Below are 576716 nucleotides of genomic sequence, written 5' to 3'. Positions count from 1 at the left end.
ACTTACCATAAGGAGCGTCAGCAAAGCAGTATCCGCGCACTCAGCAAGAAAGACGCGAGAGACCCTGATACGGGATACAGCGATGCTGTCCGGTATATTAAACGAAATGCCTTTGCCCTAAGCGTCACTGATCACCAAGGCAAAGAACTCGCAACTGTCGCCATCCGAGCAAGAGCCGGCGAGACTGCAGAGAAAACGGCAATCGCTCAGGTAATAACAACTTGCCCTGAAGTAGCAGTAATCCTAACAGACTCCCAAACAGCAGCTCGCAACTATCAAAAAGGACGCATACCAGAAACCGAACTCAAAATACTTCGAAATCACATCGCACGCGCCCCGCTCCCCGACACCCACATCAACTGGGTTCCAGGCCGTCAGGGCATGATAAGAAATGAGGCGGCACAAGCTGCTGCCCTTCGACCATACCAGCCGGGATTTCCTGCCATCCCACACCAGGCCGGCCACCAACGTTGAAGACATCGCCCTAAAGTACTCCGAGCTTCTACAATTCCACCGACTCAGCAGAAGAACGTACCTTTCACCACAAAATAATCTGAGCCAAGAGGAAGAAGTCATCCTTCGCCGCCTACAGACGAACACCTACGTACACGGAATAATCATGCACCAACTATATCCTACGCCGTACTCGTACACATGCACCCATTGCGACGTCCCAGACACCCTGCCACACTTATTCCAGGATATTGTGACACATTCGCAGACCCCATCTCACAAGCTCCCCAAGACGACTCCAAAGAATGCAGCCCCATAGAAGCACACAAAGAGCGCTCCAACTCACCGCAGATCTATAACACAACTGATCGTGGGAGGCCAAGCTTTCTTCTGATGAGCTGGACGACCAACGCAGTCTCGTCGTCCGGGCCAAGGAAGCAGCCCAAGCCAGAGGGTTCTTGGAATAAGGAATCCTCCCACCTAGGGTGAACCGGGTCCTGACTTGGATTACCGTTTCAGAAAATAAAAGTTTAGTTCTCACTCTCTCAGACATTACCCGCAGTGCATTTGCTGACATCATTGTGGGGGTATAAAAATTCATAAAGTGAATCCGCAATCTCGCAGCCAACCAAATGTGGTGGTAGTAAATGCCATTCGGAAATCGTTTTGGGGAAAAAGGAATTTTTAAAAAGATCGGCCTTGGGGTGTATGGCCGAACTTTAACTTTGTGATCCAAACGGGAGAACTGATAATGCACTGGTTTTAGGTCATCTGAAGCATTTATTCCTGTTTGCTTGTTATAAATTGAATAAAGTAATTGAAGTCTAAGATGTCGTCTTCGCTCTTTTAAGGATTGCCACTTAAGGCCTCTCTTCATGTCTCGAGAACTTTCAGACTGATCATACTTCCCCAGAACAAACCTCGCTGCAGTAGACTGAGTACGCTCAAGTACGTCAATATGTACATTGTGGAACGGGTCCCACACAGGACAGACATGTTCAAGTATACGTCTGACATAGGCATGAGATGCGGTCCGTTTAACTTCTTTAGTCACATGCTTAAGGTTTCTTTGCAGAAAGCCAAGGGCTTTTCCTGCCTTGCTAACAACACTGTTGGTTTATTCAGACCATGCTCCTTCTTCGGAAAGCGTAAAGTCCTAATATTTGTATTTGTCCTCTTTCCTAAAAACTTGAGTGTTTAAACTGTGCTGATTCGTTAACCTATCGACACTTTTGGTAAAGCTGACGTGAACACACTTGTTGCTGTTTAGTACCATGTAATTATTTTTACTCCATATCTCAACTTCATCAAGATCTTCCTGAAGTTGTGTGGAATCCTCTTGGTCAGTCAAATTAGTATACCAAATGCTATCATTAGCAACCATTCTAATGTTACTGTTGATTACATCCGAAATATTTCCAAACAACACAAGGAAGAGAAGGGGGCCCTATACAGAAATCATGGTTTTGGCACATAAAACCCAAGAATTCAATTCTGTTATTTACGCGTTTACAGGTCTCTATATGTGGGACCCCTCTTAACATTTGTATCTTGTTGTTTCTTGCACGTATTTTAACAGTGCTGGTTTACAAACCATGATGTGTAATAGGGAGTTTTCTTGGTAGCCAATTATAGTATTCTTCTTCTTTAATTAGTGAGCGAAACCAGAACAACCTCTATTAAATAACCGTCACTCTCAACGAATCAGTACACGATGCTTTCCTTTACCATTTGAAGTTGCAGCAAACGCCCATACTCCGAGCATTATAAAAAAAAAAGGGGGGGGGGGGACGATGTCTGCACATGCACAGTGTCTCCAGTTACTATAAAGGGGAGGCTATGCTTGATTATTTCTGCCCCAGCTGCCCAAAGAATAAGATATGCTCTTCGGCTGCGCAGCGAGCTTCCACCTTAACGGTACTCAACATTTCCGTTCGTTGAAGCGCCAATTTTGGACAACACGAAAATCCGCAACAGGAAGCGGCAGCTGCGAGTCGACCTAAATATGAACTTTCTCCGGCTGCGCTGCTCCGGTGACCTCGCAACATGCTCTAGATATCCCATTTGTATATCGCCAAGTGTCTTTGTGGCGTTTAAACTCTGGCGGCTGCTACACGCAAGAATCCCTCCATGCAGGAAGAACTTTACTGTACAGGGCAACCAACTCTATCAGTTGATGACACCTGCTCAAGACAACTCGCGTAAGTAGGACGAAGTGTTTGCTGTTAAACCTTTCCTCTTCTTTTCTAAACCACATCGCATAAACTTTGGTGAATATTTTTCGAGGATATATATTTCACGTTCTGCGCAAAAACTTGGGCCTCCACAGTGGCTACCAAGTGTGCCATTAGCCGAAACGCGTCATGCGTGAGGCACGCACTGCAGCCGGGTTCCTCTTTCGCGCTTCCCTCTGGACATGGTGCGCCTTCTGGCGGCGCCGCCATGAAGCTCGCGCATACCTAGTGGCACATACACAGTTATCCAAGTTGGCTTCAGAGAGGTTCATTGAAGAACGGCACATACCCAGTGAGCACATACCCGCGCGAACAGCCCGCATTCTTTAAAATGCGTAAGCATTTGGAAACCCGTCCTTCCGTCTGTCTATTTCATAACATTGATAATGATACCGAGCTGCGTGGACATGAGGAAGTGGCACAATGCTTACGTATACTTAGAAAACTTCCAGAGGTGTTTCTGCGTGAATTTTTGTATATTGCACTACCTCCTTAAGAATCGGCCCACATTTTCGGTGAGATATGTGGATAGCTAGATCGCTAGATAACCGTAACTAAATCTGGTCCTAAAATACTAAAAATGCTTTTCGCATTAAAAACGAATTAGAAAAGCGCGCTCGGCATACGTCACCGATGTCCTATGGCAACGTCATTGTCAGCCCGGGGGAGCTTAACTCCGAGTGACCTCGGATCCGCGACTACGTTCTCAGCTGTACCACATCACCGAAACCAGTGAGCCACCGTGGCGGAAGAGTCAGGCTGGATTTGTGGCTCAATTTATAAAGCTTTTATTTCGTAAGACCTATTTGCCATTGCTCGGACGACTTCCCTCATGCATGATATGTCTAGCGTCAGGATTGGTTAAAAGCTGCTCTCACGCACAATTCTAGCGTAAGAGCTTTTTGTGAGTAAGCGCCCTGATATTTATGAGTGTGAGTTCGAAAGAAACCGGCAGCGCTTGACTGCTACTGATTCTGAGCCCGAGTGAGTGCGGATGGGCTCCATTTTGGCAAGTTTTGCATATTTTCCATCAATGTTTCCATCGCTGACTAATATAACTGATTGAAAAGTTACTTCACCAGCCCGCACCGTTGTATAACCGAAAGAGAAGCAATAATGCTGCGACACGTATCTTTTATGTCCATTTCTCACGTCGTTGAAGAACTATTCTGCCGTAGGGATCACTGAAGCCTGAAGTTATATATATAGTATCGTGTGTTTGCGCGTGTGCGCTCCCCAGTGGAAATTAAATTGTGCGGCTTAACGTCATGACTGACTGTGCCAGTCAGTCAAAGAGGGACGCGATAGTGGGGTACTCCGGATTAATTCTGACCACCTGAAGTTCTTTAATGGGGCACCCAAAGCACAGCACACAGCGTTCTCGCAGTCTGCCCCCACTGAAATACGGCTGCCGAGAACGGCATCAAACCCGCTACCTCGTGCTGCGTAGCGCAACGATATCACACCACGGAGGCGAGTAGTGTGGAAATGAAAGAAGCTTTAGGTTTAAAAAAAAACACAGATGAGCCGGCCGGCGCCAGCCCAGCTCCACCCACCACCTCCAGCCATGGCGAATTTCCGGAAGGGGTTGGGGCGAGTCCCCCCCTTTCGTAGTTGGCGCCCATAAACACAGGTGCCAGCACCTATGACTGAAACTGCATTAGAGCTTTTGCTGTGTAAACCGACCTGCATCGGCTACATAACGTGCGAGAAAATTTCAAATTTGAATATGGCCAACCAGCCTGCACAATCAAGAGGCACTGAAGCGTTACGCTTCTTTTCTGTCAACTAAGGTAAATTAAGGAGATCATTCGTCCTCGTAAACCCGTATACAACACGAACGGTCATGTCATATATTACAGTTTCCTTACATGTTCGTTTATTGCACCCATCCATCGTTTCCTCCAACAGCCACGGCATTGTAATGAGGGACGTTGTCCCCGGCCAATGACAAAATGTTAATTTTCTTCATATCTCTACTCGCATGTGTTCATATGTGAAGAAAATGTTTGTATTATCAATTGCTTTATTCATTATTTATGGGCATTCTTACACTTATGGGCCACTTATGGGCACGTGTGATCAGGAATAATAAAATACAAGTCTATAATGTTATAGTAGCGCGTCAGTAAATTGAGTCAACTGTACAAGAAGGTTCAGTCCATTTCTCCTACAGCATTCGTGCTCCAAAAGTATCCTTCAGCCACTCGTGGAGGAAAAACGGCGCAGCCATCTCCGGTTGAGTGTCCCCAGGCCATCTGGCAATGGGGGAGTGTCCTCGTTCTAGACGTATCGCCGAGCAAACAGTGCTTGTCGGAGCCGACGACGAGAACCGCTCCGGCGCTGCCAACTGCATCCGCGCAATCTCGGGCTGACGGGCCGAACACGCGCGTGCGTAGATCACCGGGGTATTCTGGCGTGACGTCGTGAGCGTGCTTCCGTAGGAGGGCCGATTTATTATCGGAAGCGTTCATCGCCCAGGCCGCAAACGAGAGTGATTGTCTTGCTGTAACTGACGGCTGGTGCTCTTATCTCTCGTACACGGCACTCTTACCGACTGCTGTCGTAGTGTATATCCCAGCGCACCTCAATCGAAGCCGTTGAAAGAACGGTGGAAATAGGGCGGACTTGAGCTCGAACAGGTGAGGTACACTTTCTGTCTCGCCTTCAGATATCCAATTCTTGGCACCAACGGATTTGAGGCCTGACCTGTGATGGGCGCATTGCTTGTTTAAGTTACTCTATGTGTATGTGTGTCGTATAAAACATTCACTGAAAGCACACTTTAACATGACCAATGTGATATTCTTGTGTTTGTAGAAATGTGTGAGTTATTGTTTGTGCTTATCCGACAACACATAGCATTCCCTAAAAATGTGGCAAGTTGGGCGGGTTGGTACAGTTGCATGATGACGGATAAACAGCGCAAAAACGATGTTGACTAAGAAAAGAAATGGGCGTAACAAATGGTGTAAAGTATTGCCGGTTTAATGCCCAATCCTACATGCTGTACAGTGGGCTAATCTTGTAATCAGCGAGGGTTCTTTATTAAGGTAACAGCGAAGAGGCCAAACAATCCTACACTAACGCGGTAAAGCCAGCAAAAGAAGATTATGGACCTTTGGAGACACGAGGGTACCAGTGTACACGTCGCAGCTAGAGCACGCAGGGCTGAACTGAAGTATTCGATAATTCTGCGCTTGCACCTGCATGCCATAGCCCTAATTTATCTTTATTTAAGGACGCTTGCATATCAAGCTACAAGGATTCTCGACGACTCCAGTAAACCGTATCTTCTATCCATCGATAGTATAGGTAGATCACTTGCACACACTGCGACAAAACAATCGCACAACCTTTTTTTTTTTTTTTTCTGGCTCGGCAGCTCTTTTTCCGCCACATCTGTCCTCTCATTTCACAGAGAATGTTCCCGAGTGCCTAATTCGCGTCTTATGCACGTGCGATCTGGTGAAGCGTGAAGGCTTCCGAGCAATGGTTGAGCACTGTGTGCCCCTCGTGGCAAGAGTTCACGTTCCATGCCAATTTTATGTTCTGGCGAGATGACATAGACCTCTGCCTCCTTCGTGCTGCATGTTGTACTGTATAGGCTTTCTCAATATCCGAGGCTGCGTCATTTGCTCGTGTTCGGCAGCCAACAAAAGAAGTAAGAGGAACTTCCACGTGTTGTAGTAGAGCTGTTTCAGGATTCGTTTCCATCTAAACGGAGGGTGCACGGTGCAGTCTGTCTGTATGAGCATTACATTATATATGCAGTGTGCTGCTCCGCCTGTATAGGTTCCTTGCCGTACTTACGATTAGGTAACCCTAGCTTTAACCAAACTTTTGGTATAACCATCCCCCTATAGTTTAGTTCCCGGCAGGATGGCTATGTCGCCATTGCATTCTACTGTTGAGCACGTGGTTGCGGATACGATTTCCGGCAGCGGTAGTCGCGGTGTTAGCTCTCCACTACGGCGTCTCTCCCCTACGAATTTCTGGAACCAATTTTTTGTAGTGGTTAACATATTCGCGCTGTTTACTTGATCAATAAGATTCAAACAATTACACATACTTAGCATCCTTCGTTTTCGAGTAAAACTCCATAATCCCCGATTTTCGCACCACGAACAAGTTTCATGAAAATAGGCTTAAACCCAATTTTTCAAGAAGTTTCGCTCTTTCCTAAAGGGCAAGATGCAATGCCGATGTCGAAAAGCCACGTCTCATCATTGTGCCACCATTCAGAGTTGAAAACAAGCGAAGGAATCTCACTCGACATATAATTAATTCCGACATATAATTGTGCGCCTCGCGCGTCTAGATGGGGGAAAGAAAACTCGTAAGAGGGAGCCAGCCTTGGCGAGGCAACCCCCTCTGACGCCATTGACTCTCCCAGTGCGCACATGGAGCTGAATCTACGACTGTTTCCAGACAATCCATGACGGTGTTTGGCTCGTAGCAGATTTTAGTACCACCGAAGTTGCCGCCGCTCACCGTCAATCGTAACTCGCGCCAAGCCGCTCGCTTTCTGCTGGGCACCAGTAGGACGTTGCAATGGGGCAGGACACTGAACAAAATGTCCAGGATAATGACGACATTAGGCTTAATGTATGATGGCACGGCACGCGGTTTTGGATCCTCATTGGAAAGCCCAGCTCAGAATCATTCATTCACTACGTATTTCTGCTGAACTACTGATGTGCATTCTGAAGGATGATAACGAAGCCCCGAGAACATCATTCATGTGCTGGCCTGGCAGGACGCCACCGCGCACTATACCCAAATCTAGAGAACGCGGCGCTGCTGACGTTGCTCTACGTTGCGAACGGTCGCCGTGACATGACCCAATTAAGGTACGTTCTAAGGCCCGACAGGCCTAGGATAGACAGAAATTCTCAAAATGAAATGATAATTTACGCCAGAAGGCTTGCGAGATAAATAAACGCGTCACATCTCGTGCGAAGCATGCCCGTGTGCACTACTATTCGCGTTTTTTTCCCCTCATTTGGCAAAAAAAAAAAAAGTACAGAGATCGAAGTATACAAAAGATCGCTTACCACGCCTCTATTTATTGTTTTTGCTTATGTGGTTTCTTTGAAAAGTGCAAATAATGCCTGCTTACGAGTATTTGTACAGATATGCGTTCATCACATGACTTGCGAGTAGCTCTCCTTGTCAATATATGTCCTTATGGGTGGTTTCGCTTGTTTAAATTGGGCACAAGACGTTGCCTGTGTTCGTCGTTTCTGAAAGCTAACAGGAAAACTCCGAACTTTGGGCTGCCGACACTGAAACCCTGACTTATCCCCGCACTCTTAAGCAAAGTTTCACCCTTTGGGACGTATCTTGCCACACAACGATCTGTCTTGTCGGCATTTTCTTTCCTTAACGCTGCGAGCCCGGTACTTCTAAGTTACGAACAGCATGCGCGTTATCAGCATGACAGAGCATTCTCGACAGGAAAGTAGCGGGCGCAGCGTTTTCAAGAAAGGAAACGCAAGCAAGGCAAATGGCGTTTATTGCTGTGTGACAAGATACGACCCAAAGGGCGTAATTTTGCTTGAGACTGCGGTTTTCATTTTTAAATATAATGACCGATTTGTAACCCCTGGATTTAAAGAAAATATTAAACCAGATATAAAGAATTACCCTATATATGCTGTATACCCAGAGTATAAAACGCAAGGAAAGGTCACTTGTGTTCGAGGCTCCTGCGTATACTTGAAATAGCGTATTTCAATTATTTCGGTTAGTATACTTTGTTAGGCATATAGTAACTGAGGTAATCGTAAAATTTAGCAGGTTATGTCAAAAACGTGCGTGAAGCAAACCCACCCTATCCATCTCAAGCGTGCCGCCACAGCTAAATTCTATCGTGGAAGGTCGCCTCTCTGCCATTTTTAACTCCCGTATTCTTCCGCCCTATACGTATGTGTTCCCTTTTGTCTCGAGTTCGAGCGTCTTTCGATGATTTTCGTGTGACGGCAGCTAGCTCAAGTAGCACTCCTGTAACCGGGACAAATTAACGGCATCCCTCCTCAACATAAGTTGTGCTTGGTCTCTTTCTGCGGAGCCTGCCCAAGGAAACTGTATGGTTAGTGTTTCGTGAAATGCACGGTAGAATGTTCACACGCCTGGCAGATAGATGGAGAGTGTACTAAAGCTGAAAACATGAACATACCACGCCAGTATCAGCATGTTTCTTTCCCTTTATGGTCGGTTTCCATGCGCTGATCTCTTGATTACCACCCAATGTTTTATCATGTCGGACTCAGTATATGTGCCGTTACACCTAGGCCCTGCTTTTACTTTGCGCTGCATGCCTCCAGTTACAGCAAGAACAACATGACTGACGGGCAAAACCAAAAGGGCTCCCAGCAAGCACCGCGTGGCCCGGCCGCAGTGATAGAGGACAATGTCGTGCGTTCCACTGCTCCAGAGCCTCCTATTCCCGACTGTGACTTCCCCACGTGCCTGCGGAACGCATGGAAGGAGTTTGCCGACCGAACTGCGCTGGTGAGTGCGCGCACCATCTGGGTATTCCATCGCCCAAAATTGCCGATTGAGTGCCCTGGAACGCTATGCACCACACCGCAGAGAGAGATAGAGAGAGAGCTAATGACAATACAGTGTAATACATGTATATGCTAGTACCACGCAGCAGCATCAAACTGAGCGTGCTCTCCACGGGTTCGATCCAGATTAGTGCAAAACAAGCAAAAATTAAGCAGTGATGAAGCAAAAAACTCACGCATTAACACTGACTTGTGCATGTGTTCAATGCATACCGTGTAATATACAGGTAATAGCATGTACACTTACTTTAAAAATAAACCTTCTGCTAATATATATGCGTAGTCTTGCGCGAAACCCACTCGATACTGTGCAAGTATTTGCTGAGGTCTGAACTCGTTGTGTTCAGACATGCTATCATAAATTGACAGTTCTATGTACTCTGCCATCCTGTGTGCTTTTTTTTCTGAGAACTTTCGCAATGAACTGTAGCAAAAGATTCCGCTATAGGAGCGCGTGTTAGTGGCGTAATCTCTGCGAGCACTCCTGCAAGCAGTGCATTGGCCCATACCCTACGGCGATTCACTCAGCTATATTCGTAACGTGCGCATAGAGAATCCGGAAACCCTGCACCGAACCACTAAAAGCTGTTTAGCTGTAAAAAGCGTCATTTTCACCGCACCGCCAAACTGATGCTTGAACATCACAGTGACGCTCCTTTTCAACGTCTGGCATGACCAAAACATGCCCCCTTTTCTTAACCTCTTAAATAATACAAGATTTTTCTTCTGACTGCCAAATTAATGCCCAAAAAGTGAATGCGCAATAAATGTGCCAATATTTCGCTTTGTAACTTCACACACTCGGGTTCTTCAGACGCTCGCGTTCTGTTCTTGTATCGCCACAATTCCAGCGGGTACTTATGTCAACGTCACCACCCTAAATTCAGCGCAGCAATCCCAGATTTACAATTTATGCGACACACTGAATCTCCACGGTTCCAACAATGTCGTTTGTTTGAATCGATATAGACTGCGTGCTATGAGATTGGCCTCAATAACAGCAAGACCGACATTTGCTCCATGTTACTCTTGCTCGCTTCGTTAGCCAACCGTTGCCAGAGCGCGTGTCATATTGCTCAAATTCTGCAACCAAAAAGAGAAAAAGGAACAACCCCGTATAGTAGACTTGCCTACATACTTACCAAAAATACTTGGCGGTGCTCTAAATTTTATTTTGGGTCATCCAGCCCTTAGCTGTTGTTGTTGTTGCTTTTTTAAAAGCACGTGTCTCGAATTTAGGCTCTCAGTATACATCCGCATGGTGTTCTCCACCTATTTCGTCATCATCCCCCATCTTGTTCCTTTTTTCTTCCCCTTCCCCCAGCGCAGGGTAGCTGGCTAGAGGAATATACCTCAAGCCGACATCGCTGCTCTTCTTATCATTAAACATTTTTATCTTTCTCTAGGTTCACGGGAAAGTAATTAATATAACTGAGTTTATTTTTCTGCAGCAGAGAACATTCTTAATCCCAGAAAGCCGAGACAGGACAAAATAAACCTTCTTTACAAACGATTTAGGTTGCGAAATAATGAAGGCATTCGATGCCAATGGTGTAGCGTTTAGTTAATTTTTTAACGTAAATATTATTTTTCTATCTTTCCTCTCGTGCAAGGCCGAAAGATGCTAGTCACGCAGTTGGTGTAAGAAAAAGAAAAGCACGGAAAGTTGCATGGTTTAACATCCAGGAATTGCGCGGTAGGTAATGAGGGACGCCGTGGCGAGCCACTTCAAACTATTGTTGACAATTTTAGGTTCTTTAATGTGCAATCAAAGCTGGGAACACGACTGCTCATTAATTCCGCTTCCATCGAAATGCGACCGCCGCGACTGGGAATCGAACGCACGACCTCAGGCTCAGTAGCAGAATGTCATATCCACGGAGCCATCGTGGCGGATACTAAGGGAACCAAGCCTTCATAAGTGAACTATTGTTGTCATTATGTTGTAATTATGGTGGCATCACGAAAAGCCGTAACGTTGGATTCAGGGCGATGACATTGATAATAGCGTAAGGCGGAACACACGAGCCTCCGCTTACAGTCATGCACTGAGACATTCCAGTGCAAGTTTTTCTAAACCGATTCGCCATTGTGACCCAGAACACTCTCAGTGCAATCCTCGGTGAGCTTGTTCAAAGAGAAACATTGGATATCGGCATTGATAACGGAAGCGAAGGACGTAGCGTTGCCCACGGCACGCTTCCTCTATTCCGTTATCGCTGAAAAGCAACCTGCAACAGCGTGTACTCTTATCACCATTACGGCCCCAGCGAAGATTCCTTTGTTTTTCAGAGTGCCGTTAGAATGTCGACTTTCGATTTCAGTATTCCCTGTGCGCCTGAAAACATTATATAAGCATCGAATGTAGATCCCGCTTAACGCAATGAATCGCACTATGCATTCAGGCAGTGCACCGAACATTGTATACATGCACACTGCTGGATATTATTGGACAGCGCGATACGAACATGAAATGCTTCGAAAGTGTCACTTCCATAGCGAATGTAAGTGTCAATACTTACGCAGTCCCCGTGCAGAAGTATTTAAATAGTATTAACATTGTAAGAAGCCTCATGCATTCTGGCCAGAATTTGTTGAGCGTTAAGATAACAAATTTAAACATTCAACATTTAATAAATTTAAACAATTTTACACCACCGTGGCATACTATCGAAACAAAAGAGTGGCGCTTAAATTTAGGTGCATCAGTGCAAGAATAAAATCGCACTGTCAACGAATACGTTACCCTACGTCAAGAAACAAGGAGGTCCTCCAGGGGAGCTAAGCACTCCCGCAAAAAGTTATCGGTGCCAAAATCAATGCGGACCTCTGCGTGACTCCTCCTACACTGTAGACCTTCGCTTCCAGAGAAAGTGGGTGAATTGGGCGAAGCGCCAGGGCTTATCAGCTGGTGCCCGCACGTATCTTTTGCTCGTTGTCTTTATTACGTCTCTCCTTATCTTTTATTATTTTGCCCCAACCACAGATCGAGAATCGCACGGACGAGAAGTGCACCTATGGAGAACTGGAAGAGCAGTGTTCCCGCGTGGCCGCCGGCCTGCGCTGCCTGGGCTTCGGACCGGGAGACATGGCGGGGTTCCACTGCGCCACCAGTTTGGACGCCATCGTCGCTTTCTACGGTGTTGTGCTCGCCGGAGGCCGCGTCGTGTTCGCAAAGCCCAACCTTTCGCAGCGTTAGTGAAGCACATTTGTTGGCAAGGTGTTACTAATATTATTCGATAGGAAAGCGAATATACTGTACAGCGGACGGACAGGGCAATGGCCAGGGAGCAGGCTGGCAACTGCATGCCACTGGAAGGGACACAACGCCTGCCAACTCTTTAGGAAAGAGGGGATATAAGTAGAAGTTGAAGATAGAAAGAATTGAGGTAGAGAGGAAGGAAAACGCAATATGAACAAGCACTGACACTGCAATGCTGCACAAACGCCTGCACAGAGGCCGATAAATAAGAGCACGAAATGGGAAATGCGCTCTTACTTCCGTCTTATTCGTTCTTCTTATTGCTTCTTTTCCTTCGCCATATATTACTTTCTTTTCTGTTACAGTACAAATGCAGCATTTTGCGTGATTATCACCTCGTTTAACTGAGCACCAGGCGACCTCTTGTTTTCAGCATTAGCTACGCGATCTCACATAGTGTTGTTCCGAGTGTGTTTCTTCCTTGGTGGTTGCTTACACATTGCGTTCGGCTTGTTGGTTTCACTTGATGCGATGCCAGTGCTAGGAAACAGGGACATGATATCAAAGCGATAAAACACGGCGCTGTTTTTCAAGAGGGCACCATTAACTTCTTTTTTCATCTTTGTTACCGCGCTAACGGGAAGTGGGGGAGGTGTCACGAGTGAGAAAGAGTTTTACGGGTTATAATAAAAAAAAAACGGACGACTCAGATGGTTTATGGGGACAAAGAGTTAGGCGAGCTACTTCCATCACTCATAATCCGCCACGAGGGCGATTGCATCCATTTATATCCTGCCTCCATCCAATGACGACAGGAAATAGTGTTGTTACCTGTCTCTTTTTCGAGAAGATATCTGCCTAATTCTTTTTCTTTTATTGTTACTGCTATTATTTATATATCTAAATCTTATTTTCCCGTCATGCGCTCTGGATTTACGAGCCCTGTAAGTAGTAAGGCTGACATTATGTTTCCAATATTTTCTACCGTTTGCCAACCCCAGGCTTTCGGCTTACGGGAAGTAGGTCCCAATAATTCACAGCGCATCTCTGGGCCATTCACCGCACTGCACCGCACATTTACACCGCGGTGGGGAATAAAAATATTGGCTTTACGTGGAATACCAATAGTCACTTATGCTAATGATTTTATGTACATCACCGGCTTCTGATTAATGCGGCAGATTTTCACACGTACAAGTTAAATGCATTGACTTCAACATGCGTGTTTCTATAGCACAATGGCGGCTGTGGGCAACTTCTCAAAACATGCACCGCTTCACTTCTTTCAGTCGTTGATGCCCTGGTAAAATGTGCCTATACATTTCGAGGAGTTTTAGATAATTTAATGTCTGAGGTTTCAAAACAACGCAATATATTTGACGCTTCGTTGGCTCAAAGCAGCACTCCCGCGCTCTCTGGGAATTTCGTGCCGGATAGGTAAAAATATGGGCGCTGGTAGACGTGCTTGCCTTTCTGTTTCAAGTAGGACGGGGAGCAGTGAGGGCGACAGGATGAATGGTCATGCTGCATGTGATAATCATAACAAGTGAGTAAGCATGGCTCCCATGCTATGGCAATGCGCGCGTGATTTCGGAGGCCATAGCATGACCCAAACACTCGATCTTGAAATACGATTTTCACTGAGCGAATGTGTTTCAGCATTGACGATGCGGCCTTATTTGTATCTTTTACTTTCTACGTGTTTTGCGACTTGTCTGCTTAGAAGGCCACCGTAGAATGCTTTAAATGCATCTTACAATGTCGTCGGTTATGTGCACGTTCAAAAGATTCGGCTGGGTTATGAGTGAAAGCACGTGGGTTGCCCCTGTCCCACACTGACCATCGCAAAAGGCGAACACGTTCGTTACACCAACGGCAGGAAACGCCAATGTGGCCTGACGAACACGAGGAGGGACTGCATGGCACAAGCGGGGAGGCGTCCAGCCCTCCCTTTCACAAATTTCTTTACATGCACTCTTTCTACATGCACGTTTACGTCCAACGAATAACAGTGAGCTAGCACTTAAAGAAGTCCGTTTTCACGTCAAATATTGATGTAGTTGATTCTGCGTTATTCAAAATGTAACAGCGCGGCTTTGGGCGGTGAGGACATAAAACGAAGAGAAGCGAACTAGACAAAGTCTGGTTGACTTCCCTGCCTTTCCTTCCTCCATTCTCTCTCTCTCGGTTTATATCCTGGTTCAAAGTCGCCAAAATGGCGCTGTTACATTATGTGTGTGTTTTTAGTTCTATAATTCGATCGAATCATTGGCGAAGAATCGTGCTATTCCTCTATTTAATCTATCCTGCGGCGTTGCTATGAGGAAAGTAAGGAAGACGCCGAATGGAGTGCCCAACACGCGGGATATCTCGATGCAATTTTGAACGCCGCGCTGGACGTGTGAAACTCACGCAGGCCTACTTTCATGCATCGTAAAGCGACCGTTGCAAGTCCACGTGTTTCTTCCTCTTCTCGTAGGCGAGTGCTGCTACCAGTTCCAAGATTCCAGCCCCAGCGTTGTGTTTTGTGACGAAGACAATGTGGACAAAGTTGTGGCTGCTCAGAAGGAAATTCCGTCCATCAAGGTACGTCACATTATTGTGTATTTCTCGTCTTGCAGCATTTTAATCACAGATTGCAGTTATCAGTATTCGACGAAGCTGATACAGGATACTTAAGATCACGACATCGTCAGCACCTCTTAATTCGCGTAGAGACTGTAAGATGACGTTTTCCGTTAGTATTTCTTATGCACGTGTTCACATTAGCAGTATGACAAAGCCAATTAATTACAAAGGGGAGCCTTTTTTTTTGCATGGTGCTTGGCACCACTATTAAAATTAACATACAGATGGCTCTTGCCAATAATCATCTCGAGCGTTGTCAAACAAATGCCCTTCAAAAAAGGAAACTTGATTGGAGATTGGAGGGGCTTTTATTTCTGGAAAACTGGGGCACTTGCTCAAAGCTATGCTTAGACACTAAGGTGACTGTTTGGGCATGTTGGTAGGACATGAATGCAGCTTTCTTGCGCACAAGACTAGAAGAGACTGCGCTCGTGTGTCTTAGCCTCTTCTCTGTCCTCGTCTTGTGCACAAAAAGCTGCATTTATGCTTAGTCGGCGAGTAAATAAATGTTTAAAAAAATATGAGCAATCATAACTCAGCCGCTTTTCTCGGCAGCTGCGTTGCGCTTGTTCAAATGCGCAGTTACCGTGCAAGCGTCTGGATCCGAGAACGCGATTTATATGCGTTGTAATTTGCGAGCCTGGACGTACACGACCTTGTTCTGAAAGATGCCGTAAGTGTGGCCTGCAGTGATCCCTCTAGTTCTGAAATACATATGACCACGTTACACCACTACTATTTTTAACAACCTGACTTGAACGATGCCACGGCGGTAGTTGCTTCAATTTTGAGCGTAGGATGATAATAAGACAGGGGGCTTCATGGGACAAAGGCGTTAGAAGAGTTGAAAGGCTATAGCGCGGGGAAAGATATAGTATTTAAGAAAATCAACTACGTGTGACCAGCATAGGGAAGCTTGGAAAATTCGTATATTCTTTCACAGCACTTTTTCGTCCGCCAACCCCCCGTACTCGATAAGCGCGCGGTGTACGGAAAGATGTCCGTTAGGAAACCATTCAAAGATTACAGACCATGTGACGTATTAAAACAACGGAACACAAACACGCAGATGATAATTCTGGTACTTCACCATGCGATTGGGCGTCCCATAGATGACTGATTTATGAATGTGACATCAATATATTCACTAGCATTGAGTCAGATGCATTATCTTTAGTAGATATTACATACAAGCTTTGTGCTCTGATTCAGCACTGGCACTTGTTCCTCGTAGCGGGTGGGAAAAAATTGACTTGATCTACATAGCAATTAGTACATCATATACAAGCGAGAAAAAAAACATTATGTGTTCTTAATCAAATTCCTATCTTAACGACACTCACGTCTTCCTTAGTGGTCCCAGCGAATGATAAAACTAATGATAACTTCGAAATTCAGCTTCATTGAAGAAATGCGTCACCAACGGAAGGTACCCCAGGAGTTGTCCAGAGAAATATCTGAACTCATCTCCAACCCTCGGCGCACGTCACTGCAGATTTTGTTGCGTTTTCATAGCAGCTTGATTTCGACCCCCCCCCCCCCTACGATGCTCCCAGTACCCAATTTCGCCGCCTTCGCCAGAGTTTTTCGTTGCCACTCCCATGCCATTGTTTCTTAAGAACAGCTGTGATGTGCTTCAGTCATTGTCTTCAGCAGGCGTTGAAGTGCAGCGCCATTAACCAGGCGTCGTTTTTCTAAAGCAATACTAATTGACGCGGAAAGCAGCAGTTTCTTTCCATTTGTCACTTGTTCATTTATGCACGATAGCTTTACGCTGCGCATTGTGCGAGTGCCATGCCTCGCACAATGTGGTTTTCACCACGCTTTCAGAACACTTCTGCGAAATTGCGGAGAGTGTATGCAATAAGATGTATTCTCCATGAACCCACAGAAAACATGTTGTAGCACATCAAACAACCAATGCATCTGTGACATCCCCTTCCCCCACCTAGCACAAAACACTCGTGTGGTATACTTGCCGAAGGAGACTCTGCTATTGTTCCTTGGTGGTCACAGCACGTGTAAGTCTCCTGTACTGAAGGAGGGAAGCTCGCAGTTCTGTCTAAAGCGTGACAGTGATAGCTATACCCTTATTATCCGGAGGATAAGATTTCCAGTTTTGCGTCGAGTATCACTTGCACTAGACATTCGTGGCGCCCACGAACACTCTGCGTGTCATTGTTTAGGTGATGTCGTGTTTTATACGTGGTTCGCCCGTACGGAGCGCGTCCTCTTCAAGCCTGAGATAGGGTTCTCAACCGTACAGATCTCTATCTCAAGCCTGAGATAGGGATCTCACCCTACCCGAGACAAAGGAGAGTCGAAAAGCCCAGAGTTTGGCAGGGGCCGGTCGCGGAGTTTCACAAGAGCCCAAGCCTGCAGAATGTTGTTCACTGTTGGAACACGTAAATAACACCGTGCACGGGCTCAGTATCTAAGGTGTCCCAGCTAACTTTAGCCAGAGTTTAAAAATATGCGAATGCCACGGAGCTGGACAGGACCAAGGTAATGTTTGCCGTCGCTTGGAGATACTCAAATTATTTTTTTATTCCGCCTAACTTTATATTTAGTATAATAAATAATCAGCTTCTCAAATATTATAATTGCATGAAAAGTGTCAACGGTAAAATTTTAGAGCGACATGAAAAACTCCCGATACTGGTTTCTATTGCTCAATACGTGCTACATAAAAGTGTTTTTCCGAGCGGGAAAGAAGCCTGCAAATGCACGCAAAATTGCCGCCCGAGTGGCCGCTCGAGGCACTTGGCGTGTGTTCGCGGGCTTCGAGAAAACAGTGTAGAGAAAACAACTGTAGAAAAATTTCACGTCGGCAATTTTCCCACTTCCCCTTTATCATTCTACATTCACTGGTCTGTCAGGGCATGACGTACTTCAGCTAGTCCGCTAGATGCCTTTGTTCCAATCTACAAAAACAGCTTTTTTTTAATTGCGTAGTGAAACGCTACCAGTGAAAACTTGGCTGCATAAACAGGAATTTTTGTATCTACTGCGATTTGTCGCTTTTATGATGTACCTGAAACTATAGAGCATTGCTTCATAAGTTAATATTGTTTTGGGGTGTGCTTCAAATGACTTTCATCAAAGACTTTATTTGGAATCTGCATAGCCATCCCAAACATGATTGCACCTCACAAAGACTTTGCCATTTGATATGTTTCTCCTAATTGTACTACATAGCTAATGGCAGACATGCATGTTACCCCGAAACGCTGAGCCCACTGTTTCGTCGAAATTTTTGTACGCTCAAATGATTGGCCACTTGAAGGACATGTATGACCTAACAGAGTTTCTGCCGAACTGGTACCACCTCTTGATGAGGGGCTTGCAGCCACCCTAAATGCAAAACTTGTAGTTTTTATTTGGTGCATGGTGTGCACATCGTGATTCATAGGTCCTTTCTGAGCCATTAATATGTGATGTATTGGCTAGTGCTTGCACGTTTCTGACATATAGTATTATTATACATGATGCAGCAAATACCATGTAAGGTTAAAAAAAATACATTGGGCTGGTGTGCTAGGGTCCGACGTTCGATCCCACCATTTGGTACATAATTTCTTCTTTTAAGTATGAGCTATTCGGCAAGGGAGCAGCCACGGTCAGGAAAGTCCGGGAGGGTTCACACAGAAAGCGTCGCTTTAAAAAAAATGCGGGGTTTTTAGCGTAGCGAAACTGCACAGTGGGGTAAGAAGGACGCCGTATAGCGGAGGGCTCCGGAATAATTTTCACCACTCGGGCTCCTTTACCCGTCATCGAAAGCACGGTGACGAACGTTTATTGCATTCTCCTCCCGCTAAAATGATGCCGGTCGGGCACCGAAGCCTTGTGCTCAGCAGCGCAACGCCCCAGAGCCCCCGCGGCGTGGAGTAACGCTTGCACATTGAGTGCGCCTTTCAGTTGTGCGTGCCGTCTGTGTCTTGGACCCAACACCGCAGACGCTGGTGGTGTTCGGCAGCCACGCCGGGGCGCATCCGTTCGCGTCGCTGCGGAAGACAGCGCTGTCGGAGCGCCAGGCGCCGCCGGCCGCTGCGGACCCCGGCAGTTTGCTGTTCGTCCTGTATTCGAGTGGCACCACTGGCAAGCCCAAGGGAGTCATGATCTCGCACAGCAACGTTGTCGCCCAATACATGTCGGCGGGGTAAGAACCACGGTGTCTGCTTTTACTTTACTGACGATAGATTGAACATCATAGTTGTGTGTGTGTGTGTGTGTGTGTGTGTGTGTGTGTGTGTGTGTGTGTGTGTGTGTGTGTGTGTGTGCGTGTGCGTGTGCGTGTGCGTGTGTGTGTGTGTGTGTGTGTGTGTGTGTGTGTGTGTGTGTGTGTGTGTGTGTGTGTGTGTGTGTGTGTGTGTGTGTTGTGGAATAAACTGCAATATGTGGGAGTGAGTATACCCTCATTGCTCACAATGGCAGTACACATTGATCGTGAAAATGGCGCTTGTTCATAGCAAACAACGTCATGATGTCAAATAACGACGACGTTTTTCTTTTGTTTTGTTTTTATTCGTTCCAAGTAGGGCAGGACCGAAAAACCCTCGCCCAGGTCGTCACATTGGCACGGCTCCTTTCTCTCACGCGTCAGGGATACTCATGTTGAACAGCGTCCTCAGTCGAGGAGACACCCTGGTCGTCTCAGACTGCCCAGATCCAGATGTGCTCATCCCTGCCATCGCTAAGCACAAGGTATGCGATTTATATATGGTGCGTCTACATCAAGAGCGTAACTGAAGAAAAGCAAATTTTCAAATATGTCTGCATGTCTATGACCGTTTTCGTATTGTGTTTGAGGGAAAATGAGAGCACTAAATGCAAGAAGAGCATCATCAAAATAGCTCATTAAACGCGCATTTTGCTTATTCATAAACTGGGGATTATTATGTCAGTGGTGTTGTGAACTTTATCTCTTTAGCTGCCGAAAATACGTCATTGCACAAATCGACTCTGCCCATTATAACTGCGGTTGTGAACATTCAGTATACAACACGGGACCTGCGTGCACCAAGTCTATACAGTTCTTCACAATACAAAGAATTATGGCAAAACAGGAGCCACCCCACAAGAGGTGCCACGAATACGCTTATAACCTATTTACTCCGAGAAAGCGAAAACCACATTTATGAGCTGTTAATTAAAACGCTTATTATAAGTTTACCGCGTTGCCGTTACCGTTACGACAGCTGTATGCCAGGTACCGTGTACTCATGAGCGAACACACGCGCGTCTGGCAACTACAGCGGTGACAGTAATGAGCGGTAACACTGCGTTGTAGCCTTGTAATAGGAAGCAGTTTGAGTACACCGACAGTCACTAGTGTTTAGGGTCCGTTACCAAGAAGCAGAATGGCCGTATACTGGGTGTCCCACGTAACTTCTGCGAAGAGCTACTGAAAGCTGTATCAGGAAGTTTCCAGGATGGTCTACAATTTTCTAATTAGTCATCCAGCCATTTGTTCGTCGGCGTGTATCCTTGCCAGCTACGAACAGAAGCCTGCAAAATGACTGAAAGGTGAGAAAGTGGGTGCAGATTCATCGCAATGTCTGGACAGCGCGACGTAACACAGGCTCCTCATTTGTCTGTGTTACGTCGCGATACCCAGGCCTATAGCTATGAAACAGAAGCCTGTTTTTATAATGGCCTACCCCGCGAGGAAGCACTCTCTCGTATTCTTAGAAGGCATGAGTTGTTCAGGATGTCTGGGCATCAATTAAGAGAAAGCTGGCAATCTCGACTATTTGATTCTCCTAACTCAGTTAAATTACGGTAAACAGCGGTGACGAGGCGTTTCACTCTCGGCTCCATCCTTTCCGATTCCGGTGCGCGTCTTTTCGCGCTGATGTCTATAACACATACCGCCTGCCTAGTGGTCTCAAAGAGCAAGCATCAGTTGCAACGTTTAGCCCCTTCGATAGCTCATAAATGCTGTCCGCAGTGAAACATTATTCGATTAATGGCCTGTTTCTTTTAATCGATTAAATAATTGTGCTTATTTACACGTACATCTACACGTACGATTACACATTTAGCACAACATAGATCCTCATAAAAAAAACTGGAGTTTAAATTGGCACAGCGCCGAAAAGGAAATTTACCGCTGCTTTCTGGTCACTATACTAGCACTTCAGGTTTGCAGTTTTAGCTTCGGGTTTGTGGTTTTCTGAGTCTACATTCAGAAATACAGCTGCAATCAATATTTCACTGCAATGGAAAGAGATATTGCAAGGTCAACGTAATGCGCAAATAAAGTTTTAGAAGAGACAGTCATGCCTGTCCCACAACAATAATTATCATCTGCCTTGCTTGTGTTTCCTTACTTGAAAACTCTGCGCTCGCTACTTTTCTGCCGAGAATGCTATCTGACGTTGATAACGCGCATGCCGTTCGCGACCTGGAAGTACCGGACTCGCAGCGTTAAAGAAAAGAAATGCGGACAAGACAGATGACGCATATTGTTAGGTGACAAGTGCCAAAGGGTGCAAACTTGTTTAGTAGTGCGTCATCTACCCGAGCGCTCGTCCATTGTTGTAAGTCACGTGATCAAGCGAGCGCTATGGGGTAGAAGAGCGGGCGTCTCTTCCTCTAGCCCGGCCGTGGCTGTACATGGCTGTCCGCGCGGCTGAGCGTATATGTGGCCCGCGCACGGAATCTTGGAAGTAATTGGCAGTGGGTGCAAAGGCTAAGGACAAGCCGAGATGTCTGGCAGACTTTATAAATGCTGTTTCCCCGCTCGCCTAGTTTTGGAGGTCATGTAATCTAAGTTTGGCACACGCGGTGAAGTCAGAGCAGCACGAAAGCATTCGCTTCTAGCGCTATTCATCGCCATATAGCGTTGTGATAGGGAGTGCTCGCAGTCATCTAGTGAGATCCGTTCGTGTTTCTCTGTGCGCGCGTGATACCATGCTTATTAATTTAATTATTAAGTGATGCTTACTGCAATTCGTACGGCCGATAAAAGCAATAACCTTACTTCGTGAAATTGTCTAATGCTTTGCTACCGCTATCAATGCTTCGCCTTTGGGAGAAACTGATATTTTTTTCTACCTTTTTTTTTTTGCAGGTTTCGTTCTTGCTTCAGTTTCCAACATACTTGAGAATAATGCTCAAAAGTCCACTGCTAGAGGAGTACGACTTGAGCAGCCTGATGATGGTTAGTTTAGCTGGAAGCACAGCGCCGCCAGACTTAGTAGCTGAGGCCCGGGCCAAGCTAAAGGTCTTTGCGGTCGGGCAAGGTAAGCACTTTGTGGACACGTAAATAATCTATGGAGGACATATGTTTCTGAAAGGGATACATCCTTCTAGAAAGCATTAAAATGAAAAGCTTACCTTCATCTGACGGAGTCTAGGCAGACACTGAGTGCAGGTATAGGCTACTGGACAGTGATACAATTACCAAGATGTGGCAGTTAACTTCGAATTAGCGATAATTCCCTATATTTATGTGTTTTAAACTAGCACGCGACAGTTATACAACATTGTACTCCGGCGCCAGTAGCAAAATGTTCGTGACAAGAACGATAAGTAATGTGATTGAGCAATAATTACGTAGTGGAAAATGTTAATACATCACAATATCCTCGAGGATGTCAATTACGTGAATGCGAACCACGTTTGTTGTCTTAGGTGACCGGCAGCTAAGCCTCTACTCCATTTGCGGTACATGGCGATAAAACATCGGAAAATGAAATTATTAGTACCACGTCCAACATCTACGTGCACGTCGACGCCATGGCGAGCAGTGAGCCAGGTTGCTTAGTTTGGAAAAATAAGCTTATAAATTCTGACAGCAGACATTGCGAAAAACGTGCAATTTGAGACAGCTTTGCTATCTGCACTAGTCTCGGGAGGTGAAGTCCTCCAGCTTTTCGATGAAAATATGTGTACTCTGACGTTTGTCAGGAGAAGCCATGTTTGCCACTTTCTTCGCCAATTTCTTTTCCGCGTAAACTGCCTGCAGTGAAGAGCTTGAGGAATTGCGTCAATCAACCATGAAAAAAGGAGAAAACCGACGAAAGGAAGAATGCAACGTGTCGGCCTCTGATACATAGCTCTGAAGAAACACTAACAACCCATTAAGCTTAACGAAGAGGGCACCAAATAATTGTATCAAGTACATCCTGCACAATTCCTTACAAAGGGTGAAAGGCGCACCACACCATCCATGCTTTACCCTCACTCTCACTAGACAGTGCTTAAGCTGATCTGCGTCACCGTATTGCGTTTCCTTTCGATTCCCAAATGCATAAGTGAACGACGGAGTCAATATCTAGTGCAGCTTTGACCGCACTGTATGTAAGTTAGTTTCATGACTGTTCATGCTATCGTTGGCATCATCCGTCTACTGCAAGCCACATATGGCGTTGTATAATAATTCGCGTCTACACAGGCTATGGGCTGACGGAGAGCTTCGGCGCTGGAACCTACTCTCTTGGAGTAAGCGTTGGCAGCGACTGCATCGGGGCGCCTAACTTCATGTCTAGCCTCAAAGTAAGTAAGCCGCTGTATTCCCAGCTTCACCTAATGTACCCGATATACATTTTGCTGATATGCAACCCACCGGCCGCTACAGCTGATGTTCTGCCGTTAACGTGATTCACGTGCAGGTCGTGGACATGATCACAGGAGAAAAACTTGGACCTGGTCAGCGTGGGGAAATTCGCATTAAGAGCCCGTGCTGCGCTATGGGATATCTGAACAACAGTCAAGCCACCGCGGAACTCTACGACGAGGAGGGATTTTTAAAAACAGGTGCGCAAAAGTGACTTTCCTCACAAAATTGCCACATCCCATGTACTCAGTTTATGAGCACCGCTGACAGGCATGCTACACCACACTTGCTTTACTAGCAGCTCGACTATAAGCATCCTGCAACTGAAGTATCTCTTCTAATAAACAATCTTGCGTTCCTACGGACAAGAAGCAGCGAACAATGACACGTATTCACATTGAAGCAAGTTCTCAAAAATTGATGTTGCCCTTAATTACTGTGATATGCCTAGGATTCAGCGCCCTTATTTAAGCGCAATTATCGTGTCTTGTTAAAATCTTATACTGTTGATGAAAATAGGAAGCTAACGTAACCTAACCGGACAAGCAGTATATGCAACAAGGCAGTGAAGAGTGTATGCCGGCTGTCTATCATGTGCAAGAGTGACGTAACTACAAGCTCTTTTCGCCAAGAGGTAATATGCACGAATATTCAGCGACAAGCATTAAATATACCTTGTTGCTGTGAGAGCGAAAATAGCACCGATATATAAGCTTTATTTTGTTTAGTTTCTTTTTCTTGACGTCAATGTCATGCCGAAGTTATGTCAATACATTTCTCGTTCGCACACGCTTATAGTGTGCGTAAAGGCTCGGGTATAGCGCTGCCAGTTTGCCAGCACTCGAAACGTTCTTACTCGCTTCGAGTGCTATTGTCTTTCATCGCAACCCAGGCCTCGTCAGAAATAACTGGCGAGTCAGCCAGTCCACCCAGAATCCACTCGTCAGGTACGTGTGATCGCTAGCCGGTCTCCACGATGACCGGACAGTAGACGGGTCACTGAGGTGAGGAGGAGTCGGTTTTAATACGTTAGCATTAGGAGTGTCAAAGAGAAAAAAAAATTGTATGTGTGATGTGTCGTAAATTGTATGTGAATGTGGCGAACACATTCAAAATTTAAAAAAAAATTGCCTGTGGCAGATAGATAGGACAATTGCAGTCCATGAGCTGGTCTACTCGAAGAGGCGGACATTACTTGGACAAAAAGTTAAAATCCATAATCAACTGATTCACAAAAATCACTAGTTAAATTTTTAAGTAATTACCTTATGGCACATATTGCGATTTACAAATTCTAGCCGAGGAATTCGCATATAGGTTCCACTTCCGCATCCGACAGCTTACGGCTGGCGTACGCGACAAGTTCCCTTCCATAGGGTCGCGCTGAACAAATACGGCTCCCAAGCCAACCTGGCTGACATCAGCATGAATCAGGGTAGCCCATTTTTCACTGAAGTGGCTCATCACTGGATAACGAGTAAGCTGATGTTTGAGGACTTGAAAAACGTTTTCCAGTGATGGGTCCCATTCAAACATCACTCCTTTTTTTAGTAGGTCCGTGAGAAGAGCCGCAGTTGCAAAATTTTCTACAAACTTTATCAAATACGAAGCGATACTAAATATGACTACACCTGCTTTAAAGAAGTTGGCATGGGGTAGTTGGCTACCGACAGCTGATATCCTCTCGGGTGTGGCTGGATACCGCGCTCTGAGATAGTGTAAGCGAGGTAAAAGATCGAGGCAGGATTAATTGACACTTCTCTCGGTTCAACCTGAATCGCACAGCGCACAACTTTGTCAAAACGTCATCCAACTTCTGAAGATGTTCTTCTTCACTTGTACCGACAACTAAAATATCGTCCAAGTACACGACGCAGGCTTTATCTTTGAGCGAGCCCAGTACAGTCTGCACGGAGCAGTACGCAATCCGAAAGGCATGCGGCTGAAGTCGTACAATCCCGAAGGAGTATGGAACGCAGTTTTAAACTTGTCTTCTTCGGCAACCTCGATTTGCCAATACTCCGCACGTAAATCAAGTGACGAAAATATGTTTGAATTCCGCACCATATCGATGGCGTCATCAATGCGGGGCAGTGAATACGAGCTGGGTATGGTATGCTTATTCAGCACACCGTTGTCAACGCAAAACTGCATGGTACCTTTTTCTTTTCTTTCTTTTTTTTTTGCGAGCAAGGATTACAGGTGCGGCCCACGGGCTAGGAGATGGTCGGATGACTCCAGCGGCTAGCATTTATTGCACTTGTTTGTCAATAACAGCACGCTCTCTTTCAGCATAGCGCCGCAACGGAACACATACGGGTGGGTGGTTGTCAGAAAAAAATATGGTGGATCAGCAACTGGGTTCGGTTCGGAGGCGCTAGGAAGGTTGCTGAATGCAGCTATGAAGGCGCCACTACAGCTGGTCCACATTAAGTGGCTGTGCCCTTCGTAGAGGTGCCACGCCCGAGCGGCTCCACGCAGATGTTCTTCGCGAATGCTTTTTGATGTCCGCTGGCCAAGCGTGGCTGGCGGCGAAAGTTCACTGCGCGAATCCAGATGTCCGGGTCGTCCTGGAATCCGTGGAACTCTGGAAGCAGGGTTGTTGCTTTCGTTGGACGGGCGGCACTTTCAGCTGATAAAACAACGCTATGTTCTACAGCTGCTTAACAAGCGCGTCGAAGACGTCGCTGAACACCGCCATGCTTTGAAGCTGCGGAGAAGGCCTGAACGGCGTCTTCAGACAGTGTCGTGGGGACTCGCGGAGAACCATTCTGTCCCGGTGGCCTGCTGGAGGCCAGGTCTTCGCAAATAGCTGTGTTAGACGACTGCGCTATTGTAAGAGAGAGACGCACAGGCTCCTAACCCCTAGAGCACCTTGTTCACTTCTACCTCCGTGTTCCTATCCATTTCAGTGTCCTGCTTCTTTCTTTAGACTTATATATATATATATATATATATATATATATATATATATATATATTCGATCGGGACGAAATCCACAAACGCCCGTGCACCGTGCATTGGATGCATGTTAAAGGACCCCAAGCGGTCAAAATTAATCCGGAGTCCACTCTATGGCGTTCCTCATAATCAGATTGTGGTTTTCGCATGTAAACAAGTAAAGTAATATATTATATTATTTATAATTTTCACAATATCTCCAATGCTATTCACTGCATGCTTGGAAGAAATAATCAAGCTATTAAACTGGGAAGGCTTAGGAATGAGGATCGACGGCGAATATTTCAGCAGCCTTCGGTTTGCAGATGACATTGTCCTGTTCAGCAACACTGGGTACGAGTTACAACAAATGATTGAGGACCTTAATAGAGAAAGTGTAAGAGTGAGGTTGAAGATTATTATGCAGAAGACAAGGATAATGTTCAATAGCATTGCAGGGAAACAAGAGTTCAGGATCGCCAGTAAGCCTCTGGAGCCAATAGAGGAGTACGTTTACCTAGGTTAATTACTCACAGGGGATCCTGATCATGAGAAGGAAATTTACAGAAGAATAAAAATGGGTTTTAGTGCATACGGCAGACATAGTCAGATCCTGACTGGGAGCTTACCACTATTATTAAGAAGAAACTTATACAATTAATGCAATCTACCTATGCTAACATATGGGGCACCAACTTGGAGGTTCACAAAGAAGCTCGAGAACAAGTTAAGGACCGCGCAAAGAGCGATGCAATGAAAAATGGTAGGCATAACGTTAGGAGAAAGGAAGAGAGCGGAGTGGATCAGAAAGCAAACGGGCATAGCAGATATTCTAATTGATATTAAGAGAAAAATGGAGCTGCGCAGCCCACGTAATGCTTAGGTTAGATAACCGGTGGACCGTTAGGGTTACAGAATGGGTGCCAAGAGAAGGAAAGCGCAGTCGAGGACGACGGAAGACTAGGTGGGTTGATGAAATTAGGAAATTCGCAGACACAAGTTGGAATCGGTTGGCGCAAGACAGAGTTAAGTGGAGATCGCAGGGAGAGGCCTTCGTCCGGCAGTGAACATAACCAACTGATCTGCGCTGGGGATAATATCCCTCATTCTCAGGGCGCGCATGGACGTGAAAAACGCTGCTGTCTGACTCACAAAGTCAGGTTCGTGTAAACACCACAGCTGGCGAGTCGGGATGACCTCGCCCGACCCGCCAGCTGGCTCGACCCACACCTTTCGCTTTCATGTATACTGTAGACCGTTTCATCGGGCGAGGAGGATAGGGCGCGCGGAGAGCCTTTCCTCCTCTCTGGCTTGGGCGATCCGGCGCGGCGCTGCTTGAAAGTATTGCTGTCGCGTGCTCCGGAACGATTTCGAGATGTTTTAGATCTTACTTTGTGAAATTTACGCCATATTCGTTCATATAAGGTCGTCAGGGAAGCCTTTCGGTGCATTGGTAACTACTGTAGGCAGAAATATATCTTGGGGGCGCAAAAATGTGACTCGCATGATCAGCCGCGGTGTACGCGCATTATCAGTCGCGGTGCGTGTATGTGTTGTTTACTATTTTGCTTATATCGATTTAATTCAACAAAAAAAACCAGCGTCTCTGTATTACCAGAATTAAATAGTAAATCAGCTCACTGCCTGATCAATTGGCGTAGGGAGTAAAACAAAACATAAGAGCGCATGCTCGTGCACGGCCAACCTAAGGCAACCACGAAACATATGAGCGGCAGGCGCTATCAAATATTTGTGATACACTGGCATCGTTCTCACGCATTTCAAGTCTAGTATTCTTGAAATTACCATATGTCTACGCTAGCCTTGCTGCATGAGGCCCATGGCGCTGCTCAACACAGCGATCACTGCGGTTGGTGAGCCAGCACGATACATATATAAGCTGTGTGCTTCGGCATTGCCTTTTTGGCCTGTATACAGCCATAATATATGAGAGGGTTCGCATAAAAAGAATGCGATGGCTATTTTTGAGCGCCAAATTTCCGTAATACGTGTGAGTGCGTCGTAGAGAACTGAACGAACACAACCGAAAAAAAATTTGGTTATCATCCTCTTTCTCTAAAAAGCAAGAGAAAACGGGCTAACGCCGCACAACGTTTATAAATATATAACCGCTGATGCCGTATGCTCGGACCATGCACTATATAGAACAAAGATATCTGTAATCCAGAACCTACTACTGCTTAGGACGCTCACGCAGTTCGTAAACGGTCGCTTTGCTGGACAAGCTTAACTCAGACTGTAAGGTATGCTACTATTACTAGCCAAAACTATTTTATTCATGGGTGGAAGCTTCATCCATCCAACCAAGTAGTCACGCAATGTAACCTGCAGCGAACAGTTTGAACGCTTGTCAAAGTATAACAGCACAGCTCCTATCGTAGCAGAACGGTACCCACGCTGTTACGATCGTCGCGTATGTTTCATGGCCCCTAAACCGCAGCTTAGAAGTAGAGGATACTACTGCAATAGGTCACATTAGTGATTGGAACATTCGGAAATACACAATTGCCCTCCGAGGCTGATTGTAGGCTCAAATATGCGTGCACCCCCTCCCCCCCCCCCCCCCCCCCATCGCGCTGCGTGTTCCGTCCACCTCAACACCAGCAGAAATTCTGGCCATGGCACCTTAAACCACTTCAGCAAGTCTCACAGAACTGTTTACCACGTAGAAGACGCACGTCATACTAAACAGACCGCACGACCGCGAAAACAAACGTCAGAACCTACCGCCGAGCGTATACCTGCCATGCCAAAGACCGCTTTCACCCAAGCCAGTATGGCGCTGCTCATAGGCGGCGCCACTGCGTTCACAATATGGCGGCGCCTACGAAAAAACGGTCTATAGGCACGCGACGAACGCTTGGTAGAGATGAAGACCGCGAATATGTTTCAAAACGCCCAGTTTCGCACTGTTCCGGAGTGAACACACCGGAAGTGTGTCAAATCGCGAGCACTCCTAATCTTCCAGTCGAACGTTCACGCGCAGGTGACGTGGGCTACTACGACGACCAAGGCCTATTCTACATCACGGACCGCATGAAGGACCTGATCAAGTGCATGGATCAGCAGGTGCCTCCCGCCGAGCTCGAAGGGCTATTGCGGCAGCACGGGGCTGTTCACGACGTTGCCGTGGTCGGTGTGCCACACGACGAATACGGCGAGGTGGCGAGAGCTTTCGTCGTGCTGAACGAAGGCCACGAGCCAAGCGAGACGCTCAAGGATGCCCTCTTGAATATTGTGGCTGGTACGCGTGCCGATTCTTTGTGCGAGCACTAATCTACGGCGGCCTTGTATAGCATCGAAACCCGCTACGAAGCGTGCCCTTTAATTTTCCCTTATTTTACTAAATACAATAAATGCAGTGGCGTTGAAATTTTTTTGTTACAGGTTAACGATGCCGTCTGGAGAAAACGGATGGTCAGATCTGGCAAACTGGCTATTCGCGAAGATTTCTCTTCGATCGTTTTATTTAAAGGCTCTCATCAACAATAAACGAATACTTACAATAGCATGCGGAAATTGGCTAAGCTGTCGCGCACAAATAGCCGTGCGGCTGCGCGGCGGCTCAGCCAAGCAAGTATCCTATTACAGCGAGTGCTGTAGGTTGTATGGTTGGCCAAGTACTCCTGTCGCCCTCACCTTCAGTTAACCACTTGTCTTTCTTTTCATTTCTTTTTTGCTTCTTTCTTTTTTAAACCGTAGACTGCCGCCATTTACAGAATATGCAGAAACTACTATACCATTTTACTAATCAGCAATGCGCCCCTACAGAAAAGTGAATTATGGCTACTTTGACCTTGCGCATGAAATTGAAGCGAATCAGCATACTGTATACGGCAACTCGAAATAATGATGGGACAACAAAATATGAACTTCACTGCAGATGCAACTATACTGTCATAAATTCCGTAGATGTGTTCAAGCTAGTTCTTTAATTTCCTGATCTTGACGTTGTGTACAATTTTGGAATTATCATTTACATGCTATTGATACAATGTAAAAAGAATAAGTCGCTTATCAAGCATGCTATGGTTCTTAAGCATGCCATTTCATAGTCTATCGTGACTGGTTCTGATGTAACAGTGTACATCTGGCAGATCTGCGCAAGTATGAAATCATAAGTAAATTGCGGTATATATACGGACAGACATTGCATTAACTATACCTATATTATATCAGGGTCATCGTCATCACTCCGTGAGAGAAGTCAATGCTGCAGCTTTTTGTCAGCGTCTGTCTCATTTATTTTAAATCGGAAATGAATATACTCCGTTCTGGATATCTGTGGATTATTTCCGTCACAGATCAGGCAAGCTACCAGAAGCATCTGCACGGTGGACTTGAATTTGTCAGCAGCATTCCGAAGTCCTTCACGGGCAAGCCACTACGTGCCGCTTTGCGGGACACCTACGCGAAACGCCTGCAGGCATCGCAGTAGGAAACTACGGCGCGGTCATCCAACGTTGTCCAACAGCTCGTGTATCAAGGTAGTGCACACTACTTCGCACCTTCTCTTCAAACGTACAGTCTTTGTTAAAGTCGTGTTCAAGAGACACTAAATAACCGGGATAAATCCGTGGAGAATGCAAGCAACTACTGCAAAAAGTTTCCATTCATCTGGTGGGAAATCGTAGATTATATTTGGAGAAAACGCCGGCTAAGCTTCCCCTTTTTGAATAACCTTGGAATCCTAAGCGTCGGTATACGTCGGCACAACGTTGTCACGTATTTGAAAGTACTTTCTCGTATTTCCGCGGTTCTGGCGCAAAAAAAAAAGAAAAACGATTCCCAAAACTTGCCAACTCTTTGATTGTTGTATAATCCGACGTAGTTCTTCTTTACCGACAAGTAATTCGACCACAGACGCAACTAGGCGCCGTCAAAATCCATCACGTCACGGCGAGGTGGTGTAGGAAGTTCAGCACACCGCCGGCGCCAGTTTTATATTTCTGACTCCTTTAAAACATACTTAAAACCCTTTTATGGTAAGAGCGGCCGTTTTGGCATTGCAGAAGCGTAATTTACTAATACGGCTTAACATTTAATTATATCTTTACGAGCTACAATATGGTGGACTTTTTTTTTTGAGGAACACTTAAAAGAAAATGTTAAGCTGTATTTGTAAATAACGCTTCCGGGATATACCAGAAACTATAGCCTTATCGTGAGCGCAGTCTCCATGAGCCAGAAAGGACGCAGGAAATGGAAGACTGGTTCGAAGTTCCCACAGTAGCCCTTCGTGACGTCATGAGATTTTGATAGGGCATGCTCGGGAATATGTAATAACATGTCGATAGACGAGGGCTCTAAACTGCATTCTAGAGAAGCTGCCAAGACTGGACAGCGAGTTTTGAGACGTTTTCCTGAACGAAAATACCTCGAAGTACGTGATGTTAGACGTACCGGCACTGCGGTTGAGACGCGAAATTCAAGAAGGGAAATGTTGCCGTTCATTTTATTAGCTGACCGTCAACCTTGTTCCGTCACACAACTGAGTGAATATCGAGTGTCGAAGAATATATTTTACCGGGCTGGTAGCAAAATTCTTCTGTGCGGTTTAGTAATGGTGTGGTGAATTTGAAATGCACGACAAATCACAATATTCTTTTGGCGGATAAAATTAAGCGCTAATTAACTTTTCATTGTCAACACTGAGTACATTAATTTACGTGTGCGAAGCAGGTCATTCTTAAAGGCGCTTCACTCTGTAAACACGTTGCCTTAGGTGATTCTAAGTCACGATAGGCGTCGCGAAAACTGTAGTCCATGAGTTGGAGCCTGACGCAACGATATGGGGCCCACTCGATTGCATCTGCACTTCATGAACTGGTTAAGGCCCGTTTGGTTCCCTCTTCCTGCTGTCCAGCGCTTCCTTCTCGAAACAGGCACGTATTTCGCCTCCGCCAACTTGCAAGAGATGCTATGAATTCCTTCGGCACAAAACTTGCACCGTGTGAAATGAATCGCGATTCGCAGATTCCACCGCACTGCACTTGTGAAAGAGACAATGAAATATTCAACAGATTGCTTGATTTTATGAGCATTTTACAAAAGTTGATCCATGTTGAACCGGTCTGGCAAAGGCAGTATCTTAGCCGCGAATCGATTTCTGAAGCGCTGCAGCAAAACAGATAGACGAGAAACTTCGCCAACCACTCGCTCTTGCATTTCTACCTCTCTCTTTCTGGACATGGCACGTACCCAAGGCCAAGAAACGATGTTAACATAGATGACACTTTACGTATTTGTTAAATTTAATATGTTTTTACGCAATTCCCGCGTTGAATGGAAAGCGCATGAAAGAAAAAAAAATAGGGAGTCCTGGGTTTCACTCTGAGAGGACTGACATCTGCAATGGCGAAGAGCCGTCAATGCCGGTTGATTTTTTGTGATTTATATGTGAACAGCACGTTTGCGACTCTCGCTCCCCAGGCCATTTGAGTGGCAGTCACATTCATTTCCTCACTCCTATTTGCCCTACACGTTTGCATTCCCCTTCTGCCTTCTACATATTTCGCTCCGCAACTTCCTTCCCTGTCACTTGCTCTACCACACATGAGTGACGCCGATATTAGAAATCTCAAACAGCGCACGAGCTGCTGCTTGAGTGTAACATCTGCTGTTGTTACTTCCTCAATACACGCGCAGACACCACCACTATCCAAGTTTGCGTCGCGCACGTTACAAAGCACGCGCCAAGTTTTGCGAGAGTTCAGTGATCCCGCCAAACCACGACTTACTGATGCAGTGTTGGCATTATTTATATGTATATATATATATATAAAATGCCAACACTATATATAAGTGTATGGGAAAACGGCGCCGCGGTAGCTCAAGTGGTAGAGCATCGCACGCGAAATGCGAAGGTTGTGGGTTCGGTTCCCCCCTGCGGCAAGTTGTTTCTTCATGCACTTTAATTTCCATTAATTTATCGTTTCTTTATTTCATTTATTAAGCACAAGTAATTTCCGCTATGTTGTCCTTGGTGTCAGTGTTTGTTGGCTTCTTATGATATACCCGCCGTGGTTGCTCAGTGGCTATGGTGTTGGGCTGCTGAGCACGAGGTCGCGGGATCGAATCCCGGCCACGGCGGCCGCATTTCGATGGGGGCGAAATGCGAAAACACCCGTGTGCTTAAATTTAGGTGCACGTTAAAGAACCTCAGGTGGCCTAAATTTCCGGAGTTCTCCACTACGGCGTGCCTCATAATCATAGAGTGGTTTTGGCACGTAAAACCCCATAATTATTTTTTCTTATGATATGACTAATAAAAATCGGGCCCCTCGGTCAACCCCCTTTCTTCTCGTTTATATATATATATATATATATATATATATATATATATATATATATATATATATATATATATAAATATATATATATATATATATATATATACAAACATGCTATTTCATTCACCTCCAGCCCGCTTCGGGCGGCGAGAAAAAATACGATGAGCGATTGCACAGTGCCAGTAACATAACCCCCTATTTTCTGCCACTCGAAGCCTGTCTCGCGTTACGGCGTCGAACGTAGAGTCTAGCGCAACGCCCGCAGGGCAGCTTAAGCGGCAAAAGGCCATAGGAAAGGGAGATCGACATGTGCCAGGCCGATTCTGCGAGGACGAGCAGCTAAGGTGAGAAGGCTGATGCCTTGACGCGCACTCTCTTTCCGCGCGCCGGAGGTCACGTGACCTGCTGAGCTTTAAAATTCCTCCATGTTTCGGAGGCACGGCTCAGTTATATGGTAGAAGGAGCGGTAGCACGGAACGTTCGCTTGCGAGGGGTGGCCGCGTGGCGTCATTCTGCCTCCTATAGTTTCCCTGACACCTCGCGTGTTTAGTTAGTAAGAGAATGTTCACTGCAATTTGCCCTGCCCGCAAAACTACCAGTCTTCGACTCGATGTAATACTCTGCTACCATTGTCAATCGTTCTAGTTATCCACTCCACCGTCATATCTCGTTGATATTTATGAAGCCAGATTGCACGAGATCAGCTATGCTTGATTGCTACGTCGCGGCCCGCACCAACGTGCCCGCTAGTGCATGTCCCGGCCACGCCACCACGCTTACCTACGTTCGTTTTGCGCAGTAAAGACGAGTCTTTGGGATAAAATTTCGCCACGGCGACAAGCTTTAGCATCCTCACTAGATTGCTCTCAAGCGTGTTGTGAACCAACGAACTTGACTGTGTTATCCAATGGCCTCATCAGCGCCACAATGATGACGGTGTGGTCTTGTTGGTGCTTCTTGACTAAAGGTGTTTGAGCGCAGGGAGGACAAAAGGAGGCACAGCTAGTAGACGCGTCGAGTGTGCCTTCTCTTGTCCTCTCTCTCTCTCTGGGCTGTCGATTATTTCGGCAGCAGCCATAGAGTTTCCTACAATACATTAGAGAGAACCATGGGAAGTACATGGATTTGTCTGGTCTTTGCGCTTGTGGATTCAGACGTCCTTGTGGATTCGTTTATTGCGCTTTGTATGCCTTCATTGTCGTACATTTCAGAGCAATCCATAATTTTCTAAGTGCGGAAGACACTGCGAACACGCGCAATCGCTACTAATTGTTACGGTTCAGCTTGTCGAAGTGGCCAAATCAAAACACGCCAAGTGTATCAACACGCTGGCTTGCGCGCGATAAATTCATAAGGGCGTTATATGTCGCTTGTCGATGCGTGCGTCCGTGGCGTCATTGCTCAAGTTCTGCCATCGGACAATTTTAACAATGTGTATTTAATTATTTGTTACGCACTACATTGTTGAAAATGACGAGTTGACAAAGTCACGATGCCGTGTGAAGTCGGAAGGACGAAGTTTAGGCAAACCCACGTAGTTCCCCATAATTGCCACGGTGGCTCAACCGCTCCCATTGCAGCTCCCATAGGCGCTAGCGCCAGAGTTCCCTCTACAGTAGCTGTTGTATGAAAGTCTGTGACGGCAGCGACATTCCGATCGGCCAACATTACTGCGCCACGGCTCCATGTCGGAAAAACGAGCGCGGCTGTGGCGATATTGATAAGGGAGCTATGAAAACGCTGCTATCAGGCCATTACGCAGTGACGCAGGCCAGCAGCGAAATTATTGCGGCCAAGTTGCTTCAACCAGGATGCCGGATAAGGCAGGGCATCGAGTTCGTTCGTATGCAGGGCGTTTGAGCTCGCCTTCTAATTCAACAGGGGGAAAATGGTTGAGGAAAAGTAGCGTGGTGGCGTACAGATTAATTCGATGTTTTCCACGACACCCTCGAACTTCATTATTTGAATATGTAGGAAAAAAAACATTTGGAAGATGAATGTATGACCTGAGCCATTTAATTAATTGACTGGAGCACCACTGTACGTCAGTTTTATCCGCGTATACGGCATCTGTATTGCCTAATAAACTTGGCTGAAGTTAGCAGGGACATCATCTGTATAGTAAACCACTAAAAAAGCAAGCCCTAGTGATTTACTAAAGCTTGCAGCGCACGAAACCTCATACCGCTATCACTTGTAGCTGTAGCTTCATTTATCTCTACCACTCCTTTTTATTCCACGTTGGCACAGCCCACTCTGATGCGACGATTTCATATGCCTTCCCAACAGACGCCACCTGCCAGTTCAGAGCCAGCAAGTGTAACGGCATGGACGCTCTCGGTGGCCTTCCAGCACTCGACGTCTGATCACCTCACCACAGAAACCTTTCGTCTACGAGCGCCTTCTTCACCAGATTCCGTCGGCTAAGATATCGTCGCAGGCCTTCCAGCATCTGTAATAAAACAACTGGCGTTACTGGAGACAAATATATAATCTTTGCCATTTAAATACGTCAACTCATTTTACTGGAAAAAAGAAAGATAAAAAAATTGTAGGACTACAAAATGTGATATGTGAACATAAGCTACTGCAGAAGCTGCGGTCGCTCAGCGCCATAGAAACAGTGGAACTACAGTGAACTCTCACTTGAGTGAACTTGAAGTGACCGAAAAAAATAGTTCACTTAACTGAAAGTTCACTAAACTGAATATCCACTAGACCAACATAAGACATGGCATACAGACTCAAAAGTTTGAAGTGCAATTCATGGAGTAAAAGACATGGTATCCATAGTGTTAAAAACGTGTGAAATGGAATTTGTACATACCAATGAAAAACACACCACGTGGGTCGTTTGTGTGCACACGCGGAACCGACGAGACTGGAAAGAAAGAGACGACGACCATGGCACGACTAGCCGGTCGGAAAAAAACGCACCATGTGGTTTGTGGTATGAGAGATCGCCGCTTTGCTTTGGCGGGGTTGTAAGCACCAGCGATGTTACATTGTTTATGGCCTCCGAGATAACATGCTTGCTCGTTTTGTGCGGGCAATCTCGGAGGCCATGTCTCGTTGCCGTTCGTTTTCCGCTTTGCCCCAGGGGCGCTGTAGCACCAGCGACGTTACATTGCCGGTGGAGCGGCGGTTTGATGAGGGCGGGCATCGGTTGCGCCTGCAGTGCAGTGCATGCAAGCCTTGGTCCTCTGAGAGAGTTCGTTAAACTGGAATATTGACTGATCCGAAATTCGTTTAAGTGAAGCATTTTTGCATAGAATCTATAAGAAAACTGCCGGGGATTTTTAAAAAGTTCGTTATTCTGAAATATTCGATAAACCGACGTTCGTACAACTGAGAGTTTACTGTATATAGTCGCGTATATATATATACGCGACTATATACAGTAAACTCTCAGTTGTACGAACGTCGGTTTATCGAATATTTCAGAATATATATATATATATATATATATATATATATATATATATATATATATATATATATATATATATATATATATATATATGTGTGTGTGTGTGTGTGTGTGTGTGTGTGTGTGTGTGTGTGTGTGTGTGTGTGTGTGTGTGTGTGTGTGTGTGGAGAGAGAGAGGAACAGAGAACAACCTTCTTAGAGTGGAAAATATTATAAGGAGGGGTGGTCGGAGTCCCTCAGTCCAGGACCCCACTGGCCTCTACCGCCCGCCTGACCTGGCTGATTAGGGACTTTTGTCTTGCCAGGTCGGAGCAGGCGAGCTGTGCCTCTCACTGCTCCATAGTATTACTGTTATTTGACCTACGAAAGTGCTTACTGCACTCCGGGGTTACATGTATTAGGGTGGGTATGCCACCGCACCAAGGACAGTTGGCCCTATAGCGAGTGGAATACATGACGTTTAGCAATTTTCAATGGGGAAATAACCAGTCCGTACATTGCACCAATCGGCAGCCTCTTCCCCGCTAAGTTGTAGGTGAGGCTGCGGGTATTTTCTGCGGACTCCGCGCTGATGAGCAAGGACGTCTTTGGAATTTAAATTGATGGGATTTTAAAAGGGATAGTGGGAGTGGTTTCGGTTAGAAAAGGACGCTGTCGCTCGGTTAGTAGACCCTCGAGCTACCGCGTTAACCTGTTCGTTCCCCTGAACCTACGCATGACCCAGGCACCAAAGTAGGCAAAGACTTTTGTTGAAGGATTTGGGGATTATCGCGAGGCTAGCCGCTGTCTCGTGCCTCTTGAGAAACATGTGACATGTCTTCCGGAACTCCGTGACCACGACCGAGTCCACTCGCAAACGCTCTGCGTGAGCGAATGCGATCTCCACTGCTGACACTTCGGCTGAGGTGGAAGATCCCGCCGTGTGCGACGCGGTTATTTGCTGCTGGCAGATCACGTTCACGGCTGCCAGGGTGTACGTCTATTGGTATAGCGCTGCCCAGTCACCTCTGCATACGTAGCTGCGTCCGTGTAGTGCGTACGTACGTATTATACCTACGGTTGTTGGAGTACGTCGTTTGAATGTATTGTGCGCATGCGTTGCGTCTTTCCTTGTACTCAGGATGTATGTTTTTGGAAATTGGAGCTACAGTAATTTTGGATCTCATAGAAGGAGGGAGAGGTATGCCCAGTTCGGTGATATAAATGGGGTATGCTGGGATATTTAGTCGAGTCAATATTGCCCTACCAGTTTTTGTGAAGCTGGGGCATTCCCCTTTTGGCATCAGAGTGGCCTGCCTCAGTTCGTCGTAAGTATTGTGTACTCCAAAAGCTAGTATGCGCTCTGTGGAGGTACTTTAGGCATGCCGGGAGCCGCCTTGAAAGCGTTTCGGATTATCGTGTTATGCTGCCTTTCCTCCTCCCTGTTCAGAATTTGGTAAGGTAAGTCATACGTGATTCGACTAACCACTAAAGCATGTACGAGCCTTAGGGTATCGTCTTCTCGCATTCCCACCTTTCGATACGTCACTCGACGTATCATTTGGGCTGTGTCGTGCGTTGCGAATTTGAAGGCTTTGAGCATCTGTACTGTTTTCCCATCGCTCTGAAGCCACAAAACTAGGACTCGCATCGTGGTTACCTCTCGGACCGGTTGGCCCTCAACCACGACGTCAATTGACCCTCTGGTATTGTTTGCTTTCGCGTGTATCCGGATGACCTAGGATTTTTCGGGCGCGCACTTCAGCCTGATCCATCGGGAAAATTTCTCCACCGCTGATACTGCGCTTTGGAGCGTATATTCGTTATCCCGTAGGGAATCTCTGCTCGCCCACAGCGTGATGTCGTCCGCGTAGAGCGTGTAACCTAGATCTGGTATCGGATCCAGATCGCGCGCGAGGCGACACATTGCCATGCCGAAGAGCAGAGGAGATATTATCGCTCTTTGAGGCGTCACTTTGTTACGCATTTTAAATATCTCCGATGTGAGTTGGCCAATACTGGTGCTCACCTCGCGGTTGGAAATAAACATCTTTACCTAATTGAATGTGCGCTCACCACATCCCCTGGGTTCGAGTTCCTCGAGTATTGTATTGCGGCGTGAGAGACGATGTCGAATGCTCCTTTGAGGCCTAGTGCTAGGACTATAGTCTCTCGTCACCGTACGGTATATTAGTTAGAATTTCATCCCTAAGTAAGAGGAACGCGTCTTGACACGATCAACCCGCGCGAAATCCTACCATGGAGTGCGGGAACCAGCTCCGCTCTTCCAGATAGCGCTGCAATGTGCTATTGATCACCCCATCATAGCGCTTACCCAGTATTCCGAATGGCGTGTAACAACCCGGGCAAAAAGGATGCTCAAAAGACCATGCCTAATCGAAACGGAGGATGGATCCCTAATTTGCTATGGTTGTCTCGAGTGGTTGCCGGTCTGGCGGGCGCCCCACAGTGATTACAGGCCCCTTTGTGCGTGTGCGTGAGAAGGGGAGAACCCTTTTCACAAACTGTGCGACTCTAGGGGAGCACCCTTTCCGCGAACTGTCCGACTCTAGGGGAGACCCTTTCGGCGAACCAAACAGGACCCGCGGGTTGGCGCCAGAGAGGCAAGCACGTGCAACGTCGCCTAGGAGAAAGGATCAGCCGCCCATCCCCGAACAGACTCAGTGCATGCCAAGTGAGGTTGACGTGAGCAAGATCCCGCCTACGATTTTAGCGGGCCTATTAAAGCGGCCCCGCAATGTATTTTTCAATCATTCATTCATTCTCTTATTCTATATCCTTGACCAACCATTGAATAAACAGTGCAAGTTTCGCACTAGAAATCGTCTCGTCCCTGCCTGGTCGCCATGGTCTACCGGACGCCTGCAGCCTGCCGACAACGCCACGCTATCCAATAGTAACCCCGGTCGAAGTTCGAGAAACCGGAGTCGCAACACCAGCCACGACGTGAGTGATACCGACCGGAGTGTATCGATCGAGGGATTATTTTGTGGTTTGGGGATCATGATTATTTTAGCCAATTCTCATTCTTGGGACAAGTCTTCCTTGGCCCAGCACTCGCTATTGAAAATCTTTGTTATTTTCGCTAGGGCCGCCGAATGCATGTTTAGAATTATTGAACGGTCGAGTCTGGACCCGGTGCCGAGGTTTTAACTGCGGCTTGTGGCGCCTCGTTCACCTGCGCATAAGTTATTTCTTCATCTAATTTAGGATTGGCCTCCCCTGCGTATTGTCTCATCGCGTAGGGCGATCGCGTCGCGGGTGAGAGTCCTATGCACTTATTCTCAAGAGCGTAGACTAGTTGTTCTGTACCCTCGAAGTTATCTGCTATAATTTTGGAGCTTCTTGTTATTTTCAGTACGTGCGCTCATCGGGTCTAGCATGCTTCGTAGTACTCGCCACGTACTGGTCGTTCCCAGAGTCCCTGATAGGGTTCCACAGAACATCGCCCACTCGCTTTTAGCTAGCTCGTTGGTGTGTCCTTGGGCTATTTGCAACTACACCTGAGACAACGCATCGCTTTCTTGGTAGCCGCAAATTGCTTGTCAAGAACAGTGCTGAGCGATTGAAACCGCGATGCGCGGAGCGCGTGGCCACCGGCACTTTTTGCGCCACTAATGGGAGCTAGGGACACCGAGCTCGTCTAAGGAATTAGTAAGGACAGTGGCCGAGCTTGGAGATGAGAGGGAAAGGAGAGCAGAACTGGAAAGCGGCTCGATGCGCTTGAGACGCGGGCAGCGGAGAATGATGGGTCGGGACACCAAGCCGGTGGCAAAAGCACAGAAAGAAAAGTAGTGTAGACCTTACAGGCGAGGTGGGAAGCAGGCAGCAGAGCAAGCGGTCGTCGGCTCGCCGCCGGTGAATCGGCATAGTTATAGTGAAGCAGCGCAACACGCCCCGAGTGAGGCAACGCTGCAGCCACAGGGGCGCCAGCGGGCGCGAAGAGAGGAGGGGAAAAAGCTAACCCCAAGGAATGAGGTCATAGGCAATGATAAGAGGCAGCATAATCTGGAAGTTAGGACGGAGGAAGGGAATGCCCTAGTACTTATCGGTAGTGACTCTAATATGAGGTGCAAAAGAACTATAATGGAGCGTGCAAAGGGTGATAAACGGGTAGCAGTAGGGACGTTCCCAGGCAGGACAATGGACGCAGTACTGAGAGAAACAAAAAGCGAGCTTTCTGAGAATGTTGCAGAGCGCAATTTGGTAGTGGTAGCGGCGGGGTTAAACGATGTCTTGAATGATGAAGCCGCAAAAGTAGAGGAAAGATTAGCGGAGGGAGTGGACGATTTAAGGGCAATAGCACAGCAAGTCCAGATCGTGGTATGCACGGTGCCGGAGCTGCAAGGACGGAACGGAGAAATTACCAAGGACGTTGTGGCTGTTAATCGTTACATAAGAAAGCTAAGCCAGGAGAAAGGATTTGAAGTGGCAGACATACACAGAGAAGTGCATAGAGCAGGCTCTGGGGGAGGCTTTACACGAAATGGCATCCACTTTAATGGAAGGCTAGGAGCTGTTACGTTTCGCCTACAACGCGCGGTAATGCCGGCGCGGATGCAACGGACGCCGGGGCTTCGTTCAAAGCGGCGGACATTTTGGCCCGTTCGACGCCGCCGCAACGCCTCCCCGCCAAGCGTGTCCAGGCGTGTTTCTGTGCCACGTGTCTTCGTGTGTGCGTGTGTGTGTGTGTGCCCACGCTTGTCAAAGCGCGGCAGCCGGGGAGCGGAGCTCCCCAAGTGAGGAGCCAGCAGGTCTGTCCGTCGGCGGGTTGGCGATGCGTCACTACACTCGGTTCAGCAGGTCTCTCGGCTCGACCGTGCGCGCCGTCGTGGGCTCATGCTCCGCCGTGTCGTGGGCTCATCCCGTGACCTTCCTTCTGGCCCGCGACGCCGAGAGTATAAGAGCAGCTGCCCCCGGACGCCAGGAGAGAGGCTCCGATTTGTACTGTTGAGTTACGTGCTCTCCCGTTTCTCCACTTCGGTCGAACTGACCGGCCGCTCTTTTGCTATGTTAGAATAAACAAGTTGTTCTGTTACCAGTCTTCTCTTGCTTTGCCGGGACCTTCGGATGCTTCCAGTGCCCCAGGCCGCCAGGCCAACGCTACCCTTGGGGCTTGCGACCCATTGGCAATAACGGGCGTCAGCACCGAGACCCCAACAACTGGTTGCCAGCGGTGAGATCGCGACAACGGAGGCCAGCAGCGAAGAGATGCGGTTGAATGTATGCTGAGCAGCACAACGACCATCCGGGAGCAGTGCAACGAGCCCTGTGTGATGACTGGTTGCCTGCAGCGGAACGACTGCGCGGAATTCTTGGCTGCGAGGTTTGGTGAGTGCGGGACTTTCTTCTTCTGAGTTTTGCCAGGCTTTTGTTAGTGTCAGAAACAGAGCTGGTAATTGTGGTTGTCGTTGCTGCCGGGTTAGTTTGCGGCAAGACAATAGTAGACAGTAGAGAAAGCAGCATTCAGAGCAGCCATGGATTTGAAGTCGTTGCGCAAACCGATATTGCTGGAGCTTGCAAGAGAGTTGGGTCTGGATGTCTCAGACAAACTCAGAAAACCAGAACTGCTAAGGGCTATTCTTGAGTTAGAAGCTGAGGATGACGAGCTGTCGGATTGCCTTGAGACCATTGAGGAGCGGGCAAAAAGACAGGAGCGCGAACTTAAAGAACAAAAAGAGAAAGAAAAAGAAGAGCGCGACCGTCAACACGCTTTGGAAATGAAGCGTCTCGAGTTAGAGATGGAACGCGCTCGTAATGGAAGTCAGGCACACGGTGCAGGAGAACGAGTATTGTTCAAAATGACTGACCTGATGCGGCCGTTTAAGCTTGGAGAGGACATTGGTTTGTTCCTGGTTAACTTTGAGCGAACGTGCGAGAAGCAGGGGTTCTCTCGGGAAACGTGGCCACAGCGCTTGCTCACTTTGCTACCCGGCGAGGCGGCCGACGTAGTCGCTCGCTTGGAGAGAGAGGAGGCAGAGGATTTCGACAAAGTGAAATCGAGTCTGCTAAAAAAGTACCGGCTGTCAGCGGAGGCGTTCCGTCGGAAGTTTCGGGAAAATGAGAAAGGCAAAAGTGAGTCATATACAGAGTTTGCGTACAGGCTTATGTCAAACATGCAGGAGTGGCTCAAAGAAGAGAAAGCGTTTGGTAACCACGAGAAAGTTCTGCAGTGTTTCGGGCTAGAACAGTTTTATAGTCGGTTACCTGAGAACGTGCGGTACTGGGTCTTGGATAGGCCAGACGTTAGTACGGTGGCTCGAGCCGCTGAGCTAGCCGAGGAGTTTGTGACGCGTCGGGCTCGCGGAGCTAAGGACGGTCAAAAGGGTGAATTTGGCTCCAAGTTTGAGAGGCCGAAGTTCACACCCATGAGAGCAAAGGGGGATACACGTAGTGCGGATGCGAGTGAAAGCATCCGACCGAACGTACAGAGACGGCGGCAACCGAAGCCGAACGCAGAAAGCGGTTCGAGACGAGGCAAGCGCGCGTTTGTTATACGTGCCAGAAGCCGGGTCACTTTTCGGCGCAGTGTCCAGAAACAAAAACAAAAGTCGTGTTTTTGTCTTTATGCAGCACTGACGAGAACATGAAGCTTCTCGAACCTTACATGCGAGACCTCCTCGTGAACGGGAAAGAGTGCCGAGTGCTTCGCGATTCCGCAGCTACAATGGATGTAGTTCACCCCTCTTACGTAGAACCCGATATGTTCACGGGCGAGTGCGCATGGATCAAGCAAGCAGTGGAAGCTCATAGCGTGTGTCTGCCGGTAGCAAAAGTGCTTATTGAAGGACCTTTCGGAGCACTTGAGACGGAGGCCGCAGTGTCATCTATGCTGCCCCCCCAGTACCCGTACTTATTTTCGAACAGGTCCGATCACCTCCTGCGCGAGAAGGGGCTTTTGTTTGGTGAGGCTAGCGTTCAGGCCTTAACCAGATCGAAGGTTCGGGAGCTCGCTGCAAAGGCGGTAGTTGCGGGGCCGACGTTGTTGAACGATGAAAAAGGGTCAGAGGCGCAGCAAGCTGGTATTCAGCGCACGCCCGAACGGGATAAAATTGAGCCTGTAGCGTTAAAGGCACCAGATACTGGAGAGGAAATTCCCGATGCGGGAAAGTTAGAAGAGCTTCCGGTCGAGCTTCCGGGACTAGGCTCAGTGACGAACAGGAAAGACGCCGATCAAGTCATTAGTGACTTAATAAGTAAAGCATCGCTGTCGCCTGAGCAGAAAACCGAACTACACCAGCTCTTACAAGAATTTCAAGGTCTGTTCTCTGAGAGGCCTGGTAGGACTTCTGTCCTTACTCATGACATAGAACTTACCTCCCCAGAGCCAGTACGATCCAAGGCGTACCGGGTGTCACCCCGCCAGAGCGATATTATGGAGGCTGAGGTAAAGAAAATGCTACAGCTCGGTGTTATTGAAGCAGGTGTGAGTGATTATACCTCCCCTTTGATTTTAGTTGAGGTACCGGGCAAGGAACCTCGTCCTTGCGTCGACTACCGCAGGCTTAATTCCATCACTAAGGATCAAATTTATCCGATCCCTAACATCGAGGAGCGCCTTGAGAGAGTGAGTAGCGCTCAGTTTATTTCCACCCTAGATCTTGTCAGGGGTTATTGGCAGGTTCCACTTACAGAAGAGGCTAGTAGGTATGCGGCGTTCATTTCACCAATGGGGACATTCCGCCCTAAAGTTTTGAGTTTTGGTTTGAAGAACGCGCCATACTGCTTTTCAAGCCTCATGGATAAAGTGTTGCGGGGACAGCAAGAATTCGCTTTACCGTATCTAGACGACGTAGCGATATTCTCCGCATCCTGGCCTGAGCATATGGCCCACTTGCGGGCAGTGCTAACCCGCCTGCGCGATGCGGGCTTGACAGTCAAGGCTCCCAAGTGCCAGTTAGCACAGGCCGAGGTTGTCTACCTCGGACACGTGATTGGTCGGGGTCGTCGCCGCCCCTCTGAAATAAAGGTGGCCGCTGTGCGAGACTTCCCGCAACCGCGCACGAAGACCGATATTCGGTCGTTCTTAGGTGTCGCCGGCTACTATCAGAGGTACACCCCCAGGTACTCTGATATCGCGGCTCCCTTGACGGATGCTCTAAGAAAGACAGAGCCGCAAACAGTCGTCTGGGATGAGACAAAGGAAAGAGCTTTTAGCGCCCTAAAGAGCGCCCTAACAAGCCAGCCTGTGCTACGATCGCCCGACTACTCAAAAGGGTTCGTTGTTCAGTGTGATGCTAGTGAGCGAGGCATGGGCCTTGTACTGTGCCAACGGGAAAATGGAGAAGTAGAACACCCCGTCCTGTATGCTAGTCGTAAGCTGACGAGTCGTGAGCAGGCGTATAGCGCCACCGAGAAAGAGTGTGCGTGTATCGTGTGGGCCGTTCAGAAATTGTCATGTTACCTAGCTGGCTCGAGGTTTATCATTGAGACGGATCACTGCCCTCTCCAATGGCTGCAGACCATCTCTCCCAAAAATGGCCGCCTCCTGCGCTGGAGCCTCGCTTTGCAACAATATTCCTTTGAGGTGCGTTACAAAAAGGGGAGTCTCAACGGTAACGCCGATGGCTTAAGTCGAAGCCCCTAACGTGGGAATCAGCCTCAAAATTGCTTGTTACTGATGTTTTTCTTCCTGAGGCAGGATTTTTAACCTATTGCTTTCGTGTAGTGTTTCAAAGTGATGATGTGCTTTCTAGTGCAATTTTCCGATTTGTGGACGCGTTCTGAGTGCTGCTAAACTACTGTAAGGAACTAGGCAGCAGTATAAAAGGGGAAAGAGCCTGGCAGGGCTTAGTGAGGGTTGTGCCGTGCTTGCTGACTGAGCGGTTGACTTTCGGCGTAGTTCTAACGCTTGCCGGAAACAAAACAAAAATGTCAACTCTCCCGAAGTCACTTTGCAGTGTCCTGTGTGCACCTGAACGTGAGAACGAGGCCTTCTCTGTGCGCTGCGCTCAAGAAACGCCAAAGGACGCCCGACTTCGGTTATGAGCATCATCGAGCGACATCCCTCCGGACAGCGGATGCAGTCCCCTGACCATCGGGATCTCCTTCCCCCGGCGGGGCGGTCTGTTACGTTTCGCCTACAACGCGCGGTAATGCCGGCGCGGATGCAACGGACGCCGGGGCTTCGTTCAAAGAGGCGGACATTTTGGCCCGTTCGACGCCGCCGCAACGCCTCCCCGCCAAGCGTGTCCAGGCGTGTTTCTGTGCCACGTGTCTTCGTGTGTGCGTGTGTGTGTGTGTGCCCACGCTTGTCAAAGCGCGGCAGCCGGGGAGCGGAGCTCCCCAAGTGAGGAGCCAGCAGGTCTGTCCGTCGGCGGGTTGGCGATGCGTCACTACACTCGGTTCAGCAGGTCTCTCGGCTCGACCGTGCGCGCCGTCGTGGGCTCATGCTCCGCCGTGTCGTGGGCTCATCCCGTGACCTTCCTTCTGGCCCGCGACGCCGAGAGTATAAGAGCAGCTGCCCCCGGACGCCAGGAGAGAGGCTCCGATTTGTACTGTTGAGTTACGTGCTCTCCCGTCTCTCCACTTCGGTCGAACTGACCGGCCGCTCTTTTGCTATGTTAGAATAAACAAGTTGTTCTGTTACCAGTCTTCTCTTGCTTTGCCGGGACCTTCGGATGCTTCCAGTGCCCCAGGCCGCCAGGCCAACGCTACCCTTGGGGCTTGCGACCCATTGGCAATAACGGGCGTCAGCACCGAGACCCCAACAGAGCCGAGATCGGCTGGCGCCTGGCAGGTCGGGCAGTAGCTTTTTTAGGGGGTCCACTGCGCCTCAGGGCGTAGGGGTAGGTGGAAACAATGTAGAAAGTGCAACAATAGAGGCTGACGCCAATAAAATGGCCACTACGAGGCCCAGGAAGAAAACTACAAAAAAGAAATTTAATACCAGGATCAGGTACATAAACATGCAAGGCGGTAGAAAGAGAGCGAAATGGTTAGAAATAGGACAGCAGTTAAAGGACGAAGACGTGGGTGTATACGCGCTATGCGAAACACATCTCAAGGATCTAGAAGACCCACCGTTTATTGAAGGCTACAGCTGGGAAGGGAGCAATAGAACAACAACGGAGAGGAAGGGAGGAGGAGTAGGTATGCTGATACATCAAGGAACAAATTGGCAAAGAATAAAGTTAACTTGCAAAGAACATGTCTGCGTATCAGGTACAATTGCCGGTAAAAATACATGACTAGGAGTAGTTTATTTAGGGAGGGGACAAATGCAGGCAAGAGAACAAGGATTTAGTGAAGTGTCTCGATGACGATATAAAGCAGTTTGGAGAAGGTGCCGATATTTGTCTGCTGGGTGACATGAATGGCCACATCGGGGATCTGGATGGATACACAGATTGTAATGGGAAGCTGATGCTAGACTTCTGTGAGCGACACAATTTAGTTGTAGTAAATAGAGAAACTAAGTGTGAGGGACAAATCACGTGGGAGTCCCGTAACAGACAAACGACCATTGACTACTGCTTAATGTCGCAGGGGTTGTATAGCAAGCTCGCAATAATGGAAATAGACGAAGAGGGGAAGTACAGCCTCGGAAGTGATCATAAGCGTATTAGTCTACAGTTGGGAGCCCTGCTCAAAAGAGAAATGCAGGGAAGTCAAAAAGAGAACGCAAAATTAAATGACGAACAAATAGCGCAAATAGCGGCCGGCATAGAGGAAGCAATAGAGAGAAATCCCATGGAAAGGTGGGATTATAATCAGTTAGAACTACTCATTAGTACAAAAATAAAATAAGTAAGAGGAGTAAACCGCTGGAGAGGAAAGAGGAAGCCACGAAGTTGGTGGAATAAGGAAATTAGAGAGGCCATCGAACCACGACAGTTGGCATCAGGGGAACACAGAGAAGCAAAGAGGGCGCAGTTATCTGAAGAGGAAATAGGCCAAAAATGGGAATCTTATCGACAAAAAAAAAAACAAGTGCAGGTCCTCGTCCAGGCTAAAATAAAGCAGTCCTCTGATTGTTGGCTGGCTGAAGTTCGCGATGCAACTAAAGTGGGGTCAAGAAAATTCTGTAACCATATAAGCTGGCTGGGTAAAGCGAATCACACAAAGCAGGAACAGATTCACGATGCCGAAGGAAATTGTTTAGAGGGAGATGACGCTGTGAACTACATTGGTTTAGTTATAGCAGAGTCATTTAGGAAAGACGATAGGGTAATCGCCCAAAATGTGGGAGCAACACAGGATAGCATAATAGAAAACAGCTTAGAACTGACAAATCTTAACTGGAAAAAGGCGGAAGCAAATGTTCCAAAATGCACATCCGCGGGGATAGACGAAATTCCAATCAAGTTAATTAATGAAATTGGCCCAAGAAGCAAGGAAACACTGATAAAAGCATTGGAAGCAGTCATAACAAATAAGCAAATTCCGCACAGCTGGAAACAGAGTAAAATGAATTTGATTTATAAAGGGAAAGGTGATAAGAAGAACATAAAATCCTTCCGACCAATTACGATAAAATCAGTTATATATAGGCTGGCGATGCAGGCTGTGAAATTAAAAATGCGGTCATGGATAGAAGGTAATAGAATACTCGGAGAACTTCAGAACGGGTTCAGAAGTGGTAGGCGCTTAGGTGATAGCCTGTTCGTGCTTAACTAGTGCATAGAAATAGCTAAGGCGGAAAATAGGCCTCTGTATTTAGCCTTCCTGGACATAAACGGTGCATACGACAACGTGAACAGTGAACTCCTGTGGAACATATTAAAAGATGAAGGTATCGGTCATGAGGTAATTGATTTTCTACAGGAAATATATCGAGAAAATAATGTTGAAATAACATGGGAAGGAATTAAGAGTACGACAACTGTCGAGGTACACAAAGGCTTAAGGCAAGGTTGTCCTCTATCACCGCTGCTGTTCATGCTTTATATGATAAGTATGGAAAGAAGGCTACAAGGAAGCAATCTAGGGTATAATCTGTCGTACAGATTAAGCGGAAAGATTGTTGAGCAACGACTACCGGGTTTAATGCATGCGGACGATATTGTACTGTTAGCAGATAGCCAGGAAGATTTGGTTAATTACTGTGGAGACGAAGGAGACAGTTTAGGTTTCAGTTTTAGTGCAGCTAAGTCCGGTGGGATGTTTTTCAACGATACAACTGATCAGGAGCTTACAATACAAGGCCACGAAATACTCCGAGTGGCCGAATACAAATATCTCGGGGTATGGATAAACAAAGGGCAGATGTGCACGGAAAAGCACGAACAGTCTCTCATAGCAAAAGGGCGAAGAGATGCCGGGATAATGAAACATAGGGCATTGTGGGAGTACAACAGGTATGAGGTACTGAGAGGTATTTGGAAGGGAGTAATGGTGCCGGGGCATACTTTCGGGAATGCGGTCCTGTGCTTAAGGGCAGAGGTTCAGTCGAGACTAGAAGTAACTCAGAGAGCTGTTGGAAGATTAGCTCTAGGTGCCCACGGGAAAACCACAAACGAAGCAGTACAGGGGGATATGGGCTGGGCATCGTTCGAAACACGGGAAGCTCAGAGTAAAATCCTATACGAAAAACGTCTGAGGAAATTGGACGATAACAGGTGGGCAGCTAAGGTATTTAAATACCTATACAGAAAGAGTGTTGACTCACAATGGCGATAAAGAACTAGGAAGCTAACCAGTAAGTATGCCAGACACGAGGACGGAGAAAGACAGAACATTAAACGACAGGTTAAAAACGCGGAAGGTAAAAATTAGATAAATTCAATGGAAAAGAAGCATAGTGTGGAACTATATCGATACTGGAAACAGCAGACCAGGAAGGAAGCGTTTTATAACTCAAGAGGCAGTGCCCTACTCTTTGAAGCTAGGTCAGGATGTCTTAGAACGCGCAGCTATAAAAAGAAATTTAACGAAGAAGAAGACAGATGTACTGTGTGTGGTAAATATGTAGAAACAATGGAACACCTCATACTAAAATGTGATGGTATCAATCCCGATGTCGATGCAGCCACAGTCACGCTTCCTGAGGCCCTAGGGTTCAGAGATAACAATAGTCATGTAAATAAATATGCGGTGGAAATTAGCAAAAAGCGATTGGAGGATTGGTGGCTCAAAAGCAGAGAGGTGACATAAGGTTAAATGTGTAGGGAGACGAATTTAAAGAAAATGGCGAATTTTAATAACCTTTAATTAAAAGCTGAGCATAGTGGCAACTGCCATCACCCCGTTTCAAAGGGGACGCTCCATCCATCCATCGTGCATTTCTGTATCACATGAAAGCGAGAACCTTTCTGCGATGCATGGTGACTGCACTCGGCTATTACCCGGCGCTCACGAGTGGCGCAAAAAGCGCCGGCCGCCATGGGCATGGTCCGAGTATCGCGTTTCAATCGCTGGGCAACGTACTTGACATTGGAATGTGTTTTGCCCATGGAAGCAGAGTAAGTTTCTAGAGCATGGACTAACAGGCAAGAAAAGATTTAGCGGCGGCAAAAGCGCCACACAACGCCACCACCGACGACAGCTAAACCTTGAGACAAAATTCTCGCGGCAGAACACGTGCACCTCGAAAAGCGATTTGGCGGTCGGCGACGAAAACTGGCGGAAAAAAAAAAACACAGAAAGTTCTCCACTTTAAGCCGAATAAGCCAAAGGAATCAATTCGGTTTATTAAAGGAATGACGCGGGCTTTGTTGCGGTGAGGAGATTTAGGTAGCGTTTGCTGTTTCGTTGTGTAGAGAACAGACCCGACAAATAGCATAGATGCAGGAGCAGTACAGATGGCTATGCGCATATATGCCAAATCGATGTATATGTGCTGTCCCGTGTTGAGTTATGTCGGGCGATGACGCAATTTTCCTGAGACAGAAGCCAGCGGGGACCCGTCCCTCGAGAAAAGCCGCTTCTGCGATAAATAAGAAACTGCACAGCCTCGATTGCAAACACCAAATATACCCAAATACGACAGCATATAGCGGTTTCAATACCACAGAAACAGGAGCCACGTAAGGCTTTTTTACTATGCGTGCGTGCGTGCGTGCATGCGTGCGTGCGTGCGTGCGTGCGTGCGTGCGTGCGTGGAAAAATTACTCCAGCTGTATTAGTAAATTACCCTTCGACAATACCAAATAAAAAGCTTTACTTTAACGGCGCCACAACGGCCTAATAGACCCTTTCGCTGTTTACGAGCATTGGCCCTGGACGGCTTCCGGCTTTACTCACTGACGTAGCCCGCTAAATGTAGCAAGCAAGAAGGCATTGGCGGCGATACTGAGTAGCAGGAGTGCGTTAAAGTCTAAGCCCGCAGATTTTCAACACTTTTCCTCTGTGCATAACGACAATTTTACACGTCAAGGTCGCCGCAAGTTATACCAGAAAAATGTATGTATTAGTCTTGAGAGGTAATGTGCATGTATTTTATTTCAAAATTTAAAAATAGACTTTCCGCACAGCAAAACAACTTAAAAAATTCACAAGCCATTCCACTCAGTGAAGATGAACGACCAGCGAAACTATTTAGCGCACGACACAGAGGTGACAAAGAATTTCGAAGAAAGGCACGAACCTATTTATTGTCCTGATCTGTGGTCAGGCACGTACGCAATTTTTTTTTTTTTTTTTTTTTTTTTGGGGGGGGTGCATTTCAAGGTAACTGTGAGATACGCCTGTGAGATACACCTGTTCTTTACTTGGCAATCAAAGAACCCCATCACATGGACTCGCGCATAAAAGATTCGCAGGAAGAACCTTGCCAAGAACAAGTTAACCAGCGAAAGTGCATAATAAAGATTTATAGTAGCATTTTTTTAATTAGCTATGGAAGAATTATAGAGAAATGTATATTTGCAGAACAATCACAGTTCTTTTGGATCCCTTCTTTACTGCTCTACCAAGTGCCAAAACCGACTCGTGTTGTTATTTGGGAAGTTGCGTAACGATGCGTGGTCACCAGTCCCGTACAACCGCGCAAAGCGCAGGACGCTGCGGTTCTAGACGTACTGCGCCCACCGCGGAACGTTAGAAAAACACCCCATTAGCACATCAGGGAAGTGGCTACGTCAGGCGGCTCGATCGACAACTGTAGAAGAGTCATTCAAAACACACGCAATTATTGTCCACTTCCGGCGGCGTTTTCTCTACTTCCTTTTTTAAATCAAAAGATGTTGATCTACAAATATTTTCACAAACAATTTTCGCTTTTCATCCCTCTTTGGCTGTTGCCTTGGCTTTCTCCCTTAGTAGATCGCTTAATTTCTCATCCCCTTGCGACTCTTGTTTCCAGTTGCCAATTTTGGACGGAAAGTGCTGTACAATTAGAAAAAAACCAGACGAGGTAAGGGGTGACAGTCATATTGCTTATGGGTTGAACGGTTATTGCAGGGTCTGATGATGCACGCTGTATCGCAATATCTTATTTTCCACCTTATCTAAACAAACAGCAAACAAGCAAACAGATCTCTTGACTACATTCGCAGGAATTTTTCTAAAGCCCCACCCCATTTGAAGTTACTGCTCTACAAAACACTAATTAGATCGAAGCTAGAGTATGCGTCATCTGTCTGGGGTGCTGGTCAAAAAACATTAGCAGATACCATTGAGTTAGTTGAGAACAGGTCAGCACGTTTCATCCTTTCAAATTATTCCCGCACAGGTAGCGTTTATTTAATGAAGTCAAATCTTGGCCTTATTAATTTGCAGCTTCGAAGAAAAATTTCCCGTCTCGGTCTTTTTCAAAAAATCTTTTACCAAAATAACTCACTTAAACAAGACTCCATTTCAGAGCCTTCGTACATGTAGTCGCGTCTTGGCCACCGGTTTAAAGTGTTCATTCCTTTGTGTCGCACAAATGTTTTCTCTGGTTCATTTCTGCCAAAAACGAATGCCGAGTGGAACCGCCTTCCCCCTCCATCGCCTGCATCGAGGAGGCATCATATTTCAAGATTGCAATAACTGATTATGTTTTGAGTTTATCATCTAAATACTAATAATTCTTTGAACGTGTTGCATTTTTTTTAATTATTGTACCCACCCCCTCTGTAACGCCCTTGCGGGCCCTGAGGGCACTGTAAATAAATAAATAAATAAATAAATATCACGGATATATGGTTCCGGGGATCTGCCAGCGTCGCGGCGAGCCGTCACTCGAGGAAATAATGAAGCAAAAGGAAAAATTAAATACAACTGGCGTTTTCTCCGGCCACAACACGTTCCACGAGCATACAGACAAGCTGACTATGAACCGAGTCCCTTTCCTGGTCCCTGGATCAGTCTAAACAAAGAAGGTTGAACTAGCGAAGCAGCAGCGATGCGCGTGATCATTGAACAGATGGTGACATAAAAATTTGAGCAGTATGAATCGAATAAAATATTATAATTAAAACAATAAACTACACCCTGCCTGCTGCAATAGATGGTGACAACTGAATTCATTTTGAGTTAATCGCGTGGGCACTGAATCGATGAGAAAACTGACCTCCACACCCCCGGAGATGCCGATAACTACCGCCATCCAAAAGGAGTGAAAAGCTTGACAACCATTCCACTCTGTGAAGATGGAATGGCAGCGAAAGCTGACGACATTCAAAGCTCTCAAACGAAAAGCAAAGTGTTTCACCTCCGCTGAGGGTCGGCCTGAAGATACTGTAACGCCGGGCCGACCCGCGGTGAAGGTGAAGCAGACATTAAGCGCTTCCCATACGAGGATTCATCCCGAAGGTAGTGCAATACCGGGCCCACCAACGGTGGAGGTGAAGCAGGCGTTAAGCACTCCCCATACGTGGCTCCATCCCGAAGGTAGTGCAATGCCGGGCCGACCCGCCGTGAAGGTGAAGCAGGCGTTAAGCGCTGCCACACGTGGGTCCATACCGAAGGTAGTGCAATGCCAGGCCGACCCGCGGTGAAGGGGAAGCAGGCGTTAAGCACTCCCCATACGTGGGCCCATTCGGGAGATTCCGAATGGCATGTTATAGGTTCCCGAGTCCACAGGGGTATGTGTCATTGATATAGGACCCTTTTTGCACTATCACCAGGATTGGCCCACATGGTTATTTTTTCTGTTAACGGACGCCGAAAAAGACTACGGAAGTTAGTCATACACTGCTTTCGCTGTAAAAGGCAGCAAAATGTTGACCGCCGAGTGTATTGATTTGTCGGCTCTTTAGGGATTTTTGTGTGTGAGGAGTGGTGGCGTGGGCGAAAGGGGGGGGGGGGGGGTATGCCGCTTAATTTCGGGGGGGGGCGGCCCCCCCCCCTGGGTACGTGCCTGTCTGTGGTCATCGTGACGATATAGGGTCCTATAACGTAAAACTATTCTAATATGTTTTTATTCCAATCTCCTTACGTCAAATTTGCGTAACCGCCGACGCAAGCATCGGGTGGTTACCTGTATGGTTGTCTGAACAGACCAATCAAACGCTCTGCTCGTTTGTAGGAGGTCACTTTTGTTCGCTTGAAAAACGAATAACATTGCCTACACTGAGCGGCTTGTCTTATCTAATTGGCTCACAAGAGGCGAGGAGCACGCTCAAGTGGAGAGGGATTCGATGGGGCCGAGCCGTTGCACTAAAAATCGATAACCGGATGAAGAGGGTGGTGCCGGCGTCTGCGATTGGTCCGCTTTCCCTTACTTAACTTGCTGTGGCTGGTCGAAAATCGCGGCGGCATGCAACGGAAGCTTAAGAATGACGCTGAAACGAATCCTCAGCAGAGAAGAGTTCGCAGAACGAGGTCGTAAACGTGCCGAAAGTGCTCGAAAACGTTACACGGCCACGCAAAAGGTTTTATATACGCAAATAAACCCATGCTATCCGGCAGGTGCGAGTAGCCAGTGCCTGAGCGATCGGCGGCAGTCATCTTTTATTCCTTTTGGAACGGGGCAGCTTGCGGCTATTCAGAAGAAAATTCAGTTTTGTTCGGCATATTAATGCATCTTTAACGCGTACACGTCACTTTGATGCGGTGAGTTTTTGCGGTTTGTGACGTCGAGTGACAGACCGAAGTGGGTGCAGCCCTAAAACTTTTGACCAATAGCCGAGGGCTAATAGCGAAAAGGCGTCGAATCAGAAATAACTATTTTTCTTTTGTTCGGTCAAATCATGCAAATCAGTGTGTGCAAGTGATATCAGATGGGGAGCTATCGCGGTTTTCGTGACGTCGCGTGACAGACAGGTGAAGTGGGAGTGGTCCAAAAAAGCTTTTGACCAATCGCAGAGGGCTTATTGCAGAATTGGAATAGAAAAGTTTGGAATAGTTTTACATTATAGCGCCCATAGTTACGCACACACATTAGCGTATCACATCTGTTATTAAATGTGTCTGTCACGTAAGACGACGACTGGCTCGTATACACCCCTAAGCAATGGTTCATACCCCCGTAAACGCGTCCTCTCCATTACGACCCCAGAAGAGAAGTGAAATTGTAAGCTGCAATGATGAGCAGCAACGGAGCCAGCTGTGGAAGAAGACGACGACGATTGAGCCATTGCTAATGATGATAGTTTGGGTCCCAGATGTGACAAGGGTAGTTCAAGGGCGCGTTACAGGTCCCCGAGCCCACATGGATATGGACGATTGAGGTTGGACCTTTTCTGCACTATCACCAGGAACGGCCCACATGATGACAGTTTCTGCACACAGATGCCACGAAGCTCCTGATATTATCCCTGTACAGCTTCGCTGTAAAACGCTATATGTGTTCCGACACAATAGACTGATAAGGCCCGTGACCGGAGGTTTCTTGGGGCCGCACTCTCGCTGCTGTTATCGCGCGAGCGAAACCGTTTATAGGAAGGGATACTTTGAAATCCATGAAATTAAACTGATGCACCTACGCTAGGGGTTTCGGCACCAAATTGAAAAAAAAAATGGAATCTTTTACCTTAATTTTATCTGCTTGTAAACAACCCATTACTGTAAAATTAACAAAAATAGAGTTTCCAACAAATACTTTATCAGTGTACCCTGATTTTGTGTTTCTTTTTAGTTTACGTTTACCGCACGCGCGAACTCACTTTGATCACAGAGGCAAAGGAGCATTTTTGTCAGGGAACCTGTAAGTATGCCTATCATATTGTCATTGTGAAGTACTACAACATCGTCATGGTTCACATCGTAGCACATTGCAGCTTCGCTCACACAAGCGCAAAATTTAGTATACATCGATTTATGCTTTACTACAACGTATACCGTTACTCCGATTACATTTATTGCGAACAGTGCAGCTCGTCATCGAAAACAGTGGCAATGCAGTTTTATACACTGATGGTCAGTGAGCAAACAATTTCGCCAGGAAGCTGCCCTCCAGTACCGTATCACAGCACATATGTGCTTCACCAGTGTATACAGAAGCGGCGAGCGGAGACACAAACGTGGCGTACGGATAGAAAGAATACCTGTTGGGACCCGCTGCAATTTATTATTTCGTCACAGAGCTTTCAGTACGTGAATAGGGCGACAAGACAGAGAGCTGTTACTACTGGAACCTCGTTTTTGCCTGAAATGGTGCATCTTTACTTACAGCGGGAACAAACCAACAAGGACAAAGAAGAAAGACGTTACACGAGCGAACGGATGATGTATCAGCGACACACGATGCAAGCGCCACACAAGTTCCATAACATTTGGTCTGATGTGTAGCCCTTGTCTAAGCATTTCTTCGGGGCTAGCAACCACCGCGGGGCGGGGAAAGCACAAAAGCAACGCTTTTTTTGTACATTGCTTACTACATTTTATACGGTAAATAAATAATAATAATGGGTATTCTCGCCCAATATATATTAAGATGCCACCTCTGATAAAGTGATGAGGGGAGTGCACCGGCGCATGATCTCAACGCCAGGACGGAGATCCCAATCATCGCCGACGAAAAGAAGCAAGACCAGACACGCGGCGCAAACTTTCGATTACTAAAGCATCAGTCGGCGAGCACAAACTGCGTTCGAACCAGTCGGGCCGCCAAAGCCCACACGCCAGGTGCGTTATGCGCTACGTGTGATGACTTTGGCCGCAACTGCACTCGCTGCAATGTGCAGAGACGATCGGTCGCGTCTGCGCTATCTCGCTTTGAACAGACCATCACCAGAGCAAAGAATTTTGGAATACTGACCGCAAGCCATCGCAAAAGAGAACGGCGAAGGCACGGCTACAGTTTTTAAGGATGGTGGTGGTGGTGGGGGGTGGTGGTGAATTGTAGCAACAGGCGGATTTAGCCTGGCGATCAAGGCCGGCAATTGCTCCGTCCGAGCGTCTCGCACAGTACCGCTGAAGGGTTTCACCATATGTTCATCAAACCAGTCTCTCTTAGGAATTCTATGAGGAGACGTGAAGTTTCTTTGCGGGCTATAACTGACCCCTCGGGAAATATAAGGCGTTGCAGGCGCGCATGCGGAAGGTCCTTTTTTTTTTGTTGTTGTTTTTGCAGATTCTGCAGGAGAACGTCCCTTTCATCTTGGAATTTCTGGCAGGACCACAAAAAAGTGCTCAATGTCTCCTGTCTCGTTGCATGCCGTACAGTTCGGAGAATTGATTCGCCCCGTCTTAAATAACCAGGCCGGTGCATTAGCAGATCCTGTCCTTATTGTTATGTTACCTTTTTAAGGACAACATACCTGCACAAGCAGTTTCAGCCTGAATAGGGCTTCATTGTGCAGCACGTGACCATGTGCGGCGATAGTGTGTGGTGATAGTGACTGAATGTGATCGTGGCAGTGCTCATTGTCTCTCTTTTTATATCGAAATGAAAGTAAACGAAATAGATTTATGCCCCTGACACACGAGCGAACTAAAGTCCTTTAAAGTAAACCCCCTTCCCTTAAGTTGGCGAATCCCCTTATCTAAAGAAGCTTCAGCGCTGACACACGGTAGGTATATTTCCAGTAAGCAATGCAGCGAATCCCATGAAACTCATTCGTTAAACTGAAACTTACAAAAGGTTGAAAAAATACTGCATGTCGTCAAACCGCGTCACTGATAACTATAGAATCCTTTTTACAGGCACTAAAATTATTATTAGAACACCCTTTTCTTTTTTCTCGTGATTTCTGTGGTTCAAGAGATGCGAACGGTGTTATCTTTTTAGGCCCGCAAAGGAGTTGGGCTCTCTTCAATTCCGCAAGAGACCCCTACCAAAAATGATATATCCCTCTGCCGTTGATATTCCTCAGCCCAGAGGCCTTTGGAGTACCGTGTGGCTACTCCTTTTCACATAATAGTAGTTTTCGTCTTTTCTTTCTGCGTGCTTTTTTCCCCAGTGTAGGGTAGCAGATTAAATTTTCCGTTCTGGTTAAACTCCCTGCCTTTCTCTTTTTTTTTCTTCTGTTTCTTTCTCACCTAAGAAAGCACGGATGAGCGCTTTAGCTTTTAACTGGTCCCTTGACAGCTTACCTTGTCCACAACGTACGTGAGCGTCGCAGCCAGGATGAAGTCACTCGAAGCAAAATCGACAACGCAAAACATTAGCAGATCCCAGAGAATGAGCGTGAACTCGTGGCCATGATAGATCACAGCGTCGAAAGAATGACCATTATCTGCAAAACAAAACACAGTTGTGAAAAAACAAAACTTAACATCCATTTTTCCCGACAATACACACATGCAGTAATTATTATTATTTATTAATTTATTATTTCTTTTGAAAACATATACACACTTGACAGATAAGGGAAGGCGAGGAGCTGGCTAAAAACTGCCACCGGAAGAGGCACAACGCTTGCCTACTCTTCAGAAAGGAGGATACACGATGATGATGATTGGAGTTTAATGGCGTAAGGTACAGAAGTTGCCAAAGAGCGCCAAGGCAAGGAGGACACAGAAAGATATAAATGGAAGATAGGAAGGAGGGGAGGAAAGGAAGAGCAAGATGACAAATCTCAAAGAATAAAGTAGAACACACAGAACAGGTCACACACAGTAGGGCCGGTCACTGCAGGTCACGCTACTAAAGAATGTTAAATAGAAGAGATAGAAGAAAACGTGAACGTAAGTTAGTTCACTCTATAAAAGTAAGTAGAGCGCTATGAGCCTGATCGCGTCAAGACGCACAACCATTGGTGTACAAACATTCGTCAAGTGTCGTACACCGCAGGCCAAGGAGATGGTAGTCCCTCACTAGAGGCATGCGCTGCGCACTGAAAGCGGGATACTCCAATACCAGGAGCTGAAATGTTTCACAGCAGCCGCAAGACGTACACGATGGACTGGCCACACGTCCTAGCCTGTATAAACGTTCGCACACGTTCACGCAGTCAGCCCTCAGTTTGAGTAGTTGCGCTATATCACGACCACGCAAGCCTCGACCGCGAACACGGGGTGGGAACGTTCCATTTGCGACGCGCTGGTCTGGATGCTGCTTGAGTAGGTGGCGACGAATCAGCAGACGAGCGTCATCAAGCTTGCACAAAATTTCAGAGCAAACACAGTTGCTATGAGCGTGAGTTGAAGCCAGTCGATCAGCCTCATTTCCGCGGTCACCCTGTGTGGAGGTATCCACTAAACAACGAGAGATACCCCCCGTGATGAAATTTTGTTTGCAGAGTAATGCTGCGCACAACTGGCCAATCAATCTGACTGCGATGTAATCTGCTAAGGCAGCGCGGGAGTCCGTAAAGATGGCAATCTTCGATGCGGTTAACTCCTCTTGCACGTATTCCAATGCAACATTATTCGCTGCTAGCTCCGTAGTTGCTGACGAGGCTGGATGCGTTATATGAAATATACGTCGTACTTGAGTTGAAGGGCACAAAGAAGCTGCAGAGGCGCCTTGACCATCACTGTGTAAGGATTCATCTGTGAATACTTGAGGATAATCTGGAAATATTTCGAACATGAGCGACGGAGCTAATTGGAATATTGCCGAAACAGGCATATCAGACTTTTTGTATACGTCAGGCATTGCGACGTAAATGGGAAATCCTTGTTTGGTAATATCTTTCGCAGGCGGAGGCGTAACTGAAGCAGCATGTTCATAAATACTGGCACCATTTTTCCCATGCGAGAAAACTGGTGGTGAATCAGACGATCAAGGAGCGATTGCCCATTCGATACGCGGTGCAAACGCTCAATATAGAGCTCTCTTGTCTGCTTGCAGCCTCAGGGGTAACTGATGCGCTTCAGTGAGTAATGCAACAGATAGCGTCTCACGAGGTAATCCAAGCATTCGTCGAAGGGCAATGCGATGATCTCGTTCCAGTTGGGTCATCAAACTAGGTGGTGCGTACAGGACTGGTAACGCATACATCATACCTGGGAGTACAAATGACTGGTACACCTGCAGAACCGTTGTTTGGTCGCAGCCAGCTTTTCTAGCAGTCAAGGCGCCAAACTTAAGGAGGGATTGCGACTTCACGCAATTTAACGGCAGGACGGCAAGAGTTGCGATCATCCACAATTAAGCCCAAATAACGGTGTTATCGCACCCAGCTTATCGGCGTTTCGTCAAGGTACAGTCGGCTCAGTGTTCGATGAGCACGCTGTTTAGGGCGATATGCTATTGCAGCCGACTTAGCAGGTGATATCTGCATACCAACTTCACCTAAGTACTCCGAAGTCGCGTTCAGAGCTCTTTGCAGGCTTGCACGAAGCCGCGGACCAAGGTGCGAAGGGACGCTTGTCCACGGAGCAATGTCATCTGCATAAATAGCTATGCTCACAGGGAAGTTACTGTCCCGAGGCAAGCGACTTGGAAACGCGGCGAGTATGGCGTTAAACAGAAGCGGCGATAAAAATTTGCCCTATTGGCAAAGCACCACACTTCACAGTGCGGGATTCACTTGTTATTCTTCCGACACGCACTTTCACTCGGCAATCTAATAGAAAATTGTGCACAAAGCGGAGCAGGCGTCCCGAAATTCCCGCGGTTGCAAGAACGAAAATAATCGCCTTATGCGGAACCGAGTAGAAAGTTTGCTGTATGTCTAGGAAGAGCATGTAGATGTAATGCTTGTTTCCTCTAGCAAATTCGAGCACTGTGACAAGGTCTGGAATGCTGTCCAGAGCTGAACGGCGACGACGAAAGCCACTCGTGACACCAGGGAAAAAATTCCGCTTCTCTAGTATGATATATAGGCGAAACAGGACCATTTGCTCTATTAACTTGATGACATTTGAAGTTAGGGATATTGGAACAGTATGACTTGAGGTGTATTGGAGGGCGCCTGGTCTTTAAAATTGGTATTACCACGGACGATTTCCATTCAGCAGGGATTACACCCGTTCTCCGTTCTTCATTATACTCGCCCAATATGTTGTCATGAAAACGCTCATCAATGTTCCTCAATGCTTGATACATCACACCGTCTTCACCTAGGGCAGAGCAGCGTTTGGAGAGGCTGAGCGCGTGCCGCATCACCTCAAGAGTGAAGTCTGCCCCGTCCATATGGCAGGCTGGACCGTAGGAAGCGGTTATGGTAATCTGACTTGTCAAAGAAGGAAGGTCGCCGTTTGTGGTGTCACTGGGTGCAGGAGAGACGAAAAGGTCTGCGAATGCCTCCGCTAAAACTTTTGACTGGCTAGTAGCTATGCACAATGCAGCCGTAGGATTCTTAAAGATTTCGGGAGTGCGGAGAACCTTGAGTATGCGCCATACACTTCCAAACCCACTTCCAGAAGGCAGCGAACTGCATAAGGCTGCCCAGCTCTTGCGACGAAGCTGTTTTGTATGCCGTCGTACGGCTGCATCAATGCGATTATACATAGCCCAGTCGGTGTGTCGTTTAGAGCGCTGTGCGCGCCTATAAGCACGGCGTCGACATGCGTGGAGCGGCAAAAGTTTAAATCGGAGTTTGATTTGCCGACACTCCGTCGTCGTTGTACTGCCGCTGCTCGTAAACACTCACTCATCAGTTTGAACAGACTGTCTTGAGGTGGTGCCTCTGAGATCAGCAGACGAAACTTTTCCCACGTTGTCGCTGTATAGACGGCAGTCTGGCGCCCCGCAGTATGGGTTGGCATTAACCAAATGAGTAGGTGATCTCGGGACGATTTCGCAAAGCTTTTCGTTCTTAAGTGCTGTTTTTCATTGGGTGATCGCCTTCGCTAATAATATGTCTTACATCACTATTGGCTGGCACGAGCGCATTTAGCGTAAGAACGTTTTGTGAATACGGGCCCCGAGGCCCGCGGGTCAGCTTCGCATATGACCAGGCTATAAGCACGCATCTGTCGTCGTTATCGCAAGGTTGGTGGAATGCTGCTTTACCTATACATGTAGGTGAACCGTCATTCAGTATCTGCAGATAATTTTTCATAATAGGCTCGTTAATCTCTGTCCCACGATTGTCTTGGGGACGGGAATACCACCGCAGATGGTGGGCATTAAAATATCCGCATAACACAAACGATGCACCACACCGTGACATTAAGCACTCAAGTAGTGATGAACGGGCATGCTTAGAAGTAAAAAGAATACACTCCGGAAACAGCGTAAAACTTGAGACGTGGACGAGCCAGAATATCAGACAAGCGGTTGTGTTATCTTCTCATTAATCTCTTTTAAGCTGTTTTCAGCATGGAGCCTAACCAACCAGCGCAAGCCGATTTTACTGACCAAATTAATCGCATCGTAGCGGGACTCAAGGCCGCCGTACTCGGCTATAATAACCTGAAATGGAAATATCGTCATCCACTTGAGAGTAGCACGCATCAAATTCTGAGAAACACAGAAAACACCTAAGTTGAGGAAAATTTCGCCCTGTCCCGGAGCGAGCTAGGGTGGCGATGCGGTTCTGTAGGTCCGCCGTATTCGATTGCGATGAAGTGTAGCGCAACACCAGGACATGTACTCAAAGTGCTGATTGGCTGGTGGCGCGGTGGCGCCTGCCTCCTTTCCCACGCGTACCCCAGCCCAGCCAACCAGAACTTCAGCAGCAGACAAAGTGGACATGTCCTTTAAGTGGACACTTACACAATACCCCCCCCCCCCCCGCCCATTATGGCACATGTCTCGAACACCAATGTGTCTGTCGTTCATTCTTACGTGTCCATGTCCTGATTTACCATGGCTATGCCCAGCTCGAGCACGCAGAGACTACTGTTTCCGGGACGTTTGCGCAGAACGCTTCGAGCTTCTTGTGGACTGATCGACGCGGGCGTCGACCAGTCCCACAACGACAGTTCCCTAGCACATAGTATATTGTCAATGGTGGCGAACCCTCCACTATTTCGGCTTTGTTTCCAGCGGGCAATCTGTGACGCGAGGTGTTGCGACAAGCCCGCTGAGAACAGTCAAGGCGACAGCATATTTAACTTCATTTCACCCACTGTACCATCCTAAACGTATGATCCAGTGAGTGCGATAGGCCCTATGCCCGGTATTAGCACTTGGATACCTGCGCCCTTATTAGCGTTATCTGTTACCAACACATCTCGAATCACAAGTGCGCATATATAGCAGTCATATTTCTTCGTGCATGTTGGAGGACAGGCTAAAGCTGTTACAACTAATTGTTTGGATTTGTTTATCAGTTATCAACTTGCTCGACACAGATTGGCCGCCAGTTCACGAGGCGCATTTACTTTCACTGCAATGCATCGACAGAATACTTACCATTGTAAAAGAAGCCACGGTCGACAATATCATTCAACTCAATATCAAGAAGCTTTTCAAGAACTGTTCGGTCTTTCACCGTGTAATCAACATCCTTTAATGACTGGAATGAATAAAAAAGTCAATTATGTAGAAAGTACGCATTATCTAAAGAGTTAGATGCACAAAACTATGCGACACTGCTACAGAAAATGCAGCGCCGGAGCACGTTTTAGCTGAAAGAAAACATTTCATATTACTTTGGAAAGGTACACAACGCGTGCTGTGTGAAGTATAACGCATGAATACAATTAGTAGAGAAATGATCCCACTCACATGATCAAGGAACGCACACAAAAATTTTGTTACGACATTGTAAGTGTTCACTACGGTGTCGATGTTGACCCTTGAAAGTTGACCGTCCCCTGAAAAATATAACGTATATTAGTAAGGATGTTTCCTTTGTTGCCGAAAACTGCAAAAGCGCGAGTGTAAACCTTGTCGAGTTATATATAATATACTACAGATGTTTTTCTTTTTTTTTAGCTGCACAACATTTTTAAAAATTGCCTGCGCCAGATAGCGCTATTCTAACCCACGAGCTAAATTACTCGACGAGGCGGCCAATACTTCTACGAGAAATCAAAATGCTTATTTGAAGAATTAGTACAATTACACTAATTAACGTTTTACTAATTACTTTACGGCGCATATTTCAATTTACGAATTGTAGCCGATGAGTTCGCAAGGCGTATCCACTTGGAACGAATTCTCAGGCCTACACCAGTTTCGAGATATTAATTTTAATGTGTCCGACGAAATGCGTTGGTGTTCCACACTGCAGCTACTTTTCTGCTTCATTGCATAAAACAGCATTTTCTAAAAATAAAAAAAAAAGTGCAACAGTCCACTTTTACTGCAAGTTTACCGCAAGCCGGTGCTATCCTCAGAATTCGTTCTAAGTGGACAGGTCTGGCAAACTCACTAGCTACAATTCGTAGCTGTAAATACGTGCCCTAAAGTAATTAATTAAAATGTAACTGGCGTGACTATGTTAATCATGCAATTAAGCATTTTGATTTTTCGTAGAAGTCATGACCGCCTCATCGAATAACTTAACTCGAGGGTTAGAATTGCGCTATCTGCTACATGTAGTTTTTTAAAACTTTGGTGCAGCTAAAGAAAACACCCTATATATGAAATTGAATACAGGCTATAAAACAGAATATATATCGATACTCACCATTCTGCATTCTGTCTGGTGCTTGTGCATACTAAATAAAAAAGAAACAGTGAGCAATGAGTTCTCCCAATACGAAGAATCAAACAGCGAGAAAAAGTGACAGCTAATGTTACCACCAATATTTTAATTCTTCCTGTACAAGTGCAGTCAGAATCAAGCTGGGCACCGCAGTAGTAAAACGTCATGGATTGCCGTGCCATTTGTAGTGCGCGCCGAGAAAGTGCTTCCGGAATTGACTTTCTGATTACAGCCTCGCACAAGCTGTTGAGGATGAGAGAACAGACCGAAGGATTATGGCCGCGGGGGCCGGCCTCCGTTTCAACCGATGATGCTAAGTTGCGCTCCAAGTCAGTAAGGCGTATGGCAAGGCCCAGATTTATTGTATATGGAAGCATATACAACAACTCTAGTGAAGCCACAGTGCGCCTGGTCCTTGTACTTCGTACTGTGCCTGTACATCCGGGATTAAAGAGCTGACCTGACAGAGAACAATTTGTTACGTACTGTAGAAAGAGGTCTCCTCATACGGCAGTACTGTTCGTAAATATGAACTGGAAGTGTCATCTGAAAAGTTTGTTGTTCCGTGTCAGGCAGCAGTCCTCTATGGCCGCAGAGGTCCTCCTGGAAGTTAAAATACAGGTATTTACAGTGCCAGAAACACTAAATAATTACATTTTTTGTATAAGCGACCAACAGCTGGCACCGCATGTCGAGCTTCTCTCGATATGCGGTGGCGACATGCCCGCATCCCGCGTTCAATTATTTGTGGTGACCGATTCGCACCCAAGCACCACTGCTGTGGTCGCATAGGCTCCGAGTTGTATACGTGTCCCTATTCTCGCGCGAAATATCTGCTCCATGATGTTTTCTACACTTACCTCTTCTCTGCGCAGCAGTTCGTGCATCTCTTTCATCGAAACGTCGGCATGGCCCTGAGCTGACCTTCCGTGAATGTAGTACCCAAACTTCGGCTGGACAAATATGACCACACTGATCTGCACATGGCGACAAACAGTACGATTAGGCACACGTTCATAATAATCTGGGCACAGTTATTGACTGGCATGGAAGTATGAGGCGAGAGAAAGGGTTAGCGTGACCAGCACCCTCTTTTTTAATGCCACCTTCTATAGCGATCTCCCGTCCCCTATATATACTCTTGTATCACTTCCGACCCCATGCGACAATAGACACGGGCTGACATTAAGGAATAATTATATTCTTCTTTAGGCAGTAGTTAATATATAGACCGTTTACAGCACCACTGAATGGGCGCTGCCATATTTGAACACGTGACCCCGCCGCGATTGAGCGCCTTATGGCGTCTCCTTCCCGATAGCGGACGACGTTAGCCACCCTAACGACGTGATGAGTCCACGCAGAAACGACCTGCTTTCACTTTCTGGATGAATTAGAATTATTCGCCAGAAATGCAACGGCTTCCGTCGGAAAGCGCCAATAGAACGTTAGCGCTGGTGATTATTTACATGCAGCCTAATTTTACACTGACCGCGGTGGGCGAATACTCGACGTCAGCGCGTGTGCGTTCTCCAATGAAGCGATACACGATTGAGCGTACTTATTTTACAGCGAAGCTGTACATGACTAGAATCCCGCGATTTATTCGCCTCCGCAGTCTAAAACTCAACCAATCAAAGCGGGAGGCGCGCGCCGCGTGCGCCGCTGAGTTCCTTGAAACAGCACCAGATGGCGCTCGCATCCTCACCTCCTCCATGTGCTTGCTGCGGTAAAGCTAGGGAGACTATGCAGCATGTTTCATTAGAATGTGAAGACGTCTACCCAGTGGTCGAGTTAGGCACCACTGGCCTCCTTGAAGCCCTTGGGTTCAGCGAGAGCAGTGGAAAAGTAAACATGCCCGCAGTAGAGATTAGTAAAAGGCGATTGGACGATTGGTGGAAGAAAAGTAGGGAAACGACAAAAAACAGAGACGTGCAAAAGCACAGTTCGAAATAGGGGATCAGAAAATTTGGGTGTGGTAGTTCAGTGTCTCTTTTTTTTATTGTTTAACCTAGGTAGGACATTAGGCAGTATAATAGCAAGAGCTTGGTGGCGCAACCCACCGCCCCGTTCCAAAGGGGACGCTCATAACATACATCCATCCATCCTCACGACAGAAGTACCGAAAGAAAAGCAACGTGCTCGTTGGAAAGGAAAAAAGAAACCGAAAAGCTGGCGGAACATGCAGATACGAGAAGCGATCGCCGAACGACAGAACGCCTCCAGAGAGCACAGGCAGGCAAAAAAATGCGCAGTTCCCAAAGAATGAAGTAGCCAGAAAATGGGAAATATACCGGCAGAAAGAAATAGATGGTTCAAATACTGGTGCAAGCAAAATAAAAGGTGAAAGTGAACGTTGGTTGTCAGAAATACGTGAGAAAGAGAAGGCCGCACCTAGAACATTTTGGAACCATATAAACTTATTAGGCAAGAAGTCTGAAACAATACAATAGCATATATTAGATGAAGATGGAAACAAACTGTAAGGGGACGCGGTATTAAATTAGATCCGAAAAATAACAGCCGAATCTTTCCAAGGCAACGACGAGGTTGTACTTGAAGGAAAAAAAAGAGCATGAAAGAGAACCAGACGGAAAAGAAGCTGGTGCTGACAAATTTCAACTGGAAGAAAGCTGCAGAGAAAATTCCGAAGCCCACAGCCACAGGGCTAGACGAGGTTTCCGTTGGGCTGATTAATAAACTAGGTCCAAAAAGTAAGGAAGCTGTGTTGAAAGCAGCAGAAAAACGTTTAAATTTAAACGTTTTTCGCCTATCTTTAAAGATAGGCAAATACCAGACAGTTGGCGACAAAGTAGAATGAATTTAATTTATAAACGTAAGAGGGAGAAAGATAGAATTCACTCATACAGACCGTTGACCATTACATCCGTAATATACAGGTTAGCAATGCAGGCAAATAAATTAAAGCTGCAAGCAAGGGCAGAGAATGATGGCATTTTGGGAGAACTTCAGAATGGCTGCAGAATATGTAGGCGTCTGGATGATAACTTGTTTGTCCTTACTCAGTGTACTGAAATATCGAAAGTAGAAAGGAGACCGTTATATGTGGCCTTTTGAGACATGATACGAGCGTATGACAACGTAGACCGCAACGTTTTGTGAGATATTCTTGAAGGGCAAGGCTCGGGCGACGATTGTACACAGCTTTTGAGAGAGATTTACCTAGAGAATACAGTTAGCGTTGAATGCGAAGGGATGAGGAGCGAGGAGAAAGTTCATATCAACAAGGGACTGAGGCAGGGGTGCCCTTTATCCCCGCTGCTGTTTACGATGTACATGGTGAGGATGGAAAGGGCGCTAGAGGAAAGTAATATCGGGTTTAATCTCTCATACAAACAAGCAGTACAGTAGTAGAGCAGCAGTTTCCAGGTTTGTTTTATGCGAACGACATTGTGTTGCTAGCTAACAAGCAAAGCGATCTGCAACGTCTGGCTGATGTCTGTGGACAGGAAGGCGAGCATTTAGGTCTGAAATTTAGTGTTAGAAAATCAGGTGTTATGGTATTAAATGAAAACAGTGAACAGACAGTGGAGATACAGGGCCAGGAAATACCTAGGGTAACAGAATATAAATACTTTGGTATATGGATAAACGAGGGCAGTAGATATATGGAAACACAGGAAAAAACTATAACAGTGAAGGGGAAGAGAAATACGAACCATAATGAAGCACAGAGCGCCATGGGGATACAATAGGTACGCCTCGCATTGGGTGCTCAAGGGAAGACTACAAATGAGTCTGTGCAAGGTGAAATGGGCTGGACAAGCTTTGAAGTGAGAGAAGATCACAGTAAAATTGATTATGAAGAGCGACTGGGGAATATGCAAGAAAGTAAATGTGCTGGTAGAGTTTTCAGGTAGTTGTACAGGAAAAACTTTGATTCACAGTGGAGGAAAAAAACTAGGAAGCTTACCAGCAAGTATGCGACCTCTAGGATGAGCAACACAGCAACAAAGAACGTCGAGCGGAAAGTCAGAGAGGCTGAAATAATCTCATGGGTGGCAGAAATGGAAAAGAAAGCTGCCATGACTGACTACTTAAGAGGAAAAAACTAAATCAGGAAAGAAACAATTTATGATAACTCAAAGGGAAGCTCATTACTTTTCGAAGCGAGATCGGGATGCCTTAGAACACGCACCTATAAAGCGAGATATAAGAAGGAAGAAGAAGTATGTGCTTGCTGCTGTAAAGCTAGGAAAACGATCGAACATGTTTTATTAGAATGTGAAGATATCTGCTCAGCGGTCGATTTCGGCATTTCTGGCCTCCTTGAAGCCCTTGGGTTCAGCGAAAGCAGGGAAAAAGTAAGCATGTCCGCAGTAGAGATTAGTAAGCGGCGATTGGAAGATTGGTGGAAGAAAAGTAGAGAAACGACAAAGAACGAAGGCGTGCAAAAACAAAGTTCACAACAGAGGTTCAGAAAGCTTGATTATGGGTATCCATCGTGGGTTTTCTTTTCTTTCCTCTTTTCTTTTTTTTTCTTTTTTTCTTCGTTAACATAGGTAGGACATTAGGCAATATAATAACGAGGGCTTGGTAGCGCAACCCACCAGCCCGTTCCAGAGGGGACGCTCACAGCATTCATCCATCCATCGTAGGCGTTCGCGGCAGCGGCGGCGCCGGCCGTGCGGGCAAAGGGAAAAAAATAACCCAGAAAGCTCGCCTTCGCGCATAGTGTTCGCGGCAAGCGTTTCCCCGTAAAGATTACGGTTGCATAAGCTGCAGTTGCCGGGAAGCGGCAACTGTAGCATACGTAGCACGCAGTGACGTAACTACACCTTCATATGTGAAAGAAGAATCCGCCTACCAAGTGATTTCATTTGTGTTCTGATAGCACTATTGAAAGGTCACGCATATCTAGGACTCCTGAAGAGCAGCATGAACACACTGAGCAGGGATGGGAAGAGCAACGTCAATATGCACAACGGCGTCGTGCTCAGGCTAGGCAGGACGCAGCGGTTTTTCTTTTGTTTTCTTGCAACAGCAGATAGCTATACCCACCGTACTGTGTAATCCGTCGTGACGGTGATTAAGTGCGAGCAGTCTGCCGATAATGTTGTTTTCAGTGTCATTAAAAACGTATACCTGTTGTTTCCATTGCCTCTCGCAACCATAGGTTCTTCTGAACATGATTGATGATCGCCAGAAATGCATAAGTAGCGAGAATTAACAGTCAGAAGTATATATACATATATATATATATATATATATATATATATATATATATATATATATATATATATATATATATATATATATATATATAAAATGCCAAAAGGCGTCATATATATGTGTGTGTGTACATACACGAATGACTGCCTACTAAGTTACGCTATTATAACCCGAAAGCCTGGTATGCCCCTTGAAGCGCAAAACTTAGCGAGCGACCGGCGTTAACATCGGATGGCAAGGAAGCCCACGTGACCAAGTGATGACGTCACGTTCCCGGTGCTGGACCTGCTGCAGCTCGCACGGCGAAATCCCACGGTGAACAGCCACGGCGTCGGACAGACTCCCAAATAGACGCCCACTCCCGAAATTAGATTAAGGTGAACTAAAGTGGATTGAAGTGGATTAATGTGGATTAAGGCGGAGTTTTAATTTAAGGTGATAACTTAGATAAGTCCCAATGCTTTCGCATTCAGATCACGTAAGGATACTTAAGTGACTGCAAATTTTAGGTTAGCATATCGGTCACCGAATTAGACATTCGGATAACGAAAATGATAGAAGTAATTAAACTATGGCGTCCAAAGTTGCCTTGGTGTATTGCGCTTGAACGAAACAGCAGTAGGTTAAGGACATTTCGTTAGTTTTTTACGAGCTCAAAACAATATTTGCAGCGAAACAACACCTTTTTAATTCGTGTACTTGCCACAACACAAGAAGATATGTTTACACTGGAAACTTTCTCGGTTTATTATCATGATTGCATGCGCAGTCCTCTGCCATTACGAGTACGTACGAGCCCTGACTAGTTGTCTGCACTTGTTAATAAAATGCCCATTACCGAACGCGAAATGTTCGTTGAAAGCATGACAGTGCAGCGATATCAAAAGTTTGCGAGAGGACAGTTCCTAGTTCCCTAACGCTCGTAACTGTTCCTATTACATTCATAACGGAGCTGCAGATCTTTTTTTACAAAGTTGAATAGCCTATAATCTGTAAAAACACTCATTCATATATGACAGATAACCATTTATTTATTAAATTAGGCCACTGTCTACACAACCTGAGAAATCACGTTTCCTATTGTTGGCACTGCAAGGTACGCTGATATGGCATAGTGTTGGAGGATACATTTATCAGGCCTACCATGTTACCCTTTGCTTCATATGTGCAATATATTGTACTATGCATTTAAGAGTGTTATCACAAGCCCATTCCCCTTCTGCCGCTATTCTGGCGTTCGGTTGCACTCAAAAGGCGTCATATGGCGTCGGAGCCGGTAACGCCACCTATTTGCGCTCCGTAAGCTAACCGCTGTAAACGGTCTGTAAGCTTTCGGCACAATGCCCAATTTACAACCCAACCGCCGCGGTAAACCAGTGGCTATGGCGATGCGCTGCTTAGCTCGAGGTCGCGTGTACGATCCCTGCCGCATTCCGATGGAGACGGAATACAAAAAACGCTCGTCTGCCATGCGTTGGGTGCCCGTCAAATAAACCGAAGTAGTTGAGGTTAATCCGGAGCCCCCCCCCCCCCCTTTCCCGCCACTGCGACGTGCTTCATAAATATATCGTGGTTTCGGCACATAAGATCCCATAAACTAATGAATTTAACAATATACAACCTATTTAAAATAGACATTGCAGACGCGGCCGTCCGTGCATGTTTGCGTCTTGAAAACTAAGGCCTGTTAAAAAGAAAGTCTGTGCTCACTCATGGGCGACAGTGACAGGCTGCAGATGTTGTGGAGAAGACGGCGACATATTTGTTGCCAACACATTTCAAATAAATAAAACGCGTCCATGCGACATCAAACAAAAGTTGGACATTGTTTTGCAGTTTATATACTGGCCGTATTAATGTGAATTGTTTATTCTCGACATAGTGAGAGTGAGCAGGGCCGACATTTTTGTAGCGATGCCTTCTCCCGATGCTAGCCTTTCGGCGCTTTACGTGTTCGTGAGTGGCCGCTTTCAATGCTCCGCCTGGGGCGGAGCATCGTTTGACCATTTACGAACGCGAAAAGCACAGAAAGGCATTAGCACCGCGGGAAGAGGCAGCGCTACAATATTGCGGCCCAGAACCAGTAAAAGTGCTCCAATCCGTAGCTTAAAAATTAAATTATGGGGTTTTACGTGTCAAAACCACCGTCTGATTATGAGGCACACCGTAGTCGGGGGCTCCGGAAATTTGGACCACCTGGGGCTCTTTAAGGTGTACCTCAATTTAAGTACACGGGTGTTTTCGCCCCCCATCATCGAAATGCGGCCGCCGAGGCCGGGATTCGATCCCGCGACCTCGTGCTTAGCAGCCCAACACCATAGCCATTAACCAACCACGGCGGGTTAGTCTGTAGCTTCCGTCGTCCTCATCTTACTATTTAGAGGACCTTGAACAATTGAATCTCATTTTAAAGAAACGCAATCTTCCGCAACACGAAACACACTTGTATAATGTTTAATTTCAACAACGTGTGACTGAATCACGAAAAGAAAAAAAAAAACTAGCGACATAGCATAACATACGCAAAGAAAGTATACTTCCGTGTGCGTACATTGCTGACGGAGCAGAGGTCAATAAAGTGTTGAAGCTTGTCTTCATAAAATCGTTCGTAGATGAACTTCTGCAAAACAACCTGAAAAAATAAGGCGCAACGTTCAGCAAAACACTATCGCCTAACTTGAGGTACACGAGAACTGTTTTTAGGGCACATGCAGTTGGCGTCGCGTGAGGCGCGCTATGTGCACGGGATAGATTGTGGACTGCAAGCTTTAGTTCCCGTTCAAAAACTTCAGTAGTTAGAAATATCAGAAAGTTTAGAAAAACACTACATTAGCGGCAAGATAATATAGGCAAGGTTTCCAGAGACACATAGAGGTGCAACAGCAGAATTCTCAATGTTAAGAAGAATGCGTGAATCCCTTTCAGTGAGACTTCCGGCCCTGTATCGCGATAAACTCCAGGAATATTATCTGAAATGGATAATGCACACGCAATATGGCATCCTCGCGGATGCCGCAGTGCGTTATTATTATTATTATTATTATTATTATTATTATTATTATTATTATTATTATTATTATTATTATTATTACACCCAAACAATAACAATCGCACTGCATGCGGCACGCGCGCAACTGTGGCGCGCTTACGTTAGCGCGTAGACGAGATGAACGAAATACGAAGCGCCTTGGTAGCGAATAACGTCATCCGGTAATTCCGGCATTATATCAACGGCACAAATTATTCAACGCCAAACTGTCCTTCAAGGCGACGTGCCTTTTGCGAATTTTGTTCATGAAAGAGGACGGTTAACCGTGGACTGAGTTCAGTTGGCTATACTCTGAACTTAGCAAAAGAATAGAAGAGCCCCCCCCCAAGAAAAAAAGAATGATTAAGAGGAGGACAGAGAGTTCATGCGCTAATGAGCGCACACACGGGTGCTCTCCACTTAGTGAGATTCTCCAACCTGCTGACTTCTGATACGGCATGGAGCGCTCTTTTGCATTAAATTATCGCAGACGTATACGACGCAATGATCCTTAAAATAATACACGCTCAAGCGGCTGACCACCACTATCGGAAATTCTCAGTGCATGCGCCTCCAAACTTGCCAGTAGTATACTGCTGGCTTCTACTACGCATATTGCTTAGAAAGGTGTGAATGCGAGCAGTATGGCACGTGGATATTCTAGTGAACAGCATCAAGATGTGGCTTTGACGTTGTGATCAAGCCCGATCGAGTTCGCGGCATCAAACCTCCGCCACGTCTGCGGCCGCATTTCGATGGGGGTGAAATGCAATAACAACCGTGTACCGTGCGTTCGGTGCGAGTCCTGGTGGTCAAAATTAATCTGTTATTAGACGAAGGAAAGCGCCTTGCTATTTGAGGCTCGAGCTGGTTGCCTATAAGGATAGAGACATACCACAGCAAATATTCGCGTCTTGATGAGACAAGTGTATGCGGCAGCGAAAATCCGGAGACCAGTCAGCACACCTAATGCAATGCGAAAGTATTCGCCCAGTGAGACCCGTAAGGTAGCGTAAACTTTCAAGAAGCGCTTGGATTTAAAGTGAACGGAAGCATCAACCGGTCAGCAGTCTAGATAAGCAAGAGACGTTTAGAGTACTAGTGGAAAAAAAGCAGGGAAGGGACTGATAAGACTCGATCCATTACCGGCATAGGTAGCGGTACAAGGTAGATAGAGAAGTTTTGAGGAAGAGAAAAAAGATTAAAAGATGCCCACAAAAATGCTAGAATGAAAAGCATGTATAGCATGCCTCAGTAACTCAATCGGGCTAGGTTACAATTTGTCACGGCCCCGTTTCAAAGGGCATGCCAATAAATAGTTATAATAATAATAATCATCATCATCAGTACCATCGCGGCAGCAGCTTGCATTTCCATAAAAAAGAAAATATTGCATTGAAAAAACAAAAAACCACGGGCGATTAACTGTGCCATGTCTATACTGAACGATGTAGGATCCAAAATGTCACCTTTCTGCAGTGAAGCGGTAAGCGCAAAATCTTTTTTCGAACATCATAAGTGAAATATGCACTTCCCTGCTCTACTTGGTAGCTCGGAAAGAGCTACTAAATTGTCAAGAAGAGTTGAGAAATGAGCCGAGTACTAAGGAATAGCCTCGGCTTCATAACATCCTACCTGGAACAAAGCAATGAGCAGGTACAGGGACGCAGAAAGAGCAAAACGGCAGGCGGCGCTGAACGGGATGTCGGCGTTCTTCACAGTCCTCGAATAGTAGCTCTCGGGGCTAGCAAGAGCCACATATTCCAGTCCCAGGCCCTACACCATAGGAACGCGCAAAGAAGCATATTGTAATTGGATAATAATTAAAGTGATAAGAGGCGTGTAGGTATAGCCTTTGTTTGGGAACTTGTGTGCGGACACACAAACACATTCCAACAACGCGAATCAAGCCCGGGCCTCGCGCGTGAGGGCCACAATTTCCAACCTTTCGACAAAGCCGGACATGGTCTACCTGGCGCACAGCTCCAGTTTATTGCACGAAACACATCAAAAGTGTACACTAGCGCACCCTGAGTTGACACCTATGATGAATGACTGTAGGCGTGTGATGATGCGAGCTAAGTGGTTTTGTGGTGTCAAGATGATTAGGGCATTCGTTTCCCCCGGGAACATTATCACACATTCCTGGAGTTTGGAAGCGATAGCGGTTTAAGCGTTCCCTCTGTACCCCAACTCTTCCGCTAATACACATTATCCGCTGCCTTCTTTCCCCTTCTGCGAAAAGGGACATGACGACTTGCCTACCGCCATTCCTGGTGTCTGTTTTGACAGCACCGAAATCCATCTATCAAGGGGCAAGTAACGCGCCAGTGATAGAAATATATGACTGGCCGAGGAACAGCTGTGCGAATAAGAAGAAACATACTACACTGTTGCTTCACCGTGCTAGCTTAACTAGTAGGCTGGTCAAGCAAGAAATTGAAACACACACACACACTTTGGCCTAAAAAGGTTGTTAATTGAACAAGATTTGCGAGTAGTTAGAGTTAGGCATGGATCGCACAGAAATATACAAATGCATTATTTTACGCTAAAGGTGCACGTCTTTCAAAAGTCAGCCTTGTTTATGCTGAAATACTGGCGCTAGAAACTTGAGATATCGAATATATCGGTGATCGTGGCACTTACATCATCATCCTTGACCCCTAACACCTCCTACCACCTTTTGTTTTTTACAACGTCAGCTGACCCTTTCTTTTTCTGTTTCTTTTTTTTTTTTTTCAGAACAAACGCTACATGCACACAGCTGCGCGGACGACAGCCTGTGTCCGCTCGCATCAACAATTCTCGCCTTGAGGAGCAGCAGCAGCGTGAGGAGCTGCAGAGAGAGTGAAACCCTGCGATGGCACTGCAGTTCGCACCACTCGTTGGCTACGAAGTACGAGCGCCAGATGCTGACCGCCGTCGCCGATTCACCGCCCTTGTGGTCGGCGACCACCACGCTGGAGCTGTTGCTGCTCGCGTCGCCGAGTCCAGCGGCCTGCGAATGCACCAGCATGAAATCGTTCCCCAAAAGACTTTCGTATGCTTGGCAGTTGCCTTTTTTTTTCCTATTCTTTTTGCTTTTTCTTTTTTTCCTGCGACCAAGGCGGCGAGTAGTGCGGTATGCGCTTGAATAAATACAAGGCACAGGACTTCGTCCAACTGTGCGGAGGAGGAGGCGGAGGAGATAAAGAAAAGGTAGGGAGGTCAACCATATGCGTTTCCCGTTTGCTACCCTACTACTCAGGGGCAAGCGGTAAAGGGATCAAAAGAAAGAAAGAATGGAAAGGGAGGCAGAAAAGCACTGGCTTCCCATCACGCCTACACAATGGGTCATTAAGGCTAGCCGATTTCATAAACTACAGTAATGTCCGCATTGCTTTGCAAGCCTACAACACATATGGGGTCATAGCCCAGGAATCTGTCTCGAAAAATGGTCTACGATCTAGCCGAATTAACACAAATACGCGGCATGCGAAAGCGACCGTTTCTCCTGAGCCTCTCGATGGCACCCATCGTCGCCAGGCTAGAGCCAGAGCCCTTCAGAAGCGTTAAGGCACACTGCCAGATACCCTGTGCACTGACGCTGCCACCGGCCAGCGGTCAGCGTGATGGACGTCAACTTCCAACGTGATCGACGTCGATCCACCGTGATCCACGTCGACTGCCTGCCGCAACTTTCTTGGGTGCGAAAGAGTGCGTGTTTCACATGACGTGCAATGACGTGTCTGTGACACGTGTGGGCAAAGCTATAAGAAGCTGTGTTTCTTTCAGATAAATGCTGTTGAAAATCAGCGCTTGTGGTGCAGTCTTGTCGTCTCGTGTCCCGTCTACGTTTTGCGCTGTTAACACCAGCAAGAAGTGGTGTCGGCCTCCTTCACCTATATACACAAGCATCACCGAAACAGAGGAAGCGGTCGTCGCCCTCGCCTTCGTATGCCGCCACATCATCATCAGCAGCAGCAGCCTGGTTACGCCGACTGCAGGGCAAAGGCCTCTCCCATACTTCTCCAACTACCCCGGTCATGTACTAATTGTGGCCATGTTGTTCCTGCAAACTTACTAATCTCATCCGCCCACCTAACTTTCTGCCGCCCCCTGCTACACTTCCCTTCCCTTGGAATCCAGTCCGTAACCCTTAATGATCATCGGTTATCTTCCCTCCTCATTACATGTCCTGCCCATGCCCATTTCTTTTTTCTTGATTTCAACTAAGATGTCATTAACTCGCGTTTGTTTCCTCACCCAATCTGCTGTTTTCTTATCCCTTAACGTTACACCCATCATTCTTCTTTCCATAGCTCGTTGCGTAACCCTTTTCGTAAGCCTCCAGGTTTCTGCCCCGTACGTGAGTACTGGTAAGACACAGCTGTTATAAACTTTTCTTTTGGGGGATAATGGCAACCTGTTGTTCATGATCTGAGAATGCCTGCCAAACGCACCCCAGCCCATTCTAATTCTTCTGATTACTTCAGTCTCATGATCCGGATCCGCGGTCACTACCTGCCCTAAGTAAATGTATTCCCTCACCACTTCCAGTGCCTCGCTACCTATCGTAAACTGCTGTTCTCTTCCGAGACTGTTAAACATTACTTTAGTTTTCTGCAGATTATTTTTTTAGACCCTCCCTTATGCTTTGCCTCTCCAGGTCAGTGAGCATGCATTGCAATTGGTCCCCTGAGTTACTAAGCAACGCGAATCAGCGAATCGCAAGTTACTAAGGTATTCTCCATTAACTCTTATCCCCAATTCTTCCCAATCCAGGTCTCTGAATACCTCCTGTAAGCACGCTGTGAATAGCATTGGAGAGATCGTATCTCCCTGCCTGACGCCTTTCTTTATTGGGATTTTGTTGCTTTCTTTATGGAGGAATACGGTGGCTGTGGAGCCGCTATAGATATCTTTCAGTATTTTTACATACGGCTCGTCTACACCCTGATTCCGTAATGCCTCCATGACTGCTGAGGTTTCGACTGAATCGAACGATTTCTTGTAATCAATGAAAGCTATATATAAGGGTTGGTTATATTTCGCACATTTCTCTATCACCTTATTGATAGTGTGAATATGGTCTATTGTTGAGTAGCCTTTACGGAATCCTGCCTGGTCCTTTGGTTGACATAAGTGTAAGGTGTTCCTCATTCTATTTCCGATTACCTTAGTAAATACTTTGCAGGCAACGGACAGTAAGCTGACAGTATGCCGACACGCACATGGGTAAATCACAGTCATCACGAAATCTCAAGCTGCCTGCCGCAACTTTGCGTAAGGACGGATCAAGGCTGCAGCCCACCGTATCCATGACGCTTCCCCATCTTTTCCCCTCGAGGTAGAAATTGTATGGACCCCTGGCCACGAAAGTCTTCGCCCAAACCAGCAAGCCCACGCTGTCGCCCGATCATACGCCACCCAGGTTCCGCACCATGAAGACCGTGACTTACAGGTGGACCGTATACCTACGCAGCGCAACACCATCCTCCAACGCTACCGTCTCTCCCGCCGCATCTATCCCCCGCGAAGACGCTGTCACCTGGCGTCAACTTCAGACTAACCTTTTCCCACACACAACTTTTCAGCAGCTGAAGTCAACGTCTTCTGTTTGGAACACGTGCAATTCCAAACTAATTAATGATCGCGATAATCGCCATCTCTTGTTTATCGGCATTCCCATCGAATCGCAGTGAAACGCGTGGGGCTTTGGAAACACCGTGGCATCGCAGCGCCACCTGAGCTTATACAACGCTATTCACCCCACCCTCTATGCATATAAATGCCCCCACTGAGAGGCGCACGCGTCACTGTACCACACAGTCGGAGGCCGTGCTGTCCAGTTCGTACCCGCGCGAACAGCAACAGTTGGTGTGGCGAGCCCGGCAGGCAGCACTGAAATGAAATATTCTCCCCGCGGGTGCAGGCTACAAGACGGAAGAAACAAGCAAGCCTGTATCTTTTATTCATTTTGCTTGAATAAATGTGTACTCCTCCTCCTCCTCGATGACGCTAGTGCGCGCGCAATTCAGGTCAAGAAACAGGAAGAGACGACATGAAGTAGCTTCAAACACTGCCGAGGTATCACCCGGCTTGTGGCCTGACCTGCGAGCCATCTCCAGCCAGGGAGAGTCGTGGAGCTTCCCTGCGACCCGGGCGCGGAATTCGTGACGTAGCGTGTGGTCTCTCCCAATCTAAGAAGAAAATGTCCGCGCTGCTCTGAAGAAACACGACGTGGAGCAGGTACAACGTCTGGTCAGAAAGATGAAACGACACGCTCTGTCTGTAGTTCCAATATAGCGCTGTTTTCGTGTTATAAAATATCTTTGCAAGCATAAAATATGGCAACGCAGAATCCGCACTGTCGCGAAAAAAAAAGAAAGAGATTATGCAGGATGAAATATGGTACGCCATAACATACCTACGTCTCAACTAAAATTCCGTGCACTAAACATCGTCGAGCTATGCCGCACGGATTGTCGTCTTCCAATATATGATACAATACGCAAACGAGGATTAAAAGCTGAAATGGAATGTTCTTAACGCTCTGCAGATAAAGGCAGGAGCTAGTCAAGCTTGTCCTTTAGCTGTTTCTTTATTATTATTATTATTATTATTAAAGACTAAGTGATCAACTTACCTTCATGACAAATGCAAAGATGATGTACAGTTCGATGCTGTTCTCCTGATGCGGACTCGGAAGAAGTATATGAACAACATCCTGCAGCTACAATAGACAACGCAATAAAAAAAGGGCACCGTCACGCAATGAGAACCCGCGGAAATGCAACAAACCATACAACGCGAGAATACTTGGTGGGGAACTGCCTGACAGGTAAAATGGGTTATCGCATAAATAAAAACGGCAGTGTCATGTATGACGCCGACTCCATGGACGGTGCAATGAGAAAGTTTAACATACCAGAAATCTCACTTGATTTAATTACAGGAAAAGGACGACACAAACGGGGAGTGTTTAGGTGCGAACTATCAACCAAGGAAAAATATCTGCTATAGAAGCAGACAAGATAAAGTTTTCGCACGAAGATTTAAGAGGTTTACAGATGAGTGAACAAGGGAAGCCTCAGCACCCGCCGCGGTGACTTAGCGGCTGCTAAGTGTTGCGCTGCTAAGCACGAGGTCACGGGATCAAATCTCGGCCGCATATCAATGAAAGCGAAATGTAAAAAAAAAAAAAAAAAAAAACCGCTCGTATTCCCTGCATTGAGGGTACATTAAATATCCCCTGGTTGTCAGAATTAATCCGGAGTACCCTATTATGGCGTCCCTCGTAATCAAATCGTGGTTTGTGCACGCAAAACCCCAGAATTCAAGGGAAGCTTCAGCGCGGAGCCAACATTCCGACGAGGTCCCCGAGAGTTGTATAACAACAAGGGAAGAAGTCCCTTTGTGGAAACGTTGGCTCCAGCATAGGGCCGCTATTATTCGCCCCTCGTTAATTGCTATAAAAGGAACAGCAGACAACTTGATTGATGTACATCTCGTTGATGCTTCCTGCATCAGATGCGACGCCCATGTGGATAGCGTCGAGGTGCCACGGAGAGGCAAGTGCCGTAAAATCGACAGTGGGAGTAGCCCTAGTAAGCTGTCAGCAAGAACTGTTTGGCGAGACCGAGAGTTCGATTTCCAGCGATCGAGTGATATGAAAGTTCAGCAAGCCGCACGTTTTGCCTGTGACTTCACCCATGCAAACCACGGAGCTCAGAGTCTATATCCATTTATCAGCACACTGCAACTCGTTATCAGAGTTGCCTACATGATAGGGTTCGGCTATAAATGCTGAGTAATATTGCCGTTAATGACCCACGGACGCATTAGTGCAGTAAGTTCTTCCTCAAATTTCATCGAGCGCAAACCTCGAAGAAAATAATACAGCTCTGTGTTTAAAAAAAAAACTGCTTACCTTATACATCAAAAGCCAGTTAAGGCATGTACAAAGAACCACCACAAGGAAAACACTGGACAGGCTGGAACAAGTGTATATGATGAGCTTGACGAGAGTCTGCAGACAAACAGAACAAGCATAAACAATACGACAATCTTTCGTAAATTTCCTTTCCTTAACAACGTCGCTCTTTATATTTCGTGGAGCACTTGACCTTCAAGTAGCAGTCTTCGATTCTAACACACCACTCCCTCATTTTCAGACGTTGCTCACAGAATTCCGAGCATGTTAGTACAGCCACAGTCTAGCTACAACACCGGCGCAAAAACAGCTGGTTCAATTAATGTTCACTGTAAGGCTGTCAACGTGCCTCTGTGGGTTTCATAGCTATCCACAGCACACGCGTACGCTGCGTGTGCAGGCATTGCGGTAAGCAATAATTGCAGCAGTAAGACATCAATCTGAATCATGTGTAACTCCGGGCGAAAGCACTGACAAATATTCGAAAGTTCTGCAACCAATGTGCCTAGATTAAAGTACTACAGCATTGTGAGCATCATATATTGGCTGAACTAGTACACCATAGACGTCATGTCCACACAGTACGCACCACAATGTTAATGGAGACCTTCCCTGATCTTCGGGTCCAGCTCCAGGTCTGGATGCAGGCCCACAGAATTGCAAAGGCACTCAGGACACCTAATGCAATCTGCAAAGATCACCAAAGTGCTGACATAAGCAAATCGCCCTTGAACCTATATTCTTTCGGTGCGGCGTGATTACAAAGTGCGACTCTTGACTTTCTCACAAAGTGTTTCAAAAAACAAATCAGCGATGTAAAGCTCCGATACTTAAAGCAAAATCGAAAAGCCTACAACTCAAAAGTAAAAAAATATTGCGCGAAAGTACACAGAAGTCTACTAGTTTATAGGAAACAAATCGATGTGTGCCGACGTTGCTTTAAAGCAGGGTGTCGCAACTAAAAAAATACCGGTTAGATTGGGGTTCGGGTTTAGAGCGCTCCGCTTTCGTCCCGGTTCAGAGAAATAGGAACATATAACGGTTCGCGAAGCGGTTTAGCACAGTAAACGTTACCCTGCCTTATATGGCGAAATGCTGCAGAATGGTACACCGACTTGTCCGCATGGCGAATGCGTAGGCTTTGTCAGGAAGTGGAAGAAATTAGCTTTCTCACACATGGGAGAAAAAAATCGAAGTCTTTCAAAATATCAATGAAGTTTAATGTTGTACAACTACAGAAGCCATACGGTCGTCTTATGCATTGCCGTCGCAATGGTGTGCGGCACGCAGTGCGGTGCCTCAACGCGTCCTCCCACCTTCCCACGTTTCCTTTTATCGTCGTCCGTACTGATAACACAAGCAAAATAATAGAAACTGATAGGGTTGTTCGAATACAAAAATTTTCTAAGCAAATCGCGAACATGCGTATTTGAGAAAAATCAAAGTCCAATATCGAATAGAAAATAGAGTATTTCCAATTTCTGAAAAGTGAAATGAAAAATTTCGCGGAGCCTGTTCAGCAACAAATTTACATTATTTGATACATGTACACCGTGATACAGTATGGTGCACGATGGCATTGAAAGTAATATACAAAAAAATTCACCGATGATTACGATACTCCCTAATGCGAAATTTGAGCGCAGCTCTATACGTGTTTTCATTTCGCGATATATTGAGGCAAAGAATTTGAGAGAGGTATGTAGCATAGTCGGTAATCGTCGAAAATCTGATCTGCGGGTCAACGCGTCGGCTTTTATACATGACTCGTCGAAGGTTCCAGTGTAATCACTGGTGCCGCGTGGCTTCCAGAGAGCACTACACAATTCGCGTCGCGCACACAATCAGATTACAAAACAATCGCAAACCATGAGAATTGAAACAAGTGCGAGCGAGAGCTGACGCGAGCAGACGATAGTACGAAAGGAGCGCTTCGGCGGAGACTAGATACGAGTGCGGATTGAGCAGTCGGGCGGGTCCGCATGACACCAGTTTCCCGCGCGCACGTCACTGAAGGGGCTGTTCTCATTGGTCTCCGCAATTCGCGGCTAGCGTCTTTTATCTCCCGCTCCGCGTTCGCTCTTTCATTTTTCGCTGTGCTCGTTCGCTCAGTTACGCCGCCGACGCCGACGCTCACTGCAAAAACGGGCGCCTTAGTCAAACTGGCGCCATTAGTCGATTATGCATTTCACTTTTTTCGCAAGTAATATCTGCCTCTTTGAGTATACCAGCTCATGGACTAGAATTGCTCTATCTGCCACAGGCCATTTAAAAAAAAATGAAAGTGTTCGCTGAAACACCTAGTATATAGAAACAAAGCGCTGCCATGAGCGGAGGTATGTGTGCGGGGGCTGCTGTGAATCGCGCTCACGCGTCACCCACGTGTTGCCTCTCGTAATCTCCAGGTTGGCGAGGCAGTCGCGCCACACTTCGCTCCGTTTCTAATGTGCCGCACGAGACAGATAATCCGCACCAGCCAATATATCGCGAAACGAAAACACCTATAGAGCTACGCTCAAATTTCGCATTAGGGAGTATCGAAATCGTCGGTGAATTGTTTAACTGCCTTTTCACTAAAGCATATGTTTTAGCTGTCTTCAGTACCAGCGAAAAACTACAGGTTGCACGCGTGCAGTGTTAGTCAAGATTAAAATGTAGTTTTTGTAAATTATTTCAAGCTAATGTTCCTTTCATCTTAAGACCGAAATACCAGATGTGTGTTGGCACTAAGAACACATGCATCTGGTACTTGGTTGAAAATCGGGGTGAACCAATTGCTCCGAATTCATGCAAAGCCCTCAAGTTTTACATGTGTAGTGCCTGCCGTTATAGAATGAGGGATAAAAATAAAGATGGGTGTATTCGTAACGCGATGTTGTGGTGAATGTTCTCCCTTGTACTGTTGTTTGCTCTGTGTATGTGATGTGATGTGAGCTGGCGCAGTGGACGACTTGGCGCAACAAGCCTCGAATGGCAAATGTTGACTTTTTTTCCACCGAAAAGTTGGCCCTGTCAAATGTATAGAAGGCGCTGCCAAGCCTCCACAAGCAACTAAGTGTAGTAACGACATAAATACGGAAAGAGAAACAACGTGCTCGTTGCAAAGGAAAAAAGAAACCTAAAAGCTGGTAGAACAGGGAGATACGAGAAGCGAGCGCCGAACGACTGAAAGCATCCCGAGAGCACCAGCAGGCAAAAAAAGCGCAGTTACCACAAGATAAAGTAGCCAGAAAATGGGAAATATACCGGGAGAAAGAAATATATGGTTCCAATACTTGTTCAAGCAAAGATAGAGGTGAAAGTGAACTTGGTTGTCAGAAATACGTGGGAAAAAGAAAGCCGCACCTAGAATATATTGGAACAACATAAACTTATTGGGCAGGAAGTCTGGAACAATACAACAAATCCCAGACGAAGATGGAAACAAACTGCAAGGGGACGCGGCATTAAATTACCTCCGAAATATAACAGCCTAATCTTTCCACGGCACTGACGAGGTTGTGCTTGAGCAAAAAAAAAAAAAAAAAAAAGAGCATGAAAAAGAACCAGATGGAAAATGAGCTGGTGCTGACGAATTTCAACTGGAAGAAAGCCGAAGAGAAAATTCCTAAGCGCACAGCCACAGGGCTAGACAATGTTCCCGTCAGGCTGATTAATGAATTAGGTCCAAAAAGTAAGGAAGCTGTGTTGAAAGCAGTAGAAACAAGTTTAAAAGATAGACGAATACCACACAGTTGACGACAAAGTTGAATAAATTTAATGTATAAAGGTTAGGGGAAGGAAGATGGAACTAACTCATATAGACCGTTGACATGGGTAATTACATCGGTGATATACAGGTTAGCAATGCAGGCAATTAAATTAAAGCTGCAAGCATGGGCAGAGAATAATGGCATTTTGGGAGAACTTCAGAATGGCTGCAGAATATGTAGGCGTCTGGATGATAACTTGTTTGTCCTTACTCAGTGTACTGAAATATCGAAAGTAGAAAGGAGACCGTTATATGTGGCCTTTTTAGACATGATACGAGCGTATGACAACGTAGACCGCAACGTTTTGTGAGATATTCTAGAAGGGCAAGGCTTGGGCGACGATTGTACACAGCTTTTGAGGGAGATTTACCTAAAAAATACCGTTTGCGTTGAACGGGAAGGGTTGAAGAGCGACGAGAAAGTTGATATCAACAAGGGACTGAGGCAGGGGTGCCCTTTATCCCCACTGCTCTTTATGATGTACATGGTGAGGATGGAAAGGGCGCTAGAGAAAGTAATATCGGGTTTAATCTCTCATACAAACAAGCAGTACAGTAGTAGAGCAGCAGTTTCCAGGTTTGTTTTATGCGAACGACACTGTGTTGCTAGCTAACAAGCAAAGCGATCAGCAACGTCTGGCTGATGTCTGTGGACAGGAAGGCGAGCATTTAGGTCTGAAATTTAGCGTTAGAATATCAGGTGTTATGGTATTCAATGAAAACAGCCAACAGACAGTGTCAATTCAGGGCCACGAAATACCTTGGGTAAGACAATAGAATTGCCTTGGTATATGGGTAAACGAAGGCAGCAGATATATGGTAACACAGGAAAAAACAATAACAGCAAAGGGGAAGAGAAATTCGTACCATAATGATACACAGAGAGCTATGGGGATACAATAGGCACGAGGTGCTCCGAGGTATGTGGAAAGGTGTAATGGTTCCAGGACTTACTTATGGAAATGCGGTTGTTTGCTTTAAATCAGGGGTACAATCAGGACTCGATGGGAGCCAAAGGGCAGTGGGTCGCCTCGCATTGGGTGCTCAAGGGAAGACTACAAATGAGTCTGTGCAGGGTGATATGGGCTGGGTAAGCTTTGACGTGAGAGAAGCTCACATTAAAATTGATTAAGAAGAGCGATCGAGGAATACGGAAGAAAGTAAATGGGCTGGGAGAGTGTTGAAGTTTTTGTACAGTCAAAACATTGATTCATAGTGGAGGAAAAGAATTCGGAAGATTACCAGCAAGTATGCGACCTGTATGGGCTGGGCAAGCTTTGAGGTGAGAGCTCACATTAAAATTGATTACGAAGAGCGACCGAGAAATATGGAATAAAGTAAATGGGCTGGGAGAGTGTTGAAGTATTTGTACAGAAAAAAACATTGAATCATAGTGGAGGAAAAAAATTAGGAAGATTACCAGCAAGTATGCCACCTGTATGGAGAGCAACATGGCAACAAAGAACGTCAAGCGGAAAGTCAGTGAGGCTGAGATAATCTAATGGGTGGCGGCAATGGAAAAGAAACCTATTATGGGTAGCTACTTAAGAGCAAAAAACGAAATCAGGAGAGAAACAATTTATGATAATTCAAAGGGAGGCTCATTACTTTTCGGAGCGAGATCAAGATGCCTTAGAACAAGCACATATAAAGCAAGATATAAGGAGGAAGACGCATGTGCTTGCTGCGGTAGGGAAACAATGGAGCATGTTTTATTAGAATGTGAAGATATCTGCCCAGCGGTTGATTTAGGCATCTATGGCCTTCTTGAAGCCTTTGGATTCAGCGAGAGCAGGGGGAAAGTAAACATGTCCGCAGTAGAGATTAATAAGCGGCGATCGGAAGATTGGTGGAACTAGGGAAACGACAAACAACGGAGGCGCAAAAAGGAAGTTCACAATAGGGGTTCATAAAGTTTGGTTATATAAATTCATCGTGTTTTTTTTTTCTTTCCTTTTCTTTTTTTTCCTTTTAACATAGGTAGCGCATTAGGCAATGTATTAACAAGAGCTTGGTGGGGCAAGTCACCACTCCGTTACAAAGGGGACGCTCATAGCATCCATTCATCCACCCAAGCCGCCATTGCAGGACGTATGGGCCTATAGTGTGCCTATACAGCCCTCGTTATAGAACCCGCCTTCTTATTAGATACGTGCATCTTTTTAAATATTCTTTTCCTCTCACTACCCCTCGTCTTCGTTCATTCCGTCATCCTCCCATTCCTGTGGCAGTAGACGAACATGAGTGTGGAAGGTAATGGAGATGACAGCAGAAACACAGCAAAACTTACCGGCATATCTTGCGCCGCCTGGCTGAAGTCTGACGAATAGGTGATTGAGAACGACAGCTAATAGAAAGGAGAAATAGTGTGAATGTATCCGACGCCATCTCATTACACACCAGTGATAATAGGAACGAAAAAGAAACCATCTGAAAAAAAAAAACTGTTGACACGCAGACTACCGCTCAACATTCAATTTTCGCATCACTTATGGTCTACAACTGTCACATGTTCGGAAATAGCAGTATCTTGGTACATTTGAGCTAAATTAGGTTCTGCTATATGAAAACCGATTAAACAGCATACGGGAGAATTCTTTATAAGAGACAGTTTAAAAGTAGCAACTATAGCTTTGCATCATTATAAAGCGTATCATTACTGACAAGAGGACTTAAGCCCTATTTCTTTTTTTCTCTCTCTCTCTTTTCTCCCGTCTATATAACGTTATTTTTCTAGATTTCAAGAAAGCGTTTGTATTTGTTTCACATGCAAAACTAATATGTAAGCTTGAAACTACTGGGCTTCCTTCTTTCATAATTAACTGAGTGTCTGCTTACCTTTCTAACCACGCACAGTTCGTCAGTACTGATTCTCGTTGTTCCAGCTACCTCCCAGTGACTTCTGGCGTACCGCAGAGAAGTGTGCTGGGACCATTAATCGTTTTGATATACATAAATGAAACTGTTGATATGATTACCCGCCGTGGTTGCTCAGTGGCTATGGTGTTGGGCTGCTGAGCACGAGGTCGCGGGATCGAATCCCGGCCACGGCGGCCGCATTTCGATGGGGGCGAAATGCGAAAACACCCGTGTACTTAGATTTAGGTGCACGTTAAAGAACCCCGGGTGGTCGAAATTTCCGGAGTCCTCCACTACGGCGTGCCTCATAATCAGAAAGTGGTTTTGGCACGTAAAACCCTATAATTTAATTTTTTTTTGTTGATATGATTAGTTAACCAGTGCAGATTAAGCTTTTTGCCGACGATTGTGTATTGTTCAATGATATTAGGTCTTCTGAAGATCAAGTCATTCTTAATTCTAACATTCATTCCTGGTTCAATCAATCGGACATGAAGCTTAACAATGACAAAACAGCCTTCATGAAAGTTACCAATAAAAAGAGTAGCCTACCATTTTCATATAACCTTCCATCTCACCCACTCGAGGAAGTTAATGAATACACATACCTAGGTGTTACTATAACCAATAATCTTAGTTGGAATAAAAATATATCAAACATATGCACGTCAGCTTTTAAGAAACTCTGCTTCCTCAGACACACATTAAAAGCTGCCCCTACTAGAGCAAAGCTCTCAGTCTACACCTCAATCATCAGACCTAAACTCGAGTACGCATGCACCGTCTGGGACCCTTACACAAAGCATAACATTGAGGCGCTGGGAAGGACCCAGCAAAAATCTGTTAGATTTATCTTTAACAAATACCGCTCTGCTGACTTTCCCACCACTCTCATGGCGCAACATAACATGCAGACACTGGAAATGCGAAGAAAAACTCTAAGATTGAAGTTACTTTTCTTGATCAAAAATAGCAAACTGTCCATCCATTTATTAAGTCCACCACAACACGCCTAACAAGAAATTATCACGCGGAATCCCTAACGCCGTACAACGCTAGAGTCAATATTTTTAAATACTGTTTCTTTCCGCGCACATTAACTCAATGAAATTTACTCCCGACTTATCTACTAACCAGTATTGATGCCTTTGACAAAATTGCTTATTGACAGTTGCACATTGATTGCTTCCTGTTCCTGCTATGTGTCATTCTTTACATATTCTCTTCACTGCAATGTAATTTGCTGTGCTTTTTGTTGTTATTATTGTTGTTGTCTTTTTTTATTTTGCCACTCCTGCCAGGATCCATTTAATATCTGCAGTGTGCTGTAAATAATAAAATAAAGAAACAACAAAATATACCCACTAAATGTGATCCATTGGTAAAGTTTGTTGACGCTGTTGTAATCAGAACGCAGACTAGTGTGTCACTGAGTCCGACAACACCATATGCGTGTCTCTTAAAAAAGGGAGCGTGGAGCGCGTTCACGACCCCCTAGGCGATAAAGGTGACGTCATAGGAGCACCATTACTGGTCTTACATAGCAGGCACTGAACATGCGGTACCACGCGCCCGCCGACTGTACCATATGTCCCAATTAACGCACTCGCGGACGGGTCGGAGGGGGAAAGCCGCACATACAGAAAGAAACCGATGCTTTCACAAGAGGCATGCCGAGCTCCAATTGTGTGCAGTTCCTTCTATGTTTGTCGTCGTCCGCAATGGGCTATACGTATTACTGCTCTCTCAGCGAGAGCCCTTTGAAAGCAATTCTGAGTGTTCCTGTTCACTTATTGGAAAGCTCCGTAAGTTAATTCGGGAAGCTTGCCCCGGCGTGGTCATCCATGCATGAGGATCTCGCCTCCGACACTCACCGGCAATTTGGCGTTCTGCTCGTAGGCATCCCTCGAAGCTTCGGCGTAACCGATGGTAATAAGAGGCGGGTGTATGGAGCCGGGCTTTCCTTTCTTGTGGAGTGTGATGCTGCGCAATAATAATAATAATAATAATAATAATAATAATAATAATAATAATAATAATAATAATAATAATAATAATAATAATAATGATGATGATGATGATAATAATAATGATGATAATAATAAAGTAGGAAAAATACGCGTCGCCCTTTAAAGGCATGATCCCACGTGGTCCCTAGCATACAGGCAGCGCATTAGCCCCTTAACACATTTGTGCAAGGCTGCCAAACAGTGACTAAAACGTTTCTGACTGAAATATCGTTTCTCTAAGCCGGCCCATCAACGCAAAAAATACCAAGCGGGACAGTGGCAAAGGCAAGCGACGAGTAGCGGTATGGCGCTGCGACACCATTGCGCAGCACATCTTGTGGATACTTTATTTGCGCAAACTGCCCCGGAGCACTGCGTGCGTTGCACCAGGAATATTGACAACGTTTCTTTAGTTATTAAAAACTGTGGGGATTTGGGGAATTCGACGCGCCATGGTTCGCGGCGAGGGCGGGGCTAAGACGTCACGAGGGGCCACTGGCGGCTACTCTCGTGGCGGTAGAGTTGGTTCTTTATTCTATGGCAGTAGCGTGTCTCTTCTTCCTTGGGACTGCGCCGGGTACGTGCATGCTTCCTCTCGTCCGCCGACACCTTTGTGACTAGGACTGTGCTCACGCACAGTGCCTTTGCCCGTGCGGGGAGCGCGTACCTCGTGTTGATCCTGTCCGGACGCTAAGCCGAAGAACGAGTGCCTAGTGCTCGCGCAAGGTCGTTCCACGCCGAGCCGCCCTTATCGGAGGCCCAAGCCGAAGGAGATTGCCCGAGCTCTCGCGAGTTGGCCCATTGGTTATCGCGAGTGCAAGTACCATAGCCGCCGGGACTTTTCCTAGCGGCGTGTCCCAGCTTGAGCCTGTGCTCTCGCAGCGACGTGCTACAGGCGGCCCTGACTATATTTCTCGCCCTTGGTGCGGGACCCCTTTGATTCCCCACCGCCCTAGGACCGGGCGTTTGTGCAGTGTCGGGTGCCTCCGGATACAGTAAACGGTTTCCGTCAACTCAGGGCAATACTGTGTTCTTGCGTGCGTCGGTCGGTAGCCCCTTGTGGCCTGAGCTCGCGCGCGGCGCTAGAGATTGATGGCTGACGCGGCCCTGTGGCTCGCTAAGCTCGAACCCGCGGTGGTCGGTACTCTTGTGAGACCCGAAGTTCCCACAAAACCCAGAATTGAGATGCTCGTCCTCTTCGTGTAACATCGCCTGTATACTCACTGCAAGTTTATTTTCTCGGCATAGCGTAAAAATTTGGCCTTGGGATGTCCGCTTCGGGAGGCGCTGTCGCTGTCCTTCCCAGTGATGGGATCAACCAAGAAAAATCTTCTGACCAGCTGCCAAGATAATGCTCCGTCCTCTGAAAACACACAAATCATGACGTGCAAAGTCATAAGGTCAACCATGAAAGAAGGCAACATTACATGGCTGCTTGTGCGTCGCGCATTGGAAACTAACGCTACACGCTTTTGTGTATACATATATTTTCTTGCGTGTGACGATGGGATCCACCCGTCGTGTTCGCTTAGCAGCGATGGCATTGCGCTGTCACGCTGTCAAGCACGAGGCCACGGAATCAAATCCCGGCCGCGGCGGCCGCATCTTGACGGGGGCGAAATGCAAGAATGTTCGTGTTCCGTCCATTGTGCGTACGTTAAAGAACCCCAGGTGGTTAAAATTTAATCCGGAGTCCCCCCCTACGGTGTGCCTCATAATCAGATCCTGGTTTTAGCACGCAAAACCCTAGAATTTTTCATAATGGGATCCAGAATTTTCCCGGAGGCGACAAGTGCATTCTTTTCTGATCAGCAATGCAATAACAGCACAGCACACAAACGACACAGCCACTGCATGGCCCGTCTCACTTTGCCCGCCTTCTGCACTGTCGAGAAAATTAGCCCAACTTCATGCACTTGTGCTCTTGTGACTTACCACTGTTTCTTCTTGAGTTCTTTTCAAAGTTCTCAATCTTCACCGGGACTGGATAAATTTTCTTCACACCATTATGGCTGCCCTCTAAGACTAACAAAAGAAAATTATTCCTCCCATCGTGAACACCTTGTCAATATGAGATTAAAGTAAGAGGTAAGTAAGTTGAAAAAACCTGGAATTACAATACTCACAAATGTCATAGAACACGAGGAACGATTCATCCCACAGGTCTCTAGTTGGCTTTTGGCACTAAAGTAAACGTAAAATAGCACCCTATTATCCCTTTTTCTTAAGTTCGCCAAACCGAAACAAGAAGTTAGTAAGTCATGCGTAGAATTCTCCCGGAACCCCTGAGAAAAAATAATAATGAAATGCAAACGAAAAGTTTTTCGTTGTTCCGATTCATTGCATAAATATAAGCGCAGCAGCGACTCGTAATACTGTCAGCAATGTTATCGCCTGATAAAAATAATGCTTTAACACATAATAGCAAACGCCTGTTACCTTTTCGAGTTCCATAATAGGCCTCAAAGCAAAAAAAAAAAAAAATAGAGAGAGAGAGAGAGAGAGAGAGAAAAAGGTACCTCGCTCACCTCTTCAGCAAACGTGGTTCCAAATCGAAGTGCATCCTTATTCGCCAGAGACGTACCGCATAGCTAGGGACAAGATGAACAGCTCTCAATCTTACGGCAGTCGTAGATAATGATAATGCAACAAAATATGGCCCCTACATTATTATTACCCCCTACAGTCTCTACTGGGATCCCAAAATGCGCAAGCAAGCACTCACGCTGAGCTCCCTTATCTTCAGTGGCCCTATGGTAGTAAGCTTTCCTTCAAGGCTGTACTTGGCAACGATAAAGTGGAGGTAAGAAGACTGAAAGCAGAGAGGACGGAACAGGTATGCGTCTTCATTAGGCAGTATGTGCTGCATGAAATACACCGGAGCGCCAAGAAGTAGCTTACGTTCTTCCAATGCTTTATAGTGAACTGGTTTGGAACGTCCGTCCTTGAAATAACGAGGCTGGCATCGTCATCCAAATAAAACAGCCACGGCAAGCCCCGCTGGTTGCTGCGCATATGAATAGCAGGCATAGGTGAACATTTTATGGTTGCCAACACCTAAGCCGCGAGCTCTGTGAACACTGGTGCTATGATTCGCGATACACTCGGCCTCTGTATATACAAAAAGGGCGTTCAGAGTTGTAGGCGCTCAGATGCAGCCATATCAAAGGGGCTGACCTAACGAGGTTTTTGTTCGAATACAACTCGTGACTGACAGGCATGATTTGGACGTGCTTGCCTGATGCCATCGCAACAGATTTCAAAGTGCTGAACCGAGTTCCATCGAGAGAAAATGCACACCCAGCGCTTTTGCAGCGATTCTGTTCTTATGAGTGGATCCCGGCTGTTTGTCGGTACGCTCTCTGAGTAAATTTCACCTACGTAAAATTACAACCGAGCAAATCGAGTCAAAATAAGGAGTGCGCTACTTTCCATTGCGCAACCAAGAATACAACGGGGAACAGAGAAGGCTAACACAATCCATAGCTCTTTCACCTTTTTAAAGTATTCACGCGTATATACGAGCTGATATGCGACAGACAAAGTTCCAACTGTGGCATGTTGCATAACAGCTCCTGTATCAGGCGCTGTCAGAACGGAGACACTATAGAAGCTCTTCGGGGTTTCGTAGCGGGTTCGGGGATACCTTAAAGGGACTAACAACTGGCCAGAATGTGTTGTGAGACGTTGAGGGAAATGAAATGACCATGATTTATAGTGATAGAATACAGCACACTGTTCACGATTTAAGTAGGATTTATCATTTTAAATATGGAAGTCTGAAAAACCAGTAAGTGGGGAGGCCTGGCGGTGAAATATTCGTACTTCGGATGTAGTCTACACGTAAGTCGGCTGTTATTAAATACAACATAATTATTGCTCAAAATTACGGTTGCTATGTTATTAGACACTCGCGCTTTATTCTATGCTTCGGAAATCAAAAGCGCACGCATGACTGCGGCAACACGCTGAACTGTGTATCACGTGTAAAAGCGTCGTTTCGTTTTCTATCCGATTGGTTTCGTTTTGACTGGTTAAATACCAAAACAATTGGACAGTAAACCATGAAAACACGTAGCTATTATCGCAGAAATACTTTAACACTTTGGAAAACATGAATCGCAGGAACATCGGCTTGATAAGCAAAATAATACTTTCTCACAGTCACGGCCGCACTTGTCGTCTGCCTCTCACTAATGCCGGCGTATAATCGCTATCACGCTCACCTATCACCATCTTCATCATGTTTCCAGTGAACGACTACATCCTCACTGCAGATCAAAAAATTTCGATAAAAAATGTTCCACGGCGTTTTCCGCGTTACCACATCATGATTACACACTCTGATCGTCAAGCTTTCCATTGCATTAAAAAAAAATAGGTGCCATGAAAACTGGTAGTCAGTCCCTTTAACCGTGTCTCCCTTTGAGCCCTTTGAGCAATGAGACGCCTATTGTTCGCTTATTTCCGGTCTCTGCCCCGTCACCCTTGGCTACTTCCGCGGTCAACTGGATAGCCCAAAATTACAGCGATTAGTCATCTTCCACCGTTTTCCCCAAAATAGAAAATGATACCAAAAACAAAAAAGTAGGCCACGTCTCCCGAGGAGCGCCATCTCATAATTTTACGGTATGCCTAGGCGCTTCCTAGTCACAAAAATTTTTGGGCATCCGAATGATGCTGAATGACACTCATCGCACCTTAAATGGCTTGTGCAAGCGTTAATTAAGGCGCTAAGGACAAGAGTCGGTCAGACACAATAAACTTTGTTACTGGAAGAAACCAATAGCGTCTTCGTGAAAAGAAACTTTATTGCTTGGTGAAACATAAGGTCAAGTAGTGCAAGAACAAAAATGACATTTGGAACAGCCCAAATGAAGAAAATAAATTTGAACGATGTTAATGAAAAGAATAGGAGAAGCACGTTATTGTGTAATACAGGGAACATGTCATGGAACCATGTCATTCAAGAGCCCTGTCATGCAAGTATATGATAATAATAGCAATAACTTGAGAGCTCCATAACTAAGATACTAAACATCTACCATAAAACAAGATGGACACGCTTAACAATCAGTTCAACATTCCACCTTTGTTTTTTGAGTCCCGAAGACGGTTCGCTCAGTGCAAGAAATTTGTCACAGATGGCGCTTTCCGAGCTTCGATGATACAAGGTGAGGACACAGAGGTTGGCAAGAGCCTCACATGCACTTTCGTTGCCGTGTTCCTGAAACAGTTAAGAATATTCAAAATGGCAATCAGTCCATTTCTGCGTTGGGCTGCGAGACCTATCGCTGGCAGCCGTCGTGCTACGTTCGCCGCAAGGATTACACGCATGACTCATGCCCTCAACTGAGATGACATGCTTACCTTGCAGTTGTAGAGTGAAGGCAAAAGGAGGCTCCGAAGTGCTTCTGATGAAATGCTACCACCCTAATAATGAAAACAATGTAATTATCTTCATTTTTTTTTTTACTAGACACGAGTGGAGCAGAATGGACCTATGGAAGCGTGCGGTGCTATAGCATAATAGCATCATCATTTATCATTTATTTACCCTTAAAGGCCCTTGGCTTAGGGCATTACATAAGGGGGGAGCAGTCGTTACATATACAATGGTCGGTAACAACAAAAAAGCAATACAAAGTGCAGGGTTCATGTTCAACATTAACATCATCAGAAGCATCAACACTAAGATACACACAGCGGCTCAAGAACAACTTGGAAACAAAACAAAACACGCATACACATTCAAAAACACGGCAAAATAACTCAGCCCTTGAAATGTGCTGTTAATAAGTGCCTGAATTTATTAGGTTCTATTTCAGTAACTATGGAATCGGGTAAGTCATTCCACAATGTAATGGAGCTAGGTAAAAAAGATTTATTAAATGAGTTACATTAATAAATGAGTTAAATATTAAAACGTGTGGTGCCTTCTGAGGCGTGCAGGCGAGAAACAACTTTCATGCTGATACAGCCGCCAGCAGTTGTAAGCACGATACCCGAATACTTCATCATCATCATCAGTGTATTTTATGTCCACTGCAGGACGAAGGCAACTCCCTGCGCCAACCGATTCCAACTAGCGCCTGCGAATTTCTTAATTTTATCACCTCACCTAGTCTTCTACCGTCCTCGACTGCGCTTCCCTTCCCTTGGCACCCATTCTGTAACCCTAATGGTCCACCGGTTATCTAACCTACGCATTACATGACCTGCCCAGCTACAGTTCTTTCTCTTAATGAAAAAAAAATGGAGCTGGGCAGGTCCCGTAATGCGTAGGTTAGATTACCGGGGGACCCGAATGCTTATACGTATAATAATAACATTGTTCTACTGTACCTGATATTTGACACTGTACAATGAATCAATGTTGGCGTCCACCTTTTCCGCAGGAATGCAGCTTCCAGCAACGTGAATATACTGAAATAAAAAAATATTCCAATTCGTTGCGCAGTTTGCGCCACGCAATTCAAATTATAGGACACGTTCTAGCTCTGTGTAATGGACGCTACGACCCACGATATATTCCGCTGCAGATAATGGGATCAGGGCAAGAATGATGAACTTCCGTCGTTACGTATCCAGAGTCTCCAAAGCAGCGGATCTTGAAAACGCTGAATTGTCTGTCGGAACATGGGTATGAAGAAAAAAACACTTTCGCAGGAACCACCGAAGGTGATTGTCAATGTCAGCGATAGCTTTCATGCGTGGCCCGCTCTATATCTCAATGTCATCCGTGAATCACGAAACCTTATGGGCACGTCCGCAGACACGCGAAGTTGCAATCTCATGGCCAACCACAGCACCAAATAGTACCACGGCATAGAATATTTTGCCTAAGTCGCAACACCGCCGTGGAAGCTGCGTAGCAATGCCCACTATATCCCTCCTGGCTGCAACATCGTTGCTCATCAAGCGGCCGCGCTCGAGGCGGAGCTAGGTGTCTGTTGCAGATGGGGTGCTACCGATTTAATATATTTCAGGCTACATACCCCTTGCGACCCCTTGGGACATCCATTCTGGCCAAGAATGGGCACATACCGACGTCACATACGCAGTGCCCCTGTTCGGGCACCCACCCAGTGGCCAATGTTTGCTTGGCAAGATAGCAGCCAGCGCATACCTAGGGGCCCCAGTTGACTCTGCTCCTATAAGTGGTCAGAAACGCACAAACCGCAAAGTGACCAAAGCCAAAGAAAGCTGCCGCTCGAAGATAGCTTCCACGGCTTTAGAGATTTATCTATCCGGCGGTATTCTGTGAAGCACATATACACACAACTGTATTGGTATGTGCATAAAGGTAGTCGGGGCCTCGTCAGGCACACATTGGTCTTCGCCACGAGCTCCTCGTGGACGCGGTCTAAGGAAAATAAACGAATGAACTTAAAAACATACACGGTGCTTCACTTAACCTGAGCCAAACTTGAAAAATATGCAAATGCTACGCAGCTGGACAGAACCAAGGTAGTGTTGTTTGCCGTCGCTTCGAGATACTCAGATTATCTTTTTGCCTTCCGCCTAATCATATAATTTGTCTTAATGAATCAATCAACTTCTCAATTATTCTAATTAGATGAAAAGTGTAAATGAAAAAATTATAGAGCAACATGTGGAACTCCCGATACAGCTTCCTGTTGCTCAATACGCGCTACATAAAAGTATTTTTTTTTTCCAAGCACGAAAGAAGCCCGCAAATGCACGCAAAGTGCCTCGAGCGGCCAGTCGAGCTGCAATCTTTCACGCTCGGAAAAGCCCTTTTATGTAGCACGTAATGAGCAACAGAAAGCTCTATCGGAAGTTTTTTCATGTTGCTCTACAATTTTCTCATTGACAATTTTCATCTAATTATGATTGAGAAGTTTATTAAATAATTAAGACTAATTATACGATAAGGCGGTATTCAAAAAATAATAATATTAGTATCTCCAAGCGACGGCAACCAACATTAGCTTCGTTCGGTCCAGCTATGTGCATTCGCATAATTTTAAACTTTGACTGAAGTTACGTGAAACACCCTGTACACACATGAAAAGGTTGCAGAGTTCACACAAATATTCATTCAGATGCCTGCATCAAAGAGGCACTCGAAAACGGGAAATCCTAACATTTCAAAAGGAAGAATTTATTTGCCGCTGAATGTTAGCCTCGAAGTAAAGATTGACCCCTGCTCTCAATACAAGAGTGTGAGCAAATGTTGTGCATCATTGCGCTAAACACACCCGTACAAACCCAGAGGCGCCTGTACGACTCTTCTGCCCGGCGTTAAGATAGGCGGCAATGTGATATCGAGATTCAATGTGACTTTTAACACGCAAGCGCGTAACCTTGAGCGCTTAGCATTCCCAGAAGTGTGAGTGCATAAAGGGAGCGCTCTTTCCGCAGTAACCAGGGTGCCTACCAAGTTGACATTTCCAAATACCCCGAGTTTTCCCTGTCTTCCCTGAGTGCCCTTGCAAAATTCCCTGAGTGACACAGAACTTCGTTTTTTTGTGAAGACGGGCTGACACCATGTCGCCCTATGGTGTTACTCTTTAATAAGCATGTTAAAAAATAAAAAAAACTACTTAATCCAGTTTGAATAGTAAGCAGTAGTGTTTATTTTATTCAAAAAGAAAACAGAAGGGAGGGATTAGTAAAATGCACAGCCAAAAAAATATATTCGAAAAAGATAAAACCCATTATCAAACATTCCCAAATACGAATAAAAAGGAGATGCATGCAGAAGCAAATATTTTCGAAGATGAACTACTTCTATTAACCGATAGCAAGCTCATTGGTGTGAGACCCGAACTTTGTCAGAAGTGAGATTCTCTCTCAACAGCTGGTAACCGCAACTGTCCTGACATACTCTCAGCCTGCGCACAACGCCTCACTGTTGCGTTTCACTGCTTTAAAGAAGTTATTTTGGTTTGTATTAGGGACTCCTGCATCTCGGCATCAGCCAACACTTAGTTTTTTTTTTTTTTTTGAGCCCAAGCTCCTTCAAAGAAGCAGCGGCATGCTTCCTTTCCCGACAAATCCTTTCTGTTCTCGCAATCCTTCCGCAGCGCGTTCACTTCACGGGCCATTTGAAGCATCCTTTTGGTCAGTTGTACAGTCAAGGTCCAATTTTACGACTCCCTCGTGGCCGCGAAAATGTCCGAAAATTCAAGCAGTCGGAAAAAAATGAATGCACGTCTTTTACTGCCCTTAAGGGCTAAACTCGCCGCAGGCACATCCGAAAAAGTCCTGAAGGCCTGGCAGTACACTTTAGGCATATCGGTGCTCATACTGTGACAGGAGACGGCGGGTGCACGCGTGTATAATTAACGAATACATACTGCTTCCCGTGACAATTGCCTCTTCCCACGCTTGTTAAGCTTCACCGCAATACTTTCGCGTATGCTTCACCGCGTATTACAGCTATACTGAGGCGAAGCTCACTTTCGGAAACCGGAATTATGCAACGCGCCGTGCTTTTCGAGCTTCGAAGTTTCCGAGTTTTCCCTGAGTATTTCCAGACTATTACAAATCCCTGAGAATTCCCAGTTTCCCCGGTTTTCCCGGTTGATAGACACCCTGGTACTAATATTAATAAAAGTATGCAATATAACATTTAAAGGTAGCAGCTGTAGTGTTACAAAAAATAATGGTACAATTCCGCTGATTATGATGTTTAGGTTATTTATCGTCAGGCCAAAAGGCAATATCGATCGGAGTAAAATTTATAGCTTTTATAAGAACATTCACGGAAAAAGCTTTTTTGATGGATTGTGTTCCTCGCAGTTTAAATTTCTTAGCTATGCTTAAGTATTTACAGAAGCATCCTTCTAAACCTTCCATTCTTTCAAACTACAGCACCTTGTCAGCTGGGCATGAACAGACGCTGCCATTGGCAACCAAAAATTCTTCTGGGCAGGTCACACACCTGTGCAGAAGAAAATAAAATTGTATTCAAGTGTCATACGCAAATGTGCTAGAAAGAGCACAACTGTAACTACGCGCCTTACTTTTGGCTGTCTGTATTAGGCCATGTCCCTGCATTGCACAGGCTGCATGCCAGCCTTCTGACGCCATCGCTTCCAGTCACTTCCTCTGAAATATGAGAGGAAACTAAATGTGCACTGGTACAGAAATGTTTGATCATAGCTAGCTCTGTATGTAAAGTGGTTCTCAAGGTAAAACTGACAGAGCTGATTGTGTTCTTACAGCAGTGAGCGTTTGCCAAAGGGATCATACCGTATACTCCGTTCATGCAAGGGCTGCAACTTTCGGTGGTCGGCTGGAAAGGTGAGTTCTCTGCACATGGAACACAGTCCCAGCCATCTAGTGACGTTACCTGAAAGGAAATTACGCATAAACATTCAGGACGGACGCATGATCATGGATCCGTTAGTTCATGCATACATAAATGGAACCGATGCACATCGGCAGCGTGACAAAACAGCGAGGCGTGGCCTGTTTCGGGACATCACGAAAGCGACAAGCGAAAAAAAAATAAGAAAGAAAAACGGCGCAGCACTCAAAGACGCGCAGGGCAGACCGGCATATAACGACTTTCTAGCTAATTCCATAAACTATAAGTTCCCTTAAGTCATTTGTTCCGAGATTCAGAGCATTTCTGACACGTGACAGCAAATGTACCTATAGGAGGGTTGACACTGCATGGTTTCGGTGAAAACAACGTCATCCTACATTCTCCCCAAGAGTATGTTGCTCTGAGTGTTGCGCTATACGCGTGGCCACCAAGATTACGCGGAAACGGAGAGTAGACCAGGAGTCTACCACCGTTATAGTAATTCGAGAATATACGCAAGACATCGTGCGGCGCACTCGAAACGTCTGCTAAGGTGACAATGTTATTACAGTACTGTGCATAACGTCGACGAACACTTTCAAAATCGTGCAGACGGCAACGCCGTTTGAGGCACTGTAGCATACCCTGTCAACTTATTTGCCGCCTTCTCGCAACGTCGTTCTGAGAGCTAGTTCGGATGATGCAGTAACCATATGCACACGAAGGACCTGAACGGGGGGGAAAACCACTTAACAAAAACAATATCGCAGCGAGCTACAGAAAGTGCAGCCACAAAGGGCGGGTCACCTCGTTTGTTTAGAAACTACTTGTACTTCACCGTTGACAGACGATATTTATGGGAGCCGGGGAGCGGGTATTTCTGCGCCAGATAGCGGCGAGGCGCACAGATCGAGTGGCACAAGAAAAAGTGTATGTTGAGAATACCAACGTTGACGTCACATCGACTACGGCACTGCCCGCAGCTATAGAATGGTGGCTGTCGCTGTGCCCTTGCAGACTTCACATAATCTGGTCGACTACCACCTCAGTATCCGGAATGAAACTACAAACTTACGCCGCTACACGAACACGGGCTGTACGAATGTGTCTGTATTCCTTTCTTGTCCTGTTATCTGTGCCGTTTCCAATCTAAATACCATGTGCCAACCGGCCCAACAGCAAACTCTTTTGAATTAGTGGCTGGCGTCATACGTCCGTCACTTGAGGCCCCACCTATCGGGCACTGCTGAAGCCCCACTTAGTATATAGCGTTACCAGAATCCCAGCTGTCACTACACTGGACAGAAAATGGGATGCTTTTACAATAGAACCTTGTCAGTTACGCATGAACCAAATGCAATAATTAAGATTGACTAATTCACGGGGTTTAACGTCGCAAGACAACACTGGTGCAATGAGAGACGCTGCAGTGGAGGGCTCCGGATCAATTTTGACCGCCTGGGGTTCTTTAACATGAAGTTGAATCTAATGCCATCTTCGGCTGGTCGTTTCTGAGCGTTCTGGAGCGCTCTCGCGAGCGGCGTTGTCTTCGACTGGTTGAAAGAGGGTGCGCGCCCTGGGTTCGGCTCGTTCTTCTCGATTGCTCTCCTCCATCTTCTGAGGTGCTCCGAGCCCTGTCGTCGGAGCAGTTGTCGAGATTGAAACGTCATCCCAGCGCCGCGTCGCTGCTGCTAGCGACGGCCCACCGTAACCTAGACCACCTAGGCCACTGCATGCTGGCGTCTCGACGAACGCTCGTCCCGCCGGCGCGTCCGCCGGTTTTCCCGGCAGCGCCGGGAGCTTTGGATAGGCGAAACATCGGACGTTGGCAGCAGTCACGTGGTTTCGCATCTGCCATTTCCTCCTCCGAGAGCGAGTCTCACGTTCGGCTTGCGCGCTTGTCCTCGACCTCTGAGCTCGGGGAACGCCGGATCTGCCCGACTCTGCTTCGGGGGATGGAGGCGACCAGTCGAAGATACCATAAGTATGCGAGCGTATTTGCATTTGGCCAACATTAAAGTAGGGCCGTCGCGGCTGGGAGTCGAACCCGCGACCTCGTGCTCAGCAGCAGAACGCCACAGCCACTCAGTAATGAACGTTTGACAAGTCTCAGGCAGCCAATGAGTTTGCGCAGCTTGCTACGCACAAAAAAAAAAAAAAATTTGGAGGACGCTTAAGCTTCGCCTTCAAGAGTGGAACGCGACAGCGTTCCCGTCGACCCGCCAAGGAGTGTAAGACAATGGGCTACGGCGCAGCGACTACGCGCCCCGCATCGGACGCGGTGAGCGTCGAGCAACGCAGCGTTCGGCGCGGCAACGAAATGTGCGCCTGAGCAAGCGACGCACGCCTGAGCCTTAGAAACAGCTCGTTTCTAAGGCAACACCGCATTCACTAGAGGCGCTTTTGTACCGCTTTGAAGCATCGAACTCGTGGCTCAGTGGTAGCGTCTCCGTCTCACACTCCGGAGACCCTGGTTCGATTCCCACCCGGCCCATCTTACAAGTTGTTTTTTATTCATGAAGTGCCTGCTGGGATTTATCGCTCACGGCAAACGCCGACGACACCGGCTTTTCTGCGACACGAGCTCCTTAACGCTGTCGCGTTAAAAAACATTGAGAGGGTTCAAAGTGTTACATGTAGGTGCTACATAAATGTGCTACTTAAAGGCCTTTTTTCGAGCGTAAAAGAAGGCCACGAATACACGCAATATTGCCGCGCTATTGGCCGCTCGAGGCACTTTGCGTGTGTTCGAGGGCTTCTTTCACGCTCGGAAAAACACTTTTATGTAGCACGTATTGAGCAACAGAAAGCTGTATCGGGAATATTCGCATTGCTCAACAATTTTCTCATTAACACTTTTCATCTAATTATAATATTTGAGAAGTTTATTGATTCATTAAGTCTAATTATCTAATTACATGCAATGAAAAAATAATCTGAGTATCTCCAAGCGACGACAAACAACATTACCTCGGTTCTGTCCATCAACGTGACATTTGTATATCTTTAAATCTTGGGGCCGTATAACGTAAAACTATTCCAATATGTTTTTATTCCAATCTCCTGACGTCAAATTTGCGTAACCACCGACGCAAGCATCGGGCAGTCACCCCCAGGGTTGTCTGAACAAACAAATCAAATGCTCCCCTCGTTCATAGGAGGTCACTTTTGTTTGCTTGAAAAACGAATAACATTGCCAGCACTGAGCGGCTTGCCCTATCTAATTGGCTCACAAGAGGCGAGGAGCATGCTCAAGTGGAGAGGGATTCGATGGGGCCGAGCCACTGCACTGAATACCGATAATCGGATGAAGAGGGTGGTGCCGGCGTCTGCGATTGGTCCGCCTTCTCTTCCTTAGCTTGCGGTGGCTCGTCGACAATCCCGGCGGCATGCAACGGAAGCTTAAGAATGACGTAATAATGGATCCTCAGCAAAGAAGAGTTGGCAGAACGAGGTCGTAAACGTGCCGAAAGTTATCGAAAACGTTACACGGCCACGCAAAAGGTTTTATTATACGTAAATAAAGCCATGCTCTCCGGCAGGGGCGAATAGCCAGTGCTGGAGCGATCGGCGGCAGCCATATTTTATTCCTTTCGGAACGAGGCAGCCTGCGGCTATTAAGAAGAAAATTCAGTTTTCTTTTTCGGTATATTAATGCATCTTTAACGCGTACGCGTCACTTTGACGCGGTAAGTTTTTGCGGTTTTGTGACGTCGCGTGAGAGGCAGGTGAAGTGGGTGTAGCCCGAAAACTTTTGACCAATAGCTGAGGGCTAATGACAAAAAGGAGTCGAATCAGAAATAACTATTTTTGCTTTGTTCGGTCAAATTATCCATAATCAGTGTGTGCACGTCATATCAGATGGGGAGCTATCGCGGTTTTCGTGACGTCGCGCGACAGACAGGTGAAGTGGGGTTGGTCCAAAATGTTTTTGACCAATCGCAGTGGGCTGATTGCAGAATTGGAATAGAAAAGTTTGGAATAGTTTTACGTTATAGCGCCCTTGATGCTTGATAGTTGGGACACCCTGTATATACGACAGCTAGGACGGATCACTGCTTACAGCTCTGGTCCGACTCTGAGTCGGGAAGCACTCGTGACCGGTGTTGCCAACTAAATATGAGAAAACGCGTAAGCTTAGCCGTGATAAACAGCTAACACCAGCAGTGCTAGGCTCCCGAGACTACCCGCTGAATGCACGCTACGATCGGGAATATATTCCGTATGTAAATTTTACTGCACCTGCACAGCGTACAACGGAAGCAAGGACACCGAAAAAAAAAGGCAGCATTCTTTTGCAAGCAATAAACGATAGATATTAAATCTTAATACACGTTCTTTCTTTTTTGTACAACTAGCGAACAAGGGTTACATATTACCTCGTGCCTTGCCATAGCGCCACTTCGCTCGCTTTCTGTCCTTGGGCGCTTGAAGCAACGTGTTCTCGAGTGTACTGCTGTCGCATTATTTTCCCGAATTTTGCGTGCATTTCACTGGGGTCACTACTCAAGGTAATATTCTCCAAGAGTGTGCCCTAAGTCAACAGGCCGTCCTACTCTCAACTATCTGAAATGTAGAAACTGCTGGAGCTCTCATTCAGTGAATGCAGGCATCATATAATGTGAAACAGGATATCAAACAACGATTACGATAATATCCCCTTGTCTCAAGAAAGGCGCGGTGAACCAGTTTGTTTGCGACGTCTGTAGCACTTAAGATCAGCGAAAAAAAAAAAAAAATAGACCACTCCCCGACGACATAACATTTCTTCCCTATAGACCTCAGACTCTGCCCAGGCGGCGCTGCGGAAAAACCCGTCACCAGCGCCCTCATCGGAGCCTTGGCGCGAACTGAGTAGTGCAAGGAGAGCTGTCCGCAAGCGAAGGTGCATAGGCCACAACGGACCCTTCTCTTTTGTTTGTGTTGAGGCACGGTTTCCTAAAAATCAAGGACCTGGAAAGCTTCTTCCGCCCATCCACGCTTCGGAAAGGAAGCTTAGCAGGGCGAAGTACGTGTACAATATAAAATAAAGTCTAAAGTGTTATTTCGGCCTGCTGCATCTCGCAAGTACAGAGAGAATCAGGTTTGTCTATAGGCAATCAGCATAAAATCTAAGCATTTCAAATTGTTTCATATTGAATATGTCCTGAACACAAGACTTATTAAGTATCTCCTATATTTTTTATGTATTTTATCATAATGTTCTGTCTTGCATTATTTACAGAGTAAATCCTTTCATAGCATTTTCCAGGGCAGCAAACAGAAAACGTTTTCCAAGGCAGCAAATAGCGTGCGATCATAACGAAAGTAAGCTTCCTACAGTGCCTACGCGCTGCATCTTTCTTTCTCGCAGGAGCTACAGCATCGCTCAGTACCTTAATTTGAACTTTTTGCAGACGCTTCGAGCAACAAGCGCGCACAAATATATGTAAATAAATGCGACATTTTTTTCTTTACACATGTGCGTTATTTCGCAATTACTCATCCAGTGCTCCTACAGCAACTTTATTGCTCACATTTGAAGAACGCAGTCGAGCAGGCTCAGCACATTGCGATGCGTGCTTGTTGTATCGGCGCAGGACATACAAAATATCGAAAGTAGAAATGAGCTCGCGATGCAACGATGCTCTAGAATAGGGTTTTGAATTCATAAACGAACCAAAATGTTTGGTTAAGCTGACCTGCCAGATCTCTCCGTTCCACTTGTTGAGTCAAGCGGAGACGGACGTCTGTTAAAAGGCGGAGATATCAATGGCACATAAGCAAGATGGTTCCCAACGTTGTTTTTTTTTCTTTTACCAACGAAGTGGCGGCTGCAGATTTTTGAGTTTTCGCTTAGTTACCACGGTCCTCCGTCAGGGCTACGCAACACAATTACAGAAGAACAAAATTGTCGCACTTTCTCATGCGAGCCGCTGTGTTGTGGGGAATGCAAGTAATCCGATTACCCAACAGGTTGAACGGCCCGTATCCAGCGCTCTCACTTTTCCCCTTCATACGATCGCGATGGAAATCGGTAAAACTGAACGTTGTTATTCCGTCCTTCACGTTCATGGCAATTTACAACACAACAGTAGCGTCGATTGCGGCGTTTCTTTGTAGCGCGCGGACCTATCGCGGTTGCCGTCGTTTCCGCCATCAGTCTGACGAATGAGCCAGCAAGCGCTTGATGGCAGTTCGGAGGCGCGTCCGACTAGCGTAGAAATTCATAGCTCTCTGTCTGGGTGTTAAATGCGCAAAACGCTCGCCATATGGACCAAAATCTAGTTAAATCGTTGTTTCGCAGTCGCTAGCTGCGTAGGCAACTTAGCAAGGGAGTCGGGCTTCGCACTACTCTATTACTGCCTCTTCGCACCGGCAGGTGACGCTACGCGTCTTGCAAAACTCCAGAGTCTGACGTCCATAAGCGCCAAAACGAAGAAAAAGAAAAATATGCTAAATTTAGCAAATCGCTAAGCTGGCATCGCTGCTCATGACCAAATGTGTACGAGCACTGTACCAATTCAATAATGAACAACTGCGCAAAGAAAAATATAAATACAGAAACTAAATGAATGGCTTCGGAATAAACGGTCATCGAGCACGCCAACACAGAAAGGCTATTGCATACTAAGCTGTCACACAATGTGCATGTCATGATTTGTGACAGCAATGGTGAAAGCTCTCAACAAGAAGGATACTTGCATGTTCAGGAGGGCATGAAGCACACGACAGTTTTGTGGCACTTTCATGAGAAATGATCTTATGCTGGTGAATACATTGGCACGACGAACCTGTAAGCAATGATAAAAGTAATATCAGTCTGACTTTATAGAAGGCTTTAAGAATTTAGGTAGCAGTAATGACATATGTTATGCCCATTTTTAAATGACATGGCGACACACTATCACAGTAAGCCCCAACAATGCAATAGACGGTTTTCATATCAGAAACTGCTATGACTCAATAAATTTTGCAACCCGATTGCCCCTTCTTATCGCTTGGTTTCTTTACTCTGTGAAATCAAAGATAAAATTGCACAACATATTCAGAATTTTCGTCGGCACCAAATTTTGTTTACGAGGGTAGGTAATTGGGCAAGGACAGGACGAAGACAGAGGGCCGACCCACAGAACTGTGTGTCGTCCCCACTGCCTTCGCCCTGTCCTTTCTGCGCTGTACAGTGATATTTTAACGCGATAACGTTAAGGGTCCTGTGTCGCAAGAAATGCTGCGTCGACGTCCAGCGCCGGGCGTCGCTTGAGCAAAAAGAATGTCGAACCACGCACACCCAACCAAGCAGGCCCTCCATGTAGCGCAAGGAAATTACCGAACTAATTGAATTTTTCAAGGTAAAATAGGTAGAAAAATCGTAAAGTATGACTTACACACAACCTACAGACATGATAGCGTCGGATTGTAATTTTAATATACGAGAGAACATAATTCTGTTACGTGGAAACTCAAACACAAAATGGCAGCCTCCCCGGAAAATCTACGGGCGCGGTGGTCGGCCGCGCTGCTCAGCTCAGAACTCCAAGACTAACTTTGGGCCGAGTAGCGAGCCATGGAGACCATACGGGAGCAAGCAGCTCCAGTGGTCATCTAGGCGGCCCCAGGCCTGGGTCTCCCAATCACCGGATTCCAAATAAAGTTATCTCGCTCGCTCGCTCGCTCACAGCTTGGCTGCTCCATCATCAGACCAGCTCATCGAAGTTCCTGTTGCACAAGTCACTCCAAAACTGTTTACCTCACAGCACACGCATTTCTGCGCATGTATCTCCGATCCCTTTTTGTACAAACAGCAAAGAACTGGAACGAGCTGTCTCCCCACGTCGTGCTGCACTCCCATTCTGCCACTTTCAAAAATTGTATTGAAAGTATTAATTCGCAAAATTGACCCACACCTCATGTAATACCCCTTAACTAGGGGCCTTTGAGGTAACAAACAAAAAAATTTACGCGAGGCTTGTTTGAGTTATTGAGGTAGCAGCAGTAGCAGACAACACACGCACATAACCGGTAGCTGTTAGCTGTCTACATCACGAGGGTGAAGGCGATGTATGATGCTTGTCGAGGGAAGAATGTCGATGAAAGGTGCATATAGCACAGAGAAGTATGACACATATCAAAATACATTTAAGGCTTCATACCCTTTGTGTCGCAGCGGCACATCCATTCTGAGAGATTGGCCAAGAATGGGCATATATCCGGCGATTCACAATCTCTGCTAGGCCAGACAGCAGCCAGAAAAAAAAAAAGAACTGTATGTGTGTCTATGTTGTGTGTGTATATATATATATATATATATATATATATATATATGCGTGTGTGTGTGTGTGTGTGTGTGTGTGTGTGTGTGTGTGTGTGTGTGTGTGTGTGTGTGTGTTTATTATGGGGTTTAACGTGAAAAAAAGAACACGATCTGGTTGTGAGGCACGCGCCGTAGTGGTGGGGGACTCCGGAATAATTTAGACCCCCTGGGGTTCTTTAAAGTGCACCTAAATCTAAGTACACGATTGTTTTCGCCCCCCATAAAAATGCGGCCGCCGTGGCCGGCATTCGATCCCGCGACCTCGTGCTTAGCAGCCCAACACGATAACCACCAAGCAACCACGGTGGGTAGCAGCCAGCACATACTCAGTGACCCAGGTTGTCTACTATGACAGACAGCGGCAAGCTGTCTATTCGGGCACATATTCAGTGGCCCAAAGCTATCTATATATACCCACAAATATATGCGACGAGGAAACGAAGACTTACGCCGAACCACTGGAAAGAGGCAAAGAAAGATTCGCTTTAATATATGCATGTGTGCGACAGAGCTTGTTTAAAGCTACCAATATGAAATTTATGCCATTAGCTGTTCCTTTAATTGTATGCAGCTTTCTAACAAAGTTATGTCGTGTCTTGAGCGGTTTTTAATTTAATCCAGAGTTAATCATTCAATCTTGATTCTTGACCAGATAGTCTAGGAATGACGGTACCCATACCTCCACGGTCTGGTCTGGCTACCACCGCTGCGTTAGCATTGTCACGCACACATGCCTCCGCCTCATTTTCCTTCTAACGTTCAGTGAAGAACTAAGCAGCCCAGTCTGTCATTCGGGCCCGTCGAAGTGGTCATTGCCATTTGTTGCTGAGCACGAGGTCGCGAGTTTGACTTCCTGCCATGTCGGCCGCCATGGGAGGGACGCAAAATGCGCAAATGCAATTACGTGCGCGTTAAAGATCCCTAGGGGGTCCAAATACATACCGTATTTACTCGATTCTAAGCACCCCCTTTTTTTCACGATCGCGATGCCCAAAGTGAGGGGGAGTGCTTAGATTCGAAAAATCTAGAATTACCCCCCCCCCTCCCTCTTTTCGCTGCGACATCACGACGAGACGGGTGCGAGAAATAAGATTTTACTTTGCAAACATTTAAAAGAAAAATTGGTGCAGAGTGTGAACCCACCGCTTGTGTCGGATGCTCAGTCACTATCACTGCCACTCGAGTTCGTCGCACTGCTTGAACCGCCGCTCTCGGTATCCCACAGGAGGTCGCTTTCCGTTCCGTCGAAGTGGTTTGTGATCGAGCACTTCTTAAATGATTTGACCACAACGTCCACTTGGACCCGCTTCCAAGCGTCCGAAATCCACTTTGCGATGGTTGATAGGTACGCTTTCTGCAGCTTTCGCCGTACAGCCGTACAGTCCGGCTGTACGGCGTACTCGCGCCGCGGCCGCCGTGCTACCTCGGGACTCCGTCGGCTCCGGCTCGATGACAGAGTGAGCAAGCGCGCTTGGCGCCCTTGGCTACGCGCTCTTCCTAACAAATAGGGGGGTGCTTAGATTCGCTTTCAAACTTTTTTCCCAATTTTCTCGCGAAAATAGAGGTGGGGGGGGGGGGTGATTAGAATCGCCAAAATACGGTATATTGAGCCCACACCACTGCGGCTTCCCTAATGGCCGAGTGTACAGCTCTGAAGCTTCAAACACCGTCAATCAATCAGCTTGTCATCCTGGCCAGTCTAAGTATAGATAAGAAAAGAAGGGTCGGTGAGAGGAATAAGACCCAACTATAAATCTCTCTTGTAAAGCTTTCATGTTGAACTGAAGAACTGGCAAATAGCGTTAAACGTGAAGGACTGCAACTGGCGAACAGCGTTAAACGCAACATTTCCCTTCCCAGCCGCCATGGCAGACAATTTCAGGACGAGGTATGAACTAGATCTTGTGAGAAGCCTCACGACCTATGACCATATTCACTTACAAGCGTTAACACGAACCATTCGGAAGGCGTGTAGCAGCCCACAGAATGTTACAAGTACTTGTAATAATTGTGGCAACCACATCACCATGTGCACGAATAAAAAATAAACATTAGAACAAAGAGAACGGCCGACCACAGATATTTTCACAGGCACATGAAGCGGTCGAGACCGAACAAAGAAGTGGAAAGCTTAGCAACGAAAGTACTCAGATAATTCGAGCTGCTGCGAACAATGACATTCACTTTCATGATTGCAAATGCCTGCTATGACGGAAAAACACAGAACGGCGCTCAAAAACGCGAGTGCTAGTGATGCGGCGCTCTTCGCAGAGCAGGGTGCCTTCCTGCAAAACTAGTATGCAGGGTGTCATGCGACTGCTCTTTGCTAGCCCGCTCACAGCATTCCTAAACAGGTACAAAAACTAAGGAAACAGTTGCAGAGAGCCAAGAGCTCTACAAACCATCTTTCGACGCTACTTGCATGTGTTCCTGTCCCCTGTTGGCGCCACATTTGACACACGAAAGAGCGACAATGTCGAAATAGCTCGAGTTGTCGCACTCGCTAGGCGTGTGGTAAGTGCTCAGGTACCGTGAGTCGATGACAGCTATGAAGGTCCACATAGGAATTATGAACAGCATCTCCTCAAGACGCAATTAGTGCATTTCCAACTTAAAAGACGAAGCATTTCGTGAACGCCGCCATCCACGGCTCCCAAGCATGCTTTTGTTGACTGTTAACCATTCCATTAGCAACCGTTGCTATGCACATGGTGGCCAAGCATTGGCCAAGTGACCGAAGTGGCCATGACGTCACCGGTTCTCTTGAAGCGGGCCAAACGGGTACAGTGACGTCATACCACAATATTTCATAAACTATCAGCTATAAACCACAATGTATAAGGGCTTCTTTAAATATTAAGTAATAAAATTTTATCATAGATATGTCCACGTTGTGCTTCAATAAAAATGTCCACCAGTGAAAACTAGCCAATACTAGCCAAGCAAGCGCGAAGACAGCATCTATGACAGCACTAGGGTGGCTAGAAGGGGAGGTGTGAATACCGGCGGCGCTTTCCTTCGGGCGCGCGTGACCCCCTTGCGCACCGATGCCACCAGGGGGAACGTGGCGCTGCTGCTCGCGACGTGGTATTACCGTATTACGGCGTGGTACTTCCGCGCTGGCCTGCGCCCTCCGCTGTCAGTAGGTCTCGTCGCCTGTTTTGGAGTGTTCCTCCCGACATTCCGTCATTCGAGGGCGAGATGCTGTGGACCACCAAAGTTATGTTGAGCACCGCAGCGACGCACGGCTAGTTTATTACATTGCAGGTTATGTGGCGATCGAGAAGGCGTGTTTTGCCCACACATTGTGAAGACTGCGAAACACCATAAAGGCAATATCCCCAGAGTACAGTGGCTGTACCCAGAGCCACTGTACCCAGAGAGCTTCCACCAGAGGCATCCAAAGAGCGGGACCTTGAGGGCCTTTTATATCCCTCAGAATCGTTCTATAAGCTGGACAATTCCCTTGAAAACAAACTCACTCGTTTATTCAGTGTGACACCCGCCGTGGGTAATTGCTCAGTGGCAACACCCGTGTACTTAGATCTAGGTGCACGTTAAAGAACCCCAGGTGGTCAAAATTTCCGGAGCCCTCCACGACGGCGTGCCTCATAATCAGAAAGTAGCTTTGGCACGTAGAACCCCGTAATTTTTAATTCAGTGTAACACGCCAGCATGCCAAAGCTGTGGCCGAGATTTTGAAGTCAGTTGGTTAAATGTCAAAGATTGGTTGCTTTAGACCATTCTGCTGCCCTGACAGCCTCAGTTATACGTTTTTATTGCCTCACAAGGATTCACTTTTTGCTTAAAGGTGTCAATCAGCAGAGCAGTGAGAAGAAACGGAAAACACTGAAACCTAAGCTTGTGTGTTGTACATTTTTTTCCTCACTTGTAAATAAACGATTTCATGACCAGATCTGTTGCTTCACTGTCTGCAATCATATTAGATTGCTTATATGAGCGTCAAAATGACATGCTACAGGTCTGCAAGAGCAGACAAAAAGTGGTTTGTAAATACGTCCAGATTTTATCAGGTAATGTCTGCAGTTTACAGGTCTTACGTCGGTACGCATAGGGTGATTGACTGCTAATCTCGAGGACGACGGTCGCATTTTCAGGGAGGCGATATGCAAGGCCCCCGTGTGCCGTATGATGTCAGTGCGCGTTAAAGAACCCGAAGTGGTCGAAATTATTCCGAAGCCCCCCACTAGCCCCTAACACCCAAAGCCAGCTCACGAAATGCGCACAGACAAAACGCGTTTGAATCTCGATACAGTGCGAACTGGGCCCGTAAAATTTCACAGGAGTAATGATGTGGGCTGACATAACATTGTTTTCATGCTAAAGATTCATTCTTTGACGCTCGCAGAAAGCGCGCGATAACCGAAACGGGCTCACTTTCACTTCGGTGGTGGAGATGCAGCCGACACGAGGCTGGCGAGGCGCTCATTTCGGCTGCGTGCTTACCCCGCCTTTTACCCCGCCTTGGTCAACAGCGCCGCCCCGCGGCATCGGTGCGCTGTGGGGTCACGTTTGCGCCGCCGGTATTCACACCTCCCCTTCTAGCCACCCTAACAGCACACAGCATTTTCGAGCGTGGCGGGGTGGCGGCGTCGTGCCACTACTGCAAGTAGAGTGTACTAGAGCGAAGTAAACCGCGAAGCGGTGCTGGAGTGTAGCAGTGCGAAGAATACAAAGTTGACTGATTGTTAATCGTTGCAGAAGTCAGCATGACTGTAGCGATCGGCTTCGAAGGGAGCGCGAACAAGTTGGGAGTTGGTATAATACGCGATGGCGAGGTTCTGTCAAATCCCCGAGTAACTTACATTACTCCACCAGGTGAAGGTATGTTGTTGATTATTTCTAAATAATTTCTTTTCTAGTGAAACGGCGTGTCATTTGTGCCAGTTATTGCCATGTTCAAATACATTCGATAATTTGGCGTGCACTATTAGTGAACCGCGAATGACATTACTCGGGTGAATCCTAAAATTCATGGATGTGAAGAGCTTGCTTATCCCGAATCCCAAACTCGCTGCTCTGGTTCTTTCTGTTGAGTAACCTTTCCGCTGTTTTAGGGTTTCAGCCGAAAGACACAGCTCTGCACCACCGAGCACACGTTTTAGACGTTCTTGAGAAAGCACTCCAAGAAGCAAACGTCACGCCAAATGAAATCGACGTTGTATGCTACACTAAAGGCAAGTTAACTGCCGCACATACATTTGAATCTTCTCCCTCAGTGACAAAAAAAAAAAAAAAAAAAAAGCGGAAAGCTATCATCTGTCTGCTACAGCTACTTGTCCTTTTTTTTTTTTTTCAAGGACCCGGTATGGGAGCTCCTCTGGTATCTGTTGCCGTGGTTGCAAGAACAGTTGCACAGCTATGGAACAAGCCAATTATAGGTGTCAACCACTGCATTGGTCGTATCCTTGCTGCGTTGTTCAAAGGATGCTGATCAGTGTTTCATTCCACAGCAATTCGTTCCTTGGAAGGTTAAAGAATATAAACTAATTACCACCTCCTTTGCCATGCAGTCTCCTTCTTCAAGTCCCGTCATTTCCTTCCTTGTTGATTATAACGGGAGTGCAAATGGGACGGTGACATACAGAAGGGAAGCACACAGGACAAGCACTTGTCCTGTGTGCTTCCATTCTGTGTGTTGCCGTCTCATTTGCGCTACCGTTAAAATGAAATCAATCAGTGCGCCCAGTTTTAAACATTTTGCTTCCTTGACGCGCTGCATTCAAGACATCGAAATGGGGCGCCTAATTACTGGAGCTTCTAACCCAGCTGTACTATACGTGAGCGGTGGCAACACTCAGGTGAACGACCTCAACAGTTCTGTCAGCATGTGCATAAATGTGCTAGTTCGCGCACATTGTGTAGAAAACAATGCAAAAGACCAGAAGAAGACACTAAGATGGGATGACCCCAGCTTGTCTAATCTTTTCTCGACTGCTCTGCAACTTGCAAAAAGAAAAAAAAGAAAACGAATTATGCTGCTGTTGATTTTTTCTTTTTTCTTTTTTGCCAACACGTCCAAAACTGCAGAAATAAAAGTAATGTAACAGGAAAATATTGTGTTTTCCTTTCTTTATTCAATTATTCAAAAAGTTTTCTAGAGTAGCTCATGCCAGATCCTTGGCAGATTTTTTCTTTCATTTTTTTTTCATAGTCACAGTTTACCACTTTATTTGCTTTTTCTGCTGACAGCTTCATCATTTATCTATTGGCATAAGCAAGAACAAGATTTTTCTAGGTAGCTTTGTCTTTATTTAAGTTATAGCGCCAATTCTAATTTTATTTCCTACGCCAGGATTAGCATTGCAGTAATTTCTTTAAGTAGACCCTGTGTCCTCGTTCAGTCTTTGTAGATTCAGCCATTGTGAATTAACTATAGAAGTTTTATTTAGAATAAAACAGTTGCAGCTGCAAGTATTCCTCCAAATTGATAATGTTTACGGCATGAAAAGAAAGTAGATGTATGACACAATACTGAAGTTTTAAAAGATGCGGTGCAGAATTAAAAATTACAACTATTGAACTCCATGTTTATGGAATGCATTTATTAAAACCTAACCTCTTGAAGAATGAAACTGAAACTGACTGTGGAAAAGCTATTATATTAAATTATTTAGGGCACTCTGAGGCTTGTAAATAATTTTTTGGGGGCTTAGAGGTCTCAAATTTTCATTTAACACAGAAATTAAGAGTCGAAAGTGCCCGTCAGTACTCCTTTAATATAGACCCTCTCTGCATGATTGCACTAGTGTCATAATTTTGATCCTTGGAAGTATCCATTAAGGGCACTTCACTTCCTTCAGTACATGCAGTGCTAGCTTCCTGGTCTCATTTACTGATAAATCTTCTTACTTCGAGCATTGTGTTCTGTTTGGGGGATAAACAATTTGGTAATGCTAATGAACGAGAAAAAAGAGGGTTTACCGAGGGGCCCGTTTTTTATTAATCATAAGAAGCCAAGAAACAATGACACCAAGGACAACACAAGTGAAATTACTTGTACTTAATAATTGAATTAAAGAAATTATAAATGAATGAAAATAACAACTTGCCGCAGGTGGGGAACGAGCCCACGTCTTCGCATTACGCATGCTTTGCTCTAACCAATTGAGCTACCTCGGTGCCGTTATTCATGTTTTTACTACTAGAACTAACCTTGGGAGTGTTAGCCAGCACCACCACTCGCACGCCATGGTGGCGGATGTGGAACATCCTTTCTGCCGCAGGTGTCACGAGTATGTGATCTTCTTGGGTGAAGGCAACTGCTCAATGAACCCACACATGCTACCTGAAGGCATCAACGTTGCCGGATTCGACACCCTCGTTATGTAATGAACGAAAAGAAAGGGGGTTAACCGAAGGGCCTGATCTTTATTAATCATAAGAAGCCAACAAACAGTGACACCAAGGACAACACAGGGGAAATTACTTGTACTTACTAATGCTACTTGGCAATGCTAAGTGAGGTGTGCAAGGTAGTGAGGAATAACAGCCACATTCATTGAAACCAAGATGCTACAAGCAAGTAGGCAGCATACATAATTGCCATAGTTTTTTCACAGTTCTAGATTTGTTGCCTAAAATCAGGTGGATGTCCTGAATGTGAAAGCAAGGATTTTATGATGGCTGTCAGTCACGCTAACTTTTTAACAAAATCTTTTTACGGTTATGCCATTGATCCCATTAAAAGTCTGCCTGGAGGGTTCACCATTGTGATTGTCAGTACATGTTTTGCAGTATTCAGAGTGCTTTAAGAACCCATATGGTTTGAGCATGACCACTTATGCCCTTCTTAAATTCTTGGTTTCAAAAGTGGTTTGGTCTCTCATTTAATGCCTGTGTTAGCAGTGTGTTGTGTTGTGAAATGGTTCTATTGACAGCATACTGGTGGTGTCAGGTCTCAGAAGTTTCGGGGGTCTTTTTCTTTTTTAGATAATAGCATACAGTGAGAAGTGCTATAGGATTTTTGGAGAGACCATTGACATTGCTGTTGGAAATTGCCTGGACAGGTTTGCAAGAGTCCTGAAAGTAAGTCAGAGAAGTGACTCACTAGCTTTCCATGCATACATTATGGAACATTTTATGTCATCTTGTGTTTGACCTGACACGACTTATAAACATGAACAGGGCTGACCTGTTGCTTCCTTCGCCAGCTGAAATTATTTTAAGAGGCGTTTAAGCTATGGCTGAGTTCACGCTTGGATCTCTTTCTCAACCTGTGAGATTTGTTCTAGTTTTGGTCTCTTATGTATTATGTAGCAGCCAAAGTGATACCACTATAAAGTCACTTCATTTCTTGCAAACAGCACTTCAATATAAGCAACAGAATACAGGATTAATCACCTGCCATCTGCTGCTAACTTGTTATTTACAATGGTTAATTCAGCCTTCCTTGTGATTTAGCTCTATTCAAATGTTACAACAAGTTGTGCCTATGCTGCCTGAGAAATTCTGTTAATTCTAACCGATTTTGCTTGTGCCACTAAGGTCAAATTAACAAAAGTCAGCTTTATAATAATTTTGTGACAATAGTTGCAGAAAAAAAGAAACAGATGGAGAACACGAAACTTAGGTATTTTACTGTGTAGTAATATTTACTGGCACTAGCACACTAACTGTTATCTTATTTGTTTATAAAGAAAGTTAGAAGTACTGAACCATAGGTATAAATTGAGGGTATTTTCTTTTGCTCAGGCACTTCGTGTCTGAGCCTGATAATTTTTTTCCCTCTAGCTCTCATATTATGTTTGTAGCATGATCCTGAATATAGCATAAAGCATGTTTCTAGGCAAAAAAAATTTCACAAATATTGTATGCTTAAGAATATGTTTATTATGCATTAAAGGGGCCCTGAAATGGTTCGGACAAATTTTGTAGACGTGTAGGGTACAGCTTAAGTAGAACATTCGCACCACAATCTAAGTGAAGCGTTACGTATTAATGGAGCTACAAGCGATTGCAAGTTACCCTCCTCCCTAGCCATGCTTTTCCTCCTCAACTCGTTCGCCGAGCCATCACGGCTAACCTCCGCCTTCACTGGTTCTGCGTCACGATGCGACATCACATCGTCCACTTCCGGTTGTTTTGGAGCCCGCCCCCGCCTGCGCAAAACCTCTCTGCTAGCCGCTTGGCCGTCGACCGCAAGCGAGAGCTATCGAAGCAGCGTGCATTGCGAGCATTCTGTCGCAGCGCCGAACGTTTCTGGTATTCCGTTAACACACTAGCGGAACGTTTCGACTGAACGGTGGAAGCATAAACTCAAGCTGATGAAGGAACTTTAGCGTAGACGTACGTGTGCTGCCTGATCGGTCTCCACAGTCCAGCCACCCGTTGTCGCAGACCTTAATCAGCCAAAGAAAGAGCTAATATTGCTCTAACCAAATGTAAAACATTTTAAACATTAACAAAGACATGTTAATGATTACATTCCTGCGAAAAATGTACACCAGCAGCAAAGAACAATAGATTTTGTTACTGCTACTGTCTTGTTGAGCTCTATGCCACCAGGTGGCTGCACCGTGCAGACCATTCACATTTGCGCTTCTGTTCATCCCATGAAACGACACGCAAGGAGACACGGCCAGGCCCTGTCCCCTTTTCGCTTGCGTTTACCCTAATACCGGACTCTCGAAACGCTATTGCATTAGTAATCTGCCGGTGTAAAGTGACAGCCGCAATCGCGCAAATCCTGGCACCGATCGGATAGCGGCAGTCCAATGCACTGCAGCCAGTCCGCTCGTCTACTGTCTTGCAGAGGGACATGATGTCACAGCTTGACATATTGCCAGTCACTACGTTTGCAGTCCACAACGCAAAAGAAGTCGAATCATAGCGCTCGCGAAAAGACAGACCGACACTGGTGGCGGAGCTCTCGTCAAAGACGGAGCACGTTGTAACACAAGCAGACGACACTTGCTGTGTGCCGGAAGTGCTTAAGTGTACTGAAAAAGTGTTCTTGTGCATTCCCTTTATGTTACTTTCTTTTTATAAAAACAAATTAACTAACATTCCAACTATTACGAGCATCATTTGTTTACCATAAAGTTGGAAAAATTATCGATCACGCGCCCTGGTCAGCCAATCGGATAGCTCGCCCCACTGACGTCATATAGGTGATTTGCGTCATATGGGTAGGGGCGGCGTAAAATTCCACCGCGCAGTGTGCTGCGATCGGCAGCGATGTGCATTTTTAAAACCTTATAATAAATTACACGCTTTACGCGGAGCACTTCGATGCGTCAATTAATGATCAGAAGGACCTACTCTAACGACTCAGTACGTTTGTAGAAAATCGTCAAAATCGTTTCAGGGTCCCTTTAACTAATATGACTAACATTGGACCATACACCTATGTTTAAGAATTTTCTTTATTAAAACAAAAAATAATACAGAGGAGTGTTAAGAGCAGTACCTTCAGTTTATGCTGTCTCAGAAGACTTGAGGTGCCAAGCCGATTAATAAAATATTATTAAATAATTACTGTTGTTCACAGAAGTAACTAAATCTTTATATATGCAGTAAAAATTTCCCACTTTTGTGACTGTTATGTAAAAGGTATTGTTACGGTATGTGTGATCACATCTGCGGAAGTGAAAAAAGAAAATAATTGAAGTGTTGGAACAAGACAAGGACACCTACTGAACAGACACCGTTTCTTTCATGACACTACAATATCATGCTTTTGGCTTGCTGTGTAAGAAAGCAACGTTTGCTATGAAGGAATTGAAGGGGTTGTGATGTTATTAATCTTTCCTGTCTGTAAAGGGGCAATGCAAAAGGTAAGTAAGCAGCTGAGTAGGGTGTGTTTAAATATGGGCTGCTATATTTCTTAACCTGGCAGCATATGGAGCACTTAATTAGGTGGATTGGCTGCAGATAGTTACTTTACAGCACATTACCTTGCCAAGCATATTGAGGAACAAAAGAAATGCAGGACTAGGTTCAATTTTCTGTGCGCCTAGGCCCACAGTGGGGATGTTCACATGTGTGTACAATCAAATGAAATCCTTTGCAACATTAAAGATATGGCAGGCATCATACTATGGACAGCCTAGCCCTGATGTGTGAATGAACTAATGCAAGCAAGTGCAGTGAAGCTTACAAGTGAGTGAGCAAGCGTGCGTGCTTGTATTTGGTAGGGGGGGGGGGGGGGTACATACTGTTTGTCATCATTCAGCTTGCTCGTTGCACGATCTGCTGCCTTTTCATGTGTGCATTCTAGCAGTGCAGCAGGTTCTTTGTCTGCCATGTAAAAAGTGTTTGTTATTGAGCTTAGTAAAATTATTTAAGATTCTTCGAAGTGGTGTAAAATGAGGCCCAGTACTTTACACATTCATATGAGGTGAATGTTTTCACAGATTTCCATGCACTTTAGGTATTATTGGTCAGTTCTTGCTAGCACTCTGCGATTGTGTAACTTTTAGGGCTATTTTGGCACTTGTAGGCACCAAACATGCATAGAATTTCACTTTTACCTTGTTTATTTCTGTCAGCTGACTTTGCGGAGAAAAGTAATACGAATTGCTACTGCAAGCGGCACGTTATACTTGTTTGGTTGCTGGTTGCAGTAAGTTTTCTGTGTCTATGTAACCTGTCCTCAACATTTTTAACCATTTTTGCAGCTCTCGAATGATCCAAGTCCTGGCTACAACATAGAGCAAATGGCAAAAAAGTAAGGCACAAGATGCATGGCTGCCTTGGGTCTAGGAATATGAACATTTGTTTTTGGCTTATCGTAGGGGCACCAAACTGGTTCCACTCCCGTATGTTGTCAAAGGCATGGACGTCTCATTTTCAGGATTGCTCTCCTTCATTGAGGTTTGCCAACCATGGTCCCTGTTTTACCATCCTGCAATTTACACAGTTTTCCAATGTCAAGTTTGTACGCCATGAGAAAATCCAAACTGTGCATACTGCATTTCAGGAGAAAGCGGAGTCTCTTTTAAGTGAGGGTCAGTGCACAGCTGAAGACCTGTGTTTTTCTTTACAAGAGACCGTCTTTGCAATGCTTGTTGAAACTACAGGTAAATGCGATCAGTAAAGCCAACATTATTTTGAGGCATATTTTTTAGGTGGTTTTTGAATGCACATTGATTTTTTCCTTCCTTCATTTTCTAGAAAGGGCCATGGCTCACACTGGTTCTGATGAAGTACTCATTGTTGGTGGAGTTGGCTGTAAGTAAGAAGCTGTGAACTTACCACATTGTGCGAGGTAGGAAAGACTGACAACAACAAAGTGCGAGGATGCGTGGTCAGACATCAGAAACCTTACGTCACTTGTGTTGAAGGTGTCGTGTACCAAGTTCCCTTGTCATGCGGGAACCACTATATCGGACAAACTGATGGGTGCCTTATGGAACATTTTCATAATGTCAGGTATAGGCGAGGAGCACTTGCTGATCGAAAAATGTGCAAGCCGTTGCTTGATAAATGTGTTGTCATAGGAAGGAGCAAAGACAGTGTAACTCAAGAAATCATTAAAGCTGAAAAGATAAATAGAGCAGGACGCACATGTGTGAGCACACCTTCTATTTTCCTCTGCAACAAAGAGAACAAAGAGCTGGCATTTCTGAGACACTGATAACGGTTGTATAAGCAATATGTCCTTCTTCGGGCTTATAAAAGTAATGTATGTGGAAAATAACATTTGTTGGAAGTTAGCACTTGTACTGTTTGTGTGTATGCGAATTTTACTGTCTCATCCTCTGCACACTATTCATTTATATTTAAGTCATGCACCAACAAGCCCAAAAAGCTATGCTCCCAAAGTACACTTGTGTTGCATGCATGTGCTATTCATTTACGGTAGCTATACATTTTCTTTTGCATGCCTTTTGTCAGCACTACAATAAACTCTCAAAAAGGCAGAACAAAGAGAGACTGAATGTTCACCAACATCTCTTTCACTGTTCAAGTATGGTTCTATATTTTTGTGCTGCTATTAAGCTGTTGACTATCTTTCATTCTTGGAAGTCTTCACTTTCAAAGGGTCTGCACAATATTCCTCAAACATAAATTGCACTTGCTTTAGAGCTACAGGACTTCTTGCATGTGTAATGTGTGCACTGAAAAAAAAAATGCAAATTAACATTTGTGCAATATTTTTTTTTCTCTGCTCCTAGGTAATAAGAGACTACAGGAAATGATGGGAATCATGGCTCAAGAACGCAATGCCAAATTATTTGCCACGGATGAGAGGTATACCTTGCATCTGTGGGCTCTGCCAATGTACAGGGTCCATTATGAAAGTAATGTGCATTTTCTGGGAAAAATAGATTTACTGACTGGACCTGTACAAATGGTTGAAATTCTTCAATATACTCTCCCCCTCCATCAATACACTTGCGCAGACGTGTCTGCCACGCCTGGAAGGCACCCTGAAAGTCCTCGACGGGAACGTCTCTCAGGAACGCTGTAACATGCTTTTGGATGTTTTCCACGGTCTCCCAATGCTTTCCTTTCAGCGCTCTCTTCAGTTGGGGAAACAAAAAGAAGTCGCACAAGCCAAGTCGGGGCTGCAAGGGGGATGAGGGACTACCGGGGTGTTGCTCCGGGCCAGGAAGTTGGTAATGATGAACGACGTTTGGCTGGGGGCATTGTCATGATGGAGCTTGACTGTGTCTTGGATGTCAGCCCTCACATGCGTGACCTGGCGTTTCAATCTCTTGAGCACCTCCAGGTAAAAGGCTGAGTTTGCAGTTTCTCCCTCCGGTACAAACTCAAAATGGACGATTCGTCGGGCGGCAAAAAAGACAATGCGCATCGTTTTTATGCGAGACTTGCTCATTTGCGCTTTCTTGGGGTGGGGGGATGATATTGTGTGCCACTCGCTGCTCTGCCTTTTCGATTCTGGGTCGTACTCGAACATCCAGGATTCGTCTCCTGTTACGACAGAGTTAAGAAAGTCCGCCTCATCTTGAATCAAATTTAACAATTCTTGACAGTGCAAAACTTGAAGTTCTTTCTGATCTTCCGTCAACACTTTCGGCACAAGCTTTGTGCAGACCTTGCGAATTTGCAGGTCCTCGGTCACTATCCCATGTAAGGAAAATGTGGACATGTGTAGGGTGTCAGCAAAGCAATTTGCTGGATGCTCAATCGACACTCGGAACGCAAAACTTCGTGCACACGATCCATGTTTTCGTCGGTTCTGGTCGTTGTTGGGCGTCCAGAACAGCGTTTGTCAGCGACCTCTTCCCGGCCCTCCTTGAACGTCTTGTGCCACCTCCCGGACTGTGACCTTGAAATAGTCGTCCTTGAAGGCCTCTTAAAGCATCTGGAATGTTTCAGTTGCATTCTTCCCAACCTTCATGCAAAACTTGATAGCGTACCGCTGTTCAAGTGAACGCTACATTGCCGTGTTAATCGCTCACACTGCTCGGAGTAAACTGGCGACCGGCTGCATTGGCAGGGCAGAACCCTCGCTATATTTCCCAAGCAGTTTTACCGTGCTGCCATGGATAGTCGCGTCATAATAAAATAAAGCGCATTACTTTCATAATGGACCCTGTATTACTATCAACTATGCGATACCAGCCCTAAAATTCGACATGTTGCTTACAGTCCCCTGCTTCCAGCAGTTCAGGGTCCACATTCTTAATAACCGTTTCTAGTAGTGCTTATCTACATTTTTATGTGATGCACAATGCTTCACATATAGCAATGCACATTTGTTCATGCTGTGATGCTTCCACCGTTTAAATTATTAATACACTCAACAACTATGGATTATGAAAAAAAAATCAACACTAGTAAGTGTGCTCCCACAGATTTTCCCACATCCACTTTCACTGGTCAATACCCTGTCAGTGTTCAACAGATACAGCTGTACACATACCGGTAAAGAAAGGATGCATGTGTCATACCGTTCAGCTAAAACAGAATGAAAACTCACTGTACAGCATTTTGGCATTTCATTATGTGAAGCACTATTAGTTTGGCCATGAATGAAGGCAGCACAAAAAATTGCTGTAGCTTTGCAGCGCTGGCTGCCCAGCATCACAGTGTACAGCAGTGACCTAACAACCAGCAGGGCGTTTGCAATAATGAGGCCAGTCAGTTCATCCAATTTACTGATAACTTAGTGGCCACTTTCATTTTGGGTCACAAATCGTAGGTCAGCCCTTTGGTTAGAGCATTTCTACAGGGAAAGAAAATGATGCTGACAAATGTACATTTAGTGAACACAGTGTAGTGTTTAGGAGTGTCTGCAGCATCAATTTTATGGCATACTATCAGCCCCAACTTAAAGTTGAATTCATTATAGAATGTGTAAGCATGACTGAATGGGGAGGTAGAAAGAAATACACACACACACAGGGGACAGCGCTGCTTTCAACTATAGATTTTTATTCTTGCACGACCGATAAATATACACTGAACAAGTGGAAACAAAAGAGACAAAAAAACATTCAGTAGTGCATATACAAAAACTGCATGTGTCGAAGGCATGATGAAAACATACACTGCAATAGTTACAGCGATAAACCAACAAATTGTATCTCGTTCAGATAACGACACTGAAGGCTTGCTTACTCACCTTTCCTCTCATTTCACAATTTCTTATGCCTCTACGATTTCCCTTGTCAACCTACTATGAGCGTTATACAAAAGAGAAGTACTTTCAAACATCAGATTGCAGCCACAATTTGGGAAATGAATGCCCAAATGGCCCAAGATTACTTTGGTGTTGTATTGATGCTCCTTCAGTCTCTGATTTGATGCATCTGCCAGTTTGACCAACATACTTTTTCATGCATACAACTCTCTGGTTAAAATTTGTAAATTGCAATATGTGCCATAAGGTGATTAGGTAAACTTAATGAGTTTTTGTTTAGTTGATTATGCATTTCAATTTTTTGTGCAAGTAATGTCCGCCTCCAACTAGACCAGCTCATGGACTAGAATTGTGCTACCTGCCACAGGCAATTTTCTTTTTAATTTGAAAGTGTTCGCTGAAACACCTGGTATATTATAAACTGCAAATGCGAAAGAAAAAAATGTCTTGTTCATACAATATGTTCAGGTAACAGCCGCAAGCTGTGTTCTTAAATATTTTTGTCGAAGTGTTTCGTTCATGAAAAACTGGCCTGTTCATCTCGTAACAGACGCACAAATTTTGTGCAGATTTTGCATCGATAATGGAGCAATGATTGCTCAAGCTGGTTGGGAAATGTTTCGATCGGGCCAAGTAACCCCCTTTGAAGAAACGACCTGCACACAACGGTAACTTATACATCATTATTTCTGACCTGTACTTGCTGGTTGCTCTGCTTAGACAGTAGTAAAAACTAAATGCGGTTTGATTATTCCACACAAGTTACAGTTTAGTGAAATTTCCAGCACTCTTGTTAGGCGGTAATGCATATAGAATAGGGGTGTGCGAGTACTTATTTTTGAGACTGAATCGAACATGAATTGAGTAGTGCCAAAGGCGAATCGAATCAAATATAGAATACTTTTTAAATTATGAATAGCTGTTATCATAATTAATATAAGGCGATGTGCACATCCCAGTAATCTGAATGTTAGCAAGTTTCTGTCGTTACATAGGTTGTTATGTGGTGTTGTTTATTATAAGCTAAAATGGAGCATTAGAAGCAAACAAGCAGTTTCTTCGCATGCACAGAGCTCTTCAGAGAGTGTGAATGATTGCTATACTTATAAAGCATGGCTACCTAAGAAACATAGCCTGCCCCACTACGCTAGTTCTCATGTTTTGTGTGTATACTGTGCCCGTGGGGGTGAAAATTTACCGCACTGTTCGTCCGACTTTGTTTATTTGGGTGCAGTTGACGTTTTGAAATATTAAGAGTATTTTAAAAAATATTCGCATTTCCAAATAGTGACTATTCGATTCAAAGACCAAATCGAATATGACACTATTCAATTTGTTATTCGAAATTTTGAAATATTCACACACCCTTAATATGGGATGAATGATGTATGCCAAGGTGGGAGCTTGGGCAAGTTGGCAATTCACAAATTTGAATAAGAACAGCATACACACAGACAACACACAACTAGAATGTGTTGCATCTGTGTGCACCATTTTTATTTGAAGAGAACATCTTTTGATGCCTGGTTGAAATAAGTTATGTTGCTGCATCAGTATCAAACCTTGCTCATCAAGTGATTTCCGGGGTTGGCATATTCAAGCAGTCGTGCGAGACAATAGCGAAACGTCACCGAGCATAAACAGGCTTCATTGGTGATCACGAAACCCAATTGGGTCCTCTTATTCTCGTAATAAAGCTTTAAATACCTTTTGTCACACCCTTGGTGGCATTGTTTGTGAACCATTGAACTTGTTATTCACCTTATTTACTTTCATAATTCTCGCACTTCCATAAAATTATCTTTTTCTTTCCTCGAGTGTAGATCACATGCTCGAAAATCGCTGCAGCAACTGTCGGTGCATGCAACCACAATCCAATCGAAACCTCAAGTTTCCGTAATTTAGTGAAGTTCCAAGTGGACAGGTAATGCCGGCGTTGTTTGTCTGTGTCACTTTGGCATAGGGCAATATAGAAGCTACATGGCTCGTTTCAAGCTGAAGTCTGGCGTCAGTGTCGATAGTGGCGATGCGGCTAGTGACGAAACAATAAGTAACGTTGGTGGCGACACAGACCCTGAATATGGCGGCCCAGAATCGCATTGTTAGTTTAGCGACTGCAGCTTCAGCTACTGTCCACTAATAAAGCGCCTTTGTAATTCCTGCTAGTGCAGACCCTCTGCTCTCGCTACAAAAGTAAGTTGCTGGGTTGTAATGTCTTTAGCTTACAGTGGCCGATGTGAGAACAGCACTTTACAGCCACTTCATTTGCCATTTTTCTGCTTAGCACCTAGAACCTTTCCTCGGAAAATTTTCCCCATGCACTTATTGCACCACCCCAACTTCGGATAAGGTTTCTGTGAAAGAAGTGCGAGAATTATGCAAGTAAATAGAGTACCAGATGTATTACTAGTGCTAGCAGCAGTACATAGGTGGCATCTTTGCTAGTATTTGCTAGAAATTTCTTCAATTGTGTACCCCAACTCAGTGGCATAAAGCTACACATTGGTATGTTAATTCAACCAAACTGTTACCTTATGCATTTTTCATGTCTCTTTCAGGTATCGAACTGATGAAGTTGAGGTGTCATGGAGAGACTGAGTTTATCTTGTATGATAGGTACTTTGAAAGCCTTGTTTTAATAAACACAAACTGTTTACTACAGAAGTTAAACTATTACAGTATGTTTGCCTGCACAAAAGCACCATTTTAAGTGTGGCAGGATAGGATCTGGATAGAGATTATTTCCATGAAGCTCAACTATGAATTCAGAAAAGAGATGTAAAGAGAAAATAATACCACAACAAACAGTATTCCCAGGTTTTATTCATGGCCTTCTAAAGAGAAGAAAGTGCACAAGTTACAGAAACACTCTGCTACAGCTGCACAGCAGAGTACATGCCGAAAGGAAAAAAATCCATATCGGCTGGAGAGCTGGTCAAGAATTCACAGAAAATTAACACAGTTGCTGTAATCGTCACCGACACAATATGAGCTGCCAGCCCATTTTAAAAGGCTCCAATCAGCCTAAAATTTTTCGTGTTTCTGTCACACTGCTGTGCAATACGTAATCAGGAACACGTCTGACGATGCTTGACAGCAACTGCTTAAAATTAGATACACCCGGTTACATTTGAGGTGGTAGCCATAACTACCACCGGCTGATTGCAACATGGCAGTTTTACAGTGGATTCTGTTGACTGTTGCTACGTTGGCAACAATTGTGTGTCACTGTCACAGCAGCTTGAAGACTTCCAGTTTGTTGGCAACACAATCCGATGAATACTCCCAAACAGTGCATGCAGCAATGTACAAAGATACGCTCATGCACAGACTGTTAGCTAAAAGGACGTCAATATGTGTGCAGATCAAACAAGCTTGTCGCATCACACAGTCTAGACATTAAGCTGATTGGTACCAGCTGGCTATGGGTGCTTGCAGCAAGGCAGTGATTTACTGCACTTGAAAGGCCACTACTTAGGGCAGTGCAGTCATCAGAAATGACACTGTCTTTGACAAGTACGCACTAGTACAAACCGCAGCACAACTACTGCCTTATGTAACCAGCCCAAAAGTACCACCAGCAAGATGCCAAAAAGGACCCACACTATGCCTGCAGATGAATATTTGTTTCTGGCCTTTATGAACTTGGTGGTTAAAACTTGTTGGCACCAACCAGGATGGCATCTCAAGAAGCTTTGGCTAGACCTGGTGATACTTCAAACACCCAAACTGGAATGCTGCTAACATGCTCAGACTAATTGTCACTAGGCTCATCTTTTGGTAGCATAGGCATAACGATGTCATCGCAGACATATATGCCACAAAAAATAATTGTATATGTGTTCAACATTTTCATCAAATAGTGTGCCCTTCCTACGGTGTTTCTTTTCTGCGAACAGACGGGGAAAAACATCACTCGGATGAAGAAATTTTTTCCCTTGCAACAAAAGCAAAAAACAATTTGCCCAAGAACAATGTATCTGAAAACAAAAAAAACATTCTGGTTTCTATTTGGCAGCCTTTCACAATCCTGGGCATGTCTGTCTGGTGGAATGATGAAGTTTCTTATTTTAAAATATAATGCTTACGACTGCCGCACTAGACATCAAAATGCAGCATAAACACAACAAAACAAGGTTTATATCTATAACACTACAGAGCATGCAGCTTATCTGCTGTTTGGCTATATTTATACATTTTACACAGAAAAGAAATGCTGGCAAAAAAACGCCAGGAGGATTGAAAAAAGAAAGAGGGTTATTCAGGCCAGCACATACCGGGGAAACAGTCATCCTAAATTATGGAGAGCCACACTTTGTGGTAAAAGATTTCAGCAGTAAACCCATCTAACTCTATACAGCTGTCAAGAGACAGGTCAACAAGGTGCAGTGTTCACAACATTCTGCATCTCTTACAATGGTCCCACTGAGGACAAGACACTTCACAGCTCCAACATTCTCAAAGAATTGAAGCTTAGTGAAGCAAACAAGCAATAACTTGTCACCCACACAGTTCTCCGTAGAAGTATGTTCAGAGTTGCAATTAAAATTGACCTACAGCGTACAACTCTACATTTAGTCAACATGAGTAAGATAATGGCTGGCTAGCTAGTAGTGCCGACTGTACACAATAGATGAAAGGACCAGTTAAAACACTACTACTAAACACATTCATGGAAAATATGCGGCAGCATAGGGTACATGTGTGTATTTTTGAAGCTCAAACCAGCCCCTACATATCATGTGCGTTAAAGCGAAGCACTTAGCTCTGAAATGCCCACTGAAGTGCCATTTGAAGCAAAAATGACCCATTCATTACTTTAAAATTAAAAAAGAATTTGCCACCGAAGTACAAACTTTGTGCGTTCAATTATGCTAGTGTTAGGTTATTGTTCTTTAGCTGTCACATGTTTAATAATTTTCCTATGTCAGAAATGCCCCAGCTTCGTCATCATCTGAAACAAGACTGAAGGGCACAAAGGCTCTGAACAAGCCATACTCTTTAGTGCCTCTTATACCTGTCCTGAAACACAGCTGCTCACTGACTTCAAAGGTCTCAATAATCAATAATCAATAATCTTTCACAGTGCAGACAAGATTTACTCTTATTTAAAAGAAAATGTTCTAACTACTTTAGAAATGGAGTTCCAAAGCAGAAAATTAATGTTTGAGATACACTAGGATTACTACAAATGCTACATCCCCAACTTGCACGATTAATGAACACTGGCATCGGCCTGAACAAGCTAGTACCCGCAACAGAGGAAGCCATCCACTATAATGTTTGCCACACACAATTTCATCAATCAACACTGTACAGGCTATTCTCTTCCAATCACACAGTGTACGTCATCTAGAGCACTGGGCAGTTAACGTGAAACTTTGTATACTGCAGCACCATACATGTATTGGCAATCTGTCTATAAACAAAGGAGTCTGAAAGGGGCACGAAAGAGAACTATTAAAAGTTGCACTTCTGTAATGGTAAGTATGTCAGACTTACTATAATTTAATGCTTGCATAGCAAGCCAGGAAATATGTACAGACACACACAAAAAAAATGTTTATGTGTGTAACAACACTAGCTTGAAGTTCCTGTTCCCATGATGTCAAATTATGACAGTGGCTGCTGGGTGATAGTCAATTACCCACATTGGAGGATTAAACTGCATTCCAATGCAATCAAAACTCGCGAGCTGTAGCTGTTGGGAACTCTTCCTATATGAATGCATAAAAATGGTAAACATCCATGAAAATGCCACGAGATACATGACATCACATTGGCATCACAATTTGAGTACAATATTCAAAAAGTAAAAGCTTGAATTTTTTTTCACTCTACCTATCAATACAAAGTTTCAAAACAAAACTAGCTTAAATCTTTATATAGTGTTAGACGAGTTTGTTAATTTGCTCTTGCCAAGTGCATTATGGATAGAGGCTACTGTTTAGAATGGCAACGTCTAGAAAACCAAGGTAAAATGGGTTATACATATTGCAGATTGGTAGAAATATTTATGTGCAGTGTAGTGAGGACTTGTCATGTGGCATAAGCATGTGGACCAGAGAAAGTGCAACAGCCCCATTTTTCTTTTCTACATACTTGTATATGAAACAAGATGCTGCATTTACACTATAAAGTAGAACCTCATTACTACACTTCTTAGAGGAGCACGTAAACAAATATTGAATGGTTTCAGGAATATGTAACATCCAAGAACATTTGTGGCAATTGTACAAATGAGGCAAAAAGTTACTCTTACACAGAACTTTACTTTAAGTTTGGTAGAAAGCAAATTAACTATTGCAAACCCATTACGTAAAGCTTGCTTTTGCTACTTGGCAGTTAGATTTAACATTTTCGGAGCAGTTGTAGCAATGAATTGCACTAAATGAAGCTTACGATTTCCATCTTGCATGTGTGTCAAAGAACAATAACAGCCTCTTTTTAAGCACACAGTTCTTTCTTCAGTTTCCGCACAGCTGTGTATATCAAAGTAGCTGCGCAAGGTATCGAAGGTCACAATAGTGACGGTTAATGCAAGCACCACTGATTGATTATGCCATGTCAGTGGCATAATCACGTTTTTGGACATAACCGGGAAGCTAATATGCATTACCCTATGGTAACTAAATGGAACCAGCATTTTCAGAGCGTAAGAGCAGGGAATACATAACATACCGGAATGTATCAACGAGGTTCTACTTGCATTCCGATTGGAAGCCAAACAGAGAATGTCTCGAGATAATCTCAGTACTTCTGTTCAGGCGCGATGTCATTAGCTGCATATGCATTAATAAACCCCCATGTAAAGAAAAAATGGTGGTGGCCATGTCAACAACATGCCGTAATGCAAAGTGAAAAGTCATTGTGACACCTTGTCTGAACTGTGAATTCATCTACGTGCAACAGGACCAAAGTAGTTCCACTGCCTACTTTGACAGAAAAAGCCTTTTCATTGTAAAACATACCATATTAAATGCATTTTCGCTGCTGTACAAAACAAATTCACTTTCCAGTCACTTGTAAAGCTGCAACAACCACTTGAACTTTAACATCAAGCTTGGCAACAAGACAGTGTTTAACCAATTCCTTTGCAATAAAACAGCTGTAAAGGCCACAGGCAAGACTGCAGCAGCATTATATTACTTTTATGGAATGGTTCACTAGTCGAAGGTAGTGTTGGTACCTACAGGATGCAGAACCTGTGAAATCCACAAAATTTGCAGTCCCAATTTCATTTTCACTCTGCTCTAGTATGTGCAACCAACACTCTTTTACAGGCTGTGTGCCCAAGCTGTGGTAAAGTTCACTTCTTTCATAGAAAATGTCCTAATAATTTTTTGGTGCTGTTAGTTTGTTTAAACTTTCGATATGTGGAAAGTTCAGATGCCTGCTATATAATCTTATTATAAGGTACAGTGTAAAGAAAAGCTTCACTCTAATGCAGACATGATTTCCAAAAACAATCGCACACTACTGCTGGCAAAAAACTTAACCACTCACTATGGCTTGAATATACCGCATATATGTCCCTTTGAGCATCTCCGGTACAAATCCACTCGTTGTAAAAATGTGCTGGTACAAGGAGCACACAATGAACTGAAGCAAAAATAAATTGTCCATTGGCACATTTACCTGTCCTTTGGACTTAATTCACTGAATGTCCTTTACGTTTTGTTTACATGAAAGCCCATCACAAAATGCCAAAAAATTTGGACAGTGGCTTTCATCGTATTAGGCTGCCTGGAATTACAACAACCTCTAGAAGGAAAAGTATAAGCATTTTTCTGGACAACACGTCGTGTATCATATATTGGCACATGCGCACCTGGGGTAACCTATCACTAGCCTCTCTATCTAACCGGAACCATTACCCACCATGAAGCTCACTGCGGTCGCGAGCACAAGCACTGTGTTTCGCGTCATCGCAACGTCGAAAATGTTGAGGAGTGCAAATGCTTTTGCAAGTGCATTGTTTGAAAACCCAAAGGTAAATATCTTTTTTTTTTTCCTTTTTTTTTTCTTTTCTTCGTTGTCCTTTTGGCATCATCACATGAGGGCACAACAGTCCTTACGGTGCGGCTCACCCACTATCTCTGAAGGATCGCTACGAAAACGCCGAAGGGACGTCGATGGTGATGGAGGAGCTTCATAGCTCGGTTTTCGAACAGTGGCACTGAAATGGTGCTGGTGTCCATTCTGTCCAAGTGCTGTGGCAGATGCTGCCATTTTGCCGACTATTTCCTGTTGCTGTGAGGCAGACAGTGTGAGGGAGCCACGACTGTTTCGAAGGTCGGCCCTGTGTTTCTTCAAGTCTGAGAGCGTTCCATTCTGAGGCGAGAAGCCTACAGATGCTTGTTGAGTGTTCACGGTCACGTGGATTTCCACCTGCATTGCAAAATGGCATTCTAATGCTTTAGCTACCTTCATCGGACAGCTATGGATTAAATGCACAAATTTTGGTTTTTCACAGACAGTCAACATATACGAAAGTTGCACATTCAATGGACACTAAAGGCAAACAATAAGCAAGCTAGACTACTAAGATACTCCCATGGAACAGCAAATGGCATTTTCCAAGGAGGGAGCTCAGATAAACAAAGGCGATGGAAAAATGAAGCAAAAGAAGGGTAGCTACGGCACCTTTGAATTCTCATGGTAGCCAACATCAGAGGCTCTGATGTACCATGTACAGAGCGAAGGACGAGGACTAAGATGGCACATACTATGCTGTGTGTATTGTCTCTCTTAGTCCTTGTCCTTTGTACTGCACATAGTTTTAATTATGAATAACCAACCTGCTCAAGCCTTCGACCCTTGTTAGCTTCATTTCTGGTCAGAACCAGTTAATTGACGATTCAGAACAAATTAAATACCACTTCAAGATAAAAGGAAAGGCAGCTCAGTGACATCTGTAAACCCCAATTTCTCAAGTGAATATTCAACTCTATGCTCTTCCTTTACTCCACCGAGTTGAGCACACTGCCACCCCTTGACCAAAAGTGAAACTGTGCTTCTCAAGAATTTCCGTGGAGTGTTAACGAAGAGCAGTGACCACTTCTGTCAAGGAGAGGGGCTGCTATCTACTTCCCTCGAGTTGAGGTGGAGTGTTGAGTGGAGGAACATTCTAGAGTACAGAGTAAGCTTCTCACACAGAAAAAGCACTTGCAGATATGCAAGGTATATAAAATTTTATGGCACTACATGCATTTTTTCTAATGCAGCCACAGTGAGAAGCTGGAAATGGTCCGTCAGTCATTTCCGTTACACTGATGACAATGGCAGAGTCGTCGCCATCGTCAAATCATTGTCATTATCATGTCATTCTCAGGCCACCTCCTCATCCTCTGCTGCACCCTTGCCATAGGGTGAATAAAAAGAGAACTTTGGCCACCACTCAATTGCTCATCCGGCAGACATTCCAAACCCCAGCTAATCTGCGGCTGCTCCAAGAATTTGCACTTATTGATAAAGCAGGCTACGAAGTAGTAGCAGGCCAAGTAGTACTAGTATAGTATATTATTTACCACAGCTGTAGTAACATCACTTCCTTTTGGCAATGGCTCACGTACCCAATGCTTAAGAATAGCATCAGGAGTGCAAGCTCAAACTCAGCATGCCTACAAGCAATGTAAATACACACCTTGACTGCCTCCGCAGCGCCCCCCTGGTGCCTTGCCGGCATTGGCGAGACCTCAGAATACGACGGCGGGGGCATCGGGGCTAGTGACCCCAATGACCCTGGGTCAGCCACTCCTTCCAAGCCACAACGATTCGGGGAACTTGCTGCCCCTGCCACTTCCACAGCAGTGGTTGGAGGGGCCAATGACAGTGGCACAGATGAGACTGTGTTGGCCGGTCGCTCGCTATCGCTGCCAGGGCTTGTCAGTGAGCCAGAGTCACCATTCATGACATCACCTTCAGACTTCCTCCTCACCGCTTCTTCATCCTGTCCCAGAGAGACAAAGAAAGAAATACACTTGACCCGGTTCAAGGCCAAAGTGGAGATATGTCATGGCTACAGGAGCACTGGACTGCTTTTACAGAAGGTCCAAAGTATAGAACTTTGCTTCATCGGTAATTTTAGCAGCAAAAGAGTGGCGCATAATGAATTATGAACTGCATGGCGGGCCTAGCAATATACTTTACACTACATGAAGTAAACTGAGTCAACTGCGCACCATTATGAATTTTTAAAATAAAATATTGTTCTTGCATAACTTTTCCAAGTGATCACAATGTTAGTTTATGAGTCAAATTACAAGTATTTACCTTTCACTTAAGTAAAGACTATGGTACGTGTTGCCTTGATTCAATGGTACCATGTTAGTAGCCTCCCTTGGCAACACAGCATTAATCTGTTTAGCATATGCTATTGCATCATTACCTAGTCGGTCATCATTCCTTATGAACTTCATTATAGGGAGAAATTATTTCGAAGCAACTTGGTTATAAATTATAGATTTGTTCAAGTTTTACAGTTAACTCCCTCTGGCCACACTTGGTGCTGATCCTGTCCGCTCCTTCCCTACAGCCACTACTTAGTTTCTAGGCACCTTAAAGAGCACTCAAACAAAATTATTGCCTTGTTTTAGTTCTTTAATGGATAGCCACCAACCCAGTAATAGCATAAAGTTCTAGTACCTCAAGATTGCAACAAATACAGTAAACCCTCATTAACTCGAAACTCTGGTAGCTTGAAACATCGGTTAAGCAGAAATTTTTTTTTTCGCCTGTGGTTTCAGCCCATGTGTTCATCACCTCTCATCTCAAAAAGCTTTCGCGCCGGACTCCGGATATCTCGATTTTGAAAATATCAGGAAAAAGGCAACGGGGCAACGTCGCTTGCAGTCGTTTTTGACCCGGTGGCATCGCTAACTGCCAGACACCGCGCTGAGCTGCGCTCCCAGCTTATCATTCCCTCTTTGTTGTCTATCACCACTCGCGTGCACTTGCTTGCTGCCACTTTGTTGTGGCCTCACACAGCAGCTGTGAACTGGGAGTTCATGTTTTCCTTTTTCTCTAGGCTGCCTTCCTGTTCTCCTCGCTCGCTGTAAAGCAAGTAGAACATCGAGGCACCCCATTTCCCCCCCTCTCATATAGGACGCTGTCAGTAACAATCAACATGGTCACTGCAATACCTTGGGCCAGATGATGGGCACTTTTGAGCAGGCGCGATCAGCGCATGATCGAGAGATGCCAGCATGCGAGTCCACTGCATTTCAGCGAGATTGCCGCTTGATAAAGACACTTGCTTCATGCTTGCGCGACAGTGAGGTGTAAATTCCACGTCACTCGCGGGCGTCTGCTAATTGCGTGACAACATTTTGCACCCTCTGGTTGTTTTGGGTTTCGAAGTAAAATCGTCTGGAATTCATTACTATGCAGAAAGTAGCAGCATCAGCTTTCTACATGTCTGAAAATGGTTATGCTAGGACAAATGGCTTCAAATATTGGATTAGGATCAATCGCCATGACTCTTTGCCAAGCATTCTGTCTTAGCACAGTGCTAGTACCCTATTCTCCTTCATGCCCACTACCCCAACCAGACGACCAGTTCCTGTCCTCCTGTAAGCTTTACGGGAAACCGGGAGACTTTCTTCACGTCCTCCTCACATGGCCCTACCTTCACACAAGCTCCAGCTCCAACCACACGGAATCATACTTGGAGACTCTTCTAGCCAGCTCGGTTGCTACAGACCAGCGTCGGATCATCGCCAATGCCCTGAAGCGGATAGCCCTCCAAGGGCTCTCCTTTGCTCTATAAGGATGGCCCTCTAAGGGCTGCCTCATGCCATATAAGGGGTCTTTTGCACCCCCCCCCCCTTGCACTTGTTTGGCAATACCTGTTTTCGCTACCACCACCAGTGCCCCTAGACAGCAATGTCTCTGGTCCCGATGCACACAGAAGTGACCGAAAAAATATTACCCTACTCGCGGACAACGTTCTGTGGCAATAAAAGGAACGCTACGGAGCCAACGCGCACACAAACAAGACCGCTTCTGAAGTAAGTCCCATATTTTCAACCACATTAGTTTAAGCTACAGAAGAGAAATCATAAACATCTTATTTAGAAAAGCAAAATAAGACCAAATACACCACTGTATGTTGACTTATTTTGCGGCTTCTACATTCTGCATTTGACAGCAACAGCGAAACCGTCACACGTGGAAGCTGCGTCGATTCAGCATCTGTTCCGAGAAACTAAAAGCACCGCCAAACACTGCCGGACTACTTGGCGCGCGTATCATAGGTGCAGAAACTCCACCCCTGTAGCTTTCCTTTCATTGCCACAGAAAGTTGGCCGCGAGTATAGCGGTATTTTGTAAAGGCTGCATGTTGTCTATGCGCAATCAGTGGGATTCTATTTTCATGGTTTTGCTTAACTCAAAACCCCACTTATCTCAGGAAGTTTTCCAGGTCTTTACAGCTTCGAGTTAACGCGGGTTTAGTGTAATTAATGTCATTACCCTTTAATGTGCCCAGTCCAGAACACATGCCGAGTGTAGCGTGGCTCAGACATCAAGCAGGAGGCTGCTTACATCAGGGAAACCGCAGGTGGTGGTGGTGGTCGCACAGTACCATGCACGACTGATGTGTGCACCTACACAGTGACTGTGCTGAAAGCTGCACGGTCACTGTGTAGTATCTCACTGAGCATTCAATGAGATAAGAGGTGAAAGGGACCCCTGAATTTGTGGGATAGTGACAACAGAGGGCCACACTTATCCAATGCCGAATTTGGAGTAGTCTGCAGTATGAAGATGAATGAAAATGCCGATTTGGTGGTGCAGCTTTTGGCAACACAAACAGTCCTTCAACCACTGCACCAGGCTGACCGATGCATGCTTGAGTTATTTACAACACCACGTGGCTACCACCTCCAAATTTCTTTGGTTTATCTAGTCTTCTACCTCATGTTCAAAGCCATGCTGCACTTGGTGCACATATTGAAATAGTCGCATTAAAAAGTGCTGTAATTTATATGTTGTGCTTTCGAGGAATTGATGTTTCTTATGGTAGCTATGGACCTAAAAAAGAAAAACCAAAGATTTTTGCGGCAACACACCTTCAATATCAACAAACCAGTGGACACGCTGCTTCCTTTGACCTCTAGAATCAAGTCACGCTGCATAGTTATAACAACATGGAGGGACTAGCAAGGAAACAAACATGCACCAAATTTAGCATAAATTACCCAGTTGAATGTTCTATTTTCTCTGTGTAGGCATAGTACATCTGGGATCCCGCGACAAGCGATATAGACAGAAGAAACAAAAAACAAGCCTGGACAAAAAGCTGGAAACTTGGCCTAGTAAATCAAGACATGGAATAATACCTACATCCCACCATAAAATTACACTACATCCATAAGTACTGTATCCGTTTTTTTTTTTTTCGGAATTTTTCGGCAGTGCATTTTATGGAACAGTGCGACTTATTTACATTTTTTTTTTTTTTTTCGGAAGAAAACTCCCGTCAAAATCAGATTGGATGCTATGGCCACACGAAGCGCACTGGCTTCAACTCCTCTGGCAGTTGCTATGGGTTGTGTGCGCACTATGGAGGTACCAGGTTCCTCTCGTGATCGAGTTGCCGAGCACCGTTGCGAGAAGACTTAGCAGCAACATAAGCGGCGGCAGGCCGACCACAAGTCGACTGACTCTGAAGTTGTCACATCTGCAGATCGCTTTCAAGATACGGCGTGCACCACTGCGCAAACTACGCAGTTGCTACCAGAGTACAAGCCACCCCTTCCCCCCTCCCCTCCCTCCCGAGCTGCCTTCCCGCTTTCCTCCCTAGTGCACGATTCGGCTCACCGTCATACGCTGCTCCTTGTACATACAGCATACGGTGCGCGGGGATGATTTATAGAGTGAGTTCTTTGCAGAATATATCGGAGCAGTTACAAAGATGTGAGAAAATTGGTAGAGGGGTCACAAGAAATGATCGAAGACTAATTGAAGTGCACCACAGAGGCAATGGAGAAACTAAACCAATAGCCATATGAAAAAAAAAAAAGTTTTGAAGTTGATTAGGACCAGAATGTTCAAGAGGACATGCTAAGATGTAGTATGTGGTGAAAATTTCAAGTCCCAAAGGGAGATGTACAAGACATTAAAGTGTTACGGGGGCTACTAAGATGCTTTGTAAAACAGCGAAAATGCTAACATTGTTCCAATGTACACACGGTGCTTTTAGTATGAAAGAATGCACAAGTGTGCAGCCTATGATCTGCAGCAGTCGCTATGGTGCCACCACTGGGTGACTGCAAGAAGCTTTACAGATGCTAGCAGCAACTCGAGGTGCCGCTTTGAACTTTTTTTAACTGGACTGTAGCAATGGCTTGTCATTTGCAGTTCTGGCTGCTGATTGCTGGTGCTAGAAGCTGTTGAGCCTATCTTAGTCGCCTGTTGCCTGCTGGTGAGTCGACAAGGAGTGCAAGTCACATAACTGTGCGTTCCCTTTCATAAAGGCTCTGTGTACATACACGGGAAGAAAGATTTGAAGCTGAAACTTTGCACAAGTATCTCTATGAGCCAACATGCACACTGAGAATGGAAAAAATTTGGAATATTTAGTAAGCACGTTATTCAGAGCAGGGTGTACTCAGCAGCAGCAGCAGAGGATAGAACACATGAGCAGTACATATTGCAAGAAAGAAATCCAAAGGGTGCTGTGTGGCGCAGTGGCGTGATCCTCTTTAGTAAGACATGTGAAAGCTTCCCTGCTCTCTCACAAATGATTCTGCCAAGTACCATAAGTTTGCTAGGAGTGCTCATTACTGCAGTTTGCAGTTAATTAGGTTAAGGGAACCAAACAGTCACTGGTGTCTATGAGGTCCTTTTTTCACTCAGTTGTCTCACTTCAGCTGTTCAGTACATGGGAAGAAGGCGAAAAGCTTGACAGTGAGCAATTTATCACAGATATTCCAGCAAATCTGCCTACACATCTCTGCACTGCCTTGCCACTTGAAGTAATGCACTCACCTCATCCTTGCCCAGTGGTGCCTGCTGCTCTTGGCGGATGCGGGCTTCCTCACGAGCCTCTCGGCGGGAAATCATGCCTTTCTCACGGATGCTTGTTCGACGCACCGATTGGCTGCAGATGTAGTCATTGGTAAATAGGATGGCATGGTAAGATAACGTCCCTAGTCAACATCAACACATTACAGTGACTACATCCCCAGCCTTCAAAAATCACCTAAACAGTATTACTGATAGCCATGCAAGAGAATGTCTCAGCAGAAAGATAAAACAAGGCCCTAATGCAGATAGCGTTACATTTGCTTCACAGCAATGCAGATACAGGAACTGCAATAAGGTCCTTCATTCCTTGAAGTTCCCTACAGCAACAAACAGTAAGCTTTCTAGGAGCTCTTCATGTTCGCCATTGCAGCCAGCAAGACATATCAAATCAAACTTTTTAAGCGAGCTGACATTTAAAAAAAAAAAAAAATTGGCTAAGAAGCAGAAAAGCTTAAGCCTACTGCAGCACAAGATACAACAAACTTTCAGATTCATTTTCAAGGAACACTTACCTGCGAGTATTCTGGCTTTGTGAACGCCGCAGTTTGTTTGGCTGCATGGCCCTTTTTGTTTCCATTTCACTTCGTAGTTGCACAATTCTCTCCTTCAGGTCAGGATCTTCACAGATGTCTGCAGCAACCAGCAGCAATCAATATTATATGTCTAGGGGCCTTCATTCACATATTACATATCTGAATTTTATAGGCCAAGGACTGGGCCTAATAAGACAAACAAGCTAACATCAGCAGTAGCAGGTGTTTCTCACAAAACATAATACAAGCTCGACACAGTGTTCGTAAGACTAATTTAAAATGCCCAAGGCTTTTCCTTCCCAACATAAGAAAGGACTTGACAAGAGCATTCTTTGAATCTACTGTCACAGAACTGTTCATTAACCCCTTAAGCATTTTGGACCAGCCTAGCTCGTGAATGCTTACTGGTGAACATGGCTTTGGACAAACGAAGCACGGCCACTCAAATTTTGTTCCACTACATGGATGGCAGCACCATGTCAGCACATGAACTCCACGTTTATTGTGCTCTTCTGGCCCTTTCTGGTAGGAGATATTGAAATATGACGTCTCCCATTGACAGCTTGCACGTGAGTCGCGCATGCAAAAGAAAGTCGCTGTTTGACTAAAAGCGGGAGTGACAGTGAAAGCAGCAAAGTGAAGCTTTGCTCTTCAAGCAAAGAGGATGATGGCATCGTTATCAGCGATTCTTCTACTGAAAGTGATGATTTTGAACCACTGCAAAATAAAGCATTTTCCTTTTTTTCTTTAACTATTATTTTGGCAATGACCAATGCCTATGACAATGACCATATTAAAGGAACTTGTAGCTGGGCTAGTTTGTAATCCATTTTGGTAACAGCTTCAGAGCACAAGAAAACACACTCAAATACATGCACACACTCACACAGACAAATGCCCAAGGGGGGTCCTTTCTTGGTGTTTGTGTGTGTGAATGTTTTTTTGCACGCTGAAGTTGCTATTAAGACGTATATATATCCCTTACTGAAGTGGTAAAATGAGGTTTGCGTGTGTAAAGTAATTTAGTTTAAGACACTTGAGAAGTAATTTATAATCAGAGAAGCCTGAATATATGCAATTAAAAAAAGCTAAATAAGATTTTAAGCAGTCACATTGCTCTAGTTCGTCCATTGCAGGCAACCTTGAATCACCTTATACAAGGAACTCTTGGTACTACAGAGATTCTTATGATCACATTCCCATGTTTGCACAGTGACAAGAAAAAAGAACTGAGCTATGCAAATTATCTACCTTATTAATCACGTGGAGTTGCATCTTAAGCACAGAAAATCTAGTGAAAAGTGAAAAAAAAAAAAAAAAAACGCTATTATAGAGGTAAGCAAATCTTTACCATATGGTGTCTCGCCATTCTTGGTGCGTGCATTCAGATCAGCACCAGCCTGTACCAGCATTTCCAACACGTCCGGCTGCGGTCAAGAAGGAAATATATAATACATTGACTATATTTTGTAATCACATTTATGCAGACTTTTCTGAGTATAACAATGTATTAGATACAGTTAAAATTCAATATAACGAAATCAGTAAATCGGCACTTCGTTATCTTGAAATTCTACCTTTTATGCAAATAAGTACAATCACTGACAAATTTTTCTTGCATGGAAGAGGCTTAAAATGTTTTGAATTATTGGGCAATTGGAAAGAACAAGTTTAGATGAGAAAAAAGAAGGGTCATTTCATTGAATTTGAGTCCGAGACCAAAGATATGGTTTCATGCCATGTCAACATATCTTCACATCAGCAGTGTGAAGGAAGCCTGCGAAGGTTTCGCATCCACTGTGTCACAGCAGCTGATCGTAGTGGGACGAAGTTATCATGAAAAGCACAGGCGCAGGAGAGTGAATGCTTCATCTGCCTTTTGTTTCACTGCGTCTCCGAAACACGAGATTACACGACCTCCAGAACTAAACACGCTGGAAGACAGCGCACATGTAGTCACAGCCGTCTCGGCTCGTCCATTCTTTGCACCCCCCCTCCCCCCCGCCTCAGATTACTTTCAAGCTGTATATCAGCTCAGCCGCGCGGACAGCCATGCGCAGCTGCGGCCAGGCTGGAGACATGCACTCCCTTGGTCCTTTCCATTTGGTCATCTCAACTTACTGCTATTCTGGGTGGGCCATCTCTGAAATTTTTCTGGTATGCCATCGCAAAAGTAGAAAAAAAGAGGAAGAAGAAAAAGGTGAAAGCAAAGAAGAAGCATCACTCACATGACCCCAGCAAGCCGCTGCATGAATCGGCTGCCATTGGTCATTGTCGCATACATCTGTTGACACATGCTGATCCAGGAGGAACTCGACCACAGACACGTACCCATTGGCTGCTGCAATGTGCAACTGGAAACGGAAACGAGGACAATGAGGTAACAAGTAGATAAGGCCACTTCATCTACATGTAGCACACATTTACACACAACATACGAGCATTGAATACTTACAGGTGTGGCACCTTGCTCATCCCTGAATTCCAAGTCACCGCCCGCGTCACTCAGGCCCTTCAAGTCACTTAGCATCATTACTTCATTGGCTGCCCTGGTTTCATCAATCATTTCCTGGGTGATGCCTGGAGATTGGGAGGGAGGGGAGGTGATAGGATATGTTGACAGCATTAGCAAACCGAGCAGCAGAACTACAAATAACCTCTGTTCATTTGGAGCTATGAAGACTGCAAGCACAAATCGAGTCCCAGGAACAGTTAAACTGGGAAAAAATAAAACTGCACCACTGCTGACTCAAGTGGCCAAGCAAAAGCTGAACAACATTAAGTGGTGGCAGTCACTCAGTCTGGAATATCCATGTATAAATTCCAATGAATGTGTGTTAAGGCTACAAAAAAGCAATGTGTTTAACGATGCTGTCATAAGAACTTATTTATGGACACTATGCAACAACAAAGGCTGATGGCAAGAGATGACATGTTCAGGCATGTTCTGTAGGGTAAAATTATCAATATGCGCGGACCTTCCAATGCAAATAAATGACTGAGATGTCGGACTAGCAACTCTTTCTTTACCCCATAATAAGAAATCAATCAATTCGGACAACGGTATTTCTTACATGCTGCCAAACATAAATTACACAGTGTTTCGACAAGCAAACGCATCCCCTGAACAGCACGGAGACTACCCTTTGAGTTTATGTTGCAACTGTTCTTCCCTATGATTTTGGGAAGTCTTGAATAAAACTTACACTAGAGGTGCCATCAGTCATTCAAGTGCGTGTTGCAAATTGTCCAAAAATAATGACACAAAATGCGCACTTCAGCGAATTTGACTGCAGTAATCCGAAATGACAGCACCAGTAAAAACTGTGCTGGATATGTATTACCCAATTTTCAGTAATGGCTGCTATGCTTTATAATTCGGGCCTTTTCATGCACACTCAAGGCTGAGCATTATTTTGGCTTTTATGCTTTAGCTAGTACTATCAAGTGCAATTTCATTCGTGCTTGTGTGAATTGCTTTCATTCATCAAGACCTTAACAATATATGTTAACACAATATAGAATAAATAAATAAATAAATAGGTACAAGGTGTTGGACCAAATCTTCCTCATTTACAATGAGTTCCCTCTGACATGAGCATAGCATAAATCTCAGCCTGGCCCTTGCATAACTTGCACAATGATCTGGTAATTTAGTGCTATACAGCTATACAGCCAACATAAGCACCCGTTTTTGTTGTTAAGATTAGCTGTGCACATGATGCAGAGGCCTCTGAGCTAGTTCAAAGTCCCTAGCTTGGCCAGCTTGCTTTGACAGATAAGATGGTCAAGCAGAAAACTAAAGGCCGTGGTCAATGTTCCCCTCGCTGATCATCATTGCTTTTGAATTCAAATACAGAACAAAAGGAACTGGAAGCTGTGCCATGAGAAGGTGACAATGAAGTCGAGGAAACACCTTATGCACTGTTAGTTTACAGATACTTACTTTTACGAAGCTATTACTACTCCATATGGCACAGGCGTTACTACAGCTATCTTTGATCCCCAGCAAGTTTAACTTGTAGAAAGTGAAACCAGGCTATGGTGTGCATCTTTTCTTTTTATCTCGGATTTCCTTCATTCCCAGCACCTCTCATTAAAATAACAAATTATTCTTTTCTTCTGTGCACTTCATTTTTTTTTCAGCACTTTCCGAAATTTGAAACAAAGCATTGGATGATGGTGATGATGATAAATGATGTTTTGTGGCACAAGGGCAAAATATGGCCAAAGAGCGCGAGGTCAGCATTAATTATTTGGCAATGAAGCGATGAATTATGAGAGGTAGATGTGACATGGCTGTAAAGGAGGCTAAAAACAGTCGCTATAAACTGTGTAAAATATATATGTAGTAAAATAATGACAATGACTTGCGAGATGTAATATGAACATACAACATGTACTCTTAAAAGACGACATACTAATATAAATTACAATAGCACTGTTGCCTCATCAAGGCCCTTGAACTCAAGGGCCTCGAGACACGTCCTATACTAGATGTTGCTAACGCAGCAGCAGCATCTGGTAGAGGCTGTACTACGTAACTTTTAGACTGATAATGTAGTGTAAGAATGTCATTTAAAAAATCTAAAACAGATTTTTTGTCGAATAGTGCATTTGTGCCAAGAAACTCTGCCAATATGCTAAAGCGAAGTGCTTTTTCGTCTCTATTTCTGCTTCCCGACACTCCACAAGCGCATGGATGACAGTCAGCCTTTCACCACATATACCACATGTAGGAGGCTCATCACCAGTCAGCAAGTTGTGTGTATCGTATGTGTGCCCTATTCCAAGTCGACAGAACAGGATATCCATTTGTCGCGACTATATTATTGATGGGGAAATGCTTAACTGTGGCTTAATTAGATAACGTTTATTTGAGGTTTGGGTGCTCCACAAGCATTGCCAATAGTCTCTTAATTTTTTCTGAATGAAAGGTCTCAAATCTATGGCAGGGAGAGCCATGGAAGAGTTGAGATCTTTTGATGCTGTGGATGTGGCGATTTCATCGGCTAGCATATTTGCCTCAATGCCTCTGTGCCCAGGCACTCAGCACATTATGACATGTTGATTACACTCATAAACAGTGCACAAGAATGTATAAAGGTCAATAATTACAGTATTTTAATGCGTTTGTAGTGACACTAAAGCCTTGACAATTCTTATAGAGTCTGTAAATATAATTGCCTTTTGTAGTTTTTATTGTTTGAGGTGTTTCACAGCCAATAATAGTGCATATGCTTCAGCCATAAAGATACTTGTTTGTGCATGCAGAATGCCGAAACCCGAAAAGGACGAACCGACTGCTGCATAAGACACACCGGCATGCGACTTCTATGCATCGGTGTAAAACTCCGGGCAGCAATACTTCGACCAGAGTTCAAGGAAATGCATTCGAATGTGCATCTCAGGAACACGCTTACTGACTTCAAGAAACGACATGTCACATTCCACAAGCTGCCACTGCCATGGCAATGAAAGCTTCACTGGAAGCATTAGATGGTGCTCTACAAGTGGGACACACATTTCTTCACCGAGATTCCTCACATGCAGTCAGAAGGGCTCCCTTGCTGCGGGCCGATTATTGAGAAGTATGGCACAGGACATATAGTTTACAGTTGTGAAACAAGGATGTTCAGGATTTGAATTTACTTATAGATAATATATGAAGCTGGAATATGACCTCTGTAGACGGAGTGAGGACTCGTTTGATTCTACGTAGAGACTTTCTACAGGACTTGTCCTGAAGGCACCAGTCGAGAGGCGCATACCTAAATGATGAACTAGGTCTAGGATTTTTAATGTGCCCGGTGTTGCGGAGCGATAGGTTATAGCACCACAGTCATGGCAAGGGCGGACAAGGCTCTTGTACAAGTTCAGGAGAAACTTTTGATCACTTGACAGAAGCTTTAAGAGGTTCATTATTTTCATATATCCCAGATATTTATGACCTAAATATGTGATTTCTCAGAAGAGTACCCAGTTCAGAGGAAATGTAACAACAGTTTTGTAATTATTCACCAAGACCAATGAAACTTCTAAAGCACAACTAAACTAGTCAACATTTGTTCTGCTGACAACAAAGTATAAACGTACAGATCAAACTTACCCCTTTTTGCCATCTCAGATTCAATGTAGTCTAGCGTCGGCTCATCTTCACATATATCATATGGCATGTTGCCGTCGGCATTGACAGCTAAGAGGTCAGCACCTCTGCAAGAGAATAATGCAAGCCCCATGATTAAACCTTTTTTATGTGACACACAAACAATATAGCAGACAGACCGAACATCCCCGATGATTTTACTTACTTCGACATCAGTTTTCTCAATTTTCTACCACAATGGGCATGTCTGTACAGATGCACGTATCTGCATTACCGTCCTTAATGTTTTCGTATCACCAACATATGTGTATGCCATCAATACAACTTTTAATATACTGAGTATTAATTACTCCGGCCTTGCATTGCTTTCAAAAAAGTCTATGTGGCAATCGTCCGAAAGAGCAATTCCACAGCGGCAAATAAGGGTCTATATAGAATAAAGGTAAACTGAGCATGCTGGTACGTATTCATGATGAAATTTCAGTGTGAAAAATAAACAAGGATGAAAGGGAGACCACACGACACGAGCAAACACTTGTGCTGAGCACTAGTTTTTTAGTAGAAGGGCGTATGCTGTCTTACAAAGGTATAAACGCATAATGAGCAGTTTTTGCTGAAACGAAAATTTAAAAACAAATAACAAGGGAATGACCATGTAATCTTTCTCAATTAGAAAGGATATATCTTTGTCATGCAGAGATACGGAAGGCTGGCTCACACATCTCATCCCGTTCTTACTAATTTACTTCTTTATTTTATTTATTCATTCATTCATTCATCACAGCGACCAATTTATTTAGTGGTTGCCATGAGTGGACAATACAAAAGTGTGAGAGCACAGCTGCAGTAGCAGTATTTCCAAGTGGGATGAACGGATTGGTCATTTGAGATAATATGTAACATGTTTCAGCAATGGCTGTTTCTATTAGAAATAGTGGGCTGAAGACGCCATAGTATCTTTTGCAGGACAAGATCTGCGACAAGGACGGACAAAGAAAAACTCCCTCGTGGGCCATTTATTAGCCTAATTAATTAATATTTTTTAACTTCTTTTTAATTGCCAGCATTAGGCTTCCAATGTTAATTGGAAATTCGTAGCTATTGGCAAGCTCACAGCAACTTTCCTTTTTAAATGGATGAAAAACCACCATTTAAAGCATGTTGGTGTGAAAAGTTCCAAATCATTTTCAGCGCAAAACTGAGACCAACTGTGTCAGGAGAGCGCATAGCCATGCCTTAATGTTGCATCACATGAAACGCCCACCGAGGTAAGTATATGTGGTAGCAAAGCTTCCACAGAAGCCCATACATTCAAAACATGGCGGTTCATGGATGGTTCATTGGGCTTAGTGCCATCTGTGTGACAAGAGAGCACTTCAGGCAGAACAAAAAATAGAATGACGCCATATCCATTAAAAAAAGAAGTGACGTCATTTTAGTTTCCAAGGCGTAAAATTTATTATGGTGACCTGTCATTAGGGCAGTACTTTCACATGTCCTGCAATTTGGCACAATTGGCACAATGGTGGTTGCGAACTTTTAGGGCGCTTTCGGTGTTCAATGCTTGTCGCATCATTGGACACCAAGCCTGTCGGCCAGTGCAGCCACATGAAGGCAGCTCAGTGAGAAATAATATGGCGGTCATAACTCACTACTTCTGACTGGACGTGTTACCCATGATGAGACACACCTCACAAGCACAACGCGACCACAACTCAAACAAACGTTGAGATAGAAAACAACAAAATGTGTGAAGGGGGCATATAGTAGCAGGCGAACTTTATGAGCACATCTTTCTGGTTACTGCAAGAGCTGCATTTCACTGCAACTGAGAGCAGTATGAATACCCCCCCCCCCCCCCCTTTTTTTTTGCAGGCACTAAAGAACAGGTATTAATGTCTAATTTTAGACTGAAAGAATCCTTTTCTTTCCTGGCCTGATGGATATAAAATTAATTTGAAGATTCATTTCTTTCAATATACAATGGAACCTCGTTCATACGTACTGGAAAATAAAAAACGCAAGAAAAACATACTAACAGGGAAAATGTACAATCCGAATTAAGTAAAAGTTTGACAGGCTCCACTATTGTTGACAACACGTAATGCAAAGCGTCGCGCAGATCGTTGCGGCACGAGACACAGACACGCGTCGAACTGGTGCTCCGGCAACCGGAGACACATTTTGTTGTTTTCCTATTGTGTGGCATTTTAAGAGGGCGATGGGAAACCGAAACGAAATCAAGCTGGCGGGTGACATCGCATGCCGCCGAAGTGAAACGTGTTGCCCACGTGATGCAGCAGGGAACAGCGGTGCGTTTGGATTATCACCTTAAAAGCGCCCAGTACGCTACCAATGGCACTACGCGCCAGGCGCTGTGAAACAGGTAGGTGCAGAAGCTTATCACAATAGACAAGAACAGCACCGCGAGCAGAGTTGCTGCGCCAGCTTTGAGAGCGCCACATGCGGGGCAAAATTCAACTAGCGGGTGGTCACCTCTCCCATCTCTTGTTCGCACCGCCTTGATTGCCTCTTGCACTGCGCATGTTTGGGCATGTTTCGCACCGCGCAGTGTGTGCCTACGTGTGTGTGCGTGGACATTATATTAGAAAGATGGCGTACACGCTTCTATTTGCCTTTAAGAAGATCGCTACGCTTGACGATTATTTTTATAGCTGCTATGCGGCAAAAGGGCAGCGTCTACTTAGCCATGTAAGTGACGCTAAGCAGGTAATTGGAAACAACATCGTATGTGCTGCCGGAAAAATCATCGGCATATATGATGCGTGTTACCTAAAGTCATTTTTGCAGTTTTCCACTAAATGTTTGCTTCAAATCCGTGTTGCCTCTGATGGCGACAACGGACTTCCATCAACACTGTGTGGAAATAAACAAACTATATCGCCGCATAGCACAAGTACGACATGCACACACAACTTTAACTAGTACATCCCCTACAATATAAAATAGAGGCAGCAATGTAAATAGCTTGGCCATTTTCTTTAACAGTGCTCAAGAGACGGAAGTTGAAAGTATTAGTAATCATTTCTGCTTCAGCAATGCCGGCGTGACCAAGACGTGGGCGTGTATCATCCAGCAACTCGATCGATCAGTGCAGTGGTGATGCAGGAACGAACTCCAGTCATGTACAATGCATCGTGCACATATTCAATTTATAGGGGAATATGCTACGAATAGGGGAATATGCTTGTCGCGATAGGATTGGCGGCGATAGCTGTGAATGCCGTGTGCGATGACCCCGGAGAAGATTTTCTGGTACCGAAGTGAGAACCCGAGTGCGTGCCGGCGTTATCACGTGAGACGGGCGGGCGAGTATTGCGGCGAAGCTGCCGCACAGGAAGCTATATACTGTTCTCGATCGTGTGCACCTTGCACATTTTCTTGTTTACATGGGATCCAGCGACTGGAAAACGTATGACACGATCGCAGCTTGGCGACATACTGAACGCTGGTGCCGAAAATTTCTGTGTTCCAGGAACGTATGAACCAGTAAAAGATAAGCATAACTATTGTTTCATTTTTTTTTTCTCGATTGCAAACATTGGCACCAGGAAAACGTACGTAATGGGAACGTATCAATGAGGTTGTACTGTATTCAAGTTGTGTCTGGTCTTAAATTAAATAGGTGTTTTTCTTTAACAATGTTTGTTCCCTCCTCACCTAGTCGCGCTTCAATCCCTGCTCTCATGACCGCCCTTGCTCGTGTCGGTTATGAAAGGTGAGGCGTTGATTTGCAAAAGCTCGTGGGACACGTCGTCTGCTCGGCGCTTCCGGTTCAGCAGATGATGGTTCCGACGCACGATTCTCCGTTCGCGGGGGCTGGCCGCGCTTGCTCGCTATGCACTTTCATCGCAAAGTATCGCCCATGCTGCTAATTTCTAGAGCCTGTGGTGGTTGCATCAATGACTGACCACGAAATTTGAGCATAGGCAGTGATTTAAAATAATATTTTTTGGCCGAATCGATTGAACATGTGAATTAGCTATGCGTGCTGTCGCATTTTCGTGCTTATCTTGAATGACGAGTCGCACTTCCTTGTTCTCAAGTGAATTCTATTCGTGCCAACGACAATTTTTTTCACTTATTTCACCTCAATTTCACTAGGCTGATTCAAACCTGCATGGTTTAAATTAGTATAATGGAGGCACTATAGGCGGGCGAGCGGTTCCAATCCAAGCTTTTTCTTGGCACGAATGTCTTGCGACACCATTTAGGCGAGCTAAGGTACCTTACATGGTACAGCGACCCCAATTTGGTGTTCGATGCAAGATAAGCTAGGTGTACTGGGAGGATTGAAAAGACGTAGACCCTAATTTTTCTCGTATGTTTCGTGAAAGGTGCACGAGGCGAGAAACACTTGCTTAATGATCACAAGGCTGTAGTATTGTCCTTATAAAGAGACGTCGAAAGCATATTAAGGCAAATTAAAGCGTGTGGGGAAGCCAAATGCAGTCGACGAACACTTCTAGCATGGCTCACATTCCATATCTCACACAAAAATCACAAAGTGTGCCAAACACAAGGGGTATACTGCAGCTTTGAACACTAAAGACTTTTATAACAAATGTTGGATGAAGCTGAAAAAAGAGATACTACATTAAAACATGGTTAAACCATGCCGACCGCGTAGTTAACTTTTTGTTATTACACAATGTTCTAGGAAATATCAGTAACGTGGACAGCAAGTTATGTTGCAAGACGACACTTACGTGATTCATATGTAAACGTTGCAAAATGTATATATTAAATATATATATATGCCTGTGCTCAGATTTCGAGGTCAGTCATCGACACGACCATCACAGGCTCTAGAAATTAGCAGCGCGGGCCAGTACTTTGCTTGCTCTCTCTGCTTGCTCTCTCTGCGCCTTGCGATGAAGGCGCAGAGAGAGCAAGCGTGACCGGCCCTGCAAACAGAGAATCGTGTGCCGAAACCGGCATCTGTTTAACCGGAAGCGCCGAGCAGCGGACACGTCCCATGAGCCTTTACGAGTTTGCGCCTCACCTATTGCTTCTGGACCATTTTTCGCCCAAAGCTTCACAACCCATTTGAATCAGCCACTGTAAAATGATATAAAATTCAAAATATGTCGTACCAACTTGCCCAAGCATCTACTTTAGCAGTGATTTAAAAGTTCGAAAAGCCAAATGTGTAGATGATATTTTTCTTAGGGAAAGTCAAGGTTCTTAGCAGCTGTGCGCACTTAAGCAACGCGGTTTATCAATGGCTGCGACAGGTGAACACATTAGTGTATACGACAGGCTCTTGCACAAATCTGATATTCACGACTGAAACGTTACAAAATCACTCATGTTCTCAACCCAAACAGAACTGATGTGAGAACAAGTGTGACTCGTCATCCAAGACAAGCACGAAACTGTCATAGCACACATAGCTAATTCACGTATTCGATCGATCGGCTAAAAAAATATATATTGTTGATATGTATATTAAATATATATATATATGCCTGTGCTCAGATTTTGAGGTCAGTCATCGACACGACCATCATCACAGGCTCTAGAAATTAGCAGCGCAGGCGATACCTTGCGATGAAGGTGCAGAGAGAGCAAGCGTGACTGGCCCTGCAAACAGAGAATCGTGTGCCGAAACCGGCATCTGTCTAACCAGAAGCGCTGAGCAGCGAACAGGTCTCATGAGCCTTTACGAGTTTGCGCCTCACCTATTGCTTCTGGACCGTTTTTTGCCCAAAGCTTCACAACCCATTTGAATCGGCCTTGCAGCCACACCATAAAACAAAAGAAAACCTTGCCATGACTAACTGCCATTGGCTGAAAGAACTGGCCCTCGATGATCAGTCATGTGAACCCGCTGTCGACTAGTGCCAATGACTTCGCTTCCTTTTTCGGGTGACAAGCGCGGACCTTATAAGCCAAGACCGTCTCTAGTAGGTAAGCTTGGTATTCTGGCCACTCTGGCCGGCGCGCCACGGGATGTAACATGCCTAGTTGCGTCACCACTTGACAGGGCGTGGTTAAGCGCGCTCCGACGCACTTGGGGCACGATCGGAGATCTTTGTTCAATACACATTCTGTTCGGTTGCTGCAACGTCACAAAGTGGCAGTATGCAAAATTTCTGAGAACGGGGCGGAGAGAGCAGCCAATCGGCGAGCAGTGAACTCCCCGAAAGTTTACTTCCCTCGTTTGTTGTCTGCTTGCAGACAGTATACTACAAATCGAAATGTTTCTTGTCTTCCAATGAATGAAATCTTTATCCAAAATATATATTTTTTTCTTCTCAAGCTCAAACACGTTTTCAAATAGTAGTACATTTGACTACTGCAAATTATGATTATTAGTTTCTCTGTGTCATTCCTAATGGTGTCGCACACAGTAAGAAGAAAAAGGAAAAAAAAAGAAAGGATGGGAACAGTGGCACACTTTTCGAGAAGCAGCAACAACATTCCAGTGGCTCGCTGGCACCGATGATGGGGCTGATTTCGCTGTACAACCAACGCACTATTTATTTCGAGAAACAAAAGCGACGCCGGAGTTCGCTTTCTGCCATTTCTTCAAACGCGTTTCGCACCGCCACCCGCTCTCCTTTCTCCTCGAGCAACGCCAGCGCAACAACCTAAGTAGGGTGGCTAGAAGGGGAGGTGTGAATACCGGCGGCGCAAACGTGACCCCACAGCGCACCGATGCCGCGGGGCGGCGCTGTTGACCAAGGCGGGGTAAGCACACAGCCGAAATGAGCGCCTCGCCAGCCTCGCGTCGGCTGCATCTCTATCACCGAAGTGAAAGTGAGCCCGTTTCGGGTATCGCGCGCTTTCTGCGAGCGTCAAAGAATGAATCTTTATCATGAAAACAATGTTATGTCAGCCCGCATCATTACTCCTGTGAAATTTTACGGGCCCAGTTCGCACTGTATCGAGATTCAAACGCGTTTTGTCTGTGCGCATTTCGTGAGCTGGCTTGGGGTGTTAGGGGCTAGTGGGGGGCTTCGAAAGAATTTCGACCACTTCGTGTTCTTTAACGCGCACTGACATCATACGGCACACGGGCGCCTTGCATATCGCCTCCCTGAAAATGCGACCGTCGTCCTCGAGATCAGCAGTCAATCACCCTATGCGTACCGTAAGACCTGTAAACTGCAGACATTACCTGATAAAGTCTGGACGTATTTACAAACCACTTTTTGTCTGCTCTTGCAGACCTGTAGCATGTCATTTTGACGCTCATATAAGCAATTTAGTATGATTGCAGACAGTGAAGCAACATATCTGGTCATGAAACCGTTTATTTACAAGTGAGGAAAAAAATTTACAACACACAAGGTTTCAGTGTTTTCCATTTCTTCTCACTGCTCTGCTGATTGACACCTTTAAGCAAAAAGTGAATTCTTGTGAGGCAATAAAAACGTATAACTGAGGCTGTCAGGGTAGCAGAATGGTCTAAAGCAACCAATCTTTGACATTTAACCAATTGACTGCAAAATCTCGGCCACAGCTTTGGCATGCTAGCGTGTTACACTGAATTAAAAATTATGGGGTTCTACGTGCCAAAACCACTTCCTTATTATGAGGCACGCCGTAGTGGAGGGCTCCAGAAATTTTGACCACCTGGGGTTCTTTAACGTGCACTTAAGTACACGGGTGTTTTCACATTTCGCCCCCATCGAAATGCGGCCGCCGTGGCCGGGATTCGATCCCACGACCTCGTGCTCAGCAGCCCAACACCATAGCCACTGAGCAACCACGGCGGGTGTCACACTGAATGAACGAGTGAGTTTGTTTTCGATGGCATTGTCCAGCTTATAGAACGATTCTGAGGGATATAAAAGGCCCTCAAGGTCCCACTCTTTGGATGCCTCTGGTGGAAGCTCTCTGGGTACAGGGGCTCTGGGTACAGCCACTGTACTCTGGGGATATTGCCTTTATGGTGCTTCGCAGTCTTCACAATGTGTGGGCAAAACACGCCTTCTCGCCACATAACCTGCAATGTAATAAACTAGCCGTGCGTCGCTGCGGTGCTCAACATAACATTGGTGGTCCACAGCATCTCGCCCTCGAATGACGGTATGTCGGGAGGAACACTCCAAAACAGGCGACGAGACCAACTGACAGCGGAGGGCGCAGGCCAGCGCGGAAGTACCACGCCGTAATACGGTAATACCACGCCGCGAGCAGCAGCGCCACGTTCCCCCTGGTGGCAACGGTGCGCAAGGGGGTCACGCGCGCCCGAAGGAAAGCGCCGCCGGTATTCACACCTCCCCTTCTAGCCACCCTAACCTAAGTTCCCAACGCAAGCGCCATTTTTCTCGAATTAAACTATGGATCGGATCCGAACGTGCTATTCAGCCGCCGTTTGGATCCAATCCAATCCACCAGACGCGCCATTCGAAGCCGTTCTTCTAACGAGGGATGATCGCTCCAAACTTGCCAACTCCCGTCGCGTTCGGCGCCTAGCAGACGACGTGCTCAGTTGCGCGATGATTGACAGGAGCGTGTCGTCATTTCGACGTCACCAAAAACGTGACAGCGCCCCGCGGCTGGCAACGTCGGCGCAGAGTAGGCCAATCGCACGCGCCGAACAACGATCTCCGATCGCACCCTTGGTTTCGGTTTCACGCTGAAAATTACGAACTCTTCGCGGCAGCGTGCTTAGGATTTCAAAGTCGATTTGTTAGGAGCTCGCGATTAGCTACAAGCGCCGCCGGAGTTTTCTCTTGTCGGCTCTTGTTGCGAACCTTGTCCTGCAAGAAGTATTATTGCATCTCGAATCCCATATTTCTAATAATTAAGAGATAGTCGTCGCAACAACACACGGTGCGCGCGCGAGCGTGTGTGCTTGTGCACTTGAAAAACCTTGCACCGGCAATCTGTCCTTTTGTTTACGTTAACTTATCAGGTCAGCCATAACAGGAACGTACAAAACACAGACCGGTCTTGTGCCGCGACTGCTAACAACGCAAGCGTGGCCACACGCCGGCGACAGACAGACCTGGAGATGAGGTAGCGGACGAGGTGAATATGACCGCAAGTGGCGGCCGCGTGCAGGGGCGTCCACTGCTCGCTGTCCTTCGCGTTCACGTTGGCGTCGAAGTCGATAAGCAGCTTCATCATCTCCTCGCTGTCATCGATGCAGCACTGCGCAGACACGATCACGTACCATGTTTTACGCCAAAGCGACGGTCCAGTGTAGTAAACACTAGCGATGCGGAAGGGAAAAGGTCAGCCGCACTTCCCGCACCTCCCGTATGACAGAGGGCCTGCGCCCTTTGAGCCGTGACACGCGAAGGCAAACACACAATGCATTTCAATTGGGGACACGGTCAACGCGTTTAGCATGTTCCTTGAATAAGCGTCTGCATTCACGTGTGGGGCACACGACTCAAATCGTGCAGGTTTTCTGCACTGAGTGGACACGAAGACGACATATACGGGAGATGGTGTACGTCGGCCGTCGCAGAGAACGTTACGATACGTCATTCGGCTAAGCTCGGCGCACGCCTGTGTGTTGCGGCAGCGTACGCAGTTGGCGATTTAATCCCTTGAGGTCCCTCCGACTGGCCAAAGCTGCCACACCAGCGCCGCAACGGACGGGGAAAAAGTGAGAGGACATACGCGTAGGTATTACGTATACATGATGGTCGCAAGCCCTGGATGCCCTGGCGATTGCAGAATTCTCTGCAGCACCTAGCAACTCTCGTATGCCTACACTGCCGTGCTAAAAACAGAGCGCGACTGCTGTTCACGGATGCACGGTTGCACGTCACGGAAGCAACAGCCGCACGTTCCGTTTAAACTTCGTACAAAGTGCGTCTATACACATCCGACAGTGCATGTGGAAACCGCGTCAGTATACGTACTGCCCTGGAAACAAAGAAGCCACCATCGCTGCTACCCACAACACTAACGCTGCAGTAAGTTGCTAGACTGAGCCCGCACCATAGAAACGGAGGCCTCTGCATCATGCTGGCTATGCTATTACTGCCGTTCGAATAACGGCAAACCGACAACGAAAAGGGGATACATACACTAACTCGCAGGGGAGGAAGGGCATAGGAGGGCTTCGTCCTTTCGCTCCCTCCGCAGAAATCCGTAATGGTTGCTGCCCCTCTAGTAGCCAAAAGAGCTTGCGCAACTCGACAGACCTCATTGCCTCCGAGGAACAAAATCTCAGCCGTGTTTTTGCATCATCATCGTATAGGAGGAGACGTGACCCGGTAGCGAAATGCTTTGGAGGCGCTAATCTACGCTTGCCAAACTAGATCATCTAAGCAAATAAATGCAGCTACAAGCAAGAAAATCGCGAGCATAGCTATATTTGCCCGCAACTTGGTGAGTTGGCGTAAAGAACGCGGGCCGTTTTCCTGCAGGAACCATGCGCTTTCTCATGGCGATATCGAAAAGACATTTTCGCAGGGCACTGAAAGCATAGCCAGACAATTTAAGCATAAGGCAACAGCTTGGCATTTACGCACGTGTGAGGCTGTTCAAATTTCGCAGTCGTACCACATACTGCTCTCCGACAAAAGTTTAAATTAAAAAGAAAACGAAAAAAATAGTTACCGGGGGTCGGCGTGGGGGCTTGACGTAGAAGAACGAAAGGAAAATCGCTCTGCGCAAGACCGCCGAAAGTGCTTTGAAACAGCCCAAAGTTAAACAACGTATTATGAAGAGAGCCCAGAGGAAACTACCAGAAAGTGTGTCGTAACCATTTGCGCACAATACCTGGTGCAATGCCGTGAGCCCGTCCTCGTTGGTAGAATCGGGACTCACTCCCAGCATCAGCAAGCGCCGGACTGAAAAGAACAAAAAGGGGCGAGCGACAAGTTCAGACGAGTAAATGGCTGCGGTATGTTTCGATGCCTGTGCCCAACACCAACAGTTCAAGAAAGTGCACAACACAAGCAGCGAGCATACATCCATTCAGACAGTCGTGTAGCCATTGATAAAGATTACGAAAGAACAAATCATGACACTTAAAAACGAGCAGCTTACCAGACCAGAGTAAAGATAAAGCGCCAGGGAAGGAATAAAACACTGCATTCGGTAATGACAGTTCTTAAGCGATCAAAATACATCTCAACGCGATAAAAACAATACTAAGAACGTCTGACCGTATCATTTCCGACGAATTAATGAATGAAAAACTTTATTTAGTGAGCGTCTTCATTTAGCGCATCACAAGAATCCGTATGCTGCTCTCGCCACCTGACCGCTGGTTACGAGGCGCGCAGCTGATATTCCAGGACGGGGTTGGAGAGAGAGAGAGAGTAAAACATCTTTATTAATAATATTTGAATGGCGAGAGCAGTGTGGGAGGAACCCTCAGTCCTGGGTCCCTAAGATGATTCCGGCGATGTTTCGAGCCCGTTGTATCACAGCTCGGAGGACCTCGGGAGGTCCGTCGCGGAGGGCATTGTCCCACAGCTCTTTGTTGCGTAGGGGGTAAAGGAGAGTTGGCAAGGGAGGAAAGAGGTTTGCAGTGCACTCAATCGTGACGTGGAAGATTGTGGGCGAGCGGCCACAGCCAGGGCAACAATCTGCACAACAGTGTGGGTAGAATTTAATGAGAGAGACAAGATTTGGAAAAGTTGCGGTTTAAAAATGTCGTAATGCCACTGCCTCCTCCCGCGAGAAGGACGGCGGTGGTGCGGGGTAGGTACGACGAATGCGTGTTTAATGACGGAGTATGTCTTTGTAACGGAGCTAGGGATCCCCCCACTCTGAACTAGTCGCCTCACCACGCCGAGTGGCCCGGAGGGAAATTTCTCGGGCAACCGCATGTGCGCGTTCGTTACCCGGCAGCGAGGTATGACCAGGGGTCCAGAGTAAGTGGATGCGGGGAGGTGTGGTTGGTGTATTTTGCGGGATCTGTTTGAGAATTTGGTGCGCCGCTCTCGGGATGCCATGTCCTGATAGGAACGCTCGGCATGCCTGTTGCGAATCCGTCAATATATACAGTTAAGCAAGACCTCCCATCGCTCTCTAAGGGGTGGGATGGGTCGGGAGCTCATGTTGAAGTTGGGGTTAGTGAGGAGTGGTGGCTGTTCTTGGCTAAAACCGCATTCCCCTATCATGTGTTGGAATGTTCCTGGCTCCCGACACACGGGGCACTCCTACCCGTACTGGCTCGGGTACGTGCGGTTTTGTATGCGGGGGTGCGGGTGCGACTCTAACCCCCGTATTCTGAAATGCAACTTAAGTCGAAGCCCATGCTTGACTTGATTTAGATGACGCCTGGCGTTAACGTGCCCAAAGACGCTCCCTGCGTTTCCTTCGGCGCATTCACGATAGGCGTCACTTAGATCAAGTCAAGCATGGGCTTCAACTTAAGTTGCATTTCTGAATACGGGGGTAAATCTGCCTATATGCTGTCTGCTGCTCCCTCGTCAACTTGGGGTGGCGCTCGGGGAAGCTGTTTCTCGTCTCTGTAATTTTCCACTATGTCTACGTACGTGACCAGTGGCTGGCTCTTTGCGTTCTCTTCCTCCCTCTCCGCGGCTGTGGCCCGGTGTGACAGCGCTCGGGCCCTGCTGGTGGACAAACTCGTTGCCCTCCACTGCGCAGTGAGCCGGAACCCAGATTAATTCTATCGCTTCCCCTTTCGGAGGTTCTTTGCCTTTGAGTTCCCGAAGCACCAACCGGGTTACCCAGCCCGACTGGAAGCTTCTATACGCTTGTTGTGAGTCTGTGACCACTCTAGTCTTGCCCGGTACGGTGAGGGCCAGAGCAATTGCCACTTCTACCGCTTCTTCGACGTTGTTTGTTTTTGCCGCCGCGCACGTTAACAGCTTTTCCTTGGTTGTCACCGTTGCGGTCGCCCAACTTTTTCCTCTGTCTTCGGAGGCGTCGGTCAAGTTTACCCCCTTCTGACCAGCCAGCAGCCTGTTGTCTTTGCTCTGGCCTCCCGTCTGCCGCTGTGGCGTGCTGGGCTCACGTTCTTGACGAGTTGTTTCACCTTGATAGCTTCGAGCCAGTAGTCTGACAGTTGTCCTCGCTCTGTTTGTCTCGTCTCCCCTCAGCCGATCTTCTTAAGGGCACTTCTGCCGGCCTTCGTTTGACTTAGGCGACGCTTCTGGCGGGAACGGTGGTCCCATATCAGTTCGTCCGCCGTGTTACGCAAGCCCAACCTCACAAGTCTATCCGTGGAGGCACTCATCGGAACTCCAACGGCATGTTTGATTGCTTTTGTGATTATCACGTCGATCTGCTTCATTTGGACCGCGCTCAGCAGGAGATACGGTACCACGTACGTAATTCAGAACACCACGAAGGCCTGTACGAGCCTCGGGGTGTCGCTCTCTTTAATTCTTCTGCGTATCGTCGCCAATCTGCGGGGCATGTGGAGTATTTGCTCTGTCATATGCCTTAGCTTTTAACAGACGCTTCCGCCTTGTTGTTCGCTTGTATCACTAGTCCTAGGATCTTGACACTGGGGCCCAGCACAATGTCTTCTCCATCTAGCACCACTCTGATGTCTTCCTTGAGTCTTTTAGATGGCGCCCGCTGCCGGACTATATATATATATATATATATATATATATATATATATATATATATATATATTTGTCCACCACTTCCGCCGCCATCTGCAGTGTGTCTTGCATCCATCCGCGAGATGTCGTCGGCGCAGAACGCGTGCCCCAAGCCTTCAATCGCTTCGACCGCCTAGGGCAGGCTCAGGAGTACCATGTTGAACAGGGCGAGAGGACCGAGCCTTGATTGAGGCTCGGTCCCCCTACTGCCCAGCTCGATGAGCGGGGATACTTTCTCCCCCACTGTGATTCTCGCTTTCCGATCCGTTGAAAGCCCCGCACGTAAATGAAGACCCATTCTCCGCAGACAGTGCCCTGGAGGTTGGTCAGGATGTTGGTCAGGACGCGTCAAACGCCCCCTTAAGGTCAAGTGCCAGGATGGCGCGTGGCGAGTGCCTCGTGGCCTGTTTCATGATCTCTTCTTTGACTTGTATGAACACGTCCTGCGCGGTCAGGTGCTTTCGGAAACCAAACATGGTGTCCGGCATTTGACTGGTGACGTCCAAGTGTCTCTGTAGTCTGCTTAACACCACCCTTTCCATCACCTTGCCCCCGCAGGACGTGAGGGAGATGGGTCTCAGATTGCTGATGTTCGGGCTTTCCTGGTTTTGGAATGAACCTAACTTTTGCTTCCTTACATCTCCTTGGCAGTTTGCCGCTCTCCCGGACACCATTCATGTGCCTGAGGAGCTCTTCTCTCGCTCTGTCGCCCAAGTTGTTCAGTAATCGGTACATGATGGTGTCCGGCCCCGAAGCGCTTTTCTGGTTGCTCTCTGCTATGGAAATTCTTAGCTCCGGGCCCGTAAAGGATTCATACAATTCCTCGTTGGGCCCGCATCGGTACGGTCCCAGCCGATTCTTGCTCTTTTCCGTCTTGATGTATTTCTCAAGTCTTCCATTAATTTCTCCACGTCCCCGTCGTAATTGTTCAAGGTTCGCGCCATACTCCTGTTTGTCTCGCTGTTGCTTGTCATCGGCTCGATGAGGCGCTTGAGGAGGTATCACGCTTTCAGAGTGGATATAGGGTTCCTTGCAGGCCGTCGCACAGATCGAGCCAGCTTCCTTTACGTAATTCCGCCGCGTACTCTGCCGCCTTGTTTATTTCCCTTATCCTCTTGCGTATATTATATATATATATATATATATATATATATATATATATATATATATATATATATATATATATATATATATATATATATATATATATAAACTTTATTTGACAGGAAAAGATCTTAAGGAGGGGTGGGCGGAGCCTCTCAGTCCAGGGCTCCATTGGCTTCTGCCGCCTGCCTGACCTGGCTAATTCAAGATGTTTGTCCTGCCAAGTCGGAACGGGCGAGCTGTGCCTCCCATTGCTCCATTGTGCCATTGCTATTTGGCCTATGAGGACACTTAAAGCACTCCCACGTTACACGTATTAGGGTGGGTATGCCGCCGCACCAAGGGCAGTTGGCCCTATAGCGAGTGGGATACATGGAGTTTAGCAATTTTAGAATGGGTAACTTCTAGTTGTGTCTCTGCCTTTTCCAGCGTTAGGTTAGTTTGACATGCTGGCAGTCTCTCGCTTCCCACAGGTGCGCCAGTCTGGCGACTACCCGGGTGGCATGGTGAGTGGTCGCGATCTTTTGCGTGTTTTTCTTCGATGGCGAGATGCTGTTTTTCCCAGGTCTCGTATGTCTGCCTTACTGTCCCTTCTTCCCCATCCGGTCCTTCTTGCTCATTTCTTAGCTTATCCCAATTGGTAATCCTCGCCCGTACCCATCTTCAACTTGACGGTAGGGCTCTGATTGTCATCCTGATTATGTCGTTGTCCGACACCATATTCGTTCCCACGTTTTGCCATGAGGCGTCCAGAGTTCCCATCAGCAGCGAGAGGTCCGGCGTGGTGTCCCTGGCCGTGCTCGTCCCCGTGCGGATGGGGGTGTCGGGCTCGTTGAGTATAGGGCCAAGTTTTACTGTTCTATGAAATGTGCTAGTTCTCTCTCTCTATTCGAACAGAACCGGTATCCCCACGTCGTGTGAGAGGCGTTGAAATCCTCCAGTACGAGCCTACCTCACTCACTGCATCCTGTATCGTTCCCGCCATGTGTATTCCATTCTTGGTCTGCCTACATGTTCAGTATACACACGTTCTCCGTGTTTCCTATGCCTCGACTGTGCAGCTCCACGAAGGTGTGTTCGCATCCCCGCTGTGCAGGTGTGGGTCGCCGCTATACAATTGCGTCCCAATGCTGCCGTCCCTTTCCCCATCGGATCCACATACGCTACATACCCAGGGAATCTGGGTCGTTGGTTTATCTCTTGCAATACTATCGCGTCTGGTTTGTTCTCGAATGAACGTACGTGTTGTTGCAGCTCACCCACCTTGTTCCTGAAGCCACGACAATTCCAGTGGAGAATCGTCGTGGCTTCCTTCCACCTAATCTTAATTCGCTACGCCATCTACGGTCAGGGCCAGGCTGCTGCCTGTATACGGTGCATTTCAGTCCCTGGCTTGCTGTACGGGACATTCTTCCTGCTTTTCTTTGCAAGCGTGAGTTTGTTGACGTTGGCTTCCAGTTTGCTGCTCTTCGTGCTGGTCTTTGCCATCTCTGAGCAAACTTGTTCCACTTGCGCTGCTAGCCGCGCCATTTCGCATGCGAGTTGCGCCACCGCGTTACTGGCCTCTTGTGGGGGTCGGAACCACGTTGGTTCTCCCTCCGCCTCTTGTAGGCTCTGTGTCTCGGACTGAGTGTCCCGCTTAGCTAGTTTGCGCTTTACGTTAGTTTCCGCCTGCAGTTTCGATTTTGGCTAGCAGTAACATAGTCATCTCGTACTGCATATTAAATTGTTCCGTCAGTTTCGCTATCTGTTTGTTTTCGTTGTCTATTTGCGAGCTGTCTCTCTATCATCCTTTACAGTTATTCACATTTATCGTACTGATATTTTTCAATCTTGCCGTAACTGGAGGAATTGGCTCTTATCTGCGATGGACGGTCTCCCGGCCCAACCCATCTGTTTGTCCACGTTGTTCCTCGACAGGGTCGGGGTCCTGGCTCTCGAGCTTGATCGTTTCTTCCTAGTGCAGCACCCGCTTTGCACCAGTGGATCCGACCCATGTTAATCATTCTTCAGCTAGATCAAGATAGTGAAGTGGGGGCTAGGCTATACGCAACATGCCTGCTTCGTTCGTTTTTGCATCAGTCACACACAAGGCACGCACTGCTAAACCCGCCACTGATGAGATCCTCGCGATTAACAAGCACACGCCTCATCGTACGTGTACGTGGGTCGAACATAAGCAAAGGGTAGCTTTTTTCCCCTCCCTCGCATGCAATAAGCCCGTGGCACGCGTTTTCTGAAACAGCTTCTTGCTCGGACCGAGCAGACACTCCTACCGTACCACCGTTTTTTTTTTTTCGTTGAAAAGAATTCGTTTAAAGGGAAAAAAAATCCTTATTGAAGGCGAAAAGTGCATTCTTTCCATGGCTTATAGTGAAATGAGCGACAGCCCCATTCCCTTCCCCTAAAAAAAAAAAAAAAAGATAAAAGCAAGGAATACGACTTCTAGAATAATGTCAGTGGTTCTAACGCATTAGAAGACACTCATGGCTAACGAAATGACAAACACCTCGTACTAGACAAAGTAGTAGTACTGCAAAACATGCAAAATCCCTCAAGTTAATTTAATTATGGCGTTTTACGTGCCAAAACCACGATCTGATTATGAAGCTCGCAGTAGCGGGGGACTCCAGAAATTTGGGCCACCTGGGGTTCTTTAACGTGCACCTAAATATAAGTACGCAGGTGTTTTCGCATTTCGCCCCCATCGAAATGCGGCTGCCGTGGCTGGAATTCGATACCGCGACCTCGTGCTTAGCAGCCCCAACACCATATCCACTAAGCAACTACGGCGGATGAAATCATTTAAGTTCTCCGAAGCACCGCTATCAGTGCGAATAACCGTTCTACCGGTTCTCATTTTCAGTCGACCCCAAAGAATTAAGTGTCACTCAGAGGCAACGTATAAGAAAACGAAGCTTATTTACTGCACAACGGCAGCAGATAAATAAATTGTAATACAAAATTTGGGCTGGTAATATTTCTTTTTGTCATTATTGGGAAAGGAAACATATGACGTGTCTCTTTTCTGAGTAATAAATTCGATATGCAAAAGCGCTCATCTACTTAGATTTAGATGCACGTTAAAGAACCCCAAGTGGTTAAAATTATTCCGGAGCGCTTCACTAGGGCATCACTCGTAGCCCAAATGTTGCTTTGGGACGTTAAGTCCAGCCAATCAATCAATCAATCAATCAATCAATCAATCAATCAATCAATCAATCAATCAATCAATCAATCAATCCTTTAAAACAGAAGTGAAGACTCTCAAAGAAATGTATATTCCTATTCACCGTATATCTATGTGTAAACAAGCTCCCTGGTTTAATGCATCTTTGAGCCGTCCACCAATTTAAAAAAAAAAAAAAAACATTTTTCATCGTTGTAAGGCTTCCAAAACACTTAACGCGTAGTTATCTGTCCGTCACTTCAGACTACAAAAATGCTCGTGGCCGCACTAAGCATACTTTCATTAACACTACTCTTCCTACCTTGTTAGCCACTAAACCACTCAAATCTGGAGTGTGATAAACACACAAAGCAGTAAAGATAATACCTTAAAATATGAAAGCGGGCTTACAGTTCGTCGTGAGCAATGCTGTCACGTACTGAAACATTTTCGTCGCATTTTGCCGATTCATCACCGCATACGCTTCCCGAGATTCCTGCTTCAACCTTTCCACGTATGGAACCAGTTTTAATAAACTGTGCAATATTAAGCATTTCAGGAAAGCCAAATTGACTTCGTCGGGTATTGACGAAATTAATTAGAAGTTTTTTTAAAGGGTACTGAAACCTTTTCAGGTATTATATTGTAGCATATTTTCTCGTCGTCTTTAAAGGATGCCTCACTACCTGACGACTGGAAGGCGGGAAAGGTGATCGCAGTACATAAATCTGGTGATATTCACAATCCCAGTAACTAAAGACCCATTTCGCTCACCTCCATTCCACGCAAACTGTCAGAGCACGTAATCTGTTCCTGTCTTGCATATTTTTTAGAATAAGTTTCTTTTTCTACAGCTAACCAGCACGGTTCTCGTAAACATCACTCTAGCGAGAGTCAGCTGTTAGCACTTACTAATGATGTACATGCTACCTAGGATCGTTCAGCTCTTATAGACTGCATATTTATTATTTTGTTGAAGCATTCGACACTCCCTCACCAGCTGTTTTTCAAGCTTAATTAACTAAACCTACATGTCAATACAGTTTAATGGATCGAGTTTTTTTTTCCTAAGCAACCGGACACAGTACTTAACAACTAACGAGCATGACTCCTGCCTCGTACAGTTAAATCAGGTGTTCCTCAGGGATCTGTGCTAGGACCTCGTCTCTTATCTACATTAACGACTTTCTAAACTTGGTTAATTCTTGCATGAAGCTTTTTGCGGGTGATTTCATTATATACAGAGAAATGTCTAACACCACCGATGCATCTACCCTTCAGTCCGACCTTGATAACATTTGCAGCTGATGCAATACTCAAATTAAACGAAACATTAACAAATGCAAAGCAATGCGAATTACACGCATGACTAAACCACCTGAACCATATAGTTATTCTCTTAATGGCAGCGCCTTGAACCTCGTTGGCACGTAGAAATATCTCGGTGTACATATTACTGACAAACTTTACTGGCAGACACATATTGATCACATTATAAACATAGCTAACAGAACACTTGGCTTTCTTCGTCGTAACTTTTACCTTGCTCGTATGTCACAAAAGCTATTACTTTACAAGACTTTCGTGCACCCTAAACTAGAGCACGCGTCAAGTGTCTAGGACCAGCACAGCACACTAACCCTCTTATGTCATTGTTAGAGTCGGTCCAGAATCGCTCTTCTAGGTTTATCGCAGCGAATTACTCCCGGACTGCATGCGTTTCATAAATGAAAAAGCATTACACCTCCCTGACCTGTCTCTCCACCATCAAATCTCGTCTATGTGTATATCACGAAATATATTAAACTAATTAAAATCATGAGCCATTCCACTCTGTGAAGGTGGTTGACCAGCGAAGCTGTCAGCACACGACACGGAGAAGACACATAATTTTGAACAAAGGTACGAACTTATTGTCTTGATGGGTGGTCATCGTGACGAAAGGTACGCACACTTATTTATTGTCTTGGTGCGTGATCATTATTTCACTCGCAACTGCAATCACATTATTTTATAATGTCAAATCGATGCACGTACGCCTCTGGGTGGTCGGTTGGGCCGGATCGGTGTGGCATCGCAAGGGATATGTCTGCTACACGGAACGCGTAAACCGTTCCCTTTTCGGTACCGACACATCCACATTGAAATCACCGACGGCAGCAGGGGTAGTGTCATCGCAGCTAATTCACCTAAAGTGAGTAGCCATGAACCTCACCGGACTATGAGTCATTGAGTAAACCGCTCCCTTTTCGGTACCGACAACGACAACAGGGGTAGTGTCATCGCAGCTAATTCACGCAAAGTGAGTAGCCATGAACCTTACGGGTCTACGAGTCATTTCATTTTTTGCTTGCTTACGGGGGTATGAGCCACTGCTCACAGGGGTATGAGCCACTGCTCACAGGGGTATGAGCCACTGATGAGGACAGTCTTCGACATGCTGATCTGTTTGCTGTATGCGTGATTAGAGCACTGTTCGCTTCACTTTGCTGAGTGCTTGTAGCATCTGCCTTACGGGGCTATGAGCCATTGCATTTTTTGCTTGCTTACGGGAGTATGAATGCTTACGGGGGTATGCCATCGATGATGATAGCTTTGTTCCCGGAGAACAAAAATGCACCGGAACCCTAGCCATATACAACTTCTCTGTAAATCTTAAACAATTGCTAATCACACCTAAATACGCGGCGCGGCGCATTGACCACAGTCACAAAGTCGGTGTTCCAGTATCAAGAACTAACCTGTATTATAATCGTTTGCTCCCAGTATTAGCAGGAACTGGAATCACCTTCCCACCTCCATCGTCTCAATACAAGATCCAACAATGTTCAAATGTGCAATCTGTAATCACCTATATACTAAACAACTTGTTTATTTTCACTATTTATTTTTTCGTTGTCATCCACTTCTTTCTGTAACGCCTGAACGGACCTGATACTAAATAAATGAAATGTCTTAAAGCGTTTTTTACCTGCAGATATGTATGTAAGAGGGCGAATCAGGAAGTCTTTGCCCCGCCCCCTAAATTACGGCTGTAAATGCGAAGTCAACATATTCGTTTTCAGCGGTCGAGCTTTCTTGGACCGGCCCGGCCTTACCTGCCGGTAGCTCCGCTGCACGGCGCTGTTGTCAGTTGTTCAAGATGCCGGTTGTGCTTCACACGTCCACGGCGTACGAGCAACGAAGTGTGATTCGTTTTCTATGGTTCAAGGGACGAACGCCCATCAAAACCCACAGGGAAATGCAGCCCACGTATGGGGAAAGGTGTTTCCCCTTGAGAAGTGTGAGGTGGTGGTGTTGTGAGTTCGCAAAAGGCCGCGAAGACTTGCATGACAATGAGCGTTCCGGGAGACCGCGTGCGCCGCTGACTTAGCACAAGGTCATCTCTAATTTAGTGCTGCGATAGGACAAATGTCTGAACCGGACTATGTAGAAAATTAGTGTAGGGTACGCAGAATATTACGTATATTTGTGATTACCTATATGTGCCTTATTTTGGCTAATAAAAAAATAGGGACAAAGACTTTTTGATTCGCCCTCGTATTAGCAGCTAACGTGTGCACTTTGTTGATTTTCATACTTCACATGAAATAGAAACGTGTACGCTAGTAACTGTTGCGTATACTCAAGATTACATTGGATTCTGCGACACCAATTAATCATCGCTGGAAATAAAAATTGTTGCTTAATGTCGCCATGGGATCACACCCACAAAAGACCGAGGGGAAGTCAACAGCGGTTGACATAGAAGAAAATTAACGTCTTGGGTGCATTAGGACTACACTAACTCCAGGATCGGCTTACATTTTACGTTGAGTAAAAGCCACGCTTCCGGTTCGGGGTTTCAGCGCGCGCACTTTGAACGAGCGCATCTGGGTTTCATTGTGGCCTTTTTGCCCTCATTACGCACCGCTACTGCTCCGTACATAGCTGTACGCTCATGTGGTGGGTCTTTTTCGTTCCAAGCTTCCTTTTGACGCCTTTTTCGTTGTCCTGCATGCACTAGAAGGAATCACCTAATTTGACGAGACGGAAGTGGCCAGATACCCATATCCCACGAACTCCAAATTGATCTGAAGTTTCCAAAGACGACCTTGTCTTCAAAATATTTTTGTAACAAAAATAGAGTCTCGTACTGCAAAATAGGTGGTTCATGCAATGAGCGAGTATACTGTAGGAAAGTGCAGAAAAGCGGCTGCTTTGGAATCATGCACCAACTGTTTCTCAAGCGGTGGCTCGCGAGCGCCAGAGAAATCGCTACAGGCTAAGCCAGGGTTAGCGAAGCGGCAGAGGGGCTCGTTAAAAGGGGGAAGAATTGAGCTGACGCGCTGCAGTTCGGTCATCTGCATCGCATATAGTATCCGTTCCTCAGTACAAGGGCCGGAACTAATGCCAGACTTGTCTCGCATATACGGAGTAACCGTTCGACAGCACAAAGCCCGGCATCAGTGCCGTCCTCCTGGTCACAGAGTCGCCACGGTATATCTATAATATACATGTGCAGTTGGGGATTCGTCACAGTGTTACTGGATTAAACCGACAAAGGCAAAATACTAGCGACGTGATGACAGTGGCACGCAAGCCGCACATGACAGGTATAGTCCTTTCATATATATCTTGGTTTACATCGTTTCCATGAGAGGTCGCGCTACCGGTGCTGCGACCAATAAAGCGTGAACGCAAGTCGCTCCCCACTCTTACTGCACGTTTTGCAATGACCGACTGCGCGATCCAAGCCAGGTGCAAATACACACCTGTACAAACCCATTTGCACTCTCTCAGCTCTAAGAAACCGAATCTGATCCAGCAAAGCTTTACGACTCTGACCACCTGCTTATACGCGAGCGCATTTTCATGCATGCCGTCAGATTCACGATCGGCAACAGCCAGTTCTATTAAGGCATCCCAGCCAGCTCCCAACCCTGCACCGAGTATTCCTGAGCATAATAAATCTTTGAAAGAAAGAACAGGCCAGTTCCCGCTGCGGCTCAATTTGCAGAGACTGGGGATCCGTTAGAAGAGAGCGAAGAATGGTGAGCTGCTGCTGCGTCGGCCTTCCTTCAATATATCCCGCTCTCTAAAAATCTCAATTCTACGCAGATATAGGCCGCACTGTCCTTTTAAAACGGGTGCTATAACCTCTTCCGTTCACTTCCTCGAGCCATCGGCTCTCGCACAGTAGCATGTTGCACCTTCACCTAACACCGCTAAGCCAGAGCCCGGGGAAAATTCCAGTCACTAAACACAGGAAACTCGCACTAAACATAATACAACACACGCGCGCTATGGAGCCAGGATGTCACGCGAGAGGAAAATAAAACAACGCGTGTATATACAACATGGTCCATTATAAGCGCACAGCGAAGTCCCGCCACGGCGGCTCAAGTATTCGACGGCGCATCGTTTCAGAAATGAAGGAAGGGAGAAAGAGGAAAGAAGACAAGAACACAGCAGTAACGCTGCGTTACAGGCAACCACGCTCAAGCGAAAGCGAACAAAAACGGCGGACGCAGATCAATCACTTGTTCGCGAAGCTCAGCGCTTACAACGGGGAGAAATATAAGCTGTGCGCGGCAGCGACCATATCAAAAACAAAGAACACGAGAAATGTCACGACACAGTGGCAGCAGACGAATGAAACATTTTTGGAAGGGAGCGAAAAGAAAATGTAACTAAAACGCGTGTCAGTTTGCGCTCTTGCAGACGTCCGTGTCGCAGCCTATAAATGTCAGCCAGCGTCAACTGCACGGGGTGGATCGCTGCGTTGCTCGTGCCAGTTCGAAAGTGCGGCGATGTTACACGAGAGACAGCGGAGAGGCGGGACAAAGACGTCGGAGGAGCGACCACCCCCCTCCTTCCGGATGTCAGCTTTGTATAGCCATCTGTCATTCATTCCAACGCCCCACGAAACTGCTGCATCTCGTCGATCCGCCGGACGTGCAGATGCACGGATCACCGAGGTGGCGCAGCCTGCACGCGAAAACGGAAACTGGCGCTGCAGAGCCATCTGGGTGCACAGCCGGGAAGACAACGGCGTCTGCAAGCGGTGCAGGGCGGAAGGGCGCAGCACAACCGCGAGTGTGCCGAGCCCCAGGCAGACCGAGTCCAACGCGAGAGCACGAAAGGGTTCCCACCATGAAAGGTGCATGGTAAAAAGAGAGCGGCATAACGCAGCGCGTGATTGTGACTAATTATGTCACTAAGCGGAATGCAAAAATATTCTATCTCCAAGCGACGGCGAACAACATTACCTTTGTTCGGTCCATCTACATGGCATTTGAATTTCTTTAAAGTTTGGCTCAAGTTACGTGAAATACCCTGTATGTGCGGATGGTACGTTGACCTGCACTCTACATAAAAGTACGTTGACCTGCACTCTTGGAATCGCTCATAAAATGCATGTCGCGTAGTAACTCTTGTCTGTATGTGTGTGCTCGTTTATCGTTCGTCCATTCGCTGCTACGCACGCTCGACTTTCCGCTGATTGCAATTTAGGTGGCACTGACGGAAACGAGTCGGCGCCGTATGACTTTCAATACATAATTCGCCAAAGTCGTTGTACCATAGTGTTGTCTCTGGTAAACACGACTAATAGGCGCCAATAATAAATGAGTAATGAATATGATAGAAAAAAATGCTGCTCTCCTTTCTCTCTCTCTTTCTTTCTTTCGCACTATTATGCTTTTACATGAGCATATGTCACAAGAAGTGGCGCTTCTAAACCAAACAGACCACATAATATTGCTGGTAATTATCATGCAGCTAGTTGCGTTAGCATCGATTACTTCGCTTCGGAGTTGGCAAATGAGCCCCACAAGGAACGGTTACTATTTGTAGTCAGTAAAGTCACTACCACTGCCGTTACTAAATGCACGTTACTACCTAGTTAGTAAATATTGTGACACACTACTGCCTAGGTAGTGAATATTGTGACAAACAGTTTCTAACTTTAACTCAGTAACTCCAATTACTTTTTTTCTGAGTGTAGACTTCCCATCAGACAGCAAGTCTCGTGAAACACTTCTATTCGACGTAGACTCGGAGGTTTCTCTGCCCTCTATATAAAGATGACTGGAGAGCTCATTCGGTATAGTCACACGACGAAATGGGTGCCGTAGGCTATATTACAATGTTCTATAACTTACAAAGGCTGATCTGCGGACCGGGTAGAAGGATCGCTTGTATGCAGGCGCTACCGCGCGAGCACGCATAAGCAACGCGTGTGCGTGTCTAAGACGAGTTCAGGTGCAGCATTTTGCGAAGGAGGCATAATACGAGAGTGTGACATATGGAGGAAGCGCTTACAAGGATAACTGCCGTCGCTTTGTGGTAAAAGAACGTGCCCAATGTACGCGAGTGAAACACTGACTCGGCCACCCACATTCTGCTGATGAACAAACCCAGAACTCCATGTTCACCTGGCCAAACACAAATACCGACGTATTCTCCCTAATCCTGTACGATATAGTTATTGTACTTCATTCTGTAAATTGGACTCAATGTTTTTTTTTCTTTAGTTCAACAGCGAAGTACACACAACTAAAGCGAACTAACGCAACCGCAGAAAAGGAAAGTGAACATGCAACTATAGTTGTTGCGCCACAATGTGTGCCTATCATCGAGCAACGGGCGCTCCCCCCCCCCCCCTCCCCCTCGTTCTTCTGAAGTGGTTGCCCTTGTGCTGGGCTTCAAACATCCGCTGAAGGCCTTCAATGTTCCAAGGAATTCCCAACCATTCTCCGTGAATCGAACGGAGGAGTCCGGGGGCACAGAGCACCCCGACGAATACAGTGACAGCCTCCAGAATTTTCTTTGTGATGATCAGGGTCCCCTGTGAGTAAATGACCTAGATAAACGTACACTTGTACAGACTCTAGAGGCTGACTGGCTATCCTGAATTCTTGTTCCCTTGCTAGGCTATTGAAAGTTATATTTGTCTTCTGCATATTAATCTTCAACGCAACTCTTATACTTTCTGGAATTAATTAGTTCTGGGGTTTTAATTACCAAAACCACGATTTGATTAAGAGCCACGCCGTAGTGGGGGACTCGGAATTGAGCTTGAACACGAGGGGACCTTTCCGGTGCCACCAAGGCACGGGACCACGGGTGTTTTTGCATTTCGCCCCTATTGAAATGCGGGCGTTGCGGCCGGGATTTGATCTTGCGACCTCGCGCTCAGCAGTACAACAGCTTAGCCCCTAAGCCATAGACTTTCTCGGTTAAGGTCCTCCATCATTCGTTCTAATTCGACACCAGTGTTGCTGAACAGGACAATGTCACCTGCAAACCGAAGGTTGCTGAAATATTCACCGCTGATCCTCACTCCTAAGCCTTGCCAGTCTAATAGCTTGAATACATCTAAGCATCCAGTGAATAGCATTGGAGAGATTGTGTTTCCTTGGTTGACCCCATTCTTGATAGGTAATTTCCTATAGATTTTCTTGTAAAGAACCAAAGTAGCTGTGGAATCTTTGTAGATATTTTCTCTACTGAATCAAATGCCTTTTCACAGTCTATGAAAGCCATATCAGGAGATCGATTGTACTCCGCAGATTTCTCGATTACCTGACTGATGACATGGACGAGATCCATTGTAGAATATTCCTTCCTGAAGCCACCAAAGCTGAAGTACATTAAATATACGGGCACCAAAGAAACGAACACAGCGCGGCAGCGCGAGCGTTCAGCCGTAACAGACAAGCGCAAGTCGTGTGAGCGCTAGCGCGCAATGAACGCACAGTTAAAGACGTTACTGCCTTCGCTTGGAAGTGGGACGACCCAAATAACGACGCCTCCTCACTCGCCTTCCCGTATTCGACGATCACGCCCAATGTGTCGGCGCCGACGTAATGAGTCCGACGAACCGCGCGCTGCTGCACCCGTCGCCGTCGGCAATGCGGTCGCAGTCAGTGCACCAGAAAATTGAGGAACCTCCCCTCCCTCCCCCAGCTTTCCGCCTCTTCAACTTTCTTCAACATCGAGGGCCGCACGCCGTCGGCTGGTGTCTTCCCTCCGTCCCCGGCACCGCCAAACAGTGCCGCGTCTCGAGCCCGTAAAGTGTTTTGTCATGCGTTGGAAGCGCCAGGCGGTGTGTGTATAGCCCCCTGTCGGGAAATTGATGGCGCAATGTCGCCATACGAAAACGCCCCTTCCCCCCCCCCCCCCCCCCCAAGGACCCCTATCAAAGTACAGAAAACAATGCGGCCAGCGACCACGGTGCACAGCTGGAAACTAGAGCGCCGCCGAGGAACAAAATGCACAAAAAAAAAAAAAAAAAGAGAGAGAGAGAGAGAGAGAGAGAGAGAGAGAGAGAGAGAGAGAGAGAGAGAGAGAGAGAGAGAGAGAGAGAGAGAGAGCCAAGCGGGGATTCACTGGCGCAGAGTGCTGCTGGGCTCGGCGCATCACGCTGCACTATACCGACCCTCCGAAAGCCTGCGCAAATTGTTGCTATTTGCGTTTTCCGTGGAGTTCCTGTGTTATCACAGTACAACTTGCTTCTTCCAAAAGGCAGGTTAACGCGCTTATGAACAACAAGGGGAACACGCCTCCACTAATACGCATTGCGAAATCCTATATTATATATACAGGGTGCTTCACGTAACTTGAACCAAGGGTTTAAAAGAAGCGTTTAAGCGCGACTGCATGAAACCAACGACAAATGGTTTGCCCTCAAGTGGCGCTCCTTAGATTTTTTACAATGCGCTTAATTAGTTCATTAACTAAGATCAACTATGCAAACATTTTAACGTTCCCTTTAGGACCAAGTTCGTTTCGTTACATTGTAAAGGGCATTTCAAAACGACCGATCCAATTTTTTTGCGGCAACGTACATGCTGCGTGGTGATTTTTTCCGGCATTTAAAGAAAGCCCGCGAAATACGAAATAAAACTACGTGACTGCGCTCGTGCGCTATCGTACTGCAGCGCGCTCAACCGTGCTTGAGCCGATCGCTTATCAGGGACAACGGTGCTTCCTTTCCGTGTGCCCCCGTCAAAGATACTGACGAAGTGTGACGCCGATGCCTAGAGCAGCGGCCTCTCACTTCGCCACGGTCCGCGCGCACGGCAAAAAAGAAGCTGTGATGGAAATTATTTGGTTCTTCATAATCGTCCCAACGAAGAGGGCGGTTGTGAAATTTTTACTTTCATTATTCTCTACTAGGGCGGGCACAAAAAGGCGCAGAGAATAGCGCAGGCCCAGAGACGGCTTGGATGTCAGAACCAAGCGAGCAACGGCACCGCTGGCGAATAGTAGATCCGTCAACGCGGCGCGAAGAATCCGAACGCCAACGTTTCACTAAACGCTCTGGTCGTACACAGGCAAAAGGTAAAGGTCGTAGCTGATGGTAATTGATGAGGTTTATTGGCGCAAAAGTACCTCAGGCAAAATAGCCCTAGAGCAACTATGGAATGGTCCGCACGGATAGCAAGCTTGGACTGTGGTACGCATTTTTGTTGGAGAAGCGTGTCCTGTCCTGTGGCGAGGAGCGTTCTTCTCCGGCGGCTGCTTTCGTGCCTCGATGTCCTCCTCGCCCGCCGTTCCGCGTACAAAGTGGAGACAACCGCGGCGTCTACTACGGCGTTGGCCACGCGAATCGCGGACGCCGTATAGGGACGCATTGCCGGCGCACTAAAGCGATCCGCGACGTGGCGAAAGTGCGCGCCCGCGCAGGCCTCATCTTCAAAACGATCTGCGATGTTTGCAGAGTGCGCGTAGAGCCGGTAGCTTCGCATGCGCTGTGCTTTCGACGTTTCGTTCGCATTGAAGCGATAGATGCACGGAGGTCAATTTGCTCGTGGCTGCTGCCGCGATTCCTAACTCAAGCGTGTTCACAGAGTTTCCGCGGTCATCGAGCGAGATGTGTTCATATTTACCTGTGCGCGCGTGACACCGCGCTGGTTAATTTACTTAAAACACGTTGACGAGCTAGTTGGTTTGAATCCATGATAGAATGTGTAAGCAAGACTGAACAAGGACGTAGAAAGAAGCAGACACACAAAGACAGCGCTATCTCTGTGTGTCTGTTTCTATTTCTACGTCCTCGTTGAGTCACGCTTACACATTCTATCATTCTTAATTTAGCTAGTAAGCGAATGTTTACAAGTTTATACAGCCGATAAAACTATCCTTACTTCTTACAGCTATTTACTAATTTGCTATCGCAATCGGTGCCTCGCCTTTCGGGCGGAACTGCGTAATTTTTTTCTAACGGTGTGTAACCCCTTACAGACTCCCCGAGCCGGGCTGCGCCCTCGTCCCGACAGCGCCGTTTACTCACACTTAAGGCTATTTATTTACGCCAGGCAGCGTGCCATGTTTCCCAGATCCACCGGCGCGCCAATATATCGGCCGTTCGGTCTGACAGGAGCATCAACCCGGCCACGAGCTAGCGGGCGATCTGTTCGAGTTACGATAAAGCCTCCGGCGCGAGTGCGCCCAATATTGGACGCTTCGCGCGAGAGACCAGAGTCGTGGGTGGTAGCGAGAGGGATGAGACATCCGCCGGACGAGATTCACTAGCCGTCGACACGTCACCCGACCAATTTGTGCAATATATATACACAACGATCGCACGCAACGGACAGCAAATAATCGTAAAGAACGCCAAGAAGCTTCGATAACGCCCTGCTGAGTCGCTTCCTCTCAAGGATAAGAAGACGATGCCTGCTGGCATCCCGCGTTTTGCTCGGCACGCCGAAATAGTACCACGACCCCACTGCGAGGTCAGAAAAGCTAGCATCAGCAATCCTGCCGACGTACAACGGGCTTACGGGACCGAAACGTGAGGACAATATCCGTATCTTGCGCGGCCCAGGCTCATCTGGGCCGCGCAAAATAAAGCGAAGTGAATCAACAGCAAAACCTTGCAGGTCGCACAGATCCCTCTCCTCTACTTGGTTGTCGGAGCCGCGGAAAACGTAGGATGGTACAGGTATAGCAGCGCCTTAGTGTTGATAACGTTGCCCTATAAGGCGCGAAATGGCAGCATGCATGCTCGCTATGCGTAGTCCACCTAACGAAAAACAGGTGCGAAAGTATGAACCGAAGCGCTGCAAGTAACTGATCGTACTTTAAAACACGCGTCTTGCCGCGGCAGGCACACACTGTTCCAGGCACACCGTGCCTACTACCACATTAGAGGCATCGCATCAAAGGCATCCACTGCCAGCGCATTGCATCGGTACGCAGCGGGCGTCTGCGCCATTGAAAGACAGTCCTGTTCTCTCTACTGCACGTAATCTGCCGCTGATGCGGTGGAAGAGGGAGAGGTCATTGGCTGCTGGCGCATCTAGCTTTTCGAGACTTACAGGCAATCGCTCACCCTGAGCGCTGCCTACGATGATATAGCAGTAACGCTAAACCTATAGGCAAGTCGTCTGAAGCATCATTTAGAAGCGCAGCCAAAGAGGGGGTCCAGAATTACTACTAAGTTCTAGGTGTTCCTGTTCAATTCTGGTAGCTCCACTGGGGCACTGGTGAGCAGAAAAGAAGATATGTTAGCGACTGAGTGAACACACCCACACACACAAAAAAATAATAATAAAAAAGACAGAGAAATAACATCGAACTTTCTTGACACGCATGCCACGCTTGTGTGTCGTGTTCTCTGCGCGGTGACTGCTTTTCACGCCGTTAAATATGTCACAGTTTCGCCCGGAAGTCGAACCACCGATTGCGATAGCAAATTATGAGACAGCTATACAAGACAGCTGTACTCGGTGACCGCGGGCAGTCGCTGTCAGAATGCTGGCGCCAGGAGGAGCGGCAGCAGTAGTAAGTGAATTGCCCTTCGTGCTGCATCTCGCTTGAACACCAACTAAGCGGCGAGAATACAACGCACACGAAGCCATCAGTCCTCGGCGTGCCTACTCCGTATCCACCGCAGATTGCTTTCAAGATAGGGCTCGCGCGGCCGCGCTCAGCTGCGCCATATAGGCAGCCGGGGCCGGAGTAATATCTCGGATAGCAATACACCTTCGAACTCCGAAGCAAGAAGATTAAAAATTTATTATCCTAGAGCAAACATTTATGATTAGTTTCCTTTAAAAAATATATATGAACCCGTTACTGAGTGACAATGAGCGTCATTCAACGGACGCACTTTTCAACCACAAACTCCGACCCCTTAGACGCGACCAAGAAAGTACTGCAAATCCGTTTTTCCCGCAAGTCAAGCAATACAACGGAAAAGACTGGCCCACAGGAGCGTTCTTCTGGGGGAACGACGCACGGTTGCCGAATCGCCGAACATTTCACCGGATGCGCATCTGGGCGCGACTTGACAGCCGCATTTCTACAGGCTTCCAGCAGCAGCACTTTGTGCGCGCATCGAATGAAAACAAAATAGACGAACCTCAAGTCAGTGGTGCTGCATCGAATAGAGTGGATCAAGAGCGCAGCTGAACATGGAACCTTCGAAATTGGAAAGCCTCGCCAAAACAGTGTTATTCAATCCGCTTTGAGATTCTATCAACCGATTTCACTGTTTTCTGTTTGAGGCCTCGCTCAGAGACAGCAGTAGCAGAAAATTGAAGCGAAAGAAAGAAAAACAAAAAACAAATATGGTTGAAGGGAGCAGAAAAATACATCGAGAGAAAATGAAAAGGCGCAGTGCCTAATTTTGGGAGCCACAATACATCCCTAAAAGATGAAAAGGTCTAGACCCAGACTCACGAAAGGGGAAGAAAGAAAGCAGACAGAGAAAGAAATTAAGAACAGAGAAGCAAGAGGAACAAAATGAAAGAAAACGCAGTGACGACAATAGTGAGAATCCCTATGGCAAGTGGTTCCTTGTAACTTATTTGCAGACCTGCACACTTATATATTCAGTTTCCTCCTTTGCCCTTGTTCGCGAAACATAATCGCGACCAAAACAACAGAAGCCGGCTTGGCTGTACGTCGTCCCCCATTGTCCCTTCGTTACTTGCCGCAGTCTACGTGCCTCAAGCAGGACGTAACTCTGCTAACCCAACACCTAATGACGGGGTAGGTAACAATTTTCTTCCACGTTTTTCTTATAGCAAATCTCTGACCGGCCTCCACAACCTCTTCCATTCCCTGATGTTCCATAAGGACCAGGAGAGGAGAAACGAAAGTTCAGAACTTGAGGACTAGAGACAAAATTCAACCGCCTGGTTTGACGGAAGCTACCCTGGCGCGACAGTACCGTCAAGCCCCGAATACCGGGTGTTTCAGCGAACACTCGCAATTTTTTTTAATTGCCTATGGCAGGTAGAACAATTCTAGTCCATGAGCTAGTTTACTCGAAAAGGCGGACATTAATTGTACAAAAAATTGAAATGCATGATCTACTACCTAGCAAAAAATCACTAATTAAGGTTTTACCTAATTATCTTATAGCGCATATTGCAATTTCCAAATTCTAGCCGGGGAGTTCGCAAGGCAGACCCACTTAGAACGAATTCTCAGGATGACAACAGTTTCGAGATAATTCCCGAACTTTGCGGATATATGCACTGGCGTTCCAGTTACTTTTGTGCTTGAGTGCATAAAACGTCGTTTTCTTGAAAAAGTAACTGGAACGCCAATGCATTTCTCCGCAAAGTTCGGGAATAAATATCTCGAAACTCGTGTCATCCTGAGAATTCGTTCCAAGTATATCGGTCTTGCGAACTCCCCGACTAGAATTTGCAAATTTCAATTTGCGTCATAAGGTAATTAGGTAAAAGCTTAATTAGTTAATTTTTGCTAGGTAGTAGATCATGCATTTCAATTGTTTGTGCAAGTGATGTGCGCCTATTCAAGTAGACGAGCTCATGGACTAGAATTGTGCTACCTGCCACAGGAAATTGAAAAAAGGAATAAATAAAATGAAAGTGTTCGCTGACAACAACAACAACAACCTGACAATGCTGCTGGCGTAGCTTCCCCCTCCCCCTTTTTTCCCCTCTCTCTCTCCTGCGCTTGCCTCACCGTGCACTCGGGCGTGTTTACCGCGCCCTAGTGCACGGTTCTGTTCAGTGACTCGACGACGCCGCTCTCAGTGGAGTCGGCCGCATCAGTGCCTCGCAGCAATAACGCCGGCGAAGAGCGGTCACTCGAAGCCAGTCCCCACGACACCGACTGCGACAGGAGTGGCGGCGCGGCTCGCGTCCCTCGAGGGCCCATGGCGACCTGATCCCGTTTATATGCTAATGCGTTCCCAGACGGGCCCAAGAACCTTTTGTGCCCCCAGTAGGGTTGAGAGGAAAGGCTGTCCCGCCGTGATCCGCAGCAGGCTAGAAGTGCCGTTCGATTTGTGCGCACAGATGGGACCAGCGCTCGGCCGCTGAAGCGAAACCGCAGGAGCGATCTCCAAGAAAGCAACCCTCTGCGCAAACGAGATTGGGGTGCACACAGTGCGTGGGAGAATAACGAAAGCACGAGCGCGCAGTGGCGACGGCCGTTCCTTTCACGACGGGAACAATCCGGACGCGCTCATCCAAGAAAGCCGCAATTTCTCTTTTTGCCAAACATGCAGGACGCAACTCGGCAGGCCGCTGTCTGCTGGTCGGTTAAGAGCGACTAATCCGGCAGAGATATTATCGTGCCGAAAGCGTGCTTGTCGAAGGCGTTTCGTCACACAGTGATCGATCGCAGACGAGAAGAGTACGCGCCCATTCATAATCTGGCCGAGCGCGCTGAGTGAAGGAAAAAAAAAAGAAAACGGTTCCTGGCTACATCTTCGTCGAATGCTACCGGCCCCTTTTGCAAGGCAGGCTGAATCAGGATGTGTGTTTGTGAAAACTTTAATGAGGCCAAGGCGGGCCGCTGCCACGTTGGCACTGTCAGGCCAAGCCTTTCAGCGACATCATGGGCCCTCTGGACTGCCCTTAGTTGGTCCTGAAACAATGGGCTTTGAATCCTTTTCTCCCACTGCAGTTGGACGATTGTGGAGTGCCCCTATTTCCCAAATTCTTAGCTTCTGATTTAAGCTCACCCAGCATGAGTTGTGCAGTTCTATTTCTAAGAAAGTCCTTAATCATGTGAAAAAGTCTCTTACCTAAACCCATCTCCGAGAGAACGTCAAGTATTTCCTTATGCTTTATACGATCAAAAGCTTTTTCCACATTCAATCCCAAAAGAGCTTTCGTATGCGCTAGGCTGGCCTGTATAAGTTGATGTTTGATCAGCAGCATAGCATCCTGAGTTGACAGCCCGGGACGAAAGCCGATCAAGTTGTATGGGAGGATGTCGTTCTGCTCAACGTATTTCGTGAGTCGATTTAGGATGACATGTTCCATAGCTTTGCCTAGATATGACGTTAAGGAAATAGGACGGAGGCTGTCTAGAGTGAGTTGTTTGCCTGGCTTTGATATGAGGATAGTATTGGCGACCCTCCATTCCTTTGAGTATACCCCTTTTCTCCAACATTCAATGAAGTGTTCAGTTAGACTGATTCATCATCTAGATTTCTTAATATCTTGTTAGTTATTCCGTCAGGTCCAGCCGCCGATCTACCATTAAGACTGTGAAGAGCCGCCCTCACTTCACTCTCAGTGAAGTCCCGGTCAAGTTCTTCACATATGCCTCCCGTATATTCGGGGCTCTCGTCTCCTTCGTTTGGTTGTTTAAGTGGGAGATATTTGGCTGCGAGACTATCCATGATATCCCTCTCTGTTTTATCTTGGCTTTCCTGATGAACCAACTTAGCTATAGCTGTTCTCTTGCTTGTCCTTGTTTCATTCTCGTTGAGCAAGTGCTTGAAGAGGTTCTAGCTACCTCCATGTTTGAGTCTACCATCAGCCGAATTACAGATCTCATCCCACTGTCGCTTCACGAGGGTCTTCGAATGATCAGTTTCTCTGTTTAATTGCCCTATTTTTTTCTTAGCCTTCTCTTAAGTCTCTGCGTTTTCCACCTCTGTAATATAGCCTGTTCGGCCTCAATCAGATGCGCCAGCCTGCTGTCCATAGCTTCAATATTTTCCTCTGTCCTGATTTCTTTAGTGGCCTCCTTGACGTCCTCTTTGAGCTGGATGACCCACGTCTGAACGGGCTCCTGCTCGCCATCTAGAGGCCCCACTTTCCTTCTGTTCGCCCTGATTTTTCTGAACTGCTCCCAATCAGTGAACTTGAAGATTCTAGTTTCCTGTCTCAGTACGCGTATGGTTATGTGTATGATGTTAATGATCGCTTCCGAGATCCAAGTTTGAATGTTACCAATTGGCTCCTCTTGAATTGTTTACAAAAGTAAGATCTGGCGTGGAGTCCCTGCTTGTGGACGTGCCACAACGGGTGGGATACGCCGGATCAGTAATCAAGCATAACCCCAGATCCATGGCAAGACTCCATAGCTCCTCTCCCTTCTATGTATTCCAAGTGTATCCCCATGTGTGATAGGGAGCATTAAAGTCCCCTCCAATAATGAGCGGGGAGTTTTTGGCAACCGAAATCACCTTGTTGAAGAGTGCTCTAAACATCTGTCTCATGTCGTTAGGACTGCTGTAAATATTCAAGCAGAAAATGCTGTGCGTCTTACCTCTGCTCCTTTTAAGTATTATCTCAACTAGAATAAATTCAAACCTGGAATGTCTAAGGTGAATATCATGCTCAATGTATGGCAACATTTTGTGAATGAGGGTCGCCAACCCCCTCCCCATTTTTTTGTCTCTACATATAACTTTGTACCCAGTGAGCATAATTTCGTCCGCTAAGGTTTCCTGCAGCATAATTACCTTCGGCCTGGCCTCAGATGACCTGATCACCTGTTGCAGTGCAGCTTTTTTGTGTTGGAACCCACGACAATTCCATTGCCACACGTTAAATCCATGATTACTGTCCATTGTTATTAGGTGAGGCTGCCTTTCTATTACCTGCTATTTTCCTCTTTGTGATGGCCCCCGACAATCCAGGAATGGACTTTACACTATCCGCCTGCCCAAGATTATTAAAATAAAGGCGCGGCAAAATTTGTACCGCGCAACTCGCAAACGTCAACGAACATATGCTTCCCTCGTCTCTCATGCATGGAAAAAACAACAAAGCTATTGGAAGCGTTTTAACGCCCTCCGTGTTGATATTGGTACTGTTAAGAACGACCAGCTGCAGTGCAAGTTTTGCCAACCAGTTGCGACCGCGGGCGTCATCTTTTCCTGGAACGCCGCCGCCAACCTCTAGCCACGGCGTGACTAAGTCGACTTTGTGTCGGGAACAATACGCGCGTCCTCAACTCTCCGTTGCTTCAGCTAGGTTGCGTTTGACGAAGCAGGCTTTGTGCTGAAACCGCCACCGTTACGCTCTAGCCTCGTCGCCGTTGTGACTGAATGAGTTCGGCGGGCGAACTATTGTTACCGAACTCCCCAACGGGGACCTGATCTGCTATGAGTGGGGGAGTTGCCGCGGGAACGTCGTCGGACACCCCTTCCCACGCGCCGACCAAGACGCAAGACAAAGGCTATCCGGACGCACTGCGCGGGGCTCAGGGTTCTACGAAATTCGTGTGATGTCGGTTTCGGACCGAGAACCTGTGTGTGTGTGTGTGTGTGTGTGTGTGTGTGTGTGTGTGTGCGTGTGCGTGTGCGTAAACCGTCCCACGGAGAGGCGGCGGGTTTACGATGACTGGACGAACGTTTCCGCCACCTTGGAATCGGGGGAGGACCGAGTGTTTATAAACGGCTGTTGTGCGCATGCTCGATACACTTTCTTAAGCAGTCATGTTAGACTGATGAACTGCATGTAGATACTGTAAATAAACCCTTATTCCTCGTTCTCGATGAGAAGCAGTCCTTCCCTTCATCAACGTCCTCAGTGTGGTAAGTTGGACGACGGCATGGGCCAGCTACCTTCGAATTCATGCCGGACTCCAATCTTGACAACGGGTTACGAGCGATGGGATTGAGCCCCCAATCCTGACAGTACACGCCGCCCACTAAAGATTAAGCAGGCGAAATATGTACCTGATCTGGGCTAAAGGATGTGTCCTACCGCTCTTGAGTCCGTCGCTACGCAGTGGTGATAAGTTGTTAGGATTGCCTGAACAAATCATGCCAGGTTCCTGTTTATTGCACAGAGTTCGTTCCAAGCCTCCCACTTTCTAACAATGTCCAATTTGGCTTAGGCAACTGCGGAGCCATTTGCGGGCGGCTAGCAACACACTCCACTGGACGAATCCACATATTTTCGGATATAACAGCCTATGCTCTTCACTTGGTTCAGTCTTCCCATAATATCGCCGAGTCAAATCCCGCTTTAAACAGACTTGCCTATAGCTACACAGAGGAAACTTTGGGGCAATTTCTATGTCTACGCGAGTTGCATACAACACCATTGATTCAGCGATGTGTGCGCGCGGCAGTGCACTGCATCTTCTGCGGCCACTCGGAAACGTGCACGGCAGGCTTGCCGCAACGGCGTACCGCGCGACGCTCCGTCGGCACTTTTCGGGACGAGCTGCCTAGCGGCTCGAAGCCGCAGTCGGCTCCGTGCAACGCCACGTTGCTCTGCGCCATCTTTAGGCTCGCTTTGCTTCGAAGCAACAGCGGAAAGGTGCTTCGAAAAACAAACAGCCGACGCTCGCGAAGTGTACAGCTTTGAATACAATTCACCTTCTCATCGCATTCATTTGCAGAAAATTGACGATACGAGCCTATTCCTGACGAGGCCAGGCTGCGGAGCACGTGACACGGTCGAGCCGCCTCGCGGTGCACCGGCGGCTGCAGGCGCTGGCTCGACAGTTTGCCCGTGTCGCAGCTCTCGTTTGACAGTGGCCACCACTTGCCGCAAAAATGCAACGTAGACATCACTCGGGTATAGCTGTCCTTATTTTTGCGTAAAAAGGAATTTATGTTTGCGTAGGCAGCGGCTACGAGCTCGGGCCGGCCGATACGATGGGTGCTCGCCGCAACGACCGCGTGGCGTCAGCGTCCGAGTTACTGAGAGAGAGGACTGACAGCGCGCTTCACTGTTCGCCGCTAATCTTGTCGTGATCCCTTTCTCTAGCGTCGCGCAGCTAAGAAGAAACGAGCACATTGAGCGCAAAGGAAGGATTAACAAAAATGCATGGCATGGAACTGGTCTGGCGGCGTACGTTTTCCTACGGCAGTTGTGCAAGAGGCTTGAAATATTTTTCGGCTATACTATGTCAACCGCGCTACCATTCTATATAATCTGTGCCTTCTGTATTTCCCTGCGCTCTATGCAAATATATTCAAACCTTGCAATTTTATTCCCTTTTGCCGGTGCCAAAGCACCCAAAGTTTTCAAATATTTGTAAAATTGCCTATTTTGGCGGTCACACCACGGCGCTATCTTGTTATATATATATATACACACCATCTGAATATCTGAATCACACAACATGCCTTCGAAAAAGAAAATGTTGATTGGTGCTTTCTAGCTCAGGTGGGCAAGAACATTAAATTTTTGCCAAAACGCTAGAAAATTTTCGGCAAGAAAGAAACGTGCAGAATGAGTTTTTAACTTCAACAAACATGTGTCAATTTTTATAGCGAAGCTATACATGGCTAGGGTTCCATGTATTTTTCGCGTCTGTGCGTCAGTCAGGTCGGCGACGATAACGAGGAGCATCCTATCCTCTATGCCAGCCGTAAACTAAATGTAAGAGAGGAAGCCTACAGCTCTTCAGAGAAGGAATGCGCTTGTTTAGTTTGGGCCGCCCAGAAGTTGTCGTGTTACTTGTACGGAGCGAAGTTAATCTTCGAGACCGACCACTGTCCTCTGACGTGGCTCAATCAGATGTCACACAAAAATGGTCGCTTGCTCCGATGGGGCCTCACTCTCCTAAAGTACAACTTCTCCGTTAGATATATGAAGGGAAAGTTGCATAGCAATGCGGATGGTTTGAGCAGGCTAATTTGAATTCTGCGTTTGAGGGTCCCACCTAAATTTTAGGGTTACTAGTGTTAATTTTGTTAAGTCAAGAAAATCCCCTCTCATTTAGCAGGATTCCCTCCATGATTCCTGAATTTGTCAGCACGAAATTGCTTCAGAAATTGGCATAGCGAAATGCAGCATTTTCTTTTTGTTTCTGCACTTATGTGTTTTATTTTTTTGAAGCATAGCGGGTCTAAAGTGAGAGCCAAGGTACGTCATCTCGGCGCAGAGCCGTGTTGTGCGGTTCATTTTGCAGTTGCCTGTCCTTGTTGGATGTTTTGGGGCGGTGACATGATTACGCATGTGGTCGCTTCGAGCCAAGGCATCAATCACCCCCTGGCCACCAGCCGTTATCTTCCTGCCCAGCGGTTGTCAGCGCTAGACAGTCGAGATTTTCCGGGCCATGGAGGCGCTGTTAAGAACGGCCAGCTGCAGTGCAAAGTTTTGCCAGCCCGTTGCGACTGTGGAAGCAACATCTCGGGAGCATCGCCGCCAACCTCTAGCCTCATCGCCGTTGTGACAGAATGAGTTCGGCGGGCCAACTATTGTTCCCAAACTCCCCAAAGCGGACCTGATCTGCTACGGGTGCGCGAGTTGCCGCGGGAACGCCGTTTTGCGCTGCTTCCCACGCACCGACCAAGACGCAAGACAACGCGCTACCCGGAACGGCTCCGAGTTCTGCGGGGCCCCTCTGACGTCGGCTCCGGACCTTCGCACCTGTGTGTATGCGTGTGTGCGTGTATGTGTGTAGACCGTCCTGCGGGGAGGTGGCTAGTTTGCGATGACTAAACGAACGTTCGCATCACCTTGTATCGGGAGAGGACCGAGTGTTTAAAAACCGCTGTTGTGCGGCTGCTCAGGTCACTCTCTCTCAAGCAGTCATGTTAGACTGATGTACTTTCTCAAACAGTCATGTTAGACTGATATAAATACTGTAAATAAACCCATATTTTTCGTTCTCGGTGAGAAGCAGTCCTTCTCTTCATCAACGTCCTCAGCGTGGATAAGTTGGACGACGGCATGGGCCAGCTACCTTCGAATTCATGCCGGACTCCAATCTTGACAACGGATCACGAGCGATGGGATTGAGCCCCCAATCGTAACAGTGCACATTTCAAAACCAGACAATAAATGCTTCACTCAGTTTGCGCTACAAGAGTTTGGTTTGAAGTTAGTGCCACATCAATACAAGTCACCCAACTACTCAACAACGGTTGTGCATAAATTTAACTTTGGCCAAGATTCTGTCTAAGGTTGTAACCGAACCAATCAGTGTATATCACAGTAATCAGAAAGATATCGTGACTGCCATTACCAAATGATAAAAATAAATACATGTACCCTTGTCTAACCCTGTGTGAAGTGCTGCAGCTTCACTGATCATCCAACTTCACAGAGTGGAATGGCTCCTCAATTGTATTTCAACTATATCTGTGACGGTTGGTTCATTTGGCGTGGAATTACTTATATGCGTTCCTTTGGTGCACGGGTCGGTATACGCGCACTAGCACACCACTGTGAGGCCTGTTCTTCGCCCCTATACCAGTGCTATGTACTTGGAGCCACACAAGTTCACCGGCGACGCCACTCGCCCCACCTCTCGCTTTCGTCGATGCCCGTCTTTCGGCGGTCCCTCGAAATCAACACGTTCTCGATAGTGCAAGCGTGTGCAGTGCCGCGCATCCGGCCGCGGCGGCTCCCGTGCCGAACGCAGGGCGGAAGCTGTCAGCGCGGGACAAAACGCTTTCCGCGTCCAGCCAGAGGCGACAGCACAGCGGCTCCAAAGGGGACTGCGAGACACGTGCTTTCCGGGGCGTCAGCAGCCGGACTCGGCTGCGGAGCCTTGGGGATGGAGCGGCCAGTTTCGGGACACCGCCGCCCGGAAGCTGACCGGCGAGCGTTGGGCCAAGAGATGGATGGCGCCACAGACGCCGCATCAATGGCGGCTGTCCGGATACGTCCCCTGGGCCTAGCGCCCTGATCGATGCCCTCCCGCAGCGTGCATGGGCAGCGAAGACAACCGGCTGGCCAGCAGCTGGTAACTCTCCCGTCGTGCGCTGGCGGTTCCAGAATTGTTTTCCTCTGACGACGCCCGCTTTCGATTTCTCGTCAAAGCACGGACGCCACCCACACCACGGGCGGCTGAGGGTCGGAAGAAGAGAAAATTGCCCCGGCGAGAAAACGGGACAAAATGCCCGAGGAGACACAACAGAGTTGTTCGAACCGTGTAAGCTACAGGAATTCCAGCTGTGGCATATACGAACGCAGTACGCGCGGCCCGATACGAATCGGCGCGATGAAGGCGCACAGGGGCCCGGTCGATACGACCGCCCACACTGAGTACCGCTTCCCGATCGGTGGCTGAGCACTGCCGAGAAGGGCTCGGTGCCACGTCACCAGACGGGGAGGCTTCTTGCAGACAGGCGACAGCAGTGACCGAACTGCTTCCTTTACATGCTATACCGCTTACCGTGAATGAGATTCAGATCTGAAAGATAGTTACGAGAAGCCCTCCAATAACGCGGCACAACTTTCTTGACGCAAAATGGTCGCACGTGCTCAGTGCTGCAATGTGTTAGCGTCTTCTAGATGACGCTCGGCGCTACAGCATTTAGCAACAAAAAAAGTCAAACTGTGGGGTTTAGCGTCCGGGAACTACACAGCAGATTACGAGGGACGTCATAGTGTAGGGCTCCGGATTAATTCTGACTGCCTGGGGTTCTTGAACGCGTACGTGCACCTAATTCGCGCCCCGTCGGCATTTGGCTGCCGTGGCCGGTGATCAAACCAGCAACCTCGTGCTCAGCAGCAGAACGCCACAGCCACTGAGGCACCCCAGCGGGTTCACCGCATTTCGCCACGATCCGAAAACCGACAAGGTGTACTGCAGCTTCCCTCATAACGCCCGCACTTGACAGGAGGAACACTTAGGTAGACAAACGCCAAACGACAGTCAACAGAGTGCGCGAAGTACGAACACTATAGAGGCAACGGTCCGAAGGTTCAAATAAGAGGGGACCATCATTTTTCAGCATAGACTTCAAAAGAACTGTGGTTAATTCTTTTTTTAAGTAGGTGGGTCGAAAATCACGGCGGCAGAGGCAAAAATCCCTGCGCTTCTGACATATTAGACGCGCGAATAAGCCGGTTTCAATACCGCGGATAATGGTGCCGTACTACGCGTACTAACAAGTAAACTTTTATCGAGATCATATTCTCTGGTTCTATAGTCTGACACTCAACTCATTCCTTAGGCTGCTCGAGAGATTCTCCGGAGAGCTTTTTCTGGATGCTACCTTCCTCTACAAGCAGCGGTTTCCGTACACCGTCGAAACAAAAATTTGCTGGAACGTTAAGACGTGGGTACCTCCTGAAAGTGCTAGAAGAGCGGGGAGCACGTCTTCTTTTCTTAAAGGGACACTAAAGCGAAACAATAAATCAGTTTAGACTAACGCAGCATTGTTTGAGAACCATGCAGGCAGTCATTTCAAAAAGATAGTTTGATTATTAGATGAGAAAATGAGGTTCCAAGTATCAGTATTTGAATTCCGCGCCGAAACCCCGGCGCCGGTACGTCAGCGTGACGTCAGGAATACTAAAGTATGTTTTCGCATTTGGGCCGCGTTGGCTGAATAAAGGTTCCCGAAACTTGCCATGTTTATTATTTGGTTCCTTTAGAACACAATGTAGTCAATCTGTACCGCTATATATAATTTGTAGGCCCTAGAAGATTCCATCAAAATCCAAGACGTCACAGCCCCCAGGTGCGGGAACTTAAGTAGGCGTTGCCACCCGTATTTCGTTTTTGCGCTTTTTCTGGCTTACCAAACGTCTTCTCGTTGTAAGAGTGGTGTGATTCGTGTTGTAGAACGGTAATTTACTGATGCAGAAGAAATCATTTTTCACTTTAGTGTCCCTTTAAGACGTGCGTGGTAGTACGATGAACGTCGATTAAGCGACCGAATCCTGGAGTTCGTCCGGTCAACCGCTTCGTTGAAAAACTTCATTCACAGACCGCGAGGACCTGGCGGAAAGAGACTCGCGCGAAAGTCCCACAGTCATATCCTAATATACCGTACCGGGGACGCCCGACTCTCCCCCGTCGCCTGATCAATTTCCCGCATGGCTCGCGTCTCCTGGCATGCGGCTTCACCGCACAGCACGGACGCGGCGGAGTGAGTTGTATTTGCGCGGTACAAGTATTCTGATGTTATCACATCAACGATTAATCACGACAAACAGGACGCGGGGTAATCTTCCCGAGATATACACCCGCACGCTGCGCCACCTCCCCCACAAATAGCCGCGCGCCCATGCTTCATTGTGATCAAGGGACCCGTACGGAGCCCGAAACGTCTGTTCTTTGTTTTTTCTTTTATTCTTGGCGATTGCACGTTGTCTTGGCACCAATATGTTTCCTCGCCAGACGAGTTTTCGTCGAACACTTGGCTATACTGTGGAAAGAGCAAAACAGCAGCCGCTCGCAACACGCGCGCACGTCTCTGTTTGATGCGCGCGAGTTCACGTGAGCGCCCGCTTTGTTTCGCTCCAACAGCTGTGCACGTACTGTTTCCACTAAACGATAAAATAAATACCTCCGTGCCGCACAGAGAAAGAAAAACTAAAATTCGTTAGCACAGAGCAGAGATGACTGCCGCGTCATTCTCTCCCTTCTCTTTCTACTCCTTTCTGTCCGATTGCCGTTGTCCCGGAACATAGCTCGACGACTTTTCTCCAGGCTCGAGTTCCCGTTTTATTTAATTCGGACAGCCCTCACACGTGGCATACGCGTGAATGCTCGAAAAAGGAAAGATAGAGAGAGAAAAGGCGCAAGAAGTGAGTTTGCCAGCCAGCTACGACGCCAACGACAGCCTCGGCTAGCAAATCCGCTCAATACAAGTGGCGGCGTCATTACGAGCCGAGAATCGCGCGAGCGTGCTAAGAACATCCGATTCTTCCGCATGCAATTAATCACGCAGAGCGATCACACGTGGCAGCCTATACTGTCGGAGTCTAAGAAGGGCGGGAAGAAAAAATAACGTGGATTTCGTCGCCGAAATTAAACTTGCATGCAAAGTCAGACGATCCTACAAGGCGCGTACATATAAGCGCGACAAGGCGTGCAACAAAACAGTCGAGAGAGAAAGAATTGCACGCGTTCGTGCCCTAAATTGTTTCAAGTCACCATGAACGAGTGATCAAACACGTGGGAAGATCTACGGGCGTGCGGGCTCGAATATTGGCAAAGCAACAGTCAGCAAGTAGCGCTCCATGGAAGGCCTCCCTCCAGATTTATTACGACGCGCGTACCGTAAGAAAAGGAAGAGATAAGATGCGCTTGTGTGACCAAGAAGACAAAAAGGAGGCAATCGTCGCGGAGTACCAGGATTTCGCGAAGGATCACGAACCGGGGCGAAGAAGTCCGCCGCGGAAGAGAAAAATAAAACTGCCTCGCGCACAGTCTCGGCGGAGTCACAGCGGCGCAAGGATTGAGATCGCGTACACTCGCGGGAGCGGTGCTCTTTAAAGGCGTCACAATGACGCGAGCCAAAAGAAGAAACTGAACAAATTTTTTTTTAAGAAAAAGAACGAAAGCCCTAAAGGCAAGTGATTACCGTCTCCAATGCTCACAGAGAGCATGTCGAGCATAGCAGCAAGCCAACACGCGAGGGATAGAGGTATGGGAATGTCGGAGAGCTTAGGAGTGGCCGGAGGAAAAGATGTTCTAACAGACAAACGCGATAGGAATCAACGACGCAAGGGCGAGCAGCGGAAAACAAATTTGCACGGGCCCTTAGTCGACGGTGCCTACTTACCCGGAAAAGTTAAGAAAAGCAGCATGACAAAAAAAAATGAAACAGGGTTAAGTGAAGCTGTCGGCAAGCTCGAAGAAGGGCCGCGCGATGAGCTACCAAGTGGGAACAGTAGACCGAGGAGGGCACAATGGGGGGTTCTTACATAAAAGAGGTGCCCAACGGCAAGCCGGAGAAAGAGGGCGCGGTGCCAACGGCGGAGCACGACAAAGACGGATCTCGCTCGTCGAGACACATCGCTTCTCCGGCCGGCGCCCAAAGTCAACGGACGCCTGTCGAACAGCGAGGGGCGTCACGCACCACCAGTTGGGCGCGAGCAGCGTCAACGCGACCTGCTTCGATAGCTGCTGCCCCCACACATGGGCGCCCTTTCAAGTTGCTTTTGTACTCGAATGCACGAAAGAGCGTTTTGTTTGAAAAAGTAGGGGAACACCAGTGCGTTTCTGCGTCAAGTTCGATCTCCAAACTTGCGTCACTCTGGAAATTCATTCCAAGTGGATACGCCTTGCAAGCTCACCGGCTACAATTCGTAAATTGGTATGTGTGCCGGAAAGTAATTCATTCAAAAGATAGTGAATTTTCGTTAATTAGTTTAATATTGGTTTCGCTTTCTCGTGCAAGTAATGTCCGTCTCTCCGAATATTTCAGTTTTCGGACTAGAATTATGTTATCCGCAACAGGCTCTGCTTAAGTATCCCATAAAACTTGAGAATTATCACCATGTATATGTACAGTATGTATGTATACCGATTGGCTGCAGCTCCCTAGGTCCTCGTGTTCTTGTCAATATATTGTTACTAATACTTCAGGCTGCATTTTTCTAGATCTCGTCCATAGGGCCCGCCAAATTTTCATTTTGCACTCGCGAACTTTTAAATCAATGTTTTCGTACTCATGATTCTCTGAAATTTTCCGTCTTCCGTATTCGTAACCCTTACGCAGGCTTACCTTATATTTCCTTCTTTCAACCCGTTGTGTATTCACTGATAAATTGTACTTTTGATTGACGGGCTTACCGAGCTTTACATTGTCTGCATTTGCCGTTCTCCCGCGTTTCCCGCTTGTTGCCTACTTCGATGCATTGTCGCCCACCTCTCGTATAAAACCCATGTAACAGCGGTGCTTCTGGTACCTTAAATAAATAAATAAACAAATGAATAAAACAAATTAATTAAAATATCAGCTCCAAGCCTACGGAGGCACCCTAGAATGCCATTCGATCATACGTCAAACGCACAAAACAAGTAAAATCAAAACAAACACAAAAGCCGCAGTTTCGCCCGAAAAGCGAAGCATCGATGCGATAGCAAATCAGCAGACAGCTGCACGAAGTAAGGATAGTAGTTTTATTGGCTGTATAAACTTCTAGACATTCGCTTACTAACTCAATTAACAAGCATGGTGTAGCGCGCACAGGCAACACTCGATGACCGCGGACGATCGATGTCAAAACGCTGGCGTGAGGAAGAGCGGTACAGCAGCAAACGAATTACCTTCGTGCTGCATATCGCTTCTACGCAAACTGAGCGGCGAAAACGCAGCGCACACGAAGCTATGAGCCGTCGGCCCGTCCAGACCGTCCCCATCGCTCATCGCTTTCAAGACCCGCTCGGCCCCGCCATACGCAGCTCCCGCGGGAGTAGAGCGCCCCCCACCTCCCTCCCTACCCCCGGCGCCCTGCGCGCGCGAGATTGAGTCACTATCGTCGGCTCACACTCGCACGCTTTCACTAGCACATACAGCATACGGTGCGCGACGGCGATGTTATCGCCCTCGGACTTTATACGGAACATCACGGCGACGGTAGAAATGCGCCTGAAGGGTACATATAAATTAAATTATGGGGTTTTACGTGCCAAAACCACTTTCTGATTATGAGGCACGCCGTAGTGGAGGACTCCGGAAATTTCGACCGCCTGGGGTTCTTTAGAGGGTACATATAGTTCCTATCGCAATAAAACATACGTTTGCCGCAGATTTACTCCTTTCGAACTTACAAGTGAGCACACTCCCGTCGACACTGATGGCGGGTACGCGCTAGCATCGGGCGGCCCGTAATGTTTTTTTTTTTTTTTTTCTTTTTCTAAGCCAGTAACGTGTGTTCTTTTTTTGAAGCTGAAGTGCCTTCAAGGTGTTAGTCGGCGTTGATGAATCAAGAGGCAGGTTGGAGATGAGAAACTTGCGAGATATACTGAAGCAAAAACTATTTACAAAATCAAATGCGGGGCTTGCCGAACAACACAGACGATAAACAAGTAGACAGCGCCTTACTGTTGCCCCTACATAAGACAAACCGAGTCTCACTGTTCGACCACCAAGCGGTTACGGTCTATACAAGCGACACAACGTACGGAGACTTACTGATCTATCAGTTTATATATTACATCATAGCAGGCAAAAACAACAACGGCGCTCGCTTGAAAGGGTTCGCGAAGGCGCCGGTAGGCGATGACTGCGACACAGAGCATCAAAAAGTGTAATTCTCACTCCAAAGAGCCCGTTCACATCGCGAAGAACTTGAGCGCGCCGTAAACAACGCCCGGGAATGCAACATTGGCAATGCTGAATATCGCTAATTAAAACCAAGGCGCCGCACTGCACGCTCGGCTCGCGGCATATACTGCGCGGGGGGGGGCCGACAAGTGATGGCAGGCGCTGACGGCGTAAGAGGAGCCCGCGTTCGCTCGCTCGCTCGCTCAGCTCAGCACGCGCATTTACGGCCCCATATATCAGACGGGTCACTCCAGCACCCGAGATTTTTACAGCACCGATTGCAATGCCAAGCGCCGCCGCCAGCAGCTCCGTATCGCGCACGACGGAGAAAAAGAAAAAAAAAGACAACAATAATAAAGAGAGAGAGAGAGAGAGAGAGAGGGAAAGGCGGCTGTGGGACTTCGGCATGACGGGGCAGCAGCGACCGCGAGCGTCGCGCGCTCCGGGACGGCTGCGCGCTTCCGTCTCATTAGCCCCATCGACCGCGGCGTCGACTGCACCGCCTCTCGAGAATCCCGGCCAGGATATTGCGAGTGCACTCATCTATCACCTCACGCGGCGGCAGAGGAGGGCGGAATCGGGCAGGAATAGCAGGACCTATACGGCTCTGCCTCTCGCGTGTTTGCAGCGCCCGATTCTCATTCCGTGCCAGTCGCCGAGGCCACAAAGGCACCGGACAACAGTCGCTTCGAATCGTGTTCCAAAAGTAAGGAGCAGATGCCGCTATAGCACAGCTCTCAAAAGGCCGGCACTAAAGCGCGATCACCGCATATTTGCACGTCGCATACAAGTCCGGGATACAAAATGGTGCCCCACTTAACAAGAGAGCAGAAAGACATGTTGGTGGTCTATAGTTGGCCCTTCACAGCACTAGGGGTCTGGCTTTGCCACTGCCCGAAACCGATCCAATATGTTGCAAGCGCTGCCCTATATCCAGTGCATTTCACTCGCCGTACGAGAGCCATTTCCAACGCTTCGATACATCCCAGCTGGGTACATTTATAGCATTCGCAATCCATAACCAATGATTGTTCCTGTATTCTGCACCGAGTCTATACCAATGCCGGCTGCGCGTTCCGCTGGCCTGGTCATACGGCCGCTTCGGCTGCGATGCAAGCTACTGGCCTTGCGGGATGCTTTTAACGATTCATAACCGACGCCGGCGTCCCGCGGCGCCTCCTCACCGATGCCCTGTCACACGGCCGGGGCTCGACAGTCGGGCAGCGCGAATTGGCCCCCGGAGCACGACGCGGCGCACCTGGCAAGATTGGGTCGCCGCGTGCAAGAGCACAGCACTGTGCACGCGCTGGCGTCGCGCGTTTTAACAGCGGTACATACGATGATCCGACAGCCAAAAAGCAACAACCGAAATTACCGCACCCTTAGGTGCACTTGTATACTGTTCTAAGAAGGGTATAAAAAGAGCCGCAAGATGTACACAGCGGCATGTCAATGCGTAACAGTGTCATCGAGCGTGAAAATATTTTGACTAGGAACGCGGACGGCATTCGCCGCAAGTGCAAACACCCCGTCCACAACGTGGGCGCCGAGATCGATGTTTGCGCTAAGTGCACACACCTTGTTGTTGAAGGCCGCATTGCATCGTGTCTTTCGTAGCGCATCCGCGAACCGCTTATTATTTTCTTTTTTTCGTTGCATTTTGAAAAAAATGAAGCCTGGATCCTGCAGCTGAAACCGGGCACATAATACTGCTATTATATAGAGACGGGGATAGTCAGCGGGTGCTTGCATTGGGTGCACATTCAAGAACGCTTTCACAGAGAACGCACAATGTAAACACGGAACTGTTTTTTCTCGAGACAAGAGCGGGGAGTGCCGCGGCACCGGGTTCGCCGGGCCAGCTTATACTGCGTGTGCGCGGCGACGGACGATGGCGTGACCAGAGTACGCGCGTCCTGAAAGGAGAATATTTCACACAAAAGTTTGACGACGATGCGTTTACGTTTCTCTCTCGCACACACACTTTCACCAAGTGGAAGGCCCCTCACACGACGGGTCCACGAAACGGAAGAAGAAAAAGAAAAGCCGATACGCAAACGACAGGCTCGTAATAACCACTCGGAAATTCCTTCCGCGAGTGCGACGGTGCAGTGCAATCAGAGCGTGCACGTACACACAGACGCGCGCGTGCGAGCGAGCGCGCACGCAAAGCGCAGGCGCACGCTCCAACGGCGGCACACGCTCGGCTACTATAATGCAAGGGCCTCTCCTGATTGAAAGCAGCGCTGGCCCCGAGATCCCTGTCCCATTAGGGTTTTTTTTTTCTGGGGGGAAAGCAAAGACATTCACGGGATAAGGGTGGGATCGGGAGGACCGGTGGTCACGAAAACGAAGACTGCTCTTCGGTCATTAACGAAGCGCGGAACCCCCTTTTGAGGGGCGTCCGCGGATCCGCAATACTATACAGACTTCAGCAAGGAAATATCGGTAGCGCCAGAGCGCTGCGCCACCGCACATTTGTTCTATTTCCTGCGGCTCCGAGATCACCACGAGACGAGAATCACGCGGAACGCTCTTAAAAAAGTTGGCACGCTTTGGGGCTTATCTTGACGCACAATGATAATCGTCATCTACCTTGCTTACGTTTCCTTTCTCGAAAACTCTGCGCTGGCTACTTTCCTGTCGAGAATGCTATGTCACGCTGACAACGCGCATGCCGTTCCTGACCTGGAAGTACCGAGCTCGAAGCTTCAAAGAAAGGAAATACGGGCCAGACGATTATTGTTGGGGGCACGATACGCCAAGATGGGTGCAAACTTCTATAAAGAGCCCCTCACCAGGCCCCATAGCAAATTTCGGTTATACGCTGAAAGTTGTTACGTGTCCTCTATGGAGCGTTCTGTGGCAAAAATTTTTCAGATGGGCTCATTAGTAGCCAAGATAGAAATATTTCAGTGCCGCGAACCCATGATTTCAGGAGGCAAGCTCCACTGCCAAGCGAGACACTCCCTCCACTCGCCCCGTCTAGCCCCCGCAAGCGAAATTCCTTCCCTGCATTCTCCCATACCGGACCTCGAGGATCGCATGAGGCATACGTCACGGGCGCCGCCTTCATTTTTTTTTTCTCCTGGCTTCTTTCAGTTCTTTTTTATTTCAGCGCTGCGCATTTTTACTGACGGCGTTATACACGAGCTGTTGTGATTGTCTTGTTTCGGGCAGCGCACGATTTTGCACGCTGTGCAGAAGGACACATGACCAGCGGTATAATTCAGTGCGACACGAATACTGAGGAAGAACAAGCGGGTCGCAGAGCATGATCACGGCGCTGGAACGCGGTAGAAAATGGCATAGGTTCGGTACCTGCGCACGTGACTGCACGACCGTGGGAACAAGCAGACGAAGCGGAAGTACATCTCTCTTGCTTCGGTGCGAAGTAAAACAAAACAAAAACACACGCAGACAGTGTGTTTTTAATTATTTCTCTAAACTTCAATTCGTCAATTCAAGCAACAGAACGCACAGATAACAGATGTCATGAATAATTCTCGAAGTCACGTGTCACCACGAGCGACGTCACACTGCGGACACGATTACGTAGGCGCAGGAGCACGAGGACGTCACCGTCCGCCTTGGAGCGCGGTCGCCGCGAGGGAAAGGGAAAAAGGGCATTCGGGTTGAAATTTCAGACCGTTCCGCGGCGCGGAGCGATGTGATTACTTCCAAATACAATCGTTAGCGCGCATTGTATGCTCTGCGCTTGTCAGCTCAATATGGCCAGACCTGGTGAGGGGCACTTTAAGAGTGAAAGTTCAAGCACGCATACCATTTTAAGGTTGTTGCGAGATCGCATGCGCCCTCTCGATTGCGATCAGTTCGTTCGGGCAAATACCAGCAAAAACTAGTATTGTCTATAGAATCTCGTATTTTTATAATCAGAGGCAAAAACACGCAGCTTACCCATAAAAGAAAAGACGCGAAATAAACGGTTTGTGCCATGTGGCAATATCCTTAAAAGTGTACAGCAACTCCTCGAGTTTCCAGACACTCAAAGTCTGGTTTCGGAAGAACCACTTCCACGGCAAGAATTTTTGTCGAAATAAGCACACATTTTCAATACCACGGTCACGCCTTTGTGCATTTTGTGGATACTTCATTTTGGCATGAAATTTATCATTCAATTAACACGGTGCACAATACAACGGGAAGCTCGATCAGGCGGCATTTACGCGCGCCCATGCTCATCGCATCCGCGTTCCTTGGACGTTTTTCGTGACAACCGCCCAGAGGCATTTCCCCACAAGCGTATACGCGCGAAATAACCGTTCAATAAATTACGCGTTCGATGGGAGTAGTCGTTAAACGTAGTGCCGGTATCGTCAAATACGGCCTCGGCAGGGTAGGCGAGACAAGCAGGCAGCGTACCACGCGACGAAAGCCTGCGTGACGCATCGCCAGCCGCGAGGTGCTTCGACGAGAAAAAACGCGCAGTTCCTGGTTCCTACCGACGAGAATTCGCCCAACCCGGTTCCTACCGACGAGGGGTCGCCGAAGGAATTTAAGGGAGAACCGGCCCATTGTGGGGACAGAGTTGCCACCAGCCGCCCCGTCGGTCTGGTGCACTCTTCGGCTCAGCTACTTTATGCTACCACCTGATATTACCTGGTATTACCTGCTATGCTGTACATACTGTATAAAGCTTTTCGTTTCCTCCTCGTCAGCTACAAAATTCCGTCTGTCGTCTACGTGCGCGAGTCGCAATACTTATATACAGGGTGTCAAACATAACTTGAGCCAGGAATTTAAAAATGAAAGGCGCGTCGGAAGCGAATCGAACCGAACGCATACTATTCGCAATAGCCTATAGTAACTCAACACTTTTTTGCTTTCCCCATAACTCACTAAATAAGTTTAATTACCCAACATCTTTAATTATTGGCTGAAGACCCCAATGTATGATACGTAGATTTGTAAAGCACCTTCAGAAACCACCGATCAAGTTGTTCCCTTTACGATACGTCTCACGTAGTCCTTTTTTTCCGGATTGCAAAGAACCCCGTGAAATATGAAAGAAAGCCGCGTGACGGAGCGCTTGCGCAGTGGTATCGTGCTGCTCTCAAGCGTGCGTTCGGTGAAAAAGGTCGGCTCCCGTCGGATGACAGCGAAAATGCATGCTGCTGGCCGAGCGCTGCTGATTAGATTAAGAACGCCCTGCCGCTTCCCCCGTCGCCAGTCACGATGCAACCGACCTTGCGCTACATTGCGCTATACGACGATACACTTGGAGGTGACTTAGTATAATCGTGCGCTCGCTGCATGTTTTTAGGCAACATCATCGAGAAACTTGAATGCTCGGGCGCAGCTCTAACTCGGAATGCGCGGCTCATTTGGGACGCTCAGGAAAGGTTCGCCGCCATCCACATGGACATGTTGATGATAAAGAGTTAGTTCGAAACCTCAATCTGCCTCTGACGAAAACGCCGGGTTTTAGGTAATCAAATAGTTGTCAAAGGTTCTGAGCGGCGAACATTCTGCAACTCCAGAGGGCCCTGGATCATCGAATGTTCAAGCATGTGCCGTTAATGTCGGTGGATGTTGAGCGCTCTTCTGTATACCACCTACCAAATGAAAAAAAGAAAGACACAACATGAAAGCCGAAAATCTTGAGGTGGTACTTGTTTGCGACTGATTTCACAACTTTTCCCGTGGTGTCTAGTCACACTAGATTTCAGATAAATGTTGTAACTTGTGCAACTTGATTCATTCCGTTTCATCGATACAATAAAACGAATTTCAAAAAAAAAAAAAAAACAGAGGTTTAGTGGGCTGTGTTCCTTAGAAAATCAGTTTATCATCGGATGTACAGCGGAAGTTCCAATGATTTGAACCTATACATGCCTAAGGGCGGAGGATTTGGCACCTATAAATACCTTAAATTAGAACTGAAGTCGCTGCTATGGGCACCTAAGACAGCATTTATTTAGCGCCTAAATATCCGGCCTGAAGTCATAATGTGGTCGAGCTGACGCTAAGTGCCCAGTATGGTATATGCCTCCAATACAGACACTACATCACTGCAGCAAGTTCCGTCACAGGAGGAATAAACGCATACATTTGCAGGAAAATTCCAAACGCGATCAAGCCAGAATAAACGCGAAAGCGAGCGCGTTTCCTTTTCTCGAGTTCGTGAATGCGTACGTGCGCGTCTATGCATGTGCGACATACTATATTGACATAATTCAAGCAATAAGTTTCGGAGCTACTAACGTTCAGCGACAGCCTACGCAGCCAAAGCGTAATCTGTGCGACAGCGTAACTGGCATCACTTCCTTTTTCTTCGTTAATCTTTCAATTTATTTCGTAATACATTTGCGTGATACTAATTCTCATTAACTTCATTTACTAAAGCGGGAAAGACTATTACGTAGTACATCACCGCATAAGCGCAATTAAAGTGCAATGCAAGTGACCAATCCCTGCGGGGTGAGAGTTCTTCCTCGACCGTACTCCTCGACCTAGAGAGCGAAATAAAAAAATAGAAAGAAAGTGCACAAAAGCATTTTCACTTCGTTAGAGAACCTATTAGAGGAACTCCCTGTAGGTCCCACAGCGACTTCAGCGTTTGTGACAGTTCAATCAGCGACATCGAAAAGAACCCTGTCAGTTTAAATTTTGACCGCCGAAACCTTTTGTGTTTCAGTCGAAATGGCCAGTAGAGCTTGGAGGATTTCCGAGCTAGAAACTGGTCGCAAGGAGAAGGAGGAGACGGAGTGAGTGGCGAAGTCGATCTAAGCAACGCCAAAGGGAGGGGAGTTGCGGGAAAAGGTCAATAAAGGCGCTTCAACGGGGATACATCACACAGTAGAAGACCGCAGATGTGCCTCCATCGTAACGCTGACCCATAATCATCTCGCACACATCCCCCCTTTCGGCCTCAAATGGGAGAGAAGGGGAAGGGGGAGAGGGACGTCCAAGGAGCAGAATGCCAGAAGGACGTTATTTTCCCTTCCTCCCACTTTCTGCGGTGTGTCCCAATTTCTCGATACCGCCTGCCCCGTCAGTATTTTTTTCCCCAAGCTATAGCCGCCATCCTAGTCTAGTACACAGGCTGGGAGCAGAAAGACGAAAGTGTGCTCGGAACTTGGGCGACACACCACCATAGTGAGACGAAAATGACCATGCTAGCGAAAAACACTCCCTAAACAAAAATGAAACCTTTCTCAGCCCCCCTCCCCCCTTCACTGCCCAAGCGAGTAAAAAAATATATCAAAAGATGGGGGTAAGAGGGCTGACGAACACACCACAGGCCCCGAAAAAGGAAGAGCCTCGCGAAAAAGCAACAGCACAGACAAAGAAGCGCGCCGGGGACAGCATTCATCTTTCTCGTCCCACGCCGCGACCTTATCCAGGGGTCACCGCGGACCGTCGGTCGACGCAGGCCAGTCCATGGTTCCCGGTTACACACACGAGCTTCAAAAATCGAAAACGTATAAATATGTGGACAAGAACAATGGAAGTTCGCGCGGAGTGCTTTCCGTGATCCATTTCACAAAGGACTCCGCAAAGACGGTCAACCAAAAAAAGAAAAAAAACATTTCGAGGTAGTTCAACATAAAAGGAATCATGGTGCCGTTTTGCTGTTGAAATTTTTTTCCCCGGTGATTATAGGCAAGAAATGACCGCCGCGCTCTTTGGCAAATTGCACGGCACTTACAGAAACACAACTGATATTGTGTCGAAAATGACAGTATGCAGTTATGTTTGATGAGACGGGCAGAAGCATAACAGAAAGAAAGAGGGCGGGGGGGGGGACAAATATAAGGAAGTGTTGCCTAGAGGGCTACGACATCAGATCGACATGTACTACTGTTGAACAGACAGATGGAAAGAAACCACGAGGAGTAACTAGTCCCACTGACATGCATACACGATATGTGCATTACAGAACAAAACAAAACCAAAAACATACACCTTCCACAGAAGGAACACTTCGCATGCACAAAGAGGAGATGCGTAGCGACGCAGACTTGCCAGGACATATCGAAACAGGACGCGGTCTGCATCCTCCTACAAAGGAACAGGGAACGGAATAACGGACAGCAATCTTAACCGTCCTCCTCTCCAAAGGCGCGTGCGGGGCAGCGGACGAGAAATGCGAAAGGTTCGGTGGCCCGGCGCGCCGTGGCAGAGCAGAGGCCCTCACGCGCGCAAATAGCACTGAAAACACCTCACTAAGAAAGAAATATATTTGGCCAGGTGCGTATAAGCTACGAACAGGCAAAGCTGATTTATTGGATTTCTCCCGCGCTGACTCTAGCTCACGTCCTTTCCTTTCTTTCCCCCATCTCTCTCCGCCACTCTTTCTCACTCAAGAGCCTTCCTTCGCCAGATTACTTTTCTTATCTCTCTCTCTCTCTCCACACACACACACACACACACACACACACACACACACACACACACACACACACACACACACACACACACACACACACACACACACACACACACACACACACACACACACACACACACAAAAAAAGAAAACATGAATACCACTCGCTTTCGACCCCTTTCGGACGCTCGCCTAATCCTAGCACGCCGGGGGCGCCTCGGGAAGATCAGGGCACACTCGGCCGTACATGAAAACAGATGAGGTGGGGGAGAGGGATTTCGCGAGGACCTTCGAACCGCTAAAGCTTTCTCTGGGCTCTGGGCTACAGCTTTGGATGAAAGAAGGAAGCCTGCGGCTCGAGGATCGGAGGTCGCGGGAAGAAGGCGGTCACACATACAAATGTGAGTTATGCGGCCCCAAAGAAAAGAACAATAAGGGCTGACGCTCGAGGTTAAGTGGAAGAAAGGCAAGTGGAAGGCCTGAGGAGTACACTGATGCGTGATAGATTTTATAACCTGAAAAAAGAAAACTGGGAAGCATATACACAAGATCCTGCTATTTCTGATATCACTATTCATAAACTCTGGATGCGATCGAAAAAAAGAAAAGGAACAGAGGGGAGGATTAAAGCTTCCTACGCCGACATGCACATTGACGTAGTAAAAGCATGTGAATATACATTGAGCAAAACTGACGGGCACTGTATGCGCAGCGTGCAACCCCTCGAAAAAAGTTAAACACAAGACCTGCGCACGAGAAGGCGGCGAGCAAGCGCTGAAATGTCGCGGCTACAGAACTTTCTAGTAGACATGCAACGTCCTTGTGCGACACTCGGGAGCCAATATAAAAGGGGAATAATTATTCATGATTGTAGTGTGATAAACACGACTTGCGACGCTAAATTCAACTTCGTCGTTTTTTAGAGAGCCAGTACTGCAGAAAATTCGTTCACAGGCTTTTGCTCAGTGTTGTGCTCTATTAATATAAAATTTACTCGAAATTTAAGAATGGTCGAGGTCACGCGCGCATCGCGGGTCATCGAGAAGTGCAGGTATACCGTACACACAGTCTTCCCTCCGCGACACTGTCACTTTAAGCTGCGCTGCGCAATATTAGTGTGGAGCTCTACCGGCTACGATATGCCCACGGCGCGGGCTTTCGGCGTTCCGTCCAGTACGTAAGCGCAAGCACGAACTTGGCGTTCGCGGCGCGCGCCCAAACTCCGCTTCATGCACGCGGCCGTCAGTCACGCCCGCGCATGTAATCTCACGCCCGATCGCCGACGGGGCCTACAAGTTAAAAAAAAAAGGGAAAAAATTAAGGTTGAACTTCTCGCAACGGCTTGCTGCCCTCACCGCACCGCCCTCCACACCCGTCGCCCGGGCGTAACCAGCGCCACCGCGCCGCTCCGTATTCGCGTCTGCGACGAAGGCTGCGGTTTGGTCCCGAGTGCGGGATACGGTGATAACTCTGATAATGCCATAGTCGCCAAGGGTATACACGACTCTGCGTCGCAAGGGGCAGTGGGGCCATTTAATAGCGGCGCAAGTTCCAGTCCAGTGAGCGCAAATTCCGTGCCGCTTCACGCGTATGCCTCCTCGCCAAGAAAACTCTCTCAGCGAACAGGTGCGTGTCACTGGCGACTGAGAAAAAGCGGGAAAGAGCTACGTCATCGGTACGTCGCTCTTCGGATTATGCAGCCCGAAGATAGTGCAGTATAAAAATGTGGACCAGAACGGCATTGGACATTTGCTCTGAGGCCATTGGGTATGTGCCCAAGGGGCCACTAGGTAAACTAGGCAAATACACAGTGACACATACCCAATGGTCCCATTGGCACCAAGAACATTGGATCCCTACCCCTGGGACCACTGGGTATGTGCGACTGCATGGGTATGTGAACACTGGGTACATACAAAGTGGCCCCAGGGGCTGATATTAAATGCCTTTCGGGATCGGCATGGGACCACTAGGTATGTGCCCAGTGTACCCAGTGGCCCCTGGGGCACACATGCATGCAGTGGCACACACCCAGTGGTCCCAGGGGCAGGTACTCGATGTCCTTTGGGGTCGGCGCACGTTTTTAGACTGCACTATCTTCGGGATCGGCCCATGAAAAGGGCTGGATAGTCGTTAGAGAAAACTGGGTTGAACTCGCCAAGGATGCTTCGCGTTAACAGAGTAATACCTCTGTCACGCGGCACGTGTAATGTCATTCACAGTAAATCTACACTTATACCGAATGTCATTGCGGTCTTGAGTTCCCTGTCTATACGGGTATACAAAATGGCATTCGCAATTTATGGCGATGTTTATCGGCGCGCAGGCAGTCCGCAATCGACATGTATAATTTCAGGTTACGCTTCGCCCTGCGCAAATCGGTGGTCTTCCCCCCCTTTCGGCAGCGCGCGAGTCTCGTCGTCGGTTCCCTGCGCTTTTCGCTTCTCATTCTCCGCTGACGAAGCTGCAGGGTTGCTTTCCGTGGTTGGTGGATAGGCTTTGGCGAGACACCACTTGGAAAACATTAAGCAGAAATGGAAAAAAAAAAAAACAGATGAGCGTTTCTAAACATGGCCGACAAGAGGTGCTAGCGTCCAGTCGAAGACTGGGAACAAGAACACAGCAGCACAAACTACTACAACTATCGTGCTGTACGTCAAAAAATATTTGAATGTTCGTAACAGCAATTATGACAACCTTCACTCCGATTACATTTCGTTTCAACTTATTTCGTAATTTTTTGCCAAGCCCCTGTCGAGATTACGTAAACCACACTTGCACGAGTTCGGGAAACTCATTCAATGGGCGAATGCCATTGGCTGTGAATGTCATTCGCTATGCCCGTGTAGATCAACAAAAATGGCATTAAGACGTAATCTCATTCGCTGCGAATGACATTACACGTGCCGTGTGACAGGGGTATAAGATGACGCGCACGCTGCGTGCGGTAAAGCAAAGGCGGCAACACTGTATCAGAACAGCGAGAGAAAGAGCGAACGCACATACAGACGTGGCACAAACGACACGGCGCGCGTTCCGCCACAACGGGACACGGCCCGCCGAGCTAGTGGCCGATACGCGCGGAACACACCGAGATGGAGGCACGCGGAGCGAGCTCGGATAGGCCCCGAAACAAAACGGCGGATTTGGGCTCGCACGTTTACGCGGCGCCAAGAAGCGGGCCATCATCACATCCGGCGCTACGCAATTCGCAACCCGAGGGCTCCCGTCCAAAAGGCGGCCCCGCGCGTCTCGAAATCGCATTTCAAATAAAGCACGCCTCGGCAAACGGCGGGCTCCCTCTTGACGCCGCTCGGCGCGGAAGCCATCGCATCTCGAGGTGCGTCGCGCACGCGGAGGCGACAAGCGGAGAGAGATCTCGGCGCCGCGATCTCTTTCGGCGCAACGCCAATTGCAGCCCGGCAGATGCGCCGATTGCAGCGGTTAATGTGCGCGCTCGAAAAAGAGGTTCGCGCCATCCATCAACTGGGATCAAAAGATATCACGCGATGCTGCCAGACAAAAAAAAAAAAAAAAAGGAAAGACGGAGATTTAAGGCTATCAACATGGGCCGCGTGTCGAGATGCAAGGGGAGGACCCGGTTCAGCGATGAAATGTTTTTGCGATAGTGTATGAATGCAGAATATAGAATTACACATAAAATAGAATTGTAAGGAAAATAATTACATAAGAAAGAATTATAATGAAAATAATTACATAAAATAGAACTATAATGAAAATAATTGGCCCTACTTCTCAAGCTTTCCAGGGTACGGAGCTGTATGCACGCGCACACACCACTATACGCGCACTTCACTTATGTCTACGGGTCGGTCAATTATTCTCCGTTTTAAATTCTTGTAGAAGGAGACATCCGCACCATTGTCACCTTCAAGGCAACTCACAAGGTGCTCGTCGTCTGGAAAACAAGAACAGCCGTCGAAAGTAAAGCTCCACTCGACTAACGCACACGTTAGTCGAGTCAGTTAGGCACTGTACAATTACTAGAAAAGCCTATATCGAGCGTACACCCCAGAGGTGGCTCTGCATACATGCCAAGAGACTTGTCACGAACACGGAGCTAGAAATAATGACAGTGAGTAGACATCCAGTACGTTGCTACAACATAGCCATGGAAATACAATTTGGCATTCGATTAGATACCTTGGACTACATTCCGCGGCAAGCATCACTATAGTTCGCTTCCAAAGCATAACTACACGGTCAACGGAGTGACGTATATAAGGAGCTGCGCTGTTCGTAGACATTTTGTCAATGGGAAAGCGTTGCCAACTACGGAATAGTTGAATGTAGAGTCACGTGCAATATGACCTGCAACACCGGTGCCCGTGGTCGAAGGGGCCCAAAGACCACGGCTGCGCAGACACAGGGTAAGTTCCAGACCTAAACACACCTTCATTTAGTGGTATTTATTAAACCGCTATTTCGCATGTCAGAGCCGCCGCGCAGCCCTGGAGTCCCTTCGACCACGAACAAGGGAGTTGCAAGTCATATTGCGCGCGACTGTACAGAAGCCAGGTGTAGGAGCGCTCTGTCTTTCGTTCTCTTCCCACGCCCTTGAGCTATTAAATATCTTTGGCCAAGCGTGGCAAATTCAAGAGATCCGTTTCCGAGCGAACGGCTTTGTGTTTTATCTCCGCATGATGCGTACGAACCGTTACCATAAGAGTGAATACATTCGCCTGACTGCCCCTCCTAACAGGGGCAGTTGAAGGCGCATGTGAATGAGCCGCTGTATAGAAAGCGACAAAAGGAATAATAAAAACACACAAAATAACTGTTTACAACAGCGCTTGGCCCTGCACTACAAAGCGCAACATCAAGCATTCACACATACACCAATCAGTCAGGATCTAGCGCGCGCACGACCTATTTCCGGACAGCGCAAGTGTGTGTACGTCTACCAATGCGTATGATATCGGCGGCGCCACCTATACAGGAAGTTCACGGGGAACGTCGCCCGCAAAATAAATCAAGTTCTTCAGCGAGACAGCTAAACTGGGTCAGGTACCAAATTCGCACCCGCGGCCCCTTGGCGTAACTTTCTTTAAACGAACTTTTTAACTGCACTGCGTTATCAACAACATTTCGGGGTGCATGTACCCGTAGTAGCGAAAGTAAATAATATCGCTCCCGCCACGAACGACTGCGTCAGAAACTGCGCTTTATCGAACACGCGCGGTCCACACAGCTCCTCCTCGTGGACCACGGAAGAAAACGGAAAGAATGAAGGAAGCAACGAGCGCAGCGCAGCGTTTGGCCAGACGCCAAGAACAGATTCGCACTGCGCCGTCTCCTTGCTTCACACCCTTCGGCCCCGTCCGCCGAGCTTTCCCGCACACGTTGCGGGCAATACTCTCGGTATACACAGCCAGTGGGCGCACGAGCGGAATATCCATGGGTGGCCATAGAATGCGCTTCAGCTGCCTCGACACAAATAAGAAGGCACGACGGACTAATACGAGAAACGAGCCCGAAAAAAGCCCCATAGCGGGCGGGAAAGAACAGCGACGTCACCCAGCAGCAGCCTGAAGTCAATGAGTGCTGTTATCGAACTATGGGGCCGACTCCAAAGGGGCATTTATCCTGACAAACCTGCGAGCAGAATCAGGGAAGCACGATTAGTGGTAGCTTTACGACGGCCAATAGATAATAAAGTCGGGTAAGGAGAAATTAAGGTGGTTTTTACAATGTACAGAATGCATATTATCTACGTTTGTGTACCTTAATATATACAATCAATTAAGAACGATGGTTAGGTTCGCGATACACTTCACAGTCTCGTTAAACGAAACGGAAAATGAAAGTAGAAGAAAAAGATAGGTTGCCGCCAGTGGGAACATAACCCACAGACTAACAATTGAGCTATTGCGACGACATTCCCTCCGTCCACTTTCTTGAATGTTTTTGTGTTCATGGATTTATATTCTTGTCCCGACGATGATGGTATGAGCACCGCCTTTGTAACAGAGAGTGGCAGATGGCACCTAGTTCGTTTTCAAAATCTTACCGGTATATCTAAATATTAAGCTTATACATTCAGCTACATTATTCGAAACAAATTTTCTTTCCTTTAAAGGGAAGGAAATTCACTTGTACCCACCAATCTTCCATCCTTCCCTTACTGATCTGCACCGCCAATTTTAGGTACGTTTCCCTGACTGCCTCTAAAAGCCGAGGTCTTGGGTAGGGTAACAACGTCCTAATTTACATATGGATAGATAAATTCTAAAGGGTCATGCTCAATGGTCCCTGCCCCATTTTCACAGGAATCGTTTTCATCTGAAAATTTCCTACAACTCCGCGTTCTCAAACACCCTCGATTCGAACAGTGTTGAGCGATGCCATTTTTGCTACAGCTACCTTAATCTCTACGTACGCCTATCCGTGCACTATTTCGGCATCTCTAACACCCTCCGCTCTGCCGCTGTCCACGACGTTAACGTAATGCTTACTACTAGTTAGGCTCAGGATACCCTCTCGCTCTGTTTCTCTCCTCCCCCCCCCCCCTTGTTTTTTTCATTCTGGGTCAACGTTTTTCCAGTACAGGTACATAAATAAGCTAGCCGTCCACCTATTGTCGCTCTTATTGGCTTGGTCCATGCTCTTTGATTATCTTGGTTTCTTCGATCGCTCTTCCTTTTGATAGCACCTTGATTTCATTTTGCAGATAATTATTACAAGTCAGTATGCTGAATTTAGTGATGCGCTGTCGTTCAGCAGCAAGCGAAAGAAAAAAGCGCGCAAGTGGGCGTGAGCTAGCTAATACACGTGGTTAGTGTCGCGTGTAATCAGTTCACTATAGTGTTGGCGAAGCCCGCGAACAATTAACTAGATGCTTGACACGAACGCACGCTCGAAAGCCCAACTCAAAGGTGCAGAGCTCGGCGGTGGTTGCCTGAACGTTTCACCGCAGGTGCACAGCTGTGTGGCTGCAAAACATTTGACAGTTTTAGCAGCGTGCTCGAGATGTGCTCGATGAACTTCAAGCTCGGAGAGGGCGCCCTCACGTACTGCATGCATGTCCGCTCTGCTATCGTCCATGGCTGGGTAGCGCAACGCAGCACCGTACTATTGCGGCTTAGGGTGGCGTTCGGGCAAGGAATCCACCAAGCCCGTCGACGGCTACGTCAGGTTGGTAGAATGAAGGAAAAAGGGTTTATTGGCTTTACACGGCTCCAGCTACGGAATCCCACTCCATGTCAGGGCAGGTTAAACGTCCGAGTTCGCATCAGGACCCTCTGTCCCACTGCTCAAAAAGTATCCGCTTTTAACCCTTCAGTGTCGGGTTCTTTCGAAGGGAACGCACCCTCCAGCGTCGTTTTTTTTTTCTTTCTTATTCAGAAGGGGAAGAAAAATGAGACGGATTAATGGCAAGTGCACTCTCAGTATGGTTCTCAATAGAGAGTGGAGATCGTACGGGTACGTTGGTGACATGGGGGGACAAAAACGCAGAAACGTACCGGTACGCCAGTGATACCGAAAGGGTTAATACCTTCGTCTTCCCTAGGCGCGCGTCGACTAGGGAATCTGAAGACTGTCCTGCAGCAAATCACAATCATCGAATCCGCTGCGATACCGCGCTCATGCTCGCAACATTCCGCACTAAACCTGCCTCCGAAGCCCGATGGTATGGAATATGCGGCAGGATAGCAACCAAGGTCGCGGTCGTTCTTCGGTAGCATTGGATGGGGCCCCCATTTCATCCTATAGTTCAGGCTGTCAGGTCATGGTGGGGTGGTGGCCTTTTGTGGAACTGTCAAGAGTCGGTGTACATGCTGCGTTGACGTCTGGATAGGCGCTGATGGATGGGTGGGTGTTTGCATTGTGGCAAATGTCTAATTAACGACATTTTGGTGTTGAGACGTAATAGTACGGATATGTGCTCGGCCAGATTCAGAAGTATGCTGCGCAGTAGAGCCGCGTCCTTAATAAATAAAAACTCAATAACTGACGTCCTGCAAGTATTTCACGTAATGAATTTTCAAGCGCTAAATTTAGTTACATAAGCGAACACAATTAAGATTGTTTTTCTTTGTCGGAGTAATTTTATTTATCACCCCTATATGCCACCGCAAACCAAGGGATTTTTGTCCGTTTAACAAAACCCTTTTCATTAAATTCTGATGTTTTACGTGCCCAAACTACTATATGACTGTGAGGCACGCCGTAACGATGGATTACGAATTAATTTACGGATTACAGAGTACACGGGCGTCTTTTTTTTTTTTTTTTTTTTTTGGCCCCCATCGTCATACGGTCGCCGTGGTCGCGATTTGATCCTGCCATCTCGTGCTTAGCAGCGCAACGCCATTAGGCCACCACCTCGTGTCCTCCGCTCAACAGCGATGTCAGCTAAAACGTGTTCAGCCAATTCGAAAGGCTGAGCTGTTAAAGTTGCCTGAAAACGATCTGCTAAAGCTCTCTAATCTTGAATGAATTCGTCGAGAGGCGCGATTGTTAGTTTATCTCCCACGCCTCGAAAACCGCACTGAAATTCAATCATATGCCTTCGAACGACACCCATTCCCGGGGAGCCAAAAAAAAAAAAAAGAGCAAAGGCGGCGCAGGTACGTGTCAGCTGTTGAAAAAGGGCGCGAAACAAGCGTGCGTAAAACACACGGCCGATCAAGTAGATGCGCAGAACCCCCGGGCACGTATGTTGCCCCTATGCTCCCAGCGCAGACACACGACGTATGGAAACATCCCGGCAGAGTTTTGTGCATGCCACGTTGACACAAGGGGGGGGGGGGGGGGGGGGGGACGCAACGGTGGAGACCGCGAGCGGAGCGAAACGTAAACCCGCTGAGCTAAAAAGCCTCTAATATCAATGTTGCTGGCAAAAAACACGGGACTTTCAGCCACTTTCGGTAGTTTGCGACTACCAACATAAGCATTGCTTTGTCCCTGCCTCTCAAATCTTTATTTTATAAATACATATCCTGCGCTTAGCAATTCGTTGAAAAGTTCTCTTGGCATATTGCCCGTACCACGTATAGCAAGTAAATAAACATCGTCCTATGCGCAGGCTTTCCCGCACTAGTCCTCCACTGGTCACGTGTCGAAGCGGGCCGTTCGGAAGCGGTGCTGCCGCTCTGCCGCTGCGATGAAATTCCAACTTGTTCGAACCTCGCCGCTCCCACCGCTAGTGCCGCCGCTCGAAACAGATTTCTGCGGCGCGGCGGCAGGATTCGCGAGCATTTTTCGCTTGCATGTGAAACAGGCTGTACGCTCGCTCCCCCAGATGTGCTCCGCTGGGGTAGAGGGAGAGGAGGTGTCGCCTCGCGGTGGGTTTATATATATGCGCTTCGCCTCAGTGTATTTAGTCGTTATGGAGAGCGGGAAAGAGACGCAACGACAGAACGAAGCGAGGAAGACACAATGCGCTCAAGAGACGCCAGAAGAAGCGTAGCCATGCAGCTCTTGCTTTCGCAATTCAACTAGGGTTAACCAGAGCTAAACCACAGGCAATTTTTCTGCCTCGCAACACCCATGCCAACAAGAGGCGCGATCAAGGCGAAACCAACACAACACGCACGTGTTTATCGTGCTTTTTTTTTTCTCTCTGGCAGGCTGTGGTACAGTATGTGATATAATGCAAGCAGCATTAAACAGTAGGGTCTGGACAAATATGCCAAGATATCCCTAGCTACAAAGTTAAGGCGGCGTGCGAATCATCCAAATTCCCAAGAACAAACGAATAGTTCCCTATACCTCAACAATTCGTGTTCAACTCGATAATTTGAATATTCAGTATATTCAAGTACTCGTTGATGTTCGGAAATACTGGATTGTTGAAAGCTTCCGTAGAACGCACTCCGACGCAAATGTCTTGGGAGATAATTTCATGTTCGAAGCTAAGTTCTTACTTTTTTTTTTAATATAAGCAGAACTTCTTAAAATACTTGTTTGTAAGCTGTGGCAGACCGCACAATTATACTCCTTGCGCTTAATTACTCCCTGGAAGAGGTCTACGCCCCTTAAACAAACAAAAATGAAACGCGCAATTTACTAATTCATAGAATTGCTACTAGTTGACTTTTTACCTAGTTATTCGTAGTAGTACATTACAGACTGTAGCCTAGGTAGGACTACGGATCCGATATGTCCGATGAAACTCAATAAACATCCGACGGTAAAATCGTACTTTATTATCGCCATTCGAGCCCACTCATCCTCTCCGTAAAGTTCTGCTGCTGTATTATTACACGAACTTTGAATCGTGGTACCGGTAAGCTCTAAAGCGAGCATCGGAATATGCCATTCCGGCATATCCCCATGCAGGCACTGTGGCTACGACGTTCTGCTGCGGAGACCGAGCTCCCGGCTGCATTCCATGGCAGTCTAGTCTAGCGTACCAACCCTAGCCAGGCTCGCCACATAAAGCTGCACCACGCCATACCTGCCGACACATCTGCCCTTCATTGTCACATCTAACAACGAACGCCACAGCAGTGAGACGCGTTCCACCCTACACGGCTGCTGGTCTCCCTCGTGAGGACCAATTATTATTATTATTATTATTATTATTATTATTATTATTATTATTATTATTATTACTATTATTATTATTATTATTATTATTATTATTATTATTATTATATGCTTCGTGCCCTTACGCCACACATTTATTGAATAATTGTGCACAAATATGAGCCCGTCAAATAAATGCAGTGTCGTTCGGACTAGCGGTTCGAACGCTAGCGCCATTTCGCAGGAGCGAGGCACGCAATACATAAAGACCACCGCGCCGGCATTGTTTCAAACTGGCCCAGAAAAGGGCGGAGAGGCGAAGGAGGCGAGCGAAGCGCCCGAGGGAGGTCGTGCGTGGGACGATGAGAAATATGGCCCGCGTAAAGAAATCGGGGTCACGGCGCGCAGAGATAGCCGTCCCCTTCCGTGTCATCCACCCGAACAGAAGTCTGCTCTTAGCGCGGCTTCAGAGAACGGAGGAATGCGGGACTGACAAGAAAGAAACTGCAGCTAGGCCCGGACGAAAATTAGGGAAGCGGCCGAGAGCGCAAACAAACCGGCCAAGACCCAAACGGGAAAGTCGGCGAGCGGCCAGGGAGCCAGAAAAAAAGAAAACAAGTGCGCACCCGGGCCTTCTTTGGTCTCGATCGCATTCGCGCAGATACGCGGGAGGCGCTCCCTTGCCTCGTAACGGGACGCAAGACCAGGGGCACTGGTGCCGGCCAAGCCACCCATTTACATATTCCGATCGCATAATCTACTCGGCCGATAGCCTTCGACTCGACAAAGGCCAAAGCGTGCTGAGCCGACCGAGAATCGCGAAGCTCGCTCATTGAGAACAGGAGCGCCTCGCGGATAAGCAGCAGGTGCACACAAGATCAAGAGAAGGCGCGCGCGCGGAACCTCCGCACCATGCAAATAAGAGATCGGGGCGGTGCTTCAAAGGTTCCCCACTTGTGCGGCAGGAACGCCGCGCGAACGAAAACGCCGAGGAGGGAGGGTGGCGAAGAGCGCCGATAACGGCGAGCGGACGCTACGCCCGCGCTGTGCTGACGCAATGCCAACGCGCCCTCCAAGCACTGCATGCGCGAATTACTGGACAGCATTGCATCCCCGCTGCGCAGCGGGGATGCAATGCTATGATATGATATCGTCCGTGAAAACTGTTAGGTTAAATACGCGCCCCACTTCATTAAACCGCGTCGGTATGAGTATTACTGACGTTGTAGCAGCAACGATCAAATTCTTTAACGGGACTCTGGAAAAAACCCCTCACCGACGCAGCTTCAAGGTGTCCACAGACTGCCACGCCCTCATGCGTCATGGGCAACCATATATGCACGGTGTCGCCAGGACTTTTCAGAACGTAGCATCAAAACTGAGGAAGGCCTTAATTAGCGGCGACGTTTCAGCAGGACGCATGCCTTCGTCCCTATACGAGCGCCAGCCGAGGCGCCCTCACTGCGGCTTCACAAATGCCCCTTCAAAACCTCCACTTACTAATTCAATTGATTTAGTCAAGAGACATCACAGCTGGCGCTAAAACGACGACGAATTTTCATCTGCAAGTAATTTTCTGGTTAACTAAGACGACAAAAATCCCTTCCAAGCCAGCGTCTCCCTTCCCATCTCCAATGATCCGCATACCCTCCAAGCCAGCGCTTAAATATAGTTTGTTTGAAACATTTGGTCACATCGGAGTGCGTCATTTTTGTTCCTTCCGACTTAGACGTTGATTAAAGCCTCTTCCTGAACAGTTTTATTACATAGAAGGAAAAAGATGTGCTATACCCGCACACATGTTCAACGCGTGCAAGCAAGTGAGCGGCAGCAGCGGCAGTGCGAGCGTTTTCTTGCATCGGTCGAAAAGCATGCGCCATGATTCGCCGTTGTCAGAATCAAACAGTGAGTAACGAATGTAAGAGCCACCCTCGACGCTTTTTTTGTCAACTACATGAAAACAGGCACGAACACAAAACAACACGTGGCGACTTTGAAGAGGAGAGTGCTCCTTGCAGACTGTCAAGCTTGCTGCCCACGTCATCACCGACGATTATAGATGGTCCTCGATGGCATGAAACCAAAGGCGTTTATTGCGCTATTTTAAACGACACGAATGCAGGCCGTACAAACATGTAAACATTCGCTTACTAACTACATTAACAAGCACAGTGTAACGCGCGCACAGGCAACACTCGATGACCGCGGACGATCGCTGCCAAAACGCTGGCGTGAGGAAGCGCGGCAGCAGCAGCGAGCGAATCGACCTTCGTGCTGCCTATCTCTTCAGCGAAAATTGAGCAGCGAGAACACAGCGCACACGAAGCTAGGAGCTGTCGGCCCACGTACTAGACTGTGTCCCCATCGCAGATCGCTTTCAAGCTACGGCCCGCACGGCCGCGCCATACGCTGTTGCCACAGGAGCAGCACGCGCTCCACCTCACTTCCTTCCCCTCGGTGCCTTGCGCGCGCGAGACTGAGCCACCATCGTCGGCTCACAGTCGCACACTTTCACTCGCACATAGCGGCGCGCGGCGACGATGTTATCGCACTCGGACTTGATACGGCACATCACGGCGACGGCAGAAATGCGCGTTCAGTGTCAATATAATTGCTAGCGAAATAAAATATGAATAAACGAAAGTCCAAGTCTAAGAATAAGCTAACCTAGATGTCCAGAAAGGAGCGCGCGGAAACGAATCCCAATAAGAGCGAAGGAGGCAGTAGCCTCTCCGAAAGTGGCGGTTTCAATAAGAGCACTTTCCTGTTATCCCCAATGCGTACGGTTTTTGCCACCTTTCCTTTGATTAAACACCCACCGCGATAGAACAAGACGGGGTCTCCGTCACTACACGTGTCACAATCATTGTTTCGACCGCTTTGTTCAGCCAATCCCCGCGCGGCTCCCGACGGCCGGAAAGAGCTTGCGGTTTGAACGGCGCCCGGCCCTGCCAGAAATATATACTGCCGGCGACAGCTATATAGCATGCCTCGCTCCACGGGGTGCTGCAGGTGTCTCCAAGCGCGACGCAATCTCGATTCGGCCGCAGTTCCCCTTGCAGCGCTTCCCCGCCTCTGCCCCGTTGTCTTTGCCACTTATTTCCCCTGTTTCGAGTGACAGCCTTCCGCTGAACTGAACGACTCAAACAGCAAAAGCGCCCTTTTTCCGCCATTCCGGTCAGGCTTCTGCCGGAAAAAGGCAGGCGTCTGTACATGGAAGTGTAGGAGATTCAAGCCGAATAAGAACACGATAGAATAAGGAAATAAATGAGTACCCTCCCGATAATGCGCAAGGCGGTGTTCGCATCGTGTCTGATTAAAGACAAGCTGCATGTTGGTATAAAAAAAGCGACAGTACAGACAAGTTCACGCGATACGCCGATATTTTTTTTCTTCTTCGCTCTTGGTCGCTTTAAACAATAATCTTTAGCCAATGTAATGACTGATAACTCGACCATGTGTATTATTATTCTGGTGACCGGAGAAAATTCACACTATTCTAGTGCCTTTCGAAATTTGTTTCCTGCTCGCACGGAATGTGATGGAGGCGCCGCTTCACCCTCGCGACTGCACACACTGCAGCTCGTCCGTGTTTGGCAGGCGGCCATCGCCACAGAGGTCCACTGGTGAAACGACGGCACTGCCTCGGCAGAAAATAACGCTGGGCCCGTCACCTCCACTAGCGTCAGCAATTTTATTGCGATAGCAATTATACGGACACTCCAAGAGTATTTCCGCTGTCGGCGTCAGCGTCGCCGTCACCGTGAAGTGCCTTATGAAGTCCAAGGGTCGACGCGCGGCCTACGCTGTATGTGTGAGTGAAGGTACGCGAGGGGGGCCGACGATCGAAGCTAAATCTCGCCCGCGCGAAAGAAAAGAAAGCGGGGAGGATGCGCGCCGTCTTCCGTCATGCACCCAACGTTGCGAGGCGCCGGGGGGGGGGGGGGGGGGGGGTGGAGAAGGAAGGACGCGTGGTTGTACTACGGCTGCAACTGCGCGTGTGGCGGCTGCGCGCGGACTATATCTTGAGAGCGATCTGCGTTGGGGGCAGAGGCTAGGTGCGTCGGGGACTCGTAGCTTTGTGCGTGGAGTGTGTTTTCGGTGCTCACTTTGCATTGAAGCGATAGACAGCACAAATGCCGCTTCGCTCGTTGCTGCTGCCTGTTTCCTCACGCCAGCGTTTCGACAGCGAGTTTCCGTGGTCATCGACTCACACATGCACGTGTCGATGTTTTGTCGTGCGTACCTAACACCATGCTTGTTAATTTAGTTAGTGTGCCTATGTTTACAAGACTATACGGCCGATAAAACTGCTATCCTTACTTCGTATAGCTGTGCATTAATTTGCTATCGCAATAGATGTTTCGACTTTCGGGCAAAACTGCAACTTTCTCTCTCTCTCACCGCTGCTTATGGCAGCAGTCCGTGTTCAACATTACAGTAAGATCAGAAAGAAGGAAATTAAGAGTTCCACGTCTTAACATATAGTGCCAGCTTCGAGCATTCTACCGGAAGCATACTCATTTGCAAAGCTTTGGTGGCATCGTTACATCTCAATACCATCGATGACGAAACTCGCAGTTTCGCCCGAAAGGCGAAGCATCGATTGCGATATCAAATCAGTGGACCGCTATACGAAGTAAGGATACTAGTTTTATCGGGAGTATAAACTTGGAAACATTCGCTTACTAACTGAATTAGCAAGCATGGTGTCGGCGCGCACAAGCAAACACAAACACACCATATTCGATGAGTGCGGACACTCGCTGTCGAAACGCTGTGTGAGCAAGCGCGGCAGCAGCAGCGAGCGAAGTGACCTACGTGTGGTCTATCACTTCAACACAAGAACGGCGAGAACACAGCGGGCACAAAGGTATAAGCCGCCTGCAGATCCATTTCAAGATACGGCGCCAGCTGAAGCCGCAATCGTCGGCTTCCCTAACGTGCTTTCACTCGCACATACATCATACGATGAGTGGTGACGGTTATCGCCCTCGGATGTTATAAGGAACATCACGGCGACGGCAACAGCACGAATGCGCCTGGAGTGTCCCTATAATTGCTATCGCAAGAAAAAGTGGCGCCAGCGGTCCGTGCAGCGTAAGCGCGTCAGTGCGAAGGGAGGGGAAAAGCGCACTTCTTACTTCACGGACATTTACTCAATATGTGTGCACATGACGCGCGCTCAAAAGGCCTGCACGTTGGGGAAATAGTATCAGTGTTAAAACAATGCTAAGTGCCATGTCCGCATCCAAACTGCTGCAGGATCACCGGGCACCAGATTGCGAAGGGAAGTGGAATTCCAACGCCGTTAAACGAGGACACTCGAAGCTCGCCCACTTCGGCGAAATGGATAAATATCGAGGAAATCACCGAGCTATAACCTGAGCTGAGCGAGAAGGGGTCACCCGGATTATGGTCAATTTTAGACTCAGTAGCATCCTCAATCGAAGTGACTGCAGTAACCACTTTCCGCTTCCTCACTGTTTTGCATATCGTTTCCCTTTCAGTAATTTTAATTTCAGTTTCCTTGCAGGGTAACGGTGGACGAAGGAAACGAAAGTGGAATACAATATACTACCTGTATGCGGTATATTGTATTCCAAGACGTCAGCACCAACTACGAGGTATGTCACATAGCACTTTCACGCGAAAGACGCACCAAGGGCGCGCGCGTCAAGTACTCTCACCAGACTGCCGCCGGCGTATTCGGGGTTACTACATAACGAGCCCCGGCTGCTCGCGCCCGGCATATGTACTACGAGAAATGCTCTCCGCATGTGGGGACGGCATCGGCCGCCGAACCAGTGCCCGTCCGTCAGCGAGCCAGTATGCCTCCCCTCTCTCCATTAGAACATCAAAGATTCGAGACCGATATAAGGGGTACTGACCTTCGTCAACGTCGTTCCGTGCTGCGGCCTCGAGGAGCATGACGCTGGGGACGAAGTGCACCTTGTACTCTGTGGGCGGCGGCGCGACGGCCGGCGACGAGGCCTTGCCCTTCTTGGACTTCTGCAGCTCGCGCTCGTGCTGGCTCCACTTCTTCAGCTGCTGCTGGCGCCGCTTCTTGGCGTGCTTCAGCCGCTCCTGGGTGCTCATCTTCTCCACAACGCTCATCTCTGTCACCAGCTCACTGTGGTCCGCCATCTTGTAGCCGTCTGAAAAACGACGCACCTGCGCAAAACAGAAAGGCACGTCATATACTCGGGTACACCTGCACCGGATTTAGCCCTTCTCGATAGGGGCACGTCACTGCGGACGCTGTTCCTCCGCGGTGTGAACGTTTGCGTGATTTATACTCGCCTCCCTCGACCGCGCCAGGAGGAGGTGTAGCGGGGGCGGGCGCCTCCTCGAGGTTCAATAACGATGATGATGATGACTTTGATGTGTTTGGCGCAGACCCACTCACGGGGATTGGCCAAGAGTCCGGCAGATTCTACCTATGTGTTAAGGTAATAAATATAAAATCTATAATATTGATCAATAAATTACAGCGAGGAAAGTTCAAAACGATTCAGTAGACAGTCATTAAAAAAAGTGTATATGAAATAAATGAGGCATTAAAGGAAGAATAAAATGAATAACACAGTCAGCAATGAAATCGGTTCGATTCAATAATGAATTTTTCTATGGCTATGCATACATTCCTGTGTGAGTGCCCAGGCCCAGACGCTCCGAAAGACAGCAGTACCGGAGTGCTCAATGGCAGGCATAGATGTCGCACTATTTTCCAATGACATTTTTCTCAGGGAGGAGAAACGTCGGCATTCCAGTAAATAGTGTTCAATCGTTGCTAATGAAAAAAATTGTGCAGTTTTACGTGCCAAAACCACTTTCTGATTATGAGGGACGCCGTAGTGGAGGACTCCGGAAATTTCGAGTATACCTGGGGTTCTTTAACGTGCACCTAAATCTAAGTACACGGGTGTTTTCGCATATTCACCCCCATCGAAATGCGGTCGCCGTGGCCTCGTTGCTAATGAGTTGCAAAAAATGGCACGAAGGGGGAATTGCCAGACCACTGCCTGACCCACTATACGGCAGTAAGTGAATTAAAGCATAAAAGGCGAGAAAGATGATGCGGAGGGGACTAAGTTCGATTCTATTTACTAGGACGTCAAAGTGCCCAGGTACCTGGAACTAAAGCAAATGAGTACGCCTCATAGGGCACTGGGTCCCTCTGGCACAATGACTAGCTACGTGTTACGTAACACAATGCAAAGATACAGCACCACGAGCGCACAGCAGCCGATAATAAGAAAAAAGAAGTATATTCGCCACCTTCATTCAGGAAAACCAGAAAAGCGGTAAAAGCGCAAATGGCCCCCGAATGCGCACACCGAACTCTTCGGCAATAACTAAATAGACACGTAAAAATTACCGACGAAACTTATTTTGGCAGAAATGATTACATACAGGACAGCAACGCAACTTTAAGAAATTTCAAAACAATCTGATCTTATTTCTTGCGACAACGCAACCAAGCAAAGTGTTACGTCAGTGTTACAACAAGATGCAATAACTCAGTAGGTCACGTAGTGCGGGCGTGCGTGCGTCGTCTTTAACGTCGAAACTACGAAATATGCTGATGGTATGGTTTGGCGGCGTTGCTTCGTACGGAGGGAATGCGAAAGTTCCAACTCCGTCTTGAATAGTTTTTAGCCCGAGAAAACGGGGTATGAGGCAGGCGTTCCATCCGTCAATGGCGATTAAATTCGCCTCGGGCTGAATGCGGATGCGGTATATTGGGATTGAGTGCCTACGATAGCCAGTACACCATCCTGCAGCGCTCCGTGAGGTATTTTCGACACGGCGAAACGCTCCGCAGGTCGGAGGAGGACCGTATGGCATGTGCGAGTCACAGGTGGCGGAAAAGTATTCAAACTTGACCTCTGAATTTTGGTGCGTTTTCGTTGCTGCTGCCATGGGTTGGAAGTGTGGCGTGATTGTCGGGGCAGAATTGCTGTCACTTATGTGGTTGTTGCTGGGGTTGAGTACGTCGAATGGGTTGGGAGAACAAAATCGAATGACCAATGTGCCGTGTGTGACATGACTGGCCATTGATTCGAAGGCAGTAGGTTGTAGCGGTGACTGGGCGCTTGTTATTGGCGAGGCCGTAATGTCCATCATTACCTGTGCGGTCATGAGTTCGGGAGAATTCGATGTTGGCACCGACTGGTTGTTCGTCTATGTAGTGTCCATTCTCACTTGGGTTGGCTGGATTGTCGAGTTAGCGGTCTGGTCCGGGATGCAAGGAATGGTTGGCTCCATGACATCGCAGTTGATATTCCGGTTCAGAAGAAACTGCTGCTGGCGGCATGCATGCGGCTCGGCAGGCGGCAGAGGATGGTTCGGGAGCAGACGATAGCGAGCGGGGCACCGGAACCGGAAGGCGCGCTGCGGAGCCGGCGGAGCTCCGTTCGCCGTTGATCTCCACGATCGCCGCCGCAGTTTTCGGCTGATGAGGAAGCTTTAGCTCGGACCCAACACCGACGCGGCCTATTCAAGTACATGTAAAGCGCAAAAACGCTTTTCTCAGATAACCACTCGACCGATGTTAATGAAATTTGCTGCATTTGAGAGAGAAAGTTAAATTCTAGTGACTGTTGGAAACGGGATTTCGATTTAGGGCCTGAATTTCACGAAAAGAATTTTCAAAAATTCTAAAGTTTGAAAATATAGACACACGAAGTTAATAAATTAATAGCTCTGCATCAAGAAGAGATATCACGGTTCCGTAAACGGCATCCTTTAGAGCATTCAAAGCGGACAAATGCGATATGTCAATTTATATCTTACGTGAATTTGTTACGTTGAGTACAAGGGTTCTGCAAAGGCTGTATATCGATATTACAAAAAAAATTTTATCAATTTCGTCCGCTTTAGATGTACTACCATATGCAATTCGCCAGAATTGTGATATAATTTTTACTTGCTGAGTTAGAGTTGTGAACATCATAGTTTCGTTTTATGAAAATGTTCGATATTTGCTAATTTTTTAATAAGAAGTTGATCTAAATCAAAAATTGTAAATCAAAAGTCCCTAGATTTTAAGTGTTTCTTTTAAATGCAACAAATTTCGTCAAATTTGCAGTGGTTGCCGTGAAAAACGAATTCTCCTTCAGCATGTATCTAGACAGGAGCACCGGAGCTAAAGCTTCCACTTATCGCCGAAACGGCAGGTATACGCTTGCCTCTCGGTGCCTGTCAGTGCCGAGCTGGAGGCAAAAGCTCTGCCGAAAAGTTGTACAGGAACGCCGGAGGGAGGGTGAAGTATACTGGTCGGTCGAGGAGCCGCGTTTTGAAAGCGTTTTCGGGAAATTGGGAAGAATTGGCGGAGCACTGCGAATATGCGACTACGCTCGCTTGCGCGCTCGCAGCGCCCCGCCAATTTTTTATTTATGATTATGACTATACATATGTAATGGGTACTGAAGAGGTACCTGAAGTAATTAAGGTTAATAAAAGCATAATAAGATTAGTTACGATGAAATTAAACCTAAATTGGGCTCATTAAGACTAATGGATGGTAGGGAAGCCTAACGGAGATTTACAATGCAATTACATAAAAGGAATGGCGATTAATTGATGGTAATTGAAATAGTGAGGCTAATTAGTTCGGCAAAATTATTAGCCAGTCAATAGAAATTAGGCTATAATGATTAAATACCAAAATTCATTAAGGCTATTTATGAATGAGTAACCCTAATTTTCAATGATTAATATTAGATTGTGGCTAATCAGGATTAATTAAGGGTATCTAAGGCGACATAAATCTAATTAATATGAATTATTGCATTACTTAAGCCCCATCAAGATAAAGGACAATTATAAAATACGTGTGCAAGATGAGCGATGAGAATGAATGCTTACGCACCACGTGACAAGTTCCACTAGGGTGTTCCTGCAGTAACTTCTTTTTTTTTTTTTGAAGAAGCCCTATAACACAAGACGGGAAGGGATCGCGCCACCGCAAAGTTTCTGGTAAGAGGCAAAGAATGCCTCGCGTTAACAGTTCTGTAACAGAATGAAGCGCTTTAGCATCACGGCATCTTGTAATGCTATGGTAATATATCGGGAATATCTCAAACTAGACGAAATGGCTCAAACGTGTGAAGGTGTACATGCGCTTGATCGTAAAAAAATTAATTGAATTAAGAAAATTATTTCCGCCCTAAGAAAATATGCGAATTAATGTTCGGTGCTAACTACAGTCGAACTAAATATTGCACGAATTACCTCTGTAGCATTCACGAAGTATCAAAACTACGTCACGAAGTTGGAAGTCACAAAACTACAATACTGTGGTCTGGACTCTACATTCCTACGATACATTAACATTTATCGCAGAGATGGCAAATGTTCGTGTTTAATGACGGGACGACCTTAAATAATTTGATAAAGAAATCTAAGATCTTAGCGAAGTATATGCGCATGCCAGCCTAACTTTTCACAAAATAAAGCAAATTTTTGGTGCTACGCATTCTGGCCGCCGGTTGTCGCACACTAAAGCAAAACTCGTAATTTGACACAAGCTGTGGAAAAGGAAGAAAGAAAAGAAGAACAGACAAGCGATAAAACTACATTTCAAAACGGCGAGTTGTTGAGGCCGGTAAGCAGAGATCCAGTTACATAGGTACGGTGGTCAGTGGTTACATATACGTCTTCATATCGCGGATGGCAGGGGTTGGGGAAGAGTATTTAAAGTGTTTGTGCGTGCGTGAGCGGGGGAAGGGGGGATATCGGTGTTTCTTTGGCCAACGCATACACGTTTGTTTGTTATTATACGGTTCGCAACCATTTATGCGCAACCTTTTCCTTCTTTTCCTTCCCCATTCGTCATTGGCTCGCACGAAGCCGCACCTCCGCTATCGCTGGGATCGGCCACTCGTAGGGACATGGGATAAAAAATAGCATAGCACGAGGAAAATAATCCTTGCAAAATACGGGCCCGTTATTGCTGTCGCTCTCGTCATAGCAATTATTACAATCCTATGCGGAGTTACGCGCAAACGAGAAATGTTTATCGGTTGTCAGCTTCCTCTGCGGAACTAATACGCGACATGGCCTTTTCTAACACTTCAGTGTTATCACCAGGACGGTGACAAACAGCACGGAAAGTAGGAGCTCCGAGAGAGGTTAAAAAAAAAAAAAAGCACGACACGCGCTGCCAACAACAGAGTGACAGTGGGAGAAAACGATCCGCGCTCGTGTTGCATCGATTCCCGACGGTCCCGCTTCCTTGTGCGCCCTGTCGTGCTTGACGATTTAACAGAGGAGGACAGGAACTATGAACGCCCGGTGACAGGAGAACCCGACCAGCGCACAAGTCCCTATAGCTTCGGCTCGCTCCACGTGTCAAAGTTACTGTGCCAACTTGAAAAACGAAAGAAAAAGAAACGCATTCTGAAACACGACGGGCAGTTTTAAGAACGTCGACTCGCTACTTGGATTGACGTCTCGATCTCTCATCAGCCATTCCGAGTTCCGCGAGCTGGGCCACTGAAGGTTAAAGGCAAATGACGCGTGGCTATCTCTTTAGGGTGTTAAAATAATAAGAACGATATCCATTGTGTTAATTCAGCTACAAAACTGCAAGAAATACGGGCCTATAATATTCTTGTTGTTTCTTTTTTGTTTTGTTTTTTAAATCTCTCGGTTTCGAGCCCCTGGGCTACTAGCATCGACAGCTCCCGGTACTGGTGCACCGCACTAAGTGCGTACAACGCAGGCGAAGTGGCCTGGAAGATTATATTAGACAGAGAGAGAGCAGAGAAATGCGAAGTGCGAACTGAGGAACAGAGATATCGGCAGCGGAAGTCATACCAGAAAGAAGAGAGAAAAGAAAAAGTCGCGCTGGGGAGGGAGGGGGGGTCGGTCGAAGGCGGCTGGTTTCGAGATATCCAGAGACGGCTCGGTGTACGCGCACCGGAAATGTACCGGGATGTCGTAGGCACGCGCCGAAATTTCGTGCGCGCCTGAGCCAACATCGAGCCGAAGGACGCCGGCTGCTCTTTCCTCTCCGAGCAGGCGTCGGCCGTCCCCCATCGGTCGGCTTTCACTCGTCTGCGTCGGGCCAGCGATACCGACCGATCCGCTTGGGCGGCGACGGCAGAGTTGGAAAAGCGCGCCAAGACCCGGCCGGCGCAAACATTCGGGGACCAAGCAAGCGCGGCGGCTTGCAGCAGTGCAAACGTCCGCCGTATAAAACAATGTCAAAAGTGCTCGCACGGCCCCCGGACACGACAGCGGCTCCTCGGCCCGCGCTGATGTGGCGCCACGCTGCCTCCAGCGTCTCGCTATACGCGAGAGCACCGAGGGAGCAGCAAGACCGGCAGGGAAAACAAGAAAGCGCGCCACGACGATGAAAACCGCGCATCTTTTTTTTTTTTTTTTGTTTTTTTCTTTTTGCCTTGCGGCGCTCACACAAAGTGCCTCTTCCTTTCCTTCTATATTTTTTTTTTCCTTTCGACAAAGGAAGAAAATACTCCCGTTCGGATATCAGCTTTCACGGTAGGTGCATCAGCAAGCATACGCGCGCACACATAAAATGGGGTACTCAAAAGCAGAAAAAAAAAGAAGGAGAAAAACTAGGGGGTTGCAGGAAACGCGACGAAACAGTAGCGAAATTCCCGATCACGTCATTCAGTCATGTTGACGAGCTCAAGCGGAAGCCCTGGAGCGCCTACGCACACGAACTTGAGATCAGACATGCAGGAAGCGATAAACTTGATTCCCAAGTGCTTCCGAAGGGCTGAGTATAACATCCGGCACGCAGTGTCGGGGCGAATGCAATGCCAAGTGCGGGAACAGGGTTCAGAACCGTGAGGCCGCGCAGGATGGAAAGGCTGTAGCACACTCTTCGTCCGGAAGAGCTTCGGCCAAACGAAGCCGACGAGCAGCGTTTGTAGGTTCACTTTCCGTGAACTACAGCGTATATTAAACAGACGCAGTAAATTACTCCGGCAACAGGTACTACAAGGTCACCTTCTAAACGGGATACAATCAACGAGATAAGCGCAGTCGACATCAAAAGTTTGCGGGGAACGAGCGTGTATCGCGAAAAAAAAATATAGTTTTGCGCTCGCTCAGCTTGTGCGCCCGGCTACGGAAATATTCAGATCACTCCCGAGATCTCGCGCCCCCATACACTTCTCACGCCGGCTGTACGTATTACATAGAGATGAAGGCGCAAGCAGATAAGAAAATATGCAGAAAACAAAGCCAATAAAATTGAACAAAAGGGAGAAGATAATTCACTGAGAAAAAGCAGGGAGGTTGACCTATAAGGTTAATTTCCCGTAGCCTGCTACTCTTATCAGAAGGCATGATGAGAAAAAGAGGTGCACGAGGAGTGATTATGAGGATAGGCATATAGTAAGTAGGGTGCGAACACGCGAGAATCCCCGATCGCCTTCAAAGAGGTTCGTTCACGGTCTTGAATATAGGCCTGTGTTAATTGAACAAAAGTTGCACAGAACTATTATGCACAAAACTAATGCTCACGGCGATGCACCGTGAACAATGTTTGACGAAGCCTAAAACACAGTACATCTACTGCAATGAAATTACAGCGCATACCAAGTCAAGAGTGAAAGCTACAAGTTATTATTCCGAGTTGGAAATAAATAGGCAGAGGTACCGTTTTAAGCTAAGAGTCAGATGTGGAGGTCTTAACAGAACATTCCAAACTCAAATTAACGAAAAACTTACAAACGGGCAACGGCTGTTGCCATTAGTACAACGTAAGCAAATACACCAACATTAGTATAAGAGATCGCGTGTTCGAAGTATGTTTCGAAAATCGGCACAGTGGTGCAGACACTAGAGTACGTATCGCGGTGACTTAAAGTGATGGCCCTGATGGCTCGATTTAGTATGTGTAGAAACGATGAAACGCGTGAACAGTACGTAGGTCTCCCATCATGAAATAACGCCTAGCTCAAACAGCCATATCACGGCGAGGTATAAGGTGATTAATAGCCATGCACAAAGATTAAAGTGAGCGTCTAAATCACCTTTGTACCATGGATGTCTTTCTATGCAAATAATTACCACGTAAATGGAGCTAAGTGGTTATCGATTAGGTCCACCAATAGAGAGCAATGATCACTGAGCAAGAGATCACAAGAATTAAGATATGCGGGTGACGTAAGCGAAACTGAAGCTGGTTCCGAGCTCACGGCCCTGAATAAGCTTAAACTTCGCAAACCGTCATTATTACGTCAGAAAGGTCGCGCTTCAAATCGAAACAGATCCCGACATTATTATGAGAGCTTAGTAGAACGATAACTTAGCTTACTTTTAAGAATAACTTGGGGTTGTGTGCGTTAATTTTCATAATCATCTTTGCTCTGTGCTCTATGACATGCTGAGAATAGATCCAGAGCAAATTCTGGGTGTTTTACATAACATGAACCAACGTTTTTAAAAAGTATGACTGTGAGCGTGAACGGCAGGAATTGACCTCTTCTGCAGCGCTAATTAACATAACGCCGTTCAATGAAAAAGTGTTATGGGCCTTCGACCGGGCATATCAATGAGGCAAGCCACCAAGGCTCGCTTAAAATCGTTAACACAGGCCTATATTCAAGGCGGCCTTTTCTCAAGCGGCTGCCCGTCCTTATTAGTGCCCCTCAGTGCCTTATTTTTTCACCTATTCATTTTCCACTTGAGCAGAGTAGCACACGATGGAGCACTCCCTGCGTTTGCTCAATATGTTATCTGCTCTCTCTCTCTAACCCTGTACAAAGGCTCGCTTCATATAGATTCCGGCAATGGTGTTGGTTCTGCACAATTATTTTATGACTACGCGCCACCTGAAGAACAAACAGGCGTAATTCAGTGTAGCTTATCAGTAGCGTCGAGTTGTACAAAATACGTTTGTGTTCTTTTCCTGCAATTACTGTTCGATTGTGCAAATGATACTGAACCGCGGTTCGAACTGGTTTGAACCGTCTTTTTTTTTTTTCGCTGCGAAGTTAAACCGGAACTCAACCACTTTCGGTAAACCGAAAGGGAAACAGGAACAAAAAGAAGTTTGGGTTCGACACTCTGGCTGTCGCGCACCAGTGCTACGCAATGGGACGCACGCGGCGATCACCTCAAAGAGGTAGTTGGCGCTGGCGCGATGTAAGTATACCACGCGCGACGGTGATCGAACTGCTGAGCTGGCAGAACGAGGTTCGATCCCACCATCGGGCACGCAATTCAAGTTTTAAGTGTGAGCTGTCAAAAAATTAAAACTCTGGCGCTTTACGCGCCAAAACCATGGTATGACTATGAGGCACACCGTAGTGGCGGACGCCTGATTAATTTTAAGCACCTGGGGTTCTTGAACGTGCGCCCGATGCACGGTACACGGGGTGTTTTTTTTGTATTTCGCCCCCGTCGAAAACGTGGCCGGTATTAAACCCCGCTCCCTCGAGCTCGGCAGCGCTATACGGCATAGCCACTATACGCCACCGCGGCGGGTGTGCGTGCTTACGAGGGTTCCATGTTACGCTGGACGTCGTCGTGGTCGATGGCTCTGTTAACGACGGGCGGGCACGTGCACTTCGCGCCTCGAAAATGTGCCGAAGTGAGAGCCCCGCAATCCAGATACAGAGGTGCCCTGGAAACGTCACTTTAAAACGAGCCTCCCAAGGCACTCCTTAAGTGAGCCAGACAATGGACGACAAGCTCGCGAGCTTCAATAAAACGGAGACTAGACGCGCTTGAGGTTTACGGCTACACTACGTAAAAGCAAGGCAGAAGTAGCTGTGCGATGGTCTACCGTCTGTTGTACCGAACAACCGCCACATCGTTGTCATGGGCGAAGAGGCAGGCAGCAACACAGCCACGCTTTGGCCGATACGAGTTCCGAACGCTTTCAGGCTCTCGCTGCTGCGAGTTGGCGCGACGGCCAGACAATGGCTGCACTATTTCGTCGAATATCATGTTCCCCTAAATACGGGGAAGAAGCTTCGTCTAAAATACGAAACAGTGACAGCGGTAGTTTTCCAACTCCTTAATTCCCTTCCCCTCCACCCACTTTTCTTTTCTGCACATCGAACCTCAACAACGTCATCTTTTTCGTCATCTCTACATGTGTCACTGCGTTTGCGAGACTGCAGTACCGTCAGCAAGCCTCAACGCTCTGCTCTCGCCGGCATTCACCTGCAGCCAGACTGAGCTTCAGCCTCAACCTTGTGGTGAACGTATACGCCGGGCATCGCAGATGTGCGACGTCCAAGAGCTGGTTGGCTCCGGCGAGGAGAGCGGTGCACCTTTGAGACTAATTGTACTAAAATACGTGTTATTCCGTTCGCGAGCCATTTAAATTGCAGAATGGGAGCGCCTGATTTAACTACAATTTCCTCTGCTGATGAAGTCCCGCTTGTTAGAGAAATAAAAGAAATTCCAGAAGAGCAACATGCCGGTTTGAATAGTGGCGTAGAATCATTCGCTACTTCGCCTCCGGCTGTGTGCATGTGCGCATCCATGCGCGCGGAAAATGTTGCACAAAATGAAGTTTTCGCATCGCCCGATGAGTGATCCTCCACGAGTGACGAGGCGCGCGTGCGTTGGGGCAATCGCGAGAACGACACCGAGCGGTACTGCATATGCTTGAATGAGGAGCATTAGTGGTGTCGCTGAAAACTTGGTTATTTCTATCTGACCCGATATCTGCATATGCAGATAGACAAAGCTAGCGAAGCATGACGTTGTTGAGTAATTATTGAACAATGGGCATGTTCGGCGCGAATATGGAAGTACACAGTAATAGAAACACATAAAACAACACAGGTACGCTCCTGCTGTCTTATGTCAACAAGCTATTAACAACTCTTTGTCGACAAGCACACCTGCTGTCATGTTTGTTTCTCTCAGTGCATTCGTCCTATATTTTGCTCAACATGTCCTCCGTTCAAGACTATATACGACAAACTAGGTCAATTTGACGTCCGTCTGTGCAGCAAGAGTTGGCCTGAATTCGGCAAAACGCTTAATTCGTTTAGCGTGTTTCTGCATGTCTATACCGGATACAGCGCAGGTTCCCTGGGGAGAAACCTCTGGAACGCATTTGCCCAACTCATTTACGTCGCTGGGGAAGCGAATTAGATTACCTGATGATGCTTTGCTGGCGTGTGCGCTTCGTAGACGCCTATCGTCCACGCATTCCCTTACACTGGGCCATCAACTCACTGCTCCCGCACGTGGGCAACAAGCCCAATCGGCAACAATACAGATTATTCATAAAGAAGCTATGGCCGTGAGATACCTGTCATCCCTGCAGACGAGCTCAACGGTGAGCCAGAAATACTCTGCCGCTGCTTAAATTACTCTGAAAAGACTAACTAACAAACATTTGGTAACTAACGTTCTTATTCACTTGAGGGTAGTTGTTTATATGGAAAACTTGTAGAGCGTCACAATTTATGAAATACCCATTTTTTTAGAAATAAAAAAAATCGCACGTAATTTGAGATATTCACCATGGAAATTTAGGCTAAATCCAGTCAATATCGAGTCTGAGCGCGTCCCGCTGCGCGTCAGACGACAACGCCTCATGAAAAAAAGTGCGGAGCGAAGGGCGCATTACGACAGCATGCCGCAGCAAATCCTGACCCCACACACAACGGCACATGCTTGCCAGGCAAAGCGTACCGTATCAGTAGGTGACGCGGCAGGCCGAGATGTTCAGTTTAAACAGAGTTACAGCTCAGCAGGTTTACGGGCCAACCGGCCCAGCGTGTGTTTACAGAGCGGGCCGCCCGCTCGCTGGTCTCGTCTCCCCAGCAGAGCGCGCGCAGCGGACCGGCGTTTTTGCGAAACAAACATGGCGACCACCCGCAAGAACAGCGGAATGTCGCCAGCGTCGTCTTCAAACGCGGCGTTGGCTCGCCTGCAGGCGAAAAGGCCTTAGCGGTGTTTCACCACTGAAGAAGACTTCTGCATCCTGCGAGAGGTTTCAGCAACGAGACCGTCTCATGACGATTTGAGGTGGATGACCGCGATCGAGTACCTGAAGCGAGCGTACTGATCTTTTCACAAAAAGTCCAACATTGTTCGACAGATGGCACAGCAAAGCGCTGCGCTTTACTCCGCTTGAATGCGCTCGACGGAGCCAGGAATCGCTGAGCGACAACGCTTCGCGCGGCGCTCCGCTGCCGTCTCCGCTCGCCCGCTGGGCCCGTAAACCCGCTGTTATAACTACTCGATAGTTATAGCTCAGCGAGCCAGCGTAGACGCCACTGCGCATGCTGTATCGTGCATGCGCACTGGCGTCTACGCTGGCCCGCTGAGCTACAACTCTCTATTATACCTCGCGCTTGTGGTCACCGGGCGTTTCGCTCTGCAACCATAGCGGGGCCACCTTCCCTGCGCAGCCGCGGCGCTCGGTTTCGATATTGCCTGGATTTACCGTTGAAATTCGATGATAAATTTGCGATTTTCCAGATCTTTAAAAAACGAGCGCGCATTTAAATGTGACTGCCTTCAAGTTCGCCATTTAAACAACTGCCCCTAAGGCACTAATAGTAGTAAGTGAAGTGTGCTTTGTTTCTACAAAACAATATATAGTATTACCGAAGGAAAGTAGGGAAAGAAAGCTGTGCTCGTGGCAGCTCGACCAGCTACAAGTATCAGTAAAAGAAAAGGAGCAGCAGAGCTGATATACGGTTTTTCTACTTGCTTGCAATTCAAGCACCACAACATACCATGCATAAACATCACAGATGAGAAAAAACAAAGCGAGATATGCAAAAAAAGAAAACAAGCACAACATTTCAATGCACTTTCTATAAAATCTCGATGAAAGTTCATAAACACTGTCAATAAAGATGTAATTAATAAATTATTGTTAATTAGCACTTTCACAGTAACTTAAGCAGCGGCGAAGTATTTCGGCGTCGCCGTAGAGGTCGTACGCGAGGATGACACACGCCTCACGGCCATAGCGTATTTATAAAAAAAAAAATGGCTTGTGTAAAAAGAAAAAAGAGCCTGTATAAGTAAATGTTGTGGATGTGTCACGCTCGTTGCAGTGCAACATGCAGGACGTTGCAGTCCAGACAAACACGACAAGCGAAATCTAGATTGAAAGCTCAATCAGAAAAAAAAAAATCCGCGTTTCCGCATCCAATGTGCAGTCGAACACGCAACGCCAGTTCCGGCATGTGGGATAATCAACAGCGTATAGCGCTTCATGAAGCGTCGGGATGGTGCGTCGAACAATGCTTATCGCAGCCAGAACTGGGGACGTATTCTGAAACGTTCGCCGCGGCGAAAGTTTCGCACTGGCCACGCCTCCGCCGTTGCGGCGCGCTCTGAACGGCTGCTTTGACAAAACCGGAAATTCAGGTGGCGCAAGTGAATTTCCGGTTTTGTCAAAGCAGCCATTCAGCGCGCGCCGCAACGGCGGAGGCGTGGCCAGTGCGAAACTTTCGCCGCGGCGAACGTTTCAGAATACGTCCCCTGGTTCCACGCGCGAGAAGCGCAACACTCACCGAAAACGACAGCAGCGGCCTCAAATCAGACGACGTGGCGGCGGGAGGCTCGGGCCCCGCAGGATGCGATCGCCAGGGAGTGGGCTCATTTTGGACGTCCGGCGCTCACACCTGCAAGAGGAAGCGTCTCATCAGCCCCACAGTGCGGCACGTTCCCCGAGCGCGAGCGTAACCCAAGAACAGATCACGTAAAACGAAACACGCTTGCATGTGCACAGCAAAACTATGAGCAGGCAAGCTCGGCGAACCGAGGTAAGCGTAGAATGAGCAGCACGGCCGTTTGATACACGAGCGAACAATCGAAGTAACAATGTGCGAGGACCGGACACATTCTTCACTTTCTAACTTATAGTCACGTACACAGTATACGGAAGTGATTGCTTTATTTATGAGAGAAAAAAGCAAGGAAAGGAAATTACTGCTAACCACACTGAAACTTCATAACTTTCATGACTAGACACATGATCGACTGGCAGTCAGCGGTGGGGGTAGGGGTGGCAAAGGCTTGGGAGAAATAATAGAGTGAAAGAATGAAGCTATATACATGTGAATAACGCAACTACATCAGAGTGTATCCATAGTGCACTGGTAATGTCCCTTCGTCGAAAGTGTTTGTCAACCGGACCCGCACACCGGAACCGTTTAGTACACGCGTTGACGTAGAGCAACCGGGTTGCGAGGCCCCAATTGCTTGCGATTATCACAAAGTTAATGGAAAAGGGCTCGCGAACGTAACGAGCATGTCTGTCATGAACTCTTGTGCATGCCTACGGCACGGCAACGTCTCCTGAACGTGATGCAAAGTGTCTGCAAGGCGTCCGCAGCAGCGTGCCAGATATTGACGGTTCCGAACGAGATCGCTGATTGGGCACGACACCGCGCTTCAGTTTCCCCACAGTGATTCCCATTCAGGTGTGCCCCGAGTGTGTCTATAGTGTTCACATAACCCACCCGTACGAGACCACTCCTATATGTTCCGTGTGCGCGAAGGGCGCGCTCTGCTACCGACAGCGAAATATGCACCCAAGTTTGCTGCGATGACAGCAGCAAACTTAAGCAAAAGCATCGGCGGTAAAGTATAAACAGAAAGGCAGCAACGCCCATGCTGGAACAATCTCTTAATGAACGGTTGAAGAAGGACGTTGGGTAAGAACAGCGTTCTAAGTAACACGCGCTGCCACATGAAACAGTTTGCTCTACGCATTGCAGGATGTAACCCTTTGCGCAGAGGCACGCGAAAGACGTCGCAAGAGAACTCCGCGGCGAAGCGGAAATGTCTAGCGCTGTAAGATGTATTACGTGTTCTGTATAGGAGAGATAGCGACCGCACTGTCTAATAGCCAGAAACGTCAACAGTCTCGAGGAAGTCACTAATATTTTCGTGCAGATTAATTCGGCCAACAAGCAGGAGACGGCGCTCCGGCAAAACCACCAATCGCATGTTACGAAAGTTCAGATGTAACTTGGCCTGCGGATACACTTGAAAACAGGGATAAGTCGAAACAAAAGAATGTGGTCATCGCATTAGCTATTTTGCTTGACTTCTGCCTTCAAATATGTCGAAAGTACCAAACGCTACGGCGGTTATGCTCTGCTAAGTGTCTTACGCCCTAGTTACTGCCGGCTGCAGATCACCTAGTACCATTTGCATCATAAAATACAAAGTCAAAATTTGATCTACGTACCATCTGTACTTTGTTTATTCAGGGGTTGTTTTTCAATATATAAATACATTTCCTATAGCGCATGCGCCCCGTTTTCCGCCATCTGAGGCGCGGGCTGAAAAGTACGAAGCCCCCTGACAAAAACCGAAAAAAAAAAAAAAAATCATCTCCACCCCATGCAATCACTTCTTTTCAACCATGCGAAACCCTACCCGCACAAGATACGGCGGCCCTTTCACTGCGAGTCCTGCTCTGCGGATAGCGATAGTGCGAAATGGAGCTGGGCCCCAAAAGAAGAGCGGCAGGGCGCCCGGAGCTAGACTCTCCTCTGTCAAAGCGGCGAGTGCGACCGAGTGATCGCTATTACCATAATAAAATATCAACAACGAAGGAGACAAGGGAGAGAGGGCACCAAGTTAACGAATGCGCCCACACGGAAAGAAAGAGGGAAACTTCCGCGAGTTCGTCGGCAGTCTGAACTCTCGACGACAGAACGTGTAATCGGAGATGACACGGCATGCAATCACGACAGCAAAGGCAGGAGATAGCCAGCAACATCCAAGCACTGCCCTCTGTAAAGGGGCTCCAGAACTGGGAAGGAGGGACGGCGTGAAAGTTAGAAGTGAACAAGACGAAGTGAAGAGAGCGCCGGGCGCACGGCGGTAACAAGGGAAAATTTGTAGCAGCGAAGCAGCGCCGCCATCCCCCCCTTCATCTCCCTTTTTTATCCCTCTCTTTATTTCAGAGCAGAATTGTTGGAGCGAGCAGCCCAGCAAAAGGGACTAACTTCTGGCGGGTCGTAATTAATGCGAGGCTGGCAATCAACGGGGCAGGGAGCCAGCAAAGGGCCAGTCCGCAGGACGACAAATGGGATGGCCCGTTCCCAAAGAAAGTTTAAAAATTTCAGAAAGCAAAGCTGAAAACGGCGAGTCCGAACCTCGTTAAGTAGTGCGGCGCGGTGCACTGGAACACAGCAGCGAAGAGCAGAAACGACGCCATGTGACGAAGAGCGGTGCAGCGAGCACAGTTGAACTGCCACCCATGGCAGAGCCAACGCTGGGCACAGGCGGCGGCGGTGCCCGTAAACGCCCGCCCACCAGCGTTGCTATTTTGGACACTATCAAATTCCGCCATGTTGGAGTTCTGAGCCAATCAGAGAGACCGTACGTAGCAACGCTGTCAGCCAATCAGAGCTGACAAGATATCGAATTTGACAATATCGCGCAATTTGACAATGTCCAGAACAGTATACCCCGGAGAACGGGTGGAGGGACGCGAAAGTCATATATCGAGACAATCGTCACTGCGGCACATCCTCTGCAGTGCTTGCAAAAACACACGTCACTACATGGGCCCTTCCATGTCAACAAGTGATCAGATCCGAATCCCTGGATCTCGTTCTCAAATATTTGCATTTCGCCGCCGCTCCACGGAGCAATCGCCAGATCGGCGCGACGCACGATAGCGCAGTTACGGAAAATAATTCTTACACAGCTTCACCCTATACTCTTACAACGTCACATCCATGTGCAACATCGCCGATATACCGGGTGTTTCAGCGAACACTTCCAACATTTTTATTGTGGTGGCAATTATATGGACACTCAAAGCACATTTCTGCCATCGTTGTCGCCGTGATGTTCCGTATAAAGTCCAAACACGATAACATAGTCGCCGCGCGCCGTATACGTGCAAGTGAAAGCTTGCTAGGGTCAGCCTACGATCGCGGCTCTATCTGGCGCGCGCGAGGGAGGAAGGCGGGGTGGAAGCGCACCGTCCTCTTTTGCGTGCGAAGCACAGGGGGGGGTCTATTCCGGCGGCGGTAGGCGGCACGGCGCGACCACGCGGCAGCCGTATCTTCACGAAGATCTGCGCTGTAGACAAAGTGCGGGCCCGCGCGGGTCTCATCTTCAAAACGATCTGCGATGTGGACATGTATATATTGGGGGCGAGCTCCACCACTGGAAAAGCTGGCGTCGCCGTCGGCGTGACGTGGCATAAGGAATCACGTGGACACCGCGGCCGCGTCGGCTGCTTCGGAAGAAGCCGGTTCGGGAGACTCCATCGCAGCGACCGCACGCAGTGGCGTTGACTGTACACATTCGGTAAAGAGATAGCGTCTGTAAACGATTCTGCGCTTCAGTTTGCCCAAGATTATTATATCGACAGTCAAAAACTTCCCTCGTTTTGAGAGTACTTACATGAATGTCCAGGAGGGCTGCCGTGTGATGTGTTTATTGAACGCCCAAAGTGAAATCTATGAGGAGCGCACTGCGTGATCCCTCGTACTACGCAAGGGGGGCGCTTCCGACAGATGGCGACTCCGTAAGTGCTCGCCCCCAATAGTGCATGCCCGAGTGCCTGTAGTTTCGTATGCGCTGTGCATTCGACGCTCAGTTCGCGTTGAAGCGAGAGACACGAAGGCGAATTCGCTCGCGATAGCACTAATTAAGTTAAAACTTAATTAACGAATACTTGTTATTAGTCAATTATGCATTAAAATTTTTTGTGCGAGTTATGTCGGCCTCTTCGAGTAGACCAGCTCATGGACTAAAATTGTGCTATCAGCCACAGGCAATTTTAAAAAAAGTTTGGAAGTGTTCGCTGGAACCCCCAGTATAACGGAATACTCATGTAGCTGCAGCGGCAACGAGCGGTTCGCGAGAAAAAGAGGCGCTTTATTTTGCGGAACAACCGAATAGAGCTCGTCTATGAGAACGTCGAAAATGCACAGATACGAGGAAAGTTCACTGTCAAGTAAATGCCGCTTCTTAATGCCAAGTGAACAAGCCTGCTCAGCTACGTTCCAAAAACAAAACTGAGTGGCTTATCATAGTACCTGAGTCTTTTGGCGTGCGTGTACGCCAATATGCGTTTTCGTTACACCAAATCTCTCCAGTTTGTGTATAGTGGAGCGGCTGGAGACGCGCCAGCGTAGCCCTATAAGTGGTTGCTAGAATGTGTAGATAAGAGCGCCGACGAGTTGTAGCGACACCTTGCAACAGTACGTTTAATCAAAGAACGCAAAACGTTCATTACTACGAGGGCGAATCAGAAAGTCATTGCCCATATTTTTTTATTAGCAAGAATAAGGTATATACAAGTAATTAGAGATATACGTACTATTCTACGTACCTTAAACTTTTTCCACATAGTCCCCACACCAGTTCAGACATGTGTCCAATCGCAGCACTAAATTTGTCCCATCGCAGTCGTCAAACAGCAACGCACGCGGCCTCCCCGAACGCACATTGCCATGCAAGTGTTCACGGCCTTTTGCGAACTCAACACCCCCACCTCACACTTCTCAAAGCGAGACACCTTTCCCCATACGTGGGCTGCACTTCCCTGTGGATTTCGATGGGCGTTCGTCCCTTGCACCATAGAATCGCACTTCGTTGCTCGTATGCCGAGGACGTGTGAAGCACAACCGCCACCATCGGATGCGTTGGATGGACGTCCCCTTTGGAACGGGGCGGTGGATTGCGCCACCGAGCTCTTGCTATTATACTGCCTAGCGCCGTGCCGCGGAGCTACCAGCAGATAAGGCCAGGCCGGTCCAAGAAAAGTCCACCGCTGGGAATGGATCATTTACAGTTGTAATTTGGCTAAAAAAACAAAAAAGGGGCATAGACTTTCTGATTCGCCTTCTTATAATCAATTGCGCTCCGCTTAGCTGCTGGCGTAGACGGAAGCAAAGAGAAACAGAGCAGATGAGGTATTTGCTACCTAGATCCATGCGCAGCAACCCATACATTCAGAGAACGGAATAAAAGAATCGTACAACACAAGAATGTATCTAGAGCGTTCCAGTTGATTACACCGTCGCAGAATGTCACCATAAGCGCTGCTGTCATATATATGTCCCTCGGTACTCTGGCATTGATGGTATTCTGGCGCATAAGTACGTCTCTGCTACGCTAAAGGTCTGTAACAAGCCATTTCTCTTTTTCCACGTATCACCGCAAGTGGCTCCGACATGAAGTGAATGCCTGTTGACCGCCAGTATGCCAGATAATTATCATGGCAACTGCATACTTACTACACTGTGTCGCTTGTTGACCACTAATAAAATGGACATGCCATATAGCATCTGCCATCAACGACTGCGACTGTATGCGGTGCTGAAACAGCGGCTCCGCAGGCCTGGACTCTTGCGCAAGAAAACAAAGGCGCGATGCATCGAAGGCAAGAAAAGGAGGAGGGGTCAATAGCTAAGGACATTGGCCGCTGAAAAAATATGTTGAAACGAAGGATGTGCAATTTCGATACTGCCCAGCTATAGGGCCCGCATAACCAGTCAGTTCGCTGAAATCGCGGCCACTGTGCAACGGAGCGGCGAGTCCCTGAAATGCCTTTATCATTCGAAGAGCTTTTTTCTTTTTCGTTTTCGCCATAGATCTGATGATTACGAAACCAACTTTCGTAATGCTGTCAGCTGCCTACGACGTTAACGATACTATCGCAATTCGGTTAAGAACTACAAAAGCTCCGGCGCACTCTAGCCGCCGGAAACAGCCCGAAGAATGCAAGAACGTTTATACGACTTAAAGGCCAAAAACAAACGTAACACTCCTGAGATCGAAGGAAGACTTCCGCAGCTGCATTTCAAAGGACATTATATTTCGACGAGAAAATAAGAAGTGGCTGCGACTACGTATGCGGACACGTCAGTTTGTTTCACAGCTTGATATACATTATACCGGGTGTTTCTACGGAGACGAAGTAATATTTGAAAATAGCCGCTTTGAAATAATAGGACGGTTCCTTCGGATACATGCTGTCAGGGTTGGCTAGCATGGGCTGACGGGTGATACGTGGTAATTAGTTGCTAATTAACAAACATTTATTAATTAACTTTTAAAATTTTATTTCAGCGGGCTCATCGTAAGAGGTAAATTGACGCGAGCTCTCCGTATAAGCCATATCAACTTTTGGATCTAGAAAATTGCAATTACCCGCGGAGCTGTGACACGACGAAATTAGGCTATGAGAGCGCGCGAAACCGAAACTGGGAAGCCGCAGCGAGCGCAAAGCCGCGCCCCACGAGCAGAGCGTCGACGCTCTGCTTACGTCACCCAGCAATTGGGCCGTAAGCGCGCTGACGGCCCGATCTGATTGAATATGTGCGTCGTCGGTCTGGCAAGTGGACTCGCAGCAATGCACACATCTACTCTGTTGTCTTCAACACATTATGTATACGTTCGTCGTCGCCGCATAGTGCTCTGCGCGGGCAATACGACACTTGTAGTAATGCGTAAAAACCGCACCCGTCGTTGTATGCACATCCAACGAACTTCACGAGACTGAACATCGACTTCTGTGAACCTGAACAGAGGCCAGAATGTACCCACACTGAAAGCTGCAACAACGTTTTTCCGAGTGTACCCACGTTGAGCAATGACTACTAATGGTTTATACATGTTTAAAAAACGCTTGCTGGTTCTCTGCGCGGTAAACGTCACAGAATCGACGAATAACTGTCACAGCTGCGAAAAACTACCCGCACACAGTTGTGTCTGACTAAACGCTGCGAGTTTCGCATGCACTGACAAATCGAAGTTCCTGATTGGATAGCACCTCGAAAACTGGCTCAATAACAACGGAAAGACTTAAGTTCAAATCGGGAAAAAAGAAAAAGATAACCCGGCCAATGTTTATTTCACAAATAGAACGAATAGTACTACAATTATGAATGTACTGTTTTAGCAAGCAAAAGCAGAGTAACGCTATGCTATAAAACTTGGAAAGGTTTCAAAGGGTAATATTTTGGCGGCAGCGTGGCGCAACCAGCGGTAGTTTTATTTTCTGAGCAGCGCTAGGTCGACGAGTTAGTTAACCGTCGATTATCCCATAGCCAAACCAGCTGCCTAACGGAGACTCACCTAGCCGCCAAATGTTTTATACGCAATATTGCAAATACACGCACGCACACGCGGACACACACGTACAGTCAGGATCATACCCTAACCCCACCTCCCTAGGCCATAGAGCCATCCTGCGCAATAAAGTTTTACTCACTCGCACAGTCAGGAATTAGAAGGTGCCATGTCATCATACGCGCTTGTGACTCTGATGCGCATCCACGTGAACATGACACACCTATCAAATTTGCCGAGGCTTTGCTACAGGACTCTTTATTAACAGGGGTATATTCCGCTTGCTTTTGGTGCACCGTGTACTAAGAAAAAAATTAGGTCAGGCATGTCCTCCGAGAAAGTCAAGATTTCTTGGAAACACATATAAAAACACTGATCGCAGTGCACATCGTTGTAGGTGTTTGTGTCGTTTTTTCGAGAGGGGGATTGTGAAGCGGAAAAAGGCGCTATTTTCTGCAACCTTTAAGGGAGCAGGGTTCAGCGTCTGAGTGTGTTTTAACTAACTGTATGCGCGCGCCCACTGCCCCACACATACAGATAGACAAAGCTCACCGAAGAGGGAGCCTACGTGCAGCTGAATAAACAATAACAAAAAAATGTGCACATTGAACTACAGGCACACACACAAAATATGAACTTGCAGAATTGTCAGCCGTCCTCCAGGCAGGACTCGGTGCAGGCTGCGTTGCATTGGCGAACGAGTGACGCGCAAAGCAGGTGTACGCTGCCGGTTCTCAGCGCCGAGCGCGAGTCAAAGGAAGCAGAGCAGCTGCGAAAACCCACAAAGGCCGCGTCTTGGACACAGGGCACTGTCGAAAAAAAAAACCATCAATCCGGAAATGAGCCGAACGAGGGAGATGGCGCAATGGCCACTGCGTATACGGCGCGCACGCACATGATTGCAGATCGAAGCTTCGAGCAGAGGAATGGTGGCAAAAGCTCGCAGTCATGGCGCCGTGCGGCACGCATTAGCGCCGACGTTATGCGTATCGAACACCTTGGCCGCGCGCTCGCCTTTGCGGCTCGACACATGTGCACATACACACGCCTGGGATGGGTGGCGCCATCGGCCACGCCCGAGAACCCGGTCCGGAAAGAAAGAACACCCTCCGAGTCGTGAATCGTCACCTACTAGCTAGACTTGCAAATGACGCGCCGCATTTGCAAGTCCGGCCAGCCCTATATGAACGCACAGCATTTTGAGATACACTGACTGGGCCGAGAGAACAAAGAAACCGAGACCAATTGAGCGCGCTTCGAGAGGTAGCACAAGTAAGCCCAACTTCACTCCTTTGGCGCGCTAGCTTACTTACGCGCGCGGCCTATGCATACCGCTCGCAGGCGTTAGCGCTAGCGAGCAGCGAATTTCCTCGAAGCACCACGTGTTCTGAACAGCGCCACCATCGCTAGTGAAGCATTCTGTGTGCAAAACTGGGCAATCGGAGCGCGTCGCCTGCTGCCAATTCAAAGTCCGTTCTTCCGACTCGTCTGAATCACGATGACCAGCACAGCGTTATATCCCCTAGTGCTTCATGGAACTGAATTCTTGATTTTTACGTGCTAAAACCACCATCTGATTACGAGGCGCCGCACGCAGTAGTAGGGGCTTCCGGATTATTTTGTTAACCTGGGGCACTTCGACGTGCACCTAAATCAAAGTACACGAACGTTCTTGCATATCGCCCACATCGATATATGCGGCCGCCGCGGCCGGGATTGAACACGCGTGCTGCAGCTTAGCAGGGCAACGCCACAGCCATATGGGCTACAGCGTCCGGTCTAGTATTTCATTGCTTACTGCGCTGTGTAAGCAAAAAAGTTAAAGTGCACGCGCCAATCTTTCGCGCGTGCATAAAGCTTCGGTCAGTTTAATATCAATGGGATTAACCAGCGTCTACAAAGGAGGCGAAGCACATATATTTAGATGAAAAGGCAGGAAATACAAGACGAAAAATATAAAGGGCGGGGGGACAAGGGACTGACTTTAGTAAAAACAAAGCATAGAAATGAAAAGAATCAGGTTCATTCATCCTTATACATGAGGATTAAAACAGTCTACCCAGCCTACAGCTAAGGCGTCAAAGACGGGCACAAAGGACGACGGCTAGCGCGAAATGGCTGCTCGCGAAAGACTGCCTCGCGCAAGATGGTTTAAAAAGAAAAATAAACAGGAAACCCTCCTTTCACACATCCGATTTGCATGTGGACACGGGCTGTCTCAATGCTTTATATCAGCGTGAACTCGGCAGCTGACAGCATGAAAACGGTGCAGAGTAAATTGTCACTATGATACAGAAAGCGCTGTATTGCGGCTGACCGAAACTGCAGGCGCCTGCGAGTCGCGGACCCGTGCTGAGCGCCCGGCGCCGGCAGCCATCAAGCCGGCCAACATGCCCGCCGGTTCCGGAAACCATAGACCGGCCGGAGCGTGCTCTCGCAACCTGATGTGGACGTGCGCACACAATATCCCGCCGGTGTCGACAAGTGTCGACGCCGCAAGCCCCAAGGCAGCCGCGGTGGAACAGCTCCTCCGAACTCGAAAACTATTGTTTCCACACGACGATCCAAAGAAGCGTCGTCCTCCACGGACAAGTCTTCGTGCTAACAGCCAAAAGCGACAATCGTGGCCAGTATAATGCCGAGCGGAAATCACACGAACGGACGTGGGGAGGAGGAAGGGGCGGGTCCGCTATATATCCAGTCGGCAAGGAGAAAACGGAAGAGCCGCAGGAGTCGTTATAAGGTGCGGACAAACGGAAGGTAACTTCTGGCACGTGACTCTACTGTCGTCCGAACAAGGAGACCGCACAGCGGGCCCTCAACAACAAACGTCTAGTGCGGCGGGGCGCTGCCCACATACTTGCTCAGAGCAGAGCCAATCAAGTGTACGTGCTCGTAGAATGCCAATCACGGGCCGGCGTGACGCCGCGCACACAACCAGCGGGACCATCGCAGCGGCTACGCGCTTACTAAGCAGCTCGGGGCCTGCGGGCGCTGCAGCACATGCGAGAGGCACGAGAACCTCGGAGAGCGCGCACAAACACGTACGCACACAAAAAGAGAAGCGCCACGTAAGTCGGGAAAATTTCGTCGCTCACGAACTCTGCGCCCCCATAGTCGTCTCTTCTTACCCCGCAGAAACACCGATTTTCAATCAGTGATAAAACAATTCAAGACGTGTGCAGAAGAGTTTTATAACGACGCCATAGCTAATAGCGGACAACATTGCTTTTTCAAGGGTCTATAGCGGCATGCGGCCAAACGTATTCAAAACTTACAGAAACATCCGATGCACACGTCACCTACTATACAGAGGCTGCAGCACGCGAATTAAGACGTTCGTGTTAATGCGCGACCGTCGCTCCGCGATGTAGGCAACTAGCTCCCCCGCACGCACAAGTGCGCCGGGGCGAAGAATGCTTGAGGGGACTGCAGGGGACCGTTCCCAGTTGGCAATGCTCTGCTACGCAACGATGGCGCGAAGGAAGGCCGCCAAAGCGTTCGCGAAAGAATATCCGACCAATGCTCAAATGGGTCCACCCCGAACGGCCTCGCGTCGCAAAGAAGTTCGCGCAGGTTTTGACGATCCATGTCGAGCCAGCCTCCTCAATAGTTTGGCAGGGCTTCGTCCCTCCCAACATAGAGCCATTGTAACTTTTAGTGCGGCAAGTACCGATGCTAACCCAACCTGCTTCTTAGCCCAGCAATACCGTCTATACACACGTCGCATCGTTTCACGACACAACATGAACGTGCCAAGTTCTACGAAGAGCGCAGGTCCTTCGCGAATGCACTTTTGAGATGTCTGGTTTTTGCAAAATTCTCAGTGGTCGTCAAACGTCAATACAGGACAGCAGTGAACGTCATAAGTGATGGGGGATAGATGCCACAGGCGTAGCAAGCGCATACTGGGCGTACACGCCACGGCTCGCTTCGTTAAAAAATAAGGAACCTAAAATAAAGTGGTAATTTTTGCCAACACGGTTTCGTAGCAGTAAACAACAGAATGTATGCGGTGATCCCTACCTACTATCATTAATAAACCAACATTAACTTTTACTTATGCGACATGTCGTTAATTGCAGAATTGGAGTCAACCCGTAGGCAAAGCCTAACCATCTACTAGAGGCTGTGTGTGTGTGTGTGCGTGTGTGTGTAATATGTATATTATATATATATAGCACTAGTTTAGGGAAAAAATATGGACACTCAACATGTGCGTCGAAATACATTGCTGCTCCGCTTAACTTGTTTCCGCACTGCGAAAGAAAGAGGTGTCCAGCGAATAATTATGTTTTACGTACTTCAAGCCTGCACATGCCCACTAAAGTTATACATTAAAGGTTTATCCAATGACATTATTGACGATTATTAACGTACGATCAGACAGCAAAGAATTCTCTTCCTTCGAATTCCCTACTTTTAAGAACTTGTAGACAGCTTCGTTGAAACAATGAGCCTATTTCGTTCCCCCGGTTTATCAGTAAGTGATAAGATAGCTTCAACGTAACATTTTATTGTCTTTGCTCGTAGAGAAAGCGCATTTTCGGCCATGTCGGCGCGGTGTTTCCTTTCTCCTTCCGTAGTTCTCGGTGTCCATGCAGAGGTGGCCACGATATGAGCACATAATTTAGAGTGTTGGAGTAGTCGAGCGAACGTTCTCACTAAAGTTAAACGTGCAGGTAATTTTCAGATGTCATTAAAACTGCATTTTCTTGACTTTCTCCTACGTTTATTACATTCATCACGTGCTTTTCTGGTGCATTTTCCTTTACTTGTAGTTATGCCGTTTGCATCTTGACGGTTCTTTGTATTGTATTCCTTCCTTTGATGTAACGTGCTTATTCTTGTTTAGTATACGTGTGCTTGTGCTACTGTATTGTTTTGCTTCCTCTACATAGTTTTATCATGGATCGCAGCTAGTCTCGAGCTAGGGATCCAAATGCATTTCTTCAAGTTGTATACTCTCTACTGTATGCAATAAATGAACTTCAATATATCCGCAGGAGCTGACCAGGAAACATTTTTTTATGTAAATCTTGGAGGCATTGTAACCGTTGGAATGCGATTACGAAGTAAAATTTCCGAACTGAAGGAGCAGCGCCGGAAGCTAGGGAGAGCTGAATAAGAAACAGAAAAAAATATCGACGAAAGGATACTAAACGATACTATGTGCGAAAAACGTCGACTCATTATGCAGGAGACACGGAGCTCATCTGCTAGGCCATGTATTAGAGGGAAATGGAAAACCGTACAACTTACGGCTGCGTTTTGACAGGCGCCAAGCGCGAACTGTGGAAAATATAAGTGAATTTCCAGAGACACAGAGGGGCCGGACTTGAAAAAACACGCGGCGCGACAGAGAACAAAGCTGAACCGAGCTTGTCGAATGAGAAAGCCATCAACGATGTTTGAACGGACGCGGGAAACTGAAAAGAAAGAAAAAAAAAACGCACCGTTTTCTGCCCAGAGGTATTAGATTTGGAGCGGCTTTCCTTCATCACGTTGTTTCTCAGCATTCGCACTCCCCCCCACCCCCTATCCTTTTCTGCATGAGCACCGTCGCCAAGGCTCTGGCTCATTTTGAAACGTCGTCGTCCATAAAGCGATACTTCTCACGCGAACGTGAATTGAGTCTCCCTGGTAAACGAAGTGCTACGCACCATTTTTCCCATTCGAAACAAATTAGACGAATTAAGAAAGAAAAAAAAACAATGAACGATGTCTTCACCTACAAGCGACCCACCATATAAACAACGGGAGGAAAAAAATACAAAGCGGGACGCAAAATAGTGATAAATTGAAGACGGTAGCCTAAAGACCTCGCGCACACAGACGCACAGCTCCCTGAGGGGATTGCTGCCTCCGCGCTTGTAAAACAAAAAAAATTAAAAAAAAACGAAAAAAAAAACGTGCAGCAGAGCTTAAAGAGTCGACCGCACTCGACGAAAGGGAGGGAACCAGCGCCCGACGCTCGCGCCGCGGCAAAGAACAAACGCTCCTCGTCGTTTCATAAAGGCACGACACTCAGAGCGACCGTCGCTACCCGGGCACTAGGCTAAGACGATCTCAATGGTTCGTTCTCCAGCAGGACGTGCGCCGAAGAAACATTCAGGTAAAAATAGAGAAGCCCGAGTACGCGTGGCGCTGGCAAAGACGGCAGCTGTTCTGAACGGCCGGGGAGTATCGGCAAAGCACGACCGCCCAGACAATAGAACGGCGCGGGAGAGGGGACGCGCACCGGAACTGCCCAAACGGCGCCAGCAGATGCTGTTGCCCCCCCCCCCCCTCCAGCACAGGCGCACAGGCGCACGCACGCACGCACGCGCACACACGCGCACGCGCGTGCGCACACACACACACACACACACACACACACACACACACACACACACACACACACACACACACACGCACGCACGCACGCACGCACGCACGCACGCACGCACGCACGCACGCACGCACGCACGCACGCACGCACGCACGCACGCACGCACGCACGCACGCACGCACGCACGCACGCACGCACACGCACACACATCATTCTCAAAATGACGCATATACGATTTCAGCGGCGGCTATACATTACCCAAGGGGACTCACCCCTGACATGACTTGAAGGAGTACCAGGGGTGAGTAAATTCGAGCGTTTCAGCTTTACCCCCAAATTTCTTACTGTTTGCGGTTTACCGGGAGAGTCGTAAGGCAGCAACTGGTAGCGACATCTTGTGAAGCAGATATTAATGAGAGCCCTCAAAGCTGCAGAGGCACACCATATTGTATACGTAACTGCTAGTGTCCGACGAAAGCACCGGCGTCCCAGTTACATTAATAACGAAAACGCTGTTTTATGCAACGAAGCACATCGAAGCACAAGCACACAACTGGAACACCAATGCATTTCGTCGAGAAACTTGAAAATTAATATCTCGAAACTGGTGCAGTTTAGAAAATTCGTTCCAAAGTGGATCCTCCTTGCGAACTTAATAGGTCCAATTCGAAGATTAAAATATGTGCCATAAAATGATTAATTAAAAGTTAATTAGCGCAATTATGCGAATTATTTCATTAAGAATTTCGGATTTCACGTAGAAGCAATGGCCGCCTCATCGAGTAATTTAGATCAAGGGCTAGAATTTCGGTATTTGTCGCAGGCAATATTGAAAAATTTTATGCAAAGAAAAAATGAACACTGTAGCACGTATACACAAACCCCTCCCCCCCTTCCCTTCAGCGAGTTGTCTTTTTCCACTGCTTTTGTTTCCCTTTTCAACACCTTATAGCTTCAAGAACAGTTCATTTCCCCTCTGCTTTCCCCGATTTCATTGCATTCATGTGGTCGTAACCAAAAATTTTAAATAAAAATAAAAATAAGAGCCCCTTGGTTGCCATGATTCCTCTCGCTTCCTCGTCTGTATACTAGGTGTATTTGTTTTATGAATGAACAAACTCAAACTGAAACGAGCCAAGCCGCAACAGGGCGAAAGGATGGGAGCAAGTGAGGGCCCACAGTGGAATCTGGCGGCATCGCGACAACTTCCACCTCCAGCCATGGTACGTCATACGGTGGAACTCTACGTACGGTCGCCGAACAGTACACGGTCTTCCCAATTGCGACTCGAACCTTCTACACAGCATCCGCAATGTTTGGCATTTGCCTGGCCGCACGGCACTGTAAGTGAGTGTGTGGCGTTCGGTAAAGAAATGAAGCGAGAAATGCAGCCGTTAGCGTGTGCATTAGTTCGAACAACCCGTGACAACAGAGAAGGAAATCGCGCAACCCCTCGCCTACTTCGCATCGCACAACCACTAATTAGGGAAGCGTTCGAATACAAATGCGGAGTCAGAAATCATTTGCACGCCCAGTTTTGCTCCCAATGTAACATCCAAGCAGGACAGAGCTTAGCAGGAAGATGGAGACATGAATGACCAACGGTGGCGAAAAAAAAAAAAAAAAAAGCCCTTCGGAGCCAACGTTTGAACAAGAGGACTCGTCCTGACGAACACAAGTCCCCGTGTCGAAACATTGGCTTCAGAGACGTCCCTCGTTCGACCACTACCGATCATTCAAATAGTTGTCTTATGGGAGGAGGAGGAGAAGGAGGAGGAGGGGTGGCATTGTTAAAAGAAACAGATTCAGAGAAATGAATGGTGGTACTGCTTGAATGTGCTTTGCACTGCGAAGGAAGCGTATATTTCTTTTTCTTTCAATTTGTGTCAAACTATGATAAAGCACTCGCCTGCATGTATCTCCTCAATAAGAACAGCAGTGAAGCGCGCAATGCATCGACCGAACAAGGTTGGACGCACCGCGGCCCATATTTCTTTCGTCGGCGAAGTCTCCTATCCGCCTGCCAAAAGCGCGTTGGTTATTCCTCCATCTTCCCGTTCGTCGTTCGAGTGCGAAGATGTGGCCACCGCTGCATAGTGCAAGACCATAACGGCGGCAGAAGCAGGGGGCGGAGGGCGATACCCCCGAGCCCGTTGCTATCCACGAAGCCATACGCGAAGACTTTCACGAGCAAGATCGCCAACGAGCCGACCCAGAACCGCAGATTTCCCTCACACTCTCGCAAAAACCGCCGCCTTCGCGCTAGACGCACGATTATCACCCACCCGTCTTGATTTAGTTTTGGCCGGGTCTCGTCGGTCGGTATAGAGCGCCACAGCATGCACGCATCTGCGCCACTTTAACGCTTCCACGTAGACGCATTTCGGACCCAAGTATCCTGATTCATCTGCGTCAAGCACCGATTGTACAGCCACGGGTTTTGCTGGATCAATGCGAAGGATACTTGTATATTATTTCTAATTATTTCAGGCAGAATACTACCGTTTGTAGAGGATCGTTCGTGCATTTACGTCTCGGCAGACACTCGCGGGGAAAAAAATTCCCCAAGATTTGTGCACGTCTTACATGGTGCTCCAGTCAAACATGTACACCGAACGCCAATCCGGGAGGTAAGAAATACTCCTCCCCCCATACCCCTAAAACGAGAAGTTCATCAATAAGCTATTAAAAGAGCGAAAATCGTAGTCACACAACCTTTAGGCATATTACACTCTAATGACCTTGGACGGACTGACTAAGCGGGTTGAGCGGCGTGGACAAGCCTTTCATTGACGCTTAGGAGTTAGTCTGGATAAGTATCCTAAATCATGTGGCCTGACGTGTATAGCATAGAAATATTACGTATTCACTATAAAAATATATATATGCGGTGATTATTGGCTAATAACGCCTAAGGCTTCCGTAAACGTATTACACTGCTCACGAAAAGAAGTTCCCCAATATTCGTTGTTTCTTCGGCGACGACTTTTTCCATTAGATATATGAGATTCTAACACAAATCAAAAGTTCTGCTGGATTAACGCGGATACCAAAAGGTGTGCGACAATCGTAAATGCGTGCTTTATTTCACCAGATAAGGTTTAATTATATTATCGCACCCATTGACACTCAGAAATTGCAGATTGTCGTTGTATGAAGAAGGACCACACTTAGTAGGTATGCATTGGGGTTATACTTCATTATCATCGTCAGCCTATATTTACGTCTACTGCATGATTTAGGTCGGTCCCAGCGATCTCCCTTACCGCTGTCTTGCGCTAGCCGATTTCAACATGCGCCTGCGAAATTTCCTAATTTCATCACCCACCTTATTCTCTGCCGTTCTCGACTGCGCTTCCTTTCCCTTGGCACCCATTCTGCAACTATAATGATCCAACGGCTATCTGCCCGACGCATTACATGGCCTACCCAGCTCCATTTCCTCCCCTTGTTGGAACCTCAGTGCTGACGCCCGTTGTTGCAAATGGGTCGCAAGCCCCAAGGGTAGCGTTGGCCTGGCGGCCTGGGGCACAACTGGAAGCATCCGAAGGTCCCGGCAAAGCACGAGTCGACTGGTAACAGAACAACTTGTTTATTTTAACATCGCAAAAGAGCGGGCGGTCAGGTCGACCGAAGTGGAGAGACGGGAGAGCACGTAACTCAACGGAAGAAATCGGAGCCTCTCTCGGCGTCCGGGGGCAGCTGCTTTTATAGTCTCGGAGTCGAGGGCAAGAGGGAACGCCTGATAGAGGCCCACGTGACGCGCGGCACGGACAGGCTGAGAGACACGTTGGGACGAGTGTAGTGACGCATCCGCCGGCCGGGCGCCGGTCAGACCTCCTCGCTTCACACTTGGGGAGCTCCTCTCCCCGGCTGCCGCGCTTTGACAAGCGTGGGCACACACACACACGCACACACACGAAGACACGTGGCACTGAAACACGCCTGGACGCGCTTGGCGGGGAGGCTTTGCGGCAGCTCCGAACGGGCCAAAATGTCCGCCGCTTTGAACGAAGCCCCGGCGTCCGTTGCATCCGCGCTGGCTATACCGCGCGTCGTAGGCGAAACGTAACACCCTTAATATCAACTAGAATATCAGCCACCCCCGGCGTTTTCTCCCTTAATCCCCATCGCCCTATTGCTGTCTCTTAGCGTTGCCCCTCACATTTTTCGTTCCATCGCTCGTTGCGCTGTCCTCAACTTCTTCTCAAGCTTCTTTGTTAACCTCAAAGTTTCTACCCCGTATGTTAGTACCGGTAGAATGCAATGATAGCACACTTCTTTTCAAGGATAGCGGTAAGCTCCCGGTGATGAGTTAGTAATACCTGCTGCATGCGGCAACCCCTTTTTATTCTGCTGTACATTTCGTTCTCATGATCAGGGTCCCCTGTGAGTAATGAGCCTAGATAAACATATTCCTGCAGATTCTAGAGGCTGACTGCCGATCATGAATTCTTGTTCTCTTGCCTCACTATTCGAGATTAGCTTTTGTCTTCTGCATATTAATCTTCAACCCAACTCTTACACTTTCTCGGTTGAGATTCTCAATCATCTATCGCAATTCGTCCCAAGTGTTGCTGAACAGGGCAATGTCATCTGCAAACCGAAGGCTGCTGAGATATTCGCCACTGATCCTCACTCCTAAGCTTTCTCAGTCTAATAGCTTGAATACTTCTAAGCATGCAGTGAAAAACATTGGAGCGATTGTGTCTCCTTGCCTGATCCCTTTCTTGATAGGTATTCCACTTTTCTTGTGGAGAATTAATGTAGCAGTGTGTAGTCTGTGGATATTTCCCAAAATATTCACGTATGGTTCATGTACTGCTTGATTACGCAAAGCCTCCATCAATGCTGGCATCCTACTAAATAAAATGTCCTTTCATAATTTATTGAAGCCATATATAGAGGTTGGTTGTATTCCGCAGATTTCTCATTTAACTGATTGATGACCATATAGTTATACTTATTTCCCAACATAGCAATCCTTAGGCAATGCGGCACAAAGCTACCTGTCTTACTTAGTATAGGCATACCTCGGCGCCTGACCGGACTCATCTCCGGAACTTGGAAATGTGCGCTCAACTTAATCATTAAAAAGTTACTTCACGAAATGTTCTTGATTAAAAGTTTTATCGCTGATTATCGCACAGTATTTAATGCCCGGTACGCTTGGCTCACCCGAAGATATAATCATCTATATAGACGGCTCCCAACCGTGTTTGCACGCTCCTTTTCTTCATCCCCAAACACTTTCCCCCCACGCCCAAGCTGACGTGTCTGAAGCCCACCGCTCGAAACCTTTGGGGACATAAGTATATTAACCTAGCAGAAGGACGCTCTCGCGACACATTAATGGGTCGAAGTAAACCGAGGCCTAAAATCAGTGTAGCTGTCCGCCGGTTCTCAGGCGAGCGTGAACTCCCTTCGGCAGGCACTTAATAGAGTAACCACAGCTGACACTGCGGACCACGCACGGCGCGCAACGTTGACTATACTGGATCTCCACAACAGGGCGTAAGCTCCTGCTGCTGCCGCCGCCAACGGCCCCGCATCAGCTCCCCGCTCCTCTGCGCACTCTTCGCAGCTCGAGCAGCGTCGTACACCCGAGCCGTCGATAATTCTCTTCGTGTTTTCATTTCCTCTTTGTCACCCCTACCTTCGGCTGTCGTTCGCACCACTTCGCTGAATATCGACGCGGCATGAGGAACATGGCGCTCCACGGTGACGGCGTGCGCGTACCCTTGGCAAACGGCGCGGATGGCAGGGCACGGGCGCCTTGAATACTGCAGCAGCCACATGCCCCAGCAAACCGCCGCAGCCTGGCAGCAGCGAGTTCTTCTGCGCCGATGCTCGGTGTATAGCAGCACGCCTGTACACGCTGCCTCCGCACTACCGAAGCGTCGTGGAAGAAACGAGGAATGGCTGCTCAACAAAATGTGCGCACGTCAAACGACTTGGAAATCTCTACGAAGAGAGTTTTAAAGGAAAAGAAGAGAGGTCGAGCCACCATCGTGCAGCGTAACTACGGACTTTAAGCCAAGAGGAGGTCGGAATAAAGCAAAAGCTAAACGAGACGAGAAGAACCCGGTTATGCAGAACAAGGCGCCAACAAGAGCTCACGATGATGTACACCTCCGCACCGAGACAAAACCTAAACCGAAGCGCATTACAACAAAGCGGACGAATACCAGAAAGGGGGAGGGAACTTAATGACCACGACGACGAAAAGAAGCGTGGCTAGCCTAAATTTGACTGCTCTGCTCTCAATGTCGAGCTGAATGAGAAGTCGTGTGTGAAATGATACACCCAAGACGCTCTCTGTCTTCCCTTCCCCGGCGTTAAAAAGTCGCACAACCAATAACGAACGCTGCGCTACGCTCAACCGCAACCGTGCATTGATCCAACGGGTGCGCGCCCCATTGTTCTCGGCGCCTCAGCGGGGAAAGCGCACAGGAGCTCGCTTCACTCTTTCAGCCCCGTGGCCGCCGACGACGAACAGCGCGTTTTTCCAGCACCGTAGGAAAACGCCGTCCCGGCAACAAGAGCAAGAGCGGGTAAAGCGAGCACTAAACCTGCAATGAGCTCTCTCACCGCACCACGTCACTGTTTTCCATCGCTCTGGGGCTAACGCTCCCGACCCCTTAATTTTCTGTCACGGCTACTCATCCTCGCGTCCATTACCCGACATATACTGAAAAGAATACGCACAGACTCTCGATAAGTAGCCAAAAATCGTGGCGTACGAGCCGAAAACAGATGGAACAGCTCCGGGAAGAGCCAGTCCATTTTCGGCCACAGTGTTCCACGTCCGCGAACAAAGGGTCTCCACCTCCGAGCAAATGGAAGGCTTCCTAATGAAAGACGACGGTCGTGGCTCTCTACGCACGCACACGGCACGGCGCGCCAGAGACGAAAGCTGCGGGCTAGCGCGCGTTCTTCGCCAAGAACGTGACCGGTCAACCGAGATCGGCTGCTCAAGTTAGGCATCTGTGTATGTCTCCTTGTTCTCCCTTTCTGGCACGCCCGTGAAGCTCGGATGTGAAGAGTGGGCTGCGCCTCGCTAGGTTATTCGGCCGCAGGAAGGCATTCAACAAAAGCGCAATTCTTGGTGCTACACAATAGTGTCGCACCCAAGCCGCGAATTCTAACGTGTTCCGTCTGTGACTGCTTCGATGTCAGATGAATAAAGGTCAACGGGCTATCACTGTGCTGTGTTCGGCTGCGAAAAGGAACTATCGGAAGCGAATGCGAAGTGCATCTTCCGCCGCGGCGACTCCGTGGACTCCGCCGCTGCGGTTGCAGACAAGCGTCGGCTTTGAATTGCCAGCATAAACATAAAGTCCTTGACGTCATCAGCTGTGTCGCGTTTATGTTCAAAAGATTCTGATTTCAGTAGCGCAGGGCGACGAACTCAGCACCCGTGCTCAAACTCGAAAATATGAATGAAAGGAGCGTATTCGAGTCGATCAACTAGTGCGAATGAAAGAACTCAACTATTTCTTCATGCACGCACATTAAAGTTATTCTGTTCAAATGTGTTCTAAGATTATTGTGCTTCGCAACCAACGTTCTAGTGGAAGTTGAGCGAGGCCGAACATATTATGTAAACGCTACGTGCCAACCGAGAAAATAAATGTGTGTTAGTTTTCGTTCTGTAAACAAAGCCATGCCCCTACTGTGTGCCGGCTGCCCTAGCTGGTTCGGATGGGCTCTCCCCGTGAAGCCGAATCTCGCCGGCAAGCTGCCTGGCCGACGCCGCGCACCACGTGCTCTTTATTACTTCAGAAAATAAAGTTGCTGGTGCAGAGAGTAGTAGTCCGTATTTGAGCTCTCTCGTGTAGGCGAGGTGCCCTTGCACAGGCACCACGCGAGACTTAAATGCGCATACTTTTTCAACGCACCGCGTGCGTCTGGTTGGTCGCGGCATATTCGCGGCCACTGTCACAAGGTCGTTCTATCCAGTACCGCACGTTCACAGCCCTTCCGGTAGAGTTATTTTAGAGTTCTTTATTTTGTAAAGCTTGATGCCCGGGTGCACGGTAAACAAAGCTTAGAAAATTGTGCAGCGAAAATTTTACGAGCACGAAAGGCAGCAAAACGTGTCTCCTCGGAGCTTCGCTATAGTTACCTGGATTGGAATGTACTATCGTGAGCATAATGAGCGGTAACACGCGAACGCGTGGCAAATAGCCTCGAAACTGAATTAGAGCGTACGCGGATGGCGCTGTCGAACACAGAGGGGAGAGGAGGACGCTCTTCCGCTGACTGTTGGCACTCCCACCGCACCTGTGTTTGTCGAAAACGGCAACTTACGGCACTTCACTGGCCGCCGATAGCCGATAAGACGGTTACGTGCGCAGTTACAGCGAGTCAGTGTTTTTTTTTTTTTCAGACATGCTTTTTTTCACTGTTTTTCTTTTTTCTTAGGAGAGCGCAGCTCTTAGGCGCCCGTTCCTGCGTTTAGTGTAAGGTATTTTCATATATACCCCCATAGGACCTCATCCAATGGTGTATTCTATGCCTTCGATGTCTTTGAGTCTTCTGGCTCAAAGACATCGGCTCATGGATATATTGAAAAGAGTGGGCGAGATGACCGCTCCTTGGTGTGTGCCTCGGTTACCTAGCTTCATCGTATCCAGCCCAGCCTTGAGCGTGGCCATCCTTCTAATGAGAAAGGCTTCCACATATTGATGAAAGTGACTACCCAGACCGAGGTTCGAAATTGTTTTGAGTATAAAAGTATGGAGGATATTATCAAAGGCTTTTTCCGTGTCTAGTCCCAGTAATGCTCTCATGTCCGTAGTATTGTGGCTGATTATTTGATTCTTGAGTAGGAGCATGGCATCTTACGCAGATAGAACAGGTCTGAAGCCGATCACGGTGTGAGGGGGTAAACATCGTGCTCTTCCAGGTACCGAGATAATCGATTCAGTATTGCATGTTCAGCAACCTTTCCCACGCACGATGTGAGTGAGATGGGTCGCAGATTCTCGAGGCCAGGGGACTTGCCCGGTTTTAGGATTAAAATGGTGTGGGCAGTCTTCCATTCCCCATCAACGTCACCGCTCCTCCAGATGTTATTAATTAGTTGTGTCAAGTACTCTATGGAGTCGTCATCCAAATTGCGGAGCATCTTGTTTGTTATCCTGTCGGGACCAGGGGCAGATGTTCCGCTGAGGTCGTCTAAAGCCGCCCTGACCTCTCCTACTGTGAATCCAGCATATAATGTTGGGTTGCTTGTTCCCGTATATTCCAATCGAGGAGGGGGTGGCTGTTGCGTGTCCTCAATGGATAGGTACCTATTCACTAGCTGTGTAATAACTTCTGACTTGGTTGAGTCATTCTGTGCCACGTGCATAATTTTACTTAACGTGTTGCGTTGATTCGATTTTGTTTTGCTGTCGTCTAGTAGGTGCTTCAGTAGATTCCAGGTTCCTCCTTTTCTCATTCGGCCATCTATAGAGTTGCAAACCTCATCCCACTGTCGCTTAGAGATGGTTTTGCAGTGCTCTTCGATCGCTCGATTGGTTTCGGCAATTTTCTTTCTCAGCCTACGGTTGAGTATCTGAGCCTTCCATCGGTTCGTAGGGATTGTTCAGCTTCTATAAGGTGCGTCTTTTATTGATGGCTAGCAAATTTAACGAAAAACCTGTGCGTTACACTTGGGCTACACTTAAAAAGATCACGTTGCTGATGAAATCTTGTTGCAGCGTCGGTCCTGACTTGCTGGTGGTGGCAGCGCGTGCCTGACTTCACGTACACGTTTAAGGCACGGCAACAATGGGCCGATACGAGACCGACAAGACGCACACGTCACCGATTGACCAACTGTTCAGTACAGTGCGTCACTGAAAGCATTTTTATCATACCAGGCCGACAACAACGCAACCGACGACCGCGAGTTGTCGCACTGCGGCGTGCTTTCTTCTCGACGGCATCGACAAAACCAGTGAGCCGACCATGGTTCGGCTGAACCCTGCGCGATCGTACATCGAAGTGACAACGCGATAGCCACAGCGCCTTCACTTGTATATATAATTAATCGCGCTCAGAGTGAGTCAGAACATGCCTACGAAGTTGAAACGCACACGCGTCTACCCTCTGTAGCCGTGCATATGAAATTTAAGCCGATGTTGATCCTGTTTAGGGAAAGTTAAGTCTGGCGCCGTCGTGTTCGTGCAGCCGGTACCGGCCGACTTGAACTGAAATGTAAACAGACAGGACGAAGGAAACTGCTTTTAGAGCAAAGTTCTGTCTTCGGCGATTTCAAATCAACTACACAAGCCTTCGCGCGGTGCGTACACAATAAGCGGCAAGCGGCGACACAGCGCTGCGCCAACATCTAATCTGTACGTCACCGTACCGGTAGGCTGCCGGTCGCATTCGCTACGTAGATGGGTGGGTCTGTACGTGTTGTTATGCTGACACATCTCTCAATTCCAGAGGTGTACTGTTTACCTCTGCGTCAAACAGGAAACAAGAGACGGTGCATTCGGTATACAGCAGCATAAAAAACCGTCTCGCTCAGTTACACTAACGGTATCAGTGATGGTATACGCGTTTTCGCGAAACAACACGGCCTACAAATGAGCACTTAATTTATGCCAGCACAGTTTTCTCTAATAATGTTTTATGGTACGCGCAAACTGTAACTGCCCGTAATATGCTATCTGGGTCGCAGTTACCGCTGTTTAAGTGGTTCGGTAGCTCATATTGACTCGTCTCAGGGTGGAACAAAACGGCACATATGCGGATATGTCTGTTTTGCAAAGTTTTGACATTATTTTATATCAGCGATGCACCATTCCCGGAATGTTTGACGCTAACAATGGTCTGTGCCTGTAGATGTCGATGTAAACAAGTGCACCGCTTTGATAAATCCGGCGCGGAAGGTGGCGCTCAAAGACTTCTTAATTATGCGAAATGTCTAAATGCTTAAAAAGAGTACAAAAAGCGAGCTCCAGGTGCAGAAATCAGCGCCAACAAACTCCAAGACAGCCGTGTCAGCAAAGGGAACTCGGCGTGCCTTTATCGGCCGCACTGTTTGCACAATAGTGCACTCAGGCCTGCTCACCCAGTAGTCATTGAGTACTTCATGCCTTCCAGGAACGACATTCTGCACCGGAGAAGCCATTAATAATGATTCACGATCCACGAAATGCACAACTGACACGCACTCAACGTGCGCGCAGGTACACAAATCAAGCGGCGAAAGCCTCGGCACCCTTCCAAAACGTTTCCAGCGGCGTGCGGCAGAGGGTAGCACAGGAAAATGAAAAGGGCAGATTGCGGTCCGTGCAGGCACCAGCCTTTCAAAACTGTGCAAATGAGCGAACAAGCATTACATTCATCGTCGCAGCGGCAGCATCGCTCGGAACAGCTGCAACTTGACTACGTTCGTTGGGCCGACCGCTTACCGTATATACTCGTGTAATGGCCCCACCCGTGTAAATGCCGCACGCAGAACTCCTTAAAATCCTCCCCCCCCCCAATATATATATATATATATATATATTGTAAGGAAGAAGAAGTGCGCCGTGCCGAGCTCCGCAGCCGGATCGCCAGCGCTACTGAAGTGGGGCTCGGGCTAGACGCTGTTCCTGGTGTGACTGGCTAAGCCTACGCTGCTGCGTCTTCTTGTCCGCGTTCTTCGTGTCGTCCACAGCCGTGTCGGACTTCTTTGCCATAATTGGTGGAGGTTTGCTGGGTCTCCTGCAATCCTGGAATTGCGCAGCCGGACTCTCCCTGCCATCATGACCACCGAAAGCGCCACGAGCTTACCACCACCTGCTCCCCAGTCTACCGTATGCCCCGGCACGTTCCGCCAGCGGGACCCTCCTATCTTCAGCGGCACTGACGACCATGACGTTGATGACTGGCTCTCATCATACGAACGCGTCAGTCGGAACAACAAATGGGATGACATCACTAAATTGACCACCGTCCCTTTCTACCTCACCGGAATTGCCCACTTGTGGTTTCGGAACCACGAAAGTGAAGTCCCAAGCTGGACGATATTTAAGACAAAGTTCAGCGAGGTCTTCGGCCGCCCTGCTGTTCAAAAGCTTCGTGCCGAACAGCGTCTGCAGTCGCGCTCTCAGCAGCCTGGTGAGAACTTTACCAGCTACATCGAAGATGTCATCGATCTCTGTAAACGCGTCGATGCATCCATGACTGAGTGCAATAAAATCAAGCATATTATGAAGGGTATAGACGAGGACGCGTTTCAGATGCTCATCTCAAAGAGCCCCTCTACTGTTGCCCAAGTTATTGAACTGTGCCAAAGCTATGACGAGCTCCGCCGTCAACGCCTCCTCACCCGCCGTCCTGTTCCCCATCAGGAATCGTTGTCCGGCTTGACCTCTCCTTTTCCGGATGCCACCCTCCTCTCGCAAATAAAGGCTTTCGTCCGGGAAGAAGTTGCTCGCCAGCTCTCCCTCATCTCCAATCCACCGGAGTCAAGTTCGTCCCTTAGTCCGACCCTACGACACGTTATAGAAGAACAAGTGTCCGAGGCCCTTCCTCTGGAACGGGCGCCTCAACTCACCGCCCCATTGACTTACGCCGACGCCGTCGCACGACCACGACCACCGACCTTCCGGGCTCCGCCTCCAATGCCTAGCCCTGTTTTTACCCCCACGCCGCCACGACCTCCAGTCCATCGAGTAATGAATCCCTGGCGTACAGCGGACAATCGGCCCATCTGCTATTCGTGCGGTATTCCCGGTCACGTTGCACGCCTGTGCCGCCGCCGTCCACTTCATCCACGTGACGACCCACGCACAGCCGCGTACGACCATCCGTTGCCTTACGCACCTGACCGCGATTTACCCCTTCCCCGCCAAAGCCTTCGTCAAGTTTCTGACCGCCGTTCTCCTTCTCCTCGTCGTCGCTCGCCCTCCCCGATGCGTCGACGTCCCTCTCCTGCTGACACGGAAAACTAAGTGGCGCAGTTCCTGAGGCAAGAACTGCGTCACCGCCGCAACGCTTAAGCCCTCTTCTTTCGCCGCCTAACGTTATTGATGTCGCTGTTGAAGGTGTCTCTGTGCTTGCCCTCATTGACACAGGTGCCGCCATATCTGTAATTTCCGACAAACTTTGCCGCTCAATACGAAAAGTCACGACGCCTTTCTTCGGTCCTTTACTCCGCACGGCCACAGCACAGCACGTCCAGCCGGTGGCTGCGTGTACCGCCAGACTTGAAATTCAAGGTGTGCTCTACACAGTCGAGTTCGTCGTTCTTTCCCACTGTTCCCACGATATTATTTTAGGTTGGGACTTTCTCTCACGTCACCAAGCTGTTATTGATTGCTCCCGTGCAGAAGTCGCCTTCTCATCGCTTGGCAATGCCATATTTGATGACGTTTCGCTTTCCTGCACCAAGTTGTCCCTCACTGACGACATCCTAATACCTCCACACGCATCCGTTCTGGCATCTGTATCCTGTTCCGTTGCCTCCGACGCCACCGTACTCTTTATACCTTCGACTGCTTTCGTTCATCGCCACCTCTCACCACTCCCAACTGCGCTGCTTGGCCTTCAAGCTGGCGCGACTCACCTTCCTGTATACAATTACTTCCCGTTCCCGATTACGTTGCTCCGCGGTGAATCTCTCGGCACTGTGGAGCCTTACGATACCATTACCACGTTACAACTTCCTATTGGATCGTCAGAAGTCAGCACCCTCTACTGTAGTCCCGTGACTGCCACATCGCCTGAAGACGTTTTCAACCATGTCATCGACAATGCCTTAAACCCCAAGCAACGCCATGACCTTCTTCGTCTCCTCGAGAAATTTCGTCCTGCTTTTGACAGCCATACCACTTCTCTGGGCCGAACGACGACTGTATGTCACCGGATTGACACCGGTTCTCACTCACCGCTACGGCAGCGACCATACCGCGTATCGTCGACCGAACGGCGCGTCATTGACGAGCAAGTAGGTGACATGCTAAAGCGTGGTGTCATTGAACCATCCGACAGCCCATGGGCATCGCCAGTAGTTTTAGTTAAAAAGAAAGATGGCTCGATCCGCTTTTGTGTAGATTACCGTCGCCTAAACAAAATAACCCGAAAGGATGTTTATCCATTGCCGCGGATCGACGACGCCCTAGACTGCTTACAAGGCGCAGAGTTCTTTTCCTCCCTCGATCTGCGCTCTGGTTATTGGCAGGTGCCTATGGCTGCAGACGATAAGCCTAAAACTGCTTTCATCACACCAGATGGCCTATACGAATTTCGTGTGATGCCATTCGGACTTTGCAACGCGCCCGCGACTTTTGAGCGGATGATGGACACTATTCTCCGAGGCCTCAAATGGAACACGTGCCTGTGTTATTTGGATGATGTAGTAGTGTTTGCACCCGATTTTCCTACTCACCTTCATCGCTTGGAGCAGGTTTTACGCTGTCTCAGTGACGCTGGCCTCCAACTAAACCTGAAGAAATGTCACTTTGGTGCACGCAAGCTGACGATTCTCGGACATGTCGTGTCGAAGGACGGCGTTCTCCCTGATGCCGCTAAGCTCCGTGCTGTTACAGAATTCCCGAGGCCAACGTCACTAAAGGACTTGCGCAGTTTCATTGGCCTCTGCTCGTATTTCCGCCGCTTTATTCGAAATTTCGCTTCGATTATGGCACCACTGACAGAGCTTCTTCGAGGAGACCCCAATCTTTCCTCATGGTCCCCGGCTTGCGATCATGCCTTTGCGACGCTACGTCGCCTCCTCACAACACCACCGATACTACGCCATTTCGATCCAACTGCTCCCACAGAAATCCATACGGATGCTAGCGGTGTTGGTCTTGGCGCTGTGCTCGCCCAGCGAAAGCCCGGCTGCCAAGAATATGTTGTTGCTTACGCGAGCCGCACTCTGACGAAAGCTGAAGCCAACTATTCCGTCACGGAAAAAGAATGTCTCGCGATCATCTGGGCCATCACAAAATTTCGCCCATACCTGTACGGCCGGTCCTTCGATGTCGTTACCGATCACCACGCACTTTGCTGGTTGTCGTCTCTCAAGGATCCCTGCGGCCGCCTAGCCCGGTGGGCACTGAGGCTCCAAGAGTACGATATCCGGGTTGTCTACCGCTCAGGCAAGAAGCACGCCGATGCCGATGCTCTTTCGCGCTCGCCTGTCCACGCCGACATTGTCAGTGTGTCCGTCCTAGACGACCCACTTCTCCAATTCGCTTCTGTCGACATGGCTTTGGAGCAGCGCAAGGACTCCTGGATTTCATCTTTGATTGATTACATCTCTGATTCACCTACACGCCCACCATCCCGAGCGTTACGCCGACAAGCTTCGCACTTCGCCATCCGCGACGGAATTGTCTATCGCCGTAACTACAGTTCCGACGGCCGCAAATGGCTGCTTGTAATACCTCGGCAGCTCCGCACTGATGTTTGCGCCGCTTTCCACGCCGACCCTCAGTGCGCACACGCTGGTCTCTTCAAGACCTACACCAGATTACGTCATAGGTTTTATTGGCGTGGTATGTACACATTTGTGCAAAAGTACATTCGCTCTTGCACAGAATGTCAACGCCGGAAGCCTGATCCTTGCCGCCCTTCTGGACCAATGCAACCTTTGCCGTGCCCTTCGCGACCCTTTGACCGGGTTGGGATAGACCTCTACGGGCCTCTGCCATACACAGCTGCTGGCAATCGCTGGGTCATTGTAGCTGTAGACCATCTCACGAGGTATGCAGAAACGGCCGCTCTGCCAGCCGCGACGGCTCGTGACGTTGCCTCCTTTCTCCTTCAACGCTTCGTTCTACGTCACGGCGCTCCCCGCGAACTCCTGAGCGACCGTGGCCGCGTCTTTCTCGCCGATGTCATTCAAGAACTTCTCGCTGAATGCCGCATTATTCATCGCTGTACCACCGCATATCACCCGCAAACAAACGGATTGACAGAGCGCTTTAACCGAACTCTTGGCGACATGCTTTCGATGTATGTCGCCTCCAACCACACCAACTGGGACCTCATCCTTCCCTATGTCACGTACGCCTACAACACGGCACCCCAGTCAACGACGGGCTTTTCTCCCTTCTTTCTTCTATATGGCCGCGAACCATCATTTCCCATTGACACTATTCTCCCTTACCGTCCCGACTTATCAGAAGGTACACCGGTTTCCGAAGCCGCCCGGTATGCAGAAGAATGTCGGCAACTAGCTCGCTCCCTTACAACGCAAGAACAAGCGCTACAGAAATTTCGTCATGACGACGGGCGCCCCCACCACCAGTTTTCCCCTGACGCTCTTGTTTGGTTGTGGGTGCCTCCTACTTCGACACAAGGTGTCTCTTCCAAGTTTGTATCCCGATACCATGGACCTTACCGGGTTCTACGCCAAACTTCTCCGGTGAACTACGTTATCGAACCTCTGACGCCCCCTACGGACCTGCGTCGCCGAGGCCGTGAAATTGTGCACGCAGATCGGCTCAAGCCGTATCATGAGCCCTTCGTCCTCACGACGCCTTAGGCCTCCTGTGCAGCTCCGTCTTCAGCGAGGGGGGAAGTTGTAAGGAAGAAGAAGTGCGCCGTGCCGAGCTCCGCAGCCGGATCGCCAGCGCTACTGAAGTGGGGCTCGGGCTAGACGCTGTTCCTGGTGTGACTGGCTAAGCCTACGCTGCTGCGTCTTCTTGTCCGCGTTCTTCGTGTCGTCCACAGCCGTGTCGGACTTCTTTGCCATAATATATATATATATATATATATATATATATATATATATATATATATATATATATATATATATATATTACAAAATCACCCGTGCATGAGTTGCACCCTTGAAATTTTGAGAAGGTTCGCAATGTTATCTGTCGTGTGATGCGAGTATTCGGAAGTTTTTTTTAATCGGTGGCAAAACAAGGCGGCCGTGCCGACTTGTCGGCGCCTCCAGATAGCAAGAGCACAGCCTCCGAGATTTAGCAGCTGCTTCCGAGACGCTGCCGTTGGTGGTGTGTGGGCGTCACCATTATTTCAGAAAATTGAAATTAAAATATGGGGTTTTACATGCCAAAACCAAGATCTGATTATGAGGCACGCCGAAATAGTGACTCTGGAAATTCGGACGTGCACCTGAATATAAGTACATGGGTCTTTTTGGATTTCGCCCCCATCGAAATTCGGCCGCCGTGGCCAGGATTCGATCCCACGACCTTGTGCTTAGCAGCGCAACACCAACGCCACTAAGCAACCACGGTGGGTCACCATTTATGCCAGAGGGCAGGTGACGCGCTACGGGAATAGCCAACCATAGCCAGAGCCAATAGAAACAAGTACTGTAGTTCAATAAAGGTATCTAGTGAGCTATATTCTAGCGCACTCTAATAAAGGCAAGTACCACCGATAATATTTAGAAAAAAATAATGTGTGTATCTCCATGTAATGAGCGCACCACCGATTTTCACCCCAAATCCCGCAAAAACACCTGCGGCCATTACACGAGTATAGACGCTATTTCGGACGCAACGACCACAGCAATCCAGGCGTTAGTACCACAATCTGCGCAATGGATAGACGCAGATTATGCAGCGACAACAGGTAACACAGGAACATGCTAACAAAACTCGTCGAGAGGTTTGTGTACTACCCGTCTTTATGCGATGAAATTTTCTACCGATTCACAAAACTGAATTGCAATGAACGATAACAGCTATTGACCCTTTTCCCGGCGATCGCGTGGGCGCTGCCATGTTTGATCACGTGGTGAAGCGCCCATTGCTTCCCTCAACTGCCTCCGTTGCCTCCGCGTTTACAATGGGTGAGTATCACGCCGGTGCGGATGAGCAAACTTCTGTTTCGGGAGAGATCTAAACGGTGACTAGGAGGACAACATGAAGCTTTGGCCACAGTTTCAGAGAACAATGCAAAAGCTCTTTGGAAGCAACGGCGCGAGCAGCGTATATATGGTCCTTGTTTTAAAAGCGAGGCTAAATATGTATATTCCAAGCTATCCAAACTTTCTGCTGATGAATTCAATCAGGATTAGCGTGATTCCTCGGACGGTGTTCTAACTACACGGGGGTGTTACATGTGTTACATGTTACAACATTGCATTTGAAGGGTCGAATACCTTTTCCGAAATTCAAATCTCCCGCCACCCAACCGGGGGAGTGGTGACGTTGCATACGCCATCACCGCTCTTTGCTGCCGTCGGTGTGTAAAACGGCGTCTGTCGGGCTTTTCATACAGGAAAACGGATATAATGATGGGACAATCAAAAATCTAGAGGGATTTGCCACGCAAGCACTTGGCATATTTAGAAGCGTCGCGCTGAAAGGACGAGGCCTGAAGGAAAGAAGCTTGCTTAAACTTACCCAAGCATACGTAATAAGCCGCGTGTGCTATGCCACGCCTTTTTTAAACATCAGGTCAGAGGAGAGGAGGAAACTCGACTCGCTCATTCGACGGTGCATAAAGAGGGCCTTAGGCTTACCAATTACCACCTCCACAGAGAAGCTCCTCTCTATGGGAGTGCACAATACGTGAGACGAAATAGCGGAGGCTGTCAGAATTTCGCAGCTTCAAAGATTAAGCCGAACGACCACGGGCAGAGCTATCCTCGAAATGGTAGGCCTGCAAACAGATAGGGGACTACGAGGCAAGACAAACATCCCGCTGGACTGCCGAGAAAATATAATCATTGCCCCCTCCCTCGTAACATGCATCCCATATTCAACATGGAGAGGAGGGAAAAGAGAGCAGAAGCACTAATCGAACGCTTTGATTCAATGGACAGCAAGTCGGTTGCGTACGTGGACGCGGCAAGTGGCAAGTCGGGTGCGGCGGTCGCCTCGGTGGTCGACGGCCGAGGTGCCCCCGTATCGGCCGCGCCCATTAGAAGCCGCAACTCGGAAACGGCTGAAGAAGTTGCGATAGCGTTCGCTTGGGTGGGAACGGAAGCAAATTTCATAATTAGCGATAGCAAAACGGCCATCTGGAATTTTGGAAAGGGTAGGATCTCGCCGGAAGCGGCAAGGGTTCTGGCCAGTAGACGGCTGAACAGAAAAATTAGCCTAATTTGGACCCCTGCACACACGTCCGTTCCTGGCAACGAGGCGGCCCACGAGTTAGCCCGAGCTCTCTACTTCCGGGTGGCTGTGGAACCGCCCGACTGCCGGAACATGGACGAACGTCTGCAAAATTATACGGAGATTGTCGAAAATTATCGGCTACGCAGGAGACTGGTGCCACCACCGGATAAAAGTCTAAACAATAGAGAGGCAGTCGCATGGCGGCGCCTGCAAGCTGGGAACTTTGTAAACCCGGTCTGGGCATACCATGTTATGCATGATAGAGAAAACGATGAGTGCAAACACTGTGGGGCGAGAGGGACCCTCGATTACATAATCTGGGAATGCGCTAGCTCACCAGGGGCTAAAGCAAACATAAATTGTAGAGAGGTCTGGGAAGCCCTGCTGCGGAGCGGACCCTACTCCACAGCAACACGCCATCCGCCTGGCGGAAGAAGCCGCGAAGAGTCAAGACCTCTTTGTTTGCTTCTAATCGTGGAGGTTCCGGCCCCCGTCCCCAAGGCCTGTGTGCCGGGGACGGGGAGTAGGGGCCTCCTTATCCGGCGGTACAATAAAGTTGCTATCATCATCATCTTGAATGTCCCGGGGGAGTTTCTAATCATGTTCTGCATTTACCTCGATTTCTCGATTATTAAGGCTCTGTTCGCGATAATATTGACGCCTTACAGATTTTCGAGCACTAATCTATCACTTTAGCTTGACTTTGTATTTGCCTTTAGTGTCCCTTTAAAGATGAACGGGAAAAGTGGGCGAGCTGGAAGATCGGGTGGAGTCGATATCGGCGCGGGCGGCGCGTAATCCCGGTTCGGAGCAGTGTCAGGTGGGGGGCGAGGCAGCGCGGAGCCTCTGGCAGAGACATTTAATGATAACGAAGAGACAGGCAGGAAGGGACACCTAGAGGCCGTAGAAATGCAGCTGCCGCCAGCACGGGGGCTCCGCAACGCTACAGCGATGTAGCGCAGCAGGCTTCGGGTGGGGCGGGACGAGAGGTAGCGGGAGTGGACTCGTTGCCGCGCGACAGTGGCTTACGGCTGGTGGAGGGCCAGCTAGCGCCAACCGGAGAACAACAATCGCAGGCTGGAGGCGAACGATTTGACGCTAATCGTGCCATTAGGGGCCTGAGTTGACGACTTGTGTACGGCGTAATGGAGGTAAACTGGGGACATGTACGAGCCCTGCTCCCAGGCCTTTTGCACAGGATGGCATTCACTACAGTAGTGCAACGGGCAAGAGGGCAGATAATAGGATGGGCCACAAAGCAACGGCTTTTTGGGAGGGAACCCTGAGCCCTGAGGCCACCGGTGTAAACAAAGACGCACCAGGAGAGGCACCAAGGCTCTAGAAACGTAGAGCCTGAAGGAGAAGAAATAGACATAAGCACCAGTGCCAAGTTAATTCAGACATATAGGTATATTAACACGCAAGCTGGTAGGAATGGGCTGAAGTGGGAGGAAATAGAAGAGCAGCTAAGGCAGGAGGAACTGATGGTATACGGGTTTATGGAGACACATCTTAGGAACATGGAGCAACCACCCTGTAATCCTGACTATGCATGTTAATATTGCAATAGAACAGAGGGGAGCAGAAAGGGGGGTGGCAGTGGGGCATTCATTCATAAAGTTACGAATTGGCAAAGGGTAAAACAGGTATGCAAGGAACATTTATGGCTAAAAGGGAAAGTGGCAGGGGAGCAGACGCTCCTTGGCTTTGTGTACCTGTGGACAGGAACAAATGTCAAAGAAAAAAATGGTAGAATGCATAGCAAATGACATTAATGAGCTAGGAGGTGGGTGCGAGATAATTATACTAGGAGACATGAATGCGCACATTTAATATATGGAAAGGTACAAAGATTCAACAGGCAACATGCTGCTAGGTATGTGTGAAAGGCATGACTTAGTTGTATGTAACAGTACTGAGAAGTGTGAAGGGCGCATAACATGGGATGTAGGGAGCCTTCAGTCGACGAGAGATTATGCACTAATGTCACATAGGATGTATGATAGGCTAGTGATCACAAACTTATCAAGCTGACCTTAGAAGAAAAACGAAAACAAGAAGGAGGCAAGATGAACAACCAGGTGGGATTTTTTACTCAGAAAAGCAACTCGAAATAGCAACCCAACGAATTGAGGAAGTAATTTCTGAGGATACTAAAACAGAATGAGCATACGCAAATATAACATGGCTATTTCAGCTAGAGCTTGCTGAGGTACAAGTTGGGCCCAAAGGGAAACCCAAGAGTTGGTAGGATGAGGAAGTTAGGAAGGCCATAGAGAAACGTCAGGAAGCCTCCAGGGAACACAAATATTCTAAGCAGAGGGGTGAACAAGAAACTGATGTAGACAGTAAATGGGATAACTTCTTAAACTGTAGAAAGGAAGCATCCGATTTGATCAATGAGAAGATTAGACGATGATGATGTGTAGTGCTTAATGGTGCAAGGGCCAGCTACGGCCAAAGAGTGCTATGACATATGGTGATGGGTTATCGATGTATTAGGAATGGCATGAACAGTCAATTGCAAATAGTAGATATGTGGCTGTAAAGAGACCTAAGACAAGTTGCTGTAAATTGCATAAAATAGATGATTATCAAAATAATGACAGTGACTCATGATGTGGGCTATGAATAGAAATGTTCAGTTATGAAGAGATGATATAATAGAAAGCATGCAAAAGCACTAGTGCCTCAAGAGGGTCCTTGAGGTCGAGGGCTGAGAGGCACGTGCTGTGAAAATGTTTGCACTGCAGCTGCACTACGGATAGCCTGGCCAGAAAACTTTTATGGTGCTTACGTCTGCTAAAAACTTTAAGAGTGTTCTAAAATCAGAGAATGCTGAAAGAATGCTGGGTGAAGAGGTATGTGCTCCCGATATGCTGGATAAAAATACTTTTTACACTGTGCTTCTATTTCAGCACATTTCATAAAAACATGGAGGACTGTAAGAATGTCACCACACCTATCATGTAGCGAAGGATCACTTTCTGTAAGGAGGTAAGACTGCGTTCCATAAGTATGTCCAATCCTTAACCTGCAAAGAAGCACTTCCTTGTGTCTTGTTGTTTTCTGAGATATCCATTTCCCAATTCTTGGTTTGATCATATGTAGCCTATTTGACACTTCATTATCCCACTGCCTCTGCCAAGATTTCCACAACTCATGGTGTAAGAAAGGCTTTAGGTCTTTGGGAAGGATGGCTATGTTTGTGTTTGTACGTTCAAAAGCTACTGACGTGGCACTTTCATCTGCAGCTATGTTGCCTTTAATGCTTCTATGGCCAGGTACCCAGCATACTATGACAACTTGGTGGTCCCTGTAAGCTGAGCATAGCAAGCTGTACAGTTCATTATAAATTAAGTTCTTGTGCTTTTGCAGACTCACTAGAGCTCTAGCGACGCTCAGTGAGCCTGTGAACACGACTGTTCTTGTAATGTTCATTTGCTTTACGAGTTTAACTGCCGAGAGGATTGCATATGCTTCCACTGTAAAAATACATGCATGCGGATTTAGTGCACTACACATTGAAAAATAGAGTCCCAGAGCGGCGTAAGCAACACCAGTAAACGATTTGGAAGCGTCCGCATAAAATTCAATACAGGAATACTTCTCCCAAAGTTCAAGAAAATGTGACTGTATATGTGCCTCAGGTGCCCGTTTTGATATTTCTACGAAAGAGATGTCATACTGGATGGTCTTCCATTCCCAAGACAGTGGAAGCCTAGTAGGTGCCACTAGGACATTCTGTAGAATGGGGATGCCTATTTCTTCTGACAGTGCTTCCAATCGGTAGGGACAGAGGAGGCCTAGTGGCTGGGAAGTTACAAAACAGCCTGGCCATGGACAAGTTATGAATATTTGAATGACATGGATGATTTACAGCTGATTTTACTTGCAAGGCATAGGAAAAGCTTAAATATGTCTTTTGGGAGTACAGAGACTATTAGTTAGATTCGACGCATAGGCTTTGCACAGGACTAGTCCTGAAGGTGCCTGTAGCAAGGCGGATGCCTAAGTGGTGGATAGGATCTAACATTTTCAAAGCACTACAATTTGCAGAATTATAGACTATTGCTCCATAGACAAGACCTCATATTAAATCTTTTGTGCAAGCTTATAAGGCATCTTTTGTCGCTTCCCCAGGATGTGCGTGACAAGAGCTGCAGCAGATTCATAGCCTTGAGGCGCTTTGCTTTAAGATAGTACTTCAGTTGCGGGACAAAAGTTAACTTGCAGTCTAAAATGATACCTAAAAATTTGTGTTCACGGCTCACATATAGTCGTTCTCCATTAAAATCTATTACAGGGTCCAGCAGAATACCTCTTGTCAGAGAAGAGGATGCACATATTTTTCGAGGTTTTAGTTAAAACCGTCCTCGTCCGCCCACTTAGGCAATTTATTTAAGCCAAGCTGTACGTATCGCTCACAGATACTTAGATTAGATGATTTGTAACATATCTGATTGCCATCCGCATATACAGAATAAAACATACTACATGGTATGACAGTGTGCAGAGAGTTCATTTTGACAATAAAAAGAGTGCAGCTCAGTACGCTACCTAGTGGAACACCTGCATAAAAGGTCAAGACAGAATGTTACAACCTCTAACATGAAACAAGTAATAGGAGATGTAACTCTGAATCACATTCAGTAAGTTGTCTCGAACTTCCACTCCAGACAGATCACAAAGGATTCCAAAGTGCCAAATTGTGTCGTATGCTTTCTCTCATATCTAAACATACTGACAAGAAAAGCTGTTTGTGCACAAAGGCATCGCGGATATTTGTAGCGATGCAGACAAGGTGATCCGTTGTGGATCTACCTTCCCTAAAACCGCACTGCAAGGGATAGAGTATTTTGTTGCGTTCAAGAAAACGGATGAGGCACCGGTTAATCATTTTCTCAAAGTTTTCATAGACAACTTGTCAGAGCTATTGGCCTATAACTACTGGGTGAGGAAGGGTCCTTGACCTCTTTGAGAATAGGAATTATGATTGTTTCTTCCCAGGCAGATGGAATGTATCCAGCAGAAAACATGGAGTTAAAGAGTGGCAGTAGGGGTCTGTGTGTTGCAGGGTGTAAGGGTTTGATAATTTCATACATTATTCTGTCACTTCCTGGAGTGGACTTGTTACAGCAATTCAGTGAGGCCTGGAACACCGCCATGCTAAATGGACGATTGTATACTACAATGGATGTGCCTTTTTGATCCAGAGGCAGTCTCCCTGCTTGTTCCTGGTATTTCACAAATGTATCTGTGTAATGGGATGTACTGGAGGTGTACTCGAAATGTGCTCCTAGACAATCAGCCTGGTCCTCAAGCGTGTCTGCTTGTGTATTCACTAATGGTAGAGGATGAGTTTCGCGGCCTTTTATTTCGTTCACCATGTTCCAGGCTTTTCATTTGTCCGTATGATAATTGATGCTGCTTATGTATCTTTCCCAACTTTCCAGTTTAGTACAGCGGCATGTTCATCTGCCTTGTGACTTAATCACCTTGAAGTTAATTAGGCTGTCTGTGGTTGGAGGTAAATGAGAAGATTAGAAGAAAGGGGACCCAATGATTGTCACAAGTAAACAAAAAAGGATAGAAAAGCAGCTAACACATTTTCAAAGCATATCAATGCCTTGAGTAATAAGACTAGCCTATAACTAGAGCAGAGGCTTATAGTTACAGCTGAAGGTGTTTGGCTAGGGGTGAGGCAACAAAACACATAAGAAATATGATGACAGAAAAATTTAAAGAATAAATAAAATTGCACAAACAGGCCTGGAGTGCGGCCTGATCCCGGGGACCAGAACCGGTAACGCACTCTCTCACCAGAGCAGGATTGGCCACCCTGGTGCAGTACCTGGCTACAACCTCCTATATGAACACAACAATCAAACCCCGGCCCTCAGTCCCCAGCAGCTGCGAAGCAACTGACCACGGCGGCGGTCAGACCTGCGACGCTGCAGAGGGTGCTAAGAATGCCTGGCTCCGGACAGGCCGCCATTGGAATATGAACCTGGCAACGTTTAACGCTAGAACGTTATCTAGTGAGGCGAGTCTAGCAGTGCTATTGGAGGAATTAGAGGGCAGTAAATGGGATATAATAGGGCTCAGTGAAGTTAGGAGGCCAAAAGAAGCATATACAGTACTAAAAAGCGGGAACGTCTTGTGCTACCGGGGCTTAGCAGAGAGACGAGAACTAGGAGTCGGATTCCTGATTAATAAGAACATAGCTGGTAACATACAGGAATTCTATAGCATTAACGAGAGGGTGGCATGTCTTGTTGTGAAACTTAATAAGAGGTACAAAATGAAGGTTATACAGGTCTACGCCCCTACATCTAGTCATGATGACCAGGAAGTCGAAAGCTTCTATGAAGACGTGGAATCGGCGATGGGTAAAGTCAAAACAAAATACAGTATACTGATGGGCGATTTCAATGCCAGGGTAGGCAAGAAGCAGGCCGGAGACAAGTCAGTGGGGGAATATGGCATAGGCTCTAGGAATAGCAGAGGAGAGTTATTAGTACAGTTTGCAGAACAGAATAATATGCGGATAATGAATACCTTTTTCCGCAAGCGGGTTAGCCGAAAGTGGACATGGAGGAGCCCGAATGGTGAGACTAGAAATGAAATCGACTTTATACTCTGCGCGAACCCTGGCATCATACAAGATGTAGACGTGCTCGACAAGGTGCGCTGCAGTGACCATAGGATGGTAAGAACTCGAATTAGCCTTGACTTGAGGAGGGAATGGAAGAAACTGGTACATAAGAAACCAATCAATGAGTTAGCGGTAAGAGGGAAACTAGAGGAATTCCGGATCAAGCTACAGAACAGGTATTCGGCTTTAACCCAGGAAGAGGACCATAGTGTTGAAGCAATGAACGACAATCTTATGGGCATCATTAAGGAGTGCGCAATAGAAGTCGGTGGTAACGCCGTTAAACAGGAAACCAGTAAGCTATCGCAGGAGACGAAAGATCTGATCAAGAAACGCCAATGTATGAAAGAATCTAACCCTACAGCTAGAATAGAACTGGCAGAACTTTCTAAGTTAATCAACAAGCGTAAGACAGCGGACATAAGGAAGTATAATGTGGATAGAATTGAACAGGCTCTCAGGAACGGAGGAAGCCTAAAAGCAGTACAGAAGAAACTAGGAATAGGCAAGAATCAGATGTGTGCATTAAGAGACAAAGCCGGCAATATCGTTACTAATATGGATGAGATAGTTCAAGTGGCTGAAGAGTTTTATAGAGATTTATACAGTACCAGTAACACCCACGACGATAAGGTGAGAGAGAATAGTCTAGAGGAACTTGAAATCCCACAAGTAACACCGGAAGAGGTAAAGAACGCCTTGGGAGCTATGCAAAGGGGGAAGGCAGCTGGGGAGGATCAGGTAACAGCAGATTTGTTGAAGGATGGTGGGAACACTGTCCTAGAAAGGTTGGCCGCCCTATATACACAATGCCTCATGACCTCGAACGTACCGGAATCTTGGAAGAACGCTAACATAATCCTAATCCATAAGAAAGGGGACGCCAGACTTGAAAAATTATAGACCGATCAGCTTACTGTCCGTTGCCTACAAAGTATTTACTAAGGTAATCGCAAATAGAATCAGGAATACCTTAGACTTCTGTCAACCAAAGGACCAGGCAGGATTCCGTAAAGGATACTCAACAATAGACCATATTCACACTATCAATCAGGTGATAGATGAATGTGCGGAATATAACCAACCCTTATATATAGCCTTCATTGATTACGAAAAAGCATTTGATTCAGTCGAAACCTCAGCAGTCATGGAGGCACTACGGAATCAGGGTGTAGATGAACCATATGTAAAGATACTGGAAGCTATCTATAGCGGTTCCACAGCCACCGTAATCCTCCACAAAGAAAGCAACAAAATCCCAATAAAGAAAGGCGTCAGACAGGGAGATACGATATCTCCAATGCTATTCACAGCGTGTTTACAGGAGGTATTCAGAGACCTGGAGTGGGAAGAATTGGGGATAAAAGTTGATGGAGAATACCTTAGCAACTTGCGATTCGCTGATGATATTGCCTTGCTTAGTAACTCAGGAGACCAATTGCAATGCATGCTCACTGACCTGGAGAGGCAAAGCAGAAGGGTGGGTCTGAAAATTAATCTACAGAAAACTAAAGTAATGTTTAACAGTCTCGGAAGAGAACAGCAGTTTACGATAGGTAGCGAGGCACTGGAAGTGGTAAGGGAATACATCTACTTAGGGCAGGTAGTGACCACGGATCCGGATCATGAGACTGAAATAACCAGAAGAATAAGAATGGGCTGGGGGGCGTTTGGCAGGCATTCTCAAGTCATGAACAGCAGGTTGCCACTATCCCTCAAGAGGAAAGTGTATAACAGCTGTGTCTTACCAGTACTCACCTACGGGGCAGAAACCTGGAGGCTTACGAAAAGGGTTCTGCTGAAATTGAGGACGACGCAACGAGCCATGGAAAGAAGAATGATAGGTGTAACGTTAAGGGATAAGAAAAGAGCAGATTGGGTGAGGGAACAAACGCGGGTAAATGACATCTTAGTTGAAATCAAGAAAAAGAAATGGGCATGGGCCGGACATGTAATGAGGAGGGAAGATAACCGATGGTCATTAAGGGTTAGGGAGTGGATTCCAAGGGAAGGAAAGCGTAGTAGGGGGCGGCAGAAAGTTAGGTGGGCGGATGACATTAAGACGTTTGCAGGGACAACATGGCCACAATTAGAACATGACCGGGGTAGTTGGAGAAGTATGGGAGAGGCCTTTGCCCTGCAGTGGGCGTAACTAGGCTGATGATGATGATGATGATGAAATGTTGCATGTATTTCTTTAAGATGAAGATAGACCAATTAGTGCAGTGGCTCCACTTGAACAACGACAGTGGGAAAGGGCAGAGAAGAGGGTTCCTCGTAGCACATCAACAGGTCCTGATGGCATCTCAATTACGTTAATATAGACATTGGGCCCAAAATCTAAGCAAACAAGAAGAGAGGTAGTGAAAAAAACGATGACGGACGGTGAAGCCCCCAAAGGGTGGAGACTAAGCAGGATGAGCATTATATGTAAGGAAAAGGGGGACAAAGCAGACATAAACAACTACCGTCCCATAACAGCGATTCCAGTGGTTTACAGGGTGGTGATGCAGATTATAAAGGACAGACTGCAGGCATGGGTGGAGAGTGAGGAAGTGCTAGGGGGAACTAGAAAATGGGTCCCGGAAACGAGGTTAGAGGCCACTCTACTCTGATTGACACAATGTATTGAAGTAGCAGCAATGGAAAACAGGCCCCTATGGCTGGAATTTCTGGTTATAAAAGGAGCTTATGACAGTGTAATCCAAGAGGATTTGTGGGACATACTGGGCACATTAGATGTGGAAGATGGAGTAATTCATCTTTTAAATGATATCTAGAAAAGTTACAAGGTGCTTATAAAATGGGGAAAATAGGTATCTGAGCCTATAGCGATACAGAAGGGGCTTAGGCAAGGGTGCCCTCTGTCACCTTTGTGGTTCATGTTGTATAAACAAGGATTACAGACCAAATGAGAGAGGAACGGACTCGACTTCAACCTTTCTTTTTCAAGGAAGGAGATGGGATTGAACAGTTATAACCAGAACTGATGTAGGCGATAGATATAGTACTTACGGCTGACAACAAGGAAGATTTACAGGGCTTGACGGACATCTGCGGTAAAGATGCATATAAATTAGGTTTTAAGTCTGGTAACAAAAAATTGGCAGTCATAATTTTTAATGATAATTGGGGTGGCGAGCATGGGATGCAGGAGGTTACGCTAGAGGTAGTGGATAAGTACAAATACTTTGGCATGTGGATAAACAATAGGGCAGAGTACCTAACGGAACATGAAGAATATGTCACAACTAAAGGTAGCAGGAACGCAGCTGTGATGAAAAATAGGGCACTGTGGAATTACAATAGGTATGAAGTGGCAAGATGGATTTGGAAAGGAGAGTCAAGAATCATCACTTAAGGAAAAGGCTAAAGAAACAGAGGGGTCTGTGCAAAATAGGGATGCAGATGAAATCAGCACTTGGAACACACAGAACTTTCAAGCAGGACATTGCCAAAGAATATATCTACAACAATGCTAGGGGAAGCTCTTTGTTATTTAAAACCAGAACGGGAATATTGAAGACTAAGATGTACAGTCAAGTACGAAGGGACAGACAAGTGGTGCATGTGGAGAGGAGGAGGAAATGGCTGAACACCTGATATTTTTCTGTAAAGGGCTTCACCCTGCAGTTGAAAGCAACGGGGCCAATTTTTTCGAAGCATTGGGGTTTAGAGACAGTGAAGGAAATGTAGTCTTTAAACGGGTAGAAATAACCAAACAGAGTTTATCTGATTGGTGGCGAAAATCAAGGCAAGAGTCAAATTTCACCCTCCACTCAGTACAAAACACACTGCTAGTCATGGCTAGATGCCATGTTCCACGGCCCAATTTAAAAGGTTCAGCCTTATCCATCCATCCATCCAGCACTGTCTTGGCAGCAGCTTGCATCCTGATAAATGAAGGCAATTTCACTTTTTTTTTTTTTTTTTAAAAAAGCAGGCCATTAACTCTGCCAAGTGTTATACTCAATGACGTAGAATCCAAAATCTGATCCTTCTGCAAAATTTTAGCAAGAGCAGAGTTGCAGTAAGCGCAACACTTCTCAAACATTTTACTCTAAATATGAACATCCCTGTATGTGTTATGTATGCGGTTCGTTGCCACGAAGTGGTGAACGCCAAACAACTTTCAGAAGTGACAATTCAATCAGCAGTACATAAAATTTAATGACTCACTATCACTGTCATTTGCCATGTGCTACAGCGTGAAACCTGTATGGCTGGCTGCACTGTACCGTGGTGGCTGCGACATCCAAGTATCTTGTGTTCGTGCTGTTACGAAGTGTGTACAGAAGATACAAATCATGATATATATATATATATATATATATGCGATATGTCACGCGGTGCTATGCATGAAAGTGCTCGTTTTATGTGATGTGCATGTGCTCAGAAGTGAACCATGCATAAGCGTTGTGGATCGTGTTTTCTTATGTACACCGATAGAGAAGCCCTGTCAAACTGGCCTTCTTTTTTTCTTCATACATGTATTGTTTGTTCCAAAAGTTGTTACTGCACTTTTAAAGATACTGCTATCGGTGAGAAGAATCTAGGGTACATCTTAAGGGTTACATGTATTAAGCCATACAGTGCTCTCATGAAATGTGGAAGCACCTGAGAGTACTAATGTAGTTAATGCTAATATCAGGTGGCCTTCACTTTTATCATGTGGGAATTGGTGTGAAGATCAGGAACTTCCAGATTGCACGAAGTAAATACCTCCATATCTTGAGATGTAAGTGGCTTGCATATCCAAGAACCCAAACTCCTTGGTTTTTGCAGGTGCCCAAGCACAGGCTGTTTCTGCAGACACCAGTATGGTATGGCAGATGAACATATTATGGATCAGAACTGGATGCTTCCTTTTGATTCTGTACAAATCTGCGTTTCCTGATGGAACCAATATACATGTAAAAATAGACAAGTGAGACTGACCAAAGATAAGGTCGATATAGGATATTCTGCTGGCAGCCAGCAGGATCACATGAAAGAAGTTCTGCCAACAGTTACAAACTGGCTAGGTATAGTGTTACTAATGGAGGCAGAGTCAGCCAAAGAAAATTTTGCTGTCACTTTGTAGATCCACCAGAGTTCATTCTCTGGTTCACATCATTAGTTTCATTCACAAGCCTTCAGTTTAATATGAACAAAATTTATTACTGGTACCAGCATAATCTGTCTGGGAAGTGCGTTAGGTTCTATCCTCTGAGTTTGCCGACAGTCAGGGCTGAATAATGTACCTTAAACTGACTTATGCCTGAAAAGTATGGCCATGAAGTATTTTGCCAGTGCTCTTTCGTGGCTGCTGGATGCTTAAAGTGGCTATCCCATTTATCTTTACTTTTGCACAGACCACAGTTCCACTAAAAAAAAAACATCCACTTTCAGCTGCGCTGCCAGATTATAGAAAGTGTTGCCTCACATATTCTCATTCATTGGCATGCCCATGGCCATGGTGCTATGCACCTGAGAATTTGACTGCTATACCACTATTAAGGGTGCCTATTCGCTGTAATTACAATACTCTGAACACAAGTTCTCATAATTACGTCAGCCTTAGTAATGTGATCGAAAGCTAGCCAATGAGGATGAATTGACATTTTTTAGCGACTCTGCCGGCAGAATATCTGCTCCGTAGGTTATATTAGCCGCACGGTTTTGGTCAATGTGCTACTTTTTTTTTACGCAAGTTTACCGCCCAGCTAGAGGAGATATTGTCAAACCATAAATTTTAGAGACATACACATGGGCACATTTTTTTTAATTTTGTCGTATTATAAACAGGAAATGACACATCAACCCAGCTTAGAATAACAACATTAACTTAACTTATGCACACAGTTAACTTGCAACATGTGAGAAAAAGATGTTGCACAACCAATAAGAATCAGTCCTGTAAAAAATATAATACATATTTATGTCTTGACTGTATAAGTTCGGCTGTTCATTTGACACACACAGGAACACGTAAACACAAAATGTATGTGTATGTAATCAGAACAGTACAACTTACCCCATCAAAACATGCCATACGAACTCGCCCCCATCGAAGATGTAATACAGTATTCTGCTGGCCTCATTTAAATTTTATCCACATGGTGTAGTTACAATATTTTATACCTGTACGTAAACCAGTTTATGAACTGTATCCCCTGTATGTGAAAAGACCAATGATAGTGTCTGAGGGAGCAGTTTTTTTTTTTAATTTAACCTTTTACATTGCTTATTAAAGTGGTCAAATGCTGTTGTTGACTATGTCACCTACACAACTCATCTTGTGTTTAGTATACCAGCAGTGAAATACTGAACGCAGCTACGCTACTTTGTGCACTAGTGAGATGAATTTCACTGCTCATCATTCTGTCACGTGTTGCTCTTCAATCATACATGGCGACTGCATTTAGTGTCATGATTTGTAGGGCTCATTTTCACTTGGACCTTTCATGAAGTCAAGTGAGCAAGTAAAATCTCTCTGTTGGACAACCAATTTGGTGGAAGACCACCATTGAACCAATAGCTCGAGAATATTTCTTGCCCACTGTTGATCAAGCATAATGTATGTGGAATACATCACTCTAGGTACATCACTAATCCCACAGCTCAACACATACATGAGTAGCTGACAGACACAGAGAAAGATGTTGCACGTATGCAACTTTCACACATCCCTTGAAACGTGAATTACCCAAACCTTCAAGAGCAAATCACTCACAACCGTGCAAGTGGGAACTAAGCTTTAGAGTAGTTGCAACATCTAAGCTGGTTCATCACGGTGCTGCTGTCTGCAGGCTTCTTGTCTACATATAATAGGCTTTCTATTTCATGCATTCGCAGCTTCCATAACATTTACTGCATTATTGAAGGCACAGTACACATAGCTCCACCGAAGGTGTTATCTGTACATGTAGAGCACGAAGAACTTATGGAAATGTTAAAACATATGAAGGTAAAAATACACGGAAAAATGTTTTTTATCCTTAAAACATACACAAGTGCCAATACATGCATATTCACAACCTGTATACAGTAGTACCATGTGCGGAAAATGGAGATGTGTGAAGCAGAAAACCTTTCAAATGCCGATTTCTTTTGAATATTGACATAAATATTCCAGTCTGGATTTTGTCATCTGAGTCAGAGGGTAGAATATCAAAGGAGGGCTGCAAAACGGATGTTGTATGTAGTAGTAGTCCATTATGAATGTGCTAAACCAGTTGCACCAAACATAGCCATCAGGGAGCAAAGCACTGGACCAGTAAACAAGTTACATATATGAATGCACCTGACACATTCAAAATCTTTTGCACTGATCATTTTGAGTTCTACTGTTTCATATTCATACTGTTTGCATACAAATAGTCCACACACACACACACACACACACACACATTAAAATTATGGGGTTTTACATGCCAAAACCACGATCTGATTATGAGGCAAGCTGTAGAGGGGGTCTCCTGATTAATTTTGACCACATGGGGTTCTTTAACATGCACTTGTATGCACTTAACATGCATTTGTACACGGGTGTGTTTGCATTTCGCCCATATCGAAATGGGACCGCTATGGCCGGTATCTGATCCCGCGACCTCGTGCTTAGCAGCGCAACATCAATGCCAGTAAACAACCATTCCCTCTCTCTCTCTCTGTGTGTGTGTGTGCGCGTGTGCGTGTGTGCGCGTGTGTGTGCGCGCGTGCGCGTGTGTGTGCGCGTGTGTGTGCGCGCGTGCGCGTGTGTGTGCGCGTGTGTGTGCGCGCGTGCGCGTGTGTGTGCGCGTGTGTGTGCGCGCGTGCGCGCGTGCGTGTGTGTGTGCGCGTGTGTGTGCGCGTGTGCGCGCGCGTGTGTGTGCGCGTGTGTGTGCGCGTGTGTGTGCGCGTGTGCGTGCGCGTGCGCGTGTGCGTGCGTGCGCGTGCGTGCGTGCGTGCGCGTGGCCTGCAGCAAAAAGAGCTGATGTAATCAAAAAAGTGTGTGTCTGAGTACTGTGTTGCTTTTCATGGTCTCTCAGTTTACTTAAAGTAGTTCACACTTTATGGACTTCCTTGCATGTTTATGGCTGAAAACCACAGATATGGTTGCCTATTCAAAACTAATCCAAAAAGAGTATGACATCAATATTAATACAAAACTTAAGTAGTGGATACAGGTGTATTTAAGTAACAGGAAGCAATTTGTGGAAATAGTGGCTAAGCGGTCCCCTTCCCTTCCTGTGTTGTCAGGAGTGCCGCAGCGATCAGTATTAGGACCGCTGTTCTTTCTACTGCATATAAATGATATTGTACATGACTTATACCCCTCAGCAGTAGGGTTAGTAATATGGATAGATGATTGCGGCCGCCGTGGCAGGGATTATTAGATCTCCCGACCTTGTGCTCAGCAGCCCAACACCATCGCCACTGAGCAACCATGGCGGGTCAAACTTGGCTCCACCTCTTGAACATTAAACTAGGGTCCTACAAAAGTAGATGAACGTTTCAACCTTTTTAAAAGTGCTCGGCAAAAATTTCGGTTAATCAATTAGAGGCTAAAATGATGAATGAATAATTGTTAATCAAATGAAAAAATTAATAGACCATCCCTACTCAGCAGATGTGTGATTGTTCGCGCAAGATTGTTTTCTGTTTTGTCATGTGAAGCGAATGACCAAATGACCCTTAATGATTCCTTGCAAGCAATTTCTTCTTGGTGCGATAAGTCGGATACTCAAATAAATTTTGATGAATCAGTTTTATGAGTGTTTCCAACAAAGAGAATTCGTAAATTTTTCCATATGCGGCAAGTAACAAAATCAGAAAACGCTGTAATAAAAGCAAGTATCTAGGTGTGACGATTAGAGAGAGAGAGAGGAAGAAGGAAAGGCGGGGAGGTTAACCAGACTGAGTCCAGTTTGCTACACTACATGTGGGGAGGGGAGTGACGATTACAGGTAACCTTAATTCAAATGACCACACTGAAAACATCTGGATCAGCACAGCAAAAACTTGGCCTTTTAAGGTGGTAATTGAAAGCTGCCCCTTACAATGCAAAACGAAACGTATATAAAACACTCATGTGACTCATGTTGGTAGATGCGACTGTAGCTGTTAGATTTATTTCCAGTGTGTGTATAATCGATTCCAGTCCGTGACCACCTTGCATATCAGGGCTGGTCTTCCAACATTGCCTGCTCAAAGTAAAATAGCCAGACAAACTTTATCAACTATACCCCAATAAGCTAACTTGAATTATGCAGTTTACTTGAGACCACCAGGTCAGACATCATCACCACAGACTAATCATAAATATATTGTTTTGCCTTATGTACCACAAATTGATGTGTTTAAATAAGCATTTTTACCAAGAACCATTGTTAATTGGATCAACCTTGACTCAGTCGCTTTTGCTGATACCACAGTGCACTGCTATAAAGAGAAACTTGACGTAGAAGTTCTTTGTAGCAATTGCTACGAACGGGTGGATGTCCGATTTTCCCTTTATTAAAGAGAAACTTGAGTTGCTGTTTTTGTGATGTACTGTGTAAATGATTGCAGACTGTAGAGTGAATATTGTGCCGTATGCAAATCATAATGTGTTTATTCCCCTCCTGCAACAGCCTGTTTAGGCTTACAGTATTGAAAATTAAAATAACACAGAAAAACCACAGAAAGCTACCTGCATTGTGATTGGGAGCTTGCAATGCAAGTACTGTGCCCTTCCTGCCCCTCTCTGTGGTCTTGCACTATAAATGTAAAGTGTCTCACATGCAAGGCTGAGCTTTTAGGCATGTGCTGACAGCAAATGTGCACCACTGTTATTTCAGAGTGATAGAAAGGGATGCTTGTGCATAGCCATGCTGTTCTAGCATGCATTCAGGAACACAGAAGTACCAAGGGCCCTATATAGTTCAGGTGTAATAGATTGAACCAGTAGTGAAGAAAGCAGCTGAAACTAAGCTGACCCACATCTAGGAGCATATTATCTAAGCCACATGCAAAGTTGCTTTCAATGTACTGAATTACCACAGCTTTGATTTGTCAGGTTATTTTACTCCACACACACAGTGCTGCAATAAAGTCTGTAGAATGGTGAGCAATGCAGGAAGGAATGAAAGATTACCTGTGATGAGTTGACTTGAATGGCACGTGTGAATGTTTTCTTGTGGCACAATTTTAGGTTTGCCACAGAGGCTGCGCCACTGTAGCCTCTTGACTGCACATTTCTTTGCTATCTTTCAGTGTTCATGGGGGTACAATTTGTTTGGTTAATTGTGTAGTCACTAGATGATAATATAACGCACAAATGTTGCAAATTTACACACAACACATTGTGCACTGGCCAAAAAGTGGCACCCAGGGCACTATCCATTGATTTGTTACGAAAATAAAAAGTGATAACAAATGTTGCCTCACTTTCTTGTGCTACCCTGCCTTGCACCATTTGGGCCTGCAACTTATTTTATTGTAATGTGCCTGTTAAAGCAGCTACTAATTAGCAAAGGCAATCACCAAACTACTCATTTAATCAACACTTTCACAAACAGGGGACCCTGTACTCAAAGTGAAGCTTAATCGACCTTGGTTTGCTTTTGATAAAGGTACTGGCCACCTGTTTATGTTATGCTACACATATTTTTTTTATGTGGCTCTGTATTTTAGGCTGTTACACTAGCCAGCCCATGCCCAACTCAAATAACTTGAGCTGAGCTTACAATAGTTCACTGATCTTTGTGCATACTGTGCAAGCTTGCTTTTCATATAGGGGATAAGAATGAAAAGAGAATGCATATTGGATGATGCTGACTGCATTAAACGGTCTCAAGTTGATAATCCTTGATTGTCTCCATGGCTGAGAAAGGAAGCATGCCTGTCATGGTGCTGCTTAATTTTTGGGCACTTTGGTAATGTGCTTTACATCGTTTAAGTGATGAACAAGGTGTGGCTAAGTAGTTAACGGGCAGCAGAGTGGCCAGCCAGGCCAGCAAGAAAGAACGTAATTATGTGGTTTCACTGAAAACATGTTGTCTTGTCAGCAATACAAGCTAACATTTGCTTTCATATAAGTATTCTCCTCTTGACAACATCTCACGAGTACCTCTCCATAAGGTGGCCATAATATGTGCATATTGCTTTTGTGCCAGTCATAATGAATTGTACATTCACATTGAATAACCTTCACTTCCTTGTGACATCAAGTTAACCTATTATGCAACACATTTTTACACATTGTAAGAACTTCATCCATGGCTGAGTGTATCTTTTATTTTTCTCCTTCAGTTAAGGCTCTATTTTGTTTGGAAAGACTACAATAAGGCAAGCTTTAAATTCCTAAAAGGCCTATTTTATGCCTCACTTCCTCTATGGCAGTTTACTAAACGAAAACAAAAAAAAGGCGTTCCATGCATCAAAGTATTTTAAGCACACTCTTACAAATGAGAGTAAAAAAAGAATAATCAAATGCAAGCAATAACATGCTAACTTGGCCTGCTTGGTGCATGTTTGAAGAAAACAAGTAACAGCGCTGAACAACGGGACGTGACGGACTAAGCGTCTGTCTCAGTTACGTCCCGTTATTCAGTGCTATTACTCGTTTTTTTTTTTTTCCACAAATGCAAGCAAATCGGCAAACTGTACGCATAGCATGACACACGTACTCAGCGATAAAAAGGGGTGACTTGTCGACCTACGCAGCTGTCGGGCGTCCTTCCTACAACAAGCAAACACAATTCTGCAGACACGGTAACTTCGTTTACATAAACTCGATGTGAACCGAGATGGCCCAAACCAATCCTCTTGCTTTTAGATGTGCACATTTTGCAAAAAGGAAAAGGACCAGTAAACCAATCCCTCAAAACCGGGATGCCACGAATCCGTCCTGACGCGCCCCTTGGCCCTTTTCTATTAGCGTGCCTTCACATGAACCTGGTAAACGGATTTCGGACAGACAAGCAGATTCCACCCAATTTTGTCAGGTTCATGCAAACGCAGGCGGTGGCGCGGTTGCTCACTGTAACGGAGAGAAGTCATGAAGTCAGTGGGTGCAGGCACAGAGCGAGCCTGAAATGAATACATCAAAACGAGGGACGCCATGCGGCGCAGGAAGAGGGGCCGCCAGGGAGCAATGGGGCAACTCTCGGTACCGCGGGGTGCCAGCCGCAATATCAGCTCCAGCACTTCCTGATCGCCTTATTCCCCAAATGGCCGTCCGCTGCGAGAACAAAGCGCGCCGCATCAGTGCCAGGGGAACAGAAACGCGAAAAGAGGAACTGCGAGGGAGTCATGCGCATGGCCTTTCCTTCAGTTTGAGCACCCTGGCTGCGCGCCGATTTTCTTCTCTGAGCCGTCCATTTCGCCCGAGCCCGCTCCCGACGGGGGCTCGAAAACGACCGCGACGCCCACAAGAAGAAAACGAAACAGGGGCCACACACTGTTCGCTCCATCTTCTCAAAATGCGGCACGAGATCGTAACTGGAAAGAGAGAGGAGGTTCCCGAAGCGAAACGGGCGGCTCGGCCGACGCGCGCAAAGCTCCTTCCAATCGCGCAGTAGAGAGTGTGGGTCCGAACAACACGCACGCACCCTCCACACACACACACTGAATCGAACCTTTAGCCGCCAAAGCCTGCGCGCAGTTCAGCAGGGTGTAGGTAAAAACGTGATGTCCCCGAATATTTTAGGAGCGCTGCGCGCCTGTAGGCGCAGCTGACGACGGTATCACTGCGTTCGCGGGAACCTTCGGCGAAGCGGCGTCCGTGAAAACAGCAGAACCCCTCCTGGTTGCTTCCCAGGAAGCGCTTCGCGAAGGCCCATAACTACACGCTGCACAGGAAAACCCGTAACAGTGTTTGACATGTCCAAGAACGTTTATTTTAAAAAAAATGCAGAAGAAAGAAAGAAAAAGACACATACAAGCGAAAACAGAAGCAGCAGAAGCTTGATGTGGGCGAGTTGGTTTAACATGAAGCGCCTGTCCGTCGTGCATGTTGTTTTAGTCCGCGTCTTTGTAGCGGTGTATTTTCTTAAAGCGAAAAAGCACACCTCGCGCTTGCCAACAAGGCTTTCAGCACCCAACGCTATACAATAGTCGATACTACAGTATACGGAATCAAAAGAAAACTAAGAACGTTACCTCAGAAACAAATTTCCGGTGCTCCGAAAACCAAGACTGGGGAGAAAAGAACAAATGTTTTCTCATATACACCCTAACTCAACGTTTACGTTTTGTCTTTTTCCCCGCTCTATTCCACTACGCGTTGGTACTGCATCAAACACGAGAATGAGTACAAAACGCGTATACTCTCCTGACTATATACACAAAAGTTCGCAGAAAGCGTAAAACAGAAAACTCTAGCACGCGAAATAGCAAGACGACATAGACGGCAAAGTATTTAGGTTGAGAGGATCAATAAAAAAAAAAAAAAAAATTCAAGGCCATTCCACCCTGCGAAGGTGGATGACCAGCGGAGCTGGAAGTGTCGCGGTAAGAAAACTTGCTGTAAAGACATTAGTGCATCACTCATTGTCATAGTAACGACGGCCACAATGGCTTTGTGGTCGCTATGATACACACTGATCGGCATACTCGCAACTGCACACATTATCTGCGAACACACAAAGTTGGTAATTGCAGCGGTTAAGCCTGTCAAGGTGGCCAAATCCAAACGCGCCAAGTGTCTCGACGTCGTCGCCCGCGCGTCCGTGGCGTGACGGTTTCAATGTCAAGCTTCTCTGCTAGAGGTACTGTGTTCGAATCCTGCCATCGGACAGTTTTAATAATGTTTGTTTATTACACAGTACTTCGATGGAAATGACGAATTGCAAAATCACGAAGCCGCTTGCAGCCAGAAGGACGAAGTTTAGGCCATGTATTTCCCATAATTTCCATGATGGCTGAACCGCACCGAATGCAGCTGCCGTAGACACTAGCGCCAGAGTAGAGTTCCCAATAGTAATTATTGTATGAAACTGTGATATTGGGTGGTCTCTTCGCCTGCTACGCCAGGTGTCAGCCCCATACCCTACAGGTTTAAGGTCCCTCAAAACTATTGAGGGACTTCATACTAGTTTGTTTAGCCTCCTCCTAAAGGGCGCGGGAGCTTTGAGGCAAGGATATCGCAAAATTTATGGGAGGGTAGAGATATACAGCTCCACTGTAAAAACACGAAAGAAACAAGCTTGCAACAAGTCAAAATGCAAGTCAAGATGCTCCCTTGCACTTGTAGCAGGGCGCAGAGCACAGTACGCCCGTCGTAGCTGGCGATGGATTGAGAACTTGAAAATTAAAGTGCCCCCTTTCGCGGAGAAACCGCCTACTTCGCCAGAAACGCATTCGGGTGCCAAAAGCGAACAACGTTCGCATACGACGGCGGGCACCAGAAAACAGGGAAGCAAGCTTGAAGCGGGAAGTAATTTTGAGGCGCATCTAAACCACGCGAGCCGGACAAACATGGATGGCTCCGCCCTGGAATGCGCAGAACGAGCTCAGCGACCATTCGTCCCAAACGGCCGACCATCACCCGTCGGCAGGGAGACTGTTCCGGCGCTGCAAGCCACGCATCTCCTCGACGCCAGATACCGACACAACGACAGCGCCCAAGGATTGCTTCCAAAAGACTAAAGCATCGGACATGCGCTAGAGCGGCCACGGCACTTCTATTTAACCAAAGGCCTCCGAAGGAAAACCTAGTAATAAGAGGCAGTACGACATGAGCAGAAGGGGAAAAGAAAAAAAAGACTAGTGCTTTATTCACTTTGTAAGGGGAGCTCGCTTACAAGTGCTGCGGAAAAACTGCCAGATGTGCCACACGAGCGCGTAAGGACATTCTCCTCGACGCCTCAGAAGTCGCTGTCAGTGTCCAAGTCGTAGAAGTCCGTAAACGCAGAGCTGGCTCCAGCAAGTGGAGGAGGCGCCGACCTAGCCTGTACGTCATCCTCAAGGCCGGTAGCGAAACGCACCCTCTTGGGCGCCGGCGAATTCTTGCGAGCTGCTTTTTTCATGGTCCGAAGGCCCCTGGCCGCCTTCTTGGCCTTGTTCGGCGCATTGAAGCCTTTCTTGGCATCGGCTGCCCTTTCACGCTGCGAACCCGTCGATGTACTTGGAAACTGATGGTCCACAAGAGAAGAAGCCGCTGTCGGTCTGTTAGGATGCGAATAAGCAGCAGTCGGCGTGTCGTCGTCATCACCATTCGAGCACCACGGACAGTCATTGTGCTGATGCGGGTCATGATCGAACCAGCAGTGAATCATCTTGCCAAGCCTGGACTTGCTGACGGCCGGTTTGTTTTGGGCAGTAGTGGCAGTACGCCTACTCTGAGGGGGCGTGGCCGCCACCGGTCGGCCGCTGTCGTCGGAAGCACGTTCATTAGCGACGCGAGGGTGCTTGCCACCGCCTGTGGCCACCTTCCAGAATCCACGGCGTGCTCCGATGTTAGGCACCGCAGACGAGGCAGAAGTCGACGGCTTGGATTCCGTGTTCCTGGACGACGTCTCTCCGGGGTGCCCACTGGAGGCGTCATTCGGTTCGTCGGAGTCGTCGCTTTCAAGCAGGTCTGCAAAGAATGCGTCCAGGTCTACTACGCTGGTGTTTTCGAATGACGCGTGTCGCAGAGCAGCCACCTGAGCCTTCGCATCATCCCTCTCCTCGAACAGGGCGTCCCTGCGCTCGCGAGTCAAACTCCGCAACGGCATCTCCAGCAGGTAGTCATACAGGGTGAGACCATCCAGGTCCGCTTCCACAGCCGTTTCGCCATCTTCGTCCTGAGGCTCGGCCTGGCCCCGTCGGAGGAGGGCAATGTTCTCCTTCTCCCACACTAAAATTGGGTCTGGATCGTATCCAAGCTCCCGAAGAGTCTCCATCAACTCCATCTCTGGGCAGTTCTCGATCTGGATGTCGCCACTGATCTTTTCCGTGATGAAGCGCGCCTGATTCTCGAGCCGCTTCGCCTCGGCCGCTAGAAGCCCGGTAAGGAGGCTCTTTTTCTTGCCGCTGTCGATCGTACGCGAAGCGTAATTCCTCAGCGGACTAAAAGATCGGCGACCAGCCTTGGATGAAGAGGAGCTGTGAAAGGACGACAACTTCAACGAGGCGCGCAACTTGAATTCCTTGCGGACACCGCCTTCGACATTGAGCTCATCCTCCGTTACAGTGACCTTGAACCGAGATGCACATTCTGAGCCACGGGCGTCCGTGAAGAACGACGTTACTTCATTGGCGGTACGAATCATGATCAGTCTCTGGCAAGAACTCAGGCCGCGTTCGCACTAGCGTTCCGCTCAACGACAGCCGAGCTCAGCTGAACCACTCACGAACTGTTGCGCCGTCCTCGTATCCGCAAGAGATCTGGAGCTAGGCCTACCGAGGGCTAGCGGTCTGCCGCTGGTTAGAACACCGTGGCCGGAGAACGCAGTGCACGCGCGAAGTGCTCGAGCGCAGGTCTTGCGCCCTGTCTGATGATGATGATCGCGACTATGGAAAATACCCAAACCTGGGAATGGCCTACAAGCGGGCGGTAAAAAAAGATAAATATGAATAAATAAAAGACGATAAACGAGATAAAACAAAAATTGAATAATGTAAGATTGCTTGAAAATTAATGAAATATAACTCGGAATTCGCAATGAGAATGTCAAAGAAAAAATATTCGGGTGCTGCAAAGCATGGAGTTTCCTATAATATCAATAGAGCTCTGGACCAGGGGCTCCACCGACACGCTTTCTACACTTTTTCTTCCTTTTTTAACAAACGTTTTGATATATATTATATATATATAATCCTACAACCATAGAGTTTCATACAATTAATTACCAGAGGGAACTCTGGCGTTAGTGTCTACGGGAGCTGCAATGAGAGCGGTTGTAGCGGTATGGGAATTATGGGAAGTACATGGAGTTGCCTAAACTTCGTCCTTTTGGCTTCAAACGGCTTTGTGACTTTGTAAACTCGTCATTTTCAACAATGTACTGCGTAATAAGTAAATGAACATCATTAAAACTGTCCAGCGGCAGGATTCCAACACAGGAACTCTAGCACAGAAGCCTGATATTGAAACCATTAAGTCACGGACGTATGCATCGACAATCGAACGAAACGCGCTTATGAATTTATCGCGGGCATGCCAGTGCCTTGAGACGCTTCGCGCGTTTCGATTTGGCCACCTGGACAAGCTCAATCGTTGCAATTAATAGCAACTGTGCGTGTTCGCGGCATCTTCTGCACTTCGAAGAGTACAGACTGCGCTGAAACTTACGCCAATAAGATTTATATCATAGAGTTTCTTACAACAATAATTATTGTATGAAACTATGATTTATACTAGAAGCCAAGCCTTGTCATAGATAGGAGCTGTGTCGTTATCGACTCTCAGAGGCAGAAAGTGCGGCTGAAAGTGCATTAGTGCGCGTTCAACGTGAGCAACGACGCAGTGAGACGGGCGTTCGCAGAGTACGGGGACGTGAAGGTCACTGGAGACAAGTGGAAGACGGGCGGCTTCGACAACGCCGAATCGACAACGCGTGTTGTGCGGCTTATTCTCTGTGATGGGGTAAAGGCCCAACCGCTGGCACGCGTCTCAAGCTTCGGCAGGCGCCAATGCGTCAAAAACGTCGCTCGGGAACAGGGCGTTGCGTGACGACGCGCAGAGGTTTTGTCAGCTGCCGATGCTAGAAGTTCGCCGACGGGATGGCCGACGGGCTTTAGCTGACGCGTGGCGACCAATCAGAGACTGCGATGCGTCGCCGGCGTCAACCAATCGACGGCTGCGAGGCCTCCGGCTGCTATGCCTATGATGGCCGCCAATGCGAAGACGCCGACACCAACAATCGTTCGAGGTGAAGCTTCGAGTGTTGTAATAGTAGACCGACAACGACACGACCGCCGACCGTGGGTTGTGGCAGTGCGACGTGGATCCGAACCGATATCGAACGACGCAGAGAAATCCAACCTGCCCACTGGATTCCGCCGGTCTCAGTGCGATCGTGTGCTAAAACATCCAACAAAATCATGATCGCCGCAACGTCTGTGCTTGGTGTATGTGTATTTTGTCGTGATCGAAATGAATGGAAACACGCCTCCAAACTCCCCAGAGTCTGGATAATCAGCACTCGTCTACCGCCGATGTTGTTTACATTACGCGCAGGCCTAGCGCGTCCATCGAATTCGTAACCGGCGAGTGTCGTGTCGAAATGAGTGTCGTTCCAGCTTATATTGTCAATTTCTCAATATCTTCAGTAATTTTTCCAGATGCGCTAAAACCCACTCGCATAACACCAATCCATAAAGGTGGTGCGAAAGATCAAGTCTCAAATTACAGACCAATTTCTGTCTTAAATATATTTTCAAAGTTTTTCGAAAGCGTCGTGGTTGACAGGCTGTGGTCTTTCTTGACTAAACACAATGTAATCTCAAAGTACCAATATGGTTTCCGAAAGAATAAGTCAGCAGAGCAAGCCCTTCTAGATATCAAGGATAAAATAATTGAGAACATCGAAAAACAGAAGGTTACACTTGGCCTTTTTCTAGATTTGCGGAAGGCTTTCGACTCGATCGATCATTAAATATTATTCCATAAACTAGAAATCTAGGGAATACGCGGTGTCGCTAATGATTTAATAAGAAGTTACCTAACGAATCGAAGCCAATTTGTACAGATAAATTATATTACCTCTGACATTTTGCCTATAAAACAGGGTGTACCTCAGGGCTCAAAACTTGGCCCACTATTGTTCTTAATTTATGTAAATTATATTGTACGAATACCCGACTCACCTGACTTGGCAATGTATGCCGACGATACCAACGTGTTTTTTACATCCAATGACACTTCTGAACTTTCTGTTGGTGTTAATGCGTATCTAAATCGCTTATCAGTTTGGTTGAGTGCAAAGAGCCTTGAATTAAATACTGCAAAAACAACATACATTTTATTCAGGGCTCGTAACAAGAACATAACTAATGGCATTAACATTAATTACAATGGTACAGCAATTAACCATGTCCAAGAACAAAAATTCTTAGACGTTTGGTTTGACGAACATTTATCTTGGAGTTCGCATATAAGGATGCTATGCAATGACCTTTCTAAATCTGTCGGTATTATTAACAGGATAACCCAGCTGATTCCGCTTTGGCTCAAACAACAGTTATACAATACTCTCCTTTACTCTAAACTCTGCTACGGGGACCTGGTTTGGGGTACAACTTCAAAAACAAACTACAACAAGTTAATTCTTTTGCAGAAACGAATCCTTCGTATATACTGCAATTACCATGGTCGTTTTGTAGACCTTGAAACAGCTCCATTATTTCAACGCTACTCCCTTCTTCGAGCAGACAGAATATATTATAAGAAACTTCTGATCACCATACACAAACAAAAATTATTCACCAAAATAGACAACGATGCAATACCTCGTTATTCACTGCGCCGGAATACCAGACACTTACTGAAAACAAGAACAAATTTATGGTAACCAAACATTCATATACCAGTCGACAGAAATAGTAAACAAGGTAGGAGAACTGTTAAACTTTAGTGCTTCAGAAAGCTCCTACAGAAGACAGCTTAATGCATTATTACTCGCCGATGACATTTGCTTTCACCAATTATTAACATTTTCATTTTATTGCATCTGTATGTAGACATGTATGACCTAACAAAGAGTGCATACTGATAGAATTTGTGCTAGTGTTTATGCGGCTTACTGGTTCTAACGAACAAATATTGTAATCATTTTTGTTACTGAAATTATGATCTCTTGTGCGAAATGTATGTACGTTATGTGTATTCATTTGTACTGATTTTATCCGCTGTTGTGACCGTGGGATCTGGGACCTCTGTCAGGCTTCGTGCCTTTAGTCCCAGTCTCCCCTCGCTCGGACGAGAAATAAAGTACATATGATGATGATGATGATGATGATGATGATGAGTGAACGAGCCCAGCTGAAAAACTCTGTCAAAGGAAATGAATTAGTTCCGTCTGGCGCTGCAGCGATTTAGGGGATATGGCACTCCTGACTTCATGTGGTGTGTGATGTGGTAAATGAACCGTGTGGAACTTCGGGTGGTGAACCGCAGCGTGTTTCGTGTGGTCTCAGGGGACTCAACTTTTACGGGCGAGCTCCGCGCTTTTTCCAGAGGCAAAGATAACTTTCGAAAGCGAAAGACACTAGTAGCCGAATAATGGGAAGTACGTACGTCATCAGCCACGCGGTCCGTTTCAGCTGACGGTGTGCTATTCTATTCCGCATGTGAATCCAGTTCAGTACATGTTCACAGTACTCCTTCACTCACTTTTTTGAAGTGCATGGGCTAGTGGGGGATAAATCGCTCGTGCAGCACTCAAGAACGCTGACGCACTGAAGGAAACATGACACCGCGCAATCATGTTTGAGTCAGTGTGTCCTTATACTTGGTCACGCAAAAAGAAATATGTTTGCAATACGTGCACCGTGTGCAGTGCATAGGAGGACCAGCATAAATGCAAGACATATGCATGCAGCCGCGTATACCAGGATTGCTTCGATAACTGCTTGAGAAGCAGCACATTCTGAGTCAATGGAACTGTACTTGGCTTTTGATCTCCTTTTTTTTTTCTGGAGAGAGCAGATTGTACGAGTGCATTGCGGGGAAAGTGAAAAAGTGTCATTAGTGCTTTGTGCAGTCGGTATGCTTAAACTGACCAAATCTCTTCAGCTTTCACTAAAATGTTTCTCGCTGCAATACTATAAACTGTAGTCAGGAAAAGGATCAACTCAAAACCAAGTTGCTAATGCATCTTCGCAGAATGTGTTTGATTTACAAGTTAACACTTCCACTGCAACATCATGCCAGTGTACAGCATACGCGCATGAAATAAATACATTCTGTAAAGATGAATGACTGGGCCTACAATAAGAAACTTTGTAGTAGCACTGCAAAAAGTGCAGCCATGAGTATCAGCCATTACAGAACTGATGTGTGTCCAACCTACTTCCTCGGAGGCAGCGCTCCTATAAAGATTGTTCGGGCCCTTCCCATTCTGGGTGTAACATTCAGCCCTTCTCTCAACTTTTCTGAATATGTCACCAGGTACTGTATCTAAGGGTCGTCACATTTTTGGGTTTGTGTCTCGTGTCTCCCTTCCCTGTGGACCTGAGGTTTTCCAAGCACTCTACACTTCTACCATTCTTCTACAGCTTGACTACTGCTCACCAGTATAGTCCCTGCACCAAAGTCACATCACTGACAAACTTGATTTTGTTCAGCCCTCAAGTGGCACACCCTGCAGTACCACATTGCACAAGTCTGTCTATTCTGCAGGGTGCTTGACGGCTCTCTGGACAGCACTCACCTTTCTCCTTCAGTTCGTCTGAACAAGCGGTCAGCACAGCCTGAGCCCCATCATGTCTGTACGGCCTGACACCACAACTCCATGCTTATATCTGGCATACAGAGCTTTCGCTAACCCCCCCCCCCCCCCTCCCCCGGCCATTCGGGCTCCCCTTCCTTGCGACCGGACTGAATTGGTACTCCTGCATGTTGTGCACCCGTCGACGGTGTGTGTGTGTGTGTGTCTGCACGTGGAGGGGGGCGGGGGGGTCTTCTGCACCCTGCAAATTCCTGCTCTGGATGGCTGGCTTTCAGACACTCTACAGGCATCAGCCTTTTTTTTTTAGCCTTCCGAGCTGTTTAGAGTGCCGTATCACCACTACGGTTGTTGTTGTTATTATTATTATTATTATTATTATTATTATTATTATTATTATTATTGGAATCATCACTATGACCACATTGAATGTGTTGAAAGCCAGCATGGCACGTAATTCAAAATATTTCTGGAGCTTCGTGGGCCCTCACTCTTCCAAAGAGCGCCAATGATATATGCCTTCTTGATGAAAATTATGATGTCTAGAACACTGCTGATGGATTTGCAGAACATTTATGTTCTGTATATGGTGTAAAAGATCCTTCAAGTAACCTTCCTTCTGTCTGGCACGATGTGTATGCTATCAGTCACAGAAGACCTTGTTTTTAAATGTATGAAGCACCTCAGACCTTCCCTTTCTCGCGCCGGTAAGTTAAAAGCGCAAGTGAGGACTTAAAGGTCTATAGTGAATAAAGTTCTACATGCAGTTTCAGCTCTTGAGAGAGATTGATTATTGCACGGCACTCAATAGAAAGGAAAGTCGTGATTCTCATACGATGTCCTAGCTCACAACGGCCAGCTCCAACTAATGAAGGAGCACAGCAGAAACAATCACGAACCTCAGCAACGAAACCCAGGTTGCCAAAACAACATTTATTACACATTGTATTCAGAAAATAGGACTCCTCAACCCAAATCACAGAGAAAGTGCTAAAAGCTGCCCGCATCGCACTACGGAGACCAGCACCACCTACTCAAGACATGAATCAGAGGAGTGGCGCTCGCAGTCCGTTTGCGTCACCTAACAACTTCTAGCCACCATAGTCGTGTGTTCCAGGGGCGGGCAACATGCGGGAGCCAGCCCTGAAATGCTGCTTTCTGCAGCTGCCACAGGCGACGACAGGATTATGCTTGCACCATCGTGGCAGCAGCTCGGGTCTCCATAAATGCAGGAAAATTTGCACTTTTTTTCTTCAAGAACAGGCAATTAACTGTGCCAAGTGTTACACTAAACGACGTAGACTACAAGATGCTATCTTTCTGCACAGTTTTAGCAAGAACAGTGCAGCGGTGAGCGCAAAACCTTTTTTAAAATGTATTTGGCGAAATAGGCAGGTACGATGTGTTGCAGTGGTACTGGGCGTAAAAGTTCTAGTTTCATGCGATGTGTGCATTCTCAGAAGTGAACTGCGCATAAGTGTTGCCGATAGAGTTTTCTTATTTTAGTACCCCTATAGAGAAAGCCCTATCACATCGGCCTTTTTAGCTTTGTACATGCATCGTTTGTTTCAAAAGTTGTTACTACGCTTTTGAAGATGCTTATATCGGTGAGGCGGATTTAAAGAACATCTTAAAAGTTACATACTTCAAGACATACAGCGCTGTCGTGAAATGTGGCACTCTGTGGCGCTCTGAGAGCACTAAAGTCATGAATGATAATTTCGGGCAGCCTTCATTTTTATCATGTGGAAATCGATGTGAACAGCAGGAATTTCTAGATTGCACTAAACAGCTTTATATTTCGTGATGCAAGCAGTTGCATACCCAAGAATCGTAACTGCTTAGTTTTAGCTGGTGATCATGCACAAAGTCTATTTGTGCAGACACCAGTAGCATGGTAGATGAACATATTACAGGTAAGAACTGGATGCTTCCTTCCGATTTCGTACAAATTTACGTTTTATGACAAAAAATATATGCATGTAAAAATAAACACGACTGAACAAAGGTATAGTGATATACGACATTCTGCTAGCAGCCAGCAGAATCGCATGAAAGAAATTTTGCTGACAGTTCTTCCCGACTGGCTAGCCATGGTCACGTTAATAATGCAGGCAGATCATAAGAAGCCAACAAACACTGACACCAAGGACAACATAGGCGAAATTACTTGTGCTTAATAAATTAAATAAAGAAACGATAAATTAATGGAAATGAAAGTGGATGAAAAAACAACTTGCCGCAGGTGGTGAACGATCCCACAACCTTTGCACAACCTTCGTGGGATCGTTCCCCACCTGCAGCAAGTTTTTTCATCCACTTTCATTTCCATTAATTTATCCTTTCTTTAATTCAGTTAGTAAGTACAAGTAATTTCCACTATGTTGTCCTTGGTGTCAGTGTTTGCTGGCTTCTTATGATATGACTAATAAAAATCGGGCCCCTCGGTTAACCCCCTTTTTCTTGTTTAATGCAGCCACAGTAAGCCAGAGGAAAGTTTGTCGTTGCTTTGTAGATCCACCCTATTTCATTATGTCGTTCGTGTCACCCATTTTGTCACGAGCCTTCAGTTTAACGGAAACAAAATTTATTACTAGTACCAGCATAACCTGCCTGGGAGGTTCTAGCTTTAGGTTCTATCCTCTTGGTGATTCCACCAACAGTCAGCGTCGAATAATAAGCCTTAAACTGATTGTGCCAGCAAAATATGCCTGCTATGCGTTTTTCCAGTACTCTTTCATCTAGCTGTAAGCATAACACCACCAATCATTCCTGGGTGTAGAATACTGGATGCTTTAAGGGGCCATTTCATCGACCTTCATTGAACTGGCCACAGTTCCACTCATCAACTAAACCATTTTCAGCTATGCTGCCAGATTATGGAAAGAGGCATCTCATCTCTTCTCATTCTTCAGCATGTTCATGGCCACAGTGCATTGCGCTTGAGAATTCAGCTGCTATCACAACATAAAGGTGCCTATTGGCTGTCATGAGAATGTTCTGAAGACAAATTCTCACAAATATGTCAGCATTAGTTATGTGATCGAAGCCACCCAATGAGGACAAACTGCTGGCAAAATTTTCAGTTGACTCAGCTGGCAGAACATCTGCTCCCTATATTAGCCATACTGTCTTGGTCAGTGTGCCACATTTTTATTTTGGCATAAATTTACTACCCAGTCAGATAAGATGTTGTCAAAGATCCAGTTTAGAACCATACATATGGACACTTCTTTATTTTATCATATTCTGGAAACAATACCCATGTCCAGCTTAGATTAACATGAGCTTACGTGGGCAGTTGACTTGCTGCATGTGAAAAAAATTAATTGTGTAACTAATAGGAATGAGTCCTGTACAATATATAATACATACTTATGTCTTGATTGTATAAGTTGTGCTGGTCATCTGAAGCCCACAGTAATGTGTAAATACAATATGAATGCAGACTTTGCATTTACATGCATGTGTGTGTAAATAAAACAGCACTTCTATCAAGACATGTTGCAACAATTAGACCCCATCAAAAATATTCTATAGAGTATTCAGCTGGTCTTATTTAAATTTTATCATGTGGGCTAGTTACAACAGTATGCAAAGAATTTATGGACTGTATCCGCTGCATGTGAGAATGCATATTTTAGACCAATGACAGCATCCGAGGCAGCAGCTTTTTATTTAGCCCTCGTCATCACTTATTAGAGTGGTCTTGTTGATTATGCCATCTAAATAGCTCAAAATTTTGTGTTTAGGATACCAGCATTGAAATGCTGAATGAAGCTACACACTTTGTATACTAGTGAGATTAATTCCACTGCTCATCGTTCTGCCACGTGTTGTTCTTCAGTCATACATGGTGAATGCATTTGGTCTCACGAGTTCTAGGCTCACTTTCACGTGGGCTTTTTGATCAAGTGAAATCTCCCTCAACAGTCAATTTAGTGGAAAACCACCACTGAACCGATAGTTCCAAGACTGATTCTTGCACGCTGTTGGCCAATCAGATTATGTGCGGAAGCTGTGTGTGATACATCACTTCAGCTACACCAATAATCACACAGCTTAACCCGCTGCATGTACTTAAGTCACTGACAGAGGCAGATGAAGATGTTTCACTTATGCAACCGTCACTCATTACTTGAAATGTAAATGACCCAAGCCTTCGTGAGCATATCAGTCACAACCATGCGACAGTACAAGGGGAACTAAGCTTTAGAATCCTGGTTTGTCGTGGTGCTCTCGCCTGCATGTTTCTTGTCTTTCTATTTCATGAATTCACAGCATTCACAACATTTACTGCACTAATGAAGGCACAGAACACATGCCACTACTGAAGGAGGTATCTGTACATGTAGAGCAGAGAGAACTTATGGGTAAGTTAAAAATATACAGGTAAAAATGTGTTGAACAAAGTATTTTCACATAAGAAGATACACCACTGGCAATATATGTACATTCAGAACATGCCATGAGTACCATGTGTAGAAAATGGAGACGTGTGGTGCCAAAAACCTGCTTGCCTTTTGATTAAATATTCCAGTCCGGACTTTTGTCTTCTGTGTCAGAGGGTAGGACATCGAAGGAAAGGTACAAAATAGATGTACCTAGTAGTCCATTATTAATGTGCTACTCAAGTTGCAACAAGCATAGCTATCAGTATGTAAAGCGCTGGACTAGTAACCATTAGACCACTAACTATATGTATGCCTGGCACTTTAGAAATCTTTGGCACTGATCATTCCAAGGTATAAATGAGAAAAACATGCTGTTTTCAGCTATAAATTGTGCATACATATATTTGAGCTGCAGCACAAAGACCTGATGTGACAAAAAAATAGGTACACTTGAGTGTTATGTTGCTTTTCATGGTGTCCCTGTTTACTTAATATAGTTTCGAATTTACTGATTTCTGCACATGTTTATAGCTAAAAACCACATAGGAAACCATAGAATATTACCCGCATTACAACAACTGGGAGGTCGCAGCACAAGCATTTGTGTTGAGTCCTTCCTATCCATCGATGTGGTCTTGCACTATAAATGTAAAATGTCACACCAGCAAAGCCGAGCACCAACCCTTACATTCCAAAGACTTTTTTGAATGCTAAGCAGTTATGCTTATAAGCATATTCTGACAGCAAATGTGCACCACCTTCATTTTATAGTGATGGAAAGAGATGTTTGTGCATAGCCAAGCTGTTCTAGCATGCCTGCAGGAGTACAGCAGTGCCTCGTGGCACCATATAGTTCAGGTGTAACAGTGAACGAGTAGTAAAGAAAGTGGCTGATACCTGGGTGACCCATATGTGTAGGAGGATTACATAATCTAAGCCGCATGCAAAGTTAATTTCAATGTACTGAATTACCACACTCTTGATTTGTCAGGTTATATTACTGTGTGTGTGGGTTACATACCCACACACACAGTGCTGCAATAAAGTCGGTACAATTGTGATCAATGCGGGAAGGAATTAGATATTTGTGATGTGCGGATTTGAACAGTAAATGTGAATGCGTACCCAATTTACCACAATGCATGTTTTCTTGTGGAACAATTTTACCTTTGGCACAGAGGCTCAGCCACTGTAGCCTCTTCATTGCAAATTTCTGTGTTCTCTTTCACAGTGTTCATGGGGGTACCATTTATTTGACTACTTGAGTAGTGACTAGATAATAGAGCACACCAATTTCGTGGATTTACGCAGAACACATTGCACATTAGTCACCAGTAAGTGTCTGTTCATCTCCTTCACACATAAATGCAATGCATACCTGTTTGATTATACATTAGATACTGTACAGCTATCATGAGTAAGTGAATATAGGTATCTTGGGGTTTATTTTTCATCCGACCTAACTTGGACTAAGCAGCTTGAATACATAACAGTGAGAGTTTGCGAAATGCTGAGCTTAGTCAAACGTAACTGCACAGACAGCGGCTCCCACAATTAGAGAACTACTTTACTAATGTAAGATCCATATTAGAGTGTGCCTGTCCGGTATGGAACCCGCAAACTAAAATCCTTTCCAGTATGCTTGAACTCGTACAAAACTGCACAGCTCAGTTTCTAATAATCATAACTTATAGTGTTACTACACTTAAGGATGGGCTAGGATGGCAATTCTTAAGCCGGCACAGAAAAAAAACATGCGATTAGAGATGCTTTTCAAGATTTATTGTAGCGTGGTTAAACTAGACAGGGAAACATACCTTTTGTCCCCTCATTTTACATCTTGAAGACATGATCATCAGTGGAAAATAGGAGAAATTAATTGTAGAATGAATATCTTTCATGGCTCATTTTTTCCATACACCATCAGTCAATAGAATCAACTGCCACAACAAAATATTGAATGTGAAACTGAAGTGTTGTTTTGAGCTTTGTTGTTGGATGTATAACGGCATGCGCGGTTTCTGATAAAATACAGGTACTGCCAGCTGTTTATGTTATGCTATGCATTTTTTCATTTTCTTCAAATATAGCTGTGCATTAGCTAGCTAGGTTGTTACTACATAACATGCAACGCATGCCCAATTTGCTCAAATAACCTGAGTAGAGCTTACAATAGTTCACTGATCCTGTGCGACCTTATTTTTATATAGAGAAGAAAAAGAATCAAAATAGAACATGCATGTATGATGCTGACAGCATCAAACAGTCCCAAGTCGATCATCCTTGTTTGCTGTCATGGCTGAGAGAAGGAGCATGCCTGTTATGATACTGATTGATTTTTGTGCACTTTGGTAATGTGTCATACATTGTTTAAATGCTCAATTAGGTAAGTCTAAGTAGTAAAAAGGCAACAGTTTGGCCATCCAGGCAGGCGAGAAAGAATAATTATTTGATTTCACTCGAAATAAGGTTTCTTATCAGCAATATAAATTGTTATTTTCTCTCATATAAATATTCTCCTTCAAAAGATTTGATGAGTATATATCTGCATAATTCAACCATAACACATGCATACTGCTTTTATGGCAGTCATAATGAATTGTACGCTCACTGCTTAACTTTCACTTTCTTGCTTATGTTACCACTTATGCACAACATATTTACACACGGTAAGAACTTCAATCATGTTTGAGCACATCTTTTATTTTTTGCTTCAGTTAAGGTTCTCTTTTGTTTAGAAAGTTTACAAGCAGTAAGCTCTCAATTTCAAAAAGGCTTGTTTTAAGTCATGCTTCATCGTTGATAGTTTTATATATGCAAAAAAAAAAAAGGAAAAGACATTGGGAGAGTAAAAGAAAAAGCATGAACAAGCAAATACAGGAAAATCAGAAAGCTGTGCTCGAAGCCACACACACGTGCTCAGTCATGCGTGTGCTGCATGTTCTTGCAAGCTGTCACTAGCACAACTACAGAAACTGCACCATCGTGCCGAACACAACCGAGTATAGATAGCAATATATGGCGATTCTCGGACAAATGACTTTTGGCGATACTATCACTTTTGTCTGACGTAGAACACGGCACGTTAGATGATGCAATAGGTTTTGCTTAACCAGCCAATGCAGCGTGCACTGAAAGTGGTCGTCTGAGGATATGTCCCATGTTGTGACATGATGCGACTAGAATATATTTTTAAAAGGTGGCACAGATAACATGACTGTGCAGTGTTTCGAACAAGGATGACAGTGACAACGCAACATATGCGGCTGCAGAACAAAATGCAACAGCCTAGAGTTGCATTTTCACCACGACGTGGAAACTTGAACTCACATCTACAAAAATATGCCAGTGTCATCTGCTGTGAAAGGTGTTTGCCAACCTTGAACACCTTTTGTTCAGCTGAATGGTTGCCAGCTGCCAACACACCGTGTCGCCCAATCAGAGTGCGAGTGCTATTCGCTCGTACGGATTCAGCTACAGTACACTGTAATTCAGCGTACACCAAATTTTGCGACGAGAACTGCCCTGCAGGCGTCCGCCCCAGTCCGCACGCAGGCGGGCGGTTTAAGAATGTTTCGGCCATTAAATGTGTAGGGACTGTGATGTATTGCGCAGGCACCACTATGCAACCAGTAAAGAGTGGCGCCAGTGAAATAAAACTAATAAACTAAATAAATAAAGTAAAAGAAACTAGCAAGAAACGAGACATGGCGCTTAGCCTCGCCGTCCAACGAATCCATCTTTCACAATATGTTTCTTCTTTTTCTTTTTTTAAAGCTGGGTATTATGCCGTACGTGCTCCGTCATGAAAATGTGGAAGTGCATGTGTGGCTGCACGCACACACGATACGCTTTGTTCCGAAGCTCCAGTTCAAAAATAATAATAAAATAAATGCTGCCAAAAGTAATTATTAGGTTACGTTGTTTCTTAAACAGGCAGCCTATAAATTACTTTCCTCGCACCGCCCTTTAGCACGTAAATGGGGGAATTTGACTAAGTGTTTTCGTCAATCTACAGTAAGCCCGTCAGCATGGGGAAAGTTGCTTAGAAGTGGCCCAACGCAAGCTTGAGGGTTTCCTAGACCAACGCACGCCCCTCTGCCATCAAGAGTGTAAAAACGACTCCGCTTTCTTAGTGGAGACAGTAAATTTATAAGGACGTTCAATGTAAATGCTGCGTCTTTGCTGCTGTAAAGTGGTTTAATTAAAGAACACTTAGTCAACGTGCAGCTGCCTTTGAAATGAAGTCGCGAACCGAATTTAACCATTGTTCAAATTTTAACCTGTGAAGAATGCGGTTTTGCTCTGCCTGACACGTGAACAAAAATAGCGACACATCGGTGACTTGCGCTCGGCTTCCGATTTTAGAAATCGGTCGTTTCCAACGGCCAAGTGAAGAGCGCATCTTAATTGACGGCTGAATGTGCTGTTACTCTTGGTGAAAATGCAAAAACGTGTCGCCTGCCGATTTGTGATGTCTTGGCACAAAAACTTGGGTTTCCGCACCAACTCGCTATGCAAATATAGTTTAGACAATCGCGGGTAATGTGAACAGAATGTGACGATATATGCTTCTACGCAAGCATGACTAGAAGGCAAACACGCTCAGAAAGCGCGTGTCTGAGGTGTTCGCAAGCGGTGACAAGACAGCCGCCTTTCCTTTTTGCTCTCGATCGCCAATGCCGTCCAATTTTTCCGCTGTCAACCACGCTGCGAGTGCACGTAGGTGCTGATGGTTAAATAGACAACAAACTGCAAGCCGGAGCTGGAAACTGCAAATGCGGAGCTCGGAGGTGCGGAACACGGCGAAATGCCCCGTCGCCCCGCAGGCTGGCACCTTTGGCAGCACAGAAGCGACAAGAGAGCGGGCTCAGCTGAGAGAGAAGCCAACGAGCGCACCCCGTGGAAAATTTCATTTTTGCGTCATCACGAAACAATTTGTAACTGGTCGCGACAACAGGCTCCGTTCGCTTTTTGGGTGTACCTTTGTGCACGCGCAGATCGCCCTTCCACGGGCTATGAACTACTACTTCGGGAGGCCGAAAGTGTCTCCGCTCATAAAGAGCCGAGGAAGGCCACTTGATTTATTATTAACGGCGGTCGATAAAGGCACCCAAGCCGGGAGCAATTGGGTAACCTCGGTCTCGCTCTCCTCCCACGCAGGCACACACCGCGGGCGCCGAGCATTCTTCCGCAAACGTTCGAAATCCAATTAGGCGCGAAAGAAGGCGCCCGCGGCGCGTAACAGCGGGCGTCGCGCCTCCGGAGGCGCGCGCTTCCACGCCACGGAACCACAACGCGTACACTACGGTTCCTTGACTGGCCGCCCCTCATCGACGTCGAGCGGCGCTTCTTCCTCGGGCGACTGCGTCCGCCTGAGCACACCGCGCTAGCGTCGCCAGCGTGACGCGCTCGAGAGATCACACGCATTGACGGAGGCCTTGCGCCCATTTATTGGAGCGGACAGTGGTGCCGGCGGGCCTGCACTCCCGACGGCGGCCGCACTGACGTGGGAACCGGGCCGGCTCAGCTTCGAGCAGAGCTGCAGATTAGCGGACGCAAGGGGCGTGCGTTACGCTTGCGTACGCAAGCCGCTTGAGTCCCTTAATCTAAAGCTCTTTAAGAACGTCCGACCGCGCCCCTATCGAGCGAAGTTTAGTCCGCGATCCTGGGTCAAAAGTCCGAAAAATCGAACAGGGTAAGCCAGTGACATGCGGAATGCATGCTTCCGCAAAGTGGAAGCGAAAGACAGCTGGGTATACCACCTATGGCGAGCTTGAAGGCCTGCCTATAAGGCGTTTCAGCGAACACTCAAAATTTTTTAGAGGTTGGCTGTGGCAGATAGCTCAATTCTCGTTTATGAGCCAGTCTAATTGAAGCGGCGAACACTACTTGCACAAAAAATTGAAATGCAAAATCAGCTAATTAACAAGAATTTACTAATTAGTTTGATAGCTAATTACTTATTACCCATATTGCAATTCACAAATTCTAGCAGTGGACTTCGCAAGGCGGATCCACTCGGACGAATTCTCAGGACGACACCAGTTTCGATATATAAATTCCCGAACTTTGCGGAGAAATGCATTAGCGTTCCAGTTACTTGTGTGCTACAGTGCACGAAACGAAGTTTTGTTAACAAACAAACTGGAACGCCAAATCCATTTCTCCGCAAAGTTCGGGAATTTATATCTATAAACTGGTGCCATCTTGAAAATTCGTTCCAAGTGGATCCGCCTTGCGAACTCCAGGGCTAGAATTTGTAAATTGCAATATGGGCCATAGTATAACTAGTTAAAAATTTAATTCGTGAATTTTTATTAATTAGTCGATTTTGGATCTACATTTTTTGTGTAAGTATTGTCCGCCGCTTCGAGTAGACCAGCTCATGAAGTAGAATTGTGATATCTGCCACAGGCAACCTTTAACTACTTTTGAAAGTGTTCGCTGAAACACCCTGTATACACACTTCGCTACTCTCTGTACACTGACAACTTGTAGGTCATACTAATGCAAATGGTACACTGTTGCGTTATTAAAATTACATATAGTTCATGCACCCCTTACAGTTCCCGTGACGGATTATCCGTTACTGTCAGCGCGTTTTGTTCCGTGACTATTCCCACACTATAGTGGCAACCAAAAGAAAATAGGTAACGTCCGCACTTACCAAGTTGTTCTAACGAGTCCCCAAGCTGTTCATGCCCTGTCTCATTATACTTGTAGGATTAGGAAACATCTTTTTTTTTTTTTCTCGTGGGCACGATGACATACGTTATGCATAATGTTACGCGTAAACACTTTAAAGTAACACACGTAAAACTAACACGACTACACGAAGGCATATTTCGCTTCCACATGTGAGAAACCAGATGACCTTACGCATCGGATCCGCGCATTCCAAGCGTTGACGACACTTACAAGCGAATACCAGCACAACATAGAAATCCAGCGTGGCATGTTCTCGCGTTACCACTCTCCGAAAGAAATATGCGTAGAGCTGAAGCACTCTTACGGCCACGGCAGCGTTCCTCGGCCCATCGCGTCTAAAAATGCGGGCAGTTTGTGGCGAACGCCCAGAATAACACCGAAGTAAACTGCGAACGACTCAAGGAGTGTCCAACCCTTGCGAAGCAAATTAATAAACGCAACGCGTAACGACTGGGACGGGCCATTACGTTTGAGGAGCAAGCATAGCAGCACCGCGGGTTTTGTTCTCCCACACTCCAAGTGAGCCAGACAGCGATGGCTAGACTACCGCGGCATCCAAAACACTGGAACGGAACACCGCTCTGGAAGCGAGTTTAATCTATCTCGTGCCACTGCAGGCAAACGCCGAGGTGCACAGCTGCCGCGGGGCCGGCTGTTTATGTAACATGTGACCGCGACGCGCGCCTCCGTGGGCCGCAACAATATTTCTGCAAGCCGCCGGCGCGCGCTGGGAGCGGCGCTAATGGGCGAGGAACGAACAGGGGTGGAGCAAGAGGGAAGAGGGGCAACAATCTTGGCACAGCGCCCGCCTCCCGGGTGCGCGCCCACGACGCAGCCGGCCATCCGGGCCTGTTTTCCGGCAGCGCGGGTTTCGGCACGGCGGCCGCAGACGGCCCGAACCGGGCGGGGAAAGCGGTGTACGCGGGTGTGGCGCAGTAACCGAGATGAGAAAACGCTTTCGTGTATACTGTGTATACGACACTGGGTTCCCAGACAGGCGAAACGCGCACGCGAGTGCCAGAACAAAGGCTGCAAGCGCGCGCGCACAATACTCGGACCAGCGCGATCAAGCCGTCGTCCCCACAATCTCCTGCATCTGGTGCGCATCTCTGCATTCCCGCCGTGACCGACAGCTCCGCACAACTACATGATTACTACAGTCTAGGAAACCGTCCACAAATGCTAGCAATGAGTAAAGCAACACCGGATACGTCGCGATTTTAATGGTGACTCAATACGTGTACTTGACGCATTCGTCGCAACCACTACATTGAAAATAAGAGAGATTACACGTTGCCGCTCTGCAACTTCTGTTCCCGTTCACAATAAATTACGCGCCAGCAAAGCATAATCCGGCTCTTACATGTACCTGACATTTATTTTTATTTTATGCGTAGTCAAGAAGACGATTACACAAGACGATCCGGGTCCTTAGATTGGTAGTTTATACAGCAATAAAGCGAATGAAAAACGAAGAACTATCTCGATCCTATGGAACAATGGCAAGCATGGAATACACGAGAGAGAGAGAAAGGCACGTTATGTGGCCTTTTGCGAATATTTACGCGTAACAAGAAACTACAAATAAACGGAGAGAAAATATACCCATCCCGCTTTACAAGACGAAGCGCGCCTTTCAGTAGAGCGATATGGCAGAAGGCAGTGCCAAGGCATTCAGGTTGCCTGGAAGACACCGTGAAATTACGTATCAAACTGCACCAAAGTATGGCAAGGCTTTCTCGTTCAGGAACAACGCAAACACACAGATACGGAGAGTAGCGCACTTCCCGTCGATGTGTCCCTTTAGCACATACGAGCCCCCGCTTGTCCTGACGGTGTAATCGTATCTGAGCGCGCCTCAATTGCCTCAACACCGATGTGATCCGCTTCACACGTACATACGTACGTGCGTACGTGCGTGCGTATGTATTTAATTGCCACTAGCAGCTGACATCAACACTTTTTCGTCTACGCGCATAAATACCCCGAATAAGCAGGCTATACCACTGGTAGAGTTCCTTGCAATATTGAGGGAAATATATGGTGCCACCGTCTATGTCATTGCTAGTTTCCTATACGCGTGGCACTGTGCCACATTGGGAGTGCCGGCATGTGGGTGTATGATGTTTTGCATTGTCATGGATGATTAATTAAAGGCACCTTCAAATCTTCATAGAATGTTTTTTCATTCACCCGCCACTACATCTTTAAATAGAGCTTACTGCCTTACAGTGCATAAGCCAACAAGGGGGGGGGGGGGGGGAAAGAAAGGAATGTCCGACGATTATACGATACTCCCAAATGCGAAATTTGAGCGCTGCCCGATACGTGTTTTCATTTCGAGATATGTTGAGGCACAGGATTTGAGACCGAAATCACCGAACCTACTGGCAGTGGGCCACTGCCGTCAGTGCCTTCGCAGAGGGAGGGGCGCTATATGGGAACGCTGGCATGATGAGCGGCATCGGTGCCAGCTGTGGAAGACGACGAGCGCGATTGCGCCGAGGGACGCCGGTCGACGCTCAACCCAGGAACGAGCGCCCAAGAGCTGCATTCCAAATACTACAGACGACAAACTGCCGTATAGCGAGCACAGACCTTGTCGTGTCCTCCAGCTTTAGCCGCCCGGCAGGACTTCTTACGTTTCATATATAATTGCACACCCAAGCACTAGTCTTCGTGATTAAAGAAAATGCTTTTGTGTAATGTGCACCGTCCAAACTGTCCTAGTGGTTGAAATGATGCTAAAACGTATACGTTTTAGCATCATTTCAACCGCTAGGACAGTTTGGACGTCACCTTTCATTATCAATTTCATTTCACGCGTAGTGAGAAAGAAGGACAGTTCACTCAAGAAACGTGCGTACATTGCAGCGAAAGGTTCAAGAAAGAATGCAGTGATAGCTTGGCCACGTAATGAGAAGTGATATAAGTACAGCAACAACAAGACAAAGAAGATTGACTTTAGTAGCATGAAGGCAGGCGAGGTTGACAAAACAAACACGTAAAATTTCGCAAAAGGCTCGGGAAACACCCAAGCCGAGAGGGCAATGAAGGACTAAGTGGGAGACAGACCGTGGCTGCGATTTTTCTTTTTAATCATTACGTGTTTGCTTATACGACTACCTTTCCCCTTTCTCAATTTTTATCTGTGACACTGAACAGATGGTATGACTTACCAGGCTATAGGCTAACCACTCCAGTCATCGTCTTCCTTAAAAGCAACTGTCCCATGCGGAACGGAACCCAAGACGACGAAATTAGGTTAACAAAAAAATTGCAGCTCCATTGATAATAAAGAAATAGAGATTTGGTTGCCCTACTTGAGAATGGATGTACTGGCGACAACCGGGTAACATTTTATGCATTTCTTTTCCAGGCCCCGCCCTGAGAACGTTCTGTCGAAACCACAGACGTTCACACATATATAGGTCGCTTTGCCAGGAACAGCCGTACAACTCGGTATTTAATTGTTACTTCAACGAACACTTGCTTAAATAGTTCAAAGGTATTTTTTTTCCTTTTGTAGTTATATACTGTCAGCATTAATTCAAACGTGAACAAGTCTACAGCGACTAGCATACGTTATTGCGTGTCCGCCTGCGTTCGTAATTGACTTTTGTTCAGGCTCCAAAACGCACATTCGAGAATACAAAGCACTTATTAAAAGGCTACGGATCAATTGCCGATTGCACTCCCATGTAATTACGCCTAGCAGGTCTTCCGATTAGTTCTTTCCGGTTCGCGTTTCAATTTGCGATGATGGAACATTGTATAAACCATACAGCGTGACTTGTAGCGGGCAACTGCAAATTCAATGCGCTTGTAGTATACGTGTAATAGCTGAACTCGACACGAATACGACAGACGCCTTCCAAGTGATCAGGGGGAGTCATTATTGCACGTTATCAAATACCGCGGATAGCCTACCGACACTGTGACAAGACGCATGAAGCAGGAACGCCGCTCACGTTCCTGCTTCATGCGAGTCACGTTCAAGACAAGCCGTACCCCGGCATTCCCACTGCGGCACATGCAATAGGAGACTCGCCACAGATGGTGGCTCCAGAATTCCCTCTATAGGTACTATTATACGAAACTCGATGGTACTGCACAAACCTACTCAAGGGCACAAAAATGAAGTGCAGTGTCTAGCGAGGTATAGTGTATTTCTAAAGACCGAAGAAACCACATCACTTGGTGTATATGGCGAGGAGGCTGACTTAGAGCTCCGCCACTAAAGAGGCCGGGACAGATGTCGGCGTGAATTTCTCGGTGTGTATGTGGTCACGCGCCGACGGCAGGACGCGTCCCTCGCAGTGAATGCAAGCGGGAAACGGATGACTTGTTGCAACTGTGCTGCTACCGTGTTTGCCTTCCTTGACGTCGCTAATTACGGCTGATTTGTCTGCTCAGACATTCGTACGAGTGCGCCAGCAAAGAGAAATCTGTCTACAAACGTGTTCCAGCCGGTGTTCCTACAGCCGGTGTTCCACAAACACTAAAAGGGTACTGCAATAAGGCTATTCGAAACAATAATAACTACGCACTACCGCATGATCAAATTCTTCAACGAGGAATATTTCGCGTACAAATTAGAGGTTAATGAACGTGTGAACAAGGAACATCGAATAGGTTGCGCGTTAGCCTCACCACCCATTACGCGTCTAACTAAAGCTTACTTACGAAGGCTACTACATTTTAGCCAAAGCAGGTAAATGGACTAATTCACAACCTACTACAGAGCCTTCCAGCGCGACCCATCAATTGACATGAGTCCATTGCCTCTCTGCGGCTCCAAGCAGCAGACAACTCGTGGATGGTTCTTTCGGCTCCCGAACGCAAGATAGGCGACATCCATGGGTGATAGCAAAAAGCACAGCAACGCAGATGCCAAGAAATAACGACGCAGCGTATGCACTGCACACACATATTTATGTAATGCGGCATCGAGTCAGGCAATGGTTGGGCAATATCTCACAAATGACGGAAAACAGCGTCCCCCAGCTTCATCAAATCGAGCACATCCATGGCGCTCCGCTCCGTTGCCCCACTCAGCAACGGCGCTGCGGGTGAGTGAGCCGTCATGTGCAATGTAGTGCAAGAACTCCCATGCGTCTCAAAAAACTACGTCCGTGAGTGACGAAACAGCGCACGGAGGCCAAACACCGGCATCTTGCTTACAGTAGCCCCCTTCGAAGGAGCGCAGGCGCAACGGGTGCCTAATTCGAGGACATACTTTCAAGATCACTGCTATGGACCGTTCACCGCTCTCTTCGGTGACTGTGCTGTTATGCCGAAAAAGCTGGTCGCGGGACGGACCCCTCACCAGGTCTAGCCATTTTGAACTGACAAGCGCCGTGCAAACAATGCGCGCTAACGATCGTGTCTGCTAAGTATCGTGTCTGCCGCGGAAAGAGCTGAAATTTCAAACCGAACGCCGTTTGCCCTTCTCCTTGCGGGCGCCGCGCTCCAAGCCGGAGAGATGACGTATACGTGCTAGTGCGCCTACGTACAGGCCCCGACAGAAGTGGTATACTCCACGCTGCGGGAGCTGGAGCAACGGCAAACTAGAGTCACGGCAAACTAAAGCCCCTTGATAATTTTAAAGTAGCGACACTCTTTGAACTCTGCCGCCACCGCGTGACCTCCTCGCCTCCTCCTCGCCCCTTGCGCGTTCCCCCGCGGCAACCAGTTTTGCCCCCGTTTTTCTGCACGACGATTGGTCTCCCTGCCGTTGCCCTTGGAAACGCGCGGATCTTGAGTTTTGCTTGTGTTTTTCTTTTTCGTTCGCGCCATTTTTCTCCTGAGCACGGCTGGCTCGGCGCTTTAGCTCGGCGTAGCGAACGTTGTACGCTGTGTTTCTGGTCTATGTGCTAGCGCTATGCCGGGCTGTTGCGCATATAACTGCAGCAAGAAGCCTGAAGATGGTTATGCCGTTTTTATGATACCACAATGAAAGCGTGACGGCTTGCGTAGGAAGCAGTGGCTGCATGACATTGGCCGAAAGAACTTTGTTCCTACAAAGAACAGCGTTGTTTGCGAGCTGATGAGTCTTTCTTATAGCTCGTAGCAAAGCATCCCGTAATGCGGCATTATTTTTTCATTCTTCCGGCCTGCTCACCAGCGTTTTTGTTGCGGTTGTCCTCAGTATGCTTAATATTCTGGGGCGGCTCCATCACTTCGCACGTCGCTAAATGTTGTTATTCAGTCCGAAGTGCAGTATTATTGATTCTGCTTTGCGCCCTGAAAAAATTAGTGGCAAGTATGCCCGTCGTATTGCAGGTGATGAGCGTTAACTAGTCAAAATGGAGCTTTTTTTTAAGTTTTAAGGCGAAAGCCTTTAGATCTTTATGTTTCAAGGTCGCATTGTAAACGAAGTATCACGTGACCCAAGGAAGGCCAGAGGGGACCCAAAGCATGTCCACCCCTGTATAAGAGAATGATTACCCAAGTTAATTAATGAATCATTAGTGGTTGACATAAGGTGGATTAGGGAGGATTAAGGTTGATTAGAGTGTATTAAAGAAGATTAAGGTGGATTACAGTGCATTACGAAGGATTAAGATGCATGAATAAAGGTTAAGGTGCGTGGAGGAGGATTAAGTCGGATAATGGTGGGTTAAGGTGAAGTGTTGATGAAAGGGTATTAAAACCGATTGGGTTGGATTAGGGTGCATGAACAAGGATTAGGGAGGATTAAGGTGAATAAAGGAAGATTAAGGTGAATTGGGGTTGATAAAGGAGGATTAAGACCGATTTCGATGGACTAGGGTAGATTAATGTGGATTAGGGACCATGTAGCTGGATTAGGCTTGATAGAGGCAGATTAGGGTGTATTATGGTAGATTGGGACCATTAAGCAGGATTGAGTGGGATTAAAGTGCGTGAATAAGGATTAAGGTGGGTGAAGGAGGATTAAGGCGGATTATGATGGATAGCGGTTGATAAAGGAGGATTAAGACCGCATAGGGTAGGCTAAGTTGCACTGGGGGCGATGTAGGTTGATTAAGGTGGATTGGGAGTATTAAGGTGGATGAAGGAGCATTAAGGTGGACTAAGGTGAATTGGGGTTCATTGAGTACTAAGACCGCTTAGTCTACCCCAATCCTCCTAATGCACATTCATCGACCTCAATCCTCCTTCATTCACTTTAATCCACCGTAATCCATGAAATTCCTCCTTAATGCACCCTAATCCACCTTCATCGACCTTAATCAACTCTAACCCTCCTTAAAGGGACCCTGAAACGATTTTGGCGATTTTCTACAAACGTACTGAGTCGTTAGAGTAGGTCCTTCTGATCATTAATTGACACATCTAAGTGCTCTGCGTAAAGCGTGTAATTTATTATAAGGTTTTAAAAATGCACATCGCTGTCGATCGCAGCGCACTGCTCGGCGGAATTTTAAGCCGCCCCTACCCATATGATGCAAATAACCCATATGACGTCACATGGGCGAGCTATCTGATTGGCTGACCAGGGCGCGTAGTCGATAATTTTTCCAACTTTATGGTGAACAAATGATGCTCGTAATAGTTGGAATGTTAGTTACTTTGTTTTTGTAAAAAGAAAATAACTTAAAGAGAATACACAAGAATAGTTTTTTAGTACACTTGAGCACTTCCGGCACACAGCAAGTGTCGTCTGCTTGTGTTACAACGTGCGCAGTCTTTGACGAGAGCTCCGCCGTCAGTGTCGATCAGTCTTTTCGTGAGCACGATGAATCACTTTTGTTGCGTTGTGGGCTGCAGACGTAGCGAGTGGAAAGATGTGAAGTTGCGAAATCGTGTCCCTCTGCAAGGCAGCATACGAGCGAACTGGCTGCTGCGCATCGGACTGCGGATATCCGATAGGCGCCAGGGTTTGCGCGTTTGTGGCCGTCACTTTACAGCGGAAGATTACTAACGCAATAGCGTTTCGCAAGTCCGGTATTAGGGCAAACACAAGCGCAAGGGGACAGGGTCTGGCCGCTTGACTGTGCCGGGATGAGCCATGAGATGAGCAGAAAGGTAAATGTGAATGGTCTGCACGGTGCAGCCACCTGGTGGCACAGAGCTCAACCATACACAGTAGCAGCAACGAAGAGCATTCTTCTTTGCTGCTGGTGTGTATTTTTCACAGGAGTGTAATCATCAACACGTTGTTCTTATAAATGTTTAAAATGTTTTACACTTGGTTAGAGCAATATTAGCGCTTCGTTTGACTGGTTAAGCGCTGCGCCAACAAGTGTCTGGACCGTGCAGACCGATCAGGCTGCTCACGTACGTCTACTCTGAAGTTCCTTCATCAGCTTGAGTTTATGCCTCCAGTCATTTGCCGAAATGACCAGCTTGCCTGTGGTTACCGGAATACCGGCCACCTTCGGCGCTACGACAGAATGCTCGCAACGTACGCTGCTTCGATGGCTCTCGGTCGACGGCCAAGCGGCCAGCGGAGAGGTCTCGCGCGGGAGGAGGCGTGCTCCAACAACCGGAAGTGGAGGATGTGACGTTGCATCGTGACGCAGGACCAGTGAAGGCGGAGCTTAGCGCCGCTCGCTCGGCGAGCGAGTTGAGGAGGAAAGGCATGGCTAGGGAGGAGGGTAACTTGTAATCGCTTGTAACTCTATTAATACGTAACGCTTCACTTAAATTGTGGTGCGAATGTTCTACTTAAGCTGTACCCTATGCGCCTACAAAATTTGTCCGAACCGTTTCAGGGGCCCTTTAATGCACTTTAATCCTTCTTGATCAACCGTAATGCTTCCTCATTAACTTTGATACACCATAGCCCACCATAATCCTCTTTAATACACCTTAATTCCTCTTAATCCACCCTTATCCTTCTTTATGCACTTTAATCCACCATAATCCACTACGATCGTCCTCAATGCACATCAACGCACCTTCATCCATCCTAATTAATCTCATCGACCTTAATCCAACCTAGTCCTCCTTTATGCACCTTAATCCACCTTCATTCACCCTAATGCACCTTGTTAAGAATGGCGAGCTGCAATGTAGGATTGCCACCCAATTTCGACTGAGGGACAAGACGCGCATCCCCCACTCTCCGTCGCTTCAGCTAGGATACGTTCGAGGAAGCGGGCTTTGTGCTGACACCGCCGCAAATCCTCCAGCCCCATCGCCGTTGTGACGGAACTAGTTCGGAGGGCGAACTATTGTGCCAGAGCTCTCCAGCACGAACCTGATCTGCTACGCGTGAGCGAGCTGCCGCGGGAAAGCTGTCTTTTCGTGCTTCTCACACGACGAAGATGAGCACGACAACGAGCTACCCAGAATGTCTCCGAGGTACCCGGAACAGCGCCCCTCTGACGTCGGCTCCAGACCTTCGCACCTGTGTGTTTGCGTGTGTGTGGGCGTAAACTGTTCTGCGGAACGGCGCCCCTCTGTCGCCGGCGCCGGGCATCAGAATGTGTGTGCCGATGTGTACGTAAACTGTTCTGCGGGGCGGCGGCAAGTTGACAATGAGTAAACGAACGTTCGCGCCGCCTTGTATCGCCGGCGGACCGAGTGTATAAAAACCGCTGTTGTGCGGATGCTCGATTCACTTCTCTCGTGCAGTCAGGTTGGACTGACACACTTCTCTCGTGCAGTCAGGTTGGACTGACACACTTTCTCTTGAGCAGTCATGTTGGACTGACACTCTTTTTCTTAAGCAGTCATGTTAGACTGATTTAAATACTGTAAATAAACCCATTTTCCTCGTTCTCGATGAGAAGCAGTTCTTCCCTTCATCAACGTCCTCAGCGTGTTTAAGTTGGACGACGGCATGGGCCAGCTACCTTCGAATTCATGCCGGACTCCAATCTTGGCAACGGATCTCGAGCGATGGGATTGAGCCCCCAATCCTGACAACCTTCATCGACTTTAATCCACCTTAATCATCCTTAATACACGCGAATTCATCTTAATCCAATCAATAATCAATCATTACTTTGCTAATCATTAATCATCTCTTATACGCGGCTGCATATGCTTCGGTTCGCTTCCCGCCTTCCTTCGGTCACGTGATATTTTATGTAGCTCACAACGGGACCTTGAAACAGAGGTCTAAGGCTTTCGCTTAATAAGCCACACACAAAGGGATGTGTCACAAGCAATACTAGATCAGACGCACGAAGTAAAGCGTCTGATCGTATGGCAGAAAAATTGTCTGGAGTATAGAACTCGCCTCAAAACTCCCTTTAAACCAGTATACCCCGCTCATACGGCTTTAAGAAAAAACCAACCTCCTCATAAACGTTGCCTCCAGCATTATCGATGCTGTTATTAGCATTTCTCAAAATTTTCAACCCCACTGGGGCGCGCAACTGGCCCAAAATAACACACCTCCATAGAATCCTGCGGCCCGTCCGCGGGAGCCGAGGAGGAATAGCGTGCCGTGCGCAGCCGGCGGGCGAGGAGAATCGAGGAGGAAAGCGCCGTGAGGAGGAGAGTGTCGCTACTTTCAAATTATCAAGGGGCTTTACGGCAAACTGCATCGCAACGCCATCTACAGGCAGCATCTGCGATCGAGACAACCAATGGGTGCCCTTTATTATCTGCAAGCATGTCGCTTGACTCGTGTCAATGTTTCGTGCTTCAGCTCGCCAAAATGCCGAGCGACGCCGCTGCAGTAGCAATCTGCGTGGAGTATGCTACTTTTGTCGGCGCCTGTACATGTGTCTTTGCTGTGACGTCGCTCTTAGTGACTCGCGACTTCGAGAATTATTCAAGGCAACATCTGTTATTTGTGTAATCTGTTTCATCGATAGACGAATTAAGGTTTAGAGAAATAAAAGACACAAACGGGATGTCTGCGTGTTCTTGTTTTACTTCGTACCGTAGATAGATAGATGTACTTCCATTTCGTCTGCTTGTCCCTACGTCGCGCAGTCGTGCGCGCAGACATCGAAACTATGCCATCTTCTACCGTGTTCCAGCGCGCGATCATACTCTGTGATCCGCTTGCGTCTGCCTCAGTGTTCGTGTGGCACTGGCTTATACCGCTAGTCGGATGTTCTCGTGCACAGCGCGCAAAATCGTGTGCTGCGCGAAACGAGACAATCACAACAGCTCGCGCGCGACGCCGTCAGCGGAAGTGCGCCGCGCCGCAAAAAGGCGAGGGGGCGGGGGGTGGGATGAAAGCGGGGCCCGTGGCGTATGCGTCACGCGATCCTCGAGGTCCGGTATACGAGAGAACGCAGGGAAGGAACTTCGCTTGCGGAAGCTAGACGGGGCAAGTGGAGAGCGTCTCTTTTGGCAGGGGCGCTCGCCTCCTGAAATCATGGGTTCGCAGCACTAAAATGTTTATATTTCGGCTATTAATGAACCAATTTGAAAAATCCCTCCTGCTTAGCGCTCCTTAGAGGGCACGTAACAACTTCCAGCGTATAACCAAAATTTGCTATGGGGCCTGGTGAGGGGGTCCTTAAAGTCAAAATATTTTCATGCGATTCGTCACATGCAGCCATCCTTTTCAAGGAACCTCCAAGATTCTGCGACATTCTTCAGGAGCACAGCGAAAGAGAGAGAGAGAGAGAGATAAGAAAAAACAATGCGCTTCGTCGTGTATGCGCAAACGTGTCATATAAATGGTCGACTCGATAAATATAAGGGCAGCACCATTGGGACTAATGTGCGACGTGATTTTCGGTTCGCTTTCGTCCATCAAAACCGACGACAGATTCAGAGGTATTTGCGGTAATTCATCGCCCTATGTGTCGAGCGGCATTACTAACAGGTTAATAGCACATTGCTCCTTTTTCTCACGTACGGCGGGTCCTCCAACTAAAGTTTTCAAGTTTGAAAACTACATACCTTTGAAGCCACACACTGACATCAACTTGACAATGTAAGAACCAGCCCCAAGAAAGAAAAAGGCAACTGACTGCCGTTCCCTCCTTTAAGCGAGCTCCTCGCGGTGAAAACATCGTGACAACAATTCGTCCTCGGTACAAGGAGCCCGATCACCAGGCAAATTCCGATCGAAGATAGGCTGCACAAGAAATAATCGGGTTCTCTCTTTTCGTTTTCTTTTCATATTCTAGAAGAGCCAAGATAAAACTAAACTAAGGTCATCAAGGAGGCTTTCACTCCAGATGAGGAGGAGGGGGATAGATGGGGGGGGGTATATTTAACGAGGCTTCGATCCATCCGAACGGAATGACACAGAAATAGCTGTAGTGGCCGCGTACATCAGAAACAAAAGCCTCCTCTTCCTTCGAGCCCTTCACATACACCGCCACGGAGATAACGAGATCTGCCGAGGTTCCGGCAAGCATTACGTAAAAAGGACGAACCCGATGGAGGACGCAGCACCCGTAGCGATGAGCCATCGCCAGCGGCCCTGACGGAACAATGCGATCTCTCAGAGACTTGGTGTTTCAATGTAGTTAAGTACGCGGCAGCGAAAGACGGCTCGGGCTTGCGCGCGCGAACACACGTCCTACTGCAAAGTTGGACTGCAGTCGAGCGCGCATAACAGCTAGTGCTCCGTCCGCTTCCATTTTTATTGCGCCGGCCTCAAATTAGGTAGGAGAAAACCAAGCCTCCGCATAAGAGAAACAGCAACGCAACAAAGCACCCAAGCACAGAATGTCACCTCTGCGCGGAGGTACCCCCACCCCCTCCCCCAAGAAAGAAAGCGGAAGAAAAACCGGACCAGAAGCTGGCCTACATGAGCGCCCAGCGAGACATTATGGATGACGCCAAGAAGAGGGGACAAAAGGGACAAATCACCCATCCCCTCCCTCCTTCGCTAAAAGCAATTAGCCGCATAAAAAAAAGGGGGCGCCTTCCCCATCCTCTTGGGAATGTCGTTTGCTCTCTGCACTCCCGATAATGGCCTGCAGAACCACGCCGTTGCGAAAAACTATCGTCCCAGCTAGAAAGATGGTGGCCGAAGCCTGCTGGCCCGGAAGACACGGTACAGAATAAAGCAACACAGCAATCGCCAGCGACGCTATGCCTTTGGCGCAAAACCTCTGCGTGGGCTGAACACTTACGTGCGCTGCGCATGCCCTGCGCGCCGGCAACGAATTTACATTTTATATATATATATATATATATATATATATATATATATAATGTTTGCGAAGCGTTCGCTGCCAAACATCCAGGCTTCAACCACTGTCCAGTACGCTCAACATTTTCTTCCTATCCCGGCAGTTACTTTCTGGCAACTCCGACTATAGTGCATGGTGCAACCCAGAGCACTTGACGTCGATGTTACCAAAGGTAACAATGAGGCATATGATGAGCTAAATAATCATGACTGATCAAAAAACGCGAAGGTGACTGCAGTAGAAAACACTAATTAACCCTGAAATGTGCGCGGCAAGTTGTTGGCTGGACTAAGAGAACGTGTCAGTACGCTCCGTGAGCCAGTGACGACTTGCCGACGCATAAGCGCGAACAGCGCTTAATGCGGGTGATATGGCCAACTAGAATGTAGTTTCCCTTTCGCTAAATTCATTATGAATGAGTAGTACACGCAATTGAGGCAATCTTTTCACAACTCCAGGCATGGTTGTTTATTTTCTTATTAGCAGCCTTTAAACAGCACCTAAGCTGAAGACGCGGGCACTTGTTGGCTATATATAGCGTAAATCCTTGAACGGCACTTCCAAAATTTCTGAACGCGCCGCCACCTCCCTTCCCGCTTCCTCACCATCAGTGTGGACTAAAGTTGTACAATCAGTTTTACTTTTGCGTCCAGGCTTCGGTTATTAGTTCGAGATTTACTTATACAAGCTAGGCCGCAGACACCAAGGAAATTTTCACGGGCACCCGTATTTAACTCGAGCACACAATTCGGGATTGTAGTTTCAGTTTTCTGTAGCAGCTGTAGAAAGCCGGAGTAACGTTTCGAAGAAAATGCGTTCTTGTGTACAGACTTCATGGAAATGTAGACGGTAAAGGATATTTAACAACGGCCTTCCCTTGCTATCCCCCTCTATACTGCTCGGCCCGGAACGGCACATCAAGTTTTCAGGTCAGATTATCAGCAAGTCTGTGCCGAGAAAAATGCAGGTATATATTCCATAACAAAGGTGTGCCTTAGCGAGGCGCAATTACGAAACGTGTACGAGTAAGTACATGTGCAAATCCAATCGGCGACATGTGTGCTACGAATGCTGTCGTATAGGGTCCGTTGGCGACACGGCACGAGGTCAGCAGTGATGGGTCAACAAAGAACCCTAATGTCAGCTTCACTCAGAAAGACCAGAGCAAACAGCCACAAGTTAGGAAAAAAATATATTAAAACCAGCCCCACAATGTGGATCTCGAATGAACCTTATTAAGCACGTACTTGGCGTTGACCTCTCCTGAGTAGCAATCCAAAGATGCCCGACTCGCAAAACCTTGGCGGAAACAATGTGGCTGAGTTAAAGGAATGAGAAGGGCGAGAAATACGAGAAAGAAAACGGACAGGAATTCGCACCCCAAAACTACAAAACAGAAGCCAAAAGGAAGAGACAGATGCGCCACGGGCGATAATCGATCCATTATACGCACGCTTTCTGCTCCGACGCTGGCGCCGAGTTGGTGAACCTTCGTCGACTAACGCGGCTGCATCTTGGTTCCCGATGTCTCGGCACAACGTCGATGCCTCGGGCTTGCTTCTCACGGCCTGCGAATGAAGAAACGGAGAGAGATAATTAGCGCGCGTGATGCAAACAATATGTTAAACGCCGGCGGTGATCGAGTAGCATCTGCAAGAACATCTGCAACGATATCCTAGTGTGTTAACGAGAAGCTGCTTATAAGAGCTCGGGCATGACATTTACCAACGACGGAATAAGCCTCGTTGGGGAAAGAAACTCGTGAGGCGGGAGCCATTGAAATGTAAAAAAGCTTCGTGTAGAGAGTCGGTAAAACTTGTTAGAAGCGGCGCAATTACCCGTTATATAACGGGAACAGAAAATCACAGCACTGAAGTAATGAAATGCGTACAAAACAAACAACCACGATTGTCCATTCAATACTGACTTATTCTATCGTACGGACTTCGATATCCTCACGAGAGCGACATTTACGCTACGTCCAGAGCCGAAGAGCCCGCTCAGGACTAATCGCAGATTAAGAAGCGCTGTAAGCGGTGCACCGGGCGCTTAAGACCGAGGGAGGGGGGGAGAGGGGAGCACATAATTTGTGGGAATCTCTGGCATAAAACTACTTGCGACAACACCCGCCGAAATTATTCAAGATTCCTGTATACTAGCACGTCTATCGCACACCAGATATGCCTCGAGACGTTAGGTCCCGTCAAACGTCAGTTTTATACCTTTATCCAAGACCGCAAACGAGCGGCGACTGAAACTTTAAATGTGAAACGCAGGCAATGCAAGTGACCGGCAAGTTCGGTTCAGAGGCTGACTTATAAACGGAGCGTTTATAAGCAGCTGTTTGTCGCTGCTACAGTGTGCTCGTCGTCGTGCTCTGTGCTCGTGTTCGTACTCGTGAGCTGTATGCTTCGTCTTGCGTGCTCCATTTGGGAGCCACGCTAGACTGTGTAAATGTATCCCATGTTTAAAATGTAAATACTGTAAGTAAACCCTGTACGCCTAGTTCCTCCCAAGTTCCTCTCTACGACCTACAACCCCTTCAACTGGTGGCAGCGGCGAGATCGTCTGACAACTCCTACAATGCATACAATAAGGTTTCGTCGGTGCGGTTTATAGTCCGTCAGAATTGCGCTGTGTCAACAACCCGCAGGTACAGCACTCGACACAACGAGTCTCCTCCAAAACAAGGTGCTCGGTTCAGCCTGTTCTCCTGCGCGTACGCTAAGTCCTCGGCCTCGCGGAAAGTGTACACCCGTGCAATTCTTACAGGACAATTTCTCGCCCTCTAACACTCGTGGCCAGAAGAGCTCCTCGCGAAAGGCGAAGGGAGATTATCACATTATCGTGCTCCAAAATCGACAGAAGGGACTACAACTATAAACTCTGGCCGAAACTACAGCCTTCGTCACTCGGAAGTCAACACGGCCATGCAGCACCGTCGCTGCAAGTACTGTTTCACAACGAGGCACAGTGATTGTCAAAGGTCAGCGGGCCGTAAATTAGCCTAATTATTATTATTATTATTTATTACTTGCTTTAAAAACATATACATTTGACAGGAAAGGGAAAGCAAAGAGTAGGCTGGCATCTGCCTCCGGAAGGGGCACAACGCCTGCCTACTCTTCAGAAAGGACGGGAGAGAAACGTAGAAATGGAAGATAGGAAGGAGGGGAGGAAAGAGCAAGATGACAAATTTCAAATGAGAGAGAGAGAGAAAATGATAAATGAAAGGTAGGGAGGTTAACCAGGACTGAGCCCGGTTGGCTACCCTACACTGGGGAAAGGGGGACGGAAAGATTAAAAGAAGAGAAAGTCCACTGGAGATATCAGTCGGTCACTCAGTCCGGATCACAGACGCTGACTCAATCCGGTCGCTTTCAAATATCGCAGCAGCGCTTTTGTGGCCTTTTGTAGCTGTGATATGCGAGGCCATGATCCCAAGATCTTGTTCAAGGTGAACGGCCTTCCATCTAGTTGATTGAGAGCTGTGCAGAGGTCTTGCCTTTCATTTTCAAAAGATGGGCAGTAGCACAGTAGGTGTTCTATGGTTTCCTCGACACCGCAGACATTGCACTCGGTGCTATCAGCCATTCCAATCAGAAATGCACAAGCATTTGTGAATGCGATGCCCAAACGTAAGCGGCACAGCACTGTTTCCTCATTTCGCGGCAGACCTGGTAACAGCCGCAGTTAAATTTCAAATGAAGTAGAACACCAAGTATACAGGTCACACACAGTAGGGCCGGTAAACTGCAGGGGTCCCGCTACTACAGAATGTCGAAATAAAAGAAATAGTGTGAGCGTTTTCGGAACACCTGGACTATGGGGCGCGTAAAAGTGGACGAACTGCAAACGCGGGGCGAAAGCGCGACGCGATGGAATCCTGTGCATTCTGCAGTCATTATAAACACGTCCGGCCCGCTCTATACGACAGTGATCAAGTTCTGCGTAATGCGCACAAGCTCGCAAGGCGAAGGCTGAACATGCGCTTATTAAATGTTCCTCTGCGCGTGCTTCAGCTACCACTCGACGCTCGGCGGCCTAGGCCGGTGTGAGCTTTTAGGTGGCACAACGATTAAAACACCGATGGCGGCTAGCGTACTACGACCACCGCCTCGACACATGGCCACTATGTGCGTTAATGACCATTGAAGTGGCCCCGTCAACACGCAAGAAAAGCCCAAACATCGGCCGGGCCGCGTAGTATACTGAAAACCTAGCAGGCCTAAGCAACGGCAGTTGAACGCGATTGGCTGAAACAGCGACGCTCTGACGTCACACCGTGAGGATCATTGCCTTTTCGTGTCGCCAACGGTATGTTAGGTTGGTCAGGTTAGCGTAAAAGGCGTTAGGCGGCGCGGCGTACTCTCACAGCGGTTCGTAAGGGCGTCGAGCGTCGCCAGTGGCGTTTCAGCCAATCGCGTTCAACCGCGGCTGCTAAAGCGCTCTGCCCTCTAGATATTCAATATAGATCCCCATGAGCAGTTACGTTCCAGAGTTTCAAATAACGCATCGCATGTAGGTGCTGTTCGCAAATTCGGATACTTTTCGAATGCTTCATATCCTGAGATGCCCAGTAATCGAAACAAGCCACAGTGGCTTGTTTCGATAGGTTAGGTTACGTAAGTAGAACATGGCAAGTCATTTCTGCGGAAGCCCGCAAGGGGGAGGAAGGCTCACGAAAGGGAAAATCGTCATCCACCCTTGGTAGCTTCAGGCCGCAATCAGGCGGATGAAAAGTCACGTGACTAGAGCCCGCGTCGCCTATAGGGCGCCAGACTTTTCCTGCTAACATATATGTGGTCGACTTTCGCTCGGACGCGCCATTCGGGACATAATGGATTTGGTTAAAACTATTTATGCGCGCTGCTCATACGTTCACTTCGGAATAAATAAGACACAGCGGCTCAGCGTTATAGTGTACGTAACAGTGGCGCCGTATCTGTAGCGGCTATTCCATTTAGAGAAAAATATGTTTTTTGTCGTTGCGCCTCTGCTGCAGATGACGCGTATTTCCAGTTTACCCTTGACAGTATACACGCACAGCTGCCATCTGGCCTACAAAGCTGCATTGCTTTAGTTTATTTTGCTAATGCACGACCACGCATGCTACGTAAGTCCTCTCCGTCTGCGAGCAAACTGCTTTGTGTGCGTTCTTATAAGGCTGTGTGTAGTGTAGTATAATCGCAATAACCTGGTGACGTTATGAATACCAGGATAACATACCTCACTATTATTTTTTTTTAAATGTAATCGTTATTCAAAAACTATTCAAAATTCTACTCGCTTCCATGCAGCAGTATTAGATTCGCCTTCGGTTTCGAAAATGCCAGACGGTCCGACAAATACCAGGGGGGACCCGAAACTCCGGACTGGCTTCATGAAGTTCTTCGAAACTGCAACCGGCTGGGTGGAGGTAGGTGGACACTTCACAAGTCAGTAGCCAAGCCGACGCCACCGTAGAATAACATAAGGCGGGTTTGTGCTGACAGTTGTCCCATCTGTCGCCAAGCTACTCTTGCGAAATCGTGAAGTCTGTTCGTAAAGGGCAATGAATCTCTTCGAGATTGATTCTTCCTTAAAAAGAAAACAAGCACAGAAACATTTCAAAAGACGTTTATGGAGGAACTATTCTGATGTACAGAAGTTTTTAAGCGCTCTCAACCTTCACCCAGTCATACCTAAGAGGTTGTCTAAATGGTTTGACAAAAAAAAAACGGGAGTCGCCGCTACACAACTGACAAGATTTAGGAAGCTGATGGCATGAGTTGGAATTCTTGCGCGTAAAGTTTGAGGGTGGACTTGGGCATGGGAAACGTTGCCACGAAGCCCCCTGCGCCCCGCGTGCACACTGAGACTGATGTAAAGGCGAGAGAGAGAGAGAGAGAGAGAGAGAGAGAGAGAGAGAGAGAGAGAGAGAGAGAGAGCAGATGTTTGATTTTGTGCCAGGATTTGAAAAATCCCATCCAAACTTCGAAAGTGACCTAAACCTTCTTCCGAAAATCGCAGGTGGCAAAAGCTGGTGTTGCGGGTATGACTCCGAAATCGAAGAAAATTCGAGGCAACTGAGGACGCGCCTTCTTCGCCAAGAGAAACGTTGTTGGCGTTTCATTGTGGAATTGTGCAGCGGGAATTAATTCCACATGAGCAGAGTGTCAATCAGCATTTTTACTTAGAGGTATTGAGGCTATTGGGAGAGCATGTGCAAGGGAAACACGCAAAATTGTCGAATTCGGGTGACTGGTTTCTCCACCACGGCAGCGCCCGGGCTCGCAATGCTTTGTCTACGACTTGATAGCTTCTCAAAGGTTGGTCTCCGCTCCCCACACACTCCTTTCATCGTACCTAGCTCCCTGTAATTTTTATTATCTTTAAAGAAAAAATCTAATAAATGAATGAGATTCGCCATAGTGCACGAGGTGAAGACAACTTTGCAGGGGTCACTCAACAGCATTAAGAATGAGTTACGGAGTTGCTTCGAACAGTGGGAGAAAAGGTTGGACAAGTGTACCGATTCAGATGTAGATTATGTTGCGAGGAACAAGATTCTTTTTTTTTTCTACATTTTCTAATTATTTTTTTTTACTAAATGAAAAGTATTTTGTTTCTTTGGGGGCGAGGGGGGGTCTTTGTAACCGAATTTCAGCGAGTTATGTGCAAATAGGCTGCAGAACAATCGGCCGAGCAAGCGCTTCTGGGAAATGTGGGTGCGCCACAGAGACGGTCCTTCGCGCTTTTGGTTTCCTCCTGCTCCGTACGAGCACCTGCAAGCAGTAATAACCGAAAATTGGGCATAATAAACAATGTGCAGATTGAATACTTAACCCAGGAGCAGGTTTCACAGCTGCAGAGGCAACTGTCAGGTAGACTTGTTTAATGTTGCGTTTTCTACAAGTGAACATTATCTGACTTTTCAATTCGAGGTGGAAGGAGTCCGCTTCACAGTTTCTCGCACGATGCACTTTCTTTTTTTTAAACTTTTTTTAGACCTTAGATCAATTCATTTCGTTGTGTTTATTGTGCGGTGATGTAAAGCGCATAGTCTCATAAATGTCTAGCGTCACGTCTGAGAGCGAAATATGAAATTTTTTAATGGGATCCGCGATGTTGCGCAATTGTTCTGACGAAGCATATCGCTTACATGCGATAGTTGATTTAATCTTTGCATCATGACTGCGTATAGCGCGTACGTCCTTATATATGTAAGGAAAACACGCTATTAACTTTTTTATGTAGTGCAGGTGGTATGATAAAATTTCAAAGAGATTGCCACCGCGAAGCAGCGACCTACTTCACTTGTGACCAATGCGCTCAAATGAAAACGCGATTGCAAGCTACTACCTTGATTCGGTGGATCGCGGCAAACAGACGCAATAATGGGAGTGCCCGGGCAATAAATTCGACCGTAGCACAATGTTTGCTCAAAATTACGAGCAAATCCGTGAACAATCTGGCCGTTGGTAAAACCTTACAACGTATATGCGCTTCTCCTAGACTCCCATGGCAGCAGAAGAGTCAGCACCACCTTTTCTTTGAGGAAGCCACGGCCTGTTTACGTGCCGGATGTAGGCGATATGTTTACGGCGGTGCAGCTCTTCCCGAAATGGCAGTAGCTCGGTGATTACCGCACAGACTGGGTCATTTCTTTCCCATTCCTTGCCTAGAGATACAAACGCTGATGCTTGCGGGCATGTGTTCGGCAAGGTGTTACTATATCATGCTCACGTTGCGTACACGTGACTGCTAACAGGCATTTTCATTCGCGCAATGCTTCTCGTAATTCTTTAGATCGCCAGTACTAGCAGCCGTGTCATCCTATACGTGCGATCACGACGGGTACAGCACTGACCACACAGACCTCTGGAACTGCGCCATGAAGCCGCCGAAAACCACCCGCGCGGTTGTCTGTCGCGCCGCTTCCTCGGCGGTGGTCACGCGCACGTACTGATACATCACACTGGCATAACACGGCGCTTTGCAAGCCACCAACAGGCACTGAACTTGGACGCAACAAGTACGACCACGCACAATAGGGCTTTTTCACGACATGCGGCCCTGACAAACAGGACGGCCCCGCCATCGAGGCAACACGCTTTCGTCACCTTCAACGATCAGAGTCGCACGCTACGGCTATCTCATTCAAGCGTATACAGTGAAGCAAATAGTTGTCCCCATGTTTCACACCACGAATCCCTGGAAATCTTCAACGTACCTTTCACTTATTTCCCGCGAATCGAACAACCAGTGAAGAACTCGGACAAAGCTGTCTCCTTGCTCGTTTTCAAGAAAAAACCTCTCAAAGCTTCGAAAAGGGTCTCATCTCTTCACACAAGCAGAGCGAGTGCACGGTGACGGCAGCCACAAGCACGGAGCAGCTGGCAGCGCATTCCCGCGCACCGCGTGGGGCGGCGAGAGCACCGCCAGCTACGGAATTCACACGCCTTCTCTGTACGCGCAATCTGTTTGCGCCGAGGAGCGACCTTGACCCCCTGTGCGAAGACTCATTCAACCGCGGGCCCGCACAAACCGAGGGAAGTCGATTTCGAAAGGCAACTTCGCACTTACATGTGGAGAGGTGGGCCGGTCGAAAAATCCGACTGGTGGGTATCGAAATGAATCCGCGAGTCCCCCGGCGACGGGCGTATGACGGCGGCGGCTTCGGCGAGCAGGGCGCCGCGAGAAACGGGGTCCCGAGGAGGCACCGCGACTGACGACACATCGCGTCGGCCAGGCGGAGACGACGACGACGAGCGGAACAAAGGTCAACCGTGCGAAGAAAAAAAGAAAAAAACCGGGCCGACCGGCAGAAGACAACGCCAGTGGCGACAACCAGGCATGGAGAATAGGAGAGAAAAAAAGAGAAACGCGGGGGGGGGGGGGGGGGGGGCGAAAAAAAGAAAACGACGAAGGAGAAAATGAAAATAAAATAGGGTACCGGCGGCATGGAAGGCTCACCGCTCGGCGGCGGACGAAAGAGGTGGCGGACACCATGCTGCAGCGGAGGGAGAGAGAGAAACAAAAACAAAGAAAGGTAACACGATAAGAGGGAAACCAGAGCGCATATCCATCCCCTTGATAAAGCTCCGCAAGAGGAAAAAAATAAACGTGGGGGGGGGGGGGGGGGGGGGGGGGGGGCAGAAAAGAAATAAGGTCTCCATATATCCACACGAAGAATCAAGGTCACCCCTTTTCAGACATCCGCCGAAACAGTGCAAGGTAAAACGGACACACAATTTGCTATATTATACGCGCGGGACGTGCCTTGTGTTTTTTAACTCTTTTTTTTTTCCTAAGGTCGGCAGTATACACTACACATGGCGTAGGAAAGAGCGCTCCGACTGAACTGATACTGTTCAATTCGTGGTCACGCTAACGTTAGTCAAACGGGGGCACGAACGGAGCGCGTCTGGGTCAACCCCTGTGGCTACATTTCTACAAAGAGACATCTTCCAAAATCGTGGTCGAGTTATCGAGAATATCCCCATTCGCCGTCCTGGGAAGGAAGGAGCTGACGTTCTGATATTGTGCTGCAATTCGACCTTGCAGGCATGGAGATGTCTAAACGTTACACGAGCACAAGCTGTCTACGCGGCGCGCGCATACTGCACGGGGTGTCCCAGTTAACTTGGACCAAGATGTTAAAGAAACCAAGAGCTATAGAGAAATCGTACCGACCGCATAGTAGCGGCAGTCGTGTGTACTTACAGCCAGCATTTATTTTTTCATCATGAAGTATTAATTAATTGCTTTTAATTAGTGAACTTATTTATTGCTTTAATCGCGAACACGTCAATTACAAAGTTGTAGGGCACCTTAAATAACCTCCGAATCAAGCATTTATTTCATGCTGAAGTGTGCCTGGTTGTTCTTCCGTAGAAGAAACAAAAGTCCGCGAAATATGAAATAGATGCGAGCTCGCGCGCCGCTACTGCAGCGCCTCCAAGCAACCTTTGAAAAATATACGGCCGCATTCGTTTATCGCCGCATCGCACAAGGCTCCGTCATGTAGGATGGCTCAAGAGGTCTCGCGACCTGACTAGCGTGGTGCGATAAGCGTCAGCATCTGCGGACACAAGAATGTTGTGCTCGATCATGAGGCACTCGGGATAGATTTAACCATCACGTATCGTGAAACAAAGCGACAAAAGAAATTCAACCAATGATAAAAAAAGCAGTGCGCAAAAGAGCGCAAGAGAAAATAAAAAAACGCCGCTCTCGAAAGAAAAGAGCTGCTCAGGAGTTTATTTCAATGAAAAATAAAACAAAAGCACGCAAGGCGTCTCAGCCGCCCACAAAGAAACATCCAAAGGTGCAACTGGTTTAGCCATTTATCCTTTGTCTCTTGAACTACGGAAAAGAGGCAAAACAAAGAACTTTTTTACTCATTTCTATCGTCGTCGCAGGCTTTTTTTATATAAGGATAGGGTGACATCATAAAGGTGCGTTAAACAGTCACGTTACTCACCAGTTTTGTGCGGTTATTTTCCACTGCCACATGTAACACGTACTCAAACAGGTCACCGTCTGAAGCCAATTCAGTACTTGCTTCTTTCCAATACTTGTGCTGTTGCAGCTTTGACAACGACGTTGGAATCTCGTGGCAGACTCTGCTTATTTTTGCCTTTAGGGTATCCGGTGTGGTAGTTTCGCTGCTACACGCGATCTTTCACGCAGCCCCACAAGTGCAGCGCTGTCATGTCCGGCGACCTTGTAGGCCAGGGTACAGATCTGTGCCGGTCAATCCACTGTCCAGGAAAAAGCTCGAAGCATGCTCGAGACTGACTACTACTATGCGCAGGAGCACCATCACGTTGAAACCTGATGTTCCGAAGGTGCGCAAGTTAAACGTTGCAAAAGACGTCGTTCACGAGGCCCTCGAGGATGTCGTTGACGTAGCGTTGCGTCGTTTGTGTGTTGTCAAAAAAGATGGATCCGATGATGTTGCCATCAAAAATACCGCACCACATATTAAACGACCACTGGCATTGGTGTCGTGCTTGTGCCAGCCAGTAGGGATTCCTATCAATCCAGTAGTGCGCGTTGTGAAGATTAAATTGCGAGTTTCTGGAGAAATTAGCCTCATTCGTCCAAAGCACGCGAGTGAGTAAGTCCGGTTCTTCTTCACATTTCATGAAAATCCAATTGGCAAAGTCAAGTCAGTTTTCAAAATCTCAATCTTCAAGTTTTTTGATGAAGATGTACATGGTACGTGTGCATATGACCTTTCTTTAAAATCATCCACACTGACGACCTTGAGGTTCCGGCGTCTGCACTGGCGTCGCGCATACTACCGGGAGGATTCGCCGCAAAGAATGCCAAAACATCCGTTTCCGCTTCTTTAACTACCGTCGCAGTCCTGTGTCGCTTTTCTTGTGAAGCTAACCGTCTCGCAAAGGACTTCGTATGTTCTAAGTATTGTTGACGGACTAGGGCGTCCTCCACAATGCCACATCCGGAATAGCTTGGCTGCCTTCCTCTTGTCGCCGTGTGCCGCCCCAAGAGCCAGGATCATTTTATGATCATTCGTGAAGGACATGACTCTTCTTGAAGAGCAGGTCACTGGCGCGGTACCATTGCGATCTCTCGTTATTACCTATGCACTGACACGTCAAGCACAAATAATTTACGTAATCGACTACAGCACTTGCTGGCCTTAAAGATCTGCCAAAACGCATTCGATGGACATAGCCTGGGCAATGTTTGTTGCTATTGCTAAAGGGAACAAAAGGAACCTCCGTTCCGGGCGCGCCTATCTACAGAACGAGTGCGCAAAATTACAGCCCCAAGTGCGCCGTCACGGTTTCCCGGCTTTCAAATCCCCCTCCCCCCTACGGCTCCGCTACGCTTATCAGTCACTCTTACGCTCTTACACTCTAAAAACAGTTGCACCCTTTGGGGTGTATATTTGTCCCACAACGATAATCGTCATCTGTCTTACCCGCGTTTCCTTTCTTTAACGCTGAGAGCCCGGTACTTCCCAGTCACGAACGGCATGCACGTTATTAGTGTGACGCAGCATTCTCGACAGGAAAGTAGCGAGCGCAGAGTTTTCAAGAAAGGAAACGCAAGCAAGGCAGATGACGATTATTGTTGTGGGACAAATATACACCCCAAAGGGTGCAAACTGTTTTTAGAGTGTAGGCAAAGTTACACCCTTTGGGGTGTATCTCTACCACACAATAATCGTCATCTGCCTTGCTTGCGTTCCCTTTCTTGATAACGCCACGCCCGCTACTTTCCTGTCGGGAACGCTATGTCATGCTGATAACGCGCATGCCGTTCGTTACTGGAAAGTACCGGGCTCGCAGCGTTAAAGAAAGGAAATGCGGACAAGAGAGATGACATTTATTGTTGTTTGGCAAGACAACCCAAAGGGTGTAATTTTGTTTTAGAGTGATGTGTTAGCGGCGTGTTCTCAGGTTGCCGCGACCATCACATAGCGTGGAGCCCTGTATCGACCTGCCGCCGCTAGTAAAGCCGTGTATCCGTGGCTATTCGTTCGGGAGCGCTCGAGTAGCGGCGCGCGAGCGCGTATCTATTTCGTATTTTGGATGTATCGCGCTTTTTTTTTTTTTTCGGGAAAACCAACGAGACAAAGCTGAGCACGAAAGAAATGCTTGATTCGGAGGTTATTTGAGTCGCCCTACAACTTTGTAATCGATATGTTTGCGATTCAAGCAATAATTAAAAAGTTCATTAATTAAAAGCAATTAATACTTCGTGATGGAAAGAATACTGGCTGTAAGTACACACGACTACGCCTACTATGAAGGTCTTGGTTTTTACAAACAAAAAATCTTGGTCCAAGTTAACTGGGACACCCGCTATACACGCAGCACAGTAGTTTTATACTGGCCGCTTTTTCTCTTACGTTCTTTATTAAAGACTTTCCAGCTTTCAACTGGCTAGCGCCGACAGCGCAATTTCGTCTCTTCAAACCGGGTATGCTGGAAGAGGCGGACACTGCTTGCCTGACCAATCACACGATAACTGTTTCAGCAATTGTTTTTATGTATACTATACCGCCAGAAGATAACACCTTCTTGACGATTAGAATGACAAACGGTCGCCCTGGTTGCCGTGCATCAGCGTTAAATAGAACCGCTGCTGGCAAAATTCGATACTGATACATTTTAAGTGCAAGACCAAGAAAAACACGACTAATATTCGACGCACGCTTCCACGGCGAGAATGCGTCACGCAAATATGAACTACCTATAGGACCACAATGAACGCAATGAAGCTCCCATCCACCTCTGTTCAACTTGAACACTGACGCTGACAGCTCAGCTGAAACCTTCGCTGAAAGAAAAAAATGTTGCCGGTACCCAGGATGAAAGAGTTAAGAGATGGGAGCTGTGAGAACTCCTCCGGCTCATACCTTGACTCGCGTGGTTCGCGGACGAACGCGGTTTTGCCCGAGGCTTCTCGTCATCGACTGCTCTCACGATGCCCCAAGATACCCGGCTAACGCAACACCAGCGCCCGCGGTGTTGTTCTCCGAGGTACTCGAAGCATAACTCTCGTGCCGCGGATGCTAAAGCCGCCGTGCACCTGAAGTAAAAAGGAAGTGGGATCGTGAGAGCCGCTGGCTCACACAGGATACAGCGCTGCTTCTTCACGGGACCTCGGGTCCAATACAGACGCTCATTCGTCACCGACGTTGTCACCTGTCAGCGCACGCAAGGAGCGAGGGGAAGTTCGCGCTGCCTTTTGACGCGGCTCACCTTGAAGATGGGGAAGAAGCGCGACAATAAAAACACTCGAGCGCGTTTTCCATCATTGCAGGTTTCCACTGGAGGCACGCTGAATAACTTGCAGCGGCAAATTGGATGGGCAACATTCAACAGCTCCGCAGGTGACGAAAATTATGCTTCCCCATCGAGACATATGGCGACGAGCAACGTCTCGTTAGCTCTGTTCCCGCACAACGACCCAGTTCCTTTTCAAGCTTGGTCCCACTTGCGCGCGAAACCACGCACTGTCTGGTGGAGAAATCTCGCGCGTCGCGCTGTGTACCCGCGAACAAAGCGAAGCTAGCCGCCAAGAGACGCGGTACCGAGGTCCCCGACATCGCGCGCCGTGAACAGCGCTACAAGTGGAGCCAGAAAGGAGCGGCGCTTCAAGCCCCGAAACAGCCGGCGCGGGACGTTCCCCAGTGGAGGCTGCAATTCGGCTATCATATCCATTTAGCTGAGCTCAACTGTGCTTCTCCGCTATATAAATTCAGCGCCGCGCCCTTCGCGTTTTGACGGGCTGCAAGACGAGTCGCGCATTCAGCATTTCTAACTAATGAAGAGACTGAATCAAAAAGACGCAAGAGCGCATGAGCGAAGCCGTGCGTTTCATCAATGGCCGGCAAATAGACCTGTACACAAGATGGCGAAGACTGTAAACGAAAGTTTACACATCACCACACCGTGTATGAGGGACGAAGCGCATCTCTTTAAAGGACCCCTCACCAGGCCCCATAGCAAATTTTGGTTATACGCTGGAAGTTGTTACGTGTCCTCTAGGGAGCATTCTGCCGCAAAACATTTTCGAATCAGCTCATTAATAGCCGACATAGAAATATTTCAGTGCCGCGAACCCATGATTTCAGGAGGCGAGCTCCACTGCCAAGCGAGACACTCTCCACTTGACCCGTCTAGCCTCCGCAAGCGAAATTCCTTCCCTGCGTTCTCCCATAACGGACCTCGAAGATCCAGGGACGCATACGTCACGGGCCCCGCCTTCATTTTTTTTTTCTCCTCGCTTTTTTTTTTTTTTGCAGCGCGGCGCACTTCCTCTGACGGCGTCGCGCGCGAGCTGTTGCGATTGTCTCGTTTCGCGCAGCACACGATTTAGCGCGCCGTGCACGAGGCCACCTGACTATCAGTATGAGTCAGTGCGACACGAATACTGAGCCAGACAAAAGCGGATCACAGAGCATGATCCCGCGCTGGAACACGGTAGAAAAATGACAGTTTCGGTGTCCGCGCGCGCGACTGCACGACGTGGGATCAAGCAGACGAAATGGAAGTACATCTCTCTCTCTACGGTACGAATTAAAACAAGAACACGCAGACATCTCGTTTGTGTCTTTTATTTCTCTAAACCTTAATTCGTCTATTTAAGCAACATGTTACACAATCAACAGATGTTGCCTTGAATAATTCTCGAAGTCACGTGTCACCACGAGCGACGTCACAGTGCAAACAATGTGCATAGGCGCACTATGCACGTGTATGTCATCCTCCGGCTCGCAGCGCGGTGGCGGCGAAAAGAAAGGAAAACGACGCTCGGTTTGAAATTTGAGGTCTTACCGCGACAGCTAGCGATGTAATACTCTGCAGACGCGATCGTTATAGCGCAATGTATGCTCTGATCTTGTCAGCTCAAAATGGCCAGACCTGGTGAGGAGCCCTTTAAGCTAATCCGTTCACAACTGAGAGGATTGAAGAAAGACGCAAGATTGCCACTAAACGAGAAGAGCTGGAACCCAGGAGCAAAATTTTTTATTAGTGACGATTGTGCCGTCAAGAGACAATGGAGCGAGGGAAAGCTTAGTACAAATAACTTTCATTCTTAATTGAAATATGCAAGTGATGAAAACGGAAATCAAAGTGAAAAGATATTGGTATTTGCAGGAATAACCTATTTTTTCCCCAAATTTCTGGCTCAGCTGGAAAGCGCCTCGCGTTATATTCGTGTTCGTGACACGGATATGCCTCGGGATTATTCCCCCCCCCCTTCCCCCCTTTATTTGCTCGAACGCTTCAAACTGCAGTGAGCTAAACAGCGCAATCCATGAAGGCTTTGGAAGGCTGCTTTGCCGTGTTCGTGTTGCGAGCATTTTTGAAGTGCTGGCTGTCCAATAACTTTGGTGGGTGTCACGGAGGACGACGGCGTTCTCACCGACAACGACAAAGACACTCGCCCTGTCACTTTATTTTGCGACGGCAGTTCCCAGGAACAATACATAAAACCATGCGGGCATCCGCTTTTGTGCACCGTTTCCTGTTGCTGTGCGGTAAAAAGTGGCCATTTTCGTCATATTCGTTTATCGCATTATTTACATGCAAATATCGTAACTTGTCACAGGTGGACGCCGAACCCACATCCTCCAGCGCGCACATCGCGCGAGTTCTCAGTGTCGCTGCGATGGAGCACAGCAAGAAACCGAGGGAAAATAACCGGCGGACATATTCAAAAGAAACAATGTGTAATGAAGGCAAGCAACTTCTGTCATGGGCTGCAGCGTACGCACTAATACAGCCAGGCAAGCTGGTTCTTTATTAAAAGTTGGGAGGAAAAGGAACTTAAAAGTATTACCTTTTTGTAATTTCATTATTTCCGTGGTTCAGTTATTGGTCCCTGTAATCAATTACATTCTTCAACGAAGTAATTGTAATCGGTTACCTTTTTTTTTAGTAACGTGTAAATCTCGAGCCACTTTTATTTCTCTTTTATTATTTCTACATTTCAACTAAACCCACAATTAATTTGTTCTGCACCTTCCTCTGCTGGCTACATGTGGTTGCAAGTACGATTGTCATCAGTGCCAGGCTCAAACAGTCAGGGCACACAGCTTTGGAAGCTTTTGCGGCTACTCACCGGCTAGAATGAGTAAATCGCAATATATGGCGTAATGTAATTAATTAGTAAGTTACCTAGTGATTTAATAATCAGTTGAATCTGCGTTTCGATTTCTCGTGCGAGTAACGCCCGCCTCTCTGAATAATCCAGCTCAAGGACTCGAATTATGTTATCTGCAACCGGCGACTTTTAAAACTTCCGCAAAGCTCAAAAACGATCACCCATGACCCGGCAACGTTTTCCGGTCCCCACTCGGCACAGCCCGGCGCGGAGATCACAGTGGCCTGGCGGGCGCGACCTACTGCCACAAAAGCAGCGTCGCTTATCTCAACTTCCTCAAGGTTGCGCACCCTTGCCACGCACGCCGCTGCCGGCGTGCGTGCCCAAGGGTTCCGATATTTACGCGCCACAGAATCTTATTTTGTTCGGATGTTGCAAAGAGCGAGCGATATTGACTAGAACTAGAGATGGCAACATGATTATTGAGCGCGCGCTGCTATACACGGTAGAGACAGAAGGTGAAACATACGGGGCTGTCACTACTGCACCAGTGAACACCGGAGCACAAGCTTGCTGCACCACACGCACGCAGACTTGACGATCTGGCGTGTTGCTGGTGCGTTTCTGATCGTTGTGACGCTGCCATACTCTGGAAGACTTGCTAGGTTGAAGCCTTTCGCTACCGCGCCGATAAACGACTCACTACACACTCGAGCAGGCTGTGCCATAAACCATGACGTCACTGTGAAAGCGGCTGCTTTGATATTGCAGAGGCGTTATTCGCTATTCAATTCGACATTACACTCTAGTGACCCTTTAATGCGCTGTCACCCGCGCCCCACCCCTATTGCAGTTAACTCAAGCACTGCACGAGACGATGCCCGTCTTGCTAATAATATTGCCACGACGTGAAAGGCACAGTCTTTCCGCCCCACGCATTGAGGGTGTGGGCAAGAAACAGAGAGAATCCGCTTCACTAGGTGGTGAGAAGGAAGCGCCATATAAGTAAATAAGTAAATAAACAAATAAATTAATCAACTAAAATTATCTCAAATTCTTTTTCCGCCTTTAAGAACGGAACTACCGGCCCGATTGCCACATCACGTTAAAAAGTGAGCACATCTCGCGGTGGTATGGACAACTGAATGAGCAGAGGGTAGCAATATCGGCCGAGCGCTTTTTTTTTTTTTTACCCAACAGAATGCAATATGCTTTAATTTCCTCTGCAGTGTAAGTGGTCCACCGTATGATCCGTTTAAGGGACCGGTAGTAGGCAATCTCTCTCTGCTGAGAGCTTGCACTTCAAGACTGCATTCTGAGTAATTGGCAAAGCTAGACACAGCGTAAATATATTCCTTTATAGTATTTTGGCTTGCTCATATAGAGTTGTTTGGGTGCCTGGGCTTGAGAGTGAAGGGATCGTATGTGGAGTAGTCTCCCCTTTAGCAGGTACGTTCTTAAAACATCGGGAACAGTTCCGACGCTCTTTGTGTACGGCCGAAGTTAATTGAAGATATGTACTTGTACCAAGACGATTTATCCGACTTTTCTGCGGACTTCTCGCGCTTTAGCTCAGGCTCGTTCGAAGTTTCAAAGTTTGGTAGATACGCAGGATAACGCAAGCTTAATCTCCGGGGTCTTTTCCCTCCTCCAAGCGTTCACTTGCTCACCAAGGAGTAACAATATTTGCACAGATACCAACTGTGTCATTTAATTTCATCTACACTTAGTTGTGCCAGGCAATTTCGGTAAATAGCAGCCGCTCTGCCAGTTGCAGTTTTCAACGGCTGGGTTTACAAGCTTTTGTAGGTAGACGTAAGGCAAGATGCTCATGCCGCGTCAGGGCTAGCCATGATTTCGGTAAAAACAACAAAAAACTCAAATTGGGCAGCCAAACTTAGATGAGCGCGGTGACAGATATGTTACTACGGCTCAGCTTAAAAGGCGAAATATTTTTTTGACGATGTAGAAACTACCGCTTGCACTGTTTGATCAAGTCTTCTAAACGTGACCTCCGTAAGTGAAGATACGGTGAGAGTTTTAAACGATAGAAACAGTGATCGCAACGGCTTCAAGGAAGAGGGTGGATACAATTTAACTCCGGGGTAGCAGAGCCGCTTTGAAGAATAATGGCCGCACCACCTTACAGCCGGCTAGAATGCGTGCGGTCCCGACGATGACAGGTGTAACATCTAAAAAACTGGCCGTCTCCCCATCCCCATTTTCTTTCTTTTCCAGAAGGGTGGAGGGGTTGGCGCTGGACTGGTTGATCGAAGATATACGGCTACTGGCGAAAAAGTTACAAAGCGAAAGAGACCAAACTTTATTTCAATAAATTCCAGCAGGACCCACCCTACGATGAATGTCGACGTTAATGCGATTAGCGTTGAAGCAATGTAGCGACCCACCGCATCGCCAACGCCCAAACGTGTCACGCATGAGCCGCGTACGCGAGTTGGGCTCCACTATCGCTTTTCTCTGGAAAGACTTGAGCCCTCTAGCGGCGCCAGCACGAACTCCGCAAGCGGCGAGTGTCGTAATATACAGGGTGGCCAAAATTAAGTTTTACGGTTTTCTTAAAATTAGGCGCTGGGAGGTGCGCAAAGTTATCCTATGCGAATAAGTTATGAGGGCAGGGACCACAAAGTGAGATGACCGTTATCGCTGACAGCCAGCCTAAAGAAAAAAAAAAAAAACTAAAATTGAATAATTAATTTTTAGTGACTGCAGTAAGCGGGTATGTTTGTACTGAAAAGTTAGAAGCAGTCGCGTTTCTACACAGTTCCACTTGGCACAATTCTTCTAGCATGCTCGTGTTCCGAGATATACGGCTACAAAATTTTAATTTCTCTTCGCAAGATTACGCATGCATGACAGTGAAGATCGGCACAAAGCTCCTCCCTGATGTGACGCGGCTGTTGCGTGCGGTGTTTAGTCTGACAACGGGGTGGAGGCACAGGCAAAATTAACTGTGGGACGCTGTAAGGATTGGGAGGTCAGTCCCACGGTTCGTAACCAGTTGTCAAGATTGGATTTGGGCATGAATTAGATGGTAGCTGGCCCATGCCGTCATCCAACTTATCCACGCTGAGGACGTTGTTGAAGGGAAGGACTGCTTCTCATCGAGAACGAGGAATATGGGTTTACTTACAGTATCTACATAAGGACGTTGCAGTTCATCAGTCTAGCATGCGAGAGAAAGTACCCTGAGCAGCCGCACAACAGCGGTTTATAAACACTCGGCCCTCCCTCGATCCCTAGGTGGGGAAACGTTCGATCAGTAGACGTAGAAGAGCGACCTCTGTGCGGGAGGACTTACACACACACACTTCCGCACAGGTTCACGGTCCCCAACCGAGGTCAGACGGTCTTCGCAGAACTCGGGACGAACGTCAGGAACCGTGCGTGGGAAGGGGCCGCCAACTACGTTCCCTCGGACACTCCCTTGCTCACAGCAGACCGGGTCGGCGGTGGCGTGATCCGTCACAAAGCCTGCATGAATGCTTTGTTTAGCGCAAAACGACAGAGACAAGAAAGACGACAGTCGTTTGTCTCTCTCTGTCGTTTTGCGCTAAACAAAGTATTCATGGATTCGCACCAACTAGCCCACCAACGCATTGTGCTGAAAGCCTGCATGGTTTGTCGAACTCATCTCGGCAATCCCGCGACGCAGAGTGGCGGACGTGGCGCATTGTCCCCCGCACAGAGTAAACTAAGTGACACCGTTTGGCTAAAAGATGACGGTGGCTTTCCAGGAAAAGTTGACGCCGCTGTCGCAACTGGCTGGCAAAACTTGCACCTCAGCCGGCCGTTCTCAGCCGCACCTCAGCCGGTGACGGATAATTACACTTGTCAAGAGGCTTGTGTGGCGACGTCCAGGGAGCTCCAGAGCATATTGTGCACATTCCACGTCGTGCAAAGGCCCAAGCGAGTTTCTCTCGTGGCCTTACCTCTCTGACGGCGCTCTTGTCATGTATACACACGCGCTGAACCGCCTCGCGGTGTGCCAGACAGCAGCCACAACAGCAGCACCACCAGCAGTGGGAAAGTCCAAGGAAGAACCAAAGAAAGCTGCGCTTTAAAACCGCGTTGTGACTCACTAGTGCTGACATGACTTCTTGCACGGGAACGAGGTATTCTACCGAATATATATATATATATACACACACACACGTGGTACCTTCAGACGAATGGCAACGCCTCATTAGCGATACGGCTGTACGCAGCTCGCCGCCAACACCATCCACTTCCAACCAAGCCAACCTTCAAAAAACATGTTTCGGTGCTTTCGCACAACAGGCCCAATCCACCATCAAAGACCGACCAAGAAGGTAATTGTCGATGAAGGCTTCGAAATAGACGTTCTCCCGTACGTAACGTTGATGCCAGGAATCACGATCCGACAGATTGCCGATGAGTGCGGACACAGCTTCGGAACAGTCGTAAATCTGCTAAGGAAGCATGGGTTACATCCGTATGAAACATCGGGCTGGTACCCTAAAGTACCCACGTTTGAACCCCCCACATTTTTTAATAGCTTGGAAGCGTCAACCCAGCGAGAACCCAACCAACAACCGACCCCTGAGCGAAACCACAGAACAGTGAGCCGCTTCGCTTCAAAAAAATAGCGGAGAAATAAAAATCACATAAATCAAGCATGTTTCACGTACTGGTTGGTCAGAGAGCGCGAAATATCTGAAACACGTGAGCGTCTAATCGCAGCGCACATTACCAGAACATCCGTACACTCACTAAATAAAGTACTGCACACAATACAAAACACTGCAAATACAATATATAAGTCAGTGACAATACTTAACTAAAACACTGATTCGCCATCCCGGGCCTGCGAGAGTGGATGTCCAGCGGAGCTGTTGAAAACTACCACTGCAACTGCTGTGGGGGGTATGCAATGCGTTACTGCTCAATTACTCCTCCGGCGCATTATTCAGCAACAGGAGAATGCGGACGTGGGGACTTTGCCTGTGCTGGAATTCCACGACAATACGACCAGCATCAGCACGCCGCCCCTGGTCGTATTGCCGCTCCTTTTCCCTTGGCCGCTCGCCGTTGTTAAGAACGGCCCAGCTGAGGTGCAAGTGTTGCCAGCCAGTTGCGACAACGGGCGTCAACGCTTCCTGGAGCGCCACCGCAAACCTCTAGCCACGGCGTCACTAAGTCGCCATTGTGACTGAATGCGTTCGGCGGGCCAACTATTGTTAACGAACCCACCAACGCTGCCCTGTTCTGCTATGAGTGGGGGAGGTGCCGCGGGAACGTCGACGAAGGCCCCTTCCCACGCGCCGACCAAGACGCAGGACAATGGCTACCCGGGCACACTACTAGGGTCAGCTCCGAGTTCTACGAAGCCCCTCTGACGTCGGCGCCGGACCGTGCACCTGTGTGTGTGTGTGCGTGTGTGCGTGCGTGCGTGCGTGTGCGTGTGTGTGTGTGTGTGTAAGCCGTCCCGGGGAGAGGCGGCGTGTTTACAATGACTGGACGAACGTTTCCGTCCTCTTGGAATCAAGGGGCGACCGAGTGCTTATAAGCCGCTGTTGTGCGGATGCTCGACACACTTTTCTTAAGCAGTCGTGTTAGACTGACGTCCTTTCTCTCGTAGTCATGCTAGACTGATGAACTGCATGTAAATACTGTAAATAAACCCGTATTCCTCGTTCTCGATGAGAAGCGGTCCTTCCCTTCATTAACGTCCTCAGCGTGGATAAGTTGGACGACGGCATGGGCCACCTACCTTCGAATTCATGCCGGACTCCAATCTTCACAACGGGTTACGAGCGATGGGATTGAGCCCCCAATCATAACACCGTATTCACGCTGCTCCTCGGGAGTCCTAACTATGCGTTGTCTACACAGAGCGATGCTGCAACAACAATAAAATCAATTGTTAGTTTGGTTCTTTTTATACAGGGTGTCCCCACTACCACGCAACAAGACTTAAATATATGCGAATGCCACGTAGCTGGAGAGAGCCAAGGTAATGTTGTTTGCCCTCGCTTGGAGTATCTTCTTCTTGATTCCGTCTAATTACATAATTAGTCATAATCAACTTCTCAAATATTACAAGTAGATGAAAAGTAAAAGAGAAAATTGTAGAGCAACATGAAAAACGCCCGATACAGCTTTCTGTTGCTCAATACGTCTTGCATAAAAGTTTTTGCGAGCGTGAAAGAAGCCCGCGAATACACGAAAAGGGCCTCGGGTGGCCAGTGCATTCGCGGGCTTCTTTCACGCTAGGAAAAACACTCTAAGTGTCCATGTGTAATTAAAATATTTGTTGCTTTACAACACGCGGGTGATGGCAATGGCACCGTTTCTCGATTTCTAACAACGCGGTCAAATGATAGTCACGTGCCAGTTAGAGACCATAAACATTAGATAACAACCCAAAAGAAGAAACGAAACACGTTTTCTCGAAGTAGACCTGTTGCTAGCGTTATATCAAGATACAAGATTGTCTCGTATGTATGTATGTTAAGAGGCATTTAACCTTTCATCTGAGAATAAACTTGAGAGGGTAAGATTCGGAGTCGGGCTTGTAGGACGATCGGAGGAACTTGCGGCGACAGGACTAGGCGAGCAGGGTTTATTTCCGTTATTTACAGTTAAAACAAGACATACATCGACAGTCTAGCGTGGCTCCCAAATGGAGCCCGCAAGACGAATCATACAGCAAACGAGCACACAGCTCACGAGTACATTGACGAGCACGACAACGAGCACACTCTAGCAGCCGACAATCCCTGCTTATAAGCACTCCGTTCGACGTCATCGCAGACTACACGCCTTTTTGGAGGAGGAGGGCTCACACACGTGCCGCACAGGTTTCAGTGCTCTCTCGAGGGCCGACGACCTTTGCAGCGCAGTCGTGGTATCCATTGTCCTGCGTCCCCGTAGTCAGCTGGTCACGCCCGACCCCAGCCGGCGCCGCTAAATTCCAGAGCTGCCTTTTTCCCGTAGTCGCCACGTGTGTCAGCAGACTGTGACGAATCCTGGGGTCCCCGTACCGCAAAGTACCCTTTTGCCAGGGCGGCTCCCCCTGCCGCAGAGAGACCATGACGACCCGGCAAATTCACCAACCATGCACGGGGCGCCAAACGTGGCCAGCCCTGCTGTCGTCACCGATCCTCCAAACGAGGCGCATGGTCCCTTAGCGCTGTCCTCGCTGGTTCCCTTCGGGGAAGATCGCAACGCTCGCAGCTGCAGCTGGCTGAGAAAACCTGCAGGTCCGCAACTCGGCAGGCCATTCCTAACAAGAGCCGCTCGTGAAAAACCTGTAACGGGCAAAATATTTGCCATCTTGACCGATCACCATGACCGTCGTGATCCCAGTGGCTGCTCCGAGGCAATTTTAGCCCCGGGCCCCAAAATTTCTTAATCACGCAATGGTTACGTGCATACGTGACCTGTAGTAAGGTACGGTACCCGGAAACAAACACTAATGGTTGGAAGTTAACGCCGTGTCTGTCTCTCTCGTGTGCCTTTTTTGCGTCCTTGTTTGCATGCCCTACAATCCTACTCCAAGGTGCCACACCAACAAGCCCGCACTGCGGCAGCACTAAGGCGACCTCGAGCCCACCAGTGCAACGTAATAAACACTGAGCTATTGCGACGCGTCACTACAAAAATAGAGCGGTCAAAAAAAAAAAGACAACGACGAGCTGCAGTTGTGCTGCAGAACAGAACCCTGCCAATTTTCTACAGCTCTTATCTGCAGGTGATCCTATTAGAAACAATTTAACCATAAATTACACGGAAAAGTATATCTGGCCGTTGGGCACGATAAGGTAATCCGATAACGTATAAAGGGGCATCTTCTGTGCGTTAAGCTAATTTGAAAAGTGTTTTTCTCTCTCTCCTTTTTCTGGCATAATAGATCGATAGGGCACGGGACCGGAAGTTCCTTGGGGGTGGCAGTCTTACTGGTGCCAAGGCTCTGCAAGATCGTCTGCTCAATTAATGCTGTTTTCAGCGCCTCATAAACCCAAGTTGGATAGGAGCACCTCTATCATAGTACAACAACGCCTGAACAGATGATCTATCGTACGAAATATAATTAAAGCAGATCTGAATCCCATTTTGACAGTCCAATTCGGAATTCTGGCTGCAAGGTGCATCTCGCAGACATACAGCCTCGTAAGAGGTTCCTCCACATGCATGATGTCTTGAGACATACATATGGAACTAAACAGAAACGGGAAAGAATTTTTGCACACCATGAGCCCCATTCAACGGCGGATAAGTGTGCACAAAAAGGAAAAGAAAATTGTGTGCGTGCGTGGGGAGGGAATGAAGAATGTACAGATGTAAAAAAATAAATAGAGGCTAGGTAAAGCAAAACAGAGCCTGAACTTTCTGAAAAACAAGGTCGCTTCTTTTTCGATCTGTTTTCGCTCGGCTCTGTCTATTGAACGATTCCGTGGCTGTTTATACTGCCACTTCGGCCACTTACGAATGCAAAACAGCGTTTCCCATGAAGTTTTGCTCCCTTCGCGCCACTCCAGCGCTCAGCCCGCGAAGGCGGCTTCGCGTACAAGCAGGGTCACCCTGGGTAAACGCAAGCCCTCGCTCCGCTGCGCGCGCCGGCTCGGGTTGAAATGGAGACGGCGGCCCAAGGAAGAGCAACGCATACATGGGAGCCCTCGCGTAGTCTCCTCAAAGCAGGGGCTAGGGGATTCTGAAGGAGTGGCGTGGCGCGGACGTCCCGGGAGGAATCAACTAACGGGAGCCTCCACGCCGACCCAGGATCCGCACACTCCATTATCTTCCTCGGCCGCGCAAGATGAACTCTGGCGAGCAAAGACCGCGGCCAAAATGGCCTACACAACCCGGAGGCTGCGACAGACAGGCAAAATAGGAACGAGAGGGGCGACAGAGGTGCAAGGGAGACGAGGACAACAGACAGACGAGGAGGAAAATGCGATGTTCTGTATGGCGAAGGAGCACCGCAGCCAGCAGCAAATAAACGAGTGTCTAACCCCCGCCCCCTTCCCACCGACTTCTGCGGTAAAAATACGCTAAAGCCGGCCCCGTCTTCGATCGCCGGGAAACAATGACAAACCACGGACACACCATCGTCCGCGCCGCCGGCACGAGAGCGGGGCACGGAAGCAGACCGGTGTGCACGCCTCTTCCTCTCTGAGACGAGGCGCAGGCCGGCGAGCGAGAGGCGCGATCAGCTGTGGCACCAGCGCGCGCGCACACACAGCGGCTCCAGCCTTGGGGCGTAATCCCACGGTCAGAGAGAGTGCTTGAAAACGAATGGAGGAGCGAGTGCTTTCCGTCTGCGGGCTGCGCACGCTGCGAATCGGGAAGGGGGAGAGCATAGCCAGGAAAAGGCTTCGGCCCCTGAACATAATAAGGCAGCGCGACACAGTCGATGCTAAGGCACCAACGCTAACAGATGTAGGTGTGCTATAGCTCTGCAACGCATCAAACCTACTTCGCGCATTTCGGTACCAATGTGCGCCCGCCTCCCAAAGTAGATGTCGTATGCGAACTACGACAAAGTTGGGTAAAAGGGTTAAAAGCAATGAAGCGTCTTGTCAAACTCATTCAAACTAATCAACGCGTAACTCGCATCTTATAAGGGTCAAACGCATCGTAAAAACTGCGAACGAAGTCGTACCTTCGGGTTACCGGTCGGTATCTAGACGTGCCACACGGACATGCACGTGCATTGTTTTCTAGTAGAAGGCCCGGTTTCGGCAACGCAGATAAAAGCAGCGGAAAGCGGTAAGATTTGGCGAGTGCGGGGTGCAGTAAATGGCCACGACGCCCGAATAAATGTGTGCCATGAAGAGATAATCATATAGCCAGCTGGCCGAGTCAGTGTAGAACTGGGGAAGGAATGACAACTCTCTAATCAGCGCTATCTGAGCGTCGTATTATTCTCGAACACAAGGACATTGTAATGACTGCTTCAAAGGTGCCGCCCAGACTGACGCGAGTCCCGCCTACAGCCCTTGACGAGTACAGCTCTAAATGCTCCACGTTCGGCCACCGGAACAAGTCGAATGGAAAGCCACTGAACCTTGACTGCTGCACAGACTGATTGCGACGCGAAATGAGCGGAAATGCGAAAAACGTCTCAACGTTTCCAAGCAGAATTTGTCGATCTGCGAACTTTTCCAAAAGTCAGCGGCCACACCGATAACTCAGAGGAATGGCAAAGCAGCGCGCAGAAATTGAGCGAGTGCCGCTTTCATAGAAAGACGAGTAATGGTCCTTTAATATGCCACCGCTCTCCAAAAATGTCTGCTAATGTGACGTGTTTCTGCAGAAGGTAATCATTTAACAGTAAAGATGTCAAACGCTTTCCAGCCTTCAGCAGAACAGGGCAAACTTTCAGTATAGGCATACGTCAAGATTAGCGTCAGCTGATCGATAATGAACTAAGACTGCCCTTGAAAGAATGTTGAAGTGCAGATGGTGGAGCCTTCAGAGAGCTCACTCGAGTTTGAAATAATGTACACAAAGACTGTTAGATGTTATGATCACTCTCCGTCGGCTACCGCGCCACCTGCCCGCTCTACCACGGTTCGTTGCAATTCGTGTAAATACTTGTGGCCTTAAGAATATTACCGCACACTCTTCAAGACAGCAATATACTCTACCCGGTTCCCGCGAAGTTCGTCCCCACACTCAGGAGACGTGGCAGACCCAGAGTACGGACGCGGTAAAGCGTAGATGAGCTCTTAACAGCCTACGCCGTCAAATTAAATTGTTTTTTAAGGGTAAAATCATGTTCGTCCCATCATTTCGAGGCAATAATATCAGGTCATGTCTCGGACGGTAGACGATCCCTGCAGGTCAGTGGCGTACCCCGGTTCCGTGAATAGCATCCGTTATACTTAACCCTAGTAGTAGTAACATGCCTTACGCAGCTCTTCCGTTTCTCCTGCGGACGTTGCTGGAGCTTTCTGGTTGCCGTGTGCTATGAAACTGTTAGCGGAATGCTTCCAAGGCCTCCGATCCTTGATTCTTGCAGCTTGCGTTTGTCAGAATTAAGATGGTAGGTATGCGCCGCGACTGTTCGGGTTAAGTCTCACGGCGACTGTACCCTACAGCTCCCCGCCAACTCATGCCAGTAGCCGACTCCGCTGGTTAGGGTGCTAGGTGGTAAGGGTACCCAACCGAGCTCATACAAATTCCTGTTTTTGTCCTCCCCTGAAAGCAGGCTTCGCAGCATGCGCACAATGTCAACGGGAGAAGAGCGCTGTCCGGTGCGATATACCCATCCAGTCACGAATTAGGAGTCTCATTAAAGGGCCCCTCGCCAGGCCACATAGAAAATTTCACATTCAGTGCTATGCTCAAGATTTTTATCTTATCGTCACTAGCCACAACGTTCACAAGTAAGTTGCGCTTCCATATGAAGACAACATGACTGAAAAGGCATACCACCGCATCAACCTGCCATGTTTGCCAAGAAAGGCACACTGAAATATCTCTTCCTTTCAAAACTTCCGTTCTTTTTCGACCCTTTGGATCGAGAAAAAGAAAGAAAAAAAAAACCTACAGCATGAAAACAAAAATTGCAGGGTCTGGACCCGAAAGTGCAGAGAGGGCTAGGGGTGGGTGGGTGGAGGGTATATTATAATTATTACATTATTGCACCACAAAAGTCACAGCAGAGCTTCCGGGTTCAAAATCTAGGCACGATTTGACATCAAAGCGTCAAGAACGGCATTTGTATCAATCTGTGTCCGATTCATTTCCGATTGACGCGTCAACGCTTCGCTGTGCCGCGGACGAAGCCTTCCGGACATTGAGGTTCGAGTGCACGTACACAAGTATTTGCGCGCGATACCGTGCGGGCCTGTTGTGTAGCTTGGTGTGCACATTTCAAAACTCGGACCAGTTTCTTTCACATGTCGCAGAAGAAGGGGGAATCTGCAGTGCGCGACAGGAGATGGGGCTGAAGGGTTGGTTGAAGCAGAGTCCTTGCCACCACGTGGGTGGATCCAGGTGCTTCGCAGACTCCCAATAGAGTTGGCCATGTCGATGAATGATCAATCGATTAACCGGTTAAATGTATCCCGCACAACGATTAATCTTCATTTAATCGGCTTAATCGAATAGACTTGTTCGATTAATCGTTTTCTAGAATTTGACAGGAGCGGCGCGAAAATTTCGAAATTTCACTGGAATGGCGGCGCACGAGCAGTGACTGTGCGACTGTTTTCCTGAGCGATGGCGAGCCAGGCGCTTCCCCTCCCACACACGCCACCACACCGCCCGAAGCCGGAGGCTTGAAATGTCCTCGCAATTCAAGGCATGCTATAGCATCCTAGTCGTAGACCGTCGTGTCACTGCCAGTCCACTGAAGACGTGGCACAGCATTCGCGCCGGTCTGAAACATGTCCTTGACATAGCGATGCAGTTCATGTCGCTTACAGCAAATCCGTAGCTTCCGAGTGTCTATTCTCACGTGCTGGTTGGGTGGCCATTCAAAGAAGCTGTCGGTTTCGCCCAAAGATTGCAGCCAATTGACATTCCTTAGCTCTGTAGAAAAGAGAATGCGGCTTAAAATCTTAAGCCAGTGTGTTCCGGACTTGCGTTTGCAACTTGGTTCCACCTCTCAAACATTAAAATATGGTCCTAGTAGGTAACTGTGTTTCAACCTTTTTAAAAGCGCCCGGCAAAAATTTCGTATAATCAACTAATTGACCGAAAACCTTGCATCGAAAGTGATCAATCGATTAGATGATAGAATGATGAACGATTAATCGTTAATCGAATAAAATATTCGACCATCCATAACTCTCAGACTCCTTCTTTTGACCAAGCCTTCAGATATGCCGAAAGGAGTCGCATCAGAACAGAATAATTCTGCGGGGAAGCTTTTTTTTCTTTCTTTCCAATTTTATCATCATAAAAAAAAGAAAACGAAGAAAACCAGATTTTTCCGAAATTTTCTATCTTCCTTTTTTTCAAGCCCTTAGATCTCTACTACTCACACGTAATAAATAAAAGGCTGAATTAGTCTGCGCGTTAGTGAACCAACTATATCTGTTCCTGTACTCGTCTCCCGCGCAAACTGAGCGCCTCTCTCTCTCCATGTGCACAAGTTAAAAATTTAATTATGGGGTCTTACGTGCCAAAACCACGATCTGATGATGAGGCACGCCGTAGTGGGGGACTCCGCAATAATTTGGACCATCTGGGGTTCCTTAACGTACACCTAAATCTAAGTGCACGGGTGTTTTCGCATTTCGGCCCCATCGAAATGCGGCCGCCGTGGCCGGGATTCGATCACGCGACCACGCGCTTAGCATCCCAACACACGTGCTCAAGAAATCGTAAGCTTTTGAAGATGCGTGTAACTTGCAGTAGTAGTTTTTGACACGCGTACAATTTCAGACATATTTTCTTTAATTACGACGCATTTATTGGCGAACGTGTCCGTCCGTCCGTCCGTCTGTCCGTCTGTCCGTGTCTTGGTGCTCTCATGGTCACTTCGTTAACCTGGTGTGTACCAAAATTGGCATAGTAAGACAAGAGTGTGTGACGAACATAAACGATAGGCCATGACAGGAATGTCTTGACATGCGTCTCATGTAGGTCACGAAACAGCCGCCTACGTCTTGGTGCTTTCATGGTCGTTTCGTTAACTTCGTAGGCTCTGCGCACATTGCTTCGCATAACATCGACTGGCACAGGGAGGGGGATCTGCCGACTTTTCTTCAGCCCTGCAACTGCATGCCACCATTGGCGAAAGCAGCGTTTGTCTCCGAAATACACATACGGACTGAGTCAGCGTCGCAAACGCTATACAAATCCCGCATGAACTGCCATGCGCGCGGATGTCGAGTGAGAGCTATGCGGTCGGCGTGTCCGCCCACTAGCTGCACATGGCCGCAGGGACACGAGTTAGCCCCTTTAGAGACGGTGTCAAGCGATTTCATTTCATTATTGTATTCGCAAGATGGTGAAGCTGAGGTGGCGGCGAAACGGCGGCGGAACAGGACTGACGGACTCCCGTTTCAAGGCTCTTGACTGCCTGTCGCAGCAAAAATAAAGAACCACACTACTGCTGCGTCAGCAAGATATTACAAGTCCAAGTGCACATACCAGCGAAGGTTAAAAAGAAAAATACGGGAAACAGCCTTCGAGAAGCGAACAGCAGCAATGAGTACGAATGACAAACGCGGGCGAACAATGTAGCAAAGCCCGTATTTCTCCACTTGGGGTACTACATGGCCGAAACAAAAACGACGGTCGTTATAAGTCGTTTGGTTTCAGTAACTGCAAGCTGCCAACGGAAGCACTGCATCTGACAGCTGCGCGCAGTGGCGACAGGCGAGCGCTAAACGCGCCTGCACGACTCTTCCAGCCTCGGCAGTGCGCTTTGTGCACGGTACGGAGTAGCCTAACTACTTCCGTATCAACAGCACCGAATGACAGCGTTTCTTCGCTTCTGGAAAAACAGTGAGTGCCCAACAAAAACAATTAAAAAAGAAGAAGCGCTGCACCGTGGCCGGACCAGCATTACAGATTATGTCAAAGCGTTGCGCATACATTTTTCATCCGCGACTCGGCACGCTTACGCATTCAACAATGCGCAGGGCACGGCCGGTAGAATAGAGAAGGAACGCGCCCCCGCCGCCACGACCGAGGACGAAAGCGTGGCCGCATGCAACGAGAGCGGAACGGCCGCCGCGTGCGCCGCCGCCGGCAAGGCGGAAGACGCTCGTCACGGCGCGAGCTCTTTACGCGCCGCCCGCAGCGAGAGGAACTGCGACACCGCGGGGCTCAATCCAACGCTGCCGGCGGCCAACAGGGACGCGAGTCAAAGGACGGCCTTGCCCAGCCAGACCGCGGAGACGACCACACGGCCCCGAGAAATAACGTTGCAGGGGGAGGTACGCAAGCAAGGGGAGAGAGAGTCACGGCAAGGAAACGACCTTCGAGTACCCGCGCACAGTCTCACGCCGGACGTTACGCCAGCCTTCCTTCCATTTACTTTCTCTTTCCTCCTCTCTTTCTTTCACCACAACAAAGCTTCACACAACAAGGGTTTTCGGTAAAGAAAAAGCGTGAGTGTATGTCCCGACGAAAGAGTGGACCCACTTAGAACATCTCAGCCCACGTTACCTCTGCGCAGCTACCTATTACCTCTATTAACGTCACCGACACACGCGCACATACTCCAGCACTGGGTAGGGGAGGAGGAGAGGGGGAGGATAAACGGTACCAATACATGCAGCAGTAGTATAACGCGCCAACATTTTGCCCACTCTTACTGTCTCAGCAACGCTGGAGTGTTAAAAATGGGGTCAGAAGTGTCTAGCTCAGGCGTGAGAAAGATAAATAAAAATATCTGCATGTGCGCGCATATACAGTCGACTCCCATTAGTTTGACCTCGGTTAATTAGACTTTTCGTTTAATTCGAACGCACTGCAATGTTCCTGCGATAAACCATACGGTGCTTTGGCACGAACATTCGTTTAATTCGAACACGAAAGCATGTCATTTCGGTTTATTCGATTCCCCACCCTCCGCAAGCGCGCTGCAGTTACTGAAAGCTTGAAAACAAGAAATTCAGCAGATGGCGCTACTAGTTCCTTGGCAGACGACAGTGACGGTAATAATCTGTCCTGCTGTGATGACGAAGATAAGCTGTGCCTTAGGCGATGTCTCTTCTGACGATTTTGTCAGCACCGAGAAAAGCGCTTAGGTTTCCGAGCCACTCACCTACGACGGCGTGTGTACTTATTGTAATACTGTACTCAACTAGTCTGTCAGTGACGACAGACTACATCAAGGAATAAAAATCGTTTGAATTCCTTCATTTCTCTGCTGTTTCGTTAATTCGACCTTTCGGATAATTTGGGAAGAACTAGCGTTCCGGCAAGGGCCGAAAAGAGTCGACTGTGTATGTACGCAAGCGCATGCAAGTACACAAACCGAAAGAAGTCTATTTAGCAATGATGGCGCAATACGAAAACGGTACTGAAGAAAAAAAACTGCACGTTCAATTGCACGTTTTTTTTTTTTTTTTTTTTTGTAAGCAATACTGCTGAAAGTTTGATTTGACTGCTAGCCTAAAATATCAAGGTTTTATGGTGCCACACGGCATTCCCTTGACAGTATTATGGAAACGAAACCGAAACAAAGCTTCGCAGGAATTAGTGCTCGGTATCCGAGTTGTCTCAGCTAGTTTTCAAGGCCGGAATTTAGATGAACAAACGTGAGTGAAAGCAGTCCTTGGGCGCTCTTGTCCCTGTGCGGGTGGTTTCAATGTGAATGCATAAAAAGATATCACCGAATTCTTCAAATCCGAGAAATGACAAACTTAAATAATGGGGTTTTACGTGCCAAAACCCCAATCTGATTATGAGGCACGCTGAAGTGGGCGACTCCGGAAATTTGGAGCGCCTGGGGTTCTTTAACGTGCACCTACATCTAAGTACACTGGTGTTTTCGCATTTACATACGGCTCGTCTAACACCCCGATTCCGTAATGCCTCCTTGACTGCTGAGGTTTCGACAGAATCAAACGCTTTCTCGTAATCAATGAAAGCTATATATAAGGGTTGGTTATATTCCGCACATTTCTCTATCACCCGATTGTTAGTGTGAATATGGTCTACTGTTGAGTAGCCTTTACGGAATCCTGCCTGGTCATTTGCTTGACAGAAGTCTAAGGTGTTCCTGATTCTATTTGCGATTACCTTAGTAAATAGTTTGTAGGCAACTGACAGTAAGCTGATCGGTCTATAATTTTTCAAGTCTTTGGCGTCCCCTTTCTTATGGATTAGGATTACGTTAGCGTTCTTCCAAGATTCCGGTACGCTCGAGGTCATGAGGCATTGTGTATACAGGGTGGCCAGTTTTTCTAGAACAATGTGCCCACCATCCTTCAACAAATCTGCTGTTACCTGATCCTCCCCAGCTGCCTTCCCCCTTTTGCATAGCTCCCAAGGCTTTCTTTACTTCTTCCGGCGTTACCTGTGGGATGTTGAATTCCTCTAGACTATTCTCTCTTCCAGTATCGTCGTGGGTGCCACTGGTACTGCGTAAATCTCTATAAAACTCCTCAGCCACTTGAACTATCTCATCTATATTAGTAATGATATTGCCGGCTTTGTCTCTTAACGCATACATCTGATTCTTGCCAATTCCTAGTTTTTTCTTCACTGATTTTAGGCTTCCTGCGTTCCTGAGAGCATGTTCAATTCTATCCATATTATACTTCCTTATGTCAGCTGTCTTACGCTGGTTGATTAACTTCGACAATATGTCGAGTGACAAATTAAAGTGCCCCTCCTCTGCCACTCTAAGAGGTTACTATGCGGTAACTTACTGTCACTTGCGGGACGCCGCCTTACCGGGCAAATAAAATTCACAAGTATATAGAAGCATATGTTAGCTACATCTGTGGAATACGGATTCGAGGCAGTAAGTGCGAGCCTTCAGGCTTGAAAATACTGCGCGAAAACAGGGCCAGGACGACAAAGGAGAAAACGGGATGACGCCCATACCAGTACCCTATTTCGTCGCGCAGATCCGTTTTCACGCTGTATTTCCAAGCATCAACTATTTCAAAATAGTCCAGCTGTCCAACTTGCTTACACGTCTTCAGCTTTGCGCAAATTACCGCACCGTGCGTTAATGCCGCACACATATACGCAAGCGCATAGGCGACACAATGCTACAGTGTATCAACACTACCTGACCCAGTTGGCGATTACGAGGAGCATATGAGCCAACAAGTGCAGCTGAAAAGGGCGGCGCGAAATCGACGTATCACGACGTAAACAAAATATTAAGAGTCATTAAAATTTTAATTGACCATATTTTGCGGGGTTTACTTGTCGAAACCACGCTCTAATTATGAGTCACGCCGTAGTGGGGGACTCCAGATTACTTTTAACCACCTGCGGTGCTTCAGCGTGCACCTAAATCAAGCCCACGCATATTTTTTTTTTTTTTTTTCATTTCGCTCCATCGAAATGCGGCAGAGTTGAGCCCGCGACCTCGTGCTCAGCAGCGTAACACCAAAGCCACTAATTAGCAACCACGGCTGGTCGCAATGTCACAGCCACTAAGCTACCATGGCGGTAACAACGAGTCGTTTGTCCACAAAGCTTTTTCTTACACGCAAATCTTCGAATTACGCACAGCAAAAATCTGGGTAGCGGCCAGAGGTCGGAAAAATTGTTGATGAAGCAATACTCAGAGCCCCGTGCGAGTGAGTCCCCGTAGGCGTGAGTGTGAGTCTGAGTGGGTGGCATTGAATCTGAGCTTGTGCGAGCCGGGGTGAATTCAAGCAATCCTGAAAGATCGCAAACGAGTCTAAACATGATCCGAAGTAATTATGCCTGTAAATTCACGAACTGGGTCATACTGAACTAGTAACGCTGAGTGCAGACACGTCATTCGTGGCACACCTGCCAACCGTAAAATGTAAAAAAAACTACCGTCGAAGCCAAAAGAAATGCGAAAATTTGGTGCAAAATACTAAAATCGTTTTCTACGCAAGACGCAGACTTTATAATTGTTTGTTTTTTAATCAGCTGACTTTGTCCTGTAGAGACACTGTGAAAGCGTACGTTGCATATTCGCAGCAGAATCAGTCTGCCTTTAGAACCAAAAAAATTTCAAAGGTACTTTTTAGTGAAATATTGATGTAACGGCGGCCAAAATTTTTATCATCGCGGCTAATAGTAGGTCAAAATAAACGAGCGGGTCCGAAAATTCAGACTCCGAAAAACCTGTTCGACGACTACATTGGTATTCATTAGATATCAGTTTTAATAAAATTTCTTGGGCAAGTTGGTGCGATTTATAAACAATTTTAGGGCGCTAAAGAAACACGCGCAAGGAAAAAACGCACAGAGCGACTCGTGACCGACAGATACACGGTGCGTTCTGCGTGTTTCTCAGTCGCGTGTGTCTCCATGTACAGCCTAGAATCATGCTTTGAGATCACGTCTGCCTTATAGATGGGTTCAGAATGCAAAATCGGTAAGGTTACTGGCGTGAATACGACAATCGTAAGCAACCTCTTGAAATCAGTAATCTTACGATAAAATCGCGAAAGTTGGCCAGGTATGTAAAAGGCTCGCATTCATTGATGAAAATTTCGCACACGAAAGTTGTCAGGTTTAACCAGCAAATTCAGCAGGTATTTCAGCGTGAAAAGCCCGTCGGAGCGAGCAAGGTATAGCAGCAGTAGCATCTAGCACTGCTAGCACGGCCTCATCCGCCGAAGCTGTTAAGTGCGCATGACGAGCAGGAAGGCGATGCTTGTGGAGGGGGGGCATGTCGACGAGGTGTGCATGGCACAGAGAGAAGTGCGACACATGTCTAAACACACTGGAAGCGTTTGCACCACTTGTGTCGCAGCGGCATTGCGGGGGATTGACCAAGAATGGGCACTGGCATATGGTACCCTTGTGCATGCACAAACGGCACGTATACAGCCAACAGCCGCACAGCGGGGGATAGCAGCAGCTTCGCAGTAAAAATGATAAGACTGTTTTGTACAAAGCGGGCTCAGGTATACTGCGCACAAAATATTCCGCTTTCTTGTGGCGGATTTTTACGACAGCTTCAGTATATTTCCGCCTAGAAGTGATTAGCCCTAAGTGATTTTAAACGAGCGCTCACAGTATTTACTCAAGTGCGACGCACAGAAACGTAGCCTGAACGGCAGTATTTTTTAAAAAAAAAGGAAAGAAGAAGAACGGTCAACGCGGATACAAGATCGTGCGGACAAATAGAGCGTGCAAAACGGCACAAATTACGCCACGGAGAAACAAAGGCCTAAACCAAGAGGGGAAATAAAAAGCACAGCGTAACACGCCGCCAAATCGCGGAGGCGAGAAGGCGTCTGAGCCGGCTCAAAGGCCCGAGCAGGACCACGCCGGAGAGAGACTATACCCACAGGAAAGGCACGCGGGCCGAAATGGAGCGCGAAAAAACGGGAGGCAACCAGCCAAAGGAGCGGGCGTACGCGTCCGGCCTGCGACGCGCCGAGACACCCTGGTCACGCGCCCGCCGCGACCAGCACCACCAGCAGCACCGCTACGAGGGCCCTGCTTACGCAGCGGCAGCAAGGTGGGAGGGCGTTAGACGTTTACGACGGGTCATTGGCTCGGATTCGTCGGCTCCGCATTTTTGCCGATTCTGCGCTACATCTCACTTCCTCCTCGGCGACGAAGATACCGCGCTTAGCGCTCGTCTCCCTCTCCAGCGCGGGCCGAGCTGGGTGCCCATTCCGCTGAACAAAACCGCTCCTTGCATCGTCTCCCGAAGATCAGCGTATACAGGAAGAAGTTGCCAGTGCGGCGCCCCACGGACATCGACGGAGCAGGATGTGCCGCAGCAACAAGCAAGGTCGAACGATCCACTTACGCGATTAGCCACGCCGCTCGAGCAGCAGGACCGCATGTCGAGAAATACGCGTACACTGTTGGAATCGTACCGCTGGCACGAGTTGTTGTGGTCTCGGTGCTGACGCCCGTTATTGCCAATGGGTCGCAAGCCCCAAGGGTAGCGTTGGCCTGGCGGCCTGGGGCACTGGAAGCATCCGAAGGTCCCGGCAAAGCATGAGAAGACTGGTAACAGAACAACTTGTTTATTCTAACATAGCAAAAGAGCGGCCGGTCAGGTCGACCGAATTGGAGAGACGGGAGAGCACGTAACTCAACAGTACAAATCGGAGCCTCTCTCCTGGCGTCCGGGGGCAGCTGCTCTTATACCCTCGGCGTCGCGGTCCAAAAGAGAAGGTCACGGGATGAAGGTCACGGGATGAAGGTCACGGGACGGCGGAGCATGACCCCACGACGGCGCGAACTGTCGGGCCGAGAGACCTGCTGAACCGAGTGTAGTGACGCATCGCCAACCGCCCACACGACGGCGCGAACGGTTGAGCCGAGAGACCTCCAGGCTCCTCATTCGGGGAACTCCGCTCCCCGGCTGCCGCGCTTTGACAAGCGAGGGCACACACACACACACGCACACACGAAGACACGTGGCACTGAAACACGCCTGGACACGCTTGGCGGGTAGGCGTTGCGGCGGCGTCGAACAGGCCAAAATGTCCGCCGTTTTGAACAAAGCCCCGGCGTCCGTTGCATCCGCGCCGGCATTACCGCGCGTTGTAGGCGAAACGTAACAGACCGCCCCGCCGGGGGAAGGAGATCCCGATGGTCAGGGGACTGCATCCGCTGTCCGGAGGGATGTCGCTCGATGATGCTCATAACCGAAGTTGGGCGTCCTTGGGCGTTTCTTGAGCGCAGCGCACAGAGAAGGCCTCGTTCTCACGTTCAGGTGCACACAGGACACTGCAAAGTGACTTCGGGAGAGTTGACATTTTTGTTCTCGTTTCCGGCAAGCGTTAGAACCACGCCAAAAGTCAACCGCTCAGTCAGCAAGCACGGCACAACCCTCACTAAGCCCTGCCAGGCTCTTTCCCCTTTTATACTGCTGCCTAGTTCCTTACAGTAGTTTAGCAGCACTCAGAACGCGTCCACAAATCGGAAAATTTCACTAGAAAGCACATCATCACTTTGAAACACTACACAAAAGCAATAAGTTAAAAAAAATCCTGCCTCAGGAAGAAAAACATCAGTAACAAGCAATTTTGAGGCTGATTCCCACGTTAGGGGCTTCGACTTAAGCCATCGGCGTTACCGTTGAGACTCCCCTTTTTGTAACGCACCTCATAGGAATATTGTTGCAAAGCGAGGCTCCAGCGCAGGAGGCGGCCATTTTTGGGAGAGATGGTCTGCAGCCATTGGAGAGGGCAGTGATCCGTTTCAATGATAAACCTCGAGCCAGCTAGGTAACATGACAATTTCTGAACGGCCCACACGATACACGCACACTCTTTCTCGGTGGCGCTATACGCCTGCTCACGACTGGTCAGCTTACGACTAGCATACAGGACGGGGTGTTCTACTTCTCCATTTTCCCGTTGGCACAGTACAACGCCCATGCCTCGCTCACTAGTATCACACTGAACAACGAACCCTTTTGTGTAGTCGGGCGATCGTAGCACAGGCTGGCTTGTTAGGGCGCTCTTTAGGGCGCTAAAAGCTCTTTCCTTCGTCTCATCCCAGACGACTGTTTGCGGCTCTGTCTTTCTTAGAGCATCCGTCAAGGGAGCCGCGATATCCGAGTACCTGGGGATGTACCTCTGATAGTAGCCGGCGACACCTAAGAACGACCGAATATCGGTCTTCGTGCGCGGTTGCGGGAAGTCTCGCACAGCGGCCACCTTTATTTCAGAGGGGCGGCGACGACCCCGACCAATCACGTGTCCGAGGTAGACAACCTCGGCCTGTGCTAACTGGCACTTGGGAGCCTTGACTGTCAAGCCCGCATCGCGCAGGCGGGTTAGCACTGCCCGCAAGTGCGCCATATGTTCCGGCCAGGATGCGGAGAATATCGCTACGTCGTCTAGATACGGTAAAGCGAATTCTTGCTGTCCCCGCAACACTTTATCCATGAGGCTTGAAAAGCAGTATGGCGCGTTCTTCAAACCAAAACTCAAAACTTTAGGACGGAATGTCCCCATTGGTGAAATAAATGCCGCATACCTACTAGCCTCTTCTGTAAGTGGAACCTGCCAATAACCCCTGACAAGATCTAGGGTGGAAATAAACTGAGCGCTACTCACTCTCTCAAGGCGCTCCTCGATGTTAGGGATCGGATAAATTTGAACCTTAGTGATGGAATTAAGCCTGCGGTAGTCGACGCAAGGACGAGGTTCCTTGCCCGGTACCTCAACTAAAATCAAAGGGGAGGTATAATCACTCTCACCCGCTTCAATAACACCGAGCTGTAGCATTTTCTTTACCTCAGCCTCCATAATATCGCTCTGGCGGGGTGACACCCGGTACGCCTTGGATCGTACTGGCTCTGGGGAGGTAAGTTCTATGTCATGAGTAAGGACAGAAGTCCTACCAGGCCTCTCAGAGAACAGACCTTGAAACTCTTGTAAGAGCTGGTGTAGTTCGGTTTTCTGCTCAGGCGACAGCGATGCTTTACTTATTAAGTCACTAATGACTTGATCGGTGTCTTTCCTGTTTGTCACTGAGCCTAGTCCCGGAAGCTCGACCGGAAGCTCTTCTAACTTTCCCGCATCGGGAATTTCCTCTCCAGTATCTGGTGCCTTTAACGCTACAGGCTCAATTTTATCCCGTTCGGGCGTGCTCTGAATACCAGCTTGCTGCGCCTCTGACCCTTTTTCATCGTTCAACAACGTCGGTCCCGCAACTACCGCCTTTGCAGCGAGCTCCCGAACCTTCGATCTGGTTAAGGCCTGAACGCTAGCCTCACCAAACAAAAGCCCCTTCTCGCGCAGGAGGTGATCGGACCTGTTCGAAAATAGGTACGGGTACTGGGGGGGCAGCATAGATGACACTGCGGCCTCCGTCTCAAGTGCTCCGAAAGGTCCTTCAATAAGCACTTTTGCTACCGGCAGACACACGCTATGAGCTTCCACTGCTTGCTTGATCCATGCGCACTCGCCTGTGAACATATCGGGTTCTACGTAAGAGGGGTGAACTACATCCATCGTAGCTGCGGTATCGCGAAGCACTCGGCACTCTTTCCCGTTCACGAGGAGGTCTCGCATGTAAGGCTCGAGAAGCTTGATGTTCTCGTCAGTGCTGCCTAATGAAAAAAACACGACTTTTGGTTTTGTTTCTGGGCACTGCGCCGAAAAGTGACCCGGCTTCTGGCACGTATAACACAGGCGCGCTTGCCTCGCCTCGAACCGCTTTCTGCGTTCGGCTTCGGCTGCCGCCGTCTCCTTACGTTCGGTCGGACTGCTTTCACTCGCATCCGAACTACGTGTGTCCCCCTTTGCTCTCATGGGCGTGAACTTTGGCCTCTCAAACTTGGAGCCAAATTCACCCTTTTGACCGTCCTTAGCTCCACGAGCCCGACGCGTCACAAACTCCTCGGCTAACTCAGCGGCTCTAGCCACCGTACTAACGTCTGGCCTATCCAAGACCCAGTACCGCACGTTCTCAGGTAACAGACTATAAAACTGTTCTAGCCCGAAACACTGCAGAACTTTCTCGTGGTCACCAAACGCTTTCTCTTCTTTGAGCCACTCCTGCATGTTTGACATAAGCCTGTACGCAAACTCTGTATATGACTCACTTCTGCCTTTCTCATTTTCCCGAAACTTCCGACGGAACGCCTCCGCTGACAGCCGGTACTTTTTTAGCAGACTTGATTTCACTTTGTCGAAATCCTCTGCCTCCTCTCTCTCCAAGCGAGCGACTACGTCGGCCGCCTCGCCGGGTAGCAAAGTGAGCAAGCGCTGTGGCCACGTTTCCCGAGAGAACCCCTGCTTCTCGCACGTTCGCTCAAAGTTAACCAGGAACAAACCAATGTCCTCTCCAAGCTTAAACGGCCGCATCAGGTCAGTCATTTTGAACAATACTCGTTCTCCTGCACCGTGTGCCTGACTTCCATTACGAGCGCGTTCCATCTCTAACTCGAGACGCTTCATTTCCAAAGCGTGTTGACGGTCGCGCTCTTCTTTTTCTTTCTCTTTTTGTTCTTTACGTTCGCGCTCATCTTTCTCTTTCTGTTCTTTAAGTTCGCGCTCCTGTTTCTCTTTTTGCTCCTCCCTCTCCTCAATTGTCTCAAGGCATTCCGACAGCTCGTCATCCTCAGCTTCTAACTCAAGAATAGCCCTTAGCAGTTCTGGTTTTCTGAGTTTGTCTGAGACATCCAGACCCAACTCTCTTGCAAGCTCCAGCAATTTCGGTTTGCGCAACGACTTCAAATCCATGGCTGCTCTGAATGCTGCTTTCTCTACTGCCTACTATTGTCTTGCCGCAAACTAACCCGGTAGCAACGACAACCACAATTACCAGCTCTGTTTCTAACACTAACAAAAGCCTGGCAAAACTCAGAAGAAGAAAGTCCCGCACTCACCAAACCTCGCAGCCAAGACTTCAGCGCAGTCGTTCCGCTGCAGGCAACCAGTCATCACACAGGGCTCGTTGCGCTGCTCCCGGATGGTCGTTGTGCTGCTCAGCATACAGTCAACCGCATCTCTTCGCTGCTGGCCTCCGTTGTCGCGATCTCACCGCTGGCAACCAGATGTTGGAATCGTACCGCTGGCACGAGTTGTTGTGGTCTCGGTGCTGACGCCCGTTATTGCCAATGGGTCGCAAGCCCCAAGGGTAGCGTTGGCCTGGCGGCCTGGGGCACTGGAAGCATCCGAAGGTCCCGGCAAAGCATGAGAAGACTGGTAACAGAACAACTTGTTTATTCTAACATAGCAAAAGAGCGGCCGGTCAGGTCGACCGAATTGGAGAGACGGGAGAGCACGTAACTCAACAGTACAAATCGGAGCCTCTCTCCTGGCGTCCGGGGGCAGCTGCTCTTATACCCTCGGCGTCGCGGTCCAAAAGAGAAGGTCACGGGATGAAGGTCACGGGATGAAGGTCACGGGACGGCGGAGCATGACCCCACGACGGCGCGAACTGTCGGGCCGAGAGACCTGCTGAACCGAGTGTAGTGACGCATCGCCAACCGCCCACACGACGGCGCGAACGGTTGAGCCGAGAGACCTCCAGGCTCCTCATTCGGGGAACTCCGCTCCCCGGCTGCCGCGCTTTGACAAGCGAGGGCACACACACACACACGAAGACACGTGGCACTGAAACACGCCTGGACACGCTTGGCGGGTAGGCGTTGCGGCGGCGTCGAACAGGCCAAAATGTCCGCCGTTTTGAACAAAGCCCCGGCGTCCGTTGCATCCGCGCCGGCATTACCGCGCGTTGTAGGCGAAACGTAACAACACATAGGCAAGCGCGGCGCTCAAAGCGGCAACCGCCAGCATTGCTATACGGCGGCCGGAACGCCGCACCTATATACCGTCCCGGCGAACGATGCCAACGCCTTAGGTTAAGCACCCCAATAACGAACACCCCGACACGAGCTCCGAGAGACATATCGGTCTAGGGCTTAAAACACGACCAGTCTTTCAAAACAATACGCGCCACCCGAAACGCTCCCGGGACGGCCGTGCCACACATTTCAATGTAGCGCCACTCACGAGAAATAAGCCTATGGATGGTACGCCCGCAGTGTTGATTTTGGAGGCTGCGGATTCGATTCGTGAAATCGATTACCGGCCGCAGCGGCCGCTATGCGATGGGGGCGGATTGAAAACGTTCCTGCGAATTGGAGTGGTATACTAATCCAGAGGTCTCTACTACTGCGTTCCTCAAGAGAGACGAAAGGTACGGGGGTTGACCAGAAAATAAAATCCGATTTTATGCACTACACACTGGGGCACTGGAAAGTACAAAGATAAAACGGATTTAGCAATAATTGAGGGTAATTGTGATCGATTGCCATGATCGTTAACGGCTGTGGACACGTAAATGCATTCCTCAAAGCGTATACGCAGTGTGGGACGTAAAAGTTAACCAATAATCGTGCGTGTGCATGTCCAACCATATGATACAAGTACGAAGGGTGATACCTGCGAGCGTTCCGCTGCACCGATATAGCGGAAATCAGGCAGCGTGGTGTACACACTCATTAGACAGTTTAGTTACACGTACGTAGAGGCTTTGCGTACGTAGAGCTTCTACGTGTCAGCAGTGCGCATGCGTAAAACGTAGCGGGCGCGCGCGCGTCTCACGGACGTACAGTCGCGGTCAAAAATACGCGGCCCACGGCTCCAGTCGGCGGAGCGGCCGCGAGCCGCACCGCGGCGCTCGCGTCGGCGCTGCGAGAGTTTGCGCTCTGACGACAGGTATCTCCCTCGCTCTCGGGCGGATACGTAACGGACGATACGTAACGGGCGGATACGTAACGGATACGGACGATACGTAGGGAGATACCTGTCGTCAGAGCGCAAACTCTCGCAGCGCCGACGCGAGCGCCGCGGTGCGGCTCGCGGCCGCTCCGCCGACTGGAGCCGTGGGCCGCGTATTTTTGACCGCGACTGTACGTGAGATTCAATTCTTTGCGTGCGTTTCTTGCGTACGTAGACAGCTTCGCGCGGGAGTTCCGCGAGATCACAAACAAGCGATAGCGGGCCGCGCGCGCGCAGACGGCTTGCATCGAAACACGGCGACAGGATTCAATTGGCTATCGCCGTGTCCACATTTCCCGATAGACGTAGCTACGGGGTCCCTCTTGGCGTGCGTCGCGTACGTGTAGCTAAAAGCGTTTCAGATGGCGTGCACGTAAGGTACGTAGGCTTTTCACGTTTGCGTACGTGAAGCCTCTACGTACGTGTAACTAAAACTGTCTATTGATGCACAACCACGGCAGTGCACGGAACGCCCCAAGCATGAGCACAGCACGCCTTCTGAGTAAAAAATGTGCAATTCCTGGGCGCGATCCTTGTTACCGCTATTCGGGTACCTTCGGCACCACTTCAAGCTCTTGGAGTGTGCCTACGCGCGCGAGCGAAGATGTGACTGCGCGCGTTCATTTCAGCGTGCGCTAGACGAAGACGGCAACCGTACAGCGAAAAAAAAAAATGTTTTTGTTAGGCAAGGCGTTGTCATATGCCTCTCTAATCCGCGATCGAATCGAAGGCTGAATGATCTTTTCTCAGTGTGCGTGAAAATGGTGATAAAAGAGAGATAACAAAGAAAGGAAAGGTAGGGGAGCTATAGGTCAGCGGGACCAGCGTCCGGCCTGCGCACGCAAACAAGATTATGTACAGCCCGATCACTGAGGCCAGTACACTTGAAGATCTGCCAGTAGCACGCAAACTACATCGCTGTATAAAGACAACGTTGTTCGCGTCACCAACGGTGCGACACAAAGCGCAAAAACTGGTTCAACTTGGACGCCGCGCGCTCCACCGAAGAAAACGCACACGTTCAATGGCTCGCACGAAACGTCAACAGCACCTCCGCTTGCCCTATATAACGGGCTCGCATTGAAGGAAACGGCAGAAAACCTTGAAGAGGAAACTTTAGCTCGGGCCCAATTCCGATGCCGCCTGTTCAAATGCTGTTAGATACGGGACCTTTTCCTGAGCCTCCTTCGAGTTCACCAGACCACATCGAATCGCGCCACAGCTAATTAAGGAGCGCAGAAGCACATCTACCCCGTTCCCGAGGCGCGGCACGTGCAAACGAGTTGGCGTCCCCCACTTCGTGCGCCCCAGGTGGAGCTATTCACTGCTTGACTCTTCCCGAAAATGTAGAGGGAGCCTGGCACGGTTCCAGGTAACGTGGGTCCCGAGGCAAGACGGCTGTAATGCACCGTGAAGCCCTGGCAGCAATCCCCCCGTCCGCCTTTGTGAAGGCAGTTGCAGACCGGGTTGGCAATACCGCAGAGAGAAGTAAGCACTCGGACAATTGGGGCCCAAGGAGCGACCCTGTGCGCCGGGTGTGACACAATCGCACGGGCGCCTACCATTGGCCGAAAATGACACCTGAGCGGGCTCGCCGATTGGCCGAAAATGACGTGACTTCGAGACACCAAAGGGCTTAAAAGCCAGAGACCGGGAGCAGCAAGAGAGCATTTCTTCATCTCTTTCGAGCTTCTTGCCATGGGCCGCAGCGTCCGAGTTGCTGCCGGCCCGTAATGACTTTATGACTTAATTTCTTGATACTCTCACGGTAAATAGTGTAAATAAACCTCCAGTTTTTCATCCCGACATCCTCCTCAACTCCAACAACTGGTGGCAGCGCTACGGATGAACCTTCGTCCAAAGAGATCCAACAATGCATGTAAAACACAAAAACGCATTTCTGATATAATCATTGGACTGCTTTTAATTAAATTTGTTGCATTTGAGAGAAAACGTTTAATTCTAGTGACTGTTGTAAGCGGAATCTTGATTGAACGTATGAATTTTTAAAAAGGAATTGTAAGGAAATGGGAAGAGTGAAAGAAATAGAAGCACGAAGTTCAGAAAATCGTAGCTCCTCACCAAGAACCGATGTCGCCGTTCTGTAAACTGCATCCGTTGTAGCATCCAAAGCGGACAAATGTGATATATCAATTTATATCTTACATGAATTTGTTACATTGTTTACAAGGGTCTTGCAAAAGTTATACAAATTAGTGGTATATCTGAGAGCCAAGTGTAACACATGTATTTTGTCCGTTTTCTAGGTATTATCACTATCACTATCAATTCTACAGCAATTGACAGAATTCTGATATTTTTTCATTGCTGAGTGAAGGAGTTGCAAACCTGATGGTTTCGTTTTCTGGAAAGCTGTACGAATGGAGCACGCGCAACTGCTATAGGGACTGAAGCAAGTTATTTGGCGATTACAGGCACCCAAGAGGCCCACTCAGACGCGAGCAATCATATCATTAAGAGAGCGTCTCCCGTGCGAGTTGCTCAAATAAAAATGTAAACAGGAAGAACTACGTAAAACAAGCAGCCTTATCTCACAAGGAGGCGCGACGCAGTATGGCATTAACGAGCTTTCGAAAACCCTGGATAGTCACTTCTTCATTCGGCTCTACAAGTGTGCCTACTTAAACTGACGGCTGGACAGAGACGGAAAAAGAGGGGAGTGAGATAAAAAAAAAAAAAGAGTAGAAGGGAGATCTTCAGAGAAAGCAGCTGCCCATTTCATTTGCCTCCTTTTCTGTTCTGACAAGCGCAGAGCACGTATTCGAAAAATGGCAACAGGAGCGGACTTTACAAGAACAGAGCGACCATTACGCCGCAGCGCTCATGGAGGCAGGCACGGAATACGAGCAATGTTTGCTTGCTTTTCCGTGACAGTATGTGTATTTTATAGCTGGGACACGGAACAAAGAGGCACTGCTCCGTTCAGATGCGCTCATCGCAGCTGCGACACAGAGCGTAAAAAGGGGTCATTTGGAGGAAACTGTTAGTCATTCAAAAAAAGAAAAGAAAACGCCCCAATAAAATAAGAAAGAAAAGCGGCGAGTGAAGACTCCAAGGGCTCATTGCCGAGCGCGCGGGAGGCCGTCGTGGAGACATCACTCCAACCAAAGCAAAGTGCACTCACGCCCTCTGGCCGTCGTATAGACCGGCTCGCGCGCCGACGCCGAACTGCGCAGACGGTACTGTGGCTCACACAACAGCTAGAAGCCGGCGTCTGCAGCACGGACAAAGAAAAAAGAACAGTCCACGAACAGCATCGACGATGTGCCATCGTGACACTAAGGCACGGGAATGATGGATTGAACGGCGGGTGCATTTACGAAAACAGTAACATTGGGAATTGAAAAAAAAAAAAAAAAACTCCCAGCTCTCCCCATATTGCGTATTGTTGCATGCATGTGGCAACACCGGCAGTCACATTACGAACCAAAAGGAGTGCGCGCACAAGGATAAGTTAAACTTCTAGTTCAAAATTCATTTATCAGTTGCGGTACCCCCGGGACGTGTAATGTTCGGCGCAATGGAAAGCTAAAAATAAAATGTTGCCTTTTCATCGGTGACACAACTGAGAGTCGACACTCCGTGTATTGCGCAGTGTTGCGGGTGTGGCAAACGCAGAGGTCCAGGTGTTTAGAGCATAACGTCAGTGCAACGGACTCGCTGTGAGCCCCGTGCATTTGCGACGAGGCTCATTGCGCGTCGGCGGTGTTGTGACCGGCCGCCTTTTCTTATGCCGTGGGCACCTGGCTCCACTTCGACAGGATGTAACCAAACCCATCTTTTGATCTGCCATTGAACCTGCGAGCCACTTCGAACCATGGGCCTCTTGCGAGGCGCTGGACACGCGCTCTTCCGACCGCTTTGTTTGACGTGAAGAGCAGCACTAGCTGCAACCGCCGCGGGGGCAGATGGCGTAACTGCCGACTCACTGCTTGTGGGTCGGACAGCAGCCGGTAGTCGTTACGTCGCTGCCTCCTGACGCGTCACATCAGCAAAGATGTTCTTGGGCTGGTATGAAAACCGCCAGCGTGCCTCCTTGAAACTTATGTTCTCTTTCACTTTAATTGTCCCAATTTCCTTTTCTTTTTTCCAGGATGGGCACGACCGCGAGTACGCGGCGTGCTCCCCATCACAGTTTGCACAGTGGAGAGTGTTCTCGCAAGATTCGGAGGTGTGTTCATGGGCACTGCATTTCGCACTAGTTTGGCGGCCTCGGCAGCTCTGCGAACTGTGGCCGAAACGCTGGCATTTGAAACATCGGAGGGGATTTGGCACGTATGGCCGAACACGAAGTTTGATATAACCGGCCTCGGTGGACTCGGGAAGGACACTTGAACCGAAGGTGAGTATAAAGTGCTTGGTCTGGATCTCTTTGCCGTCCCGCCTCATCTTAATTCGTTTAACGTTAATGACATTCTGTTCACTGAAGCCCTCCAAGAATTCAGCCTCAGTCAGCTCCAGCAAGTCATCGTCCGACACAAAGCCGCGGGTGGTGTTCATAGTATGGTGCGGGGTTACAATTACTTGGGTTTCCCCAAATTACACTAGTTTCGGCAGCTTCTCCTATTACTTCTGATCGCGGAGCTCCAGGAGGAGATCACCGCTTGCCATCCTCGTCGCCTTATAACCGGGACCAAAAACATCAGTCAAAGACTTTGATACAAGGAACGGTGAAATGGTGCGCACTGGTTTGTCGGATTTTTCCGAGTGAACTACATGGAAACGTGGGAAGTTGTGGACTTCGCGTCCGAAAAACTGAAAGACATCTTCGGTGCGCCCTCGTTTCTGAGGGCGATCAGGGAGTTTAGGAGAAGCATTTTCCATAAGCATTGATGGGGTCTTAGGCAGCGATGCCAATCACCCACCATGGAGCCCATCAGGGGGACGTGACAAAGGTTCCTTCAAGAGAAGCCCTGCCTACGCCAGCCGTACATCGTCGATATAACCAAGTACAGCATAACCAAGACTGGCTAGCCACACAAGGTTAACCCTTGCCGCCGGGAAACTAGGAAGTGATAAGAAGTGAAGACAGGAAAGATGAAAAGGGCGAGAGAGAAAGACGAAGATCGGAGAGGAGGACAGGAAAAGGAGACGGCCGATTTCCCCCAGGTGGGTCCGCCTGGAGGTGCCGTCTACGTGAAGCAGAGGCCAAAGAGGTGTGTTGCCTCCGCCGCGGGGCCTTAACGGTCCGAACACCCGGCATCGGCTCAACCCCCAGGATCCGCCTTTCCCCGAACACGGCTAAGCCGCGCACGGCTACAGGCGGGAGGGTCCAACCCTCGTCTGCTCGGGTACGTGGTGTAGCAACACACCAAACGTCTGCTGAAGCAGACGCCCCTGCGGGGCATGTGACGCTAGGAAGTTACTTAACTAATTGAATTTCTCAAGGTAAATACTTGGAAAAATCGTAAATTATGACTTACACACAACCTACAGACATGATAGCTCTCGAATTGGAATTTTACCATACGAGAAAACATAATTATGTTACGCGAAAACTCAAAGACACCCTTTTCCAGCATTTCTACCATTCATAGACCGGCCACGGCAACCGCCATATGCGCGCGCCGGCGCGTGGGTGTCTCGGGGACCACGAAGCGGCGCGCCCGGTTCCTTGCAATACTTCCAGCTGGCGCTCGCCTCCGTCGCATCGCGGCCCACGCAAGAGCCCAGGCAGCACACCAGCATTGGTCCAACCATGGCCCAATGCTGGCAGAAATTGGTACCAATGTTGGACCAATGTTGGCATATTGGCAAAGTGCAACCCAATCCAATGTTGGCCCAGCGTTAAAGCCAAGATTGGACCAATGTTATGCCAATGCAGCAGCCATTGTGCTGCCAGCGTAGGACCAGCGTTAAAGCCAAGATTGGACCAATGTTATGCCAATGCAGCAGCCATCGTAGGACCAGCGTTAAAGCCAAGATTGGACCAATGTTATGCCAATGCAGCAGCCATCGTGCTGCCAGCGTAGGACCAGTGTTGAGCCATATCGTTGCCATTATTAATGCCAGCTTTGAGCCAATACCCTTTGCGTGACGAATATTCTAGATATGCTGGCTTTAGAGCACGCACACATTCTTACCGCAAACATTTTGCTAGCGGCATTTTTTGTAGCAATTGTCCCCTTACCGTCTTCCTCAATAGTAGCTAGGAAAGCTCGACAAAAAGATGTCAAGAAGCAGAAGTCATATATGCTTGCAAATAATAATAAAAGAATACTGAAATTGACGTTTATGACAATTTATTTGCGAATAAATTTTCACAAACAGGCATTTTCCGTGGACCTAGATGGGTGACGCTCGGTTATCTTCAAACAGTTTATTTACAGGCACTGCCCTCAGGATAGGAATTGGGCAAGGTGCCGAGGACGGTGGGCTGGCCAGGGGTTTCAGGGCAGGGAGCTGACGTCGATAGGCAGGTTGGTCAGTGCTTGGATTTTGGCGGGCTGATCAGGCCCCACGAGGACCACGATAACGCCGTGGTTTCGTTGATATTGCTACCCTATCCCATAGCGACTTCACCATTACTTGGAGGAAATGCTTGCACTGTAAAATAAAAAGAAACATTATCAGAGATGTTGGTATGACAAATGTATGTGGCAGCGTTTTCATTTGAAAAATCGCCATACTGCAACAATATAATAAGTCTGATCAGAGAGTTCGAAGGGGTGAATCAAGAAACTTTCTTGCAAGATTTGTCAGGTAACACTTCTTAATATTTCGACATATATGGCATATCTTGTACAAGGTGCAACGTAATATTTAGAACAGACATAAAATGCACAGGATCCGTCCGCCTTGTTTACAGCCCACACCTAGTCAGCGTAGCACTTTATAATTGAAAAATTGCAGCAAAACCTGCTACAGCACAAAAAGCTTAGTTTCAGACTGTGTAGACACAATGCGATCTTCGTGAGAAATTTTTAATGTGGAAACCGAGAAGTTCCGTCAGGAAACACTAGTAAAAGAGGCATTTATTATACGAAAAGAAAGAAATACTGTCGGCTGGAAATGATGCTTGACCTAGAACAGTGAGAAGAAGCGTGGTTCCTCGGTATCACTAGCAGGATCAGGCCGCGCGCGTGGCTTGATAAAATCATAGTCCTGGAATTTGGGTGAAATTCACAGAGATTTACACGTGGTTCTACTCCGGGCACTATTCAAAGGCTGCAAATAAAAAGAGCTATGTAATTACAGGCACTCTACATTAGCCAGGCCTGTTTCAGTAATATATATACCGCGTGATATTGCTTGGGTGATATTGCTCCTTATAGAACTTATAACATGCGCAAAACAAATGCACTCACCATTGTAAAATCCATGCTCCATGCGATGTGTATCCGAGTTCATCCCACATCGAAGACGGTGGCCACGAGCGCCGACTTTTTTTCTGGTTGTTGTTTCGCCTATATTAATTCTAACACTCACGAAAATTCGTGGCCACTTTGCTGTGTATTTCAAGATGCAGGCTTCTCAGTAGGAATGACGACCGCAAGCGAGCATTTTTCACGATAGGAGTGCGCTGACAAACACGGACAAGACGGCAAGCACTCAGGCGGTGTTGCACCCAGTCGGCGTGCTAGCGATGCATAGAAGGAAAGAGTGAAAGGAAAGGGTGAATGAAGAAAACGGTGTAAACGCCACTTTCCCCCACTGGACCTAGCCCGACCGCGTTCCTTCGGCGGCAGCGACGGAGGGAGACAAGGAGGACAATAGTGACCCCACTGCTTTTCCCCGTATTCCGAGAGCAGCCAATTCGACACAGCAGCTTATAGCTGCCTGAGTGCTTGGCTGATAGCTTTGAACAGGCTCACGTGGGTGTGTGGAGGAGAGGCGAGTGGGGGCTGAAGGACGAAAAGTTAGGCGGGAAAAAAAAAAATCCGGAATGCGCCGTGCCAACTACAGGCAAAGACAAGAGGAAAAGCCAAAACGTGCAATAATTTTTTTTTTCTGTCAGGGGCATTCATACAAGGAGCTTACTAAACATGCACGAAAAAACAAATATATTGGAATAGGAGCATGATGATTATGTCACCGCAACATGCCATGCATGCTAAACAAACAAGCAAAAGTTTCACTAATACATATGCGCTCCATCTCGATGCAATATAAAACGGTTCCATCAACTCTGTGGCACTGTAATGATCGATTCCCCTCGGAATCCTGATCATCCAAAGCCGCGGAGCGTACATGCAAAATATACAATGCGCAGACAAATTCGCAATACCGTTGCTTCTTATGGAAAGCTCATGTTCCCATGCACGATCAATAAAGCAGCGGCTAATTTTATGCGACTTCCCCTGCTTGCTACGTGGTGCACTGGCTTTTCTCTTTAGGGGGCGCATTTCGCTGAACGCGAAGTACAAAAATGGCGGTGTACCATGCATGGAGTTGACACGGGAGAGCATATTTCTGGTTCCTGCGCAGTGTGCCTGTGATCAGTGCATTAGTTTTCAAAACACGTTGTTCAATATCAGCAAGTCGTAGAGCACTAAAAACCGACAATGGGAAAATTGGCTTATTACGGGCCAATGTCCTCCAATGAAAGCCAACTATTAACCCATATTGGCAAATCCGTTCGAAAGTCGGTCCAATAATTCCCGCCTTGTTGAACGGCAGTGCCAATATTGTTTACTCACTGTGTAATGTGGGCCAACATTGGATCTCTATCAGAATGGCACAGCCAATATTGTTTACTGACTGTGTAATGTGGGCCAACATTGGATCTCTATCAGAATGGCACAGCCAATATTGTTTACTGACTGTGTATTGTGGGCCAACGTTGGATCTCTATCAGAATGGCACAGCCAATATTCGCGCTACGCTGTTAACCTTAGGCCATCATTGGGCCAGGATTCAGAATGGCACTGCCAATATTGGAACCACGCTGTTAATCTTGGGCCGTCATTGGGCCAGGAAGTGCCAATATGTTTCCAACGTTGGCCCGACCTGACGTGCCGCCTGGGAGGCCGCGCTTCTACCAGAAAGCCCACCTCCGTACATGGCGTTCGCGGCCAACGTCTTCCGGTAAAAATTACGGTTACATACGCTCCAGTTGCCGGGAAGCGCGAGAAGCTGTCAGGGATCTCAGAAAGCTATCGCGTTCTTAAAGGCGAAGCTTAAGCATCCTCCACGTTTTTTGATGACACATTCTAACTGGCTGCATGGTTTTACATATGTTTCAACCATAGTTGCACAGACGATATGTTAATATTGTCATGAATAGGTGACACGCCTAGGAACAAAACCAACAAAACAACCAAGGTAGTGCGAGGGTGGCAGTAACACTTGTAGCTGGACCGGTGGAGCCCAACCTAGGATACTTTTTTTCTTTGTCTCCATTGACTGTTCCTTTAAAATGAAGAAATAATCATTCTTAATATGTCTCCTTTTGTATGCTTAACTGCACTTAAAAAGGAAAAACCACAGACGACACAATTAACTGGTTCACACATCTAGCTTCGTGCATACTGGCAATAATAAAATGAAGCTTGTCAGTGCAATCTTCTGTATAGGCTTCTACATTTTTGAAAGAAACAGCGACCACCAGCATGGGGTTGTGACTGTGCTGTGTGAGTGGGTGTTTGTGTTGTGTGTGTGGGGAGGGGGGTTGCGCGTACATTTTGCGCGATGGTGAGTGCTTTTTGTTTCAAAGTGTAAACGGTGCCACTGACTGGCCACATAGTAATATTCTGCAGTTACCTGAAACGAAATAGTCGTCTGGCTGGAATAAACATCGTTTGGCAGTGGCCTCCCACACCGTACTCAGATACGCACACACGGCAGGGCTTCGTTGACCACTCTTCGCAAAAAAGAAGACTTGTGCTAAAGCGCTTCACTGAGCTCTGTACACAATCATGGTACTGCCATGTGTATATTAAAGCACCACTGTTGTTTTTGAGGTCAGTCGCAGCATGACACCCTGAGAGAGGAACCAAGGTCCAGCGCACAAGCAAGCTGCACGGCCTTGCACCAAAAGCTGTCTCCATAATCAGGTGTCTTCGCGATTGAGTCTTAAAGCAAAGCAAAAGTCTTCAACAACGTAATGCCGAGGCCACTGAGCTTTTTTTTTTTTTTTTCTCAGCACCATTATGGTTTGATATATAAGCTGGTTCTCTTGCAATGCAACAAGACGTTCGCTTTTTCTGTTTTCTTTTCATGTGGCTTAATTAGCCATCAGTTTTTCTTGCTTTAAAATAAAACAATTTTCTATTTTTGCACGAAACAAACTGTAGCCTCGCTTTGCGGCATTTACGACAGTGTTAGCGCTGCCACATGCTCTTTGCCACGCATGACTCCATGGAATACCTAGTTCCTTGGTTTACGGAAACAAAAACACCCACCGCCGTGGCTAAGCGACTGTAGTGTTGCGCTGCTAAGCACGAGGTCGCGGGATCGAATCCCGACCGCGGCGGCAGCATTTTGATGGGGGCGAAAAGCAAAAACGCTCGTGTCCCATGCATTTAATTATGGGGTTTTACGTGCCAAAACCACTTTCTGATTATGAGGCACGCCGTAGTAGGGGACTCCGGAAATTTTTGACCACCTGGGGTTCTTTAACGTGCACCTAAATCTAAGTACACGGGTGTTTTCGCATTTTGCCCCCATCGAAATGCGGCCGCCGTGGCCGGGATTCGATCCCGCAACCTCGTGCTCAGCAGCCTAACACCATAGCCACTGAGCAACCACGGCGGTATGTCCCATGCATTAGGGGCCCCTTAAAGATCCCCTGGTCATCAAAATCATAGTCCCCAGCTACAGCGTGCCCCATAATAAAATCTTGGTTTTGGCACGTAACACCATACAGAGTCCATTCATAGAAAAAAAGCAAGGGTTAGAGTGGAATTAAACAATTTTCAAGTGAGAACAATTCTGCTATTTTGCCAGTCAGCTATATGATGGTTAAACCAATATGTGACTTTACACAACATCTCCTTTTTACATCAATAAGAAATTCGATCGTATCGCCATTTTGAAAATACGCATATCTCTTCACTGTGGACTTCACAATATCTGGACACTGACATAATACACACCTACCATGATACGTCATACACACTGCGCACCACATCTTGATGCTATTGTGTGTTACAAATCTGTGCATAAATACATGCCGTGACTAATTGAAAACAAATTTACACGCAGGGTCGGGGCTTTTCTCTAAATTGGCCATCGGTGCCTATTATACACAAAGATTTGCGGATTTATTTACTTCGCTTGCCTTGCTTTGAAAAGGGATGTACTTTTACCTGTACTTCGTTCTTTACGTACGCGTGCGATCCATGGCAAGCCGAAGCTTATATATAGCCTGGGAAATTGACCTTTAAGCTGTTATAGAACCTGGAGGAAAACCGATGCTGCTTGTTTTCTGAACCTAGTGCACATAAGCAGTTCTATTAACATTCCTGTTTTCATATTTATCTGTCCAGTGATCTTTCAATGTAAAAAAAAACAAAAATTCATTTTCTGCAACCACATCCTAAACTATTAAATCTTACAGCCACAGAGAGAGGAACACTTGACGATATTTAACAGCAGCGCAACAAAACTGAGTAAAGTAAACGCGGAGACACGCATGGGCGCTACATGTGACCTTTGTATTCTTGCGCTACACTTAAATATTTTCAGCTTTTACCGCACAGCCTAATTTTCGTTTCGAGAGCAGCTGCACATTTACATATTTATTTTATAATGATTCTGTGACGCGTAATATGACAATGAAACAGGACAGAAGGTTACAAGAAAATGGAGGCTAGAAGTGTCAAACAGCGGTCGAAAGGGAATATCGGCTGCAGCCAACATTTCGGCGAAGTGAATTCTCTTCGTGAGGGCGGCAACTGCCTTCACGAAGAGAAATGCCCCTTCAAAGCGTTGGTGTCAGCGACATTACTGGTTCGCCCACTATACATCACGATACGAAATTGTCTTGACACATCGAAAAAGTAATAAGTAATAAAAAAATATAAACATAAAACAGAACTCTTTCTGTGCCTCAAAATGCATAATTGTTTTCCACATACATTTTCTGTGAAATAAAAAAGAAAATCTTATTAAAATAACAGAAAATTTTTTGATGATTGATGAACCTATTCAAAATTCGCAAGCATCACCTTCACAAAAAAGTAAAGGAGCTATGCTGAGTGGGGGGGAGTGATACCGGTGCCATTTTTGCCGTTGATTACAAGTACCCGTATACATTTCGCTACGAGCCCGCGGGTATAGTACCCTCGCACCGCGCATTCCGATGACGAACGCATCCCACGACCGCATTCGCCCTCAGTGGCACAGATGGCGGACGCTTCCAAAGAAACGCGTCTCTGCACCTGCTTTGTCCAAACGCATGCGCTTTAGAGCTGGGGAAACGGAGCACTCAGCCGAGCAGCACGGTGTCGTGGCGACACACGCCCGTTATATCCTCCGTAGACGATTGCCCAAAGGAGGTAGCGTTATCGCACGGCTGCGCGTATAAGCCCCTTACATTCTGCCGCAGCAAAACTTCCATGTCGCTTTGGTAGCGTTATGGTCAAGTGACGAGTACTTACTGCATGTTCGTATGTGGAAACGCGTAATATTGTGGAGAAATGAAACGTCAACAGGAAAATTCCGATCAGAGCAGCAAATATCGAAGACTGTGCTCGAGAAAGAGAAGACATCTGTGTAAGCTCGACTAGAGCCAACGTGCGATACATCGCTGTTTTAGAGAGAAACAAATCCCGCCATTAGGTACAATCTGTGAAACCGGTTAGATATGGAGCTGATCTACACCAGGTTGAAAAAAGGCAACGAATTTCTGCCGCAACTGCAGCAATTTCTGTCGCACGACAGGAGCTCCTGACAGTTAATTCTTAAGTTCCGACAGACATTTCTGACGTTACGACAGAAATCCTGACGTCGCAACAGAAACATTCTGTCGCGACAAGAGTTCTGAAGTCGCAACAGAAACATTCTATCACGACAACGATTCTGGAAACTCTGTCGAGACGACGACGTCACCGCCGCTTCGTTAGAAATATACTTCCTATCGCAACGACATCAGTTATGACGTCGCGACAGACGCGCTTTCCTTCGCACCATTTCAAAATTTTATATCAGTTAAAAAAAATTAAATTATGGGGCTTTGCGTGCCAAAACCAATATCTATGAGGTACGCCGTAGTGTAGGACTCCGGAATAATTTGGACCACCTGCGGTTCCTTAACGCGCACCTAAACCTAAGTACCCACGAGTGTTTTCGCATTTCGCCCCCATCGAAATGCAGCCGCCGTGGCCGGGATTCGATCCCGCGACCTCGTGCTTATCAGCCCAACAACATAGCCACTAAGAAACCACTGCGGGTTATATCAATTTCACATCGGTGGTGTACACTGTAGTTTTCCGCGGTATTCAAATGTGCGTTTTCTGAATCCGGCACGGCTGATAACACCGATACCAATATTAAAGTAGACGTGGCCAACTGTCGCAATTGTGCCGTGACGACACGACACGACACGACACGACACGGAAAGCTCGCCGTATACCGGACTCCTCAAAATCAGCCGCCGATCGAAATTATCGCATCTGCGGCAACTGCTGGGTATCTTTTTTTTTTTTTTTTTTTTTTTTTTGTAAGCTGGAAGACACAGGCCACTGGACTTGGACATATTGTTACGCTGACACATTATTTCATATCCCAGAAATGTTACCTAAGCTTTCGCGAACCGGAAAAGAAGTTTTGGGTTGTTCCACAAGATGCGTCAGAAGCTGTCTCGCTCGGGTGTCAGTATTATGGCATAGGCGCTATACCGTGGGAAACCGGTACACTGTCTAAGCGAACACTTTTCCACGAATGTCTATGTAGTTATTTCACACTGATCGCAAATATTATATGCGCGTTCGAAAGTGTAAGGAGCGAGAGACGGCTGTCGAAATTAGCACTAAAAACCGTCACAGTGTACGTCCCCGGTTGCCGTTGTCTATTTCTGAATTTCTTAACTAATATAGATATCGAAAAGCAAAATCAATGCTCCAGCACTTTACGCACTAGTTGTCGATAGTAACAACACATTTGCTCTTCCATAGAGGCGCCATTTCACATGGTGGGATGAAAGGGCAAATTCACTATCAACGTACAAATGTAAACACCAGCACACACATATTTTTTTTTGCTGTTTAAATGGTCAAAAATGTAGAACTGCAACCACGTTCGGCCTGGCGCATTGGTAGGATGCTAGGTTCAGAAGCGCTCGGTGGTAAGTTTAAACCCCCGCCATATATAATTTTTTTTTTTTACTTTTCTTACAGTAACACATTTACATAGTCATAAACAGCTCTACCAATCTTTTTCATATTGATCAAGCATTACAGGACGTCAAACAGAAGGTCCTACAATACGACTGAAATTTCCTGTTGTGCTTTGCAATTTTGCGCGCACGCACGCACGCACGCGCACACACACACACACACGCACACACACGCGCGCACACACACACACACGCACGCACGCGCACACACACACACACACACACGCGCACGCGCGCACACACACACACACACACACACACACACACACACACACACACACACACACACACACACACACACACACACACACACACACACACACGCACAGTAAACGAAAAGCGACGATCGAGGGGCGTCTCGATGAAGGCAAACAAACATCCAATGCCAGCGGTGCCAGCTGTTCTTTCGCCCGGTGTGCAGTCATACAGCACAAGAGCAGAAGAAACTTCGAAATGACAAAAACGTCAGTTGATGCGAGCGCGCACTTGAAAGCTGTAACTCGAGTTGTAAGCATGTGGCTTGGCCGCTGCAACGCTGATTGCACTTGACGGAATCACTGCACCATCAGCAATCTCGGCGAATTACTGGCCGCATCACGATGCCGAACAGCAGATCCGCGAACTCAGCAGCGCGCTCGTAAAGAAGGGGGAGAGAAACAGCGACCCCTCCCCTCGTCCCGTTCATTACTTCCTCAGTTTCCTCGCTCCATTAATGCACAATCGGGAGTGCACGGCGCGCTCTCAAGACAATGGAGAGAGAGGGTTCGCCACGGACCACACGCAGCAGCGCCGGCACGAGCCGAGTGGCAGCTGCGCGAACGCAGCGTCCGTAAATCAGCGCCAATGATCGTCCGCTAGTTGGAATGGCGCGATCCGGCTCCCGGGAAGCGCTAATTAGCGCACTGTCGTCCACAACGAAGTCGCGGCCCGGTGGCCCCGAGACGGAAGAGACAACCCGTTGGCAGCCCACTTGGTCCATTCCCGACAGTGGGACGGGGTAACAAGTCATTCGCAGGGGAAAAGACGCCCGCACCCTCAGTTAATGCCACGGTTGGCTCAATGAACGAACGATGCTCGGAAGCGCGCGTATAGCGTACCATTCCGCGAACACCGCATTATGTAGGCGAACCAGCTTCGTTGGATCCTTTGAAGCTCAACTTCGACGCACGAACGCTGTCGGAGAGCCACGCAATACGACCGGACAATGAATTGTGGGCCTTTCATCGGGTCAAAGTGGATTTCTCCCAGGAAACTACAACCCAACTAAAGACGTAGTCGACTCACACAGTTACACGAAGATGCCGTTCGAACATTCATATAAAGATATCAGCAATGGGCTTCAGTCACCCTTAGAAAGGCAGACAACGCTTTACTTAGGCTGGCACACTTGTATTGCCGTGTCAGATTACGAAAAAACCACGCACGCGCGCGACAGAGAGAGAGAGAGGTCATAAGAAAAAGGCAGGGGGGTTAACCAGGCTGAGCCCGGTAGGCGACCCTGCACTGGAGAAGGGAAAAGGGGACTGAAAGAGAAGGAATTTCGCAAAGCATTGATTACCAATCTGAGTATTTGTGCCACGTTAGCCTTGTATAACAGACAGCCAAAACAAAGGAAGTGGTACAATATTAAAATATACACCCTCTTTTTTTTTTCAAAAGCTGCAGGTTTGTAGATTCTGTAGCACGCAGCACAAGTAATGTATTAATTACATCTACACCGGTTTACTCTCACTAGAGCGGCAAGTTGGGCTAGTTGGTGGAGAGAGAGAGAGAGATGAAAAAGAAAGGCAGGGAGGTTAACCAGATGTTAGTCTCTGGTTTGCTGCCCAACACTGGTGTTGGAAGATACGGTTAGAAAGAGGACAGAGTGGAAAGGGTTTTTTTTTAAAAAATGCACGCACAGAGACACACACACACGAAGGGCGTTCCAGTTAGAGACGTTCACAAAGGCCGGTAGATGGCAAGTGCAGTAGCGCTTGCACGGCCTTTTTCTGTGACATTAGGTCCTGTCGATGGTGTAGTATTCCTTCTTCCGACAGTGGTCGGTCGTTGGTGGAAGTTAATTTTGTTATAAGGGGGGTCGTCATCATCATCATCATCATCATCATCAGCCTGGTTACGCCCACTGCAGGGCAAAGGCCTCTCCCATACTTCAACTACCCCGGTCATGTACTAATTGTGGACATGTTGTCGCTGCAAACTTCTTAATCTCATCCGCCCACTGTTAGATACGGGACCGTTTCCTGAGCCTACTTCGAGTTCCCCAGACCTCATCGAATCGCACGACAGCTAATTGAGGAGCGAAGAAGCACGGATGCCACATTCCCTAGGCGCGGCACGAGCAAACAAGTTGGCGGACCCCACTTCGTGTGGAGCCGGTGGAGCTATTCACTGCTTGGCTCTTCCCGAAAGCGGAAGAGAGCCTGGCACTGTTCCAGGTAAAGTGGGTCCCGAAGCAAGATGGCTGTAATGCGCCGTGACAACCTGGCGGCGTCGCCCCCTACCCTCTATGGTGACGGCGCATTGCAAGTCAGCAAGGCAAGACCGCAGGGGGACCAAGGAGCGACTCTCTTCGCCGGGTGTGACTCCATCGCACGGGCGCCTACCATTGGCCGGAAATGACGACACCCGAGCGGGCTCGCCGATTGGCCGCAAATGGCGTCACCTGAGCGGGCTCTCCCATTGGCCGAACGTTACGTGTCTTATCGACACCGAAGGGCTTAAAAGACGCAGACCGGGAGCAGCAGAAGAGCATTCCTAGAGATTCCAGAGCATCCCTTGTTTCATCTCTCTCGAACTTCTTGCAACGGGCCGCAGCGTCCGAGTTGCTGCCGGCCCGTAATGTCTCTACGACTGTTAATATACGCTCACTGTAAATAATGTAAATAAACCTCCTAAGTGTTTCATCCCGAAGTCCTCCTCAACTCCTACACCACCTAACTTTCTGCCGCTCTCTGCTACGCTTCCCTTTCCTTGGAATCCAGTCCGTAACCCTTAATGACCATCGGTTATCTTCCCTCCTCATTACATGTCCTGCCCATGCCCATCTCTTTTTCTTGATTTCAACTAAGATATCATTAACTCGCGTTTGTTCCCTCACCCAATCTGCTCTTTTCTTATCCCTTAACGTTGTACCTATCATTCTTCTTTCCATAGCTCGTTGCGTCGTCTTCAATTTAAGTAGAACCCTTTTCGTAAGCCTCCAGGTTTCTGCCCCGTACGTGAGTACTGGTAAGACACAGCTGTTATAAACTTTTCTCTTGAGGGATAATGGCAACCTGCTGTTCATGATCTGAGAATGCCTGCCAAACGCACCCCAGCCCATTCTTATTCTTCTGATTATTTCAGTCTCATGATCCGGATCCGCAGTCACTACCTGTCCTAAGTAGATGTATTCCCTTACCACTTCCAGTGCCTCACTACCTATCGTAAACTGCTGTTCTCTTCCGAGACTGTTAAACATTACTTCAGTTTTCTGCAGATTAATTTTTAGACCCACCCTTCGGCTTTGCCTCTCGAGGTCAGTGAGCATGCATTGCAGTTGGAGTTGAAGTTGCAGTTGGATAAGGGGGGTACTGAGCTATAAACAGACGGACAACAGAAGCAGACGTGGAAAAGACGCGCGCAGACTCACAACTGCATTTTATTGGGTGAAATATGTCACATATACAATGATCAAAAGGAACTCATCATGCCTATAGGTTATCCAAAAGCTCCGCCGTCACAATCTCGCGCCCAGAAATTGCACCTCACAATCAGCAAGTACGACGGAAGGATCGCTAACACATACACGTCAACATCATCTTTATAACATACGCCTCAAACAGTTCCCGTGTATGACGATCCCTATGAAGGTTTAAAATTTGTTTTTCTAGAAGCGGAGGACACACCTTTGTCTCTCTTTCACAAGCCGTGCACTTTTTCGCTACGTGGGAACGCTCGTCGGATGACCAATTCTTAAAATGTTCCTTTAAACAAATATTAATACAGCGTCCGGTCTGACCGACACAAACACAGCCGCAGGAGAAAGGGAATTCATAAACCACGGCACACGTTGTAAGAGTTGAGGAGGACTTTGGGATGAAACACTTGGAGGTTTACATTATTTGCAGTGAGACGACCAAGAAATTAAGTCATAGAGTCATTACGGGCCGGCAGCAACTCGGACGCTGCGGCCCTTGGCAAGAAGCTCGAAAGGGATCAATGAAGGAATGCTCCCTTGCTGCTCCCGGTCTGTGTCTTAAGCCCTTCGGTGTCTCGAAGACACGTCACGTTCGGCCAATCGGGGAGCCCGCTCAGGTGTCGTCATTTTCGGCCAATGGTAGGCGCCCGTGCGATTGTGTCACACCCGGCGGAGAGGGTCGCTCCTTGGTCCCTAATTGTCCGAGTGCTTTCTCCCTGCGGTACTGCCTTGCTGACTTGCAAGCGCTATCACAAATTGGCGGAAGAGGGCGACGCTGCCAGGGTTTCACGGTGCATTACAGCCGTCTTGCTTCGGGACCCACTTTACCTGGAATAGTGCCAGGCTCTCGCTACACTTTCGGGAAGAGTCAAGCAGTGAATAGCTCCAGATGCGGCATACGAGGTGGGGGACGCCAACTCGTTTGCACGTGCCGCGCCTCGGGAATCTGGTATACGCGCTTCTGCGCTCCTTAATTAGCTGTGGCACGATTCTATGTGGTCTGGTGAACCCGAAGTAGGCTCAGGAAACGGTCCCGTATCTAACAACGTGCAGGGAACAAACTGCACTGCCATTACTCGCTTTCCCCAGTTAGTCAACTTTATATGCATAAGCGGTTTCATGTATCACATACTTTGACATGTTCCTAAGCAATGAGTTAAGTAATTGCTACTTCGTTTGGTTGCAGTCGAGCGATTATTCATTCTAGTTATCGTTAGGCAACACGCATGCCTCTCTCTTATGGGCCCATTGCGCAGGAAGAGACTATATAGTGCGCAGTTGGCTGTAGGAGCCCGTCAGAGGCTAACTTCCACCTTCTGCCTCGTCTCACGGACAATACCCAATGCAATGCTTGAAAATAAAAAAAAAACTAATCGTATTAAGGTTTCTAGTTCCAGCGTGACTTAATCGTTAAATGGAACACCTGTAATTCCAGGATAGCCTCAATAGGGAACGCATTGATGTATCTATCTCATATCGGAGCAGCTAGAGCTGGAAAGATGCAGCGATTCCATTCGAATTCTTTTCGCGCTTCGTCAGTAGTCCGAGCGGCGCTCTCGCCGTCTGAACACCGAGATCGACCAGTTATGAGCGGTATACTATAAAGAAATATAATCGAGCGAAAGGAATAGTTGCATAATGCCGGCCCAGTTTTCGGAGCAGTAAAAAAGTTTCTTTTGTAGTGGTGAGGGCAGCGAAGTTCCAAGTAGAAATACTGAGTTGCTTGCTTACAGCAACAATTCTGAAATTTTAAATGACTGCTCGAAGGAATGTTCTAAAAGGCCCCGAGGGCACTTTCGAAATCTGCCACGGCGCCCTCAACACACAAAGATTGAAATTGCTCGAGCACATTCCCATTAACGCACAAAGTTTATTTTAATATGCCTAGCCTTTCGCAAACGTCGAATACTCTACCGATGGAGTGTTTTGCTATCCTATGGCGCAGCACACGTCGTTGTGCTCTGGTACAATCTTCTTGGTCTGCGGTGTGTACGACTCTTCACGAGTGCTTGCACCCCAACGGGTTCGTGTCTCGACACGATGTTAGGATCGGCCTGCAGGGTTACCGCTGCAGGTGCGTCCGCTGCAGGTGCGTCGACCGATCCGGGGTGGTGGCGCCCTTCAGAGAACCAGCGAGGTGTCCGACGAATTCAATAGCGAGCAGGCTCATCGAGCCTTCCAGACTTTTCTGAAAGACACTGAATTGGGGTCCGTGTGTGGCGTATTTTCACGTTGTTTAATCATTTCACCACCGGCATCCCATTGGCATCCTTCCAGCATTGGCATCACGTTGTCGTCACGCCGTCGTCATACCATCGCCGTCACGTAGTCGTCACCACAGCATCGTCGTCGTACCACTCTTTGCACACATTTGTGTCGTCTACCTTTCATACCTTTCAGAAATGCTTGGCATGATGTATTCGATCAGCAAGGACGACGCATGCCTTAATTTTTTTTCTCTCCTTCAATTGTACATATGTTTTCAGATCAAACAACAACAACAACGAGAACACCAACAATATCTTACTTATTAGGCAAGCACCGAGAAGAACCCCAATTAGGTCAAATTTGATAATTTCCTACGCCGCCCACTCAGCCACAACTCTGAAATTTCTCCAGTAGGTTCCTCTCAAGGCACACTATTCTTGCCAAGCGCTTCCCTTCGATACGCCCTGATATACAAGGGGTGTTTCCCTCGACCCACTTCCCTCTGGGCTGAAGCGCCTGAATGTTGGCGTACTTATTTCTCTTTTTCTACACAGCTGCCACCGTGTGCCACATGCACATTTCTGCCATTGTTTAATGCAGCTGCGGAAACGCCACCTTTGTAGAAGTCCTCAAGTTGGCTTTGGAGCCATTACTAGGTTTCGGCAGTGAGCGTGTCATCATGAGGAATTACCCGATTTTCGTAAATAACTTCATCGATGGAATGAGGTGGAACTCTGAGGGCACAAGGTCCGGGGAGTACGGGGTATACGGCGAAGAATTTCACATCCGCAAGAGCTTGCTACCGTTTGTGCAACACGCGAGTTGTGAACAGAATTGTCGTGCAAAAGCAGAACGCCGTTTGACAGGATGTCATGCCTGCTAATTTAAATGGCTTTCCTTCAATTTCATGAACAAGTTAGCATAATACGAGGGCGAATCAGGAAGTCCTTGCGCTTATTTTTTATTAGCGAAAATAAGGTACATAGAGGAAATTACAAATATACGTACTATTCTGCGTACATTACACTATTTTTCCGCATAGTCCCCACACCGGTTCAGACATTTGTTCTATCGCAGCACTGAATTTGAGATGCCAGTGTGCCATGTCAGTCAGCGACGGACGCTGCCTCCCCGAACGCGCCTTGTCATGCAAGTCTTCAAGGCCTTTCGGAAACTCACAACACCACCACCTCACACTTCTGGAAGCGAGACACCTTACCCCATACGTGGGATGCATTTCCCTGTGGATTTCGATGGGCGTTCGTCCCTCGCTCCACAGAAAACGAATCGCACTTCTCTGCTCGTACGCCGCAGACGTGTGCCGCACAACCACCATCTTCAACAACTGACAGCAGTGCCGTGCCGCAAAGCTACCGCCAGATAAGGCCGGGCCGGTCTAAGAAAGGTCGACCGCTGGGAATGGATATGGTAACTTCGCATTTACAGCCGTAATTTGGCTATAAAAAAAGGGGGGGCAAGGACTTCCTGGTTCGCCCTCGCAAGTCCCCATTACAGCAGCACCTTTCTGCAGGAAATTTCTCACAGCCACTCCCTGCTGATCCCAAAATCTGTCAGCATCACCTTGGTTTTTAAGATGGCCTGGGCTACGGACACTGCAGTAATGTGAGAGAGTGGCACTGCTTCAGGCCAGCGTGTGAAGCAGTCGATACAAGTGAGTATGTATCGTTGTTTCGAGGACGGTGGTAGCGGACCAACGATATCGATGTGAACGTGGCCGAAACGAACGTCTGGTGGTGGAAAATGACCAGGCGCGCTCATGGTGTGTCAACTGACCTTGGCGCGCTGGCACTGTATGCATGCCCGAGAAGCGCTTGGAAAGCCGACAAAAAGAGGGTGGTGCGAGCGTAGACATACATGTCCTTTAGGGCGATGGCAAAGCATAATGCTTTAGTTGCTTAGACGGGAATTTTGTTTCTGGGTCATAATACTGAGCTCACGTTTCATCCTGTGCAGTCAAGCTTGCGAAAAACTTCCCCCTTTTTTTTTTAAAGCCACGTGGTCAAATATTGACGGTATTAGATTTGGAGCGGTCGTAGTCGTAGGGATGGAGCTTGGGAGGAACTAGGATTTACTGGCAGCATTTACATTTTGAACAGGACATACATTGGCAGCCTATCGCGACTCCCATATGGAGCCCGCAAGACTAACATACAGCAAACAGCTTAGGAGCCCACTGCTCACTAGTGCATTTCTAGCCTGACAAAGAGCACTCAGCTCCCGACAACGAGCACGACACGAGCATACTCTAGCAGCCGGCAAACGCTGCTTATAGGCTCTCCGCTTGACGTCATAGTTCGACGTCATCGTTCGGCGTGGACGGAGCACGAATGGTCGGGAATGTTCGTCCAATCATTGTAAACTTGCCGCCGCCCCGCAGTATGGCTCACACACACTAATGCACACAAGTTCGAGCCCATACACACAAAGGCTCCGGAGTCGACGACCGAGGGCTTCGTAGAACTGTGCTCCGTCTCGGGTGGCGCGGCGGAGTACCACATTCCTGAGCTGACCGCGCGCCACGTGGCTGCCGGTCATCCGCAGTTCTCGGAAGGGCTCCCTGTCTGGTGGGCTTGGAACACGTGCAGCGGGCTGAAAGCTGGCACGTTGCCACCCCGTACGGCCATTCCTAACAATGGCTACAGTCACTCGGCTCTCCTTGTCAGAACACAAGGGAAGCGAGGAAACCAATGCGCCGGCACTTTTCGCACGGGCAGATGTTTCTGAACAATATTTTACATAGACCCTACATTGATCCTCATTTATTCAGCTAGACCTAGAAGTGTTACGCGGTGACCTCATATTGTAGCCTCATATTTTGTTACATGGCTGAATGAGGTCGACCAGGAATCGCTGCCGTTTCAACCGAGTTCCGTGCAGATATCGAGCTGCTGATACCAGTAAGTAATGGCGTCACACAATGTAGAATTTGTCCCATAGACCGAGGTCATTCCTTCCCAATTTTGTAAGGTGTGTTGCATTTGAGAAAGAGAAACTTGATAACTGCCTTGTGTTCCACAGGCTACATGATCCCACCCGCATCCTCAGTATTAGATCTGTAAGACTAAACTATTAGGATAGGGCTGAATGCTTTTTTCTCACCTATAGAGACGCACATATAGCGCTGTGTGAAATATATTTTATACAAGATTATGTAAAGTCGGTCAGGGCAAACCTTTATTGAACGACCCTCGTATTTCTGAAAGGACGCACTGCCGAATAATTTCCCACAAGGCGCCTAACTACGCCACACACTTCTAACTTGGCCGACACTCATAATTAACATGCCAAAGAAGGCGATATGCGAAATCTGCAAGGCTCTTCTCCACGAGCCTATAGTATGACTTAACAAAGATGGCAGACATCGGGCCAGAATTGCAGTTGAGGTGTCAACATGCACGCTGGTGACATCACTCCTGCCGTCCCTTCATTCCCCGCACAATCCGAGCTTCCAAAACGCGTCTCAGCTTGAACAGTGCTACGAGTGGAAACGCAACCATTTGGGTTAGGAGAAGTTATAGGCGGACGTCAAAGTCTGCCTACGGAATTCTGCATATCGCCCATTTCCTTCCACTCGCTCCAACGACATCTTCAAAACCATTTCGTCGACATTCGGAGCAGGTTTGGAGCAGACATTCTCCAGCGTATTTAGCCGCAATAAGAGCGTCGCTGTAAAGTGTTTCCATGAATCTGGAGACGTAGGCAATCTAACTTTACCGCTCGCTGGTATAAAGCACACATATGGAACAGAATTTTCGTTTTCCCTACACTACTCGTTGGCGCCGCCACCTCGCTTTGACGAAAGCAAATCTCTATGCGCCCCCTAATCTATAAACGCTGCCTACATGCCTCAAATGACGGAACTACAAGGGGCCGTTTCACAGTGACAACTGCTCAGTGCTTTGCAGCTACATTAGTGGCATCGTCGTCGCTGCTAACGTCCCGATACGCGTGCGGATGAGGAGGATGAGGGCTATGGACTTGGAGGAGGAAGAGGGCTTACATATACGTGCCGCACACACACAGGTGTAATGGTCTGGAGCCGACGTCATCCGGCTTCGTAGAACTCTGAGCCGGGTAGCACATTGTCTTGCGTCTTGGTCAGCGCGTGGGAAGGAGCCTTCGTCGGCTTTCCCGCGGCAACTCCCCCACCCGTAGCAGATCAGGTCCGCGTTGTTGTGTTGCTCACAAAGCCTGCTTCGTCAAATGTATCCTAGCTGAAGCGACGGAGAGTGGAGGATGCGCGCATTGTTCCCGACATAAAGTCGACTTAGTCACGCCGTGGCTAGAGGTTGGCGGTGGCGTTCCAAGATGAGGTTGCCACCGCTGGCGTAAATGCCTGGCAAACTTGCCCTGCAGCTGGCCGTTCTTAACAACACACACTGTTAGGAATGGCCTGCCGAGGTGGCAACATGCAAGTTTTCGCAGCCAGCTGCAGCTGCGAGCGTGGCGAGCTTCCCCGAAGACTCCATGGAAGCCTTCAACACCCGCCGCGGTGCCTTTTCACGGACCTTTGAAGACGCCAGACAATGGACAGCGGCGGAGGCCACTGTGCGAGGTCCGCTCTGTAATTTAGAGGCGCCGGCTGGGGTTAGGCGTGACCATCTCGCTACGGGGACGCGCACAACACGGGTTCTGGGAATCCAAAGTGCGTGAGCCCTCCTCCTCCAAGTCGAGAGCCCGCCTCCTTTAAAAAGGCGGGTCATCTACGATGACGTCGAACTATGACGTCAAGCGGAGTGTTGATAAGCAGCTGTTGTCTGCTGCTAGAGAGTGCTCGTCGTCGTGCTCGTGCTCGTCAATGAACTCGTGAGCTGTGTGCTGTATGCTCGTCTTGCGTGCTCCATTTGGGAGCCACGCATAGACTGTCGAATGTATCTCTTGTTTAAACTGTTACTGTAAATAAATAAACCCTATACGCCCAGTTAAAACAATATAGTTAAAATATAGTCAATATATAGTCAATATAGTTAAAATCCGAATGCATTCGCCCATCCTTTCCATTTTCCTTCTGAACATTATCTTTGCACCCTCAGTCATATTAACTTATGTACGTTTCTGGGCGGCATTGAAAAAAGAACCCCCAGAAGAAACGCGGCCTCTTTGCCACCCTCCCCCTTCCTGCCTGCCTTCCCCCACCCACCGGCCCATACTCACTACAACCCTTACTTTTACCTCCTTCCGAACTCTCTCCCCCCCTTCATTGACGGATCACCTCATTCGCTCGTCTCTGTCCCATCAAGAGCTGGCGTCTCCCTACGCTCCTTGGCCTTCTGTAGCAGTTAGTCGCCAATGTGTATTGCGCCGTGCCACTGATCTGGCATCTGCGAGTGCAGCTTCCTCCCCGGCCACACTGAAATTGTTTGTGCCCTTTCTACCGAGCTCCTCCGTCCTGTATTTCGCTTTGTCAAAATAAAGCTTTCCGTTGTCAGCTAGCGCTTCGTATCGTCTACTTTCTTGTTGCATGTCTCGAACTGTTAAATTATGGCGTTTTACGTGCCAAAACCACTTTCTGATTATGAGGCACGCCGTAGTGGGGGACTCCGGAAATTTGGACTACCTGGGGTTCTTTAACGTGCACCTAAATCGTTTTTTTAGTACACGGGTGTTTTCGCATTTCGCCCCCATCGAAATGCGGCCGCCGTGGCCGGGATTCGATCCCGCGACCTCGTGCTCAGCAGCCCAACACCATAGCCACTGAGCAACCACGGCGGGTAATCAAACTGTAAGGCGTTGCTACTGGGAAAATGCATCATCACGGTCATGTCACCTATTTAACATTGCAGTTCCAAGTTTGAACACAGTATCAGCATTGTCAAAAAGTAAGAAAGTTTGGAAACTACGGTCAGTGGGCGTTAGTGGATGTATGTGCGAGGTGTGTTCAAGAAGAAACCGAACTTTTGAAATAGCACACCTACCGGCAGAGGGAGCGCGCTGCAGCTACTGAGCTCACGTAGCAGCAGGTTTAGACAACGAACTAACATTTGCCACGTTTCGATCTGACTATTAAGCCGATTAAGTAAGCACATGAACAAGCTGTTCTTCGGATTGGTGCCCAAGTGACAATGAAACATCCCTGTGATCTTTGCTTTCCCCTTTCCCATTCCCCCGGTGTAGGGTAGCCAACCGGACGTTATTCTGATTAACCTCCCTGCCTTCTACTTTTCTCTTTCCTCCTCCGAAGAACGTGTGTGTATGTGAAATGTTACTACAAACTTGGCACAACTTTCACAGAGACGTTTCAATCGCTTAGCGAAACATATTGGAGAAGTTGCTGACGAAGTGGGCACCAGCGTAGAATCATGTCATCAAATCTTGAGCGACGAACTTGAGACGCGTTGTGTCAGTGCAAAATTTGTGCCGCGTTTGTTGACTAACGATCAGAAACAGACCGCGTTGAAATCAGCCAGAAACTGTTTGCCACTGCCAATGATAATGAAAACTTCCTTAAGAATGATCGACATTTGGGCGAGTTGGTACTGGTTGAACATCTTGAAGGGGCAGCGCGAAAAAACGAAGACAGAAGGCAGGAACACACAGGACAGCGCTGAAAGTTTTATCAGCGCTGTCCTGTGTGTTCCTGCCTTCTGTCTTCGTTTTTTCGCGCTGCCCCTTCAAGATGTTCCTTAAGAATGTCATAATAGACGACGAAAAAAAAATTATGGGGTTTTACGTGCCAAAACAACTTTCTGATTACGAAGCACGTCGTAGTGAGGGTCTCCGGAAATTTGCACCACCTGGGGTTCTTTAATATTCACCTAAAGTTAAGTACACGGGTGTTTTCGCACGACCTCCCACGACCTCGTGTTTGCAGCCCAACACCATAGCCACTAAGCAACCACGGCGGGTCGTAATAGACAATGAGACGTGGGTTTATCGCCATTATACTGAAACGAAGGTGAAGTCGTCGCAGTTGGCGGGCAAATGGTCTCTTCGTAAAAGAAAAAAAAAGAAGAAAAAGGAAAAACCCCAAGCATGAGCCGGTCCAAGATCAAGGTGGCTGATGTTGGTTGGGTTTTTTTGAGTGCAAAGGCATGGTCCGTAAGGAATTTGTCCCACATGGTCAGATTGTAAACAAGGAAGTCTACCAGGGAATTATAGCGCGTTTGAGGGCTGCTGTGCGCTGTAAGAGATCAAGGCAGAAAGCTGGGCTAGTTGGTGTGTCATCAATAATCAAAAGACTAGCGCAAATAAAAGGGACACAGACAGAGAAGACGACAGGACGAGCGCTCGTATTAGCGCTCGTCCTGTCGTCTTCTCTGTCTGTGTCCCTGTTATTTGCGCTAGTCTTGATTAATGCGCCGTAAGAGGCCTGCATTGTGGGAAAACCAGACTTGGAAGTTCAGTGATGCTATTGGCCCATGCCATTTCGGAGAAGCCTTTGGAGCAGTCAAAAATACATTACGGAGCAGTAAAATGAGTTTTTGGAGCAGGTTTATGGAAGCGATTGCAAGCTATATTATAAGGGGCTTCTACAGTAGGCAGTGGATGTGGATGCGTACGTGGTCACTGGTTCATAAATTCAAACCAAACAGTAAAGATGATCCCAACCAATCCCCCTCCTACATCGTAGTCCTTACAGTGGACTGCGACGAAGCGGTGGTGCCTTCAGATGTGCTTAAAAAGCCCTTCAGCGGCTTAAAGTACAGAAGCACTTAGACGTGCTAGGTGTAGAATTCGAAAGCGTTTCGAAAACCTTCAGCGGGATCTCGCTCTGTTAAGAACGGCTCAGCTGAGGTGCAAGTGTTGCCAGCCAGTTGCGACAACGGGAGTCAACGTTTCCTAAAGTGCCGCCGCAAACCTCTAGCCACGGCGTCACTAAATCGCCATTGTGACTGAATGCGTTCGGCGGGCCAACTACTGTTACCGAACCCACCAACGCGGACCTGATCTGCCGCGAGCGGGGGAGTTGCCGCGGGAACGTCGTCGGGGCCCCCTTCCTACGCGCCGACCAAGACGCAGGACAATGGCTACGCTGGCGCGCTGCGAGGGTCCGCTCCGAGTTCTACGAAATTCGTGTGATGTCGGTTTCGGACCGTGAACCTCTGTGTGTGTGTGTGTGCGTGTGCGTGCGTGTGCGTGCGTGCGTGTGTGTGCGTGTGAGTGCGTGTGAGTGCGCGTGCGCGTGTGTGCGTGCGCGTGCGTGTTCGTGTGCGTGCGCGTGCGTGCGTGTGCGTGTGTGTGTGAGGCGGCGTGTTTCCAATGACTGGACGAACGTTTCCGTCCCCTTGGAATCAAGGGGAAGACCGAGTGTTTATAAACCGCTGTTGTGCGGCTGCTCAACACACTCTCTCAAGCAGTCATGTTAGACTGTACTGTCTCAAGCAGTCATGTTAGGCTGATGTACTTTTATAAGAAGTCATGATAAACAGATGTAGTTACTGCAAATAAACCCATATTCCTCGTTCTCAATGAGAAACAGTCCTTCCCTTCATCAACGTCCTCAGCGTGGATAAGTTAGACGACGGCATGGGCCAGCTACCTTCGATTTCATGCCGGACTCCAATCTTGACAACGGGTTACGAGCGATGGGATTGAGCCCCCAATCCTAACAACTGGTGGCAGCGGTGGGATCGTCCTCAAACTCCAACAACTGGCTGACAGCGGTGAGATGGACTTTGCGACGTGGTGCTGTGCCTGCGGTGAGTGCTTGGTTCTTGCTTTGATTCTCTAGGCTTCATATTGTGGTTGTTCTGTTCAGAACAGTTGGGAAGCTAGATTGTCGAGTATTAAGCATGTTGCGTTTTCCTAACTAGATTTAGCGAGCAGGATCAAGGCAGTAACGCAGCAATCATGGAGTTAAGGAGACTACTGAGAGACGAATTGTTCATTGTTGGTGAAGAACTGGGCCTAGATGTACGCGAAGAAATACTAAAAGCGGAATTATTGGCGCTAATTTCCGAAAAGGCCAGTGAGGAAGAAATTGAAATGGGATTGGATCTTCTAAAGAAAAGAGAGAAACGGGAAAGAGAGAGAGAAGAACGGGAAAGAGAGAGAGAGGAACGCGATAAAGATCGTGAGTTAAGAAAAATGCAACTTGAACTGGAAAGCAAACGTTTGGAGTTGTCTCAAAGAAATGAAGGGGCTCTGGGACGATCAAGTGAGGCAGAATCATACCGCATGGACAGGCTATTAAAGCCACTTGAGGTCGGGACCGACATAGGCTTGTTCCTAAGCAATTTTGAAAGGACTTGCGAGAAGAACTTCGGCCCGAGTACATGGCCACAGCGGTTGCTGTCTATGTTGCCGTGCGAGGGGGCGGAAGTAATCGCCAGACTGAGTGCAGAGGATGCATATGATTATGCAAAAGTTAAGGCTAGTCTCCTGAAGAAATACCGCCTTTCAGCCGAAGCTTTTCGGCAAAGGTTTCGAAGCACAGGCAAGAAAGATAGCGAGAGGTAACCGGAGTTTGCATACGGCTTAAAGGCCAACCTAGTCGAGTGGTTGAAAAGCGCGGAAGCGTACGACAGCAGAGACATCATCATTGAATGCATGCGTCTAGAGCTGTTTTACAAAACCATCCCCGAAGCTGTGAAACTGTGGGTGCAAGACAGAGGGAATGTAAACACTGTGGAAAGGGCGGCTGAATTAGCCGAAGAGTACGCAACGCGTAGAAAGTTGAACGCCGAGGACGGAAATTGGGACGGTCGAAATGGACCGCGGAAACCATTTCCGTTCAAAAAGGGTTCGCAGACTAGACGATCGAAGCCTGTAAAAGTGGAGGAAAAGCCCGCAGAAAAGAGCGAGGAGAAACTTAACGGGGAAACCGAACAAAAAGAACAGAAAAGAAAATTCGAATCTTTTAGGCCGATCCGCTGTTATAAATGCCACAAACTGGGACATATTGCTGTAAACTGCGGGAAGCCTAGCGTAGTTTTCTCCTACGTGGAGGAAAAAGACGAGAATATGGAACTTTTAAGTCCATATCTTCATGACCTGCAAGTTAATGGCAAACCATGCCGAGTGCTAAGAGACAGTGCAGCCACGATGGACATTGTTCATCCGTCTTACGTGACGGTAGATGACTTCACCGTAGAACTAGCATGGATCAAGCAGGTTGTAGAAGAACACAGCGTGTGTCTGCCCATGGCCAAAGTCAAAATCAGTGGACCATTCGGAGAGCTAGAGACTGAAGCTGCAGTTTCCAAATTTTTGTCACTGCAGTACCCTTACATCTTTTCGAATCGTTTGAATCAGTTACTTCGTGACAAAGGGCTTAAACACGGAGAGGCATAGTACAGGCATTGACCCGCGGCCAAGCTCGTAAAATCGCGTCGCTTTCGGCTGAAAATGCACAAGCTGCTCCAGCGGAACCAGAAAAGGGGATAACTTCAATACCCGAATCCCAGCTAGCTAGGCCCGAGGGACAAAAAAAAACAGTTGAGGAGAGCCTGCCAGCTGACCAGCTCAATGAGAGCGTAGCCCTAGAATGTCAAAGCTCAAGCCTGCAAGAAGAGCAAGCTGAGGCAATCGTAAGCGAGACGGGATCGTTATTATCAACGACCTCAAAGAACTTTGATAAGCTCCTACGTGTGGAAAGAGAGTCACTGGCAGCCGAGCAAAAGAACGATGACGGCTTAGCTAGATTATATCACACAGCTAAAAAAGGCATTGCTAGGCGCAACGTGACGATACAAGAGAGAGGATTGTTGTATCGGAACTACAGAGATCGAAAGGGTAGCATTCTAGATCAATTAGTCGTACCTACTAAGTATAGAAAGGACCTTCTGAGTCTCTCATGGAAATGGGTGGTCCGGCCACCTAGGCATAAACAAATCAAAGGAAAGATTGCTTATGGAATACTACTGGCCTGGCTGCTTCAAAGACGTAGAAAACTTTGTAAGATCATGCGACACCTGCCAGCGCTCTGGTAAACCAGGAGAGACATTGAAGGCTCCACTAAAGGTAGTGCCCTTAATAACGGAACCTTTCTGACGACTTGTGATGGACACGGTAGGGCCTCTACCAAAAAAGAAATTGGGTTACAGGTACTTGTTTGCCATGTTGTGTCCGGCTACAAAGTTTCCAGAAGCAATCCCTCTGAAAGAGCTCAGCTCCACCGAAGTAGTAGACGCGCTTTTGACAGTGTTCGCACGAGTTGGGTTTCCAGCCGAAATTCAGGCGGATCAAGGGTCAGTATTCACCAGCGCACTGACTTCCACATTCTTGCAAAAGGCGGGGTAAAGTTAATACACAGTTCCGTCTATCACCCTCAGTCAAACAGTGTATAGAGGTGGCATTCAGTGCTTAAGCGAGTTTTGCGTGCGCTTTGTTACGAGCACAAGGAGGACTGGGAGAACTGTCTGCCGGTCACTTGGTTTGCTTTGCGAACGGTTCCTCATGAGGCTACAGGGTTCTCGCCAGCAGAACTAGTGTATGGGAAGACACTCTGTTCTCCACTAAGAACGTTAAGAGAGATGTGGGTGGAAAGAGGAGAGAGTCCAACAGTGGTTGAATACGTGCTAAATTTGCTGTAACGGCTAAGCGCAACCCAAGAACTACTGGAAAAGAACATGGGAGTAGCTCAAAAGAACGCCAAATTCTATTACGACAAGAATGCGAGGCTTCGTACGTTTAACGCCGGAGACCAGGTAATGATCCTCAAACTTTCAAGAAAGAACAAGCTTGAAGTTCACTGGGACGGGCCCGTTAAAGTGTTGCGCAAATTTTCAGATACTAACTATGCTCTGACAATGCCCGGTCGCAGGAAGGAGGTGAGGATATATCACTGCAATTTGATGAAGCCGTATATAGAGCGGAGCGGAGTCTTTAACTATACTATAAAAGAGCAGGATGGCACTAGTACTAAGTTTAAGGAGAACAGGGCGACCTCCAACTCTGAAATCGGCCTAGAAGAAGTATAGTAAAACATTCGGTAAGCTCGCACGCTCTTAGACCCGAGCAGCTAGATGAGCTAAAAGAAGTGTTAGGGGAATATCTCGACAGATTCAGCGATCGCCCAGGAAGAACCGAACTAATAACGCATGAAATAGAGCTGACATCAACCGAACCCGTAAGATCAAAGCCTTACAGGGTGTCTCCAAGACAGAGAAATTATGGAGGCAGAGATACAGCGCATGCTAGAGTTGAGTTATTGAGCCCGCTGAGAGTGACTACACGTCACGGCTAATACTGGTAGAAACCCCTAACAAGGATCCTCGTCCGTGCGTTGAATACAGGAACTTAAATGCCATCACTAGGGATCAGCTGTACCCGATCCCCAACATTGAGGAACGAATTGAAAGGGTTAGCGCTACTAAACACATTTCAACTATAGATCTCCTGCGGGGGTACTGGCAAGTTCCCCTTTCAGAAAGTGAAAGCCGCTATGCCGCATTCATCTCACCTGTAGGCACTTTTCGCCCTCTCGCACTCAGCTTCGGGCTGAAGAACGCGCTGTTTAGCTTCTCTAACTTAAAGGGACACTAAAGGTTACTATTAAGTGAACGTGGACTGTTGAAATACCATCACAGAAACCTCGAAACGCCTGTTTCGTGCCAAGGAGAGACTTATTTTAAGAGAAAATGCGTTCTGAAGCGTCCGCGTACCTCTAGCGCAGTTCAAATCACCCGCCCTCCGATCGAGGAGTACTGACATCATGGTCTCATAGTGACGTTGCGCCATCGGTGAGTAGAACGGCGTCCGCAGACGGCGCTACGGCTTTTCTGCGCAAAACGCAAACGCGCGGCCAGAAACAGAGCCAAGACAGAGCCGACAGCAGAGCGAAAGCGGGAGTATGGTGGCTAGCGGAAGGAGAAACGAATTACGTCCCACATTACGTCCCACGGCACACGGAGAGTCCGTTTTCGTTAAACTATAGGCTGCGGCGAGCTTGCAGCGTGGTCTGTGAGAAGTGACGAGCCTTTTCGCACTTGCAACAGGGCATAAAAAAGTGCGAATCGACGCAAAACTCGGCCTAGAAACGTGCATCGCCACAGCGAGGGCTCAATACGACCCAAGCTGGCACGACCCAGATGTCGTTTCCCGCACCGCCACCAGGCGCCGCTACTATACCTCAAACTCCAGCGCAAGACGCCCATAAGCTGGTACTTCATTCTATGACGCAAACTTCGACGCTCGTCGCAATGGACCCTGACACCGACAGATTGGCTCGCGATGGTGGGCTCAACTTCAGCGATTTGAACACCGACGAGCGCGACCTGCTGCAGAGGGCTCGCACTGCCGGCGTCGTTGCGTACTACGACGGCGGCCTCGACACCGGCTCTCCGGAGCGGGAAAGCAACGAGGGCTTCCCACGACATCACATGGACGTGGCATTCTCGCTGCTTGTTCCAACAAATGAAACTTTCGCGAGCCAGCAGAACCCTCACAGCACGACGCGTTAACGAAACTACTGAAACTCCAAAGCGTGCGCGGCGCAGAGTCGAGCGCGCAGAGTCGAGCGAAAACGAAACCTTTCGAACACCCATATTACTGAAGGGTAACTTCAAAATGTTATTTTTTCTTAGAATCGAATAGACGTAGACAAGTAGCATTTTTTTTCCGTCTTATAATCAAATGAAATAATATTTTTAATACGAGTAGTTGAGTATTAGTAACACAAATTATGAGGAGTGCTTTCGTCATCGGGCTAGTACCGGAATGTCGCTGGGGGGTCTCAAATCGTGTCATGCATTTACCTCAATTTCTCGGTTACTAAAGCTCTGTTCGCGATTATATCGACGCCTTAGACGTTCTAGAACATTGCTCTACCACTTTAACTTGAGTTTCTGGTAACCTTTAGTGTCCCTTTAATGGATATTGTCCTAAAAGACTTGCAGGAGTTCGCCTTGCCATATCTGGATGATGTAGCAATTTTTTCGGACAGCTGGGAACAACACGTATCGCACCTCAAACAGGTGTTTTCACGTTTGAGGGAAGCCGGCTTAACGATGAAGGCGGAAAAGTGTAGGTTTGGCTGTTTGCAGGTTACTTATCTGGGCCATGTTGTCGGCCAGGGCACGAGACGGCCGGCCGAGCTGAAAATAGCCACGATTGGAGAATTTTCTCACGAAAACAGGCCTTCGTTCATTTTTGGGACTTGTGGGGTGCTATCGACGGTACCTTCCGAATTACTCGCAAATGGCAAGTCCATTAACGGACGCCCTCCGAAAGGGAGCACCGAGTAGTGTACAGTGGGATAAGGACACAATAACGCTTTCTGAAGTTTGAAAACGCTATTAGTTTCTTGTCCTGTGCTTCGCGCGCCAGACTACACAAAGGAATTCATAGTTCAATGCGACGCAAGCGACAGAGGTATGGGCGTGGTACTTAGTCAGGTCAGCGACGATAACGAGGTGCATCCTATCCTCTACGCCAGCCGTAAACTAAATGTAAGAGAGGAAGCCTACAGCGCTTCAGAGAAGGAATGCGCTTGTTTAGTTTAGGCCGCCCAGAAGTTGTGTTACTTGTACGGAGCGAAGTTCATCTTCTAGACCGACCACTGTCCTCTGACGTGGCTCAATCAAATGTCACACAAAACTGGCCGCTTGCTCCGATGGAGCCTCACTCTCCAAGAGTACAACTTCTCCGTTAGATATAAAAAGGGAAAGTTGCATAGCACTGCGGATGGTTTGAGCAGGCTAATTTGAATTCTGCGTTCGAGGGTCCCGCCTAAATTTTAGGGTTACTATTGTTAATTTTGTTAAGCCAAGAAGCTCCCCTCTCATTTAGCAGGTTTCCATCCATGATTGCTGAATTTGTCAGCACTAAATTGCTTCAAAAATTGGCGTAGCGAAATGCAGCATTTTTTGTTTCTGCACTTATGTTTTCATTGAAGCCTAGCGCGTCTAAAGTGGGAGCCAAGGTAGGTCATCTCGGCGTAGAGCCATGTTGTGGGGTTCATTTTGCAGTTGCCTGTCTTTGTTGGATGTTTTGGGGCGGTGACATCATTACACAAGTGGTTACTGCGAGCCAAGACATCACCCCCTGGTCACCAGCCGTTCTCTTCCTGCCCAGCGGTTATCAGCGCTGGACAGTCGAGACTTTCCGGGCCATGGAGGCGCTGTTAAGAACGGCCCAGCTGAGGTGCAAGTGTTGCCAGCCAGTTGCGACAACGGGCGTCAACGTTTCCTACAGTGCCGCCGCAAACCTCTAGCCACGGCGTCACTAAATCGCCATTGTGACTGAATGCGTTCGGCGGGCCAGCTATTGTTACCGAACCCACCAACGCGGACCTGATCTGCCGCGAGCGGGGGAGTTGCCGCGGGAACGTCGTCGGTGTGCGAGGGTCCGCTCCGAGTACTACGAAATTCGTGTGATGTCGGTTTCGTACCGTGAACCTGTGTGCGTGTGCGTGCGTTCGTGCGTGTGTGCGTGTGTGTGAAGCCGCCCCGGGGAGAGGCGGCGTGTTCGCAATGACTGGACGAACGTTTCCGTCCCCTTGGAACCAAGGGGAGGACCGAGTGTTTAGAAACCGCTGTTGTGCGGCTGCTCAACACACTCTCTCAAACGGTCATGTTAGACTGACACTCTCTCACGCAGTCATGTTAAACTGTACTCTCTCAAGCAGTCATGTGAGGCTGATGTACTTTTCTAAGCAGTCATGCTAGACTGATGTAGATACTGTAAATAAACCCATATTCCACGTTCTCGATGAGAAGCAGTACTTCCCTTCATCAACGTCCTCAGCGTGGATAAGTTGGACGACGGCATGGGCCAGCTACCTTCGAATTCATGCCGGACTCCAATCTTGACAACGGGTTACGAGCGATGGGATTGAGCCCCCAATCATAACAGCTCCTAGAAATGTGTCCTTTAAAATAGAGCAAGCACTCTCAGAAAAGAAAGGGAAAAAATACTGCCAGCGGTATGAAAAATTTACTAGCGTTTGCTATGATTCACGGATAACCATCTCACTGAAATACTGCGACGGTCGACACTGCCGGAGCGGTTCGCTGTCGCTCGTCGGGCAGCTCGATGTGCCTCGCGCACTATCGCGAAGTGGAGATATTCGCGCTGACCTTTGACTGTGCACATGTAACGCTGTCAGATTAGGCTGCGATCAGCGAATCCGGTTTGGAAATTTCTCCCTACCTGCGAGCTCTCGCCATTCCCTTCAGTAAGCGCAAAAACAAACTTCGCGAAAGCGTGCGCGGTCGTTGCCGGCATGACACGCGCAGACCCAATCTCGGCTTCCGGTCACTGCAGATTAGCCTATAATCTCACGTACAATCACCGAAGCGGTTGACTGGTATGAATATATTGGAGGACATCTTGCCGTGACGACCTGCCCGCCACCATGACAGCTGGCAGCGAATTCCATAGCTACCTTAATTTTCCACAGGAAAACTTGGAAGATACCTATAAAGAAAGGGGTCAGACAGGGAGACACAATCTCTCCAGTGCTATTCACTGCGTGCTTGGAAGAATTCAAGCTATTAAACTGGGGAGGCTTAGGAGTGAGGATCAACGGCGAATATCTCAGCAACCTTCGGTTTGCAGATGACATTGTTCTATTCAGCAACACTGCCGAGTTACAAGAAATGATTGAGGACAGGGCGGTAAACTGACAGGGCGGTAAAGATGACGTGACACCACATAAAACAAAGACGGATGCGGAGCGACAGACGAACCGTAGGGCCGAGTACGCGCGCAAGCATCCCGTTACGCGATAAGGCGTTGAATTAGGCAAGAGCACATAGCACAAACTTCCCGGAAATGCGTGGGCCTACCTGAAAAGCTCCGCCCTGGCAGTTTCCTTCCAGACACGTGTACACTCTCGTATTGCAACCTGTCCTCGCTATCTTCTAAGCCGTAGAAGGCGACGAAGCGAGCACTGATATGAGTCAATCTGTCACGCACACCGGGCAATGCATGAACCTTGCAAGCCACTCGTCACCGAGCTATCACTCATTCTACGAGACGTGCGGATAAAGCGGATAAAGCATTCAAGCAAAACTTGAATGAAAGCCGTAAGCGCCACCGAGGAGACACTATATCTTTCAAAAGACGAAGCGCCAACAGTGATAGCGCACTAAGAAGGAACAAAGACAGAAAGCGCCTTGTCCTGTCTTGGTTCCTTCTTAGTGTGCTGTCACTGTTGGCGCTTCGTCTTCTGAAATCCATGCACCAACTAGCCCCACAGCGTGTTTTACTGCGAGATACTATACCCGGGCCTGTCCACAACGGCACGTGGCAACAACCCGACAGCGCCAGAAAGTACGAAAATTTCGCGGAAAACTATGCTAACCCTGATCGTGATACCTACAACAGACGCCGTCAAAACTGGACTTAAGATATATCCTTACCAGCTTAACGTTAATCTAGGCGAAGTAGCTACAGGAACCGCGTAACAAGAGAAAGAAATCTCCCTAGACGAACAACGGGCTGGAACGCACATGAGCGGCGGACAAGTCATGAACGGCAGCGTACGGGTATCCTAGAACAGAAAAGCATATTTAAAAATTGTGGCGTCTCACGTCCCTAAACGGCAAGATGGTTGGTCATCGGGGACGCCGTATAATGGAAGGCTCTGGATTAACTCTGACCACACGGGGTTTTTCAACCTGCACCTAAATCTAGAGTGCACGAGCGTTGTTGCAAATCGTCTCTAGCGAAACGAAGCCGCTGAGGCCGGAAATCTAACCAGCGACATCGCGTGCTCAGCACCACTGAGGACCACGGCGAAAACATATAAATAATTGCATTCTACGCATAACTAACCTATGGCGCTGAAACTTGAGAATATAAAGGAATCTGAGGCGAAGCTGTAGAAAGACGTGCAACGAGAGATGGAACGGTGAATGAAATGCGCAATGTGAAGGGACAAGAAAACGGCGATATAAATTTCCATCCAACATGGGCCATTTACATTAAGAAGACGACGCGGAACTGAGCGGCTGATTATTAGTATTCGGTTTGGAAACACATTGAGAACTCAGAGAGAACAAAAGAATGGAAAAACAGGCTGGCGACTGTCACCGAAAGATGCAGAACGCCTGTCCCCTCTTCAAGAAGGCGAGGACAGAAACAATGAAATGCAAGGTAGGCAGAAGGGAGGAAAAAAAATTGTAGGACGCTTAAGCTTCGCCTTCAAGAGTGGAACGCGATAGCGTTATCGCACCCCGTTCGCACCACCCACTTATTCGCTCGGCATGCTCTTGAGTCACACAAAGACGAAACATACGCCAGAGCAGGCGGAACGAACCAAAGAACTCGGTGTCTCGGAGAGAGAAACGATCTACGCGAGCTAAACGTCGTGATCGACACGGACAGCCGGGCCACGACTAGAGATGCAAAATTTCCGGAAATTTTGAGCAATCGGAAAAAAACCTGTTTTTTTCACGTTTTTTCCCGAAATTTTGGAAAAAATGGAAAAGAACAAATTTTTTTAGCACACGGCAGTAGTTTATTGGCAAATGTCAAAAGCCATAACTCTCATTATGTAAATAACAGAAGTGAAATGCTTTCTACCTTTTCACAAAGGAATGCAGGGTTTAACAGATCGAAGGCAGACTTGAAGTATCACCGCGAACGCGTTCAGTTCTCTGTGAATCGGTGCGGCTTCCTAGAATTGTTACGGCAGTTCAAACAAGGAACAAAGAACATTGAAATGCCTCTTCTGTGGCTATTTCGTCGTGGCTTTGACTATGGAAACATTGATCAAGATGGTAAAACGATGAAGTTCTACCTCTTATTCAGAGTCAGTATCACTGACTTCATCTGTAGCATTCTTCATTATGTTGAGATGTGCGTGTACAAAAACAAGCTTTTGCACCGTTTCATTGCGCAGCCTGTTCCTACGCAGAGTATGAATGTTGGCCAAGTCGGACCAGTTCCGCTCACAAGCAGCTGATGATGGTGGAATCTGTAGAATGTTTCGAGCCAGAGGCATCACTGTTTTACTCGTGCAGATTCCCGTCCACCATATTGAAGGAGGCATGTGGTTAGCAGAAACCCATATTCCGGACCTTGACAATATGCCTGAATTCGTCCTGTATTCTGCCACATCGGAGTACACTTTTCCAACTTCGAGGTTCATGTGCGCACTGTGCTCCGAGATCCAGTGACAGCGGGTCCTCGTACCCCGCCAACGGTCTCCCCGACCTTGAATTGCATCCACACGTCAGAAATTGGCCGTACCATTGCAGAATTTGCTTCCACACGGCTTTATATTCGGACTTCCGCCACAGGTTGAACACGTGTACGGGGGAACGTCAAGATTGAACAATAACGGGAACCAAACCATGAGAAACCGCACCCGAACGACGGAGCTACGCTAACGCTGGAGCTGACATTATGTGACGTCGATGGCGAGTGGCCAGCCGCCGTTTGGTGTTTCGATATCATGTGCGACGTTTCGGTTTCGCGTTCAGTGTTTCCGTTTCACATTCAACGCTGGCTGTCGCCTAAGCTTTATTTCTGTACGTTTTTCCCCGCGGAAATTTTGCCCAATTTTTCCAACTGCGCCGAAAAAAACGGGAAAAAACCAGTTTTTTTCCGGAATTTTCCCGTTTTTTTTCCGCACTTCGCATCTCTAGCCACGACGCGCCATGGAGGCGGACGCGATCATGGGGCTGACGTCTCGATGGGATCGTCCTATATCTCGCTTGGGAGCAACACGCAGACGCATGACTCCTCGCCAGCCGCACGGCACACATCGCAGGGGACGCTATCCCACCAGACGCGCTACGGCGCAGCGATCACGTCAGAGGCGTCCCGCATCGGACGCTGCACCTAGGAATCGCACCTGCGCTGTGAGCAGAAAGAGGAGCCGCGTCACGCGGGCGAATCGCGCGCCACCTGTCGCGGCAGCGCCGTACACTGCGAAGATAGGGTCTTCTACGTTTGCCGCAAGAGGGCTCTGCGTGCGCGCCAAGCGCAGCAGAAATGTAGCGGAAACGTACTTCGCTACGCGTTTAACTGCGACTTCTCTAATTTACATGCTCATAATTACCGATATACACGGCAGTATAACTTTCTACGCCAGGTTTCTAAGGCAACATCTCATTCACTAGAGGCGGTTTTGTCCCGCTTTGACGCCTCGAACTCGTAGCTGAGTGGTAGCGTCTCCGTTTCACACTCCGGAGACCGTGGTTCGATTCCCACCCAGCCCATCTTGCAACTTGTTTTTATTTATGAATTGCCTTCCGCCATTGTTCGCTCACGGCCAACGCCGACGACACCGGCTTTTCTGCGACACGAGCTCCTTAACTAGCGTTAATAGGAGATATCATGATGGCAGAACACAAGGACTATGGCGGCGTAATGCGTAGAGCATGCATATAACCGGTGGCCGATTTGATCAAACAACCCGCCGTGGTTGCTCAGTGGCTATGGTGTTAGGCTGCTGAGCACGAGGTCGCGGGATCGAATATCGGCCTCGGCGGCCGCATTTCGATGGGGGCGAAATGCGAAAACACCCGCGTACTTGGATTTAGGTGCACGTTGAAGAACCCAGTTGTTCGGGAACGGAAACGCATGCGAAAGCGGAAGGCTACTAGGTGACGTGATAAGATCAGGAAATTTCCAGTCACAGGATGGAGTCGACTGACCCAGGACAAGTGCAGATCGCTAGATGAGGCCTTTTTCCGGCAGGTGACAAAATCGAGTGATGCTGACATTTAACAGCTATCTCTGTAAACTTCTGTGCTTCGTTACGATTTACCGAATTCGTCCATCGTGCTTTACTTTTACGGGTCCTCCTCACACTGGTTCCCCTGCAACGCGCTGCTCAACATTTCACTTCTCTTAGCAGCTCATTGACACAGGCGAAAGTAGAGGTTTGTGCACTATACCGTGGAGTTTTCGCAGACCGGAAGCGGCGATATGTCATACTTTTTTTTTATGGCTTCGCTCCTACAACTGGAACTGAGCGGAACAGTGTTTAAACGCGAAGAGAGGTACGAACTGCACACGGCAGTTTCAGGACGCATAAAAACGGCTGCGAGAAATGTATTCCTCTACTTCTGCCGAAGGCTCCCGCGGCTCCAAGAATGTATGCTGCCGACAGTACGTGCGAACACATTCGTCAATCAACGATGGCACGCATGCAGTCAATGGTGGCGCCATTGAGTGTTTAGCTCAACTTCCACCTCGAGGGCGCCTCTTTTGCACACACGGTAAACGATCTTCAGGTGCTCACCAATAAACTGGAGCGTCCACCCCACCCATAAGACTCGAAAGGGGCTGCGCGACATAATCAGGATGGGCGCGGAAGCACGGAAATGCAACGATATATATATATATATATATATATATATATATATATATATATATATATATATATATATATATATATATATGGCCGTTGGTCACGTGCCATGTACATATTCTCGCTCATTTACCCTGCGAACTTACTAGGGGTGTGCGAAAATTTGAAACCTTCGAATGACGAATCGAATATTGTCCTGTTCAACTCGGCCCTCAAATCTAATAGTAACTATTCAAAAATCCGAATATATTGCGAATACTTCCCCTAAGTCAACTGTACACAATAAAACATCAAATTAAAGCAGAAATACGGTAACCATCATATCCACAGTGGACGAAACGTACTATAGAGCACGCTGGGTCGCTCAGACAGCTACGTTTATCCATCTAAACACGATTACTCGCAATAAAATATTGTTTTACACAGCATCCGGTAGTGGGTACTGTTTGGTATTACGCATAGATATACAGCGCCTATGTTTCTCGTCGGATTAAATGTGAATACGTTTCATCGCAGCATACTTGATACAATAGGGGCCCGCCACCTTTGCAACTAGAGAAAAAAAAATTTTTGTTCGCTCTGCCATCGCCACAGATGGCACGCATTTCTGATTTGGTCGCGACGGTATACACACATTATTTCGCCACCAATGCTGCCTTTCTAAACTTTATATGATATGGTATGACAGCATAGGCTCCGAAAAGCCCTGAATTTGTGAACAAACTGCTTAGTTGTTCCCTATGTTCCCATTTTGTTCTTTTAATAAAGGATATTTTATTATGTGCAGTGTAATGACAAAAACTTTGTGGTGCCAATTTCAGGATGTAAAAATTGAAATTAACGGTGAGATGGCTATACATTACTCGCATACTATTAAAAAAAGCGATATTCGATTTGATTCGCTTCTAGCGCTAGTAAGGCGAGGCTTTATTTGCCTCTTCCTTCGACTTTCCCACTGCTGCTGCTGCGGCTGTCTTGCACGCGGCGTCGGGGGGTAGTTCCGAGGGTCTATATACATGGCAGGAGCGCAGAAGAAAGGAAAGGCGACGCGAGAAACTCGTTTGGACCTTTGCACTGCCTCGAATGTGCACAATACCCTTTGGAGCACCCTGGGCGTCACCACGATAGCCTCTCGACGGCTGTAATTATCCGTGACCCCCGCGCAAAAGCATGGATGGATGGATGGATGTTGAGCATCCCCTTTGGAACGAAGGGGTGGGTTGCGCCACCAAGCTCTTGCTATTATACTGCCTAATGTCCTAAACCTAGGTTAAAAAAGAAAAGAAAAACAAACCCTATGAACTCCCACAAACAAATTTTCTGATCCCCTATTGCGAACTTTGCTTTTTTACGTCTCCACTTTTTGTCGTTTCCCTACTTTTCTTCCAACAATCTTCCAATCGCCTCTTTCTAATTTCTATTGCGGACACGTTTGCTTTTCCCCTGCTCTCGCTGAACCCAAGGGCTTCAAGGAGGCCAGCGAAGCCTAAATCGACCGCTGGGCAGACGTCTTCACATTCTAATAAAACATGCTCCATCGTTTCCCTAGCTTTACCGCAGCAAGCACATGCTTCTTCTACCTTCTTATATCTCGCTTTATAGGTGCGTGTTCTAAGGCACCGCGATCTCGCTTCGAAAAGTAATGAGCTTCCCTTTGAGTTATAAGTTGTTTCTTTCCTGATTTCGTTTTTTCCTCTTAAGTAGTTACTCATGGCAGGTTTCCTTTCCATTGCCGCCACCCATGAGATTATTTCAGCCAACTGACTTTCCGCTTGACCGTCTTTGTTGCTGTGTTGCCCACCCTACAGGCCACATACTTGCTGGTAAGCTTCCTAGTTCTTTTCCTCCACTAGGAATCAATGTTTTTCCTGCACAGAAACCTGAACACTCTCCCAGCCCATTTACTTTCTTCCATATTCCTCAGTCGTTCTTCATAATAAAGTTTACTGTGAGCTTCCCTACCTTCGAAACGTGTCCAGCCCATATCACCCTGCTCAGCTTCATTTGTATCTTCCCCTGAGTGCCCAATGCGAGGCGTCCCACTGACCTTTGGTTCCAATCGGGTCCTGATTGTACCCCCAATTTCAAGCAAACAACCGCATTTCCAAAAGTAAGTCCTGGAACCATTACACCTTTACACATACCCCGGAGCACCTCGTACCTATTGTATCCCTATAGCGCTCTGTGCTTCATTATGGCTGCCACCCCCCCCATTTCTCTTCTCCTTCACTGTTAGTTTTTTCCTGTGTTTCCATATATCTATTGTCTTCGTTTATCCATACATATACCAAGGTATTTATATTCTCTTACCCGAGGTATTTCCTGGCCCTGTATTGCCACTGTCTGTTCACTGTTTTCATTGAATACCATAACACCTGATTTTCTAATACTAAATTTCAAACCTAAATTGTTGCCTTTCTGTCCACAGATATTAGCCAAACGTTGCCAATCATTTTGCTTGTTAGCTAGCAACACAATGTCGATCGCATAAAATAAACCTGGAAGCTGCTGCTCTACTACTGTACTCACCTGTTTGAGAGATTAAACCCGATATTGCTTCCTTCTCGCGCCCTTTCCATCTTCACCATGTACATCATGAACAGCAATGGGGTTAAAGGGCACCCCTGCCTAAGTCCCTTGCCGATATCAACTTTCTCCTTGCACCTCATTCCTTCCCATTCAACGCAAACGGTATTTTCTAGGTAAATCTCTCTCAAAAACTAGAAAATTGTCACCTAAGCCTCCCCCTTCCAGAATATCCTACAAAATGTTGCGGTCTACGTTGTCATAGGCTCCTGTAATGTCTAAAAAGGCCACATATAACGGTCTGCTTTCAACTTTTGATATTTCAGTACACTGAGTAAAAACAAATAAGTTATCATCCAAACGTCTACCTATTCTGAAGCCATTCTGACGTTCTCCCAAGATGCTATTATTCTCTGCCCATGCTTGCAGCTTTAATTTGATTGCCTGCATTGCTAGCCAGTATATTACCGATGTAATGTTCAACGGTCTACAAGAGTGAATTCTATCTTTCTCCCCCTTACCTTTACAAATTAGATACATTCTACTTTGTCGTCAACTGTCTGGTATTCGTCTATCTTTTAACGTTTTTTTCCACTGCTTTCACCAGGGCTTCTTTACTTTTGTACTAGTGCATTAATCAGCCTAACGGGAACCTCGTCTAGCCCTGTGGCTGTGCGCTTAGGAATTTTCTCTTCCGCTTTCTTTCAGTCTAAATTTGTCAGCACTAGCTCCTTTTCCATCTGGTTCTCTTTCATGTTCTTTTTTCCTTCAAATACAACCTCGTCATTCACTTGGAAAGATTCGGCTGTTATTTTTCGGATATAATTTATTGCCGCTTCTCCTTCCAGTCTGTTTCCATCTTCGTCTAGGATATTTTGTTGTATTGTTGTTGACTTCCTGCCTAATAATTTTATGTGGTTCCAAAATATTCTAGGAGCGGCTTTCTTTTTCTCACGTATTTCTGACGGCCAACGTTCACTTTCACTTTTTATCTTTGCTTGCACCAGTATTTGAACCATAGACTTTTTCTCCCAGTATATCTCCCGTATGCTGCCAACTTCATTCTGCGGCAACTATGCCTTCTTTGCCTGCCTGTGCTCTCTAGATGCTTTCTGTCGTTCGGCGATCGCTTATCGTATCTCCCTGTTCCACCAACTTTTCGGTTGCTTTTTTCCTTTCCAACTAACATGTTTCTCTTTCCGTATTTCTGTCGTTATTACACTTAGAGCTCACTATACTCCCACTCTTGGCCATTTGCCAAGTTATTTCTCGACTCTAGTGACTAAATCTGTTATTTGTTCAGCGTTTAAATCTGGACAGGCCATTTTGCACTCCTTGCTCTTTCCCAACTACATAGCCCATTCTCAAAATGATACGTTTATGGTCTTTCCCTAGGCTGCTATACCCTTCCTCCTCAATGACCATTTCTCTCAACTTATCATGACTTCCTTCTGTCATCAGACAGTAATGAATGGTCAACTGTCGGTTTCCCACTTCCCACGTGATCCGCCCTTCAGACTTAGGCCCTGTATTCACGATGACGAGGTTATGTTCCTCACAAAGGTCTGGCATTGACTTCCTGTTGTCGGTATAGCCGTCTAAATCCTGTATGTGGGCATTCATGTCACCTAACAGGATAATTTCCGCATCACTCCCGAAACCCTTAATATCAGCACTTATGCATTCCACTAACCCTTTATTCTTCTCTGTGCAATTATTTCCGGTCCACAAATACGTGGATCGCCCAGCCAAGTTTTTTCCCACTCACCGTACCTGATAATCAAAGATGCTCTTGATATTTTGAATTTACTCTTTTCCATGAGCATTCCGACTCCCCCTCCCTTTCTTTCCGACTTAGTTCTGTTGCACCCTTTCTGCAGGTAAGCGCTGCAGAAACTGCAGCGTTTACCTTTCTACTAACGTGCAACCGTCCAAACGGCAAGTACATAGAATGGTAAGGAGGAGTGGGGAGAGGGAAGAGAATGGGAAGAACCCGTGCAGCCACGAAACTATAGTGAATAACTTGGAACTCTTCGCTCGCAACTCGCATAATTGGGGGGACGGCGGGACAGTGGTAAGGCGACGTGAGAAGGCGAGGAGAGGCTACTACTAGGGTTCTAGTTCACTGTAACTAGGGTACCAAGATGCGCACGCCTCCGAGGTACCCTAGCTACTATTAGACACGACAGTGGTTGCGGACACACTGGATAAATTTAAGTGCACGGTACTTTACGTTTCTAATATTTCTGGAAATAAACACCATTGTCAGTTGTCAAGCGGACAACTGACACACGGCGTGCAGACTCAAAGCCGCATTAAAGCACCGTAGAGTCTAGACTTCGCGCTTCAACTCTTCTGGGCTCGCCGTCGTAGCTTTGCTGCTATGGCATTGCTCAAGGTCGCGGGTTTGATCTCCACCACGGCAACCACATTTCCACGGTGGCGAAATACAAAAAAAAAAAAGGCTCATGCACGTAAGTTTAGCAGCTCGTTAGAGAACTCCAGGGGTCAAAATCTGCCACTGCCTACGGCGTGCCTCATAATCCGATTGTGGCTTTGGCACGTACAGTCCCATAATTCAAGTAAAGTTTAGCACTTCTGCCACGATGCAATGTGTCGTAATGACTATACTAACGACAACACTAAACTTCTCGGGGGTTATGAACAATGACGCACAACAACGCTTCAAGCAAAGAGGTCTCGCTGTGTGTTCTGTGTACTACGCAGACAAACAGCAGTGGTGCACGCACATTAACACCTACCATCCACTCACCACTCTCTTATTGCACCAAACGCTGAAGTAATTAAAGAGTCGCCGTCAACATCGCCGCTAATTATTGTCAATCAAAGCAAACAGAACAGAAAGCTTCGCTTACGTCGATTTCCACAGTGCGTGGGATCCGCATACTTTTTTAATTCGTATTCGATTCGATTCGCTTCTGACACTATTCGATTCGTATTCGGTTTGGTCTCAAAAACTACTATTCGCATACCCATATAGTCAATTTACCATAGTCCGTCATACTACTTTGTTGACATCTTCCCCCAGCACAGAGTAGCTGACTACAGAAACATGCCTCAAGTCGATCCCTCTCTTTTTCTCTCTTATCTATTAATAAGCGTGTTCTCTCTTCTCTCGAGCAATAGAATGAAGATGTAAGTCAACAACAAAAGCCCAACCACACATAACAGCCGAAGTCAGTTACAATACTTGTTGTGCAGCAAAATTATGGGACTAACCTATTTTTAGGAGCAATTCCTTAGACTTTCAAATATGTTAGCTGACTGCATGCCGAGCATCGCAGTGAACCAGGCTATTCCGGAAATGCTATCGGCAAATCACATTCTGATGTCGCAGTACAAATAAGAAATTATGCCGTTCCAACGCACATTTTCAGCGCTGCGCTTAAATAGCCTAAACTAATACACGGGCGAAGAAACCGCGAAGCGATCGGGCTCGATTATTCGGGTCGCCTTTTTTTATCGCGCGCCGAATCCTCCACACACTAGCTAGCCGCCGTTCTGATAACACGCGTGACGCGTTCGCGTACACACCTAAACGGAAACGGCTCCAAGCGCAGTCAAGGGAGGACGCAGACGCACCGAATGTTTCAGTTGCGAAAGAAACGCGCGCCGAGCCACCCGTTTCGCTGCGCAGGAGAAAGGCGAGCACCAACGGCTGCGGTTTTGGAGAGCATGTACTTTTCTTCTTGTTCTTAAAAGCCTTTTGCCCTCATTACTCGACGCCCGACCAGACGCGCACCGTAGGGAAAACAAGGAGGTTTGGGTGCGAGAGCAGCGTTGCGGCAGTGGCCAGCCGAAAACTAAAAGCTTAGACAAGGCGTTGAACGAGGGAGCACAGCGGCGGGCTCGCTCGCGCTAAACACATACAGTGGGTCAAACAAAAGGCAGGCTGTATCTCGAGCGTTTTATCTTCCACAGCCAATCTCTTTCTTGAAACGACGCTATTTTTACTTATCTCTCCCGATGCGCGGCGCGAAAAGAAAAACAGCCCCAGACGACAAGAGGGGAGGGGTGGAAGAGGCGGGGGATAGAAAGAAAAATGGCCGCCGAAGGAGGAAAAAAAAACTGGGCGCACGAGGGAATAAAGAGGAAAGCGCTCCTGGAAAATCGGGCGGCCTCAAGAGAGCGCAGCACTCCTTCCTGGCCCTGGGCGCTGCAAAAGCGACCGGCGAAGGGGCCACAACCCGCGTGGCAAAGCGCAGCAAAAGAAGTGCACTCCGGTACCGCGCAGCAGCATCCACACCATTCGGGAAATATCGAACGCACGCAGCGAGTAAAACAAATTGCCGCACCAGGCGCACTCTTTTCAAGCCTGGCAAAAAGCTTTGTAACGTAGTCATTGTTCCCGGCGCAAAACTGCCTCGCGAGCACCGCTGCGCGCCAAAACCACGTGCGCCGAACGGTGACCGGCGATAAACAGAAAATTGAGAGGAAAGCAGGCAACACGGCCTCCATAATTAAGTGCGAATTGTTGACTCGCCGCTAATTGTGGGTGAAACGGGGCGCGCATTGATACGAACAATGGGTACACCGCGGGGCCACCAACTGCACTTACACGGCGAAAAAAAAGCACGCCCGCGGTCAATAGAGAAAGTAGGTCTCGCAGGGACCTCGGAGGGTGCTCCATTCGAACAAGCATGGCGGCGACGGGGAGGCCAGCATCCGCGGCGTGCCGGGTAGTGTAGCGCCCCTGTTGTGCCGCCAGGCTACAGAGAATGTGCGCAGAGTCTGAGAAATGTCGATTTTTAGCGATGAATATTTCAGCGCACGTCACGTGGCACTGAGATCATATGTGCGACGCACAGCCTTTCTCAAAAGAAACAAAGCCACTAGAAGAGTTGATGTGGAACCCGTGAACAACCGTGCCGGGACCTGCATGCAGTGACGGTGTGCTGCAAGCTGCTGTTATGATTGGGGGTTCAATCCCATCGTTCGTAACCCTTTGTCAAGATTGGAGTCCGGCATGAATTAGAAGGTAGCTGGCCCATGCCATCGTCCAACTTATCCATGCTGAGGACGTTGATGAAGGGAAGAACTGCTTTTCATCGAGAACGAGGAATATGGGTTTATTTACAGTATTTACATGCAGTTCATCAGTCTAGCATGACTGCGACAGAAAGTAAGTCAGTCTAACACGACTGCTTGAGAGAGTGCCTCAGTCTAACATGACTGCTTAAGAAAGTGTCCTGAGCATCCGCACAATAGCCGTTTATAAACACTCGGTCCTCCCCCGATTCCAAGGTGGCGGAAACGTTCGTCCAGTCATCGTAAACACACCGCCTCTCCGCGGGACGGTTTACACACACACACGCACACACACACACAGGTGCACGGTCTGCAGCCGATGTCAGAGGGGCTTCGTAGAACTCGGAGCCGACCCGCGCAGTGCACCCGGGTAGCCTTTGTCTTGCGTCTTGGTCGGCGCGCGGGAAGGGGTGTCCGACGACGTTCCCGCGGCAACTCCCCCACTCATAGCAGATCAGGTCCGCGTTGGGGAGTTCGGTAACAATAATTGGTCCGCCGAACTCATTCAGTCACAACGGCGACGAGGCTAGAGCTTAACGCCAAGGAAAGTTGCCGCCACTGTCGGAACTGAGCGGCAAAACTTGCACTGCAGCTGGCCGTTCTTAACACTGCGCACTAACCCGACGGCAGCGAGACCTGAGTACCATGGGAACGAAAAAAAAGAAGAAGAAACCGCGGAGAGAACCACATGATTCATCCGACACAACATGCGACCATGTTCACTGTCCCGGCGTGGAACCCACTGTTCCCAATGTCAGCCATCGCCTTCGTGGGCCCGTATGGCCGCGACTGCCAGCTATGGCACCAGCAGCCGCACAGAACAAGATCACTAGAACTCTATAATCAATTTACATAGAGGCTTTACATCTACCGAGCAATAGCTGCGTTGCAGCTGAACATATGTCTCGGTGGAGGTCTTGCAAACTTTGACAGACCTACCGGTCTGGCACGCGCAGCCGCACCAAATCGAGCTTCTGGACGCGACCTTGCGGGAGCGGCAAAATATCGAGGCATGAAATCCCGGGCACGGGGGCGGCACCGGAAACGCCCACGACGCGGCGAGTGCGCTCCTAAAATTGCGTTTGTTCGATGGTGGCCCCCTTTGTCTCTACTGCACCTCATCTGCCCGACCAAAGGTTGCGCGAAGACTACAAGCTGGAGGGCCCACAGGGCGGACGTGTATTCGACACGGGGAGGAAACCGTGGCACACCTTCACGCAAGTGGCTCTCATCCGGGCAGTCCTAGGACAAGCAACAACCACATGGACAACGTTGCGCGCGCGATGTGTATGCATTGCTCCACGGAGAGCCGACCAGATGTCCGACGCTTTAGGTAATGCATACGCCGATCGACAGGTCCTGCAGGCTGCGCGCAGCACATCCTATTCGCTCTGTGAAACTCTGTAGCGGAAGCTTGTCTGTTTGTAATAGCTATATTGCAGCGCAACTGTCAAAGAGACTTCCACGACCGCTTCAGTGCGGCGATGGTGAAAGCCGACGGCGGCGTGTCGCGGCGTGCGCAGCATCAAATGTCAAAGAGCCAGCAACGCAACCTACGTATAGGAGTCCCGAAGCGGCCCAATGACCAGGTCGCCGGTGTTAGATGCGGGACCTTTTCCTGAGCCACCTTCGAGTTCACCAGACCACATCGAATCGCGCCACACCTAAGTAAGGAACGCAGAAGCAGATCTACCCCCTTCCCGAGGCGCGGCACGTGCAAACGAGTTGGCGTCCCCCACTTCGTGCGCCGCAGGTGGAGCTATTCACTGCTTGACTCTTCCCGAAAGTGTAGCGAGAGCCTGGCACTGTTCCAGGTAACGTGGGTCCCGAGGCAAGACGGCTGTAATGCACCGTGAAGCCCTGGCAGCAATCCCCCCATCCGACTTTGTGAAGGCAGTTGCAGACCGGGAAGGCAATACCGCAGAGAGAAGTAAGCCTTCGGACAATTGAGGTCCAAGGAGCGACCCTGTGCGCCGGGTGTGACACAATCGCACGGGCGCCTACCATTGGCCGAAAATGACACCTGAGCGGGCTCGCCGATTGGCCGAAAATGACGTCACCTGAGCGGGCTCGCCGATTGGCCGAAAATGACGTGACTTCGAGACACCAAAGGGCTTAAAAGCCAGAGACCGGGAGCAGCAAGAGAGCATTTCTTCATTTCTTTCGAGCTTCTTGCCACGGGCCGCAGCGTCCGAGTTGCTGCCGGCCCGTAATGACTTTATGACTGTTGATTTCTTTGTACTCTCACTGTAAATAATGTAAATAAACCTTCAGTTTTCATCTCAAAGTCCTCTTCAACCTCGGCCAACTCCCGCACCTAACGGCAAGGTCCAAATATCTGGGGGACCGCAATTGGGATTGTCCTCCCGATCCAACCCCGGTGAGAACTGGGTTCGAGACCTATAACTATTAATGATCATAAACTAGAATTTACCTAGCGTATACCTCACTCGAATAGACAACTTCCTTGCGCGGTTCTGTTAGCCGGTAATGCGTAATGTTCAGGGAGCTTTAGATTTAGGTACTAAAGATAACCCCATGAGGAGTACAAAAGAACGCAAGTCGGGCGAGGCGCATCGCGTACGCAAAGGTTCCATTGGGTACCCAAACCCGTTTGCGTACGCGAAATTTAGAACTCCCTTTTGGTTCACGCGTGGCGTTTTACAGGCTCCACGCTGGAGGTCAGCTAGGCGGTTGTGCGTCCGCGGTGGTGACAACTGACGGCGTGATCCAGCAACGTAGCCTTTGAAGGAACCCCGAAGCGCTGAGAACGCGCAGGCGGCGTCGGTGACGAATCTAGCCAAGAACAGCCACCAAAAACATGTGTGCGCGTGTGTGCGCGTGTGTGCGCATGTGTGCGCGTGTGTGCGCATGTGTGCGCGTGCGTGCGCGTGCGTGTCATGATTATCCCACCCCGTTCTTCCTTCTGTAGAAGTGTAGTCTGCTGCAGTTGAGGATGGCATAGGCATAACTTTAATGGGTGTGATAAGATTAGAAAATTTGTAGGCATATATGACGGAGTCGGCTGACGCAATACATAAGTTAGTGTAGGCATAGTAAAAAAAAATAATATTGTCCAGCCCTCACCGGCTGACGCAGAACAGGTGGAACTGGATATCGCTAGGCGAGGCCTTCGTTTCACAGTCGATATTTATATGCAGATGGTGCTTTTCGTTCTACAGTAGGGCCGTTTGGGCCATTATATTAAAAGAATGATCATTCATTGAACTAGAAAGACATGGATGGTCATGGGGCTCGCCGCCCTACAGGGGACTTTCAAGAAGCGTGTACATGTAACAGTAGACCGACTAGATGTCGGCTGCGGTATGTGCATATAATGGCTTCGTTTATTGTCTGACAAAAGCTGCAGCGATACGCAGAGCGCCCTTGCTTTTTTTTTTTTCAACAAGCGAAAACGTATCGAGGCACGTCGAACGGATACCTTGTTACTAGCCACATGAATGGCAAATGCGCACACCGTTAACTGACGTACCAAACAAACCAGGGTTAAGTTCGACGGTATGCGCCTACGGTAGCATCACGAATTAAAAAATCTGGATGCTATCGTACGCGCAGGCGCGAACTTAACCCGCGCAATGCCTCGTGCTTCGAAATAGCAACAAATGTCAAACAAGCGCCGTTGAACTTTGTGCTTGAGAACGAAGTTTACGTTGTAAGGTGCTGCACATTTGTTACCATAACACAGTCGTCTCCTGAGAATAACTACACAGTGCTGCAAAACTTTTGAAGGCGCCATAGAAGTTCACACCCGCACGAATCACCACGGAACTGCGCCAAAGTGTACTACTTTTCGCCACAGCCACAATTTTTCCAGGCCGGGGAAAACGGTGGCAAAAACCAAAGGGTCGGCACAGATGTACGACGAACGGGGATGGCTATTTATGGCTCGCTGACGGAAAGAAAACAAGCCACAGACACGGCGCACGCAGCACGCGAGCGCAGGCACTCGTTAATGACAACATACTGAGTTGGTGAGGATATACAGCTGCGCTATATGCTCGTATATAGAAATACTGTCAATGATCATACCATAGTCTTGCCGTGATCTTCTTGGCATTTTCAAGACACGCACAGATCATAAAAATTCTGGCAGTGCAAAACCAAGAGCAAGGCCTCGTATGGAGCACCCACAACGCCCCCGAGTTTTTCCCACGAGCCCCCCGGAAGGGAGCTCGCGCTCAACCTTCCCACACTGGCAGCAGCGACAGACAGCACAGCCGAACGAGCAAAGAAGACACTGAGTACACAGGAAACGTTATGCATGCACGACAGCACCAGTCATCGCTTGTATCTCGCGGAAAGAGTTTACGGTGCTGCAGAAGTATCAGCATAAACACAAGCAAGTCGAAAACAAACTAGGGTTTGCTGCTGCTATCCAGGTTCGCCTACATTTAAACATTATGGGTTATAACGTCCAAATGCAGCAGACGAGCTATGAAATACGCCGTGTATATAATTGATTTCGACCATCGGGGTTTCCTTTTTTTTTTTTGCGAGTATCTACAAATCTAAAAATACAAAATTTTTCGTTATCTTTCATTCGGCCCCATATCGAAACGCGCCCGCGGCAGCTGGCAATCGACCCCATGGCCCGGTGCTCAGCAGCAAAACGCCATAGCCACCAAAACGCCACCGCGGCGGTTGGCCTCAATTTGCAACGGTGGCTCACGGAGGAGGAAGAGGACATGCGGCGGACGACCGGATCTAGCCTTACATAGACATGCTTTGCCCGAGCGTCTCCTTTTTATGTGCCAGGAAAAAACATGTCACAATGTTACAGGCAGCGTGAGAATGTCGCGTGCCAATAACGCGATCAAGACATAACCAAGGCGATTACAAGCAGCAGAGCAGTGACTTAATTCAAAGTATATACGATTGCACGTCGAACTGTCATCTAGTTGCGACCGCGAAATGTGCTTAAAAAATTAAATTATGGGGTTTTACGTGCCAGAAACACTTTCTGATTATGAGGCACGCCGTAGTGGGGGACTCCGGAGGTTTTGACCACCTGGGGTTCTTTAACGCGCACCTAAATCTAAGTACCACGGGTGTTTTCGCATTTCGCCCCCATCGAAATGCGGCCGCCGTGGCCGGGATTCGATCCCGCGACCTCGTGCTTAGCAGCCCAACACCATAGCCACTAAGCAACCACGGCGGGTCGCGTGACGTGTGTCCTGTGGCAATATCTTTCCACAGTCCGTCTCATTTTCCATTATTTTAGCCTTTCGCCATTGACTCGGACGCGCCGCCGTCGTCGCTTGAATTGGCTACTCGGCGCGACGTGTAAGCAAAAACGATAAAAATATCGAATTAATGTTACAGAATATGGGACCCGATTAATTTCTCTCCGTTCGCGCTTCAATGTGTAAGTTGCCGGCACAGCGTATCGACAAGAAGAAGAGAAAAAAAATCACAAAGGTCAGTCGGCTACTATAAGACGATCTTTACTGTTTACGACACGCTCAGCGTGACTAGACCCGGTGGCGAAAGCCCATGCATTGTGGATTTAGCGCTGCCGTATAGGGCAAGGATTCGCTTATCAACTTGACGCGAGTCATAAAACAGGCATTCGTCCGCAGACTGCTTCAGAGTGTCGCCTTCCTTCCGTCGAAGGTCAAGGAGCTGGCGTCAGCAGCAGTTAGAAGCTGAAACAGTCGCAGCGCATTATGCAAGCACTGACGACTCCTGCGTATCAAGCGGGTCATTCCCTTTTGAAGCGAATAGACGAGCATAATCTTGGTAGTTTCGAAAGTATCAGCGAGAGAGAGAGAGAGAGAGAGGAACAAGTCCCTTTGCAATAAAACGTTCAGAAAAAGCATTACGAGTGACGCACCGCGCTCCCCGGTCGGGTATTGCAGATGTCAATACAGCCCTGCACAGAATTGCGGGTGATGACTACGTGCCGTGCCGAGTACAGTACACCCAGAACATGCAACGACAATTTGTAACATCCCATAAGAAGCCACTTCTACAGCAAATTATGCAACGTGATCGCGTAAGAGACGCGAGTGCAGACTGCCATAAGAACGAAAGGGGACGCATCACATGCCGGACAATCGCGAAGACCGGCACAATCGCGCTGCGCGCACGTATACTATACGGACGGCAAGCAGCCTTGCCCGCCACGGCTGGTGGAGCGTGCCGCCGCCTCGTCCTATATTTGGGACACTGGCTGCGCCGCAAACCCGCCTCTGCTCGTGCGAAAAAAGCAAACAATGTCCCGGAAGTCTTTCGGAAGCAGAGCACATGCCCGTCATCTAAAATCGGCCCTCCGACACGACACGCGCAGCACAGCAGCGGCTGCTGCAGAGTTCGGCCCCGATACGGAACGTGCCGCTGTAGCTACGCTGGAGAGTCATACCGGACACAGGAGAGCGCGCCGCCGCCTTACCACAGCCGGTCTAACCGTATATAGTGCCGCGATGCCGAAGCCACAAACCAAACCACGCTGCGTTTTAAGAATAAATCCCGCTTGCCAACTGCTTTGCGAGCTAAATCGCAAGCTATACATATATACCATAATAATGAAGCACCGAATGATGTCGGCAAGATAAGTGAGAAATTTACAAAACGTATACCATAACATAAATTAAAACGCGTACAGGAAATAACTGATTCCGACACTTGTTACATGTATTTACGTGAAACTACAACGTCCAATCGCTCTGTAGCCGATATCTAAGCATGGAGCGTGCAGTCCCAAGAGTACGTTTCGGAGTCTTAATTATGCTGTTGTTACAAATGCAGGTGAACCTGGAAACGGAACGCAATAGAGTATAGTTTTGGAATTGTCCGCCTTTCAATTTAGCTGATAGTACACGCGTTGCGCGATCAATATGGTCCAATATTGGCAACTAAATTTGCGTACACTTCCGTAAAACCGTGTAGACGGCTAACAACGAAGCGCTGCAGAGCTAAGAGACAAAACAGCGAAAGACTGAAGCCGATCAAATGCATGGGGTCCTAAAGGAGAGGGTTGGAAGCAGCGGCCACTTCATTTCACTGACGGGGAAAAAAAGGAATGAGAGAAAGTCGCTGTTTCGCCGGAAAGGCGAAGCATCAATTGCGATAGCAAATTATTAGACAGCTGTAAGAAGTCAGGATAGTAGTTTTATCGGCCGTATGAACTTGTAGACATTCACTTACCAACTAAACTAACAAGCATGGTGCCACGCGCGCTCAGGCAAACATGAACACATTTCGCTCGATAACCGCGGACACTCGTTGTCAAAACGCTGGCGCGAGTAAAAGTGGCAGAAGAAGCGAGCGAATCGACCTTGGTGCTGCATTTCGCTTCAAGGCGAACTAAGCGGCGAGAACACAGCGCACACGGAGCTATAAGCCCTCGGCGCACATAGACTGTACCCGTCGCAGATAGCTTTCAAGAGAGGGCCCGCGCGGCCGTGCTTAGCCGCGCCATACGCAGTCGCCGCCTAAGATGTCCAATTGATCACTGCCGCAACGTATGCGAAGTGACAGGTGACGAACGCGTGTATGAGTTTGATGAGGTTATGTTCCTTGAGGCCTCTGTGTCTATTGGCAATTCTTCTGGTGAGCCCGATGGCGTTGTTGGTTTTGGTGATGAGCTTCTGAACCGTAGGGGCATTGACGTCTTTAGTCTCAACGATCATACCCAGGCCTCTGATTTTGTCGACGCACGGTATGGCGTGTCCCGAATTGGTTCGTACGGTAATTTCCTGATTATAATCGAAGTCTGACGAGTATGGCCTGCGACCCTTCTGCGTGGGTCTGCGTACGAGCAGCTCCGACTTGGTAGGCGAGCATCTGAGTCCTGTGGGAATTAGAAATTCTTCTATGGCGTTCACTGCTTCTTGCAAGATGTCCTGCACCATGCCCGGGCTTCCTTTGGACACCCACATGGTGATGTCATCTGCGTATATTGTGTGCTCGAGCCCGTGGATCTGTCGGAGTTTCTCAGCAAGTCCCGCCATGGCAAGGTTGAAAAGCTTAGGGGAGATGACCGAGCCTTGGGGGGTGCCCCTGCTCCCCAGCGAGAGTGTCTCCGTGGAGAGGTCGGCAAATCGGAGCGTAGCGGTCCTGTTATCCAAGAATGACTTGACGTACGCGTGGAATCTAGCTTTATACGGAACATCACGCCGACGCCGACTACTACGGCGGAAATGCGCCTTGAGTGTCCATATAATCTATCGCAATAAAGATACCGCTGAAGTCAAGAAGTATACCTGCTGCAATGCTCGAGACAGACTTTTCTAAAGAAATCTCCCGTATCCGCAGGACCAAAGTGCACTGAAAACACTAGTGGCAAAGAACGCAGCGGCATACCTAAGTATTAGCCGTCTCCAGTGCGGGATGTTAAAAAATTTAGAAAGTTTGGGCGTAGACCGTATCAGGGACGCAGCCACAGTGGGGCACGTGAAACATCTTGGGCGTGCTGCAGACAGTGTATGGGCTTTATAAAGTAACCAAATACACAAGTCACATTTACAAGCATTAGAAAGCTTACATGCCTAACTTACGTTACACCTAGTAGGGATCTTACGGTCTGACTTTGCAATCGTGCTCGCTACCTGTTCATAGTGGGCCTGTTTGTTGTGCAGAACATCATTGGGCGCTATAAGATACAGAAATTAACCCTCTTGGTGGCGCACGAGACTGCCCTGCGCAAGCTCGGGCTTATAACTCCTGGTAAGCACAAGTTTGAGTTTGATGAATTATAATTACTATGACTGTTTTTAGCTTCCTCAAACGCCCGGCTCGGATCGACAAACGTGCTGCCGAGCTATGTCTCCAAGGGGATCTACCCCTCCCCGTGCCCCATAAAAATAGTTTGTTTCTCTCTCTGTCTCTCTGAACTACGAGCGAGAGGCTAAATTTAGCTCCGATTGCGTCAAGCATGCAGAACCGCGGCGGAATCTGTACACGGGATGCACGCATGAAATAGTAATGGCTTCTTTTCTCTACGCACCGATACCAAAGTAAGGCGCGTGGCTAGTACGGCTGCAATATCAGCAATAACGTTAATCAAACGTTTTCGTTACACGCGGTTTTCGCTAGCGATCGCCTCTGACCGACTTTAAGGACGTTTCCCGTCAAAAGATGTGCGATAGATACATTCATACTGAAGAGGAACAACGTCCCTACACTGCGCCCTTTCTCTGTCGCAATATACAATCCCAGAGCTAGCTTTTCGCATATGCTTTCGGCATAAAACTGCCACAACTATATAGAAAAAAGTGACCACGGTTCAAAGAACAAACTGAATTGCTCCAGCGGAATATGAGAGCAATGTAACTCGCACTTGAGCCCAGTGGTGACTGAATAGTCACGGCAATGACATCGTGGAACGAATAAAACGCGCACTGGCTGCCGTCTGTTGCAAGCTGGTGCTTATAGCGTTATGTACTTCTCATCACCCAGTTGCTTACAGGCAGGCGCACGTTACCGTTTGGCTCCAATAAAAGTGTGGTCGTCGCATGGCTGCTGCGTTAAGAGGAAGCTTTAGCTCGGGCCCAACTCCGACGCGGCCTATTCAAATACATGTAAAAACGCAAAAACGTTTTTCTGAGATAACCCCTGGACCGATTTCAATGAAATTTGTTGCAATTGAGAGGCAAAGCTAAATTCTAGTGACTGTTGGAAGCGGAATTTCGATTTAGGGCTTGAATTTTGTTCAAATGATTTTCAAAAATTCAGAAGTTTGAAAAAAAATAGAAGCACGAAGTTTACAAATTTATAGCTCTGCATCAAAAAGAGATATAGTGGTTCTGTAAACGGAATCCGTTAGATCATTCAAAGCGGACAAATTTGATATAGCATTTTGCATCTTACGTGAATTTGTTACGTTGTTTACGAGGGTTCTGCAAAAGTTGTAATTATATATTAATAAATTTTTTGAGATTCATGTGTAAGATGTCAAATTTGTCCGCTTTAGATGTGCTATCAGATACAATTCACAGAATTGCGATATCGTTTTTTCTTGCTGAGTTACGGAGTTGTAAACTTCATAGTTTCGTTTTCTGAAAATTTGCGATTTTTGCCAATTTTTAATAAAAAATTGACAACCTAAATCAAAAATTTGAAACCAACAGTCACTAGAATTGAAGTTTTTCTTTTAAATGCGCCAAACCCCGTCAAATTTTGTACAGTGGTTGCCGAGAAAAACGAATTCTCCTTTTACATGCATTTAGATAGGAGCGCCCGAGCTAAAGCTTCCTCTTAATAAGTCCTCGATACGGTCAGTCGGGGAAACTAAACTCTGCCTAACAGCTCTGTTCTCTACAATAACGCACAGCGGCACTACCCGAAACGATCGAGGCGCAATACTCATCACTAAAGCAAGTGTTGGCGCGTGCGTACAAGAGACACACTTCGGCCTTCCACTTCGCATTATCATTTATCCACGCCCTGCGCAGACTATCGGCGGACATATTTTTTTTTTTTCTGTTAAAAGAACCTGAAGCTTTGCTAGTGTCAGGATTGGGGGCTCAATCCCATCGCTCGAGATCCGTTGCCAAGATTGGAGTCCGGCATAAATTCGAAGGTAGCTGGCCCATGCCGTCGTCCAACTTAAACACGCTGAGGACGTTGATGAAGGGAAGAACTGCTTCTCATCGAGAACGAGGAAAATGGGTTTATTTACAATATTTAAATCAGTCTAACATGACTGCTTAAGAAAAAGAGTGTCAGTCCAACATGACTGCTCAAGAGAAAGTGTGTCAGTCCAACCTGACTGCACGAGAGAAGTGTGTCAGTCCAGCCTGACTGCACGAGAGAAGTGTCTCGAGCATCCGCACAACAGCAGTTTTTATACACTCGGTCAGCCGGCGATAGAAGGCGGCGCGAACGTTCGTTTACTCATTGTCAACTTGCCGCCGCTCCGCAGAACAGTTTACGTACACATCGGCAAACACATTCTGATGCCCGGCGCCGGCGACAGAGGGGCGCCGTTCCGCAGAACAGTTTACGCCCACACACACGCAAACAGACAGGTGCGAAGGTCTGGAGCCGACGTCAGAGGGGCGCCGTTCCGGGTACCTCGGAGACATTCTGGGTAGCTCGTTGTCCTGCTCATCTTCGTCGTGTGAGAAGCACGAAAAGACAGCTTTTCCGCGGCAGCTCGCTCACGCGTATCAGATCAGGTTCGTGCTGGAGAGCTCTGGCACAATAGTTCGCCCTCCGAACTAGTTCTGTCACAACGGCGATGGGGTTGGAGGATTAGCGGCGGTGTCAGCACAAAGCCCGCTTCCTCGAACGTATCCTAGCTGAAGCGACGGAGAGTGGGGGATGCGCGTCTTGTCCCCCAGTCGAAATTGGGTGGCAATCCTACATTGCAGCTCGCCATTCTTAACACTAGCTACTAGGTTCGTGATCCTACGAGTACGGCGAGCAGAGCGGAAACAGATAAAAGGAAACGCTGAAGGCATCCCCAAGTGGTCACTTGCCTTTACATCGTATGGACTGCATGTGCACGGTCGATTTCAGTGAAACAAAAGTCGCCCCCCCCCCCCCCCCAAAAAAAAAAAAATCGGACCCGCGAATCATAGAAGGGAAAGTCATAAGCTAGGCAGAGTTTGCATCAGCGTTCCTTCGGTTAATGTATCAGAAACAGCCTGACAGCCAATTTCTCCACGCACCGCGCATGGCGAACAGCAAGATATAACCATAAGAAAAAAACGTAGAAATTTTCGCCTATCCAAACCTGATCAAACGCACGCCTTTTCGAATAAAATTCAGGTGTTAATCCAGCACTGCCCTCGTCCATTTCGTGCTATTCTGCTGGCCGTATATTCGTTTAATTGTCCTCAATATTGTCTCGGCACGTTTTTGGCCAATTGCGTTCTTCCTCGCCACCGGTGTCGGTCGCTATTGCTTTTTCGCATATGTAACTCGTATATTATCATCGTGTCGCCGAACCACCTGTCTTCTATCTTGATCGTTTTTTTTTTTTGTTTTTTTTATGGATACGAAACATCACGTAGTGTTTGCCTCTTTTCGTCTATGTGCACCTAACTGTATTCAAGCACACATGCTTTCTTTCTTTCTTTTTGTCCCTTGGAACAACGGCGGCAGCGCTACATACATACACGCACGACGCCGGAATGCACTAGGATTGTGCCTCTTTTCGCCAAGACCAATCATGGAGGGAGATGCACGATCACGTGCCTACCGGCGGGCATACACGACACGTAGCGGGATGCAGTGTTCCGTCCAAAGCGGTATCGGTGCAGATTAAGAACAATAGTCAAGATTTAGTGTCTCCCTTCGGACCCCAACTCGCGTCGCAGCATGTTACGCGACGTGTCTCGGTGCATCGGAATGAGAGACGCGACAACCACCGCTAACCAAACAGGGCCGTCGCGTCCGCTGCGTCTACACTTGAACGGTTCAAGTGCTTTGAGGGCAATGTTGTCGGCAAGTAAACAAACTTTATCGCATTTTACAAACTTTTCTATGTTGCTGATAAAGGACTTGAACAGAACAGTGGCATTCGCTAACGCTTAAACCATGACAGCACGGACACATGACATCAACGCGAGACGACCCTGTTTTTGTCTTCCCTCGAACGCGGTGACAGCACGCGGAAGAGACGCCCGCTTTAGCCTGGATGGCAGTGCATTCCTGGCATCGCACACTAAGAAAACGGCTGGCCCAATTATGTACGAAACTTCCCGAAGCTAGAAGACCGCCCACAGATCTGCGGGTGCTGTTTAATGACGCGTGTGGTCAAACGGCCACAACACACAGTAACGAAAATACTACGTAAGACTATGGACTAAAGAGGGAAATAACTACACGGAAAACGTGAACGAGTACTCAAAGCAAAAGGCAATAAAATCAGAGCGTGTGGGGGGCACAAGTGAGGTAGCGCGATGCGTGCGGAAAGGAGTTTGGGTCCCTGGCGACGTTCTTTTGACAATATAAAATAACCAACAATGGTCAATCGGATTTCCAGGCCCTTCAACGCCATCCGGCTAGGATGTGCATACGAGAAATTCAATTATTATTAATAATAATATTATTATTATTATTATTATTATTATTATTATTATTACATAGACAAATTAGGGACGCCAGAGGCTTACGTCCTTTAATGAGATTCTATTTAATCCCGAAGACACATCAACAATTAGTCGAGGCTTAAATATGTTTTCCACCAACCCTACGGCGCAGCAGTCTTACAAAGCGCGGCCATCCATCAGGGTGAGCTCCTGAGGCACTAGCTGTCCCCGACGCCGTCACTCCTCCAGAAGGCTCATTGAATCAGCTCAGCTGTTGTCGAAGCTGGAGTTGTCGCCCGACAAAATCACAGGGTGCATTCTCCAAGCTGTTCGCACGTAGAAAATAGCGTGCAGAACGTTTTAGCGTATAGCGTTAACGTCCAACCATTAGCAAGTCTCGAAACCCCTGCCCGCGCATACGCAGTGCGGATTAGCTATAGTGCGCGTGTAGCAAGCTGGCATCTGGGACGGACGCTGAAGGTGACGCTAAAGCTAGAGCGAAAATCTAGCTCTTCGTGCGGGTGAAGCGTCAGTGCGCGAGCAGCGAAACGGCTACGACACTCCTGAGCACGCTCCCGTATCGGGACGGGGTTAAATCTCCCCGTAGCTTCCCGTTCGTCGGTGCCTAACGTACGGAGAACATACCGTGACTGCTGCTGTTTCACGCTAATACCTACAAATCGTTCTTACGCACAAACAGCTTCACCCATTCAACCCCTCGTTACAGTTGACAGGAGCTGCACCGTTTTCGTGACGCGGAGGGCCATCGCCGAAAACGCGCGGCCCGCGCTGTCGTCGCGGAATTTCACGGGGTCCATTTCGATTCCGGTCGAGCGGGCGCGAGTCGGCGCGACCCCGGAGCGAAAGGACGTCGACTGCCCGACGACAAGCGCGCCGCGCGACAGCTCCTCGATCTCCTGCAGACTCGGCGAGATTTCGCTCGGACAGCGCGCGCACCGCTTTCGCGAACCGCTTGAATTCCAGGGCGCGGCTATCGTCTCCATATATTCCGGCCTTCGATCTTGGTTCACGCCAGCCGATCAAGATTCCAAGCCCACACCGGCCGTCCTCCCTCGCGGGCTTCTCTGCTTCGGGGAGATTAAAAAATAAGAGACACTATAGCGGCTCCTCGAGTTCACGTTGTCGCTTGATGAAACGCGCCTCCTTCGGAGCTCAGCTGCCCGAAGCGCCGCGTCGAAATTGACTCTGTTGCCTAAGTGATGTATGACGTAACAACTCGCGACCGCCCTCAACCAGCCGCGTCGAGAAATTTGACCACGTTGGAGAAAAAAAAAAAACAGCAGTCGCATGAACACGTAAATAGCGGAAAAGAGCGAGCAGAACAAACAAATCGGGTGGTATACAGACACACGTGCTACTGTATAGCTTGAGCTATCGATTGCAACTATAAGGCCCGTATTTCGTAACGTTCTATTTAATTCCCTATTCATCTCCTATACGCAGCCAGGAGTGGGTGAAGTCATAGCGATAACGGCGACGCAGCGCCGTCCGAGTCACGGCCGAGCCTGCGACGAAGAGCGAAAGCAGTGAGAAATGAAACTGAACATGAGAAATTACGGCCCCAAGTTACACCTCAAAACTGAACTAATACGGAAATTCCAGTTTAGTCGCACGTGTTTCACTCGCGTAACTTCAACCGAAAGTCGCAGCAAAAAAAGAGGCGAGGAAAGAATGAATGAATTCCGCGCTTTTACGTGCCAAAACCACGATTTGATTACGAGGCACGCCATAGCGGTGGACTGCAGATTAATTGTGACCACCAGGGGATCTTTAATGTGCCCGTCATACACGGGACACTGGCAGTTTCGCATTTCGCCTCCATCGAAATGGGCCGGCCGCCGCGGCCATGCGTGCTTCGCAGCGCAACACCACAGCCGCTAAGCCACCCCGGCGGGTATAGCGAGGAAAGAAATACGCGTGATTCAAGTGCACGGGTAGCGCGACGCAAGAAGGTCAAAAGGAAGAGCAGGGCGGGAAGTACAGGCGACAGAAACTCTGCTGTTTGCATGCTACGTGTCGTGCGTGCTTGAGTTTCATCAAACTTTCTTTACAAAGCAACTACGATGGCTGGGCGCCAGGTGGCGACGGTGCACACGTAATTTACGCCTTGTACGCTCCGACCACAAGAGTTGCGCAATATGGGGCAGCGCAGCTGTAAGCAAATGGCCGCACATTCTCCGCACAAGAAGGTGCGCCCACGGACAGCTGACAAGAGGTGAACCCGAGTCGACACTCCACGTACCTGTCCAGTGGAAAGGGTATCCCATGCGCGGGCGGCCACATGAGGAGGGTGGCAAAACGACAAGCTCAGCCCAGGATCCAATATCGTGGTAGCAGTCGCCCGAGGTCCCTCACGCAATCATCTGGGAAAAAGAAAACGAGAAGACGTGAGCGGGCGTTAAGTAAGAAGCCACGGAACTGATGTCACTCAATACTTCTCTCCAACCTGCGCGATGCGGCAACGAGGCGATCATGACACGGCAACGCCACGAATCGCTCCTTCGCTCTATCTTCATTAGTAAGCGCCTTGCCAGCCTCTTAGGTTTAATTATGGCGCCAATTAGACGACGTTCACCGAACAGTGGCTGAAGCAAGCTCTTCAACCGTCACTCTTGCGCATCCGCAAAAGGAAAAAAAAAAAAAATCTGAAGAACAAACCCAGGTTTGCTCGACAAACTCCAACATAGTTTTTGTTTTTTTTTCCCTCCCTTTCTTTCTTTCATTATATACAGAGGCCACGGCACCCGGCACGCTCCTTGTACGACATCGAGATGGCAGCCCCGTCGCTGCTTAAGCGGAGATAGGCAGTCTGCATGCGGCGACGCTTCGCTGCTAGCGATTTCAACCGACTTTCCGGTAATGCAACTCTCTGATAGCAGCGAATTGGTGCATACCGTCACCAAACGTAAAATTTTCTGTACGAAAAGTACAAGTGAAAACCGAGCAAAGTGGGAGGGAAGGGGGGATGGGCAACTAAGCCATAGAATCACAAGATGTGTAACGCATTTGAGCGTTGCGACTGGACGGCACAAGAACGTCGCCAATCACGAAGACAATAGTGAATCGCCAGAGTATCACCAACAGAAATTGCGCAACCCAAGTGCCTCCAATCCGGGCACAGTTTGTTTTGACAGTGTGGGACTGTCGCCGACGCGCGCACCGGAAACAGGCTCAGAAAACTACAAAGCATAAAGCAGGGAGGCATTCAAGCTTATCGCGGCGATAGTAAAAGGGTAGAAACACGTCGAGTTCCGCGGCCGCGCCGATGATGGCAGCACGATCGAACTACGACAGCACCTCTATCCAGAGGCAAGCTTAAGCCTATTTACCGCATTATTTTTATGCAACATATTAATACTTGGACGCTTTAGTTTTGCTTGCCGACATGTAACAAAGAATTCGCAGCCCTAAGTGCTGGTTTTTTGAACAGGGCCGTGGGAGGCCTTAGGTGCGCTAGCGCACCGGCAGCATTTTCAACAACGGAGCGAGGCGGTGACGCGGCGATGTATATCGCAAGGGCAGAGCAGACAGCAGAAAACGACGTGGGCGACGACGAAGACGATTCACTTCATCGCTGAAGTTCAGCATTCAATGTTTCTGTGCCGGATCAATTACCAAAACTTGCACAGTGCAGTTCGACCATCTTTGTGCCACCACGGACATACTTACCATGCGTATACTGTAGCGCAAAGTAGTGCGACAGCGTCGCAAGAGGCATTTCTTCAGTGTTTCCCCGAACTGCAGGTGCGTAGTGACATTGCCACAATGACAATTGTACATATGGCTACGCATTTTCGCACGTAGAAATAAAAATGTTATTTACAAACGACAGATGTGTCGTGTTATTGACTATATATTTACGCGCACCGCCAATGACGCTGTGCTGGAAACTGCAAGAAAACATGCACGCGCCTGCAAGTGCAATATAATGAGGTGCACAGTCATAGTGCGAGAGAGATATCTGCAAAGCGACCGACAGCGCCAGCAGAATGAGCGCAGTGCGGCGAGCACAAAACGACGCGTGGCAAACGAGCACGGCCATATGATGGATTTACAGAGTGTCGTGGATGTGGCGCAATACGTCTTGCGCTACATCCGGAGCTTCCCAAGTTATCTTGTTCTAAAACAAAAACAACATTACCTTCTTACTAAGTACGGACAAACGAAATAAATAGTTATGAGGAAGCCATGAAACCAAAAGTTCGATAAGTATACTATATTTGACAGGCTTTATACGTACGCAGCCACAAGGCGCTTCTGACAAAAGAAAAATTGTCCTCATCAGCTCTATGGACACGTCACTCCCATGACAAAGAAATGTTGCAGGAACGTCGCCACTACATGGCAGAGATTAGATAGAGACAGCACAACAATAGTGCGCTGCACTCGAATTGACAGCCTTTCTTATCTTTCAATTCAATAACATGCCGGGACGTCTGACACCACCAGAGAACGACCAGAACAACGCTACGACTACAGCCAACATCGACTGGACAAACACTGAAATAAACAGAATGCCCCGAAAACGCGCCAATATTTCCCTGCCGGGAAAGCGTAGTAAACCCAAGTACGTGACATTTCGCATAGGCAAACATTGATGGACTGTGTTCCGCCGTTTCAAATCAGATCAGCAGTTTAAGCACGACACACGCCGCGCTCTGTTCGTACAAGAATAGAGTAGATCATTATAGCGCCACCGTTTCCTGTCAAGCCCCCAACATTAAATATTTATGGCAACACAAACTGGAACTCATTCGAGTTCCGTAGCCAACTGATTTACTAACTTTCTCACGTCAAATCAAAGCGCACTTCAGGAATACTTGTAGATAGTTCTTGTATATAGCGATCAGTTATCCAGTCACGAACATAAATTTCCCACTATTTGGTGCACAAAGTAACTTCCGTGTGACATCGAAAGAAAACTGGCTCTTTTATACAAATAGCCACATTGAAGAGTGCGAGTGCGATTGTCGACCACATTCCATTTGGAAGAAATACAATTACGCTCGTCGGCTTATATTTTGACGCACGTAAACGAACCCAAACGGCACAAATTAACCAGCAGCCCTGCACTATATAAAAGGCGTGTCTCATGACTCGAAGCCCTCCTTCTGGACGTTAAACTCCCGAGCAACGATCAATCAGTTAATCAAACAGAGAGACCGGTTTCTCTTTCGCTCCAGTGTAATCCTACCTCGTCGCCATCTGCTGTACAGAGAACTTTTCCTAAAGTCGCTTTCGAAGCATCTTTCCTTCGATTCCATTGTTTTCTTATCTGTCGCACCGAGTGGCCGGTTCAGACAACAAATATGGTGTGAAGGAGTGCGAGCCAACGTCAAAACGCAAAACGAAAGGATAAAGAATTGCAAGAAAACAGAACGAAGTTGGAGGTACAGTGGGCAAAAAAAATAATAAGAGGCACGCTAGTACTCCATACCGCCCCTATCAAAAATCCACCTGCCTTAATCGAGCCGCGGCCCCGGCGTGAACCGACAGGCGTTCGGGAGACGGGGAACACGTCGTCCTCGACGTCAATTCTTCCAACAGCGCGAGCAAAGCAGGGTGACGTGGCCGTGTCGATGCGTTCGAGTCTCAGCGCGACCACAGGCAACCAGAACGCTGCCGTGGCCTAGGGAAAAATTGGGAGGCCAGAGGGGGGGGGCATGGTGTGGGGGCCAGGCTTGCAGGAACGGCGAGAACAGACCGCAGGCACAATGGTCGATGGCAACGATCGGCCGCACGTCCAGACACCGGACGCAGCGGCCCGCACACGGAGGAGAGAGTGGAAGGCACACATACACGCAAGGAGAGACAGAGCATATGCCGCGCGGAAAGCGATCACGGCGCGGCCCCGCGACCGCGGGACGCCAGCAGCTGGCCTTTCTCGCGCGCCAGAATCGCCTTCCCCTGCAGTATACTCGGAGCCTCAACTTGGAACCATTCGTCGTGGCCCATCGTTTTGTTGTTTCAGTAACAACTTTCTTTTTTAATTCGGGGGTTTTACGTGCCAAAACACCCATCTGATTATGAGGCACACATGTAGTGGGGGACTCCGAAATAATTTTGACCATCTGGCGTTCTTTAATGTGCACCCAATGCACATTGGCGTTTTCGCACTTTGCCCACTCCTTCATCGCAAGGCGGCCGCTGCGCCGCGGCCGGCATCGAATCAGCGACCTCGAGCTCAGCAGCGCAACGCCACATAGCCAATGGGCTACCGCGGCGGATGCGTGCCACTATTACGAAGGGCCGCGGAAAATCAGGAACACTCAGTGACGAACGTGTTCGTGCCCTTTTCGAGGAACACACCTGCCCCCACAATACAGTGGTAGTTATCAGTAGGAGTAATAAGTTGTAGTTCACGCACTTCGTTGTCTTTTCGACGTTTTAGATGCGTAAGCATTCTATGCCTACCCCACGAGAAATTTGTGCGTCCGTCACTGAAGTCAAATGCAATAGCTCATGCCCCCGTAATCAATGGCTCATACCTCCGTAAGCAAGCAAAAAATGCAATGGCTCATACCCACGTAAGGCAGAGGCTACAAGCGCTCAGCAAATTAAGTGAAGCAAACAGTACATACATTCATTGAAATCACCAATACAACACACATAACAGCATACGTTACAATAAAGAACAAGCTCGAAACAGGCATCCGAACCATCAAAAGGCATTGCACACCCCCTCAGCAATTGTAGCGGCTTTGCAACAGCTTCGCTGGACATCCAGGTGGATAAGGACCGACAATAGTTGATAAGTGTCGGATCATGTTCGATAAGGTTGATAACGATCAATGAGAGTTGATAAGGGTTTATGCTCGTCGAATCAAGTTCCATAACACTGATAATGACACCGGGCTGCGCGGAGATTAGCAAGTGGCACACTGCTTACGCATATATACTTAGACAACTCCCCGAAGAGTTTCTGCGCGTTTTTTTAGTTGACATTTCTCATTAGGCAACTGTGCGTCCGAAACACGACGGTCGGTGGTTTCGGGTGAATTCTGATTCGCTATGGAGCGGGAGACACGTTGTACGACACGGTGTCCGATAAGGCGCGTCGGAGACATGACCGCTCCCCCTCTCCGAACCTGATGGAACCCGTTGGCGCCTATCGGAAACGGTTGCGGTTGTTGGCACGACAGGTACGTCGTACGTAACATCGAACGCAGAATCCTACCACATGTCCAAAATCTCGGCACACGTGCTTCCTTTGCATACCGCACTCCCGTTCGAAATGCTGCCGGCAATCAAAACCCCGGCATCGTGAACAACGCCGAAAACACTGAGCACGTGCTGGTGGGCGAGTTTGTTATGCATGTTTACGACAAAGGCGCCAAATAAAACGACGGACGAAGGAAGACGACACGGGACAACCATGTAGGCGCACTAACTGAGCGTTTTATTTCTTGACACAGGAGCTGCTGCCAAGAGTCAAAACATCAAGAGAAAACAGTGCCGTCATCTGCATCACGCAACGAAGTGCTTATCAGGGACAAATGTGATGCAGATCTTTAGATTTGTGGATGATTTTTTAGTGTTCTTAGATTGTGACAGTCCAGAATTGGAAACCCAGTCATCATTAGTACTGACAGTTTAAAACAGCCCTGCATCCTCTAACCCTGACTCACGAGCTTCCGGCCGATAACTGTTTAAGGTTTTTAGATTTGGAAATCACTTTCTCATCGTGTCTTGTTTGCTGGCAGTTCAAGTCAAGGGCTAGCAAACCCATCCTCTCATTCAATTCAGCTCACTCAAAAATAATAAAAAGAGGCATCATTCAATCATGGCTAACCAACGCACTTAAGTCGTGTGCATCGGTTGCAAAGCAGTTTTCATTATCAGGTCAGCCGCCTCAAAGGGGCACATTATCTTCAACATGAGATCATATCTGTTGCAGAAAAAAAAATGCCTACACAGCTCAAGGAACCTAACATTGCAGACCAGGGTCGAGCACGCCCTTCTGGAACCAGATTTGCTATCACCCCATATGTTCACGGCATATTTCACAATCTGAAAAAAAGTAGGCAAACGAGCAGGTGTTCAAGTTTTATTTTCAGCTCCGAAATGTATTGGTTTGAAGTGTGCCAAGGTGAAAGCACGATATCTGGAAAATAAACAGGCGTGCGCAAAAAAACATGGGCAGAAGCATGTCGGCTGTGTAAAGAAAGTAGTTTATTCTGTTCCCTTGTCGTGTGGTTCATCATATGTTACCCAAACGGGCAGATGTCTGAATGACAGATTGTATGAGCATCTATATAAGATAGAAAACCAGCTCTCAGGTCACATTAGTGACCATTGTAAGGCTCACAAGTGCACTCCATATTTCTATAGAACCTTTGTTTTAAACAGAGCAGATGATCAACTGACAAGGGAGACATTGGAAGCGCTTGAGATCAAAAAGCGTGATGATGCTTGTATCACTGAACCCTCAGTTTCTCTATCGACGAAGGAACTGGCGTATCTTGGGAGTGGCGCTTGTTGCGTACTCCAGGGTAGCGTATCGTGCTGGTGTCGAGTTGTAGCGATGCCTGTTTATCGAATCTCGACCGCCGTTACTATTGGGTAGCGTGGCGCTGTCGGCGGGTTGCAGGCATCCGGTAGACCATGGCGACCAGGCAAGGACGAGACGATTTCTAGTGCAAAACTTGCACAGTTTATTCAAAGGTTGCTGAAAGATAAGGAGAGAATGAAGTGTTAAAAAGTACATTTCGGAGCCCCTTAAATAGGCTCTCTAAAATCGTGGGAGGGATCTTGCTCCCGCCGACGTCACGTGACAGGAACAGAGTCTGGTTTGTAGATAAGCGTCCCACCTCCGTAGATACCAAGCCTGCAGCAAGGAAAGAGCGTCCCGCCTCCGTATATACCAAGCCGCAGGTCCGGGATCGTAGACGCTTATCCTTCTCTTTTGCGGTTTGCTGGTCGTGGAAGTTCTCCTGCAGAGCTTGACAGTTCGAGGGAAGGGTCCCTCTAAAGTCGCACACACACAAAAGGGGCCTGTAAACACTGCGGGGCGTCCGCCAGACCGGCACACACTGGAGACAACCATGGCGAATTAGGAAGTCACACTTCGTTTCGATGAGGCATGGTGGGTGAGAATCCTTTCTGCACGGGGTGCTAGATGCCAACCGTAACACGCTTAAGAAGCTGTTCTGTGTGCTGTTTTCGTTGCGTGATGCAGATGAAGGCACTGTTTTTTTCTTGATGTTTTGACTCTTGGCAGCAGCTATTTATTCCTATGTCAAGAAATAAAACGTTCAGTTGCTAGGGCGCCTACGTAGTTGTTCCGTGTCGTCTTCCTTCATCCGCCGTTTTATTTGGCGCCTCCGTCGTAATAATGCCGAAAAGCCACACAGCCGCTGAGCTACCCGGACGAATTGTTTTCTCCCGGACACCGCGGTCTAAATATCCTGATTGCTCCAGAGACGAATAAAGCCACATCTCGCGCACGCGGTGTCCGTATTAAGGGCAGTAAACGCGCTATGAAGGCGAAGCGCCTTAATGCGCGAGACGAGCTCCACATGAAAAATATTGGCCTCCAATCCAGGCTGTGAAGGTGCTTGGCCAGCGAAGCTGTGGTTTAAGGTAGCCTTGAACGATTTAGCAATGCACTACATGAAATGAATGAAAGTAGGGCAATTAAATGCACTGCACCAAAATTTTCTTTGAAACGATATTGATAACTGGCTTGTAATCGCTCTGTTAAGCACTGAGGTTTTACTTCCCGAGGTCCTCCGAGCTGTGATACAACGGGCTTGAAACATCGCCGGAATCATCTTAGGGACCCTGGACTGAGGGTTCCTCCCACACTGCTCTCGCCATTCAAATATTATTAATAACGATGTTTTACTCTCTCTCCTCTGCTACTTTAGAAAGATTCTTAGCTAAAGTAAAATTTATACGCGACCTGTGCACAGTGGTTGGCTGACTTGGATTGGTGAAGCACATGAGACTAAACCCTTCCATCACGAACTGGATAAACCATTTCTCCTGTGGTTTTGAAGTGTCCACATTGAAGTCTCCGACAATGATCACCGGCGTGACGTGATCAAATTCCATCCCAAGGAAGTGACTACGCATAAAGTACTCGATGTCGGCTTTCGATGTGTCGGGAGAAATGAAGACTGAAGAATGTGATTCCATATTGTCGGATTCGTCGGACGATCCTGCCGCTGCCACCATTTGAAGGAGATGAAGGTCGTACACAGGAACTCGGTGAACAGGATTTATTTACATATTAACAGTTTAAGCAGGATACAATGGCAGTCTAGCGCGACTCCCATATGGAGCCCGCAAAACTAACATACAGCAAACAGTTTACGAGCACACAGCTCACTACTACATTTCGAGCATGACAGAGCACTCAGCTCCCGACAACGAGCACGACACGAGCACGCACTAGCAGCCGGCAAACGCTGCTTATAAGCCCTTGCTCGACGTCATAGTTCGACGTCATTCAAGATGACCCGCCTTTTTGGAGGATGAGGTGTGTCGACTTGGAGGATGAGGGCTCACATACACGTGCCGCACATACACACAGATGAAAAGGCCGGACAGTTCTCGGTACCGCCCAACTTTCAGTGCCGACGTCAGAGGGCTTCGCAGAACTCTTTGTCCCGGGTGGCTCGGCCAAGTACCAATTTCCTGAGTTGATCGCGCGCCACATGGCTGCCGGCCCTTCGCAGTTCTCCGAAGTGCGCCCCGTCGGCCGGATTGGAACACGTGCAGCGGGTTGAAAGCTGGCACGTTGTCACCGCGTACGGCCATTCTTAACAATATTTAGTGCGTGTGTGTGCGTGCGCGTGCGTGCGTGCGCATGTGTACACACATTAGGGAGCCGAACCCACAACCTCCGCATTATGCGTGCGTTGCACTACCAATTATGCAACGGCGACGGCTATCAATTCGTCCACTAACTTGGGTATTTACGTTTACTGGATATAGCCCTAGAAATGTTAGCCTGTGCCACTCAGAGCCACGTTGGGCGGATGTGGAAGATCCGTTTCTTCCCGAAGGCATCACGTAACGCGTAATGCGGAGGTTGTGGGTTCGGCTTCCACCGGCGACAAGTTATCTTCTCGTCCACTTTCCTTTCCCTTTTCCTTCATTATTTTTTACATTCCAATTTCAACCCCAGTTAATTTCCCCGATGCTTTCCTTGGCGTCACTGTCTGGATCGCTTTATGTGGTCATGATTGTGTGCGTATGTGTGTGTGTGTGTCTTGCCGTGGTGCATATTGCCGTTTACGCTGCCCTTCGGGAGTCGTAACTATGCGTGGCCTTTCCATAGCGCTATCACAACACAAAAGCAATCAGTTGCTTGACGGGTTCTTTTACGTATGGAAGTGTAGTGGCGTCACTCTCTGCTTCGTATGCTACAGTTGCCGCTTTCCAGCAACTGCAGCTTGTCCAACCGTAATCTTTAACGGGAAACACATGCGACGAACGCTACGTGCTTCGCATTGTTCGAACGCGCCTTATCATCCATCATGTGGGTTTGACGCTTGTTTTGTGCTTTTCTTTATTGAAACTAATACTCGGGTGTGTCTTGCATACGTAATTCTAATGGAGATAGGTACAGTTCGCTTCAATTTGTGGTATGGTTTCCTGTCAACTGTTCTGTCGACGGAGACGAAGAAATCCCGGGATCCGAGTCATATATAGCCTCGCTGTGAAACAGCAATGATCAAGATCGGGAGCAAGAATCGAACGTACGTGTGGCTATACAGGCCAGCTGGCCACAACCCAATCAGTGCATTCCATTGGCGTCGACGTAGCCTAGTTGGAACATGTATCGGTTTCTACGACGTTCACGCATCCAAAATCCGACGGAGCGAACGCTACCTAGCTCCGACCGCGACCGTCTTCGCCAACTGCAGAAAAATATACCGCATAAACACGACAAATATGAGAAAAATAAACTCAAAAGGCGCCGTAATGAGTGGGAACGGGCGTGTATGCAACCCGTGAGACACGACGCAGATAGCACGCATGAGTGCGCCGTGCGCTGTTCATGGATACAGAAACACTACTCACGGAAAGAAGCTTCACGGCACGCAAGAAAAAAAAGAAAAAAAAGTGTTCGCCGCCTCTCGTATTGCACCTTTTATCACAAGGCGGTAAGGGCTTTAGAAGATAACGCCAGAAGTAACGAAAAACGAAGGTGGATGTTGTTACTTGACTGAGCAGGGTAAAGGTCCTCAAGCGTCCGCGTTGCAATCCGTGGTGTCTCCACAAAGATGGCGTCGAGCGCTCACCGCCTCTCTGGTCATCTGCTAGTCAGATACCTTTGAGAGCTGCCAGACCAAAATCGCCAGGCTGGGTCTGGCAGACTGCGGGTAGCCATGCTACGGTAAGAGCTTTGGGACCTTTTGGGGGCATTGGTAATCAGCGCGGGAGCGTAGAAATGACACGTGAACACCCTAAGCCAATAACGCACAGACAATGGACGGACCACGTGAGGATGAGGAACACGGCGATTCGATGAAAAAATGGTGCTACCTCGAAGCTCGTTTATCTAGGGGCCTTAAGACGGGGGAACACGAGAAAAACTAACGTCGTGCTGTGCGGCTCTGGCAGCGTGCGGGTAGCCAGAAGTCGGAAATCGAATATCGCATCACGAGAGAAAGAGGAAATGGGAGGCGGGCTTTCGCATGTGCTCTCCACTCTCTGGAGGATCCAACTTGCTTCGCACGCCGTTGTGCAAGGGCCGTTACGATCGGCCAGCAGGGGAAATGACCTTTCAGTCTAACCTGCCCTACTGCGACGAATCAGGTCGTGAAGCTAACAATACGTCCCATAGGACAGACCAGCGGTGACACCATGGCGAGATAGTTTTCAAGAATACGTGGTTGATGGATGACACTTGGTCACCGACCCCGATGTTGGGACCGCGAAACTCCAGTGAAAGTGCATTATACACCGCTTCGTTACGGTCGCTGCTGGGCGCCAAAGTCGATCGACAGACGAACCGGCTAACGCGCAAATGGAGTCAAACGTGACGCCCCTTCTACACGCATCATCATCATTATCCTCATCATCATCCTATTTTATGACCACTGCAGGACGAAGGCATCTCCCTGCGATCTCCAATTACACTTGTCCTGCGACAACCGATTCAGACACTATTCACGAGTTACTTACCTGGGTTACTAACCCGAGTGTTTTTCTTTGTACCTTAATTACGTTTTGCTCTTGGAATCCTTCAAGGAGCTCTTTTTCACTAAGGTTCAGGAAATCTTCTGATATTACTCCCCTGCTTGTGTTGAGCGAGCGATGTGCAGATATTGCTACGTTAATGTCCCCGATACAGGCGAGTTCAGCGAGCTTTTTAACTTGCTCTTTCTTCGTCAGTTTGAGGAGGAGGTCTCCTCTTGCCATCTTTGAGGCTTTGTGGCTAGGTCCAATCGTGTTTGCTAGGCATTTAGATAATAGGAAATGTGACAGTTTTCTTACAGTTGTGTTGCCTCCGCTCGCCCACTGGGCCCGCTGGTCCGTAAACCCGCTCAGGTATGACTCTCTAAAGTTCGCGCATATAGCTCACGCAGCTCCTTTACTGAAAATTCCACTACCCTGCTTGATAATTCCGAGGCCCAGGCTCCATATAGAATACACTGAGCGTCTCAGATCGACTAATAAAAGGCTAAACCGGCTTTATTTACGTACATAGCTGTACATGGCCACCAACCTGGACAATCAAACGGTAAACGAAACAACCACCGTGATTTATATCGTTCTGCTGCATTGGCATTCGTCTAAACGTGCTCACAACGTCATGATCGTCAAGCTCGGAGCTTTGTTAGCAAACAATGCCTCGCGTCCATAGAGAGACGTATTGTGAAGAGGAAGATGCGCTATTTTCTGCAAGCCGTTAGGCTGCACGGCTCAGCGCCATACACCACAAAGCGAGCGGTATACGACAATTTAGGAACAGCTAAAACTTGTTTTTATTTTTCTACGAAGGGATAGCACGTTCTATTTGATTTTTTTTTTCTTTCGAACTGTATATTACGTTAAGCAAGGTAGCCCGATGCAATCCGTTTAGAACGCGCCCTTGTCGAGATTGCGTGCATTCAAGACCCCTAACGAAAATCCCGCCAGGTAATCCGGTCTTTGCAACAACTGAGAAAGCATCCCACAAGAAGCTTCCAGCTATCTCTCTCTCCCCCCCCCCTTTCTTTTTGTCAGCTCACGTACGACAGTTCGCAATATATATATATATATATATATATATATATATATAATGCTGTCAATCCCTCCTTCCTAGAAATGTACTCGGTTATGCCCAGATGCAAGTCAAATGCGTAAGGAAGCAAAAGGGTAAAGCATGATCGATCTAAACGCCATGGCCTATCATAAAAAGCGCGGGCGTGCAAATAATTGCGCGCAATCCAAGACGGCGCCGCGAGTTACATTATGTGGCGATTCAAGAAGAAACGTGGCGAAAGCTGTCGGTCAGTAACTGCAGCCGAAGGTCACAGAAAAAAAAGAAAAGACACGAATTACGACGCGCGATTGCGAAGCCGGCTTTGACCGATGCAAGTGGCCTAAACGACAGATAAAATATAACAAGACGGGATTTTAGATGAATGGTTCTTGCACGTAGCACAGTATGCTGATGAAGGTCGGCCAACCCAACAAACATTCTCAGGCTTTGCTTTAGACACGAATTAACTTTGCCATCCATCACAAGAGTCCGTCAACATGCGCGTCGATATAGGCCCGGTAAGTGCTCCCGTCGGCACCAAGCAAACCGACCAATACAATGGCAGTGACACGTGAAATCAGTTATTGCTTTTATTTCAGTGTTTCCGCAAACTACGGAAGTTTTGATGCTTACGTGAGCTGAACCCAAGAAAGCTACTGCTTATACGTGGAGTACATTTATTTCACCCAACACATTTAAATCGAGAGCGTCTTGTGTGCCCAACCGGCCGCAAGGTCAGTCTGCTTTTAGAAAAGGCAGTCACGCTATAGAAATTAGTGCTGTTATAATCGGCCAGCCCGGGAAGCGACCTTCCAGCCCATCCTGCCCTAGTGGGACGAATCGCTTCGTGTGGCTCAGAATACGTCGCCTCGGGCAGACCAGCGGCGACAGCAAGGCGACACACGTTTCACGGTTGCGGGGTTGATAGATGGCGCTTGGTCGCCGACTATACGACGCTGAGACCAAGGAACTCCTGTGAAAGTGCGTTCGTTATACGCCGCTCGGTAGCTATTCGACCATACCAGGAGTCAAAACGCGCAAATGGAGTCAAGCGTGATGCCCCTTCTACCAGCATCCCTTTCTTCATCTGGGGCAGTGAGCCGGGTGCGCCCGAGGGTATTTCTCCGACGGCGTTCCGTGAACAGAGGTGCCGGATTGCGCGCACTCTCGCCCTCGAGGCGACTACGAGCGCTCCGATAGGAAGATGGTTTGACCGCGGATTTCCCTGGCCTAGGGACTTGGTAAGGACAGAGAGGTAAAAAGCGAACACCTTTGATGTCTTAGTGTGCTCGCCAGAAATATGGAGCCTCCTCAGATGTAGCTAACGCTAGCAGAACGATGTACTGCGCTCCGTGCTCCGGACAGTACGAGAATCCCTTGTTATATGTACATAACATTCTAAGTTTGTCCTTCCAATGTAAATAAACCCCATGTTCCGTTCACCATCCTATCGACCTCGTGCTCTTCACGAAAGCAGCAACCTTCATCAAGTAAGCTCGGACGACCGCGTGGGCCCGCTTAGCCTCCGTGTGACGCCCGGGTAGCGTAGGACAGCTGCCCGTTACGAGACACACCGGCGGCGTAGGCTGGAGCGCAACCCTCTGTGAGACGCCAGACACCGAGACCACGTTCCCGGCTCCTACAGTACAGGGTCGCCCGCAATGTAAGAAAAATGTGAAAAGACGAAAAAGGGAAATCTTCCATTTTTACTACAGAAAAGTTATTTCAATGGAAGAAAGATTATGTTTTATTTAAAAAAAAAAAGATTTCTGTTTATGGTTCTAGACAGGTATTTGTCGATCCACATACGGTAAAGTGAAAAAACTGTCATCAATATGGTGAGCGAAACGCTATTTGTTAGGTCTGTCTATTATCCTTAATTAACATGTGTGTGCGGCTTCCCCAGCTACGCAAGTGTTGGCAGATGAACCTCATATGCGCAAGCCTATTGGCCTTACTTTCTGAATAAGATACAGCTGCAATCAGGCCGAGTCATACCGCTCAGAGCATGGGTACAGTGGATACTTGGATGTGTGGCGTAGTGCCGGGTAAGGTGACACCAGATACCCTGTCAGTGACCACATCTCATATGTTCTAGGCAGCGTGCTTATCTGCACGTGCATACATGTGTGATCTGTTACAACCGCATCTCAGAATTTTTCATGCGACATAAAAGTTAGTCATGCAAGGAGTAAAAGTCACTGCCTTAATTGAATGAACTATTTTGTTCTGGAAAAATACGGGAAAGCAATAAACATTATTTTGGTGAAATCACAGAAAGATAAGCTGACAGAAAACAGCTAGAGAGAGAGAGAGAGAGAGAGAGAGAGAGATGAAAGGAAGGCAGGAATGTTAACCAGTCAAGAGACCGGTTGGCTACTTTGCGCTAGGGGAAGGGAAAGAAGGGAGAGAAAGAGAGATGGTGGTTGAAAGACGTCCACGAACAGCGCTACAGATTCAAAGGCGCTCGCACAAGACGTTCTCAGAAAGCACACAAGTGCCTTTAGTGCCTTCTGAGCCGATGATCGGTGGGAACGGTGGAAGACAACAGAAATATATACGCTTAACAAATTGCTATATTTTCTATTCTTTTTCTCACTTTTTTATTACAGAATGCCTTTAACAGTGCACTGTTAGGAAAAACACGCCATTAGGGTTCTGGCACTGATGAAGGCTTAAATTTGACATGAAGGCCGCAGGAAACTTCCATTCACAAATATACGCCTAACGCGCCATACCCGTCTCGTTTTTCTCTCCGGTAACGTGAATAAGTGTTAAACTTATACACTGGCCTGGATACTAATCAGTTTATGTAGGCACATGGACAAGCAGTTTATCGATGACACCCATGCATATATAAGCATATAGAACGACGCGGCCGGAGTGGACTAAAAACATCAGTAAGCGCCATATTAAACGATCGCTGTAAAGCATCTGCCTTCAACCACTTCGGACACCGCAGCAATGGCAATCCACAAATTTGGCCGAGAACATGCCTGGCTAACTAAAAAATTATGACAGTCTCGCCTGACGCGCGAACTAGCGATAGCAGTGCAGGTGTTCATACGGCAAGGCTTGCCCACAGGACCATGAATTACGAGGCTCGGGCATGGGCCCAGTTTTCGGAACACCACCTCCTGGATCGGCCCACTTTACCCTGCGAGAAACCAACTGAGCAGACGCGCCAAACCCCCGAGAAAGAAGGCAAAGAAAGCGTCGCCCTGAAACAAATTATGTGCTTGAAGGTGGATATTTCTTGCGATGAGAGTATTTAGCTACCGTTGGTTGTTTCATCGCGTCATTCGGTAGAGAGAAATGCCGATCATCGGCACGTACAGGCTAGTATAGACGGGCATATCATGAGATTCGCCTGCCTCGCAACCGCTCCGACGTAGTCTACTCGGCATATCGCTCACCACATGTCTCGGTCAGTGAGCTGGTTTACGGTTAGGAACGCCATTATACCGACCAATGACCACGGGAAGTGGTTCAAGTGGAAAAAGAAACTATCGCGTAAGAGAACAGAGCAGAAAAAAAAAAATCTGCACTTCCTGCTTTCACGCACTCTCGGCTACAATAGAGGCCCACAGAATTTCGTTCTTTCTTTTATTTTAAACTGAACTTTTCTTTGGCTCCTCCCCTTTGTTTGGACCGAGTAAAATGGGTCGATCTCGGAGCCACCATAATCAACGCTCGGGCATTCCCTAAGACCACGTTATCAGAGCTGGCGACTTAGTGGGCCGATCTTAGCGCCAGTACACGATGTATGCCCTCGCGATAGTTTTTACTGTGGTCTGTAACGCAGCCTGAAGCCGGAGGTAGTGCAACGCCACAGCACCCACAGGCCTCATAGTAACAACCAATAGGTAATGTCTAAAACAAGGCGTCTATGACATGTTTCCGCCTTCCAAATCACTTCCCGCGCATGCAGCCAGCGAAAACATGCCTCCGAGATCTGTTTCTGTTATAGAGAGAGCAGCCGCTGGGGCGAGCATGTGGACGCCACGGTGGCGTCCAACTACACCACATAGCAGTGAGTGACGACGGTGATCAAAGTGGAGGCGAACGAACTTGCCAACAGGTGAATGACGCACTATCGCGCTCAGTACGAGAAGCGAGAGCGCTTTGCCACGCGGTTTCGCGTCGTGGCGATAGTAATTCCGGCTGTGGGTTCGTGTCAACAAGGGAGAAAGGAAAGGTGGGAAGATGGCGGGGGCATAGCTTAAGCAATCGGTGGCTGATAATGCACCTCGCTGCTGTAGATATTTCGCCACTCTTGGAAATGTTCCACGGCCGCTGTACTCGGAGCAATGTACTCAGCGGTATGTAACGTCAGACAAAGTTATGTCGTCGTTTTTTTTTTTTTTTTTTTTTTTTTCCCGGACAGTTGGGCTTTGGCTTTGAACATGGCAATTCCTTCAGCAAATAATGTTCACAATCCGATCGCAGAAGCATCAAGTTAGAATTCAAAACCTCTCGGACAATATGTAAGTGTTGTCAGGCTTAGACTCGAAGCGCACAGTGCAAACGCGCTTAGTAAACGATTTCGACGCGCAAGACTAGCGCAAGAAGGTCAAGCACAACCCGACTTTCGCATGAAATGGCCAGTACGTCGACGACAAGAGGGTTTGCGTTTAAACACCTATTTCGGTGGCGAGTCTGCGTTCCGATAGTGGGTTTTCGAAATCATAACCCCGACAGTATTAACGTACAGCAGAACCGATACTGTAGAATGTTTGACCTGCAAAGTACGTTTGCCCGCGTACGACGGCGTTGCGCTAGTAACCCGAGTGATGCGTCGTATATGTAACGTTTGGATGGCATACAGCAGCGGCGTAAAAAATGGAGCATGTCGATAAACGCCAGTTCAGCTGAAAAATATTCAGGGCATGTGCCCCATAATACAGCTGAGTACCTAGACGTGTATTTCAACGCAAATCGCCCCTAGGAACAAAGAAACAAAAAGTACGCCTTTTCGAAAGTTCTGTCAACATTTAATTGTCTACGCCGGAATTTCCCTGAGGCTCCACCGAAATTTTCAACTTTACTAATTAGTGCAATACCGGTTGGGGCCTGCGCTCGCGAAGTATGGTACGCCGAATTTACCAGCTTATGCCTAACGCTAAAACATGTCCTAAAGTCGTGCCGCGCCGGTTTATCATGCAAGCAACTATGGCACTCGTACTAGAATCGCGTCCACCACAGATGAGCCTGAAATGGGACCCGCTATATAAACGTCGCGAAATAAGAAGCTCTAACTTCTGCATAGAGTAACGTGCGCAGTATTCTTGCACAAGCTTACCTCTTTTAATTTCGAGAATTGACCATCAACGGAACATTCATGAAATAAAGTGTCGCACAAATGCTTTCGTACACCTATGATTTTACGCACGCAAATCAATTATTTGACACCATCAGCGAGTTTGGGGAGTTCGTACGTAAAACAGCTATAAGCTGTTAGGCGTTTCGCTACACATTAAAATGCCGTGCTACATCATCTTAAATTCCCTTGTACAGTGCTCAGCGATTAACACGCGGACATCAGACAGCATGGCGGCCGGCGATTTTTGTGCCACCGATGATCGCTGGGTGATCGCCGAGGAGGCCGAATGCAGCTACGATGCATCAAAAAGATTCTCGCTTTCATGTGACACAAAAAATGCATCGTCTCAGTGTCACCAGCGCCCACCGATGGCACAATAAAGTACCGGCCGCCACGTTGTCAGAGTATCGCGTTTCAATCGCTGAGCACTGTACATTATATTAGACATTACCTTCGATCCTTCTTAACTTGGAACCGATAACGTAAAAAAGTCACCCCTGATATTAAGTCAGATGAGTTCAGGAACCCCACGGAATTGGCTTTATCCTATTGTCGCCATCAGCTCTCGAGAATATTGAAACTAATTTCATCTACACCGTTGTGGAGTCACATGCGGCGAAAAGCAACCGCGGCGTGTGTTTGGAATACATCAAGATCAAATTCCGGATGCAGCATCAACATGGCAATACACGACACCACGCAGTCGGTGTTACATCATCTCAGCGATTAGGCGAAGAAAATTTTTGTACCTGAAGAAACACTAGGAGACGGTTACTTTGCCCACACACATGGAGACGCTGCTGCGTTGACATCTAACCGTGCTATTGAAACCAAAAGATTGCTGTTTCGAGTTCGTAACATACCAGTCGGCACTAAGAACAGACCCGAAAAGGGATTATGTTCCTGAGCTGTCTTCGCGTTCCAGATGAGGCTATAAGCCGGTTTGATATAACTGTCGGCAGCGCGAGTGACGCACGAGGATCTGTTCCGATGTTTGGTTGTGCCATATATATACTCCATAGATTCTAAGACTCCCCCCACCCCGCACGAAAGCATAATGCTGCGCGCGTGCACGAACAGGTGTAAATTGGCGTGGCAAATTATCCCATTATCACCACCGTTTACTGCATGTCAGCTAACAAAGATAATCATATTGGTCGCCGCAAGTGCGGAGGAAGCGCCCCTCCGATTCTGCAATCCTGACAAGTCACGTGGCATAGTTTTCCATGAAAACGGCGAGTGTGCAAGCTTTCGCGAGAAAGGCCGAATTATATGAATTAGTTTGGCTGTCCCGTATAAGCCGCTGCAGATATGGCTAATTATTCGTGCGGGCGGTGGAGTCTGCCGACTGTTGTAAAGAACTAATTGTATAAGTGCGTACTAACGAAGAGAGAAAGCATTACTGCTTGCTCTCCTTGTATAATTAGCCTATTTATGCAATCACAGGAGGACCCCTGTCAGTTCTTTAGAAACTCGGGGAGTTCTGCCGTAATAGAACTTTAACACGTAACTCCTACATGACTTTCTGCAATAAACTTGATAACGGACAACGGACAATCGCGGACAAACACAGGGCAAACGTCTGTACTTCGTCCTTTGTCCGCACGCGCAGCACAACATATGTAATCAAGCTAAATAAACTATAACCTGCTAGCATATACATATGTAAAACACGTATGCTAAATTACACGTGTTTCAAAACAGACGTTCAGGAACGTTAGCGTCGCCATGCTGTGTCATGTGGCCGCGTCTGTAGTGCACAGCCAAACCTGCACCAGTGCGGCATTGCTACAAGGCCGCCACTGCCGTCTACGCCAATTTCAGCGTACTATTCTCAAGTGGAAGCAGTTACCCGATTGCGTTGGTCCTTCTACGTCTGAGGCACTGTTGCGCACTTTTTTATTGAATTACGCCATTTTCTCACTCGGCTTTGTATTTTGTCTATTTCAGATACCCCCCTCCCTCCTCTCCAACCTTATTAGACATTACTTTAATTCGTGAGCATTTTAATGAATATGTTTGTTTACATATAATTTGGTTCATTAATTCTGCCACCCGGTTCGCGGTCTTCCCCCTGCAGTGGGCTGTGCCATTGTACAAGGCGCATAATGATCATCACCATCAAATCTAAGGGACTTGTCAATACGCGAGAAGGCGTTCGTGCCGCATAAAGGAAGATGAAGTTCAGACTTGGGCAACGTGGCCAAACCCGTCTCGTGCGCTTGTGTTCATCGAGGAGGCAACAGCAGCGTTTGCCAGCAGGCGTGTGCGTCGCCACTGAGAAGCAGTGCGAGAACTTCAACTACCGCTGGATCACGGTAACGTCGGAGCAAGTCAAAGCTGAGACGGTGAGTCCCGAGAGCAGTCCGTATTCGAGAAACTGGGGGAGCTATGCCTCGAGCAGATATTTGACCGGCCTGGTTCGTTCGTTATTACAGTACCGCGACAACTAGTACGGAAATGTCCAACGAAGAAGAAAACAAGCGGGAGGCTGCGAGAGGTCAACTTCTTAAAACGAGACGGGCACGAACGCAGTTTCGTTCGCCCGCGAAACAAGACTCGCACTTTGGCGTGGCCTGGACAATCGCGTGAGGCGAAGCCGAACGTTGGCTTTTCGAACGCGTACAAGATAGCGGCCCAGTTTGGTGGTTGGCCAGCGCAGTTCTGTTAAATCATCCGGGTCACCGTATTTGCACGAATATAACGCGAGCGTTTCCTTTCTTCCTTTTTTTTTCTTCTAATTTCCGGCCTCAGAACGCTCCTCGCGTTATGTTCGACTTCGTGAAACGTGCAGGCGTAATATATTTTTCGCAGGGGCTGGAAGTCCCCCCTAGCGTTATATTTGCGGTCGCGTTATTTACGTGCAAATACGGTAATTGAAGAGTCGGACATCACATGAACGACGCAGTAATGCTTTCATTACACAATCGCGCTAAACAGTACTGAAAAAAAAAAAAAATGCGTTGCGCATGAGAGAAAAGGAAGTCCTCGCGAGCATTGGAATTCTTGATTTGGGGCATTGAAAATTGGAAATTGCACAAAACCGGCAACTTCCGTAACCCTGCACAAAAAAAAAAAAAAAAAAAAAAAAAAAAAAGATGTATGAGTCTCCTATTCGATCGTTTAGATGTTGGTATCTAATAATTTCACTAAAGCTTAAAATTAATATGTCACTGCCTACACTGTATACAAAAATTAGCCGCGTACTCAAAAGCGGTGCAGTATATTGATCTTTTACGCTACGTATGTCCCTATAGACGTAGCTCAGATTTCAAGATATGATGATTTTTATTTTTTCTTTATACGCTATCATCTTCTGAACTGGTTCAGTACATATCGAGCAAAGCAATTTCCCCGCTCCCATATATTTAGAAAGGAGTTCTCGAGCTATAGTACATTTCCTCCCATGACGTGCAGCTCGGTACACAAGTTCTTTTCGCATTCCGCCCCCATCGATCCTCGGGGCGCATTGACACCGGCGAGTGGCGGAGGTCACGCAACCGACTTGGTGGCAAATGCTCGCTTCGGTCGACGAGTGACCGTTTCCGCTCAGTCGCTCGCGGCTGGATTTTTCAACGTCTACAACTGCAGTGGATGTCAGAATACGCGGGACATTTCCATGGGTGTACATACCCTGTTCGTTTCTGTAACTTAGAAGCGTGAATTGCTGCGCCAGTTGGTTCATGTTTAAAGCGAAAAAAAAAAAAACAGCGGTAACCAAGATGCAAGACCAGATGTAGGCACACAGTGGGCCTCCTTCTGGTCCTGCGTCTCGGTTTTCGCTTGTTTTTTCGCTTTAAATGTTTCTTTACTGAACATACTTCTGAATTTCTCTTTCACGTTAATCACGGGCACTTAAGTTTATAAAACAAGATTTCGTTGTAACCTTGACGACTCTACAAAAAAAAAGGGGGGGGGACGCATTATACCTTGTGTACCCATCACTTCACCAGTTATGTCCTTTAGCAACATACTGCAAACGTCAGGCCCACAACACGACAATAATAGACAAACTGTACGACCGAATGACAGGTGCATTCTTTCCCAGTTCAGCGCTGAGACGAAAATCCCCCCTCCCTCCCTCCGTTTTTTCTCTCTCTCTCTCTCTCTCTCTCTCTCTCTCTCGCCATTTCCTCGAGAAGTGGCCTTCATTGAACAATTCGCTTCGCAACCATCGTCAGAACATGCTCGGCGCGAAGTCATCACATATCGTTTGACAAGCCGGCGTGTTGCGCTATATACATACGCACAGCCTCCGAGCGAGATTAATATCGAGCGTGGTACCTCATTCGGACCGGCAGGACGACACGTAACCAAAGGGTATACAGTAAAAAAACAAGAGTGCGACGATTACGATACTCCCCAATGCGAAATTTGAGCGCAGCTTTATACGTGTTTTCATTTCACGATGTATTGAGGCAAAACCATTTCAGACCGAAATCACCACCTGGCAGTAGGTCAGTGCCTTCAGCACCTTCGCAGAGGGAGGGGCAATGTGGAAACAACGCAACATGGTGGCGGCAGCAGCGTTATATAATAATACCGATTCCAGCGACTCGAACGAGAGCTGATGACTACGTTGCCAGCGTCCTCGCCTGGCGGCGGTCGTAATGCGCAAAACGAGAGCGACATATAAAAAGGACGCCAATCCGCTCACCGCCCTCATGAAACTTCCATGGTATCTCGTTCCCGTTCGTTAAATCTTTATGGACGAGGAATTTATCATTCGGGATCGGCTATATTGGGGGCAAGTGTGGCAAACAACCTTGCTATGCCTCTGGCACTGCTAGCACGACTTACGAGAAAGCAGCAATCCGATGGGCATTAGCGAGACATAACCAGTGCCTCCCCCCCCCCCCTTCCTTTTTCTCCGCACCCTCTGGGAGCACAGCTCGAAAATACGCGTTCGCTTCGCGCGCGCAGACCTTGTTGATGCGGGGAGGAAGAAAGGGTTGGACGTGAGAGGCGCTATCGTTCGCAAAACAATGCACCCGGGACCGGTGCTACTTGGGCGTTAATGCCATTGCAGTGCAGCTGGCCGCTGAAGCAGTGATACTTAGAGCAAGTGACTCGCCGCGTTGGCTCGGTGATGTTCAGTCACTGAGAACGAAGACGCGGCTCCGATGTCCTGCCGCGGCAGTAAAACTCCTGTCACAAGGCACCCGCAAACTCCCTTTTAATTCTGTCTTATTTATCTCGAGGGAGATGCACTCGGTGTCACACCGTCGCCCTTCCGCTAAGGGAGTTCAACGGGGCATTTCGTCAAGAGAGGTCGGCGATCTCCCTAGGCGGTCGAAGGGAGTACTCTCGTGCCCATACTTGCAAAAAACTGATGATTTAATTATTGTTTGCGTGAAAATTAATGTTGCACGTGTTTAGTTTCTATTGAAGTAAATGAGCGTTAAAGCACAATTCAGCAACAGTTCGCTTGCTTCTGCACAAAACTCTCGACCAAGGCCGCTTGGCCTTGGTCGAGAGTTTTGTTTTTCTCGTCTTTCAGGGCGTTTACACGAACGCGACAGAATCGGATCGAGTCGGCTTGTCGGGCTGGACTATGTCTGTCGAGCTCGCGTAAACGCAAGCCGGTCGGACTGAACAAGAGTCGCCCCGGGCTCAGCCAGCCCGACTGCACGGGGTAGGTTGACCCAGCCCGTCTGCAGTGCGCATGTAAACGCGGATGGGTCCGGCCCGCCTGCGCCGAGACTTGTGCAAGAACATTGAGACGTCGCGATTTACGTACCAGCAGCGGGAATAGTATCAGGACAAGGCCGAGACAAGGCACTGTGCAGTGCAACCTCTTCGTAGCGGTAAGACCCACTAAAGAGAACTGTTGCAGACGGCAGATGGAACCGGAAGCCCAGTTCAAACGCGTTGGTGTCTCGGCTCGACGCTGTGTGCCGTCTTTGTCCAGACTCGTCAGAAGCGAGTTCCTGTAAACGCGGTCACGTCGGGCTCTGTAAGCCCGATTCCCGATTCGACCCGCTCGCGTTGGTTTCGTGTAAACGCGGCCTTTGTCGTGCAGTGGTCGGTGTGGTCACTCGTGACTGACACCGGCAGGGTAGACAAAATAAAAGTAAAGTTGAGGAGGTCACCACGCACGAAACGTTGCGTTTTTTAGTATAGTTTGCAGCAGTTCGGGGTCCGGGGAGGTGTATGCATGTCTTTCGCATAAGATATGTTGAATATCTTTTTATGGAAGGAGCGTTAACTATAATAGCTACGAGGGTAATTAGAAGTTACATTCTTGTACTTTTACAAAAACCAAACACCGCTGAATGCTCCTCTGGTGGCTACACTTAAAAACTCCTTATTTGGCCGTGTGATACGACCACAACTACCATGAGCTCGAACTTCCATCGAAAGTCTCGCGCTCCCTTAACCTAGAAGAGTTTGTGAGTGCCGGTCTGACACGAATACAACATTCCCATAGGAGACCAGAACACAAACTTTCGTGTGCTTACATTCCATGTACACGTTAAATAATCTGAGGCCAAAATTTGTCCTGAGCCCTCTACTACAGCTACTCCCGTAGCACGCGGTGTCGCTTTGCTAAAATCAATAAATCAATGGCAACGTGGTTCGGAGTCAGGCTGGCTCGGAATAATGTTTTGTATACTATATATCCGCCGCGGTGGCTCAGCATAGCTACGACGTCGCGCTGCTAAGCACGAGCTCACGGGCTCGGCTCCCGGTCGCGGCGAAATGCAAAAACTCTCGTGGCTTTTAGATTTGGGTAAAGGCTAAAGAAATCCAGCTGGTAAAAAATTAATCCGGAATCCCCCACAACGGTGTGCCTCACAATCAGATCGTGATTTTGGCACGTAATCCCCCCCCGCCCCCCAATTAAATCAGTGTTTTGTTTTGTGTACAGTTCCAGACGCACATGTTTTGGGCACCCTCAATAAAGCCAGGATCCTGCACGTGCGAGCGCGTACTTATCGAGGATTTTGCGCATAGCAGGGTTTGCTGAATACACCAAATTTCCACATCGCACGACGAGAGATGACACAAAGAAACTCTGTAGGAACAATCGCTGCTTTGGTCACGTAATTCGTACACCGGGCGTATTCAAGTGGCGTCACGGACGCCGTATTGTGGTCGTACAGCTTCCACAGCGCTACTGTAGATAAGCGCGGATGAGTCTTTCACCGTGTTCCCTGCAACACATTGGGCCTTTTCGATTATGCAGTCCCAGACTGTCAGCAAACCGTCTGCGGCTTCCGGTCTGACTTGTCCTGACATAAGAGCGCGTCACAGTCACGTGACCCAGCTGTCGGGGAGTGCCGATGTTTCGTTCGAAAGCACCGTGACCGAAAGTCACTCTCCTGGCTGCCGTCGCCTGCTCGTAGAGACTCGTTACATTAGCGTGGCCTCCTAAATGGTGCAGTCTAAGAGGCCACGTCACCGACACAAACATGAAGTATGCATAGTGGAATCGCAGCCTGAGCGCATAGAACGTGTTCGCAAAGCGCTGTTTACGTCGCGCTCCTACTCCCCGTGCCCCTTAAACGCTGTATATATACGCTAGCCCATTGCCTGCAAAATTTAAGCGGTATTCCCACACGGACACAAGCAAGATCGCAGTCGTGCCAAGTCGCTGTTCACGCCAAAGCACCCGCCGATATCCCCAAAACTGGTGAGACCGTCTACTAAAGGCCCGACGCCTGTCTAGGACAGAGCGCGTGTACACCGTTTACTAATCCTGCACGTCCAAAAGCAAACGCTCGTAATTGGTAAGAGAAGGGGTCAGCATACAGTTAGAACTCGGTCTAAAGAAACCCGATTTCACCAAGTTCCCAATTTAACTAAGAAATTTCCATTCTCCGGCAAGTACACATAAAGTTGAATATTGTCATCAACCCGAATTAACGAACTAACTTACAGCTTGCGTTAAACCCGATTTAACGAAGCTTTTCCAGAAATAAATGAGTAATAAAAAGCTCCGATTTCGAATTTTGACGCAGATGGGGTTTTCTTCGAGCGTTGTTACGATCGGCCTGAAGGGGTACTGAACTGCAAATCTTTCACAGCCCACTGCAGTTGTTTCGATCGACCTGCGGTGTTAGCGATCTTCGGAGAAGCGACCTTTGAACCTTTCCCAGCCCGCTGCGACGAGTCGTTTGGGAGAACCAACAATGCGCCTCCTGCGGACAGCCAGCAGCGCCAGCAAGTCTAGCCACTTTCGGCGAAACGAGTATTGTTAGTTGATTCGCTGTCGCCTTCACCGCCTACTTGCAGCAAGAGAACTCCTGGAAAAGGATGTTTTGCGGTGCTTTCTCACGGGCCCCAGAAATCGTCACAGTCAATGGGCAGACGCGACGTCTAACTGCGGGATCAGCTCTGAAATCAAGAGGCGCCTGCTTTGTCAAGCGTATCAACCCCTGTCTACGGGAACCTTCTCACCTCGGTGTGTTCAGTGAAAGCCAAGTGCGGAAGTTAGTGTGTGAACCTTCCCCCTCAAAGGCGGGTCGACTTCGAAGGCTTTCGACGCTCCCATTGGACGAAGGTTGAACGGCAGTTTTCCCTCACCTAGGGATCTATAATAGGCAGGAGAGTGTTTTTAAGCAACCGTTTCCGGCTGTTCGGTGTGCTTACTTTTTCAGTAACGCTAGACTGATGAAATGTCTTCTCCACCCTTCATGTAGAAGGGTGGAGAACGCCATACGCAACAACTCCGGCGGTTGCTGCGTATCGAGCCGCCACGCGCGCCCCATTTTGAAAGCGATATGCGATGAGTACAGAGTCTCGGCTATGTCTAGGTGCACCGAGGCCTCATAGCTTCTTGTGCGCTGTTTTCGCCGCTTAGTTCGCGTTGAAGTGAGGCAGCGCGAAAGTCAATGCGCTCCATGCTGCCGCGGCGCTTCCTCACTCCACAGTTCTGACAGCGAGTTCACGCGGTCATCGAATGAGGTGTTCATGTTAGCTTGTGCGCGCGTGACACCATGCTTATTTAGTTAGTAAACGAATGTTTACAAGTTTATACGGCCTACAAAACTACAATCCTTACTTCGTACAGCTCTTGTTAAGAACGGCTTACTGAGGTGCAAGTTTTGCCAGCCAGGTGCGAGAGCGGCGTTGACTTTTCCTCGAAAGCCACCGCCATCCTCTAGCCAAACGGCGTCTGACAATACGCTGCGTCCTCGACTCTTCGTGGCGAGATCGCCGAGAGGAGTTCGACGAACCAGGCTTTGTGACTGAACACGCCACCGCCGACCCGGTCTGCCGTGAGCAAGGGAGTAACCGAGGGAACGTATTTGAAGGCCCAGTCCCACGAACCGTTCCTGACGTAAGCCCAGGGTTCTGCGAAGACCGTCTGACCTCGGTGGGGTCCATAAAACAGGTGCGGAAGTGTGTGTGTGTGCCATCCCGCTCAAAGGCGGCTCGTCTACGATGTCTGGTCGAACGGTTCTCTCACCTAGGGATCGAGGGAGGACCGAGTGTTTATAAACCGCTGTTGTGCGGCTGCTCAGTGTAGTTTCTCACGCAGTCATGCTAGACTGATGAACTGCAACATCCTTATGAAGATACTGTAAATAAACCCATATTCCTCGTTCTCGATGAGAAGCAGTCCTTCCCTTCAACAACGTCCTCAGCGTGGATAAGTTGGACGACGGCATGGGCCAGCTACCATCTAATTCATGCCCGACTCCAATCTTGACAACTGGTTACGAACGGTAGGATTGACCTCCCAATCCTTACAACTGGCTGAAGGGGGTGAGATGGACTTTGCGACGTGCTGCTCTGTCTGCGGTGAGTGCTTGGTTCTTGCTTTGACTCTCTAGGCTTCATTTTGTGGTTGTTCTGTTTAGAACAGTAGGGAAGCTAGGTTGTTGATTGTTAGCTAGGTTGTGTTTTCCTAGGTAGGTTTAGCGAGCAGGACTAAGGCAGTAAAGCAGCAATCATGGAGTTAAGGACACTGCTGAAAGACGAATTGTTGATGGTTGGTGAGGAACTGGGCCTAGACGTACGCAAGGAAATGCTAAAATCGGAATTATTGGAGCTAATTTCCGATTGGAGCTAATTTCAGAACAGGCCAGTGAGGAAGAAATTGAAATGGAATTGGAACTTCTAAAAAAAAAGAGAAACGGGAAAGAGAGAGAAGAACGGGACAGAGAGATGAACGCGATAAAGACCGCGAGTTAAGAAAAGTGCAACTTGAACTTGAAAGAAAACGTTTCGAGTTGTCTCAAGGAAGTGAAGGGGCTGTGGGACATATCGCTGTTAACTGCGGAAAGCCTAGCGTAGTTTTTTCTTCCGTAGATGAGAAAGACGAGAATACGGAACTTTTAAGCCCATATCTTCACGACCTGCAAGTTAATGGCAAACCATGCCGGGTGCTAAGAGACAGTGCCGCCAGGATGGACACTGTACATCCGTCTTACGTGACGGTAGATGACTTCACTGGAGAAGTAACATGGATCAAACAGGTTGTAGAAGAACACAGCGTGTGTCTGCCCATGGCCAAAATCAAAATCAGTGGACCATTCGGGGAGCTAGTGACCGAGGCTGCAGTTTCCAAATTTGTCCCTGCAGTACCCTTACATATTTCGAATCGTTCGAATCGGTTACTGCGTGAAAAAGGGCTTAAACTGGGAGAGGGCGTAGTAAAGGCATTGACGCGAGGCCAAGCTCGTAAAATTGCGTCGCTTTCGGCTGAAAATGCACAAGCTGCACCAGCGGAAGCAGCAAAAGAGATAACTTCAATACCCGAATCCGAGCTAGGCACGAGGGACAAAAAAATAGTTGAGGAAAGCCCGCCAGCTGACCAGCTCAATGAGAGCGCATCACCAGGGTGCCTAAGTTCACCCCTGCAGGAAGAGCCCGCTGATGCACTCGCAAGCGACACAGGGTCATTACTATCACCGGCCTCAAAGAACTTTGATCAGCTCTTACGTGTGGACAGAGAGTCACTTGCAGCCGAGCAAAAGAATAATGACAGCTAAATTACACCACACAGCTAAAGAAGGCATTCCTAGGCGCAGCGTCACGATACAAGAGAGGAGGATTGTTGTATCGGCACTGCAGAGATCGAAAGGGTAGGATTCCAGATCAGTTAGTCGTACCTACTAAGTACAGGGAGGTCCTTTTGAGTCTCTGTCATGGAAATGGGTGGTACGGCCACCTAGGCATAAACAAATCAAAGGAAAGATTGCTCATGGAATACTACTGGCCTGGCTGTTTCAAAGACGTAGAAAACTTTGTAAGATCATTCGACGCCTGCCAGCGCTGGTGTAAACCAGGAGAGGACATGGAAAGCTCCAACTAAAGGTAGTGCCCTTAATAACAGAACCTTTCAAACGACTCGTGATAGACACGCTAGGGCCTCTACCAAAAACAAAATCGGGTTACAGGTACTTGTTTACCATGCTGTATCCGGTTACAAAGTTTCCAGAAGCAATCCCTCTGAAATAGCTCAGCTCCACCGAAGTAGTAGACGCGCTTTTGACAGTATTTGCACGAGTTGGGTTTCCAGCCGAAAATCAGGCGGATCAAGGGTCAGTATTCACCAGCGCACTGACTTCCACAATCTTGCAGAAGTGCGGGGTAAAGTTGATACACAGTTCCGTCTATCACCCTCAGTCGAACAGTGTAGAGAGGTGGCATTCAGTGCTTAAGCGAGTTTTGCGGGCGCTCTGTTACTAGCACAAGGAGGACTGGGAGAACTGTCTTCCGGCAACTTTGTTTGCTTTGCGAACGGTTCTACGTGAGGCTACAGGGTTCTCGCCAGCAGAACTAGTGTATGGGAGGACACTCCGTTCTCCACTGAGAATGCTAAGAGAGATGTGGGAGGAAAGAGGAGAGATTTCAACAGTGGTTGAACATGTGCTAAATCTGCTGGAACGGCTAAGCGCAACCCAAGACCTAGCCGAAAAGAACATGGGAGTAGCTCAAAAGAACGCCACATTCTATTAGGTCAAGAATGCGAGGATTCGTACGTTTAACCCCGGAGACCAGGTAATGATCCTCAAACTTTCAAGAAAGAACAAGGTTGAAGTTCACTGGGACGGCCCCGTTAAAGTGTTGCACAAACTTTCAGATACTAACTATGCTCTGACAATGCCCGGTCGCAGGAAGGAGGTGAGGATATATCCTGCAATTTGATGAAGCCGTATATAGAGCGGAGCGGAGTCGTTAACTATACCATCAAAGAGCAGCATGGCACTAGTACCAAGTTTAAGGAGTATAAGGCGACCTCCAACTCCGAAATCGACTTAGAAATAGTAGTAAAAGATTTGGTAAGCTCGCACGCTCTTAGACCCGAGCAGCTAGATGAGCTAAAAGGGGTGTTAGGGAAATATATCGACAGGTTCAGCGATCGGCCAGGTAGAACCGAACTAATAACGCATGAAATTGAGCTGACATCAACCGAACCAATAAGCCTTACAGGGTGTCTCCAAGACAGAGAGAGATTGTGGAGGCAGAGATAAAGCGCATGCTAGAGTTGGGAGTTATTGAGCCCGCGGAGAGTGACTACACGTCACCGCTAATACTGGTAGAAACCCCTAACAAGGACCCTCGTCCGTGTGTTGACTACAGGAAGTTAAATGCCATCACTAGGGATCAGCTGTACACGATACCTAACATTGAGGAACGAATTGAAAGAGTTAGCGCTGCTAAATACATTTACACTATAGATCTCGTGCGGGGGTACTGGCAAGTTCCCCTTTCAGGAAGTGAAAGCCGCTATGCCGCATTCATCTCACCTGTAGGCACTTTTCGCTCACTCGCACTCAGCTTCGGGCTGAAGAACGCCCCGTTTAGCTTCTCTAAATTAATGGATATTGTCCTAAAAGACATGTAAGAGTTCGCCTTGCCATATCTTGATGATGGAGCAATTTTTTCGGACCACTGGGAACAACACGTATCGCACCTCAAACAGGTGTTCTCACGGTTGAGGGAAGCCGGCTTAACAATGAAAGCGGAAAAGTGTAGGTTTGGTTGTTCGCAGGTTACTTATCTGGACCATGTTGTCGGTCAGGGCATGAGACGGCCGGCCGAGCTGAAAATAGCCACGATTGGAGAATTTTCTCAGCCACGCACGAAAACAGACCTTCGTTCATTTTTGGGACTTGTGGGGTACTATCAACGGTACATTCCGAATTACTCGCAAATGGCAAGTCCATTAACGGACGCCCTCCGAAAAGGAGCACCGAGTAACGTACACTGGGATAAGGACAAAGGGAACGCTTTCCAAAGTTTGAAAACGCTATTGGTTTCTCGTCCTGTGCATCGCGCGGCAGACTACACAAAGGAATTCATAGTTCAATGCGACGCAAGCGATAGAGGTATGGGCGTGGTACTTAGTCAGGTAGGCGACGATAACGAGGAGCATCCTATCATGTATGCCAGCCGTAAACTAACTGTAAGAGAGGAAGCCTACAGCGCTTCCGTGAAGGAATGCGCTTGTTTAGTTTGGGCCACCCAGAAGTTGTCGTGTTACTTGTACGGATCGAAGTTCATCTTCGAGACCGACTACTGTCCTCTGACGTGGCTCAATCGAATGTCACACAAAAATGGCCGCTTGCTCCGATGGAGCCTCACTCTCCAAGAGTACAACTTCTCCGTTAGATATAAGAAGGGAAAGTTGCATAGCAATGCGGATGGTTTGAGCAGACTAATTTGAATCCTGCGTTTGAGGGTCCCGCCTAAATTTTAGGGTTACTAGTGTTGATTTTGTTAAGGCAAGAAGATCCCCTCTCATTTAGCAGGATTCCCTCCATGATTGCTGAATCTGTCAGCACGAAATTGCTTCAGAAATTGGCATAGCGAAATGCCGCATTTTTTTGTTTCTGCACTTATGTTGTTTTTTTGTTTTTTTTTTGAAGCCTAGCGGGTGTAAAGTGAGAGGCAAGGTACGTCATCTCGGCGCAGAGCCGTGTTGTGGGGTTCATTTTGCAATTGCCTGTCCTTGTTAGATGTTTTGGGGCGGTGACATCAATACACAAGTGGTTACTGCGAGCCAAGACATCAATCACCCCCTGGCCACCAGCCGTTCTCTTCCTGCCCAGCGGTTATCTGCGCTAGACAGTCGAGATTTTTCGGGCCATGGAGGCGCTATTAAGAACGGCCTGCTGAGGTGCAAGTTTTGCCAGCTTGGTACGAGAGCGGCGTCGACTTTTCCTGGAAAGCCACCGCCATCCTCTAGCCAAACGGCGTCACTAAGTCTACTGTGTGCGGAGGACAACACGCCGCCTCCTCGACTCTTCGTCGCGGGATTGCCGAGAGGAGTTCGACGAACTAGGCTTTGTGATTGAACACGCTACCGCCGACCCGGTCTGCCATTAGCAAGGGAGTTCCCGAGGGAACATATTTGGAGGCCCCGTCCCACGCACCGTTGCTGACTTAAGCTCCGAGTTCTGCGAAGACCGTCTGACCTCGGTGGGGTCCGTAAAACCGGTACGGAAGTGTGTGTGTGTGCCCTCCCGCTCAAAGGCGGCTCGTCTACGATGTTTGGTCGAACGGTTCTCTCACCTAGGGATCGAGGGAGGACCGAGTGTTTATAAACCGCTGTTGTGCGGCTGCTCAGTGTACTTTCTCTCGCAGTCATGCTAGACTGATGAACTGCAACGTCCTTGTGTAGATACTGTAAATAAACCCATATTCCTCGTTCTCGATGAGAAGTAGTCCTTCCCTTCAACAACGTCCTCAGCGTGGATAAGTTGGACGACGGCATGGGCCAGCTACCACAATCTTGACAACTGGTTACGAACGGTGGGATTGACCTCCCAATCCTCACACTGTCTACTAATTTGCTATCGCAATCGATGCTTTGCCTTTCCGACAAAACTGCGGCTTTTTTTTTTGTTATCGCTTGGGAGGTCAAGCCCGGGGACAGCGTTTTCGTTTACATCTTTCTTACCAGTCGCGCAGCAGCAAGAGGCACACCACCAGGTGCGACACGTGAATAAAAGAGTGCCATTATCTATCAACAAGCGTGTTCAGGTTTCACGTGTGGGTTTATTCACCAGTCGCCTTCACCCAGAAAGATCACGTACTAGTGACGCCTGCAGCAGAAAGGATGTTCCTCATCCGTCGCCAAGGTTTGTGAGTGGTGGCGCTGGCTAACACTCCCAGGGTTAGTTCTAGTAGTAACACATAAATTCCCCAGAAAGTGGATGGGAGAACAGCGCCGCAGTAGCTCAACTGGTAGAGCATCGCACGCGTAATGCGAAGACGTGGGATCGTTCCCCACCTGCGGCAAGGTGTTTTTTCATTCACTTTTATTTCCATTATATTTATCATTTTTGTTTCAATTAGTAAGTACAAGGAATTTCCCCTGTACTGAGCTTGGTGTCATTGTTGGCTTTTTAAGTTTATATTATACACGTGAAGTATATACGGTAATTAAGTGAATTTGTTGGTTGTTTTTTAAACGAGTTAATGAAACCACGGTGAAATTATTGTAGATGACAGGTAACCATTCTTTCAAATTTTGAAAGACTGAAAGAACTAAAAGTGAAAGGAAACAACTTGCCGTCGGTGGGAGACAAACCCATAACCTCCGCACTATTTCTGCCAGCGCCTGCCTTCACATCAGACCACGGTATAAGAAATAAACTTTGGGTGTCGACCCTACGCCCAACGTCGCGAGCGGATAGTGTTCGGCGCTCCTCGCGCTTCCCTGACAGGTGGCGCCACGACAACGGGTCCCACGATGTCGCGGCGGCCCGTTGCGGGATCGTTCGCTGTTGTGGCATGTATTAGCGTGTATTTAAGTATGCAAAACGACTGAAGTGTTACACCTGCGGTAGACACCGCGTCGTTTCAATTTTCCTCCTGTTATATTCAGCATGCATATTGTAACACCGGCGGGAACGCTGCCTTCTCGTCCATCGAAGCTCGTAACCGCGGTGCAATTTACTCCAGCTTTTCTCCCACCTCTCTGACCTATGAGACGACGTTCAGCGCACGGTTAATTATACCGCTTCAGCAATCCCGCTTTCAGCGGCGCTACTGAAAGAGATTGCATGCATTCACGAGAGTGGACAGAAAACGCATGTAATGAAAGCAGACAGGATCACTCGATTCCAAAGCCTTGTTCTGCTCTGGGGATAGCCCGGTTTCACAGTTCCAGACGAGCATTCTCTGCATAGGCTTCAAAAAGCGGCACTTCAACGCGCAAGCCCGGTAGCCCGAACTGCAGCTCGGCACGAAGCACTTGTTTCCCACAATCGCACCGAATCAGCTTCTGGTCCCGGCTGGCATTGACGGGTTTGCCGAACAGCAGTCAGGACATCGTAACCACGAGCCGCATACAGGCGGCGAAAAACGTCCACATGCACGGCCCGCGCCACCACTGTAGCTTGCGATACGAACACCAAAGCACCAAACATCGAAGCAAAATACCGGTACAAACCAAAAGAAACATTGTGGGTGGAAGGTGCAAGCCAGAATAGAAAGTCCAGAAACTGAATTTCCCACTCAAATACACTGTAGCATGACAAAACACGTACGACAGCTTGAAACGTCGCCGATAGTTCAACCAGCCGCTCCTTCTGCCGAAGGGGAAAGAAGAATATGCCTCGCCGCGCTCGGCCCCACCGGCCCCCGATCCGCATCAAGCCGTTTATCAAGATAACGATGGTTTACTCACAGGAAAGGTGAACAAGTCAGACGCGTATCTGAGGCATAACACTCTGAATGTTAACGGCATTTAGATAAATTGCGTTTTATTTTGTTTCAGGGGCCCTATTTTGTAATCACACCCATGAAAATCACACATTGCCAACGACATGGTTGTAAATCCACCCACGTAAAGGTGTTTCTTCTTGCAAATCACTAATATTGAGGGGTGCATAGAGTGTCGCATAGAATTGCGATAGGCGCACCGATGGCGGTTACCTATATCACATTGAAAAATATAGTAATAATAAGTGATATACGGACTAGCGCTATAATTTATGCCATCTAATTTTGTTAGTCGGAAATGCATAACCAGCTTTAAATGGAAGAGAAAGAACGCCGTGACATACGCCTACTGTATGTGTAGTGCAAGGCCGACTAGACGTAAAACCTCCCTCATAATTTTAACCCAAACACGCCTCAAGCGCATTTTTGTTTCTCCTGCGAATGACGCTGGAGGTTTCTGGTTGCGGTACCTTGAATGTACCAGCTCAATGCGTCTTCCTCCAAAGCATTTTATGTTTGCATCGAACAACCTATATGTTTGTAAAATTTAAGCCACTATAAATGTATTTTCATTGTTCAAGTTGATTTTGATGGCGGCTGTATATGAGCTTCAATAAGCCCGAGAAACTTCATTTCCTAAAAAAAAAAGTCGCCTTAATAAAATGCCGCTTAGAGCGATCGCTCAATACCATGTCGGTCTTCGCGAGCCAATTTCAATAGGGACGGCAGCTGTGGCACGACGAAGGTCTTTGAGGCATCCCAACGTATTCAGAGGCGATAGTCACAGGCTATATATAAGACAGTATGTCGTTGCTAGCGGGCCCGCTGCATCTTAAGGCGCGCAATTCACGCGCAGCCGTCTCGAAGGCACGGATTTCATTCGCGATTGGAGTTTGATTAAAAGGAGCTCGAGCCGGCCGCAATGCGCGAAGAAATTATGCGCTGCAGAGTAATCGACACTCCTATACGCAGACTGATAGAATCAAGTAGGGGAAATTTATGTGTGGACCGGAAATTCAAATTTCACGGCGCCAGAGAAAACCGCAAGACAGAAAGGATAAAAGAAAGAAAGAAAGCGACCGAAGACGACGCTGTTCTCAAGTACTCAAACCCGCTGCGCGATAGAATTACCGTACAAAACTTCCTTATACTGGTAAAGTGTGCGACGATTTTAGGCAAAATACAGGGTATCTGGTGAGACCTTATGGGGGGAAGGAGGGGGGGGGGAGATGTTCGAGATCTCATGCACCACGGGAATTGATGTTATGTGAAGCATTTTGAAGGTCGCTGGCTATCAAGCATCGTTTGCGCTTCTGCGAAGCGTGAGCAGACGGCGCCTTAAAACCACCCTTAGAAACAACGGACGGACGAACACGTTCGTGTAAGACGGGCAATTACGTGCGTGTGACGACAGCAGCACGGCGGCGGCGACGACAGTGACATCGATAGATGCCGAAAATGGCATGACAACTGATTAGCTGCACTCAGGCGAAGAAATGTTATGGTGCTCTGCCTCACAGGAACCTCGTGCGATGTTGAGGTTTATGCACTACGCCATTCACAAGCTAGGCCGTAACGCAAACATCAGATCAGGCGGATGCACAGTCTGAGACGTCGCCACAGCGATGTGACGAGGACTAAGGCTACTTGTGATATGTTTGTCGAGGGGAGAATGGTGAGGTGTTCGCCACATATAACTGAATATGCTTAAGTATTGCGAATACCTTGTACCGCAGTGGCACCTATACCCAATAGGGATGATTGGCCAAGTATAGGCACACACCCGGTTACCCAAGAGTGGGTAGCCCGAACATAGAAAAACTTAAAGAAGAAGAAAATTAAAACAGCCACATGCTGAATATCATGCGCTATACTCTAATAAAAATATCTGTGCTTTAGAGGTGTACCTACAAGCCGACATTATATGTACAGGTTTTATGCCGCAATTTAATGCTTGACTACGCAGAGCAGAAAAGCACTCAGTCCCAATACTTCGTCGGTAAAAAACGCATGCATATATAAGCCGGAGCATCGGGTGGCAAGTGCCAGAACGATGTAGCCGAAATATCTCGGAAATCAAAGGCTTCGATATCATGCGCTACTCCATTCAGAGCTGTGAGTCTTGGAGATACCGATGAGCAGACATTATACAGGGTGTCCCAACTATCATGCACCAAGATTTAAAGATGCGCAAATGTAGCGTAGCTCTACAGAACAAAGGTAATGTCCTTTGCCATCGCTTGGACATTCTCAGGTTGTTCTTTTCATTCCGCCTAATTAGATAATTAGTCTTATATTAACTTGTCAAATATTAGAAATTAGATGAAAAGTGTCAATGAGACAATTGTAGAGCGACATGAAAAACTCCCGATGCACCTTTCTGTTGCCCAATACGTACTACATAAGTGTTTTCCGAGCGTGAAAGAAGCCCGCGAATACACGCAATGTGCCTCGAGCGACCAGTCGAGCGGCAATTTTGTGTGTGACGCCATATCTGTTAAGAACAGAAGTGACGTCATTTTGTTCTCAAAGGCGCGAAATTTGTTTTCGTGGCTTGTCGTTAAAGCTGTACATTAAAATGCCCCGCCATTCGACTTATGCCCATTTCGAGCTTTCAGCGCGGAAAGCGATGCAAGAAAAGGCCAACACTTTCCGATCACGCCTGCTAGGAGTGATCAGCAGCCCCCTCTTCACACTTAGCAGGCGCGATAAGGACCCCTGTTCCCACGGTTATTATGGCGTGACCGTTATCCACGCTGAGAGAGGGTGCGCAAGAGGGATGAGGTGAGGAGCATGCCCTACCCCCCTCACCCCTTGCCTGCATGCATTGGAAACAACGAAGGAGCACCAACCTGTCGGCTCGAGCGCTTGGGTCGCTTCTCTGAAGCGAGCTTTGCTCACCAACCTCTTGACAGTGACAGCATGCCAACGAAGTAGAAGCCGAGTATGCTGCAGAGAGATTGCGCAAGACCCTCCCGCCGGTGACACTGAAAGTAATCCGCTAAGAAGGGGCTTTGCAAAGCCCTGGCACATTTCAACGACATCAAGGAATATATAACGTAACTAAGTCCCTCGGTATCACCTAGCGCAAAAGGTCCAATGCCCTCTGTTAGATATGGGGCTGTTTCCTGAGCCTACTTCGAGTTCCCCAGACCACATCGAATCGCGCCACTGCTAAGTAAGGAATGCAGAAACACGGAAAGCACATTCCAGAGAAGCGCACGTGCAAACAAGTTGAAGGCCCCCACTTCGTTCGCCGCCGGTAGCTATTCACTGCTTGGTTCCTCCAGAAAGCGAGGGGATAGCCCGGCACTGTTCCAGGTAACGTGAGTCCCGAAGCCAAACGGCTGTGATGTACCGGGAAGGCCTGGCAGCGTCGCACCGGTCGCCTTTGAAGAAGGCATTTGCCACCACAGCGGGGCCGTACCACCGGGAGCAGGTGGGCCCTCGGACAATGGAGCCGAATCGTCACCCCTTCGCCGCCTTTGAAGAGAGCATTGCACCTCAGCAAGGCGAGACCACGGGGAGCCGCCGGGTGTGACATCACCGCACGGGTGCCTACCATTGGCCGAAGGTGGCGTCATCGGAGCGGACTCTCCCATTGGCCGAACATGACGCGACTTCCAGTCCTCGAAGGGTTTAAAAAGAAGCATTCCAGAGAGACCAGAGCATTCCCTGATTCACCTCTCTCGAACTTCTTGCCGCGGGCCGCAGCGTCCGAGTTGCTGTCGGCCCGTAATGACTGTACTACTGTTACTTGGCTCTCACCTCTCTGTACATAATGTAAAATAAATCCTCCCAAGTTTTGTTTTCATCCCGAAGTCCGTCCTTCAACCCCTACACCTCCCAACCGAGGTCTGCGGCGCCGCGCGTTCGGAGATAGCAAGCCTTGTACAGGATAAGGATGTCAGGACATTTCCTCCATTAAATTCCTCGTGTTATTGCGTTCTGTTTCCGATTGTTGGCCAAACCCTGATAAAATTACATTTTACTGGTTTCTTTTTCTAAGGAAGGCGAATATTCGAAGCAGCGAAACAAAATAAGACAGACACATTTGTTCCTGGGGTAAATAATTATTCGAAGCATCCATTCCCAGAAAATAGGATACAATGAAACGTTTATGTTTAAAAACAAAAGTTACAGAGTTAAAGCATTTTCACATCGCTGAGAAGGCGTAAGTCTTTATATGAGACTTATTTAAACGCGCAACGCAGTGAACAAATCCTTTAATTTTGTTTGCGCCCTTGATATTTCTTTGCTTGTGCTTGGCTTTATAGGTGATTGCACAAAAATTGTGTCATATGCTGCCGGATATGTTATATATTACATACAATAAAGGCATAGGCAAATCAATAGTGCCTTTTCTAGGGATGTGCCATCACTGATCTCAATGCTCTCCTGCTCATTGCAGCAGATGAGTAGCCTTGTTTCCCCACAGACAATGCAAGGTCTTATAAGGTCACTTAGCGCTATCTGGAAAAGTGTCTCAATACCCAAAGTATAATACTTTAGAGGTGAAAACTTGTTTCTTTTAGACTAAACGTGGTAACAAAGACCGCTTGCTTTTTCACTGTTGTAACACCGATTGCACTTCCTGACAGTTCTACTTACTGTCCTTAAAATGTTGCAGTTTGGAAGTTTTTAGAAGTAGACGCATGCGACGATGGTGCGGATGAGAAGTTTCGTCGCTATTTGCGACGATACTTCTCATCCGCACCATCGTCACTGAAACTCTCTACAAAACATTAGTTCGCTCCAAACTAGAATACGCATGCGCCATTTGAAACCCGGCTAACATTACACTCATAAACAGCATAGAAGCCATTCAAAATCGTGCAGCGCGTTTCATCTTATCAAACTACTCCCGACATGCTAGCGTTACCTCAATGAAAACAACACTTAACTTGCCAGAACTTTCTTTCCGTGGTAGATGCTTCCGCCTTTCGCTATTCCATAAAATCTACCACCACAACCCTTTGTTGAAAGAACAGCTTATCACCCAATCGTCATACATATCTCGCTCTGACCACAGTTTCAAAGTTGGTGTGCTGTCTTCACGCACTAAACTTTGTAGTAATGCATTCATCCCTAGCACAAGCAAAGATTGGAACCACCTTCCCGCCACCGTTGCAGCCATCATGGATACCGACACCTTCAAAACCAGCATTCATGAAACGCCACGTTAAATTGTTATGTTCACCCACTCCTTTCTGTAATGGCTTTGGGCCTTCAAAGTATCTTAAATAAATAAATAAGTAAATAAATAAAAAATTAAATAATTATGGAAAAGAGGGTCAACTCACCGCAATACTGAGAGCATGCTTTGCAAGCCTTGGGCCTCAAGCACGCTTATAAAACGACGTATGACGACTGAGAAAATTTGAGTATTTTTGTACGATCAGAAGGAACCTTTTCAATGTTTGTTCATTTTCATCAATATTACTTCCAAACCTTAGTTCGCTTTCAAATGCGACCTGAGAAAGGACGGAACAGTGTGCAAAAGACATTTAGGTGAGACACATAGCTTGTCAGATTTGTCGGACGGTCCTACCGCTGTCGACCAGATGAAGGAGTCGTCGGACTAACTCGCCGCTGCCACCATTTGAAGGAGATGAAGGTCGTAGACAGGAACTCGGTGAACAGGATTTATTTACATATTAACAGTTTAAGCAGGATACATTGGCAGACTAGCGCGACTCCCATATGGAGCCCGCAAAACTAACATACAGCAAACAGTTTACGAGCACACAACTCACTAGTACATTTCCAGTATGCCAGAGCACTCAGCTCCCGACAACGATCACGACACGAGCACACCCTAGCAGCCGGCAAACGCTGCTTATAAGCCCTTGCTCGACGTCATAGTTCGACGTCATTCAAGATGACCCGCCTTTTAGGAGGATGAGGTGGGTCGGAGCAGGAATGGTCTGGAAGGTTCGTCCAAGCATTGTAAACTTGCCGCCGCCCCACACTATCGTTTATGCCCACACACACGCAAACACACAGGTGCGAACCCATACACACAAAGGCTCCGGAGTCGACGACCGAGGGCTTCGTAGAACCGTGCTCCGTCTCGGATGGTGCGGCCAAGTACCAATTTCCTGAGTTGATCGCGCGCCACGTGGCTGCCGGTCATCCGCAGTTCTCGGTACCGCCCAGCTTTCAGTGCCGACGTCAGAGGGCTTCGTAGAACTGCTCCGTCTCGGGTGGTGCGGCCAAGTACCAATTTCCGGAGTTGATCGTGCGCCACGCGGCTGCCTGCCGACCGCAGCTCTCGGAAGGGCGCTTCGACTGGTGGGCTTTGAACGCGTGCAGCGGGCTGAAAGCTGGCACGTTGCCACCCCGTATGGCCATTCTTAACAAGCTGCAACTGATTTTAGTCCATCATGCTTTCCATAAAAATAACGTTTAGAAATTCGAATACAACTGGCAACGCATTCGATGAAACCTTTCAGTATCTAAGCAAAAATTAGCTAGAAAAACGTGGTTACGCTTCACTCCCAGCCAAATGGAGATGGAAATTTTGACAGTAATGACATTCTACGTGAAGTTATCACACGCGAATTCTCACTGCGGGCATAGATGGGTTTGCAGCTGGAAATCAAGACTGCAACGGGGAGAGTATATTCATGTTCGTTAAACACAGTCACCCTTCCTCTCTTCAAAGCCCACAATGTAAAATATGCGGAGCTACACTAGATAGATATCCTAATTCACAGTGCAATGAGGGTTGCAAATTATGCAGCACGTGTGGTTGCAACCTAGCATGCAGCGCCTCTAAGATGCAGGTTACTGTCAGTCGTGTAGGAGTTGAGGAGGACGTCGGGATGAAAACTTGGGATGTTTATTTACATTATTTACAGTGAGAGTCAATTAACAGTCTTAGAGTCATTACGGGCCGGCAGCAACTCGGACGCTGCGGCCCGTTGCAAGAAGTTCGAAAGAGAAGGATCAAGGAATGCTCTAGGAATGCTCTCGGTCTGCGTCTTTTGAGCCCTTCGGTGTCTCGAAGGCACGTCACGTTCGGCCAATGGGAGAGCGCGCTCAGGTGACGCCATTTGCGGCCAATGGTAGGCGCCCGTGCGATGGAGTCCCACCCGGCGAAGAGAGTCGCTGCTCGTGTTTGTCCGAGGGCTTTCTTCTCCCCGCGGTCTTGCCTTGCTGACTTGCAATGCGCCGTCACCATAGAGGGATAGGGCGACGCCGCCAGGCTGTCACGGCGCATTACAGCCGTCTTGCTTCGGGACCCACTCTACCCGCAACAGTGCCAGGCTCTCGCTTTACTTTCGGGAAGAGCCAAGCAGTGAATAGCTCCACCGGCTGCACACGAAGTGGGGTCCGCCAACTTGTTTGCACGTGCCGTGCCTCAGGAATGTGGTATCCGTGCTTCTGCGCTCCTCAATTAGCTGTGGTGCGATTTGATGTGGTCTGGGGAACTCGAAGTAGGCTCAGGAAACGGTCCCGTGTCTAACAGTCGACAAATGGCTGATGAAATTATGAATTTTCACTTTATAGGCAGCGGTATACTAGGAGTGGCATACACAGCATACTACACTGATGCGCCACTAATAGAGTTCTAAATTATGAGAAGAAGCACGGCGCAAAATGTACAGCGGCAATTTCCAGCTCGTCACCCTTGCCGGAGGCGAAACGGCAGCGGGCACGGAGAGAACGGTGAGCTGGCGAATATAAAATAAGAACAGAAATCATGGGAATTTGGTACTTCAGCACAATAAACTGAATAATACCGAGGAATTCAACAGATCGGCGTTAAAATTTGTTTTAAAGAAGAAAGCACGAAGATGACTACTCTATTTCAATCAAGGCTACTACTCGCGTAAAAGGTTCTCGCTTTCCAATAAATGCACCATTAAGGCAAATTTTGCACCACACATTATACAAGCACATACCGGAAATCACATGACAAATAGGCAGTTCTTACCTATATATTTTAATCGTCCATGAATTGCAGGTGAGGGACAGCAACATATCCATTATCCATATGGAAATGATGCTATGGAGCCGTCACACAGCGGTAGATTCTCTCTCATAAACTCGGCACAGTGCACAATGTATGCATGCACCACCCGCGTTGTTCGCCATGAATGTCTGTAGAAGTGAACGTGGTGATACACACCAACTCTGTCGATTAGACCGGAAACTCGATGCTGCAATGATCGAACATCGACCGCTGCTATCCGCCGGAAAATTCACACCAAAAATGATTGAGCGCAGTATTCAAAACACCACGGTCTCCTTCAGCCTCCCCGAGAAAAGTTTCGTATTCCCTGCAGGGCAGTGAGAAGGAGCAGAGCATTGTTCTCCCTCGCCAACTCCACCCAGATTACGTGATATATAACGGATACCCTATTAGGATTTTTATATGCGTGATGGAAAGTTCCCGTGCGAGCGCTCCGCGGGATGTTAAGCGTTTGAATGGCGTTTCTCACGCGTACGCGGGTCGGTCACGCTCGCACAAGACTGAACACCATGGCACGCAGTCTTGTCCTCACGCTTACACGAAGGAATGTAACGCTTATTTTCGGTCACGTGGTGCTTGAAACCTCGTCCACACTCATTTATATGCGCGTCACGCTTAAACTTTGTTTAGCGTGATATTAAGCGTGGAACTTTTTAGAGTGTATAAACTTGCAAACATTCGCTTACTAACTCGATTAACAAGCGTCACGATTAACGTCACGCGCCCAGAGGTAAACATGAACACATCTCGCTCGATGACCACGGAAACTCGCTGTGAAAACGCTGGAGTGAGGAATCACGGTAGCAGCAACGATCGAATTGATCTTCGCGCTTATCTCGCTTCAACGCGAACGAACCATCGAAAGCACAGCGCATACGAAGCTACCGGCACTACGCGCACTCTGTAAACATCGCAGATCGTTTTTGAAGATGAGGCCCGCGTGGGCGCGCACTTAGGCCACGTCGCAGATCGCTTTCAAGATACGGCGCCAGCCCGGCCGCGCCGCAAGCAGTAGCCGCCGAAGAACCGCCGAAGCTTTCGCTCGCACACAGCGTACGGCGACGATTTTTAGCCCTTGGACTTTGTAAGGAACCTCACGGCGACGCCGACAGCAGAAATGCGCCTGGAGTGTCCATATAATTGCTATTGCAATAAAATATTCGCCAGGACCCATCTCGCGATGATTGTCGACGGTAACACGTTCAACATTGAATCAAAAGATAGCTTTAGCGTTTGCAGCCAAACGTAAACGCATTACGTACGTAAAGAAAAAGCGTTGTCATTACTGCACATGCTCCGAACGGTATTGGGTTTCTGTTGTTTACATGCGCTATGATAACGTGCGTTATTTGGCTAGTTTAACGTTCGTATAGTCTTTATGTACGCTAAGAAATAGCGTTGTCGAACATGGCGGTACCCATGGGTGCCGTGTGAGGATTGGAAGGTCAATCCCACCGTTCGTAACCAGTTGTCAAGATTGGAGTCGGGCATGAATTAGATGGTAGCTGGCTTATGCCGTCGTCCAACTTAACCACGCTGAGGACGTTGTTGAAGGGAAGGACTGCTTCTCATCGAGAACGAGGAATATGGGCTTATTTACAGGATATACATAAGGACGTTGCAGTTCATCAGTCTAGCACGACTGCGTGAGAAACTACACTGAGCAGCCGCACAACAGCGGTTTATAAACACTCGGTCCTCCCTCGATCCCTAGGTGAGGGAAACGTTCGACCAGTAGACGAGCCGCCTCTTTGCGCGAGGGCTTACACACACACACTTCCGCACAGGTTCACGGTCCCCAACCGAGGTCAGACGGTCTTCGCAGAACTCGGGGCTGACGTCAGGAACGGTGCGTGGGATGGGGCCTCCAACTACGTTCCCTCGGGGACTCCCTTGCTCACGGCAGACCGGGTCGGCGGTGGCGTGTTCTGTCAAAAAGCCTGGTTCGTCGAACTCACCTCGGCTCCTGCGACGGAGAGTCGACGCGCGTATTGTTTCCGCACACACACTTAGTGATGCCGTGGCTAGAGGGTTGCGGTGGCTTTCCAGGAAAAGTCGACGCAGCTCTCGCACCTGGCTGGCAAAACTTGCACCTCAGCGGGCCGTTCTTAACAGCCGCCATGTTAAGGAGCCATGCATGCAGGAGCCATGCACGGCTCATGCTTCAGCGTGAGTTCTCGTCATGGCTACGCTCTCGCTCTAGTTCACCGCCATTAACTTGAAATAAGCTTTCCCTTCCTCTAAGCTCACCTGAAACGTTAGTTACGAGTGCATAGCGTGTCCAATTTCCGATATCACTCGCCGATTCTGGCGTCCGTGTGCCTAAATGAGACGCGTCCGCAAAGCAACAACAGGATGGTTGCTAATGAATTGCCTTGGTTACGTTTGGCACATGGCACCAGACGGCGCCGTCTTTAACGTCTTACGTTTGCGTGCCCGCACGTTAAACGAAAAGTATTGAAGGGACACGCACCGTAACCTCCTGAAAAAAAAAACACACTTGCATTTAACTTACACATGGCGACAAACGCTATTTTCAAACTAATACAACGACAACGCATTGCCACTGTCCAAACTAGGAAGAGTGGTAGTCCAGCGGGTTCTCTTTCGCGCTTCCCTAAGAACATTCGGCGCCATCTAGCGCCGCCGCAGCGATGCCTGGGCATGGCCTCCGAAATGCATGGCGCGCCGGTGCAGGCAACGCCTCATGCGGCAACCGGGCTCCTCTCTTGTGCTTCGATGATGATGATTTATTGGCATCCCCTTTGAAACGTTGTGCCATCTAGTGGCATTGCAGAGAAGTTCACGTGTGGCCTCCAAAACGAGAAAGGTGGTGCGCCGGTACCTGCCAACGCTGACATTTGATTCCTGGCTTGCAGCACACACAGTGGCACATATAGTGACCCATGTTGACGAGAGCAGTACATAACAAGTGCATCCATGGCGCAGCTCGCGAAAGCTTTGAAGAGCGTCACATACCAAGTGCGTTCATGGCACAGGTCGCTAAAGCGTTGGCGTGAAAGACGTTCATTGAAACGCAGCACATACCCAGTGCATTTGTGGCACAGCCTGCTGAAGTGTAAGGTTGCTGTTATTGAACTCCTGTGACATGGGCTCGATTACACTCAACATCGGATAAATCTAAGGGATCTTTTTCCTCATCGAAGAGCAGCACACTCCCAGTAGCGAATATACCTAGTTACCCAAATTGGCGTGAAAGGCGTTCATTGATGAGCGGCGCACACACACTTGATCATACCCAATGACCCAAGCAGGCATCGAAGAGGCTAATTGAAGACAGCACAGACCGAGGGGCACATACCGAGTGCTCCAAGTCGGCGTGAGAGTTCGAACAGCGGTAGCTACCCAGTCCCGCGTCTACAGTGACCCATGTCGGCGTGAAAGGTATCTGTTGAAGAGCGGCACGTATGTACGCATCGCCACGTACTCGGTGATCCAAGCTCATCTGAAGGTTGGCTTCGAACCCTATTCTCTGAGCACAGCAGCCCGATGTGCTACCCATTCGACGCAGTGACCCAGGTAAGAGGGAAAACGGTTAGAAAAGATAGGTATACCTGGCCCCCGGAAAGTGCGTGAATTACCCTAAGAACGCTAACGCGTTAACATTATGTCACAATATTGTCATAGGTGGACAAACAAGGCATATCTATTCTGCAGCATGGACCTCTCCGCATTTATTGTATCCCGCAGAAGCAACGGGCCAACAACCTGGGTCGATGCCAAGCCACACAAAGCTGCCACATTTGGCCCATGTTGCACAGATACCAAAGTGGATCCTGGACTGTTTTTTTTTTTTTTTTTACTACAGTAATCACAGTTTCAGTAGGTACACAAAGCCGTCCCCACCACCCACACGGAAGACTGCTTCGTCACTGCAGAGAATGGTCAACAATCGTGGCCACGGATTTGCTATATCACATGCATTATCTCAGCATACTCCACGCGAGCATCGCAGTACTCCGCCGACACTCCGAGAAAGGAAAGAACCGTGCGTCGTTTTAGCGCAGGCTTACGGGCAGTCCCACGCATGCACAAGTTCCATGCTTTGGATAAAATTCCCTGCACGGCTCCCACTAACCCACCTAACGAAGGATCGAGCGAGCAGTCTATACAGTGTAAGATTCGTCGGACGATCTACGAGCTGTATGTAGGCCGATCTCACCGCTGCCATTCAGATGTAAGATTTGGCAGTCGTAGCTGTAGGAAGGAGCTTGACTCTTCGTCGGCACTTAGGAAAGCAGGATTTATTTACATGTTATTTACAGTTGAACATGAGATACATCGACAGTCTAGCGTGACTCCCATATGGAGCCCGCAAGACGAGCATACAGCAAACAGCTTACGAGCACACAGCTCACGAGTACATTTCTAGCACGACAACGAGCACACACTAGCAGCCAACAATCGCTGCTTGTATGCACTCCGCTCGACGTCATAGTTCGACGTCATTGTAGATGACCCGCCCTTTTGGAGGAGGCGGGCTCTCGACTTGGAGGAGGATGAGGGCTCACACACACGCACACATGTTCATGGTCCGAAATCGACACCACACGAATTTCGTAGAACTCAGAGCAGTTGCGGGTAGCGCGCCCGGGTAGCACATTGTCTTGCGTCTTGGTCGGTGCGTGGGAAGGAGCCTTCGTCGGCTTTCCCGCGGCAACTCCCCCACCCGTAGCAAATCAGGTCCGCGTTGTCGTGTTGCGCACAAAGCCTGCTCAAAACGGCGACGAGGCTAGAGCGTAACGGTGGCGGTTTCAGCACCAAGCCTACTTCGTCAAACGCATCCTAGCTGAAGCGACGGAGAGTGGAGGATGCGCGCATTGTTCCCGACACAAAGTCGACTTAGTCACGACGTGGCTAGAGGTAGGCGGCGGCGTTCCAAGATGAGGTTACCACCACTGGCGTAAATGGCTGGCAAACTTGCACTGCAGCTGGCCGTTCTTAACAGGCATCAGCTCCGGTACTGACGAGCGACAATGGCAATTCCTGACAGCTCTTCAGTCGACATGTAGATTACGCTCACAGATATCCCGCTACCATTGTTGCACTACGTAATTAGCGCATTTCTTTATCTGCCTGTCAGATGAACGCGTTCACGAACGTTAAGCTGCAGCAAAATTCGAACCTCAACTGACATCGCAGTGTGCTGTCGTCTGATATCGTAAGCGTACCAGAAACAAACCTAGATATTTCCTTTCAATACAGTTTCATTGAAGAATACACAAAATAGAAGTCAACGTGATAATTTACAATAGGCACCACGTAAAATCGAGTTATTTGCATCAACGTTCACGTTCAGTCTAAAGGCTGTTTCACACGGCGCGATTTTCAGTCAGCGACACGACTAATTGCGTCGCTCAGCGACCGCCGCGACGTGGTGGGCTCTCCGCGACTGGATTCCAACAAGCTGGTCGCGCCGTCGCTGTGTCACAGCGATCGGCGCGATGTGGGAGGGGCAATGTGTGTGACGAAACAAAACGCCGTCAAAATAGGCACTTTGCTGTTTTACCACGCGTTGGTAGCTCTGTGGAGCAATGTCGCGCGTCAGTTTTAGCTATGTTTTAATAGGGCGTGCCCACCAGCGTTTGCGGCTTAGGCACTTCATAAACATTTTCCTTTTCTTCCGCTTACACAATTCGTTTAAAAGAAGAAGCTGCACGCTATCCAGGTCGGGAGAAAAACGTCGCTTCGACATATGGCACGTACCCACTCGATCGCCACCGTCGTCAATCTCTTCATCGCTACAAATTGTGCCAGCTGCTTATACATGCACACTCAATAGTAGCTTGTTCTTCTGCAAAAGCAAATACTCATCCAGGAAAAAAACTTGTGGCTTCCATAGTTACAACGAAACTAGAGGGTACTAAACGGAACCGCCCCACCGACGCCGCACAAGCCGCCCACTCATACTTGCGGTGTTGTGCAGCGCCTCACTCACCGTATCTGCAAGCTGTCGTAAAGTCTCAACGATTTTAAACGTTAAAAAATGGTGCGCCTATTCTATCATCGAATAATAATATAATATTTAACTAGTTTCCATGTTTTTACTTAACGATGCAGGCATGGATACTTCGTGAGCAGGGGGCAACCTTGCGCATCGCCGCGACGGAAATCGCACTGCCGCAAACGCATGTGAAAGCTGTCAGCGAAAATCGCTCTGCGACGCGCGTGGCTGAACGATATTTTTCACCCCAATCGCGCCACGTGAAACAGCCTTAGCGTGTTTTCTCATGCAATACCGTTGCCACGCGCCGATGTCCTTTGCGCCCACGCGTGCAGACCCAATACAGTTAAACCTCAATATGACGAAATTATCGATATAACGAAATTTCACTTCCGCAGCAAAGGAACGCCAAGACAAATGGAGACTTCCGCGGACGTAGATGGTCAAGTGATTGAATTACAAGCGGCTACTTGCAAACGCACCTCTCAACTCGCGCGCGGCGCGACAAAAGCGACCGCCGAAGTGAAGCCAGTGGGTGGACAGTGGGGCTAGTTTCGGTATCGGCAAATTAAGCATCGCCATGAGACTTGCAGCCAAAGGTGAATTCAGTACCTCTTGCATATGTGGCTGTATCTTTTCAACCTACATAGCAATAAAGTAAAGCGATGCAATCATTTGTAGAAACGTGTTTTCGGCTGTTTTGTTTTTTAGCGTCCTATATATTTATGTAGTCGCTTCATTTGCTCCATCCGTTGCACGAACGGGCGGCGCTTTCGCTCTCATTGCTTCGGCTGCCATTCTCTTCGTCTGCTCCTGCCGCTTTCTATGCACGTGCACATTTTTTTCATGTGCTCTGCAGTTTACAACTTTCTGTACTTTCGAATGTTCCCGCCATGCCGGAAAAACTGAGGAAATGATAAAAGGCTTGCTGCGCGGATATGTGATGTGGCAACTCGGGGAGCAACACAAGGGCGAAATTTTTTCGTTTCCCAGCGGACGAGAGGTAAGCACACTTTTTCTGCAGTCGTTATGAAGAAACAAGCGCTGTGCTTATCAAAATAGGAATAGAACGAAACGAAAGATCTTACGCGCTTGTTTTGAAGTGAATATCATTTCGTTTGGCACGGCGCATTTTTCTGCGGTGTGGTCAGAAACAAGCTAATTGGCCGATTGGTGCTAGCTGACGCGCAGACGGAAATTTCGCTTCGGTATATGTTAGCGGTCACTGTTCATTATTCCACGAGTAGAAAACTTGCAATTTATATCTGCCGAATGTATTTGAATGCGTGCTGCACAAACTGGTTGCGCTGGACTCTGGTCCAGTGACCAATTTTTTGTTATTACATTACCACTTTTGAATGATCATGAACATGGCACAAGTAAAAAAAAAATTACGCAGCAGTCACCGTTTGCGTTTTGAATTACAAGTTCCAGTTACTTATGTGACGACGTAGGTTCGCTTTACTTTTCAACCTGTGCCTAGAAGGGCAAAATTTTTTAGTTGCTTCTTCGTACTCTCAACTTTGGTTTCGCTTTTAAGTGTTTAGTCATGGCCACGCGGTATTTTGCCCATTTTTCAGGTGTGACATACGGCGAAATTACGCTAAATGGGAAGTCCTGACAGGACAGACATGGGAGCAGATGTATAACGCCTACGGCCTCTGCTCGGACCACTTCAGAAGGGACTACGCCGACGCTATCGTGGTCGGCATGTGCCGACTTTAGAAGTGGAAGAGCGGTCCCTGATAAGGCAAGAAAAAGTTAATGGTGGTTGCCAATCTGTGCTTCTGTAGTTCATTTTCATACAAAAAAAAAAACGCTTGACAGGGGACGGCGCAACTGTCATCTGTCATAGCGGCGGGAGACGCTATACGCAGCGAAATTTGCTCCTCCTGCGCCAAGAAACCGCGTGCTTGTCAGCTCGTTATCGCTTGCTCGGCTGCGGTGCGCAATGTTCCGGACTGTAGGTTAAACTAAAAAGCCGAACAGTTTACGTTGGCAATGAGCGGAATTCGCGTTCGTAAAATGTCGCTCCTCCCTGGACGCTACAGCATGCGACACGGCGAAGCCAGTTCTTGCCGATCGCTGCCGTCTTCTCGTTAAGTAGCCCCTCACCAGGTCTGGCCATTTTGAGCTGACAAGCGCAGAGCATACAATGCGCGATAACGATCGTGATTGCAATGAATGACATCGCTACGCGCAGCGGAAAGGTCTGAAATTTAAATCCGAACGCCGTTTTTCCTTCTCGCGGCCGATGCGCTCCAAGCCGGACGGTGACGTGCTCGCGTCCCTGCGCCTACATACTCGGGTCCACAGTGTAACGTCGCTCGTGGTGACACACGACTTCGAGAATTATTCAAGGCACCATCTGTTATTTGTGTGACCTGTTGCTTGAATTGAACTGTTGCTTGATGAACTGAAGTTTAGAGAAATGAAACACACAAACGGAATGTCTGCGTGATATTTGTTTTACTTCGCACCGAAGCACGAGAGATTTACTTCCACTACGTCTGCTTGTTCCCACGGCCGTGCAGTCACGTGCGCAGGTACTTAAATTATGGGGTTTTACGTGCCAAAAACACGATGATTATGAGGCACGCCGTAGTGGAGGACTCCGGAAATTTCGACCACATGGGGTTCTTTAACGTGCACCTAAATCTAAGTACCCGGATGTTTTCGTATCTCGCCTCCATCGAAATGCGGCCGCTGTGGCAGGGATGCGATTTCGCGACCTCGTGCTCAGCAGCCCCACACCAACGTGCGCAGGTACCGAAACTGTGCGATTTTCTACCGTGTTGCTGTGCGTGATGATGCCCTGCGATCCGCTTGTTCTGCCTCGGTATTCGTGTAGCACTGAATTATACAGCTAGTCATGTCTCGTGCACAGCGCGCAAAATCGTGCATTGCGCGAACGAGACAACAGCTCGCGCGCGACGCTGTCAGCGGAAGTGCGTAGCGCCGAAGAAAAAGAAAAGCGAGGAGAAAAAAAAATGAAGGCGGAGCCTGTGACGTATGCGTCGAGCGATCCTTGAGGTCCGGTAACGCAGGGAAGGAATTTCGTTTGCACAGGCTAGACGGGGCAAGTAGAGAGAGCGTGCTTGGCAGTGGAGTCCGCCTGCTGAAATCATGGGTTCGCGGCAGTGAAATATTTCTATCTCGGCTATTAACGAGCCGATTTGGAAAATTTTTGTGGCAGAACGCCCCCTAGAGGACATGTAACAACTTGCAGTGTATGACCAAAATTTGCTATGGGGCCTGGTGAGGGACCCTTTAAGCTTGGTTTGCCCCTTTATAGCAGAAATTCTTCCGCAGAAGAAATTCCAATGCTCAGTTGCCCAAAAGCTTTGAACTATTGGAAGAGGAGGGAACTTTGGGCCAATTGGTCCGACATGTTTAAAGAGGAAAAGAACCGCGACTTCAGACGGGACGTAAGACGAAGTGGACAGGACGAGCGGTAACTAGCAACTGAGGCCTGTACTACCAAGCTAGAGTACCAGTACCTGCACTATACCACCAATGTGGTGTACCAGTTTCCGCTGCGATGCGGCAGCGTTTACGTTGGCCAAACTGGTCAATGTATTAATGATAGACTGCGACAGCACTTCCGCGCTCCTTGAAGGGTGATAGCGGCGCCAATCTCCCCAGACACACCAAGGAATGCATAGTTGCTACCCCAAATTCAATCGAGCCATCATTGCAGGACGGGGAGACTAGACATGAGCGAGAAATTTTGGAAGCGGCACACATGCGCAGACTTGGCCTAGACACGTGTGTAAGTGAGCCTTCGGTGGCTCTCCTAGATAAAGAAACCCGGTTTTTGATTAACCAGTGATAGCTGTTTTTTTGCCTCTTGGCACTTTCCATAGTCTTCGAGGGTGCTTTCTGCCACGTGTTTCACCTTGTTCTTCAGTATGTCAAGGCACGCTGCGCGAAGATGCGACCTTTTGCTGTTATCTGTTTTATGGTAATAAACCTCAGTTGCTAGTTACCGCTCGTCCTGTCCACTTCATCTTACGCCTGAAGTCGCGGTTCTTTTCCTCTTTAAACATATTGGATGTGAGTTCTGCTTTTATGGGCATTCTCCAGAAATATCAAGCCAAAGAAAATAAAACGCTTAACTACCTAATCCTTAACAAGGTGAATCAAAACTTTAATCGATCACGAAAACTAGCTCTAAAACAATGCCTACTTTTCTCAGCCAGCTATTGAGAAACCAGCAATGCTTAACATGTTACATGAATGTTACATGTTACAGCAGTACTAAAACTTAGAACTTTGATTATTAAATTTTGAGGGCGTATTTCTACTCAAAATCCTGCAACCAAATATAATCAGAACTAACTTGCATGGATTAGAAGTACTATTTTATGAAATCAGTTTCGTTTTTGTCACACGCACTAGATATTCGATAATGGAAGGGCTTTTCATATCGTGTTTTCAAAATGTGAAGCGATGTCATATGGCACGAATGCGCTGCCAATGGAATTCGCTTTACAGTGGAACATGACACTCAAGCATAGACAGGGCGCTCCGCTTGTCCTGTGTGCCCGTGTGTAGTGCTCATTTACACAACGTGCAACTTCGGCGAAATTTTGCCAACTAGCCTGACAAGATCTGATGTATCTGTCCTTACAGGTTCTACACCGCCGCAGCGAGGCCAAAAGGGGAAAACACTCACCAAAGACCACATGCGTCATCAACCGACTGAGAAATGATACACAAAAGTATCGCAAGTCATCGAAATTAAAGAGCTGCTGAAAGATTACCACGAGGCAAGCGCTAGAGAAGCTGATGCATCGTGTGCGCCCAGAGTTCTACCAACTCTTGCAGTGCCAGGTGACGCTCCATTATCGCAAGAATAAGGGAAGGACATGGAGAAATGTTTTCCGGAAAACGTCGGTGTGGTCGCGCAGTTGTGCGGTGTGTCCACTGTACTGAAAGATAAGCTAAACAGCAGTGTACTTCTATAAGAACTCTATTGCTCTAATAAGTGCCGCATAGACCTGCTGCAGTAGTTCTGCTATGCATGGCTTATGCTGCACATAAATGACATCAACCTGGATCTCAAAAAACAGCGTCAGAGAAAACCCGCTGCAGAAAGAAAGCTACAAAACGTTGAAAATTAAGTAAAATTGTCTCATCGATATTTTATTTTAAATTCCTATAGCTCTTAAGGCCATCTCCTGATAAGCCTATCATTAGAAAATATTTCGGCCTATTTCAATATTTGCATAAACATCATGCGACGTTTTCTTTGTGCAGACAGTCATTGCTCCCACACTTGCACCCTCCTCTTGAAAGTTCATTACATAGCTACCATGCATGGATCTTGGTATGCTAGAACCTTCCTGAGCTTACTTCAGTAAAGCTGTGCTAGTACTAATGCTGCTCGACACTCTTGACTTCAGTGGTTTCATTAATATAGAAAAAGTGGGAGAGGGGACAACTCGGACTCCTTTTGGCAGAGTCACGAATAATCTAAATAAGCAAAGAACGCATGCTGTGCCAGAAACGAGTGTTCTAGAAAAGTTGAAATGCTTTCATCTCCTGATTGTGCCGATACCGAAATTCTCATGACCGGTGACCTCGATCCAGCCAATGATGTAACTCGTAACGTAGCTCTAACACCTGTCCTATGCTTCAAACAAGTCACACGAAACTGAGCCTGCAGGCTCTGTTAAAGAAAGTGCGTAATGTACATTCAGCGTATTGGAGGAAGGCCTTGAAAATCATTCAAAGGAGAATTGCTCTGAGCAGGTTGCCCCGATACATTGAATGCAACCGACTCGCGTTGCTTCTAGAAAATATTTCTCCATACAGCCAAGCTACGCGTTGAATAATACCTTTGTGCATCACTATGACCGTGCCCAACCTCTACAGCCCAGACCACACGTACGCTTGTGAACGCGCGCAAGCTCGCGTCCGCGTGCCTAGCGCCTGCCGCGCCTCGCGGGTAATGGCGGTTTGCATCCACAAAGACGCGCGACAGCGCGCGCTCACTGGGCTCACTCACAGACGCCAGGCGCCGCTTCGTACTTTGTTATCGACAGTGTTTCAAGATGCTTCGATATCTATAAACGTAATTGTTATATTTTCACAGCTGTTAGAACAGCGCAAAAACGAAAAAAAACCCACTTTCTTGCACGATATAAATCTGCTTCACTGAGTTTAATGTTCCACGCCGTAGCTGCGTAGCCAGGCGCGCCGACGCGAGGCAACCTAATGACAGAGAGGAGCTGTTCCCCGAGATCACGCCGCGTTTCGACGCGTACGAGCCATGCCGCACCGTCTGCGTATGCGTGGGCGCGTGAACGCGAGCTTGCGCGCGTCCGCAAGCGTACGTGCGGTGTGGGCTTACTGGAGATGCCGACTGACTCGGGCTTTTCCTGCATTTACTGTTCCTGAAAAAAAAAAGCGCTATTTGTTATTGTCTTTGAACTGTGCCATTTACGCCTGCATGACGATAAAACAAAGTGCATTACAAATTTTAAGAAATACCTGCAATATGGTCGCGATGAATTTCGTATTGATACATTTTTTCGCAATGTTACAGATCTGAATGAAGCTCTAGTGGTCTTACCTGTCGTACTGTGAAACAAAACCACATATGAAAAAAAGAGTATACAGACATTTTCAATTTGCTGGATATTTATCGGCACATTAGCACAAGGAGAGCTATGCAGAAAATTGACTAGGTATAGCATGTTAGGACTAGGAAGTATGCACGTTGTATGGAGTAAAAAAGGAAGTTTTTATTAACCAGTATGCGAAAAATGTGGGCCTGCCTTTCATTAGTCACAAATAACTGTTGCGACAAAATTGCTTTGGTGGAGTTGTGCTGTGGACAGCAAACAAACATTGCCTTTGTAGCAATATTCTATGAGAAATTGTACGAAGCTGTCTTACGTATGCATGATCGTAGTACATAATGCGCCCATTTCTACTGACTAATGAAATACTCAGGCCTACATTATTGCATTGTGTATTTAATGCCTTGCTGTGCGATAGGTTGCTAATAAAACCAGTGAATAAACCACATTTTTCTGTCTGATTATTTTTGCCGAAACAAGATAACCGCGTGGCATGACATGCTGGCTCGTGCATCTTGAACAGGAAAAAAGCTTTCACACAGATGCGTTGCACATATGTTGTAAGAAAATTAGAAGCCAACGGGTGCTGAAAACAAAATCTGAAAAGTAAAACGATCTGAAAAAGAAATATATGTAAGCGGTGTTGGTTTCCGTTGGCGCCTGCAGGGAAAGTCGTGTGCTCGTCGAGCACATAGCAGAGGACAAGCGGGATGGAGTTTCCCCCTCGCGCATCAACAAAACTGTTCCCATGGGAACAGGCTTCATTTTTTCAGTTTCTTTTTTTTCATCTCGAAGTTTGGCCTACCAAGCACCAGGGGAGAAGGTGGGGTTCCTGACGCAATTTCCGTTTACCTGGGGGGGGGGGTTACACCAGCTGACCTAACCATGGTGAGGCCGCATCATGTTCCATGTGAAGTCCAAGTACGATAACATTCATATCGCGCCCCACGCACTTTGTGCTTTAGGTGCGAGTGAAAGTGTGCTAGGGTGAGAAAGCAAGATGGTGGCTTTACGCACGAGTGCTGCCCCCATGCGCGAGCAAAGCGACAGAGGGGAGCGGGATCGCGGTAATGCGATCAAGCGCGCGCGATGGCCTGGGCGGGGAAGGGGGATAAGTTGGCGCGCGTCTTGACTGTGGCTGCGCGTGGCTGTAAGCGTGGCTGGGCGCATACGCAGCTGCGTACCCCCGCTTTAGAGGTAACCTGCCGCGTGTGAAAAGAGCGGGCGTGTCGAGACGGCGTGGCATCGTGTAAGCTGTCTTCCCGCGCGTTTAGTATTGAAGGTTGCGTAATCTCGAGTTTCGGTGATCCGTTGGAGCGAGAGACAGACGAAGCATTCGCTCCACGCCGTGGTCGCTTTTCATGACAGCGTCGTCCCAGTGCGGGTGACGCTATCAGCCGCAGGGGCGGAGTGTACGCGAAAGCGTGGCGGGCTTCGCTTAATTCGTAACGCTGATGTGAAGGTATCGTGACGTGGCATGAAACGGCATCATTCTTCGCCGACTCCCAAATTCATCAAGGTGAATTGTTTTCTCATTCAAATTTGCTTTTTTCGATTGCCCGATAATTCGGAAAATTCTGCGGCCCCTTTCCGTGTAAGAAAAATGGATAGGCGATTGTACTGAATGGCATAAAAGGTCGAATTTGAGTACAACGAAATTTCGATATGAAAAAGCAAATTGCCTATTTTACCTGCTTCGTTATATCGAGGTTTAACTGTATATCCACCGAAGAGCGGAAATCGAATTCGGCCCCACGAATATGCTGGAACGTTCGGTTCCCTCTTCAGGCGCTGTTAAACAGGCGCTGTTAAATCGTTACCGCTCTCAAGTATCACGGAATATACAGGGTGGTTCAGCTAACTTTAGCCAGAGTTTAAAAATATGCCGATGCACTCTAAGACGACGCGACCAAATGTATGTTGCTCACTTTTGTATGTAGTGTGTCACGCTATATTTTGTATATTGCTTAATTAGATAATTAGTCAAGATTAATTAACCAACTTATGAAGCAACGAAGTTAGGCAAAACTTTCCAATGAGAAAGTTGTAGAGCGCTTTGCAAAACGTCCGATTAGACAGTAACTTTCTATCTATTAGGTATTAGTGTTTTTCAGCGTACTGCGGATGCCCGCGAAATGCAAATACCACGTGACACGCCGGCTTGCGCGTCGTGATTGCACTGCTCCCAAGCGTTCCGCGCACAATCGAACATACCCTTTAACCGGGTGTGGTGCCGCTGCGTTTGCTTATCGCCGTCATGAACCGCCGCGAGGGAAGCATATTGCTGGCGTAAATCGCACAGCCAATGCCTACGTCGCTGCCCTGTCGCCTTTTAAGCGACAGCACGCCCTGCTAGTTCCTATGTTCGTTTGTACGCAGACAGTTTGGGAACGCTGCAATCACGGTGCGCAAGCGCTTATGTCAAGTGTTTTTTTTTTCTTTTTTGTATTTCGCGGGCATGGATTTTGATGGCAACTGCTCAGGCCTAGTTGGTAAAGAACTACACCGTATACTGAAAGCTTACCCAAGTTTCGAGAGCATTTACTCCACCATAATGCCACAAACACGAGAAACTAATTTGAAATCCGTGACGTCACGTTGACGTACCACGCTGAGGTATCGCGCGAAATCTGAAGAAAAAAATTTGAAGTTTGGCTTTCACTTTCTCGTGTAGTAATCAACCTGCTATCGCGAAATTAACTAAATTAGAGCAATAAAAGAATACCTTGTGTAACCCGATTATCGTACTAAAGAAAATAACGTTGCCGCAAAAAGGGCCAGAAAAACGTACACAACGTCGCTGTTTCCTCTCACGCGGCGATGCTGTGGGTACTACGATGTCTGGTTCATATAAGGAGGCCCCGTAGTCTGATCTCGGCTCCCGCTGGGCTAACGCTTTATGTTACCGAAATATTCGCGATGTGAAGTTTGAAGCGCACACACACACACACACACACACACACACACACACACACACACACACACACAAAGATCGCGGCAGGATTTTTTTTTCTTCCAGGTTCGTTTTTTTTTTTTTTTTTTTTTGCCACGCGCAATCTTACACTGAGACGCACACAACTTTGGGCGAGCGCGCACATGTGCGCTCTCCGCCAATATAATAGGGAAGACCACATTTGTGCTTAAAGCCCGTAACTAGCGTGTGTGCTTGTAAAGAGAGAGTTCCATGAGCGGGCTTCTTTCAACAGGAGAACGTGAGAAATAGCAGAGTGAAGTTCTGACTTGCACGTTCGCAAGAATCGCTGTTCGAACATGCATGACGCGTTTTCTTTCATATCGGCGGAGAGAGTATATGGTCGTCCACACTTACGTTTAGAGCGCTCCAGGGCAAAAAAAGTAATAAGACAGGAACGGCTAGGTTCAGGATACCGAGCTGAACACTGCGTGGCCCGGGCGGTGGTGGGGTTCTGTAACGTGAGCCGAAACCAAGGCACAATGGCGTTCTATAGAATTCAGTTCCCATGAAAACGTGTCCCGCCGCGGCTGCTGGAATCTGAATACCGACCTCATGCCCAGAAGTAGCCGAGTCACGCGGCGTGCCCGCCATCGCCCACCGACGACGCCCCCAGTGTTTTCATGGCGCCCTCCTGTCGCCAGGCGGCGTCCCGGTGGACGTGCACAGCCGACAGGGTCACTGCTGTGAACAATGCAGGACGCACTGTACGCAGCAACGTTTTTAGATCTTTTTCAGTCGGCAAACTGGCTTCGAGAGGCGGCCACGTTTTGTCACCGTTGCGAGAGGTGGCGCTGGCGTTGCGCTGAGATTTAGTTCAGATGTAGTTCGAAGGGCGGGGCTTGCCTCGGGCATGCGTTTTTGCTACGTTGTTGGTGCTTGCGCGTTAATCCCACCTGTATTTCGAGCTTGAACGCGTTCCGCAAACGTAGAACTCCGTGCGGTGATCGTGCGTACGTATATTTGAGTGGATGCCGTGAAGTGTCAGCGCGGATTCTCGACATTCCGACGTCCAGCGCGCCGGGCTGTCGTTCGGGGTGTGCTTCGGCGGCGGCAAGTCCCGTTCCTCGACATCTTTTAAGGCTAAAGCCTTAAGTGGCTCATAATCCCGATGGTCTGGAAAAGGCGGCGTGCGGTACGTAAGGCCACGTGGGCTCGCCTCGCGCACACACGCGCTCGTGCCGCTGCTCGCGCGTTCGTCGTCGTTTTCCACAGCTAGATCCGATGCCACTCATCATGCCAATAAAAGAAAAGGCGAAGACAATTCTTCAAACACTGGAACTCAGGACCTTAGGTGGGAGTCGAACCCTCGAGCCTGTGTGGAATTCGAACCCACGACATTTGGTGTTAATTAGGCCGCAATTAAGGTAGCGTGAACTGCGGCACATCGATCTCGAACCAACGACCTTTGTTGGGATAAAACAAGTAATAAAAAGTAACAACGCATTCGAATGAGAATGTCAAGTAATTTAATGAATGCATTAAGATCTTGGGAGCACGGGCTTTCGCCTTCACCCTCTTTGGCGTATATTAAAGTGACTGTCAATTGTTTAAGCCTTCAAATGAACCTGACACATCGAAGGCATGGGAAAACGCGATTCCGCACAAACACTTTAAGGCTTTTACGTGAAAAACACACGTTTGTGACATTAATTTTGAGCCTGCAGAGATCACAAGCTTCTATGAGCCACGTCATGAACGATCAAACCATAACGATACCGCGAGCCAGGTAGACACTTAGGGAGCACGCGGTGCCCCGAATTTTTCCGAACATACCTGGGCCTCTGTCGAAATCGAAGGCGCCCAGGTCAGCAAGAAAACCACCCAAAGTAAGGTCAGTGGTTCCTGTCCAAGTTGCTTCCTGGCAGAGTGATGGGGATTTGTGCGACAAAATTGAAGCGAGTGGCAGCATGGATGGAGGTGAACGCGCCGAAGTCAGCTCGTTAAACTGCGCCCTGGCTTGCTGTTATGCAGGACGGTATACATTTGAGTCGTGAAATGTGAAGGCTTCGACCATCCGGGTTATTATCTAAGAGCTCAAGGAGTCCGGGGGCACTATACACATTGAAACTGCCGCTTTTTCGGACCCTTCTTGACGCCCATGGAGACTGATGTGTCGGTTGTCCCGTTCACGAGGGCACCACTAATGTAGAGCTTCCATTCATACTATAGTTCTACGAATGCAAAATATACTTGCAAGAGCCTCAGCTCTTCAGAAAAGGTCGCATCTGGCAGAAAGAAAGCAAAGCTAACGCGAAGGCTTCCTGTACAGCTCCGTCACTGTAAGTAGCTTTCCAATTGTAAATATGTCCCTGCGAATAATTTATCTGCTACATTTCCTTTCACAACATCAAATAAAAGTGACGAGGCATATTTTCTTGCTTCCTTGCTGGTTGTTGTTTTAGTAGGCTTTCCCGCAGTTTTTGCCCGCGCAAGACGTGTTCACGTATAGTTGGAATATGATTGAGCATTACGGGGTCCTCGGTTGATTTGGGCGAAAAATAAACGTCGCTTATATAACAGGAAGCGGAATGAAGGCATGCGCATTGTGCAGTGTTTGCCCCCCCCCCCCCCTTTTTTTTTTTTTCCTGTCTCACGTGCTGTTTTTTGTTATAATATTCAGATAGAATTCAGATAGATAGATAGCCAAGTAAAATAAGAGCGAATTTGCATTTCCGCTTCTTGGATGAGAAAGTTAACGGAATGTGGTAGTCGCTCGGCGGGCTCTTCAGAAAAGGTCGCATCTGGCAGAAAGAAAGCAAAGCTAACGCGAAGGCTTCCTGTACAGCTCCGTCACTGTAAGTAGCTTTCCAATTGTAAATATGTCCCTGCGAATAATTTATCTGCTACATTTCCTTTCACAACATCAAATAAAAGTGACGAGGCATATTTTCTTGCTTCCTTGCTGGTTGTTGTTTTAGTAGGCTTTCCCGCAGTTTTTGCCCGCGCAAGACGTGTTCACGTATAGTTGGAATATGATTGAGCATTACGGGGTCCTCGGTTGATTTGGGCGAAAAATAAACGTCGCTTATATAACAGGAAGCGGAATGAAGGCATGCGCATTGTGCAGTGTTTGCCCCCCCCCCCCTTTTTTTTTTTTCCTGTCTCACGTGCTGTTTTTTGTTATAATATTCAGATAGAATTCAGATAGATAGATAGCCAAGTAAAATAAGAGCGAATTTGCATTTCCGCTTCTTGGATGAGAAAGTTAACGGAATGTGGTAGTCGCTCGGCGGGCTCTTCAGAAAAGGTCGCATCTGGCAGAAAGAAAGCAAAGCTAACGCGAAGGCTTCCTGTACAGCTCCGTCACTGTAAGTAGCTTTCCAATTGTAAATATGTCCCTGCGAATAATTTATCTGCTACATTTCCTTTCACAACATCAAATAAAAGTGACGAGGCATATTTTCTTGCTTCCTTGCTGGTTGTTGTTTTAGTAGGCTTTCCCGCAGTTTTTGCCCGCGCAAGACGTGTTCACGTATAGTTGGAATATGATTGAGCATTACGGGGTCCTCGGTTGATTTGGGCGAAAAATAAACGTCGCTTATATAACAGGAAGCGGAATGAAGGCATGCGCATTGTGCAGTGTTTGCCCCCCCCCCTTTTTTTTTTTTCCTGTCTCACGTGCTGTTTTTTGTTATAATATTCAGATAGAATTCAGATAGATAGATAGCCAAGTAAAATAAGAGCGAATTTGCATTTCCGCTTCTTGGATGAGAAAGTTAACGGAATGTGGTAGTCGCTCGGCGGGCTCTTCAGAAAAGGTCGCATCTGGCAGAAAGAAAGCAAAGCTAACGCGAAGGCTTCCTGTACAGCTCCGTCACTGTAAGTAGCTTTCCAATTGTAAATATGTCCCTGCGAATAATTTATCTGCTACATTTCCTTTCACAACATCAAATAAAAGTGACGAGGCATATTTTCTTGCTTCCTTGCTGGTTGTTGTTTTAGTAGGCTTTCCCGCAGTTTTTGCCCGCGCAAGACGTGTTCACGTATAGTTGGAATATGATTGAGCATTACGGGGTCCTCGGTTGATTTGGGCGAAAAATAAACGTCGCTTATATAACAGGAAGCGGAATGAAGGCATGCGCATTGTGCAGTGTTTGCCCCCCCCCCCCCCTTTTTTTTTTTTTTCCTGTCTCACGTGCTGTTTTTTGTTATAATATTCAGATAGAATTCAGATAGATAGATAGCCAAGTAAAATAAGAGCGAATTTGCATTTCCGCTTCTTGGATGAGAAAGTTAACGGAATGTGGTAGTCGCTCGGCGGGCGCCTTTCAGGAAGTGGCAGACGACGCGCCGAGACCGATCCGAACGCTACCGCAGCGCCGACCCGCTGGAAGGCCGCGCCCTTTGCCAACTGAAAGTACGCAGTGCACGGCTGCGTCGCCGCACGCCAAGTCACACTGAAACAACTAATCGGCGTTAAGTCGGAAGTATCCGCGTCAACGACCCTATCCTATGGTTCGCTCTTATGCAGCGTCCATTGCGAAGTGAATTCCACCTGCGGTGTCAAGTGGACAGGCTATATACTTCGTCGATTGGTGCTAAAATGCGGCGCCATTGCAGCGGCGAGTTAGTGCGCGGGTTGCGGACGCGGATCTGAATAAGCACAAGCATTTTTGGAGCGGATAATCTTTCGTCATGTACATGAATGAAACTTGAGACACGCCTTTTTTTTTTTTTAGTTCTTATGCGTGGCGCAAATAATAAAAAAAATTCGTTATCATTTTCTTTTCTTTTTGAAACGCAGCATTCCATTTGGTGTTCTGATGAGAAAAATATCGACATAAGATGCGGAAGAAGTCATTTGTTCGGACACTCACAGTGAGCTATGACAAAGCGAGTAACGTCTTTCCTTCGACGATGTTTTGTAGCCGGCGAGCGCAGGCGCCGTAATATCCGCTCCTCCGGAGGAAAATACACAGAAATAGAAACGGGCGAAAGGAATGCGCGCAGGCGTGCATACCATGCAAATAGCGATGCACCCAAAATAGCCTTAAAAGAGACTTCTTTCCGCAACCCCTCGTCTTTCCCACGGCGCTTGCGCGCCATCCACGAAGCCCGCTCAGTATGCAGCTCGCGTGAGCGGAAATGAATGACGCAACGGAGAACCTCGCCGGAAAGAAAGGAAAAATAAACGGTCGGGGTGGATCCAGGAGGCCGATCGGCGGCAATGCAACAATCGCGCGACGCTGGCCACACGGGGCGGCGCACTTCCGGAAGCGACCGATGGCCGTCGCAGACAGCGCGGCCGGTCACGCCCGGGTCGCCACACCGCCCGCGGAGCGGAAGCCCAAAGCGGCCAGCGAGCGCGCGCCGCAAAACGCGTAGAGAAAAGCTGGGCGCGCAGGAGCAAATTCCGCAGGTTTGTCGACAAGTGCGCATCACGTACGCCTACGGCTCGCAGAAATTTCCGGAACTCCGGTTCAATCTAGGCTTTACCCGCCACGACTGTTCAGTGTCCATGGCGTTGTACTGCCGAGCACGAGGCCGCAGGTTCGATTCCCGATCGCGGCGGCCCATTCCGGAAGGGGCGGAATGAAAATACGGTCGCGTACCGAGCTCTCAGGTGCCCTTTAGAGGACTTGATGCAGTAGGTGGGTGGCGCTCCGCAGCAGCGTCCCTCATATATCCCTCGAGGATGTTAAACCCCATCAATCACCACACTGAGCGCTCACTTTTTTATTTTATCCACGATTCTGTTACTTTCCCAGGCTTCGCGGGTGCGCGCCCACGTTTTTTTTCTCCGAGGCTTCTGCGTTTACGAAACACTGAGCATACTGAGAAAGATCAAATAATAATAATAATAATAATAATAATAATAATAATAATAATAATAATAATAAGCTTCAGTTGCAGTTCTCGAGGACATTCCATGCGCTGTGGTGAAACAAAACGAGGCTTCCTTCTTCAGCTATATCCGTAGAGAGCGCTACGCACAAAACGCCAATTCAGAAGTCCAGACGCGAAAATGAGTACTCAGTTGTGCCCTATAATACAGCTGGACATTTCATTTCACATTTTCGACCATTTCATGAGCTGTAAATGAAATACACGGACGCACAAGGCAGCGCCATGCCCAAGGGTCATCTGCAACGGTAAAGCAGAAGACAAACAAATTACTGCAAAATAAACTCCCTACTGGGACTTGCCGGATAGTGCCTAAGCTTCTCTTTTTTTTCCCATTCGCTCAAGACGAGCACATACACGTCTCCGACGAATCCGAACGTGACTGGTGGTCTGATGGAGACGTTTGCTTAGTTTCTGCGGCGCCGATCCTCGGTCGTGAGCGCCTATCTCCTAGGGGGCACAAGCGGCGCGCTAACCACCGACGTTCGCACTCCCCCACACCAACCCAGAAACTGAGCAAACGTCGCCGTCACGTGGCCAAGCGTGTCCCGACACGTCTCTAACCCATGCAACGAACGAATGAGAGGCCGAGCTACGCACACCACGTCTCACTGTGTCGAGAGGATGACGCAATGTCCTGCAACTTTTGCGATGACTTGTTGCAATTACCGAATTGGTGAACCTAATTAATTAGTCGGGATATTGGGCGAAATTATAATCGTAACTAATCTGCATTGTGGTTAAGTAATGTAATATGAAGTGATCTTCATTAGCCTTATTAATCATGATTGGGCTTAATGTAATCGTAATAATTTTAATAAGGCGTAAGGTATCTTAATCACCCGTAATTGATAATGATTACCTTTAATCAATGTGATGTTGATCATTCTAACTTAGTCTTAGATACCAGTAATGTTGATTAGGCCTAATTGCGTTACCATAAATTTTGTATAACGTGAATTAATTAATCTACATTAATTTTCATTTCGCAGACTATTATCATCGATTGATCGTCACGACGCTTAATTTCACCGTAATTAATCTTAGCAACCTTAATTACTCTTAATACTCTTTCAGTAATCCCTATATATAGCCATAACCATAAATTTCAATAGTCCTACGCAGTCAAAGGCATTCTCATGTATATCCCCATAGGACCCCATGCATACCTACAGGGTGTTTCACTTGAGCCGAAATGCTACGTAGCTGGACAGAACAAAGGTAATGTTTGCCGTCCCTTGAACATACTCAGATTATTTTTGCGCTCCGCCTAAATGGATAATTAATCTTAATTAGTTAATTAACTTTTCATTGAATAGTTAGATGAAAAATGTCGATGGGGAATTTGTACAGCAACACGAGAAACTTTGAGACAGTTTTCTGTTGCTCAATACGAGCTACATAAAAGTCTTTCCGAGCGTAAAAGAAGCCCGCGAGTACACTGTTAAGAACGGCCCGCTGAGGTGCAAGTTTTGCCAGCCAGTTGCGACAACCTCTAGCCAGTTGCGCAAACCTCTAGCCACGGCGTCACGAAGACCCCTGTCACACTGGGAGCTTTAATGTCATTCGAATCGAATGGCATTCGGTGCAACGAATGTCATTCGCCCGCGGAGGTGCTACACTAGAAAAATTAATGTCATTTGGTGGCGATATCAATGGCGATCATCCCGAAAAAACGTGGCGACTAAAATAAAACAAAATAGGTATCAAGTGCTTGCATAAGCAATCCATATATCTAAAAATACTTTTGGGACTGAAAAAATATATTTTAGTAATGCGTATATAAAAAAAGTTCTATTTCCGACTACGTGGCCACTATAAGCCAAAACAAGGCTTAACCACCTGAGTAGCCGATAAATTGAAAAGAAACAACATGGCTGACATGGCGACGCTGGACGACGACGCTAAGTTGCAGCAGGTGAAGCGATTAGTTGCTGCGTACTTTGCATTACGAGCAAGGCGTAATAACCAGAGGAAACGATTATACGTTCTATGGCCGACGAGCAGAGTGACGGCGGCATGGGCGGCGGCCAGACGCTGCTGAGCTGGAGAGTAACAACATTTTGCGGCAGCCTACCGCACAGATTTTGTCTCTTTAAAAGAACAAGTCAATTAAAACACGCAAAAGTTATTATTTCTTTACGAGTACGGCTTTCAATTTGCAAACGCTCTGTCCTGTTTCGCTTTGTTTCTGGGGTTGAGAGTACACATTCGCTCCGAGTGCGAAGCCGAATGAGTTTCTCGAACTCATTCGATTGCGGAAGTCATTCGGTGCTAATGGCATTAAATATCGCTGTGTAGCAGCCGAATAATGCCATTCGATGCTAATGCCATTCGGTTCGAATGACATTAAAACGCCCAGTGTGACAGGGGTATAAGTCCACTGTGTGTGGAGAACAATACGCGCGCCCTCGACTCTTCGTCGCTGGAGCCAAGATGAGTTCGACGAAGCAGGCTTTGTGTCTGAACCCGCCACCGCCGACCTGGTCTGCTGTGAACAAGGCAGTACCCGAGGGAACGTAGTTCTAGGCCCCTTCCCACGCGCCGTTCAAGACGCAAGACAATGGGCAACCGGCGGCCGCGCTGCGGGGGTCAGCTCGGGGAATAAAAGGCGCCTTTCCTGACGTAAGCCCCGAGTTCTACGAAGTCCGTCTGACGTCGGTTGAGGACCGTGAACCTGTGCCGAAGTGTGTGTGTGTGTAATCCCTCGCGCAGAGAGGCGACTCGTTTACGACGACTGGGCGAACGTTTCCCTCACCTTGGGATCGAGGGAGGACCGAGTGTTTATAAACCGCTGTTGTGCGGCTGCTCAGTGTACTTTCTCTCGCAGTCATGCTAGACTGATGAACTGCAACGTCCTTATGTAGATACTGTAAATAAACCCATATTCCTCGTTCTCGATGAGAAGCAGTCCTTCCCTTCAACAAAGTCCTCAGCGTGGATAAGTTGGACGACGGCATGGGCCAGCTACATTCTAATTCATGCCCGACTCCAATCTTGACAACTGGTTACGAGCGATGGGATTGAGCCCCCAATCGTAACACATAAAGTGCCTCAAGCGGCCAATCGTGCGGCAATTTTGCGTATATTCGCGGGCTTCTTTCACGCTCGCAAAAAAAAAACACTTATGTAGCACGTACTGAGCAACAGAAAGCTGTCTCAGAGTTTCTCGTGTTGCTGTACAATTGTCTCATCGACATTATTCATTTAATTATAATAATTGATAAGTTGATTAACTAATTAACTACTTATCCCAATAGGCTGAATGCTAAAAAATGGATCCGAGTATCTCCAAGGGACCGCAAACAACATTACCTTGGTCGGGTGCAGCAACGTGGCATTTGCATATTTTTAAAGTTTGGCTCAAGTGAAACACCCTGTAAATGGAGCGCATCGTGTCACGCGTTACAGACAAACCGACGGACGGACATATTTTCGAGGGATGCAGCCCGAGAATGCTTATGCATTAAAAAGTGAATTAAACGACACGTTTGTCAACCATCAATACACGCGTAAGCGGTGCCATATTCTGGGCATTCTGGGCATGCGCAGCATTCCGCCATATTGCTTTGTTGCAGCGAAACAGAGGACTTCACCGCTGGGCGCCAGTCGCATCACGACAACATGCGCCCGGTGCCGACAGTATCCGACCTCGCAGTGCCAGCAGCCACGCCGCCACGAAACAGCCATCCCCACTGTCCGTGGTCGATCACGTAAGTGACTTGGGCAGGCGAGCTCAGGCCAGATCAGGCGTGCTTAACCACGTAAAGCACAACGTATCACATGCGCTCCGCTGAGTTGATGCTTTATGTACTGGAAACTTGACGCACAGCCTATAGTAGTGTTTTTGATACGCTGGAGGAAGTGCCCCCCAAATGTGGATAGTTCAGCAAACTGATTACTAGTTACTGTACTAAGCTATCACTAAAATTTTTTTTAACAGTTGTGCTCTTCATGGGCAGAAATAAAAATGAAGTTGTTCTCATTTTCCTTGACTAGCAAACTGTGCTTGGGCACTGCAGGCTTTAAAAATGAAATGCCGACTCATAGTATTTTCATAGTTGTACCGACTCTACCACACACTTCTGGCACATAAAAGAATGACACTTAGCAAGCATAAAAGTGGGTAAATATATTTCAATTTTGCACTAAAGTTGGTCTTGAAATGCCGGACCCGGCGTTATGTACATTACAGTGACGTTATGATACAGTGGAAAATTGCTGACGTCGTATAGAAATAGGGCTAGTATGATGTTGCTCATAAAAGAAAAACAAGATTGCCGCGAGTCTTCTGGATGTGCTCGCAATACATCGATGTGCCATGGCGTCATGACGCGCCTATTCCTTCTGGGAACCCAAACCGATTCGTAGAGTATTACAGCAAATTATTTAAGACGCTCTGACGCTTGCCAGTATCTTTATATAGCTTTATGTATCATTATGTATCTTTATATAGTCTCAAAAGATTTGACAAAAAAGAAAACTAAAGCATCAACGCATCTTGCAAGAGAGTTGATTGATGGGTTATAATGACGCAAGGGTATCTTTGGCCAAATATCGCCAGAACTATGCATACATTCCATGATTTATAAATTAAATACAAGAATCGGATTAGAATAGTAAGGCTATTTAAGTGTGCTATATAAAGGGGCATAAATCTCGTACGCACAAAGGTGTAAAAGGCCTAGCTAAACAATGGTGTAACTTATGTTAGACATTTCAACTGTATATGGGTTACATAGAAATATTTAGGTGACTATGAGCGATAACTTATCTGTTATATTGCTATGTATATATTATACAGTCTATTTGTAGATTTCAGTGATTATAAGCAATAACTAATTGCAGCAAAGCCGTCAGCACACTACTTTTACCATGCAAAAAGCTGCGAGACCTCGAGGCATTCGAATGCCTCAGGCTCCTCACGTATGTGATGGAGAATGGTGGTTTGGATTGTAAGTAGTACGAAGAGTTCAAAGGGCAACTCCGGCGTTTTTTTTTAAAGGGACACTAACGGCAAATACTAAGTGAACGCGGACTGTTTACATACCTTTCCAGAAACCTCGCTACGCTTGTTTCGTGCCAAGAAAATACTTCGTTTAGCCGAAAATTGCATCTGAAGGGTTCGAATACCCTTTTTCAATATTCAAATCTCCCGCCACCCAACCGGGGGAGTGGTGACGTTGCATACACCATCACTACCCTTTGCTGCCGTCGGTGAGTAAAACGGCGCCCCACAGACGGCGGCACCCAGCCAAGTCAGAGCGGCGGATTCGCCGCTGCAGCTGCTTTTTGGTCAAGTGGCGTAGACTGTTCAGGAATCCCGCGACATCACATGGAAGTTGAATTCTCTGCTACTTGGAGTTTGTGCGAGTTTCGCGAGCCAAAAAAACCAGCGCAGCACTAAACGATCAGGAAAGTACTGAAACGCGAAAGCGTGGGCGGCGCAGAGTCGAGAGAACGAAACCTCTCGACCGCCCGCGTCGTTGTCAACGGTAATTTCAATGAGTTCTTTTTTCTAAACATGAAATGGGACTAGACAAGTTGCATTTGATTTCATTTTATAATAGAATACGAGGTTGTCTTTTACAACGAGTAGTTGAGCACTAGTGACAATTTAACTGAGTGCTTTCGTCATTGGTTTAAAGCTTGAATGTTCCGGGGGAGTCTCTAACCATGCCCTGCATTTACCTCGATTTCTCGATTAAGGCTCTGTTCGCGATAATATTTACGCCTTAGAGATTCTCGAGCACTAATCTATCACTTTAGCATGACTTAGTATTTGCCTTTAGTGTCCCTTTAACCATATTAGGATACTGGAGAGTTTTAGAATAGGGCCCCCAATGAAATAGCGTCGAAGCCACTGCGCATGCGCGAGACGCAAACTGCGTTTGGGTTTTGCGTTGGGCACGCTATTTCACTGATTTAGCGGGAGCCCCAAAAGTTGCCCCAAAAGTTGCCCCAAAAGTTGCCCCAAAAGATGCCCCAAAAGATGGCAGCACCCATCGAAGCGTCGCCTACAGCACCAAAGTGGGTTTGATTCGTGGTAACGCGTGAAGTTCGCAAGCTAGAAGAAGTAACTGCGGTTATCGCTTTCTCTCAACTACCGTGTGTTATGAAGACTGATTCATTAGACGCCGCCGATACCGAATTCAATTCTGGATTTTATGGCTCGTAGGCCGAACACGGCTTAGCTTGGCTGGTAAATGCACGTAAAGTTGGTTTGCTCAAAACTAAGCGCAACTAATTGCTGCTTACAGAATAACCTCTAAATTGTAATTAAACGCGAATGCACGCAAGTCAAAATTCCTATTCCCATCATAAAATGGTAAATTTGACTTAATTATTTCTAATAGCTTTTATTTGACGCCGTAGTGGTGCTGCCAGCGCAAGACGCTATCCGCAAACGCAAAGCCCTATTGTAAAACTCTTCACTCCTGCGTGCCCCAACGCTAACACCCGCAAAGCTCTTTGAGCCCCAAACTATTGGGACCCCAATTCTAAAACTATTCTCACTTTCAAATGGCATTGACAGTCTTATCATGGCTAGGGTGGTTCAATTTGCTTAGAAATTTATCAATAACTTGAAATAACCAACAAACAAGATGCCGAAACCGAAACGGATAGCTGCTTCGTGTGACGTCACGATGAGTTAATGACGTCAGATCCTACACTACCATAACGTAAACACGCAAAAACCGTGCTATACACGCAGTACACGTGGCGCTAACGCTAAAGAAGCGGAGCTGATGTCTATCGACGACACGGGGCTTTTACAGAGTTTCCAAACTAGACAGCGGCGATTTAAATATAAACCCCCATGCAAGCGATCTTGCGCGCGACAGTGCCAAGCGATGCGATGGAGATGGCTGTCGCGTTCGCTCGTCGCCAAGCCGTACCCCATGCGAGCGATGATGTTGAGTGACGTCTCACTGCATGGTGTTGCCGGTATGAGGGCAGCAATATACGCGCCGAAACTAGCGTGACGCATGCTTTATTAATTTAAGTTTATGCATTTTATTGTACACTGCAGAGCAGCATATAAGATATTTCTGAAGGTCTTGCAGTACGTTCTTACCATTGCACGTATAAAAATTCAATTGTTTGCTCCTTCCGTGCGACAATCAGTAGTATTTGAGTGATGTACATCCAGTTCCGGCTTCACGCTATTGGCTAGTCGCTCACAGCACCTCCGGGCGACGAATTCTAAATTTCTAGAACCGAGCCATCGAGCGATCTGTTCAAGCGACGGCCCGTTTTGTCGCTCGAAGCCGACGCTCGTCGTCGTCGAGCACAAACTCGCTCTCATGGGGTATAAGCCCGAGACGCATGGTGCGATCTGTGGTACGACTATTCGCATCGACAGCCGCACTCAACGGCATCTCAACCGAATCTGCCGCATGCGGCGCCGAATCGCACGCCGGGCAAGCAACCAACTTGTTGAATATCGTCGTGCGACTGCCGCATCGGTCGGACGACCACAGCCAATGACAGCGCCGGTAGCATGAACGTCAGTGCCACGTGGTAGACCCGGCGGAGCGGGGCCGACGAGCGAGCGCCTCGCCGCTCTTGTGTGTGTGTGTGCGCGTGCGCGCGTGTGCGCGTGCGTGTGCGTGTGCGTGCGTGTGTGTGCGTGTGTGTGCGTGTGTGTGCCTCTCTCCGTGGTCTAAACGCTGGCCTCTTTCGCCGCTGACGGCGGCACATAAATCTGCTACAATTTGTTTCTGACACAAAATAACTGATAGAATAAGTGACCTCGAAAGAGTGCGTATTATAAAAAGTTGTGCGAAGTAGTAAATCGTTGACGTAATTTCAACTCGGAAGCGGTCAGCGCAGACGCGCAGCAAACGTCTATACGAAGCGGCTCGCCTGACTGGCGTGTTTACTCATCGCTACTAACGGCATCGGCAAACCTTATATTTTCACTTGAGAGCAACATAAATGTGCAGACATTGATTGTGCTGGCGAATTTAGGCGGTTTATTACGAGCTGCGGACGCATCGCAAGGGCTCTCAGCCCCGGATAGACGGCCGGCGAGCTAGGCCTACACCGTCTCCCAGCGATCGCAAGCTCGCCTGGCATGTTCGTTCGCTTCTGTCGGCGCCGATGAAATCAAATGTATTGCAATTTAAGCGTGACATAAGTGTGTGCACGTTGTGTCGACCAACAAAGGCGCTTCGTTATACGAGCTGCAAGCGATGGCGTCACAAGCGCCACCGGTGTCGGATTCGATGGCTGAGCGATCTATGTCTGCCGGCTCGTAGCCATCGGCGGCGGTGTCAGGATTGGGGGCTCAATCCCATCGCTCGTGATCCGTTGTCAAGATTGGAGTCGGGCATGAATTAGAAGGTAGCTGGCCCATGCCGTCGTCCAACTTATCCTCGCTGAGGACGTTGATGAACGGAAGGACAGCTTCTCATCGAGAACGAGGAATATGGGTTTATTTACAGTATCTACATCAGTCTAGCATGACTGCTTAGAAAAGTACATCAGCCTAACATGACTGCTTGAGAGAAAGTGCCCTGAGCATCCGCACAGCACTCGGTCCTCCCCCGATACAAGGTGACGCGAACGTTCGTTTAGTCATCGTAAACTAGCCGCCTCTCTTCGGGACGGCTTACACACACACACTTCTTTGCGCGAGGTGCACTGTTCGGAGCCGACGTCAGCCGGACTTTGCAGAACTCGGGGCTTGTGTCAGGAAAGGTGCCTTTTATTCCCCGAGCTGACCTCCCCAGCGCGGCCGAGTGCGCATTGCCTTGCGTCTGGACGGCGCGTGGGAAGGAGCCTCGGACTTGGTTCCCGCGAGCGCTCCCCCGCGAGCGGCAGACCAGGGCGGCGGTTTCTGCTCGAAGTTACGCAGCATTCCGAGCTCCCACGCAGGGGCGCCAGTTCTGGGCGGAGCTACTCGTCGCACACGACATGCCGTACGACCGATCGCACGAAAAATCGCACCATGCGTCTCGCGCTTTAGCCTTTCAGCGACGATTTCGACGACACTGGCGGTGTAGTCTCTGACGTCACAAACACAGAGTGGCGAGTATAGGAAGTCATTAGTCAGGAACGCAACCTATCTTTAAAATTCATTTTCAGGAAAACTAAATGACTTGCAGCCATATAGTTTGGCACAGATAATCAGAGTGCAAAAGAGAACATATACTCAAAATTTTATTAAGGTCAGTAGGCATGAAAAAATCGCCGGAGTTGTCCTTTAAGAACTACCAAGGCTCCTGCTGAACGATGTCTGTTCCGTAAAGAATCACGAAAATGCACTCGAGAGCAACGCTTACCAGACAAAAGACGCGTCAGATGCGAACTTATGCCCCTCTGTCGGAGATGACGTTGCGCTACCTCCGGCGCGTCGTCGCCGTGCAAGACCAGCTCTTTTGTTGCAAAGCCGCTATAGCACATCCACACAACATATCCGCCATTGAAAGAAGGATATGGGTTTTTACGTGCCAAAACCACGATCTGATTATGAGGCACGGCGTAGCGGGGGACTCTGGAATAATTTGGATCACCTGGGATTCTTTAACGCGCACCCGAATCTAAGTACACGGCTGTTCTCGCATTTTGCCCTTATCGAAATGCGGCACATCCGCCATACGCGGCCTTATTGGTCGCGACCATTAAACGAGTGTGCAAGACGCACCTCATCGTTCTGCCCGTCCAACGACATCAAACGGTAACGACAGGCGCACTTAGCCGTCTTTTCTCCGGCCTTCTTGACGAGAGCCACTAACGTCTCCCGCTAAAGAGGGGGCGATTCTTCTCGCCGCGCAGCGCAAGTCTCGATTGCCGTCGTCTTTGCGGCGGCTCGCGCTCGCTCCTAGCGATAGGAAACAACACTGGATAGTGGCGGGGAAATGGCAAGTGTGGACACAATCCGAACCGAGCCCAGAGAACTGAGCCACCAAATCAACTGGCGCTGTAAAGTGCCCGTAATTAACCGCGAAGACGTCCTTCGCCCCAAAGTAACCCAAGCAAATGCAAAGCACAGGCGCCTAGTTCGATCCCATGGCCTGCGGTGGCGGAACGAATTCGCTGGGCAATCAGCGAAGCAGCAGTGTAAGGAAGAGAGAGCGGGCCTCTCTCTGCTGCAGATGCCGTGCGGGCAAACGGCGGCTTCGCTGTCCGCCGGGACGTGCGCGCTCGTTGCGCTGCACCGTGGGACCTCCCCGCTGCTTCGTCGCAGCCGAGCCAGACGTAGCGCCGATCCGATAAGGAGCGCGCCTGCAAGCACACACGACGGTGGTCGTGGTATGCGCGTTCAAGTGACGGCTGCCTCGGGAGAATTAGCGCCCCGGTTTGCACGCTAGCAACAATACGAAACTCCCGCTCACGGGTGCAACGCATGCGCAACGGCTGCAGCGATCGTGCCGCACGCCGTCGCGCATACTCCGCGAATGATGAGATGGATGAAAACAAACCGCGTACTTCCGTACAGTCCGGACTGCCCGGGACACCTTCAGATGTTTTTCCCTGCAAGCAACGGTTAAGCGCCGTCATGCGCCCCGGTGCAGACGAACCGTGCACATTGAATCTTTGGAAGAAAATGCGCTGCTCGTTTTATTCTTTGAGGCGCGCGACTCGAGAAATAGGCGGGACGAAGAGGGGTTTTAAAGAAAGAACGAAGGGAGCGACGGTGTACCGCGCGAGGAAATGAGAACTGCACTCTAATGGTTCGGGCAAGAAAAACGGGAAGAGCCACAGCAGCGCAAGTGGTGGCGCAAGCGCAGGCTTTCGCGAATGGCCAGACATCAAGCAGCACAAAAACCTACCTACCGCCGAGGCGGGCAGGCTGCTGCGGTGCTGCACAAAGCACCCTCTGCATTTTCCAAGGCCAAAAAAAGCACGGCTGCTACGCTGCGCGAAATCCGGGAGGCAAAAGAACTGGACCCGCATCGTGCAACGACGCGGTCACGCGAAAGAAAGGAAAGAGCGGCCGCCTCCGCCGCAATGCTCACGCCGACGCGCGCTGAAGAAGAGATGTCATCAGCGCAAGAGCGCCGCAGATCCGACGACCACGGGGGCAGCGTCGTGGAGGTTATCAGACAAGCCACCAGTCGATGAGGCCAGGACAAGCACAGCGTCGGGAATTCCTTCTTTTCTCTTTTCTTCCATTGAGGAGATTAGGGGGGAGTATTCGTGCTTTTCGCTGAGATTTTAAATCGGCAAGTAGGAAAAATACAGCATTTCAACGGAAGCGAATGAGCTACGGCAAATGTCGCTTGCGGCGCTCTGCCAGTCGAGCTACATATAGCAAGGCAACCCCGCTTTTAACGGTAGGAGAAGCGAATATGTATACGTTCCCGTTCGATATATCCAACGTTTCGATATATAATACGACCCGTGTATAAAGTGAGAAATGTTCGTTGCACATCGCTTCGTCACGGAGGAGAAAAAAAATGATGGGGGTATGGAGGCGGAATGTAGCCATGCAGCCTGTCCCCACCTGGCTCACAAAGACCGACCTCAAAGACTGACACAAAGACCGCAATCGCAACACTCTCACCGGTACCGCAGTAAGAAAAAAAAAAAACCACGCAATCTATTGATGCCCGATAGAACTCTGCTCAGTTTGGTCCCGCCCTCCAAGACGGTGCCTAACGCGACTACCTCTTGAAAAACAATTACCCACCCCGGCTCTTCTAATGCCGCTTACGGCATCGGGACTCAAAGATATGTAGTCCGAGACCCTCCGACACCAGGCAATTCCCGTCGACTGCAACTACGCACAGCACAATTAGCGATAGATGGATGGATCAGTGGTTGTCCGCGACAGCGTGCACAGACGGTCGAAGAACAATTTGCCCAGCGCAGAGTACTATACCGCCGGCGCTGCCATACATGTCGATCGTGGCGATGGTTTTTACTGAGCCTGTGGGTGCGTATACCAGCAAGGTTTGTCCTCCGGGTCTCATAAATGTGGAGATAGGAGACGGATAAGCAAACAGACTTGACTGTGTGCCGATCTGATATACCTCACACCAGAAACCGAGTATCGTGTTGGATGACAAGTTACGGAGACAATGCGGACTACGGCGCACAGTACTGAACGCAAGGAGGCGCCCGTGATTTTTTTTTTTTTAATCGTGCGCTCCTGTTTGTTGCCCGAAGCACAGCGAGTATAGTACATAGCGTGAACACCACCATCCTAATGTAGTGTCAATTTCTTTCCCTCTCTCCCACTTGCCCCGACTTCGCAGTTCCATGGCGAAGCGTCCCTCAGAGGCGCACGGACACTCAAATCGCAATACAGGCCAAACTTCGCAGTCCAAGTGAGAAATCAAAGGTCTGCTGCGCCGTTTGACATGAGCCCAACGCAACTCGCTGCGAAGTGAATGCGATCGCGGAGGCACACACACGCGATCAGCTTTGAATTCGGAGTTCTTTCTCTACTACGTGGTTCACACGTGGAGGCAAATGTGAATAGCGACCATTAAACTTATATGCAAATTGTGCAACTAATAAATAAACATTACTAACGAGTGAAAACCTGACAATCAAATTCGCCGATTCGGCTCGACAGCTCTGGCCTCATGCCCGGTCAGAGAAAGTGGTCCGTAGTATAATTTTGTGCCCTACGTGAGATTTGCGCGGCTGTCTGACGTCACGTTGCCATTTAGACCAAGGTTGATCGTTTCAGAAAGGGAAACCATGGTGTAAGAAAAATGCTGTGATAAAAAAAAAAAATAACGCAACTTTACTGTCGGTACACGCTTGCACTAAGCCCTGCTTCATACGAAAATGGAAGGCGGCGGCCTTTACTCTTTAATCGCAACCACAAAAATACATCCCTGTTCCCTTCCAGACTCAAGCTTCGAGCGAGTTGAACATCAAGGCGGACGCATGCACGCAAAGAAACCACGAACGTTGTCGTCATCGTGAATTCGGGCGCTGACGCACACAACTGCGCTTCTTCACTCTCCTCTCGATCACTCAAAAACAAATTGAATCCTGTGGTTTTACGTGCCAAAACCCCGATCTGATTATTAGGCACACGCCGTATTTGGGAACTCAGGATTAATTTTGGCCGCCTGAGGGTGCTTGTACCTAAGTTTAAGCTCATGCATGATCATTCACTCATCCGTACATCTCATCGTGGGTGCAGCGCCGCATCCTCGTCAACAAGTTTTTAGCCGGAAGTGCATTCATTTTTATCGAGATGAGGTCGGGGGACTTCATCACGGGACATATGCCCTATGAATCGTTTAGTTGACTGCTTCAGCACCACAACGTGTTGTGACGATGCTTAAACACCCGGACCACAGGCTGTCGGGACAACTTTCCACTTCAAGCTGAATATTCATCGAGTGTACTGCGAAGTTTTCTCGATTTGTGCTCCTCGATTTCGGTTTTCAATCCTTAGCGTTCACAATTCTCTAAGACAGTATGAACGCGCAGGTTGCTTCGTCCCACTGCCAAAATATGAGAGCAGGCCAGACGACTACGCGCACACTCGTCCTCTTTGCTGGCTTTCTATGCCATACGCCCCGCAAGTCTGCATCCCTCCGACCCGTCCCGTTCCCCGCCATTGCCAAATATACGGTTCCTTTTCTTTCACGCTTTCTTTTCAAGCTTTGACACAGCGCGCTTCATTTCTCCATACAAGCCACCAGCCTCTTTCTCTGCATGTGGCTGCAGCTAATCGAGCGGCCACTATTTATCCTACAGTATCACTGCTCAAGCCGTCTCGTGGGCCTGATGCAACGCCGGCGCTGCAGTGATACACGAGGCGCAGTTTCGCGTTACCTAAGCGCGGCCACATCGACGCGCCCGATGTATGCGACGACTCCGGCACGCGTGACTGCGGTTAAGGCCGATTCCCGTGCAACGATGGCGAAGCTAGCGCGAAACAACAAAAATGAAAAATTACACTGCGAAGCACAGCACACGCGTCGTGCCGCGATGAATGGGACGAACGAGTGGCGAACGTACCGCGACAACCCGCGGAAGCGGCGATGCGCTGACTGCGGAGGTGGCCACATGACCCCGCGCCGAAATAAATTAGTAGCCGAGCATTGCCGACAGACGCATGCATACCGCGTGTTTCAACAATGACCAAAGTTAGAGTAAATGTATGTTCTCCGCGAAACGTTATTCATGGCAGTGTGCGTCAAGTACTGTGGTATAACCAACAACGAATAACTAAACAGTACACTCGGCCACAAATGTTCTGAGAAGACCGGTTCCACGACAACTGAATTACTGCTTTGTTACGGCATGGCCCTTCCAATTTAATGAATCACTGCGTAGGATGAACGGAGTTACTATTACAGATGGAACTTAACCTATGTAACCTGGCTTTGCGCTCCTTCAGCTTTTTCGAAAATCCCGTGTCCCGTAAGGCTTTCGTGGCCGACTGTACTTTTTTTTTTTCAATGACCCCGAGCAATATGAAAGCGAACACCCAATTTGAGTAAGAGAGGCAGCAGTACTTTAACACACATGCACCGCATAAAAGAGTTCAGCGAGCCCGCGACCACCGACACTGTCTGTCAGGAGCCGGCAGTCTGCACATGCAACATTCTTGCATAAATTTGTTTAGTCCCACCATTACGCGATGTACAAGAAAGGTGCAACATTTGCCCGGCTAACACGGCTACCAATAAAGATAGACGTACTGTGAGCGGTTATAGGGTGTTCAACAGAAGTTAAACCACGACAAGAACGATACTACTTTTATGTGCGTGACAATGCAACAGAAGACAAAAAACAATGTGCAAACTAGATGTCAAGCATTATAGTATAAGGAAGTTTGAGTTATCGATTGCTATTTAGTAGGAAAATGCCTGAAGTCGGGACATTTGGCCATCCCCGACTGAGTGAAATCAAGCATCAGGAGATTTACTCAGTAGGAACTGCCTCGCTAAATTCGGGGCGGTTGGTAATTCTAAATGTACATCTTCGACCAGGAATAACCGCGCGTGTGACACCCAATTAAACAAACCTCACAACACTATTAAGAACTGCGAACACAAGATTTCGCTTCGTAGTTCACCGTTTCGAGGTGTTACTCGCGTTTGGCACTGCATAGAAACGTCTCCCATCGTCTTTTGTTTCGTGAAAGCGTGACCTCCTAGTTCGCATGCGCAGGATTCAAAGCCTGGGCGAGCGATCTCAGAGGTCATGGTGAAACAATCATGCATTTACGCACGCCGAACTAACATACGGCTACTATGGAAGCCTTAAAGGTACTGACGCCTCCGATTCTGTCATTCTCGAGTAATTTAACGTGCACCGAGATGTCAGCCCGAGCGCAATTATGCATATTGCCCATTTCAATATGCCGGTACAGGTACGGATTCTGCTATAGCTCGTGTACTATACTATACAACGAGCAGCATTAGTACAAGGCCACAAAGAAAAATGCGAGTGGAATCGTGTTTCACGCAATAGCTTCATCGCTGAAGGCTTCATCCGTTGTACGAATGTCAGCCCGATCAGATGAGCCGGCATTAGTACAGCAGAGCCGATAGACCAAACAGTAAATCTCCTAAACATCGACATGTCTGCACAGCGCAACAGACGAGGACAGACGACAGGACACAACACAGGCACGTGCACGTGTTGTGCCCTATCTTCTGTCTTCGTGTTTTGCGCTGAGCAGACGTGTCGATATTGAATCACCAACTCGCCCAAACTTCCAATTCATCTTCTAAACGTTTTCTGACCACGGCCAAGACCGACACGTGAGTTGATTGGTCAAATCACGAAATCGCTGAATTAGACATGCACGGGGAATTTCCGCTCTAACCGCTGCCCAGGCCGTTAAAGGCGAATATAAAACGGTACCCAAGACGGCTGGGACAATAGTGCGCTTTAGCATAGTGAAACCGCACTATACCGTTACCGTTCCAACTTCGCGAACGTGCACAAACTGGCCCTCGCTGGTACCGGCTAGGTGGGGAGAGCTGTGCGAATGAGCTAACGCAGCGAGTTCCGCTTTTGGTAATTTTAGTTTTATATGTTTGACGTAATAGTTCTGCGGAAATCCGCAAGGTGGAGAGAAGTAATTAATAAAGGGAAAATGAGACATCCGCCCGAACGTAGCCAAATGCTACAAAGGGAACCCATACGGGTTCCTCGAAAGAAAGTTTATTTAGAGGAACCCGTATGGGTTTCCTTTGTAGCACTTGCCTACGTTCGGGTGGATGTCTCATTTTCCCTTTATTAGTTTTATATGTATCCGTTATCTGCAGTCGAGCGACCGGAACTACTACGGCAAATTAGCTCTGAAGGCAGGCGGAGTGGCAAATCTGGGCGAGACTTGCTCAGCACGCGACAGAAGCAGGCACGAGACCTGGGCTCCCGAAAATTCTCTTAAGTGCCTTCTGCGATTGGCCATCCCCGATCATCTCGTTGTCACGGCGATCGCTGTCGTGACTGGCGGGAGCCCACAATTACGCCGGCAAAATGAGAAGTCCTGAGAACTAAGAGAAGTTCTGACGCACCACATGCAAGGCCAGAACCTGTCGTTCAGCGCCGCATCCTTGTGAGGACGACCGCGCCTTCAGCTTAGCCACGGCATCACTGCAGGCGCACAGAAAGCGAAGTCTATATGCCAGCAAAATGTGACACTGGGCCCAGAATATCGCGATAAAATGAATATGCGTCATCAACACGTGACGTCGCACAGATGGTATCCCGGCTTCTGTCACCCGCCTTCTTGAGGAACGAGGAGAAATCGCTGCTTTACTCACGAGAACTTTCGGTGGCAATGAAGGGATAAGCAACGAAGGCGAAGCTTCGCACGCGTGACGGCGCTCCTGAGAATAGTCACACAGCCGCATTCGCGTTGAAACTGGGGAACAGGTAAACAAAACAAAATCTTATTTTCTATAGCTTTTCTCTTAAGGACATGATATACACTACACTGAGTGTTAAATGTTGATATTATTCCGCACTGCTCTTTCTTGTTTCAGGCAAATTCGAAACCGTCGCAAGTGGGAAGCTATACGGTGATTTACTATCTGTTCCGATAAGGAAAGCGCTGTTATAGAGTGGCCTATGCGCTGTCAAGCTCTGACGGACTATCTGGCGCACTAACGCTTGTGCATAAAATTCTTCCCTGCAGCGTTCCCTTCATTACCTCAGAAAGTTGTCCACGAGTGCAGCATGCACTGTGGACAGCGTCTGTACTTCGCGACTACCAAATCTCCCGAGAAACGTGATGACGAAGACCAGACGACAATAATTTTGAGACTCCTACTTGAATGAATTGGTGGGTTTCAAGCAGGCTCGGTACGAGTAGAGCGTACTAAAACGGTCATATTCTAGTACACTCCAGTACCAGCAAAGTTGTGCCACGACGCGCGCCGCTACCGTGTGCATACTTGAAGCGTACTAACAATTCTAGAGGCCCGCAACTGACCAGTGGTTTGGCCATAAGAACGTTAAAGCGCAGCTGAGAACGAATTCTCAGGATGATCGACATAGTTTCGAGATTTTCATGCCCGAACTTCGCGAAGAAATGCATTGGCGGTCCAATTACTTTTGTGCTTCAATGCATAAAACGACGCTTTCTTAAAAGAAAGTAGGTGGAAAGACAGTGCAGTTTTACCGCAAGTTTGTTGGCGCATATCTCGAAGGTAGCGTCATCCACATATAATTATTTTAAAATGGATATGCCCAGCAGGCTCATCGGCTAGATATTGTAAATTGCAATATGTGCCGTAAAGTAACTAATTAGGAAGTTAATTAGCGAATTCTTGTTAATTACTTGAATACGTGTTTTCGATACTTCCGTGCTAGTAATGTCCACATCTCTCAATCCAGCTGAAGGAGTAGAATTATGTTCTCTTCAACAGACGATCTTTAAAAATCGCGTAAAACTTAAAAATTAACACCCCGTATATAATGCGTTCACACAACTACACTCCTAGAATGCAATAGTTAATGCAAAAACTACTTGTGCCAACTTGCTACGACAACGCGTCTTTCACGCTCTACTCCTGCACCTCGCCGTTTAACTGCATGGACGCTGTTAACGATGTGAAAACAACTTCATTACTACAGGCTACAAGCAGCACGGAATAAATTATTAGCAGCGAAAACGACGAGTGCAAAATCGCAAGAAGCACCTGCCGATTATTGGCAAAGAAATTTATCGAAGTTACAATGAAGGCAACATTGTAAACGCAAGGACGACCTCAGCGTGGCAAAAGGGAGGCAAAAAGCGATCGCTACTGTGCGGCGAGTTCACGTGCCGAGGTGAAATCGACCATCACACAGGCGCGCGCTCAGATCAGAGGAGCCGGCATGCAGTGCCTGCATAGTAAATGGTGGCCGTGCCAAGCGATCAATGAAAACTACGTAGAGGGGAGCAAGTTTCAGAGAACTCATAAGGTTGCAAATGGCATTAACGCGCACTGACGTCAACAAGATCTTTGTTCGTACTGTTGGCTGTGCAATTCAAATATCACGCAGGCACAAGGTTACACGAACGTGAGCACTCGGGGTCGTGCTTTCCAGCAACCCCATTTTCTATTCTTGCCATATTACAGCGAAGCTGTCTATGGCTAACCTCTGCAAGAATCGTGGCGGCGAACAGAAAACGCCTTGCGGCAAAGCCAACGTTCTCGCGAATGCTCTGTAGCTGACAATCTAATGTATGTATCTGACAAAAATATATTGAAATTGGCCGCTAAGACGACTATCATTACGCCGTTTTTTTTTTACTTGTCATAATTAGTTAGCTCACAGTGAAGTTGTAAACGTTACACAATTCCCGTCCGCTGTCAATACATGGGCATCTACGGAGGGAGCATGGTTACACAAAACGGCTGTGATTTGTTTTATCGAAACTATCCCGAAACAAATTATATGACAATTTGCCGCGAACACGACTCTAACATTAATCCGAGTTTCATTTATTCTTCATAATTGCCTTCATAACTCCCGTCTGCTGTCAATACATGGGCTTCTGCGGGAGGGAAACCGACAGCCCCATGTTTGTCCGCTAGAATAAACATTTACTCCTTCCAAATCTCATTCAGCTAATTACCTAGGAAGTATACTCAATTGCAAATTACAACCATGTTTTGTTTCGTGCACTCGTTTGGACTGCGCCCCGGTCAACGCATAACGTCGCTCGCGTCGAGGCTCTACATGCGGCCACCTGCGCCTAAACGACGTTCCGTCGACAACACCTGCGTGTTTAGAGCGGTGTCGTAAAAGCAATTCAGCGGTAGCTCTGTGTATGCATGACGTAGTGCGTTACGTAGTGCGCGCCTGATATTTCTTTGTATTTTGCATAAACTACATATACAGAATTATATGTACCGTCAGATACCAACAACGCTCTATACTAGCACAATTTATACCACCATAGCAGCTTCGCTGGTCAGCCACCCTCACAAGGTGGAATGGCTGCTCAATTTTTTTTTTCTTTATTCTTGATCAAAAGACTATCTCGGCAAAATAATGATGAAGGAGGAAACGCAGGGAAAATAAAATTGGTCATTGCAAAATGCGGCAAGTCGCTTCCGCGTAAGGGACCGCGCCCCAGACGAGCGCGCTCTTCATCAAACGACAACCCTCTCGAAGAGCTGCCGTGTAGCCGCAGAGAGCGAGTTGCACTGCTCCGAGAGTCCGCCCGGGCGCGCGGAGAGCGCGCTTCACGCCATCGCTCGCAAACGCGGACAGATCGAGCGCGCGCATTTCTGACTCGGTTTTCCTGACGAGCTGCCGGATGTAGCGGGCGCTGAAAAAGCGGCGTATCAGAAACTCGTTTGCGCCTGACGCACCAGAGCGTGGTGGGATGGTCAAATTTCGCACCGGGACGACCGCAGACGGATTGATGGGGCACCGCGCGCGCACGTCGTCGGACGTGCGCAATGGCGCCCTGGGGCCGAGCGCCTTCTGCGTCCTACAACGCGGCTTTACAACACCTCCGCGCATCGTGAAAGACGCCAGAAACGCCCACAACGCTCGCTCACACTTGATTCGTGCTACCGGCAGCCGCGCTCGACGCTTAAGCCCCGCGCACGCAGAAAGCCGGGGCGATGAGATGCGCGCCAACGCGTCTGACGCGGCGTGCAATGCATCTGGTACGCGCTCGGTCGCATCGGCAGACTACCGGGTGAAAGCAGCAACACACACACGCAGGCCGATCGACACGCAGGCCAATCGACACGCCCTTTTGTCACCCACACACATGCGGCGGCGAGGCAGAATGCCGCCGGCCATTTTGAGCTCGTTTCAGACTTGCGCACCGGAAGGAAGGCGGTCAGATGGCAGAGAGGACCGATCAAAAGCGCTAGCCAGCAGTAAAACGGCGCGCACACGTGCAACAGTGAAGCGCGATGTCTGGCGGTCCCTCCATGCCCCACACGCAGCCCGCCGCGGAGACGGCGCGCGTTGGCGCAGCCCTGTTTCTTCGCGACAAACCCCACGAGCAAGCGCGCTGGTCATCGCGTGCTCCGCGTGGGCGGAAAGCACGCTTCCCGAGAGAGGTGGCCCCGTTTCACGCCAGCGAGCAGGTGTTCGGCGCGCCCGTCCAGCTGCCAACCGCTGCGAGAGAACCGGCGTCTCACCAGCCCGCATGCACAGGCGCGGGTGACAGCAAGCTGCGTTAGCGGTTATGGGGTCCCAAAGCAACAACATGAGCTATGAGAGATGCCATGCATAATAGAGAGGGCTACCAGCTGCAGGGGTTCTTTCGCGCGCACCCAACGCACAAGCGTTGTTGCCGCGGCCCCGTGCTCAGCTCGGTGGGAGTGTATCGCTGTAAAAGCGGAAACGGCAACGCACGGTGCCATAGGCCAGACGCGCGCCGTCCCACGGGAATCGGAAGGCGCGCCGCAGGGCCAAGTCATCATTAGTAGCCATCTGTGAAGTCATTCTGCCTTTTCCCTCTCGGATCGCAAATTAGGTTGAAAAGACCGAGGGAAAGAGAGCACGGCGCCAATCAGACCGAAATGCGCCCGGGGTGAAGACTAAGCCCCGATCGATCTCCCGACGTGCCCGTCGCAATCCTTTCGAAAGCGCTCCATCCTCGGCGGTTGGATGGCATTAAGGTATGCCCCATTGGCCGCCACCGTGCTGTGCAGCAGCGTCCTTGCGGGGAAAAAAGAAAGCATCAGCTTCCGTCAGCTGTCCCCGGATAATTGACATAATAACCACATAACCGAATCTGAGTTTATACATCCAAACGGGACGCTTATCAAGGGAGATAAATGATTTTTACGTCATGTGTGATCATCCAGCAAAAAAAGCGCCAGTATGTTACCACCTCTGACTTGGAAAACAACGTCTTGCGCATACTGCTGCCAACGAGGGCGAGCACTCCAAGACACTCATGCGGCCGGGTCCATTCAGATGCATTAATTGCAGTCGCCATATCTGCGATCCCGGCTGTTTTACTGACTACTATAATGTGCCAGACGGGTCCTGCCAGTCGTTAGCGAGTGGAGCTTGTTCGGTGCGATAACACGCGTATATAAAGGCAATGTTTTGAGCTGCTGCCCGTTTCAGTTTTCTTTAAAGGAGTCTACAAATCTCACCCCGGGTAGCATTTGGTGCGAGATTTCTGGATGCTCTTACCTCGCATAAAAGTATTTGTAACTGCAAATCGAATGTTTTTATTCAGGCAAGAAAATTCGGGCTATAAAAAATTAAGATAATTTATGAAAAATAACCATTTTTCTAAGGCACCAATTTTAAAAGTAGTTGAGCGCGATCCCGAAGAACACAGCTTGTACACTATATAAACAATGGAGCCCACACTGTTTGAAGCGCTGGTGGTTGCGTGAGAGAGAGAGAGAAAGAGGGAGACGGGAAACTCAGTTTTTTTTTGCGAGGCTAACAAAATTTGTTGCTGGGCTATAGTTGGTTCATGCTAATAAATGAATACTGGTAAGCGCAGTTTCAAGACGGGACTAGAGAAAACGCCGACGCACAGGACAAGCGCTTCGCCACTAATCAATTGCGGGTATCGCTTGTCCTATGCGTCCGTCTTGAAACTGCGCTTACCAGTATTCATTTGTGAGTCGTTAGCGAGTGGAACTTGGATTTCTTGCCGCAGGGTATACCTGTTGACGATACTATAGCGCATGAACCAGGTCTTCAGATCGCATACGCGAAGCCACCGACTGATTACGCGACCTTCACGTATGTGCTGTCAGGATTGGGGGCTCAATCCCATCGCTCGTGATCCGTTGTCAAGATTGGAGTCGGGCGTGAATTAGAAGGTAGTTGGCCCATGCCGTCGTCCAACTTATCCACGCTGAGGACGTTGATGAAGGGAAGGTCTGCTTCTCATCGAGAACGAGGAATATGGGCTTATTTACAGTATTTATATCAGTCTAACATGACTGTTTGAGAAAGTACATCAGTCTAACATGACTGCTTGAGAGAGAGTCTCAGTCCAACATGACTGCTTAAGAGAAGTGTGTCGAGCATCCGCACAACAGCAGTTTTTAAAACACTCGGTCCTCCCGCGATACAAGGTGATGCGAACGTTCGTTTAGTCATCGCAAACTATCCGCCTCTCCGCAGGACAGTTTACACACACACACATGCACGCACACACGTGTTTACGGTCCGAAACCGACACCACGCGAATTTCATAGGACTCGGAGCCGTTCCGGGTAGCGCGTTGTCTTGCGTCTTGGTCGGGGCGTGGGAAGGAGCGCAAAACGGCATTCCCGCGGCAACTCGCGCACCCGTAGCAGATCAGGTCCGCGTTGGGGAGTTTGGTAACAATAGTTGGCCCGCCGAACTCATTCCGTCACAACGGCTCCTAGCCGAACCGACGGAGAGTGGAGGATGCGCGTATTGATATCGACACAAAGTCGACTTCGCCACGCCGTGGCTAGAGGTTGGCGGCGATGCTCCCGAGATGTTGCTTCCACAGTCGCAACTGGTTGGCAAAACTTGCACTGCAGCTGGCCGTTCTTAACAGTGCCACGCCAACACCTGGCGGATGCTCCGATGACCCGGCAGGACGGCGTCGGGGGGTTTCCGAAAACAACCGTCAAGTGCGCGCGAGTCCGTTGCGTGAGAACAAGGTGTGGGCAGCTGTGAACGCAAATTCCCTCTCTCGGTAGGGAGGCGACTGTGGAAATTCAGTGCAGCTTCGACGACTGCGATTGCGCAGTTTGATTTCCCCCTTGTTGAAACAGAAAGCGGATGAAGCTTTTGTCGCCATGATGTGTACATGTTTAAAAATGAAGGAAAAGCTACGCGGAATACAAATATTGAATACAAATATAACATCGCAGCGAAAAGTTAAACTACAAATGCGACATACCATAGTGTACTTCGGGGCACCGTTGCCGCCATCTGGTCGTTACCCTTTGCTTCCTTAACGCAATTACTACGAACGGGACTTATGAGCTCCCTACTCCTTTAATACTTTTAGAGGACCCCCCCCCAAGCACTCCTGCAAACTATAAGAGCATCTCTCGCAAGTTAAACAAATGTGCAGCGAGCATGCATACAGCAGACGCGTATCAAAGGACTCATCGAGTTCAGTGACTCTCGACGCGCACTGTAGCAGCGTCCACTGGCAAACAGGATGTGCAAGACGCGTCTGGCATAGCCTCCGAGACCTTCCGCGCACCGTGCACATAGCGAAACCTCCGAGCGGGTGGCCATTGCCAAGTTAGCCTTTCAGCGCGTTTTTTTTTTTTTTTTTCATCACGTTTGATTCATGAACCCTCGAATACAGTAGAGAGCACGTACAGTGCAACGCACAGAGGTGGAGCGAAGGAAGAGCGCGCTGCAGGGTACCAACTTCGTCGATCACGTTGGGGCTCATTACAAGCATATGTACTATCGTGAGCAATATGAGCGGGAACACGCAAACGCGCGGCAAATAGCCTCGAAACCGAGTTAACGCGATACGCGGATGGCGCTGTCGAAAACAGAGGGGATAGGGGGACGCTCTTCCGCTAACTGTTGGCACTCCCACCGCGCCTGCATTTGTCGAAAACGGCAGCTTACGGCATTTCACCGGCCGCCGATAGCCGATAAGACGGCTACGTGCGCAGTGACAGCGAGTCATTTCTTTTTTTCAGTCATGCTTTTTTTTTTTTAGAACGCATCTTTTAAGCGCGTATAGGAATAGGACATCATGTATAGAATATTCCTATAGGAACAGGACATCATGTATATCTTATGGAGTACATAGTGTCCCGCGTTACAGACGAACAGATTTCCCAGAGAAGCAGCTCTCGAATGTTTACGCTTCAGAACAGTGCTGCTATTGGCCACGCTTCGGTGCACAAAGCTATCCGTAACCGCAATATCGAACAGCTTTATCAATGTGCGGTGGCGATGTTCCGCACTTTGCATAAACAGACGCATGCTGGGAGCGCCAACAGTTATTAGAACAGCGTCCACATTTCCGCTTTGTTTCCGACGGCGGCCGCCACGAATCGCCAGCAGGGTTCGAGGCTATCTGACACGCACTCCTCTGTTCCCGCTCGTATTGCTCACGACAGTACACCTAGCGCAAAGCGGCCGTGGCGTAGTGGTCAGGAGCCTTTACAAGACTTCGATGAGCATTCCAACCACTACTTATAGAGGTTCAGAAGAGCCCTCTAGCAACGATCATATATGATCGTTGTTTAATCACAGCTACATCTAACTTCCAACATAGGTTGGCCATTTCCTTTTACGCTGCGTCGCGCCAGCATGAATCGAAGTGTGACGGACGAATGAAGACGATCGACCCTCCATTTACAAGCTACATAGTAACTCCCGTTCGCAGAGATACACTGAGGACGATTATTAGCAATGATGCTGCGAACGTGCTTTTTCTATTTAGGTTGAGGCGTGAGCGTGCGTAAGATTTGTAGGGCCGCTCATGACTTCCGTGGCCGTGACACGTTTGCTCTGAACCTTTTATAGGATACACGTGCACTTTATTAACGATCATTTACTTTGAATATTACATAATTTTTATATCACGACTCTCCCGGCGACTTTGTTGTTGCCGATTTCGCCCTGCTTAAGGAACTTCTCCGAATAAACTTGCTCGAAGTGCTGCCACAATAGGAGGACATACCACAATACGACAACTTTTTTTCCTTGTATGCATTCTTTTGTCACCTTGCGCCGCCCCATGTTTCCGCAACTTTGAACTGAACCCATCTTTCAAAAAAGTTCACAAAACATTCGTAAAATCGTAGAAAGAGCTCGAATTCATAAACTTTACGAAAAATTCGGGAAGGTTGGCAGTTATGTACACTGTTACGACCGGCCTACCCGAGTACCAACCTGCAAAACTTCCCCGGCCCGCTGCGACGACTCTCTTTGTAAAGACAACAATGCGCCTCCTCAACAGCCCAACGGCGCCAGCATGTCTGGCCACGTTCGGCGGACCGAGTATTGTTAGTTGATTCGCTGTCGCCTTCCCTGCTTGCTTGGAGCAAGAGAACTCCTGGAAAAGGATGTTTTGCGGTGCTTTCTCACGGGCCCCACAAATCGTCACAGTCAATGGACAGACGCGGCGGCTACTGACTGTGGGGTCAGCTCTGGGATCAAGAGGCGCCTGCTTGGGTCAAGACCTCTGTCTACGAGAATCCTCTCACCTCGGTGTGTTCAGTGAAACCAAAGTGCGGAAGTGAGTGTGTGAACCCTCCACCTCAAAGGCGGGTCGACTACGATAACTTTGGACGCTCCCATTGCCCGAATGTTGAACGGCAGTTTTCCTTTACCTAGGGATCTAGGGAGGACTCTTTAGCAGCCGTTTACGGTTGCTTGGTGTGCTCTCTCTTTCGGTCACGCTAGACTGATGAACTGTAACGTTCTTTACCCTTCATGTAGATATTGTAAATAAATCCCATATTCCTCGTTCTCGATGAGAACAAGTCGCTCCCTTCAACGACGTCCTCAGCGTGGATGAGTCGGACGACGACATGGGCTAGCTACCACTTATTTCATGCCCGACCCCAACTCTTACAACACCCAGCCACAAAGTTTACGGACCACGGGATCTCAGAAAACGTTCAATACCCGAGCAGCCTGCAGCAGTAGCCAGTAAAACTGTATACGAAAATGTTATCATATCCTGGTCGAGGCCCGAAATTCAAATGTCAGGCTGCGTTATGAGCTTGCGGAGGTATTCAGCTTTGTTCTCAGATTTCATGGTCCGTAATATTTTGTGGCCGGGTGTACATGTTTGACTGTCCACCACCTACATTTCAAGTCTTGACCCCACATAGCCGAAATTTATTTTCCCGAAGAAAGAAATCCCGAATTCCAGTCAGAAATACTGCGAGGTAACAAAATGCAATATTACTCTCACGTCATTGGCTAGTCCTTGTGAGATTTGTAGATTAGCTAAAAAAAAAAAACTGGCATCTAGCACAGTTATTGGGACCACAGAGCATAGGTGACGGGGACAAGGACGGACGATATGATGGCACCCGTCCTTGTTCTTCTTTGCCCGTGTAACCTAAGCGCTATGGTCCCGGTAACTGTAACAAATTAGCCCAGACGTACGTAAATCTAGCACAAAACAACGCCCTTATAATCCAAGGATTTCGCACCAACCAAACTCAGACTTCGGATGTGAACCGTCACGCACCTTATGGCAGTGTGTAAGACAGTTGGTATTGCAGGGATGGAGACCAATTTATGCACCTGAATGATTGCAGCCGCACGAGCTTCTTGGGAGTACTCAACCTCGTTGGAAGCATCATGCGTAAAAGCATTGTGTTCTTCGTCAGAGATGGCGACACGCTGACGCGTTTTTGCTGGATGACTGCACATGACAGGAAAATCAATATTTCTTCAAGCGTCCCGTTTGGATTAATTAGCTCAGATTCCGAGTGTAAACAACTCAAATTTGCAGTGAAGCCCTGCCCACGCCCTCATAACCGCCAGCCACTATTCCTCTGCGAGGCTGTAAATATTTCGTACGTCAATTTTTCCCTGTTGCCTAAATAAAACAAAAATAAAATTATAAGTGCGTAATCTTGTATGTTTGCACTCGTCTATTATAGCGGAACGGTGAAAGCCTAATTCCTTATTGAACTGAAATAAAACGCTTGCTTCGTTGCAACTATTTATTGTCAAGTTTCACTTCAGTTGGCAGTGAAGTTTCATGAGTAAAACGGAGTCAGCAGTGAAATGAACTGTACCGCGGACTTTTAAATAGTGAAATGATCAGACTCCATACACTTTGTCCATATGTGTTGCACACTTCACCGCTTCTACTGATGAAAAGGATCTTCGTGAACAGCAGACGCTCCGGAGGTATCAAGTACGACGCCATTTTGAAAAGGTCGCATGACGATTTTATTTGCTTCTGCGATTGGCTGGCGGAGTAACATAACTCCCTGTGGTCAGTGTGCCTTGGTTGCCAACTGCTGTTTTTTTTAGCTGTATCCTACTATAGAAAAGCTGCAACGTCATTTAAAGCGTGACGCCACATTCAGATGCCAATTTTCTTGGAAGCAGATATGCAGGGTGTTTCAGCGAACACTCAAAAACTTCTCAGAGTTGCCTGTGGCAGATATCACAATTCCAGCTCAGGAGCTGGTCTACTCGAAACGGCGGACAATACTTGCACAAAAAATTGAGATCCATAATTGGCCAATTAATCAACATTCACTAATTATGTTTTTCACTAATTACGTTATGGCCCACATTGCAATTTACAAATTCTAGCCGTGGAGTTCGCAAGGCGGATCCACTTGGAACAGATTTTCAAGATGACACCAGTTTCGAGATAAATTCCCTAACTTTGCGGATAAATGCACTGGCGTTCCAGTTAATTTGTTAACAAAACGTCGTTTCATGCACTGAAGCACACAAGTAACTGGAACGCCAATGCATTTCTCCGCAAAGCTCAGGAATTTTTATCTCGAAACTGGTGTCGTCCTGAGAATTCGTTCCAAGTGGATCCGCCTTGCGAAGTCCACTGCTAGAATTTGTAAATTGCAATATGGGCCGTAATGTAATGAGTTAAAACGTTAATGAGTGAATTCTCGTTAATTACTCTATTTCAGATTTCAATTTTATGTGCAAGTAGCGTCCGCCGCTTCGAGTTCACTGGCTCATAAACTAGAATTGAGCTATCTGCCACAGGCAACCTTTAAAAAAATTTCGAAGTGTTCGCTGAAACACCCTGTGTGTGTGTGTGCGTGCGTGCGCGTGCGCGCGTGTTGTGAAACCGAAACTACATTACATTGGTTTCAGAAGTTACTTTTGCTATAAATGATTCTATTCTTATAACTAGTAACTAGTATTCTTATACATAGTTGTACAATATTCATATTTTTAAACTCTAGAAGCGGCGACAAAAGGGATGCCCGACACCTTTTCTTTCACGTCATCCACATAGTTCGAGAACAATTTTTTTTTTCTCTCAAAACCAAGATTTTGCTCCACACCATGTTACGCAAACAATATCTTTTTTTCTGAATAAATATTTTGAAATAAAATTTCGTTCACTCATTGCTAACACATAGATGTATAAAATGAACTGGGATAAAAAAAAGAAACGTGACGGAAGATTCTTGACATTACAGCTCATTTTTACCCAGGTTTGAAATTCGCATACCTTTTCGTTCAAAATATCTGCTTACCAATGACCGGGCCCCTTGGCTATGTAAGAAGTCGAGCCGGCCAATGGCGTCAGCGAATGTGCCGGCCACAGACAAGCGCATCTTACGAACGGAACCCACCCCTGAATACTTGGCCAAATGGGCGATACGCGACTTCGTGCGTAGCAAACGGAAAACCACGCTGTTCTCGTTCAGCGGCCGGCGCACTCACATTTTGGCATGAACTCGTGGGGGCGCAGCCGGTCGCCGCATGAGGCGCCACGTGCACACGCAGCGCGAGACAAAAGGCGGCGCTGCATTGCGGGTGGCAATGCCGGCGCTAAACTGGTCGGCGCCCGTTTATTACCGGCGGCAGTGCGCCGACAAAAGAGCCTCGGGGGTTCGGCGCCGCCGGCCTAATCAGGCACGGCGTCTTGCATAACGGAACAACAAGGAAAACGCGGCCACGCAGGGCGAGGCACTCCCGGCTGCTTTCTCTTGACCCAGACTCCCCCTGCTACGCGCCGTTTCCGATACTCGCCCGCCGGACTGATGGCTAACAGCAGCGAACGGAATCCCCGCGATTAAGTCGCAAGAAAGAAAAGCCGGGCGAAACTACTGAAACCGCACGGAATAGCCATGGGCGCAGCCGTACGTGGTTTTCGGTGCGCCCTTTTCAAGGTGATCCTCGTGGTCCGACGAGAGCGTCGTGCAAAAGGGGGCGCGCGTGACGTGCCAACTCTCGAACGCGGGGCCACGGAAAGTGGCCCGCTTCTCACAAGCTGCCCAGCTCAACAATATCGGCAACGGAAGTGCACGCCGTTATGCACTGTTCTTTAACATAATCATCGCGTTGCCTAAACAAAGTATGCCGTCGTGCATTACGGGCGGTGTTTCAGTTCTGAACCGATCAAATCGCGCGCTCACATACTGTTACGTCTCAATAAGGCGATGAGCAATCCTTAGACGTTTTCCACGAGGCAGTCCTTTCATCAGCGCGCGCCCTGACGACGCGGGGCCCGAAATAGACTGACGTGCAAACAAAGGGGCTCACTTCGAGGCGACAACTGCCGCGAGGATCACTCTACCTGAACCCGACAAGCTCAACTAATTGACCAAAAGGGCCAAGGTCGAAAGCTACCGCGAGAACAGCGTCAACCTCAGATTCCCAGACTGCTACACGCTCGCGACACATGCGGCAGCCACGGTGCAACACCGGATGCGGAGTTCGGCGGAGCCATGCGCTCCGCCATGCGACGTCATGAGCGGGAATTGCGACCGATTCGACGATTGCGATAGGCCGAGATACAGTCATCAGATTCCCTAGTCCAGTCTCAGGGAAGACGACGGTTGTAAAGGCAGAGACTTTTGGTGCAGTGCGAGTGTGCTGAGGTGTTCTGATGTGAACTCGGTCGTTTAATATGCTCCTACATGGAGTGGGCGTCTGTATCTGGAGCCAGTGTAAGTAATGTAAAATAACCCATTTTTCATTCATTCCTACCACTGGACGTGCTCATCTCTGTGCAGGGTGGATTCCTGGCCCAAACGCCACCTCGGGCCGCAACAATACACATACAAGCATTACACTGAGTGGCGTTCCTCTGAAGGCATTGCTGAATTATCCCAGGAGCTTCAGGAAATTTAACATATGCACATACTGGTCGTGCTCACTCCTTATCCGGGTTCAACAATGATGGCAACACCAACCTTCCAGAAAGACACACTGTCAAGAACCTTGTCCTGTATAGAAGCACACGCCAGACGGACGACGCATGAAATAACATGGTAGTATGCCGTGGGAAACCGTGTGGAAACGTGACAATTACAAAAAAAAAGTTTGGTGGCACCAGTTGGGCAACCAAGAAAGCACCACCCGTTCATTTCCCTAAAACCCACTCGACGTTAATCACACGTGGGAGGAGCACAACACATACAATCAAAACCATCAGCGATCAAGGGAGGGCTCCTTTTCGCAGCCAGTGCCCATTACGACTCGTACTTCGTCTCAATGCGCGTAACTAACCGTATAACAATACAAGTGTTGAAGAAGAAAGAGCTCGCGGCGCTACAGGGAATGCGAGGGGGGGGGGGGCGCACGTGAACGGGCGAGGCTACAATCCGAGCGCGCTTACTGAAGCACACCTGCTTGCACCAGCACGAACAGCGCTACTCTGCTGTGCAGACAATGGAAAAACTCACATTGAGGCCAAATTCAAAGGCGTCACCATCTAGGGCTGCTCCTACGAACACCACTGTCGACATCTCGCGGATGTAACGCAGTCGCGCGACGCCAAAGACAGTGTTCCATGTCAGCCGGGCCTGACGCGCCTCAAGATCGTCTATCGCCGCCGTGCTGCCAGAAAGAAGGCACAACACGTCCAAATCGGTCGCCCAGCAGGCACAGCGCGATGTTGCCCTCGGACGCCGTCCGACGACGCTACACGTGCGCTCAGTAGGCCGCAAGGTTGTGCCGATTGTGCGTTCGGTGCTTGAGATGCGCATGCAGCCACTAGTGGTGTGGAGTCGCGAGATCGACAAGCTGTCATAAGTGTCGCGGAACAGCAGGGCAGACTGCCGGCATTAACTACGGTGTCCCAAATGCTCAAGATGTACGCAGCCACCGGCCTTATAGATATCTCGAGATCACAAGAGTTTTTATGCGCGGGAATGGTTCTCGCCAGACGGTACGAGCCTTAAGTGCAGCGTCTATTCTCCCGGCAGTCGGGAAAATTTCTGAAACGAATTTCTCACGGCACTCGCCTCCTACTGGCTCACGAGAGGTTCGGTTAGGTTATAGGGCACATGCGGGCTTTTTTTCCCGGCAGTTTGTCACGTGACTTCCGAGCGCCAATAGAAGGCAAGCGCCGGGAGAATAGACGTTGCCAGCCTTGTGTGAAGCCCTTACCAATTCAAGGCACGACCTGCTGCGAAGCGGCGCCAACAGCCTGTTTAAGCCCATTCACCCTGGACACTCACAGCAGCGAGTGGTTGACGCGCAGCCGACAGCCAGTCGACCAATCATTAATGCTACGAGACAAAACACAGCAAAATTTAAAAAGAAAAAAAATGAAAAGGCGGCTTTACTGAAATCGCGTATCTGGTTGCGCAACCTGTACTACCATACCTGTACTATTCCGGGCCTATAGTATTCTCTGCCCGGTCTCAAGCGTTGCCTACGCAGCCGGTCAGACGTTAAAATACGCACTCAGCTGTGCACGACGGCGCAGAGCTAAGCATGGTGTTAGAATAGGTAACCTAACCTATTCTAACACCATGGAGCTAAATATTGATCGACATGTAACTCTGTACCGATGATTTAGAAAAGATGTAGACAATGCGACAAGTCGCGCGTACGCTGCGTTTATATATTATTGTGACATACTCTGTCAGTGTACTTCCAAAGCTTTTCTCGTTCAGGCCTTAAAAACGCCATCGTACTAAACCAGCGCGCTTACCACACATATAAAGGTGTGCGTGTGTGTGGGTGGGGGGAGGGGGTGACAGAGGGGGAGTACAGACAGGGCATAGATGAAATGTTATATGCCGCCAGATTACACGGCTACACAGTCGCGAGCACGGCGACCTGAACGATTTAGGAGGGAATACTGAAGTAGTGACGTCGGCTAATGTTGCAAGCGGTACTTGCAGTCAGGGAAGACAACGTCCACACCATAGGTTATCCGAACATTACTGTGCGAACGAAAACGATCAACGCCTCATTTGTAAACGAAATTTCCCCGCATTTTATACAAACGGCAGGCATACTTTGGTGCAATATTAAAGTGAATACAACGGCTTGCTTGCTTTACCAACAGCGCGAAAGAAATTTCGTGCAGCACTCAAAAGCGATGGTCACGCATCAAAATCAACCCAAGCGATAACGCGCTAGCTCCTTGCGAATATCACCAGCTCAACACCCTGTATATCTGCGGAACAAAAGCGTCCATGGGATTTAAACAACAGAGGGTAAGTGCCAGGTGGTTTGCGCGGAAAAGGCGCCTACCTTGAAGTAGCATTTATTTCATTCTTTTCTTTAATTGTTCTACAGAACTCCAAGAACTAATGCCGACAACTTGGCGGCCACGCTAAATGAAACATGGTCGAACTCGCGCCACGTTACTTGTCCCCGGAATTATTCACAGGAAAAGAAAGGCGTACGAGCAGCGACAACGGCGGTCTACCCGGTGTTTGCTCACGCGAGATTAGTACACATCACCTTGGTTCAGTGGAGGCTAGAACGTCTCATCGAAAAACACTGCCGTTGTCGTAACCACGTAGTGATGTTTTCTGAATAGCAATCAACAAAACTGGTAATAACCATGTCCCGTTCCAGGCGCGAAGGCGACTTGGACGAAGCCAACTCAATACCTGTAGTACGACCACCTGTGGCCAAGCGGCACGTACTTCCCCAACTGCCACCACAGAACTTTCTTCAAATGCTGCTCACACACTTGCGAAACGTTTTGCTACGAACAAAACTACACTACGAGAGCACATCCGCATCGCATTCCCACCAGGCGACAAACAACAAAATATTGCTCTCAGAATATAACTTTTCGCTGAAGTTAAAAACTTTCTTTTCTGATACCCCCCCCCTCCCCTTTTTCATCCATGACTTACCTAAGAGCCGCTGCCGTTTGTTTCTTTTTGTTAGGGTTAGCAACAGACTGTACTTGACGCGGACAGTTTTCAAATACTTGCAGAAACACTGTCACGCACTTCCGACGCCGCACCGTCCTCGCAAAACACTGGGCGCAACTCTTGCGTCAACTTTGACACCGGACTGGACCGAACTCACAAGGAAACGACTGACGGAGTAGCGCGAGCCAACCTGCCGCATCGACCACCGACTCATACAGTACCGAAAAATGCCTGCGGCGCCATTTTGACGGCGGTGTCATCTGGTGGTGGTTGAGCGGACGAAAACCGCGCGCTAGCTGTGTCGTCTGCTACCGCTTTCGCGGCAGCGTCTGCTAGCGCCAATCAGAGTGCGTCAGTGAAAGGTACACCAGGTACACTCTTAAAACAGTTGCATCCTTTGGGGCTTATCTTGTCCCGCAACAATAATCGTCATCTGTCTTGCCCGCATTTTCTTTCTTCAACGCTGCGAGCCCGGTACTTCCAAGTCACGAACAGCTTGCGCGTTATCAGCGTGACACAGCATTCTCGACAGGAAAGTAGCGAGCGCCGAGTTTTTAAGAAAGGAGACGCAAGCAAGGCAGATGACGATTATCGTTGTGGGACAATTACACACCCCAAAGGGTGCAACCATTTTAGGAGTGCGTATACCAATGAACACTCTTTTAAAAAATTTCACCCTTTGGGGCTTATCTTGCCCCACAACGATAATCGCCATCTGTCTTGCCCAAATTTCCTTTCTTTAACGCTGCGAGCCCGGTACTCCCTAGTCACGAATGGCATGCGCGTTATCAGCGTGACATAGCATTCTCGACAGGAAAGTATAGCGAGCGCTGCCACGTTTTGAAGAAAGGAAACGCAAGTGAGGCAAATGACGATTATTGGTGTGGGACAAATATACACTCCAAAAGGCGCAACCGTTTTAAGCGTGTCAGAAATGTATCTTCAAATGTCACAACATCTTCCGCTTTCTCACTTGCCCGCTTCTCGATTTCCACACACGTCACATGATGCCAAAAATGGATAATTGAATACAAAATTACGCCAATCCGGAAAAAAAGAAGTAATAGCGAGAATTTCTTTGATTGTCAGTTCGCTATCGAGATTGATTGCTATATTAGGTTGCCATAAGCGAAACTAATCAGATATACGAAAACGTCAACAAAGTAGCGAGTTCCATGTGCAGTAGGGAAAAAGAAAACGGAAAAAAAAAGTCAATGATCCGTAGAATAGAAGTGTGATTAATGACATGTTATTCCACGCTGCCATATTTATACCTAAATGGTTACGCATATGATGACTGGAAGCGCACCGATCCACGTGCACAGGTAGCGCCAACAGGTGCACCATTTAGAAAGCTTGGCCAGTAATTCGAAGGAATAAAAAAACTTTTTTTTTTTAATCTCATGACAATGCTGCTCTATGCAGCGCGGGAGCATATTTCATATTCGCATTCATCACATTTGAACTCTCTGCCTGAAATATTTCGTAAAAGCTGTTCTGGAATATCTAGTTGTCAGCTGCCTGCGGCGGCTGTGAAGTATACACAGAACGCGTATTGATTTTCTACCCCTGCCGCTCTTCCACTAGCGCTGCCCGTAACTTATTAACCATGAAAAGCAGCCTGAACTTGGCACACATCGCCGGCGGGGACTTATCGCCAGAACCACCATATCGCCTCGTTGCGCCTTTTGTTTACCGCTGGTCGCGCCATCTCTTAACAAGTTTGCAAGGTATTCAATAATACTTTCTTTATTTCAGTTATAGTGGTTAGTATTGCTATGTAGTGATGTCGTCGTATAAGTAAAGCTTTATTCAATATTATTATTATAATATATAAAGCAATAATTTGTCTTTTATAACTATTGGTTGAGCGCAGAGTTTATTTTTGTATTTAACCACCCATTAGACTCGACATTTTTAATGCACTAAGAACAGACCAATTCTACGGCATCTTATAATGTTTAGCTTGTCTTCAAGTGACCCTGTAAAAATTTAAAACCTCGGTTATTAAATAAACGCTTTCACGTGGCAACTTGACGGTTTCGGTTTTGAACAGCTTGTACCGCCGTCTGGCGCCCAGAAGTTGTTTGCACACAAGTCTGCATCCGCCAGGAGCCAGGCGCGTGCGTGAGTCTGTGAACAGCTTCAAAATGGCGACGCATATAAGCCGCTCAGGTTCAGCCGGCTGGCCCAAAAGCGCGCCACAGAGTCAGTACACAGGAAAGTACTTGGGATCCAATCCGTCGAACCTACTAAACTTCACACTGAACCGAACTGTCAACCTGTGAGTAGTTTATCATCATCCTAATACTGGCATGTTACTGTGGGCGCCGGGACAATAGGTGCCACGGGAGTAAACGACACGATACATTTCTCTAATCGCACAGTGTCCTTGGTGCATGTTTAAGGTCTCGTGCTCATGTGTAAACGCCATGTTTTCCTTCTTTAAGGTATCCTCTCACGAACTATACGTTCGGCACGAAAGAGGCGCTATATGAACGAGACAGTTCTGTGCCGGCGCGGTTCCAGCGCATGCGGGAAGAGTTTGAGAAGATTGGCATGCGGCGGTCCGTCGAGGGTGTCCTGCTGGTCCACGAGCATGGTCTCCCGCACGTATTGCTATTACAACTGGGAACCACATTTTTCAAATTGTAAGTAGTGTCCACACAGGTTGTGCTCTTGCCGAGTTTGTGCAAACCAACTCGGCTCGTACTTGCGGCGCATTAAAGAACTTTTTTTTTTCCTTCTTAAAACAAAAGAAATATCTGTTCCATAGCACTTAGTCGGTGATAAGAGCAAGATACAAGTCCAACTGCTTATCGTCCTATGCAGGCAAGTTCAAACACCGTCGTTTGTCTGGCCTTTCGTTGCGAGTGGCAGCTGCGCCGTTCTGATGAATTTGCCAATATTCCTGGCATTGTGGCGTTGTTGGAGCCTCACAAGGTGCTGTTGTCTCCTAATGCGCTGAAAGAATGAAACACCGAACAACCTTTTTCAGCATCCCTTATTTATCGAAAAGCTGACTGCTTAACATGCTGCCAGTGTATGACAAATGTCTTTCAAAAGCTTGAAGTGTCGCACCGCATGTTAACTAACAATCTGTCTAAGCTACAGCTCTGTGCATCATCCTGTGGAGCAGCTGCGCTCATTGTGGGTGGCATAGTTGCAGCTTCCAAGGTGCTCCTGAAACTAGGCTGATCAAGTTAAGGAGCAACTTATCACTATGCTATTAGTATTCTATATACTTGGGGGGGGGGGGGGGGGGGGTAATGGCACAGGAGGAATGTCTCTTGGAGGTTATAATTGAGGCAGTGCGAAAGGGGTTCTGCTTTTGGGGAGGGTAACTACCCCAGCTGACTTCACTCATGAGAGTGTGCCACTTGAACTTCATGAGGTTAATTGGCTAGCCTGAGAAAGGTGGCAACTTGGGCGAGTTTGGCGATCCAGGCTGTTTATACATTAGTGTAAATAAAACCATCACACACCAACCAAGTAGCGCCATAGATGTGCGTCCTTTTCTGTATTAATTTATTAGATTTTCGTTATTGTCCATGAAACTGATACGCCAGGGTGGCTCAGTGGTAATGGTGTTTTGCTACTGAGCGTGAGTTCGAGTCACCTCGATAGCAGCTGCCATTCCATTGGGAGATGCAAAAATACTTGTGTGCTTGGGTTTAGATGCACGTTGCAGAACCTCGGTTGGTCTGAATTAATCCGGAGCTCTCCACTAAGGCCCATAATTCCAGTGTTGCTTTGGGATGCCAAGCATTTATTTTATTCTTTGCCCTAATATTTAAGAGAAGTTAGGAGGTATGAGATATAGGATGCATCTATGATTCTTGATATTCGTGCTCATTCATGGCAGTGAAAAAGTTTCCATTGTTGGCATATTTTTGTTCAGGACATGCACCCATGTTGCATCTGCACTCACTATCCCTTTATACTGTTGTAGACCTGGCGGGGAACTCAACATGGGAGAAGATGAAGTGGAGGGGCTAAAACGGCTCATGACTGAGGTGGGTTTTCAGGAAATGTAACTACAAGATTACTCCTTGCCTTGGCTATTTGACAGCTAGCATTCCAAAAGAAACCATTTGTTTGTTTTTCTGGCCTCAATTCTTTTCCTGCCAGTTACTGGAATATTGAGTGTCCTGTCGTAGCTTCTGTGAACATTCTATAAAAAAAAAAATGTGCTCATTTTTGCTTACAGCAAAAAGAAATCTATCCCCGTTCATTAATTAGCCCACATGAAGTAATATGTTACACATCTTAACTAGGTGATGAAACCAGGCCATGAATATATTCCCAGTGTGAATCAAAGTATTTCTCCTTCATAAAAAAAGAAAAGAAATACATTTGATCCATTGACGTTTATAAATCACGCTTAATACTTGGCAAGCTGCTTTTATACATTTGTGCTGTCATCAGCAGAGCTGTGTGTTTGTCGGCAACGTTTGAAACTTTTTGTCTATTTGTTGGCACTTGGACATATGGCAACAACATGTAACTGCTGTGCTGGTACTCGGCACAGCAGCTATGTCTCGAACAGCGTTGCGGTTGTGCAGACACTACACGATAGATGTTTGCTGCAGTCATAGTGTCAAGGGCAAACTGCACCAGTGACACCTTGTGCACTTGTTATTCTCGTCATCAGGGATAATTGTATCTTGGCATCTGTGGTGCCCTACTATGCAATGGTGCTGATGCACCACTGCATGAGAGTCATTTGCCAACACTATAAGGTGCCAGAACGTGCCATGGTGTTGCCTGTTTCAACATTTAGGATGAATTGGTGTGTTAATAGTGATTTTTATTGTGCAGTGATGCTGAGTTAGAGGATTATGGACTTATAATCGAGGTCATCACTTAAGGGTAATACAACAGGATGGAAAGCAACCGCAACTATGCCCCTACCGATGATTAGCCCCTAGGTAATGATTAAATCGTCACCTAGAGGTAACATCAATAGGGACCTAGTGGTAGTGACTTGCCATCCTGTTGTACATTTGTCAAGTTTTGTTTTGGGCTGAAGTCATTTTTCTGACTTGGAACTTCAAGGATGCTGTTGCTTGTAGAATCCAGTAACATTGTAGCAGTGCTGTCAAAGGAGCCAAAATAAGAAATGGAAATTTTTAAAAGAATTCTTGCCCCATACGCATTACCCCCTCCCTCCCACCCACACACACTTTTTCCCCTTCCTGATGTCTTAACAAACTATATTCTATAACAATATTACTTGCATGTACGTCATAATTATTGTCATAGTGCAATTCGAAGGTGCAGTATGTGCGTGTATTCACTGCTTGGTGGATTAATTACATAGCAGCCACTTGGTATGATGAGATTAAAATTGATATTTTGGTATTCTCCACTGTCATTGTGTCGAGCAGCATTTTGTGGTGCATTCATCCTGAAATGACATGGTTGAAAAATTTACGTGAGGAAACGACGCTTTTGAACAGGGCTAGAAAAAACTGCAGACATGAACACTGACTAGCAACCATAATGTTTATACGTCTAACAGAAGGCAGGTGCAAGGCTTCTGTTCACTGCTCCCAATAAATGATCCACTCTTTGCAGGAAGCTCAACCAAGGCAACAAAAGAACAAAACCGTGTGACAAGAAAAGCATGCCCATTCCTACATGACATGTGCCAAGGAAATTGTTTGCAAAATGCCTTTGTGACTGCTTCTGTATTGGTCAGGCAGGCCCTTGTGTTAATGAGATTATGAGAACATGCAAATTCTCTGAAGGGTGTGCCTGTTTGTGAATGCAGATGGATCATCTTGAAAAGAAAACGGGAGGAAAAGACGTCAGATATTTTTATTTTATCAACGAGTTTGGCAATACCTGCATCAATTAACCCTCCGTATCTTAGCTCGGGAAAGAGTTGTGGTATCTTGATTGTGCATTGGTAAACATGTCATGGTCTCGGTGATGACCGCATAAAAGTAGCCTTTCACTATACACATAAACATGGTCGCTAGTTGGCGCTTGTGTCTGTCATCTTTTCCCCATTCAAAAGTTCTGTTTCTTCATACATGTATGTACCAACTGGCCCAGCTTGCACTCTTGTTGAAAAATTGTTTCGTTCACAGTCGCTGCAAATTCATGCTCCTGCAATCTGAACCAACCTTGGCCCTTCGCAGAAGCACGCATTCACAGCTTTGTGTGCGCTTAAATGCTGAGTCTGCAGAACAGTCTGACACAAGTGGCTGCTGACTCGGCATTATGCCTGAAATGTTACTATCTGTTATTAGCTGCAGCATAAGACGTTCAATGCATGCCTTGTTATTGCATGTCAAAGTCGTGTGTATAAAAAGATTTGGTTGACAGCATAATACTTGGGTTATTGTGCAGATCCTGGGCCGGCAAGATGGTGTAAAGCAGGATTGGGTCATAGAAGACACTGTTGGTAACTGGTGGCGTCCAAACTTTGAACCCCCGCAGGTTAGACTAATTTATCGTAGTCAAGTAAATGCACTGTTTGAATGCTCCAATGATTGCTGCTGACAAATTTCCTCAAGCTAGCTTGCACAATTTTAATTGCAACCATTTTATCTATTCTACTCATGGCTTGCTACTACTGCTACTCAGCCAAACCTTTACATTATAATGTGTGCATGGCTGTGACTGGACTTGACTGGCTCATACCACAGAATGCTGCGAAAATGTTTTTTTATTGGTGGACATTGCCAAGGCAGGATGTAACTGCCTGAAAATGTCAGTATGGTCGCAATAGAAGAGTAGCTTGCATCATGGCCTCGGAATATTTCCGTTGTTGAGCCTTGTGTAATGCCATTGACATGCCCACCCATTGTGAAGTGTGTGATTTGTGTAGCCACCTTTTTCACCAGAGCCACTCGCTTAACATTCTTGTTTGCTACACGGCTCATTATTATGAACACTGGGCTGCCTAAGTTGGTTTCTAGCCTCAGCATTTCTGAGGATTGCGTTGCAATGGGGCCGGCATTTGGTAAACTAAAGGTTTGTACAGTTACTAGCATTGTTACGCTGGTGGCTTGATTTATACACGGAGAAGTATATATTGGGCTTTATAATTTGTCCTGCAGTATACTGCAGGCATAACATGGTATCAGCTGGCACAAGACAGTGGTTATTGTAGATTGCTGGGGGAGTCCTTCGTCCTGCAGTGGACATAAAAATAGGCTGATGGTGATAATACTACATGCTATAACTTGTGTCATTACAGTTGCAATAAATTCTCTGTAAGGCGCAATACTTGGGGAATTGGAAATCATTCTGTCTAACCTTAAGTTCAGCTCAACAGAAGTATGCTGAATCTATGAAAAACTAAAACATGCCCCTTAAAGGAACACTAAAGGCAAATACTAAGTCAACGTGGACTGTTTAACTACCATTCCAGAAACCTCGCAACGCTTGTTTCGCGCCAAGAAAAGACTTAGTTTACGAGAAAATTGCATCTGAAGGGTCCGAATGCCTTTTTCGAAATTCACATCTCCAGCCACCCAACTGGGGGAGTGGTGACGTTGCATACATCACCACCCTTTCCTGTCGTCGGTGAGTGAAACCCCGCCTGACAGACAACGCTACCGAGCCAAGACAGAGCGGTGGATTTCCCACTGCAGCTGCTTTTTGGTCAAGTGCCATAGACCATTCAGGCATCCCATGACATCATATGGAAGTTTAGTTCTCTGCTACTTGCAGTTTGTGCAAGTTTCGCAAGCCAGCAAAACCAGCACAGCACTGTACGATAACGAAACTAGTGAAACGCGGAAGCGTGGATGGCGCGGAGTCGAGCAAAAAAGGAAACCTTTCTATCGCCCGCGGCGTTGTGAAGGGTAATTTCAATGAGTTCTTTTTTCTGAAAAATGAAATAGAACTGGACAAGTAGCATTTTATTTCATCTTATAATGCAATACAAGCATGTCTTTTGCAAAGAATGGTTAAGTACTAGTAACAAAATTTAACTGAGGAGTGCTTTCGTCATCGGACAAGTGCTTGAATGTCTCGGGAGGAGGCTCCAACCATGTCCTGAATTTACCTCAATTTCTATATTATTAAGGTTCTGTTCGCAATAATATTGACGCCTTAGAGATTCTCGCGCACTAATCTATCACTTTAGCTTGACTTCATATTTGCCTTTATTGTCCCTTTAAGTGTACAGCTTATTGGACAAGTTGGCTTAACTGTGTCAGCTCTTAATAATAGTCAACTGTACTGTACTTCTAGAAAATAATAAAAATAATTTCATTGATTTATTTTCATGTACTTTGTCATCATCAAAGGTGTGTAAACGCACCGCTTGTAAAGCAATGAAAACTGCCTCAGATGTGGGGTGGGAAACCTTCTCCTGTGCTTCATACTTAACTTGATAAGGTGGAAACTTGGGCGAGTTGGTGATTCAATATCGACGTGTTTGCACAGCGCAGAAAGCTATTCAATGGAGCCTTATGGAGGAGTGTTGCTTACTTTCAACACACCAGAAGAAAAAAAAATCATTTTTCGTTCTTGCAGAGTTCCGGTGTTGGAGTTTCTAGATGGTTGTTTGTTGGTTTAGTGCAGGAACACAGGATGACGCAGAAGTTTGGAACACAATTTGCTTTCTTTTGAAAGCACAGTCAGAGCAGACTGACCTATGCAAGATCTTCGGCTGAAGTGGTGTCACACAAGTGATGTAAAGCAAATGAAATGTTCACCTATGGTTCACGTATAGGTACAAATTCCAAGCGAAGCCAGTTAAGGCTTGAGGTGAAGCCTACTTCATTTGCTGCATAGTGTTTCCTTCCTTTTGCTGGAAAAGTTAATGCGAAATGTTTTCTTTTCATTGATTATGCTTATTCTCGGTATGCTTTGCGTATAAGACGGCAAATAATAATTTTTCTCTGTTATTTATATGTCTCAGCCTTAACCCTTTGAGGGTCGAATTATTTTGAAAAAAACTTTCCCAGGTGGTCAAATTATTTTTTTGCGGATCTTGAATGTCCAAAATGTATTAAGTCGGGAATAAATAGTCAAAATAATTAGGAACAGTATTTTGGTGTCGGCATCACTCAGAATTGCAAAATGTTCAATAGTATTTCCGAGCGTGGTACTCCTTGTAACACGGGTCTACGCACAGCGCCTTATCGCAGTCTGCACACCTAAAATGCGTGTCTGTTCTCTTGAAGCGAGGAGTTGTGTTGGCGCACACATGCCATCTCTGCGTGCGGCTGCCTTGGGCAGAGGTCTGAGGCACCCTCTCGCGTAAGCGCGTTGCCGCGGAGAGCGAGAATACCTCGCGAAGGGCACTGATAAGCAAGTGGTGATAACCAAGCTAAGAGAAGTGCCAATCAAGATAGAAATCAACTTCCGCCGCCCCTGCGAGAGCGTGCCGACAAAGAGAAAAACAACGTTTCGCGCGCCTCCGTTGCGATCACGCGGCGGAACCGAAACCGCGAAAGCGCGTTGCCACTGAGAGCGGGAATACCTCGCGAACACCGCTATAAGCAAGCTAAGAGCAGCGCCAATCAAGATAAAAATCAACTTCCACCGCCCTGCAAGAGAGTGCCGACAAAGAAAAAAATGATGTTTCGCGCGCCTCCGTTGCGATCACGCGGCGAAACCGAAACCGCCAAAGGGGCGTTGCCGCAGTCTGAGCGACGCGCTGAAGCTAGCAATCAGCTCTGTTTACCTCCCCAAGAAGGTAGCACCAATTTCAAACCCATCTTGTAAGTGCTAAGAGGTGGCAGCACCTCCCGATGAGCGCTCATCGTCATTATGGCGCGAAATTTCAAACGGAGTGTCGGAACCGTACCCGTACGGCAAAGACCTTGCGGGACAGAAAACCGCTGCCGTACATGTACGGCGAAAACCTTCAAAGGGTTAAAGGTTTTTAAGGAATAGTGCACTTGAAGTCGTATGTTGTTGCAGTAAGAATATTTAAGTAGCATTTGTGGAGAACAGAACCTTTAAGCGGCATATTTGTCGCGGTAGCATAGGCGGCTATGCATGTAGGCCAATTCGTCCGGTGTGTTGTCTCCAGCGGTGCGAGTGCTGGCATGGAAGGAGACTGCCATCCTCCTCTCTCACAGCCACCAGAGAGGGAGCTGGCAGCAGGAGAAGAGGAACAAGTGCTTCACCAGTTCTTAAACCATTAGAAGCTCCTAAGCTATGTGGCTCTAGGCAAGATTTGTTACGTAAATCTTGCGTATTTTAAATTAGATATAGACAAGTTCTACGTGGCATATGGGCTTACAAGCCAGGACTTGTGCATTTAAATCCTGATGGCACATCCATCACTGTATCTAAGCTGGCCCTTGCGCCGAAAATCACCACATCATCGTTATCTGTGGGCTCAGTGGTGTTGCTACTGCTGTGTGCATTGTTTCATGCACTGCATCTTGAAACATATGTGGACGTCTTGCCTTTGAAAGTTCTTGCAAGTATCTCGCCTCATTAGTCTGTAGGCAGTGCAGCATGACCTATGGTTTAGCCCTTTTTGCTCTTTTAACTGATTTATTTGTGTGTATGTGTGCGCACTTGCTTGCATGTGTGAATTACCACACATAGCTTGAAGCTCTCTTTAGTCAACCTCTTAATCCTTGTACCGAAGTAGGATTTCATTTGAGATTTAAAAATTAATGCTTCAGTTGGTGGCTATTGCAATCTGCTCTTCTTAAATAAATTTCACTTGTTGAACTGCATTTTGCTTCACTGTCTGTTGCCTGTGCCCTTCATGATTCAACGGATAACTTGTGGCTTTTCAGTACCCCTATGTTCCACCGCATATCACAAAGCCCAAAGAACATAAAAGGCTGTACCTTGTTCAGCTTCCTGAAAAGGGTAAGACTTCTTTTTTTCCTCAATTTACAGCATCTGTCACATTTCACCTGTCTTGCTACCTACAATACACATACATCACCGGCCATAGTAGCCCAGTGCCTATGGCATTGCACTGCTGAGCTCGAGGTGGCGGGTTCGAATTAAGAAATGTTGAATGGAACTTAAGGGTTTCGCTCTGTTTCAGTTTTTCTCTCGAGCTAGTGCTGGCCCAGGTACAGTCTATACTGTTCATGTAGGGACACGGTAACATTGTGGTGACCAAGTTCTTATTTTGCGGTCTCCAGGGTTACCCTCCCCGAGCTCTGTAATGAACTGTCTGCAGAGCAGGACTTATCCCTGTTCTATTGCAGCAGCAAGCATTGATGTACAGTACTGTACTAACTTGGTGGCATGTTCCAAAATGAATATTACCATGCCTTCAGCAGCCACTCAGAACTCTGGAAAGCAGTGGTTAAAAAAAAAAAAAAAAGGAATTAAGATAACAATGATGGTCATGCTAGTCTGGAAATCGGGTGGCACTGCAGCATCACAGAGCATTAGTATAGTCGCACTTTTGTTTAGTAGTGTTTGTCTATATCTGAAAATGTATTAGCAGTGTCTTATAATGTCGTAAATTGTGTGAATGTTTGCATTTGTGAACTTATGATGAACATTTTAAGGCAATTTTTAAGAATGCACAGTAAATTCGGGTTGCAACTTGCCTTGTTCATGCACTGATGTTTTCATATATTGCATATACCTTTGTTTCATACTTCCTGTATCATGCAAAGTCTGAATATCATGTCTGCATTTCATTTGAATTATACTTCCCATATTTTAGAATATACTGTAACTGTGCAAGGATGACGGAGCTTGTGCAACAATTGCTTGCAAGGAGCAGCATGCTCTCCTCTTTTTCATGGACCCCTGAGGTCATTGCAGTAGCTTATCCAGACAGGGCTTGTTACCATATTTACTTGACCTTATGCTGGCCTCACAAGATTCATGCGATTTAATATATCAGTCTGGTTTTAAGCAAATGTGATGTGCTGATTTGTACACTACAAAACATTGCATCGCAGAAAATTGGAACTTTCTAAGTGACTCCTTAAGCTGCAAAGACAAATTCTTTTATGTTGTCAGTGTTTGAACAGCCTCTTCATGCAGGCTGTTCACACACAGCTGCCAATTCTGTATGATGTTGACATCAAAATGTCTCATTTTGGTCAAGGATAAATACATATATTGAGGCCATGCCTTTTGTTTTGCAGCGCTTTTTGCAGTCCCTAAAAACTACAAGTTGGTGGCTGCACCATTGTTTGAGCTCTACGACAATGCGCAAGGATATGGCCCCATCATCTCCAGCCTCCCGCAGGCTTTAAGCAGGTGACTGCATAGGCATTGCCTCTTTTCTTTTCATCTCAATTCGCATAAACTGCTGGGAATTTCAGCGTAACATAGACCCTCATTATTGTGCACTATTCTTTCAAGATGATAGAAAAAAAGCCTCCTTATAGCAACTTTGAGAATAGATAGTAGTGTGCATCATCGAAAGTTTCTGTTAATATTGAAAAGTGTAGTCTTTAAAGGGACACTAAAGGCAAATACGAAGTCAGCTGTGATGGATTACTGCTCGAGAATCTGTAAGGCGTCAATATCATCGCGAACAGAGCCTTAATAATCAAGAAATCAAGGTAAATGCAGGACATGATTAGACTCCCCAGGGACATTGAAGCACTTGCCCGATGACGAAAGCACTCCTGAGTTAAATTCTGTCACGAGTACTCAACAATGAAATAAAATGCTACTTGTCCAGTCCTATTTCATGTTTAGAAAAAAAGAACTCGTTGACAACAGCACGGGCAGTCGAAAGGTTTCGTTTTCGCTCGACTCTGTGCCGCCCGCGATTTCACATTTCAATACTTTTTATTGCGTAGTGCTGCGCTAGTTTTGCTGGCCTGCGAAACTCTCATGAACTGCTAGTAGCAGAGAATTCAACTTCCATGTGATGGCCCGGAATGCCCGAACGGTCTATGCCACTTGACCAAAAAGCAGCTGCATGGGCGTATCCGCCGCTCTGTCTTGGCTCGGTTATGGTGACAACTTCTAGCCACCATAGCTCGGTGCCGCATTCTGTTGGGCGCCGTTTTACTCACCGACAGCAGCAAAGGGCGGTGATGGCATATGCAATGTCACCACTCCCCTGGTTGGGTGGCGGGAGATTTGAATTTCGAAAAAGGTATTCGGACCTTTCAAATGCAATTTTCTCGTAAACAAAGTCCTTTCTTTGCACGAAACAAGCAATGCGAAGTTTCTGGAATGGTATTTAAACAGTCCACGTCGACTTAGTATTTCCCTTTAGTGTCCCTTTAACAGATCTTGATGGTGAGAGTCCAGGTTGCTGCAAATGCGAAAAACTGCTTAATGGCCAACGATCCCTGTTCTTGTACTGTGCTAATGTCTCAATTGATCATGCTTGAATTTTTACTGTCAAAGGAAACTGGTTAAAGACCACCTATGTAAATTTTTAAGGTTATGCTTTTCTCTCTCTCTCCCTCCCACACTTCTGGTCAACTAACCTGCATTATCCTTCTGATGTGTTGTCACTCCTGCCATCTCACCTGAAATTTTTGTGAAGTTCAGAAATTCAGGCTCATTATTACGAATGTTGCATCAAGTTTTACGAGAACTAAGTTCTATTTGTGGAGTTGTTTTAAAGGTGTCGAAAAATGGGGCACTGCAAAATTGCCAAAAGCATGCAAAAAAAAAAAAAATGTGATGGTACTTGTGCTGGCCCTCTAGTAGCAATGCAAAATACCATACGAGTATAACAGAAAGGTGTTTGCTATGAGCAAATTTATTCTGATATTTAGTTGGATAAGTTCCTGAAGCATAGAAAATTTGCAGCTGCAAAAGTATGAAAAAACAGTGTTGTCAGTCCCTGCTCTTCCAAGATTGCTGCTGCTTGTATGATGTGTCTTAGCGTAAATAATAGTTAATAAAGTGTGTACGTATCTGACGATCTGGATGCTGAGAGCAAGCTTTTAAATAAATACATGCCATCTGCTCATCCTCAATGCCACATTTCATGTCTGCAGGATTTTTACTGATTATAAAGTTCAGTTTGGCAGGTATGCGTTGGCATGTTTTTGTAGAGTTCCAACTTTTTCACACTGAGTGGGGAAAACTACATACTGCAAAAATAAAATTGTTTCAGTTATTTAGCACAGTTACTGTCTATGGTCATGTAAAAATCTAAATTTTTTTCTTAACCCCCTTATTGCCAGAAGTTCTTTTGCCTGAAAGAAAATGCATTGATTGTGCCATTATAGACATTTTATCTTCATTTATTCACGTCATAAAATTCAAATAACAGATTTCCTGCTTCACATATTAAAAGTTCTGCGCTCATTAAACACATGTTCTCAAAAACGGATAAGTAAAGCCCATTAGTACTTCTTCCACTTTTGATCATGTAATAAGTTCATGGTCAAGGTGCTGGTCATCCTTATTACAGTAATGTAGCAGATTAGGGTTGTATTAGCCAAACTGCACACTTTAGCTTAAACCCTGCGCCACATAATGAAAAACAGGCCTAGCTCTGCAGGCGAACTGGATTTGTGTGGAAATGTTCTTTACGGCGTGCTTAAGATGCTTTGATGTGGGGATAGAGGCCGATTGCTTAGCTAATAAATAAATTGGTTGTTTTGTTTTACTCTCAAATTAATATGTTGTCATTGTTTTACCACATCTATTATACTGCACGGGGTCTAATATTTTTCTGCCACTGTCAGAAGTGTCAAAAGTATGCCTTTTATGTGAGCCCATGATTAAGTTTACTTAGCTGATTATTTCATTGTCGAAAATCGTTAGTGATACAGTTGAACCTCACAAAAATGAAATCTGCGGGGAATGGGAAAAAATTCGCTTTTGCAAGAATTCCATTGTTGCGAAATGAGGCAGCACAGATAGGTAATGCGTCGCAGAACAATACTTTACTATCAAAATTCCGTTAGCTTACGTTCGCAAGCTAGTTCAAGGATATAGAACAGCATTGCCAACAGTCCAAAGTGCGCCGCATGCGTCGATCAGCAGCGGCAGCACTGCCATGGGGCAGTGTTCTCGGTCGATTGCTTTCGGAGATACGATCACGTTTGCAAGATTTTGCGTGACTCTGCACTGGATGCAGAGCAACAGTGCTCCAAGCTGGCATCCCTCCAGCGCATGCTGTCGCCCGTAGGCACCGACACGTCCGGTGCCGAGTGCAAAAGTGGTCGTATCTCGTATACCCGAAGGCAGTCAATCGAGATTATGGCCTGTTCGCACTAAAACCAGCGTTCTTGAAGCAAGGAATGCGTCTTTCCGGGCAACCGAGCGCTCAATCACAGCCCGATGCGTGGCACTCCATGCTACAACCACTATCCCAAGCGCCATAAACAATTCCAAGTCGGCAGGACATTGATTTCCTTGTTTTCGCTGCATTTTTCTCGCCAAGGTGCACATTACGCACTGCACTAGGTGTGCAAAAAGATTGTCACATGTCGGTAGCAACATGCTGCCGCTTCATACGAGTGATCAACAAACAAGATGGCAGCCATGATGTGTTCCGGCACGATTGCTTCCAGCGCTTGGTTGCTTTTGTAAACAAAAATGGTGGTTCCCACGCAAGTGTAATGTGGTAGTATATTATGCAATTTTAGTGCTAAGCAATTGCATTTGAGTGCATTTTGGAGCCTGCTAGCCTTGTGCGAGTAGGTGAAATGTGGGGTTACGTTCTCTCAAATTTCGTTGATGTGGGATTGTAGTACAGTGGAACCCCGTTCATACGTTTTTCACCGGACCGAGGAAAAAAAACGTAACAGCGGGGAAAACGCAACAGTGAGGAAGGCTCTGAAAATGAATGAAAAAAGTGCAGCTTCAGCTATAGACAATTTATTTCCACAGGGTGCGCTTAGAACTTAAAGAAGTCAAGAATGGTGGCTTGCCGTTTCTTTCGCTCGCTAGAAATCGCCACACGTTTCTCAATAGGCTGGAAGGCCGCATTTCTGTCAGCGTCGCTGTGAAGTGCGACGTACCTGTGGAGGAGGCCCAGAGCCGCGATGGCTTCTCCAAAGCTAGGATTTGGCAACTCCCCGGCATCATGCGGCTCGTGCTCCTCGTCGTCACCGCGCCACGGCAATGGCAACGGACGAATGAATATCCGCAGGAAATTTTGCCCTCTTTGGCGTAATCATGCTAACGATTGTTTAGTATTGCTGCGGAAAGCGCGTCCGAGCAGCCCGGTTGCGCGCAGCATGGCGTGGTTTCGCGAGAAATGTAAACGAGAGGAGAGCTGGCCCGATAGGCTGAGCAACCCCATGAGCAACGCCAGCTTCCGGCTTCCCTTTAGCTATAGCTTCATGACGAGTGACGTAAGGGCCTCTCCCGAGTTTCCTTCCTCCATGAGTCGACCCGTTCAACAAACCATGCGGTGACCATAATCACAGTGATGATAGTGAGAGCATTTTTCACGAATGGCCACCTAGTGGCGGCCTCTCGAACTGGCGTGCGACTTCTTGCAGCCAGTTCCATAGCCAAGCCCGGTCAAAACTCGTCAAAAGTCAAAATTGCGGTTGGAGCGCGTTGCCTACTTTAGCCCAGGCGGGTTCGGGTTGCGACGCATCATGCGGGAACATTTTCACAGCTACTACATAACAGCGGGGTTCCTTATACATTGGATCCTATGGAAGCTATGCCGGGACTGGATGAAAACGACGTAGCAGCCGGAAAAACGCAGTAGTGAGGAACGTAACAGCGGGGTTCTATCGTATAGGGACATTTCGTCGTCAAGAGGTACGAAATGCATTGAATCTTATGGACGCTTGCCGGGTATGCGAAAATATTTTGTCGCAAGAATTTCGTAGTCGTGGATATTGACTGTAAGTCCTTGTCCTTGATTTTTGTGTTTTATTCACTTTGGCATGTCCTGTGTGCTAATTCAGCATACTTTGATCACATACCGTATTTACTCGCATAATGATCGCACTTTTTTTCAGAAAAAAATTGACGCAAATTCAGGAATGCGATCATTACGCGGGTTAAATTCCCCGCGAAAAAAAAATTTTTTTTGTTCGTCCCCCGTTTGCTGCGGGATGCGGGTGCGGGACACCAAAACAAAAATGTCGGCCGGCTGAGCAAGCCGAACGCGCCGAACGAGATTTTTTTTTTTTCTTCTCGTCAGTACATTACATGCATTGAAACAGTTTTTTCCGTATCAGTAATGAATAATATCGTTAATATCGGCAAGTTTGCGGCAATAACGTAGCCATGTCCACTTTGAGGGGGCAGAAACAGATGGGCGCGCTTAGCTGCCAGTGACATAGAAACACATGGCGGGTATGCTGCGGAAACTGCGGCATCTGTCTTCACTAATACCGCGCATTTGCACTTAGGGTGGGTGAATATCTTAGCTGTGTTACAAGCGTTGGCGTATGAATAAGGTACACCTTTAACGTATCAGTGTAAACGTGGCTACTATCGTTGCCGCTTGCGATTTGTTGCTTGCCCACGAGTGCAGATGAGAAGAATTGAAAGGCGCCTTTTTTGTTGTTGTTGACCACAACAATTATAAAGCCTACACATAATAAAGGAAAGTTTGGTTGTACCTCTTTTTGTCATGGAAGTGCGGAAAGTGATGAAAGTAATGAAATGAGGCATCTACTTAAGAGTGTTTGGTGCGTCGTGCAGACCGCTTGGTTCGTCTTGAATAGTCGTTCGCGTAGCATTCAACAGATGGTAAGCGCGATCATTATTAGCTAGACTTGCACACGACATATCGCTGCGGCAAGTTCGGGGTGCGATCATTACGCGGGAAATAAAAAAAATCGAATTTTGACGACAAAATTCAGGGGTGCGATCATTACGCGAGTGCGATCATTATGCGAGTAAATACGGTAAGATGGCTGATTTACTGCATATAGGCCAATGGGTAAATTTCTATTTGAGCATGTTACAACCTTGGTTGGAAGCTGAACTGACAGCCACTATAACACTCTGGTTAAGTCAATAAATCTGAGTTGACACTTCGGGTTTTTTGGATATTGCAAGTTCATAAGTTTAGGCACATAATACATTTTCACAAAGTTTAATTATGGGGGGACACGGGTTTTGAGGCAAAAAAATCGTGAAAGAAAATAGATTTTTTGAAAATGACATTTTCAATACCTATAGCTGCTATTCCTTTAATTCACCAAGTTTCCCATCTCACGGAAGAGTATTTTACCCGCAATATCAATTTATATCATCGCTGTCAGCTGAATTCCGCGCATAAACAACCCTTTTTATTGTGGAACGTAGCTCTTTTTCTACGGCGCGGTCGCAGCAATCTTGGTCTCATTGGGAAGAGGAGCCTTTCTTATTCAATTTCCCGCCAAAAGCGACTCAGCCAGCTTGCCTGTTACGTTCAAATCCAGGAAGAAAAAAGTCTAAACACGCAATCCCATTCATTGGCTGCGCGAGGTTCCTGTCGTCTGCTCCATTCCGCAGACAACAACGCGACGGCGCGTGTCGTAGGTTTATGACAAGTGCGCAACAATGTCCGATCCACCGGGGAAGTTCGCCACGAGGCACAAGTAAGGCAAAAAGAAGCGATCAGCTTATAGCTTTCAAAAGCGTTCCATTCATTCAGAGGACATCAAGAATAGTCCGCCGCGGACGATGCCAAAGTAGGCCTAGCCAGCTCACTGGGTGAAAGTGTTACGAGCAGCGGCCGCGTTCGGCGTGACTAGACTGACCTAGGCGGGACACAGCAATGTTACAGCGTGCGTATTTACTGCAGAGAAAGATGAACGCTCAAAAAAACTTCAAGTTCTTGCTTCAACGCCAGCAACAAAGCGGAAGTTGAATTTGCTCTCTGGCGCCGATGGCGTTGCGGCCGCACCAGTCTACACCGAGGCAGGCTTTGCTATCGTCAGTAGGACTCCGTGAACGCAGTGATGTCGTTTGTCAAGTGCAAGGTGTGCGGCGGTAGCGTTACAGCATGCATAAGCGGACGGGAATATAGCCTCGCCGTAAAGGTCGTTATTACGTGTGCGCATGCTGCGGCGATGTTGCGTCGCCGTGGAGCTCGATCCGCATGAACGGCAACCTTGCCACGCGTGCGATTCAAGCCACCGGGAATCGGCGAACAGCACTAAACCATGTTTTTAATTTCGGTGGCCGTGGTCAGAGCAACTACATTCCTGGTAGCTTTTAGCCACTTTCAATGCAAAATATTGTAAAATTCCTCCTGCACTTTCAGTGAAATTTTTTTTTTTCCGTTTTCTCAAAGTACAGATTTCTTACTTGCTAATTTGCGGCAGCGATATCTCTGCCTACAAGGCAGGTCGAGCCATAATTTTTTGTTGTGGCTCGTAGCTGGGTTTTCAAAGTACACAATGGTAGGAACAGATTTTGCAATTTACGCTTTAAAAATTTTCAGTTCTGCTCTAGATCAGACAGTAGGGAACCCACATTTGGAACAGTGAAGATGGAATTACTATAGAGTTACTAACATTAGTTATATCAAAAAAGTATTCCTACTATTGTGTTCCTATGCTTTCTAGTACTAGGCATGTGCCAATATGAATTTTTGTAGTACGGTTATTTTTCTATTTCTGCAAATGATGAACAATGAATTTCATTTATCTTCAGGAGTGAATGGCCTATTGGGAAAAGAATTACATATTTGAAATAGGCACAAAAATATTAATAAGGTTGGAAAGCTTCATTAGTATGATTCAAAATGAATATTATATCAATAGCCGTGTCTTCCCTGAAAAGGAGTGTCGTCGTGTTGTTAGTGCGGAGAGAAAGGGACTGTCCTTGGCAGCTTTTCAAGCAGCTGTAAAGAGGAGGCAGCATGGAAATTCCCATTCAGATTATTCCCCTGGAGCCTTCTGAGCCATCGGCTATGACAATTTCATGCATCCAGGAGAATAAGAGGCTTGTTTTCACATGGTGACTAGTTTTTTCCACATTTCTCAACACACTTTATTTTTGATAATCAATTTTTTGGGAGGCATAGTTACTTGCCTAATCACCCAATTTGAATAATTTTTGCTTTATCTAATAGCTAGGCTCCCGTGAGTGCAATAAGTCTGTAATACCACATTTCTGCACCTTGAAGCATATTGAAATTTTGAGGAAGTTAAAAAATATATATATTGCATGTCAAGTTACAACTTTGAACTTTCGTAACTTTGGATAGAACAGAGGTAGAAACTTGAGACAATGCTTATTGCACTCCTTGAACATTCAGGAATATGTTCACGTACCGTATTTACCCGCGTATAACCCGCCCCTGCGTATAACCCGCACCCCTAACTTTGAACTCGGCGGAAAAAAAAAAAAAACTCGCGTATAACCCGCACGTTTACCTGAAAAAAAAAAATGAGCGCTAGAAAGATGCAACTCACACTCAGTGATCATTTCGTTTTCAGAACATTTATTCAAACGACCGCCACCACGTCACTGGTTATCCGATTCTTAATCGTCGCCGCTCTCACTACTGCCATCCGAGGCTTCATCGCCACTCTCAAAGACGTAGTCGTCCTCGGAACCATCCAAACTATTACTGATCGCACATTTTTTAAAGCTTTTCCGCACCAAATCGGCCGGTATCGCTTTCCACGCATCCACGATCCACTGGCACAGCAATGGAATATCAGGCCTTCGCACGCGTCCCGTCGGTGTGAGGGCGTAAATGCCGTCGACCATCCACTGGGCATACAGCCGCTTCACGTGTGCCTTGAACGGCTTGTTCAGGCACACGTCGAGTGGCTGTAGCATGGACGTCATGCCGCCAGGTATTATGACGAGGTCGGTGCTGGTCTCGGCAAGGCGAGCCTTCACCGCATCAGTGCAGTGGCCTCTGAAGGAATCTAGTACGAGCATCGACCGGCGTGCCAGCAAGGCACCTGGTCTTCGCTCCCAGATTACTCGAAGCCAGTCACCGACTAGGCCACTGTTCATCCACGAATTTTCTTCCGCACGCACAACGATTCCTGGGGGCAGTGGAATGCTAGGTAGCGTCTTGCGTTTGAAAATGACATACGGGCGCAGTTTCGTGCCGTCAGCCAAAGCGCATAGCATGACTGTGCAGCGCAGCTTGGCATTTCCGCCGGTCAGCACGCTGACTGATTTGGAGCCCTTTTTTTCCATGGTCGTGTCCATCGGCATCTCAAAGTACACAGGTGTTTGATCAGCATTTCCCACCTGAGACAGCAAATAGCTGTGCTCCTTCCGAAGTGCGATCACATATCGTTGAAAGTTCAACAACTTTTCCTCGTAGGCTTCAGGAAGCCGCTGGCACATGGTTGTTCGCCGCCGCATAGAAAATCCATGTCTTCGCATGAAGCGCTGAAGCCATCCACGGCTTGCACGAAACTCACGTGGAATGTTCAATTCCCGGGCCAACTTCAGGGCTTCCATTTGCGCATTTCCATCTCAGTCGAAACAGCGTGGCCACGACTTCTCTGCTCCTCAATGAACTTCGCAAGCTGCGTCTCGAGGTGGGGGTACGCGCCAGTCTTCGGACCCCGAAACGCTCGCCTGTCCCGGTTCGTTGCTTCGAGACTCTCTTTTTTCTTCCTCCAGTCGCGAATGCACGACTCGTCGACGTCATGCTGTCTTGCAGCAGCTCTGTTGCCGATTTCTTCGGCAGCGGCTATAATCTTTAGCTTCTCTTTCGCTGTGAAACACTGCCGTCGAGTCGCACTCATGATGCCAAAACAAAGCAGGCAAACAGTGCAAACTGGGGTAAGTACACTAAACAGCGCCTAACGCGAGGCTCAACAATGCTGGCCTTTCGTTGGCCCTTCATCGGCTTGACAAGCGTCGATGACGATGGGGATGGCGGACTACACGGGGAGGCCGCCGCACATTGCGGTGAAGCCGACCCCCCCCCCCCCCCCCCTCCCAAGGAAAAAATTCGCAGATAACCCGCACCCCCACTTTTTAAACGCGTTTTTTCACATTTTGGTGCGGGTTATACGCGAATAAATACGGTAACTATTACATTTCTTACTGCCAAACATTATCTGCCAGTCGTCCCGAAACATGGGAATAGGAAAAATTCTATAAAATATTTTTCTCGTTATATAGAGAAAAACTAATTACATATTTGCATCAAGTATTATAACTTACAGGTCCTCCCTTAAGGACATACAAAGGCAAAATTATTCGTTTATGAAAATTCACATTGAGCTAAGCTTGAGCATGAGAACTCTAAAAGGCCGACTGCAACCAAGTTTTGGACTGCATAGAAATTACTGTTTTAGATATTGTAAATATAGAACAGCCTCTGTGCAAAAGTTAGCTTTAAGTACAAGTACATGCATGCTAAAAAGCTAACAAAAACTATTTTACTCCCAAAACTGTAACAAAAAAAATATTTTGCGTGGCTCTGCTATCGCAAACACCAGAGACCAGCAAAGCTGGGGGAAGGCCAGTAGAGTAGGGCCGAACCGCACAATTCAACTTTTGCTGCACTTCCCCCACCTCCGCTGGGCTCTGGTGTTCGCGATAGCAGAGCCACGCATAATTTTTTTACCACTGCGAGAAAGAGGACTGCCAAATCGAGTGCTTGGGTTTTTATCGGAGAGCAATGACGTCGCACCACCTGTGTCCCCACCGCACCCCTCCTTCTCCCTCGATAGGCTCCACCCATCCTCGCATTGTCACTATGCTGCGTGATGCATTTTTTATACTGCTTTCACTCTCTCAGCTCTCTCTCCCCCATCTCGGTGAAGCTGCGGATATCAAGAGAAACGCAGCGAGGTTCTAACAGCTTCACTGTAAAAAAACCAGCCTTACCGCTCGCCAGGAATGATGCAGAAGCTGGAATGTTAAGAACCAGTATGGCGCCTCAGCATGACCTCCAAGATTACGCAGCTCTCTGTGCTCCTAAAATCTGTCATAAATTGTGATTGGTCTCAATAAGGACTGAAAGTGACAGGGTTGGAGCTGCTCATTATTTTTCAGCAGGAGCCTGCTTGGCAATGTCCAGTTGCTTACAACCCTATTTCTCATTTAAAAGATTGGAAATGGGTCTTCAGGTAGATTTGTCAGTCTGCATCTGCATAGTTTGTCATCTGCAGTTCTGTTTTCCATATTACACATTTTGAATTTTGCTGGCACTGTATGCATGAGCCCAAACAAGAAAAGTGTCTATCCATGGTTAATAGTTTCCATTAATATGCTAGGAATAAAAACAAGGGGTTCAGAGTTGCTGCATTCAAGGGGTTGTATGGGAAAAAAAGTTCATTGCTTGGAGAACCACTACAAAGATACTTGAATACAGTTGAATCCTGCTACAGAAAAAAATTGATGGGGCATGCGAAAAATTGTGTTGTCACAGAAATTCGTAGTCATGATACATTATCAAATACATAGGTCACTCGCTGACGCAAAAAGCAAGCTTTAATTCCATAAATAGGTCAGCTTAGCTTGTTTGCACTTCTTGCCAAGCGATGGCACAACGCAACTCTCACACGCCGCCAGCAGAGCCACTGCCTCATCGTCGTCCTGGGACCCGGTGCAACGCCCGATTGTATCGAATGCATCCATGACCTGCAATGTAATCGGTGGTCCTGGCTCGCGTTATGCGGCTATTTCATCTTCGTCCGACGAAACACAGTCTTCCCAGACGCTCTTCAAGATTTCTTGGTCTGTCAATTCTTCGTGCACCACCACACACTAGTCGGTGGGATGTACATTGGCGGGCACATCTCCACTTTCCTGCAGGGCTGCCCATACGGCTGCGACTTCATCAGACGGCAACCAGTCTCTGTCGCTACCTTCATTCTCAGGGTCCGGAGTCCCGGCAGCCTGCACAGTGAACCCAGCATGGCAGAAGCAATTGCAGATTATGGGGCTTCTTGTTGCGCACCACGAAGCAGTGATCATTTAGGGGCGCCATAAAGAGTTCCATTTCGGTTTCGCGGCCCAACTGCGTGTTCAGAAGCAGCCTTTGAATAAGGCGCTCATGGTAGGCCCGCTTGACGCTCTGGACAACCCCTTGGTCGAGGGGTTGAATGATAGAGGTGCAGTTCCGTGGGAAAAACATTTAACTGCACGTTTGCTAGCTCGGCGTCCTCTATAATGTGGGCTGAACGAATGTCTAAAAGTAGACAAACCTTTCGGCCTTGCCTGCCCATGTCCCGGTCGAAGACTTCGATCCACTGTCCGAAAGTAGCTCAGGTCATCCACGCCCGAGTGTTAGCCATGTACTTCACGGGAAGGCTCAGATTTCCTTTGAAGCAGGTTGGTTTGGCACTTTTTCCGATGACCAAAAGCAGCCGCTTGTCCGAACCGCCAATATTAGCGCACAGGAGCACGGTTATTCTCTTCTTACTGTGCTTTCCTCCGTGGTAGCGCAGCCCCTTAAAATCCAGGGACCTGGTGGGCAGCATCTCGTAGGAGAGCCCAGCCTCAGCGGCATTGTCAATATAGAATGGTGCGTAGTCTTTCAGGATGCCTGCGAGGCTGGCTGACATCCACGCAGTGGCGAGGTCACAATCCATCGAAGCGGCTTTGCCGCACAAAACATTGCCAATGATCCTGTGGCGTGACTTGAATCTGTGCAGCCAACTTACGCTGGCCTTAGTTGTCTATTCCTAGCACACAAACATAACCCAGCGCTTTTTGCCGCACAATATCACCGCTAAGGGTGATTTTCTTCGCCCACATCTCCACGAACCAGGTGTAAACTGCCTTGTCCAAGGCCTCGTGCGCCGGCTGAGTCACTTTCTTGTGCTTTGCTGATGTTCCTGAAGCAGGCGCTTTGGCTATAGCATCCTTGTCCTTCAATATTGTCAAAAGAGAGCTCACCAGAATTCCAAATTGTTCCGTGATGACTGATTTTTGCTTTAAATCAGCCTGGGCGATAACTCGAGGCTTCTCTTCTAGCAACAAAAGCATTTTTTTTTTGTGTGTGTGTGTGTGTGTGTCAGCTGCGACACGCTTCAGCTGACAATCCAACAGCTTCGAGAGACAATGACCAAATGGCGTGCAATCGTTCGTTGTCAAGCATGCGTCGCCCAAATGCCTCGTTGCACCCTACCGGGATTTGACCTAGCAACCACTACTTCATATAGTAATTGGTGTTGTACACCAGAGCCATTTTCGCGAAACTTTGTAGAAAAATGGATAATTAGAAATACTATAAAAATAAAATTATTGCTTGTTTGTTATTTGTATGCGCACCATTTTTCTTACCAGTATGACCCAAAATGTTTCCTCGGAGTTCGTATGCTCCTCCATAAGAGCGCGTTGCATCACCATCACCAACGCAGCATCAGAGCTTTCTGTTTCGTTTACATTGCATCATGGCTCGAGCAGCTCCCGTTTGTGTTTTTTAATGCTATCAAGGTCGATGGTTTGCCAAGGCATGACAAAACAGTTTTAGGGGTTTCGATGAGCTACAGTCTAAATTTTGCCCATGTCTGCTCCATAAAAACTTCGTTGAAGTGAAAATTTGTCCGCGAAGTAGTCCGTTTTGGAGGGAATTTCTATGCACTGTGTTCTATGGGACATAGACGAGGAGTGAAAAAGTCTTCGTTGTGAAGTGGACTTAATTGTCCCAGGATTTGACTAATTTCAGAGCACAAAAGTTGGCTGCGAACAAAAAGGAAGCTTGCAATTTAACCCCCTCTAACATTACATCATTTGGTTAAGCCATCATAGAGCATTCATTGACTAGACAGTACTGCAGTGCCGTTATGGTATTGTCTGCAAAAGTTTACAATTATGAGTTCGATAATATTGTACTTACAGTTGCTTGTCATATGCTACAGCTATCATAATGGGTATTTGGTCTTCATGCAGAAATGCCAGCTAGTTTGCAAACTAATGCAGCTTTAAAGGCCTGCTCAATAGAGGCTACTCATTCGTTTGATGCATCCATGTGGTTCCTGCATCTAGTAGCTGACATGTAATTGCAGACAGTGAAGCAGTGGCTGGTGAGTCAAGGCTGCAAGGGGTGTGTCGGCACGGGGTGTAATGCAGGACCAGCTTTCTGGTGGCACTGATAAAGAGCTCTGCGGCACCCACTCTGTGTTGCACAGTTCTTGTATGTGGAACCAGCTTATGGTAAAATCCTGTTGGAATCGCAAGGAAGGCAGATACAGTGTCTCGTGACCTAGCAACCACTACTTCATATAGTAATTGGTGTTGTACATGGTGTTGCATGGCATAACAGGGGGAGGCCAAACATGGTCGCATACTGGTGTTGCGATCTGTTCATTTGCCTGAAAGCTGAACAAGCTAGGCAAGTCAGGTTCGCTATAATGTAAGGATTTTTTTTTTTCCCACTCAATTCTATTTCTTTATCACCTACGGTTCACGGCTAGATGACCATGGTAATAATGTGGGTGAAGCAGCGCTCGGACCACTGACGAAGCACAAAAAGGAATATCCCTGGAATAAAATTGTTACATTATAATTGTAATAATTGTAACATCTAAACTTTGGCATTGTAACCTTTCAAGCTGTGTATGGTGTGGTCAGGTTTCCTTATGGGCAACTGTATGCAGACTCATGTCAGCAGTGGCTTAGGAGTCTGCAGTGTTTTCTGTGTCTCACACTGTAGCGAGGCAACTATGAGGTGTGCTCAAGCACTCAAAACTGAACTCTTCGTGCGGTCATACACTTCGCATGTGCACACATTCATTTGCATGATTGTGCTTTAGTTGAAGCTGTGTTGAAACTGTAGCTTCAACTGCAAACATTGCAGTTGAAGCTGTAGCTTCAACTGCAATGCTAGCTTATTGTGAAATGAAGTTGTGGTACTTCAGCTTGGTTTGTTGCTAATGTTTCTCTATATTTTTTCCAGATTCAACTTCATCTATTTGTGAATAATGAAATTGGACGTCTCAAAAGAAAACTTTCTCTTCTGGCATTTCACACATCAGTCTGGCCATAGGGAGCTCTCGTAAGGGCTGCTATTATCATCCATGAGTAAGGGACGTCATGCCCAGCACATCTCCAGTGCGCCCACTCATTTGCAGCCAGCTTCACCAGCCAGAGCACTTCAGCTATTTTATTTCGTACTAGAATAAATGTGTAAAGATACTTACTAAGCTTTAGCTTTACAGCATCTGCTCCAGATCGTCATGCGGCTTATTTTTCTTGTTCCTTTATTTTCACACGCATAAGTGATCGTGACTGAAAATGTGTGGAAAATATTGTGTTAACATGAATGGACTAAAGGAATTGCCTGCTATCAACCTAGTACCAGGTTCTCTTGATTTTACCTGCACTTTTCGTGCTCGTGCAGAACATGCGAGCTCGCCACCTCATACACAAGGCCTGCAGTATTTCTTCTGCATATGTACAGGAAACGTACACTGTATGAAATGAATGCAGCCTGCAGATGCTGCCTTGCTGGACTGGTTATACAAATAGCATAATCTCCTGAACTAGTTCAGAAAGCACAAATGATTCTAATGGGCCTGCTGCATTCCTCCTTGAGATTGAAAACACTAACTCAGAATGCAGACGATCAAGCAGATTACAGCTCAAACTAGTTGTGCAGAGTATCTTATACCTAACATGCCTGCAAAAGGTAGTTGGGGACATGTGCCTGTAAATAGCAGATGATGCGTGTGCATTCAGCATAAATTTGAGCACGAACAAGCCTGAACATTTCTATGTTTAACATCGCAATGTTGACATGTTCCAGGTAGACATAGCAATCTGTAAATTGAGCATTATTACCAACCTGTTTTTACATTGCGCTTCTTGGGTGACTGTGTGTGTGAGGAATCCCAATTTATTTTGCTTGTTTGTGTCGCTGTTTATGCTGATTCTGCATAGTGCATCTTTCCAATTGTCTGTTCTGCCCGGTGTGGTAGAAACTATTGCACCTAGTCCAGCTGCTGCTTGTGTCATGTTCTGCATTTCTTCCTCTTGGGGTACAAAATGCACATGCTCCCATGAATCATTATTTCTTTTCCATTTTCATCAAGGCACATACATCTGCATGTTGAAGCATTCTATACTTTACTAGAATTGTGTAATTTAGTTTGTTTACAGGAAGTGTGTTGCTGTGTGCGCTTTTCTGTGGTGTACCATTAGTCGTTGGTATTTAAGTGCTAGTAAATTGTGTTGAATGCACAACATGCTTTGCACATAACTTATTAGTACGTGACTCAGCTTTTATTAATTTGCATCACAAATGCACAAAATGAGCAAGTATAAGCATTGCTTGAGTTTCACTTGTGGAAGCATGGATGTGGCGTTTAGCTTTGTGTAGATAGTTGGATTGAGCAACATGGCAAGGCTTACACCAGCTGGAAACTTCAAGAGGAACTTCAGCTCGGATGATAATCTTTCCATATCATTGAAGTAGTTAATTAAACTCTTGAATATGGAAGGTCAAATTTTTGTGACTGATGAGAGTAGACTATTGATAAGTACATGTGTGCCTTGCTTTTTTAGTCACAAATTTAGGGAAGTCGTGGAAAATATAGTAAGGTTACAGCTCTGAAATAAAGTATCTTTTCAGAAAGCTATATGCAATGGTGTTTAAATTAACATAAATGGGATAATTTAAAATTGAAGACAGGATATTGTTCTTCCCTAATGAAAGTTTTGGAGAAGTCGTTACATTATTGTTGCCAAACGGGAAGCCTCAGATCCTGAAGCAGTCATTTCGACCAGCGGACTTGTCCTTGTAAGAAACTCTGATGCCCTGATGAGAAAAAAAGTCCTGCTGTCAAAATGCTGCCTCCATGCTGAGGCTTTCCTCTTTCACCCAGTGTGCATCAAGTGGCCTCCACCATCGGTCTTCCTCACAATTTTAAATTGTTTTTGGTGCCGAGTTCAAGTGGTAAACAGATGTTTCAAAAGTCTGGCTATCTGAGTGAAGTGGTTCAGCATGCATGCCAGCTGGAGGCAAGCAGTGAATGCTAGACCCTATTGTTTTTCATGCGGCATGTTGCTGTGCAACTGTCTTCACCAAAGCACAGGCATTTGCATGCTGTGGAGGAGCACCATGCAAGTGTGCATTTGCTTATTTGGTACGATTGCACAGCCAGTATCTGTGTGGTTGCACTACAGGAGTGTGCTGTTAGAGTATAGAGGTGCATTATTTGGCCAAAGCTTTGTTCATGTGCTAAGCGGAAGATGTGTGCATGTTCATCAATTTTTATCCCATGGCATCGCATTTGAAGGCTGTAAAGCAAAAGCCAGCAAATCTGCCAAGCCTTTCTGCACATGTATCATATGTTGCTTGCTGTTTTTAACACTTATCTGTCATATTATCTATGAAAAGGTGGTTTTGGAGTCTCGACAGTGCATGTTTGCATCAGCAGCATCGAGTATGAGCCGATTATTTTTTTTCTTTACTCAGAATTTTCACTGACAAGGCAACAAGTGGTATTTTTCTGTGCAAGTCAAGGAGATTGTCCACAATAGTACCTGCTTTGTGCTGAAGGCATTCCCAGCATTTGTGTAACGTTGGCCAGCTTTTCTTTTTTTTAATCATCACATGCATTAAAAGTAGGGGTGTGTGAATATTCAAAAATTTTGAATATTATTGAATATTATAGTTTAATATTCGTACTAGATTCGAAAACTAGGTATTGGAAATTTTTTAATATTTAACTGGATACGAATATTCGAAACAAATTGAATATATTGCTATCTTTGCGGCAGCAAACAAGGTTCTTGGCACTTATTTCTGTCTCATCTATGAAAGTGCATCTGACCTTGTGCTGAATTTCATAATTTCATGCTCCTGGTGAAATTTCGCCCTTTAAACATGCTTAGCCACAGGACGTCTAAGCTATGCAGGAAAGCCAGCCTCTCAATAGCAAGGGACGCGGATTTGCAAACGGCGAGGGTGCACTCTTTTGCAGTTCCACCCGCAATCCTGGGCTTCTTGCTTGACAGCAAATGCGATGAGTGACGACTGGTACAGTGTCAACTGCCTCCAAGTTAGCAGGAAATCGATGCGGTATAAGGCGCAGGTTGCCAAGAACAGACAACTAATGGAAATTACTGTTTTCCAAAGCTAACATCAGCCAAATCCAGTCTTTTAGTATAATGGCTTATTAATTTAATTTTTTGGACAATGTAATTGCAATATTCCAACATGTTAAAATAAACCAACTTGCTAATAAATGCATCTGCATATCATTATTCAATTTGATATTCGATGCTAAGTATCTGTATTCGATTAGTATTCAAGATTTTTTATATTCACGCGCCTAATTAAAATGTGGAGTATTCGCGTCACTGAGCAGTACTTTGCTTGACTGCAGTTTACACATTATGCTGCTGTATATGTCTGAAGTGAATCATTTCCTAAATGAGGATATTGTTCTTCTTTCCCTGCCATGTTTGTTGATTTTGTTGGTGTAGTTCACTGTCCTAAATATGAAAAACCACCACTTTTCAGTAATTGATATTCACTGATGTACAGTCTGTGCCAGTATGAAAAAGGGAACACTTTATTTGTGTCATAACAGCAATTCTTGCAAACATGCTAGTTGGAGCCTCACTCTGCTGTTTCTTATGCAGTTCTTGTGTTGTGGAAATCCCATATTATTTACCTTTTTATTTCAGTGCACGAACAAGGAAAATTACCGGTTTAAACACAATTCTAGTGTTCCTTTCATATTGGGGTACCATGTACATGTGAACAAGGTATGACTGTACAGCCGATCACACAAGTTCTTGAAGCATGAAATTAGTGAGAAAAAACATTTATTTTCAAGCAACTTTGCCACGCTGTCTGAAATTTGGAACAGTGTGATGGTCGTACAGCAAAGTATCCACTGCACTTCTCAATTGGAGGGCAGGTGCATTTGCGACAGATAAATGATGCTTTGTCTTGGATCCTTTGCTCATAACACTTTTGCAGATGGCAGTATTGGGCATAGTGGGCCACTGATCCTACAAAGGACTTCAAAAAGCACTGAAATACATTTCGAGCATGCTTGTAGGCCATTTGAAACAAGAATGATAAATGCGTGAATCAACTACAAAATTATGTGCGTATGGGATTCTTATCCCAGTGCACAGACGTGATCCAGTTGAACAGGTAAAGCAGCACTTGCATACTTATACATTAAAAACTCTGCCATTGGCAAAATTGTCTGCTTTTGCCATTCTCAAACTCTGTATTTAGAATTCAAGAATTTGTTGCAGGGACTGCAACAAATTAGCCACTGCAGGTTAAGCCATTGACTTGTTTATTGCATATAGGTGAACAGTGCATAACGTCTTATTTTTGTGTATGTTATGTCAATATTTGATTACTTCATGATCATATGGTTTCTGCAGATTTGAGCTTCTGTGACAGTTTCAGTGACTGCTGCTGGTAGTATGAAGAGCTGTCAGGTAGATGAAAATGTTGCCTTTTCTTTAAAAAATAAAAATACATAAATTTAGAAACAAAGCTGAAACTAAACTGGACATTTGCATTGGCATGAAGCATTGAGCACCGCCACTAAAAGCACATACTTCTGATCCAACTTTCTATCTTTGGACATACTGGTATATGGTGCCATGGTATCTCCTTGCTCCTGGTCATGTTCTAGCAACTTTCTTTTTTATATGTGGCACATTTCTAACAGCTATGAAGCATTAAATGCCATTCCTTTTGTCAATTGCTTGGTTGTAATTGGTAGTTACTCTACACCGTTATGATGGGTGGATGCAAGATGTGGCATGAAATCTCTGTTTACTTTCTTGCCCAATAATTGTGTGTCCTGTGATCATGTGCAGTTTGCATGTTTTCTGCTGAGTAATTTTGTTTTTGAAATCTGCAGTAAAGTGTGAGCAGCAGAAAGGAACATCTGGATTTACATTGAAATAGGATGTCTCCCGAAAAATATTTCATAGCCTTGTCAGATGTGTATTTTGTGCTGCCTTACTGAAAATGTTCAGTTGTGACCCAGCGTTCATTCCACAAAAGTTCAGATGTTTCCACATTTAAACTACCATATTTTGTAACAGGGCTTTAACTGTGTCAAGCAACTGTCATGACAAAAGTGAATATAAAGCCTTGTCTACTAGGTAACTAAAGTTGATCCTTGTTTGACAGCACTTTCGACTGCTGCCTGACCAATACAGCAATGTCACTTAGCTTGTGTCCTTGTTGAATTGGCCCATTGTGTACTATAGTGTTTGGTACATGTAAAAAATGCAACCTTTAACTAGAGCATGTTTCAGAGCAAACTAGTGGTGCCAGCACACAAAAGGACAGATCAAAGCAGAAAGGAGGACAGGATCAAAAATTTGCCGTCCACTTGACTGGTATGGTGTTACACGAAAAATTTATACAGGGCCTTGAGAAAGTTCAGAATCGTAGTTTAGAAAAATTCCTGCTTTATAGTAAGTGTCCACTGTATGTAGACGATGACTATGAAGTCTTGTACAACCTTCCATTCATGAATCCATTCCATTCATGACCTTGCAAATTTCCACAGAACTTATCTGCTTATTGTTTGTAATAGCTAACTCTCCTATTGTTGCGGTTTGGCATTTAACCCAAGCATTTTGGTGACAGCACATTTTACTTTCCACTGTATTTTCTTCCTCCACTTGCTTTCTTTCTTTTTAAGCACCTTTTAAATTTTTACTGCCTGTGTTGTCATCAACATCCAACAAGCTTTTGAAACTAAAGGTGTGGATTGAATGGCCAGGCACAAGGCTGTTGGTGCTGAGTGAAATACAAGACCACTTTATTTTGGCATGATGGTGACAACTGTTATGAACTCGTCACAGTACTTGTGAACCTTGGCGGCATTGTCTCTGACCAAATCTACCTTGGGCGCTGAAGCAGAACACTCCCCCTTTAATAATAGTTGTAAACTCTTCACAATACTTGTCATCCTTGATGTAACCAAATCCTCTACAGCTGCCGGAGTAAAAGCAAGACACCCAGATCTACCAAAACTCCCTTCGTTTTTGACCAGCTGCTGTTTGGAAATTGTCACAGTACCTGTGTATCTTGATAGCATTCTTCAAACCAAATCAGTTGCTAATATGAAGGCCTTTTGTGACATGTTTCAAATATCCTTGTTGACACCAGCTTGCTCTGAAACACTCTGTCCAAAGGATCCCCTGTTGCCCCTCTTGCTGATAGTGCTAGCACAAGTCAGAGCTTGAAAGTGACAAAAGTAATTTCGTTGCAACCCAAGCACATGACGAGGAAGGAATGCATACATGTCTCTGTACAACTGAAGCATTGCTTCCCTTGCCCACTCGGGCCTCAAGGAAATTGCTTTTGCATGGCATTCTGTGTGTGGCAACTTTTGCATGTAGCAGCTTAAAAGCAGTTTTCTGGCTTGAGTGAAGCATTTTTTAAGAAGAAGAAACTTTATTAATGAATGGTCCGGCAGTTTTTGTTGTGGTTGCCTCAGGTGGCAGCTCGAAGTCCTTAGACTCGGGCGGCATCTTTGGCTTGCCGGACAAAAAGAAAATGAGAAAAAAAATTCATTCGTCAGAAATGTCTTGCTGCTTTCCTGTTCCGTATCATTGGTGCCGTGTACAGACGCAGTAAAGAAGTTCATGGTGTACAGTTGAGCTTGCTTCTATGGATGTTTGATATTTATTATTTGAACACTTGAAATACTCTGCTGAAAGGTGCAAGTAAAAACTGAGTTTTCAATGCGTAGTTTGAGGCACGTGTTCTCCAAGCGCTTCTTCTGCAATCGCATATGTCGGAATCTGTTTTTCGCATGTTTGCCGAAAGTTAACCTCTGCAAATCAAGCAAAAGTGCTTGAAGGGTTGTAGGGCTTGAAATAAAAATAATGGGGGAGACTGTAGGTATAGGTTTTTTTCAGTATGGTTCTAACACCCGCACTTAATGGGCCCCTTACCAGGCCACATAGGAAATTTCGGTCATCCATTGGACGTTGTTACGTGCCCTCGAAAAAGTGTTCTGCCGCAATAATTTTTCAAATTAGGTCATTAATAGCACTGATCGAAATATTTGAAGTGCCATGAACCCATGATTTCAGGAGGCAAGTGTGCGAGCTGTTGCGTTTCTTTCGTTTTGCGTAGCAGACAATTTTGCGTGGTCTGCATGAGAACGCTCGATTAGCGGTACAAGTCAGTGCCACAATCGTGACCACTGAGACAAGCACGAGAGGATAGCATGATCGCAACGCTGGAACACTAGAAAATGATAGTTTCATCTTCTGCGAGCGCGACTGCACGACCAGGGAACAAGTGAATGAAACGGAAGTACATGTCTCTTGCTACAGCACAAAGTAACAAATTCGGAGCCATTCCACTCGGTGAAAGTGGATGACCAGCGGAGCTGTATATAAATATAAAGTAGAACAATATAACACAAATATACACATTATGTTCATTTGTATTTACGTTTATCTCGTGCCCACAGTAATGATGGCTTTATGGTCGCTGTGATGCCCGTGACCTATAGGTCGCGCGTGTGGTAAACGGATTAGAATTGCCGTATATGGCGGGAGCCATATAGAGTAACTATAACCAAGATGGCTGTCCGGAGGAGGATCGCGAGCAAAGCGAAGGGCGCGGAGACGTGTTGTATAGCACGTTGTGACTAAAGTCCATAGATTGGCTTTTAAAGCTCATAAAGGGACTTTCGTTGTGACAACCTTGCACCACGTGACTTTATTACTTGACTTGTTGAGCCGCATGGAAGCGTAACTGCGATTCTATAGCAAATTAAAGATGAATAAGTACAAATTAAATCCATGCTAATGGATTTTCTGTGGCCTTACCTTGTTCCACTTGAGTACATGGCATTATGGTATGGTAAAACTTTATTCTGGTCCTTGCATTGTTCATTGGCGTGCATTGTTCGCGAAACCCAGCAGTTCACTACAACTTCGAATTGAAACCATGAAGTAGCTCTTTACAGCTCCAATTACAATGCCTATAGCATACTCGAGGCACTACAGCGCAGCTTAGGCTGCGTTGAAATAGAAAATGCAAACACATTCTGCCTCAACATGTCTCGATCCTGTTTTGTTTAATTACACAGACCGAAAATTATTTGCTTCGTCAGTGCATAAAAGAAAACCTCGCGTACACGCCTCTTAAAGAAGACGCCACAAGTCTCACATGAACACTTGACCTCCACTGGGAACTGATATCTTCAATATGTGCAACACTACTAATGAATGGGCCTTCGGCTTCTTGCCGACTGCAGCGAACCGGCCCAAAAGGCATATTTCACTCAAATATTTGACCGGAGCAGCCTTTGTCAGTTCTCAATGTCTGTTTCTCAACCAAGAAGCACCAGTAAATTGCTCAAGTGTAGCACGGAAAGGGAATAAATATTGGTACATTTCTTTCTGTGTGCGGCAAACAGCTGTAAACCTCAATAAGCTTTGCTTCAAGCTACTGCCACTTAAACCGGTGAAGAACGGCCTAATTTTAAAAACCAGTTAAAACGCCAGTGGTGCTGGCCGAATCTAAACTGCAGTGAAGTCCTCGTGTTACTGCCGAGGGTTTTTGTGAAGAAATAGAAAAATTCGATATTATGTCGTGAACTATTCGTCGTGAGCAAACATATTTTAGCAGGTTAAAATCTAGATAAATGTAGTTTGTGAAGAAATAGAAAAATTCGATATTATGTCGTGAACTATTCGTCGTGAGCAAACATATTTTAGCAGGTTAAAATCTAGATAAATGTAGAAGTCATATATATTCAGCGTTTAATTGTGACACGCATATTGCACCATAGTGGGTATGGAATCTTAACTAGATTCTTATGTGCTGTGCTTTTGAGTCTATGCTTTTATTATTCATGTGAGCTACCACTGGAAAGTGTAGATCCGCGCATGAAAAACCCGTAATGGGCTGGTCTGAGCTCCCTCAGATGGCACTATAGCGTTGCCTTCGAGAAATCTATATCGTCGAGGAAGTAAGCTCCTTGATTACATTTTCGCTAACGAAGACAGCGTAAAATATATATTTGAGAGGCCCGTCATAAGTATACAAGCATTGGGAACGAGAGCGAACAAACGGAAACACTGCAGAATGCGTCTGGACACCGCCCGAACTGCAGCAAACGACAGGCGCGAGTCCGTGCCGACTTCACGCGAGCGGCGCTCGCAGCGCGTCGTTCTCGCGGCTAATGCCGGACTTCGACGATCGCGTGACGAATCCGTTACGGTCCCCGCCTTCATTTCTTTTTCTCGTTTTTTTTTTCTTTTTGCAGCGCGGCGCACTTCCGCTGACGGCGTCGCGAGCTAGCTGTTGCGATTGTCTCGTTCCGCGCAGCACACGATTTTGCGCGCTGTGCACGAGGACACCTGACTAGCAGTACAAGACTGTGCTACACGAATACTGAGGCAACCAAACGGATCACAGAGCATGATCCCGCGCTGGAACGCGGTAGAAGATAGCGTAGTTTCGGTGTCTGCGCGCATGACTGCACGACATGGGAACAAGCAGACGAAATTTGTTTTTATAAAAAGAAAGTAACATAAAGGAAATGCACAAGAAGAATTTTTCAGTACACTTAAGCACTTCCGGCACACATCGTGTCGTCTGCTTGTCTTGCAACGTGCTCCGTCTTTGACGAGAGCTCCGCCGTCAGTGTCGGTCTGTCTTTTCGCGAGCGCTATGATTCGACTTTGTTGCGTTGTGGACTGCAAATGTAGCGACTGGCAATATGTCAAGCTGCGACATCGTGTCCCTCTGCAAGCCAGTAGACGAGCGGACTGGCTGCAGCGCATCGGACTGCCGCTATCCTATCGTCGCCAGGATTTGCGCGCTTGCGGCAGTCACGTTACATCAGCAGATTACTAACGCAATAACGTGTCCCGAGTCCGGTATTAGGGCAAGCGCAAGGGGACAAGGCCTGGCCGTTTGACTGTCGTTTCACGGGATGAGCAGAAGCAAAAATGTGAATGGTCTGCACGGTGCAGCCACCTGGTGGCACAGAGCTCAACCACACACAGTAGCAGTAAAGAAATGTATTCTATTTTGCTGCAGGTGTAAATTTTTCGCAGGAGTGTAATCGCTAACACGTTGTTTTTGTAAATGTTGAAAATGTATTACACTTGGTTAGAGCAATATTAGCTCATTGTTTGGCTGGTTAAACTCTGCGCCAACGGGTGGCTGGACCGTGGAGGCCGATCAGGCAGCTCACGTACGTCTACGCTAAAGTTGCTTCATCAGCTTGAGTTTATAGAGACTTTTAGCGTGTCCGCTATTCCGGCAAGCGGGGGCGTAAACGTGAGCGTGCGTGAGCGGCCTAAAGCCCCTCAATTTTTCAAAAGTAGCGCTATTCTTAGATCTTTCCGCCACCCTGTGGCTATTCCCGACGTACGTCATGGCGTGAAGAAAACTTTTTCTTCACGCCTCCTGTCATGGATGGATGTTATGAGCATCCCCTTTGGAGCTCTTGCTACAACGCTCTTGCTACTACGCTCTTGCTACCAAGCTCTTGCTACTATGCTGTCTAATATCCTACCTAGGTTAACCAATGAAAAAAAAAACATGAACTACCACGTCCAAACTTTCTGATCCCCTATTGCGAATTGTGCTTTTGCACGTCTCCGTCTTTTGTCGTTTCCCTACTTTTCTTCCACCAATCCTCCAATCGCCTCTTACTAATGTCTATTGCGGACCTGTTTGCTTTACCACTGCTCCCGCTGAACCCAAGGGCTTCAAGGAGGCCAGTGGTGCCTAAATCGACCGCTGGGTAGACGTCTTCACATTCTAATAAAATATGCTCCGTCATTTCCCTAGCTTTACCGCAGCAAGCACATGCTTCTTCTTCCTTCTTATATCTCGCTTTATAGGTGCGTGTTCTAAGGCATCCCGATCTCGCTTCGAAAAGTAATGAGCTTCCCTTTGAGTTATCATAAATTGTTTCTTTCCTGATTTCGTTTTTCCTCTTAAGTAGTTACTCATGGCAGGTTTCTTTTCCATTGCCGCCACCCATGAGATTATTTCAGCCTCTCTGACTTTCCGCTTGACCTTCTTTGTTGCTGTGTTGCCCACCCTACAGGCCGCATACTTGCTGGTAAGCTTCCTAGTTATTTTCCTCCACTGTGAATCAATGTTTTTCCTGTACAGATACCTGAACACGCTCCCAGCCCATTCACTTTCTTCCATATTCCTCAGCCGTTGTTCATACTCAATTTTACTGCGAGCTTCCCTCACTTCAAAACTAGTCCAGCCCATATCCCCCTGCACAGCTTCATTTGTAGTCTTCCCGTGAGCGCCCAATGCTAGGCGACCCACTGACCTTTGGTTCCCGTCGAGTCCTGATTGTACCCCTGATTTAAAGCAAACAACCGCATTTCCAAAAGTAAGTCCTGGAACCATTACCCCTTTCCACATACCTCGGAGGACCTCGTACCTATTGTATCCCCATAGCGCTCTGTGCTTCATTATGGCTGCATTTGTCTTCCCCTTGACTGTTATGGTTTTTTTTCCTGTGTTTCCATATATCCATTGCCTTCGTTTATCCATATACCAAGGTATTTATATTCTGTTACCCGAGGTATTTCTTGGCCCTGTATCTCCACTGTCTGTTCACTGTTTTCATTGAATACCATAACACCTGATTTTCTAACACTAAATTTCAAACCTAAATTGTTGCCTTCCTGTCCACAGATATTAGCCAGACGTTGCAAATCACTTTGCTTCGGCGAGCCCCATCCAGCCCTGGTTCTAGCTTTGGTGTTCCCGTTGCCGCTTTGGTGCCCTGGAGGCGCCGTCAATAATACGAAATAATGACAAGTTGTTACAACTAGTAAATAAAATTTATTGAAGAAATACAATCGCGTCGAGGCGCCAACTTCTAAAGCAGCGCTAGCGCGCCCGCGCGAGTATTATGAAACGCCAACGATGAATTTAGCGGCCCACGTACGACTCTACGATCAAAGTGCACGTTAAACATCCCCAGGCGAGCTAGATAAAGTTATCCGGAGCCATCCACTACAACCTCCATCCTAGCTTTATTCTCTTCGGAACGTTAAAAACGTTAATCACCACAAACCAAATCAATACATGCGGGCGTACATTCGAAGCTAAAAGACTGCATCGTAAGTCACAGTGAGCCTTGCAAAAGCGTCGAGAATGTGCTGACTTCTGGTGGAGCTCAAAACACACCCTGAATAAAGTCGCTTTTATGTCACAGGCCAGCTGCAGATGCGTGCATTTCACCGCAAGACGAAACTACATGAAACAAAGCATGAACACGCAGAGCATGAACACACACTTTTTCGAAGCGAAAGGCGTGAACTAGGCCCAAATAAGAGGTTGTGAATAGCCGTGGCCCTTACTTCACTAAGCCCGTGCGTTATTTGCCACTTCTTCGAAGTCAGCCCGCCCGATCCTGCGAATCCACACTTCTTTTTGCGTTGCGACCGCCGGACGGCAAAGCAAAAAGCTTTTTGTCCTCGCTGTGTCTGTTGCGGCAACCGAAGGCGCAGCAGCATGGCATCGCAATTAAGTTCACGGCCCTACACATTCTATAACGCTAACGCACTCCGTCAGTCCGCCTGCCGTACTTTCGTCGCGCAGGCCCAACAATGGAGGTCGGCGCGCGCTGGAAAGAAAAAATATACAAAAGCGCGGCGCCTGCTCCGCGCTGGAGGAGGAGGAGGAGGAGGAATAAACTTTTATTGTGGAACCAGCACTTTATGATGGCCGGGCCTAAGCCTCCCACGAAGGGACGTCGAGGGCTTGCCTCACCGCCGCCTCGCGGGCGTGCTGGGTCGCCCAGGTTTGGTCGTCGAGGGCGGAGCTCCGCAGAGCCTCATGCAACCTCGACGAGAGAGTCGTGGTGTTAGTCTGGGTGTACTGTGCTGGGCACTCCCATAGCATATGCGGAAGTGTAGCCGGGTGAATTCCACAGCACCGGCAGTTGGGGGTAGTGTAGACGTCCGGAAATATAAGGTTGAGGCGGGCGGGTGAAGGGTACGTGTTTGTTTGTAGTAGACGCAGGGTGGTAGCCTGCGCCCGCCCGCGTATTTCCAACTGCTCGTAGGTACAACGGGGCGTGGAACTTGCGGAGACGACGGACGTTTGCGCGCATGCGCGAGTGAGAGCGGGTGCGAGAGAGAAAATGTGGGGAGTTTTGATTCTTGAAAATACGACTCTGCCTAGGTACTACGGAGGAGTCCCTTGGGGCGCGGTGTATGCGCTTGTCCCTAGGCGCGCCGTGCCGGCAGAAGTCGCGGGGCGCGGTTGTGCTGAACTTAGCATCGCAAGTTGGCGGCTCGACGCAATCATATTTAATCGATCATGTTTTTACTAATGAAAACAACGTGTCATTATTTCGCATTATTGGCGGCGCCTCCAGGACACCAAAGCGGCAACGGGGATATCAAAGCTAGAAGCCGGACTGGTCCGTGGGTTGGGGCTCGCAGAGGCCTGCGCGTGCCAGGGGAGTATAAGATCGGCTGTCCGCTATCGCGGACAGCCAATGTTTTATGCGAACACCCCCAGGCACGCTTCGGCCTCTGCGGCCCCAACCCACGGGCCGCCCGGCTTCCAGCTTTGATCCCCCCGCTACCGCTTGGGTGCCCCGGAGATCCTGCGCCGCCTGCTTTAATATAACCTCAGGTGCTCTCCTGAGGCCTCCGTTTGCCGGTTACATGTGCCCTCCTGGAGCAGTGCTTGTAAAAAATCCGATCTATCGTCGCGACGAAAAATTCGACCCGCGACTTATAAAACACCAGTCAGAACATTGTCCCTTCAGACACAGCGATCACCAAGCGGCGTCCGCGCCCACTGCCTCACCGCGCGGGCAGCCAGCGGCGGAGCGTATAAACCAACCGACCGAACTCCGCAATGCCGGCATGTCAGGGGACAAACGAATACAACGCAATCTAATAGCGTCCTCGATCACCCGCACCGGTGCGCACCGGGGCGCCTTGGTGCGCACTTTCATCCTCGATCAGCCGCACCGGTGCGCACTGACCATCCTCGATCACCGGAAGCGCACCCTGTTGGAGCGGTTTTCCGTTGCCCCGTCTCGCACCGAGAAAATCGGCGGTGCGCCGGAGTGCAATCCCAGCAAGCACTGCGGGACGCGCGACGTGCGCGCGTACTGCCGACTGCAGAACTACTAGGCCACTGTAGCAGAACCGCGGACGCTCTGGCCCGATAGCTGCGGTACGTTGCAACGGAGTTAGCTAGTGGATTTGTCGGCAATGAGAAAGGAAGCGCTGCTAGTTGCCGCAATCGATGAGCATTCTTCAAGTTCGTCTGACAGCGAAGACGACAAGTGCTCGACCTCGTCCAAAAACAGTGTGGTGAAGAGCGGCCGAAAGTGGACAGGTTCATTGAACGGGTCGTCAGGATTAATTATAAAATCCATTGGTGTTTGCTTGCAACCAGGTATGTCGGAGCACGCAGTTTGACAAGGTTCGAGCGCTTGCCGCAGATGCTCAGCATCTGCAAACAATAAAATATGCGCGCGCACGTTTTGCGCGCCAGGGGCAATGTGGCGCTGCATGCAAGCACCCTGCACAGGGTGCAGTTTTGTCCTCGATGTTGACCCTCCGCAGTGCGGCACCACGGCGGGGCAAAGCGCACCATTCTGGTTTCGGGGCAATCCCGGGGCAAGGTGATCGAGGACGCTATAAGAAACCTCCTCCGTAGTGCCTAGGCTGAGTCATATATTCAAGGAGCAAAAGCCCCCAGATTTTCTCTCTCGCGCCCGCTCTTACTCGCGCCTGCGCAGAAACGTCGAGCTCCGTCAAAAGTGGCACGCCCCGTTGTAGCTGCTAGCGGATGAAAATACGCCGCCCGGCTGAACTTTGGGTGAGGCGGGGGGAAGATTCGGCGACTGAGGTAAATGCCTTAACGAGATCGTTATAAGTTGTCACTGTCCCTGGTGCCCAACTCATCTCCAGTGACTGGAAAGAAAAAAATATACAAAAGCGCGGCGCCTGCTTCCACGTGACACAGATTGGCCAATGGGGGAGCGGAGTAGGCTGGGGTGACAGGAGGCGTGGAGGAGGACGCGCCAGGGTGAGCGGGGTGGCGGAAAGATCTAGGAATGGCGCTACTTTTGAAAAATTGAGGGGTTTTAGGCCGCTCACGTTGACGCCCCCGCTCACCTGGCAAACCACCCGCGCTTGCCGGAATACGTACGGGACGCACTAAAATTCTCTAATGCCTCCTATGTTCCGTTAAAACGCCACGCTCGCCTGTGGTTACCGGAATACCAGAGAGGTTCGGCGCTGCGACAGAATGCTCGCAACGCACGCTGCTTTGACAGCTCTCGCTTGGGGTCGACTGCCAAGCAGCTGGCGGAGAGTTTGGAGAGGCTTCGCGCGCTCGCTCCTAGAGACCGGAAGTCGACGACACGACATGCCATCATGACACAGAGCCAGTGAAGGCGGAGCGTAGCCCCGATCACTCGGCGAACGAGTTGAGGAGAAAATGCATGACTGTGGAGGAGGGTAATTTGTAATCGTCCGTAGTTCTCTTACTATGAGACATTTCACACAAACTTTGGTGGTGCGAATGATTAACTTTTGCTCTACCCTAGCTACGCGCCTACAAAATTTGTGCGAACCGTTTCAAGGGCCCTTTAATTTACACAAAAATTTCATCTGAAGGGTCCGTACAAACCAAGAAATCCATCCATGAACACCTGCAAAGGCAAAAAACACAATAGAAATCTAAGGCGCAAAATCGCGGAACTAATCAAGAACATCGAAACACAGTGCCCAGTTATGCAATCAGGATTGGGACTAGGTATGTGACGCCATGGACGGCAACATCAACACGGGTAAGGCGTGGAAGATCCTCAAGCACCTGCTCGATCCGTTGGGCACCAAGACAGCGGCGAAAGAGGAAATGACCAAGCTCGGACACAAGTACAAAGGAAACATCCGTGAAATGGGTAATGAAATCGTCAAGCTGTACCTTGAGAGACCTCCACCAGTAGAACACCGGAACTATACTCGGGCTCTCCCAACGAGGACCTCGACAGAGACTTCTCCCAGCAAGAAATCAAGGCGGTCCTGCAGACCATCAAGACCAAGTCGACTCCGGGCCCCGAAAACGTGACCAACAAGGTGCTCCGGAACCTGGACGACCAGGCAACGAGCCGCTTGACAGACTACATCAACGAGTGCTGGCGGAACAGGGGGATACCCGACGAATGGAAGAGGTCCGACGTGATGCTCATCCCCAAGCCGGGTAAATCTCTAGAAATCCGGAGCATGCGGCCTATCTCCCTCACTTCCTGCGTTGGTAAAGTGATGGAACACGCTTGCCTGAGTAGACGTTAACGGCTACCTGGAGTCAAACGACATGTACCACGGCAACACGATTGGCATCAGAAGTGGGCTCATGACATCAGAAGTGGACGCCATCATAACTCAAGGAGCAAGTCATAGACACCACGGGGCGAGGCTTGAGGGCAATACTCGGACTTGATCTAAAGAAGGCCTTCGACGGGGTCAAGCACGCGACCATCCTCGACAGAATCACGCAATTCGGCCTGGGCGAACGAACTTATAACTATATAAGAAATTTCCTTACGGGAAGGACAGCCAGAATCAGACTGGACGAGGAGGAGAGCATCCAGGTGGACATGGGCAGCGCGGGCACACTGCAAGGGTCCGTCACGTCACCGATGCTCTTCAACCTCGTCATGATCGGACTATCGGAAAAACTGGAGCGAATAGAAGGCATTAATCACACAGTTTATGCAGACAACATTACGATTTGGACCACGAATGACGCAAGCGAAGGCGATATGGAGAACAGACTTCAAGGGGCGGCGGAGGCAATCGAAAATCATATGGAGGGCACCGGACTAGAATCAGGCACGTACCCAGGATTTTTTTTCGGGGGGGGCCCACCACCACCACCACCACCACCACCACCACCATCATCATCATCATCATCATCATCATCATCATCATCATCAGCCTGTTTTATATCCACTGCAGGACGAAGGCCTCTCCCTGCGATCTTCAATTACCCCTGTCCTGCTCCAACCGATTCCAACTAGCGCCCGCGAATTTCCTAATTTCATCGCTCCGCCTAGTGTTTTGTCGTCCTCGATTGCGTTTCCCTTCTCTTGGTACCCATTCTGTAACCCTAATAGTCCAACGGTTATCTAACCGGCGCATTACATGACCTGCCCAGCTACATTTTTTCCTCTTGATGTCAATTAGAATATCGTCTATACCCGTTCGCTCTCTGATCCAAACCGCTCTCTTTCTCTCTTAACGTTATGCCTAGCAATCTTCGTTCGATCGCTCTTTGCGCGGCCCTTAACTTGCTCTCAAGTCTCTGCCCCATATGTCAGCACTGGCAAAATGCACTGATTGCACACCTTACTTTCCAATAATAATGGTAAGCTTCCTGTCAGGAGCTGGCAATGTCTGCCGTATGCGATCCAACCTATTTTTATTCTTCTGTGAATTTCCTTCTCATGATCAGGGTTCCCTGTGATTAATTGACCTAGGTAAACGTACTCCTTCACAGTCTCTAGTGGCCGACTGGCGATCCTGATCTCTTGTTCCTTTGCCCGGCTATTTATCATTATCTTCAACTTCTGCATATTAATATTAAACCCCACTCTTACACTCTCTCTGTTAAGGTCTCCAATCATTTGTTGTAACTCGTCTGCATTGTTGTTGAATAGAACAATGTCATCGGCAAACCGAAGGTTGCTGAGATATTTGCCGTCGATCTTTACTCCTAAGCCTTCCCAGTTTAATAGCTTGAATTCTTCAAAGCACGCAGTGAATAGCTTTGGAGAAATTGTGTCTCCCTGTCTGACCCCTTTCTCTCTAGGTATCTCCCTGCTTTTCTTGTGTAGAATTAAGGTAGCTGTAGAACCTCTGTAGATATTCTTACGCGAAGGACGAGTCAGTAAGACGAGAAACTATTTACAGATTATATTTACAACAACGGTTGCAGCTCTTACCGGTTAGATTCACAGCGCGAGCCCAGTTCGTTCTTCCTCCTCTTTTCTGGAGTGATGGCGCCTACGCGCCTAGTTCAAACAAACAAATACCACACGCACGTAGCAATATTTTCCAAGCTTTTTACGTAAGCGTTCTGTACTCCTTGATTACGTAGTGCCTCTACGATTGCTGGTATCTCTACTGAATCAAATGCCTTTTCGTAATCTATATAAGCCACATAGAGAGGCTTATTGTACTCTGCAGATTTCGCGATAACCTGATTGATGACATGGATGTGATCCATTGTAGAGTATCCCTTCCTGAAGCCAGCCTATTCCCTTGGTTGACTAAAGTCCAGTGTTTGGAGATTATTTTGGTAAATATTTTATATAATACTGGGAGTAAGCTAATGGTCCCATAATTTGTCAATTCTTTAACGTCTCCTTTTTTGTGGATTAGTATAATGTCTGCATTCTTCCAGTTTTCTGGGACCCTTGCAGTCGATAGACACTTCGTATAAAGAGCAGCCAGTTTTCCAAGCATTATGTCTCCTTCATCCTTGATTAAATCGACTGTTATTCCACCTTCTCCTCCCGCTCTTCATCGTTTCATGTCTTGCAGGGCCCTTCTGACCTCATCGCTAGTTATAGGAGAGTTTCTGTATCCTGTTCATTACTGTTTCTAAGTGAGGTATCGTGACTCCTCTGGGTACTGTATACAGGTCAGCTTAGAATTTTTCCGCTGCTTTTACTATACCTTCGAGATTGCTGATGATATTATCCTTCTTATCTTTTAGTGCATACATCATGGTTTGTCCTATGCCAGGTTTCTTTTTTACTGATTTCAGGCTGCGTTCATTTTTTACGGCTTCTTCAGTCTTTCTCATGTTATAGTTTCGAATATCAGTTATTTTCGCCTTGTTGATCAGTTTTGACAGTTCCGCGAGTTGCGTAACGCTGTGCGGCCGCCAGTCCCATACAACCGCGTAGAGCGCAGGAATCTGCGATTCTAAACGTACTGCGCTCACCGCGAAAGGTGAGCGCAGTACTCCACATAAGCACAGCAGAGAAGTGGCTACGTGAGGTGGTTCGACCGATAACTGTAGAAGCGTCATTCAAAACAAGTAATTGTTCTCCACTTCCGGCGGCGTTTTCTCTACTTCCTTTTTAAATAAAAAGATGTTGATCCATAACTATTCTCATAAACAACGGTTAACTTTTTTATTATTCGCTTTTGCTTGCAGTTTGGTTGTTGCCTTGGCTCTCTCCCTTAGTAAATCGCTTAATTTCTCAATTCCTTGCGATTTTTGTTTCCAGTTGCCAATTTTGCACGAAAAGTGCTATACAATTAGGGAAAAGCAGACGATGTAACGGGCGACATTCATCTTGCTTATGGGCTTAAGGGTTATTGCAGGGTTTCATGATCGACGCTCTTTCACATTATTTTATTTCCCACCTTATCTAACCCATATCACGTGTATATGGTTCCGGGCATCTGCCAGCGTCGCGGCCAGCCGTAACTCAAGGAAATAATGAAGCAAAGGGATAAGTTAAACGCAATTGGCGTTTTCTCCCGCCGCAACTCGTTCCATGAGAGTACAGACCAGCTGAGTAACAGCCGCATCCCTCTCCTGGTCCCAGGAACAGCCTAAACAAAGAAGGTTGAACTAACAAAAGCAACAGCTATGCGCGCGACGGTTGAATAGATGGTGACAACTGAACGCATCTTGAGTTAATCGCGCGGGTGCGGAATCTATGAGAAAACTGTCCTTCACATTACAAGAGATGCCGATAACTACCGCCATCTAAAAGGAGTGAAAAAGGCAGCATAATGCTGACCGATGAACAGCTGCCAAGTCTCAACATTGATCTGGCGGCGCTTTAGGAATGTGTGAGGAGTGGTGGCGTGGGTGGGGAGGGGGGGGGGGTATGCCACATGATTTCGGGGGGGGGGGGGCCCGGGCCCCCCCGGGCCCCCCCTTGGGTACGTGCCTGACTAGAATGCTCGCCGGAGAAATCCGAACTGCTACTCTGCCGCCCCAGGAGGCTAGGCAAACCATCCAGAGACGTAGCGGAACTACACAAAAGGGGAATCGGAATAACCACGAGAAAACGCACGGAGATACCCATGGTCGAAAAAAAGATCAGTCCTGGGTCTCTGGATCAAAGCCAGGGGAACAAACGCGGAAACTATAACGCCCCTGGAAAAGAAAGTCACGGCGACCGTTAGGCTAATACAGAGGGTCTCCAACAGCAGAATGGGCATTAAAGAAATATGCGCCGTACGTGTCGTTCAGACTTTCACGATCAGCCACGTCGCGTACGTGGCAGCATTCGTCCACTGGAACAAGGCTGAGAAAAACAAGGTCGACGCGCTCATTAGAAAAGCGTACAGAACGGCACTGGGTTTCTCGCAAAGCACAAGAAACGAAAGGTTACTACAAATCGGGGTGCATAACACGCTGGACGAAATCGTGGAAGCACAGAGGATAGCGCAACTCGAAAGACTCCGGAACCACGGCGGGCAGAGAAGTCGTGGAAAAGATCGGCATAAACCACCACGGAATGAAGGGCCCCAAGACGCAGATTCACCCGGACGTCCGAGCCGCAATAAACACGGAAAATATCCCGAAGAACATGCTCCCCGTGCACAATGTCGAGAGAAGAAAATGCCGCACGAGAACGATCCTCAACAACCACGGCGCGCGGGAGGGGGTGCTCTTCGTAGACGCCGCCCAGTACACCCGAAACCGGGACGACAATGGTGGTGTCGGCGGTGACGAGCAGCGGCGTAGCCAGGGGTAGGGGGGGTGCTTATGGGGCTTCAGCTCCCCCCCCGAAAGTTTTTCGTGCTGTCATGCAATGCCGACCAAAACACCTCCCGGCGCCGTAAATCATTCTGTATTTTGTCAAGAATGTTTTTCTCACGCTCAAAAAGACATCTTAGCGCGAAAACTGTGAACTCGCGGAGGATTTCGTGGCAACGCCCATGCACCTGGAGTCACATAGCAGGTGCCCCATCCGAACACAAAGTTTCAAGGGCGTTTTGATGACGAGCGGGCTCGTCGTGGCATCTCGCGGAGGCCGCAGCATCTATAAGGAGCGCATGGATTTCAATTCTGAAACTTTATGGGTATAAAGTTCTCATAAACTTTTTATGCGAAAGGTGCACTCACATTTCCAAAGTTGTGGTTTAGATTTTCAATTCCGGAACTTTGTGGGTTTAATGTTCTTGTAAACATTTGACGCCGAAGGTGCATTAACTTGTCTAAAGTCGTACATCGGACCATACAACGAGACAAGCCAAGTCAACACACTCTCAGACAAGTTGGCAAAGCTCGCAGCGAGGTCCTATAAGACGAAGCGTTGTGGTGGTTCATTTGCACCGGCATGTCACAGAAAAAAAAAAAAAATATCCACATTTTTGTCACTGGCGCCCAAGCATCCATATCAAGACACTAAAGCCAGCAAAGGTAACTACCTTCTTATTTATTTTTCTGCTTTGACTTTTCTTCGCGAGGGCACATTGAGCCTCTTCAATTTTTTTGTTCTCGCTACCCTCAGGCTACCAGAGCCAGCCAGTGCGCATTGTTACGACTTTGAGGTGGTCCCGTAGCGCTCGTCACCCGTTTCGTGACAGAGCGTTGGTAGCGAAGACTCCGAGTCAGGCGTCGGTGAGAATAACGAAAGGGATTTTATACACAGGTCATTATACAGGACAAGTTCGGATCGGCACGGGGGCCGAGAGCTAACAGCAAACGCGACTGTTCCCGCTCGGCGACGTCCGTTGAGACTCCAACGCGTGACACATCTCACTCCAGTCGAGAGCGGCACTCAGCTCCCGGTGGGTCGGCGGATCCGGTTTTCCAGGCGGCTGCGTCGGGCCTTATAATGCCCCGAGAAACCATTGTCACTCAAACGGCCCAATACAAAGCCAGCACTCGACGGTCGTCTGAGAGGTCCAACCAGCGACCGCGCTGGCCACACGGTTCAAAGCTGGCGCGCGCGGTGACCTCCAGGCAAAAGGAGGTACGCCGCCGGGCTGTCTGGCACTTGGTTGCACGTTTGGACATGTCGCTCGCCGATGCTTCTCCGCAGGACACCGCTGCCTGACGCTCAGCATCTTGACTTGTCAAGGGAGAATTAGGGCGCTGTGCCTTTCGGCGCAGCCCCGGGTTTGTCCAAAGGGCGTTCGCAGGATAAATTCTACATCTTGTAGATTCGGAATCCGGGCTTGTGGTAATGGCACAACAGCATGCGTTTTTCTCGCGTTGCCCCGACTACCGCGCGGCGCACTTCCGTACGCGTTCGTTCTTAACGCGACAGCGTTAAGGAGCTCGTGTCGCAGAAAATCCGGTGTTGTGGGCGTCGCCGTGAGCGATAAATCCCGGGAGGCACTTCATGAATGAAAAACCACTTGCAAGATGGGCTGGGTGGGAATCGAACCAGGGTCTCCGGAGTGCGAGTCGGAGACGCTACCACTCAACCACGAGTTCGATGCTTCAAAGCGGTACAAAAGCGCCTCTAGTGAATGCGGTGTTGCCTTAGAAACGAGCCGTAGAAAGTTATACTGCTGTTTATATCGGTAATTATGAACATGTAACTTACAGAAGTCGCAGTTACACGAGTAGCGAAGTGCGTTTCCGCTACATTTATTCTGTGCTTTCCGCACACGCAGAGCCATCTTGCGGCAAACACAGAAGACCGCCTCCTCTCAATGTACGGCGCTGCCCCGACAGGTGGCGCGCCACGCGCGCATTGGGGCTGTGCGGGGACCGGCGCGAGGTGCGTCGCGGCCCGGACTCCCTCTCCCCTGACGACGCTTCGCCGTGCTCCCTCACGGGTTGCAGAATCAAGCGTCCCCCCTTTCTTTAGATCACTATCTGTCTATCTCTCTGCCCGTGCTGATCACGACGTTTGGCTGGCGTGCATCGTTTCCCCCTCCGAGACACCGAGTTCTCTGGTTCGTTCCGCTTGCTCAGGCGCACGTTTCGTTGCCGCACGGAACCCTGCGTTGCTCGACGCTCACCGCGTGATTGGTGGGTGCAAAGTCCGATGCGGGGCGCCTCGTAAGTGATCGCTGCGCCGTAGCGCATTGTCTTACACCCCTTGGCGGGTCGACGGGAACGCTATCGCGTTCCACTCTTGAAGGCGAAGCTTAAGCGTCCCCCAATTTTTCTCTGGCCGACTGAATTTTCGCCTCGCAGAGTTTAGCAGACGCGAAAAAGAAACAATGGTCGCTCGCCGCTATCACAGTGGGCACTCGACGGATTCCAACGCGTTCGCTTGAGCGCAACCTCTCCGGAAACTCTTGTCTCGCCGGTGTAGGATACCGAGCACTATGCGTACGGTTACCTGTGGACCAAGCGTCTCACATTTTCTTCGATATTCCTTTGGTAGCCACATTAGGTGCCCAAAGTAGGCATTCGATTGTGGCCAACATGCTTTCCCTTGCGTCTTTTTTTTTCATTTCGGTGCCCCGGCCTCACAAAAGAAGAATAAAAAACATTGTTGCGGCGCAGGGAATTGTCGCATGGTGAAAGTTCGATTTCGTTACTTCTTTCGCGGGACGCGCGACGCTTCAGTTGCCGTATACTCTTCTTATATTATTTCGATAGCAATTATATGGACAGTCCAGGCTCATTCCTGTCGTCGCCGTCTCCCTCATGTTCCGTGTAAAGTCGAAGAGTGATAACATCGTGACCGCGCGCTGCATGCTGCATGTGCGAGTGAAAACGTAGAGGGTGTGGCGTGATTGAGCCGATGATGGTGGCTCGGTCTTGTCTGCGCAAGGGAGAAAAGCGGGGAGGAAGCGCGCCGCCTTCCGTCGCACGCGATACATCGTGGAAAGTGGAGGGAGGGGCGGCGGGCATTAGGATTCTGTGCTGTGTGATTGCGCAACATGTTTATTTGCCTTGTTTGACGGATTATATACAGTGTCTTTTTCTTAGATATGCAGATTCATTGGAGACATACGTATATTTAAATATCTTGCTGAGAGGTTTCGTGTTGTTAGATAAGGGACCTTTTCCTGAGCCTTCTTCGAGTTCACCAGACCACATCGAATCGCGTCACACCTAATTAAGGAGCGCAGAAGCGTATCTACCACGTTCCCGAGGCGCGGCACGTCCCAAACAAGTTGGCGTCCCCCGCCTCGTGTGCCGCATGTGGAGCTATTCACTGCTTGACTCTTCCCGAAAGCTAGCGGGAGCCTGGCATGGTTCCAGGTAACGTAGGTCTCGAGCAAAGCTGCTTTGCGGCTCTGCAGGGTCGCTCGAGAACCGCCTGGCCCCTCTGAGCGCTTGCAAGCCGCGTGGCAAGACGGCTGTAATGCACCGTGACGCTTTGGCAGCAGCCCCCCATCCGCCTTTGTGACGGCAGTTGCAGACCAGGAAGGCAATACAGGAGACAAATAATCCCTCGGACAGGTGGAGACAATGGAGCAACCCTCTGCGCCGGGTGTGACTTGCACTCGCACGGGCGTCTACCATTGGCCGAAAATGACGCCACCTGAGCGGGCTCGCCGATTGGCCGAAAATGACGCCACCTGGGCGGGCTCGCCGATTGGCCGAACGTGACGTGACTTCGAGACACCGAAGGGGTTAAAAGCCAGAGACCGGGAGTGGCAAGAAGCATTCCTTCATTCATCTCTTTCGAGCTTCTTGCCACGGGCCGCAGTGTCCGAGTTGCTGCCGGCCCGTAATGACTTTATGACTATTAATTTATTTGTACTCTCACTGTAAATAATGTAAATAAACCTCCAGTTTTCATCTCCTCAACCTCGGCCGACTCCGGCACTCAACGGCAAGATCCAATGTCTGGGAGACAGCAATTGGTATTGTCCTCCAGATCCAACAGTGCAGTGCAGTGAACTTTGTTTCCAGTGACACTTTCTTGCGCTTTATCAAGCTGTACCTTGGCATTTGTATTTTGGTATCTTCGCATTTCTAATGTACGAGGGCGAGTCAAATGAAAGTGAGCAAACCCACTACACGCAATAATGTTTCGGTTCATTATCTGCGAGGCATGCGCGTAGCACACAGGCATCTCTCATTTACAAAAGTGACACCTGGGTTTGAGGATAAATATTGTTTAATCCTCTCATACACTGGGTTGAACATAGCTGCATGACATAATGGAGGCTCCAAAAGTTGAACAGCGTGGTGCCATGAGGTTATCGCAGTTGAAGGTGTTTCCCAAAAAGAAGTTAGTCGCCGTGTGGCGGCCGCGGTGTACGTTAAACATTGCATTTCATTGGCCACTGTGAAGCGTTGGAGCAAACGGTTCAAATAAGGACGTGGAAGTTGCAAAGACGATCCAAGACAAGGCCAAAGCCACCGTGCAATCACCACTAACGCAATTGCATAGGTTGATGAGCTGATTAGACAAGAACGGTGGATAAGCATCGATGAACTGGCAGAGCGTGTGAACATCAGTCACGGTTCGGTGCACACCATAATTCGTGAACATCTCGATCATCGGCTCTTGTGTGCGCAATGAATGTCAAAGATGTTGAACCACCGCCAGAAGACGGAGAGGTTCGGCGCTACCTTGACTCATCTGATCCGGTATCACTATGAGGATGACGACTTCTTGTCTGCAATTGTGACCGAGGACTAATCGTGGCGCCACTACTATGAGTCGGAAACACGACGACAAAGCTTACAGTGGAAACATTCGAATTCACCACCCCCCAAAAAAGCAAAGCCCGTCATTTCCGCCGGAAAGGTGTTGTTGACTTTTTTTCGATCGTCAGTGGCCATTACTGATCGAATTTGCCAAACCTGGAGAGACTATCGACCGTTTGCGATATTGTGAAACGCCGGATCGGCTGCGCGTCGCAATCAAGAACAAACGACGTGGAAAATTGATGAACGGGGTTATCTTGCTCCACGACAATGCCCGTCCCCACGTCGTTGACGTGGTTAACACAAAAGTGGCAAAATTCAAGTGGGAAACGCTGCAACATCCGTCACACAGCTCAGACCTGTCGCTTTGCGACTTCCACATTTTGGGGCAACTGAAAAAACAGCTCAAGGGAACCAGATTTGTGTCGGACGATGACGTGAAAGAGACAATTACAGATCTTTTGAAGCAGCAACCCAAGGAGCTTTACGCGACGGGAATCACGGGACTCGTTATTCAGTGGGACAAATGTCTCAATGCTAATGCAGAGTATACTTTAACATAAAGTACCCCGTTTGTCATATATTCGCATTGGCTCACTTTCATTTGACTCGCCCTCGTATATTTTGCAGAGCTCCTGCTTTCTACATGTGGTCTCTGTTGCGACCATAATTTCGGTGCAATTACTCACAATACACGACCGGTGACAGCTGCTCCTGCGCAATACATTGGAAGAAAGGACAGCGTCATTGAGATTTTTCCCTGGCCGTTGCATATGTACAAAAATGTAAACAAGTGTCTTGAGTGACAAAGTTTCATTAAAATATTTGTCCTCAACTTGTTCATGGCCTTTACATTTTTCATATCAGCGACATGCGCTGATTTGCTGGTTTCGAACTGAGATAGTTCTAAAGTTCGTGTGATATTTACTTTACTTATTAAATTGACAAAAAACATGGAAGCATTGATATCAGTTATTTTGGGCACAATTTTTGGTACATACGAGTATATTCTTTTATGAAAAAATACATATTTTACTTGTCTTGACAGTGCGCAGCGTTCAAGAATTCGTTTGCAGAATCTTTGGCAATGGCAATGCAGTTATTATTCATGTACTTGATCTATCGACAATTTCTATAAGGAGAAGGCCGAGCTGCAACGTAAGCCTCCCCCCCCTCCCCCCGAACAAAATTTCTGACTACGCCACTGCATGGTGACGAGGGTACCTCCCTCTTCACAATGGTTGTCGGGAGACAGGAGAGGCCGTGACTGCGGGCTTCGTAAGGACCAGATCATCGGATGCAGCGGAAGAAACGGCAATCGCATTGGCTGTAATCGCCGGTCGGCAACAAGACAGAACAATAATCAGCGAGTCCAAGGCGACCATTAGGAACTTCACAAAGGGCTAGGTCTCCACCGAGGCGGCCAAAATCCTGAACCGCAGAGCAGAAGACTTCAAGAACGGCAAAATCACACCCAAATACCTCAAATGGATTCCGGCACATATGGGAGAAGTAACCACAGAATGCCCGCGGGCGCCCCTCCCACCCTCAACGAGAAGGCCCACCGAGCCGCGTGAGAACTAACCCACCGCGGCTTGGACAGTGACGGCCCAACATCCCGCAACCCCCGGGGAAGGGGGGAGGACTGCGGTGGAAGCGATGGGGAACACGGAGGAGGCGACGACGACAATGTAGCGATACAAGACAGGGACAGACTGGTCACGTACCATGACATACTGACACACTATATGAAACAAAGAGAAGCATACCCACAACCCCAATAACAATTGGACAGGTCTCAAGAAACAGATTGGAGAAGGTTGCAAACCAGAACGTTCCAAAACCCAGCACACTTAAACAGAGTAAATTTCAGACAATACCCAGACGCTTTCTGCTGCAGGTGCTTGCGAGCTGCAAGCTCTGCAAGCACGAACACGCAGGCATGGCACACATCTTATGGAAATGCACAGAGATCAGAGCAAGATATGTAGATGACAACATAAAACCGGACCTTCTAGAGGAGCGATGGCTAAGCGCTGTGAGTAGCTCGGAACTACACGACCAACTATGGGCAATCCAGCGGGCCCGGGCAGTGTTGGAAATTCTATGCCTCACCGCACATAATGCCCTGGTGGCCTGATCCCGGGCTGGCAACCTCGCAGGTCCTTTTCTCATTAAAGGGACACTAAAGCGAAACAATAAATCAGTTTAGACTAATGAAACATTGTTTGAGAACCCTGCAGGCAGTCATTTCAAAAAAAATAGTTTGATTATTAGATGATAAAATAAAGGTCCAAGTATCAGTATTTGAATTTCGCGCCGAAACTCCAGCGCCCGTACGTCAGCGTGACGTCAGGGATACCAAAGTATGTTTTCGCATTTGGGCCGCGTTGGCTGAATAAAGGTTCCCGAGACTTGCCATGTTTAATATTCGTTTCCTTTAGAACACAATATAGTCAATCTGTACCGCTATGTATAATTAGTATGCCCTAGAAGATGCCATCAAAATCCAAGACGTCACAGCCCCCAGGTGCGGGAACTTAAGTAGGCGTCGCCACCGGTATTTCGTCCTTGCGCTTTTTATGGCTTACCAAACGTCTTATCGTTGTAAGAGTGGTGTTCTTGGTGTTGTAGAACGGTAACTTACTGATGCAGAAGAAATCATTTTTCACTTTAGTGTCCCTTTAACGTTATTTCCGTCCGTCCGAGTACCGTTTTCGAAATTCAAATCTCCCGCCACCCAACCGGGGGAGTGGTGACGTTGCATACGCCTTCACCGCCCTTTACTGCCGTCGGTGAGTAAAACGGCGCCCGACAGACGGCGGTACCGAGCCAAGACAGCTGGCTACCGCCGACAGACAGCCAAGACAGACAGGACAGGAAGGCAACAATTTAGGTTTGAAATTTGGTGTTAGAAAATCAGGTGTTATGGTATTCAATGAAAATAGTGATACCTCCTCGGGTAACAGAATATAAATACCTTGGTATATGGATAAACGAAGGCAATAGATATATGGAAACACAGGAAAAAAAGATAACAGTGAAGGGGAAGAGAAATTCAGCCATAATGAAGCACCGAGCGCTATGGGGATACAATAGGTACGAGGTCTTCCGAGGTATGTGGAAAGGTGTAATGGTTCCAGGACTTACTTTTGGAAATGCGGTTGTTTGCTTTAAATCAGGGGTACAATCAGGACTCGACGGGAACCAAAGGTCAGTGGGTCGCCTGGCATTGGGCGCTCACGGGAAGACTACAAATGAAGCTGTGCAGGGTGATATGGGCTGGACTAGTTTTGAAGTGAGGGAAGCTCGCAGTAAAATTGAGTATGAAGAACGGCTGAGGAATATCGAAGAAAGTAAATGGGCTGGGAGTGTGTTCAGGTATCTGTACAGGAAAAACATTGATTCACAGTGGAGGAAAAGAACTAGGAAGCTTACCAGCAAGTATGCGGCCTGTAGGGTGGGCAACACAGCAACAAAGAAGGTCAAGCGGAAAGTCAGAGAGGCTGAAATAATCTCATGGGTGGCGGCAATGGAAAAGAAACCTGCCATGAGTAACTACTTAAAAGGAAAAATAGAAATCAGGAAAGAAACAATTTATGATAACTCGAAGGGAAGCTCATTACTTTTCGAAGGGAGATCTGGATGCCTTAGAACACGCACTTATAAAGCGAGATACAAGAAGGAAGAAGAAGCATGTGCTTGCTGCGGTAAAGCTAGGGAAACTATGGAGCACGTTTTATTAGAATGTGCAGACGTCTACCCAGCGGTCGATTTAGGCACCACTGGCCTCCTTGAAGCCCTTGGGTTCAGCGAGAGCAGTGGAAAAGTAAACATGTCCGCAATAGGGGATTAGTAAGAGGCGATTGGAAGACTGGTGGAAGAAAAGTAGGGAAACGACAAAAAACGGAGACGTACAAAATCACAGTTCGCACTAGGGAATCGGAAAATTTGGGTGTGGTAGTTCATAGTGCTTTTTTTCTTTTTTTTTATTGTTTAACCTAGGTAGTTGCTAAGGTTGCTATGATATTGCCTTGCTTAGTAACTCAGGAGACCAATTGCAATGCATGCTCACTGACCTGGAGAGGCAAAGCAGAAGGGTGAGTCTGAAAATTAATCTGCAGAAAACTAAAGTATTGTTTAACAGTCTCGGAAGAGAACAGCAGTTTACGATAGGTAGCGAAGCACTGGAAGTGGTAAGGGAATACATCTACTTAGGGCAGGTAGTGACCACGGATCCGGATCATGAGACTGAAATAACCAGAAGAATAAGAATGGGTTGGGGTGCGTTTGGCAGGCATTCTCAAATCATGAACAGCAGGTTGCCACTATCCCTCAAAAGGAAAGTGTACAACAGCTGTGTGTTACCAGTACTCACATATGGGGCAGAAACCTGGAGGTTTACGAAAAGGGTTCTG

At 47.6% G+C, this 576716-nt stretch overlaps 5 protein-coding genes and 1 non-coding gene across 13 annotated transcripts; 4 read left to right on the top strand and 2 right to left on the bottom strand.

Annotated features, from left to right (window-relative positions):
* Positions 1-5078: 5078 nt before the first annotated feature.
* LOC126544844 (luciferin 4-monooxygenase-like) lies at positions 5079-36416 on the top strand. Of its 2 annotated transcripts, none has more exons than XM_050192354.3 (12): positions 5079-5329; positions 9023-9203; positions 12249-12456; positions 14944-15050; positions 19049-19251; positions 19631-19796; positions 22168-22339; positions 23494-23594; positions 23711-23855; positions 29603-29860; positions 30921-31103; positions 36198-36416. In XM_050192354.3, exons 2-11 carry the CDS (start codon positions 9033-9035, stop codon positions 31052-31054), a joined length of 1665 nt encoding a protein of 554 aa, XP_050048311.1. In that variant the 5' UTR covers positions 5079-5329; positions 9023-9032; the 3' UTR covers positions 31055-31103; positions 36198-36416. The 2 variants fall into 2 exon arrangements, with proteins under 2 accessions (XP_050048311.1, XP_050048310.1); XM_050192353.3 differs by having other exon boundaries at positions 9017-9203.
* On the bottom strand, positions 36120-111065 carry LOC126543375 (meckelin). The gene is made up of 30 exons (XM_055062147.2): positions 110814-111065; positions 106803-106891; positions 100061-100160; positions 99832-99916; positions 99683-99749; positions 96182-96262; positions 95207-95269; positions 94927-95063; positions 92738-92843; positions 92562-92648; positions 92365-92427; positions 91963-92020; positions 91772-91861; positions 91061-91199; positions 89702-89810; positions 87259-87315; positions 81807-81905; positions 81215-81313; positions 79931-80017; positions 79396-79542; positions 76112-76300; positions 74935-75075; positions 72823-72903; positions 65939-66055; positions 65565-65681; positions 65061-65091; positions 64154-64242; positions 63839-63941; positions 58681-58823; positions 36120-36360 (listed from the first exon to the last, which is right to left on the bottom strand). The coding sequence occupies exons 1-30, from the start codon at positions 110989-110991 to the stop codon at positions 36280-36282; spliced, it is 3033 nt and encodes a 1010-aa protein (XP_054918122.1). The 5' UTR covers positions 110992-111065; the 3' UTR covers positions 36120-36279.
* A 1926-nt stretch (positions 111066-112991) lies between these two features.
* Positions 112992-126652, top strand: Tcs3 (Probable tRNA N6-adenosine threonylcarbamoyltransferase Tcs3). 2 transcript variants are annotated; one of them, XM_050192370.2, is made up of 12 exons: positions 112992-113256; positions 113490-113609; positions 113733-113834; positions 114160-114233; positions 116365-116460; positions 120054-120103; positions 120171-120249; positions 120356-120455; positions 120550-120606; positions 121554-121629; positions 124558-124656; positions 126547-126652. In XM_050192370.2, exons 1-12 carry the CDS (start codon positions 113142-113144, stop codon positions 126584-126586), a joined length of 1008 nt encoding a protein of 335 aa, XP_050048327.1. In that variant the 5' UTR covers positions 112992-113141; the 3' UTR covers positions 126587-126652. The 2 variants fall into 2 exon arrangements, with proteins under 2 accessions (XP_050048327.1, XP_050048328.1); XM_050192371.2 differs by lacking the exon at positions 124558-124656.
* A 141-nt stretch (positions 126653-126793) lies between these two features.
* On the bottom strand, positions 126794-520257 carry MYPT-75D (Myosin phosphatase targeting subunit 75D). Of its 6 annotated transcripts, none has more exons than XM_055062146.2 (16): positions 519999-520257; positions 423607-423727; positions 317445-317559; positions 275240-275323; positions 230943-231053; positions 217344-217626; positions 156380-156450; positions 154647-154792; positions 145664-145767; positions 142010-142134; positions 141783-141908; positions 140906-140981; positions 139534-139651; positions 138983-139094; positions 133635-133940; positions 126794-132379 (listed from the first exon to the last, which is right to left on the bottom strand). In XM_055062146.2, exons 6-16 carry the CDS (start codon positions 217597-217599, stop codon positions 132041-132043), a joined length of 1779 nt encoding a protein of 592 aa, XP_054918121.1. In that variant the 5' UTR covers positions 217600-217626; positions 230943-231053; positions 275240-275323; positions 317445-317559; positions 423607-423727; positions 519999-520257; the 3' UTR covers positions 126794-132040. The 6 variants fall into 6 exon arrangements, with proteins under 6 accessions (XP_054918121.1, XP_050048307.1, XP_054918120.1 ...); XM_050192350.3 differs by lacking the exon at positions 275240-275323 and adding an exon at positions 273533-273571; XM_055062145.2 differs by lacking the exons at positions 275240-275323; positions 519999-520257 and adding exons at positions 481384-481480; positions 481579-481695.
* On the top strand, positions 456020-456091 carry TRNAT-CGU (transfer RNA threonine (anticodon CGU)). Its single transcript has one exon. It is a non-coding gene; the product is annotated as a tRNA-Thr (tRNA).
* A 1872-nt stretch (positions 520258-522129) lies between the features above and the next one.
* Positions 522130-553449, top strand: Cpsf5 (cleavage and polyadenylation specificity factor subunit 5). The gene is made up of 7 exons (XM_050192393.3): positions 522130-522303; positions 522470-522670; positions 523972-524035; positions 526380-526469; positions 530750-530825; positions 532076-532190; positions 546655-553449. Exons 1-7 carry the CDS (start codon positions 522170-522172, stop codon positions 546674-546676), a joined length of 702 nt encoding a protein of 233 aa, XP_050048350.1. The 5' UTR covers positions 522130-522169; the 3' UTR covers positions 546677-553449.
* The last annotated feature ends 23267 nt before the right edge of the window (positions 553450-576716 follow it).

This window comes from Dermacentor andersoni, chromosome 1 (assembly GCF_023375885.2).
Source record: "Dermacentor andersoni chromosome 1, qqDerAnde1_hic_scaffold, whole genome shotgun sequence".
NCBI classification, from domain to species: domain Eukaryota; kingdom Metazoa; phylum Arthropoda; class Arachnida; order Ixodida; family Ixodidae; genus Dermacentor; species Dermacentor andersoni.
Note: the sequence above shows the minus strand (reverse complement) of the source record. Positions and strands in the feature narration are given on the sequence as shown.

Bases quoted from the DNA above. Each gene is read 5' to 3' on its own strand.
- LOC126544844 (XM_050192354.3), top strand. From the start codon at position 9,033: ATGACTGACGGGCAAAACCAAAAGGGCTCCCAGCAAGCACCGCGTGGC. The intron at 9,204-12,248 runs GTGAGTGCGCGC...CCCCAACCACAG, and splicing joins TTGCCGACCGAACTGCGCTG to ATCGAGAATCGCACGGACGA. The intron at 15,051-19,048 runs GTACGTCACATT...CCAACACCGCAG, and splicing joins AGGAAATTCCGTCCATCAAG to ACGCTGGTGGTGTTCGGCAG.
- LOC126543375 (XM_055062147.2), bottom strand. From the start codon at position 110,991: ATGCTGTTCATAATTCCTATGTGGACCTTCATAGCTGTCATCGACTCA. The intron at 106,892-110,813 runs GTTTGTAGAGCT...CATTGCTTACAG, and splicing joins GCAAGTAGCGTCGAAAGATG to GTTCGTCGTGCCAATGTATT. The intron at 100,161-106,802 runs GCAAGTATCCTT...ATTTCCTTTCAG, and splicing joins CTTCATGCCCTCCTGAACAT to GTAACGTCACTAGATGGCTG.
- Tcs3 (XM_050192370.2), top strand. From the start codon at position 113,142: ATGACTGTAGCGATCGGCTTCGAAGGGAGCGCGAACAAGTTGGGAGTT. The intron at 120,250-120,355 runs GTTTGCCAACCA...ACTGCATTTCAG, and splicing joins GATTGCTCTCCTTCATTGAG to GAGAAAGCGGAGTCTCTTTT. The intron at 124,657-126,546 runs GTAACTTATACA...TGTCTCTTTCAG, and splicing joins GAAACGACCTGCACACAACG to GTATCGAACTGATGAAGTTG.
- MYPT-75D (XM_055062146.2), bottom strand. From the start codon at position 217,599: ATGGCGGACCACAGTGAGCTGGTGACAGAGATGAGCGTTGTGGAGAAG. The intron at 140,982-141,782 runs GTGAGTGATGCT...TCTTGACCGCAG, and splicing joins CAGCGGCTTGCTGGGGTCAT to CCGGACGTGTTGGAAATGCT. The intron at 139,652-140,905 runs GTAAAGATTTGC...TGGTTGCTGCAG, and splicing joins GAATGGCGAGACACCATATG to ACATCTGTGAAGATCCTGAC.
- Cpsf5 (XM_050192393.3), top strand. From the start codon at position 522,170: ATGGCGACGCATATAAGCCGCTCAGGTTCAGCCGGCTGGCCCAAAAGC. The intron at 522,671-523,971 runs GTAAGTAGTGTC...ATACTGTTGTAG, and splicing joins GGAACCACATTTTTCAAATT to ACCTGGCGGGGAACTCAACA. The intron at 524,036-526,379 runs GTGGGTTTTCAG...GTTATTGTGCAG, and splicing joins TAAAACGGCTCATGACTGAG to ATCCTGGGCCGGCAAGATGG.